Consider the following 422,073-nt stretch of genomic DNA (forward strand, 5'->3'; position numbering starts at 1 on the left):
GCTTATTTTCATTTCACTCGATGAGAATATGTTTGAAAAGCACTTTGCAAACTATAAGGCTTTGTGCAAATATAAGTTATGACTATTGCTGAATCTGTGTCCGAAGGGGGGGTGGGTGGGTGGGAATGATTTGGTTCATCTTAACACCGCCAATTATAGGTGGGGCTGGCGCCAGAACCAGGCCTCCCGAGACCTCATCAACCCCACTGCTCGTCATTAATGCACAGCACCTGCCACCTGGTCCCTGCTGCAAAGGGCTCCCTCCTTCTCTCCCGAGCGAGGAGCCATAACTGGGGCGGATGCCCTAACCCAGACTCAAATACACGTTAAATTCCGATCAACCAGAATTGAGAAGCGGGTAGGAAAACCCACGCTGCACATTTCCCGGCAGCATAATCCAGAGGCTTTCTGTTCTTCCCGGCGGGGCCGGGCAGCTTCCCTCGAGGGCCACAGCCTGGCTAAGCTTCGCTCTGGCCCAAGCCCGCGGCTCTCCCCGGTGCGGCGAAAACGCAGGACTGCAGCGCGTCCCAGAGACACCGCCAATCTCCTTTCCTGAGAAGTGCTGGCAGTATCTAAGGGGCCTGGGAAGCGGGAAAGCTCCATTGTAAAAAGGCAAAAGAACAACCCTCAAGGAGCCGACGCAGCTGCCCGGCTTCGTGGTCAGGTCCCACGCGCAGAGGGTTGGCCAAGGCTGCTGATTAGGAAACCGAGGACCCCTTAGGCTTCCGCTGAGGAGGGTGGAGGTCCCGGTTAGTCCCTTCGGGGAGGCAGCCGCATTTCCCTCTCTGTCCGCCCAGCCCAGAGCGAGAGGGGTGACCCGAAACCGCAGGAGGAGGGCGAGCGCACGCCAGGGCTCGCTCGCCGGGACTGGGCGGACTGGGCGCGAGGAGCAGAGATGAGCACTGGTGCCCTACACACCCACCGCGCGGGGCAGGGGCTGCGTGCGACCCGCGAACAACGTCGCTTCCCCAGGCTCGCGCGTTGCGCGCGCACGCGGGTGGGCGTGGGAGGCAGGGGCGCTACTAGCACGCGGCGTGCGCGCGCGCGCCCTTCCTCTTAGGCCTGCCCAGCCCCGGCCTCAGCGCGCGTCACGAGGGCCAAGCCGGCGGGCTGGAGGGAGGGTGGAGAGGAGGGGGTGGGGCCGCGGGACTGGAGGGGCCCGAGCGGCGGCTGCGGAGCTGGGCGAGGGCGGCCGCCGGTTAGGCGGCGGCGGCGGCGGCGGCGGCAGCAACAGCGGCAGAGGCAGAAGATGGTGGCGTTGGAGGTAGGAGCGGCTGGAGCGGAGCTTTATTCCCAGGCTTGGCACCGACGCTGTCATTAGCGCCGCCTGCTCCCGCGGGCCCGCGGACCCAGCTGTCAGGCAAGGTACCACCGCCAGGGAGGGGTGAGTGGAAGGGTGGGGGTGCCCAGCGCTGATGCCGCCGCCGACGGAGTCCGGGTGCTCGCCGAAGGGCGCCCCTGGGTGCGAAAGGGGCTGCGTGGAACAATAGTGCGGACGAGCAGGGACAGCAGGAGACATTCAGGAGGCAATGCCTTTAGCCATCGAGGGAGCGGGGCGGAGGAAGGGAGCTTTGAGGGGAGAGGCGCCTGGTGTCCGAGGAGGTGCACGTTGAGATACCAGGGCTTTGAGGGCAGCAGGCGGGCCTGATGACAGTCGTGACAGGACCCGTGTGTGTGCGTGTGTGTGTGTGTGTGTGTGTGTGTTTGAAAGGTACAGCAGAGGGGGTGGGGGCGGCTGACCGGAGGTGTTGGGAATGACATTTTCAGGAATCCCCGCTAGGATCCCTCATCTCTCGGCTGACTCTCCGGGAGAAAAAGTGCGGTGATAGAAATGGTGAGGTAGGCAGGATGCACTGGTGTGTGAAGTGTGGAGGGAGGGAGTGGGGAAGGGCGGGTTTGTAAAATCCCGTGTGTTTGAGTGTGTGTATGTGTGTGCACGTGTGTGATTTCAGCCAGGCTTCCCAAACTGCACCCCAAACCCAGAGATCTGTTGGTGCCCCGACTTGCTGTGGCCATCCAAAACTGTGGGACGGAGTTTGTTATTTTGACCCTGAAACTCTCAGTACAGTCTGTGTTCTGCTCCTGTGTGTGGATGGCTCTGGTGTAGGCATTCTCGTTTCCCTTTTCTCCGGCTTCTTGAGGCGGGGATATGGAAGTGTGTATGCAGCTTTGGGGCACGTGGCAGGGAAACAGGATAATGGTTACACCCTCTGGCCTTCTTAGGGCCCCCCTTTTGAAAGGAGCTTCCACCCGGTGACACTTTCTCCTCTCCTTAGTCTATGTTCTGTAGGGGTCTTAGACACCCTGACTCTGCAGTTTCTATTGTTTATGCCTTGTCTGACCTGAAGAAGGGTCTTTAACGGCCCTATTCCTCTCCCTGTCCCCACAACTTTGAATGCCAAGGTCCAACTATACCTTCTCCTTTTACTTTTAAACACTGGGGTCCTTGTGGCTAAGGGGTAGGGTGGTCCTTGCGATGATTCTTTTAGAAAGAACTCTGGGGGTGGGGAGTATGTATAGAGAAAAATATGGTGGAGGAAGAGAATATTTTAAAAGAACAAAATTATACTGAGAAATGTTTGGTACCCCCTTGGTCAGCATTATTCAGCCAGGGCATTTTCTTGAGGAGATTGGATGCTTTATTTTGCTGCTGGTGACATCCACTCTCCCACCTTCCAAATCGGCCAGGTAGGGCTATGTATCATTGGAAACTGAAACTCTCAGGGCGGATGATGATGGTGCCTGGGTGGGTGATGTCCCTTCCTTCCTACCTGGCATAGCCTTCTAGTAGGGGATGTGGGAAATGTCAAGCTCACAATAACTCACCCAGTGGGAGCCAGGAGACAGCGATACGCCCAGAGCCTGTAGCTGTTTAATTGTCTCTGCGTGATAAAGATAGGCTTATGTGGGGATGGGTAGAGAGAGATAGGAAGGCATATTGCATATCCCCATGTCTGTCCACTGCAGTTTGACTCTGCGCCTCTGTTTCTTCTCCAGTATTCATAGGAATTAGTGCACCTTAAACTTAATATGTTGGTACTCTTTATTAAAATCTTGTGTGACTTAGATTAACCTGCTTAAAACATATTCTGATGGTAATACTTTAAATTCTACTGCATTGCTGTCAAAATCCAAACTGACTGCCCCAGTGCCCTTTGAATAGCCTGTAACAGTCATGGCTGCACAAGTAAATACACAACATGTTGGCATCAGAGAGTTCTTTCTCTTTTGTTCCTTTGCTTTCTTTTTTTTTTTTTTTCCAATTGTTTTGTTTTCTGGCAGAGGTTGCATGCTATTATTGTTACATTGGAAATAATTATAAAACTAGGCCTATTCATATAATGCTTTTTTCCTTCCCACTTATATTTTCTTAATTAATGATAATATATAGACGTGCTCTCGAAGCCACCATCATAAAGTATTCCCCCATTTCCCCATGTCCTTCAAGTCAAGCCTTTTAAAATTTTAATGTGAGGTTGTTGGATCTCATCCAAGATTTAGGGATAGATTTATAAAAATAAATTTTGCATCTTAGTTCTTACTTTCTTATTAGTTCTGCCAAATCTCTTTCTGAGAAAAGTACTTACGGAATTTTAAAACGTTCTAAGAGGTTTTTGTTTAAAAAAAAAATGTCGTCTTTATATTCACAAGTAAAATCCAGAGATGTAAATGTCTTACAAGAAAGTTTAACAATATTAGGAATTTCCAAGGTAAATAAACTATGTTTAGAGAAAGAGGAGTTATACAGCAACACAATTGATGATTCAGATATTAGTGGTTTCCTTTCTAATGTTAATGTAATAATTTTTAAATGCAATGCCTGGCTTTTCTAAAGGTTGGGCTGGTAAGGTTAACCTTGAATCCTTGTAATTCAGTCCGGTAAAAAGTTTTACCTTTTGCCGTAATCTGCAGCAGGCCATTTGTTTTGCATAGATGCCTTTCCTTCACTTTAAGTACCATTAATACTTTTCTTTTCCTTTTTGGGTCTTTTAAAGAAGTCTGTGTTTTAGAAGACATGGGAGTAGAAGACATTTGCAAATTAACCTGTGGGGCCAAAAGGAATATACTATGGAATTGAGGGAAGATAGGACTCTTATCCTACAAGGAAAAAGTAGTTGTTGCTAAAATGAGAGCATTTCAAGCATTGAAATCCAAGGTTAACCCTTTGAGGTACAGTAATTTATTTACAGGTGTATTCAGTAATTACCTATTATGTCTCAGATACTGTATACCTGTGGATAAGGGGTGGGGGGTGTTGGGAGGGTTGGAGAGTCGAAAAATAAGGAGATTTAGACCCTGCCCACAGGAAGTTCACAGCCTAGGAGAGAAGTGCTGTGTGTGTAACTAACTATAAACATGATGGAAAATAATAAGTGCCAAAAAAGTGGTATTCCTGCAGTGCTGTGGGAGTTCACGATACAACAGTGACTTCTGATGGAAGAATTAGGGTAGGTCACATGGAAGAGATAGCATTCAAGCTGGGATGTATACAGGCAGCATTTGGGCTGGCATGGTGGGAGGATATGCTTGGGGGTGGGAAGGTGTGTGCATGCACAGGAAACAGAGTGGTTCGCTTTAGCTGGAGCGCAGGGAATGCCAAGAGATGTAATGAGAGATAAGGTGAGAGAGAGGTTCTGCCAAAGCTGTGGAACAGCTTGTATGCAAGCTAGGGAGTGTGGATTTTACTCAGTGAGTAGTGATGAGCCACTGAAGGTTCTGAGGAAGAGGATTGACAGGATCAGAACTGTGCTTTGGGGCATTACTCTTGTAGCATTGTGCTGGATGTATTGAAATGACCCTATTGTCATATTAGGGGCAAGAGGATATGAGGCAGTAGGAGTGAAGAGGAGGGGATAGGCCTAGAAGGGGTGCAGGCATAGTCTGAGAAACTTGAACACTGACTGGAAATGGGGCGGGGGGGGGGGCGGAGGAGAAGGGAGGTCAAAGATCATTGTCAAACTCAGCTGAGAGAGTGATTGTGTCATTTTCAGAAAGATGGTTCGGAGGAGGGGAGGAAAGAAAAGTTTCATTTTGGCATGACACATTTGTCCAAGTGAAGGGACCAGAGTACAGTACAGGCATAGAGCTTTGGAGAGAGAACAGAGCTACAAAGAGAGATTTGTGAATCTTCTGCTTAGGGGAAATTTCGATGTCCAGGAAATTGCCAGTAAGGAAAATGGAGAGAGAAGAAGCAAAAGGTAAGAGTAGGATCCTTTAGGAATGTCTATATATAGGAGGTAAAAAGAGAAAGAAGAGGATACAAAGCAATACTAAACAAGGGGCATTGGGGGAAATGGCAGAAGTAGAGGACAGTGTCATGGAAGCTGGAAGCAATGAGGGGAACCACCCTCACTCATGCAGCACACCCCACAATGGGGATGCAATGAAGGGAAACCTATTGGATTTGACTCCTGGCTTGCCTTGATCGTCTGTGAGATAGGTGAAGTGGCGGCCAGATGGCAACGAGTTGAAGAATGGAGGGGGAAGGGTTGTATGTGTGATGGCAAATGGAGAGCAATGAAGAGACTTCCTTTTCAATAAGTTGGATGGAAATGGAGAAAGAGAGGGATATATATAAAAGGAATGGGAAAGTAGAGGGAAAGTAATGGTTTTAGTGTAGGAAGACTTGAGCCTGCCTTCTAAGCTGAGGAGAAGAATCCATTGAGTGGAAGAGAGCTTGAAAATGAAAGGGAGAGGCTAAATTGATGGACTGGAGTCTCAAAACTTCCTTCAAGAAGACAGGAGGATACTGGATGAAGACAAAGGAGGAAAGGAGGGACTCTTGAGACAGAAGCAAAGGAATTTTGAGGTGGAAAGAAAGGAACTTGGCCACAATCTTCTAAGTAAAGTAAAAAACTAGGATGGGCAGGTTGAGGCCATGAATAGAATGGGAAAAGACTTTGCGTATGTACTGTGGAGATGTAATCATGAGTCAATGATGGGTGAACTGAAAAATTATTACCCAACTATGAGGGCCTGCTGAGTTTGGAGAGCATGACCTTGTGATGGAACCAATTAGCTCTATGGAATTAGAATTGGACTACTACTTACATAATTTTTGTAATAATGAGCATGTAATGTCAATAAATACTGTTGTTCCTCCTTCCCACAAACAGGATGAAAAGAGAAACAGGTTTGTTTTAAATTAGCTGAATAAAAGACTCTAATTCCTATGATTTTCTCTCTCAGGGATCTCTGACTTGAATAAATAACACTGATAGTAAAATAATAGAAAAAAAGCAGAAGTGTTTTTAAAAAGATGAGCTTTCTCTCTTTTTATATAACAGCAGGATATGACTTTGCAGTGAAGTGTAAAGATGATTTTTCAAAAGTAAAAATCAAATATAGCACCTCACCCAACACCATCCCCTTCACAAGCACTCCAGAAGTGCTTGTTGCGTGAATGCGTGAATAAATTTATTTTTTTTAGTAAGCTATGTATACAATATAAAATTTCAGGATTTTTTTCTTATTTTTACATTGGACATTGAATGAATTACATTCCATAGCCTATTCAAGTTTTTGGTACAATTAAAATTGTCTCCATTTATTCATACCCGCTATATATGTTGAAGTTGTACAAAAAAAAAGTGTTGTTTTTTTCTTCCAAAAAATAATTGTGTTCCTTATAGAGCTTTGAGTTATGGATTGTGTCATGATTCCAGGTGAGTTTATGGAATGTCAACTGTGGTATGTGATGACTTTTGAATTTCTAACGATGAAATCATTTATTCATTCCTTCAGCAGATATTCAGTAAACATCTGTGCTGGGTCAGACACTGTTCTACAAGCAAAAGATACAGTAGTGAAAAAAAAGTCCCTACTATCACAGAACTTATAGTGGGAGGACATAAAAATTAAATAAATAAGCGGATATATGATATGTCAGATGATATTAAGTGCTTTGAAGAAGAGTAAAACTGGGGAAGGGATAGAGTGTGACAGTGGAGGAGAGGTGACAGTATTTTAATCGGGTGGTGTGCCAGTTTGGATGTATTATGTCCCCCAAAATGCCATTATCTTTGATGGAGTTTTGTGGGAGCAGACATGTTAGTGTTGATTAGATTGGAATCCTTTGATTGATGTTTCCATGGAGATGTGACTCAATCAACTGTGAGTGAAACGTTTGATTGTATAATTTCCATGGAGGTGTTACCCCGCCCATTCAGGGTGGGTGTTAATTGGATCACTGGAGTTCTGTAAAGGAGTTCACAGGCAGGAGAACTGAAGCAGCTAAGAGTGACATTTTGGAGGGCAACTGAGAGTGACATTTTGGAGGAGCTGCAGCCTAGAGAGGAACATCCTGGGAGAAAGCCATTTTGAAACCAGAACTCCAGAGCAGACACCAGCCACATGCCTTCCCAGCTAACAGAGATCTTCCCGATGCCATTGGCCTTTCTCCAGTGAAGGTACCCTATTGTTGATGCCTTCCCTTGGACACTTTATGGCCTTACGACTGTAACTGTGTAAGCAAATAAACCCCCTTTATAAAAGCCAATCCATTTGTAGTATTTTGCATAATGGCAGCATTAGCAAACCGGAACAGGTGGTCAGGGAACGCTTCTAGCAGACAGCATAAAGATATGAAAGAGTGAGCCTGCTGATAATAGGGGCAAGGCCGGAATATGCTTTTCATGTTCAAGGAAAAGCAGGAAAGCTTCTCTGGTTTCCTTGCTTCACCTGGCCGCATGACATCACACCTGATGGATGGAGTGGTTACTTAGGGACCCTGCAATATAATGCTTTGCTTTTTGTTATTCAGTCAGTCAACCATAAGACAATATTACCACATACCATATTTGGGCTGACCTGTTAGTGCTGAGGTTTAGAAAAAGGTGGATGCCTTCAATCAAACATATTTAAATTAGAAAACTTGAAGATGGATTCTGTCTGGGTAGTGATGAAATACTCGTCAGCCGGAAGTCCCTCTCCTTGGAACTGCCACATCACTCTTCAGTGGTCTGTATCTTCTTTGATTGTAGGGTTTCTTCTTTCATGATTCATATCCCCTTCTTGAGTGTAAGGTCCTTGAGGCTGGAACTATATTTTGTTCATCTGAGTATTCCCTACAAACGCAGAATAACTCTTTGCATTAGGAGATGAGTATATACTTACTGAAAAGCATGAATCAGGCATGTTCAAAGATTAAAGTAAGTCAGGTGTAAAGAATGAGGAAAAGGCTCTTGACTCGGCAGACAGCTGTTTTCAAAGAGAACACAAAATCGCCACAGGATACCAAACTAGTTTATGTGGGCAGTCCCAGGTAGTATATGTGGGAGGGGATCCCAGGAAGCACAAGTGAGAGAATGGTGAAAATGTGACAGGGAAGGGAGGAAAGCCAATAAGAGGTGGATTAATGAGCAGGTCACCAGTGGGGGCAATTGAAGCTCAGTCTTGCTGGGGACCCTCTGAGGTACTGTGTAGAATGTGCCTTAGAATTGTTCACCAAGGAATGGGAAACTGGGGTATTTATCCATCAGCTCCTATCCCTCATTGGTTGAGGGTTACTCCTGGGCCTCTTAACTCCCCAGCACTTCAGAGCTGCTATTAGCCTGAGCAAGCTCTAGAGGCACCAGAGAAAGCCCTTGGGCAGAGAAGCAGAGCTGCAGGGAGAGCTAGAGGTAGGGGGCTGTCAGTATGTTTGGGAACTGTCCACCACAGCTGTAGATGAAATCAGAAGCGGGCTGAGAGGAATGAGTCAGGGCACCAACTGCGTCTGTTCCACATGGCCAAAGAGATATAAAGATTTTTTTTTAAGTTTGGAAGCAGTTTTTGGCGTTTTAATTTAGGGATTTCAAAATACAGCAACAGCTGCCTACCTTTCAGTTCATTCATTAGCCAGTTGTTGACAAGTCTCAGTTATCTGGGATGCAAATTACTGTATATGCCCATGTATAAGGTACCCTTGATTATATGGTTGTCCCAATTTTCCAATGAGAAGGTTTGAACAAAAGTTTAGATTAAGTTGAATAGGCACATTTTGGGACTATAGGTAAAATGAAGTGCTTACTTATATTTTACTTATTAATTTATTTATGTATATTTTAAATTGCATTATATAAAATTAATAATTTAGAAATAGAGCATCCTTCCACTCACATTTTATGAAGTCATTTTATTCAAATATTTCACATGGTTCTTTGACTTCAGAGACTTTGTCATTATTAGGCCACTATTGGCATCAAAGAATATTAATTTCCATCTAACTTGTTTGAGATATAACACTTCTTAAATTTCTATATGATGCTGCCACTATAAATTTATTTCACATAAGAACATTTGTTTCTATTCTTTCTTCCCATTGATGTATATACATGATTTCCACAACCCAGCACTTCTGTATGGCTTGTGTAAGGACATCCAATCCAGGAATATCTTCTTAAATTGCTGTTAAAATCTTTGTCTTCTTTACTCCTTCATTTGTTCATTCATTTGTACTATTTCAATCATGTAGCCTCCATAAGCCTCCCAACCTAGTGTTGATTGTGGTTGTTTCAGGCTACCTTCTTCAAATAGTTCTCAAGCAGTCTCTCAAATACCTTGTCATGAAATCTGCAATCTTACCAGGTACTATTTTTTGATGTGGTTTCTCTCTTTAAACTTGGTTGACATCGCAGCTAGCATTAATGAATTGCATAATTTTCTATTCCTGCTATTTTGGAGATAATAGGCTTTTTGCTTTTTGGCATTTGGAAGAAAGATTGAGAGAATGCCCATAAAATGGGAGACTTTGTAAGGATTCAAACATAAAGAGAGTTTCTCTTTTCTGAAATATAAATTTTGAGGGAATAGAAATCTCATTTTATTTTTAGGTATATAAAGTGACGGTTGTGGGAGTTGTTGGGGTACGGTGGTGGTTCTGTGGTCCCTGCCCACTGAATTTCCTCGTCTCTTCCTCTTCTGCTCCATGGTGGGTCAATTAATGTACAATTAGTGTGGAAAATATAGCAGTGGTTAATTTCATAAAGGAGTTGATGAGCCACCATTCCAAACAATGTAATCATTTGTTTCTGACTTTTGGTAAATTTTTATCTTGAGGTCAGTTTTGAATTCATTAACAAGTAGACCTCATTTTAAAGATGAGAAATACTTGACAAGTTGTGCATAATTTTTTTTTTTTTTTTGTAAATTGTTGCGTATTTTAAATGTAGAGGAAGAGCTTGTCGCATAAAGAAATTCCATGTAATGGGGATAATTACCTCCTAATTTGGCTATTAGGATTTTTATACTGGATTTCCCTAAAGTGGATCACACTCTATTGCAATGGCTTTTAAACTTTTTGGCTGTGACCCATAGTGAGAATACAATTTATATCATAGCCCAGCAACATAGATGAGCAATATAGCCACACACACACAACATATCACTGAAAGAAAGTTTCATTCAGTAATATGTGGCCTTTATTACCTGTGATCACTCTGTTATTTAATTCTGTTCTGATCTATTCTATATTTTTTAAAATGCTGGTTGCCAACCACTAAACTGAATTCAACCCTAATGAGTCCTGACATGCACTTTTTAAAAACCCTGTTCTATTATCTTTCATCAATCAGAAGAGTGCTTAGTTTTTTGTAATACAAAATAATTCCATGTCAGGTTTTTTCATTTGTCCTAAATCATTAGCATATATTTATATTTGATGGTGTACCCTAAAGGGAAAGTTTATTTTTAAGTAGACTTTTCAAAAAGAAGCTTTTAAAGGGGTCAGTGGAAAGTACGGAAAGTACCATAAGATGAATGGATTTGTTCTTAAAAGTAGTGATTTCCCTGGGTTGTGTAAATCATGCCAAGCCACTGGCCCCAACCTCTTTGGTGGACTGATTACTCACAGGACTGGCTGTGAAATCCCCCCATGCAGCAATTTCCTGTCTTTCTCTCTTCCTTCTCTCCATAGCTGCTGCCCCAAGCCCCTAGAATTCTGCATGGTCAGTTCAATTACTTAATTCTAAATTTCAACCTAATATATTTCTTCCCAGATGTGCAAATAGTTTTTACACTTACTCCTTTTACAAATAACTTAAACACCCAAGAATTTTTATTTCCTGAGCAAATACCTGGGACAGTTTTTTCCTGAAGGAGCTAGAATTTATTCCATAGATGGACTGTTTCCGTAGCGTTGGGTAGTATGAAAATCTAACCTAATCTTATGTTCAGATATGATTGAATCCTTTATCGCTCTCTATTTATCTGATATAGGCACATATTGATTCATTTCTGTAAAGCTCAATAGGTTCCCCATCCATTGAATAAAAACAATAATAATAGTTAGAATTATAATATGCCAGACATTTTGCTAAGTACTGCACACGATTAACTCATCCACTCCTCATAATTCCTCCATTTACTTTTCATAATTTATAATTTATATTGTAGGAGAGCTTTGAGGCTCTCAGAGTTTCTTTCAGTGGCTAAGGGACAGGGAATGGACTTGCCTCCAATCTAGGGATAGGAACAGGCCACCATCCTGAAGTTCCCTTTGTCCTCCACCCACAGAAGGCCCAGGGCTGGCAGCAGCCCCCTGTCCCTGCCACAGATGGATCTGCTGTTTATGATGACCTGGTCCCACGTGGGGTGTCTGTGTGTGTTCCTGTTGCACCAACATCTCTCCAGCCTCAGCAGTGGCACTGTGGGGTGGAAAGGGCCCAGGGCGAGTTGGAACATGGCGCTGCCGTTAATTAGCCACTAACAATGAACACGTGTCTGAATTGGGCTGAGCCTCTGCTTTTGCTGTAAAGTGGAGATGTTCTTTTCCCACACAGGGCTGCTGAGAGGATCAAATGAGATATGAAGGGCTATAGAAAAGTACATTGTTGTGTCACTCCCTTCATAATGACCCTGGTCAAAAGGGACGTTTCCTTCTAAACCAGAGATTGACATATTTTTTCAGTATAGGGCCAGATGATAAATATTTTAGGTTTTGCAGGCCATATAGTCTCTGTGCAACTTCTCAATTCTGCCATTGTAGTGCAAAAGCAAACATGGACAATATGTAAACCAATGAGCAGGGCAGTGTTCCAATAAAACATTCTTTACAGGTATTGAAATTTGAATTTCATATAGTTTTTAAGTGTCACAAAACATTATTCCTCTTTTGATTTTTTTCAAACATTTGAAAATGTAGAAAACATTCCCAGCTCATGGGCAGTACAAAAACAGGCTGTGAGCTAGATTTGGCCTACAGGCCTTGGCTTGTAGACTTCTAGTCTAAACTCCCACAGCACTTTGTACCACTCATCAGCAAACAGCCACCGTTAACACTGGATTACAGCAGTTCCTGCTCATCTTTTCCATCTCTGTCTCATCTTTTCACCCCCAAATACACTCCCATCCACATTTTTCCATCTCCAGTAGGACTGGATAGGATAATAGCATACATAATATACACACATATATAGTATATGTTGCATAAATATTTGTTGAATAACTATAGATAAGAAAACCTGTTGATTTTCTAGGTGTCTGATTTTTTCATCTTTTAAAAAAAAATTTCTGCCTGTATTCTAATAAACTTCTGGGGATTATTGAGTTAATATTTTGTGATTAAATTTAACGGTTTTAAGATTCTTGACTGTAAGTTTTGTTGTTCTTTTTCTGTCTCTGCTATTAGCCATAAAAGGAAAAGAATGTCAGGGATGGAGGAAAGGAAAAACAAACAGAAAATGAAACAAACATTTTAGCGTAAAAATGGTTTATTAGAGAATAACTAAAATGGCCAGGTGTTTAGCTTTGGTCCCTTGGGCTTTCTGTTACTATCAGGAGCTCTGGAGGCTGAAGTGCAGCTCTGCTTTTTGATGTGCTTTTCCCAAAATTCAACATGGGGACCAGAACTCTTGGCATTGGCTATAAACAAAGCGGACCTAGTAGAATGTACTTTATCTTTTTTATCTGTATTTTTAGGAATCATGAACATTTCTCTGAAGAACAAAGCCTTGAATGCAGCCCCTGTTTTATTTCTTTAAAAGTACAGGCTTAGGAGTGGAAATATTAAGAAATATATACATTTTAAATTTCTTTCTCAAAATGAGATGGACAAAAACTGAATGGTGAAATTAGTGTTCAGTGTGTGTGTGATTTTTATTTTTCCAAATGATCTATAATGAATGTGTTATTCTATAATGAGGAAATTGTGTGTGTGTGTGTGTGTATGTGTGTGTATGCATGTATTTAAAGGGTGGGAAGAAAGAAATATGCTAGACTATTGGAACCAGAGTCATTAATAGTATATGCCTTTTATTAAAATTTGTTCAGGAAAGAAACAAGTCAGCTTTTGATTAAGTACTTAATTTTCTAGCCTGCCCAAATTTCTTAAATTCCCCTAACCTGGAAAAAAGATCCCTGGCACAAGTAAAATAAATTATAAAGTGTACTTTCTACTTGATATAAGTTGTTACTGCTATGGTAGGTGATATCTAGTTTTGAAGACAGAAATTTAAGCCAGTGTTAGAAGTACATATTATATGTAAGCCATGTGAGGTATTTGAAGCCAGCTTGGGGAAGAGTGGAGAATGAGAGGCTCAGAATTTTGTGGTCTATTATGTCTAAGCTGCTCCATGTGAGACCCAACATAGTACTTACCAGGAGTGCACTGACTACTTTCAAAATTACTCTTAGTGCCTGGATGCTGGGGGTGGGGAGGGGAAGGGCAGCCTTCCCCAGAGAACTGCATGGTGACAGGCAAGTAATTATCTTTTTGTCTGCAGCTTCTTATGTGGAATGAGGCTCCCCTTGATGACATAAAGAGAATGTGCTTATGAAGGTGGGCAACTGAGGTTTGCTTTATTAGGTTAGCCTTTGTGGTGAATTTTACCTTCTCTTCCTTCTGAGTTTATTTTTCCCCTTTCCTACCACCCCCTCCTTTTTCTTTCTTCTACTTGGGGAATTACAGAGAGCTTGTTTACATCTCATTTATTTTGATTGATGTCTTCCATCTTGGGGGTTTTATGCAAGTGTCTTGTTATCATTGATTGTCCATTTATATTTAGGCATGTGGCACTCAGGCTGGCCAGAGGTTTGTGTTAGTTGGCAGGGTTTGTATATGACTTAGGTCAGTCTCCTGGAAGCAGAACAGAGGAGAGGGTTCTTGTGCATGTGCTTTCTTAAGGATGCTCCCAGGAAAAACTGGTAAGAGAAAAGAGAAAAGCAGGGCAGGGAAAGGGAGGGAGCCAAGCAAGAGTGTGAGCTTAGTCAGAGGTCCACAGAGGGTGATCTCAGCCTGAGCCCGCAGGGAGCTCTGGAGTATGAGCTAACCTCAAAGGTAGTGTGGGTTGGAGTTTCATACTCCAGGCCTTGCCAGTCACTGCTTAAAGGCAGGGTGAGGTCAGGGGTGGTGCATAAATTCTCAGCACTTGTGCTGCTCTAGGGCAGCCCTTTGAGGAGCCCCCAGAAGAAGCCATAAGAGCTGCAGTTGGATTTGAAATCACATTGAAGATGGGGATCTTTAGGGTGATCCAACAGGGAGAAGTTAAGTTGCTTCACTGGGAATCTCTAAATGCCATTCCTTTTCATTTGGCGGGGGTGGGTGGTAGTGGCTGCTCACTCCTGATAATATGTGAGGGTTGCACGGAGAAGAGGGCTGGGGATCCAACTGTTTCCAGAGTCTTGTCTACCCCACCCTCTGCTGACCTTTATCTATAGGGTTCTACAGTCCATTCAGTTCCAACAAAATTTGTTGAAATCTCTTGTTTGTGGACATTCTTTCTTCCATTCTCTTTGTGGATTTATACCTTAACTATGCCTTTATACTCATTTAAGTGAGGTCCTGAGGGGAAAAGGATAAAAATGTATGTGATCAATTTGCCTCCAGAAACAAAGGCTAAATTAGAATCTTCGGATAAATCTGTATCTCTATAGAAAAATGCTTAAATATTTATATTCCTGCAACTTCATGGAAATAGGCTAATAGTTGAGAATTAGCCAATCTAAATGTTATCTGGCAAAGTGCTATATTAGCTAAAATGAAAGTCACAATCTGTTATAACTTAGCTGGATAGTGTGAGCCAGTGGCTGTTTTTAATATCTTTGGGCTAAGCAAGGGGACTGCTGTTTTTCCTAACATTTTTGGATATTAACACCAACACAGGAGAGCAAGCTGCTTTCAGCCTGAACCAAGGTTCCCACATTTTCACCTAAGGTTAATCTTGGGAAATAAATAGTAAACAGAACCCTAAGTAACAACTTTGGCAGGCTCAGAAAACACTATCTTGTTATCTAAGGAATCACAAATTAAAGAGACAGTGTTGTTGAATAGGCTGGACCCAATAGGATGCCAATAGCAGCCAACTCTGTTTCATCTCTCATGGTCCCTTAATACCCACTTCACAACTTGTCTTCTTTTCCCCATTGGAATATGATCTTGGGCAGTTTCCTTAGATTTCCCAGTTACTCTTAAGTGATGAAAAGTCAAATACAGTCTTAATCACATAATGCAGTCCAATGTAATAATAAAATTTCCAAACTCCTAATTTTTGATTTTTAAAAATTGCTCTGCCAGGTCTGACTAGTCTTTAGATTTCTCCCAGCACCGGGATCCCATGAACAGAGGTCCTGTTTCAAGCTTTTGGAGTGTTCTCTTGAAGCGTTCCTTACTTGGTTTGGTTTGTATGTTCAGGGACCACTCTGCCAACTTTCTAAAGCTGTTCCTAGGGTTTCTTCAACCTTAAACCTTTGATATTCTCTAGATGGGTGGTAGTGATAGCAATTCCATAGTCTCATAGCATGTGCTGAAGAGGTGGTTTGGCACCTCAATTTAAGATGGGGTGCACTTGACACCTTTTGTATGGGTTCAGTCTTGGGGGCTTCTTTGGGCCATACTCAGCATCCTATTTAATGTCTGCCTTAGTTTTCCAGAGCTTTTATCACAAATACCACAAACTGTTTTGGTTTAACAACAGGAATTTATTGTCATGATTCTGGAGCTAGAAGGATTGCCTCCTCCCAGGTCAGTAGTGCTCAGGTGCTGGTTTGATGTAATCCTTGGGGTTCCTTGGCTTGTATATCTGCCAGCTGTCATGATGATGCCCTCTCCTTTCCCATGTCTGTGACTTCCGGGTCCTCTTTATAAGGCTTCCGGTAATCCACAATAAGACCTACCCTTATGCAGTTGGGCTACACCTTAATTAAAATAACATCTTCAAGAAGTTCTATTTGCAATGGGTTCACACTGACAGGGATGCCAATTAAGATTAGGAACAAGTCTAAATTGGGGTACATAAGTCAGTCTACCATAATATCCAGCAAGATATGAAATAATCAAATGGAAGTCAATTTTGTTAAATTAAAGTGCAATTAGTCATGATTTAAATTACTAGTTGGGAAGATTTTCTTTAATAATGAGGTGAAACATATATGGTAAAATGCATAAAGTTCACAGATCTTAAGCATACAGCTTGATGAATGTACATATGTATAAACCGGGCAGCCACCACCCAGATCAAGATACAGAACATCTGCACCGCTCCATAAGATTTCCTCTTACACCCTCCCAGTCTGTACCTGCCTCTCCACTCCCCAGAGGTAACCGCTGTTGTGACTTCCATCATCATTGATTAATTTTGCTAATTCTTGAATGTCATATCAAGAGATGTCTTCTTTTCTGTCCAGATTCTTTTATTTCACATAATAACTATGAGATGCATCCATATTGTTAAATGCATCAGTAGTTCATTCATTCTCATTGCTGTGTGGTATTCAATAGTAAAAATACACCACAATTTGTTTATCCGTTCTCCTGTTGGTAGACATCTGGGTTGTTTCCAGTTTTTTGGCTATCATGAACAAAGCTGCCGTGAACATTCTTGTATATGTTTTCCTGTCTTCGTTCATATTTCTTGGGTATATATTTATAAATGGAATTCCTTGGTCATAGGGTAGGTGTATGTCTAGTTGGAAACATTCTAATCAACTTTTTGTAATTAGTACCTTCTTGTTTGATGTACTCTTAATAGTCAGTCTTCACAACTCCAGGGTAGATTTAGGAACACACATTCTGCTTTAACCCAGTGATTTATTTTGTTAGACTTTTTCTGATTAGTTTTATTGTTTAATTCAGTAAATGAATGTGATTTTGTTACTTTATGTAGCAGAGGTAAACGAAGCATAGGCTTGTGAATTCACTGGGTACTGAGCAGGTTATTCATGCATATTTGAGGAATGTTTTTGTCACACTCTGTTAAGAAGCCAACGGCCATCCACGAACAGGCGTTTGATTTGTTTTATCTGAATCAACAAAGTTATGCATTTAGAATAGTTTCATCAAAAGTAGTTTAACAAAACAAGGAAGTGCGTATTTTAAGTTTTAACATCTTAGTTTTAAACATTCAGTGGATTCCATTCTAACCAAAACACAACAGTTTTAGCCAGAATATTGTAAAGCAGCTTTAAACCTCCTAGTGATAGTAAAACAGCAAGCATGTTTGTATTGCTTTCTATAAGCAACATAAGACAATGTTCAAAGTAGTTAACATTTATTAACTCATTTAATCACCCCCCCCCCAAGTAGCACTGTTAGGCAGATACTATTATTATCTCTATTTTACAAATGAGGACCCTGAAGCACAGAGAGGTTAAGGGACTTGCCCGAGATCTCACAGCCAGTAGGTAGCAAAGTCAGGATTTGAGCCCAGGTCCAGCGGCTATGTAGTTGTAACCAGTATGCCACACTGCCTTTTCAGTCAATCTTTCATCTTCCTGTTTATTCATGGGGGACAGGGCTGTGGGAACAACATCCCTGAATTCTCAGTTCCTAGACAGTTTCTCAGTTTAGCTCAAAGCTGTAGCAGTTAAAATCTTTATTATTACTTTAAAATATACTGTTAACCAGAGGCTGAAAAGATGCCAGCCTGCTATAACTGTCTTCAAAAATCACAGTTAAATGTCCCTCCATCCCTTTTTAAGCCTTTTTTGAGGTCATAGTGGGGAGATCTGTTAGGGTAGACAGAGTGGATTTTCCTCCAGGTCCTCCTGCTCCTGAAAAAAACTGACCGTTGTAGAGCAGGAAAGCAAGCCTGAGAGAGATGGGCTTTAACCACTGTGAACTGAGTCCTAACTCCCTTCTAAACGTTCCCCCTCAGCTTCGCTCTACAGGTATTTCTGTGGGTAGAAAGTGTGCCAGACCCAGTGCAAGGCCCTGGGGGTGAATGAGAGCAGGCCCAGGCAGCCCCTTTCCTCAGGGAGCTCTAGAGTCCAGCACAGGAGACAGACACTGCTCACACTACCACACAGATGTCATTACAAACTGTTTAATGCTGTGAAGGAAGAGGGAGGGTGCTGAGCATGTGAGAAAGCTTCTCTGGGGTGGGGAGGTTACTGAGGCTGTGGGACAGGGTGTGTCTGGAGGGGACAGTGAGGAGTCACTGCCTGGAGAGGGAGCCACAGCCAGGTCAGGCAGCAGCTGCAGGTGGCCAAAGGATTTTGCTCTCTATTCTGAGAACAATAGGAAGCCATTTTAGTTTTTCAAAGACAGGATCAGATTTGTGGCACTAGTTTGGAGGGGAGTGGGGGGCAAGAGGGAACACACATGTGTAAACATTTTACAAAATGAAAGGTGATGCCAGCTAAGAGACTACTACAGAAACCCAGAGAGAGGATGGTTTGGGATACTGTAGACAGAAGAACTGGAGAGAAATGGACAGACTGGAAAGATATTTAGCAGGTAAAGTCATCGGGACTTGGAGCTGGACTGGATGTGGAGGTGAGGAAGATGCTGGCGAGTGTGCTCAAATAGCATCATGGAATTGGATTCACTAATCCATATGGATGCTTTGAGCTTTGGTAGACTAAGTGCTTTCCAGGGCAGCCTGGATGAGAGAGAGAGCAAGGACCAGGAGTTCGACAAGTCAGATTCACCCATCTGAGACCTTTATAAAGCTTCAGGCCTTCTCTGAACTGCATCTGGGGCTCATCTGTTGAAGCCCCCAAACCATAGAGATCTATAATAGCTGTGGCCTTGATGCTTGTAAATTGAAAATGTCTCTATGGATTTAAAAATAATGACTTTTACCCACTCAGAAATGAACAAATAGATTGAAAAGAGAAACAGCTGAGCACAAATGGTTTACCAATTTGTTAAGAATTTAATGAATTTTTATCTTTAATATAGGTGAATGGTTTGTGTAAAATGTTTATAAATGTGTTTTTACGTAAACATGGCTGGTAGTACAGTTTATCATATCAATTGCTGATTAATTAGAAAGTTACTTCCAGGCCAGGGCCTTTAGGTATAATAGGGCAGTTTGTTAGAGTGCTCCTTGTGACTTTATTGTGAAGTTAAACCCATCTGTGTATTCTGTTCCAGTCTCTAGGAGAATTTTGTTTCTAACCCTTTGCTCGTCCCCAGAGCTCTTTAAATTCCCCTGAGAGCAGGTTGGCTCTTGGTGTGAAGTGGTGAGGCCAGAGGGCTGGTGGCTGGTGGCCGTGCAGGAGTCTGGAGAAGGACATTTAGCCCAGGCTCTTCACTTCCTGGTGGCAACCGGTCCCTTACCTACCCCAGACCCCATAAACAAGGGCTCCAAGAAGCCTTTGGCTGTGGTGGTTAGTGTGCGGAGGACGCTGTAGGATTCCGGCCCACGCTGAGGTCGGTGGTGTGGCCGGGCCCAGGCAGCAGCAGCTGAAATTCACCTCGGAGTCCTGACCCTGTAGCACAGTCTTTGTCAGCCTCAGGTTCCAACCCTCGAGAGACCAGCCACCAAATCCCAATCAGCAGGTCTGCCCGTTTTACTAAAAGGGTCAGACAACAGCTCCCTTGGTCGGTAGCACCTTGATTTGATTTCCTGGAAAACATTGCTATTGGAGACATTTTATTTGAAGATTTTAGATACTCAGTGGTATTATTTTTTGTGTGTGTGCTCGGGTCTTTACATTTTTATAGCATCCATTTTGTTGCATTAAGGAAGCAAATTGTGAAAGGCTTGGTTTGTTTGATGAGGTTGGCTTTCCTGTTTAATGGCACACAGGTCTTACTAAGCTGTTGCTTTCTTCCTTAGAGTAAATTTGAAGAAAATATTGTCAGGAAACCTGAGAAAGAAGCAATTGGCTTTGGTTATTGTCCGATAGAGATTATGTGTAACATTTGGAATTTGGCTGACTGCTTTACTGTGGTTTTGAAAGCATTGCTGTGTTCGGCTACTTTGCAAAATGCTGATAAACTCTTGGAAAGATGGGTGTGTTTTATGATTTGATATTGAGTAATGATTTATGAAACTTAGATACTTTATCTGAGGGAGGCAAGGAATAATAAAATATGGGAGGTAGAACTGAAGATTTAAGATTCCATGATTTGCTTTCTTCTTATATACTTCGTGAAGAAAAAGATTAAGATCAATAGATAAGCTTTCTAGACTTGAACAGTGTCTGCTTTCTGAACAAAAGACCTATAATCCCATTAAAATGTCCTGCTGCTAATGAAACCTCAGGGCCTGGCTTCAGATATTTTATTTGATGGCACAGGTTTTATATTGCTGTTACTAAGGCACTGAATCCTGTTAGGAGGTTCTGAATACTAAGTAATGATGCATTTCTTGATCGGCAGGGAGGAGAGAGGCTTCAGGCTGGGCTGGCCGCACATCTGTGGGCCCCGTGCCCTCTCCCCAGAGTTACAGGCAGTTGACACGAGCCGTCCACCAGCCTGTATTCACCAGAGTCCCAGCACAGATGCACAGAGGGGCACCGAGAGGCCTAAACAAATAGGGTTAATCCCGGGTCCCAGTTACCTGGCGTTTCTGGAGCCACTAAATCACATCCTTCAATCCCCTTCCCAGATTTGGAACCAGATAAGAAACAACACACAGGAGACAAATGGATCTCTGTTACTGATAAAGCCAGTTGGAAACTCTGACTTGGTGTGCAGCCACAAAGAACTCTGGAATTGGCCGCACTCGTGCTCTCAGGCCTGGCACCGCAGGGGCAGTGCGTGCCTGGTAAGCTCACCTGCGGGCAGAGAGCAATCGGGGCGTACCCTCCTGGGGGCAGCAGCTGTGAAAGAGGATGGGCAGGGCTTGAGCACGGCGTGCACAGGACTTCCTCCTGAGCTCTACTGTCACGCAGGACACCTTCCCGTGAGGAGGCGTGAGTCTGGGGAGTGGAGTGCGTCTAGAGAGGCCATGAGGTTACCCAGGTGCCAATCCCTTGTGGGGATATCAGACCAAGGGAAGGAAGTTCCTCCCCAAACATTCCATTGGAGATGGAAAATAATCATCAGTCTGCAGGAAAAAAACTAAACAAAACAAAACAGCCATGTTTCTGTATGTTTTAAAAATAATTTATCATCATACAAGAATTACACCTGCACATAGAACATTTATAAAATTTTTATAAGCAAAATAAAAGGAAATAAATATTGCTTATTACCCCACCAGCTGAAAATAATGACTCTTATCATTTTGTAATCTTTTCCCCCTTGTGTGTATGGGATGTGTGTGTATTTAATAAAAAATAGCATATACACTATTTTGTAGCCTACGTATTTTCACTTAATATCATAAATAAGTTTTAATAAATGTAAAAAATGATTCCTAGGTGCTTATCAAAATAAAACATCCTGTTTTCAGCTTGCTTATAAGAGTCCTTGCTTTCAACTGGCCCCGTGATTGGCAAATGAATATACACATGTAGGATTTAAAGTAAAATAAAACATCAATGGTATAATTGTGTATCAATCGGGACCCTTATGTACAAGCCCCATAAAATGACTCTGGCTGACTAATCAGAAAAGTTATTGGGCCATTCACAGAATTGTTGAGAGACCTTGCAAGCCAGGGTGAAGGCTGCGTTCCTGAAACAGCACCCAAAACCAAGCCTCAGAACTGGTCTGACGAGGAAATACTACCTCTCCTGAGCTCTCTGCCCCACTCCCCCTGTGCCAGGACCTTCACTTTATCACAGTTGCTGGCCATGCCATCCTGAAGTTACCTCTGTGTCCAGCACTCAGCCACACAGCCACTGCCTAGACTGGAAGATGAGTGAGCTCCTCCTTCCCCTTTCTCATCGCAAGCTCTGTAACCATCAGCCTCTGTGCAGGGATTCCTGGTAGGCAGAGCTGGGATCCTGTGCCTTTTCCCTGGCTGCAAGGGAGACTGGGAAAGCAAGTATTTAGTTTTGCCCCTCATGTTGGGGTCGGCAACATTACCACACCCAACCTAAACTCATTAAATTGGTGAACTCACCAAACACAGAATGCAGTCCAGGCGGTGGGCAGCCTTATGAATTATGGTTCCTTGCTTTAAATGATGTTTTCAAATAACTGAGCAATTTCCTGTCCTGATCATGGTAGAGAAAATGACCTCAATTCTATTGGTTTTTGTGGTTTGGATAAATTGCAATCTTTCTTACCTCCCTGCTCCCCAGGTCAGTAAGGATCAAATGAGATGCAAATGCTTTGGAAACAATAAAGCACAGATAAGCTGTAGTTACCCAACCTCTCCACAGTTCCTTTCTATCTCCTTTCCATTCCAGCCATGATCTGAAACTGTTATCTTGAGGATCACTGAGGGTTTCCTATAAACAATCCAGTGACTTCTGGCTTGACTTCTTGGCAGTGTCTAACACCACTCACCCATGGTGTTAGATGGAATATCTTAGAGACTACTCTGTTGGGTCATATTGAGTGATAAGAGGTCAGGCAGGGCTGAGAGGGCCATGTTTGGTCCATGTGCATAGAGAACAGCCTGGAGCAAGAAAGAAGAGGAATGAGGCAAACTCAAGGGAGAAGCAACAGATCTGAGAAACCGTGGGGCCTTGAATAGGAGTAGACATGTGCCAATTCCTGATTCCAAACCCTCCTAGGGCTAAGTTGTACTTCCCACTTTTGAATTCCATAAAATACCCAGGTCCTTGCTAGTATATTCCCATTTACAAAAGCCAACTTGAGTGAGCTCCTGTTCCTTTCAACCAGATAGTCGCTGGCTAGAACACTATTCTCTACCAGGTGAGAGGTAGGAAAGGAGCACCAACATTCAGGGGAAGTCAGTGTCTCTGGGACTGGGCAAGGGAAGAAAGACTTCAAAGGGAGCTTGGGGCCTCGAAGAATGGAGTGGTTACCAGCATGTAGGGAAGTATTTTCAATTGTAACATATACTTCTCAGCCAATTGTTAGGCTCTTTAAAATTATAATATAAATTAAAAATTTATTTTAAATTATATTTGATTATAAATTATAATAAATATAATATATAATAAATTATATATTATATATTATATAATAAATTATAATTTAATTATAAATTATATTAAAATTATAATTTTTTAAATTATAAGTATAATTTAACCCATAATAAAGGGTACAGTTGAATGAGTTTTGACAAATGTAGGTAGTTTTGTGACTATCTTCAGAGTCACATTACAAAATATTTACATCACCCCAAAAAGTCCCCCCTCCACACCCCCTCGTCCCTTTGTAGTCAGTACTTCTCACCCTCAGCCCCTGGCAACCACCAGTCTGTTTTCTACCTCTAGGTTCTGCTGTTTCTAGAATGTCATACAAATGGGACCATACAAGTTAGCCTTTTGTGCCTTGCTTCTTTTACTTAGCGTGCTTTCAAGATTAATCCATGTTTTTGCATGGATCAGTAGTTTTTTCATTTTTATTGGCAAGTAGTATTCCATTGTTTGGATGTATAACTGTTTATCCATTCACCACTTGATGTGCATTTGGGTTGTTTCCTACCCTCGACCATTGTGAATAAAGCTGCTAAGAATATTTGCATAAGGTCTTTGTGTGGACATTTGTTTTGTTTCGATTTTTTTGGGGGGGCGGGGGTGGTAAATGCCGAGAAGTGGGATTGCTAGATTGTATGGTAAGTATATAGTTAGTTTTATAAAAAACTGCCAAATTATTTTCCAAAGTGGCTGTACCATTTTTATTTTCCACCAGCACTAGATGAGGGTTCCAGTTGCTCTGCATCCTTGCCGACTCTTGGGATATTCAGCCTTTTTAATTTCAGTCATCCTAGTAGGTGTATAGAACTAACTCATTTCATTTCCACATGACTAATGATGTCGAGTATCTTTTCAAGTGCTTATTGACCTATTATACATCTTTGGTAAAGTGTTCAAATCTTTTGCTCATAGTTTTAATGGGTTGTTTTTTTTATTGAGTTGTTAGAGTTCTTGATATATTCTAGATATGTGTTTTATCAAATATGTGTTTTGAAATATTATCTCTCAGTCTATGATTTGTCTTTTCATTTCCTTAACATTGTCTTTCCAAAAATATGTTTTAAATTTCTATGAAGTATACATTATCAAGGTTTTCTTCTATAGTTTGTGCTTTTTATGTGTCCTATTTAAGAAATCTTTGCCTAACATAAAGATGTTCTCCTGTGTTTTCTTCTTAAAGTTTTAAAACTTTACCTTTTACATTTAGTCTCTGACCCACTTCAAGTTAATTTTTGCATATAGTGAGAGGTAAGGGTTGAGGTTCTCTTTTTTTTTGTCAAAAATATGAATATCTAGTTGGTTCATTCCCATTTTTTAAAAGACAATCTTTCCCTGTTGAATTATCTTAGTGCCTTTGTCAAAAATCAATTGATCATTTATAGTGGGTCTATTTCTGGACTGTTTCGTTCCATTGATTTATAGCTCTGTCCTTTTGTCAATTTCACACTGTAATTTTGTGTTGTTTTGTTTTTTATGTAGTATGTTTGACTGATTTTTTTATCAGGGTAATGCTAGCCTCATGTAATGAGTTCTCTCCTCTTCTATTTTAATGGAAGAGTTTGAGTAGACTCAGTATTGTTTCTTCCTTAAATATTTGTAGAGTTAACCAGTGAAGCCACTTGAGTCTGTAGTTTTCTTTATATGCAGGTGTACTGCTATGACTTTAATTTCTTTAATAGATAGAGGAAGGCTCAGGCTAACTATTTCTTCTTAAGTAAGGTTTGGTAGATGTGTTTTCATTTATCTATTTCATTTTGTTTGTTTCATTTAAGTTATAAAATTTATTGGCATAGGGTTGTTTATAATATTCCATTATTTTCTTAATGTTGGAAGGCTTGTGGTGATGTCTCATGTCATTTCTGATATTAGTAATTTGTGTCTTCTCTCTTTTTCTTGACTAATCTAGCCAGAAGTCAAGGAATTCTGTTGATCTCTTCAAAGAAATAACTGTTGGTTTTATTGATTTTTTTCTTATCTTTGTATGTATTTCCAAATACACTCAACATAAAATCTCATGTCCACCCAAGAGATTCTCAAAATGCTTCTTTTTCAAAATGATTATTTGGTTCTCTAGCGTCCTCCAGAGGTAACCAGTGAGGACGAGGACTCTTGTTATGGTTGTCTTTAGTGTCATGGATCTAAACCCTTTTGATGTGCTTTAACCCATTAGGGTTATTTTCCTTATTGAGGCTCAAATGTTCCCATCTTTGGACAGTAGGAACCTATTAAAGTTGGCTCCTAAATTTTCATAGCTTTTGACAGTTCCCTTGGTTTCCAGTGTGGTAAGATGTTTTGGAATCATCTTTTGCATTTCCTGCTCTGGCCTTGGAATACCCGTTTCTCCTAAGAACCCTTGTTTCTTTGAGTGGGAAATGGTATTTGGAGCCCACAATCCACTGGGGCTACTCAGTGCCCTGGATTGCTCATTACAGGCCAGTTTAATAGGCAAAGTTAGAAAACACATATTTTTTAAAAGTTAAAATACAACATGAATTCATACAGAACCTTCCAATTCAAATTCAACACTACAGGATTATAAATCCCTTTTATAAGAGAAAAATTTGCATATATCCATGTGACTTCAATGAGCTTCAGACTTCAGTTAAGAATAAATAGATGATACAAAATGTCTTTAAATTGCAAATTGTCCCTGCAAAAAAGAAGTTTTTGTGTTTATAAATAAGAAGTTAATGTAAGTGGTGAGAGCATTGGATTAACATAGAGATCAATATCTATATAAATTCTCCTATAATTCTAGGAACACTGAAAATAGAGCCATGGACCCTCAAGTTTGAGAAACCCTGACCCAGGCTATCACTGTGCTGTTTTCTTGTGAATTCATTAAAGATTTAAACTTACATATTTTCCCCATTAATCTTCTGAATGGGTGTTGAGGCATCTGAAGTAAAAGATTTTTCATAATTTTGCTCAGACTGACAAGATTGTCTTTTCTTAGGAAACATTTGATGTGACTCTTAATTACCCTGAGTCTTGCTGACTTAAAACCTGAATGAGTCGCTCCACTATTTAAACACACACACACACACACAATCAGCTGTTTAATCTCACACACATAAATGAAGAGAGGGCCAGGGGCAAGGGTTTTATTATTCACAGTACAAAGTATTTACTTGACCACTTTGCCCATGAAACTGCATTTGAAATATGATTCTCTTGCAAAAATCTGGTTTGTACACAGCTCTTCAGCAGTACATCTCTTGAGTAAATAAAATTACAGCTCGTCAGCTGCATCGTGTTTTGAAAGAAACAACGCCTTTTTCAGAGGTTGCTAATGCTGCTCAGTTGTGGATTCTGAAGGAAGGCACTCACAGTGATGCTGCAACTCCTGAATTATGTGCCTCACATGAACAGTGAAGTCAGCCTGATTTTCCTGATTTTTCTTTTATTGATCTCACATGTCCTGGCTCTTTTTTCCCTGTGTTGAATGCCTCCAGTCTGGCCCCTCTTTAAAACATTATCCATTTTTTCCTACTAAAATGTAGCTGGCATTTATTCTTCATAATTGTGATGTTTTTATATCATGACTGTGTTGAAGATCTTAATGTTTTATATCACTTTCTCTCAGATGTGTTTTGGATCCATATTAAATTGACAGAAAGTGTTATATAAAACAAACATCCTCTCTGTACACTTGATCATGAGCTGGTTCCTTTTTAGAAATGCCTCTTAGCCTGGGTCTGCAGCCCCATGTTACTGTAACATGCTTTGCCCATCTTATTTACTTGGGCCAATGGTTGATCACTAAAGCAGTCTACAAACATTTATTGAGCAACTTTCTGATATAGTGTATGACCTAATGATGCAATTAATGATTAATTCATATTGTGTGACTGGAAGTTAATGCAGGTGTCACCTTCTAAAATTATGTTTCTGGTTATAATAAAGAACTGCAGCCCTGGGGCATTCAGCATTACTGATGGCTCGATTGTTAACAGGGAGAGTTCACAGATGTATCTTTTGACTCCAGTTCCACTAGGCCAGCTTGGAAAAGGCAAGGTAGCGTGAGAAAACTTGTACAGTATTTGAACTTGTTCTCAAGAGTAGCAGATCTCAGTGAATTGAATGTGGATGGGGAGGAAACTTGATCATTTGAAAGATGGAGAACCAGCAAGCCCTCTCATCCTGCAAGTTGTCAGAGGAAATAACATTTACCTGAACAGAAGGTCAGTGAGGACTGTAAATGCCGAGAGGATTAGAAGACATCACAGATCCCACCCCCCACCCCGCCATGTGAGTTTTCTAGCTCAGATAACAAGAGTTTGGAAGTAGAAAGCTTTGGGTGACAGTCTCAGTCTTCTAGTTCACTGCTGTTTCTTCATCTATATAAAGTGTTCAAGGTGCTACCTTTCCTTCACGTTTTGCATGGCCATATATCACTAAGCTAGATCCCATCAGAAAACAATTGGGTGATTTAGGAAATTTTAATGAAGGGACTATTTAAAACCATGTTTTCAGAGTAAAGGAGAACAATGAGAGATGGTGAGCATCCTGGGACTGGCCATGGTGGGGAAGCCTTTACCTCCTCTAGGCCTGAAAGAGCCAGGAGAGGGAGGATTATCACGTGCTGGAGAGAGCAGCTAGGGCTGTAAGAGAAGGCAGCCTGGCAGGAGCTGTGGCCTTGGGAGAAGGAGCTAGCCCAATGCATATCCAGGACCCTCTTCCATTCCTCTCGCCTCTTTCCTGCAATTACGTCCCTTTGGATCCTGACCAGAAGCCAGAGGACAGAGAAGCCCTCTGATGCATAAGATCAGCCTTCTGGAGCCCAGAATAGGGTGAGAGCAGACTGGGAAGGGCAAATGGAAAATATCCAACAAAATCTACTCCAATAACATATTCCAGTTTGCATTGTTTTATACAGAAAATGACAAACATGGACATAGTAATTCAGATATCTGATTTCAATCACTTAATGGGTTTCAAGTGAGAACTCCAGCAAAAGGTGGATGAATACAAGTAGTAGTAGTTGCCGTCATCATCATCCTGATATTTATTGAAGCTTACTTTATGCCAGTTATTCCTCTAAATACTTTATCTCTTTTAATTCCTTTAATTTTGAAAACAGGCTCATGACATAGTTACTATAATTAGACACATTACAGTAGAGGAAATGGAAGCTTAAGGCACTTAGGTTATCTGTCCCGGTTCTCAAAGCTAGGAAGTGGGAGGAGGGATTGAAATTCAGCTCTAAAGCCACACTCTTACCCTATGCTGCTTCTCTCTCAATAAAGTAAAAGGAAATAAAATGCATTTGGGGAAGTTGGAGTGTTCAGTAATGATTAATATTTACTTCTAGTTGACAATTGGAAAGAAATTTGAGATTTTATGTGTTTAGAATCTCTTCCCATGCTTAGGAATTTTAGTTTTATAAGGCAAGGTTAGTTTGTGCATCATTAGCGGTGATGTCACTCAAAGCAGTTTGGTGATAACTTTTTTCTCCTTCCCTTTTAAGGTTATTTTTATTTACCCTGTTTCTCAAACAAAAGGTAATTTTTCTGAGCCTCTGGAAGGCAGTGACAACAGAATCGCATCTACCAAGTGCCAGGCACTGGCCAGAGAACTTGAGAAGGATGAATTAACAGCCCTGCAGGGCAGCTATTAAACTCCTTACTTTACAGGTGAAAAAAAACCATGATTTCCTGCACAAGGCCACATAGAAAGTTCAAGCCCTTTTCTCATTTGCTCTCAGACTCTAACTTCTCCCCACAGCATCTCTGAGACTAAGCGACCTGCCCTGAGCCAAGTTCATCAAGGCTGATGAATGAGCTTTCACTTAACCAAATTCCCAAAGAATTTTTTCATTGGAAAAATTTCTACCTTTATATATCATTTCCAAGAAGTGACACTCAGGAGAGGCCAGAGATGTAGGAAAGGATAGCAATGTAGCAAACAGAGAAATCAAGGATCCAAGTTGACCTTTTTGACTTAGTTTTACATGATTTGGGTCCTGCCCTCATCTCTAGCTGACCCATATCCTTGATCATTATGCCCAGTCACTCTAGCTTTCTTAGTCTTCCTCTGCTGATATGCTCTGCTGCCAGACCTTTGTGTGACTGGCTCCTTTTTGACACAGAGGCCTCAGCTAAAGGACTTTACTGGCCACTCCGTCTAATGCAGTTCCCTGCACTCTGCTCCAGTCACTCCGTCTTATAACCCAATTTTATCTCCTTTATAGTACATTTCCTCCTTCAAGTCTTTGTTCAAATGTCACCTTCCTAACAGGGCCTACCCTGACTTTTAGAATTGTGTTCCACTGCCCCTCCACATACACACTTCCAATTACCCTTATCCTGTGCGCACTCCCTCTCCTTCTCTCTTTCTCTTCCTACATAGCACATATCACCTTTCAATATACTATATCATTTATCTGCTTGTTATCACTTGGGTTATTGTCTCTCTCCCCTGGTAGAATGTGATCTCCAGGCAGACAGGGGTCTGTTTGTTTTCTTCACTGATGTATCTCAAGCACCAGAACTCTACCTGGCAGGGAGTAGGACCACACTAATGTGTTCGCTTGAATTGACTTAACTTTCCACTATGTGAAATTACCTCTGGTATTTATTTGCTTGCTCGTTAATTATTTGTCTCCCAAGTATAATGTGAAAAGGGATCTTGTCGGTCTTAACCACTGCTGTAACCCCAGCATCAGAACCATGGCAGTATGTAGTAGATACAAAATATGTATTTGTTGAGTGACTGATGGTTCCATCTCCCAACTTGACTTATCTCCCAGGCTTTAGGCCTTTGATTTGCCTTAAGCAGACCTGACCCAAGACTATCAACTTGGACCTTCAGTTTCCAGACCTTTCCCATGCTTTGCCTCTCTGGAAATTTCTGGAACTTCAATATCTTCAATAACACAAAATATGGATTTAGGTCCATTTTATGCAGCTTGTCATTATGTGGTGGCATTGTGTCTGTTTTTATTTCATATAAATTCTTAATACCTACAAATGCTTGATAAATATTACTCAAAATGTAAGCTTAATCATGAACTATTAGCACTAGAAGGAACCTTAGAGGTTCAATCTATAACACATATCATGGCTACTATTGGGAATAAGCTGTTATTAGCATCAGCTTGCTAATCATAATGTGAAATGAAAATCCGCATAAGAACTACATACTTGTGCTGGTTTGAATGTATTATGTCCCCCCAAATGACATTATCTTTGATGCAGTCTTGTGTGGGCAGGAAACATATTGGTGTTGATTGGGTTGGAGACTTTTGATTGGATGTTTCTGTGGAGATGTAATCACTCAGCTGTGGGCGAGGTCTTTGATTGGATAATTTCCATGGAGGTGTTGCCCCATCCATTCAGGTCTGAATTAAATTAATGGAGCACTATATAAGCTCTGATAGAAGGAGCGAGCTTGCCACAGCCAAAGAAGGCACTTTGAAGAACACACAGGAGCTGAGAGAGGAGCTGCAGATGAGAGACAGTTTGAAGACGGCTATTGAAAGCAGACTCTTGCTCTAGAGGAGCTAAGAGAGGACAGACGCCCCAAGAGCAACTAAGAGTGACCTTTTGAGGAGGAGCTGCGGCCTAGAGAGGAATGTCCTGGGAGAAAACCATTTTGAAACCAGAACTTGGAACAGATACCAGCCACGTGCCTTCCCAGCTAACAGAGGTTTTCCAGATGCCATTGGCCATCCTCCAGTGAAGATACCCGATTGTTGATGTGTTACCTTGGACACTTTATGGCCTTCAGACTGTAACTGTGTAAGCAAATAAACTCCCTTTATAAAAGCTGATCCATTTCTGGTATTTTGCACAATGGGCAGCTTTAGCAAACTGGAACAATACTAAATACTTGACACTGACATTAGATAAGTGAAGGAGAGGCTGGAATCCTGAGACATATACTGGATATGTTTAAGAATTAGTTTCATTCAGACTTCAGCTATAATTTTTACATTTATGCTCCCATTATTACTGGAGTTATATACAGTTTTATATAAGCAACCTTATATGGTTGATTTTTGGAGTTTTCATCTTGTTAAAAAGCTATGGAGAAAATGTTGATAGTCTAAGAAATGCAACTAAGAGTTAATGTAGCTGGAGAGTAACACAAATAATATGACAACCCTGTGAAAACACCTTCAAGATACAAGGTGCCATTTGGCATTTTCTTTCTAATTCACTTTTATTCCAGAACTATCATATGAGCTCACAGGTATAGAGATTTAAGGAAAAATTTTCTGCAAAAAACATGAGCTATAGGTGATGAAAGTAAATTGATTGTATCTCACTATTCTGCATTTCCAGGAATTTTAAGTTACTTAGAAGTTACCTGTATAGTGTAATAAGATTTTAGAACATGTCCCCATGTCCATTATTTTTCATTATCTGCTTAAGAATTTCCTCTGGTTAATGAGCTTTTCATTGTAGGAAAACAGAAAACATCTAAGAAGCTGATAGGCATACTTGAAATATGGCACTGTACTCTTAGCTGACTCTGAGTTGCTTTCTGAGTGTTCCTGTGATTATCTGCAGAGGATGGAAGTTAGAAGAGAGACTTAAAGTGGTTCTAACTCATTTTTAGGATGCTCAAAGCAGGACTCATGACTCTCATTTTTTCTCTGTGTATTAGTTTTCTATTTCTGCCTAAGACATCACAAACTCAGCTGAGAACAAAGCACATTGATTCTTTCGCTGTTTCCATGGGTCAAGAGTCTAGGCATAGCTAAACTATGTCCTTTGCTCAGGGTCCACAAGATTGCAATCCAGGGATCTGCGTTCTCATCTGAAGGCTTGACCAGAGAAGAAGAATCTGCTCCCAAGCTCAGGCAGCTGTACAACTGAAGTCCCAGCTTTTTGCTGACTAGAGGCTGGAAGTCACCCACAACTTCTTGCCATGTGGGCTTCCTCAACCTACTTCCTTCACCCAGCCAGCAAGGAGAATCGCTCACCCAGGTCTGTCAAGACAGTCTTACATAACATACTGTAGTCATAGGGGTAACATCTCATTACCTTTGCCATATTCTGTTGGTTTGAAGCAAGTCAGGGTTTTGCCTGCACTCAAAGGGAGGGATAATGCAAAGGCGTGCACAGCTGAAGATGGGGTCATTGGGGTCACCTTAGGTTCTGTCTGTTATGCTCAGGTTTCTCATTCCCCAGTAGTGCTTTCTGCCTTTTAGATGCCAAATCTTTTTCTGAAGTGAATGGTGCTATAAAATGGAGGAATTTGGGCCATTATTTTTCTAGTTGTAGGACTGATTTGCATTCCATTTTCAGTCTTCTTTCTTGTTGTGGGATTTCTGTTGGTTATTTCGGGTGTGAGAGAGAGTCCCTAATAATGGAGGGAAAACAGAGAACTCACTCTTGAAGAAGGGAGGGTTTGGTTCCAGAGCTTCTTGGTAGCTGTCATCTGTGCTTTCTGTGGCATTAACTGAATTTCCACTTGGTTTCTCATTATGTCACCCAGGAAAGCCCTTTAAGTTCTAATGGTAAACTAACAACCAGATGGAACTCAACTACAGAAGGAATTCTACAGTCAGGGTGGGAGCTAGTGCAGATGAACTGAACGAGCATGTCCCATCCTCAAATTCTCTGTTTTTGCTATAAAATTAGAAAGTCTGTCCTCCCATGCAGGCCAGTTAAGGAAGGATACGTTCCTCCAGAGATCTAGCTAATGGAAGAACTGTTTTTCAGAATCTGACTGCAAGAGAGGAGGGAAAATAAAAACTCTAGTGTGAATGTAACTGAATTAAACCATAATGAACCTACAGACAACCAAAAAAAAAAAAAAAAAAAAAAAATATGTGACTCTTCAGTTTTTAAAAATACAGTAATTTTTGAGATAAAAATCGTCACATTTAGAGTTACTATATTTTTGGTAATTATTATGTAGCATGTTTCTGTTACTAATGACATGTTTTTAGAGTGCTTTAAGAAATGCCTACAGAGTGCATTAGTTTTTATTCAGAATAAAAAATAGGTCAGCAGTGTGGTATGGTTTGGAGGGCTTTGAATAGCAATTGGAAGGCACTTTTAAGCCCTGACAGCTAGTATTACTTAGGTAGAAATCTGCAAAAGTAAGGGCATTATTTAAAATAATTCTAAATTTATCAAAGATTTTTTTCCTCTAAGTGCTGTTTTTCTCCCATTGGCCCCAAGATTATAAACTTTGGAGACTTACAGCTGGCATCAGTAGGTAAATAAATATGAGAAGAGTCGCCGTTAGCTTTTATGAATAGCTGGGTATACACCAGGACAAGAAGAGAGAATCATAATATTTCTCTTTTTTTCTTGGATTTTGAAAGCTTATGTTTCTATTCCATTCTATCAAGGAAGAATGGTCAGTTCTTAAGGAGTAAATTCATGTAAACAGCCCAAAATGCCAGGTGCTTCTCAGAAATCATTTGCTAAGTGAAAAGAGCAACACATTGTATTTACATATGCTACATTTTCCAACAGATGTTTGTTTACACAGTTTAGCTTACTTCTTACTCCCTTGTATGTTATAATAAAATTTGTGACTTCTAGTTCTTAAAAGGAAGGGTGATATATTAAAATGGAAAAATATTGATTTGAATTTTATTTATTGGATCCCCATGGTAGGCTTTTGTATCATCCTTTAAACATGCTAACTTCCCCTAATGTGCATCTGCCCAGAAAACAGTTTATTCCAATGCAATAGAAAAGACTCCATGGTGAAAAACTGAGCTAGCACAGCTATTTCTCACTTTTTTAGTAGCTGCTTCTGGCTAAAACTCAGTTTGTCATCAGCATGACCACATATATCACTGATATTTTTGTTGCACTTCACTGACTTTATAAGTTTGTGAATTATATTTAGAATCTGCCAATTAGTTCTAGAAAAATAGTAACTTCGTCTAAAGGTCCTTGCAAAAATTTGACGTAACTGGTACTTTACAAATTGCTTTTTCCTAGACCTAGAATGATATTTAAATGGTAGTTCATGTTTGAGTCTCTCCAGTATTGAAGTTAATCTCCTTACTAAGTAACTCAGATAAAACCTTTTCAGATGATCAGAGTAGTATTGGATATACTGCACCGATAATATGCTTAAGAATTAATTTTCTGAATTTATTACCAGAGAGTAATTTAGGCAGTGATGAAACTCAAGCCAAGTGACACGTTACGCCATTGAATATACAAATTCATGGTTAGGAGTTGAGTCATACCTCTTGTAGTCATTAGCATATGTTTCAGACTTTAACTAACATTTCTCGAATGAAAAAAAGGTCTTTGTGGCTTCAGTAGAGTGGGAGAGGGAAAGTTGGTCCACTATAAGGCAGAAACCTGCAAGGCAGGTAAAGGAATTTGGCTTCATTTTAAGCACAAGTAGAACTCAAAGATCCCTGGAAGGCAAATCCATGAGGGCAGTGTGGACACTGAGAGACCTGTCAGGAAGCTATTGTTGTGGTTTGGTTGTTAGCAATTACATATCTGTAACCTAAGGCTGGTCATGACCTATTTTTCCTTTGAAAAGTGGGAAGGAAACCCTTGAAAAATATGTCTCAGTTTGACAGTGGAGAAAGGGAATTTGAAGCATTTTTAATTTACTACTGAGGTCTATCTAAACTCAACTTCACATCTGAGTTTCTCTGTTTTTATGAAAACTTGAGCTATGTATCATACCTTGTTTTAAAACCTTTGCTCAAGAACCAAGTTTTGCTCATGCCCTTTTTATTTTGTTGAAAAAAATTGATGTAATTTCTTGGAAATTTGTCTTGAGCAGATTCCTCTCTAGAGTTCAGAATTCCCTTAGCATTCACCTGAGGTGGGTCTAGTTCAGGTAAAAGTGTGAAACCAGGCCTTTTTACCTGCAGGGCATCTCACCTGAGCTCTGTGGGGTGGAGGTGGGAGTAGGAATGGGGGTGACTAGATTCATCTTCCATTGAGAATAAACAAGGACCCTCCTGCTCTCACAGAATAGTGCTGTTTTGTGGGCAACTTAATAATTCATGAGATGAAAATTAAAGAAATTATTGGGGCTATAAAAATTGTTTCAAAATTGAATGTGTTTTTCATTTGGGCTCCTGATTAGATCTGAGCAAATTGTTTGGTACTTTAAGAATGAGTATTATTTGCTCTGTGTGTACAATATTTTAATCTTAAAGCATATTGTGCCAATTTGGATATATTATGTCCCTCCAAAAGACATGTTTTAATCCAATCTTGTGGGATATTTGGATTAGATTGTTTCCTTGGAATGCGACTCACCCAACCATAGGTGATAATTTTGATTAGATTATTTCCATGGAAATGTGGCCCCATCTATTCAGCATGGGTCTTGATTAGTTTACTGGAGTACTTTAAAAAGAGCCACACAGGCCCAGATGCTTGCTGACTGATGCTTAGAAGTGCTTGGAGATGCAGACAGAAGGACGTTTAGCTAAGAGATGAAGCCCCGAGTTTGCCCCAGGATATGCCCCAGGATATGATAAGACAGGATCCCCAGGCACTTAGAGAAAAACGTCCTGGGAGAAAGAACCAAGAACGCACCATAGCTGAGACAGTTTGGAGACAGCATTGAAAGGAGATTTTTGCTAGCCCAGAGTTTGTCTGGGAGAAACTAAGAGAACACTCCTAGATGCTTAGAGAGAAACATCCTGGGAGAAAGCCATTTTGAAACCAGAACCCCAGAGCAGATGCCAGCCATGTGCCTTCCCAGCTAACGGAGGTTTTCCAGTGGCCATTGGCCATTATTCAGTGAAGGTACCCCATTGTTGATGCCTTACTTTGGACACCTCTAGGGCTTTAAGACTGTAACTCTGTAACCAAATAAACCCCCTTTATAAAAGCCAATCCATTTCTGGTGTTTTGCATAATGGCAGCATTAGCAAACCGGAACACAACCTTTATCCATCCTCATGCTCCTTGTATGCAGTGTAACCACCCACTTAAATTCACTGTATTGTAAATTCATGCTGCTCTTTATTGAATCAAGAGACCATTTGATTTTCATCAGAAACTGGCTCAAGCTGCACAGTTGCCTACTTTGGGCCTGCAGGAACTTTTTATTTCATATCAAGAATCTCTCAGAAGCAGTTTGCCAGCATGTTCTAAATGAGTGAAAAGGAAAAAATGCATTATGATGATTTATGTTTTGCATTTAATGTTGCTTTACATATCTAAAATTACATTTATACCTACCCTATGTAATTCTCAAGATATCCATGTGAGAGAGGTATTGCAACACAGAAAGGGGGAGTTAGAGACATTAAAATGACCTACTCAAGGTCACAAAGCTGGAAACAACAAAACTGTCCACTGATTTTGTTTCGAGCATTGTGCAGGATATAGAGCTGTGTTCTCCAGTGTTGGGGCTAACCATATGTATCCCAAGAGCTGGGGAGCCGGTTGGAATGCAAGTTCCTGGGCTGTACACAAAACCTCTGAATCAGACTCTCAAGGTCTGGAGTTCAGAGATCTGCATTTTTAAAGCATCACCCCCACCCCAAGCCGATTTTTATACGCATGAAAATTGAGAACAACTGTTGTAAAGAACAATTACCAAAACTAGTCAGGTTCAGTACTTGGCAAAATTTATGAGGTTGAGAAGATTTTTTTTTTTGTGAACCATCTGCCTCCCATTTTAAGTCTTGTTCTTTCATGACTTTGAGTTTGCTCCCTTCTTTTCTTTAATCAAACTAGCTCTGACAAGAGCATATGCAAGAGCTAAAATTACCGTTTGTCCATAAGATTTCTGCCTTTTAACAAAAACCGAATTGTAAGCAAAAATAAATAAATAAATAAATAAATAAATAAATAAGAAAAGGAAAGAAAGAAAAAGAAAGTCTATTAGAGAAGTGGGAGAGGCAGCATTTGGGAATAAAGGAAAAATGAGACCCTCTTTGAACTTATAGATTCACCCTTCTTGTTATCTTTTTCATTGCAGTCTGGGATGAGTGCTGGGTTCAATAAATGAGAGGAAATGGAAACATAACAGAGTCCCAACCCTCAGTTACAGATTTAGGTTTTGGATTGGAGTCTCTGTGAGCCAGCTTTGAACTTGCTCTTTTCCAGACTTTTCAAGCCAACTTGGCCATTTCAGCCAAAGATCATGTCAGACATTTGGCCTCTCAGTGATGGAGCGCACGCCTTATCTTTCTAGTTGGGCCCTTGGATAGTCTTTGGAGAGGACCCCTGGCTCTGCCAAGGGTGTGGACACTTGAGCCATGAGATCATTGTTGCAGAGTTCTGTTGCTGCCTGTGCTGATGACAACGGCAACCCAGGCCGTTTCTATGGGCTATGATTGCCAAATCCACAGCTAACAATGAGCTACTTTCCAAGTGATTAAAGAAGGGTTTGTAGTGAGAAGTTGGGAAATCATATTTCTTATCCCTACTGAAACTTCCATAGAGAAATCTTTATCTTGGCAGGAAATTAGTTCACAGCCTCTGGATAGGTTGTTCTCGGACCTACAGAAGAACACGTTGCAAGCAGATTTCCAAAGGCTGCTTGCAGTAAAAAGGTGTGCAGACCAGCTTTGTTTTAATTTGCACTGGCCTCAGATGATATTGTTGCTGAATGACTTCACAAGCAAGAAACATCTGTCAAGGGCGTATATCTCTGCAAATGGAAGAACCTGTGAAATCTAGCCAGAGCCTACCAGTTCTTGTAGGCACAGGCATATTCATATTTAATCTCCTTTGGGGATTTAGTCCTCAGTGTTTGAGTCACTTCTTTGTTTCACTTTCTAGAGAGGTTTTGCTGGAGGAGATATCTGTGACCCATGTGAGGCTGGCTCTGAGATGAGGAGAAAGTGGGCATACTCTGGGGCACCTTAGTTTCATGATATGTGTCAGGAAGGGGATGAATTGATTCCATGCAGACCAAACCTGGATCCCCAGATTCCTGGGACCCACCCCAGACCTACTGAATTGGAATATCAAGGGCTGGGTCCTGGTAATCTGTTTTTTTTTTTAAAGCTCCCAGGTGGTTCCCATGCACCCCATATTTGGTGGCCAATGTATGGGGTGATCTATAAGCTCCTTCTGGCTCTGATGAACAATGAGGTAACATCTATCCTATTTATCAGGTTGCCATTTGAAACAGTAGAACATAGTTTGTTGCTAATCATAGCCAACTTTGTGTTCCAATTAATTGCTTCTTTTCTGCTAAACTACCTGGTTTATTCATTACTAAAAAGCAGATTAAAGATCATGAAAGACTTGCCTGAGAAGCTTGCTGAGCCTGACTCACTCAATTCTTCTATTATATTAGTGAAGAATAGTCATAAGGATGGCCAATACTCATTTAATGCTGTGCATCAGGTGCTCTTCTAATAACCTAATATAAAAAAAATCATTTGATTCTCACACCTCTACATGGTGGCACTATTATTATGCCCTTTTTTTTTAATATTCATTTTATTGAGATATATTCACATACCACACAGTCATATAAAACAAATCATACATTCGATTGTTCACAGTACTGTTACATAGTTGTACATTCATCACCAAAATCAATCCCCAACACCCTCATTACCACACGCACAAAAATAACCAGAATAATAATTAAAGTGAAAAAGTGTGCTTCAGGTTTTAAAGCAGGGAAGGATAGTGAGGCATTTGCCTTAGGCCCCAAATTTAAGGGGCACCAAAAAACTCAGGAAATAGTATTTGAATTATTATGCCCTTTTTAACAGATGTAGAAACTGAGGCACAGAGAGAATAAAGGATGTGCCCATGATTCCATGGCTAATAAGTATTGGAGCCTGGACTTGAACCTGAACAGGCTGACTCTAGAGTCATGTCCTTATCCACTGTGCTATACAGTCTCTCCATGGATGGAGTTTGTCACTAGCTTGTCTGCTCTTTACTTTAGATTTCTCGGCTGGTTGACTGGAAGGATCTTTGGGGATAACTCAGCATAGGGAACGGAGGGGCCACAGGTTTAACAAGAAAAGAACAGTTTGGCAAATTGAGTTTGAGATATGGCATGTGTTCTAGTTTGCTAATGCTGCTGGGATGCAAAACACCAGAAATGGAATGGCTTTTATAAAGGGGGTTTATTTGCTTACACAGTTACAGTCTTAAGGCCATAAAGTGTCCAAGGTAACACATCAGCAGTCGAGCACCTTCACTGGAGGATGGCCAACGCTGTCCAGAAAACCTCTGTTAGCTGGGAAGGCACATGGCTGGTGTCTGCTCCAAAGTTCTGGTTTCAAATGGCTTTCTCCCGGGATGTTCTCTCTAGGCTGCAGTTCCTCAAAAATGCCACTCTCAGTTAACACTTGGGATATTTGTCCTCTCTCAGTTTCTCTGGAGCAAGGGTCTGCTTTCACCAGCCGTTTTCAAACTGTCTCTCTCATCTGTAGCTCCTGTGCTTTCTTCAAAGTGTCCCTTTTGGCTGTAGCTCCTCTTCAAAACATCACTCACGGCTGCAGTGAGTTCCTTCTGCCTGTCAGCTCATTTATATGGCTCCACTGATCAAGGCCCACCCTAAATGGGTGGGGTCACGCCTCCATGGAAATAGCCAATCTGAGTCATCACCCACAGCTGGGTGGGGTGCAATCCAAAGAAACACTCAAAGAAATCTAATCAAAACTGATAATGTTTGCCCACACAAGATTACATCAAAGATAATGGCGTTTGGGGGAACACAATATATATTCAAACTGGCACAGCATGAATATTGAGAAAAGTTGGGTTTCCTGCCCAGAAGAGTAGACATGGCTAAAAAAGCAAGCTGGGGAACTATTAGTACACCAGAACAGGTATGGATGACATAGATAAGGAGCAGAATGTAGAGTGCTGGGAGAATGGAAGAGAACAACCACCATGAGGGCTGCCTCCTTCCAGGTGGAGGAGGAGCCAACTACAGAGCAAAGACGAGCAGTCAGAGCAGCAGCAGCAGAGCCAGAATGTGCAGTTTCAAGAAATCGCAAGAGCACAGATTTTCTCAAATTAAGGACCGATAAATAATATCAAGAGGCATACTGCCATAAAGTGGAAAACTTGGTATACATGGTAGAAATTGGGCATCAGTAACCTTTCAGAAAGGAATTTCAGTGATATTGATGCACCAGACAACAGGGTAATGAAATGGTGTTAAAGTTCTACTTGAAGTGATACCTGAGGAATTAGCCCTTAAGAAAATCCCACTCGCATCAAGATAACTAGATAGCCAGGGCATCAATACCTTTAAGGTTTCAGTGTTTTAGTTAAGTTCGCCTCACTGGTGACAATAACTACCATTTGGTGAACGGCCACTATACATCAAACACTTTTCCTTACTGACGCCCCATTCCCATTTAACAGATCAGGAAACTGAAGCACTGAGAGGTTATATAACTTGCCCAACACCCTACAGTTAATAGAAGGCGGAGCCCAGGGTCAATCCCAGCTCCCGAGCCTTCGGATTTAATCATTGTGCAGTACTGACTATTCTGCTGTCCTTGCTGCTAGTTCTGGCAGCCATCCTCATTTGTGGAGCCTCACTTTGTTTGGGTGTGTAGCTCCTTGGGGTGGCCAGACAGTGCTGAGCCTGCCTGCTTTCACCCTTCCCCAGTACTTTCCCACACAAGATGGAGTGGGTCTCAGTGACTGGGTCAGGATCTCTGGCCACTTTCTGACTCCTGGATTTTCTCTGTGCTAGCCTTAGAAGGAAGAGGTGGGGAGGTACAGTACATCGTCTCAAACAAACAGTTCTCTCAGGACAGCTTCTCAGTCTCACCTCCAGGCTGGATGCAGCCATTTCCTTAGCTTAGCCTGGACATTTCATCCTCTCATTTTCTTGCCGAGAACTGGTAATACCAATTTGGAGGGGAAAATGGGGCTAAAATTTATGCCAGGCATAGAGAATAATAAAAAAAAGCCACTAGATCATCTTCAGGAGAAATTGCAAACCACCAGAATTAACTGCCAGATCTAATTTACAGAGAGTGAAGGAGAGGAAATTTGGTAACTAAGACCTAATTTTCCACAAGACAGACAGGGCTTTCAGAAAAAGATGTCAAGGGAAGACTGTTTTCAGTTCAGTATTTAATTGCTTGTTTTTGAGTGTTGAGAATCTTTTTTTTTTTTTTTCCTAATGTTCTACAGAATTCAGGTAAATTTTCATGCGGAAGCCAAAAAAAAAGAATTTTTTTTTTGTCAGAGAATTTTTGTGGCTGTGCAAATAAGAAGTGGAAAAATTGCTGCTAAATCAGTGTGTGCATGCATGTGCATCTGTGTGTTACACATGCACGGGCAGCCTGAGTGCCTGAGTGTCAATCTGAATAATTAGGTGAGAACACGTCCATGAAAACCCCAAATTGAAGAGGTGACCATGTGTTGGGCCCAAACTTCTTCATAATGTAGGTTTATTTTGAAAAGCAAGTAAAATTTCATCTTGGCTTTTCTGTTTGTCCTACTCTAAGTGCAGCAGATGTGGGGGGCGGGGCTGTGTCTTTGAGACGATGGTTGTAATGGTGCCTTGCCTTTGTGTGGCTCTTTATGGTTGGCAGAGCCTGTCCACATACATTATTTTGTTTGAGTCTCACAGCATCCCTGTGAGACAGACAGAAGAGAGATTAATATGCTCTTCATGGGTGAAGGAATAGAGATTCAGAGAGGTTAAGCAATTTCCTCAGGGCCATGCAGCTAGTAAACTGTAGGGCTGAAATAGCAAATGTGCTTGTAGTATTATGAGTCTTATATTTCCTTTCCTAATTTATGGAGATTTATCCAGTTACTTCAGTAGTCCTCTCAGCCTGAATGAATGACTATTGTATAATTACTTAGAGTGTCTGTTTCTAAAGTAATATATACACTATGGGTTCCTTTTCATGAACATAATTTCTTTTCTTATGGTTTTTTATGATATAGATTTCCTTTTCTTCACCACTAGAGGAATTTCTTAAAAGAGGGAACTAAGACTTAAATTTATTTTGAATTGCCTCAAAGCAATAAATACTGTGTTTATTGCAGTGAATGTTGACTTGTGCAGTTCTGTAGTTCTCGGAACTCCCAGAACCAAAGGGTATTAGATGCCTGCCATCTACTAAATACTTTGCTAGCTGCTCTACAAACTGCTTCTCAACTAACTTTTGCACAGCCCATTGAGGTAGACATTATTTTCCCTGTTTTGTAGATACGAAGTTCGGAGAGGTTGAGAGACTTACCTAAGATCCCCCAGCTAGTAAGTGGCAGGATTAGGATTGGAAACGAGTTCTTCTGGCTCAAACACGTTTGTACCTTTTCCTCTTTGTAATGTAATCTTAAAAATAAAGGTTGAACATCCCAAAGTAATTTGGGTGGAGAAGAAAAATATATATGCGGGGCCCCCCTGAGGAGCTGGGAGAAAATGCGGAAGTGTTGGACTTCCTCACCTGGATTATAGCTGATGTTCTCACAAACGTTGAGGACTGATGGCTTGGTATGCCGAGCCCTCTATCTTGGGGCTTGCCCTTCCGAAGCTTGTTGATGAAAAGGAGAAGCTAAACTTGCTTATTGTTGTGCCTAGGAGTCTCCCCCTGAGTGTCTCTTTTTTGCTCAGATGTGGCCCTCCCTCTCTCTCTCTAGCTAAGCCAACTCAGCAGGAAAACTCACTGCCCTCCCCCCTACTTGGGATCTTGACTCCCAGGGGTGTAAATCCCCCTGGCAACACAGGATATGACTCCGGGGGATGAATTTGGGCCCAACATCATGGGATTGCGAACATTTTCTTGACCAAAAGGGGAATGCAAAATGAAATGAAATAAAGTTTCAGTGGCTGAGAGATTCTGAATGGAGTTAAGAGGTCACTCCGGTGGACATTCTTATGCACTATACAGATAACACCTCTTAGGTTTTAATGTATTGGAATAGCTAGAAGTAAATACCTGAAACTGTCAAACTCCAACCCAGTAGCCTTGACTCTTGAAGATGATTGTATAACAATATAGATTACAAGGGGTGACAGTGTGATTGTGAAAGTCTTGTGGATCACACTCCCTTTATCCAGTGTGTGGATGGGTGAGTAGAAAAATGGGGACAAAAACTAAATGAAAACTAGGGTGGGATGGGGGAGTGATTTCAGTGTTCTTTTTTACTTTTATTTTTTATTCTTATTCTGATTCTTTCTGGTGTAAGGAAAATGTTCAAAAAATGATGAATGCATAACTGTAAGATGGTACTGTGAACAGTTGATTGTACACCATGGATGACTGTATGATATGTGAATATATCTCAATAAAACTGCATTTAATTTAAAAAAAAAATAAAGGTTGAAAATATTTTGCCAAGAATTTCTCAGGAAAAATCTTAGCACTACCCTTTCTTTGTGTCAGTGAATCCACTCTCAGCCTATGCCCTTTTGTGGCCTGGCTACAGATCACACTCCTCTTTCTCTCTGGGGTCTACCCTTCCTACCACTTATCCCCGCCTGATTATACCTGTCACAACAACTGTAACCGGTGATCTTGACTTGCTTCAAACCCCTGTTTTTGTTTGTTTCTTTCCATGGAATATATATTCTTCCTCATATAATAAGTTATTCAAGTACCTGCCTTAACCTCCTTCTACATCGTGAGATTTGTGGGGGTTGGAACTTGTTCTTTGTATCAATTAACTAATCATTGCAGCACCTGGAACAGTGTCTCTTGCACATAGCACCAGTACACTGAATGTTCAGTGAATTAAATTGAGTCAAGCGAAGCTAAGTGATTCCTAGGAAAGTAGCTGGTGCTACTTTGTGTTGGCAGCCATGGAAGAGTTGGAGACATGCTGGGAATGCTCTACAAAGCTATCGTCTGTGGATGGCTGTTTGCTTGTCAAAGCGCTTGAACTCTGATCCAGTTCTCTGGACGTGTACTAACACACCTAGTATAAGGATGATGAATATGTAGCATAACATGTTGCTGATATCCCATCCCATCTAAGGCAGACATCGCTATCAATCACAAAACTTTCTACCCAGCATTTCAGGCAGACATTACCAATCAATGAAGTTGACATCAAATATGTATATATTTGCTATTCTTGTGTTGGTACACCTAAGTGTGTATGTGTTTAAGCTTGAGGGTAAAGCACTGGGAGGCCCAAGCTTTAACATTGCCTGCTTTGATTATTTGATCTTTTCATTGGCAAAAAAGCAGGATTCAAAAGGATTTGGAGGAGTGCTCCCAAATAGTTAATGTTCACAGTTGCATGACTGAGCAGGGAGTGGGTAGAGGGTTGGCAAGAGTGGAGGAGGTGAAGTCCCTGTTATTGTCTCCATGATGTCCCCATATTCTCAACAACTCCCAAGCCTTCAGCAAGTTTGTATTATGATCTGGGGTGAAGTTATTGTTAAACTGAATCCTTTGGCTCTTAAAGCGAGGTATGTGTACAGGGAATAGTCCATAAGAATTTTTTGATGATGGTAATGATCGAATCTAGGCACATATACTAGATTAGATGGTGTTCTAGTTTGGTAATGCTGCCAGAATGCAAAACACCAGAGATGGATTGGCTTTTATAAAAGGGGGTTTATTTGGTTACACAGTTACAGTCTTAAGGCCATAAAGTGTCCAAGGTAACACATCAGCAATTGGGTACCTTCACTGGAGGATGGCCAGTGGTATCCGGAAAACCTCTGTTAGCTGGGAAGGCATGTGGCTGGTGTCTGCTCCAAAGTTCTGGTTTCAGAATGGCTTTCTCCCAGAACGTTCCTCTCTTGCTGCAGTTCCTCAAAAATGTCACTCCTAGTTGCTCTTGGGGTGTTTGTCCTCTCTTAGCTTCTCTGGATCATGGCCATCTTCAAATTCTCTCTCATCTGCAGCTACTCTCTTAACTCCTGTGCATTCTTCAAAGTATCCCTCTTGGCTGTAGCTCCTCTTCAAAATGTCACTCTCAGCTGCACTTCAAAATGTCACTCACAGCTACAATGAGTTCCTTCTGTTTGTCAGCTCATTTATATGGCTCCAGTGATTTAATTTAGACCCACCCTGAATGGGTGGGGTAACACCTCCATGGAAATTATCCAATCAGAGTCATCACCCACAGTTGGGGTGGGGCACATCTCCATGGAAACACTCAAAGAATTACAATCTAATTAACACTGATAGGTCTGCCCACACAAGATTGCATCAAAGATAATGGCATTTGGGGAGACATAATACATTCAAACTGGCACAGATGCCATTATTGGTTATCCAGGACAGATAAACTGAGTTTCTAAACTATGCCCTCTTGCTAGTGTATAAGCCTTCTACTCCTCCATCTATTTTAAGCTCTCTACTGTATTATGAACCCTATGAGACATGAATTATTATTTTTATTCAGCATCATTGCCCTGCCCCTCCCACCCAGTACAGTGCCTAGCAAGGAGTAAAGTGTAAGCATTTTTTAAAAAGTTGTTGAATGAATAAATAGGATTGACATCTGTTTGTTTGTTTGTTTTACATTTGTTATGAACTTTAGCTTAGTGTATCATACATACAGTACATGGTTGTTGGATGAACTAATATTTTAGATTAAAAGCAGATCCTGTACCATGGTAGATATAACCTGCTGGCACATAAAAGCCAAGTAAATGATAGTTATTATCGTTATATTATGTCTAGAAAATATTAAAGCTATCACAGTGGCATAGTATAGAAAAAAGCCACATCTACTATTGGGAAGGGATAGAGGGAGGTGGAAATGTCAGAAAATTAGGGCTCAAAGGCGGGAAAGTGTAGCTGATGGGCCTATAACCAAAACCCAAATTCTCAATAAGGGTGGCTTTTAACTCCATTTGCTTTAGGTAATTTCAGGTAATTACTCTCTAGGTCTTTATTACTGCTTCCAAGAAGGAAAAGAGTACCCAAAGGGGACTTCTTGAAAGTAAAGGTGTTTATAGATATTCCTTTGTACCCTCTTTTCCCTGTTTATATTCAACTAGCATGTTGGAAATACTGTCTTTATGGCAGCCAGTGCCTTAAATAAGACTTGTCCAGGCAATGGTCCCTCTTCTCTTCCCAATCTGTCATCATTCTTCTCTGAATTTTCTTTTTAGCTGTTTTGATATCTGAGCAATAGCATTGGGTATCGCTTATAGTTCTGCTGTCTGCTCCACCCATCCCCTTTCTGTTTAAGTAATTTGATGCTGGTATAGATTCAAATATTCCTTTCAATTAAAGAAAAAAAAAAGAGTAAACCAGATGGATTAAGATGCTCCTAATCTTGTGTGAGTGCATTTGTTTGTCCCTGCAGTAGTTCCCACCTTAGTAAACACTTATGTATTTTACCACTGAGATGCAGCCAGCAGTGTTCATCATTGTAATTAAACCGATTTTATGATTTCTTTTCCAAATATAGTATTAAATGTTCTTGGGGGAATACCAGTGCATTTGAATACCAGGGTAGTTTACAATATCATGTACTTCCAAATAATAAGTGTGATCATCTATGGTGATCAGAGGAGTCTAAAAATAACATATGTGGCCTTTTTCTACCCTATATTACCTTGTTATGTCTAATATTTTCTAGACCTAATCTAATAATAATAACTAACATTTATTTAGCTCTTTTTATATGTCAGGCTAAGTGCTTTACATGCATAACTTCACAACCAGCCTATGAAAGAGCTACTGGTCTTATCCCCATTTTACTGATAAGGAAATTGAGTTTTAACCAAGTCAAGAAAAACTTGTTCAAGACCAAACAGCCAGTAAGAGACAACATGAGATTCCAGGAAAGCAGTCTGACTTGGGAGCCTCAGCTATAACCTCTGGTTAGTACTTCCACCCATGAGCACAAACAGAACAGTTTAGTTCTATCTATGTTTTACTTTAGTAAGTTAAAAGTTTACATAAACTACTTGGGGGAAATGTAAGAAAGCATGTGGTTTTATGTAGCATTGGGTATTGTAGTGTGGTGTTCAAAGCACATAGGGGTAAAGCTTAGCTCTGAAGCTTGGAGAAAGCTTGAAAAAAATATATAATTTGTTCATTCACCAGTTCTTGCAGTAATTGTGAATGTTGCTGCTGTTTCCCTTTTATCATTTCACAAGAGGTGATCAAAGAATAAAGGTTGAATTTAAAAGCAAATAAAGGTTTGGTTGGAACTGTTGGATTTTCTTTTAAACAACTTCTATGTTTTTTAGAAATGAATGAGTACAGTATAATTTTATTTTCTAATTTTTCTATTTACCTTCAGGACAGGAAATCTCTTCATCTGCTTTTTTATCATCTGCTTTCTTGTCCCCTTATCACCATATGTCACTTCTTTTAGGAAGCAGCATAGCGTGTGAACAGGTAAGGATTTTAATTGGGCAGAGCTGGATTCAAAACCCAACTTCCCTCCTTACCTGCTATGTGAACCTTGTTCAACTGCTCCGAGCATCAATTTCTTTATCTGGAAAAGTAAGTTAAACTATAAAGCAAAGCCCACCTCCTAGAGTTCTTGTGTAGTTTGGACTAAGTAACAGATGTGAAGTCCCTATCCCAGTGCCTGCTGGTCTACAGTAGGGGCTAATGCTTTCTCGTCTCCATCTCTCCCCTCCTCCTCTCTCCTGCTCCATGGCACCACCATTTGCCTGCCTTGGTTTTTAATTAATTACAAGCAATTCTTGGCTAATGGACAGAGGGCAGGGAGTCCCCTTTGGGCTGTACTGATATTTTTGAGAAAAGGCCAGTCCATTTGTTTGCATACAAATGTTTTTGTTTCAAAGTAAGGTGGATATGAAATCTAGTGAGTGTTAGTGTGCGTTTTTCCTCTGTGGAGGTAGAGTTGTTAAGCCTACAGGCGGGACTCTGCCTCTGTTCTTCTTTCAGGCTCTAGGAAACTGGAGAACGTGGGTATGTTTCTTATGTTACATGAGTTCTCTTTGAGTATTCCATTCATTCAATCATTAATTCACTGAATAAATATAGATTGAGTGCTATGTGCTAGGTACTCTGCTAAGTGTTAGGAATACTACAGTGAACAAAACAGACCAAACTCTTTGACTTCACGGAGCTCATAATTCTAGTGAAACTCATTTGATGATAATTTAAAAACAAATTAAATGTAGGTGTGCTCTGGACTCTCCCAGTGACCACCTTGGAACTAAGTGCTGCGGCGAGTTTCACTGCCCTCGGTGCCTGTGTGTCCGTTAATGTCCTGGTACCAAGTGGTTCTTCTTTAAAGTGACTTGAAGGAGGGAGGTGAATTTAATCATGAATGGTGCCTTACAGCCAAGGGAAGGCCAAGTGACGATATGAGGCAGTGTTTGTGACCGTGAAAACTGCATGTAGAGTCTGATTAGGAAAAAGTAGTTGGGAAACTCAGTCATCACATGGCACACAAAAGAATAGGGAGGCCAAGCTTGAAAGAACTGGGCTACAGTGCGGAAATTTAATTTCTACAGTATATTACATAGATTAATTAATGTGATCCATTTGGATTTCATTGACATTGTGGGTTTGTTTGTATTATCAGTTATAAATTTGTTCTGATTTTATAGCTATATAAGAGATTAAAACATAAGGAGTTTATACCCTCATAATAATTATAATTTTTTATTTTTTTTTTAGTGAGCCATGGGGAGGTCTGAGATAATTTTATCTTTTTATTGTAAAAGAGGTCAGTACCATTATTCAAGTTCAGAAACATTGTTCCTGAGAAAGCTTCTCTACAGGTAAAGAATCTTTGGAAATATGAGCGGTTTAGCAAAAACTAGTTAAATCCTTAATATATCAGAAAAATAAAAGGGCCACGAAGAAAGCTGTGCTTTTTGTTTTTACTGAAAAATCATTCTGTGTTATGCTTTGCAGTTGTAAGCTATTGTTTTTCCGTGAGTCATGACTAAATTGTCCTGCTTTTAAGTATTTCTCTTTAATTCTTTTAAAAGAAAGAAATTACACTAGCTTCCTTCTTCCTTGCTGTGCCTCCCCACTTACCCAAGTATGCACACACACACACACACACACACACACAAATGTCAACTCATAACCTCTTCTAACGTATCCTTATCACTTAATTATTTTGGACTTGTCCTCATTATAATCTCCTTTGTACGGAGTTGCAAGAGATGCTTTAAAACAGCTTTTAATATTCAGGGTAACTTGAGTCTGTCCCAGGAACATGAAAGAGCACTCATAAGGGATTATCTCTTTATAATAATCAGCATTTCCTACTATGTAATATCACAGTGTTTGATTTCCTCTTCTCCACTCTAGGTGGACCAGAGAAGGCCAGGTGTCTCCCTCTGCCTGGCACTGTCCAGGTTCATGTCTGCTGTCTCTTTCACTCCCAAAAGTATCTTGTTTGGATAATACATTATAAGGTCACTCAAATTACAGAAAACATTTGACTTTATGGTCCTACTAGACAAAGAAGCTATTTCACTGAATCACAGAGAATATCTAAGTCTCCATCTTCACTTACTCTTTTTTTGACTGCTCTAGCCACTTTTAAACTTTATGTAACCTGTTTTGGGAAGGTACACAATTTGATCTGTCCCCACAGATAACCAGTTCCCTATGCCCAGGGGACAAGTTAGATAAATCATTTTCAGCCTTCAGCTAATTTACCAGCCAGAGCACCCAAAATATGTTTGTGTAGCCGAGTTTCATGTCAGATGATTTCTGGAGAATTCAAGCAGTCTCTCAGCCCAAAAGAAGTCTATGACCCTACAGCATTTCATTTTCTGCTTCTCGATACCAGCATATGAAAAAATACCTAATTTCGGTTCAAACTTGTTTCTCTTTTATTAAGGTCCAAGTTTCCATGACATGGTTTTGTTCTCAATAAAGGAAAACTTATTTGAATAAGTTTATATGTTATCATTCATATTTGCAGGTAACAGTTTATAATCAAGTAGCAACACTGATAAAAGCCCACCCATGGGAGTTTACACTTTGTCAAGGCTCAGTTCCTCTGGAGTGGAGATTCCCAATTCATTTAAAGTTAGTCCAAGTTTCCAGATGACATAGGGGTAGATTTCCTTATGAGGTCCTTTGCCCTTAACAACCTCTAGGGATGCGCACTGTACTAGCAAAATTGTTTAACCGTCAGCATGCCCACAAAGCAGTACCAATGATTTTGGGTTCAGGAACAAGTCATAGCCAACAAGCATGTTCATCCCTTTATGCAATTCCCAGGCATCGATATCTGGCTTGTGGAAGGATGTCACCCAGCGAGCATCAAACTCCTCATCTGTCTTAGGTGACCCATGGGAGTAGCAGCAAACTGACTGGACCATGGTGGCAGGGCTGTGGGCCCGGCAGGTGCAGAAGGCTCAAGAGCCACCCTGGGCAGCCTGAAGAGAAGCCAGGTGTGAGCATGTGGGCTGCTCGGGAGCTCCACTTACTCTTAACTATAGACTTATGTTTGAATTTATACAATTGAGAAAGGTTTATGTATAAAGATACAGTGATATTCAAAGTACTAGTAGGTAATGTTTCGCTTATAGACTTAAGCAAATCTATGTAGAACCAACTGGGATCCATCAGTTTGGAGCAGTGATTGAGCTTCAGCAAAGCTTTAGAAAGGTGAGCTAACAGGGTGTTTCAGATTCAAGAGATCAAATCCTGCTACAATGAACTGCTAGGATTTATAAACATTCTTCCTTACAAAAAATTAAAAGCAGAATTGCATTATTGTGTTCTGCCTAAAACAAATGTATCATTGACTAGAGCTCACAAGTTTTGGTTGTAACCTGCTGTTGCAGTTTGCTAATGCTGCCAGAATGCAAAACACCAAAAATGGACTAGCTTTTATAAAGGGGGTTTATTTGGTTACAAAGTTACAGTTGTAAGGCCATAAAGTGTCCAAGGTAAGGCATCAACAGAGGGTACCTTCACTAAAGGATGACCAATGGCATCCAAAAACCTCTGTTAGCTGGGAAGGCACGTGGCTGGCGTCTGCTTGCTCCCAGGTTGCATTTCAAAATGGCATTCTCCAAAATGTCTGCGTTAGCTTCCACGCTGTCTTCAAAATGTCTGTCTCAGCTCCAACTAGCTATGAGCTCCTTTTGTCTGAGCTTATATAAGGCTCCAGTAAACCAATCAAGATCCACTCCGAATGGGCATGGCCACACCTCCATGGAGATACTGAACCAATAGGTTCCAACCTAAGCCACACCAATACGTCTGCCCCACAAGATTGCACCAAAGAATATGGCTTTTTTCTGGGGTACATAATATATACAAACTGGCACACCCACTATTTTGATGATGATGTTGCCTTTGTAGGAAACTTATTAATTTGATATTAAATCTGGGGTCTTAAGCCAGATTTAAGTCATCTCTTTTTGTGTTTTAGACTAAGCATATTCTATTTTTTGCATGTATTTCCATATTATTAAATATGTATTTTTCTTATTTTATGAAATGCATATAGTCACTAAACTACTTTAAGGCAGACATATTGCCTATTTTGTTCACCAGTCTGTCCCTCAGTGCCTAAAAGAGGATCTAGTTCTGAGTATATGCTCAAAAATAATAAAAATGAATGAATGCCATAGAGACATAAAGTAGATTAGTGGTTGTCAGGAGCTGTATGAGGAGGAATGTGGAGTGACTGCTAACAGGTGCAGGGTTTCTTTTGGGGGTGATGAAAATGTGCTGGAATTAGATAGAGATGATGGTTGCACAGCCTTGTGAATATATTAAAAACCACTGAACTATACATTTTTAAAGGGTAGATTTTCTGGAATGTTAATTACATCTCAGTTTTTTTGAATTGCAGAAAAAGAATGAATGAGTGAATAAATTGTGTGCCTTACATGTAGTTCGTCCTGTTTGGTAAATATATCTTTTGATTGAATGAATGATTTTTTTCTATATCAAAATAGTTGAAGTAAGTGTTATATGGCTTGATGAAATTATCTGGTTGAAAACATTTGTGTTTAAGAAGTTTGGGGTTTACTGTGTGACCTGAGCATTGTTTGGGATTAGAGGGAGTTGAAACACTTTGGAAAATGTAGCTGAGTCTCTCAAGGAAAGTAGTTTTGTTTGTGAGTCAGAGATAACAGTAGCTGCCTGTCTGTTGAAATTATTTGATTCTAGAACTACCAAAGGAGATTGAAGAGTGAGGCTTTTGAATATTTTTTCTTTAATACTGGAGGAAAGAGACCTGTGTCAAAGGTAGTTTCAATTCAGATCTTTCCAACTCTTTTATTGGAGGAAAGAGACCTGTGTCAAAGGTAGTTTCAATTCAGATCTTTCCAACTCTTTTATTCTATGCTCTTGTTAAATCAGTTTAAAGTCCCTACGAATCTGTTACTCTTCAGACAGCAAAATCTGTCAAAACAGATTAATGCCATCACCTGAAACATTTGGCTGTTCTGTGACAATTAATCTGGAAGGATTTATCAGAATTCATGTAATTTATCCACTTAATAGTTGCTGACAGCTGGTTGTATATTCATGCAAGTCAGCAAAGCGAGGTTCCAGAGATGGGGATGGTTTTACGCTTTCTTTTAGCTCGCGTTGTATTCTGGGGAAAAAAAAATCTTTCTATACTTAAGGGAATTTTCCTGTATTTTATTTTCTCTGAGGTAATAGAGATGAAATTAGTTTGAAAAGAATGTTTACTGTTATATGAGTATTACGTAGTATCATTTTTATTGTGTCTGAACAACTATCTTCTGAGAAGTAAGAAACTGACCTCCTGAACAAAAATGGAATTTAAGACTCTGGATTTTGGAATGTATTGTATTTGAAACTTTTTCTGAAAAGTCAATATTCTATTTTGTTCACATTAACGATCTCAACAGTGTTTATCTATTTTTTGTTGTTAAAATATGTGAATGTGCTGCACATACTATTGTGCTATTGTCAACTTTTCTTTTTTCTTTTATTTTTGTAATCTAAAATTACACTGAGGTTACCTGACATTTATATAGTTATACAGCTTTACTACTGCTAGTATTAAACAGTTACGATCTTTTTACCATGTGTTAGGAAGTGTACTATGCTTTTTATTTATATTATCTCATTTAATCCTCAGAGCAACCCTCTAAGATGGAAGTCAGGTTAATATACCTATTTTACAGATGGAGAAACCTGCCCAAAGTTGCACATAGCTGATAAGTGTAGAGCTGGGTTCAGGATGAGACTACTGGGGTACTTTCTCACAGAGGGCTTCCACTCACATCATCTTTGATTGGCACAAGAGCCCTGCCAACCTCATTTCCCAGATGAGGAAGCTGAGGCTGAGAGTTACATGGTTAGTAAGAGACAGCAGCAGGACTTGAATTCAAGTCTTCTGACCCTAAGATCTAGTGCTCTTTCTACAGGATCACCTAAACCATATTCAGTGGAAACTATGGGTGGCCACAGCCTGTGCTGCTCCTGCCCTTCTTTGCACTTTCATCAAGAAAGCAGAGAAAGGGAAGTTGGTCTTGATTTTTATGTTAGCCACAGTTGTGAAATCTTCCCTTTCCTGGCCATTACCATGGAGTCGGCAGATAAGAAGGGGGAACATAGCAGCTGCTCCTTTGAGATAAACCTGCATGCATGGGGTGGGGAGAGCTGATTTCCTGTGAGTGAGGTGAAGGTTGTAATGAGATTCACAGAAATGTCACCAGGGAAAGTGAACTTTTGACCTGTCTTGGATCAGTCTTGCAAAAAACTCACAAAATCCCAGAAAAGAAACTTGCATTGGTCTTCAGACTGACCTCAACCTCCTAGTGAATGTGCTGGTTCTTAACATTTTGGAGGACAATGACACCTTAGAGCAGTGGTTCTCAAACTTGAGCATGCATCGTCTCCTGGAGGGCTTGTTAAAATACAGATTGCTCCGCTGTACCCCCAGGTACCTGAGAATTTGCATCTCTAACAACTTCCCAGGTGCTGCTGCTGCTGCTATTCTGGAGCCCACACTTTGAGAACCACTGCACTGGAAAATTTTGTGAAAGCTCTGTACTCTCTCCTCAGAGAGGTTGATAATGGAGGTTATGAATTATCAAACTCTGGCAAACTATTTAAGAGTGCTGGTAAATGGTTTGGCATTGGAGGGGAATCCATAAGAGTGTAAGTAAGTTCCTGAAATTGTTTGGTGAGTCAGTTAGGAACAGAACCTAGGACATTGTGGGAATGGGCTCCTGGAGGATCTAAAAGGAACAGTGGCTACTGTGAGTGCATTGTACAAAATGCTTAAAAAAACATTTTTAGTATTTGCAAAGTTGTTAGGTATTATGGCTAAACACTTTAAAAATATTGAAAGTTGGAATGAAATGCAGTTCTCTAATATATGCAATTGATATTTAGACTAGTTTTGAAGAGATTTCAAGTAACCCTAAAAAATAATGGAATATAAACTAAAATAGAGTTTGAAATAAATCAAGTTAGAAAACCTAATGTTTGGGCCTTAGAGAGTCCTCCTTTCTTGTGCACTATAACTTAAAGGCTATTTCCTGATGCACTGTAGGTCCAAGGCACCCCATTGAGACTGCTCTGGATACCCGTAGCCCTTTCTAGAAAGGGGAATCTTGCTCCTAGATCTTCTAAGAACCCAGTCCTCTTGAAGGCTCCTAGGCAGAGCTGAGTCTTAGGCTCCCAACCTCACCCATTCATTTATTCATTCAATAAAGAGTCATTCATCACACACTATGTGCCAGACCCTGTTCAAGGAGGAGAGACCTAGAGGGCAGCTACATTCACTGTGCTTCCCTGTCCCCCCTGCCCAATACCACAACTTCCTTCTGAGGTTCAGAAGAATTCGAGCAAGAGCTGCGTCTCTCATTTACCCGACACATTCAGGGAGTGAGAGGTGCTGCATCAAGTACATTTCCCAGATGACCATAGAGCTTATGACCTTAAATGTCTTTTAAAACTTTCAGCCATGTTGATGGGAATCTTTCTGTAATGTATCAGTCCCTTCATGTCTTAATCAGAATGTGTCAAGCATAATTTAACCTTTTCTCAGTAACCAAGGTCTGTGTTGCACTGTAAATATTGATCAGCTGCTCCACTAAATGGCTCTGAGCTGCTACCGCTTGTTCAGCTGTCACTTTTCAAGGTATCTTCGCATCTCCTTCTGATCTGCTCTATGAAGATCTAAGGAGAAAATCTGACATCCAAGCTGTGAACCAGCTGACTGGGCTGAAGATAGATCAGATTGTGTCCTCCAGGATCTGCTCTCTACTTCCAGATGTATAGAATTCCCAGTATTTAGGTGGGGGCATGGCCACCCAGAATAGAGCAGACTACCTTTCCCAGCCTGCCTTCAGTTATGTGTAGCCAGCGCAACTAAGGTCTAGCCAATGAGACTGAAACAAAGAGCAGCTTCCGGGAGGTGTTCTTCAAGATGGTGTGCATCCTTCTTCTCCACCTTTTCTAGCATGCTTGGAAGATGGATGTGGTGGCTGGAGCTCCATCTTGCACCATGAAATGAGGATAAGGAAAACACATTTGGGAATGTAGAACAGAAAGCCTGAAATGGTCTGGTCCCACAATAACTGGCACTAACCTGGATTTTTATGTGAAAGAGAAATAAATGTCTATCTTGTCAATTCCCCGTTAGTTTGTGTCTCAGTTACTTACAGTTAAACTCTCACTGTAACTAATACAGATAAATTTGATGTAGGAAAATAGATGCCTGGAAAATAAAAAAGCTTCTACATCAGTGGTTTTAAATATATAGATTGTCAGTAGAACCCCAAATACAAATTGAAAAAAGGGAAGTTGTTGTAATTGAGTGGAGATATCTAGAGTCGCAGTGGTTCAGCCTTCCCTTCCCTCTACCAGGGCTCTAAGATACCCTATATGAATATAAGGTGCTGCAGAACATAGTTTAGAAGCTGATGTGTACGACCTTAAGATCCCTTCCAGAGTTTGGGTTCTGGGAGGTGTATTGAGCCATTGCTCAGACCACGCTGATTGCTGAGCTCACCTTGGGATGTCTCCTGAGACATCACTTCCACCAGCCCAGTGGATCAGGGTATCTAACCTCAATGTAGAAATGCTAGGTTTAGCCAAGGGCTGGTAAAATTCTAGAAACGTCAACCATCTGGAAACAATCTACAAGCCCACAAGTAAACAAAAAGTGCCTTGAATAGGGAGGGAAAGAGTAACCACATAGCCTAAACTCTTTATTGTATGGTTGACATGAGCTGCCCCCAGATGGCTGCCAGTGGATTCAAAATGGCCTAAGAATTAGAGATCCACTAATATTTCTTGAAAGGGTGACATAGCCCCAAGCACTGGAGAACAGGTTAGATTAGATCATCTCATAGGTCTTTGCCATTCTAAGAAACTGTGATTCTATTAATAAACAAGAATGCAGAAGTTGGGAACTAGGTGGATTTTCTTCAGTATACTTTGAAATCCCTCATAAGCAGATTCCCATAGAAACCAAATGGAAGAGGAAAGAAAGGAAATAGAAAATATTAAATATCAAGTAACTTACTGCCTGCTTGATAGTTAGTGTTAGATCTCAGGCCAAAAGGCCACGTGACACCCAGAACCTGGGCACTCAATGGCAGCCTTTGTATGAAGTTTTGTGAATAATATTACTAAGAGTTGTTCTTAATTGCATGTTTGCTTTGTGCCAGGCTTTGTACTAAGTATTTAATACCACAGTTCTCATTTAATTTTTACAGCTAAATTGTAGTCGTTATTATCCCCTTCCACAGGTGAGGGAATTCAAGTCCAGAGAGGTTAGGCAACTTGCCTCACATAGGAAGAGCAAGGTCTCTTGTCAGACTCCAGAGCTTGTGCTCTTCAGCACCGTTTCCCATGAGAAAATATTATATGATTGCTTTGGATAATGAGTCCTCATCAGAAAACAGCTGAAAACTTTCGGTGGAAAGTGTTTCAGAACTCTTTGGGATATCAGTTTGATGAGTCTTTCCTGTTAGTCTTCGTTCACCAGGAATCCCCAATCATATTATCATCAAGAATCCTCAATCCTATTGTTATATGTTGCTATAATCTCCCATCAACCATAATCCTATAATATAATCATGTTATTATCTCCAATCATACTCCATTCATCACCACCACCCTGCCTGCATAATGTCATCCAAATAATTTTATGTCATTCTCCCTCTTATCTTTTCCTCACTCCTGATTTTTCTCACATTTCTTGGTTTACATTTCTTCTGATCATTTGTTTCATGGGAAATAGTAAGCTGGAGAGATAGGGAGCATCCAAGTGCTAGTTTGACATCACGAGGGGAGATGGGAGCCCTAGGACTTGATTATATACCCTTGTCCCTTATGACTCAAAGTGGGGTCTACAGACCAGCAGAATCACCTGGGAGCTTAATAGAAATGCAGACTCTTGGACACTGCCCCAAACCCACTAAATCAGAATTGGCATTTTAAAAACCCTCATGTGATTTTAGGCACATTGAAGTTTGAGAAGCAGTATCCTTGTCCATTGCTGCAACCATAATGTGGCATAGATAATCCTGGAGGCAGGGGGGGAAATCTCAAAGCCAAGGGGAAAAGATGGACAGAACCAACAGGAAGAAGATCCACAGCCTATGGTCCAACTCAGGAGTGTGATAGGCCACAGAGAGGAAAAGGCCAAGACTATTCTTCAACATAAATAAAGAAAATCTCTGGACTGTAGCACCAAAAGATGCAACACCTCCATTGCTATGCAAATGCTGTAAAAACACATTAGTCTAACTTAAACTATAGAAAGTTAAGTAAGAGTTGGATAATAAATGTCATGAAGGTCATTTAGGCAAAGTCATTTAAGAGAACCTGAATGAACAAATGTATTTTCGTTAAGTAATGAGTTCTTTGGGAATGGAAAGAGCTGATAAAGCAAAAGGTTTCCTTTTTGAAAAGTAACTTTGTATTTTGTTTATTTACTTAATTTTTTTTTTAATCCTAGCCCTCTTATCTATTTTGGCTTTCATTGGAGTCAATAGGAAAGTGAAAAGATGGACCTCAATTGAAATTTCCTTTCAGCAAATGGTCAAACCTTTGTTTTCTGCTCCATTATTTTCTAAACTGGTGCATAAAAATAATGCTTGTGCTTCAGGCATATGCTTGCAACTTTAGCCTCTTGTAATTTCCTGATCCACATATTACATCTGCTCTCCGCTTACACATGAACCTCAGATCCTTACCCTCTCAGGGTCTCTTTCACTTTCCTTTGGTTGCTTGTAGATGGCTGTTTGATAATTCTTATGGTTATAATTCTTTAAAGAATTTTCAGTGGTTATAACTGGATGAGATCTAAGCCAGTGATGTATCATAACTCTGAATTTCTCCTATCAAAGCAACCCCATATCACATATGCATGATAGTGTGACTACTGTTAGAAAAACTAGTTCTATAAGAGAAAAGAGTATGCTTCTTAGAGATTATAAATGACAAAGATAAGTGCAGGTATATTTATATCCACTTCCAAATGCTCTGATAAGAAGAAAGAAATACAGTTTGTTGCTTGACTTTAAATGTGTGAATTTTAAAAATTTAATAAAGATGCAGACTCATGGGCTTTATATTTTAAATGCATTATCTTTGGAAATAATATGAGGAATAGATACTTGAATGCCAAAAGTTCGTTTCTTCTAACAGTGATAATTAGTCTGCGATATTTGAATAACTAGTAAGTTTCATATATAGCATTTTATAGCACTTTTTGGTTGCAGAAGCCTTTATCATATTACCTAATTTAATTGGTAAAATGACAGAACATTCTCATGTAGATACAAAACCTCGGTACCTACTAATGTACTATAGTCATATTTACAGTTTACTTTTCGAGTTTAGGACAATTTCTTTCTTAGGAATACTAGGAAAAACACATAAGAAACTATTTTCTTTGGCCTTGAAATAATGGGCTTTGTGATACATAAGAGTGAAGACGTCATAAAATATTCTGTGTCTAAGATGCAGAGAGAATTCAGTTTCCTATTCTGCATTCTAATAGGAGTAATTTATGTAAATAGCTGTCTAATTATCAAAAATGAGGAATGTACAAGGAAGAAAATGTAACTGTCAGAATACATTCTGTAGAATTTACTTGAGCAATGGTCAAATAAGGTGAGGACTGGGTATTATTATTAAAATCACCCAGCACATCAAAGTCAATTAAGACACGCGCGTGTACCGAGGACCTGGCATATATGTGTTGACTGCTTATATGTTGGTCATTCCAAAGAAGTGGCAGACATGGTCCTTGGCCTTGAGGAGTGTACTTAATCAAAGAAACTGGAAATCCTATACATTAAGACATTTGAGGACATTTGTAAGTCATCTATATTTGAAAGTATAAAATGTTATTCCACTAGAAGAGTTTTATATTCATTGTGGACTCAGGAATACAAAGGAGATGACTAAATTAAGAAAGACAGAACTAAAGAGAAGAAAAAGTTTAAAAAAAAAAAAAAAGGCATGTGGAGGGAGAGGGAAATGTAGTTATCTAGAAAATATTAGGACTTTAAAGGGGATGCTCTACCTGGAAAGCATTTAGCATCCTGGAGCCTAATGGGCAGTACACTTCTGTCCTCAGAGCCCTGCTCCTGCTTCAGGGAGGAAGCACAGCATGCAGTTTCTCACCTCCTCTCACAGTTTCCAGTGGAGGTACAGGGGCCCTCCTGGAGTCATGGCAATGATTTTCTTCACAGGTCTATTCAGATTTGCATTTGGCAAAAAACTTTCAGGGGAAAGCCACTAGCTTTCTCTAAGGATTTTGATCTAAATGTTGAGTTTGGAACCAGATCTGGAGATTAAAACATGCAGAATACCCTGCGTGCCGTTTAGCTGTCTGCAGGACGTGCCAGGGAACAGGAGCCACTGGCATTGGTCCCGAGTCACGTCACATGCTCCCACCCACCCCCCATCCCAGAGGCGGGCAGTGAGAAGCCAGGGAAGCACAGCGTACGCATTCCAGAAAAGGACTGAGACAATTAGTAGACACGAGAGCACGATGCTCTGTCTGGAAATTGAGCGTGATTACTTCTCCTTCATTGTGTGCAGCATCCTTTTGAGATCGTTTGGGGAGGGATTTTGTCAGATTGGAGAATTGTGATTAATGGTGGAAGCCTTGTGGAGCCAGCCTCGAATTCATTATCCTCATTGCTTTCCCATCTGCCTGCTGGCACAGATAGCTCGTTGCCAGAGCTGAGAGGCCTTCAGAGCTGTGAGCTGGTCCAGCCCCTTTATTTTAGCTGATGAACAGACAGACCCAGGGAGGGTAAGGGACTTACTCTGCAGCATAGAAAGTTGGCCGCAAGCCAGGATCAGAGCCGAGGTCACCTGAATCCACAGGATACAGTTTCCTTGGCTAACACAGTGCCACTCGGTCAGCCATTCACTTCAACAGCTATTTATTGAACTTTACTTTATCTGCCAGAAACTGGGCTAATCACCCAGGTGAGGAGTAGGGCGTGGTTCTAAAATGGGTAAGACGTGGTCTCTCCATGAGAAACTCATAGCCTGGGAGGGAAGGAGACAGGTTACTACATGGACAACACATTTTGTAATTTTTTTTTTAAGAAGAAGAATGAGCACAGGTATAGAAACACAAAAGAAGTGCCCTTGGCACAACCTAAGAGTTCTGGAGGAGTTGCCATTTGAGCTAAGGCTTAAAGGCTTGGCAAGGGTGAGTCCAGGGAACAAAGGCAGAAAGGGCAGTCCAGAAGAGAGAGCGGCCTGTGCTTCGCTGCTTCTCCTACCAAACCAGTTTTCTGCCGTCCTTGTTGGGAGTTGAATTGTATCCCCCACAAAGATACGTTCAAGTCCTAACCCTGGTACCTAGGAGAGTGGCCCTACTTAGAAATAGATTCTTTGCAGATGTCACCAAGTTAAGATGAGGTCAGCCTAGATTAGGGTGGGCCTTAATCCAATGACCGATGTCCTTATAAGAGGAGATACAGGGACAGACAGACACATATGGGCGGAAGATGCCCAGGGGAAGACAGAGGCAGAAACTGGAGTGGTAACAGCTGCAAGCCAGGAACAGCAAGGATTGCCAGCAACCACCAGAAGCTCAGAAGAAGCAAAGATGTGTCCTCCCCTGGAGCCTTCAAGGGGAACACGACCCTACCAGCACCTCGATTTCAGACTTCCAGCCTCCAAAACTGTGAGGAAATAAGTAAGCCGCCCGGTCTGTGGTTCTTTGTTAGGTAGCTAGGAAACTAATACAGCTCTATTGAGAAGGAGTATGGTCTTTACCTTTAATCCTGGAAGCTCATTTCTCTTAAAATTTCAGGCAGAGTGTGCAGTGAGTATTTTGAATTGTTCTTTTTTCTATTTCCAGGAGTAGGAGATTGATCTTAAACGTTTGGCTGGAGAGAAGTAGAAAAACAAGTCCTACTTTGAATTGCTTGAATCTGATTCAGTTCAGATCTCAGATATTCCTGCTCATGATTTGGGCTCTTTTGAGGAGCTCCTTGATCCTTTTTGGGGTCACAAAAACAAGTGACTCTAAATTCACATAATGAGTTTTAGTGTTAATTCACTAAAGACTACCCCAGTAACCTAAAAGATTGAAAACCCATGGAATTAATGAGCTATTGAATTAAAGCTGTATGCCAAGACGCCCCCTGCCCCCAGATTCTGGTGACTTCATGCCCAAATCTTGTCATGACGTACACACACTCCCCTTGTGAAAGAGGAAGGTGAACCAGTGGGTCGGAAGCCTCTCTTTATATGGAACTAAGGAATTAGGAGGCAGAAGAGCAGAGAAAAAAGAACTAGAATGGAACCCTTTTGTGTTTGGGCCTAGCCTCTTAGTTATTTGGGTTTTTCCTATGACTGATGGAATCAAGCAACAAACAGTGATTAAGCAACAGTGATTGTGACAAGGGCTCATGCCATAGAAGGTCCAACTCTACTAGTTATTTATTAAGCAGTCATGGTACTCTTGGCAAGTTCCCTTACCACATCTGAGCTTTGGTCTCCTTGACTACAAAATAGGACACTAGTTTACAGGATTGTGGTGACATTAAATGAGATAATCTCACAAAGTACCTAACATAATGTCTGACATGTAACACAAGCTCAGTAAATGCTCACTGTCATCATCATCATCATCGTCGTTGCTGTTTAGAGACACTCAGCTCTGTGGCGATGTCTAAATTGACATTTCCACTTGGATGTTTAACAAGCAGCTCCAACTTAACATGTCCAAGGTGAAAATTCTGGTTATTTTCCTCCCAAACTGGTTCTTTTTTCATCTTTACCATCTGAGTAAATGACATCGCCATCTACCCAAAGACTTAGGAGACATCATTGATGTCCTCCCTTTTCTTCTTCCTTAATATCCAACCAACCAGGATGTTTTGTCTGTGCTGCATCCTAAATATATCGTGAATCTTTCCACTTATTTTCCATCTCCACTGCCACCACTCGTGCCTGGACAGCTAGATCCAGCCTACCCCACCTAGAATACCGGACCCTTCCATTCTCCCACTGTCACTGAGCTCCAGTGTCACTGGCCTCCTTTCTCTTCCTTTTACATGACAAGCACTTGTTTGTCTTACGGTCTTTGCACTGGCTGTTCCGTTTAATGGATGTGTTCTTTTTCCCACCCCTCACCCAATGCGAGTGCTCTAAGAACCTGTGAAAGAGGTAGGGATAGTCTTTAATTACCTGTGAAATTTGCAAAATTTCATTTTGCATATCAGGTCCCTATTCAAATGTCATTCCCACAGAGGGGCCTTCTCTGAAACCACCTCCCGCCCTATGCCACTGCCTCAGTTATCTTGTATCACAGTGCTCTGTTTGTTTCCTTCTGGAATATCCCAAAGGGTGCTGTCAAGGGAGAAGTAAGTAATGGGGATCTCATAGGATTTTTTTTTTTGGAAGCAGCTTACATCACTTCTGGTAATATTCGTTTAGCTGGAGTTTGTTCTCATAGACCCAACCTAACTGCAAGGGAGGCTGGGAAATGCAGTCTTCTTTTATGCTCAGGAAAAGCAAATAATGTGGTGAGTACTTGTCATTAATTCTGCCACAGCTCACATTACTGAGGGTGCAAGTATGTGGCTCGATCTAGATACTCAGTGACACCAGGATCCAGTTTTCCTCTCTCCATCTCTGTATTCTTTTCTAGGTTGTCCACAGTTTCAGACAGGCTCTCCTCTCACTGAAGCAAGATGGCTGCAGAAGCTCCAATCCTTACAGCCTTACAGTGGTCAACAGTGAGATTCCCTAGAAGCCTCAGCAGTCTCATTGGCTCTGATTAGGTCTCCTTTCCATCACAGATCTGATTACAATGACCAAAGGAATGTGACCTGTTACCTTAGACTAGTGTTGTGTTCTCCATCCCTGGATTGTGGGGAAGGAAGTGGGGCATTCAAACTACGGTGGACCAAGATTGGGTGAGTGGTGGATCTTGAAACAACTCTAACAGGAAGTGTTCCAGTTTGCTAATGCTGCTGTTATGTAAAATACCAGAAATGGATTAGCTTTTATAAAGGGGGGTTATTTGGTTGCAAATTTATAGTCTGAAGGCCATGAAAATGTCCACATTAAGATATCATCTCAAGTATACCTTGATCAAAGGAGGGCCAATGGTGTCCAGAAAACCTGTTAGCTGGGAAGGCACGTAGCTGGCATCTGCGGATCCTGGGTTGTGTTCCAGCTCTTCTCTCAGCTCCTGTGCATTCTGCAAAATGTTGCTCTTGGGACATTTTGTCCTCTCTTAGCTTCTCTGGAACAAACACTGGGCTCACCTCTCCAAAATGTCAGCAAGAGTCCACTTTCAGTGGCCATCTCCAAAATGTCTCTCTCAGCTGCTCTGAGGTCCTTCTATTTGTGAGCTCTTTTATAGGACTCCAGTGATTAAATCAAGACTGCCCTGAATGGATGGGGTCCATATCTCCATGGAAATAATTTAATCAAACATTTCACCCAGTTGATTGAGTCATATCTCCATGGAAACAACCTAATCCAAAGGTTCCAACTTAATCAAGACTGAATATGTCTGCCCCCACAAGACTGCATCAAAGAACATGGTGTCTTGGGGTACATAATACATCCAAACCAGCACAGGAAGTTGGGATGAGTTGATACCAATCACACAAAAAAAGTCAAACTTCCACTACAAGTTATAGCTCATGAGATTTATTGTACAATGTACAATTCTAAATACTCCCCAAATTTGTTCATCTTGAGATCAATAGACAACATTTTTGGAAAGGCTTTTTTCTTCGTCTTGAATACCTTCAGCATCAGTGGTCTCTTCCAGAATTATATTGTTCAGTCACACCTTCTTTTGAAAGTACATGGTAACTACTGGCTCTTTGTCTTATGTAAGCTTAAATTTTTTGTTGACGGAGGATGAATCTAAGTATTTTGAGCTGTTAGTTGTAATGAGCAGCCTGTGCTTTCCTTATGTCACCCACTTCTCATTAGTTCATGGAGGTTGTAGTTGTAGCTCATGACAAGGCTGAGTGTAAGACTGAATGACTGAAGTAAGGTAAGAAAAAAGGTCATCAAAGGAGAGGAGTTCAAGGAACTTAGGAGTCATGGTGTTAGTAGAATCATCAACTTGTATATTAAAATCAACCAGAATTATGACAGCAGGGAGGGAATCAGGACCCAATGAATGAGGTCGGATAACCCAGAGATTGCTGGATGATGAAACAGTGGGGTGCAGTGGGTGATGAATAGTGTAACAAGGTGGGCTTCAAAGCTGAGGGAGCAAGGAGAGAATGGTCTGGAAGCAGTAATGAGGAGTAAGTAGGATACCAACTGCACTTCCAGATACAGGAAAACAAAGGCAGTGGTAAAGAAAACCAGACACCATTTGAGAATCCTACAGGAGAAACAGAGCCCTCATGGGAGCACCAGGTTTGGTTAGACAAAGATGAAGAGAACGTTTGGTGATTTATTTTCGTATCTTCTACCCAAAAGCCAATTTATGAGGTCTGGGCTTAATCAACTAGAGGCCACGTTCTGTGGAGTAAGGTTCATTCAATAAATACTTGTTGGGACCATACAGTGGCCCAGGCAGATGCAGCATGACCAAAGCAGACACATCCCTGCCTTCTTGGAGCTTGCAGTAAAGTAGAAGAGATATCCATTAATCAAACACTCAGATAAATATAAAAATAGAAATTTTTACAATAAAAAAGGATGCACAGATATTCTGAGCATAAAATAGGGAGATCTGATTCTGGGAGGATGCTATGCAGGAGGGGAAAGTTGTCAATCTGCACACAATTACTTGGTACTTGATGCTGACTACTGTAATGACCAAGCCCTAGAAGTATACTGATCTGTCTTTTTAGTGGTCATGGCATATGGGTGGGATGTTGAGTGATAGCTCCAACTGGCGTGTCAGCCGAAATCCTGTTTAGCAGCCACAGTGAAGGCTCAGGAGCTCCATGACAGCAGAGCAAAATTCTTTTGTGGCTGGGTTCCACAGAGTAGGTGTATACATCAGTGGACCCACTTGAAAATGCTGGGGAAGACTAACTGCAGGAAGACATCCCACACCAGGGATAAATGAGAAACTGGATTTGGGTTTCTGGGACAGCATGAGCAGGAGAAAGGCAAGTAGTCTCCAACCTAGGGGTACTGTAGTGCTCAGCAGGTGACCAAAATGGGCTTTGGTGCAGAGATTAAGATGAGAATCCAATCACCAGAAGTGGGTCATCAGTTGGCAACCAAGTCTCATGAACAAGAAGGAAGCCCACTTTTCAGAGCACAAGTACAGGTCAGAAATGATCAAAGGTATCTAGCTATTGAGCCCTGGATGTCCAACCAGAGCTCCAGAAATCCCATCAGTTGGTCAGGACTGAGTTCTGGGGACCTGGCTGGGCTGGGCCTGCAGCTAGTGGTCAGATGGCATCTCTGGGGCCAGGGGAGAGATGCAGAAGCTGCACACCAAAGCCAGGGCTGGATCAACCTTTCGAGTTGCTCCCCTTCTCTCCAGGGTACTTTGGTCTAGGACACCCTCTGGCTCTGGCGGAAATGGAGGGAGCTGGCATCGACCCCTTCCCTTGGGCCCCAGGCTATTCTATTTCTGTCTCCTGGTTTCATTCACAGGATCCTAGCACAGGATTAGGGTCAAGTAGTTGAGTTAGCAGGACAAGCAGATTAATATGGTTCATTAACTATTTGATTCTTTAATTCTTTCCCTTCTGCTTTTAGTATTTTAAGGAGCCATTGACTTTGTAAAGGCAAATTTATTAATTAGATATGGTGTTATGACTATGTGACATAATATTATGTATTTATTTATTTGTTGCCTACCTCACCTAAAAGGTTGTCAGCTCTCCAAGGGCAAGAACTTTGTTTTGTTCACTTCTGGGTCCCTAGTGCCTACAACAGTGTCTGTTGTGTAGTGAATACTCAACCATGTTTGTTTAGTAAGCAGGCATGTATAAATAAATAAGCAAGTAAATATTCAATTTTGGTGGACTTAGATTACTCTATTCTGTCCATAGGCACAGTATACTAAATGAAATAATTCACAGGTTTAAGCTAGTTATCAAAAGGCTCCTCTGAATATCTATAGATAAATGATGACTGATTCATCTTGGATAATAAGTGATCTTTCCTTCGTTTTCTTGGCTAGTCCAAGAGTAATTCAGGTTTTTAAGTTAATTCAAACTTTCATCCTTTACTACAAGAGAAGAAAAGTATAGTTTGCTTGTTTGTACTTATAATCAGTGTGTGATGGATTTTACTTCATGGAAAGGATATTATTTCCTCTTTAAAATGGACCCAAGGTAAAGTTTGCTAAAATGTATTGAGCGTTTACTGTGTGTCTGGCACCATTCTAAGCCTTTTATGTGTTTCAACTCATTTTTCTAACAGTTGCATGTGGGATTATTATTATTGTTCCCATTTTACTTATGAAGAAATTGAGGTACTAGTAATTTGAGGTTAAGTAACTTACCTGAGGTTACACTGCTGGGAACTAGAGGAGCCAGGAACATTCTTAACCACTGGACTCTATAGCCCATGTGGTACACTAGTAAACATCACATAAGTCTTCATTTATTGAGTGGATAGAGGGTGAATATATTATTGACTGAATACAGAGTGAGTCAGATTTGTTGTCTACTTCATAGGCTTCTTGTGAGGGTCAAATGTGTTGATTCATGTAAAGACTGAAAACAGTGTCTGCCACATGGTAAGCCCTCAAAAAATGTCAGTCATCGTCATCCACCACCATCACTACCTTCTAGAAACTTAACAGACTTGTTCAAGAAACAAGCATGGATAGATAATGTTTGTTGGGTTTTTATTGGGGGTTGGTCAATATTTTCTTTCCCTGGCAGCAGTTGGAAGAGAAGAATTCAGTGACATTAAAGAAGTTTATTTAGCAAACACGCAAGAAGGGAGTGTGACTCACTGCTGGAGAGATTGCAGATCTTAGCCAGTCTTCAACTGACCTGATAGAAAAGCATTTTAAAAGCAGAAAGAAAATGGCTGACATATATTCAGTGCTCACTGGGTGCTGGACACTGTACTAAGCACAGCTCTTCAGAGTAGGCACTCGTACCCACATTTGAGAGATGAAGAGGTGGAAGCAAAGTACTTCCTTAATGCCCCCCAGCTGGCTGGAGCACACACTACAGAGTGATTCAGCAATACCACACATTATACGTAACATCAAGATAATTCATTGGGTAGGAGGTCGTCAGTCATGAAAACTGCTGCTACCTAAGGCTTTCTATGAAGCTCAAGGCTTAGTAGGGATGGAAACCCTGGTAATTTTTTTTAACTATGTAATTAGAAATCTCTTTTGAGGTGATTTTTTTTTCTCTTTTAAATCCCATTCACTTGCTGAGTAATTTTCTTGAGCTAGCTCTAATAACACCATTTTGGTATAATTACTTGAGATATAGCAGCTTAAGATAGAATTGTAAGAACAGTGTCTGATTGATGAAGGGTTATTTTGTAGTGCAGTAATAGATTATTTTTAAAAATCTCAGTTGTCAAAACCTTTAACACCCAGGATTTTTGTATTGGCTGGTTGTATATTTATTCATCCATTTGCTTGTTCATTCATTTACTCTGAATGGGGGTGGGACTTGATCCAATATGTATGAAGTCCTTATAAGCAAAGTAAATTGGACATGGAAAGAGAAGCCACAGGAAAAGCTGTAAGTCAACGCAACCCAAAAGAAAAAAGAGAAGACACTCCATTGTGCATTGTTACATGATAGAAAAGCTAATGACCCAAGGACCACTAGCAGCTAGCCATGGAATGCTTCAGTCTTCAGGGAGAAAATATTGCCTGCTGATGCCTTGATTTTGGACTTCTCCTAGCCTCAAAACCATGAGCCAAGAAATTCCCATTGTTTAAGCCAACCCGTTAAATGGTATTGGTTTTAGCAGCTAGGAAGCTAAAACAGGGATCTTAGCTATTAAAGACCCTCCCACTGTTTGCTTATTTTACTGATCATTTTAATCAGAAAACAAATTGTGGCTTTGCTTGATCTGTTGGGTGCTGGGTTAGCTTCAGATGGCTACTTAGAATAGACATATCTGTATGCTAAAAATTTGTTATGAGTCGCAGGGAGCAATAGCACATTTTATCTGCTTGTGAAAAGCTGTTGTGATCGTGAGGACACTAACATAATGACCATCAACCAGGACTCCTTTGACAAACCAACAAGAGCATCCTGGGCTGTGGTCCCTTTTCACAGATCACCTTCACCCTCCCCAGCAGGCCTCGCTAAATCTCTGAGAGGGAATCCAGGTTCTTGTCCTTAACCCCAAATTCCCATCGAGGAAACTGGGGCTCAGTGAGTCAGGCGACTTGACCAGGGTCAGACAGCTGAGAAGTCACCCAGTTGGGATTCAAATCTCTTGATCCCCAGTGCTATATTCCTCTTGCTATACCCCACTCACAGTGTCAGGAAGGAAATTCTTGCTGCAGAGTCCTTCCTCCATTGTTTAATATTTATGGCATGCCTGTTGTGTGTTGGGAACTTTTCTAGACTGGATATGTCTTTGCTTTTTAAAAATTTTTAGTGTGGTAACCTATATGCAACAGAAAATTTCCCATTTTAACCACTTGCATGTTTACAATTCAGTAACTAATTACATTTGCAGTGTTTTACTACCATCACCACCATCCATTACCAAAACTTTTTCATCACCCCAAATAAAAACTCTGCACCATTAAGCAATAATTCCCCAGCCCGCAGCCCCCAGCCCCTGGTCTAATCTACTTGCTGTCTTTATGAATTTGGTTATTCTAGGTGTTTCATATAAGTGAAATCGTACAATTATATAATATTTGTCCTTTCATGTCTGGGCTCTGCCTTCTTTTTCTGAAACTGTTTTCAGAAGGCAAAATCTAAGAGCCCTCAAAGATTTGAAGTCTCATGCAGTCAGCTCCCCCCCCCCACCTGCTGGCAATATATTTTCCTAACAAAACAATTTGTCCCCTTGCAGTACTTTTTTGAATGAGTCAAGACTCTTATTTTTGTCTACCTTCAGCAAAGTGTGGTGAGCTAAGCTTTCTGGCTGTCCTAAGGTAAATGCCAGGGATGTTTTCTCAGCGCATCTCACAGACTGATCTTATTTTTACTTGCAACAGAAATAATAGCTGTGGCCATGCTAACATATAATTTCAAGGTGAGGAAATTGTGGGGCAGGATAGGGTGATAATATATTTTAACACTCTTTCATTGACTGATACCATTTATGTGGCCCATCATGAGCCTGAATTTGATTTAGGTCAGACGTACCAGTAAATGACAGTGTCAGAAAAGGGTGCCTGGAAATGATGCCATTTGTAAGGCATTTCAGTGGTGTCACTGATTGGGGCCATCTTTGATCTCTGTCACCTGCTGCTTGGGAAATGAGAGACTATAAATTATGTAAGATATCAGAAACTCATAGTGGTATGTCAGAGATGGATCCAGGTCAGAATACCTACCAGGAAGCTGGAAAAGCAATTAAGCTATTCAGTTTAGGGACAGCGATTCAGCTCCTAATGGGTCTTCATTGTACTGTTAACTATTTGAGAGCAACCTCACAGAATTTTCCAAGGTGAAACTGAGTGGGACACATGAGGTTTCCATAGTGGGAAGCTGAAGTTACTTTATATAGCCCACAGAATTTTGTAGGCTCAATCAGTATGTGTCATGTGGAACACTGTTTAGTGGTGTGGTATATACGTACAATGGAATATTGTTCAACCATAAAAAGAAACAAAGGTTTGATATATGCTAACACATGTATGAACCTTGAAGGCATATTGAGTTTTACCCTTCAGGAAAAGTCCATCTTCCTTCTCAGTGCCTGTTCTCTGTCCTGGGTTGGGGGCAGCGTGGGAGAAAGGTTTTGCTCTGGTGCTCTGGTCGGTATGAAGGTTTCCAGGGCTGAATTCAACATAAAGGAAGCAGTATTTATTAAGTATACACTCTCTGCTAGAAGCTTCCACACTGCATGCCTTTGGCAGACATTTGCTAATTGAAAACAGAGCTCTCCCATTAGGCTTAGATTCAGACTCAGGATCCTTGGCAGTCTCCTGCCAGCCTTTATCAATCAAAGCATTTGGCATGCAAACTCCCATGTGCCATCCAGGCATTTAAAACGATTTCCTCAAGGACAGAGACCACGACTTCCCATCTCCTCACTTTTGTTTATATTCTCTGCCCAGTAAAGATTTGTTGTTAAATTAGGACTTGGCATTTTGAGAATAGTACACATAGGGAGATGTGAGTTTTATTTATTTTCTTTTTTTTAAGGAAGTGGGAAAGAATCCATATGGGACTACAGATAACCATAGCTTTGGGTCAAAGGCTAACAGATCCAGTTGGGTGTGCATGGATATAAAAGCCACTCCTGTGTCTAATTGCCTTTTGAGAAATGGGATAAAATGAGCAAGAATAATAATCGTATTTGATCTGCTCCCAAATTGACTTTTCTCTGTTTTCTCTTCTTCCTTCCTCCTCTCCCCACCCACTTGTTACCTCTCCCTTTCCATCTCATTTTAGTATGGCATATTTACAGGAATCAGGCAACCACTATGCATTAGTTGAGATCTACCACTTAGCCTGTGAGCATCACAATAGGTTTAACAAGATGCTTAAGAGCCAGTCTGCCTGGGTTTGATTCCCCCCTCCCCTTACTGACTATGTGACTTTGGCTGGATTTCTTCTCAAAACAATATCCTCAGCTATAAGCAGGACTGATGCCATTACCCAGCTCATTGGGTTATTGTGAGGGTGAAGACTGATGTTATTATTACATAGATGAATATAAAATGCACCCTCTGCTTACACTCTAATTGAAGAATTACGTTAGTAAAGACAAAATGAAAATGAAAAATAGATATTCCTTCTCCAGTTGAAATTCCAATAAAGCAAATTGATACCCAGGAGTCCATCATTTGGGGATAATGGTTTCTATAATGTAGCCAGGGTGATGATGATTCAGTCATGGTCAGGATTATCATTGTTCTTAGGAAAAAACATGGCTCCAGGTGCAGCCGAGTGGTGCTCATGTGGCTTTGTATGTTACCGTCACAACGGGTGCTGTGCTCGTGCTCGCCCCAGGCCCCATGGGGAGAAGGAGATGCCCTTAATGCTGACCTGCATGAGTCTGCTGAATCTTGGAATTTTTTTTTTTAGCTGTGCCTTCTATCTGCAAGAAGCTTATTGGAATTTCTGTAAGAAATACAACTTGGTTACTGCTGGAACTCTGTTCCCTAATCCTCTTTTAGCCTTTAGAAGAGTGACTTTCTATTACACAGTTTTTAATAGCCCTGTTTCTTATTCATTCATTCATTCATTCCTTCATTCAATAGATATTTACTTAGTGCTAGGTGTTGATTGGTGCTATGTGTACAATGATATGTACAACAAAAGAGTCCCTGTCTTCATAGAGTTGTATACTTAACAATTTGTTAAGTTTTGATAAAATCACATTTGTTGAAATGCAGAGATCCTGTTGTGGCAGGTGGACTGCATGTGTGAAACTGGACTGTAAAGGCAATAAACACTCGAGCAGAGAGAGCACCAGTGGTGGCCAGGGGAGGGAGGATTCCTGCTCTTCCTGCTCCCGTAAAATCCACCACCTCTTCCCCAGCCACCCTTCTGAGTAGTAATATTCCCAGATGTAGACAATCGATTTCTCAGTCTTTGAAAAGTATGAATAAAAGCACTTTTAGGAACTTTGCTATTTTTTATGTAAAGCATATAAACTAAGTAAAACATTGTGCTTACTATATAAATACAGGTTCAGGAATAGTCCCTTAAACCTCTCCCTTCCAACCAGAATGCTGTCTCAAAGCTCCTTTGTACAGAAATGCCATATAGAATTTAGAGAAAGGAGAAATCAGTGAATGTGAGAAGACATTGGGAAAGCCTCCAGCAGGGGGTGATCATTGAGCTGAGCCTCAAAAGATGATTAAAATCTTGACCCTGGAGCCCCTGGGCTTGCCGTGCATAATCAGCACATGCTCTAGAAAGCAAACCACAGTGTGTGGGCTGTGGAGCTTTGGCTTGCATGGGTAGAGTCTGGGAGGACACGGAAAGCTTAGTGGTTTGATTCTGGGTTCGAGTGTAAAGGGGCAGCTACCCAGCGAATGCCAAGGAGGACTTGAATTCTGTTTCTCATGCTGTGTTGGGTCTTGCTAGTAGCTCCCTTGACACTGCAGCTGGGATGGCCTAATTTTACTTGGTTGATTTGCTTTCTCACTCTAGAGGAAGAAAGTGCAATTGATGTTTTCTAATTTGCCACTAGACTTTCAACAATTACCTTTAGCACAGCAAATCCAAGGAGCTTTGTTTTGAGATCAGCTAAGAGGTGCGGAGAGCGTGTTTGCAGGGTCAGCTGGGACAACAGCGTTTCTCCAGTTGGACCCGTTCCAGTGATTTCCTGGGTTTCTTCCAAACCACGTCCAGTCACTTCTCATGGGCGGCCAGCAGGGCCGCTTGGTGGGAAAGTCCAGGGACCTGGATTCCTAACCTCTCTGGGCCTTTTTTTATCATTAACAATGTGAGGAGTTTAGTTAAATAAGTGTTTCTCAGAGTGTGGTTAGCCAGATGATTTTAAGTGGTTCATGGATGAGCATTCGTTATTTAATAGTTATAGATGTATTTTCATGGTTGTGTCCAGTTTTTCTTTATAGTGATAATATAAAATTTCTTTTAAAATATTTTTATGTGAATAACATTTTCCTCATGTAATTTCATCACTCACAAATGACTCCTTGATTGTCTTGACCCAATTGTAGTGGGGGCAAGAGGGGAATGAGGGGTGGGAAGATGCAAAATAATACTAGCAGCACACTTTGTGTACCATCCATGAGTCAGGAATTCTGTATCCATCATCACATGCTGTTTCATCCCATGGACACATGTTAAGGATTGAATCACAAAGACATTTTCATGTCCTAACCCCTGGTCCTGGGCATGTGAACTCATTTGTAAATGGGATCCCCAAAGGTCCTGTTAGTTAAGATGAGGCCAGACTGAAGCAGGGTGGGCCTTAACCCAGTATGACTGGAGACCTTTTAAGCAGAGGAAATTTAGACACAGTCACAGGTGTGAGGACAAGACAGAAGGAGGCAGTGACTGAGTTTTAGATTGCCGGCAAGCCACCACCAGCGCGCCACTGACTTTGGAGAAAGCACGGCCCCTCCGACACCTTGATTTTGGATTTTTAGCCTCCAAAGCTGTGAGACAATAGATTCCTGTTGTTGAAGACAAGCAGAATGTGGTATTTGTTAGTCCTTGCAAAGTAAGGCACCATGCCGTGAGGAAGTGGTGGAGAGGGGTTCCGGCCAGAACATCTGGCTTTCAGTTTGTCCTTGTCACTGTACGCTGAGGTCCAAGCAGTGGCAGAGGTCAGATCTTGGAGGGCCGTGTTTTCAAGTAAAGCAGTTTGAGTGTGGAGCCATCACAACGTGTAAAGCATGAGTTATGATAGCCAAAAATTAGAAATGGCTTACATTTCTCCACAAAGGAGAACTGATTAAGTAAAAATGCTACATCCATTCAGTGGAACGTTACACAAGCATTAAAATGATGGTTATTGACACTAGAAACACAGGAAAATTTTATTGTAGTATTTAAATCTCTTTCTAAAGTAAAATATTAAATGTTCATTGTAGAAATTTTGAAAAATTCAGAAAATTATAATAAAAAAAGTAATCCTATCATCCAAAAATAACTACTGTTAATATTTGGTATATTTCTTTCCATCTGTGTATGTGTTTGTGCATATATACAAATAATTAGAATCATACTTTATATAGTCTTTTTTACCTTATATTTATTATTTAGCATTATATTGAAAGCATTAAATAGTCTCATAAAACATACATCTTAGTACCTGTATAATATTCCATTTTATAGACAAATAATTGTTTAAATGGATAAAAAGACAGGAAGACAAAATTACATGGTCTTTATGATTACAACTGTGTACAAATGACACAGAAAACAGAATAATAATGGTGGGATTCTGTGTAATTTCTCCTTTTATTTTCTCTAATGTGGTTATTTTTATGATTTAATTTTTGAAGATTTTTCTATCTTTGGCACTAAGTCATTGAACAATTAACATTTTTTACCATTTACAATTTTCAGAATTATCAGTTAATAATAAAAATTGTGCTTGTTTGACTTTGGGTTTGGTGAAAATACCCATTGAGGGAGAAGGAGAAAGGAAGAGACGTCTTCAAGTATCCTATCAGTGTCTCTGCTGTTGAAAGCACAGGGAAACTATGACAGCAGGGTCAACAGAGCAGTGGGGAATTGGGAAGAATGTGTGTTCTTTGTGCTTTCAAGCAGAAATCCCATAGTAGTCCTAGAGCACTGCCTTACAGTGGCCACTGTCCAACTCCCATTTGAGAGATGGAGCATTACTTTGCAATGTAATAAGTAATAAAAACCAGAAGAGACTTGTTTTATTAGGCTGATATTGTTCATGTTGATTTATTAAGGCCAATATTTTATTTCTTCAGAACATAGTTGTAAACAAATAGAGGGAAAACTGAGTTGGTAATCAGAAGCTATGACAGTCAATGACTCTGAGAGTGAAGTTTTATTTAACTTATAGCCTGTTCATGTTCTTATATGGCATCTACAGTGTTATATGGGGATTGAAATACAGAAGCTAGCCTGTAACAGAGAGGATGTAGTTTGCCCATTGGATGAAAGGTGATGGAAAATAAGCAAAAGGGGATTGCTGTATCAACATGTCTCGAAAAGTTCCTTGAAAGAGCTGCAAAACTGATTAGAGGATGGGGTTTTTTCTATTACAAAACAATTCACTTCCTTTCCCTTTTATGGAACCATTCTATCAAATTACATCTGTTTATAAATCTTGATATGTCAGCAAAACAGAGTTGCTTAGGGAGGACCAAACATATTTTCCGGGAATCCCTTTGAATTTAAAATAAAGGATAGATTATAATATTATAAGATGTCTCAAAAATAATCCTATATGACAATGAGAAAACTGAACTTTACACCATCAAAACTATATTCGTCAGTCCCCAGCCCATCTTTTTAGCAATATTTCCTAGAGTTTCTCCTCTCAGCTCCAGAAGTCCAGGGTAAAATGTCCTGAACGTGTTGTGACGTTTTATACCCCAGTGACTTCACACAAACCTGTACAGCTGGCAAATTTTTTTTTTTTGCCAAAGAAGACATCCCCTTTTCTAGGACACCTGCCTTAACCACCCCAGATAATGACTTTTGTCTGCATTTTCTCTGGGATTCCTTGAACATAGGACTGTTGCCTCAGTCAGTCTGGCCTCTGGGGGTCAGGGAATCTCTCACTCATACTGGTGGCTTTACTGCCTGGCACATCGCAGGCACTCAGGCCTTTTAAATTAAAGTAAATACTTCCATCTCATAAAGCAGTAAATTTTATCAAAATGTGGTAATGAAGAAGTATAAGGAGTCTTTAGGTCCTAAAAACTGGTCAGGTTCTCACACCTACTCTCCACCTCCACCCCTTGCTGGAAGGAGAAGCGATGAGTTAAGTGCCTCTCCAGCTCCTCAGAAGCCTGATTAATATTCTCTGATTCATAATCTTATAATACATTTAAACCTCTCCCTCAGTTCTGACCTACCTGGCAGAGGAACAAGAATTTACAATGTCACTCACCCACAGTGAAGGCTGCATGCCTGGCAATTTGATTTAATTATTTCTGGAGTTTGATTCGGGGTGTTCTTATCTAGGAAGGAAAAAAAGACTCCAGCAAATTTCTTGGCCACTTTCGAATCAGTATTATCCCAGAAGAAAGCAAGGGCTTTTGCCCCAACATTAAACCTGGCATTCACCCCTACAGTAGAGTTTTGTTTTGCAAGAAGAATATTAACTCTTGTGGATAATGTTTTCTTTTTCTTCGTGTTAGTTGAAATTCTGGTGTTGCCTTAGTCTCCCTCATGATATGCATAGTAGAAACAAAAATAATAAAAATATATTTCTCAGAGTTTGCCAACCTTGGCACAATTGACATTTTGAACTGGATAACACTTTGTTTATGGAGCTGTTCTGTATATTGCAATGTATTTAGCAGCATCCCTGGCTTCTACCTACCAAATGCCAGTAGCATCTCTCATATATGTGACAAGCAAAAATGTCCCCAAATATTGTCAAAGGTACCCTGTGGGTGGGCAAGATCATCCCAGTTGAGAACCACTGACACACACACACACACACACACACACACACACACACACACACACACTATAATATGTGGTTATATATATATATACTTATCACTCACACACTGTCATATAGCCTCAAAAAATTCTATTTGGCTTCCATTTCTTGCACAAGAATCACTTCTTTTAAAAGTACTTTTCCAGTTTAGGTGTGTGCATGTGTGTTTGTGTGTGTGTGTGTGTTTTAAGCCACACCTGAATGAAAAACCTTGTCTTATGGAAAGGTGATAAAGTTAACTTCCCTTTTTGGGGAGAAAGCACCATAGGAGGTCAAACTGAAATATTATAGGATGCCTAGTCCCTAACTAAGCGATACTTATAGTTAGGGAATGTTTCAACATTTGTTTTCCTGTTTCACCGATTTTGACTTTGAGCATCCTTTTCCATAGCTAGATTGTTGGGACATGTCAGATTATAGAATTTGAACCGCCCTAGAAAGTCCGGATATCGTATGCTGACTCATATGATTTATACCTCTAGCATGCTTAGCTGAAAATAATTCATCTACTGTTTTTTGGTTGCTTACTCATGCCAGACACTACTCTTAACTCTTTACACATATTATTTGTTTTAGTCCTTACAATAATTCTAAAATATACAGACAATTAATATCAGAGTGAGGAAACAGGAGTAGAAAGTTGAATAACTTGCTCAGGAACACACAGCTGTTAAGTGGCAGAGCACATTCTTGAACATTACATTTTGTAACTTTCCAAAGAAGTACCAGATTTGTTTATCAAGAACCTAAGTGACTACATCATAAACTATGTGTATTAATAACTTTCATATTTTTTATATTATCTCTTCCATTGCTGGTTAGAAAATGAGAGGAGTTGGAGGAAATGAGGGTACATCTAAAAGTTCTAGCAGAGGCAACCAGAGTCATGTTTGGGGAAGGCTGGTTCTCTTTCTGTTGAAGTATACGTGATATAATGCATGCATTCTGGCTATATTTGTGTTAAATAAATGGATGATGTAGCTGTTTCTCTTTGATCTTGAATAACAGATTAAAGCCCTAAAATGTAGAATGCCTGGTTAGATTATTTGTCTCCCAATTTAAATTTTCAAGGGAGAGAGTTACATCCTCAGCTAAGAGAAGCCTCTGGATCTTTCATGAATTTTCCCCCGTTGCTGTTGTTGAAGTGTTATCACAGGCTGACTCTGATGAGGAGCTTTGAGAAATGAGAAATTTCTCAGGAAATCCTTGTGGCTTTTGGTTGCTCTTCTGTAAGTGGAGAACGTTTCTGTGACTCCCACCCAGATGGTTTGGCCACCCAGCCTGCACTGGTGGGAGTGTACAGCTGTGTCTGCATGTGTCATTTCTCCTATTTAGTGTGGTTGTTGAGCTTTTATTGGCAGAAGGTGTGAATTTACTCTTTTTTTCCATGGGGGTAGAATTTTCTGAAAGAGATGAAGTTGGGACTGGAGACAGAGGTAGATGATGATGTCAGCAGCATAGGCAGGGGCATGTCAGCTCTGCTTGGGCTCCTCAACTCAAGCCCAAGGGCTCCATTTATTCTGCCCCCTCATACTTGGGCAATGATGCACACCCTGCAGGAACATACGCTCACAGAGGCGGAGATGCTCAAGGTGGAGGGTGGGTGGTGAGGGATGTCTAGGACCCCGTACAGTTTGAAGAGCCCTGCAGGTCATTCTGACAGTCCTGTGCTCTATCAGAATCAGTCGCTAGTCAGGCTGATATGAGAGGATGGTGCCCTGGGGTTCAGAATGAATGAGAATGGAGTTAAGAGAAGGACTATGTGTTGGGCTGCTGTGGAGGTGGCAGAAATTTCCTCAGTGTTTGAAGAAGCAGAGGTGACCAGAAGCATGTTTTGGAAAGACTTGTTCTCTTTATATTGTAAATATGATAGAATGCATGCATTTTTAGAAAAATCACTTTGGTCGCAGGGGAAAATGGATTGGAAGGCAGCAAGAACAGATGAGAGTGGACATTGTGGGTAGGGGCAGAGTGGCCAATGTTTAGGAGATGGAAAAAGAGAACTGGATGAGCAGTTGGACATGGAGAATGCAGAGAAAGATGAACCATCGATGACTGCCAGGGCTCTGTTTTGGAAATGGCGGATGTCAGTGCTGTTTACTGAGATAAATAATATTGAAGAAGAAACGGGATGGGAGAGAAGAGTTCATTTTTGGGCAGTTAGAAACACCCACGAGGAGATAGCAGTCAGATATTCAGGTATGAATCTCTGCAGAGGTTTGAATCGGGGATACATCCTTGGGAGCATCAGCGTGAAGATAATTAAGGTCATGGATGGATGACATCACTCTGGGGCAGTGAGCAGGGAGAGATGACTGAAGAGCAGCTGCACGTAAGGACAGCCTAAGGGGTCTCACCAGGTATGTATGTAAATGCCAGGCCATTATGCGCTCCCACCATGGGGCACTGACTGTCACGCAGGGTTGCGCGTCCCTGTGTCACTACACACGCTGTGAGGTGGAGCCGGACAGGGTCTGTTGCTAACAGGAGAAGCCCTGCAAAAGTGGCCTCCAAAATGATAAATCACCTTCACATTTTAGTTTGGAAGCCTTCATGGTTGAATAATCAGTCTCATTTTCTGTTTGTTACTTCAGGATTAGGATGAGTATTTTAGAACCTTTTCTTCTCTTGGCTTTATGCCCATACTCTCTGAGGAACAACAAAGGAAGGTGTGTTTTTTTTTGTTTTTTTTTTTTTGTTTTTTTAAGTTCTTGAGCTGCAGCCTTCTCGCTAAATTCACCTTAGAAATATTTCACACTGCCTCAGGGGGGTTACTAAGTATTAGAGCACTTGAGAGTTCCTTAAACTAGAGGTGTGGCCAAGAGGAAAGCAAATGTCTGGTGAATGCTACGTGGCTGTAGCAGAATTGATCACTCTTGGTAAGACTTGATCGTATTAATGTTATCCTATTTGGATTGCTCAGAGGGGAAATTGACTTCGTTCCCCTTCCTACCCTGTATGGAGGCCCACGTGGACTTTCATCACAATCCCAGCATTCCCAGGCACAATTACAGCCTTCCTCACTGCATCGTATCTGTCATCATCATTATTGTATGTTAGTATTTCTCCATCGTGCTTGTGTGATTGGTGTCCTCTGTTGGACTGAGAGGGCCTTAAGGATGGGGTCTTAATCATTTTATATCCCTGGGACTAGCAGAGTCCTTGGCAGGGTAGAAATAAAGTATATTTTATATCCTATTCTAATTGTATCATAATGTTAGTGATACTGTCCTCAATTTGAGTGTCAGCTCTGTGAAGACAAGAATTATGGCTCCTGCTTCTTTAAAACTCTAGCCCCATCCAACTACCTGGTAGGTAGTTATTTACATGCATTTATTTAAAAATCAACAGATTGAAATTATGACTTTCACTCTTGTCATTTGAAGAAGAGCATAAAGAGCCCCCAAAACACTTTGCAACCCCCCCCCCACTCCAGCCGCAGACGCAATGTGAAGCCCCACTTATTGCAGTGCACTTCCCTCCCCATGAAAATGGTGGGAAATGGGCCTTTTAGAATTCAGTGGTTTTGCAGTCAAAAGTGAAGATGTTCTTTGTTTTAAATATTTCTCTGTGGTCCCTGTATTAATGTTCATAAAGCTCTTGAAAGGAAAATGTCATTTGGCATTAAAGTGGTTGTCACTCAGTTTCTCACCGTTGGCGAGCAGATTAAACTGCTCCCGCTTTTCCAAGGCTCTTCCGATTAGTTGCATTCGGGTATTAGTTCCATCATTCACTCTCAAGCCTGGGCTACCGAAACCGAGAGGTGTCTATTAGAAGTCCAAAAATCAGGAGAGAATGCTTAGAAGGAGCTGCTGGAACTCAGTGTTTGGGGATTTGCACTTTGCGGAAGGGATAGTGTCAGTGGGAACAGAGCACCAGCAGCAGAGAACAGTCTCTTGCAGTCCAATGAATGCCACCACAGCTTACTGAGAGTTGACATCGAGGAGACGTTGCACTATTTGTTTTCAAACTGGGTAGCTTGTATTTCTTGACATTTTATCCTGGTGGCTTTTACATTAACAAAAGCTAATGAGTGCTATGGAAATAACCAGTCTTTGGCAAAGTTAAAGACCTATTCTTCTCTCAGACGTCTTGGAGAAGGCTGTCCACCTGATTGTTGCGAACCACAGAATTCAAAGTTGATCCAGAAGGGTTTGGCTTCATTAGAGTGATCATAATCTTGATGATGGAAAAGTCTCTCTAGACAATTTATTTGTGGGTTTTTTTTTTTTCCAATTAAAACCAAGTACAGTAAACTGGCAAAGATGTGAGCCCATATGTTCTATGTGTCAGTGAAATAGAAAAGGTTAATCTATGGGTTGTATGGGTACCGGGTTTTCTGTATCCAAACAACCCATAGATTAACATATAGATTAACATTTTCTACTTTCGAATTGAAAAGAATATTTGAAATTCAGAGACTAGAAAACAAATCTTAAGATTGGTCTTGATGAAAATAAAAGTTTGTGCTAACACTGGGAGTTTTTCACTTGCAGTCATAAAAAAGGAGTTTTGATGATATCTCCTTTGCTGCTGAGAGTAGAAGAGAAACTTAATGGCAAAAGCTTTTTTAATTTCAAAATCTTTTTTGAGGAGATGTGGAAAACAAGTCATCTTTAACTGAAAAATGACAAATTAGATAAATATTTTTTTCTTATCTTTATTAAGAATGTGTTACCAAAAACACAAGGGTATATAATTCAGACTTTATGGATTTTGCCAGACTTAGGTCCATTTATGTCTAAAGAATAAGATAGACTTGAGACTTTGTATTGAAAGAGTTCAGTTTACGAATGGACTGGCTTAGCCTATGGATCTTGCTATATAGCTCAGAGCAAAACTTAACTGAAGGCTTTCAAGTGTAGTGAGGTGACTTTAAATTCTGTTCAAGATTTAGAAAATAGTCATTTCCAAAGAAGCAAGGTATATTGTGTAAATCACGTTTTTGGAGGAATCTTGAATTTTAAAATAATTGTTTTCTATGGATGTTCAAGCCTACCTACCAATACTGTTTTATCAGATTCGTTGTTTTTAGACTTGATTATTCTTTAAATCAATGCTTTAAAAGATCATTATATTGTGAAAATTTTAACTTAAAATGGATCAGCAACCTAAGCATAAGAGCTAAAACCACAAAACTCTCAGAAGAAAACATAGGGGAAAACCTTTATGACCTTGGATTTGGTAGTGATTTTTTAGATGTGACAGCAAAAACACAAGCACCCAAAGAAAAAAATAGGTAAACTAAACTTCATAAGGATTAAAAACTATTGTGCATCAAAGGTCATTATCAAGAAAGTGAAAAGACAACCTATAGATGGGAAGAAAATAGTTGGAACTGAAAGTTGCAATAGTTGCTGATAAGGGTTTAATATTAAGAATATAAAAGAACTCCTATAACTCAACAACAAAAAGACAACACAGTTTAAAAGTGGTCAAAGGACTTGAATAGGCATTTCTCCAAAGAGACAAAAGGCTAATAAGCACATTGAAAGATGTACCACATCATTGGTCATCAGGGAAATGCAAATCAAAACCACAGTCAGATAGCACTTCACACCCACCAGGATAGTTATTATTTAAAAAGTGGAAAATAAGTGTTGGTGAGAATGCAGAGAAACTGGAACCCAGTATGTTGTTAGGATTGTAAAATGGCACAGTTGCTGTGGAAACCTGTTTGTTGGTTCCCCAAAAAGTTAAATATAGAATTACCATATGACCCAGCAATTCCACTCCTAGATACATACACAAAAGAATTTTAAGCAGTGCTCAAACAGATATTTGTATATCATTATTCATAGTAGCATCACAATAGCCAGAAGATGGAAACAACCCGTTCATCCATTGATAGAGAATGGATAAACAAAATATGTTATATCTATACAATGGAATGTTATTCAGAATGAAATTCTGTTGTATGCTACAACATGAATGAACCTTGAAAACACTATGCTAAGTGAAATAAGCCAGACACAAAGAATGAATATTGTATGATTCCACTTATATGAAATGTCTAGAATAAGCCAGACACAAAGAATGAATATTGTATGATTCCGCTTATATGAAATATCTAGAATAAGCAAATCCTCAAAGAGACAGAAAATAGATTAGAAGTTACCAGGGGGGATGAGGAATGGGGAGTTATTACTTAATAGGCATAGAGTTTCTGTTTGGAATAATGAAAAACTTTTAGTAATGGATGATGATGATGATAGCACAGCATTCTGAATGTAATTAATACTACTGAAATGTACACTTAAAAATGGTTGAATTTTACCACAATTTTTAAAAAGGTCATTATATTTTCTCTTTAAGCCAAGAATTAAGTTTTTCTATTTGGGCATCTAATATGTTCTCTTTGTGGCAGGCCAAGCACACAAAATTTGTTATTTTTCTGTAGTACTTACATTAACCTTTAGAAGTTTGACCAAAGCAGAAATGCAAAGTCAACAAAATCTAAGGTGTTTTTAGTTTGTCAGTAATATTTACACTGTAAAATATAATTCTCTTGCTATCCATTATAAGACTTTAAAAAATTGCTTGTGAATTGAATTTAACGTTTGATTTGACCTAATAGTAGCAAGCCAATTCTTTTTAAATGTACACAAAATATCACTAGATTTACCTTGAAATGACACCAGGTCAGTCAAGCTGCTGCTACTTTGGAAAATAATGAAAAAGCTAACTGAGAAATGGTGTCATCCCGCCTACCCCACCCCACCCCTCCACCGCCCCCCCCCCCAAAAAAAAAACTGTTAGAGAGCAAATAGGAGAAATGAATATTGGGGTAACCATTATCACCTTAAAACATCCCCTAGACCCACATATGATAAGTCATAGGATTAGCAGATCCATCTAGACACCAAAGTCACCTATAGTCAAGACTCCAGTGAACCGTCTGGAGTCTATAGCAGATTTTAACTGGGTCATCATGAGTTTTCTTTGATTTCATGAAGTAGTTTTGTTCTCCTTCAGAGGCTATTGCTGAACCCAGGCCCTGAACATCCAGGACTTTTTCCTTCCTATTATAGCATTACACGTCCCCAAAGCAGCACTATTCAGAGGGACCCTAAATCAGTGAGCCGTTTGATACTGGTCTTCAGTGAGATAAGGGACCAGCACTGCGATATAAACCAGCTACATCACTAAGCACACTGCTTAGTTCATTTTTTTTATCATAGCGACTTTCTCAATGAAGGAAGCAAGGGCATTGATTGACATTCTGGGACTAGCCCCTTACCTCATCGTGCATCTGCATTTTGAGAAGTGCTGCCTTCAATCTTGTTCTCTCTCTGACTTTCAAAGGCTTTTTCCAAACCTTGGACAATTCTTCTCAGACTGTGTAGAATATGAGACCAGGTGTCTTTTGTAGGTTTGCGTTTATAAAGAGCAACATGTACCTTATATATAGAGTCCATAGTACCATTTTTAGCTATTATTCAGGTTACTTTTTTTCAGGAAAGGCATTTTTCTGTTTCTGTATAGCAATAACTTATACATAAATTTAATTCCTAGATAGGCAAATTAATAAACTGAGTAACATTATTATGCAATATTTAATAATAATAGCATTGAATGAGTGCTTACGGAGAAGTACTATGTCAGGTGTTCAACCTGTATTAACTTATTGCATCCTCACAACAGCCCTATGAGTAAGAATTTTATCATCGTCACTTTGGAGATGAGCAAGAGAAAATTTAGAAAGGTTAAAAAGAACTACCCAGTATCAGACAGTGTAGTCATTAGCAAAGCAATTATCCAACACCAGGTCTGTCTAGCTTCAGGGCCCTAATTCTTATCCACTCAGAAGTCCTTCAGGGCCAGATAAATGATAAAAGAGTGAAACAGATTTAGATTCCTTTAACCACAAACAAACAGAAATGTTGGTTAAAACGGACTTTTTAAAATGTCATAATGGTTGAAATTGAAAGAAAGAAAGGGACATAGGTGAAGTGCAAGAAAGGAAGAGAAAGCTCACAAAAGTCAGATAAGAAAGTGCAGTTACAGCCCTGGATGCTATTGGAACTGGAAATGGAGACTTGTGTTAACTCCCAGGGCTGCAGGGCAGCAGGTGTGACCTGACCTGTGCAAGCCGGAAGCAAAAGCTTGACCCTCATAGAAAGCTGAGCTCCTCAAGTGCTGCCCCTTTCTCAAGAAGGGGATTTAGAAAACACCATCCTTCAAGTACATTCTATGTGCTGGTGTACAAGTGTGCAGTCCAAATCTACCCCAGTGATGTGGAAGTCTAGGAAAATTGTCTATCTTTGAAGAAAGTCCTAAGCCCTAAGGTTGATGAAACACGTTGATTTCTGTCAACTCTTTTAGGGACCTTGTTATAACATGGAAATTTCAGGACACCAAAGATATCATTTAAAAACCAACCGAGGGGTGGGGAAGAAATAACCAGAGGGAAAAGTCAAATTACCATCAAAGAAAAAAACACTTCCGCTGCCAGCCTTCTTCTTTTTGACAACTATAAAGACCAAAAGATATTGGAGTAACATCTTCAAAGAGCCGAGAAAAAAATATCAACCTAGAATTCTGTATCCTGTTAAATCATCATTTAAGAGTGATAAAGATATGGAATACCCAGCAATAGGAAACAATAAACTACTGATAAAAACAGTAACATGGATGAATCTCACAAACATTATGTTGAGTGAAAGAAGCCAGACATGAATACCTACTGTATGAGTCCATTTATATTAAATACAAGAAGTAGGCTTATAAATCTATCATAATAGATGTCTGCCTAGTGAGGATGAATGTTGACAGAGAGAGAGCTTGATAGAACCTTCTGGTGTGATGGAAATGTTATAAATCTTAATCTGGGTACTATTTGCATGGGTATATGCATATGCAAAAATCCATTGAACTAAACCCTTCGGATTTCCATAGTTTACGTACCTCACCTTATGTGTTTTTATATTCCCCACCAAAGAATATTTATTTTTTAAAGAGAGAGGGCATAGTTAAGGTCCTTTAAGTTTACTTTTTACAAATCCTTATAAAAGAATACCTGAAGATGTATTTCAGTAAAAATGAGACAGAACCCAGAAGATAGAAGTGAGTTGTAATAAGGAACACTGAGCAAAGAGTGGTAAATAAATGGTTTCATTTAAACAAACATTGACTAACAACAGTAATAATGACTTTGGGGGAGAGGGGGGTGTTTAAAAGCAAAATGGTCTTGAAGCACTAGGTATCAACCATGGTAGGTGGTAGATGGTGATTGGAGTGAAAGGATTCTAAGATGCTGGATGTTTCATTCTGGAAGAAGGTTAAGATGTTGATTAAATCAAGTATGCATGGTAAAAATTTAAAGTAGTCACTATTTGAAATGGATTGAATAATTTCATTATTCAATCTAGTAGCAGGAAAGAAGGAGAAAAACAGAAGCATAGAAAATGCATGGTAAATAGAAAGAAAAGAATGGAAGAAATATGTCCAATTAAATCAATAGTCATAGTAAATGTAACTTATTAACAGATACAACTTTTAACATCTGTTAAAAGAGATTCTCCCATTGGACCAAAAATACATATATTCAATTACATGCTACTTATAAGAGAGACACCCAAACCCAAAATGGGGTGCAAAAAATAAATCAGGAAGATCTTTTTTTTTTAAAGAGGGAAAGGTGATGTAATCACATTAATATGCAAAATAAATTTTAAGGCAGAAATAAATTTTTAGGAATAATTCATTGAGAAGATGTAAAAATCCTAAGTTTGAACGCTCAAATAAATCAAAATTTGATAGCATAATAAGGAAAAATTGGTAAAATCATAATAAACTTTATAGTTTATATGAGAGATTTTAACACATATCCCTCAGAAAATGACACTTTAAGCAGATGAAAAATGACCAAAGAAGTGAAAGATTTGAACACTTGCTAAAGAACATGCTATGTCAAATGTATCAAGAACCCTCCCTCAACAATCAGGCAGTCTACATTTAAAGCACACACATACATCTTTTACAAAAATTGAACATGTTTTAGGCCACAAAAGAAGTACCAGTAAAGAGTAAACCAGGCAACACTGTAAGACAACATGGAGCATTGAGGCTTGCAGCAAACAGGAGCTAGTGCTCCAGTTTGAAACTTCTACGAGACCACACTGTCCTGAAATCACACATGCCCAAGCCTCTGCTGCTGCTTCTCCATCGTGTTGTCTACTTTCTGATCTTTTAACTATGCATAGATATCTGTGTTCAAAAAAAAGAAAAGGTGTTGTCAGTGGATATAAGCCCCAGCCAATCATCTTTGGAGCTTTAAGCACTTCTGATATGGGGTGACAGAGCAGGGAAGAAGGGAAAGAGCTGTCGTCTAAAATAAGGTTTAAGAATTCTGTGATGAATTTGGGATTATTCACTGGCCCTAGTCCTCAGAATTTTCACCTAAACATTCTTTCTGTTAAATTTTCTTCCTGAGGCGTTATTTATGTATTCAACACACACTTACTAAGTACCTATACTTTGTCACGGATGGAGGGGCAAAGTGATCCTGAGAAGACTTGGACATCCATTCTCTTTGTGGGGTTGGGCGAATGCAGAATTTATCAGGAAAAATGCAGCACTTAATCCCTCTTGGATATCTAATTCTCTCACCTCCTTTTTCCAGGGTTTTTGAAAATATTCTATATTTGGCATGTATCTTCCTGTTTTGTTAATATACAGTGTTCTTAACCCCTTATAAATGATTCATACCAGCCTTTCATTTTTTAGATTTTAATATCCCTTCTGTATCTTTTGCTGACCTAGAAATTCTACAGGCAGCTCCATTTATAGGCTGATGAAAAGGAGAGATCCCTGAAGTGATATCTGCAGTTTCCCGCAGGTAACCTCCTTCAAGTTCGAAATGATTCCATTTATTACCACCGAATCCCTGCCCTTGAGAACATTTTAACTGAATGTTTGCTAATTTCCTTCTCCATTCTGCCTTTGCCCATTGGATATTAACCTGTCTTCCAAAACCTTTCTTAACTTTCATAAGTGAAAGCTTTGGTCTCCAAATTATGTATTCCATGGGTGTTTTGGGTTAACACAAAAGGAATAAAACAGCCCGCCACAGCTATTTTTACAATGTAATTGAAGAGTTAAAGCAACCGTGGAAAGCGAGCATCAACCCATCTCTAAGGAATAAATAATACACAGGTTTGCATTTTTCTAAAAGCACTATTGGTCCCTTTACACAAAGAATAATAAACTATAGTTGTGCTTCGTCCAAACTTGCCCTGGGCTTCAGAATTCTTACCCCAGTGGAAGTCACCATGGGTGCCATTTGTGTAAAATCTGTCAGGCTGTACAGCACATCTCTCAGTCTCAGTGTGCAGAGATGTGTTCAGGATCTCCCTCTCTGGTTTCCCGTATCTCCTCTTAAGGTTTCTGTCGTTAGTGTGTGGTGAATGCTTTGGCCTATTCTCACTGACCAAAGGAAACCCGGTTTTGTTTCAGATGTGGTGTATTTGGACTAACTCAGCATTTTCTGCTTGATACAAAATGGAAGGGCATGTCAACATGATTGTGACAGATTTCTCTGGATTGTGTTTGTATAATTGCTGTGCTTTAAGGGTTCCTATGAAAGACTTCATTTACTGCATGTGAGTCCCTGGTTGGAGAAGTATCTAAATGCTTTTCTGATATGGCTCAAGTAAGTAATTCATGGTGAACTATACATATAAAAGTGATTTTCTTTCTGTTCTTGTGGTGGTTGTTTTTTAGTTTGTTTGCCTTTTGCCACTAACCTGCTTCCTCATTTTTGGTTCCTAAGTTTTAGGCTTAGATTTAAACAGATACCTAAATCATAAACAAAATTTGACAGATAAATGGATAGTATTCTCATTACAAAAAAAGCTTATATAATTTTTATGAATAATACCAATATCACAATAGATAAATGAGAAGAGGACAGGAACAGTTCCTTAAAGAGAAAAATCCAGATGGCCAGTATGCATTTAAAAAACTGTTCATTAGTAATCAAAGAAATGTAAATTAAAACAACCATGAAATATCCTTTCTCATCTTTGAGGTTTTCTTTTAGTAGATTATTTGAGTTACTTCTAAAATTTTTATTTATAAAACGCCTGAAACTAATATTTCTACATAAACTTTCAGATTACGTCCTCAGAATAGAACTTAGATGCCTAATCACCAGGTCTAAGGTTAGGAACATTTTAAAGATGTTGATGTATGTTGCTAAATTGGTAAATTTTGACATATATTTCAAAGCATTTGCTAAATAGTTGGAACAATTATACTTCCAGGTATGCCGATGTATAGAAGAGATGCCTTTTGTCTCTGCCCCTTTGTCTACACTGAGATGATCATTTTAAAAGTGTTGCCCATGATCAGACAGGTTACTGCACTATCATATGAAATAATAATTTTAGACATTAAATGTATATTTATGAAGATTTTAGATAATGCAGAAAAGTATTTATGAAAAGTACAAATGACATTTTTTGTATCCCCAGACCCTACACCCACCATAGTCAAACAATGTGCGAAGGTGAAGGCTGGTGGTATCCAGCCCCCACTGGCCATCAGGGTGGTTCTCCATTTCTTTTATGCCCATTTTGTACAGTTCAAGGATTACTTGAAATCTGGGTGAAATCTGGCGCAGTGGTTTCGCTCTTTTCTTCCCATTCATTGGAAAATGGTTGTGCAAATGTCTGTTAAAACTTGTTTCTGTGGTTAAATCACCTACTTTTGTTTGGAAGAAACCTGGATTATCTCCAAGCAAAATGACTTTCTGATGTTGGGATGTTCTAGTCTGCAGCACCGCTCTTAGTTTTGAATACTTAAATTAGGAGAATGTTGTCTTCTCAGGACATGTGCAAGATATTGGAATCGTCAGTAGTTCTTCATGTCTCTTCGCTTACTCTTTGTCCTATTATCTGTTAATGTCTGTGATGAATTCTTGAGGAATGCCATGTGAAGAGAGCTGCTCTTTCTTGCAGGTGTCCTTACTACTGAATCAAGATGAATAGAAAAAGTTCTCATAGAAAGACGTATCTTGGGAATCTGAGGACATTACTATATATTTTTTAGCCTTAAAATACCTGCTGTTCTTGCTATTTTTAAAGCATGTGCCTTATTTGAGAAGCAGGATGAAAATCTCACAATCAAAATGATTTTATTTTTGAGGTATAAAAAGCTTAGAAATGATGAAATGTTTTGACTGGTGTGGCACTGCAGCCCTGATGAAAGCTGTTCTTACAAGCACATAGATACATCTTTCTCATAAAATATTAAGCTCCCTGCACGTGTTGGGTGCTAAGAAAGCTTTTGGGGTCTGTTTGTATACTGAGTCTTTTGGCATTAAGATACTAGGGGTTTGGATTCATCATCATCAAAAGCCATGGATGCATTTCACACCCACTAGGATGACTGTTATATAAAAAGTAGAGGATAACAAGTGTTGGCAAGTATGTGGAGAAATTAGAACTCTCGTGCATTGTTGATGGGAATGTAAAATGGTGCAGCCACTGTTAGAAAAATGTTTGGCAGTTCCTCACTTAACCACAAAATTATCATATGGCCCAGCAATTCCACTCCTAGGTATATGCCTACCTTCCAAAATTGAAAGCAGGAACTCAAACAGATACTTGTACACCAGTGTTCATAGCGACACTATTCACAGCAGCCAATAATGGAAGCAACCCTAGTGTCCATTGACAGATGAATGGATAAACACAATGTGGTGTATTCATACAATGGATTATTATTCAGCCATAAAAACAAATGAAGGTCTGATACATGCTACAACATGGATGAACCTTGAAAACATTGTGTCGAATGAAATAAGCCAGACCCAAAAGGACAAATGTTGTATGATTCCACTTATATGGAATATCTAGAATAAGCAAATTCATAAAGACAGAAAGTAGATTAGAATTTACCAGGGGTTGTGGGGAAGGGAAGATTGGGGAGTTATTGCTTAATGGGTACAAAGTTTCTGTTTTGAGTTATGAGAAAGTTTTAGTAACAGAAGGTAGAGGTACTAGCACAACATTGTAAATGTAATTAATGCCACTGAATTGTATACTTAAAAAGGTAAATTTGTATTTAATAATAAAATATAATAATAATAAAAACATGAACTGGTCATGAATGTACTAGTGCATGGTTATGTAAATTCTTCCAGTATGGAATTTATTGTGCCTACTGAAGTTATAGAGATGTCTTAGTGTAAAGAGGATGGATGGGTTTTGGAACGTGACACCCTTTGAGAGAATTCTGGCCCTGCTTGATACTAACTACACAGCCATAATCCCCCTGAGTCTGTAACATGGGAGTAACAACACTCAGTTGGCAGAGTTGTGAGGATTGAAGATAATAAATGTAATATATAAAAATCAGCATATGTTAATTAGCAGAAATATTTCCTTAACATTTTTCTTCATATTTTATATGGTAGGTATCTGAATAAATTGCATCTTGAAGGACTCAACCAAATTGAATATGATGCACTTTGGGCTGTATGTAGTCTGGATAAGGGTTTTATCCAGGTGATGTGCACTGACATTTCCACAGACCTTGTGCACAATATCATGCCCTGGTGAGGTGGCTCCGGGGTCCCTGTTATCTGCAACTGGGAATGGACTCTTTTTAACCAGGAAAACCAACCAGCCCATAGAGGATTCAGTCCACACTTTCGTAATCATTAGCACTGTGCTGAACCAAATATATTTAATTGGATGCTTAATAATTCTAATTCAGACACTTTATAGGGTGTGAAAAAGATGTATTCTATTTCTGCCAGGAATTTGCAATGTAAGATATCCAGAACGATCTGTAAAAAGAATCTGTGCTCCTAACTTAAAATTCTCAGTTCATTTCTTAAGCCCATCTAGCCTAGTCTGAAATCTCATAAAGATCTATCAAAAGTACTGTCCACCTGGAAACAACCCAAATATCCATCAATAGGAAAATGCATGAACAAATTGTGGTCTATTCATACAATGGGATGCTACTCAGCAATAAAAAGTTATGAGTTATTGACAGATATAACAACTTGGGTGAATCTACAAAAACAATATGTTGAGCAAAAGAAGCCAGACATAAAAGAGTATATATTGTTTGATTTCATTTTTATGAAGTTAATGAACAGGCAAATTTAATCTATGATGAAAGAAGTCAGAATAGAGGTTATTTGTAAGGGTGGAGAGACATATTGCCTGGGAAAGGCAAAAAAGGAATTTTCTAGGGTGATAAAAATGTGCTATATCTTGTAGCTACAAGAGTGTGTGTGTGTATATATAGATAGAGATAATATAAATCCATCACCCTGTACACTTAAGATTTGTGCATCTATATCGTGTAAATTGTACCTCAACTGAAAAAAATGTGTTCAAGAAAGGGTACCATTTTGTTTGAGGTGGGTGAGCATGTTCAGGGTAGAAAGGGGTTCACCCTTGACATCTGTCTTTCTAGGTTTTACAGTTTTAGAAGCTCTCGTTCTGTAAAAATAGGTCTTCCATTGAACTCTTGATTTTAAACCAAATAAAACCTGTCAGGGTAGTTCCCCAGTACGTGAATGAATGGGATCTTAACTTTTTAAGGTAAAATTTTTGCTCTGAAGCAGAATAAATAGTACTCTAATAGTGAGTTAAGTCCTGAAATGCTAGAAGTAGTTTCTGTTTTGAATTTAGAAATGACATTGATTGACATCAGAGAAAAGAAAAAGTTGTGTTGTAAATGCATCTTCCCACCTTGGATTTGTTAAACTCAGCCATGGGAGAAATAGGAGGAAACGTTACACAGAATTGAATGTGAGCTCCTGTTTTAACTCAATGTAAATCAATTTTCATGCAGGACATCTTAATTTTATGCATGAAGAATGAGCCATTAGTTTATTACTCTCTTGATTGCTCTGTGGCACCCTTTTTCTAAGACTAGAAGAGAAAAGCACAATAAATCAAACAAGGAGAAAAAGCATATCTGGCTTGGCTTAGACATTATAATAAACACCCAATTTGTGGCGATCAACTGAAAGACAAACACTGGTGCTATCATTTCACTTTTTTCTTAAAAACCTTCACAGTGATTGCACTACTAGGATGATGCCCTAGTATTCAAAGTCTTTCATGATATTTTGTTCCTCACCTTCCCAGCAGTATGCCCCACTGTTCTCCAGCAGGTCTGCCCCACCCCACCCCTGCCCAACTTTCTATGCACCTTTGTGGTGTTTCTTGAAAGGTAGTGTTTCTTGAAAACTCTCTGAACGTTTCTATTTTGGCCTCTCAGCACAAGTCACTTTTCCCCCTGCCACGTGCTTCCCTATCTCTCTACATTAACCCCAAACACCATGATTTACAGGATATAGGCATTAAAAATTTACAAAATTAAGGGAAGTGGAGAGAAAGCCTGCATCTGTCTGTACAGCAAAAATTAAAAGAAAAAATGAAATGCTTCAGATTGCCATTTCATGGTACATAGGTTTGGTACTAATAAAGATTTCACGGAACCCTTCAACAGCCTTGTTTCTCCCTGCCTTCAAAACTTCATAATACCGAGTAATTAAGATTTTCATTTCAGGAGCCAAAAAGGTCATCCAGCTTTCTCTTTCTAACAAAATAGTTTAACAGTTGCAGAGAAAATACAGGGGAAGACAAACAAAACAAATAGCGATTGATTCTAAGACTCTATAAGTTAAAGTAAGAAATTAAACAGATTATATTGAGCTATTTTATTTTTTAAGATTTGATATTAAGTTGTAAAGTCCCACAAGCTGCTGGGATCCACAGTGTGTGGCAGCATTACAGAACAACCCTGATTTTGTTCACTAAAATCTGTCACCAAGGCTGAATGGCCAGCTAAAGATCCAAAAAGCATCCATTGGATTATTTTTCCACACGTTTCTTGCCACAAAAATGTATGTTTAATGAACATACCTAAAGGCAGAACATGTCAACACCTTTTTTTTTTCTCATAGCTAAGGGTTTAACCTTCTGATCAGGTTTTAAGATACTCATATATGTATGTATGTACACACATCTATACAGTGTACCCAGATATCCAGGGGATGTCCAATAAATTATTTACATACGGAGGGGCAAAATAAAATGTCTCTTTGCTACCCCAGGTCCTTTGAATGTGCTCCTTGTGCTCTCTGGAATGCTCTTCCCCAAAAAACTGCATTCTCACTCTCCCATCTCCTGTATCTTCAACCTTATTTGCTCCCTTTACAACCCTTCTTAGAACTCACAGTATATATTTGATTATTTGTATTATAAATTCCTCAATATAAGATCCTTGAGGGAAAGGACCTTGTCTGTTTTATTCATTTTATGTTCCTAGTGCTTAGCACAATGCCACACATAATAGGGACTCAGTAAATATTTGTGAAAGGAATGGATGAATGAATGACTTAAAGGTTGTCTGATCTAATGATGAACCTAACACGATTTCCTTTTTTGTCATTCCCAGTAGGAACCTACATTCATGAATTAATTGAAGGGCACCTATAAAATAATATGGGAATAAATTGAATGTAGAATTGGTACAAATAAAAATAAAATAATAAGTGACAAGTTGAGAAATAGGAGGAAGAAAATTTTAAACGGCATTTGAAGGAAGGGAGGAAGAAAAAAATCTCTGTGACCCACGTTTATATTATGGAAAGATGGCTGGTGGCTAGAAACTGTACCATTTGTCATGATTGTATTATTTTATTACTGAATCCCTGAGAAATTAATAACTGTGTAGCACTTACTGGTTATAAGTACAGTTTATGACATTATTTTAAATAACTATTTAAATGGCTAAATACATAAAAAGCAGGCCATGGGAGGACCAATGATGAAAATATATCAAAATCCAAAGATTATGAGGTCCAATAAAGAAAAAACTGTACATCTCTCATCTAAGTCAGACCTCAAAACAACAATGAGAGTTACATGGAGGGGGGATAATTATTATTCCCATTTTTTTCAGATGTGGAGACTGAGGCTCAGAGACTTTAAATAACTGCCCCAAGTTCACACAGCTTATGCATGCCTGAATCCAGGTTTTATGCCAGATCATTAGACTCCAAAGCCTTTGATGTGTGATGGAAAAAGATCCTGGGAAGCAACTTATGAAAAAAAAGACAACTATATCTCCCCTCTCCTAACGTAAGCCTCCTTTCCATGTTGCTCTCCACCGCAAGGCACTCCCTTCTTTGAGTACCAAAGTTATTTTAAAAGTGCTCTTCTCTGGCTTTCTCTTCTTCTTTGGACAATTTATAACTATTGATTGAATTGACTTGAACTATTTGGATTTAAAAGGCTTTTGGCTCTGTAGTTACCCTCTTTTACCACAAGAGGTCATCTGCAGGCCAGTGAGGCCAAGACCACTAGGATTTGTAAGAGGCTGTAAAAGAACGAAGAATTACAGTTTAAAAGCCATATCATGATTCCTGACAGGGTGTGAAGTTGATGATTCATTGGACCAAGTTGGAAGGAAATGAAATATTTGTGGGTTTTAGACACATTTGGATGAGAGGGTGGCGGAATGCAAAAGGACAAAACGTGCAAAGACCGGAGCTGGCACAAACTACAGAACTATATTCTTGAAGAGGGACACTGTTCTAAGCACCTACAGTGTCCTAGGCACTGCCCTGGGTGTTTGGATGATGATGACAATGACACGGCCCCTTCTTGCCCAAACCCACCATCTAGCTGGGTGGTGACAGTCTGCTTCCACCATGATTCTCTGTACTTTGCTTTAAAGATGAGATTGCGAACTGAGAGTCTGCAGTGCCCTGCAGCTGGGTTTGTTTAGTGTTGGCCCACATTCTGTCCTGTAACTATTACTGAAAGGTTTTTCTTATACCTTGTTTGCGTCACTGATTTACATGAGCTGCCTGGCCCCTGTGGACACTGCATTTTGTCCCTGTGGTTTTCCTGTCTCCCCTCTTTCCCCTTGCCCATCATGAGGACAAGCTCTGTCGACTTCAGGGCTTTGGTTTCCACGGCCCTGGGCGTTTCAGAGCGTCAGCTGTCTTGCTGCCTCAGCAGCTGGCTTTAGTAACAAAGGAGATGCCAGTTACTCTAGTCCAGATTAGATTGAAGTCAAATGACCTTGTTTACCTCAAAGAGAAGAACCAAAGAGCTTTGTGGGGAGGAGGGGGGAGGAGCAACCAATTAACAGGTGTTCTAATCAGAGCATCTTGGACATGGCTGGTCCAGGGCAGGGGAGGAGGCCACCTGTGGTAAGAGGCAGCCTCCAACAACATGCAATCCTGTCTTTCCTCTTCCAAGGTTTCATTTCTCCCCCATCTTTTCTGAATTCTTTCTGATTTCCTACCTTCTTATTTCATCCACATTCCCATGTATATCCCTTTCCTCCTGTTTTATCTTCTCTTTGCTTGCTGCGCCCTCTGGTGGCCTGAGCAGAAACTGACGGTGATCCGGAGGCTGGATGTGGGCCTCCAGGGCCTGTTTGACTGGCAGCGCGTTTTAATTCAACCCACAGGTGGAGGTCTTTGGCCCTGGCCTGCACTTCACCAGTCATCCACCCACAGCTGCAGTCATTGCATTTACCTGCCAGCCAGGCTCCGACCCCACCTGTGGGCTCCCGAGGTTGATGACTTAAGAGTAGCAATGTGTGAAATGCTGGTATTATTAAGACGTGGGTCTCCTGGCGCCCGGATGCACAGGCTCCTGGACCACCCTACCGCTGCTTTTTGCTCATTAATGGCCTCCACCCTCCCACAGTCGGAAGCTGTTGCTGTGTAGGTAAGGAGATAGTTTGTTATTAACTTGTTTAAAAACATGAGAAACATTGCAAGGCCGCCTTGTTCAATCCACTTGTATTAGTTTCCTGTTGCTGCTGAACAAAATTACCACAAACCTAATGGCTTAAAACAATACAAATTTATTATCTTAGGGTTCTTTAGGTTGGGGAATTCCGACGCGGTTTTTTCTAGGCTAAAATCAAGATGTCCTAAGGGCTGTGCTCCTTTCTGGAGGCGCTCGGGGAGGGTTTCTTTCCTTGCTAATTTGGGTTGTTGGCAGAGTTCAGCTCCTTGCAGTTGTAGGACGGAGGTGTCCGTTTTCTTGCTGGCGGTCAGCTTCTAAAGGCTGCCCGCGTTCCTTGGCTCAGGCTCCCTTTCGCTGTCTTCAAAGCCAGCGACAGCAGGCTGGGTCCCTTTCCTGCTTCTGATTTCTCCTACTTTCCCTTGGGTCTCATCTCTCTGAGCTGACTGGGAAAGGTTCTCTACTTTTCAGGACTCACGTGATTAGATGGTGCCCACTCAGATAAACCAGGAAAATGTCCCCATCTCAAGATCTGCCTCCTTCGTCCATCTGCAGAATCCCTTTTGCCACGTAAAGTCACATTTTCACAGGTTCTGAGGATTGGGACTGGCACTGCTTGAGAGCCATTATTCTGCCGACCACACCTCCTGGTCCCAGCTCTTTGCCCAGTAGGAACCTCAAAAGGTAGTTATATTTGAAACCAGACATGGGGTGGCCGTCTGAGGAAAGGACTTGCCTGGGAATGGAGGAAGCTTTGCAGTCATGATCCTGGCCAAGGCCATGGAGTTTCATTTATTTTAGGGTGTTGCCAAGATGTCTGGCTTTAAACTATCTTAGAAAATAAAATGAATAAAATTGGTGAACTAGCATTCTAGTAATGAGAATTTTCAGTTACTGGTGTGATATAGACTTATTCCATATCCATTCTTCCCGTCCCTTCTTAACTACTAATAGAACCCAGGTGTTATTTGTGGTAGCAAGGTGCTTAGATTAAAAAAAAAAAAAAAAAAGAGAAAGAAAGAAAGGAAAAATGAAAGCCCCGTAGTTCCAAATCTCCCTTGCAGCTGGAAGTGGTCATCGTGACCCAGTTATGACTGAGGAGCTATGAATGGCAGTCACTGGATGGGGACTGAGGAAGGCTCTTTAAAAGGAGCTGGTTCAGCGGATGCACACTCCTTCTTGCCCTGTTCCCTGCCCTTCGACCTGCCTGGAATACAAAGATGATGGCAGGCACTCAGGCCATCATCTTGAGAGGATGAGGTTGAGTCAAACCCTCAGGATGTCAGACCAGGTGGTAGGAGGAGCCGAGTTCCTGACAATATTGGGGAGCCCCCATACCAGCCACAGACTGCCACCTCTGGACTTCTTTTATAGTAAACCAGTGGTGGGAGGGAGGGAGGGAGGGATACTTTGTTCCTAAGCAGCCAAATTTAATTCCTAACTGGTATCTGTGCTCTGACAATTGATTTTCACTTTAAAGACCACCACAAGATTCAAAAGTGTCTTCTATCATTATGAAAAAAGCTATGAGAAACAGCTCTTTCTTAATAATAAATTTAACTCTACCAAATGATTTCAAACAAAATTCATAAATATGTCTAAGTCTTTTAAATTTCCAAAACTTGTTCACACGCATTATTTCATTTTGTCATCAGAATAACCCCGTGAAGTGGGTGGGTCAGTCATTGACATTGCCCTCCATTGCAATTAAGGAAACTGAGGCACCTCTAGAGAGGGTCAGTGGCCTTAAAGACCCCACATTGTTATTTATATCATTTATTTTCTCTTACTTCACTTTAAGATTTAATTCTTAATGTTATATTTTAAAAGAACCACAGATTTACAATGTGGAGAAAGTACAAAATTTGTGTGTTTTTTATTTTTAACCTACAATCTGTATTTAACATGGAAAAAAAAAACAGTAAAATTATTCTCAAGGCTTCTTTTCCCCAGGAACTCAAGCCAGTTCTAATTAAAGAGGTGTTTGTCACATGCATCGCAACCTCTGGGAATTGAGGATGGCCAGGCCCTGGAACGGGGTTCTCTAGCTCTCTCAGCCTCCTGGGTTCCTCTCGTTACACGACAGCCCTGGCCTGTCCCTCAGCAGGGTCTCTGGATGGGAACCATCCTGCAGAAACCGCTGTGTGGCCTGGACCGGCAACCCCAAAACCTGTTTCTGGCAGTCGTTTTACAGTGCTAGAGGAGATGGATGTCTGAATAAGTTTAACTCACTCTTCTTACTGGAATGAAATGTCTAGTTGAGAAGCTTTCCGGTTTTCCAAGTCTCATGGGTTAACCAGAAAGGTGAAATGCTGCTTTTTTTTGATGATGAAATGGAATCTAGGCCAAAAAATATAAAGGGCACCCCCAAGTAGAGAGGACACCCTCATTTTCAGGTTGCTTTCTCCATCTAAACTGGAATTCTCAAATTGAAATTGTGAGCTTTTATTTTATCTTGTATAATTTCAAAGATTATTATCCTCTAAGAAATTTATACTGAAGCATGTGTTCCTACTAGCCAGAGCAAAGATAACTCTTCAAAATGCTCTCCTTTTCTTTGAAGAGGTAACTATGGCCTAGAGCTTCCATTACATTTAAAAGCTCCCATGCTAAAGGCCGTTCATTGATAAATTAAGTGGATTAAATAACCTGTTTTCAAATCCTCTTTCTTTCAGCATCTAAAATGATTTCACATCTGAGCCAAATGAAAGACCCAGAACACTTGAAAATCAGCATCGTGAATGCAGATTTACAGAGCACTTCCTTTAGAGGGAGCATTTTAAAGGTTACACATTTGAAAGGTTACAAATTATAGTGGAGGCTTGGTGTCTGCCATCCAGAAGGAAAGACAGGCGAAACACCTTGAGTATTAAGAACAACAAGATGTGACACTTTATGGTTATTTATTTGCAAGCAGCGTATTTGAGTTAGCAGATGTCTCCCTGCCCCACATGATCCTACGTCCTAGTTTGTCTTGGGTAGGATTATTAGTTGCAAGTAATAGAAACCAGCTAAAGCCAGCTTGAGGGATGGGGGAGTAGGGAAAATGTGTATTTAAAGAATATGTAAGTGTGTTTTGGATTCCAAGGGCCAGAGATACAGCCTGGACATTGAAGGGACTGAAAACTAACAAGAACACAAACAGCCTTATTTTTTTTTTTTTTCCAACAAATTTGATAAGCATGTTTCTGCTAATATCAGGTCAAGGAAGAATAATTTTAAATATATATGAGGAATTAATTTTTTACATTCAATTTTATTGAGATACATTCATATACCATACAGTCATCCAAACTGTACAATCAGTTGTTCACAGTTCCATAATATAGTTGTTCATTCATCACCCCCATCTATTTTTTTTTTTCGTCTTATAATTTAATTTATATGAGTTACTGGCAATCTTTAAGTGGCAAATATAACTCTTAATATATCACTTCCTTTTTTTTCTTAAATAATTTACCATGTATTTTCTTCATGTGCTAGAAATCTGCTTTGTTCTTTAACTCATCATCAAAATGGTAGGAAGTCTTTGCATTAGTTTGAGATTAAGTAGTTGAGAATATAAGTCTTAAGCATTCTTCTTTTTGTAAAAAATTTACTGTATCAATTTGATATTTTATTTTCCCTTTTAATTTTTATTTCATGTGTATTTGAAGGCATAAATGACACCAAGTTATGATACAAGGCTCAGTAGAATTTATAGAAGTGTTTGGCACAAAATTTTTTCAACGATCTTTTTTGTTTTTGTTGAGATTGTTCACATGCCATACAATTATCCAAAGATCCAAATTGTACAGCACGGTATCATCATACAGCCATGTATCCATCACCACAATTAATTTTTTTTTCAATTTTTAGAACATTTTCATTACTCCAGAAAGGAAATAAAGACACAAAAAAGGAAACACAAATCCTCCTATATCCCTAACCAGCCCCCCTCATTATTGATTCATAGTATTGGTATAGTACATTTGTTACTGTTAATGAAAGAATTTTGAAATACTACTTACTGTAGTATATAGTTTGCATGGGTATATATTTTTTTTCCTATATGCCCCTCTATTATTATAAACCATTTATTTTACACTTTTCACAGTGTTCACATTAGTGGTAGCATATAATATTTCTCTTTTTGTGCCTGGCTTATTTCGCTCAGCATTATGTCTTCAAGGTTCATCCATGTTGTTATATGTTTCACAACATCGTTCCTTCTTACAGCCACATAGTATTCCATCGTGTGAATATACCACATTTTATTTATCCACTCATCTGTTGAAGGACATTTGGGTTGTTTCCATCTCTTGGCAATTGTGAATATTGCTACTATGAACATTGGCATGCAGATTTTTGTATCACTGCTCTCAGATCTTCTGGTTATATACCAAGAAGTGCAATTGCTGGATCGAAGGGTAGCTCTATATCTAGTTTTCTAAGAAATCACCAGACTGTCTTCCAGGGTGGCTGTACCATTATACAGTCCCACCAACAATGAATAAGGGTTCCAGTTTCTCCATATCCTCTCCAGCATTTGTAGTTTCCTGTTTGTTTAATGGAAGCCATTCTAATTGGTGTGAGATGGTATCTCTTTGTGGTCTTACTTTGCATCTCCCTAATAGCTAGTGAAGCTGAGCATTTTTTCATGTGTTTCTTGGTCATTTGTGTTTCCTCTTCAGAGAACTGTCTTTTCATATCTTTTGCCCATTTTATAATTGGGCTGTCTGTACTATTGTCATTGAGTTGTACGATTTCTTTATATATGCAAGATATCAGTCTTTTGTCAGATACATGGTTTCCAAATATTTTTGCCCATTAAGTTGGTTGCCTCTTCACCGTTTTGGCAAATTCCTTTGAGATACAGAAGCTTTTAAGTTTGAGGAGTTCCAATTTACCTATTTTTTGTTGTTGTTTTTGTTGCTTGTGCTTTGGATGTAAGGCCTAGGAAGTGACCTCCTAATACAAGGTCCTGAAGATGTTTCTGTACATAATCTTCTAGGAGTTTTATGATACTGTCTCTTATGTTGAGGTCTTTAATCCATTTTGAATTAATTTTTGTGTAGGGTGTGAGGTAGGGATCCTCTTTTATTCTTTTGGATATGGATATCCAGTTCTCCAAGCACCATTTGTTGAAAAGACTGTTATGTCCCAATTCAGTGGTTTTGGGGGCCTTATCAAAGATCGGTCGACCATAGATCTGGGGATTTATCTCCGAATTCTCAATTTGATTCCAGTGGTCAATATGTCTGTCTTTGTGCCAGTACCATGCTGTTTTGACAACTGTGGCTTTATAATAAGCTTCAAAGTCAGGGAGTGTAAGTCCTCTTATTTCGTTTTCTTTTTTAGAATGTCTTTAGCAATTTGAGGCATCTTCCCTTTCCAAATAAATTTGATTACTAGCTTTTCCAAGTCTGCAGAGCAGGTTGTTGGAATTTTGATTGGGATTGCATTGAACCTACAGGTGAGTTTGGGTAGAATTGACATGTTAATGACATTTAGCCTTCCTATGCATGAACATGGAATATTTTTCCATCTTTTTAGGTCCCTTTCTGTTTCTTTTAGTAGAGTTATGTAGTTTTCTTTATATAGGTCTTTTACGTCCTTGGTTAAGTTTATTCTTAGTTACTTGACTTTTTTAGTTGCTATTGGAAATGGTATCTTTTTCTTGAGTGTCTCTTCACTTTGGTCATTTCTAGTGTAAACAAATTTTACTGACTTATGTGCATTAATCTTGTATCCCACTACTTTGCTAAATTTGTTTATTAGCTCTAGTAACTGTGTCATCAATTTCTCAGGGTTTTCCAGATATAAGATCATATCATCTGCGAATAATGACAGTTTTACTTCTTCTTTTCCAATTTGGATGCCTTTAATTTCTTTGACTTGCCGGATTGCCCCGGCTAGCACTTCTAGCACAATGTTGAATAACAGTGGTGACAGCGGGCATCCTTGTCTCATTCCTGATCTTAGAGGGAAGGCTTTCAGTCTTTTGCCATTGAGTACTATGCTGGTTGTGGGTTTTTCATATATGCTCTTCATCATTTTGAGGAATTTTCCTTCAATTCCTACTTTTTGAAGTGTTTTTATCAAGAAGGGATGTTGGATTTTGTCGAGTGCTTTTTCAGCATCTATTGAGATGATCATTTGATTTTTCCCTTTTGATTTGTTAATGTGTTGTATTACATTGATTGATTTTCTTATGTTGAACCATCCTTGCATGCCTGGAATGAGCCCCACTTGGTCATGGTGTATGATTTTTTTAATGTGTCTTTGGATTCGATTTGCAAGTATTTTGTTGCGAATTTTTGCATCTGTATTCGTTAGGGAGATTGGCCTGTAGTTTTCCTTTTTTATAGCATCTTTACCTGGTTTTGGTATTAGAGTGATGTTAGCTTCATAAAATGTGTTCGGTAGTATTCCATTTTCCTCAGTGTTTTGAAAGAGTTTAAGTAAGATTGGTGTCAATTCTTTTTGGAAAGTTTGGTAGAATTCCCCTGTGAAGCCATCTGGCCCTGGGCATTTATTTGTGGGAAGCTTTTTGATAACTGATTAGATCTCTTTGCTTGTGGTTGGTTGGTTGAGGTCTTCTATTTCTTCTCTGCTTAGTCTGGGTTGTTCATGTGTTTCCAGGAAATTGTCCATTTCCTCTACATTATCTAGTCTGTTGGCATACAGTTGTTCATAGTATCCTCTTACAGTTTTTTTAATTTCTTCAGGAGCTGCAGTAATGTCATCTCTCTCATTCGTTATTTGTTTATTTGGGTCTTCTCTCTTTTTTATTTTGTCAGTCTAGCTAGGGGCTTGTCCATCTTGTTGATCTTGAAAAACCAATTTTTGTTATTTTTTCTCTCTTGTTTTTTTTTTGTTGTTGTTGTTCTCTGTGTCATTTATTTCTGCTTTAATCCTTGTTATTTCTTTTCTTCTACTTGGTTTAGGAATAGTTTAGTCTTTGTTTTCTAGCTACTTCAGTTGCTCCATTAGTCCTTTGATGTTAGCTCTTTCTTCCTTTTTATTGTATGCATGTAAAGCTATAAATTTGCTCCTCAGTACCACTTTTGCTGCATCCCATAGGTTTTGATACGTTGTGTTCTCATTTTCATTTGTCTCTATATATTTAGCAATTTGTCTTGCTATTTATTCCTTAAACCACTGATTGTTTAGGAGTGTGTTGTTTAGCCTCCAGGTATTTTTGAATTTTCTAATCTCTGATGGTTATTGACTTCTAATTGTATTCCATTGTGATCAGAGAATGTGCTTTGAATAATTTCAATTTTTTAAAATTTGTTGAGGGTTGCTTTATGGCCCAGCATATGATCTATTCTGGAGAAAGTTCTGTGAGCACTAGAGAAGAATGTGTATCCTGGTGATTTGGGATGTACTGTCCTGTATATGTCTGTTAATTCAAATTCATTTATCAGATTGTTTAGGTTTTCAGTTTCCTTATTGGTCTTCTGTCTGGTTGATCTATCTGTAGGGGAGAGTAATGTATTGAAGTTTCCCACAATTATTGTGGAAACATCTATTGCTTCTTTTAGTTTTGCCAGTGTTTGTCTTAGATATTTTGGGGCACCTTGATTGGGTGTATAAACATTTATGATTGTTATTTCTTCTTGTTGAATTGTCCCTTTTATTAGTATGTAGTGGCCTTCTTGGTCTCTCATAACATCCTCATATTTAAAATCGATTTTATCTGAGATTAATATTACTACTCCTGCTTTCTTTTGGCTGTAGCTTGCATGAAATATTTTTTCCATCCTTTCACTTTCAATTTCTTTGTGTTCCTGTGTCTAAGATGAGTCTCTTGTATGCAGTATATTGATGGTTCATATTTTTTAATCCATTCTGCCAATCTAAATCTATTAACTGGGAAGTTTAATCCATTTACATTGATTGTTATTACTGTGAAGGCATTTCTTGAATCAGCCATCCTATCTTTTGGCTTATGTTTGTCAGATATATTTTCCCCCTCTCTCTCTTAATGTCCTTTAACGTATCTGTACTAAAACTCTTTACTTTTGGGCCCTTCTCCATACCTCTCTCTCCTTTCTTTCTTTCTCTGTTGGTAGGGCTCCCTTTAGTATCTCAAGTAGGGCAGATCTCTTGTTAGCAAATTCTCTCAGTATTTATTTGTCTGTGAAGATTTTAAGCTCTCTCTCAAATTTGAAGGAGAGCTTTGTTGGATAAAGAATTCTTGGTTGGCAATTTTTCTCTTTCAGAATTTTAAACATGTCATGCCACTGCCTTCTCACCTCTATGGTGGCCACTGAGTAGTCATTGCTTAGTCTCATGTTGTTTCCCTTGTAAGTGGTGAAATGCTTTTCTCTCGCTGTTGTCAGAACTTGCTGCTTCTCTTCAGCATTTGACAGTCTGATCAGAATATGTCTCAGAGTGGGTTTATTTGGATTTATTCTGTTTGGAGTTTGTTGGGAATCTATGATTTGTGTATTTATGTTATTTAGAAGGTTTGGGAAATTTTCCCCAACAGTTTCTTTGAATATTTTTCCTAGACCTTTACCCTTCTCTTCCCCTTCTGGAACACCGATGATTCTTATATTTGTGCATTTTACATTGTCCATCATATCCCTGAGATCCATTTCTATTTTTTTTATTTTTTTCCCCATTCTTTCTTTTGTTCTTTCACCTCTGTTCTGTCCTCTTCAAGCTTGCTGATTCACTGTTCTGCTCCCTCCAATCTAGTACTGTGAGCCAGGGTCTTTTTAATTCGATCGAAAGTTTCTTTTATTTCCATAAGATCATCTATTTTTTTTTATTAACTCTTGCAAATTCTTCTTTATGCTCTTCTAGGGTCTTCTTCTTGTCCTTTGTATCATGTGCCATGATCTGGTTGTTTGTTATTAGTTCCTTGATTAATTGCTCCAAGTACTGTATCTCCACTGATCTTTTGATTTCGGTGTTCAGGTTTGTGTAATCCATGTCTGCTGGTTTCTTAATATGCTTTAAGTTTTTCTGTTGGTTTTGGCCTTTTGGCATTTGCTTATCTTGATAGGGTTTTTTTAGGATATGTAGACTTCTTTGAACAATTATCTCTAATTTGTCAGAGCTACAGCTTGTTGGAGTACACTTTCTCTGACTAACCAGCAGGTGGCATCTGCAAGCCACCTATTCCCCCAAGCCAGTTCTCCCCAACTTTGTCTTTGTGGTGGGTGGAAGTCTGAATTTTGTGGGAGTCCAATTGGTACACCAAATTTCTGTGTGTAGTTGGTGCTGTCCACCCCGAATGCGGGGGGTATGTCTGAACAGTTAGGAAGGGAGGGTGGCTTTAATAATCAAATCTCCCAGGTGTTCCTAGAGACTCATAGCTGTTGTAGGAGTCCAAACTTTCGGTTTAGTCTCCCCACAGTCTATGTCTGCTATGGACCCACAAATCCCTGTTGTTGGTGTATGGTCCCTGGGACTTCTGTGCAGTCCCGCTTCCAAGGGCCTCTACAGGGGGAAGACAGCGCAATGTCACAGGTGAGGTGAGCGCAGTCCGCAAGGGAAGCGCTGGTCTGCTGCATCGCTCAGGGGCATTCCCAGCCCGCTGAAAAGATGGCTGTATGGGGCATGGTTATTTTACCTTTCTTGCAGACCTCCACCTTCTTAAGTCTGGGGCAATAAACTACGATTGTGCAAAAGGCTATCATCCACGCCAGCTACTGAGGCATGTGCACATTTTGCAGGAAGGAATTCCCACCGCACTGCGTTGTGTGGCTCTTGCTACCAGATCTACAGCTGCATTTGGGTTCTTAAACTAACCGTCTCCAAATGCCAACCCCTGGTTTCTCCCAACCGTGTTGTGGCTGCCAGTTCCCCAGCAGGCTCACTCACTCATTTCAGAACGCAGACTCTTGGTTTCACCAACTGCACAGTCCCTATGGATTTAGCAGACCTTGACCAGCTGGTGTGTCTCTGGAACTGGTATTCTGGAGCACTTTCTGTCTTTTATCTAGTATTTTTCATGAAGACTTTTTTTTGCCCTGTCTCACCAAATCCGCCATCTTCTTCCACCTTCCAGTGTTACTTCTTAAGTTAAAATTTGAGCAGAGGGAAATGGCGTGGGTCATGAGGACATCTGGCTGGAAAGGGTCACTGTGGGGAGGCCCACGCCTGCTAGCCACCAACTTGGGTCTTTCTGAGATTCGCTGAACACTAGCCCAGGAGGAGCTGGTGGTGGTGGCAGAGCCACTCGGGAATGGGGTGGGGGAGTGGGTGGAGGAGGCAGGATCCAGGTCTGCAGGGCTCTGCTATTTCTGACACCTGCGACCACCACCAGCTCCAATGAAGCTCATCTTTTCCCACCCTTCCGGTTTGTATACAGTCAACTTGGAATTGCTGTTTCGTCCAGAGGTCTTTAAAAATTACTTTCTGGTTACAACTTTGACCAGGAGTTGCCTACAGTTTTAACATGTTACTAAAGGCTAAAGCTCCCTGTAAGCAGGTGGCGAGTCCTTAGTTCCACATGGGGTGGTGTGTTCCTGTTACTAACTTCTAGTTATAGTGTCATACATTTGTTCTAGTTCATGAGAGAGATTTCTAATATTTGTACAGTTAATCATAGACATTGTCCACCACAAGATTCACTGTTTTATACATTCCCATTTTTTAAACTCCAACTTTCCTTCTGGTGACATACGTGACTCTGAGCTTACCCTTTCCAGCATATTCACACACCTTTCAGTACTGTTAGTTATTTTCACAACATGCTACCATCACCTCTGTCCATTTCCAAACGTTTAAGTTCACCCTAGTTGAACATTCTGCTCATAATAAGCAACTGCTCCCCATTCTTTAGCCTCATTCTATATCCTGGTAACATATTTCATGTCTATGGGTTTATATAATTAGTTCATTTCACTGAGACCATGCAATATTTGTCCTTATGTGTCTGTCTTATTTCACTCAGTGTAGTGCCCTCAAGGTTTCTTCATCAACCCATTTTTTTACGATGGTTTTGTTCACACACCATGCATTCCATCCTAAGTAAACAATCGATGGTTCCCTGTATAGGCACGTATTTATGTATTCACCACCATCGCCACTATCTATATAAGGACATCTCCATTTATTCCACAAGGAGGAGGAAGAGTCAAAGAAGGTAGAGAGACAAGAGAAAAAGAGAAAAGAGAGAAAAACAAAACAAAACAAAACATGACAGCTAGGAAGCAACAAAAGGAAAGATAGCATTAAACTAAAGTAAAACAAAGAATCAGACAACATCACCAGTGCCAAGAGTCCCATAACATTCCCCTATGTCCCCCCCCCACCCCATAGGCATTTAGCTTTGGTGTATTGCCTATGTTATCTTAAAGGAAGCATAATACAGTGTTTCTGTTAACTATAGTCTCTAGTTTACATTGATTGTATTTTCCCCCCAATCCCACCCCATTTTTAAATCTTGCAATGTTGACATTCATTTGTTCTACCTCATATAAAAACATATTTGTACCTTTTATCACAATTGTTGAACACTCTGGGTTTTACTGAGTTATACAGTCCTAGTCTTTATCTTTCCTCTTTCCTTCTGGTGTTCCACATGATCCTAACCTTCCTCTTTCAACCATACTCACAGTCATCTTTGTTCAGTGTACTTACATTGCTGTGCTACTATCTCCCAAAATTGTGTTTCAAGCCTCTCACTCCTATCTTTTCCTTTCTGTCTGTAGTGCCTCCTTTAATGTTTCCTGTATAGTAGGTATCTTGTTCACAAACTCTGTCATTGTCTGTTTGTCAGAATATTTTAAGCTCTCCCTCATATTTGAAAGACAGTTTTGCCAGATATAGGATTCTTGGTTGATGCTTTTTTCCTCTTTCAGTATCTTAAATATATCACCCTGCTTCCTTCTTGTTGCCATGGTTTCTATTGAGAAACCCATACATAGTCCTATCAAGCTTCGTTTGTATGTGATGGATTGCTTTTCTCTTGCTGCTTTCAGGATTCTCTTTTTATCTTTGATGTTTGATAATCTGATTACATGTCTTGGCAAATTCAGATCTATTCTCTTTGGGGTACGCTGTGCTTCTTGGATCCGTAATTTTATGTCTTTCATAAGAGATGGGAAATTTTCATTGATTATTTCCTCTGTCATTGCTTCTGCTCCATTTCCCCTCTCTTCTCCTTCAGGGACACCCATGATACATACATTCCTGAATTTTGTTTTGTCCTTAAGTTCCCGGAGACCTTGCTCATATTTTTCCATTCTTTTCTCTATCTGTTCTTTTGTGTATAGGCTTTCAGGTGCCTTGTTCTACAATTCCTGAGTGTTTTCTTCTGCCTTTTAAGATCTGCTGTTGTATGTCTCCATTGTGTCTTTCATCTCCTGTGTCATGCCTTTCATTTCCATAAATTCTGCCAGTAGTTTTTTCAAACTTTTGATTTCTACCTTATGTACACCCAGTGTTTTCATTATATGCTTCCTCTCTTTTGCCATATCTTCCCTAAACTTTCTGAATTGGTTTAGCATTAGTTGTTTAAATTCCTGTATCTCAGTTGAAATGTAAGTTTGTTCCTTTGACTGGGCCATAACTTCGTTTTTCTTAGTGTTGTTTGTAGTTTTCTGTTGTCTAGGCATCTGGTTTCTTTGGTCACCCCAGTTGGGGTTTCCCAGACCAGAACAGGTTCAGGTCTTGGAAGGAGGCAATAGTATCAGGTCTTCCTGAGGATGTGTCTTAGAAGATTTGTGTACCCTGTGAGGCCTCAAGTCGCTGTGCTTTTCTGCCCAGCAGGTGGCACCTGTCAGCCTGTAGGTCCAGACTGGTATAAGGAGATGTGGCACATGGCTGTTTTCCCCCAGGCTCTGGGGTCTGGTTCTGAATGGAAGGCAGGTAATAGAGCTTGGCACTGGCTTTTTCCTCTTAGGGAAGATACACCCCCTAGGGAGAGGTTATTAGTATTTGAATAGTCTCTGACTCTGCTATCTCCACCCTTGTCTGGGTCTGAGCACTGGGAATTGAAAATGGCTGAAGCTTTCTCCACCGAGCTGAAAAAGGGACAGAAAGCCCCCCTTCAGGGTCATTCTGCAGCCCCTTTCAGTTTCTCCCATTGGCCAGAGACAGCATCTGGTCCTATGGTCTACCCGTCCCTCCCAGAGAGGTCCTCTGGCTCTCCAAGTTCAGTTGTCACCAAAAGCCTCTGTCTGCTTTTTGGGGATTCATAGCTTGTATTGAGCAGTCCATGTTTGTTAATTGAAACCCCATTTGGAGCTGGGCTGAAGTATATTTGCCTGTCAGGGAGTGCTGTTCTCTAGCACTGCAAGGCTTTGCAGTTCAGGCTGTGGGGGGAGGGGGCTCTCAGCTTGGGTCCACAGTTTTTACTTATAGATTTTATGCTCCGATCTTGAGCATTCTTCCCAATTCAGGCTGGTGTATGATGAGTGGATGGTCATGTTTTTCTCCCCTCAGCTTTTCCAGATTATTTACTAGTGTTCCTGGTTGTTTATTAGTTGTTCCAGGGGGACTGACTAGCTTCCACTCCTCTCTGTGCCACCAATGTTCTTCTGCCTCTACCCCATCTATTTTTTTGAACATTTTCAAAAAAGTGAAGATAAGAATAGGAAAAAAAAGAGTAAAAGAAGAACACCCACGTCATCCCCCCATTGACCTATTTTTCCTTTAGTTTTTTTGTCTACATTTTTCTACTCATCTATCCATACACTGGATAAAGGGAGTATGATCCACAAGGTTTTCACAATCACACTGTCATCCCTTGTAAGTTGCATTGTTATACATACGTCTTCAAGAGTCAAGGCTGTTAGGTTGCAGTTTGTTAGTTTCAGGTATTTACTTCTAGTTATTCTGATACATTAAAACCTAAAAAGGGTTATCTATTATTGTGTAAGAGTGCCCACCAGAGTGACCTCTTGACTCCATGTGGAATCTCTCAGCCACTGAAATTTTATTTCGCTTCATTTTGCATCCCCATTTCAGTCAAAGTGTTGTCAATCCGACGATGTCAGGTCCAGGTTCCTCCCGAGGAGTCATATCCCATGTTGCCAGGGAGATTTACACCCCTGGGAGTCAGATCCCACGTAGAGGGGAGGAACAGCCTTATTATTATTTTTATTGTCTCACTCTCCCAGATCTGCCCTTTCTTTCTCTGTACCAGTCTCTCCATGCCAATTAGCACATCTTCTTTCAAGGCATTTTGTGCAAGCTGGCTAAATTACAGCACCCAAGGTGGTTTGTGTTCCTTATTCATGAAACCAGCCTGCACTGAAACAAACTGCCCTAGTCTCATTTCTGAATTTCTGCAGAAAGAACTAGGGCCTGTCATGGGTATGGGCTCACCCCTAATCAGTTGGCTAAAACCCAGTGTAATAAACATGGCTAACAAGGACCCCAGGGATCCTGTGGATGGTGGGGGAACAACTAGGAAAGAAGAGCTGTGATAAACTGCACGTAGACCTCAAAACTTACCATCTGGTCTGGTTGAAGAGAAAAGCATGTGTTTCTAATCTGTGAGTAGAGAGTCTTGAGGTGGCAATGTGGGGTAGGAGAGTGGACACTCATTTGTTGAGGGATCGTTGATATCATCCACATAGTTAACAATCATTATCTAAGGACTGAATAAATAACATACCCTGCACATGTGGGTGTGGCTGTTTTCCAAATGTATTTAGATACTCTTAATAATTAATAAAATTTAAATTCCTTTGAAAGTGTTAATAGATATGTTTTAGTCATCATATTTTTTTTCATTTACCAGTACTGATAGTAAAGCTATGTTCCTGTGGGAGTCCTCCTTATGCAAAAAAAAAAACTTGAGGACCCTTTGTGTGAATGGTCAGGCATGGACTGAGAGACGCTGTGGGTTATGTTGGCTGGGTGCTTCAGTCCGGCTCTTGAAGGGCTCGGGTTGACGCAGCCTTAAGACCAAAGAACACACCAGGCAGGGAGTTAGACGTGGGTTTATTAGGACTTATGAACAGAAGAGGATTCTTCCTGTTGGTGGCTGGCTGGAAAATGGAAGTCAGTGCTCCTCAAGGGCAGAGAGTGCAAGGGCAGCTTGTAAGGGTTTAGGACAAAGACATTCCATGGGGTATGAGAACAGGGTTTCGGTAGAGTCTCGTGACAAAGGGGTCTGGAGGTTTGTAATCCACAGTGACCAGGGGAGAGGAGTTTCAATGCTTTGTTTACGATACCGTCTGTACCTTTAATTTCTGTCCTGGTCATGCAGTTTGTTAGATGCTGTGGGGCCTAATTCCCTACTAGGGAGAGGGAGCCCGGGCCCTGGGTCCCCACACTGGGGTATGGGACAGGAAGCTCTATGCATGAATTTTATTACTCCCCCCTTTTTTTCTTGTATTATTATGGATTTGTCTATAAACACCTTTCCACATATTACACGCATATATGTGATAAATTGGTAGAAAAAAAATCCTATTTGGATGATAGAGAACATTTGAATTAAGTGACTGCATTACTTTCAATTGCAACAGGAACTTGGTCAACAAAGGGTTGACAAGGAAAGGTTCTTTACAATATGTCATAGGAATATTTAAAGATGACTTATAATTTGCATGGAATGTTGACATATGTGCCAATGGTTTTAAAGTGCTTTTAAAATATCCCTTAGACAAACCTTAAATACTGAAAATATTGTTTCCACTACTTTACAAACTCTTCCATAGGTATTGCAATGGAAAAGTTCCATTTCAGCCTAAAAATAGCAACAAAATAGTAGTAGTAGCTAGGATTACTGAGCACTTTCTTGGTACAAAGACTAGGCACTTTATAAACATCTTTTAATTATATCCTTACATCAAGCATGGACACCATATCTATCCCTATTTTATAAGGAAGGAAATAGAGTTTAAGAGGCCTGCAATTTATGTCAAATTATCTGTTTCCAAATTTATGTGCTTTTACTGTTTGTTAAATACTCCCTTGAATGGAAGAAATGATGGCAGAGAGATCCAGTTAACCCATTAGGTTATTGGGGAAAAATCAGACATTATTGGCCTTTGGAGAGACACAAAGCCTGGTGATTAAGACCTCAGAGTTCATAACAAACCAGACCGTGCAAATTCCAATCCCAGTCTTACCAGCTCACCTGCTTTGTGACCCTGAGAGTGTCACTCTGCCTCCTGTTCCTTGGTGTCCTCCTTTTTAAAGATGGATAATAACTACTTCATAGGGTTATTATGAGGATTATGTAGTATTTGTTAAGTGTGCAGAACAGTCCCTGGCACACAGGAAATGCCATCTAAGTGCTTTTGGCTGACGTGACCTTCCCAGCCTGGAGCATGTGTGTTAGCACAACTTGGAGTTGTTACCAGTGCTCCTACTTGAAGCACAATTGCAGAGTCAGTCTAGAAATCAAGTACCTCCTCAACCCTGTAGGTCTCCATTTTCTAATAGTTTCCAGACTCCTTTCCTCTCCCAGTGAGTGGAGAACCAATGTAGCAATCAAAACCCAAGGTGGTGTGGGCTGTGGAGGCCAGGACTGGTGGGGAAACCCCAGCACGGCAGGGAGCCAGCCGGCAACCCAGGCTGGGGAGAACTGTCCGGGGCTTCCCCCCCATTAGCAGCCACAGCCCCTCCCAGGACTGACTCAGTTTTAAATCCATCGGATGCTGTTCTTAGAAATCAAGGAACCCTACTAATTGGACAACAAAAGAAGATTTTAGTCTAGAGAGGGTGGCAGTTTAATGGAGTTTGCAGAAATTTCAGTTGCACTCCAGGTCTGCCACTAGCTATCTGGGGCCTGCAGAAGCATTTTAATGTCCTTGTGCTGATTTCCCCTGCAAGGAAAATGAGAAGCGGCTCACTTTCCCACTCTCCTCCCCAGTAGTCCTTAGAAGATTAATTCCTATTTGTAGCTCATTTTAATTTGATTAAAAAACAGACCATTGCAGAAGAACTAGGATGAAATACTATTTTTCTGTAATTCAGGAGTGATTATCTGTCTTAAGTTGAGTGACCACTTAATTTATCATCCAGACCTGGATCCTTTTGAGAATAAAAGGAAGCACTAAAGATAATTAAAATTATATATATTTTTGAAATATTTATCAACTGGTTTTTTTACAATGATAAACCTATAAAATAGTTACACTTAAAAACCATTTGCAAAAATAAAAATTTTTTTTATAAAAATAAAAATTGCTCTCCCCTTTCCTCCCAATATATAGACCGGAATTGTCCCAGCAATATACTCTGAATAGAAGCTAAAGAGAAAATAAAAGTTAACTTCCTTTTTAATTCAAGGCGAAATAGATTGATTTCCCATTGTGTATTTACCCTTTCTGTTGGGAACCTGGGCTGCGTAACTTTTCTCCCTTTTTCCCCAGGTTATTGTTACTGATACAAATAAACATTTGTGAGGAAGTCACAGTCTACCAAATGCTCTGTTAGATGCTTTATATATATATATTCATCTAATTTAGTCCCTACTTAGAGGCTTGTTCATTTATTCACTCAATGATATTTACTGAGCACTTGTTAAGTATTACACACTGTTCCAGACACCTGGCACACAGCAGTAAATGAATCCTCTACTCCTAGAAAACTCACTTTCTAGAGATGGGGAGGGAAGCAAATGACAAACAGACACATACATATTGGGCAATTCATGCTATGAAGAATAAGGTAAAGAGAGAGGGAGATGGGTTGTCAAGAAGAGCTTCTCTTCTAACAAAGTGACATTTGAGCAGAGACATGAAGTAATGAAGGAGTGAGCCATGTGGCTGTCTAGAGGAAGATTGTCATGGGCAGAGGAATAGCGAGTGCAAAGGAGCGTATTGGCGTGTTCAGAGAACAGCAAGGAAGCCAGTGTGGTGGCTTAGAGCTGTGTACCCAGAAAAAACATGTTCTTACTCTTAATCCATTTCTGTGGTGTGAACCCATTGTAAATAGGACTTTTTGATGAGGTTACTTCAGTTAGGGCTTGGCCCAACTGCATCAGCATGGGTCTTAATCCAGTTACTGAAGGCATTTTAGGGTAGGAAGAGAAGAGAGAAAGCCAGAGGGAGCAGACAGAAGCTGAACAGCAACAGAATCCAAATCCGAAGAGAAGGGAGAAGCCAGGAGAGGCCACCATGTGCACTGCCATTTGACAGAAAAGTCAAGGACCAAGGATTGTTGGCAGCCACAGTCTTCTGGGAGAAAGTATCACCTTGATGACACCTTGATTTTGGACTTCTCCTAGCCTCAAAGCCATAAGCCAATGAATTCCCATTGTTTTCGCCAACCCATTGTGTGGTATTTTGCTGTAGCAATGAGGAAACTAAAACAGCCAGTGTGACTGTTGCAGATGATCACCAGGGAAGAGCAGAGGAATGGAAGTCAGAGGGGCAGTGTGGACCATATTCCAGAAAGCCTTGTAGGTCATTGTAAGGATTCGGGTTTTAGTTAAAGTGAGGTGGGAAATCTCTGGAGGAGATACGTGATCGAATTTAAATTTTGTCAGAATCTTGAAAGCCTGGAGACCAATTAAGAAACTGTTGAGATGGTCCTGGTAGGAGTTGGTGGTGATTGCCATGGAGAGAGTAAAATGAAGTTGAATTCTGGGTCCATTTTGAAGATAGAAATGAAAAGATTTGCTAACATAATTGATATAGGATGTGAAAGAAAGGATCGAAGGATGATGCCAGGGTTTTGTCTAAGCAACTAGAAGGGTGATGAAGAAGACTGTGAAGGAATGTGTTTAGAAGAAGAAATCAGAAGTTTGTTTTACCTATGAGAGTTTTGAGGTATCAGTCAGATATCCATGGAGAAGTGTCAGGGAGGTGGATAGTGTCTAGAGGAGTTCAGAGGAGCTGTCCGAACTGGAAACATAAATTTGAGAACTGTCATTGTCTAGATTGTATATAAGCCAAGAGCCTGGATGAGATCACCTGGTATAGTGTAGACAGTGAAGAGAAAAATCCAAGAACTGAACCCGGCTCTCCAATGTTGAAAGGCCTGGGAGATAAAGAAGACCCAGTAAATGAGGCTTGGAAGGAACAGCCAGGGAGGAGAATCGGGAGAAAGTGGTTTCCTGGGAGCCAGGAGAGAGAGTGCTTCAAGGGTAGGATTGGCTATATCCAGTGCTGCCCACTGGTCAAGTAAAATGAGGTCTAAGATTACAAGGGGTGACAGTGTGATTGTGAAGACCTTGTGGATCAGACCCCCTTTATCTAGTGTATGGATGAGTAGAAAAATGGGATAAAAACTAAAGGACAAATGGGGTGGGATGGGGGGATGGTTTGGGTGTTCTTTTTTCACTTTTATTTTTCATTCTTGTTCTGATTCTTTCTGATGTAAGGAAAACGTTCAGAGATAGATTGTGGTGATGAATGCATAACTATATGATCATACTGTGGACAGTTGATTGTATACCATGGATGAATGTATGGTGTGTGAATGTATTTCAATAAAACTGAATTAAAAAAAAAAAAAAATGAGGTCTAAGAACTGACTGCCCAATTTTGCAATATGGGCTCATTGGTGACCTGAACAAGAGCTCATTCATTGGAGTGGTAGGGATGAGAACCAGCCTGGAATGGGTTTAAGACAGAAGAAGAGAAAGGAGAAACTGACAGACCAGCTCACAAGGGTTAATAATCCTACTCATGGGAGCACGTCTCATAAGTGGCAGAGCTGGAATTCTGACTCGGCTCTTTCCTTCTCCAGAGCCTGGGTGCTTGGTCGTTGCTCTCTCTCAAGAATGTGTGGCAGTTTTCCACAAGGGAGAGAGTCCGGGACCAGGAGTCACTGCAGCTTTGACATTTACCGGTTGTGTGACCTTGAACAAATCATCCTTCAGCAAACTTCTTTGAGGCCCTACTGTATGCTAGGTGCCAGGGCTACAGAGATGAGCAACACAGACCTCTGACCCAGACCAGGCAGTGGCAAGGAAGTTAGGGGCAGCTCCTAGAGAGAGGTGGAACAGCCATTTTAGCTTTCCTTCTCCCCATCTGTTAAGCAAGGTTAGACCACAAAAGCATTAAGCTCCTTTTTTATCCTTAAATTCCATGGTTTGGGATAAGAGCACATCCTTTCACCTATAGATGAAGAAGGGAAAATCAGCACAGATGGTTACATCAGCACCAGGGTGTATCACCAAGGTGTTTTAAAGATCTCAAACTCTAATTGGAATTTCAAATTGGGAGAAATGTGTGTAGGCACTTCATGCACACTTAGTGTAGTAGATTAAAATCATTTTGAAGTGATCTCATTTGCTTCCTGAGCTGTTAAATTGATTTTATAATTTTCTGCCCATATATGTGGCCAGATGACATATGGACAACTGGGGAAATACTAGTAGATTTTAACGATATTATCCTTGTCGACAACTTCAAGGAAAAAAGGTAAAACTATTATAGCATATCTTTTTGCTGCATTAATGAAAAGGCCCTAGCTCAGCCTTTTATAATGGGTTTTTACCCTTCTTTCAATTAACCTGGAGTTCCAAAGAGTCTGTTGTGTTTCATCACAATAAAGCAGTCATCTTTGCTGAGAGGCAGTACTAAATAAAATTTTTAAATTTCTTTGTGGAAACAGAAACTAAATAGTCAGTCAAAACACAATTGATAGATCGGGATAAAATATCTGCAGCAGTGTAATAGACAGAGTTAATATCTCTCAAATTTTAAAAATCCTCCTACAAATAGATAAGAAAAAAGAATGCAATAGAAAAACAGGCAGTTCCTAGAAAAGAAAATGTAATGATCCATCAGCCCATGAAAAGGACACCACTCTGTCATCAGGGAAATTCAAATTAAAATACCACCTGTCAAATGGACAAAATTTAAATATATTGATAATATCTTTTTGGGGGCACTCCATTTCCTTGTCTCATGATTCATTGTGGGTAACACTCTTGGCCCCTATCCCTCCTCCTGATTTCCTCTTCTCCAGAAGAGGAGGATCGTTTGGTGGATTTGGAAAAGGAAGCCATGTGTGTTGGATTGGTGCCAACCGAGGCCTCTTTTCTAGCTCCTCCTGCCTGTAGTGAGACTGTATTCTGATGTGCTCCTAGTGATCCAGTAGGCTCCCCAATAAGGGAGGCCTGTGGTTGGCTGATATCCCAATGATCAGGTGATCCATGCAACTAACACAGACTTGAAGTAGTAGTAAATCAATTTGACTGCAGATCTAAAGGCACATCATCCAATCCAGGTTTTCAGATGATAATTTTTAGTTTCCATTTGTGTGACTACTTTGTTTCTTAGTAGGTTCGGAATTCATCAAAGGAAATATTGAATGTTTTATTTCCTGTCCCTCTCCTCCAAGTGGTGGTGGGAGGAGAAAAGAAAAATATGTCCATGGTTGCTTGTGAAAAAATAGAAATTCTTTGAACTTGGAAGGAAATTACTAAGATGTTTGGAAAGTCAACTGGCAATATCTGTCAAAATTGAAATGTGTATTACTTTGGCTGAGTTGATTTGATGTCTGGCATTTGCTTCAACATAATCCAAAAGGAAGGCAAGTGGGTAGGGGTATGGGTGGGTCGAGACTGGCCTTCGTCATGTCTTCCAATCTTTGTATCCTCTCAGTCAAATTAAGAACATAATTATATTTTCTTCCTAGTTTTCAACATGTTTGAAATTTTCTATATAAAAAGTTGTTTTGTAATGTGTATTACTTACAACCAGCAATTTCACTTTTAGGGATTTATTCTGTAGATATAATTGTACCAGCTCACAAGGATATATATCTATAGGGATGGTGATTGCAATACTGTTTGTATAGGAAAAATGTATAAATAACCGAGTAATCATCAATAAGTTAGTGCTTATATAAGCAGCGGTATATTTTGACATTATTAAAAAGAATAAATTAAAGGAAACAATCCTACTTATACAACATCAAGGAAAACTCACAGTATCTACTTAATCCTTCCCTCTTAAGTAAAAACAGACAAGAATCACTAAGTATGTGGGAAAAGCTAGCAACATCAAAGAGAAAGACCAAGATGAACAGAAAAATTAACCCTGGAGGAAGCAAAGGGAATTTAGGAAATTTAAAACAAATAAACAAAAACTCCCATTAGCATGTTCAGAGAGATGGAAGAATTCATAATATCCATAAAAGAAGATGATATGAAAACAGGTAATAGGAAGCGAAAGAGGTCTTAGAGATCAAAGATAGGATCACCAAAACTGCAATAGAAGGGCTTGGGGGAAACAAGGCAAGGAAATCTAACAGGACATAGAGCAAAAAGAGAAAGAGATGGAGACAGCAGGGAAAAGGTAAGAGAAGTAGACAGCCAATCCAGAAGCTCCAACCAGCAGGAGTCTCAGAAAGTAAAACTAGAGAAAATGCCGAGGGGGTGAGGGAAGTAATCAAAGAAGTAATAAAACTTTCCCCAAAGCTGAAGAAAGACATAAATCTTCAGACTGAAATGGCCTACCAAGTGCAGAGGACAGTGATTGACAAAAAAGTGAGCACCCACACCTATCCCCCTGAAGTTTCAGAACACTAAGAACAAGAAAAATATGTTAAAATCTACCAGACAGTGGAAACTACACAGGGACGTGCATCAGGCTGGTAACAGATTTCTCATCAGTGCGCTGAAGGGTAGATACTCACTAGTGAAGACAGGGTCATCACCTGGGGGTTCTTGGAAACGCAGAATCTCAGGCTCCACCCTAAACCCACCAGTCAGAATCTGCATTTGAACAAGACCCCCAGGTGATTCACATGCGCCTGAATGAGCTGGACCACAACGGAGTGTTGCCTTCACAGTGTCAAAGAAAATTATGGGCTTAGAATTCTGTGCCCAACTATCAAGTGCAAGGACAGAATCAAAGCATTTTAAGGTATGCAAGGACTCAGAAGGTTTACATATTACATATATACTTCTTACGAAAGTTTTTGAGGATGTACTCCAGAAAAAAAAAAACAGGAAGGAAACAAAAGGAGTGGTGAAGGGACCCAGGAGGCAGTGTAAAAAGAAATCATCAAAGGGGACTCCATCTCTGACATGAGGAGCAGGTTTAGGGGCAACCAGCCCACACTGGAGAAACAGGATGGAACGTCCCCAAAAAGAGGTCTGTGGGGAAAAGGGTGATGCATTCCTCCATTTAATTTGATTGAGAGGAAAGAAAACTTTAAGTATATGATGAAGACAAAATTTCTTTTTTTTAATATGATTTTTAAAAAGTCACTAAACTCCAGTAGATTAAAATTAAAGGTATTAAAGATAGTCATGGCCAGAATATTAAATATACCAAAATACGGCATGTTTTGAAACAATTGATGGGATGTTAGGGGGAAAAATTGTTCGGCCTTCATGCTAGGAAAGTTCTCTTTTGAATGACCCAGATGTCATGATATTGGATTCATGAAGACAAAAAAAATGTAATCACAGCACTTTCCTTGGCTCAGAGGTGCACATTATTTATACAGTCATAATAAAGTAATGGCTATTTATTAGTTTTTAATGTTTCAAGTCAACCTGTGGACAAAGTATATAGGACATGATTGTGGTTGCAGAGCATAAAATAAATGTTGATACTGACAATATAAAAAGTAAAATTGAAATTGCCAGTGGGTGGGAGGTGGAAGGAAAAAATAAAGTGGAAAGAAAGGGTGGCATTATTTACAGAAAGAGATGTCAGGATACTGACTAGAAAGATAGAACTTAACATTAAAAATGTGAGCAATAAAAATACACTTTTTAAACATCAGAAGACAGAGGGAAATGGGAAATTGATCAAAGTCCTCATCTTTCATAGCAGGAAGTCAATAGGTATTGCCTAAATTAACAAATCAATAAATTGTGATTTATACTGTAGATTTATGGAGGTAACCCCCAGAAGACTTAAAAACTGAAATGATGAAAAGAGAATACTTTTTGCATGTTATTTAGTGATTCTTTTTTTAAAAATTTATTAATTTTGATTTATAAACTTGCCATGCCCACCAAGTGAAAATGATTTCTTTCTTCCATCCCTGTCTCCCCTGGTAACTTCTAATCTACTTTCTTTCTCTGCAAAATTGTTAATTCTAGATATCTCATATTAGTGACATCATACAATATTTGTCCTCATGTGCTTTGCTTATTTCACTGAGCATAATGTTTTCAAGGTTCACCATGTTGTAGCATGTCTCAGAACTTCATTCCTTCTTATGACTGAATAATATTCCATTGTGTATATGTACCACATTTTATTTTCCACTCGTTTGTTGCTGGACACTGGGTTATTTCTTCCTTTTGGCTATTGTAAATAATGCTGATATGAGCATTGGTGTACACATATCTGTTTGAGATGCTGTTTTCACTTTCTTTGAACGTATTCCTAGAAGTAGAATTGCTGAGTCATATGATAACTCTATATTTAAGTTTTTGAGGAACTGCCATCTTGCTTTCCATAGTGGCTTCACCATTTTACATAACCACTGAAAACACACTAGAGTTCCAATTTCTTTACATCCTTTCCAGCACTTATTTTCTGTTTTGTTTTTTTGTTTTTTTTTTTAATAGCCATCCTTGTGGATATGAGATGGTATCTCGCTGTGATTTTGATTTGCATTTCCCTTATGGCTAATGATATTGAGCATCTTTTCATGTGCGTATTATTAGCTATTTGTGTATCTTCTTTGGAGAAATGTCTGTTCAAGTCTTTGCCCATTTTTAAATTGGGTTTTTTTGTCTTTGTGCTGTTACATTGTAAAAGTTCATTATATATTCTTGATATATATACCATTGAATAATATACCATTATTGGGTATATGGTTTGCTGCTATTTTCTCCTATTCTCTAGGCTGTTTTTTTACTTTCTTGATGATGTCCTTTGAAGCATAGAAGTTTTTTAATTTTGATGTGGTCATATTTATCTCTTGTTTCTTTTGTTGCTTGTGCTTTTGGTGTCATATCAGAGAATCCATTGCTGGATCCCAGGTCATGAAGATTTTCCCCTATTTTATCTTCTGAAAATTTTATGGTTTTAGGTCTTATATTTAGGTCCTTGATCCATTTTGAGCTAATTTTTGTGTGAAGTCGGGTCCAACTTCATTCTTTTGCATGTGGATATACAGTTTTCCCAACACCATTTGTGGAACAGACTATTCTTTCCCAGTTGCATGTACATGGTATCCTTGTTGAAGATCAAATGGTTATGGATGTGTATCTATTTCTGGGCTTTCAGTTCTATTCTGTTTGTCTATGTCTATCCTTAGGCCAGTTTTGATTACTGTAACTTTATAGTATATTTTGGCATCAGGAAGTTTGAGCCCTCTAATTTTGTTTCCCCCCTTTTGTTTTTCAAAATTGTTTTGGCTATTCAGGTCCCCTTGTAGTTCCATATGAATTTAAGGATCAGGTTTCCAATTTCTGCAAAAAAAGGCTGGAATTTTGATAGGGATAGTGATGTGATTCTTTGTCAAATTGGAAGTTAATGCCTTGTTTCCAGGCTCCATTGAAATGTCCTTGTGCATTAATTGATTAGAATAGCAGACAAATTCCAACATTTTATTGGCTTAAAACATTAAAAGTGGCTTGGGCAAGATGGCGGCATAGAGAGGACTAGAAGCTAAGTAGTCCTCTGGAACAACTACAAAAAACCAGAAACAACTAGTAAATAATCCAGAATAACTGCGGGGGGAAAAATGAGACCGTCCACTCATCATACACCAACCTGAATTGGGAGGAATGCCCAAGATCAAAGCATAAAATCTGTAAATAAAACCCGTGGATCCAAGTTGTGAGACCCCCTCCCCCATAGCCCGAGCTGCAGAGCCACGTGGTGCCAGAGAGAAGCTCTCTCCCAGCAAGCAAATATAGCTCAGCTGAGATCCAACTGGGGTTTTAAGTAGCGAGTGTGAACTGCTCACTACAGGTACGAATCCCCAAAAAACAGACAGAGGCTTTGGGTGACGACTGACCTTGGAGAGCCGGAGGGGCTCCTTGGACTAGGTCTGAAGGGGACTATCAGTTTCTTTTTTGGCTCAGTGGAGAAAGCCCCAGTCATTTTCAGTTTCCAGGGCTGTGACTCAGAGAAGGGTGGAGACAACACAAGCAGAGAGAGAGAGCCTGTTGAAATGCTAATGACCTCCCCCTAGGGGGTTTATCTTCTTTAACAGGAAAGCAGTAGGGCCTTTTCCATTCAGAACCAGACCCCAGAGCCTGGGGGAACACGGCCACACCTCCTCACACCAGTCAAGAATTATAGGCTAACAGGCATCACCTGCTGGGCAGAAAAGTACAGTGACCTGAGGCATCATAGGGTGGAGCAATTTTCTAAGACACACCCTCAGGGAAACCAGATACTGAATATTTCTTCCCTCTGGTACCTGCCTGTTCTGGTCTGGGAAAACCTGATTTGGATAACCAAGGAAACCATGCCTAGACAACAGAAAATTACAACCTACACTAAGAAAAACAAAGTTATGGCCCAGTCAAAGGAACAAACGCCCACTTCAACTGAGATACAGGAATTTAAACAACTAATGCTAAATCAATTCAAAAAGTTTAGAGAAGATATTGCAAAAGAGATAGAGGTTGTAAAGGAAACACTGGGCATATATAAGGCAGAAATCAAAAGTTCAAAAAACCTACTAGTAGAATCTATGGAAATGAAAGGCACAACACAAGAGATGAAAGACACAATGGAAACATACAATAGCAGATCTCAAGAGGCAGAAGAAAACACTCAGGAACTGGAGAACAAAACACCTGAAAGCCTACATGCAAAGGAGCAGATGGAGAAAAGAATGAAAAAATATGAGCAACGTCTCCGGGAACTCAAGGATGAAACAAAGTACAATAATGTACATATCATTGGTGTCCCAGAAGGAGAAGAGAAGGGAAAAGGGGCAGAAGCAATAATAGAGGAAATAATTAATGAAAATTTCCCATCTGTTATGAAAGACATAAAATTACAGATCCAAGAAGTGCAGCATACTCCAAACATAAGAGATCTGAATAGGCCTACTGCAAGACACTTAATAATCAGATTATCAAATGTCAAAGACAAAGAGAGAATCCTGAAAGCAGCAAGAGAAAAGTGATCCATTACATACAAAGGCAGCTTAATAAGACTATGTGCGGATCTCTCAGCAGAAACCATGGAGGCAAGAAGGAAGTGGTGTGATATATTTAAGATGCTGAAAGAGAAAAACCACCAACCAAGAATCCTGTATCCAGCAAAGCTGTCCTTCATATATGAGGGAGAGCTCAAAATATTTTCTGACAAACAGGCAATGAGGGACTTTGTGAACAAGACACCCACCCTACAGGAAATACTAAAGGGAGCACTACAGAGTGATAGAAGACAGGAGTGCGTGGTTTGGAACACAATTTTGGGAGATGGTAGCACAACAATGTAAGTACACTGAACAAAGGTAACTATGAATACAGTTGAGAGAGGAAGGTGGGGAGCATGTGAGACACCACAAGAAAGGAGGAAAGATAAACACTGGGACTGTGTAACTTGGTGAAATCTAGAGAATTCAACAATTGTGATAAAATGTACAAATATGTTCTTCTACGAGGGAGAACAAACAAACGTCAACCTTGCAAGGTGTTAAAAATGGGGAGGCATTGGGGGAGGGATGCAATCAACATAAACTAGAGACTGTAACTAATAGAATCATTGTATTATGCTTCCTTTAATGTAACAAAGGTGATATACCAAGGTGAATGCAGATAAGAGGGGGGGATAGGGGAGGCATGTTAGACACTTGACATTGGTGGTATTGTCTGATTCTTTACTCTACTTTGATTTAAGGTTATTTTTTTTTTTTTGCTGCTTCTACCTGTCATTTTTTTTTCCTCTTTCTTTCGCCTCTCTACCTTCATTGACTCTCCCTCCTGCCTTGTGGAAGAGATGTAGATGCCCTTAGATAGATAGTGGTGAAGGTGGTGAACACATAAATATATGACCATACAGAGAACCATCAATTATTTACTTAGGATGGAATGTATGGTGAGTGAACAAAACCATATTAAAAAAAAAAAATGGGTTGATGAGAAAACCTCGAGGGCAATATACTGAGTGAAATAAGCCAGACACATAAGGACAAATATTGCAGGGTCTCACTGATAGGAACTAATTATAATATGTAAACTCATAAACATGAAATATAAGGTACCAAGATATAGGACGAGGCTTAAGAATGGGGAGTGGTTGCTTAGTATGAGCAGAATGTTCAACTAGGATGAACTTAAATGTTTGGAAATGAACAGAGGTGTCGGTAGCAAGATGTGAGAATAACTAACAGTGCTGAATGGTGTGTGAATGAGGTGGAAAGGGGAAGCTCAGAGTCATATATGTCACCAGAAGGAAAATTGGAGGTCAAAAGATGGGAATGTATAAAACTGAATCCTATGGTGGGCAATGTCCATGATCAACTGCACAAATACTAGAAATCGCTTCCATGAACCAGAACAAATGTATGACAATACAATTAGAAGTTAATAATAGAGGGGCATATAGGGAAGAAATACATACCTATTGCAAACTATATACTACAGTTAGTAGTATTTCAACATTTTTTCATAAACAGTAACAAATGTACTATACCAACACTACGAGTCAACAATTGAGGGGGGTTGGTTAGGGATAGGGGAGGATTCGAGTTTCCTTTTCTTTTTTTCTTTTTTCATCTTTCACTTTATTTCTTGTCTGGAGTAATGAAAAGTTTCTAAAAATTGAACAAAAATTAAGTGTGATGGATGCACAGCTGTATGAGGGTACCAGAGGCAAGTGATTGTACACTTTGGATCTTTGGATAATTGTATGGTATCTGAACAATCTCAATAAAAATGAAAAAAAAAACAAAAAACATTAAAAGTTAGTTTCCTAACAGTGGCAATCCAATGCTGGTTATTTCTGGTCAGTAGTTAGTTTTCCCCCAGGTGGTTGATTCAGGAATATGGTGAATAGCCTCTGTCCTACCCCAGCCCTCCAACTGCCCTGTTCCCATTTCACATCCCCTCCCCTCAGAAAAAGTAACCTTGGTATTAGTTTCTTATTTGTCATTTCATAGATTTCTATACTTACATATTCTTTCCCCTCCTCTTCTACACATATGTCAATATTTGTTACACACTGGTCCAACCTTGCTTTAGTTTAACATATTGGAGTTCTTTATCCATACATAAAGATCATCTTCCTTATATTTTATAGAATTTTACTCCATGGACACACCATAATTTATTTTACCAATTCCCTATTCTTAGGCATTTTAATTATTTCCAGTCTTTTGTGAACACAAGCTATGCTTTAGTAACTTAAATAGCCTTTAGTAATTTAAATATTTAAGTCATTTCACCCACTCATTTGTGAATATATGTAGAGTGGTCATTTGATAGATACTTTCAAATTGCCCTTCAGACGTTAATTTTTTTTTTTTTTTTTACTTCTTTCTTACAGAAGTTCTAAGCTTACCAAAAAATCATGCAGACTTCCATATACACCCATATACTCCCCTTCGCACACAGCTTTTCCCCTATTATTAACATTTTGCATTAGTATGGTACCTTTATTACAATGATGAAACTATTATTATAATTATGCTTTTAGAGACAAGGAAATTGAACCCCTGAAAAATGGTCAGACTTAATGATTACAAATCAAGTGCTGGAAAACAGCTTGCCTGCTCAGAGGCATGATTTTCCTTAACAGCACAGTCTCCCTGAGTGGGACAGAGTTGGACGTGAGGGACACGAGTCCAAAGAGGTTCAGCATCCTAAGCCGAAGGCTGCTGTGAGGTGAACAAGCGGGACAGCTCACGGCTGACCGAAACACCAGCTGAAATAATGTGGCTTGGTTGCAGCATGCTGGGAAGCCACGGGGCTCTCAGTGGATGAGCAGGCCCTGTGTGAGCCAGAAGCCAGCTGTACAGCACTGGCTGGTGGGGGAGGCACCGGAAATAGCAGTTACACACACAGGTCACAGAGCAGTCTTTATGCCAGATGGCAAGGAAGAGACCCTCAGTGCCAGCCAGGTTCCTCCATCCCACCCCACTCCTAACTTAAGCTTCAGGGACCAGTAGTTTTGCTAAAGTACAACAGCCTTGGTTGCGTATTTTAAATAATGGACAAGTACATTTTTTACTCTTGGCTTCTTATTTTCCAGTGGTATCATTCTCCTCCTCCCCCATCCAACCACCTGTTTTGTTTTGTTTTTCTTTTTCTTTCTTTCTTCTGGTCATTTGTCCCTTCCTTTGTACCCCCTCCCTTTTCCTTTTTTATCCTTTAGTTTAAAAATACATATGTATTTTCCCATTTTCTTCCTGCCTCTTTTGTTGCAAAATGAGGTGGATATCTTTAAGTTCTAATAAATGTCAGGTTAAATGCCTCAGTTTCCCTTTTTTAGCCGTGTTGGCAGGTCAGAACCAGCACTCCTTACATGACTCCCAAGTTCCCTGCAGCGCAGTGGTTAACAGCACAGGCCCCAGAACCAGACTGTCGGGGTTCACATCCTGGCTGCCCAACTTATCAGCCTGGTGACTGAGGGCAAATCACGTAACTTTTATGTAAAAAAATGGGGATAGTTGTAGCTAAGAGGTTTAAACAAATTAATATATGTGTCGTGCTTAGAAACATGCCTGGCATCTGGCAAGCACTTGGTCAACATTGGCTATTATTTTCAAGGAACTGCCTCTTATTAAGGGTTGTGTTTCCTTCATAAGGGTTTTCTTCCAACACAGATATTTTTCAAATACAAGTACTAAGAGACATACTCCTTTAAACCCGGCTCTGTGTTGGTTTCCTTTTTTTCTCAGAGGATTTTTTTCCTCCAACTTCTCCTTCACTTCATTTGTGGCTAGCATTCTTCAGCCCAGCTTTTCATCCCTCCTGCCTTTGTGGTTTTGTCCTCTCCCCTCTCCTCTTCTTCCTTTTCATTGATCTTCTGGGGGGAAATCTTCTGCACACATGGCAATGCCACCTCTAGGATGGAGGTTGCTGGCCAGTAAATAGCCCGAGCCACTACCTCTTGACCAAGCTCCATCTGTAGATCTGAAGTGGCTTCCAGGAGGTTTATCTGACTGTGCTGAACTCTCCACTCATCATGTCAAAAACTGAGCTGAAGGAATAGTTTTCCCAGATGGTTCATTTCCTGAGCTGTCCAGTATGATAGTCCGTAGTCACAAGTTGCTGTTGAGCCTTTAACATGTGGCTGTTCCTAATTGAGATTTGCTGTTAGTTTAATGTAAAATACACATTTTAGTGTATTAGACTTAGTATAAAAAAATGTAGACTTTCTCAGTAATAATGTTTTCTATTGATATGTTGGCATAATATTTTGGATATATTGGGTAAAATAAAACAAATTATTAAAATTAATTTTACCAGTTTCTTTTTACCTTTTTAATGTAGCTATTAGAAAACTTGAAATCACATGTATGGCTCACATTATGTTTCTGTTGGTCAGTGCTGTTCTGGAAGGAAGAGATAGGAACAGTGAAGACTCAGGACTGGATAGGGGAAGGTTTACAAGAGAGAGACTTTATAGCCAGTGACTAAGGCTATAAAGTCTCTCTCTCCTAACTTAAGCTTCAGGGACTTAGTTTTGCTAAAGTACAACAGCCTTGCTTGCATATTTTAAATAATGGACAAGTACATTTTTTATTCTTGGCTTCTTATTTTCCAATGTTATCATACTCCTTGAAAAAACTTGACCAATGAGGATTGTTTTGGAGGGGAATGCTGTGTGAAATGTGCTGTAATCTCCCGCCTCAGTCTTCCCTATGAAATATTCAGTAAGGTCTACACTATTTTTTAATAAAGGAAGATAAAAGGAATTTTCTTTGGAGAACCTCAGGTCTCCCTTTGAGGTGACAGACAGGGCTCTGGGCCCTGGACAGCCAGGTTAGGATCTCTCTGGTCTAAATTTAGGACACAAATGAAATTAGTTCTCTGGAAGTAGAGTGCAACAGCAGATGTCCTACCACTTTGTCATCTAATAAACATGTCCAATGAACTCTCAAGGTTTTTCCAGATAATTTATGAATAATTTTTAAGGGAAAGTAGTTTCTTCTTTCCCCACATTACATTTGGTTCCCTGGTAACTTTTTGCTAACATGACCAAATTGAGAGAGTTGGTTTTCTTGGGAGGCTTTGAATCAATATGGGATTTCCGGTTCATCATGTTTGAATTCTCATCATCTCTGATATTCCTACCTGATTGTTGCTTCATAGATTTGTCCTTTGGGCATTGTGAAGCTGAATTGTGAGGGAGCAAACCCTGCTGGACACAGCAACCCCTTAAACATGTCAGATTTGAGGCCTAACTGAAAAAATGTTGGAGGATTATTGCCAGTGTATCCTGTGCTACTTCCTTGACCTGTGGGTAAGAATAGTGATGATAACAAAAAGCTCTGAAACAGGAATTTAATTTGAAGCTTTGTAATTAGGATTGTGGCTGGTGTTCCGATGTGAATTTGAAGAAGGAAAGTACTGTAGGAAGCTACAGAAATCTTGAGAGAAGAGAGAGGAGCAAGTTAACTGACTTTGTAATGAGCCAAATAATTTGTGAAAGTAGCAATAGCAGTAAATTTGGGGTGATGTGGTCTCAGAGGAAAGACTACAGTTCAATGAACTATTGTTCAATATGTTCTTAGCCTCCTATTCCTCTTTCCTTCTCCTTTTGCAGTATAAAGTAATGGGGCTCTGAAAACTACATGGCTGAACTGATTTTAAAGACTTATTATCCTTGGCACTGTAATGCTGTGTGTTTAGCTTGCTGTATAGTACAGAAATATCAGGGAAATGGCCCTGCATTGTTTGTTGCTGGTGATTTAATACCCCAAAGTGAGTGTAAAAGTAGAGATTATAAATGGGGGGTGGGGGGTGATTGAGGAAGGGACTTGTTTAGGGGCATGAAAACATAGAGGGGGAAACACCATTTGTTTAACCCTCAATAAATTATGGATTATGTAGACACATTTGATTTTATGCCAGGGGCATTTCACAAAAATTCAGATAGACTCTTAGTTGCCTTTCATTACCGGAGAATATCCCTTGAGTTTTCTATAAAATTTACAAGATTTCCTCTCTGAGTTGCCATGATTGCCTTAAGCTTACTTCTTATATTTTAATGGAATCAGAGTAAGTGAATGATTTGACCGTGTTAGACAAAGAGCTGAACAATAAGGAAGTCTGTATAAATTCAGAATTCTCTTTAATTAAAGACTTGGTTGCTATGATCAGAGCCTTTTGGTTGGCAGTACCGAATTAATTCAAGTGGGCAAATTAATTTTTTTGCTTACTGTTAGCTGCAATTATTGAGATTTCACAGGGGAGTGAAAGTCATGAAGCCAGTTTTGTAGCAATCACACAAGAATGTGTTCATCCCAGTGGTCTCTGTCCCCTTCAAAGCAGGCAACCTGTAAGGATAAAGGCTTCGTTTAAGATGTGGCCTAGTGTGAAATAGCGATACATCCCAAAGTAATTTGGACAGAGAATAAAAATATATATGCAGCTCCTTCCCCCCACCCCCCACCCCCCTGCCTGCCCCCTGAGGAGCTGGAGGATAGTCTCACAAACATTGAGGGCTGACAGTTTGGTATGCTGAGCCCTTTATCTTGGGGCTTGCCCTTATAAAGCTTGTTACTGCAAAGGAGAGGCTAAACCTACTTAAAATTGTGCCTAAGCGTCTCCGCCAGCATACCTCTTTGTTGCTCAGATGTGGCGCTCTCTCTCTCTCTCTCTCTCTCTCTCTCTCTCTCTAAACTCACTCAGCAGGTGATCTCACTGCCGTCCACCCTACGTGGGACCTGACTCTCAGGGGTGTAAATCTCCATGGCAACGTGAGACATGACTGCCGGGGATGAATCTGGACATGGCATTGTGGGATTGAGAAAATCTTCTTGACCAAAAGGGGGAAGTGAAATGAAACAAAATTAAGTTTCAGTGGCCGAGAGATTTCAAACGGAGTCAAGCGGTCACTCTGGTGGGCATTCTTATGTACTATACAGATAACCCTTTTTAGGTTTTAGTGTATTGGAATAGCTAGAAGTAAATACCTGAAACTGTCAAACTGCAACCCAGTAGCCTTGATTCTTGAAGATGATTGTATAACTATGTAGCTTAAATGGGATGCCAGTGTGCTTGTGAAAACCTTGTGGCTCACACTCCCTTTTCCCAGTGTATGGATGGATGAATAGAAAAATGGGGACAAAAACTAAATGAAAAATAGGGTGGGATGGGAGGGGATGATTTGGGTGTTCTTTTTTACTTTTATTTTTTATTCTTATTTTTATTCTTTCTAGTGTAAGGAAATGTTCAAAAAATTGACTGTAGTGATAAATGCACAACTATATGATGGTACTGTGAACAGCTGATTGTACACCATGGATGACTGTATGGTATGTGAATATATCTCAATAAAAATGAATTAAAAAAAAAAAAAAAAGATGTGGCCATCTATTTTGCTCAGCACAATGTCCTCAAGGCTCATGCACCTTGATGTATGCCTCACGACTTCATTCCTTTGTGTAGTTGCACAATAGTACATCATATGTATACATCACAGCTTGCCCTTCTACTCATCAGTCGATGGTTAACAGTTTTTAAAGAAATAAAAACATATAACTAAAACATAAAAGGAAAAAAAAAAAAGATGTGGCCGTCAACCAAACCAATTTCTTATTCTATTTTATTGAGATATATTCACATAGCATACAGTCATCCAAAGTGTACAATCAATTGTTCATAGTACCATCATATAGTTGTGCATTCATCACCCCAATCTATTTTTTGAACATTTTCCTTGTACTAGAAAAAGTGAAAATAAGAATAAAAAATAAAAGTAAAAAAGAGCACCCAAATCACCCCCCCATCCCACCCTATTTTTCATTTAGTTTTTTGTTCCCATTTTTCTACTCATCCATCCATACACTGGATAAAGGGAGTGTGATTCACAAGGTTTTCACAGTCACCCTGTCAGCTTTTGTAAGCTACATTGCTATACAGTCGTCTTCAACAGTCAAGGCTACTGGGTTGTAGCTTGATGATTTCAGGTATTTACTTCTAGCTATTCCAATGCATTAAAGCCTAAAAAGGGTTATCTATGTAGTGCGTAAGAATGCCCACCAGAGTGACCTCTTGACTCTGTTTGGAATCTCTCAGCCACTGAAACTTTGTTTTGTTTCGTTTCGCATCCCACTTTCGGTCAAGAAGATGTTCTCAATCCCACGGTGTCGGGTCCAGATTCATCCCCAGGAGTCATATCGTTTATTGCCAGGGAGATTTACACCCCTGGGAGTCAGGTCCCACTTGGAGGGGGAGGGCATTGAGTTCACCTGCCCAGTTGGCTTAGCTAGAGAGAGAGGCCACATCTGAGCAACAAAGAGGCACTCAGGGGGAGACTCTTAGGCAGAATTATAAGCAGCTTTAATATCTCCTTTGTAGTAATGAGCTTCATAAGGGCAGGTCCCATGATAGAGGGCTTGGCACATCAAACTGCCAGTCCTCAATGTTTGTGAGAACATCAGCAACAATCCAGGTGAGGAAGCCCAACACCTCTACATTTTCCCCCAGCTCCTCAGGGGGGCCTTGTATACATATTTTTATTCCCTGCCCATATTACTTTGGGATGTGTCGCTATTTCACACTAACCTATGCAAACCTACCAGCTCTCATTTTCTCTTAAAACTTCCATGTAATTATGGTATTTGAAGAAACTGTATGAGTTAAAGTGTTTAGGAAATACAGATCTTGCACCAACTAAACATCTCTTCCTTTGGTCTCACATCAAACCAATGTTTAAAGCCCTCTTTTGGAATTGACTTCAGAGCTTTAACCAGAGTCTTTTAAATAATCTTGGCTGTCACACATCTTCATCCTTTGGGGACAGATTTGATATTTGGATAACATCAGACTCCATTCATAGCCAAATCTTGTTAATAGGGTGAATGTTAAATCCCGATTATACCCTTTGAGGTCAAAAATGAATATAAATGTGACTGTGAAATATTAAAAAGTGTTTGCTAATAAGTTCAAAACTCATAAATTAATTTTGAAAGCAACTCTAATAGAGGAATGGCCAAAGCATTTTGAAGAAAAGCAGTGCCCTTAGAAGATGGAAGTGTGCAGTCTGCCAAGGTGACTGTTCTAAAAGGATTACATCAATTTAGAAGTTTGTTTAAAAAAATCAATTGCATCACTTTATGGGCTCAGTGTAATGTAATAGGAAGAACATGAAGAGTGAGAGCCAGACAGATCTGCCTCCAACCCTTCTAGCTCTGTGTGACCTTGGATTAGTTACTTAAACTGTCTGAGTCTCTGCTTCATAATCAATGACGTAATGGAGTCATAATTCCCACTGGGGCCGCTGTGAAGGTTAGAAACGCAGCATATAAAGCACCACATGTATTGACCTAATGTAGTAGGTTTTGCAATTATTAGTTGATGGGATTTATTTATGCTCAGACTTATTTTAAAAAGGATCAAAAGTAGTTTAAATGCTTGTTTTCTGCTCTTTCACCTTGTACCATGTGTTCAAGTCATTTATGTTAACATTTATTTATTTTAATTAATTTTTTTGCTTTTTAAAAATTGTGTGTTGATCTGTTGAATACTAATTATAGTGTTTCAGAAAATGCACTAATGAATGTTAAATAGCACTTACAATACATCAGACACTGTTCTAAGCACTTTACATATAGTAACTTGCATCACACTTACAATAACCCTTTGTGGTAGGTACTGTTGTTATCCCCATTTGGAGATGATGAAATTGGGGCATTTTCTTTAAGGCAGTTGTCCAAAGCTAAAAAGCTAGTAAATGATAAAACCAGGATTCAAATTCACGTAGTCTGTCTGCCAAATCCATCCCCTTAACCATTACACTATCTTATTAAGCATAGTAGATGATAAGATGATCCTTTAGGGATTTGATATTTGGAGAATATCAAACAGCGTTCATGATCAACTCTTAGATATTAGGTGGATGATAAATCTTTGAAAGCAATGCCAATAAAGGAGTGGCCAAAGTGTTCTGAGCAATAGCAGTCTTTTTGAAACAGGTTAAGTATAGAATCTGCCAAGTTTTGTTGAGAAGGACCAGGCCCCACACACCTGTGTTGGGCAGGTGTTGGAAGGCAAATGCTGCATGTGTGGGTGACAGTGTAGTCCAGCAAGCAGTATGCAATCCCCAAGGGATATGTCAGTGGACAATGAGTAGCCAACCAGACAAGCCATTGGCATTACTGATCTCGAAAATGGGGTATCCAAGGAGCAGGGTGTGTGTGGTGATGAGGCAGCTACCCACATGGGGTAGTCTGTCCCCAAGGGAGAAACTGAGATCACAGGGTGGAACATCAAGGACCAGATCCAAATCCTTGAGGGAGAGTGAAAGCTGGGTCTAGAGTTGGGATAGGCGAGAGACTGGGGACAGACTGAGCCTGCAGTTGATGAGATCGGACAGTGGGAGAACGTCTGGTGGACTCCGCCTTAGGAAGAAGAGAGATGTTGAAGCTGAGACCAGGCGGGCAGGCTCTTCTGCCTGTTGGGCTCCCTGTGTGGGCTTTTCTATGAATGTCACGTAGTCTGTAGAGCAGCGGCACAGTGGAGCTGGGAGGCATAGCAGAGCCTGGAGCAGTATTTCCCATTAGGGTGCCATGTTCATGATTTTCTCCATAGCTGTACTATATATTGTTTTACATTTTTCTTTAACTAATTTTTCTCATCTACCAATATGAGTAGCCCACCTTTGGCATCAGTTAGGGTCCCCGCAGGAAGCAGATGGTGTACATAAATTAGGTAATATTCAGAGAGTTTAATAGAAGGGGTATTTATGAAAGTGTGGGCTGTGTGGGATCCTGCCACCCTTACCACACATAGGCCTGAAGGGAAGGGGAGGGAGCCGTCTTGTGAAGTACTGTGGGGAGAGGCTGCCTAAGGGGGCTGTTACCTATGGATGAGGGACATGGGCAGCAGGGGTGACCTTGAAGGCAGAGATGTAGAAGAACAAATACCCCAAACTGTCCTCCCTCTCTCTGACATCACACCAGAGCTCCCCATCGCCCAACCCAAACAGAAACCAGAGGGCAGAGAGCTCTTGATGCAGTCCAGAGAGGCCAGCACAGAGCAGGCAGAGAGAGATGCACAGTGGATCTGGAGGGGAAACTGAAGTCGTTGGGTCCACATTCTTCATCTAGACTAGATAGGGTCAAGGACACAGCCCTGATGCCCAGCCAGACAGAGCTCCCTGTGAGTTGACATCTAGCTGTTCAGCAACACTCCTTAGGTTCCAGTATTCAACTCATTTTGAAATCATCACCAATACCATCTGCCAAGCCATGCTTTGCAGTTTCAGGCACAAAGATATCAGGAGAAACTTAAAAAGTAATCTACTGAGGTAGGATGTTCTGTATTGGGAGGGGTTTTCTGACAGTATGAACCTATCTAAAACAGAAATGACTTTAGGAAGGAAAAACTGTGTTTCATAAACCCATCTTGGTTCCCAGTATCACTAAATTTAATTTCCAAGTGAATCAAAGTAGATTAAGTTTAATGAACTCTACACTTTTTAAAATTTGCCTCCTATATGTTTCTTTTTTAAATAGATGCATCATGTTTAAAAGAGCTGATGATCTGAGTGGGGTTCTTAATGTCCTTTGGATTCCCTAGTGGCTGTTTCACAATTGAGCTAACTCATGGAAGGAAGACATTTTTATAAGGTAGCAAATATGGCCAGGTAATCTTAGTCCACTGCCCCTTTCATTTTATAGAGGGTTTGCCTTTTGTTTGTTTTTTCTTTTAAAGAACCATTAATCTCCCAACCTATACAGGTTTTGTGTGTGTGAATTCTGCATCCAGGGCACAATCCTATGCGGCAAACAACTGCTTGTTGCTGTGGAAATTAGTGTATTGCCATGGTCTCAGGGTCAGAGGCCGCCCTTCCAGTGGCTTGGTGGAGGGTGTTATGTTGATGGGAGCAGTGTGTGTGTGCAGGTGCGTGAGCACAGTGTGAAGTCTCAAGAAATAGACTTTACTTCCCTCTCCACCAGGGGAAGACAAGCAACACTCAGTAAGTCCACATGCAGTAATGGTATTTTAAGATACACAAAAGCATAAAAAACCTTGTGTATAAATGGAATCACATTCATTCCAGTTTTTCAGGGGGGAGGATGGTTAGTACAGTCTTTTTTTTCCTTCTTTTCTTTCTTGTTTGCCTCTCCTTCTGCTTCCCCACTCCTCTAAACTCGTGTGTTTCTCGCTACACCTGCATGACGATCGCCCCCACCCATGATCCTCCATACCCTCCTGTGTTAGCACCCCAGTATGATTCCTTTCTTGCTTTTTTTTTTTCCTACTAATGAGGAAACTGAGGGACTGGGAGGATAAGTGACTTGCCCAAGTTCACTGGGTGCAAGGGGTGGAGTTAGCATTGAGTTGTCTTCTGGTCTTGCTTTCTTGCTACACCCAAATGATGCACCACATAGCAGAAGCTTTGCATATATTAGGTACTCAGGGAATTTTGAAAATCAAGAAAAACAAAAGTAAAATTTATCATTGTTCTCAGTGACATTCAGAATACAGGAAATGCATTTCCGATCCTGCAGTTTAGAAATGTACCAGGGGGTCTGACATTTCGTGACTACACTAAACTAAGCACTTTGGGGAAAATCCAACAAAAATAAAAGATCTGTGATCCTAACGAGGTAGGGAGGATAAAGACCAACCCACAAAAACAAACATAGAAGTACACACGTGAGGAAAATGTAGAAACTCGTTCTCAAGGATACTGCACTTAGAATTCTGCAGACCTGCCAACAGCTCTCTCTTAGAGGGATGAAACAATATAAAATATGCCCAACCTGGCATAGTTTTTAAAACGTTTTTATTGGAGTAAAACATACACACAGCAGTGCATGAATCCATGAATTTTTGTAAAGTGAACACATCCATTTAAGTAGCACCTGGATCAAGACACAGAGGATTGCCAGTTCTCAGAAGCCCTGTCTGCATTTCCTCTTTGTTTCACCTATCCCCAAGATAACCGTCTATACCTTTAAAATCATAGACATGTTTTGACTGTTTTTGAAGTTTACATAAATGGAATCATGGGGCATGTACTCATTTGTGTCCAGCTTCTTTCACTCAACATCATGCTCATGAGATTCACCCATCTTGTTGAGTATAGATGTAGCTCGTTCATCTTATGACAGCATAGTTAGGATTCCATTGGATGAATAGAACACAGTTTATCTGTTCTATGATTCCTTTTGCTCTTTTTTGGATTACATTTTATTTTCAATCAGAACTTCTTTCTTCTAAAACTGCTTCTGAATGAGTTAAAAGGACAGTTTATTGGAAATTCTTATCAACGACTACTTAAGGAAAGATCAACTAAGGTAATTTACAGCCTCCCCTTTTATTAATTCCAAACCAATTATAAGATATATTGATCCATCTGCTGAATGATGAAATGTTGTATTTCTAAAGGGTGCAATGCAGTGGTCTTCCCTGCCTTTACTCGGCTTTTCCAGCTGGACTGTGGAGCATTCCAGGACCGGGGCCATAAAGCCCCCGGGCTTCGCTGCTGGCAGCCTGGAGACCCTCACTCCTGCAGCCGAGATGCTGCCGCCACGACCCCATGTCGTGTGTGCCCATCAGGAGGGGACTGTCCTGCCTGTGCCTTCCAGGGCATGCAGCCTTTTTGCAGTCAGTGGGGGATTTTCTTCAACCACTTGTTCCTCCTCCCTCCCTGCCCGTCACCCCAGCCTCGGGGGGTAAATCGGGCCAGAACACAGAACACTGACTGGCTGAGGGCACTCCTCCCTCAGGCCTTAGTTCCTGGGATGCTTAAGAGTTCATGAAATCCAGAACCCCTAAACCACACTTAGGTGATTCGCAAAGATGATGTGGTTGGTGCTGCTGTTTTAACTCACAGCTCATTTTGTACTTCGAACCTATTTCTATTTTGCAGTTATTACCAGGTACTATAATTACCAACGCTTTTTACCCTTAGTGGCTGGGACCAAGGCTTAGAAATATTTGCATCCTCTATGCCTGGCACAGTGTCTGCATGTGTTCAATAAATGCCAGTTGGGTCAACAAACTCAAATAATTGTAGGCAAATGTGGAATCACTAGACTTCTTTGGGCACTTAACACATCAGAAGAAGGAGGAGTTGGCATAGGTGGATGAGGACAGTAAAGATTCAAGATGGATAGAAGAAATGAGTTCTTCTCCAAAGCTGATCATGCCAATATCTAGACGGCCGCACATATTGGGGGAAAAAATAAAGATTACTTTCTTTTTTAATCACTAAAATTTCCTTGAGTACTTACTGTTGTACCCTCTGTCCTTGGCACTGGCGAATCAAAAATAAATGACAAGATCTCTTCTTTCCAGTACTTCACCTAAACAAGGAATTGTTACTCAAAATGATAGGTCCTATCGTCAGTGATAGACAAAGTATAGCAGGGTCAACGTGGGGGATAATGAGCCAGGCCTTGCTGGTCCGCTGCTTAAATCCCTCCTGTAGCAGCCCCCTGCACTTGAAGTGAAAGCTGAATTCTTTACCAAGACATCCTAGGCCCCCTCCCATCTCCTCATCCTCATCTCCCACCACACTGTCCCTTATTTCCACCACTCCTGCCCACAGACATCGTTTCTGTCCATGAACACAGCAAGTCTTCCCTTACCTCAAGGCCACAGCACTCAGATCTTTACATGGCTCCCTCTTTATCATTCTGTCCTCAGCTCAAGTATCACCAACTCTGACCACTGTCTATGTAACACTCTCTCCTCTCCTCCACTTAATATTCCACACCCTGTTTGATTTTTTTTGTAAAACTTTTCAGTCTCTGAAATTATCTCCTTTGCTTATTTCTTTTCATAATTATTGTCCGTTCCCCTCTCCTTTCCCTCTGCGCCCCCCACCCCCACCCCGACATACAGCCACACTAGGATGAGAGCTTTGTGAGCAGGAGCCTTGTCTGGCCCCATCACTGCTCCATCCCAGTGCTAGATGTCTACCTGGAGACTGCATGTCATGGACCCTTGTTAAGTATGAACTTGCTCTGGAGAAGACGAGAGTCACCCAAGAAAAGTCGTAGGTAAAAAATATTCTGAGAAGAGGGAAGGCGGTTAGGGACAGTGACAGGACTTCAGGATGTTAGAACACCATGTGCAGGTGCAGTGTGGAGATGAGGCTGGAGGAGTGAAGTGGCCAAGGGCTTTGTTTGCCATGAATAAGACTCAAGACCGTAGGCCCTAGAGCTAGAAAGCAAGAAACAAATACCAGGTGTGTGGCCTGGGCAATTTCCTAACCTCTCTGTGCCTCTATTTCCTCTTTTGTAAAAGGGCTCATAATAGCAGTATCCTCTTCATAGCCTAGTGTGAGGATTAAATGAGTTATTATTTGAGAAATGCTTGCTTGTGCCTGGTATATAGTTAGCTAAGTATGTGTACTAGGTGGCAGAGGGGACTCACAGAAGAATTTGAGCCAGTAGGGTTATGGAATTCAGATTTGTATCTTAGAAAGAAAATCATGCTGGCAATGGTGAGGGTGCCTTGGAGGAGACAGAAATTAGAGTCAGGGAAGGAATTATCTAGGCAAGACGGACCTAGACAAGGCAGTGGCAGAGAGGGTGAGCTTGACGTTATTTAAGCCAATGGATTCGGTCTTCAGCTTGGGGAAGGGGTAAAGAGACCAATCACTGGTGACTCTCAGGTTTGACCTTGGGCAATTGGTAGCTGGTGGTGCCATTTGCCCACACAGGAAATACAGGAGGAGGCGCAGGTTTGGGAGCCAGGTGGGCAGGGAGGGTGTGGAGGTATGATGAGTTCACAGTGGCAGGAGGAGTCTGAGTGCTGTGGGAAGTCTGGGGTGCAGCTGCCCAGCAAGAAGACCCCCACATCATCCTGGATTGCAGTATCGTGCTTACATATCTAGCGTCATACTTATTAGTGCTTCATAAATGTTAATGCTTAATTTTGCTTTTCAAACAAATACTGAGGGAAATATCTTTGTCCACATCTGAGTTTTGCCTTTTAGATGTCTATAAGTAGAATCACTGGGGCAAAGGGATGTACCTTTTGAAGACTAATTCATCTTGCCAAAATGCTTTTCAAAAAAGTTGTATCGATGCATTTTCTCACAATAACCTGGGATTCTTTAAAAGCAGCTTCAGTATTTTTTTATAAATATAACCCCCAAAGTTGCCAGAGTATAGACAACAGGCCTCTCTTGTGCTACATACTGACGGACCTGACTACCAACTACAGCTCTTTCCTTAAAAGTTGCTAACTGCCTTTGTCCTTGGGAAGTCCTTCCAATCAATGTCTGTTATTGATTAATTAATATCTTCCCAACACCACAACCCAAACTATATTCTTGACATGATGTTGAATGAAATACTACTCTGCGCATAAATGCTCTCCTGGGGATTGGAAATGGGGATATGAGGAGAATGCATTTAGTGAATAGAAAGCTCCACTATACCAAAACCACATTATTTTAATAGTATTTTCCCCCCAAAGAACTGGTTTCTTTTAATCTACCATCATTTAGTGTATGTATATACATGGAAATTCTATTTCCTTTGTATCAATTGGTAAGTGCCTTTTGAGAGTGCATCATTTGTCTTAACACAAAATAAACTAAAGTTTCTTTTTAATACATACATCAATAGATTTTGTCTTTATTTTCAATGGATTTTCTTCTTTAAGAAGAGCCATGTTCACTGAAGGCAGTATTCAGTCTGTTTCTGCATGTGGCTTTGATGAATTGTTGGCCATCCCAGTGCTTGATAGAGCTATTGTGACTCTGTTCCTAACGTTGAACACACCAGAGAATCCTCAGGGTGCAAGTACCCAGGGAAGTGTTTGGTATTCCTCTTGGTGAATGCTTGCTTTGTGTGCATCAGATTTAGCTTTGTACATTAAGAAACCAGTGTACCATTCATGTAATTTTTTAAAATCTGTTGTTCATTCCTGAGGTCTTCTGAAAAGGGAAGTTGTGGATATGTGTAATCATTTTAGGTAGGTGGTTCTTGTCTGTGCAGTGTTCTGCATTGAATATGTTGTGTACTTTCCGTGTGCCATTGGAGGCCACTTAACCAGGTGGCCGTCAGCACCAACCCTTCTGCCTCTTCTGTTCAGAGCATTAGCCATTCATCAGGGCCTCAGTGGGCACTCACACTTGCCTCTTTTTTTTAATGTTTTATTTCTTTATTTTAATTTTTTTGAGATTGTTCACATACCATACCATTATCCAAAGATCCAAAGTGCACAATGAATTGCCCATGGTACCATCATACAGATGTGCATCCATCACTACAGTTCATTTGTTTTCCAATTTTTAGAACATTTTTGTTACTATAGAAAAGAAATAAAGACAAAAAAGAAAATTCAGTTCCTCCCATACCCCTAACCAGCCCCCTCCATTATTGACTCATAGTATTGGTATAGTACATTTGTCACTGTTGATGAAAGAATGTTAATATACTGTTAACTGTGGTACATAGTTTGCAATAGGTATATTTTTCTCTATATACCCCTCTATTGTTAGCTTCTAGTTATAGTGTCATTCATTTGTTCTAGTTCACGAAAGAGATATCTAATATTGGTACAATTAACCATGGATACGGTCTACCACAAGATTCATTGTTTTCTGCATTCCCATCTTTTAACCTCCAACTTTCCTTCTGGTGACATATGTAACTCTGAGCTTCCCCTTTTCACCACACTCACACACCATTCAGCACTGTTAGTTATTCTCACCATAACATGCTACTGTCACCTCTGTCCACTTCCAAACACTTAGGTTCAACCTAGTTGAACATTCTGCATTCCAGTAAGCAATTGCTCCCAATTCTTTAGCCTTGTTCTATATCCTGTTAACTTATATTTCATGTCTATGTGTTTACATATTATAATTAGTTCATATCAGTGAGACCGTGCAATATTTGTCCTTATGTGTCTTATTTCACTCAATACAGTGCCCTCAGGATTTCTTCATCAACCCATTTTTTTAAGACAGTTTTGTTCACCCACCATATTTTCCATCCTAAATAAACAATCAGTGGTTCCCTGTATACTTACAAATTTATGTATTCACCACCATCACCACTATCTATATAAGGACATCTCTATTTCTTCCACAAAGAAGAAGGGAGAGTCAAAGAAGGTAGAGAGACAAAAGAAAAAGAAAGAAAGAAAAACATGACAGCTAAAAAGCAACAAAAGGAAAGATAGAATTAAATTAAAGTAGAATAAAAGAGTCAGACAACATCACCAGTGCCAAGAGTTTCATACCCCTCCCTTATGTCCCCCTCTTAAAGGCATTTAGCTTTGGTATATAGCCTTTGTTACATTAAAGGAAGCATAATACAATGTTTCTGTTAACTATAGTCTCTGGTTTGCATTGATTGTATTTTTCCCCCAGTATCACCCTATTTTTAACACCTTGCAAGGTTGACATTCATTTGTTCTCCTTCATATAAAAGCATATTTGTACATTTTATCACAACTGATGAGCACTCTAGGTTTCATTGAGTTATACAGTCCCACATGCGCCCAACTTCCTCTTTCAGCCATACTCACAGTCATCTTTGTTCAGTGTACTTACACTGCTGTGCTACCATCACCCAAAACTGTATTCCAAACCTCTCACTCCTGTCTCATCCTATCTGTCTGTAGTACTCCCTTTAGTATTTCCTGTAGAGCAGGTATCTTGTTCACAAACTTGCTCATTGTCTCTGTCAGAGAATATTTTAAGCTCTCCTTCATATTTGAAGGACAGTTTTGCCAGATATAGGTTTCTTGGTTGGTGGTTATTCTCTTTCAGTATCTTAAATATATCACACCACTTCCTTCTTGCTTCCATGGTTTGTACTGAGAAATCTGCACATAGTCTTGTCAAACTTCCTATATATGTGATGGATCACTTTTCTCTTGCTGCTTTCAGGATTCTCTCTCAGTCTTTGACATTTGATAACCTGACTGTTAAGTGTCTTGGCATAGGTCTATTCAGATCTATTGTTTGGGGTATGCTGTGCTTCTTGAATCCCTAATTTTATGTCTTTCATAAGAGATGGGAAATTTTCATTGATTATTTCCTCAATTATTGCTTCTGCTCTGTTTCCCTTCTCTTCTCCTTCTGGGATACCCATGAAACGTATATTCATGCATTTCATGTTGTCATTCAATTCCCTGAGACATTGCTCATATTTTTCCATTCTTTTCCCTGTCTGTTCCCTTGTGTGTAGGATTTCAGGTGTCTTGTTCACCAGTTCCTGAGTGTTTTCTTCTGCCTCTTGAGATCTGCTGTTGTATGTCTCCATTCTGTTTTTCGTCTCTTGTGTTGTACCTTTCATTTCCATAGATTCTGCCAGTTGTTTTTTCAAACTTTCGATTTCTACCTTATTTTCACCCAGTGTTTTCTTTATACCCTTTATCTCTTTTGTTGTATATTCCCTGAACTCATTGATTTGGTTTGTTTTTTTTTTTAATCTTAGTAATGTTTTATTTTGCCCAATATAACCAAAATATTATCATTTTGACATGTAAGCAATATAAAATTATTGAGATAATTTATATTCTTTTTTATAGTAAATCTCAGAATTCTGTGTCTTTTACACTTACAGCACATCTCAATTCAAACTAGCCACAATTCAAGAACTTAACAGACACATGTGACAAATGGTTACCATTTTGCACAGGGCAGATATAGACAATGGTGGGAAAATTTTTCCCATAAAAATAACACAATGGCAGTGTGTGGATTAGAAACTGCATCCATGTGGTCCTTTTGTAAATTTGATCCAAGTTTCCTCTGGTCTCATCATCCTGTGTACAAAAATGAGTTTCTATTAATGCAATTACTCAGTTGTGGAAGTTTGTTGTTCTCCTTTGCACTTGTGAGACTATGGTCTGTTGCAAAATTCCCTTTCATCATAAGTATTTTTTCAAGAGTCCCCAGAGGTGTCTTGTCTGTGTCCAAAACCAATCCTTTCACCAAGTCTGGATGAGAGGTCGCTTGAATGGACACACTATCACTGTCAAAAGCTGTGTATTCCAGTAAATCCCAAATTTGCAGTTTAAGGCTCAGAAATGGCACCGCATTACAGTCACAACTCCTGACTGGAATGCAGTGTGCCATTTTCAGCCCAAAAATATAGAAAATGACTCTCTCCCAAATTTTCTTTCTTCATGAAAATAGTTCCTTCATTTCCCACCCAAAGCACCTCTCCCCATGGGGTTCTGTGTTTTTTTTTTGTTTTGTTTTGTTTTTAATTTTATTTTTTTATCTTCATTTTATTGAGATATATTCACATACCACGCAGTCATACAAAACAAATCGTACATTCGATTGTTCACAGTACCATTACATAGTTGTACATTCATCAACTGAATCAATCCCTGACACCTTCATTAGCACACACACAAAAATAACAAGAATAATAATTAAAGTGAAAACGAGCAATTGAAGTAAAAAAGAACACTAGGTACCTTTGTCTGTTTGTTTGTTTCCTTCCCCTATTTTTCTACTCATCCATCCATAAACTAGACAAAGTGGAGTGTGGACCTTATGGCGTTCACAATCCCATTGTGACCCCTCATAAGCTACATTTTTATACAATTGTCTTCGAGATTCATGGGTTGTGGGTTGTAGTTTGATAGTTTCAGGTATCCACCACCAGCTACCCCAATTCTTTAGAACTTAAAAAGGGTTGTCTAAAGTGTGCGTAAGAGTGCCCACCAGAGTGACCTCTCAGCTCCTTTTGGAATCTCTCTGCCACTGAAGCTTATTTCATTTCCTTTCACATCCCCCTTTTGGTCAAGAAGATGTTCTCCATCCCACGATGCCAGGTATACATTCCTCCCCAGGAGTCATATTCCACGTTCCCAGGGAGATTCACTCCCCTGGGTGTCTGATCCCACGTAGGGGGAAGGGCAGTGATTTCACCTTTCAAGTTGGCTTAGCTAGAGAGAGAAGGCCGCATCTGAGCAACAAAGAGGCATTCGGGAGGAGGCTCTTAGGCACTATTGTAGGGAGGCCTAGCCTCTCCTTTGCACCAGCCGTCTTCCCAAGGGTAAAACCTATGGTAGAGGGCACAACCCATCAAACCACCAGTCCCCTATGTCTGTGGTCATGTTAGCAGCCATCGAGGTGGGGTAGGCCAATACCCCTGCATTCTCCACAGGCTCCTCAAGGGGGCACTACATATTTTTTTCCTTGTTTTTCTTTTTTTTTTTTTAACTTTCCTTTCTTTTTTAAATCAACTGTATGAAAAAAAAATTAAAAAAAAAAACATACAATAAAAGAACATTTCAAAGAGACCATAACAAGGGAGTAAGAAAAAGACAACTAACCTAAGATAACTGCTTTACTTCCAACCTGTTCCTACTTTACCCCAAGAAAGTTACCTAATATAGCAACATTTCTGTGAACTTGTTCCTACTATATCCATCAGAAATTAACAGACCATAGTCATTCCTGGGCATCCCCAGAACGTTAAATAGCTTATCTGTTCTTCTTGGATTATTGTTCCCCCTTCCTTAATTGCTCTCTATTGCTAGTTCCCCTACATTCTACATTATAAACCATTTGTTTTACATTTTTCAAAGTTCACATTAGTGGTAGCATACAGTATTTCTCTTTTTGTGCCTGGCTTACTTTACTCAGCATTGTGTCTTCAAGGTTCATCCATGTGGCCATATGTTTCACAAGATCATTCCTTCTTACTGCTGTGTAGTATTCCATCGTGTGTATATACCACATTTTATTTATCCACTCATCTGTTGAAGGACATTTGGGTTGTTTCCATCTCTTGGCAATTGTGAATAATGCTGCTATGAACATTGGCGTGCAGATATCTGTTCGTGTCACTGCTTTCCGATCTTCCGGGTATATACCGAGAAGTGCAATCGCTGAATCGAACGGTAACTCTATATCTAGTTTTCTAAGTAACTGCCAGACTGACTTCCAGAGTGGCTGAACCATTATACAGTCCCACCAACAATGAATAAGAGTTCCAATTTCTCCACATCCCCTCCAGCATTTGTAGTTTCCTGTTTGTTTAATGGCAGCCATTCTAATCGGTGTTAGATGGTATCTCATTGTGGTCTTAATTTGCATCTCTCTAATAGCTAGTGAAGCTGAACATTTTTTCATGTGTTTCTTGGCCATTTGTATTTCCTCTTCAGAGAACTGTCTTTTCATATCTTTTGCCCATTTTATAATTGGGCTGTCTGTGCTATTGTCATTGAGTTGTAGGATTTCTTTATATATGCAAGATATCAGTCTTTTGTCAGAACCATGGTTTCCAAAAATTTTTTCCCATTGAGTTGGCTGCCTCTTTACCTTTTTGAGAAATTCCTTTGAGGTGCAGAAACTTCTAAGCTTGAGGAGTTCACATTTATCTATTTTTTCTTTTGTTGCTTGTGCTTTGGGTGTAAAGTCTAGGAAGTGCCCGCCTAATACAAGGTCTTGAAGATGTTTTCCTACATTATCTTCTAGGAGTTTTATGGTACTTTCTTTTATATTGAGATCTTTCGTCCATTTTGAGTTAATTTTTGTGTAGGGGGTGAGGTAGGAGTCCTCTTTCATTCTTTTGGATATGGATATCCAACTCTCCCAGCCCCATTTGTTGAATAGACCATTATGACTCAGTTCAGTGACTTTGGGGGCCTTATCAAAGATCAGTCGGCCATAGATCTGAGGGTCTATCTCTGAATTCTCAATTCGATTCCATTGATCTATATGTCTGTCTTTGTGCCAGTACCATGCTGTTTTGACAACTGTGGCTTTATAATAAGCTTCAAAGTCAGGGAGTGTAAGTCCTCCCACTTGGTTTTTCTTTTTTAGAGTGTCTTTAGCAATTTGAGGCATCTTCCCTTTCCAAATAAATTTGATAACTAGCTTTTCCAAGTCTGCAAAGTAGGTTGTTGGAATTTTGATTGGGATTGCATTGAATCTGTAGATGAGTTTGGGTAGAATTGACATCTTAATGACATTTAGCCTTCCTATCCATGAACATGGAATATTTTTCCATCTTTTAAGATCCCCTTCTATTTCTTTTAGTAGAGTTATGCAGTTTTCTTTGTATAGGTCCTTTACATCTTTGGTTAAGTTTATTCCTAGGTACTTGATTTTTTTAGTTGCTATTGAAAATGGTATCTTTTTCTTGAGTGTCTCTTCAGTTTGTTCATTTCTAGCATATAGAAACATTACTGACTTATGTGCATTAATCTTGTATCCCACTACTTTGCTAAATTTGTTTATTAACTCTAGTAGCTGTATTGTCGATTTCTCAGGGTTTTCCAAATATAAGATCATATCATCTGCAAACAATGACAGTTTTACTTCTTCTTTTCCAATTTGGATGCCTTTTATTTCTTTGTCTTGCCGGATTGCCCTGGCTAGCACTTCCAGCACAATGTTGAATAACAGTGGTGACAGTGGGCATCCTTGTCTTCTTCCTGATCTTAGAGGGAAGGCTTTCAGTCTCTCACCATTGAGTACTATGCTGGTTGTGGGTTTTTCATATATGCTCTTTATCATGTTGAGGAAGTTTCCTTCAATTCCTACCTTTTGAACTGTTTTTATCAAAAATGGATGTTGGATTTTGTCAAATGCTTTTTCAGCATCTGTTGAGATAATCATGTGATTTTTCCCTTTCGAATTGTTAATGTGTTGTAATACATTGATTTTCTTATATTGAACCATCCTTGCATGCCTGGAATGAACCCCACTTGGTCATGGTGTATGATTTTTTTAATGTGTCTTTGGATTCGATTTGCAAGTATTTTCTTGAGGATTTTTGCATCTATATTCATTAGGGCGATTGTCTGGTAGTTTTCCTTTTTTGTAGCATCTTTGCCTGGTTTTGGTATGAGATTGATGTTAGCTTCATAAAATGAGTTAGGTAGTGTTCCATTTTCTTCAGTGTTTTGAAAGAGTTTGAGTAAGATTGGTGTCAGTTCTTTCTGGAAAGTTTGGTAGAATTCCCCTGTGAAGCCATCTGGCCCTGGGCATTTATTTGTGGGAAGATTTTTGATGACTGATTGGATCTCTTTGCTTCTGATGGGTTGGTTGAGGTCTTCTATTTCTTCTCTGGTCAGTCTAGGTTGTTCATATGTTTCCAGGAAACTGTGCATTTCCTTTACATTATCCAGTTTTTTGCCATACAGTTGATCATAGTATCCTCTTATAATTTTTTTAATTTCTTCAGGATCTGCAGTTATGTCACCTTTTTCATTCATTATTTTGTTTATATGGGTCTTCTCTCTTTTTGATTTTGTCAGTCTAGCTAGGGTCTTGTCAATCTTGTTGATCTTCTCAAAGAACCAACTTTTGGTGATATTTATCCTCTCTGTTGTTTTTTTGTTCTCTATGTCATTTATTTCTGCTTTAATCCTTGTTATTTCTTTTCCTCTACTTGGTTTAGGATTGGTTTGCTGTTCATTTTCTAGCTTCTTCAGTTGATCCATTAGTTCTTTGATTTTGGCTCTTTCTTCCTTTTTAATATATGCATTTAGTGCTATAAATTTCCCCCTCAGCACTGCTTTTGCTGCATCCCATAGGTTTTGGTATGTTGTGTTCTCATTTTCATTCGTCTCTATATATTTAGTAATTTCTCTTGCTATTTCTTCTTTAACCCACTGATTGTTTAGGAGTGCGTTGTTTAACCTCCAGGTATTTGTGAATTTTCTAAGTCTCTGATGGTTATTGACTTCTAATTGTAATCCATTGTGGTCAGAGAATGTGCTTTGAATAATTTCAATCTTTTTAAATTTATTGAGGCTTGTTTTATGTCCCAGCATATGATGTATTCTGGAGAAAGTTCCGTGAGCACTAGAAAAGTATGTGTATCCTGGTGATTTGGGATGTACTGTCCTGTATATGTCTGTTAAATCTAATTCATTTATCAGGTTGTTTAGGTTTTCAGTTTCCTTATTGGTCTTCTGTCTGGTTGATCTATCTATAGGAGAGAGTGATGTGTTGAAGTCTCCCACAATTATTGTGGAAACATCTATTGCTTCCTTTAGTTTTGCCAGTGTTTCTCTCATGTATTTTGTGGCACCTTGATTGGGTGCATAGACATTTACAATTGTTACTTCTTCTTGTTGAATTACCCCCTTTATTAGTATGTAGTGGCCTTCTTTGTCTCTCAAAACATCCCTGCATTTAAAGTCTATTTTATCTGAGATTAATATTGCTACACCTGCTTTCTTTTGGCTGTAGCTTGCATGAAATATTTTTTTCCATCCTTTCACTTTCAATTTCTTTGTGTCCCTGTGTCTAAGATGAGTCTCTTGTATGCAACATATTGATGGTTCTTGTTTTTTTTATCCATTCTGTGAATCTATATCTTTTAATTGAGGAGTTTAATCTATTTACATTCAACGTTATAACCATGAAGGCATTTCTTGAATCAGCCATCTTATCCTTTGGTTTATGTTTGTCATATTTTTCCCCTCTCTCTATTAACATCCTTTATTGTACCCATACAGAATCTCTTTAGTACTGAACCTTTCTCCAAGTCTCTCTGTCCTTTCTTTGTTTCTCTGTCTGTAGGCTCCCTTTAGTATCTCCAGTAGGGCAGGTCTCTTGTTAGCAAATTCTCTCAGCATTTGTTTGTCTGTGAAAAATTTAAGCTCTCCCTCAAATTTGAAGGAGAGCTTTGCTGGATAAAGTATTCTTGGCTGGAAATTTTTCTCACTCAGAATTTTAAATATATCGTGCCACTGCCTTCTTGCCTCCATGGTGGCTGCTGAGTAGTCACTACTTAGTCTTATGCTGTTTCCTTTGTATGTGGTGAATTGCTTTTCTCTTGCTGCTTTCAGAACTTGCTCCTTCTCTTCTGTGTTTGACAGTGTGATCAGTATATGTCTCGGAGTGGGTTTATTTGGATTTATTCTATTTGGAGTTCGCTGAGCATTTATGATTTGTGTATTTATGTTGTTTAGAAGATTGGGGAAATTTTCCCCAACAATTTCTTTGAATACTCTTCCTAGACCTTTACCATTTTCTTCCCCTTCTGGGACACCAATGAGTCTTGTATTTGGACGTTTCATATTATCTATCATATCCCTGAGGTCCAGTTTCGATTTTTTCAATTTTTTTCCCCATTCTTTCTTTTATGCTTTCATTTTCCATTCTGTCATCTTCCAGGTCACTGATTCGTTGTTCAGCTTCCTCTAGTCTTGTACTATGAGTGTCCAGATTCTTTTTAATTTGTTCAACAGTTTCTTTAGTTTCCATAAGATCATCCATTTTTTTATTTAGTCTTGCAATGTCTTCTTTATGCTCTTCTAGGGTCTTCTTGATATCCTTTGTATCCCGTACTATGGTCTCATTGTTCATCTTTAGTTCTTTGAGTAGCTGCTTTAGCTGTTGTGTCTCTTCTGATCTTTTGATTTGGGTGCTTGGGCTTGGGTTGTTTATATTGTCTGGTTTTTTCATATGCTTTATAATTTTCTGTTGTTTTTGGCCTCTTGGCATTTGCTGAACTTGATAGGGTTCTTTTAGCATTTGTAGACCAATTGAAGTCCTTATCTCTAATTTATCAGATCTACAGCTTCGTGGAGTACACTTTCTCTAACTAACCAGCAGGTGGCGTCCACGAGCCACCTGTTCTCCACAAGCTAGTTCTCCCCTGCTCAGCCTTTGTGGTGAGTGGGGGAGTGAGTCTTGTGGGGTCCAATTGGTGTACCAAGCTTGCGTGTGTAGTTGGTGTTGCCCGCCCTGTAGGTGGGGCGTGTTTCTGGGCAGTCAGGGAGGGGGGTGGCTCTAACAATCAAATCTCCCTGGTGATCCTGGAGTTTTAAAGCTGCTGCAATAGTGTAATCCTTCAGTTCAGTCCTGCCACAGTTTGTCTCTGCCACTGACCCACAAGTCCTTGGTATTGGCATATGGCTCCTGAGACTTGCAAGTGGTCCCCTCTTCCAGGCTGTGCACCCCCTGGTCCTCTGTTGAGGGATGACTGTGCTATGTCACAGGTGAGTGCCGTCCCCCCAGGGCAGTTCTGGGCTGCTGGGCTGTGTAGGGAGGCTCCCAGTCTGCTGAAATGATGGCTGAATGGGGCTTTGTTAATTCACACTGCTCCACCTTCCCAACTCTGGGACAATCAGCTGAGGTTGCAGGGAAGGCTAATGTCCACACCCAGTTTTGTGGTGTTTGCCTGTTATTTGAAGCACTTCCGTCACACTGGGTTGTGTGGGGCAGCTCTGGGCTATGGGGCTGGCGATGGGCAGGAGTGTTTCCTGTCCACCAGGATGATAGCTGTGAGCGGATACCCCCCTTTTCTTGGGAAGTTGTTGTGTTTAGTGAATTTTCTCAGCCACTGGATTATTGCCTTTTGTCTCAGAGCTCTCTTCGTTCTGCTCTTGTCTTGACCTGCCCAAATTGCAAGTCTTTGAAGCTTTCTGTATTGGGCTTCTTAGAGTAATTGTTTTAGAAAAAGAAAAAAGGATTAAAAAAAAAAAATGGGCCCTCCTCACACATCTAATGGGTTATTGAAATGCTAAGAGACAAAGCAATTAGGGCCATCAAGGAAAGGTCCACAGGGCAGAGAGATCAGCTTTTCTTCGGGATTTGCATATGAGCCTCAGGGCCTGAGCTCTGCCCTTCCCCTTTGTATGTTCAGCAGAACTCCAAAAATCCTCCACTTTTATTTTGGAGGTTTTCATGCTGTTTTTTTTCTATGTCTGTCTCCTCTCTGCTGGGCTGGCTGCTCTTAGATTCTCTGGTGCCTGGTCTCAGTCTATCTATGGTTGGAGTTTGGATCAGTAGAATGAGTTTCCGATAAGGGCTGCCACTGCAGTTCTCCCTTCTCCTTCCCAGAGCTGACAGCCCTTCCTCCCACGGGACTGAGCCTGGCAGGGAGGGGCGCTGTTCCCCTGGCCGCAAAAACTTACAGATTTCGCTGATTTCAGCAGTTCCACATTTTCATGAGTGTTGTATGAAGTATGCCCAAAGTCAGATTGCTCTGTGGTGTCCAGTCCATGCAGTTCCTGGCTTTCTACCTACTTTCCTGGAGGAGTAACTAAAACATACAGCTCACCAGTTCTCCATCTTGCCCCGCCTCCTGATTTGGTTTTTTATTTGGTTTAGCATATCTCTTTGAAAATATTTAATAGATTGTTTCATTAAAGTGAAACAATATCTCAACTGTATCTTGATTGAGGTGTAAGTTTGTTCGTTTGACTGGGCCATATTTTGGTTTTTCCTAGTATAGATTGTAGTTTTTCTGTTGTCTAGGCATCTGGTTTCTTTGGTTAACCCAGTCAGATTTTCCCAGACCAGAACAGGTTTGGGTCTCAGAATTGGGTTATATTCACCATGTATCTTAGAGGAATGACTTTCCTGTGAGGTTTCCAGTCACTGTGCTTTTCCTAACCTGCCCAGCAGGTGGTGCCTGTCAGCCCGTCACTCCTTTCTGGTGTAAGGAGATGTGTTTTGGCTTCAGTTTCTGTTTGGCTGTTATCCCCCAGGCTCTGGGGTCTGGTTCTGAAGGGAAAGCTAGGCCCCACCTCCCTACTCTTAGGAAAGATAAACCCCCTAGAGATTTATCACCTGCATTTGAATTCTCTCTCTGTCTGTTATCTCCACCCGTCTGGGTCATAGTTATGTGAACTAAAAATGGGTGTGGCTTTCTCTTCTGAGCCCCTGAGGTTGAGAGAGAGAAAAAGGGACAGAAAGCCCCCTTTTGGAGCCAGTACACGGCCCCCCCAGTTTCACTCATCCGCCAGAGGTAACACCCAGTCTTCCGGGCTCCCCCTCCCAGTACAGATGAGTCTTCTGGGTTTTTTAAGGTCAGTCATCACTAAAAGCCTCTGCTTGTTGGGGGTTTGTAGCTGGAATTCAGCAGTCTACATTTGTTAATTAAAACCCCAGTTGGAGCTCAGCTGAGCTATGTTTGCTCACTTAGCTCCAAGAGTTCTCTCTAGCAAAGCCTGCCATGGGGGGAAGGGCCTCCCGGCTCAGGTCCTCAGTTTTTACTAACAGATTCTGTGCTGCAATCTCAGGCATTCCTCCCAATCCAGGTGAGTTATGAAGTGTGGACAGTCATGGTTGTCCCCCAGCAGTTATTCCAGACTATTTACTAGTTGTTCCTTGGTGTTTATTAGTTGTTCCAGGGGACTGACTAAATTCCATTCCTCTGTCACCATCTTGCTCCTCTCTCCTCTCACGCTTGCTTTTGAAACACAATTTTACACTTAGTCACAGTCACTGTTTTCAGGAGTTAATAAGAAGCCACTTTCTTTGAAAGGAGGCTGGCTTTAATTTGTATGAGCAAGTACTTTTGTTGATTATGGAAGTAATAAGGATTGTTCTTCTCTGGTAAACTATGATTATTTTCTTGCAATGAATGTCAGTCAGGGTTGTATCCATCAAAGAATGGGGGAAAGATGATACTTCTATTTTAAGGTGGACTTGGTAACTCCTTTACTTCTGAAACTATCATAGTGCTTGAAAGAAACTACTCTGGTTGTGGTGGGGATTTGAGTAGAATGTATTGCATCCCTACTAGAGACTCAGTTGGATGCCCCTGGTCATCCCGGAGCTTCTGCTGTCACATTTAAGGGCTTACTTGGCCTTCATTTTTTGTTTCTTTGTTTGTAAGATGGGTTCTGCACAAGAATACAATGAGAAAAGTTTACACACAATGTTGAACCCATTTACCACAGGTATCTTGAAATCATAGATACCCCACCTATTTTTGTGGTTCTTCACATTCTTTGTGTCTGTTCCATACACTGTACACAGATTATGCTATAGAGCCATTTTGTGATAAGAATTGAGAGAGGTTGAAACCAAATCTATCTATTTAGCTACTAGTTTCTCTGGAAATAGGTAAAGAGACCTGCCCGTATTTTTTTTAAAAAGTCATGTTATCCATCTCCTGTAATAATGGTAATCATGGAATTAATAGAATTTTAGATCCAGGGTACATGGGCAGGGAGTTTTAGAAATCAGCTAGTTAAGTGTTTAAGTGTATTTGACATTCTGATCAAACAAGTTTAGGAATTCCTGCATCCTATATCATCCTCCTCCTTGAATATTCACAATGAAAAGTTAACTCTAAGTCAGCATGCCCAAACTTATTTGATGATGGAGCCTTTTTTTTTTTTCCTGTGTAAAACCTGTTAATGGTTAATGTCCTGAATGTAAGAAATGAGTCCTGTCTCATGGAGGTCCAGAAAATTAAGCCAAGGTAATGGAGCCGGACTAGAACCCACTGATGGCCAATGGCCCCCCCTCAGAGTGCTGCTTATTTGTATTGACAACAATGGCTTCCAAACATCTCAAGATTACTTTTTCCTTGAAATTTATTTAAAGAATTCTTTCTAAAGAATCTAGGATGCTACTGTAAAGTAGAGAGATTTATCCTTTACCAGATGGAAAATGTGTCAGTTGGCTCAATTTAGCAGTGCTCTTTTTATTCATATGCTCAGAAATGGAACCTGAATTCGTAGTAAGCCTGGTGGAGAATAAGGCACTCAGGAGGGCTCAGTTGGGAGGGGTGGGGAAGGAGAAAGCCAATAGGCAATTAAACTAGGCGATATGTAATTACAAAGTATATTTGCCATGAAGAGAATCAGCTATGGGCTGCCAGATTTAGCTTAAATTTGCACTATTTTTTTAATTGATCCATATCCAGGAGGATCAATAGCAGCTGTTTTAATGGTTATCTTGGTACTTAGCTCATAACTACAATCTGAACCATGTAACAGCCCCTTCCCTTCCCTTGTTTTCCTAGGCCGGAGGAACAAAATGAGAGTGCAGTGAGCTGACCCAGCCTGTCTCCTAGCCATCCCCGACGCCCACCATGAACCACTTGGAGGGGTCCGCAGAGGTGGAGGTGACCGACGAGGCGGCAGGCGGGGAGGTGAACGAGTCGGTGGAGGCCGACCTGGAGCGCCCGGAAGTGGAGGAGGAGCAGCAGCACTATGCGGGCCGCCACCCGCGTGCCCGTGCTGTCGAAGACCCGCGCACACAGCTTGGGCAGCAGCAGGAGGACGAGGAGCGCGGCGAGTGCCTGGCACGCTCGGCCAGCACAGAGAGCGGCTTCCACAACCACACCGACACGGCCGAGGGCGACGTGATTGCCGCGGCCCGCGATGGCTACGACGCGGAGCGCGCGCAGGACCCGGAGGATGAGAGTGCGTATGCCGTGCAGTACCGGCCCGAGGCCGAGGAGTACGCAGAGCAGGCGGAGGCTGAGCACGCTGAGGCCACGCACCGCCGCGCTCTGCCCAACCACCTGCACTTCCACTCGCTGGAGCACGAGGAGGCCATGAACGCCGCCTACTCGGGCTACGTGTACACGCACCGGCTCTTCCACCGCGGCGAGGACGAGCCCTACGCCGAGCCCTACGCCGACTACGGGGGCCTCCAGGAGCACGTGTATGAGGAAATCGGGGACGCACCGGAGCTGGAGGCGCGCGAAGGCCTGCGGCTGTACGAGCAGGAGCGCGACGAGGCCGCTGCGTACCGCCAAGAGGCCCTGGGCGCGCGGCTGCACCATTACGACGAGCGCTCCGACGGCGAGTCCGACAGCCCCGAGAAGGAGGCTGAATTCGCTCCCTACCCACGCATGGACAGCTACGAGCAGGAGGAGGACATCGACCAGATCGTGGCCGAGGTCAAGCAGAGCATGAGCTCACAGAGCCTCGACAAGGCGGCCGAGGACATGCCCGAGGCCGAGCAGGACCTGGAGCGCGCCCCCACCCCGGGCGGTGGCCTCTCGGACAGCCCCGCGCTGCAGGCGCCGGCAGGGCTGCGGGCGGTGGGCTCTGTTGGCGGCGGCGAGGTGGTGCAGCGGTACAGCAAGGAAAAGAGGGATGCCATCTCACTGGCCATCAAGGACATCAAGGAAGCCATCGAGGAGGTGAAAACCAGGACCATCCGTTCACCTTACACCCCCGACGAGCCCAAAGAGCCTATCTGGGTCATGCGTCAGGATATTAGCCCCACCAGGGACTGTGACGACCAGAGGCCGGTAGATGGAGATGTAAGTACATGCGGGTTTGGGCTTGCTCAGCTCCCTGCTTGGCTGGGAGGGGAGAGGTGTTCTCTGCGACCCTTTTTGTCATTGGGAAATGATTTCCAGGATAAGTGATATGTGGAAATACTAAGATATTTCCACCTGCTGCCATAAGCCTCATAAAGGACAGTTCGCACAAAAGATCCAGTAAATGAGGAACAAGGGAAAGGGAGTGAAGTGCCCAGTGGTGCTTATCAGATGCTTAGAGGAAGTGCTGCAAATCAGAGGTTCTCAAAGTGTACCAGGAGGGTTCCTTAAGAAATAGATTCCTGGGCACACCCCCAGAGTTTCTGATTCAGAAGGTCTGGGGTAGGGCCCAGGAATTTGCATTTCTAATATGAAATTAAACAAAGCAAAATAAATCCCAGACCATAAGATCTTCTATAAAAGGTTTTTTATTTTATAGGGAAAACTGAACAAGGCTAAAAAGAACTGGATGTGGGGAACTGGAATGAAAGGGTGGCTTGATAGGATAGTATCTGAGGAGAATGTTTTACGGTGAGGCTAGCCTATTCCAGGAGGGCTTGCAGACTGTCCATAATAGTTCAGGGATGTGGGGAAATGAGAGAAACTTAACCCAAGTTTGGTTAAGAAGTATTTTGTTCCAATTTTTCAGCAGTTCAGCTGATCATTTATGAGGCAAAAATAGGAATTTGGAGGCTCTGTGTCTGGTTTTGTAATAGATTAACAAGGGGGCCATCTGTGAATCTTATCTAACTCACTTCTTTGCAGTGAGCTGTTTCCTGGAACAAAAAAGATGGGGAATTTCTTAAACTGTTGTTATCAAAAATCACAAGCTTCTGGCAAAATTCAGCATTGTCACTACAAATTCCCAGGTGATGCTGATGGGACTAGGACTATAATTTAAGAACCACTTCTTTAAAGATTAGGGATGGGCAGTGTGACCTCTTCAGAGGAAATCCTTCTGGGCCCTTTCCTGCCAGGGGTTTCTGTAGTTTTTTTTCCCTTACCTGTGCCTCCTCATGCATTTCATTATGTGCTTAATTTTCAGTTCTGTGGTACCAGGGTGTCCCTCCCCCTTTACAAAACACATATTTTTTAATTGTAAACCCAATTGTGCTTTATTGTGAAGACGTACAGAAAGCTACTGCTGTCCCCATTGACATTTTATATTGTTTTTAAAATATGTAAGAAATTTGATAACATGGCAAGCTTGGGTGTCACAGTCTGTTCAAAATCAATCAAGAAGACTAACCTTTGCCCCCACTACCTTGCCATAAAGATTCTCTTTCTGCTCTGACTCTCGCTTTTTCATTCTCTTGACTGATTTTGAAGCAATTTCATTTAAAATTGGAGCTTGGAGTAAAAGAAGGGTCAGGAGGTTAAATTCAATTTCATTTACTTCTGCATTTTATTATTGCACCAGGCTGTTTCTCAGGATATCTTTTGTTAGTGAGACACCATTGTTGTAAGCTGTTTGTTCATTTTACTGATATGTAAAGGACTAGGCAGGTCGAGAGGTTTCATTCACCTTCTTTCTTAGCAACAGTCAATATTTGCTGTTAGCTGGTTGAATGGCTCGCACCTGTAAGGGAAGGTTGGAAACTGGTAGGACTGGGAACTCCATCCTCCCCAGAGAGGGGGCAATTTTGGTTCAGTTAGTTCAGAAATGCCCTGTGTCTCTTTGTTTTCCAGGTTTCAGATTCAGTTAAAAACGAGGTCCGCTTGCTGGTGGAATTCTCCTTGACCTCCTGCACCACTAGGAGGGCTTGCAGCAAGTATTTTGCAAAAGAGGCAGAAATGGAACAGGTTTTCAAAAGTAGGGAGCTGGCAAGGAGCCAGGTTCTACATCCTTTTAGAAACTTGGAAAGCCATCAGAGAATATGCTGCACAAGCACGTGGTCCAGGTGCTGGCCTCTTCCTTCAGCTTTCCCACATGCCAGCTCCCTCAGTGTTGCTTAACTGCCTTAACAGCATTGCCTCTGCCACCTCCTTGGGAACCCGCAGCACACTCTAGGGTGGGGACCAGCTTGCTTTTATTCACTTGTACTAAAACAGCATGATGTTCCATTCAAAAGGTAGAATATATCCTAGACTATTGAATGGGCTTCAAAAACCCATACAGTCTGAAATTCAGCTTCATGCTAAGAAATTAGAGAATTGAGTTAAAACACAGTAGTTAAAACAAAGCAAAACCAAAACCCTGTGCTTTAAAGTATTCCTACAGTCATTTTTAAGTCATTTGATTTGTGCATTGTATTTCATCTCTCATTCCATATTAATAGGAAAAACCTTTATTTGCTACTCCTTTGGTATTTGGCAAAAATTTGTATATTTCTTTGTTTTTCTGTTGATTTCCTCCTTGGCATCAAAAAATATTTACAGAATTTTCATTCCATGTATGCTGTTGTAGGAAATGGAAAGGTGCAATTAAAGGTGTCTTCCTTAAGTGTGGTCTTGGAGGGATTTGTTAAAATTGCAGATTCCTGCCCTTCTTTCCAAATCATATTACCTGAGATGGGGCCCAATGATTTGTTTTTTTTTTTGCATTTTTTGGCTTTGTTTTGTAAATTCTCCCTGAGATTCTTAAACATGTAAAAGATTAAACTATTGATTGATAGGAAGAAACATTATCATGTGAGCAGTATCCCCACTCAAGAGATATGGATTTGAGACTTTACTAAGTCCTTTTATTAGTGCAGATAGGGTCTTAATAAAAAGGCCTGTCCTACTGTGATTACGGTCAGCAGGCCGGGACACGGGCTCTGGAATTCTTATTACAAAAGCAGCGCATTCTCAATGTGGCAAGATTAGAAACTACAATTAAGCAGAAAAGATGACAATAAAAAACACCCATATTACCACTCTTCAGAGAGAACTGCTTTTAGCCAAATTTGCCTTTAACACCTCTTATAATTCCCTCCAATGTCGACCAGCACTTTTTTTTCTCTTTACCTGGAGCAAACTGGCTATTTGTTTGCTACTGAGTTGTACATAATGAAAAAGAAAGGATTGCTCATTAGCAAGAACTTGTTGAGCACATCTGAGTGAAAATGTCTTCTCAATGCTTGAAAAAATACGTATCATAAATGCTTTGCGTCTAGTAAAGAATTTCTCTTTTCTGGGTGTATTTTTGAAAACTACCTCCAATCTCCTTCTTAAAAAATAGTGATAATGAATCACTAGTTCTGGAAAGTAAGTTCCACAGCCTGTGGATCTCTCTTTCAGCAACAAAATCATTTTGAGTAGAGAACCAAGTCACAGTCAAATCAGAGATTGTCAGAGATTGAAGATAGGAGGTTTACTATAAGCTGTGAGTCTTGGAGACACTAGCAGTAGCTGAAAATGGGAATGAGGTGCCTTACAGAAAACAGGGACTGCTCAGTGAGACCCTGAGAGTGCCAGCTGTCAGGCTTAGACACTCCCATCCCCGAGCCCCAGGCCCCAGCAGGAGATGAGTGTATTCCTCTCTTGGGTCTGGAATCAGAAAGACCCAAGAGAAAATACCTGCAGGTACTGATGTTTGGGGTTTCCCAGCACAACACTTGGGTCTTCCACCCACCCACCCACCACACATACTCCCACAGGGAAGGTTATTGCTGCTCACAAGTCTTCCATTCAGTTTTCTGGGGATCCACTCTTAAACATGAATGGACAGCCAAGGATCACCAGACATTTGAAGAACATCTCTAACATGTAAGACAAAGATGTGAAAAAAGCAAATGGGAAAAGGAAAGTGGAGGAAAGAAATAAAGGCAGTCCTCAAAGCAGGAGAAAACTATAAAACACTTACAATCATTGTCCTCAGAAAGGGAAGCAAAGGTAAGGGAGTCACTAAACTAGAATAAGATGCCATTTTTTAACTGGAGAAGTGGATTTACAGTAAAATCATGCATAAAATGCAAGGTTCCCATATATCCCTCTATTATTAACACCTTGCATTAGTGTGGTATATTTGTTACCACATTTTTATAATTTTACTGTTAACTATAGTCTATGATTTACCTTAAGGTTCACTGTGTTATACAGTCCCATGGACTTTTTTTGTTTTTAATGTTTAGCTTAATAACACATACAATCTAAAATTTCCCCTTTTAACCACATTCAAATATGTAATTCAGGGCAGTTAATTGTGTTCACAGTGTTGTGCTACCATCACCACCATCCATTACCAAACCTTTTCCATTACAGGATGCCATTTAATAAAAAGAACACTCCAAAAACAAACCAAAAAAAAAAACTCTTAAATTATGTATGATAAAAAAAGGATAGCAGAAATTTAAAATTTCAGGAAAAAAAATCTTCAGTAGAAAGGCTAGAAAAAAAAAGTTGAGAAAATCCTCCAGAAAGTAGAATAATAAGGCAAAAGGATGGAAAATAATAAAAACAGAAAAAATATGGGGGAAATTTTTAAAAGACTATTTCCTAGAACTGAAGGACATGAGAATTTCCAGATTAAAAGATTCTGCTGGGTAACTATAACAAGAAAGAAAAAGACCCACAGAAATTTCAGAACAGAGAGGAGAAAGAAGAACCTACATACTTTCAGAGAGGTAAAAACAGGTTATACATGACCAGGAATCACAGTGGTGTTACTGGAAGCTGGGAGGCCTACACCAAGTCTAATTTCCAATGTGTGAAGGCAGAATGAAGATGTTTTCAGATATTCAGGGTCCCAGAAAACTCGCTTCCCATGCACCCTTTCTTGGGAAGCTACCAGAGGATGTGCTCCACCGAAATGGGGGCATAAACCCAGAAGGAAGATGGGAGGTCCCGGGAAGAGTGGCTGGGCACTCTCCAGGGTGATGGGGAAGGGGCCCCAGATGGCAGCTGTGTACCAGGCCAGGGAGCAACCAGTCCAGTGTGGTCTGGAGGTTGGACAGCTCCGATAGGAGGTTTCTAGAAAGAGTGGAAGTGAGAGATTTCCTGATATGTTTGTACAGAAAGGAGGTTAGATTGTTTTAGGAGCATTTGGCATAAATTATTGATCAGTACATAGAAAACTAAGCAAATGGAAAAGCAGCTCAATTTTTTTACCTCACTGAGAACAGTTGTTATACAGGCAAGAAATGTAATAATATGCATGTGGCTCAGCAAGGAAGACTATATGGATCATCTTCAGAAGGCAAACACTCAATATTGATTAACCAAAAAGTGTAACATTGAGAAGATGAGGGAAGGGTAGTATGAGAGATAAATCCTAATCTTTTGTAGTATGAAGCCAAAGAGAAAATGTCAAAAATTGAAAAATCAAGGTGGGGCCACATAAATATGATATTTATGAGGATGAAAGTAAATATCAGAAAAGAGTGCTAAAAGATTTGGGAGTGGGACTATGGAGAGGGCAGGGGTGGGGAAAAGATTTTAGTTTTGCCCTAAGTCTTATCATATTGTTTGACTTAAAACTATATTCATGTTTTTCTTTTCTTTAAATTAAACATGTAAAAAAGTTGGATAATTCAGAGGTCACTCCTTGTACAAAGGGATCTTTTCATTGTTACCATCCGTTTTCTTGAAAAATTAGAGAAAGGCAATTTTAGGTATATAGAATACTTTATGAACTATGTTATATGGTAAGATGAGTGTACTGAGCTTTTCATTTTTATTTCATGGAGTGTTATGTATGTATTAAGCATGCAAACTTCCGTTTGGCTTACATTGCACATGTAGGAGTAAAGTGAAGAACACTAATTGGTAAGTGGATTTACACCTCGACAATGAGAAACCTCAAGAGTTCAGGAGCTGTGGGCTTGATAATGGGTTTAGGATTTGGAAACCACTGATGTGTGGGAAGGATTGCAAGTAAGAATGCTAATCACTATAGTGGAAATGAGGCTTGCTGAAGTCAGATGTGGATGCGTTGATTTCTCCTCAGGTTTACATACTGATTCAGGTTAGCAGCTTTTACTTTAGAAATGTTTTTGAGATGCCATCCCTTACCAGGGTGCATTTAATGGCCCATTCTGCAATTTATGATCAACAGTAAACTGTCATATCCCTGCCAGTGGGGAGTATTTCTCAGTAACAGAACTTACTTGTCAATAACAAAAAAAAAAAAATGAGCCATTTTTTTCTATGAACTCAGAGGACCTGATGTGACCTGATTCCTTTTTTTTTTTTTTTTTTTTAAAGATATCATGATCTTACAGTTTAATCTTCAAAATGAATAGGTGTGACCTTGAAATCCCTTTTGGAGAGCAGGTGATTCATTTCAATCATGAAAAAACAAAAGGAAATGGAAGAATGTTTGCTTTGCTCTCTCCTCCTGGACTTGAAACATTATCTCTGTTATTTTAACTCATCTTTAGAGTCTCAGCTGTCAGTTAAGCTAGAGGCAGGCGTCTCCCCACTGACATCTCCCCATCACTATCTTGGAATCACTGAAGCAGAACTTGTCAGATGATCTGCACAGCAGAAGGCAAGTTCTCCAATTACTTTGTGCTCTGTAGAATGAAAGAAAAGTGATGGGAAAGATTGATTTTTTTTTTTTTAAACCCCAGGCTCCAGTTTTTTCCTTTGCCTGGCCCCACTCCCAAGAGGAATCTTTCTCAGCTTTTTAATGGATTGTGACTGTTCCAAGAAATGATGGGACCAGCAACAGGGAGAGGAAATGGGCAATTTAGCCAGAGAGAATTTTATCATTTTTGGATTAGAATGCAGCACCCAGGGCCACTGTGCAGGTGTCTGATATGCTTGCTTAATGTGGTGGGGCTCAAGGAACTTCCCAGGAGTCTCCCACGACTGTGCACTCTTGATCCTTTCTATGAAAAGTGAACTGGGGGCCAGAGGCGGGGCAAGATGGCAGACTGGTGAGCTGTAAGTTTTAGTTACTCCTCCAGGAAAGAAGGTAAAAAGCCAGGAACTGCGTGGACTGGACACCACAGAGCAATCTGTCTTTGGGCATACTTCATACAACACTCACGAAAACGTGGAACTGCTGAGATCAGCGAAATCTGTAAGTTTTTGCGGCCAGGGGACCCGCGCCCCTCCCTGCCAGGCTCAGTCCCGGGGGAGGAGGGGCTGTCAGCTCCGGGAAGGAGAAGGGAGAACTGCAGTAGCTGCTCTTATGGGAAACTCATTCTACTGATTCAAACTCCAACCATAGATAGACTGAGACCAGACACCAGAGACTCTGAGAGCAGCCAGCCCAGGAGAGAGGAGACAGGCATAGAAAAAAAACAACACGAAAAACTCCAAAATAAAAGCGGAGGATTTTTGGAGTTCTGGTGAACACAGAAAGGGGAAGGGCGGAGCTCAGGCCTTGAGGCGCATATGCAAATCCCGAAGAAAAGCTGATCTCTCTGCCCTGTGGACCTTTCCTTAATGGCCCTGGTTGCTTTGTCTATTAGCATTTCAATAACCCATTAGATCTCTGAGGAGTGCCGTTTTTTTTTTTTAAATCCTTTTTTCTTTTTCTAAAACAATTACTCTAAGAAACCCAATACAGAAAGCTTCAAAGAATTGCAATTTGGGCACGTCAAGTCAAGAGCAGAACTAAGAGAGCTCTGAGACAAAAGGCAATAATCCAGTGGCTGAGAAAATTCACTAAACAACACAACTTCCCAAGAAAAGGGGGGTGTCCGCTCACAGCCACCATCCTGGTGGACAGGAAACACTCCTGCCCATCGCCAGCCCCATAGCCCAGAGCTGCCCCAGACAACCCAGTGTGACGGAAGTGCTTCAAATAACAGGCACACACCACAAAACTGGGTGTGGACATTAGCCTTCCCTGCAACCTCAGCTGAATATCCCAGAGCTGGGAAGGTGGAGCAGTGTGAATTAACAAAGCCCCCATTCAGCCATCATTTGAGCAGACTGGGAGCCTCCCTACACAGCCCAGCAGCCCAGAACTGCCCTGGGGGGACGGCACTCACCTGTGACATAGCACAGTCATCCCTCAACAGAGGACCCGGGGTGCACAGCCTGGAAGAGGGGCCCACTTGCAAGTCTCAGGAGCCATACGCCAATACCAAAGACTTGTGGGTCAGTGGCAGAGACAAACTGTGGCAGGACTGAACTGAAGGATTAGACTATTGCAGCAGCTTTAAAACTCTAGGATCATCAGAGAGATTTGATTGTTAGGGCCAACCCCCTCCCCGACTGCCCAGAAACACGCCCCACATACAGGGCAGGCAACACCAACTACACACGCAAGCTTGGTACACCAATTGGGCCCCACAAGACTCACTCCCCCACTCACCAAAAAGGCTAAGCAGGGGAGAACTGGCTTGTGGAGAACAGGTGGCTCGTGGACGCCACCTGCTGGTTAGTTAGAGAAAGTGTACTCCACGAAGCTGTAGATCTGATAAATTAGAGATAAGGACTTCAATAGGTCTACAAACCCTAAAAGAACCCTATCAAGTTCAGCAAATGCCACGAGGCCAAAAACAACAGAAAATTATAAAGCATATGAAAAAACCAGACGATATGGATAACCCAAGCCCAAGCACCCAAATCAAAATACCAGAAGAGACACAGCACCTAGAGCAGCTACTCAAAGAACTAAAGATGAACAATGAGACCATAGTACGGGATATGAAGGAAATCAAGAAGACCCTAGAAGAGCATAAAGAAGACATTGCAAGACTAAATAAAAAAATGGATGATCTTATGGAAATTAAAGAAACTGTTGACCAAATTAAAAAGATTCTGGACACTCATAGTACAAGACTAGAGGAAGTTGAACAACGAATCGGTGACCTGGAAGATGACAGAATGGAAAATGAAAGCATAAAAGAAAGAATGGGGAAAAAAATTGAAAAAAATCGAAATGGACCTCAGGGATATGATAGATAATATGAAACGTCCGAATATAAGACTCATTGGTGTCCCAGAAGGGGAAGAAAAGGGTAAAGGTCTAGGAAGAGTATTCAAAGAAATTGTTGGGGAAAACTTCCCAAATCTTCTAAACAACATAAATACACAAATCATAAATGCTCAGCAAACTCCAAATAGAATAAATCCAAAAAAAACCCACTCCAAGACATATACTGATCACACTGTCAAACACAGAAGAGAAGGAGCAAGTTCTGAAAGCAGCAAGAGAAAAGCAATTCACCACATACAAAGGAAACAGCATAAGACTAAGTAGTGACTACTCAGCAGCCACCATGGAGGCAAGAAGGCAGTGGCACGATATATTTAAAATTCTGAGTGAGAGGAATTTCCAGCCAAGAATACTTTATCCAGCAAAGCTCTCCTTCAAATTGAGGGAGAGCTTAAAATTTTCACAGACAAACAAATGCTGAGAGAATTTGCTAACAGAGACCTGCCCTACTGGAGATACTAAAGGGAGCCCTACAGACAGAGAAACAAAGACAGGACAGAGAGACTTGGAGAAAGGTTCAGTACTAAAGAGATTCGGTATGGGTACAATAAAGGATATTAATAGAGAGAGGGAAAAATACGGCAAACATAAAACAAAGGATAAGATGGCCGATTCAAGAAATGCCTTCACGGTTTTAACGTTGAATGTAAATGGATTAAACTCCCCAATTAAAAGATATAGATTCGCAGAATGGATCAAAAAAAATGAACCATCAATATGTTGCATACAAGAGACTCATCTTAGACACAGGGACACAAAGAAACTGAAAGTGAAAGGATGGAAAAAATATTTCATGCAAGCTACAGCCAAAAGAAAGCAGGTGTAGCAATATTAATCTCAGATAAAATAGACTTCAAATGCAGGGATGTTTTGAGAGACAAAGAAGGCCACTACATACTAATAAAAGGGGCAATTCAGCAAGAAGAAATAACAATCGTAAATGTCTATGCACCCAATCAAGGTGCCACAAAATACATGAGAGAAACACTGGCAAAACTAAAGGAAGCAATTAATGTTTCCACAATAATTGTGGGAGACTTCAACACATCACTCTCTCCTATAGATAGATCAACCAGACAGAAGACCAATAAGGAAATTGAAAACCTAAACAATCTGATAAATGAATTAGATTTAACAGACATCTACAGGACATTACATCCCAAATCACCAGGATACACATACTTTTCTAGTGCTCACGGTACTTTCTCCAGAATAGATCATATGCTGGGACATAAAACAAGCCTCAATAAATTTAAAAAGATTGAAATTATTCAAAGCACATTCTCTGACCACAATGGAATACAATTAGAAGTCAATAACCATCAGAGACTTAGAAAATTCACAAATACCTGGAGGTTAAACAACACACTCCTAAACAATCAGTGGGTTAAAGAAGAAATAGCAAGAGAAATTGCTAAATATATAGAGACGAATGAAAATGAGAACACAACATACCAAAACCTATGGGATGCAGCAAAAGCAGTGCTAAGGGGGAAATTTATAGCACTAAATGCATATATTAAAAAGGAAGAAAGAGCCAAAATCAAAGAACTAATGGATCAACTGAAGAAGCTAGAAAATGAACAGCAAACCAATCCTAAACCCAAGTAGAAGAAAAGAAATAACAAGGATTAAAGCAGAAATAAATGACATAGAGAACAAAAAAACAATAGAGAGGATAAATATCACCAAAAGTTGGTTCTTTGAGAAGATCAACAAGATTGACAAGCCCCTAGCTAGACTGACAAAATCAAAAAGAGAGAAGACCCATATAAACAAAATAATGAATGAAAAAGGTGACATAACTGCAGATCCTGAAGAAATTTAAAAAATTATAAGAGGATATTATGAACAACTGTATGGCAACAAACTGGATAATGTAGAAGAAATGGACAATTTCCTGGAAACATATGAACAACCTAGACTGACCAGAGAAGAAATAGAAGACCTCAACCAACCCATCACAAGCAAAGAGATCCAATCAGTCATCAAAAATCTTCCCACAAATAAATGCCCAGGGCCAGATGGCTTCACAGGGGAATTCTACCAAACTTTCCAGAAAGAACTGACACCAATCTTACTCAAACTCTTTCAAAACATTGAAAAAAATGGAACACTACCTAACTCATTTTATGAAGCTAACATCAATCTAATACCAAAACCAGGCAAAGATGCTACAAAAAAGGAAAACTACCGGCCAATCTCCCTAATGAATATAGATGCAAAAATCCTCAACAAAATACTTGCAAATCGAATCCAAAGACACATTAAAAAAATCATACACCATGACCAAGTGGGGTTCATTCCAGGCATGCAAGGATGGTTCAACATAAGAAAAACAATGTATTACAACACATTAAAAACTCGAAAGGGAAAAATCAATTGATCATCTCAATAGATGCTGAAAAAGCATTTGACAAAATCCAACATCCCTTTTTGATAAAAACACTTCAAAAGGTAGGAATTGAAGGAAACTTCCTCAACATGATAAAGAGCATATATGAAAAACCCACAGCCAGCATAGTACTCAATGGTGAGAGACTGAAAGCCTTCCCTCTAAGATCAGGAACAAGACAAGGATGCCCGCTGTCACCACTGTTATTCAACATTGTGCTGGAAGTGCTAGCCAGGGCAATCCGGCAAGACAAAGAAATAAAAGGCATCCAAATTGGAAAAGAAGAAGTAAAACTGTCATTGTTTGCAGATGATATGATCTTATATCTAGAAAACCCTGAGAAATCAACGATACACCTACTAGAGCTAATAAACAAATTTAGCAAAGTAGCGGGATACAAGATTAATGCACATAAGTCAGTAATGTTTCTATATGCTAGAAATGAACAAACGGAAGAGACACTCATGAAAAAGATACCATTTTCAATAGCAACTAAAAAAATCAAGTACCTAGGAATAAACTTAACCAAAGATGTAAAAGACCTATACAAAGAAAACTATATAACTCTACTAAAAGAAATAGAAGGGGACCTTAAAAGATGGAAAAATATTCCATGTTCATGGATAGGAAGGCTAAATGTCATTAAGATGTCAATTCTACCCAAACTCATCTACAGATTCAATGCAATCCCAATCAAAATTCCAACAACCTACTTTGCAGACTTGGAAAAGCTAGTTATCAAATTTATTTGGAAAGGGAAGATGCCTCGAATTGCTAAAGACACTCTAAAAAAGAAAAACGAAGTGGGAGGACTTACACTCCCTGACTTTGAAGCTTATTATAAAGCCACAGTTGCCAAAACAGCATGGTACTGGCACAAAGATAGACATATAGATCAATGGAATCGAATTGAGAATTCAGAGATAGACCCTCAGATCTATGGCCGACTGATCTTTGATAAGGCCCCCAAAGTCACCGAACTGAGCCATAATGGTCTTTTCAACAAATGGGGCTGGGAGAGTTGGATATCCATATCCAAAAGAATGAAAGAGGACCCCTACCTCACCCCCTACACAAAAATTAACTCAAAATGGACCAAAGATCTCAATATAAAAGAAAGTACCATAAAACTCCTAGAAGATAATGTAGGAAAACATCTTCAAGACCTTGTATTAGGAGGCCACTTCCTAGACTTTACACCCAAAGCACAAGCAACAAAAGAGAAAATAGATAAATGGGAACTCCTCAAGCTTAGAAGTTTCTGCACCTCAAAGGAATTTCTCAAAAAGGTAAAGAGGCAGCCAACTCAATGGGAAAAAATTTTTGGAAACCGTGTATCTGACAAAAGACTGATATCTTGCATATACAAAGAAATCCTACAACTCAATGACAATAGTACAGACAGCCCAATTATAAAATGGGCAAAAGATATGAAAAGACAGTTCTCTGAAGAGGAAATACAAATGGCCAAGAAACACATGAAAAAATGTTCAGCTTCACTAGCTATTAGAGAGATGCAAATTAAAACCACAATGAGATACCATCTAACACCGGTTAGAATGGCTGTCATTAAACAAACAGGAAACTACAAATGCTGGAGGGGATGTGGAGAAATTGGAACTCTTATTCATTGTTGGTGGGACTGTATAATGGTTCAGCCACTCTGGAAGTCAGTCTGGCAGTTCCTTAGAAAACTAGATATAGAGCTACCATTCGATCCAGCGATTGCACTTCTCGGTATATACCCGGAAGATCGGAAAGCAGTGACACGAACAGATATCTGCACGCCAATGTTCATAGCAGCATTATTCTCAATTGCCAAGAGATGGAAACAACCCAAATGTCCTTCAACAGATGAGTGGATAAATAAAATGTGGTATATACACACGATGGAATACTACGCGGCAGTAAGAAGGAACGATCTCGTGAAACATATGACAACATGGATGAACCTTGAAGACATAATGCTGAGCGAAATAAGCCAGGCACAAAAAGAGAAATATTATATGCTACCACTAATGTGAACTTTGAAAAATGTAAAACAAATGGTTTATAATGTAGAATGTAGGGGAACTAGCAGTAGAGAGCAATTAAGGAAGGGGGAACAATAATCCAAGAAGAACAGATAAGCTATTTAATGTTCTGGGGATGCCCAGAAATGACTATGGTCTGTTAATTTCTGATGGATGTAGTAGGAACAAGTTCACTGAAATGTTGCTATATTATGTAACTTTCTTGGGGTAAAGTAGGAACATGTCGGAAGTTAAGCAGTTATCTTAGGTTAGTTGTCTTTTTCTTACTCCCTTGTTATGGTCTCTTTGAAATGTTCTTTTATTGTATGTTTGTTTTCTTTTTAACTTTTTTTTTCATACAGTTGATTTAAAAAAGAAGGGAAAGCTTAAAAAAAAAAAAAAAAAGAAAAAAGAAAAAAGACAAACAAGGAAAAAAAAAAAAAAAGATGTAGTGCCCCCTTGAGGAGCCTGTGGAGAATGCAGGGGTATTCGCCTACCCCACCTCCATGGTTGCTAACATGACCACAGACATAGGGGACTGGTGGTTTGATGGGTTGAGCCCTCTACCATAAGTTTTACCCTTGGGAAGACGGTTGCTGCAAAGGAGAGGCTAGGCCTCCCTATATTTGTGCCTAAGAGTCTCCTCCTGAGTGCCTCTTTGTTGCTCAGATGTGGCCCTCTCTCTCTGGCTAAGCCAACTTGAAAGGTGAAATCACTGCCCTCCCCCCTACGTGGGACCAGACACCCAGGGGAGTGAATCTCCCTGGCAACGTGGAATATGACTCCCGGAGAGGAATGTAGACCCGGCATCGTGGGATGGAGAACATCTTCTCGACCAAAAGGGGGATGTGAAAGGAAATGAAATAAGCTTCAGTGGCAGAGAGATTCCAAAACGAGCCGAGAGATCACTCTGGTGGGCACTCTTACGCACACTTTAGACAACCTTTTTTAGGTTCTAAAGAATTGGGGTAGCTGGTGGTGGATACCTGAAACTATTAAACTACAACCCAGAACCCATGAATCTCGAAGACAGTTGTATAAAAATGTAGCTTATGAGGGGTGACAATGGGATTGGGAATGCCATAAGGACCAAACTCCACTTTGTCTAGTTTATGGATGGATGTGTAGAAAAGTAGGGGAAGGAAACAAACAGACAAAGGTACCCAGTGTTCTTTTTTACTTCAATTGCTCTTTTTCACTCTAATTATTATTCTTGTTATTTTTGTGTGTGTGCTAATGAAGGTGTCAGGGATTGATTTAGGTGATGAATGTACAACTATGTAATGGTACTGTAAACAATCGAAAGTACAATTTGTTTTGTATGACTGCGTGGTATGTGAATATATCTCAATAAAATGATGATTAAAAAAAAAGTGAAAAAAAAAAAAAAGAAAAGTGAACTGGGGCAGTGGGGTAGGGGAAGGTGCAGGAAGAAGAACAGGTGTATCATAGATACTTGAATTCCTTACGGAACCCAGTTAAATCCTGAGGCCCATGTAGTCCTGAGGAGTTATGAAATGCAATTTGTCTATAAACATGAGTCTCTTTAAAATGAGAACTATTCCTACTACAAGTATAACTAGCAGCATATTCTTAATACAAAAATGTATTTCTCAATCTACATTCTTGGCTGTTCTCTTGAGGGCAGCCATAGAGAGGATGTTGTTTTATTTAGAAAAAGTCCCACCTCACTTTCCTGAAGAATTCCATGTGCAATTTTTCTGTTTCTTAAATTTGAGACAACAGACACTCAACAGCCCACTTAGCACACCTACTTGACCTTTTTAGTCAGACCCGGCCAGTGGGACATCAGAAACTATATAAACAAGGCTGGGAATGGACTGGAGGTTTGGAGCTGGGCTGGGTATTTTGGCCTGTTTCCCCAGAGAGGAAAGCTGAAAATAGATGGCATGTGGCCCAAGGACCTTGGCCTGCCAGTCACTGTCTTTGACACCATTTCACAGACCTTGTGAGGGCAAATCAGCCTGGGAATCTAATTCCCTTTGGGCAAATTAGAGGTTCCCCCAGGAAGTAATTTCCTAGTGCAAATTCCAGGTATGATTAGGTACACCTCACTAGCCTGAGGCCAAATAGCTCCTTTGTCATTCAAGACTTCTCATGGCCTGGGCTCACCTTACTCATTGGCCTTACACTCACAAAATCCCAAATTTACTTTTGCTTATCCAGACTTGCCTCCATACCACACTTCTTACCACACTGGCACTCAATTCTGTCTAGATCACTTTCCCATTCAATAAAGTCAAGGCCCCACTCTTTAAAAATATAGACTCTAGGATTCCAAACTGCCTGATCAGAATCACCTGAGATTGGGTCTTGGCATTGGTATTTCTGACTATTGACTTCGACTGTGGACTGCAATTTAACATTTAATTAATTACTATCTTATTTTCTACTATCTTACATGCATCAGCCTGTTGAGGACCTCCTCTTGAATCTCAAGGTACATCACGCAAAATTGATGCTATGTCCATATTCTTATATTTAAATCTTTTTCCTACAGCTGACCTGCAGTTACCTTGAGTTGTCACCTACTTTACTCCTCAACTTCAGCTTCCTCATCAATAAGATGAGTTATCACTTGGTTTTGCAGATGGATCTGCTATAGGAAAATAAAATGAGTTTCTCAAGTTTGGTATATTAGCTGCCTCATTCAGGGTTGGCCATTGGCAAACTGTGAATGAGGGGGGAGCTGGCCTCTGGCATGCCTGCCTCACCTTTTCTCCACTGCTGTTTCCTTCTGCTCTCCCCCAGCCTCGGATCCCTCACCTGCCCCTCCGTGCTGCCTGTCCTGGCCAGGTACTCTGACCCTTGTTTCCTGACTTCCACCTTTAACAGTGCTATATCATCAGCCTCCTGTTCTAGAGCTGTTCTGATGGATTAAGTCAAACTGAACTGCTAATTAATGATAATGTGGCATGCACTTTCCCCTTCAGAAACATTTACCTTTTATTGGCATCCTACTCCCTCTTGATTCCAGAGACCAATGGGGAAAGTGTTTTGAGGCAAGCAGCCACTTCAGCACTGCTACTTCTTAGTCAAATCCCAGCCACTCCCTCTGAGAAGGAGGTATTGTCAAAATCCTGGGGAATCAAGGCTTGATGTTAACACCTGCCAGGATCAGGTGAACTTTTGTGTCCATCCTTTTTTTTTTTTTTATGTCTTAATTTTGAGAAAGATAATATAATGAGAAGCAGGAGCATCTTGGCTTGATCTGGGACCTTAATTTCCTTGACATCACCATTCCTAGCCTCCCATGTTTCCCCTACCCTGAATTCAGCATGCAGCCTGAATGGACCTGTTTTTTTCCTTCTGACTGTAGCTAGGAAACTACTGATCCAGATCAAGTGCACATGTTAATTCATTAAGACTTGTTAGCATCTTATCCTATTGACCTTGTGGCTCAGTTGTCAAGCTTACAAAGGCAAATAGAAATAACTGCCTTGTAGCTGAAAGGATTCCAGTTTAGCAAAAGACTACTTTTAGGCCTTCTGAACTGGGAGGTTTCCTCTTGCTGATCACATTTCCTCAGGGAGTTCGGGCCAGCTGTAGTTTTCCCAAGATCTGGGTACTAAGAAAGAGAGTACAAGTGGGATCTGAAATCAAGTAGACAGAATCTAGGGTGAATGTGTGTTCTGCTGCAAGGTGGATTCAATTCCTGACTGGAATGTGATGTATTCTTGGGGAGAGCAAGGGAGGTCCTATGATAGTTAGCTCCATTCTGTTTCCAGTTGTGGCCTGAAAGAGGACCTGACCTCAAACGGATTATTCACCTAGTCAGCCATGGAAGACTATAAAACCCAGTATTGGTTGTAAAACCAACTTTTTTCTCTGATAAGGTTCAGACTATTTAAAAAGGAAGGGGTGGGGGAGCTGGCAGAACCTCTGGGTCAGCATCTCAGACACTTATCCAGAAGCAAAACCTTAGAGCCAAAGAATCTATTGCCAGAACAGCAGAAATGGACCTTGATATATTCTGCCTAGCAGACCTCAGAAAAGGATGGCAAAAGGGAAACCTCTCCTTAGATGAACAATATTAAAAGAATAAACATGTTCTCAATTCTCAGCTGGTAAAGTGCCATAAAGTGATGGGGTCAAATTTTTATAGTTGTTCGCCTGCTAACACTTTTGGGTTTAAGTGAACAGCAGCAACATACAGGACATTATGAGTAAGAAGTAGGGCCTGGCCATAAAGTTACGCTATTCTCCATTTTGCCAGTGAAGCAGAGAGAGTTATAACCACTTTTCCCAGTCACAAACTGAAAGCCAGTCTCACAATTTATCATCCACTCATTCAGCAAATATATTTGAGTTCCTCCTTAGCTTAGGCACTGTGCAAGACATTGAGAATAGAGCAGTCACTAAGACACAGGCCCTGGCTAAAACAGACACAGCCTCTTGCCTGTGTGATATTTCCAGGCTAGTCCTTTGCTGAGCTTGCAGCCAAACTCCAAGCCTTCTCTGCTCTTAAGGCAAGGCTTTAATGTAGATCCTTATTTGGTGTTTTAGTTTTCTCCTGCTGCATAACAAATTACCCCAAAATTTAGTGACATGAAGCAAACCACATTTGTTATCTCGTAACTCCTGTGGTCAGGAACCAAAAATGGCTTATCTGGGTCCTCTTTTCAGGGTCGTAGGCCGCAGTCAAGGTTTTTGATGGTCTCTAGTAATCTGAAGTCTCACCTGGGAAAAGATTTACTTCCAAGCTCATGTATTTGTTAGTGGGATTCAGCTCCTCACAGCCTGTTGCACTGAGGACCTTGGTTCTTTGCTGGCTTTTAATCAGGGGCCACCTTCAGTTCTTTGCCCTGTGGGCCCGCTCCCACATGGCAGGCTTGGTTTAATAAAGTGTTCAAGAGAAGAAGGAAATAGAGTGTGATAGCAAGAAAGAAGCACAGTTTTTTGGTACCTAATCACAGAAATGACATCTCATCACCTTTACCTTATTTTATTGCTTAGAACAAGTCATTAGCCCACAGTCCCTCCCCAGGCAGGAAATTACTCAAGGGTGTGAGTGTCAGAAGTGGGGATCTGTGGTGGTTTTGGAGCTGTGTAATTGAGAAAAAAAGGTGTCCTTAAACTTAATCCTTTCCTGTGGATGTGAACCTATTGTAAGTAGGACCTTCTCATGAGGCTGCTTCAGTTAAGGTGTGGCCCAGCTCAATCAGGATGGGTCTTAATCCTATTGCTGGAGTCCTATAAAAGCAGAATGAAATTCAGATAGAGAAAGTCATGCGAAGCAAGAAGCTGAAGGTCATTGGAATCCAGAAGAGAAGGGAGAGGCCAGGGAAGGCTGCCATGTGCACTGTTAAGTGCCAGAGGAGCAAAGGATCAAGGATCACCACAGCCAGCCCCAGAATGCCAAGTCTTCAGGAAGAAAACATCACCTTGATGCTGCCTTGATATGGACTTCTCTTAGTCTCAAAACCATGAGCCAATAAATAACCATAGTTTGAGCCAACCTATTGCAGAGTGTTTGCTTTAGCAGCCAGGAAATACCCTCTGAGAAATGCGGCCATCTGTGAAGTCTTCCTGCCACATTTGGTATCTGTCATTTCATTGTGCCAGCAAAGCGCTGCTGGGCTTAAAACCTGAGGATATAGCTGCTGCTGGCCTTGTCTTCCCTCAGACAGCTGACCTTGTCAGCCATTCTCAACTCCTAGGCTGCATTTTGTTTTCTGGCCAAGCATAGGATGACATGCAGATCCTGAAGTGACCAACAGTGATGGCCAGAGTGGCCAAAAGGGGAATGGAGCTGGTAAGCCAGAACAGATGTGGGTTGGGCGGTTACATCACAGAAGGCTGGAATGTCGAGAGGGGCTGCAGAAATGGAAAAGAGGAGGTGTTGGCCTGAGGAACCAACATGTTGATGGTAGATTGTTCATAAAGTAGAAGGATCTTAACTTTATTTTTAAGGGACTTCCAGTGTCAAAGGAGTTTGCCATAAGGACTCATTTGTTAGTTAAGCAGAGCTTTTCAACCAGTGTGTCAGTTGATACTCTCAGCTTTTGGGGCTGAGGGTAACTCAGGCCACTGGGCTTCAACCTTGAGCAGCCTCATCCAGGGCTCTGGACCCTCTCATTTACTCAGTGTGTTATATGAATATTATCATTTCTCTGTATGCCATAACACGAAAAGGGTTGGGAGGCAGAGAGCTAAGGGGTCTTGCTGGAGCTAAGAGAGCCATACACAAGAAGACAACAGATCCCAGGGTTGGCTTACATCTTGTTGCCTTGATTTCTCCCTCAGGTGAGGAGTGTGGATCCTATTCTTTATGCTCTCATCTTAACCACGTCTTGCTGGTGGGCAAGTTTTCCATCATACGGGTTATCCATTATTGATGAGGCATGGAGAAGGCCATGGTGAATAATTAAGCAGGTTTCAGGTGCAGAATTAATGTTAAATGGAAATAAAGAATGAAAACAAGGAGCCTGGGAAAGAATTCTGAGATCTTTTCCACCAACAAGATGCTATGAATAGATGCTTTCTAGAACTCTCCAGATAGTTTTGTGGTTTTCTCTGTGGTCTTCCTGTGGTGATTTTAAGTCTTACGTCTGCTGGTCTTCTCTGGTTAATAACTAAGAATGTTACAGGCTTCCTACAGCAGGAGTGAGGGCTCTGATGGCTGCAGCAGTCCTGTCCTGGCTGGCTCATGGTCCAAACCAGTGCAGTTTACAATAGCGATAGCAGGAAGAATGGCTTTCCTCACGAGCTAGGGAGAGTTAAATGGTAAGGAGTGTTCAGTCTGGAGACTTGAGAATCAACATCAAAAGATGTTCTGTCTTTTAAACAAGTAAGGGAAAGCAGAAAGTGTTTTGAGAAATGCCTGGTCTGAAACTAGGAAGGAATATCCCCTGCATTGCTTATCATTTTGAAAGGGCTTTCTTGAATGGTGGTTGACAGGGTAGTTAATACATCAGACTGGTCCAGATTATAGTAGGTGACCCCTTACTGCCAGCCAGAGTGGTCAGAAAAACAGGAGCAGGCAAGGAGAAGAATGCTGAGGACTCGCCATCTCTGGCCCTGCTCCACACTGGTCTGCAGAGCTTGTCCACCTCACCATAAACCATCAGCTGGGGTCGGGAATATTTTCCAGCTGTGGATTGTTCAAGTTCTTGGCTTCTCTTTTTTTCTGCTCTTTAGCCATATTACAACTTAACTGCACAGGTAGACTGAGAGAGCCTCTCTGATAATGGGTTTGGTAAGAAAGAAGGCTGAAGCCATCTGTTGAGACTCTGGGATGTTCTGTGCCTTTTCATGCATTTGCATCCTTCCCTGTTTGCCAGTGATAATGAAGAGGCAGATTGGCTCTGGGGGGTCTCCCTGTCCACCTCCTGTCTCCTGCTTTCAGAACCACCCTCCATGCCTCTCTTTCCACCAGCTCCCTCCGTTCAGTTCTGCCATACTCGCTGTGACCTTCCCCTGTCTGCTGAAGTGGATAAAGCCCAGCTTGAGAACCCAGCTTGGGGTTACCTGCTGGGTTGGGAGAAACCATGCTAGCCTAGGGGCAGCATTCTTTTCCATGTGTATGTAGCTGACTTGCCATACCTCTCTGACTCAGATTATAGTGCTGAGATGTTAGAGACAGGCAGAATTATGCCGAGGCATTGATGGTAACATTCAGCATGCCCAGCCTCCAGTAGCCCGGCCCCTGGCTGGCCACAGTGTCCCCTGAGCATCCTGAGGCAGGTCTTGAGATATGAGAACCTCTTTTGCTGATTCCTGCCCCTCCCTTCCACATGAGCTGATGCTTTTTCACAGGTTCTATAAACGTAGCTGAGTTTAGAGTGTGTGAAGTTTCTGGTAGCACCTCAGAGCTGAGTTTGTTTTCCCAGAAATAGTAGGTGCCGCTGTCAGAAGGGGTAGGCCAATCCCTCTCAGCAACATCAGGTGATGATGCACAATACGTGACGCCAACAGAGCGGGCCCTTCAGGCACCAATGGGTTAATGCAGTGGGCCCCATAGCTCCTGTTACAGGTTTCATTATTGACACCAGGCATCTAACTCCACTGGAAACAATCCACCAAAAGGGCACTGGGGCCAAGCGTTAGCCTCAGCTCACAAGTGGACACACTTGAGCCAGTCCTGCTTTTCCAAACTGCACGGAAAGATGGAGAATTTTTGGATGTACCAATTTCAGGGTCACGAAGGAGAGGTAGGTGCATCCTCAGGCTTCAAAATAGTATTGCTGCTGTGCTCTTGGTTTTCTTTCTCTAGTCCTTTCCATATTGTAAATTGTTCTCTGTGTTTCCCTTGACTGTAGGATTAAGTGAGCAGAGCAGGACTAGATCCACAGAGAGGGCATTACCCGGAACAGAAGGAAATTTTATTAGGCTTACAGTAGTGCAGAAGTCCAGGATGGCCTGCAGAGAGAAAAGGCCATTTGATCACTTAGAAAGGATGCTTGGAAAGAGGCTCTGCTCCTTGCTTTCTCTCCTGTCACTACTGCATTCTTTTCCTCTGTATTCTGGTGAATGAGTTACTTTGGGCACTGTAACCTGTAATTCCATGTTTTGCATTGTTTCTTTTGCTTCAGTGATGCTAATTAAGATGAACGGAGATCAATGCCTTGTACATTTGAAATTGCTTTGCTGGTAAATGGGGTAATGGGCATGATGTACACTCGTACCGTGCCTGGCACATAGTAAGCCCTTCAGAAATGGTAGTCAGTATTGTTCTTAGCAGATAATGTGTTACCACAGCAAATAATGTTCTCTTAGCTGCATCTCTTAATAAAAATTAAAATGACTGGTTTTTTCTCCCACTGAGCTGAGGTCTGGTGGTCTGGGAATGAAAGTACAAGAAAACCATCAAAGAAAATGGAGTTAAATGGGGAAGTGAATAAAAGGCTCCCTGATTTGTCCATCACAAGCAGCAATGCATTTAAAATAAATGCAGAAGAGGATATTTCAAAGGAGAAAAGATGACCTCTGTTTTTTGATCAGCTTTATCCAAGATAAGTTGTCTCACCTTACAGTGAAATCTCTGGTTTAGAGTTAACTGGTTAATTTTTTGCATTTGATAATATGACTTCAGAAGCTTTGAACCCTTCTAATGGTAAACAAATGAATTATTTGTATGGTGCCCCAATTATGAAAGCATCCTATGCAAGGCTCTCTCAGAGGCACCTGGTGGTCCAGGTTATCACCCTGCAGCCTTCACATGGGTTTAATGACCCTGGGGGCTGAGGATGGGAACACTTTCCCTGTGGGGAAAGAGAGAATGGAAATGGTTAGAATATTTTAACTGACAGTTATCGCAAAATGTTCAGTTGTATTAACTGAATCCATTATAAATGTGTCTATACAACACTTCATTTGGCCCAGGCTGTTATCATTTTAATGATATAATTATGCCCCTACAATGCCTATGCTAACTTTCCTACTTTACAACAGTAAGGAAATACAAATGTGTGTTGATAATATAGTTTGAGTTGAGAGTGAATAATTATGGATTTCTTAGCCAGTTTTGATTTTTAGAAACATCACATATCTTGGGGGCAAGGAAAAACTAATCATAGATTTGGGTGTTTTATAGTTATAACATGGAATAAGGTAAATTTAAAACAGCTTAGATCAGTGAGAAAAAAGTGTACACTTATTTGAGAAGAGGGATAAAGTAAACTAAACCAACAAGCATAGTGAAAAGCTATTAGGGGATGCTGGAACTGAAAGCCCCTCAGTCTTCAAAACTGAAGTTTACTGGAAGAATTAGAGCAGATGTTGCCCTAGGTAACTACATCGTTGAAATTCCGTTTAGAAAATAGAATGGAACCAGAATGCTCCTGCTGGAAAGGAATGGAATGCTCAAATACTCAATTACAGTCTCAGCTTTGAGAACACTTGTTCCCACTGTATCCGCGATACTATTATGATCATTTAGGGACACACCATTTGCAAACAATGTCTGCCAGAAAAAGGAGGCACACAGATCACAATCAAGGATCAGTGAAGAGAATCCTTAGTTGCATATGGGTACATAAAACCACATATGTCCACAAATGCAATGCTGCGTGTGTTCAGAACGTATTCTGTGGATAAACCTATTTTTGTTTCCTTTTTCCTCTGATACAAGAGGACTGGTGTTCATCATCCTTCCATGTATTGAACATATTTACTAAACTCCTGTTATATTTTAGAGTGGGGAGTCCTTTATTAGGCACTTGGAGGAAAAACATGTCAATTAATCATAAACCAGGCCTTCATGGTACTTAGTAAAATACTACAATATTATAATTATCCTATGATATGTTTTTATAAAATGCAAGGGAGAAAGTAATGTGCCATAAGAATGGCACAGATAAAATACCAGGTGTTCTCACAGGAAGGAGACTCCTTGCACCTAAGAGAATCAGGGAAGACTTCATGAAAGAGATAACATTTGCAAGAGGCCTTTGAAGGCTCATGGACTTGTGGAGTTCAGAGAAGAGCATACAAAAGGCACTGAGTGCCAAATGCACAGGTTATACACAGGGAACAGAAAGTAGTTCAGTTTGGCTTGACTGTAGAGAGTAAGGGCTGGAGGGAAAAAAAAAGAAAGGAATTAGGGGAAACCATAGTGTGTCTTAAATGCCAACATAAGGAGTCTAGAATTTATTCTACAAGCAAAAAGGAACCACTGAAGATTTTGAATTGAGGAAAGATTTGCTCAGGGTTTATTAAAAATGTGTTTAAACTGAAAGTAGGTGCTTAGCAAGAGGTCTTTGGTGAATAAGATTCATGAGCTCTTCGTGCCTTGGTCTCAGGCAGTGTATTGACTGCTTGTTGACTTAAAAAAGAAAAGTAAAACCGTATTCCACATGTGTGTAGTTTCTAAATAATTCAGTCCCACCTAGATTTTGTAAAACGATAATTTCTAAAGAATTGTTTTCTTCTGTCATTCATTGTACTGAAATTTTGTCACCAAGTCTTCTTAGAGGAAAGGGCATGTGTTCTGGGACTAGTCAAGTTTGGCTAGGGCCAGCCAGAATCTTTCTCCATGGTCTTTGAGTTTGAGCTGTGTTGTAAATCACACAAGAGAATCAGCATATGCACGTGATGCTCTTGTAAAGCAATCAGTATAATGGTGTCACTTTCAAACCTCATATTCTGAAATGCTTTCTTGTGCAGGAGACAGAAGACATGTCAGGAATTGCACACAGCAGTTGCATATATCCCCATTCCACCCCCAGTCATAGTCAGTAATACCTTTTCTTCCCGATAGAGTTGTGGGGCTTATGAATTAGAGTTTCTTTGTTGTGATTTTATAGAGCCTTCTGCTTACTTTTTAATTTTATCCATGAATAAATTTTTAATAAGGAAGTCAATAAGATGAGATGGAGAAAGCACTCCTTGGGTGTGTGTTGTCCTTGTGAAGACTCTCCCAGAGGGTTGAGATAATTTTTGTAACTGTTGGAAATATAAAAGACTGGTCAAATGTTGTTGAGTAATAGAATATTTTTTGCCTGAAAGTAACAGAGAAACCTCCTCATTAGAGCCTTCTTATTCACCAACAAAATTTATTATCCGGACCATAGGGTGGGCTTCAGGCTTGGTACAGTCAGAAGGTCAGTGATGTTGTCAGGGACCCAGGTTCTTTCCATCGCTCCCCTCTGCCTCTCAGAATTGGAAGCATCCTATATCTGGTCATTCTCATGAATGAATGCCTGTAATTACTGAGTCCACGTGCTTCCCATTTCAGGAAAGAGGTAGAAGGAGCTGATTTTCCCCACCATGAAGCCAGTTTAGAGTATGTGCCCACCCCTAGATCAGTAAGAGTCACCAGAGGAATGTCAGTATACTGATCATCTTATGAGTATATGCCCTTGAAGCTGGGGATTGATATCTTACCCTGGGTCATGGTGAAAAAGATTGAATACCTGCATAAAATTCGGGTTCACTTAATGAAGAAGAAGCTTGGTGGGAGGAAGGTATTAGGAGTAGTGGACAATCTACAGTGTTCTTCCTAACAAGGAAAGGATACTGTAAACACTGGGGGGAAAATATATATATATATGTATTTATGTGTGTGTGTGTATATGTGTATATATATATATTCACACATAAGTTGAGTACTTTGTACGTGCCCAGGCACTGAGCTAACCCCTGTGTACATTATCACCAAGCAGCCCTGGGAGGATCAGAGAGGGTCGGCGCCCCGAGGGTCACAGAGCCTGAAGCGGTGGAGCCAGAATTCAGACTCTAGTCTGCCAGACACTGGAACCTGAACAGTTAGTTAACTACTTTTCTGTCCTGAAACGTTAAGTTACAATTTTACTTGTTCTGCCACAGTCTAAAAATCAGTCTTTTTTGAGGGAGAAATGTAACTAAATGTAACTTGTGTTCCCTGTAGTCACACTATGCTTTTGGAAATGGTACCTAATGTTGGAAAGCCAGGTCACCAAGATCAGACCCAATGTCTTAAGTATTGATTGAATTTTACTTCAGTCAACCAACAGTCTTTGTTCCAGGGCCTTCCACGTGGCCAGCACTGCATAGGAAAGGAATCTGCGTTTCCTCCTGGGAGGCCTTTCCTGACCCAGTTTAGGGCAGTTTGGGTCTCTCCTCCCTGTCTGCTCTGGGGCTCTCTGTTCCTGCCTCTTACAGCAACTGTCGTGTCACATTTTAACCACAGGAGGAGCTCGAAGAATCCCTACGTAATTGTATTTTACAAGGCTGCTTAAAATGAGTGCCAAACTGTCAAAGTAAATATTAGGGGTGGGGGGATGGGGAGGAGGTATCTGATTAGGACTTCACCTTGGAAAAAAATACTAAAAATTATAAACATAAGCTTAGTTTATCTTTTAGTTAACAACATGTATTTATAATTCCAACTGTGTGCTAATTCTTAGAAAATGAAGTGTTGATTTGGGGAGTTGTAATTTTAAGTTACTGAATCACGCAATAGGATGATAACTTTCTTCAATTCACATAGGACTTTTGCAGCATGATTTCAATCATAAAGAGGGCCATTTCAGCAAAAATATTTAAGGGTTGGCTCAGTTTTCCCAAGGGTCCTCTCTTAATCGTTTGACATTCCAATCATTCTCTTTTGAAGCATCTTAAACATTATCATCCTTTCCCCTTTTCTTGATTGTTTGCTGGTATAATTCCACCAGCTCCTCAATTGTCAGTGGCTGGTTTGAGCAGATTTCCAATATTGTCTTCTTCAATTTTATGAAATTCTGTGTTGTTGGGTTTTTATTTATTTATTTTTGTAATATTTGCAATATCTGCAGTCCATTTGCCTTTTCTTTTTCTTTCTTTCTTTTTTTTTTTTTGGCGTTGCAATGCCAGATGGTCCCAACAGTGACAGGACACCAGCTGACAGAGACATTGGCAGGGCAGATACCAGTGTTTGGGACGAGGACTATCAGGGTGGGCACTGCATGGTAAGTCTTCGGCTCTTTAGTGACTGTGTTATTACCACTTTTGTTTTCCTACAAGGACTCAGCCAGTGAGCACTGTTGCAGAGGATACCCTGTCTTTGTCTGTAAATCTGTCTCCCTGCCAGATCAGGAGCTCCATGGGGAAAGGCAGGGATCCAGGCTTACTCAGACGTTGTCAGCCCTTCAACATCAAATAAATAATTGAATGAATGATCCAGGTAAAACTCACTTTTTCTGTCTTTTGATTAGAATTTCTCCAAAAATCTTGCAAGACCTCTGTACAACTCTTCAAATTACAGCTTTGCTCTCAGAAGTCCTGCCTCAGTCCTTAGGCATTTCTGGAAGGAATCTTGTTCATTGTCCATTTGGAAAGAGCCACGGGGCCCTTTACCATTAGTTTTGGGGTGTTATCATCATCCTGTTAGCTTTTCCAGATTGTAATCTTCTCTTCTTGCAGATTTCCAAGGGTGAAGGAGGATTAAGGCAAAGAGGAGTGAGAGTGAAAACTCATTCCCTCAATCCTTTAAATCTTCCAGGTCAACTTAGGAAAGGGTTATTAGATGCCTATATTGTGCTTCTTGTTAGGCAGAGAGTTGGAGCTGTGCATCATCCTCTCTCACCCTCTGCAGGGCACACATGCTCTGGCGATTACTCCCTGCCCTGCTCTTCACCTCATCTCATCGCTCGGGCAGAGTTGTGATGTCCACCTCCCTGCCTCTGCTTCCAGTACCTCTGCCCCTTCTGTGTCCATCCTACTGCATGAATACCTGCATAATTTTCAGGATTCAGCCGAAGCATCACCTTCCCCATGAAGCATTGCCTGCAACACACCCCTTCTCTCCTGTGGAATTGACCACTCCTAACTCTGTATCTTCCTGTGCAGATTAATATCCTAGCCACCCACCAAGGCTCTACCTGTACATATCTGCCTCCCTCACATTATCTAGAAAGGTGTAAAGGACAGGACCGTGTCTCCTTCCTCTTCGTTTCCTGGCCCAGTGTTAGGAACACAGGTAGGCACTGAAATGTCTGTTGAGGGAATAAATGAATAATAATGATCCCCATGTTGCTTTTCTCCCCTACAGGCACAGCCAGAACATTCCTTGAACTATTGTCTGTCTCAGGCCACCACCACCAATACTGTGTTTGCCCCTAGAAGATGTTCAGTCAGAATTAAAATGATTAGCTTTTTCTCAGGATGCTTTTGCATCCTTAGGGCAACTTCTGGTTCCCCTGCCACTGGATGGGACTATCCACCTCCTGCCAGGCATTGCAGAATCTAAGTCAAAGCTTAGAGCTCTTCTTTGTGGAACTCCAGTGCTGTGGCAGTAAAATTTAGATTATAGTTTCAAGAATCTGTGGAAGATAAGTTGTTGAGTTTAAAGAGACTTTTTATGACACACAACAGGGAGACATTGATGAGTCATCTTTGAACATACCTCCTAGATAGATGTCCCTGTGCTGTCCCTGTGCAGTCCTTAACTTTGGGAATTCCTCATCCCATATTTGCTTCTTACCCTTGGTCTCATTTGCTTAAAAATGAATATCCATCTAGTAACCCCAGAGGTATGAGCCTCCAGACCCAGAAATACATAACAAAAATTTTTACTTTTTCTGTCATATTTCATTAACTAAATATTGCCTCCAAGACATTCTTTGAAAGTAAAAAGTATTATCCAACTTGATTTTTTTTCCTACTTTGAAGAACATATCAAGGTTGAAGGTAAGTGGCAAAAGGCTTTTAAAGCAGACATTTGAGATGAGTTGAATACTGACACCTTTGTTTAGGCTTTTTGGAGGCTGTGTCTGTTCGGAAGCTGTCTGTCTGTCCTTGACTTTGTTGACAGTGGTGTACAGTGATAAGTAGGTTTCCACCAAATGGTGTCCTTTCTCATTTTGAACAGCTTTTTGCTTTGAAAGAGCTTTGCTGGAGCTTAGGTTAGAGTATTCACAGTAAAGACCATTTCTGTAATTCAGTCTGCAGATTTAATGTTCTACACCTAACAGTGTAGAAATGCTACATCAGAAAAGGGCTTACCATTGACCACTAAAAGATAATGAAAGAAAGTGTTGGGCAGTTAGTTCTCCTGCAAGTTGGAAAACATGGTAAAACTGAAAACTACATTGAAATAATTCATTCAGATAACATTTAATGAGTACCTACTGTATACAAGACACTTGGATTACAAAGATGAATGCATCGGGGTCCCTGCTGCCTAAGCCTGGGGTCGGGGAGGAGGAGAAGGCATACACATAAACAGATAGGAACAAAGCAGGCCACAGGCCCTCGGCAGGGCAGAATGGACAATTCTGTGGAAAGAGTCAGAGGAGGCTTCAGCAAGATGAATGCTTTTGACTTCAGCATTGAATGTTGGAGAAGGGACGACTTTCTAGATGGAGGTAATTAATGGCGACATGAATGCACATGTTCACATGCAGAATGCTAGAACATCGGGTATCTGTGGGGTGAGTTCTCTGATAAGGCTGGTGTGTGCCTGCTGGAGCCCCTATGGGTCAGTGCTCTTGGTGGCCGCCTCTGTGCCTCTTCTCCAGCATTCCATGGCACTCAGCACTGGCCACTTATCCTCACTGTGGGGTCTGACCTCATGCATATCTCAGCCCACTGTCCAGATGACCTGCCTTCTCACATCATCCTAGGATGACCTGGTGCCCACACATTGCAAAGAATCCATTTTTTGAAGATTTGGAACAGAAAACTGTAAAATACAGAAGGAGGAGCTTGTGGAACACTTCTGAAAAATATTTTTTTTTAATGATGGTGTGGCAGGGTCTTCAAACCAAGCAATTAAAGAAAAACCAGCTGCACTTGTTTCCCCAGGATCCTAGACCCTTAAAATCTTTGTGACAGGAAAAATCACTTGAGGGGAGAAATAAAAAGGTAAATAACTAAGAAAGCTCTTAAGATGTGAAAAACTGGGAAAATTTAAAGACATTAAATTCTCAGGAAGACTTTGCTACATTAATTTTATGTAGGCCCAAGTAGCCACCAACTCTCCATGGTGCCCAGTGAAAAGTTCTGTGTGTTTCTTTTTAAAGGCGTTCAGTGCTACTTTAATGTGACAAAGGGCTGTGAGGCTTGGGGTACTTTGTGTCTGTGGCACTTCACTGCACAGTGTCTTAATTTATAAATGTGTGTGCATATTTAAGCATCTCATTGATCCTCACCTCCCTGCTCAGAATCAGGTATGTGGGTTCACAGGAAACAAATCCAGGCCTCACAGCAATAGGCCGGGACCACACAACTTGCATTTTCATTACATCATCTTCGTTTTCTTCTTCTTTTGGCTCCTTTTGTATTTCCAGTTAGGCTGACTTTTTGGGAAAAATTTACTTTTTTATGATTTCATGCAGTGCTCACTGAGGACCCCTTTGTGTATTGGTATACTCCCTTCTCTCCTCAGCACCATTGTTTCAGAGGTATTTTACTGATGTCTCTATGCCTCAGCTTCCCCAGGGGGTCAGTCCCCAAGAGATCAGACACAGATTCAAGCAAATACTAGTGTTTTTTCTTCCTTTGCCCAGGGCTTACCTCTCCTATCTCACATTCCCCATATGACCTCAGAGGATAGACCCTTCTGTGGTTTGTCTCTGTGTTTTATGCTCTCTGTGAAACATCACCAACAAACTGTGAGGCAGTTCATTCCTTCTCTCAGAAGATAATAGCTACATTCTTAAACATCCCTCGTGGCTGGCCCAAAGATTTCCTTCAGCTCCTGACATTTCAGGAGCATACAGGAATGTTCAAGTTGTCTGTTGAGGAGAGTTTTCAGAGCCTGTGTTAGTCCCATCTCCGCCTTCTTAATTTATTTTGTCATTTGATCAGCAGATTTTTTGGAGCCCTTGCTGTGTGCCAGGCTCTGGTCTGGAGCTACATGCTCTGTCCTAGGCAAGGAGTCCGAGCCCTCCAGCTGAGGCAACACCACACCTGTGGGGACCACATCTCCCAAAACTGTTTTATCTAAGCCTTACTTTCAAATATAACATTTGACAAGGGTTTTTTTTAAACTATTCTAAGGTAACTGGTTCCTCAGATGCTGGAATTTCTCTGAATTTTTAATGAGCAATGGATTAAACCAGACAAAATATTTAGTCTCAGAACTGACTAGGAAAATACAAGTGGTGTGTTTTCAGATCATCAAAATCAATCCTAGGAGGAGGGGCAGGATGGTGGCATAGAGAGGAGTGGAATTTAGTCAGTCCCCTGGAACAACTAATAAACAACAAGGAACAACTAGTAAATAATCTGGAATAACTTCTGGGGAACAACTATGACTGTCCACACATCGTACACCAACCTGGATTGGAGGAATGCCTGAGATTGCAGCATAGAATCTGTAAGTAAAAGCTTTGGAACTGCTCCGAGAGCCCCCTCCCCCACAGCAGGCTGAGATGCAAAACCTTGCTTAGTGGTAGAGAGCAGTGCTCTCCAAGCAAGTGAATATAGCTTAGCTGAGCTCCAAGCGGGGTTTTAATTAACAAATGTGGACTGCTGAATACAAGCTACAGCCCCCCAAACAAGCAGACAGAGGCTTTTTAGTGACGATTGACCTTAAAGAACCAGAAGACTCATCTGTCCTGGTAGGAGGATCCCGGAAGACTGGGTGTAACCTCTGGCCAATGAGTGAAATTGGGGGGCCGTGTACTGGCTCCAAAAGGGGGATATCTGTCCCTTTTTCTCTCTTTCAACATGAGAACTCAGAAGAGAGAGCTACAGCCATTTTCAATTTGCAGTGCTCTGACCCAGACAGGGATGGAGATAATAGAGTCAGTGAGACTATTCAAATGCAGATGATAACTCTCTAGGGGGGGGGTGTATCTTTCTTAAGAGTAAGAAGGTGGCACCCAGCTTTCCCTTCAGAACCAGACCCAAGAGCCTGGGGGAAACAGCCAAAACAGAAATTAAGGAGGCCACACCTCCTTAAACCAGTCAGGAGTGACGGGCTGACAGGTGCCAGCTGCTGGGCAGGTTAGGAAAAGCACAGCGACTGGAAACCTCATGGGAAAGACTGTCATTCCTCTAAAATACACCTTGAGTATAACCCAATTCTGAGACCTTATCCGTTCTGGTCTGACTAGGGTAACCAAGGAAACCAGATGCCTAGACAACAGAAAACTATACAATCTATACTAGGAAAAACAAAGATATGGCTTAGTCAAAGGAACAGACTTACACCTCAATCAAGATACAGTTGAGATATTGTTTCACTTTATAATGAAACAGTCTATTAAATATTTTCAAAGAGATATGTTAAACCAAATAAAACAAATCAATGAATTCGGGGAAGATATAATTAAAGAGACAAAGGCTATAAAGAAAACACTGGGTGAACATCAGGTAGAAATTGAAAGTTTGAAAAAACAAGTTGAGAATCTATGGAAATGAAAGGCACAACACAGGAGATGAAAAACACAATGGAGACATACAACAGCAGATCTCAAGAGGCAGAAGAAAACACTCAGGAACTGGAGAACAAGACACCTAAAAGCCTATACACAAAAGAACAGATAGGGAACAGAATGGAAAGATATGAGCAACGTCTCCAGGAACTGAACGACAACATGAAATGCATGAATATATGTGTCATGGGTGTCCCAGAAGGAGAAGAGAAGGGAAAAGGGGGCAGAAGCAATAGTAGAGGAAATAGTCAATAAAAATTTCCCATGTCTTATGAAAGACATAAAATTACAGATCCAAGAAGTACAGCATACTGCAAACAGAACAGATCTGAAAAGGCCTACGCCAAGACACTTAATAATCAGATTATCTAACGTCAAAGACAAAGAGAGAATCCTGAAAGCAGCAAGACAAAAGCAATCCATCACATACAAAGGAAGCTTGATAAGACTATGTGCAGATTTCTCAGTTGAAACCATGGAGGCAAGAAGGAAGTGGTGTGATATATTTAAGATACTGAAAGTGAAAAACCACCAACCAAGAATCCTACATCCAGCAAAACCGTCCTTCAAATATGAGGGAGAGTTTAAAATATTCTTTGACAAACAGACAGTGAGAGAATTTGTGCAAAAGACACCTGTGGTACAGGAAATCCTAAAGGGAACACTGCAGACAGATGGAAAGAGACAGGAGTGAGAGGTTTGGAACACAATTTTGGGTGATGGTAGCACAGCAATGGCAGTACACTGAAGAAAGATGAGTGTGAGTATGGTTGAAAGAGGAAGGTTAGGAGCATGTGGGACACCAGAATGAAAAATGAAAGATAAAGACTAGGACTGTATAATTCAGTGAAATCTAGAGTGCTCAACAATTGTGATAAAAGGTACAAATGTGTTTTTACATGAGGGAGAACAAATGAATGTCAACCTTGCAAGGTGTTAAAAATAGGGTGGTATTGGGGGAAAAATACAATCAATGCCAACTAGAGACTGTAGTTAACAGAAACTTTGTATTATGCTTCCTTTCATGTAGCAAAGGCAATATACCAAAGTTAAATGCCTATAAGAGGGGGACATAAGGGAGGGGTATGGGACTCTTGGTGATGTTGCCTAACACTTTTATTCTACTTTGGTTTAATTCTGTCTTCTCTTTCATTGCTTTTTAGCTGTCATTTTTTCCCCTTTCTTTTTCTTTTGTCTCTCTACCCTCTTTGACTATTTCTCCTTCTTTGTGAAAGAAAAGGAGATGTCCTTATATAGATAGTGGTGATGGTGGTGAATACATAAATATGTAAGTATATGGGGAACCATCGATTGTTTACTGAGGACGGAAAGTATGGTGGGTGAAGAAAACCGTCTTGGAAAAAAAAAACGTTTGATGAAGAAACCTTGAGGGCACTACATTGATGCATAAATATTTATGACTGTTATGTTTTCTTGATGAATTGACCCTTTTATTAACATATAGTGTCCTTCTTTGTCTCTTTTAATTGTTTCGCTTTTGAAGTCTAACTTGTCTGATATTAATATAGCTACTCCTGCTTTTTTCTGGTTGTTGTTTGCATGAAATATCTTTTTCCAACCTTTCACTTTCAGTCTATGTTTGTCCTTGTGTCTAAAGTGAGTTTCTTGTAGACAGCATATAGATGGGTCCTGTTTTTTAATCCATTCTGCCAGTCTGTGTCTTTTTATTGGGGAGTTTAATCCATTTACATTTAGTGTTATTACTGTAAGGACAGTACTTTCTACTACCATTTTGTTTTTTGGAATTTATATGTCATATCTTATTTTTTCCTCTCCTTTTACCTTTCCTGATAATCTTCATTTCTGCACTCTTCTCCAACTCTCTCTCTCCTGTCTTTTCCTATCAGCCTGTAGCACTCCCTTTAGTATTTCTTGTAGTGCCGGTCTCTTATTCACAAACTCTCTCAGTGTCTGTTTGTCTGAAAATGTTTTAATCTCTCCCTCATTTTTGAAGGAAAGTTTTGCTGGAAATAGAATTCTTGGTTGGCAGTTTTTCTCTTTCAGTATCTTAAATATATCATGCCACTGTCTTCTTGCCTCCATGGTTTCTGCAGAGAAATCTGTACATAGTCTTATTGACCTTCCCTTGTATGTGATGGATTGCTTTTTTCTTGCTGCTTTCAGAATCCTCTCTTTGTCTTTGACATTGGACAATCTGACCAGTAAGTGTCTTGGAGTAGGTCTATTGGGATCTATTCTATTTGGGGTACGTTGTACTTCTTGAATCTCTAATTTTCTGTCTTTTATAAGAGTTGGGAAATTTTCAGTGAATATGTCTTCTATTACTCTTTCTGCCCCTTTTCCCCTCTCTTCTCCTTCTGGGATACCCATAACACGTATATTTGTGCGTTTCATGTTGTCACTCAGCTCCCTAAGACCCTGCTCATATTTTTCCATTTTTTTTCACCATCTGTTCTTTTGTGTGTATGAATTCGAATGACCTGTCTTCCAGTTCACTGATCCTTTCTTCTGCCTGTTCAAATCTACTGTTGGGTCCCTCCATTGTGGTTTTCATCTCCTCCATTGTGGCCTTCATTCCCATGAGTTCTGCCATTTGTTTTTTTAAGTTTATGAATTCTTCTTTATGGTCAGTCAATGTCTTCTTTATATCCTTCAGCTCTTTTGCTATATCTTCCTTCATTTCATCAAATTTATTTAGCATTAGTTGCCTCCACTCCTGTGTCTCAGCTGAGCTATTAGTTTGTTCCTTTGGCTGGTCCATGTTTTCGTGTTTCCTGGTATGGCTTGTTATCTTAAGTTGTCTAGGCATCTGATTTTCTTGATTAGTTTATTTTGGAGCTTGTTTTCTGTCTTTTACCTAGTGGTTTTCTTGTTGGTTGGCTTTGTTCTCTGGCCTCTGTTATTCAGTTCAACTTATTCTAGACCTCTAACTTAGGTTCTATTTAGTTGATCAGAATTTTTCCCCTCTTGTTTTTTCTGTTTCTTGCTCTGCCTCTATGTAACCTTTTTGTGAGTGGGTCTCCTCAGATATGGTCGACCCTAGTCAGATTTTCCCAGTCTAGTGAGGCCCAGGTCTCATTGGGAGGGTATGGAGTTTTCCTGAGAATGAGACCCTCCCATGAGGCCTTTAGAATTGGTGCTTTTCCTCTCCTGTCCAGCAGGTGGCGCTGGCCAGCCCACAGCTCCCCCACCAGTGTAAGGAGGTATGGAGCCTTTAGTTCTCCTGGTGACTCTGATCCTGTCAGGGGCGTGGCTGACTGAAGTTGGAATCTGAATTCCAGCCCCTGGGTCTGAATTCCCAGGAGGAGGACTGCCAGTTGAGCTGGACCTCCCTCCACTCTCCCAGTCCTCAGAACTCCAGTTGTCTCTCAGGGGCACTATTCCCTTCTCCTCTCTCCTCTTTGGGGCCACTCCAGGCAGATTCCTTGGTCAGCCTGAGTTGCCAATTAAACAATTAAAGACGGGGGTGGAGGCCTTCAGTAGTGAATACGGAATTCAAAGACACCTGGGTACTCTGTCTCCCCCAAGCCCAGCCCAGTCCCTCAACCTGGGCTCTCTGACAGAAAATAACCACATATATTACTTTTAGATTAAAAAAAAAAAAAAAGTAGAAAAGAAATAAAGAAAAAAAGGAAAAAAAAAAAAAAAAGGTCTCTTTTAAAAGTCTTTCCCCAGCCTGGAAGTTTTGTTGGTGTCAAAATAGAGCATTTAAAGATATGCTTTGGGCTATTGTCTGATAATTACTCTCCAACCACTTTAGTTCCACCCCTGCTGGGGGCTATTGAAATGCAAAAAGATAAGGGATCAGTGAGAAGCCAGAAGGGACAAAATGTAGGGGAAAAAAAAATGGCTTTTTTGGAGTCTGGGAATCGGTGCCTGCTTTTACGTGCCCGCACTTCTCGGAGCCCAGCCCTTCTTTAGCACCCCAGCTCCCAAAGTTAATTAATCTGTTAATTAATTCTGCAGTTGAGGCTGGGTTGAGCCTCCCTTCTTGCCCTCAGCAGATTGCTGTTTTTTGGGTTTTTTTTCCCCCCTTTCAGGGAGCCGGCTGCAAGACAGTCTGTGAGGTCTGGGTGGGGAGGGGTGCCAGACCCCTGGTCTGGGGAACTTACAATGTTCGCTGCAATCTCAGCTTTTCCTCCAATTCCAAACTTGTGTCCAATGTGTGACTGGTTACTGGAGACCCCGCAAACACTGTTTCATATAGTTCTTGGGTAATTGCCAGCTGCTCTAGGGGAGAGACGAAATTCTGCTCCTCACCACTCCGCCATCTTGCCCCGCCTCTCCAATGTTTCACATTTTAACAAATCTGTACAAACTCAGGGGTCCAGGAGCCCAATGAGCAGCAAGTCACTCTGAAGTTTTCATCCGTTCATGGTCACCAAACTGAAGAAGGGACACTTCCCAAATATGGGTCTGTTGCTCGATGCAGCTAGTAGAAGTCACACTGAAGCCAGCTGAAGAGGAAAGATGGTTTACTATTCTGGAAGAAAGCAGGGAAATTTTCCCAAATCAGCTTCCCTAAAGTGTTTCTCCAATTTGCTTTGTACCCAGGTGCAGAGACAAAGAGAGCGAGGGCACTACATTGAGTAAAATAAGTCAGACACATAAGGACAAATTTTGCATGGTCTCACTGATATGAACTAATATAATATGTAAATATATACACATGAAATATAAGTTAACAGGATATAGAATGAGGCTAAAGAATGGGGAGCAGTTGCTTATTATGAACAGAATGTTCAACTAGATTGAGCCTAAGTGTTTGGAAATAAAGGTGACGGTAGCATGCTATTCTGAAAATAACAGTGCTGAATGGTGTGTGAATGAGGTGGAAAGGGGAAGCTTAGAGTCACATATGTCACCATAATGAAAGTTGGAGGTTAAAAGATGGGAATGTATAATACAGTGAATCTTGAGGTAGAAAATGTCCGTGATAACTGTGCAAATATTAGAAATCTCTTTCATGAACTAGAACAGATGTATGACACTATAACTAGAAGCTATTAATAAAGGGGTATATAGGGGAAAATATATACCTATTGCGAACTATGTACTACAATTAGCAGTATTTTAACATTCATCAACAATAACAAATGTACTATACCAATACTATGAGTCAATAATGGAGGGGGGGTGGTTAGGGGTATGGGAGGAACTGAGTTTTCTTTTTTGTTTTTCTTTCTTTTCTGGAGTAATGAAAATGTTCTAAAAATTGGAAAACAAATTAATTGTGGTGATGGATGCACAGTTGTATAATGATGGTACCATGGGCAATTGATTGTACACATTGGATCATTGGATAATTGTATGTGAACAATCTCAGTAAAATTAAGTTTTAAAAAAATCAGTCCAAGCCAAATCTTTAGAAATAGTTATATTAATGTTTGCTTTGCCATCCAGATGGAGTTGAAATGTGAATTTCTAAGACATTTGGTACCCAAAGTATTTGTATCTTACAATAAGAAAAAAATTTTAAGGGCATTTTGTGTAACACAATTAGCTTTATTTATCTAGGGCTTTATATTTGATATCCAACTTTTTCTGTATTTTCATTGAAAGGTTGGCCTAAAGAAGAAAAAAAAAAGCCAACAACAAAACCTGAGCTACAAGAGCTCCTTTGAAAACATGGCAGGAATTGAAGAGAAAGCTTGAAAACCCCAGGCATTTTGTGTACAGTGGGCATTCTTTTCTAGAACAGTTGTCTCAGTTGAAATGTTGGTTCAGTTGTGTCCCACTTTTCTTCTCTCCCCTGTTTCTTGCTGCGGCCAGGGTGCTAACTGAGTACCTTGGATTCTCACTCATATTTATTCCCTTGCTGTGTTCTAGTCTCCATCTCCCGGCAGCTCCTCACCCCTGGGCGCAGAGTCCTCAAATATACCCCACCACCCCAGCGACCCTGCGGAGGCCTCCACAAATAAAGAGGTAGGGTACCATTTTGTTTTCAAAGTCAGCAACCCATTTTGCTATGTTCTAATACTGATTTATGCTTCTCCAGCTTCCCAGAGCTTCTGACCCAAGTTAGCCTGGGGGAAGTGTTTCTAATTGCTCCTCTCCAGTGTGGAATTCATTAATTAAAGCCACATTGTGTGGTTTGGTAGCCATTAGCCACTGGTGTCTATTTACATTTAAATTAGTAAACAAAATGAAAGATTCAGTTCCTCAGTAACACTATCCACATTTCAAATGCTCAGTACCCACATATGGCTAGTGGCTATGCTTTGGACAGGGCAGTTTATAGAACATTCCCATCCTCACAGAAAGTCTGGACATCTTGAAAATGGGACATTAAAAACTCTGTGTACTAGCGTCCTTGTTCATGACATTACGTGTCTTCCAATACCATGGATTTGCAGTTGCTGTGTGGTTTGGAAAAATGATTGGTGTCTTAAAAACCCATTTATCTCAGGCCTGCATGAAATACCTTCATATGAACAGGGTGGCTGCATGTTCTGATCTGTCTGGGCTATTTCCAGGTTACACCTGTTGTCCAAGCAACCCATGTGATGAACACTCCTTTTCATTTTCTAAAGCTGTGCTGTTCAAGAGAACTTTCTGCAGTGTTGGAAATGTTCTATTTCTGTACCATCCAGTAGGTAGTCACTAACATGCGCCTTTCAAGTCCTTGGATATGGCTGGAGGAATCACAGAACTGAATTTTTAATTTAACTTAATTTTAATTAATTTAAATTTAAATAGCCACATGTGACTAGGGGTGAGTGGATAATGCAGCTGTAAAGCGTCCCAATCATTTGGCCACACTGCTTGTGGAGGAGACCAAGCTCCTACAGAGAGGATGAAGCATGAAGATGCTGCTTGCTCCTACTGAGGTTTCTGGGGCTGGAAAATGGCAAATGTTTTTCCCTGAGGGGAGCGCAGCCTTCTCCAGTACCCACTGTCCTTTTACACCAAGTCTTAAGGCCACCCACACCTATCTATGAAACAGCATCAGATAAATGTCTGCCTGCATCATAATCTATGTGTGGGCTCAGCTGGCTCTAAATATAGATGTCGCCTAATCAACACTGAGGATATGCATTAAAGAGGTAAACCACATAATGAGCGATTTTCTCCTTTTCCCTCCTTTTGCTAATTATTTATGCTAAATGAGGTGGAAGAAAGCAATCTCCATTTTAACCTGAATGGCAGATTGCTTCTGAAGGGAAACTTGGGTAAAATTTACTCTTAAGTTATCACGGAATACACATGCATTTGCCGTAAAATACTGATGTGTGGGAGAAGCATATTCTTTCCTTATTATTAATCACATTAAACCAAGCAGACATAGGAAGACCTTCTCTGAAATGACACCATCATTAGAGTTTAGATTAGAAATGTACTTTGTTCTCCCCTAGTCTTGATCCTCAGACCCTGGGCCATTGGAATACTGTGTGTGTGTTTCATTTCTCCTGGACTACACCATCTCACAGCTTTGCTTCTTACTTTATTCACTGCACATGATGGGTGAGAACAAATAGCAAGAAGAAAAGAATTGACAGCTGCCATAATCATTACAGTAATAAAGGTTACCATTTCTTGAGAATTCACAGTGTTTCAGGCACCACACTGAACAAATCACAGATGGTATCCTATTTAATCATTAAAATCGTTCTGTGAGTAGGAATTATTGTCTTCATTTGTTAGTGGGGGAAGTTGAGAGACTGAGTAATTTACCTGAAGTCATAGAGCTCACAAGAGGGTGAGCCAGGATTTGAATCCAGAGCTCCTGTGGGCCCAGGCTCTTCACCACCAGGCTGTACTGCCCCTGGACTGGAAGGTGCTTGCGGGGTCAGTCTGCATGGACAAGGTGGATTGTTTGTCCTTATTCCAGTTGTTAGGCCTCCAGACTCGGCACACAGTTTGTGTGACCCCCTGGAACATCCCAAAGATTGCAGTTGTTAGCTTTCTTGAATGAGAGTTCATTTATTAATTCTTGAATGTTAAGGGTCAGCTGATGTTCATGTCAGTACACATGAGAGAAAACAAAGGGCTAATCAGACATCTGAATATTCAGCATTTGATTATGCATCAGCTCTAATAAGCAAGGCATATTTATTAGTTTCTCAGTTCCTACACGACTTGGTGCATGTTTCTGCATATCCTTAGAAATAATGATGCAAATCCTCTTTCTCTGCAATAGAGATTCTTTCATGTTGCAAAATTCTATTTTTTTAAAAATTTAGTATCCTAGCAACCAAAGAAAGCCAGTCATGAGCTTATGAATAGAGAATAAGTGAATGTACCAAATGCCCTCCATTGTGGTTCTAAATAAAATGGCAGCTTTTAGAGCTATAGCTAAAGTAATTATTTTTTTTGTAGCTTTTGCTATAATATGAACACTGTCCTTGATATTAACATTCCAAAAAGTATCCTGATAGCCCAAGAAAATGTGAATTGACTTCTTGGATATACCTGGAGGCTAAGCCATTTTCATTGAATAGAGTAAATTCTCTTTGCATCAGACACATGCTACTGGGGGTGGGGAAGAGAGTTAACTGGGGAATAATAATTTTCTTTTAAACTTTTTATTTTGAAATAATCTCAAGCTTATAGAAAAGATGCTCAAATGGTACAGAGTTTCCATATACCTTTCATGTACTGCTAAACTTTTTTTTGTTCCCGTATACCTACAATCACATGCACAATTTTCTCTATTATTAACGTTTTGCATTTGTGTGCTGGGAGAATAATAATTTAAACATCTGTGACCCTTATGAAGAACCTACTTTCATCTGTATATCATGAAGTTATTTTTGTTTTCTTCAAACCAACCAGAATTAGACAGACTTGGCTGTTGGTACTTAACTAGGCCAGTCTTCTCACTTTAGAAAAGGGAAAGTAAAATTAATGTAAAGGACTTGAAATTGGAGTTCTCTTTCCTCCTATCCACATACCTTGGTTTTTCCTTGGTTTGCATTTTTCTGTAAACGCATTAGCAGCCAGGAGACTTTCATTTCTGGATTTGTCTCTTCAGTTTCTTATGGCTGATCCTTTTGAGACAAGAAACCTCCTCACTTTGATGTGAGGAGCCTTTCCATTCCAGCAAACACATCTGTGGCAGGTTCGCTGTTGAGTTGCCCTCTGTGATGTATTGTGTGATTAGTGTTAAATTTTTGTCATTTTTCTGAATTGGGTGAAATTTTTAAAATTAGTTTTTTTCAACCGCCCCCAGTTTCTCACATAAAGTTAACACTGCTATTTTTAGAACTCTGCAAGTATTAACTAATCCCTTTGCCACTCCCATCTTCCAAGTAAAGAGCACTGTATAAAGAGGGATGGTATGGGGTCACTTCCCATGACATCCCAGCCTTTGTCAAGGGCCCTTCATCTCCTAGCCTACCAGGCACCCCAGAGTATACCATCAATTCAAATCAACCAATTGAGCAGCTATACCATAGTAGGTACTCTTTTCTCCAAGTGGGCCATATTAAAATCATCACCTTATACCTGGTAGATCCTCAGTAATGAAAATCTTCAGTCTTACTGAGGATAATGCTTGGCTATTTTAGGGACTCTTGTCTTAGCTCTCTGGTCTCCCACAATGCTCACGTCACCCTCTCCAGACCTATCAACCACAAATTCTTTTACTTCTATTACTAGTGAAGCAAAAATGAATTCCCCACTTTTGTCCCTCTCAGAGTTTCTTCTGTGCTGCTGAGAGGAGCCAGATGGTAAATGTTGCTCCTTTGAGAACAAGCATTTAAATTACCATCCAGTTAGGTTCTAGGATGTTTCCAGCTCATTTTATCCACTTCCAACAGTGGTGTTAGAAGCTGACCTTTTCTGCAAGATGATACTAATGTAAGAAATTCCAGGGTTTTTAACTTCTTTGTTTGTTGTGTCTTTATTTTAAGGTAACACACAATGGTGATTTAGATAATGGAATTTTTCAACTATGATAAATCAGTAAGAGATGAAAGGAAGAGATTTTTTTAAAAATCTAGTGAATGTTCTTAACCGTGAGAGATCACTGATGCAAAGACCTAAAAAATCTACTGAACTGATTTACTTCTCTATCGGAATTCTTAATTTCTACATGTGATCGTATTGTTGGTATTTTCACTGTTCGGCAGTTTTTCACTTGGAAATTCAGATTCTTAAGAATATGAATTGTGCTTTTTTATTGCTGTCACTGATTATAGATTTTGATCTGTAGGATATTTATTAAGCTGACAGACATCTCTGTGATTATGGAATGGAGGATTTTCAGATTATTAAAATACAAATGGAGTGTTCTGGGCTTCGGGTAACCTTCAATAATAAATGCTTATTTTTATCCACATTTCATTTTCTTCAACCAAAAATGGTTGATAACTGGTTAATAACTGTCATTGATGATGTATTTATTTTTCATGTTACACGGATAGTTGTGTTAATGAATATTTCATCATGCTTTGCCCTTTTTGAAATCTCTTTGTCTTAATTACAGTCAAGAAAAAGCTTGGCCTCATTCCCAACCTACGTTGAAGGTAAGAAATGAGAAAATATTGAGCACTGAGTCATTCATGAATCTTTTAACCTTTTGGGTATGTGAAGCACTGGGCTGGAAGACAATAGTGGGAAAGGAAGGCCACAAAGTCACCTATTCACAGCCTTAAAAGAGTTAGAATCTTGGACTAAAAGCACAGTAGCCCTGACCCTCTCATAACATCCCCCTCCCTGCTTTTGCTCACTATGTTGATAGAGAGCCTGAGGCTGTGGGCAAGGTTGGATGCTTTACCCAGTGTCAGACAGCTTAGTAATGGTCCTATTGGGTTTGAAACCCAGGTCTCCTTACTTTCTAGTTCAGTGCACCTGTTGCATCCACCAAGGGCAATTCATTTGGGAATGAACTTCAAGGGAGAAATTTTGATCCTCTTTATAAGGAAGACCTTCCCAGTAAGTCCCATCTAAGCAGACGAACTAGTATTAATAACATTTATCAAGCATTTGCTCACTACCAGGTACTGTCCTAAGTACTTTCCATGTAAAAAATGAATCCTCACATCAATCTTGTGAAAAGGATTTTATTATTACCCTATATTATGGATAAGAAAACTGAGGCCTTGAGACGGGGAGAAGCTTGCCTAAGATCACACAATTAGTAGGTAGCAGACCCAGGCTATGAACAGTGGTCTGGCTCCAGAACTCCCTGTCGCCAATAGGCTAGCAGGGCTGCCATACATGGTTGTGCAGGTTGGGCAGGCACAAGACTCAGCCCAGGCTGTGTATCCCAGCTTGGGGTTTCACCACCCAAATGGGGCACCTATTTCTCACTCTCACAGCAGTACCTGGTGGCTAGAGGTGGCACTGATGCTCTCCTAGGGAGGATGGTAGGTGCTTTTTCAGGTAGGATAGTTTGCTGTGTCCTTGAAGGAGACTTTTCTGGAGGCCAGAGACTGTCCAGATATCACTCTGAGGCCACATCTGGCCTCTGGATCCTATGAGTGAACAGTCAGTATGTTCCACTATCTGAGAATGAGTTGCAGGGGTTCATAAACCTTCATGAACCCTGGTCCTGAAACCCAGGACAAGTTCATAGGTTGTGTTTGTTACTCTGGTTTCTTTCTTGAGTAACATACAATTATCTGCATCATTTTGTGAAGCTCTGAAATTCAATGAGAGTACTTTATGAAGTTTTCTAAAGTTTGGACACTCCCTCCTTCTTCATTATCTATCCCTCCAGGCCTAGAGATTTTCAGTTTCAGCATTAACATGAAAGTGGAGATGTAATATATGTGCTTGTCCACTCACAGAGCAACCTAAAAGGCATTACTAAAAGGGAAAACACATTTCTAAGAGGACAAAATGAAATCTGCAGCCCTTGTTGACTTATAACCATTATAACTTCAGTTTTTTTAAACAATGTTTCTAGATGCTCTTCTATTGAACCTAGAATGAATTTATGAAATTAGGGCTTTCTTTTTGGATATAATTTTATACTCAGCTTCTCTGAAGGATAAATTTCATAAAATCATATCTCAAACTTATAATGTTTAGATCCAATATTTTGGTCTCTTTACTGCTTGGCATGTATACAGTCATTTAAATATGATTTGGATTGCTGTTAAACATATCTACACATCCACACTTACTGTGATTGAAAAGGGACCGTTTTCAGGGAATAGAGCTGAATCAGAGATGAATATATAATATTGGAAGTCCCATGGAGAAAGTGGTTAATTTTTGTTTTTATTTCTACACTTATTATTTTAAATAATAGATGGAAGATTTTTAAAAATGATCCCAGATGAGATCTTTTTCCTCAATAAATGAATGGCAAATGTTTAGGTTTCACTGTAAATTGCAACCCCCCGCCCGAACTTCTAACAAAAGACTGACAGTCTTATGCTTTTTATAAAGTATAGTGTGAGTACAAACCTGTCCACATATTATTATTTTAGTTAAACCAGTGCTTCCAAGCTATACAGTGAAAACTACATATTGTAAATAACCTATATTCTTCCCATATTTCTAAAGGCTTCAGGGCGGGAACCATGTGGCCGTAGAGAATGTAGATTACTGATATGGAATGGAGGCAAGCCTGGCTGTGACCACTCAGGGTTTAGTCCAGCATTGTTTCTCACAGACCAAGAATAAAACAAATCATAGGTTTCCTTATTTAATTACTACCCAGATGCTTTGTGGATGCTTTTTCTAAAACGTTAATTTCTTTGTTTCAACCACCGTTTTAGTTTTAGAACAAAGGAACAGATTATTTTAAGTCTGCACCCTAAGTAGTTTATCATGGGAAGCAGCTGTTTAAGCTCAAGATGAACTTGATGTTTAAGGATAAAATAAAAACTCATTTCAGATTAACCCTCCAAGGGAAAAAACAAGTTGCTTCTATTTCAAATTATCTAATTTAAGACCCTGAGGTTTTAACAGTGGGTTAAAATGTTTGTTAATTTCCCCAAATATGGTATTCAAATCCCTGAAAATCCATATGCTTTAATTTTAGCATTCAAATGCCTTTCTTACTGAGTGTTGTGAAGTTATTGACTTTTAACTTGAATAGAGTTTGCAGATGATTATGCTTAGAATTAGGTACCCTCATTTTAAATATTTAAAACTTGGTTTTGATTAAAAGGCTAGTCAGTGAGAACAAAATTCCAATGAATTGGAATTGATCTCTGTGTGGGCTGAGGCCAGGAACATTATGGCCTCTAATTTAGCAAGGCTGATGGCTTGGACCTTGGCTTTGGGGTAATAGTATCTGTCCTGCAGAATTGGGATCAGAGGCTAATATAGGAATCTAGAAATTTGAAAATAAATATCTGATTTTTCTGATTTATAAAACTTGTCTTCTCGGGGAAAATGGTGTGTATGGGGGAGGGGTGTGGGGGGTTGGGGTATGAGTGGCAGGCAAGTAATAAGAGACTACTGTAAAATGATGTTCTCTAGTAAGACAGCCTTCTATTCATCCAACTATTTACCCTGCAAACATTTATTTGATACCCACTGGGTGAAAGACACTGACTAGATTCAAGAGAATCAAAGATGTTTATGTCACAGTCCCTGACCCCTGAGAGCTCACTGCCTAACAGGAGAAACAGCATCCTTTATCACTTTTATGTTTCATACTAAAATACATATTCCCCATCATTTCTTACTGTAAATTGTCGAGTAAATTAATCTAATAAATTGTTCCTTCTTTTTGAAAACTAGGGGTTAGTAAAGGCAGGCCTAGAGATGCCTTAGACGAGCAGGTTGACTCACCTGCTCAGGGGTCTCCGTACCTGGCCCACCTCTGCCAGGGGGTGAGGAGTGGAGTGGTGGTGGGGTATGTGTGCGCTGTTGGGAGTTTGCCTGGCATGCCCCCGGTGTCTTCACTCACTGTTGTGGCTCTTTGTGTTACAGTTCCCGGACCATGTGATCCCGAAGACTTGATTGATGGAATCATTTTTGCTGCCAATTACCTTGGCTCCACCCAGCTGCTCTCAGACAAAACTCCTTCCAAAAATGTGCGCATGATGCAGGCCCAGGAAGCAGTAAGCAGGATCAAGGTGAGGGGGTGCTGTGTGCTCCCAGAGGGACAGCGGGCAGTCCGGCACCCAGCCCTGAGCAGTCCATGTGGTTGTCCACCACCTTGTGTGTCCAGTCCTGAGTTTAGAGGAGAGTGGATTGAGGCCACATTGCAGACAGTGCTTATGTGTTTCTTGGCAGTTAAACAGCTGTAAACAGGAAAAAAAATTTCCAAAGTGTACTGGAATATATATATATATATATAATGCATTTAGGTTGTTCTTAATGCCTAGTCTTGAGAAATATTGCTTATATCCTTAAATATATGATCATAAACTTTGAAAACCTGATCTATTGAGGAAGGATATTTTAAGTATTATGCCTCAAATTTGAGAGGTGTATCACTAACAGCTGGAGACCGGTGACTTAAATGTTCATGTTCATCGAGTTGATTCAAACCAGGTCTCCTGGCCTTTCAACCAGTTGACCCTGTTCAAGCTAGATTGAATTGGCTTGGTTCAAGTAGAATGAACCGTTGGATGAAATCTCACTTTGCTAGCCTGAACAAGTCAGTGCAAGGCTAACTCAATTTAAACTAGTTTGAGCCAGTCATAACCTGTTTGACTAGTTTCACCTAGATTAAAAAGGAGGGAGCCTGTTTGATTCGGGAAGAACCACTAGTTTAAATCCTTTACAGCTAGTTTGAACCAGCCAGAACTGGTTTGATCCCATAGAAATGCAAAACCATAGAATCCCATCACAATGCCACCACCACCTAGAATCATGGACAAACTCAGGACTACAGGGATACTCAAATGCCATTAAGTGCCACCGGCACCTAACCACTGGACAGCCACAACTAGTCTTAAGGCCATTTTGACGTAGAATCACAGGAATAACATAATTTTTTATTGAAATAGGTTAGGACTTAGCAGAATTGGTCTTATTCAGTTTTAATTGGTCAAAATTGATTCCTTGTTCAAGGGATCATTCCCATTTTTGTATATCTTTTCTCTCACACATTCACAAGTTCCATCCTGTGTTTGTATAGTAATGTGGGAAGAGAAGAAAGGACAAGTAGAGGCAGTAACTGAGAGTCCTTAATCTCCTAATCAAAGTGAAGATATTTTTTGAGCACTTCTGTGGGCACAGTTGTGCAGGGTCCTCATAGAGAGGGAGAATAGCAATTCATAATGGGGATCCTTCAGACTAAGAGCATACATGAAGACATGAAGCTAACCAATGAATGTGCGGGGAGGAGAGAAGTGTGTCATATGACAAGTGCCAGAGCAGGGCACGGGAGCCTGGGGAGGCCAGACACCACTGGAGATGTGGCAGAGGAGAGAGACCAAGGATCTAAAGAAGTGCTTACAGAGGAGAGTGGTGGTTCTGGTCCTCTTATTGGAGCTGATTCCTGTGTCATTCACTTGTCCAGGCTCTCACTCTTGGTGAATACAAAGCAAGGTCATATTCCCATTGATGCTGTAATTGTGATGACTTTGAGTCCCCAGCTGCCTCCTTTTTCTGCAGTTTCCCAGGCTGCTGTGTGAATGTCCCCTCTTATTGCCTCCTCATCAAGCTGCTTGCCAGTGCTCCTGCTTCTGGGACTTTTGTGAGTCATCCACCACTTCTTACCATTCCTCTCCCAAAATTAGAACTGGCCCTTCCCTTAACTACCCATAGTATAGTAAGCCCATGCTATAATTTTTGATACCACTACTGAAGTCTTAGGAATTAGAGTTTATAAACCAGACAGTGATTTGCACCTGCATTTAGAGTAGTTACTGTCAGCACTGATTGGCCAGACCCACTGTCAAGATTACTGACGGGGGCCCACCAGGTTCTTCCCCGTAGCAGGTACCCACTTAGCCACTGCATCTGGGACACTCAGACCTTGTCTCATGCCTGCTGCATGACGCCCACTTCTGTGGTATCAGTTCTTCTCCCAAGATTAGCCTCTCCCAGAAAGTTTGGCAGTGGGAAGGTGCATTTCTTTCAAGGGAAATTCAACCCCCCATCATAGGTGTCTTGCCCATGGCTCCAAAAGGATCACTCCATGAAAGCATATCAGTGTGACCTTCTTACCTTCCAGGCCTTTTCACATGAAATAATGCTATATGAACAACATCAACAGGTTCCTCTTGAACTGCCCCATCTGAGCTTGATCCAGTTCCTCCCTACCACAGAGAGGTGAAGTTAATGCAAGCAGATCTCCCCAAAGTATCCTCCATCTTAATTTTAGTATCTTCCATGCACAATGTTCTAAACAAGAACACACAAACCTCTCTGAGAGAACAAGCTACTTTTCAAGCTTTGTCCCATCCTACTTCATATAGAGCACAGAAACTTAAAAGATCACTAGGGACATGGTTCTGACTTCTCAGGTCCCACAGTTACCAAGCACAGCACTTCGTTCCCCAGGTTAATGGTGCCGCTCATCATGTTTGCCCAGGGTCAGTGGGAGGATACCTCATTCAGTGTTCTCTAAAGATGGATGCCACCTCCACAAGGTGTGTTTGGTAATCAGTGGGGACATTTTTGGTGGTCACACTGGCTAGGAGCAACTGCTGGCATATGTTTAGGACTGATCCACACAGCAAAGCTTTATCTACATCAAAATGCCAAAGCATCCTGCCAAGAAACACTGCCAGGGGCCATTCAGGAAACAGTCTATCCCCAAAGGAGTATTGGAGACTCCTGAGATGGAAAATTGCATGTTGCTTTGAGATAAGTTTTTCCTAGGTTCTGTCCATCAGAGTTGCAAGTCTTTAGTTTTAGGTTTCATTCTGGGTTCCTGGTTTATTAGGTTCTCATTGGGCCTTTGACTCCTACAGATCAAGTAACTATGTCTTTCCACTCCTCTTATGACCTTCATGTAGTGAGGGTAGGGCACAAAGCACATCACTTGAGCATAAAGCAGCTTTCAGGATAGACTACAGCAACATGGCACCAAATCTCCCAACCAATGCTGATTGTGTTGTGGTTGATGTCTCCTTATTTCCACAGTGATATCTGTGATAATGTTGTTGTTCTTTCTGTCTTTAAAGTCCACTTCCCTGAAAAGAGATCAGAAAATTTACTTAAAACTTCACAGGACTGATATACAGAAGTTCCACAGTTCATTTGAACAAAAATAGTTGGCTTTGTCAATCAGAACAAGCCAGATAGAGGCTATCTGGTTATAACTACATTTTAGACATGCCTAGAGCAGAGTAAGCATCTGGAAAACATCTATTTATTTTTACAGCAAATTACTCTAATGTGAGGAATTTGTTATGGAGTAGCAAAATTAAATTGTTACATTTCTTTTATAAGTATATTATGTTATGCTTCTATATATTCAAAAGAACTGTTGCCTGTGATTAGATATTTTCTGCCTTGTGTTCATTTCACATGCATTTAAATACTCTTTGGATTGTTTAACTTAACACCCAGCCTGAAGCTTTTTCAAACTGTAAATGGAGATGGCTTGGTTCAGAACCCACTGTATATTTCAGCACCCTCTGGAAAGTTTCTCTATCTGGGAGCATGCACAGAAACTTCATCATATGCAGAGAGAACCTGGGATCCACAAGCGGTTAACCAGATGGAACTGGGATGGTCCCAAGTGGCACTTGCAGTGGACATACCTAGATGACACCAATCTCTAAGGGAACGAGTGTCCCACTTGTTCCTGAAGAGAGAATGTTATCATAGGCCAGCTCAGCATAGAGGACACAGAGCATGGTGAGGCTGCAGATTTTATAGCATCCATCAAAGAAGGAAGGGGAAAAGAAGAGCTCTTTGGATTTATTTTGAAATCCATTTAGCATTACATTTATGTACAAGCTGCCTACTTTAACATAAACAAAAGTAGAAGAGTTTCCCTCTTTCATTTTTCTGATTCCTTCTCCCTCCCTGCAAAGGTACCCGTTTTGCCCTTCCCTCTTTCCTCTGCCTGTACTGTTTGTTTGACCCCATGGATATGAGTGAGACCTACCTCACCGCATGTCCTGCTGTGACAGTGATATCTGTGGTACTTTATCTCTGAGCAAACACTGAACCTGAAGCTTAGGTTTTCATTTCAACAGTCTTTAATTTCTGTTCTGTTTGTTAATTTTGTTGTCTGTCACTTACATAGCACCAACCAACTGCTTATTGGATTTACACATGGGGTTTTAAGAATTAATGTTTTCTTAATTTAGCAAATAATTTACAAATTCATTTGCCAAATGGAGAGAGAATTTGGAGCTCTGGTTTGGCCAGGCACTTTTTTGCTTAATGTGAGAAGAAGGCAAAGAATTTGGCCCAGAAAGAAAACTGTCCATATGCAGACTCTGTGAATTTTAGGAAATAAAAATTAACCAACACACAATCCTTGATCTTGAGAAACTTGGAGTCTAATAAGGGAGCTAAGAAGACTGTTTGGGTAATAATAATACAAAATATAAGAAATAAGCAGTGTCTGAATGCCACAGCAGAATTAGAAGGCACCTGCTAATGTTTTGTGGTAATGTATATATAGCATAAAATTTGCTATTTTAACCATTTTTTAAGTGTACAATTCAGTGGCATTAATTTACATTCACAATGTGATGCTACCATCAACACCATCTGTTACCAAAACTTCTTCATCACCCAAAACAGAAACTCTCTACCCATTAAGCAATAACTCCCCATTACCCCCTCCTCTCAGCCCCGATAACCTATACCCAACTTTCTGTCTCTATGAATTTGCATATTCTAAATATTTCATATAAGTGGAATCATACAATATTTGTCCTTTTGTGTCTAGCTTATTTCAACTTAGCATGTGGTTTTCAAGGTCCACCCATGCTGTAGCATGTATCAGAAATTCATTCCTTTTTTATGGCTGAAATAATATTCCATGTATGCACATACCACATTTTTTTTATCCATTCATCTGTTGATGGACACTTGGGTTGTTTGCATCTTTTGGCTGTTGTGAATAATACTGCTGTGAACATTGGTGTACCATATCTGTTTGAGTCCCTTCTTTCAATTCTTTTGGGTATATAGCTAGGAGTAGAATTGCCAGGTCATATGATAGCTCTGTGTTTAACTTTCAGAGGAACTGCCAAACTGTTTTCCACTGCACCTGCACCGTTTTACATTCCTGCTATTTTATTCATTTTCTTGTGCTCTTTTTAATTTCTTATTAGAGAAGTTGTCAGTTTAAAGAAAAAAATCATGGATGTATCCCCCCCCCCCAGTTTTCCCTATTATTAACACTTTGTATTAATGTGATATCGTTGTTAAAATTGATGAAACAATATTATTATACTTGTACTATTATAATAGGATAACATTTATTATAGTATATGTAATATTAGTATAATTTATAGTGTAACAACACTATGATACTATATAATTTAGTAGTATAATTTTTAAATGGCATTCCTACCATTTTTTAAAGCTTTTATGTTCATCTTTGGGGGTCTTTTCTGCCTTTGTTGTTAAGTATAAGCATTTTTGAGAATAAATAATAACCTGCTAGGAAGCCCCTATATATCCCAGAAATGCTTTGGATCAGTGGTTCTCAAAGTGTGATTCCTGGACCGGCAGCATCTGCATCATCTGGAAACCTGTTAGAAATGCAGATTCTTGGGTCAGACCCCAGACCTAATGAACCAGAAACTCAGAGGGAGGCCCCAGAATCTGCATTTCAGGAAGCCTTCCAGGAGATTGTGAGGCACACTATAGTTTGAGAGCCGCTGCGTTAGTGAAAGGTGCACTGTCAGCTTTACAGAGCATCATTTCTCTAACTATGCTCTGTACCCTGCAGCATTCCAGGCTAGCCAAGCACCTGTCTCCACAAGAGCTCTACTGGAAAATAAGCCCAAGAAACACTGCCAAATAGATCTTTGTTTTGGATTTTTTACCATGTTTTCCTGTTTAAAGGCTCTGAGAGCCCTGCACTGAGGAGACTTATTTAACCAGCAGCTCCCATAATTATTTGAACGCAGAATACATTATTACTATGTGATACCTGCCAATATTCTATTGCTAGTATTCTGGAGAGAGAGAGAGAGCTTTACCCTACATGCTGTCAGTACCTCACCTTGCCCTAGGGAGAAGCACCCCTTTCCCTCCCACTGTGTGGGAATCGTGCTTGACCCCATCCAGAGAGAACTAAAATTTAGGCCAGTACAGCCAGCTCCCTTGTCTGTCTTCCTGACCACTAGATCTCTATCCTTATATTCTACCTTCATGCCCCCTTCATTCTCTGCTTTTCAGTCAGAAGACAGGGAGAGCCCCCAAACCCTGCGTGGGCCACAGGGACTGCTTCATGTCTGCACTGAATCTGGTGTATATTTCTCTGTTCTCTCTACATTGGTGAAGCTCAGAATAACTTTTAGATGTTTTTTGGCCCACACAGTTTTTTAAGGAGCATTCATTATCAAATATTTCTATCTGTCTTTACTAGCTGTCCCAAAAGATCAGATTTTTCCATTCTCTTAAGATTTTCATTAAATTTCAAAAATTACGATTTAATTGTGTAATTAAAATTTCTATCGTTGTAGCTTTGTCTAAGTCGTGCCACTTTCCATCTGATTTGAAGAAGTCTGCAATCACTAAAGAGGATACTGACATTTTAATCAGGCCCTCTGCATACATTATCTCACTCCTCAAAATGGAGGGAAAAAATCCTGTGAGGCTGGTATTATTTATCCTATTTTACAGACAAACTGAGAAGTTTATAGATGAGAAACTTGCCCCAGGTCACACAAATATTGGTTCAGACTGCCTGCATTTGAATTTCTGTGCTGCCCCTAACCATCTGTGTGACCTTGGGCATGTTATTTAACCTCTCTGTGCCTTAGTTTCCTCTTCTGAAGGGTGAGAATGTAGTGCCTACCTCACAGAGTTCTTGTAAGGCTTTTACACTGATATATGAGAACCGCTTAGAAGGCTATTAGCTGGGGAAAGAAGAGATAGAACAGTCAGGAGGATCCCCACATGACTAACCTCAAGAGTATTTAACAACAGTAAACACTCACGCATTTGTAGATTGAGTGCCTGGATGGATGGCGCCACAGCTTATGCCTTTTGCACCACAGCCAGCTGGGTGGTAAGCCATAATCAATCCCATGAAGCATGAGGATTTAAGTGGATGTTGTCATTCCTTGTTTTATGATGCATGTTGGCCTCATGTTTCTCATGGACCTCCTTCTGCTATTCCAGGTTCTCATTCTGGCTGCAGACCCCCTCAGCATTTCCAATGTTATGTCCAAATTTTCAATTTTGTTCCAGGGCACTTGGATATCATAAGTGACTTACGACAGTATTACTCTAAGTGCATAAAATATTTTTAACTTCATAAAAATTAATTCAAAATACCTTTCATGAAACTCAGTTTGCCTTTTGGATCCTCCTTCTCATCACCAGTTCCATTGAAAAATAGAATATGCTCATTCCATTGGTGGTGGATAAACTTTCCTTTCAGGTCCCAGTTTCCTAGAGGATTGAAGAATTTGACCAACAGCTTTTAAAAGTTTTGGTAAAATAATGATATTTATAATAATAATAATAATAGAAATTCCTGTATTAATGCCGTATCATTTCAGAGGAAGAGGAAGAAAACAAGCGTTAAGGTCTCAGAGCAATTAGTTATTATGAAGATTATAACCAAAGCAGGTCAGAACCTCTTCAGAGGCTCTCAGAGTCCTGTTAGGAAGTGGTGTGGTGTATCATCATTAGGGCCCCTCCTCAGATGCTGAAATATTTCTACTGTAATGTGCATCAGTTAGGATAATAGTTGCAGTTTCTGCTTTCAGATTTTCCAGAGCAGACTGTTCACCATGAACTTCTGACCACTCCTGACCACCAGTAAGAGCTATGGGGTGTGTATACAGCAGTGGGGTTGCCCTAGATTTCTGGGTATACTAGAGATGTATCTATTTGGTGTTGGGACAGCTGACTCATCCAGTTTCTCTACAGTGAGTTAGTGCAGGCACTACCTTGTAGTCATTAATGAAATAGAGATGTACTACTGAGACCAAAAGAGCTTTCAACCAGGTGAGTACCAAGAAATGTGAGAGTGCAGTTCTTTCACCCCCAACACCTCAGTGTCCATGGATTGGCTGTTCACTCACCATGATTCACATAGGATCTGTACATATACAGAAAGCCTTATCAAAAGATAAAACCCAGCGTTCTGACATGGGTGGATACAATCTTGGAGCAGCAACACAAATATAGCACTTATGGTACACCAGGCACTATTCTAAGTGCTTTGTATATATTTTCTTACCCTCAAAACAATGAGTTGGATATTATTTTTTCCCCATTTTGCAGATAAGGAAAACTGAGTCACAGAGATGTTAAGGGGCTTGCCCAGACTCACACAACTAGTAGGTGGTAGAGCCAGGATTCAGTTTTATACAATCCATTTCCAAAGTCTCTGCTCTTAACAACTATGCTATCTTTACTTATGAGCAAAGGGGGAAATATTATATCCATTTCTAGTTAAGTATAGGCTGTATTAATATTACAGAAATTTAAGCAAGATGTATTACCAGAGATAAAGAGCGACATATGACAATAAAAGGGTCTGTTCAACAGGTAGAAATAATGATCTTAAATGTGTATGCACTTAATAACATAGCTACAAAATATAGTAACAAAAAGTTGACAGAACCAAAAAGAACCAAAAGGAGACATGAACAAATCCACATTAACAGCAGGAAACTTAACACACCTCTCTCAATAAATGATAGAACAAGAAGTAAAAAAAAAAAACAGCGGGACATAGAAGACTTAGATAATACAGTTAGCCAATTAATTGACCTAATTGACATTTATAGTGAATCATTCCCAACAACATCGGAAGGCATATTCTTTCGAAGTCCACATAGAACATTCACTAAAGTTGATCATGTGCTGGGCCACACAGCTAATTTCAAAGACTGAAGTCATACAGAGTATTTTGTCTGACCACAGTGGATTTATTTAGAAATTAATAACAAAAAGATAACTAGAAAATCCCCAAATGTTTTAAAATTAATAATACAGTTTTAAATAATCCAAGATTCATAGAGGAATTCACAACGGTACTTAGAAAATGTTTTGAACCGATCAATGATTAAAATGCAGCACATCAAAATTTGTGAGATGCAGCTAAAGCAGTACATAAAGGGAAATTTAACTATATCAGAAAAGAAAAAAAATTTGAAAATCCATAATGTAAGTTTTCCTCTAGAGAAGCTAGAAAAAAAAACAGCAAACTAAATTCAAAAATGAAGAAAAAAGGAAATAATAAAGATGTAGGCAGAAACAAATGAAATAGAAAGCAAGTATACAGTAAAGAAAATCAACAGAGTGAAAAGTTGGTTCTTTGAAAACATCAGTTGCAGTTGGATATAAGAAGCACTTCAATATTTCACTTCCTTCTTCCCACTGCTCCTGCCTCCTACTAAATTCAGGATTAGGAAATTGGTTGTCTTTAGAGTGGGACATTTTTTTTGGAAGCCAGTCCTCCTCCCACAGAAATGCTATATACCATTAATTGGTTTTAGTTTGTCGATTCCCTTTTTGACTTTGAGTCTCTGCAAAATCTTTTCTAACTATTCTCCTGTCTCTGTTTGTTCCATGCTAAGCAGATGGCCCAGAAATTAGCCAAAAGCAGGAAGAAGGTGCAGTACAAACAACTTCATCAGCTTGGTGTTATGCCTGTTCTTTTCATTTATTTACATTTTGCCTTTTTGTTCTTTCGTGTTTTTGTTTTCTGCATCCAGCAAGTTTTTGTTCAAATTTCTTTTCAAACACCCCATAAGCCAGCATTTCTCAAAAATTAGTCGCCTAAAATGGCCATTTTCTGTTGCTCATTTAGTCATTTCACTTCAGAGTAATGACAGGGAGCAGATTGGAGATGCTAAATGAATCATATAGTAGTGTGAAAGTTTCTATCCAGGAGGACTGATGTGGCAGGGACTTGGGTCTGTTCAATTATAGCTATGTTTGGTTTGTAGATTTGTCAGATTGCTGGATGCAAAAAAGAAAACTCGCTAATAACCACACATGTGCAGAGTTAAGCCCTAAATTAAACAGACTGATGTGCTTTTTCTCATTGTGGAGCTTGTAGGTGCTTATGAACTACTCATGGGACTTTGAGGCATCGGGGATCTTAATGGGGTGGTTTCTGGAGTGGGTTACTGCTTCTGTGGTTGCTGTGGTGGTTGTGTGAACAATGAAGACCCTCTTACCAGAACTGCATCCAAATGGCTTAGTTTGCACCTGCTATAAACTTTGTCCCTCATCAGTTCAAGCAGGAACAAATTCTAAGTGACTTCTCCAAGGTCCTCAGGTGAGTTAGGTGCTCTTATCCCTTCAGCCTGCTGGGCTCTGAATCCCTTGCAGAAAGGGCCATTCACAGTCAATATTCATGGAGTCAAGCCTGCTGCAGTGAGTTACTGCTGCTTTAGGGGAAGAAGCAAAGGGGCTTCTGCATTTTCCCCTGTTACCTGGAGATGCTAACTCACATCCATGTGTCCATTCTCTGTGTGGAGGCTTCAGCCTTGGCAGTCTAATTCTGGAGTCTGCATTGCTGTTCTGGTGACTGTGTCTTGCCTCTGTATGTAAGCGAACCCTCCTCCCATGGATCTGGACTGGCGTAATTTAGTAAAGCCTTCTCTTTGTTTTTTTTTCTCTTAGGCTCCTGAAGGTGAATCTCAGCCAATGACTGAGGTGGATCTCTTCATTTCTACCCAGAGAATCAAAGTCCTGAATGCTGACACACAGGTATTAGCCAGCTCCCACTTTTCCCAGAAGGAAGCTTAGCAACATGGCGACTCAGGGATGCGCCTGTGGCTGCCGGGCAGAGTCCATCCAAACCAGAAGGTTGTGTCTGCAGTGCCGGCTGCTGGGTGGACCTTAAGCAAAAACTAAAACATGGATGTTGTTTGTTTAAAATTCTCATAAATTCTTATCAGAGGATTCATTAACTTGGATAGGTTAATTTTTTGAGAATTTTTATTGAAAATCTCCTCACACCCATACATGCGAGAAAAAAAGGAAAGAAATCCATGTAGATTTTTAATCTTTTTTTTTAACTTCTGCAGCAGAGATTAAACTGATTGTAAAATGATTGAAATTTCTTATTCCCAAATTTCACTTGCCACAAAACCTTCCCTCTTCTCAGTTATTAGCTGAGTGAAGTACTTTAATAGTATATACATAAATATACCAGCAGAGTCTTTGCAGTGCGCCCCCGGGCCTCACCCTGTTTATGGATTGCTCTTGGCTGGACTGTGGGATGGCACACACTCTCTTGGGTCATTAGATGCTGCTGGACTTAAGCATCCTCTCCCTCCCGCCCCCAGGAGACAATGATGGACCACCCTCTGAGGACCATTTCCTACATTGCTGACATCGGGAACATTGTCGTGCTGATGGCCCGCAGGCGAATGCCCCGCTCCAACTCCCAGGAGAACGTGGAAGCCTCTCACCCTTCCCAGGATGGAAAAAGGCAGTACAAGATGATCTGCCACGTTTTTGAGTCTGAGGACGTAAGGGTGGCTTGCTCTCCTTTCCTTCTGAGTGGCCAGATTCTCTGTATTTCTCCAAAGTCTAGTTACATTAGACATATATTTATTGATCACCTACCATGTGTCCAGTATTGTTCTAGTGCTAGAATAAAAGAAACAAGGTAACCATCATCAGGGTTGTGGAGAGATGGAAAACAAATAAATACTTAACATAAAATTAGGTACTGATTAATGCTGTAAGGAAAAATAAAACATGGTCAAGGGATACAGGGATAGGGGCTACTTCAGGTAGGGTGATCGACAAAGTCCTCTCTGAGGAGGTGACATTTGAGCAGAGACCTCAACAAAGTGAGAATGAGGACAGCAAGTGCAAAGACTCTGAAGCAGAGCCATGCTGATGGAGTCTGAGGAAGGGCAAGGAGGCCAAGCCTCTGGAGAGCTCAGAATGAGGGGAAGAATGGGAAGAAGGCAGCCAGTCCTACAGGGGCCTGCATAGATAGCACCTGGGCACTAGGACATTTGGGGGAGACAATTCTTTGTTGTGCAGGACTGTCCTGTGAGAATTAGCATCCCTGCCCCTCACCCACCAAATGGCAGAGCACCCCTATCCTCTGGGAAGAGAAAAAAGGTAAGTTGAAAGGATAGGAATCTTTTTCCTGTATTACTCTGGGCACTTACAGCCAGTTCCTCCTGCTGTCACAAAACCAGTAAGTCATAAACCCCATTTCTGCAGGAGATGAAGTCAACAGAGACAGTCAGTTTACAACAGGGATGTGGCCTATCATTCTTTGCAGGTTGTTCCACAACTGATGGTAGAACTGCTGGCAAGGTTACCAGGCTCCAAGCCACATCAGCACCTGAGCTGCTCCCATGTGCCCACCCGCCCTGTGCCTCTGCAGGCCTTGGAAGCTCCCTTCTCGGGGTGGGGCCGCATCCTCATGATGACTATCAACTTCAGAGACCCATGAGAGGGCCGTGTCAGTGCTGTCAACTGTGCTAATTTCTGCCTGCCACAGTGAAACAAGCTCTATTCTCATATTGATAAAGTCCTTATCTACTTAAAGAAAATTACCTGTGGAGGCCTTGGCACTCCTTAAAAGAGGCCATTTTTCTCCAGTAGAGTGTTCATCTAGCTGCAGTAAATGGCCTTCCTCCAAGAAGTTAGGAGTCAGGGGCAAGCCTGTTTTTCTCAGGGGGAACAGAACTAGTGTGGCTGTAGCCTCAGAGAGGAAGAGATACTTAAGCTTATTGTTACAGTCCTTTGCTGGTTTGGTTTTCTAGAAAGCACCCCATGACAGGGTTGCTGAGAAGGTGGAAAGCTGGAACTGTCTCTTCCTGTCACTCTCCCTGATGTTCCTTTTAAAATGTGGCCAAAAAAAGCAAACTGGGATATAAGTTTTAGAAGTTTGCAGAGTTCTGAAAGATGTAAAAGTCAGAATTTTAAGTCTCATGGGTCCTGCAGGCCAGTGAGAAGGTAGAGATCGCTCTGCTTACCTCTGCCTCTGCCCAGACACGAGAACCCCTTGGTGCTTGTAAGGAGGGATTTCTTTTCTTTGGGGTTCCTTTGGTCTGGCAGGGAAGAAGACAGAGAAGAAAGAATGGAGAAGCAAGAGTTAGGAAAGAAGTGGACTTGGAAATCTTACTTCTTTGCTTCCAGTAGAGCATGGATAAAGAGTGTTGGCTCCAGAACTGGTGAGGGCTGGGAGAAAATCCTGCCTCTACCACATACCTGCTGTGTGGCTACTAAGCCTCAGTTTTCCCTTCTCTAAAATGATAGTGCCTCCCTCATTGGGCCACTGTGTGTCTTAATCAGGTAGATACCACATTAAAAGCACATGGCAAGTGTCCATAAATCTCAGTAACTTTGTCCATCTGTGATGGACAGGAAGTCCTCCACCCATTATCCAAACCATGTATCTTTCAATTCATCTACAAGTGCCTCTCTGATGCCAGAAGCTATGCCTCACTGCCTTCCAGTTTTATAGCAGGATGCAGGCCAGTGGTTCTCGATGTGACTCACAAGACTTGGCATGTAAAGTCACCAGATTCTCAGAGTGAGAAAAGTTAAGCATTTCTTTTCCCATGGCCAGCCATGCAGAAGGTTCTGGCATCACTGTTAATTAGCTGCTTTTATCAAAAATTAGGGACGGCAGGAAAAGGAGAAGAAATGGAGGTTAAAATTATGTGTGTTTTAAAAACATTGCCCTGGAGTTTTGGGTTGTGTTTTGTTTCCCTGCTGTTAGAATCTTACAGAGAAGCAATGCTGTGCAGTAGACAGGAGGGGGTGGGCACTGGAGTCAGGCTGCCAGATTCAGCCCCTCGCCTCACCTATCCAGAGATCCCGATCCGTGTAATGGGAATAATATTACAGATCCATAATTCCAAAGTCTAAAAAGCGCTGGGAAACAAAAGTTTTTGTGTTTTTAATGTAATCATTTGGCAGAAAAACCTAACCTGAACTGCCTGTGAAGCAGTTTATAGTATTTGTCCAGCTTACTGTGAATCTTATACATTTTACTGCAGAAATATTACTGTGTTCATGTATAGAGTGCTTACCCAGGTACTAAAGGGGTTATTATATAATTTATGGTATATGTACCCTGTTACTTTTCTAAAATCTGAAAATTCTGAAGTCCAAAACACAACCTCAAGAGTTTTGGATAAAGGATTGTAGATAACAGTCATAGAACTGATGTAAGGATTAAATGCAGTGGTTCCTGTAAAGCATGTAATGCAGCCTGAGCACAAAGGAAGTGCTCAGTTGCTGTTGGCCATTCTAGTTAATGACGTTGGTTAATTAATGCAGGGAGGTGTTATCAAATCCTGAAATGAATTTCACAGATAGCATAACCTCCCCTTTTGAAATTCTCCATAAATAAAGTACTGCCATAAATATACTATAAAGGAGAGATAAAAGGAAATCAAGCTAAAATAAAATTGTGCTTATTCCAGTATGTACAAGCTTGGGCCCAACCATACCAGAAGACATAATGAAGTAATCAGATGCTTGCACCTACAAAGAGTTTGGATATAAGAGAACATAATAGTCCATTGAATATTGTCAACACAGCCTATTTCACACTTAAAATTGAAGGCTAAGTATACACACATATACACACACAGAGAATCACGATGCATGACAGTAAAGTGCAAGCTGACCCCTATGGGATTTACTGGCAAATCAGATACCACACAGAGAGTTGGTGGTGGTGATTTTCCTGTTATGGACAAAATATCATTTTCCCTCAATTTACCCAGTAGCTGTATTTTTAGAATGTTCGTTGTATATTAGAGCCATGCAATTAAAGTATTTATTTATAAATTAGGCTTGCATCCTAGACTCAGGTCATTAGAGATAGGTGTTACATCTACAGGACAATCTAGTGGGATCCTTGAAAATTGTGCAGCATGTAGAACACTCATCATTGTGTAGGACTGATCTTTGCATGGCAAGAATATCCAGCATCTCGTCTGTCCACTGGATGCCTGTCACTGCCTCCTATCATTGTCATAACCTAAAATGTCCCCACTGGTTTAAAAAATGGCCCCTGCTGGGCATTAATGCCCCATGTAGAAACCCCTAGTCTGGCTGATGTCTAGGCCTCATAGTCCTGAAGGGAAAGTGCACCAGGCTGTCCACCAACAGTGCTGCCCTACTGACCTCCCTTTTCCATCTCTGCTATTCTAGGCCCAGCTGATTGCACAGTCCATTGGGCAGGCATTTAGTGTGGCGTACCAGGAATTCCTCAGGGCCAACGGGATTAACCCTGAAGATCTCAGCCAGAAGGAATATAGTGACCTACTCAATACACAGGACATGTACAACGATGACCTGATCCACTTCTCCAAGTCTGAAAACTGCAAAGATGTAGGTACTTCCCTGAAACTGTGTTCCAGGTTGGGTCAGCTGGGCAGGAGCACTGGAGGAGAGCTGGACAGCCCTGCTGTGGAAGTGAAGGCAGAGCAGCACAGGGCAAAGAGTGTAGAGTTTGGGGGACATTGCTAAGGGGTTTATGGCCATCAGTGGCTCTCTTGTGAGGCCCTATTATTAAACACTGTGAAAAGACAGTGGGTCACAGCATCCTCTGCTTGTGGGAATCCTGGGCTAAGCTTTGGTGGCTTTCAGAGGCATATATAGGACTGTAACTCTGCCCCTGTGAATCCCACAGCCTAGGTAAGGGTACCGAGAAAGTTAAGTGAGGGTGCCAAGTACAAGCACTAATTAACTGCACTTCAGAGACTGGAGCAGACTACAGATTTCCTCCAGAGATGGCCTGAATGTTTCAAATTGAGCTGTCCAGGAGTATCTGGAGGAAAACAAGGCTGTGTGAGCCAATTTGGAAGGCTGGGTTTTATTTGGAAAGTGTAGGGAAATGCAAAGGCTGGGCTAACATAAAGTGCAGAGGCAGGAAGGTCAGAAATCTCAAGATTTGTTTGGCAAACCAAGAATGAGACAGCTTGGCTAGAGCAGAGTGTGTGCAGGAAAGGAGGTTTGGGTCAGAACTAGAAAGCTGGAAAGTCCAGCAGAGGGGTTTGGATTTTGTCTAATGGGTAAAAGGAACCTTTAATGAGAAAGTGGTCATCTTATCCTCTAGCATATGTTAGGTGTCTTAGGTCAGATTCCCTAGAAGCAGAGCCTGAGGCAAGGATTACTGTTCAAATGATTTATTTGATTTATTTGAGTGCACTCAAGAAAAAAAGGAGCATGGGAAGCAGGATGGAGGAGGATGCTATGGAAGAATGTGGCCTCAACTGGAGATGAGCTTCAGTCTAATCCAACAAGAAACTCTGGGGCAAAAATTGCAGCACAGAGTTGCCCCACCTTGAGGCAAGAAAGCTGACAAGCTTTTGTACGCTATGTCAATCTGTCAATGGTCAGGGGAGGCGGGGGGGGGGGGGGTCTTTAGGGAAGGGGCCAGCTGTAAGCTTCAGCAGCAGGGGGAAGGGAGCATCAGTCAATGAAGGGGATTTTAGCAGCTACCAATAGCAGCCACTATGGTATATATTTGAGCATACATATACTCATGAAAATGAATAAATAAATATGCATGCTCTGTTGGATGCTTACTCCTTTGTGGCATCTCTGCAAACCATACCAGACTCTAGGTATCCAAACTCATTCCCATCCTCTTTGCCTGCCAGTCAAGTAAAAAAATTTATGCATGTCTGAAACTTTTGGAATTGTGTTCACTTTAGCATCATTTTCTTCCTTTTTCCCCAGCTTTCTCCTTGCAGAGAAGTGTTTCTGTAACATTTATTTTTAACTCAAGAATGTTAAATGTTGGAGAGAGTTTGTGAAGCACTATGGGATGGGGGAACCTGTACACAGAATCCAAAAGCTATTTCCAGAAACCATAACACACCATCAAAGCTACCACCAACCAAGTCCCTTTCCTCTGCCATTGGGGGCTGCAGAAATTTTAAAACCTGGGCCTCTCATGGTTGTACTGCCAAGGTAATATCACTTTTGTGTAACAAGAGAGAATTACAAAGGTACGGGCCTGGTTAAATTGTTTCATACAAACTCCAAAAGCCATGGATTACAGAGGAGTGAGGGATCCTTTTGGATTGGAGTCATCAGAGAAAGTATCTTCCCTTTTTGGTAAACACAGGAAGAGGGGAAATGTTTTGATTTCTATCACTACTTTGAATGGTTGCTGACTTGGGCTTTCTAATTTTTGTTTTTCTCCTTTCAGGTTTTCATAGAGAAGCAGAAAGGAGAAATTCTGGGTGTGGTTATTGTGGAGTCCGGCTGGGGATCCATCTTACCCACCGTGATCATAGCCAATATGATGCATGGAGGCCCTGCAGAGAAATCAGGGAAGCTGAATATTGGGGATCAGATTATGTCCATTAATGGTACCAGCCTGGTGGGCCTGCCTCTGTCTACCTGCCAGAGCATTATTAAGGTACTTGGACATGGGGAAAATTAGCTTATATCGCAGACCAGAAATGCAGCATAAGTATGGCTACAATTTACATCATAATATTTATGACTATATCCTAAGTGTCAGGCACCAAGGAAGACACAAATACAAAAAGACAGGGACTTTGCACTCAAGTAGCCTGCCATCAAGGGACAATTTACAAATTTCTCCCCAAAATTGTTTTTGGATCAGGGACCATCTGTTTGGCTCACACATGTCACTGCTGTTGCCATGCCCATAGCAGACATCACTAATCCATCAAAGCACTCTCTCCAAACACAGACTCAGCCTCAAAAGAATTTTCCTCAACACAATCCAGACAATCACTGACAAACAACCAAATGTACTTGAGATAATTTTGCCATCACATTACAAACCACAGAAATGCTGCCAATCAGAGAGCAGTTTTTCCTTTACAGTGACGGTGGCTGTGATCCAGGTGAGTTTTTACTCCCCCAGAGACCACATAATGCCATCCATATATGCCAGCTCCATGAGGAGAAGGAAAGTCTGTTAGAATCCGAGTGCTCCTTTTTTTAAATACCTGAACGTAATTATTTCTTGTTTGACTAGAATTAGGATTATTTCATAAAACTAAGAAAAAAATCTCCTTAAAGGAATATTAAATATGAGTAATTGAGGGGAAGGAATTAGGTTTTCCTCTTAGAAAAGATAGATCTATGATTAGTCTATCAAACACATTGGTACTTGCTGGTTGCTTGGCCTTTTCTCTTCCACAACAGCATCTGTAGATGTTTAGATGTTTTCTGTATGTTTTTCTTAAATTCTTTACAAACAATACACCCCCTCTTTGCCTGCCCTGAGTCAGATGCTCACACTTCCCTACCCCCTGGAGCCGCTGCAGGTAAAGGGCTTCCTATGGCTTCTTTCAGTGGTGCCAGTGCTTTTTAGGATGATTTAACAAGCAAATCTCAGCCTGACAAATCAGTGCTTCTCAAACTTTGGTTTGAGTCACCTAGGGATCTTTTTAAGATGCAGATTTTGATTCAGCTGGCTAGGATAGGGCCTGAAATTCTGCATTTTCAGCATATCCCACAGTGATGTCATTACCAGTCTGGGGGCCACACTTTGAGCTGCAGTGGTTTAAATCCTATATTCTGTGTCTTACCAGTTTATAAGAATGTTGACCTTTTCCCCTAATTATAGAATTCTTTTAATTGCTTTTTTTTTCCTAGCTCTTCTCCTGTCATAATTCCTAAAGCAGAATCATTGGTAGGAAGAGTTATGTTAGCAGTTTACATCCGTCCATGCCATTTTCTCCATGCCCTGCCTTCTGGAAATTTTTTTATTTTATTTTTATTTTTTTTAAACTAGAAGACAGGTTCCCTTTCCTTCCACAGGATTATCTGGCTTTGCTCCTGTTGCTATAGAGACCATCCTGGCTTCTCTCCTCTTCCCTCCCTTTTTCCCTGGCCTCCCCCTCCCACCATATTTCTTAATTTGCTGCACCATTCTTCCGTTGTCATGGGAACACAACGACCATTTATTTAATTGGCACTGCCAATAAAATGGCAGCTCAGAAATCCAAGTTAATAGGACCCAACTTGAGACATTGATTAGGAATGGCAGGGCAAATGCATGGTCTGGTTATTCCAAGTTGTGACTTCTCCAGTCTAGAAATTCTTTCATTGAGGTGCAACTCGGGCATCTTAATTCACGTAAAAGGAAAGAACCCACAAGTGCAATGTGAATTTTTAAGGCAACATTGAGGAAAATGAGTCATTCTCTTTGTTTTTCAGGGAGAGGCTTTGTGTCTTTTGCTTTTCAGTGAGAGGTTTTTCTGTATTGCATCAGCATGCCTAAATAATCCTTATGTTTATTAAGTGTAAACATTTAAAGCAAATGTTTTAACTTGAAGGTTTGTGATTCTAATGATGTGCTCCCTGCCTTCAGTATTCTCAGCCCTTGTTTCTCACAAATTCTTGGTCTCACGGTGTGTGATTATTGAGAGAGGTAAAGGACTGAAGCCCACTGAGGCTGTCTTGCCATGTGCCCCACACTTTGCACTGATAGGCTATATTGTCCAGTGTTCCCAAGAGCTCTTGGAGGCCAGGTAGAGGGCCTTCTCGCTGCTGAATCCCAGTGCCTAACACATAGCTTGGCATATAGCTAGTGGTCAATAAAATTGATTAAATGAATGAGAATGCAAGAACACTCCAGGAGAAATATATGCATGTGTGATGTTTGACCTGCCCCCTCTCTTCCAAAAAAGAAGCCTATTTTAAATTTTAGGAATATGTATTTTTCAGTGTAATGGTTGAGATTTGGTGTTTCAGGTAAGATATGTAGGGGAAAAAATATGAAAAGGGGTAAAATCATGGACTGTTGGAACTGGAAGGGACTTTGGTGAGTTTCACCATTTGTTATGAGATGAGAAAATTGAGGTGGGGGAACGTGGAGCAAAGGACCCAAAAGCCCACCTCTTGCGGTAGCAGAAACAAAACCTGAGTCAACGGCTTCTGGCACCAACAGAACCCTCTTGCCCATCCCATGCCAGTCTGCTGTTTGGAGCAAAAAGCCAGTGTCTCCCAATGAGGTACAAATCAGGGATCTTACGTGGATGGCAGGTCCTGCTGTTGTGTGGAAGGCCTGAATCTTCACACACTTTCATTTACCCAAGGAAATTCGTAGTCAGCTCATTCCTTTGCTCCACTTTAAAAGCATCACTTCCTGAACCTCAGTTTCCCAGAGATGCTCCAAAACCACCAAGAGGAGCTGATAACTGCTGCATGTTGACAAGCAATAAACCAAATTATAGACACTGGGGGAGCTCAGATCTCCCCCAAAACAGAACAAGTCAGAACTCTCAGGAAATAGGCAGAGACACTAGAGGTGGTGAAATTAAATTGAATCCCATCAAAATTCACCCATTAAGAGCACAACTAGAAGCATTTAAAAGGCAGTGGAAAAGCCAGGGGGGAATATGAGGCCCACGAGCATGGAAGAACTCTCGGCATGTAAAAAGGTGAACTAAAATCGTGGCCCCAACTCAAAGCTGGAATAAAAGATCCGGGGGATTTCTTTGCTCTCGTTGACTTTTGTGTTGAGCAAGTCTTATTCTCGAATGGCCCACACACTCTTGTGTAGATGTGAGTGATTATTGTGTAGGAGACGAAGTGTGGTTTTTAAATTTGGATAGACCCGTGATTGAATCTTGCATGTGAATTTGGGCAAGTTGCTTAACAGCTCTTGGCCTCAGTTTCCTCTTCTATAAAATGGGTATAATTCCAGCAACTAGTTTGTCAAGGAGATTAAATGAGACAACTCCTGTAAGTCTCCAGAGTCAGTGCTTGGCAAGGGTCACTCTTCAATGGCAGGTAGTTGCTATTGTTGTGGTTCATAGGTAGAATGAGGTTTTGGGGTGACAGCAACACTTGGGTGCTTGCATATGGTACAGACATGCAGATGGCTGATTGGAGACTGGGCTGTGTAGTGACTGAGCCAACAACCTCTCTCACAGCCATCCTCCACCCCAACCCTGCTGGCCTCTGCTCTCAGTGAACACACTGGTCACAAGTAGAAGTAGTGAAGTGACATCTTTCAGTGTAATCATTCCTTACAGAAGTTAAGTCCCCTGGGTGCAGATGTGTTAATTGCTTTGTGCTGAGAGTCCACAAAGGTTGATCTAAAAATTAAGTGTGCATATGAATCACATGGATGGCTTTATTAATACAGATTGCTGGCCCCACTCCTGGAGTTTCTGATTTAGGTCTGGGAAGGAGCCAGCATTTCTCACAAGGATGCTGATCCTTCTACTCCGGGGACCATGCTTGGAGAACTACTAGTCTTATCAGTACTAGCCAAGCATAATAAAGCCAGATAGCCAGAAAAAACTAGCCCCTATCTATCCCTCAACATAAAGCATACCATCTTACTTAGAAGCAAAAGGTTTTTTGGGCACTCCTGCCACTAGAGAAGCAAGTTGCACTACCGCCACAATTCTATTTGCCTTGAAGTTGTTTAATACATACTTCACCTCTGTGTTCAGCAAGGTGCTTGTGAGGGAGGTAGAAGGCATGAGGAAGTAATTCACAGACCCAGTCCTGACTCCTTAGAGCCCTGGACAAGGCAGCTTTCATGTCCATGTCTGTGTTCTTATCCTCATTTATAAAATGTGAAATCTAAGTCCTGACCTTTCACAGAGAGGTATTTTACAGACCAGTCAAGGAGTGACAATCACCAATGTCTGTGAAACTTGCAGATCTCTATATATACACTAAAGAGGAAAAAAAGCCACCTTCCATGCTATTCTCCCCAGGCCTTTCCACTTCACCCTTAGACAGCACAACCTGGATCCATTTATAAATTAATCCAAATGATGTCTCTAGGAGATGCTGTGGACTTGGGTAGAATAGCATCTACCTTTTCTCTGAATCCCTGTCCCTCCTCTGGGGGCAGCTCTCTTCTGGAGGAAAGGTTGCTTTATTCAACCTGCTGTACTGTCTTTTAGGAACAATTTCTCCCCCTCACCCTAGCCCTTTAGAGGACAGGGATTATGACCAACCTTAAGCAGCTTCCCAGCCAGCTGGATTTGTTAGATGGAAGTCCAGTTAGGCAAGTCCTGCAGGAAGTGCTGAGACATCCCCTTCCTCAACTCTCCAAGCAGGAAGCAGGGCTGAGGCAGCCAGAGCCTCAGCCGCACACAGTGTGGTCTGTTTAACCCAGTGTACCAAAAAACTTTTCTCTGTGTGCCAAGACTTGAAGAGGATTGGAAAGTACCTGCTTTAAGCCATTCAGTCTGTACCATCCAACTAGAAAGAGTTCACTGAAGCACAGCATTGTAAATTTACTAAATGCCACTCAATTGCACACTTCTGAGTTGTTAGTTTTATGTTATGCAAACTTCACCTCAACAAAAAAAGAGTTGAGGTGAGGCAGGCTGTCTGGGGCATACCTGGAAGATGGACCTTTATTTCAGGGCTGACTTACTTTTTTTTCTCTAATCCAATTTTATTGAGATATATTCATACACCATACAATCCATCTGAAGTATACAATCAATGGCTCACACTATCATCACATAGTTGTACATGCATCCCCATGATCAATTTTAGAACATTTTCATTGCTCCAGAAAAGAAATAAATAAAACCCAAATCCTTCCATACCCTTTATCCACCCTCATTATTAACCCATAGTATTGGTGTTAAATGCACTGTAGAATATTACTGTTTTATAGTCCACAGTTCACAATAGGTACATTTTTTTCCATAAACCCCTATATTATTAACTCCTTGCATTAGTGTGGTACATTTGTTCTAGTTTACAAAAGACCTTTTTTATATTTGTATAGTTAATCATAGTTATTGTCCACCATGTTTTAATCTCCAAATTTCCTTCTGGTGATGTACATGACTCTAAACTTCCCCTTTTCCATCACATTCACACACCATTCAGTACTGTAATTATTCTCAGATTAACATGCTACCATCACCTCAAACCATTTCCAGATGTTTAAGTTAAACCTAGTTAAACATTCTACACATATAAGCAACAGCTCCCCATTCTTTAGCCTCATTCTATATCCTGGTACCCTGTATTCCATATTTTATGTCTATGAGTTTACATATTATGATTAGCTCATATTAGTGAGATCATACAATATTTGTCCTCTTGTGTCTGACTTATTTCAGTTAACATGATACCTTCAAGGTTCATCCATGTTGCATGCATCAGGACTTCATTCCTTCTTACTGCTGAATAATATTCCATCATATATATTTATACACACACACACGCACACCACATTTTGTTTATCCATTCATCTGTTGACAGACATTTGGCTTGTTTTCTTTTTGCTACTGTGAATAATGCTGCTGTGAACATTGGTGTGCAAATGTCTGTTCATGTCCCTGATTTCAGATCTGCTGGGTATATATACCGAGTAGCGGGATTGCCAGGTTGTAAGGCAACTTGATACTTAGTTTCCTGAGGAACCACCAAACCATCTCCATAGCAGCTATACCATTTTACATTCCCCCCAGCATCCTCCTCTCCAACACCTGTAATTTCCTGTTTGTTTATTAGCAGCCATTCTAGTAGGAGTAAGAAGATATCTCATTGTGGTTTTGATTTGCATTCCCCTAATAGCTAGTGAAACTGAGCATCTTTGCATGTGCTTTTAGCCATCCTTTTTTCCTCTTTGGAAAAATGTCTATTCATGTCTTTTGCCCATTTTGTAATTGGGTTGTCTTTTTACTGTTGAGTTGTAAAATTTCTTTGTATATTCTGGATATCAAACCTTTATCAGATATGTGGTTTCCAAATATTTTCCCCCATTGAGTCAGTTGCCTTTTCACTCTTTTGATAAAGTCCTTTGAAGCACAGAAGTATTCAGTTTTGAGGAGTTCCCATTTATCTATTTTTTTCTTTCGTTGCTTGTACTTTGAGTATAAAGTCTAAGAAATTATTGTGGATCACTAGTTCTTGAAGATGTTCCCTACATTTTCTTCTGAGAGTTTTATAGTACTGGTTCTTATATTTAGGTCTTTGATCCATTTTGAGTTAATTTTTGTATAGGGGTGTGAGAGGGGGTCCTCTTTCATTCTATTGGTTGTGGATATCAAGTTCTCTAAACACCATTTATTGAAGAGACTGTTCTGTCCCAGTTGAGTGGACTTGAGAACCTTGTCAAAAATCAATTACCCATAGGTCTCAGGGTCTATTTCTGAACTCTCAATTTGACTCCATTAATTGATACGTCTATCTTTATGCCAGTGCCATGCTGTTTTGACCACTGTGGCTTTATAATATGCTTTAAAATCAGAAAATGTGATACCTCCCACTCCATTTTTCTTTTTCAAGATATTTTTGGCTATGTGAGGCTCCTTACCCTTCCAAATAAATTTGATAATTAGCTTTTCCATTTCTGCAAAGTAGGCTGTTGGAATTTTGATTGGTATTGCATTGAATCTCTAGATCCATTAGGGTAGAATTGACATCTTAATGACATTTAGCCTTCCGATCCATGAACATGGAATGTCTTTCTGTTTATTTAGTTCTTTGATTTCTTTTAGCAATGTTTTTAAGTTTTCTGTGTTCAAGTCCTTTACATCTGTATTTAAGTTTATTCCTAGATATTTGCTTCTTTTAGTTGCTATTGTAAATAGAATTTTTTTCTTGATTTCCTCCTTGGATAGCTCATTACTAGGATTGCATAGAATCACCATTGATTTTTGCTTGTTGATCTTGGATCCTGCCACTTTTCTGAACTTGTTTATTTGCTCACATAGCTTTGTCCTGGTTTTCTGCATGTCATCTGCAAATAGTGAAAGTTTTACTTCTTCCTTTACAATTTGGATGCCTTTTGTTTCTTTGTCTTGCCTAATTGCTCTAGCTAGAACTTCTAGCATGGTTTTGAATAACAGTGGTGACAGTGGGCATCCTTGTCTTGTTCCCAATCTTAGAGAGTAAACTTTCAGTGTCTCACTGTTGAGTATGTTAGCTATGGGTTTTTCATATATGCCCTTTACCATGTTGAGGAAGTTTTTATCATGAAAGGATGTTGAATTTCATCAATGCCTTTTTTCATATCATTCAAGATGCTCATATGTTTTTTTCCCCCTTTTGATTTGTTAATGTGATATATTACATTAATTGATTTTCTTATGTTGAACCACCTGTTTTAGTTTGCTAAAGCTGCTGAAATGCAGTACACCAGAAATGGGTTGGCTTTTACAGTGGGGATTTATTAACTTACAATTTACAGTTCTTAGGCTGTGAAAATGTCCTAACTCAAGTCATCAACAGGATGATACCTGGATTCTGAAGATGGGCTGCTGGCATCCAGGACACCTCTGTCACCTGGCTGGTGTCTGCTGGTCCTTCTCTCCCAGATTTCCTTGCTCTCAACTTCTGGTGTCTCTTGTCTGTGACTTCCCCTCTCAGCTTCTGTGCCTTTTTCTGTGTGCTTCTTTGAATTCCATCTCTTAGCTTCTCTGTGACTTTTATCATCTTATAAAGGACTCCAACTCCAATAAGACATACCCTGGGACAGGCCTCAATGGAAATAACCTGATCAAAAGGTCCCACCTACAATAGGTCTGCACCCACAGGAATGGATTAAACTAGAGAACACAGTTTTTCTGGGGTATATGACAAATTCATACAACCACAACACCCTTGCATACCTGGAATAAAACTCACTTGGTCATGGTGTATCATTCTTTTAATGTGCTGTTGGAGTTCATTTGCAAGTATTTTGTTGAGGATTTTTGCATGTACATTCATTAGAGACTGGTCTGTAGTTTTCTTTTCTTGAAGTATCTTTATCAGGCTTTGGTATTAAGGGGATATTGGCTTCATAGAATGAGGTAGTGTTCCATCTTCAGTTTTTTGGAAGAGTTTGACCAGGAATGGTATTCATTCTTCTTGGAAATCTTGGTAAAATTTGCCTGTGAAGCCATCTGGTTGTGGGCTTTTTTTTTTGTTGGTAGGCTTTTTGATGACTGATTCATTCTCTTTTCTTGTCATTGGTTTGTTGAAGTCTTCTATTTCTTCTGGAGTCAGTGTAGGTTTTTCATGTGTTTCCAGGAATTTGTCCATTTCATCTAAGTTGTCTAGTTTGTTGGCATACAGTTGTTCATAGTATCCTCTTAAGATGCTTTTTATTTCTTCAGGATCTATGGTAATGCCCCCTGTATTTCTGATTTTATTTATTTGCATTGTCTGTCAGTCTACCTATAGGTTTGTAGATTTTATTGATCTTCTCAAAGAACCACATTTTGGTTTTATTGATTCTGTTTTTATTCTCCCTTTCATTTATTTCTACTCTAATCTTTGTTGCTTCTTTCCTTCTGCTCACTTTGGGATTAGTTTGCTATTCTTTCTCCAGTTGTTCAGTTAGTTCCTTGGTTTTAGCTATTTCTTCCTTTTTATTGTAGGCATTTAGAGCTATAAATTTCCCTCTCAGAACTGTTTTCAATGCATACCATACATTTTGATATGTTGTGTTCTTGTTTTCATTCATCTCAAGATATTTACTGATTTCTCTTTCAATTTCTTCTTTGACCCACTAATTAAGAGCATGCTGTTTAACTTCCATATATTTGTGCCTTTTCCAGTTCTCCATTTGTGATTTATTTCCAGCTTCATTCCATTATGTTCAGAGAAAGTGCTTTGTGTATTTTCAGTCTTTTAAATGTATTAAGACATGTTTTATGCCCATACATATGGTCTAGCTTGGACAATATTTTCATGAGAAGAATATATATCGTGCTTTTGGGGAATGCAGTGTTAATATATACATATATGTTAGGTCTAGTTCATTTATCATATAATTTATGTTCTGTTTCCTTATTAATCCTCTGTTTAGATGTTCTGTTGAAGAGTAGTGTGTTGAAGTCTTCCATTATTATTGTAGAGACATCTATTTCTCCCTTCAGTTTTGCCAGTGTTTGCCTCATATATGTTGGTCACCTTGATTAGGTGCAGGCATATTTGATTGTTATTTCTTCTTGGTGAATTGCCCATTTTATTAATATATAGTGTCCTTCTTTATCTCTTAAAACATTTTTGCATTTAAAGTCTATGTTGTCTGATATTAGTATAGCTTACCCCAGCTTTTTTTGGTTACTGCTTGCATGGAATATCTTTTTCCATCCTTTCACTTTCAACCTATTTGTATCATCTCTTGTAAGAATCATTTTAGATGAATTTATTTTTTATCCATTCTGCCAATCTTTGTCTTTTGATTGGAGAATTTAATCCCTTAGCATTCAGTGTTATTACTTTAAGGCAGTACTTACTTCAGCCATTTTATCCATTGGCTTTTATTTGTCAGATCTATTTTTTTCTTTTTGTCCTTCTAATTACCCTTACTAATACTCATCATTTCTGTACCCTCCTCCAGGCCTCTCTCTTCTGTCTTTTCTTTTCAGCTAGCAGAACTCCTTTTAGTAGTTTGTGCCAGTTTGAATGTATTATGTCCCCCCAAATGCCATTATCTTTGATGTAATCTTGTGTGGGCAGACCTATCAGTGTTAATTAGATTGTAATTCTTTGAGTGTTTCCATGGAGATATGCCCCACCCAACTGTGGGTGATGACTGGGTAATTTCCATGGAGGTGTTGGCCCGCACATTCAGGGTGGGTCTGAATTAAATTACTGGAGCCATATAAATGAGCTGACAGACAAAAGGAACTCATTGCAGCTGAGAGTGACATTTTGAAGAGGAGCTACAGCCAAGAGGGACACTTTGAAGAATGCACAGAAGCTAACAGAGTAGCTGCAGATGAGAGACAGTTTGAAGATGGCTGTTGAAAGTAGACTTTTGCTCTGGAGAAGCTAAGAGAGGACAAACACCCCAAGAGCGGCTAAGAGTGACATTTTTGAGGAGCTGAAGCCTAGAGAGGAACATCCTGGGAGAAAGCCATTTTGAAACCAGAACTTGGAGCAGATGCTGTCCGCATGCCTTCCCAGCTCACAGAAGTTTCCCAGACGCCACTGGCCATCTTCCAGTGAAGGTACCCAATTGTTGATGCATTACCTTGGACACTTTATGGCCTTAAGACTGTAACTGTATAACCAAATAAACCCTCTTTTATAAAAGCCAATCCATTTCTAGTGTTCTGCATTCCGGCAGCATTAGCAAACTAGAGTAGTTCTTATAGGGCTGATCTCTTGTTAACAAACTCTCTCAGCTTCTGTTTAATCTGTGAATACTTTAAACTCTCCTACATTTTTGAAGAATAGCACTGTCGGACAGTGAATTCTTGGCTGGCAATTTTTCTCTTTCAGTATCATGTACCACAGCCTTCTCACCTCCATGGTGTCTTATGAGAAATGAGCACTTAATTTTATTTGGCTTCCCTTGTATATGGTGAATCATTTTTATCATGCTGCTTTCAGAATTTTCTCCTTCTCTTTGGCATTTGACAGTCCAATTAGTATGTGACTTGGAGTGGATCTATTTGGATTTATTCTGTTTGGAATACGTTAGGCTTCTTGGATTTGCATATTTATGTCTTTATAAGGGAAATTTTCAGCCATTATTTCTTTGAATATTCTTCCTGCCCCTCTTCCCTCCTCTTCTCCTTATGGGACACCCATGATGTGTATGTTTGTGCACTTTGTATTGTCAATCATTTCCCTGAGACCCTGCTCAAATTTTCCATTTTTTTCTCCATTTGTTCTTTTGTCTGCTCGAATCCAGTTGTCTGTCTTCTAGCCCACTGATCCTTTCTTCAGCCTCTTCAAATCTGCTGTTGTGTCTCTCTAGTGTATTTTTAATTTCATCTACACTTTTATTTCCATAATGGCTGTTGTTTTTCTGTGTATTCTTTCAAATTCTTTATTATGCTCTTCTAGTGTCTTCTTAATATCCTTTATCTCTTTCTGCATATTTTACTTCATTTTTTTGAATTGATTCAGGAGACTTGTTTGAATATCTTTGATTAGTTGTTCCAGATTCTGTCTCCTCCAACTTTTTGATTTGTTCCTTTGACTGGGCCATTTTTTCCTGTTATCTGGTTAACTGATATTTGATGGGTCTATTCTGAACATCTCTTTCTTGTCTAGGATTTAGTTGTTGCTGGGTTTGTAACAGGGCACTGCTTTGGCACTTGGGTCATCAGTATTTCTCAGCAGCCAAAACAGGACCAGGTACCCATGCAGGGGGTACAGACCAGCTCCCATGGGCCTGGGATGGTGTCTGGAGAGGCTCTGAAAAGCTCTGTCTTCCCCTGCAGTTCCTGGCTTGCCCAGTAATCACGCTCTCCAGTTACTTATTTGTCATGAGAAGCTGCTTACCTTCTGGAGCCCAGCAGTGTCTGACTGGGGGAGGGAGCCTGACCAAAACAGGATTCCTGTGCTCTTACTTTGCCAGGCAATATCTACCTCAATTTTAGGCTGTTTACCTCTATACTTGGGGCAGAGGACTCCCGCAGCTGCCCAAGTCCACAGGCAAGGATCAGGCTGCCCCCTGCTTTATCCTTCATGGTTGGGGGATGGGCACCAGAAGTTACAGTCTCTGTCCACTTTTTCTCATACTCTTCAATCCTCACTGACCTAGACCTTGAAATGTCCTCCCCTGTTCCCTGGCCTCCCAAACAGTTAATTCAGACAGATTCTGCATGCTTTTGGGAAAGATTCTGCCATCCCTTCCCTCAAGCTAGGTTTAGAAGCTCCTCCTTGGTGGCCTTTATATTCTCCCCTCCCCAGAGGCTTGAGTCCTGTGTGAATCCCTGTGGACTTGGGTCCCTATGTGTGGATATATGTGGGGATCCGTCTCACTGCTGTGAAAGATTTTATAGTCTGTGTCCCTGGTCAGAGGTGGGAGGGATCCCGGCTGCTGCCTTTGGGCATTTCCCAAGCTGCATGGGACCAAGTGAGGCAGAAGGAAGTGGACTGGCTGGTCTGTGATGGAAGTTTCCTACCTGATATTTTTTTCTTTCTTCAATTCAGCATTTGTGGGACCATTCTCCAGTCTTTACCTTCCTCCAGAGTTCCGAGCAAGAGAGATCTGTCCCTTTTATTTTTTTTTATCTTTTTTTATCGTCGAATATAACATATATACATAGAAGTGATAACTTTCCAAATGCAATTTGACAAGTAGTTAGCAAAATTCTAAGAATATTATGGGTTATAGTTCCACAGTTTCAGCTATTTCCTTATTGTGAAAAATAACATATAAAAAAAGTGGTTAATTTTCAAGTTACAATTTAACAAGTAGATATAGAACGAATTTCAAAGGATGCTATGGGTTACATTTCCACCATTTCAATTCTTTCCTTCCAACTAAAAAAAAAAACAGAAAATTATATAGAGATTCAGTATTCATAATCCTTTGTTAAATTTCATCTTGTCTGTTGCTACCCTTTCCTCTAGTTGAATCGCTTTCCTGATCTTCAGGGGTATGTAGGTAGTGACCACCCTAACTTGTTCATGTTGAAAGGGGTGTCAACTTTATGGGAAATGGGGATACATCTGGTTGATGTTCTTGAAGAAGTTGCCTCTGGCTTTGGGGACGTAACTGGCAAAGGAGTTCTCTGGAGGATTTAAATATCTGAGGAATAAACTTAGTGAAAATTTTACAGATTCTGAGATAGGTATCTGGGTATTCTTCAGGGTTTCTGGGACTACTGTTGACTTGGGTTTATCATACTGTGGTCATTTGGCATATCTACCTGGAGCTTGCCTAAGAGCAACCTCCAGGAAACCCTCTGGACTTTATTTGAATTCTCTTAGCCACTGAAACCTTACTTTGTTGCCTGCTTTTCCTTTTGGTCAAAAAGGCATTCTCAACCCCTTGATGCAAGGGTCAGGCTCATTCCTGGTATCCGTGTCCCACATTGCCAGGGAGACTCACTCAACTGGGGAGTCCTGTCTCACACTGGGGGAGGGTGATGAATTTATTTGCTGAGTTAGGCTTAGAGAGAGAAAGTCCACATTTGAGCAACAAAAGAGGTTCTCTGGAGGTGACTCCTAAGCATAATTATGGGTGGGCTTAGCCTCCCCTTTCAAACCATAACTTTGACCAGAGCAAGTGTCTTAGTTTGCTAATGCTGCAGAATGCAAAACACCAGAGATGGATAGGCTTTTATAAAACGGGGGTTTATTTCGCTACACAGTTACAGTCTTAAGGCCACAAAGCGTCCAAGGTAACACCTCAGCAATCGGTTACCTTCACCGGAGGATGGCCAATGGCGTCCGGAAAACCTCTGTTAGCTGGGAAGGCAGCTGGCGTCTGCTCCAAAGCTCTGGCCTCAAAATGGCTTTCTCCCAGGACGTTCCTCTCTAGCAAGCTTGCTCCTCTTCAAAACATCATTCCCAGCTGCACTCAGTGAATTTCCTCTCTCTGAGTCAGCTCATTTGTATAGCTCCACTGATCGAGGCCCACCCTGAATGGGCGGGGCCACGCCTCCATGGGAACATCTCATCAAAATTATCATTACCCACAGCTGAGTGGGGCACATTCCAAGCAAATCTAACCAGCACCAAAAACGTCTGCCCCACACAAGACCACAAAGATAATGGCATTTGGGGGACACAATACATTCAAACCGGCACAGCAAGCCTCAAGATCGAGGGCTTGACTTACAAAGTAGGGAGTTCCTAAGTTCACATAGCATATGTTGTGTCCACCATAATCCATCCATATCTCACATTATCATCATTTAGTTGTACAATCCTCTTTACTCTCCATTTTAAACAATTCTTATTACCCAAGGCACCTCATAGCTGTTTTCAGCCCTTAATTATTTGCCCCTAGTATGTATGTGGTACTAGTATGGTATTCCTATTAATTATAGCCCCTAGTATACAATAGGTAGATTTCTCACATATACTTTCTGTTATCAACTCTCTATACTAGTGTCATACCTTAGAAGTATATCATGCAAGCACCTATCTATATTTGTGGTGCTGATCTCTGGGAAACATGCTTTTAAACAAACCCTTTTGATCCTATTCACCTCAATACAACTCTGGTATATATAATCCCAGTAACAAACAATCATCACCCCTATTCATTCCCATACCTTTGAATTCACCATTATTACCATGTATCATTCTCCCTCACTAGCTTCTATTACTAGGTCCACAATATTATACATTATAAGATACTGATTTTACGTTGTTCAAGGAGTTCATAGAAGTGGTGACATACAATATCTCTCCTTTTATGTCTGACTTAATTCACTCAGCATTATATTTTCAAGGTTCATTCATGTTACATATGTTTCAGGACCTTGTTCCTTCTTACTGCTGCATAGTATTCCATTGTATGTATATACCACATTTTGTTTATCCAGTCAAGTGCTGAAGGACACTTGGATTGTTTCCAACTCCTGGCAGTTGTGAACAGTGCTGCTGTGAACATCCACATACAAATGTCTGTTCATGTCACTGCTTTCAAATCTTCTGGATATATACCGAGAATTAGCAATTGCCAGATCATAGGGTAATTCAATATCTATTTTCTGAGAAACAGCCAAACTGTCTTCCACAGTGGCTGTACCATTATACATTTCAACCAACAATGAATAAAAGTTCCAATTTCTTCACATCCTCTCCAGCATTTATTGTTTCTTGTTTGCTTAATGGCAGCCATTCTTATTGGTCTGAGATTGTATCTCATTGTGGTTTTGATTTGAATTTCCATAGTAACTAGTGAAGATGAACATTTTTTTTCCTGTGGTTTTTAGCCATTTGTATTTTCCTGTTTGGAAAAATACCTTTTCATACCTTTTGCCCATTTTATAATTGGGCTGTTTGTACTATTGTTGTTGAGTTTTAGGATTTCTTTATATATGCAGAATGTCAGTCTCTTGTCAGATATGTGGTTTCCAAATATTTTCTCCCATTGAGTTGGCTGCCTCTTAACCTTTTTGACAAAATTTTTTGAGGTGCAGAGCTTTTGATTTTGAGGAATTCCCATTTATCAATTTTTTCTTTTTTTGCTTGTTGCTTTGGGTGTAAGATCTAAGAAGCTACCTCCTATTACTAGGTCTGAAGATATTTCCCTATGTTCTAAGAGTTTTCTTGTGCTGTCTCTTATTTTGAGGTCTTTGATCCACTTTGAGTTAATTTTTTGTATAGGGTATTAGGGATCCTCTTTTCACTGTTTTGGTTGTGGATATCCAGTTCTCCCAGCCCCATTTGTTGAAGAAAGTGTTCTGACCCAGTTCTGTGGATTTGGGGGCCTTACCAAAAATCAGTCAGTCATATATCTGGGGGTCTGTTTCTGAACTCTCAATTTGATTTCATTGATGAATAGATCTATTTTTGTGCCAATACCATGCTGTTTTAACCACTGTGGCTTTATAATAGGCTTCAGAGTATGGAAATATAAGTCCTCCCATTTTGGTCTTCATTTTGGGGATGTTCTTGGGAATTTGAGGCCCTTTTCCCTTCCAAATAAATTTGATAACTAACTTTGCCAAGTCTGCAAAGTAGGTGTTTAGAATTTTGATTGGAATTAATTGAACCTGTAGATTAGTTTTGGTAGAATTGACATCTTAACATTTTGTCTTCCTATTCATGAGCACGGGACATTTTTCCAACTATTTAGGTCCATTTTTATTTATTTTAGTAAAATTTTGTAATTTTCTTTGTAGAGGTCTTTTATGCCCTTGGTTAAGTTTATTCCTAGGTACTTGATTTTTTTAGTTGCTATTGTGAATGGAATTTTTTTTATTGCATCTTCAATTAGGTCATTAGTAGTGCATAGGAACATTACTGACTTAGTGCATTAATCTTATATCCTGCCACTCTGCTGAATTTGCTTATTAGCTCAAGTAGCTTTATCCTCGTATTCTCAGGATTTTCCAAATATAAGATCATTATCATCTGCAAATAATGATGGTTTTACTTCTTCCTTTTCAATTTGGTTACCTTTTATTTCTTTGTCTTACTGGATTGCTCTGGCTAGAACTTCTGACACAATGTTGAATAACAGAGGTGATAGTTGGGCATACTTGTCTCATTCCCAATCTTAGGGAAAGGCTTTCAGCCTCTCACTGTTGAGTACTTATGCTGGCTGTGGGTTTTTCACATATGCCCTTTATCATATTGAGGAAGGTTCCCTCATTTCCTACCTTTTGAAGTGTTTTTATCAAAAAGGGATGTTGACTTTTGTCAAAGGCTTTTTTAGCATCTGTCAAGACGATCATTTGATTTTTCCCTTTTGATTTGTTTATGTGTCATATTACATTAATTGATTTTATGTTGAACCACTCTTGCATGCTAGGAATGAACCTCACTTGGTTGTGGTGTATAATTCTTTTAATGTGCCTTTGGATTCAAATTGCAAGTATTTTGTGTGGGATTTTTGCATCCATATTCATTAGTGAGATTGGCCTGTAGGTTTCGTCTTTTGTAAGATCTTTATCTGGTTTTGTTATCAGAGTGGTTAGCCTCAAAATGAGTTAAGCAGTGTTCCTTTTTCTTCAGTTTTTTTTGAAAGAGTTTGAGCAGGAATGGTGTCAATTCTTTTTGGGAAGTTGGGTAAAATTCCCCTTTGGGGAGAGGCAAGGCCTGCCCATAATTGTGCCTGAGTCTCCTCCTGAATGCCTCTTTGTTGCTCAGATGTGGCCCTCTCTCTAAGCCAACTTGGCAAGTGAAATCATTGCCCTCCCCTCTAAATGGGATGTTACACCCAGGGTAGTAAATCTCCCTGGCAATGTGGAATATGACTCCCAGGGAGGAATCTAGACATGGCATCGTGGAATGGAGAACATCTTCTTCACCAAAAGGGGGATGTGAAAGGAAATGAAATAAGCTTCAGTGGCAGAGAGATTCCAAAAGGAGCCAAGAGGTCACTCTGGTGGGCACTGTTACACACAATATAGACAACCCTTTTTAGTTTCTAATGAATTGGAATAGCTAGCAGTAAATACCTGAAACTATCAAACTGCAACCCAGAATCCTTGAATCTTGAAGATGATTGTATAATAATGTAGCTTATGAGGGATGACAATGTGATTGGGAAAGCCATATGGACCACACTCCCCTTTGTCCAGTGTATGGATGGATGAGCAGAAAAATGGGGGCAAAAAAAAAAAAAAGAAGAAAAAAGCAGCCAGTGATCTTTTTTACTTTAATTGTTCTTTTTCACTTTAATTTTTATTATTAATATTTTTGTGTGTGTGGTAATGAAAATGTTCAAAAATTAATTTTGGTGATGAATGCACAACTATAATGGTACTGTGAACAACTGAATGTATGTTTTGTATGACTGCATGGTATGTGACTATATCTCAATAAAGTTCAATTTTTTAAAAATTCCCCTTTTAAGCCATCTGGCCCTGGGCTTTTATTTGTAGGTAGACTTTTGATGACTGATTGGATCCCTTTGCTTTGTGATTGGTTTGTTGAGGTCTTCAGTTTCTTCTTGGGTCAGTCTAGGTTGTTCATGTGTTTCCAGGAAATTGTCCATTTCCTCTAAATTGTCTAGCTTATTGGCATACAGTTGTTCTTGGTATCCTCTAATGATTCTTTTTTATTTTGGGGGATCTGTAGTAATTACCCCCTCTTCATTTCTGATTCTGTTTATTTGGGTCATCTCTCTTTTTGACTTTGTTAGTCTAGCTAAGGGTCTGTCAATCTTGTTGATCTTCTCAAAGAACCAACTTTTGGTTTTATTTATTCTATTTTGTTTTTGTTCTCCAGCTCATTTATTTCTGCTTTAATCTTTGTTATTTCTTTTCTTCTACTTGCTTTACAGTTAGTTTGCTGATCATTCTCTTGCCTCTTCAGTTGTTCAGTTAGATCTTTAGTTTCAGCTCTTTCTTGCTTTTTGATATATGCATTTAGAGCTATAAGTTTCCCTCTCAGCACTGCCTTGGCTGCATCTCACAGGTTTTGATACGTTGTGTTCTCATTTTCGTTCATCTCTGGGTATTTCCCAATTTCTCTTGCAATTTCTTCTTTGACCCACTGGTTGTTTAAGAGTCTGTTGATTAACCTCCATAAGTTTGTGAAATATCTGGTTCTTTGGTGGTGGTTGATTTCTAGTTGCATTCCATTGTGGTCAGAGAATTGCTTTCAATAATTTCAATCTTTTTAAATTTATTAAGACTTGTTTTGTGTCCCAGCATATAATCTGTCCTGGAAAATGTTCCATGGGCACTAGAGAGGAATGTATATCCTGGTACTTTAGGACGTAATTATCTATATATGTCTGTTAAGTCTAATTCATTTGTCATATCATTCAGGTTCTCAATTTCCTTATTGGTCCTCTGTCTAGTTCTATCTATAGAAGAGAGTGGTGTATTCAAGTCTCCCACTATTATTGTAGACGTGTTTATTGCTCACTTCGGTTTAACCAATGTTTGTCTTATGTATTTTGGAGCTCCTTTTGGATGCATAAATATTTAAAATTGTTATTTCTTCTTGGTGAATTGTCCCTTTTATTAATATATAGTGTCCTTCTCCGTCTCTTACGGTCTCTGCATTTGAAGTCTATTTTGTCCAATATTAGTATAGCTACTCCAACTTTCTTTTGGCTGCAGTTAGCATAGAATATTTTTTTTCCATCCTTTTACTTTCAGTCTCTTTGTGTCGCAGGGTCTAAGATGAGTCTCTTATAAACAGCATATTGATGGTCATACTTTTTAATCCATTCTACCAGACTGTATCTTTTAATTGGAGAGTTTAATCCATGCACATTCTGTGAAAGAAGTTATTGAACCAGCCATCGTATCCTTTGGTTTTTAGTTGTTAAATCTATTTTTCCCCCTCTCTCTTTTTCCTTTAAGTTACCCTTCCTAATACTCCTTGGTTCTGTCACCTTCTCTAAACCTCTCTCTCTTTTTTCTTAGCTGGTAGAGCACCCTCTAGTATTTCTTGCAGGGCAGGTCTCTTGTTAACAAATTCTCTCAGCATTTGTCTGTGAAAATTTTAAACCTCTCCATCAGTTTTAGAAGAGAGCTTTACTGGATAAAGAATTTGGGGCTGGCAATTTTTCTCTTTCAGAATCTTAAATATGTCATACCACTGCTTTCCGGCCTCCATGGTGCCTGCTGAGTAGTAAATATTTGGTCTTATACTGTTTCCCTTTTATGTGGTGAATTGCTTCTCTCTTGCTGCTTCCAGAACTTTCTCCTTCTCTTCAGCATTTGACAATCTAATCACTATATGTCTCAGAGTAGGTTTATTTGGATTTATTCTATTTGGAGTTTGCTGGGCATCTTTGATTTGTGTATTTATGTTGTTTAGCAGGGTTGGGAAGTTTTCCCCAACTATGTCTTGTAAAACTGTTCCTAGCCCTTTATCCTTCTCTTCTCCTTCTGGGACACCAGTGATTCTTATATTTATTCACTTCGTGTTGTGCATCATTTCTCTGATATCATTGGAAATTTTTCTATTTTTTCACCATTTATTATTCTGTGTGTTCACATTCAATTGCCATGACTTCTAGATCACCTATTCTTTCTTCTGTACTTCAGATTTGCTGTTGGGTGTCTCTAGTATATTTTTAATTTTACCCAGTGTCTTTTATTTCAGTAAGATCTGCTATATTTTTATTTACTCTTTCAAATTCTTTTTATACTCTTCTAGAGTCTTCTTGATTTCCTTTATGTCTTTAGCCATCTGTTAAACTTGTTAGGATCTGTTTGTATTTCTTCAATTAAAATTCTCCAAAATTTTGTGTCTCTTCTGGCTTTCTAATTTTTTCATTTGGCTTCTCTGTATCTTCTAGATTCTTCAAGAGCTTTGTGATTTTCTTTTGGCTTTGGGGTATTGGCTTGTCCTGATAAGGTTATTTTGGGAAATCCAGGATTACTTAAACACTTGTATATAATTTGTTAGAGCTACAGCTTGCTGGAGTGCAGTTTCCCTATCTATAAGCTGGTCTTCCTCGAACTTCTATGCACTGGGTGGAATCCAAACAGTGTGGAGAACCAATCAGTTCACTGGTTCTCCGTGTGCACTGGGGACCATCTGTCCTGGGGCTGCGATGTGGGCCCTGAGCTGTTAGGCAGGGAATCCACTCAAGGGGACCATGCAGCTCAAACATGCCCTGCTCCCTGCCTGCCATGCACCTGCAAGTCTCTGTGTTGGAGGGGCTCCTGATTGTCAGTATAGTACCCTCTCCTTTCCCTCCTCACTGATGTACCCCCCGGACCATGGTAGAGTGAGAGCAAATGCTGCCTCCTGGGTTCCCCCATGGGAGCTACAGGCCATCTAGCTGTGGAGAATTTACTTTCCCAGCTAACCCCTAAGGGAGGTGCACAGGACGGGAGAGCCACTGCTCACTCCTTTGTCCGGCTGGAACAAACTCACTCCATCCCTGGAGTCACCTTCTCTCACGTTTTTTCCACATCCCCTCCACATCTGTGGGGAATGCTTTATGGCCAGTCACACCCACAAACTGTGGTCCTGGGTGTCCTCAGGCCCCTCTAGTTTCTTTCATGGAGGAGAAGCCCGTTTCACCTCACCTACTCCGCCATCTTCCCAGAAGCCCGAGATTTAGCCTTTTTTTTTGCTGAATCTCTGGGAAGAGGTTTTCAGTAGCTGATTTACATCACAATGTTGATGATGTCACTCCAAGACTGACTTATTTTTGTCCGGCACTGTCCTCTTAAAAGTGAAGCCCACAAGTCATTAGTAGAATCTGTAGGAGCAAATCCTTCCCAACTGCCTGAGTGTGAGAAAGCATAGCTTTGTGATGGTTTTCTAAAGAAGATTCCCCTGAGCCAAACAGGGCTTCTGTCATTGCTGTGAGTATGATCCAGGGACAGGATGAAGAGTTTGAGCTCAGCCTAGACCAGAGCCTAAAAAAGCTCTGAAACCTGACCAATCTCCTTTTTATATCTAAAGACCAACTTCCCCTCCATGCTTCATTCTGATTTGGAGGGAGGGATGTTTTACCAAGGATCATGAAACCACATACAATCTTGAAGGCTTCTTTTCTTGTCTTTCCTTTCCCATCAATACCGATCCTGTAACCCTAGTGACTCTTCCAAGGAGGAATAAACTGATTGGAGTTTGCCTCTCCTTCCTGCTTCTCACCAGTTGCTTATGGAGATGATGATAAGCTGTGAATTATCTAACAGGCAGAAATAATGGGAAGGGAGGAGCATCAGAGACAGAGAGACAACAAGCCTTTGATGAATTGGGCAAGTTACTGTGAATTCGATGTCCTGTCCTTTTGTTAGAAGAAGATTAACTGCCAGAATTTGCATTTTGGAGGAAAAAATCAATTTCCCACTTTTCTCTTTCCTAACTGGAAGAAGTATGTCCTTTATCTTTCAAGCCAAAAAGCACGAGACAATTTTCCTCTTAGTTGCTCAATCACTTTTATCAGATACCTTGAAAATAGTCCCACTTCCCAAAATAAAGAAATCACCCAAAGAATATGTCTCATACCTGTGGATGGCTGGAAAGGGCCCTTCCTAAAGCCTGCAGTTTCCCCTGTTGATAGAGGCTGGCAACGAACTGTCAGGACAACCAGTGCTGTCAGTATAGCAGGTACTTCAATAGTCAACTAAGTAACAAAAGACTCATTAAGGCTTCTTTTGCTTTGGGTGCTGTCTGCCTGCAATGCTCACCACATTCACTATGTTTTATGAACTTTAAGGGCTTAAAGAATCAGTCCCGGGTAAAGCTGAATATTGTGCGGTGTCCTCCGGTAACCACTGTGTTGATCAGGAGACCAGACCTTCGCTACCAGCTGGGTTTCAGTGTCCAAAATGGAATTGTAAGTACAACTTGCTCCACACACTCTTACAAAATTCTGACAAATATAATGTAGCATAATGTTTGGTCTCTTTGTTTGTTTCGATTTTAAGGCAGTCAGTTCTCTGAAAGAATCAAGCAAGGAAGGAGTGAATGGGTGAAAACAGGCTCAACTTCCTCCATAAGCAGGTTCCTTCTAAGGGTCTGTGCCCTTCCACAGGGAAGAGAAGTTCTCTTTCCGGAGCCCAGGCTTCTGTATGTGACCATCCAGGGCTGTCCTCCCTAGCTGCCAGCTGGAGTTAGTTTAGGATTCACCCATACAGGGCCTCATTCCCCCTCCCCACCCCCCACAAATGGCATGATGTACTGTGGTTCTCAACTTGCTGCATCTGAAAGCTCCCTTGGGAGGTTGACTTCCCATGCCTGGGCCATGCCAGGGACCAGTTAAAGTAACCTTGGGGTGTGGCACTGCAGTACTGGGCATGTTCCTCAGGTTGTCCCAATTTCCCAAGGCTGGGAACCACAGCACCTAGTGGCTGTATGCATGAATTGTCTGGGCTTAGCTGATTTGCCTTTTTTAACCTGAATTTAGCACTTCAGGGTTAAAGAGTGTTATTCTCAGTTGGCTGTATACCTTGCAAAAATAATACTTCCTTTTTGTTCTGGTTTTATGGGTTTGGACTTATAAATCTGGGGTTTGGTGGCAAATCTATTCTCTGTAACCTACTTGATTCTCTTAGTTTGAGATGTGTCCCACCCCTTGCATTCTTCTCTCAGACAGAAGACCCCTACTCTTTCCATCACTACCCCCCTTAACTTTCAACTAAGAGTTCTAGGTAATTAAAATCTTATTCCAAGTATATTTTCAGTTTTACAAATACTCTTGAAATTCCCAGAGTAAAAATATCCAACCCTAATATACATTTTTTTCATCTTGCTCACCTAGTTCACCTGTTAGGAGAAGAGTCAGGGTCACTCCTTGTGGTTTCAGTCTGACATAATGTTTTCATCTGTTTATAGTTACTTGATTGCTTTGTTCATATTTGAGTGATATTAAAAGTTCAGATATTAGCAAAGAGTTATTCTGTAACAGCTGAGGGTTCATTGGGGCCCTTAGTTTTATCTAAAGTACAAATAAAAACACCTAAGGAATGTCTTAATCCCACAGCACCTGATGGACAGAAGAGGCCACACATTCACAGAAACACAAAGCATGCTGCAAGATGCCGCAGTCCATGCACAGTCCATGTCTGTGTAGGCTTTTAAATAAGAATGCAGGGTGTGCAATGAAACATCAATTTAATATAGTCACACATAACCTTTTTGGGGGAAAATTCGGGTTGCTTTATGTGATAGGTCAGGTGGCTGTGGTCTGGTATGGAGAGTCCCGTGTTGTCTGTGTCACCAGCTACAGCCTGTGCCCTGCACCTGCCCAGCTAGACCGGAGAAAGAACCACCATGTTGTAGTTCCTATAGGAAGTACATCTGAAAAGGGTTGCTGGGTCAGGAAGGCTGAAAGGAGCATCTCCCTTCAACCAGCCACAGGGCCAGGTCCACTTTGGCTCATGGAACCATAACCCTAAAAACTGACTGCCAGCATTAAACAATGGTGCAATATTGGAATCCCAGTCATAATTGTGGGAGGCCATACTAACCTATGTTATATGGGTTTACAAGTTGAAAATATTGACAGCTCTGTTACAAGCCAGCTGGGATGAAAAATACTCAGAATTCAGTGTGCCATGAAATGCAGTAATGCACTACACTCCTGAATTAAGAGCATGGCCTCCAAGTCCCTATTTCTTGTGAAAAGAAAATAAAACATTTAGATCCCCAAAGCTTACCCTCATCAGTATCTCAAGAGAATGAGACTGTTGGGGAGCATGGGATTCCAGAAAAGCCAGTCTTCCATCCCAACCCAGTTCTCTGAGATGCAATGCCCATGGGGTTTAACTTGGCCTTTGATTCTGGCAGATTTGCAGCCTCATGCGAGGAGGAATAGCAGAGAGAGGAGGTGTCCGCGTGGGGCATCGGATCATTGAAATCAATGGACAGAGTGTCGTCGCCACCCCCCATGAGAAGATTGTCCACATTCTCTCCAATGCAGTTGGGGAGGTAGGTGTGGGGGACCCAAGCTCAACAGAGGCTGAGGGTGTCCTCTGGGGCCCCCTGGCCACCTCCTAATCCCAGCCCTGACCAAGCCTTATTAGAAACAGTCCTGAGTATCCTTCCGAATCCTAAGCATTCGTCTAAAACCAGAATGGTCTGTCTCTGACCAAATTGTAGACCCAATTCTGGGTTATCTAAGAGCTCGTCTGTAAAATGAAATTAAGTAACCATTAGCCTGGTCTCCAGTCTTATCAGCTCACCTGTTTTCAAAACTCAGATTTGTGTTGCTTTTCTCTGTGGCTGCCCAGGTTCTCTCCATTCTCTCCAGTTAATCTCACTAAATGTGCCTGGATGATTTAAGTCTTAAATTCAAGACTAACCAACACAGCAGCCCTGGAGAGGCATCTCCCTGGTCTGGGCTTGCCTCTAATCGTAACTGCTGTTCTAGGGCTGATTTACTGTTGGCATCTACCTGCTGAGAGAGGTAGGCAAGGCAGGAGAATCAGAACACCTGAGTTGTTCTTTCTCCATCCTAAGTGTCCTCTACTTTTAAAAGGCCTGGTGAGAATAAGAGCATTTGGGAATTGAACCTTACCTTGGGTTTTCATTGTTGATTCTCCATCGCCCCTAACTTTTTTGGGAGCCCATGGATTCTACCCATCCTGAAGTCCAACCTGGGTTGGGTCCCTGTGGAGGAGAGAATGTCTCTAAAGCCCCCTGTGGCATGAGGCGTCCCCTCCCTCCAGCCCCTGGCTGTGCCCACACAGCACTCCCAGAGCCTCAGCCCCCACTGAAGCATGTGTTCTGCCCTCAGATTCACATGAAGACAATGCCAGCAGCCATGTACAGACTGCTGACGGCCCAGGAGCAGCCCGTTTACATCTGAGACCAAACGCACCTCACTCTCCCTCGCGGCATGCATGGAGGACTCTCCTCACTTGTGGTTGTGTTTCTAGTGCTGCATCTGTGTGTCCACTGAGACATTTCCCTTTCACACTCAGCATCTGGTTGTACACAGGAAGGAAAAGATCTGCAAGGACCTCCTTGCTCTCTCTCTCCAATTTGCTTTCCTTTTTTTTTTTTTTTTTTTTTTTTTTTTTAATTACTGGGGAAATTCTATAGGTACTACCTTGAGGATGGAGAGCTACTGGTATCCACCCAGGATATCCTGAAGGGACTTCAAGGGTAGGGGGTCCCCGAGGAGGACCATCACTGCCCCAAAGGGAGTCACCCTTTCCCAAGAGGTACAGACCTTGTGAAACAGCTCTTCAGGTTAGTGAAAAAGCTGATGCAGCAGTGCCTAAAGTCCAATTGCTGATCTCTGCTCTTCTCATGTTGATTTATAGGAATATGATAGTAACAAGGGAACCAGCCTGTCTTTAAGGAGATGCACTGCCTACAAAATACTTGGAGCACAAGATGTTTTATCCTGCCCAGAATTTCTGAGCCAACCTTAACCTACTCCATAGTTAGTCTGCATTTGTTTGCAGACCTTCTCTCCCCAGAGGACAAGGAAAGGAACTACCTTGGACAAGGATCCCATAGACTTGCAGAAAGCTTGGCAATTCATGGGACTGCCAGAGCTTCCATGGGTTTCCCCAAGGTTACCAACATTTAGATAAACAGGTACAATCAGCCTCTCTCTGCATCACACACACACACACACACACACACACACACACACAGAGTCTTGCTTGCATATCACCTTTCCCTCCTCCCCTTCACCAATGATGCAAGCCTAAAAGCAGCATCCCCTTCCCCCTATGCAGAATCTGCCTTTAATAGCACACAGAACTCCCCAAAAAGCCACATCACCTCTCTGGGAGGCCCTTTCCCTGGCAGGTGGAGTGGCATGATAGGCTGGTCAGCCTCATTTTGAAAGAGAACGCCTCTCTCCTTGGCTGAGGCCTGGCAGCCCAATACCACCTTGGCTCAAGGTGTTCTCGCAATGGACCCCCCTCCTACCCACCCCCCCACACACACACTAGGAGTCTGGGAAGGATGGACTGTACCCCTTGAAGATGAGGATTTAGACACCATAGGGTTCCTGCCCAAGGCTGGACCAACTTCTTTCTGCTCAGGGCCAATAGGCAGGCTATGACACTTGAAAGGCAGAATAGCACATAAGCCACAACATCAAGGAGAAATTAATGACCTCAAGCTATGCCTAAGAATCCTCAAATGTGTTATGGAAGCATCATCTTGCTGCTTCATGAGTCTGAGGGAATTGTTAATGAGTGTGAAATGTTACTTACGTTCATCAGGTGCCTCATCTTTAGGGATTTCGTCTCAATTTAGTGCAGATATTTTAGTATTATTCTGAGCCAGTTTTCACTTATTCTTGGTCCAAAGAGCATTTTGTTTTCATGTAGAGTGTGGCTTTGTTTTTTTTTTGTTTGTTTGTTTTGTTTTGTTTTGTTGTTGTTGTTCATGACCTCAGCAGAGACAGGGGAAGAGAACTAATATATTTTGTAATATTAATATATTCCCTGTTCTCTGCATCTGGGATATTTGTTGTGTCTGTGGAAATAGGAATTCAGTGAGCAAATGTGGGGTACTATGTATTTATAAGTAGTGTGGAAGCATTTGGGGAAGGAGAAGGCAAGATTCAAAAAATTAGTAGCAAGAGACTTCAGCCAGAGCGATACATGTTCAGTTCCTCTGAGGTCTTTGTACCTCCTGAGTTTCATTTAACTTACAATCAGGAAAGCCCAAAGCCTCAAAGGAATCAGCAGCTGAGCTCCTAGTTTTACTGTGGTGCAAGGAGCCTTTAATAGAGGCATGTTGGCTGCCTGAAAGTGCTCCCTGGAAGGGGCTTCCCCTTCCCCCAGAGAGCCGTAAGGTGGGGCAGGAGGGAGCCAGGATAGGCAGTCCAGGAGCACAGGTCGTCTCTTAAGGAGGCCGAGCAGAATGCTTCTGGGAGACCAGCCTCAAGACTGACCCACCACAAACAGAGCCAGGAACTGTGGCTCCAGGCTCTCAGCTTGCCTTTCCTGAAGTAACCAAATTGTAGAGTAACTGATAATGTAATTAAATTCTAAAGAGTCACAAATTCATGCTTCCTCTGTTCATTACTGATGGGATTTCAGGCATCAGTAGCTTTGGGAAGTCACAGGAGGCGCTGTTATCTGTCTGCATCCAGTGGGGCATGCAGGCCACCTGCCCAAGCAACTGGACAGTACGGCAGAGCCCACCCACATAGCTAAGTGAAGGGAATTCCACTAGCACCTCCCTATTAAACCTCCCAAATAACCACAATTACATATCTCCACCAGAGGAGAAAGAATATACTTTCTAGTTCTATTGCTCAAAAATCTTGGAAAGATTAAGAGGAGCTGAAAATTCTCCTAGAGAACTAACATATTTTAGCATAACAATAAGATTATTAGCCACCATATATTTTTATGTTAATGAAAGCGGTTCCTCACACCCAGGTAGTGAGCACTGCCCAAGCATTGGACAGAGGGAGTTAACCGGTTTGGTTAACTTAGGAGTAGGAGTCTGGAATGTTACTAACTCCATTATTTTTGAAAGTCCCATGAGAGGTGGTGGTTTATTTCCCTTCTGACATCTCAGTATATATAGTTAAATATGTAAATATCTAAATACCTATTATAATGGAAAGACTATATATAGAGAGCAGCCTTCCCAAACATTGCCTGGGCAAAAAGCCGCACTTGCCACTTGGCTAGGACCTGCTGGTGACTGCTTTGGGGACTGACTCCCCCGTTTGCCTACCCCTCCCGGCCCAGCCAGGAAGCGCCAGAACCCACTAGAACCACCCCAGCCCCAGCCATGGCCTTCTCACGTGAGCATTTCAGGGGCCACCATCTGCCTTGAGTTCATGAACAGAAGAAACCCCAAAAGACCTATGCCTGGAGCACGCTTCTCAAGGAATATCTTCCTCCCCTCCCTAGAGGGGGGGCTCCCTCGGGGTGGAGCATATCACAGGGCGCCAGACTCTGAGGCCCTGCAGACCACTTTGCTTTCTGCACATTGCCCATCAACACTGGCCTGCAGAGCATCCCAGAGTAACCTACTACCTCCCCCACCACAGCTCCTGGTCCCGCAGCCCCTGACCACACCCAGCTCCTACCGTCCACATGCTGATGAAAACCCATCCACGGAGCCCTTCCCGGGTCTCTCGATCCAGAAGTGTAGCTGTTACTGATGTTTACATTTAAGGGCCCCGCTGTCTTAGGTTTACTTACTTGCAGATTTATGAGGCCATTTGTTGGTTTGAGTCTTACATCATCTGTTGCCTCCCTGGTTTGGGTTCACTGAGCACACAACTCTGATTTTATTTCCTCCTCCCTCCAGGCAGTGTGTGAGGACCGTGTGGGAATGAAACTTCTTGTATATATGTACCCAGTTCCTACAGTGTGCACTTGTACTATTGTTCTGTAAAGAGGATGAAATAGAGGTTATTATAAAGCATTGAGAGAAGTATAGTATTGTATTTGTAACAATATCATTCTTTGTATACACAGGACTCAATGATCTCTATATATAAATATAAATAAATATATAAATAAGATATATATACGAGAGCCTGGAATGTCGACAACACACACCCACTGAATGTATTTCCTCGAACACCCAGTCACAGCCCCAGCCTCCCACCCCTCTCCCTGCCGTGGCTGCCGCCCTCTGGTTTGGGGTTGTGATGTGTTTAACGTGCTATCTTCCTTTATTTAACTGAACGCTAATGTCTGTAAGAGTTGCAGCAACAATAAACAAGAACTTCACCTCTTGGCTCAGGCTGAATGTCTTGCTATTACAGGGGTGAAGGGAGGGGACCTTGTGTGACATTAGGATCTTGTTCTTTCCCTGGAACAGGCCAACCCCTGCCCACCCTGTGGTAACTGCTGACCATACAGAGTTCAGCTTTTATCTAAATGGGCGTTCACCTTTACAGCTGAACTCCATGATCTGGCCAACCTCCTCCAAGCACACCATCAATGGGAGAAAGGAAATCTCTGGATTTCATGCTTTGCATCAGCAGTGCTAATGCAGGAGGAGAAACAGGGAAACAAAGGTGGCCTTTGTTAACTTCATTCCACAGATGTATATTTTAGCTTCTAGTTAAAAATTTCTTGAATGTCACTATGTAATTTTTTAGAAGTTAAAACATGACTCATACAAATATAGAATGAGCATGTATCAAACATATATTAACTCATTAACAAGGAAATGAGTAAGAAGGTAAAGCCACTTCAAAGAGCATTTTGAAGAACTAAGTATTTATACAAAGAGCAGTTTGAGGAACTAAGTAAAGGAATGTTAAAGTAAAACTGCTAGGTTAGATACAAAACTGGTTAATGTCCTCCAGGGCAATACAACCATAATCTTTGGAGTATCTTTTCTACCAAACAGAAATCATTTGCATATCACACTGGCGGCAGGAGTAGGAAGAACACAGGACGGTAAGTGCTCTGAAGAAATATAAAGCCTGGGATGAATCTGAGGATAACTACATTATATAGGTGGTTAGAAAGCAATAGAGGAAATGGGAGAGGGCCCTATGCATGCCTTGAGGGTGAGTGTTCCAAGCTGAAGGAACAGCAAGCACAAAGGCCCTGAGGTCACACCTGTGGTGCAAGTGGGGAAGAGGTGGGAGACCAGTGTAGCTGAAGCAGAGAGAGGGAGGCAGCAAGCGGCTGGAGATGAGCTCAATGGGGTAGATGGTAGTTGTGGTACACCGATGCAGGCAATTGTGAGAACTTTGCTGCTGCAGTCATAAACATTCACTCACACACCCAAATGCTTCCATACAAACTCATATACGTCATCATGTTCAACCCACACTCATTCACCTCCTCTGCTCTCCCATTCCTAAATCATCTCTCAATCAGGAACCAAGTTAACAGGACCTGGGATTTGGTGCTCTCTGGTGGCAAAACATCACAAGGAGGACCAAATCCTGATAACTGCCTAGATTCCCAGCTCATGACTGACTGCATTAGGAATCTTAGCCACCCATCCTAGGCCCCTTATTTTCCACATAAGGAAACCAAAGTCACCAACAGGGATAGGACTTGCCCAAAGCCACAATGGATGCAGTCAGCTAGAACCTCACTCCCAAACTAATGCTCCTCTGTATAATCCCAGCTGCTCACAAGCAACAAAATGTGGGGTATCCACATTTTGTCCTTCTGGCCAGGCCCAGCATAGCCTGAAGACAGGCTGAGCGTGCAGCTGTGACTCAGCTCTCAGGCCCTCTCAGAGCTGGGTCACAGAGAGCTGTGCAAGAAACAGCACAGGAAAAGGCTGATTCCCCATCCCTTTTGTAAGCTGGGAGAACCCATTCCTAGAGGGCCAAGAGGTGTCAGCGGGGGATGTGGGAAGCACAATTGTATCTGTTCCCTGGACCCCCTTTTCCAGAGACCACTTCATATTCTGCTCCTGCTGGAAATCTCAGACATGATATAACTTGCTACTTAACTAAATCAAAGCTTTCTCTCCCCTCCACTAAACACAGTTTCTTGTGGGCAGGGACCAAGTCTTCCTCAACTTTCTAGGTCATTGTGGATTATACTTGGAACAAAAGTCATAGACAAGAGTGAATTATAACTGTGCTACCTATTCTGGTAGTGTGACCTTGGACAAGTGACTCAACCACTCTGAGCCACTATTTCTGCATCTGTAAACTGAGCAGTCTGTCTCAGTTGTTCTTTTAGTATTATATATTCTGTCCTTGACACACCTAGCACATGCCTTGCATATACTGGATGGACTCAGAGGCAATAGATAAGAGTTATTATAAACAAAATACAGAACTACTCCTGGAAGGGAAGTGTCAGGGAAGTTTTCTCAGAGGAGGTTAGGTATCTGCAGGGCTTTGAAGGTACTGTAGGAGTTCTCCAGGTTAGGCCGAGTATTCCATGCAGGGGCACAGACACCTAGAACAACATGGTGAAGGGATCCACAGTTCCTTAGTCTCATAGGAGCATAAACAGATTGGGGTGGCTTTCTACTGTCTTAATTTAACTAAGTGGGAGAAGATGAGACTAGGCTTTAGAAATCCTGAGTAGCTTCAACTTTGTTTCCCTCTAACTCCTTCTGGATAAGAAAACAGTTCCTGGGGTGCTGTCTCTCTTCTTGAGTTTTGTAATATGAAGTCATTCCTTGTTTTGTGGACACTGTAAACGTGGGTACTTTTCCACATTGACTTTGCTTTCAAGGAGAGCTGTGGTGCTGGAAAAACTATTCCCCTCGACCCCTTGCCACCCTCCCGATCCCTTGCCACCCTCCCCTTGCAGGTAAGCCCATGAGATTTGTGAAGGGCATGGCCACTACACTCTGCTCCTCCATCCTGGGCACAATTGGGTCCTCACAGGGCCCAGCCACATCATCCCCATTTTGCTGTTAGAGACACTGAGGCTCTGAGACTCCTGAAGAGATCTGGACCAAGAGCACAGAGTTATTAAGTAGAGAGGCCCAGATTTGAACACAGATCTCCCCCATCTCCAAGTTAAGAGATACTTCAAGGCTCTATGAGCAACCAGTAAATCACTGCACAAGAGAAAGCCAGAGGAAATTAACCTATCTCCTAAGACAGGGTGACAGAGACTTCCCTGCATCTCCAACCCTATCCCTTGCCTGGACTCCAGGACTGGCCCCAGACTGGTTCCTCACCTGTCAGAGGAAATGCTGAACACACCACAGAGGATGAAGAACCTTTGACTGGCCTCTGAGGGCCACAGGTCCGGAGAGAATGGCCACACAACTTGATGTCATTTGTGGATGCCCCTGTTCCTCACACTGTTGAGCTGCTGCAGCTGCTCCTGGGCATCCAGGGATGCAGATCTGTCCTGGGTGTGTGATGTCTCCAGCCAATCATGTGCTAGCACGACTCGTATCTGTGAGAGCCAACTGTTCAAGTTTCAGGAATTTTGTTGCTAAACAGTCATTATTAAAAATTAAATTAAAATCACTTATATTAACAAGAAAGGTAATAAATAACCAAAACTCATCAACTCCTATGTTTTTTATTATTAATCTATGCATTTGAGGCTATTTACATCTGTTGTATCTGCAAGAATAATATAATAGTGTGCTGCTGTGCATCTCTTCCTGAGTTCAGTGACATCACATTGGTAACTTGAAATTAGCCATGGTAATAGTTCCACCACGGACATTGGCAAACACTACAGATCAGAGCTTGATTTATTGTTTTGTTCATTGTTTAGACTTTAAAAAGTGGAGAAAATGCAGATTAAACTTAAAAAACTGTGTCTATAGCAATGATATTCTGAATAGCAATCAGCATAAAAATCTGATGGAAATAGTCTGTCAGCATATAAAAACTTAATAGATAATCAATTCAGCAAAGAAGTCACAACCTTTATGAACAAGTGAAGTTCTGACATATGCCCTCCCATTTCACTTCTGTTTTACTTGTTAGCATGAACAAAAACAACCAGCATTCATGTCAGAGCTGCAATCACTCATCAATACTGTCAGCAACATATTTGCTGATTCAGATAATAGTTTAGCATTTATTTGTAGTCTGGTTCTTTGATACTATTCTTTGTGACAGTCTTACAGAAACCTATGGTGTTTGCATGAAATATCAAGTCACACTGATGTTATCAGTATATGGGAATTACAATAAAGATTATTATATATTTTATTGTCATTTACAAACTGTGTACTACACATTCTTTGTATCAGTTATAATATATGTGTGCATGTGTATGTATGTGAATGTACACACACACACACACACACACACACACACACACTTTTCCCCCAGAGAGCTGGTTGTTAAACATATACCAGCACACCTGCTCTTGCCCAGCTTCTTCAGCAGCCTGGTTGGGCCATTTCGGGGCAAACAGGTCAAAGTGCCACCTTTTTTGTAGCTGCTTATGAAGGCACAGGGTGCCAGGACCTGCAATGGCAAGGTGAGAAGAGCAATGCATTCCTGATGATGGCTGAGGGTCCTTTCACTGCAGTGGCCTCATGGGGTCCATAGTGGGTTTCTGACCAGCTCCCATTTCAGTGAAGTTCCCAAAGGCAGCAGGAACCCAATACAACATTAACAATGCAAAGCAACCTTTTTATTCATTTCCCTCACATGTTCATTGGAAATTCTCCAATGCTCAATTTCTATTACTAACTTAATTTTAAAAACAAAACACTTACCACCCACTAGGACTTATAAGCGACAACCAGGCCCACTGATAGTAATAGTGAGAACATTCTTTGAGCAACTGTAAGATGCCAGGCAGATGAGCTACATATGTTACATCATTTAATGGAACATCAATATCATGAAGCAGGTATTACCCCCATTTTGTCGATGAAGAAACTGAATCCAGATGTGGTAGGTAATTTGCCCAAAGTAACACAGTGATGATTCAAACTCAATCATGTCTTGTGCTTTCCTAAAGGAACATCTGGTCAGTAGTGGGGCCTGCATTACCCAGATAGCTGCAACAGCAAACAGGATGCACATAATAAGATGTCAATGTGACATCACAGAAGATACAGATGGAACCCACAGGAATGGGGAGGGGACATGATGCAGAAACCCAAAGAGGTACATGTGCAGCCATCTCTGAGTAGGGGAAAGGAACAGGATGTTTGGGGGGAGGGGGACATGGCAGCACAGTCAAGGCACAGAAAAGTAAGGCCAGAGTTAGATTGTTGAGTCCATGGAGTCCATACGTTCATTTTTCAGTTTTATTTCATTTTCATTAAAGAGATGCCCTGGATGATCCCACATAAATCCTGTCTGAGCTGTTAGTTGCCAGCTTACATTCTCACCCTTCACATATCCTTAGTCCATTCTTTCTACTTCTGAGCACAGATTGGTGCCAGCCCCTGTGCCAGGAAGTGAGGATGCTGGGGGTGAGGTGGGGGCGGGATTTCACCTCCACCCTCAGCATGCACAGCAAGGGCCTTGCATTTGCTGGTGGCTGGAGAGTCAGCGTGAAGTTCATAGTTCTGGGATCACTTACCATCTGCACACTCCTTAGCACTGAAACATTTGGTAAATTATGTCATTGTGCTTCAGTTTTCTCATCTGAAAAATGGGGACAATAAATAGTTCCTACCTCATGGGATGGCTCTGAAGAGTAAATGAGATACTGCCCATGAAGCGCTTAGAACAGTGCCCAGCCGTGGCAAAGTGCTGCATGGATGTTAGCCATGATTATTTTGAGAGTTTCGGGGGCTGACATATTAGTCCAGTGTGCCCATAGGAACACCTAGAATGGCTCTGCTTGGCAGGAGAACAGGTGTCTTTCAAGGCATCTGGCTCTCCTTTCTCTAGCCCAGCTCTGCTTTCTGGATCAATGTGTGATATTCTACAGCCACCTTGTGGATCATACAGGAATATGGCAACAAATTCAATAAACTCTATAATTCTGATCCTCAAGGGAAATGAGTCCAAAGAGCTAGCATGCTCTGTATTCACTCCACAAGATGTAGGCTCAGGGCCTACATTATCCTTATTTCTCTTCAGGAATAGAGAATAGAGTCAACTGGTATTTCCTTGACTTATCTACAGAGGGTGGGGATGGGGCTTTGAATAAACCCGCTCCCTTCTACTACTTCTTTGCTCCTCAAGTTACTTCCAAAAAAAATTTAAAGGTATGTGGGAATGGAATTCTTAAAAATGGAATCTAACATTAAATGTTCCAAGAGCGCTTTTATTGAAAGAATTCTAGCTAATGCCTTCTATTTAACAATGATAAATCTGATGGTCTTTTGGTGGTAAATCCAATGCTAGCACTCTTTTTTGTGATTATGTTCAGTCAGTCAGTCAACCAGCATTTATCTAGTGTTATCTCTGCCAGGAGCTACTCTAGGTGCTGGAGAGACCTCAGTGAACAAAACGACAAAATCCCTGTCCCCACACAATTTGCATTATACCAGGGAAGAAAAAATAATAGACTAGTTAAATAAGTATAATATATAGTTATATCAGGTTGTGATATGTGCTAAGGAGAAAAATAAAGCAACGCAAGGAGTGCCAGAGGGTTGCAATTTTGAGGGGGTGGCCAGAAAAGGCCACTCTGAAAGGGGACATTTGAGACAAGGCTTCAAGGCAGCGAGAAAAGAAGCCAAACAGATACTGAAAAGCATTCCAAGTAGGGGGATGGCAAGGGCAAAGGCCCTGAGGCAGGAATGTTCCAGGAATAATGAAGAGGCAAGAGTGGCTCTAGCAGAGTGAGATTGGTTGGAGGAAAGTAGGAAATCTTGAAGTCACACAGATAACCTTGGGGTGGGGCATAACCTTTGATGTGGGGCCTTATAAGTCATTCTAAGGGTTCTGGTTTTTATTCTGAGCAAAGAAGGAGCTGCCAAAGCGTTTTGAGTAGAGCAGAGGAAGAGGAACATGATATGACATGTTTTAACAGGATCACTGTGGCCACTGCACTGAGAAGAGAATGAAGAGGTAATGTTTACTTCACCTTTGTCTCGCCCCTCATTTTTCTTACATCCAATCAGCCAGCAAGTTCTGCCAATTCTGCGTCTCAACTGCTTTGTCCCTGCTCTAAATCAGGCTCTTAATTTCACACCTCTCAATTATATTGGCAAATCTTTATTTTAAATCTAATTTTAATCTTTATTTACACATTTTTTTTCTGATTACAAAAGTAATGCATGTTTTTGTGGAAATTTTTTTTTAATTTGGAAAAATAGAAGAGAGGGAAAAAAATGGCAATCACATAATCTCAATACCCAGAAAGAATCACCCTGAAGCTTTTGGTATGTTTCCTTTTAGACTGTGTATCATATATCATGCTCTGCCCTGATTCTTTCATTTGATATTTTATTGTAAACTCTTTCATTTGTCATTAAGAATTCTTTTAAAACATGTTTTTAATGGCAATACACTATTCTACCACATAAATACACAATTAAAAAAAAAAATTTGAATGCAAAATAATTTAACTATTAGGCCAATTTCCTTTTCCTTTCTTGTTTCTGTTTTTTTCTTTCTTTTCTCTTTTTTTTTGCTATTTTAAATTGTGCTATGATTAATGTCTTTGTTCTGAAATCCTGAACATTTTCTGATTTACTTAGAAAGTAAGTAAAAGTCTAACGTCAGCAGTGCCACCTCCTGGATATAAGTGGATGTGGCAGGAGCCACATCTGAATCCAACCATGTACCATAACCTCCACTGAGCCCTCCTCAGAACAAGCCACCATCATCTCTCAATGGGATTACTGCAGCAGCTCCTAACTGGTCCCGTTTCCTCCCTGGCTCCCACCCTCCTCCTCACTCACATTTAGCAATCAGAATGAACCCATTAACATGGGTAAGTCAGGTGACATCTTGCCTCTGTTCAAACCCTGCCAATGAGCCCCATCACATGTAGACTAACAAGGACCTTACAATGGCCCTGTATGATCTGGACCCTGGATACCTCCCCAATCTTATTTGCTATCGATTGTTCTGTAGCTCACTCTATTCCAGCCATACTGTTCTTTGAACACACCACCAAGAACACTCCTGCCTCAGAGCCTTTGTCCTTGCTGTGCTCTCTTCCAGTATTGATGTGGCTCATCGATGTGGCTCACTCATTTCATTCACCTCTCTGCTGAAATGTCACTTCAACAAAGAGGACCTCCCTGAGCCCTTCCTCTAATACAACACAGCAGAACCTAACCTGGCCACTCTGTCTAAAACTGCAAGTGCTAACCCCCTCTCCCTTTATCACGCTTTATTTTTTTTCCTAGCCCTTATTATCATTGCTTTTATTTTAGTTATCTTTTTATTTATTGTCTGGCTCCTCCCACTCAAATGTCAGCTCTAAGAGGGGAGGGATTGCATGTGTTTTTTTCACTGCTCTATGCCCGGTGTCTACAATACTGCCTGATTTCTAGTGGTCATTTGATAAATATTTGCTAAGTGACTGAATGAGGGCAATCTCCACTTTATACCACAAGGTAAGGTGAGGATCAGATTTCTCAGGGAGACCAAAGAATGGATTCTGGAGGGTGACCAGCTTAGGCAAAATCCCCTTGCTGCAAAACCTACAGCAGGGATAAATCCTTAAGGGTCTCCATATACACACACAGTGTCGCCGGGGTGGTTTTAACATGTCCACACATTCTTTGATACGCCTCCCTTCAAGAGGTGCACTTTAATTCCTCTCCCCCTGAGTGTGGGCTGGACTTAGTTACTTCCTTCTAATCAAAAGAAATGATGGTATGTTTGTTCCAAGGAAGGTTATACAAAGACTTTGATTTTCATCTTGGGTGCACTCTCTGGTTCTCTCTTTCTTGGATCCCTTGCTCCAGGGGAAGTCAGCTGACACACTGTGAACAAGCCACTGGAAAGGAATTTAAGTTTCCAGCCTTCCACATGCAAGGCAAGTGCTGGGATGGTGAGTTCCTTACGTGCCACCAGACAGACTGGACCAGACACACATGTTCCCAGTATGTGCATAAGGGTTACTCTGCTCTTTCCAGAACCAGAACGAGGGTTCCACACTGCGCAGGTGAGGGATGGGGAGGGGCCAGCTAGAGCACCATGCATTCTTACCACTTTTAGGTAGCCTTTATTTTTTTTTTTAATTTGGTGCTTTCCCAGTGCTTGCTGGTCGTTCAAAGCTTCTGTGGGGGGGAGCAGAGCCCTGAAATGTCTCACTCCACCACCTCTATCAGGGTGGACATTGCCCAGCTCTTTTGTTGAGGCAAAACAAAAGGGATCCTGTCAGCTGTTCAAATAAAAAGACCATTCCTACTGGAACAGTGACAAGCCTAGGGTGAGGAACACACTGCAGCAAGAGGTCCCACTCAGAAGTGGAAGTGCTCTCCAGATTCCCAAGATAGCCAAATGTCTCCTGCCAGAAGTCCAGATCTACAGAGCTTTACCCTGGAGCATCCATGCCCTGGACCTATTTCACAATCACGGATGAGGGATCCATTCAAATCAAGGGATAAATCAAGCCCAGGCCCAGTGGTCTCCCAGCTCTGCATACCCCTCGGAAGCTGAGAGCAGTTCAGCAGCAGCCGAGGTGAATATACCTTGCATTTATTATTTGTTTATTTTCTGTCCATCCCTCTCCATGCTCAGCATTCTCCCTTCAGCTCCTGGCCTGCTACCTGGCACTCTGTAGCTCAATAAACACTTGTTGAATGAATGAGAGGATGAATGTTTCCTACACTGAAAAATGAACACATATGGTCTTCTGGCCCCAGATTCAGCTTCCCTTGCATGGACCCCATACAGGTTGCCAGCCCCTGGGAGGACCACCACATAAATAAAGATGTCCTTGTTGGGGTGCTCTCCCTCATTCCTTTCATTGTGCTCTTCTGCATCCCAAGTGTCCTGTGGGGAGGTGGAGATGTACTCCTTTGTTCTGCTTCCCTTCCCCAATTCTTCTGCCTGGAGGGCTGGCAGCAGCTAACTCTTTCTACTATCAGTTCTTCCTAAGCCTGAGGGCCTGACCAAAGCTGCAGACCTTTGAGATGTGGATTTCTCTGTGTGGGAGCCTCAGCTCACATGCAGCCTCAGAGATACATGCATAGAGAAGGGCCCTGTCCATCCCTTCTCCTTACAGTCCTCTTCATCACTGTCCCCAGAGCTTAGCACACAGCACGGGATCCAACGGAAGTGTGAAACTCAGTCTAGCATGGGGCCCCAGGATGGCATACTCAAAGTATGGGCAGCACACTGGGCTAAGAGCTGTCTGTTCTCAGAAAGCATTTTAAAATGCTAATTGGATGCTAGTGACTGTGAATCTAATCATTAGAATAGGAGTTTATATTTTGTGTATCTTTTTTATTACTATTATTTCATATTTCTGGTAAGTCAGTATTATATTTTTGGTCCATGATGGACTGGCGAGAAAATACTGGTCCTTCATCCTAAAGAGTCTGAGAAGCTCTGAGTGGATCCAGGAGCCAGAAGTGCTGGTCTTCGCAGTGCTCTGCTATAAGCTCTGAGCCTCATTCTTCATCTGCAAACTGAGGGGGGATAGTGAACGGACGTAGCCAGTTGGGCTGCTCAGCAAATGTCAGGTTCCTTTGGTAAACATGGGGACTCTCAGGCATTTAGGGGTCATATGATCCCTCCCCAAGCCTTCACTTTCAGGTGGCATGCTGCAATGAAAGCAAGTCTTTAACAATTCTGCCAGCCAGATACAAACGCTCATTAGCAAGTCTGCACAAGACAGTTACGCAAGCTTGGGGAAGGCCAGCTCACTGTCTTCAGACACTTGGACATGCAAAGCTGCTTAAAAGATTGAGGCAGAGGCCACAGCATCCTGAAGGAGCAGCTCTTGTCCTAGTACCACCTGGGAAAGTATCCTGAAGTGGTCACCAGATTTTTAATCCTCTGGTGCACAGGCAACCTTGACTGTGCAATATTTCTTTCTGACCAGCCACATATCTCAAGCATCACTGATCTCACCAATGAAAATTTATTTTAAACATACCTCACGTGGATTAATTAGCCCGGTGTAATCTTTTTTTCTTTTTCAAATTTTATTGTGGTAACATATATCACATAAAATTTCTCATTTTAATGATTTTTAAGCATACAGTTCAGGGGCATTAATTATATTTACAATGTTGTGCTACTATCACCACCATCCACTACCAAAACTTCTTCATCACCCAAAACAGAAACTCTGCCCCCACTAAACAGTAACTCCCCATTCCTCCCTCCCCACTGCCCCTGGTAGCCTCTAATCTACTTTTTTCTCCTATGAATTTGTTTATTCTAGATATCTCACATAAGTGAAATCACACAATATGTTCTTTTGTGTCCTGTTTATTACACTTAGTATAATGTTTTCAAGATTCATTCATGTAGAATGTTATCAGAACTTCATTCCTTTTTATAGCTGAGGAGTATTCCACTGTATAAATGTGCCACATTTATGTTGATCCATTCATCTGTGGATGGACACTTGGTTTGCTTTCACCTTTTGGCCATTGTGAATAATGCTGCTATGAACAATGGTGTACGAGTATGTGTTTGAGTCCCTGCTTTCAATTCTTTGGGGTATATAGCTAGGAGTGTAGTTGCTGGGTCAAATACTATCTGTGTTTTAACTTTTTGAAGAACCACAAGACTGTTTTCCACAGCAGCTGTATCACTTTACATTCCTACCACCAGCGTAATTTTGATAACCACATATGAAATGCTTAGTCACCAGCTCTGGACTGTGGATTCTTGATTAGGGTACTTCAAATGCAAAGTAACTGTCCTCTCAGTGCACTAAGTTAACACATGCAAATGTATATAACACCATTAACACTTGAGTATTTTAAAGAATATTACCACCCAGACAAACTAATGCGGAGGTGAGTTGCCTCCCGTGGTCAATACACTATACTACTTTAATATTCCTTTAAGTCTGAGAAAGAAACAAGACAGAACCCAGGTTTCTTATTTCACCAACACCTTCAGATCCTGAAATTCCACGGGACATTCCCCAGGCTGCAGGGTCCAGTCTATGAGGCTGCAACAGGTCCCCACTTCCTCCTCTGATAATGTGTCTCAGTGATGTCCCAGACTCTATGCCCCCCTTTCCTCGGATGGCTGCAGCCATCTCTCCGACAGTTCCCCGCTGGCTGGGAGCCAGAATGTCCACAACTTGCGGCTCCCCACCTCCCTGTCCTGAACTTCCAGGGTACGGAATGAGGCCTGCGATGGTGGCTGGGGGTGAGCGGAAAGGGATTCAGAAGGGGACATGGCACTTAAAGTCAATGCCTTCTCCCACCCCCACATCCTGGCGGGGGCTGGGGTGAGGGAGGGGGGAGGGGTTCGTATTGGTAGGATGAGAGCTCCCGGGCCTCACGCAGAGGAATAGCAGCAGCCCGACTGGGGGCAAACAAGGAGTTGAAAAGGAGCAGAGCAACTTCACTGGCCTTCGGGCCATCTAAGCAGAGTCAGAGGGCCGCTGAGGCGCGAGGCTTGTCACACCGTGTCAAGCTAGAACTCTCACAACCTCACAGAAACGGGAAATGCCAAACTGCTTCTACATGGAAGGTCGGGCCCTGAGGTGGTTTCTGGGGTGCCGGCTTGCATGGGTACTTCAGCCCTACCACTTACCTTCCGAGTGACCTTGGACAAGTTCAGGAACCTCATTTTCCTCAAAGGTGAAACGCGAGGATAAGAGCTGCCACCTCAGAGGCCGGAACGAGGACGAAATGAGAGCATGCGCCGTAGGGCCCTCCCCTTAGGGCCTTCGGCGAAGGATGACGCACGCACGCATGCACGTGGCCTCTTTGCTCCCCTCCGCTCACACAGGGAGCTAAAGTCTTCTCCACGCAACACGGTGAGCTTCTTAAACTGTAAATTAAATGTCACTTTTCTGTGACAAATTCATCAGTGGTGTCCCACTGTAAACCTAACGCCCAGCCCTTGAGGTTCCTGCCCACCTTAACTCCCTTACTTTCCGGACTGGCGCATGGTGGCTGTAGTTTCTCCCATCCTTGCACTGGTTCGCCCTCTGCCTGGAACCCCCTACCTGGACCCTCCAACTCGCAGCTCAAATGTCATGTCCTCACAGAAGACCTCTCTATCCACCCCCTTCTGTTTTATCCTTAAGATTTTTACTTGCCATTTTAACCATTTTTAAGTGCCACAGTTCAGTGGCATTAATTACATTTCACAATATTGTGCTACCACCATTACCATCATCCATTACCAAAACTTTTCCATCACTCCAAACAAAACATCTGTATCCAATGAGCAATTAATTCCCCATTCCTCCCCACCCACCACCCCAGTCCCCGGTAATCTCTAATCTACTTTCTCTTTCCATGAATTTGTTTATTCTAGATATTTCATATAGTTGGAATCACAAAATATCCGTTCTTTTGTGTCGTTTTTTTTCACTTAGCATAGTGATTTCAAGATTCATCGTGTTGTAGCATGTATCAGAACTTTTCATTTCTTTATGTGGCTGAATAATATTCCATTTTATGTATATACCACATTTTGTTTATGCATTCCTCTGTGGATGATTCTTCGGTTGGTTCCACCTTTTGGCTATTGTGAGTAACACTGCCATAAATGTTGGTGTACAAGTATCTATTTGAGTCCTTGTTTTCAGTTCTTTGGGGTATATACTTAGAAGTGAAATTGTTGGATCATAGTGTAACTCTAGGTCTAACTTTCTAAGGAACTCCCAAACTGTCTTCTATAGCAGCTGCACTATTTTACATCCCCACCAACAGTGCACGAGGGTTCCAATTTCTCCATATTCTTGCCAACACTTATTTTCTGTTATTTTAATAATAGCCTTCTAGTGTACGTGAAGTGGTATTCCCTTCCTTCTTAGCACTAATCTCCAATCTATAATTACTTTATTGATTGGTTGTTCATGGACCCCACTAGAACAGCAGCTCCATGGAGCCATTCAGCTGAAGCATTATGATCTACAGGGGTTGGGTACTTTGGAGATTAAACTAGTTTTTTGGGCCTGCTGGAACCTGACCACCACTGCTCCAAGTTCCAAACCCTATGTGAAGTAAGGCCTGGCTGCCTAAGCATAAACAAATGCTGCACACTGAGCCCAGAGAGCCAAAGTAAACATTTTTATTCTCAGTTCTGCCTTAGTCTCTAGTTTTGCAAGCATGAATAAATGGAATCAACAATATTTCTCTTCCTAAATGTCTTTCATTAAAATCTGCTGCTTACAAAGTTTCCTGTTTTTCCTAAGAGAGTGTATTTGAGGGTGACCTAAAATGAGGCTTCACTATTTCAGCCACATCAGGGATAATCATTTTGTTTCTGTGCCAACTCCTCTCTCACAGAGCCAAAGGTCCCAGGCAACTATATATAGCAGCCCAACAGATTTGTCCTTCTAGTCATGGAAAGAACTCACCAACAAAGACAGACATGAGGGGTGAGGTGGGTAAAGAATCAGCCCAGTTTCTACCCACACCAGGGCATGTGGGCCTCAGGAACGCTGGGAGACCTGGCAGTGGAAGGAGAAATCCCTGCCTTCACAGCCTCCAACACAGTGCATCCAAAAACCAAATGGGTCTGGAAGAACCCCTTCATTCACCCTTGAGTGCCCCCAGTCAGCAAAACTGGAAGCCAAAGAACAGGAACAAATATTCTCCAGAGTGCTGCCCTTTTTGAGGAGTTCCCAGTAGGGACCCCAACTCCCAGCCATGAAACTGCATGGAAGAGGACCCTTCCCCTTGGAGCAGCCTTCCACCTTCCAGGGCCATCTTTCTTCCTCCGTGCTCCTCAGGCTCACACAGGAAACTGGCCCTCCAGGTTCACAGCACTGTCTCTCGGATGACACCAATAAGGCTGTGTGGCCGTTCAGCCTCGGCTCGCCGGGGCCTCCTCTCGGCCCTTGGCCTCCCTGGCATGGCAAAGGTGCTCAGGTCTCCGCAGCTCCGCAGGTGCAGCAGGCCAGGCTGTCTCCGCGAGGGCAGCATGGGGGCCCGAGAAGTGCTGGGCTGCAAGGGGGCCATTATCTTTATAAAGGAGAATAAGGGGGAGGGAAGAGATTAAGCTCCATGAAATGTGGTCCTTAGACCTGACCCTTATATCCATGTATCTTAATGTTTAGTTGGTTTGAGAAAGATAAAAGGGTGTTTTCCCAAAGTGGAACCCACTTGAAATTCAAGAGATACTTTTAACATACCGCCTCTTTTCTAAAGTTCCTAAGAGTAATCAGGTTGGAAAAAAGCAGAAAGACTTCATTGTTGCAGAATTCCCCAAACTTTCTATTGTTTCAACCTTAGACCTGCCAGACTTAACTGATTTGCCTATTGCAATTTCCTACTTTATATTTAGCATTTTTTTCTATTCCCTTAGTTCCATTTTCTCTGTGGTCTAAGCCAGAGATTTTTTGCTGCACATTACCAAAGGACCTTGTCAGAAAGATGGATTCCCAGTTCCCACTCATGGCAATTCTGACAGTGAGTCTGGACTGGAGTTTCAGCCTCTATTTTTAACAAAAACCCCAGGGGATTCTGATGCACCTGAAAATTTAAGAACCCCTGGTCAGGGATTATGATCAGATAATGAGTTTATAAAATGTCAACCAAAAATCAAGTTACTTCTAATTGATACTTCTAATTGTCCTTCAATGAGCAACAACATAAGAACCAGGTCAACTACTTGGTAAAAGTTCCTAAGAATGGTTCTATTTCTAGATCTATTTGGAATATGCCATATACATAACTTTACATATATAATATCACTTGTTTGTAAAAACAGCAAAAATATGAGAAATTCCTCATCCAACTGGGATTTAAGAGGGGAGAACTGTGCCACGCATACAACTTTTTAAAATGGCACTATCAGGTGGTGTGATCTATAACACTGCTAGCATCTAGGGAAAAAACTGAGGAGCTTTATTACCACCTAACATCACAGAAAAATCTCATTCTCATGACTTTTTGTTTAGTTTGTTCCATTGTGAGCTTTCAAGGTCTTTAAAAAGTGTATCCCTACCCCCACTCCCCAAAGATGGGACATTACATTTTGCTAACCATCTATGTCTTTAAGGCCTGTCTTCTTTAAGAAGAAAATTTCAACATTCCTAGAAGTTGACTGTTGCACATAGTAAGCTGGGGCAAGTGTTTTGATAATGATGAAAATGAAAATGGATCTAAAACCTCATTCCAGTAATACTAAAGCGAAAATGTGCAAAGTTGGGTAGAGTCAGAAATAAAGAATGTCCTTCCCCTTGTCCTTGCCTCCTCCTGCTGGGCATTATGAGAAAATGCTGAGAAGAATTGAGGGTCTAGTCCTAGAAGGCCCCAACAGAAGGCCCAGAGTCTACCTTACAGTCTCAGCACCTGGTCTGGGGCATGAGGCTCTAACAAACATTTGTAATGACAGCATCTACTGAGCTATAAATGTTTGTTCTTTTTCCACAGAGCTATTTCCCAGGGAGTAAGATCTTGCAGAAAGTCCAGACCAACTGCCTGGTGGATGTTGCAGATCTTACCTCATCAGAGCCTGGCAGCCTTAGAGAAATGGCTCCCAGTGCCTGCTGCTGTTATCAGGATTGGGGCTGGACAGAAGGAAGGAGACAGGGTAGTAGACAAGGGACACCAGGAGGTCAGTGTCTCCCTATACAGGCTACTAAGTGGAGACAGACATAGGAGCACTGACTGTCCTCTCGTTTAGAATGCAAACATGAGGGTCAATGGCTGCTGTACCTCTTCATTTGATAAACAAGATTGCTCTTCTCCTCCCTTGGATCCCTTGAGGGTCTGAGAGAGAATTTGGCTCTTGGCTTCCATAACAAGAGGCCAGGAGATGGAAAAGGAGAACAGAAAGGAAAGTGAGAAGGGGATTTATTCAATCTGCCTTATAATTTTACCGAGGATCCTAGAGCTGGTAATTGCCATGAGAATCAGCCCATTTCAACTGAAGAAGTATTTGTTGGGTATTTAATGTATGCAAGCACAGTACCAGGCAACGTCCATGTACCACTGTTTACTGACACCTACAACACCCACCCCACACACCCATGGCAAAAGAGTAAACACCTAAAGGTAACAGTTATAAAAAAGAGGTGGGTAATTCAAACTGTGACCTAGTCCCACTTCTCAAAAGTATCAGAAAGAAATTCCATTCATTCAGAAACACTGATGTAGAGACCACATAGTCCAACCCTTCAGTTTAAAGATGAGAAACCTGAGATCCAAATGGATTATGTAACAGGCCTAATTTTATCTTTCCACTGGATGGCTTCTGTTTAGGGCTTGCCTTGAACTTCTTATTGATGAAAATGAAAAGGCATTTATTCCTCTTAAGTCCTACAGACTTACCTTGCCAAACACTTCACAGAAATATGAGGAGCTCCTAGACTCTTACCAACATTAAAATTCATGTATGTCATCATTTTCAAAAGCTGAAAAAACATGCCCTATCAAGGGAAACTTTCAAACTAGAAAAACAAATGTTTTTGCTGCATGGGTTCCACATCATCCAGATCTTTTGCTTTGATTCCTGATGTCCACCCTTCTTTTTCCAGGCATGCTTTCACATCCCAGAATAATTGGTTTCCTCTTTCCTTGAGCCAAGAAGGCTGCAGGGAAATCATCAAACCTGAAAGGAAAGTTCTCCACTTCCTTTCTCTCCCTCACTCGACCTCCTAACCCCATTTCCCTTAGAAGGCTGACCATGAACTTACTCTGCTTTGCACAGCAAATCGGAGAAACTGCAGAAGCTACTATGGAAATGCGTTCTCTGATTCATGCCCGATATTAATAATAAAACTACCTGTTCTAGGAAACTGGCACTTGTGATAGCTTCTTCCATGTGCTCCTCGTCAGACTTCAAAACGGATTTAATGTTCTCTACAAGTTCATGGATGTCTGGGGTCATACTGCAGGAGGACTGCTCCAGGAACCTCGCCACCAGCAGTTTGGTGTCGATGTAAGATCTGTAATCTATTAAAGACCGTGGCCTGGAGCGCAGAGCTCTTGGTCTCAAGCCTCTCCTCAAAGTTACTGCAGCCAGCTCCAGTCTTCCTTCAGTCTGAGTCGCAGCTTCACAGCTAAGCACGGGGATAGCTGTGGACAGAGACAAACAGCATTTACCCACAGGCCAAGCCCCTCTGGACACATGCGTCTACCTGAAACAGCACTGGCTCAGCACAAACTCAGCCTGGAACGCATCTGACAAATGCCAATAGCCATGCACATCTTGCCCTTCATTTTGCAGAAGGAAAGGGGGAAAAATACCAAACAACTATGAAACAAGCTTATTTCCTTAAGTATAGTTCCAATAGGACATGTCTCAAAACATTTTATTGTGTCACATAAAACACAACCCCTAAAGGAAAGACAGATGACAGAGAAAAGCATCCAGAAGGCAAACTACACAAAGCAACAATTTCATAGGGTGATGGCAACTAGATGGGGGCAAATGGGGCAAGCAGACAAAGCATGGTGGACCAATGAAAGAATGTTCAAAGGTGGGAGGATGAAGGAGCCACTTAAGGAGAGCAAAGGACTGAAGAAAGACAAGACTTGTGATGAAAACAATGCTCTGTTTACTTTGACTGTACCTTTATCCTAAACATCCTCAAGGGCACATTACCGACTTATATTATTGATGGTCACGCCATGGCCATGAGGTAGATCTATGCCTGACTATTACAGAAAGAGAAATTCAGGTGTAGAAAAATTAACTGTCATTCTGAAAGTCAATGAGGGCCTGAGAAATCCACCTCTTTAACTCCATTAAGTCCCAGGGCTACCTACAGCGGCAAGTGGATAAGGACCAGCAGAGGGTTACTGCACTGTAAAGTGGGTTATATAAAACTCAGCTCTGTCTTGCACGTGTCCATAAAACAGCCAGAGGCCTTCAGTGTACACAGCACTGCTGACTTCAGTCAATAAAGGCCTAATTAGCAGGAATTTAAATATTTGAGGAAGAGAGGAAACGAGGTGGAGTGGGAGGAAAGGTGGAAGAAGGAGAGCACTCCTTTTTCTCTGGAGGAACTCTAAACCGAAGCTTGAGGCCATCCTCCAAGGCTTCCATGTGCATGTTACAGAGATCAGTTCCGGGAACACTCACTAAAGACACCACGTGTGAGGACAGAGTCAGGGACTACGCTTGAAGGCAACCTGGTCCCTTCCACAGTAGAGGATTCAAACAGGTAAACACATGTGGTCCTTGACCCTGCAGTACTGCAGAATGGGAAAGTGTTGTGGAAAGATCTCCCAAGGCTGCACAGAGACCTAAGTTCCCATTGAAGCTGGCAGGTGGCCAGTTTGAGTCTTCCATGTGCTAGGCAGGGGATAAGAGACTGGTGTTGAAGTGGGTCCTGGGAATCTGGGAGGCCTGGCTGGTGGGCCTGCTGGGGTTGTAGAGGCACTATGCAGTCCTGGGCGGTGGGGCTCCCCTGGAGGCCACTGTAGAGACAAAAGGAGTTTTCTCTGGATCCCACACAGTCTAGAGCTGCAGCAAACAGTATGTGCTGTCAGAGGGATGGAACAGAAACTGCAAGGGCATGAGACAGAACCCAGGAAAGAGAAGGGTTAGAAGATTTGCAAAGTTTTATCTGGATAGGATTTTAGGAAAGCATAAGCCAGCTGCTAGAATAATTCTCAAAAACAAGCCCATGCTACTGGGATTATAGAAGATTTGTATTTTCTTCCTTTATTTCCTCTGTATTTTACAATTTTCTACAATGAAGAGATATGTGGAAGATGTTCAGGTATTCATATATTCAGAAAAATCCCAAATTATTCAAATACAAATTCAAAACTAAGAGGGAGAGAGATGGAGTATGTGAACATATTGGTTTCTTTCTGTCCAAAATTCTAAAAATTAGGTCAGAATTAAATAATTCAATCTACTCATACCCAGCAAAAAAAATAAATAAATAAATAACAAATGATTATAGAAGACAGGGGGAAAAAAAATAGACCTCTCTGACTTTTTCTTTCAGAGAGAAGGTTTATTCCCACAGGACTGTGAGCATCTAGGAATCCAAACTAGGTTTGCATGATTTTCTTTGTATAGTACCTAGCATGGTATCATGTGCAACCAAGTACTTTTGATGACAATGATTTAAAATTAAAACAGGAAAAATCTACTGGCCTTGGAGGACACAGCAGATGTATATTCCCAATGTGTTTGTGGAATATCTTGTTTTCCTAAGACCTTCCAAGACCTCTTAACCTCCTTCAAGATCCCTCTTAAAATGTGGGGTCTTGGGCTGGCCAGAACCACTCACTTTCACCTGCACCTTTAGGGAAATATGCAGAGTGCTCTGCAAAGAGCATTGGGGATAACATCACCTCTGTCTGCGAAATGATGGAGCATGGGGTCACTCTTTGATCTTGTCCTCAGAGGCTGGAAGGCTCTGTGGATCCTTGCAGGATGCACCAGGTTTGAGCTGGGAGTTGACATGGACGTGCTCTGTTCTCCGGGTGTGTTAGCAATGTCCTCACCTGATTATTTTTTAAAAGAGGAGAAACAAATGATTTTACCAGCTGCAGCCTTCACAATGTTGGGCAGGAAACACCTGTGAGACCAAACTGGTCAGGGTAATAGAAATAGTAACATTTGCTTTAGGTTGCTGGCCCAATAGATGTTTATTTCCCAGCACTATGGGAAAATCTGCCTCTCCAAACCACCCTTCCACATCTAAAACAAACAAAACATTTTAAAACCAGGAGCAAACTAAAACTATGCCAAGATTCATTTTTTCTAAAGGTGCTCAGAATCTTCTCCAATGAAGCATCCTGGTGCAGTGCTGAAAAGCTCCCAGCCACTTTTTAAAGTTTTGGACAATACAGGATGAGCTTTGGTAGGTGGAGGTAACAGTGGCACAGTGGGCTGTGGGCTGCAGAACAAATGCTGGTAGAGGAGATATCAGCATCGCCCAGGGAACTGACAGGTGGAGAAGCTCCTGTTGGGCCTGGTTCAAGAGTGAGTGCCCACTAACTGAGTCATTAAAACCACTCTGGGGTTGGATAACTTCTGCTCAGGAAAATAAAATCATGTCTTTGTGAGCCTGAGTTGTGATGTGGGGAACTTTTTTTTTTTAAAGGAAGAATTATAGACTTACTTAGGAAACAGAACACTGCTTTATAATCCTGTTGAAGATGGAAGGTGAACAGAAGAAAAGGAACCCATTCCAAGTGGTGCTGCTGAAAAATTACTTCCATCTAAAATAGCTCAAAGTTGATCCATTATTTATTACCATTTGCAATTTTGTCCTGGTGGACAATTTCTGGGTCATTTAAAACCTCCCAAAGAGAGAAGGCTATAAAAATGTTCCCTTAAATTACAAAAGTAAATGTAAAATTGACTCTAATATTTAATATACAACTGAAAATAAGAATTCACTAGATGTTAAGCCTCCTGAGAATAGTCTGGTTATTAATAAAAGATACTAAGGATATCTTTTTTCTCTGTTCACATATTATCTCCCACTTGTAAGCCTTAATAGTTGATAGTAGCAACCCAAGTGTCCACAAATGGATGAATGGATGACAAAAATGTGTGTGTGTGTGTGTGTAATGGGATATTATTCAGCCATAACAAGGAATGAAGTTCTGATACATTCTACAACATGGATAACCTTAAAGACATCATGTTGAGTGAAACAAGCCAGACTCAAAAGAACAAACATTGTATGATTCCACGTATATGCAATAACTAGAATATGCAAATTCATAGAGGCAGAAAGTAGAGTACAGGTTACCAGGGGCTGGGGGAAGGGGACATGGAGAGTTATTGCTTAATGGGTACAAAATTTCTGTTTGGGGTGATGGAAAAGCTTTGGTAATGGATGGTGGTGTTGGTAGCACAATATTGTGAATATAATTCCACTGAACTGTATACTTGAAAAGTGGTTAAAATGGGAAACAAGATTTAAAAAAAAAAAAAAAGGTTTAAATCTATACTTGATAGTATTTTTGCACCTGGAAGGAAGGCTGTAGCTTGAACCATTTGCTCCAGGAATGTCTGACCTCCAACAAAATACCATACAGATCGTTTCAGCACATTTTAGTCTTCTGAAAAGATGGAACAATTCTCATGAGTTCATGCACTGATAACGTATGTATTACCTTGAGTCGCTTGTGTACAGATGGGTTCCAACGGGCCCATGGCAGCTTCTGATCCTTCTGTAATTTGGAATGAAGATCCCTGCACCACAGGAAAAAAGAGAGCTGTTTTGTCCACATTCAATTCAACCCTCAACTAGGCTCCCACGAATGCCTTAAAAAGAGAACTGCAGAACATATCTCCCAATGTTGTCAGTGAGGTGGCCGCTTGTCCTACTTGCGGTCAGCCTCCTGAGGAGCAGCAAAGTGGACAGTACCTGCTCCTGGCCCGTCTGGCTCACCACGGCTTCATACGGAGGGGGTGGGTCCAGAGGACAGAACACTTCCACACCTTTGATTCGGGCTCCGTAGATGTGGGGGAGAGGAATGACATCAGGACCAACCATCCTAGGAAAAGCAATCAGCATGAGAAAATGCATTCTACAGACCGTCGCCTGATCAAAGTGGCTCCTGGGTGCCGTCCTTTGCCTCTGGAAGGTGATCCACTGACTGTGAGAAAAACCACTAGCCCCCTCCACGCCAGTCTCCCAGCCAGGAGAGGGAGAAGAATCAAAGCTGCTAATCTGGTGGCATGCCCAGGGTTCCTTAGGCAAAGGACAACGTGTAAACGCAATACCATCATTCCCTTTCAAATTCACTAGTCAAAAAGCAAATAATAGTCCACAGAGTCAGAAAGCAGATGAGTAGCTGCCGGGGCTGAGGGAGGGGGGAATGGGGAGTGATTGCTAATGGGTACACGGGACGATGAAAATGTTTTGGCAATAGACAGTGGTGATGGTTGCATGATATTGTGAATGTGCTAAATGCCCCTAAGGTATACATTTTAAAATGGTCAATTTGTGTTATGTGAATTTCACTTCAATTTAAAAAAAGAAAAAAGAAAAAACTAGGGGTTTGGGAAAAACTTATTATTTCTTACATCAGTACATGACAAAAGTTTCTTGCCTGGGTTTCTCTAATGTCAAACTCATGGTAGAAACTCAGTACTTGTTAAATAAATATTTTAAAGAATGAATGATTTTTTTTTAATGGGAAAAAAAAAACAAAGCTTAGAGACAAAGCAACAGACTGCAGAAGGAATCACGGGATGATTTGTTCCAACGTTGGTCATTCAACATTTATTGAGTACCAGCTCCAAGTCAGACCTTGTGTGAGGTGCTGGGATTTGATAAATTTAAAAATAACAGGGCCAGTTAAGGATAATGCTAGAAGTTTAAAAGAAAAAAAAAATTGGTATTAATTTCTCCTGTGCTTGATATAATACACTCAGTCAAGTTGGCAAAATGAATTGCATTGACTAGTAAATAAACAACAAAAAGCTATAAACAAATGCAAGATTTCAGTAAATAAGATATACTTAAAGGTTCTCATATTTGACTGAAACAAGCAATGTGCATATGGAGAAGCTGAACTTCAGAAGGCAAATTTATCCATATCCTGTTATCTTAATTACAATATTGGCTGCTATATCCTGTTATCTTAATTAAAATAGTGACTGCTAATTTCTCCCCTGCACGTATTCTGCCTCCCGAGTCCTGCTGGCTTTCACTATTTCCAGTTTGTTTTTCCTCATTCCCTCCTTTGACATTTTCCCCCTTTCCCTTTAAGTGGCAACAGTTTAGGACTGAAATATCCTTCAGTTATTAAATATTTATATTTTCTGTATTTACCGATGAAAGTGTTATGTTCCCCACACTTAGTATTTTTTTAAATTATTGAATTAAAGATTTTCTTTCCCAACTGCCTTCCTCCCACCCAAATAAAGCTAGGTGCTTGTCCTTGTAAATGATTCTTGGATAATATTTTTGCTCTTCCAGTGAGGAACACTTAGTAGCAAACCAACAATAAATAACATACAAAATTTCCTGCCAGTGTTCATAGAATTCCACAAAAAAAGTCTTGAGAACAAAGGACCTAAATTTTAAAACAATAATTATAAAATACATGAGAAGGCCAGAAAATCTGTACTCAGGCTATGAGAGTATTAAAAATGAATAAAAGCAGATAATAGCAAAAGTTTAACATCTGCTCTTAAAATACAAAAAAGGACAAAAAAAACTAACGGACGTTGATAAAATTACAGATTTTGGAGCCACTTGCATGTAGGGGAAAAGGTGTTCTCTGGATTTATACTTGTTTCATATTATTCCTCATGCACATTTACAAAAATGCAATTAGTGGAAGAAAAAAGTTGAAAAAGATGTGATGTTCTTTCTTCCTAACAATAAACCTGGAATTTAAGAGAATGTTAACATGCAGCCTAAGTGAAAAAGTGAGAAAGCTTTCCCTCTTTTCACTTTATAAGAGTCTGTTCAGAAACAAGACACTCTGCTGGAGCTGAAAGAGGAGACGGTTCTGTGTTAACACCCAAAGCAAGGAGGTTTGGAGGCTTTACACATGAACACCTCAAGCATCCAGCCTGCCCAGAGGCTCCATCAAGAAGGAAGACTGCTATCCTTCCTCAGGGTTCTTCCTGGAGTCCAGCCATGGGGTGGCTGGGAGGTGTCCTGACAAAGTTAGCCTGAAAGGGATTTTCTCCCCTTAGAGCAGGACTTGCCCACGAGTCTTACTCCAACGCTCCTATCCAGCCAAGGTGGTTTTAAGAACTACAGATACTGAACAACTCCGGGAAGCGAGACCCTTCCTGGGTCAAATTAAAGACTCTTTCCTGACAAATGAACAACATGACTTGTTTTAAACAATGAGATTTATAGAGGACTGTCCTCTCCATAGGGCTTGTCTTCAGTCTTTAATTAGCACACCCCCCAACCCAAGTCGCCCTCCTGGCACTTAACAAACCACTGGTTTTCCAAACCCTCAGCCCAGACAACTATGCTTGCATTTCTTCACTGCTGTGTCCCTTGCCTGAAAAATTAACAAGCCCAGCTCTGTTTGCTTGTGTGTTAAGTCTGGTGGACTTTGTTTTACATTCCCAACCCTGCAGTTACCTGCATGTTCATAAAGAAGAGGGGGCCTGCTTAGAGCCAAGAAGTCAAAGAAATGGCTTCCATTTTGGATCCTAAAGTACTACAGAATTTTTTAAAGATGACACATTGAGTGGGGGGTGGGAGAGTACTTTATCTAAATTGACTGCAAAATGAATAGCTTTTATGGTGGATATTATCATGACCACAAAAGCCTCATTTTTATGGAAATGCTACTAGAGGCAATGCAGAAGCAAAGTTCATTTTCCATGAAGCAGCTTCTCCTTATTTACCTAGTACAGGGAAAGTGCAGCTCTGTGGTGGCAAAGAGTCTACTCTGGGAAGTTTTTTTGTTTTTGTTTTTGTTTTTGTTTTCATTTGCCCTGATCACTATGACTCTCAACCCTAGCTGTAAAGTAGAATCACTTGGGAAGGTCTGAAAACGGTTTGACCTAGGCCCCACCTCGGGAAATTCTAATTTAATTGTCTATTGTAGGGCCCAGACACCTATTTTCAATGCTTCCAGGTGATTCTAATGTGCAGTCAGGATTACCAGCACCACTGCAAAAGGAAATAGATCATGGTAACTTCAATTAAAACACTGTTAGATTTGGGAAAGTTGATCAGATTTTATTAAGAATGATTGTCTTTAGAAAACTGCTGCCTGATAAGGTAGGGGTAAGATTAAGAGATAATTTTTAAGAGCAGGACACATACCAGTAACATTTTAAACTGTGCAACTAACATTGGTAGAACAGTCTGAGCTTTTATTTTAAGAAAGTTTTTTATATTCATTATCTCATAAAAATCCTCTCACCAGCCATGTGACAACACAGATGAATTTGGAACAGGCTCAGAGATAGTAAGACATCTACCCAGGGTCTCACTTTTTTTTTTTTTTTTTTTTTTTAATCATCATTTTATTGAGATATATTCACATACCACGCAGTCATACAAAACAAATTGTACTTTCGATTGTTTACAGTACCATTACATAGTTGTACATTCATCACCTAAATCAATCCCTGACACCTTCATTAGCACACACACAAAAATAACAAGAATAATAATTAGAGTGAAAAAGAGCAATTGAAGTAAAAAAGAACACTGGGTACCTTTGTCTGTTTGTTTCCTTCCCCTACTTTTCTACACATCCATCCATAAACTAGACAAAGTGGAGTTTGCTCCTTATGGCTTTCCCAATCCCATTGTCACCCCTCATAAGCTACATTTTTATACAACTGTCTTCGAGATTCATGGGTTCTGGGTTGTAGTTTGATAGTTTCAGGTATCCAACACCAGCTAGCCCAATTCTTTAGAACCTAAAAAGGGTTGTCTAAAGTGTGCGTAAGAGTGCCCACCAGAGTGATCTCTCGGCTCGTTTTGGAATCTCTCTGCCACTGAAGCTTATTTCATTTCCTTTCACATCCCCCTTTTGGTCAAGAAGATGTTCTCCGTCCCACGATGCCGGGTCTACATTCCTCCCCGGGAGTCATATTCCACGTTGCCAGGGAGATTCACTCCCCTGGGTGTCTGATCCCACGTAGGGGGGAGGGCAGTGATTTCACCTTTCAAGTTGGCTTAGCCAGAGAGAGAGGGCCACATCTGAGCAACAAAGAGGCATTCAGGAGGAGACTCTTAGGCACAAATATAGGGAGGCCTAGCCTCTCCTTTGCAGCAACCGTCTTCCCAAGGGTAAAACTTATGGTAGAGGGCTCAACCCATCAAACCACCAGGGTCTCACTTTTAAGAGACACTTTTCAGGTTCATCACACTGTCTCAAGGAAACCTTCACTAGTTCATGCTAATAAGTACTGAAGAGGAACAGAAAACTGATCATGCAAAATATGTTCTGTTTTAATCTCTACAAACATCCAAAGGTGTTGCTGCAACTAATATGCCTTTGACCCAACAATGAACCTCCTCTCTCTACTGGAAAAGCTGTGCCCTTTTACTGGGTACATGGTGGTGGGACTTACCTGTGGAGGGGGTAGAGAGCAGAGGTACCTTATGCCCCTAGTCCCCACCCCCAACAACTGAGCACTGTCAACCCCAAGCATGGATGGGCTCTGCTTGAGTTTGGGTTTTTTAATTCTCTAGGAAAGGAGATGGCTGGGTATTTTTCCCTCATCTCTAAGAAATGCCTGTGTCAGCCTGGCTCCCACACCCTCAGTCTTCAATTTCCTACATAACAGAGCATCCTCATAGTAAAAACCAGGTCCATATTCATGAAATTGGTTGGACACTCTCCTTTTTGATTCCTCGCTCAAGCCAGTTTCTGAAAATGGGGGACTCCCTGCAGTAGTGGGCATGGGGTACACAGCCCCCTCCTGGACTTACAAATCGATTTGCAAAGCAGATAACCCATTTATGGACAGAAGCCTAGATTGCAATCAGGCTTCTGTTTATGACAGTAACTTGAGAAGCCCTTTCTCAAGGAGATTCCAATGCATGAAGTGGTTGTATTTATAGAAGTTAAATAAATAAACCTCCTCTGAGAGGTCATAATACTTTACAGGAAATGAAGAGCCTCTACTGTACAAAAACTTACAAGTAGTTGTGGAAATATCAACAAAAAACACTCATTAATAATCTTGCCTGCCTGCTTATAGGAAAGAAAATGTCCAGTTGGGGTTAACATATAGTGTCAAAAGATTTGATTTGTACTGTGAATGTAACAAAGTCAGTTAAATTAAAAATAACTGTGATAGAAGATGTATCTAAAGGTGAATAAATTTAGCCAGTTTAAAAAGAGAACTGTAACCCATAACAATTTTTGAAATTACCTATATAACTGTTTGTTGAGCTATACATCAAAAGTTAACACCTTTCTATACGTATATTTTACAAAAATGGAAATAGCTGATGTTGTGGAACTGTGACCCATGACTTTCTTTGAAATTTGCTAACTGCTTGTTGGATCGTACTTTGAAAGTTATCACTGTTATGTATATATGTTAAAGTTCACAGTAAAAAAAAAAAATGCCTTTAAAAAAAAGAGAGAATACACTCCACTTTGATATTGCCAGAATTACAGAAAATGAGGATGTTGGCCCTTTGGAAATATGATCCAGAGGGCTAGGCATATATGTTAGACCTGCCAGTGTCTTCTTTCTCACTCCACCACCCCCTGAAAAGTTCTGACTGATGAAGTCCTTGGTGAGAAGCTTGTCTGTCTTCCTTCAGCCTTGATTTGGCCAGGGGCTGTCTGGGGACTCAGAGACTGACTCTAGTCCTCAAAAGGTAGAAACTGATGAAAAAGTTTTGGTGATAGCTTAAGGTGATGGCAGTGCAACGTTGTGAATGTAATTAATGCCACTGAATTATACACATGAAAATGGTTAAATTGGGAAATTTTGTGTTGTATATAGGTTACCACAATAAAAAGTTAAATTTTTAAACATGAAAATTCCCACACTGATAAGCATTATTATGGAGAAAAGAGAGGAGAAAAGAAGGTCAGAAGTCTGCAGGACGTGCTGCTGCCCAGCCTGACTCCTAAACCCACATGAGTCAGTTTCCTTTTCTACCGCTGCAGGAAATTAAATCTGCCTGTTGCCTCCTCTTAGGTCAACTAAGTGCTCACTGGCCACCAAGAATTCTTCTTATTGACAAGAGCGTTTCTCTTCCCAACCATGAAACAGTCATTTTTACTGTCCTCCAATGTATCCTCCACACACAGCCTGAAAATGAACTACGATTTTAGCAAATGTGTCCTGTGGTACACAAAGAAAAGATGTCTTTTGCTGTGATTCTTTGGCTTCTGTAATTCTTGACTCATTTCCTGAATGACTAGGAAAGCCATCCTGGACCTTGCAGCTTCAAAATCCCAGGATGCCTCTCCCAGAACAACAGAGAAACTGAGCTGCCCCACTGGCCTGCCCCAGGCCATCTGTCTACCAGCTGACACCCCCTCAACTTTTTGGCCATCTCTGCCTCTGCCTTTGTAGGTGGGCAAGGAAGACTTGGTGTTGGGGTTTAGTATGACCCTGAAGAACAAGTCAGAAAAACAATAGGATGAGAAAAACATTAACCGAGTCTGGGCAGTAGCCCCCACTGGGGACCTCTTTCAAGCTCAAGTGTGGCTGCCCTGCGCTTTGGAAAATGGTTTTCCAAAAATGCCAAGGCCAACATCAAATTTGTTTGACAAATTTCCACATGTACTAGAGATTAAAAAATAGAAATATCCACTTCTCTGAATATCAAGATAAAGACACTAGTCTTTCTGTGGAATTAAGAGAGATTTCTTTTAGAAGCTCAAATACAGGTTTGCTTATCCTTTAAATTCCTCTTAGGGTCTCTTCTTCCAGGAAACCGACCCTGACTGGTTGACCTGTCTTCAAGCTCTCATCGGCTCACCTCACTGCTCTAGATCAGGTGGTTCTCCTCAGTGCACCCCAATTCTCTCTTTGGAGTATTATTTTGATCCTGCCAACACTCATTTTAATGATATAGACCGTGAGCTCTTTGATTGGGGGTAGGGGACAAATATAACTCATTTTGAATTTCAGTAATCCAGCACAGTGACTATTAAGGTACAGAGGACTGATCAAATGTTTGTTTAATGAATAAATGAAGTCATTCTTTAGAAAGGTACAATCCTAGAAGTCACTTAACAACAGACTAACATATTACTCAAAATAGCATTTCATTCTACAGATAATTTTTGAGATTTAAGAAACAGATGTCAAATTTTGAGCTAGAATTTGAATCGGGAAACAAGCATGGCCTATTTTGGCCTAGACACGGCTGATGCAATTTGTAATTAATCTTTTCTTAATGACTGAGAAGAATTTCATGACTGTTGCAACCTGCTGATGGTGTCATAATGAAACTTCGATTTGGCCTAACTGGGAACATTCCCAGGGCAACAGCAGCTCTCAATCATGTCAAATTACAGCAGTTATCTCACTGGGTGTCAGCTTTCCCTTGGAAGCTAATTGAAATTGAAAAAGTATATACTTAGGTCAAGGTTTGAGTTTTCTTTGGTTTCATCCAGTTTATCAGACAAAGAGAAAGAGACAGAGAGAACAGAAAACCCTGAAAAACAACACAGCCTGTCTAGATTTCACAGAGAGGTCTGAGCTCATGCTGTAATCATTCCAAAGACCCTTCAAGATTCAAAACTGAGTGTCTCCTACCCAATACTTTTGTAGAGTTAGGAATGATACCTGCGGTTCATACGGGGTGTGTATGAGTAAAATGTGGCAAAATAGGAGGGAGGAGGCACTGGAGGCACGAAGTCATCGGGGTCTGCCATCCGTCCATGCTCTTCAACTTCTTCAACAGAGATCTGGGATTCATCCTAATGAGACACCACCTCAGTTAGTCATGACAAAGGCACAGAAAAGGAATGGATTACACGAATAGGTCTGTGGGCTGGCTCAGCCAACACACTCACAGCACCACCTTGCATGGACTTACGATGCAGGATCTTCTAGTTGCAAATATCTGGAGGTAGCGAAGGGCGGCTGCCACCAAGCAGACGGTGGTGGTCAGGGCATTCAAGGCACACAGGGCAAAGAGAACTTTCTGGAGCAAAGAAACAATGACCACCACAAAAGAGTCACTCAGTACGTCAACAGCAAATGACAAGAATGCAATGTTAAAATTAAAAATAAGAATAATAATATAATACTGTCCTAATAAGACAAATCTCATGAGAAAATGAATGTAAAAGACTTAGATGAAATTTGGCACATAGTAAGTCCTTAAATGAATGCTGGTTATTATTATTACCCTCATGCAATAGTTTGTACCTCTTAATTTTAAAAACTTAATTTTTTAATTTTTTTGATAAAGTTAATAAATTAAAAAGAAACTTAATTTAGAAGCTTCCTGTCTCATAAAGATCTGGCATTACAATATTTCTTTTTGTGAGCATCAGAATACTGTCTAGAGACGTGGCTTCCAGGAGAGTGGGTTTCTCTTTTGAAGTTGGTGTCCCCAGGGATAACAGTCCCTAGCCTTCCCCCTCCACAGTCTCCCAGCAGGACAGCCTGCTACTTAATCGTGGCCACCAATTCTATTTCAGGAGCAATCGGCAGTGCTACCCAAAGCACCCAACTAGGATGCTGCAGCAGGCAGGCCAGCCAGAGTGTAAATAGGACTCCTCTTGTCCAAACGCACATCTTAAAATAGCAGCAAAAGCAATTCCAAAGGTTTCTGTTGTGACAGCCCTAACTCCTTAGCGGGGCTTTCCCCAAGCTAAGTCCTGGCTCAGAAGACTTAGGGGTGACTCAGCTACCAAAAATCCAGAAGCTGAAAGACAGAAAGCCATTTTTACATCCTATATCATCCAAAGATGTGACAGATTTTAATGGTTGTCTCTTGTTCTTAGAGATTCTCCTCCCCCCTCAACCCCCCCCCCCCCAAATTAACCCAAATCAAAGATATAAAGAAAGCTGTCAGTGACTGACTATCCAAAACCTAATGTATCAGGGTTCACCAGCCGATTTTGTCACTTGGATAATGATCCTTAAGTCAGGGCACAATTTTTAATCCAATTCCTTAACTAAGGCTTATTTTACATTTCTCTTCAACTTGGACCATTTTTAAAAAAATCAGTTTGCTATTGATAATTGTTGCCTATTAAATAAGAGATAAAGTGCTTGAATGTCTCTTGTATTTTCTGGCCAGTATCTCTCCTTATTCTGTGTCATAGTACAGCAGCACTCAGCAGCCCAGGGGACTGATTTAAACTGACAAATGAGTTCCAGAACAATAGCAAGTGAGCATGCAATTTAAAGGTTTTGCTAAAAGCAACATCATATCATTATATATCTTCTAATTCAAGACTTATCTATCTACAACTTCTCCTCAGGCCTTGTTTTGGTTCCTTTATATTTTTTACTCTTACAATTCTTGAACATAAAAAAAGCTATCCATATATTATTTAGAGATACACAATAATCTGTGGCTTTTTCACTTAATTCTGTTCCTGTATCACTGATGAGGGGTTGCTCCTATCTGTTTACAGCAGCTTAATTGTTTGAAGAAGGTAAAAAAGAGTAGAAATATTTCAAGTAACTTTACATTCTTCAGGGGCTGTATCTTGTGTTTGTTGGTAGGGGTTGAAATCCATTCAAGATACCTTAAGTAGAAGGTGAACAGCGCTGCAAGGCTGAACTGGGAAGAGTTTCAAGGCATTTTCTTTGTCTGTGCATTTGGCTGGTTGAAATTCTTCACAACAAAAGCAAATCTTGCCTTCACCTAAGTCCACCTAAAGGGGAAAAGGGCAGGAAATAATTTGATTATTAAAGGAAAATGCTCAAGCTACACAGTGGGGCACCAACCCTACAGAATAAGATAGGACAGGGTTCCAGTTCAGGCAGTGCTTGTATTGATCAGTCAGGATAGACTAAGTTTTACTGTGGAGAATAACAACTAACCCAAAATCTCAATGGCTTAACCAAACAAAGATGATTTCGTGTACATGCTACTGTCCATTGCAAGTAAAAGGGGGCTCTGCCCATCATCTTCCCTTAGGGACCCAGGTTATTGGAGCATCCAACACCTCAAGATTGATGATCAGCATACCAGAAGACGGAAAGCACTGATGAACGGCACATAGGCACTTAAAGCAGGGTTGCCAGATAAAATATAGGATGTCCAGTTAAACTTTAATTCAGATCAACAATTTTTTTTTTTACTATAAGCATGTCCCAGTATTGCAGGAGACATGTTTATACTAAAAAAACTATAAGCTTGTACAATCTCACTAATATGAACTAATTATAATGAGCAAACTCATAGAGTTAGAATCTAGAATACAGGTTATCAGTAGATAGAATGAGGGTAGAGAATGGGAAGCTGACACTTAATTGGTACAGAATCCCTAAACAAGTTGATTATAAATGTTTGGAAATGGATAGAGATGATGGTAGCACATTATTGTGAGTATAATTAACAGTGCTTAATTGTGTGTGAATGTGATTGAAAGGGGACATTTAAGGTCGTGCATGTCACTAGAAGGAAAACTAGAGGATAAAACACGGGACTGTATAACACAGTGAACCCTGTTGTGGATGATGACTGTGGATAATAGTACAAATATAAGAATGTTCTTTCATAAACTAAAATAAATGTATGTCACTTTTATAAAGTGTTAATAAAAGGGTGGTATCTGGGAAAAAATACACCTAAGGCAAATTATAGACTATAGTTAACAGTAATGTTTTAATATTCTCTCATCAGTTGTAACAACAGTGCCATACCAAGGCTAAATGCTGACAATAGTGGGGTATAAGGGATAGGAGTTTTCGTGGGGTGAGTAATGAAAATGTTCTAAAATGGATTGTGGTGATGAATGCACAGCTCTGTGATTACACTGAGAGCCAATGATTGTTTGGATGGATTGTATGGAGTGTGAATACATCTCAATAAAACTGCTTAAAAAACCTATTAGTTATTTATCTAAAATTCAAATTTAAATGAGTGTCCTATATTTTTATTTGCTAAGTCTGACAACCATAGCTTAAAGCTTCCTCCTGGAAATGATGCTCATTACTCTGACTTACATTTTGATTGTCAGAACAAATCACATGGCCTCACCTAACTCCAGGAGGGCAGGGAAGTTCGATTCTACCACCTGCTTGTAAGAAGCACAGGATTTACTTGGTGAAGGGAACCCCTAGAGCATGTAGGCTTAAAAAGACCTCTAAGTTCACATCTTCAGTGTGGTCAAAGATTCTAGTAAAAGTTTCTTTTCATTTGAAGTGATAACATCATCGATGATTAACCTTGAATAGTGAGATGCTTTGTAAACTTTTGGTCATTTTTCCAAATTTTTCCTTGAGTCAGGAGAAAATAAAGTAACACTTGATTTGGGGAACATTTCCAGACTGATAAGATCGATAATTTGGGGACAGAGCTTCGTTCTTACTTGTTCTCCTGCTTGAGCAACTGAAGTTGTCTACTCTAATTTTGGCTAGGAGGAAGGGCTACACCCCTTTAATACCTGTCAAATCAATGAGGCAGCTTTGACTGCAGCTGCAAAATTCTTCAGGATTCTTTAGGCATGGATGAACATCTACAATGCTTTGGTTGCTAAACAGAGAAAAAAAAAGGCTTTTTTTTTTTTTACTGAATTAAGATTCTTAACCTCTGACAGTAATAAACTGTGGTGTTTTTCAAAGGGAGTCAAAAATTTGGTTCATTATAATACAAGTTGACTAGGAAATAAAGGAAAAAAATTCCACCACTGTATTATAAAATATTTGGGGGGTCAGAGTTTCTCTTTCCTCTGAGGTAAAATTTTACATACACAAATTTTATTTACAAATCTTAAGTAAACCATTTGAGGAATTCACAGCAATGCATATACCTGTGCATCCCAAACTCTTACCAATATACAGAACATTACCATCATTGAGAAAATTCCTTCATGTCTCTTCCCATCAATCCCTGCTGCCCACCATCCTAGAGGCAACTGCTGTTCTGATTTTTTTTCCACCATAAATTAGTTCCACCACTTCTTGAACTCCACGGATTCTAGAACATTTTTTTATTCTGTGTCCTTAAACCACTTTGAAAGGGATGCATTATGTATCAGGCACCAGTGCCCAGATTTTGATATAAAATCTCCTCTGGTACAAGGAATTACAACTAGAGTTCCCTTGATGGACTCTATAATTTCTACCAAATTGCCCCTTGGTTTCTTAGCCTTCCTTGGTTTGTCCATGATGATTGTTACTTTGGTACCATCCACGGCGCCCACACAAGGGCCCAAGGCTATTGATATTGGGGGCTTTCTTCCACTGTCTCCGATTTTTTAAGCTACCTTCTACTGCTAAAATCTATACCAGACTCTCAAATTGTAAAAGAAAACTCCTGTGGCCATTCAAACAGGATTTCTCTAAGCAGGGTCGAAGGTGATGGGAACTTTTCTTTCCTCTTTCCCCTCTTTCCATAATTAATATTAGCCCTTGCCTGGGCTATATTCGGCAGGTAAACATTACTCCCAAAGGGCTTCCTCTATAGCCTCCCACTAAAAACGTCCTGTTTTAATGCTAACACTACTTGGTACTAACACATAAGTGGCTTGTAACAATGCCTCAGTCTCCATTCTGCTCTTTTGCACAAGGTCTCCCCTCCTCCAACAGGAACCAAGCTCATGGTTTTCAACAATACAGAGTGTAATTTCTATTTCCCATACTTGGGCAGTGTGCCAGTTTGGATATATTATGTCCCCCAAAACACCATGTTCTTTAATGCAGTCTTGTTGGGGCAGACATATTAGTGGTGATTAGGTTGGAATCCTTTGATTGAGTGTTTCCATGGAGATGTGACTCAATCAACTGTGGGAGAGACCTTTTGATCAGATAATTTCACAGAGGTGTTACCCCACCCATTCAGGCTGGGTCTTAATTGAATCACTGGAGTCCTATAAAAGTGTTCACAGACAGAAGGAGGTGCTGCAGCCAAGAGAGACATTTTGAAGAATGCACAGGAGCTGAGAGTAGAGCTAGAACACAACCTGGGATCAGCAGACGCCAGCCATGTGCCTTTCTAGCTAACAGAGGTTTTCTGGATGCTATTGGCCTTCCTTCAGTGAAGGTATACTTGTGTTGATGCCTTCATTTGGACATTTTCATGGCCTTCAGACAGTAACTTTGTAACCAAATAAACCCCCTTTATAAAAGCAAATCCATTTCTGGTATTTTGGATAATAGCAGCATTAGCAAACCGGAACAGGCAGTATCTTAGCCCCAGGATTTGACTTTCCTAAGAGAATACTAGGGGTCATCTTACAAAGTACTCCCTTCCCACACAAGTCCACTCTTGATATGAGACATTCAGTTAAGCAAGAAACCAGGCCTCTGTGGGCTGTACACACAGCTGCATTATTCACACACCAGACGTTCCAGTGTGCAAAAGCCTCTACTATCTGGAACTTTTGGGGTGAGTGGGCCTGGATGGCAGAATTTTCCAGGTGGGTGAGGTTACTCCCTTTAAATTTTAATCATTATATGAACAATAATGAATATCAATTACTGTGCCCACTTAACAAAGGGAAGCCCCCAGGCTCTGTTCAAAATGACTCCAGGCAATTGTGCATTTTACGTTCCTTGTTCCTTCTATTCCTGATGTTTGCCAAACCTAACATCTTCATCTCCCTTCTTAATCCCATCTCTGTCCTATGTTTTAAAAAAAATGTATTCTAATTTCTATTCAATCTCTTCAACCTACCCACAAACAAACCTGTTCAAGTCTTCCCAGTCCTTAATGGAAAACATCCATCCTCCAAACTTCAAATGATTCTCTGAAGCTCTCAGATCCTGTCCCTCCTCCACAGCCTCACCCAACACTGTGGTCTCACTTAGCCGCATATTAGAATCATCTGGTGAGCTTTCAAAAAATGAAGCTGCCATCCTTAGCAATCAGGGAACTGCAAATTAAAGTCAAGGAGCAATCTCACTTCAGCTCCATCAGACTGCAAAAAATTAAAGAGAGAGAAACACTTTTTGCTGGTGGAGATGTGGAGGATCCCCTTTGCTAAAGAGAATGCTCACACATCACTAATAGAAATGTGAATTGAAGCCCTTTTATAAAGTAACTGGGTACGTATTTTAAATTTTAAAATGCTTATTTCTCCAACCACTTTGGAAAACTGCTTAGCAATTTCTTATAGCTATACATTTACCATATGACCCAGCAGTGCCAAGCTTAGGTATTTACTCAAGAGAAATGACAACAGGTCCTTAAAAAAACCTATACAAGAATGTTCATAGCAGCTTTGTACCCCCAAACCGGAAACAATCCAAATGTCCATCAGCAGGAGAATGGATAAAACCAACTGTGATATTTTCATACGATACACTACTTTGCAATAAAAAGAAACTAACTGATACAATATGAAAACATGGATGAATCTCAAAAACATTATGTTAAGCAAAGTAAGTTAGATACAAAAAATACATACTGTATGATTCCATGTCTTAGTTTCCTAGGGGTGCTATAACAAAGGACCACAAACTGGGTGGCTTAAAATAACATAAATTTATTGTCCTACAATTCTAGAGGCTACAAGTCCGAAATCAAGGTGTCAACAGGGCCAAGCATTCTCTGAAGATTGTAGATTCTGGAGGTGGCTTGATGGCAATCCATGGCATTCTTTGATTTGTGGCATAACCTAATCCTTGCCTCCATCACCAGGTGATCTTCTCTCTGTCAATGTCCAATTTCCTCTAATAAGGATACTAGTCATAGTGAGGGCCAACACTAATCTAGTTTTGCTTCATCTTAACTAATGACATCTTCAAAGATCCTACTTCCAAATGGGGTTATTTTCATGGATGGGAGATTAGGACTTGAAATATAATTTTCATGGACACAATTCTATCCATAACATTCCATTTATGTGAAGTTCAAGAACAGGCAAACTAATCTATAGTGACAAAACAGTGGTTGCCTATAGGGGTATGGAGATTGCCTGAAAGGAGACACCAAGAACTTTCCAAGCTGATGGAAATGTTCTAGATCTTGTTTAGGGTGAATACATGAGTGCATGCATCTGCCGAGACAAGAGTATACATTGGTCAAAACCCAACGAACAGCACACTAAGATCTGGGCATGTCACTGTTTGTAAATTTTACCTCAAATTAAAAAATATGGATAGAATCATGAAATGGTAAATTTGTAATAATAAATAAGGCAAACAGAAGAAAAGACTCATCTTCCTGGCTACAAACAAATCCTGTCCTAAGAACCTAGTACACTTTGGAATAAAAGCCCCGTAGGAATACGCTGCATAGTATTGGCGCAGCATTGCTTTTATTGGCCAAAACCCAAACCATAACAGACAATAAGAAAATAGAGAACTAATTCATTAAAATAAAATAAAAGGTGTTTGATCTGTATCGTGTGACTTGCCAGATTGCTACAGTATATCTTTAAGTGGGAAAAACAAGATGTAGGGAAGTATATACAACATATCCCATTTTTGAAAAATAAATCATGGATACCCACCCAAAACGTATTTATGTAAGAGTATATGAACATGACAACATTATGAAAGGAAATTCCCCAACTTGTTACCATGGATTTGAAGTGACTGAAGTGGGTAGAGAGGGAAAAAGAGAGGAGAGCATCCCCTTCCCCAAAAGACTGCATTTATCAAGTAGCCTCCCTAATGAAAAACACAATTGTTATATGATCCCAATGATGTAAAATTATGTGTCTTTTTGTGCATAAAGAGATGCATAAAAATGTTCAAAAGGTTAACTGGGTTATACAGGATAATGGGATTTCAAATGATTTTTAAGTTCTGCTTTATGCTTTTATGGATTGTCCACATTTTTACAATTATATAGTCAGAGTTTGTTTTGTGGTGGAAAGAAATGTTAATTAAAAATCTATTTAAGAATTTTTTTGTTATTTTCACATCTAACAAAGGGAAAAAAAAGAGGATAAGAAACAATTCCAGTGGGATGATTTTTTAATTCAATTTTATAAAGATATTTTCACATACCATGCAGTCATACAAAGTGTACATTCAGTTGTTCACAATACCATTATATAGTTGTGTGTTCATCACCAAAATTAATTTTTGAACATTTTCATTACCACACACACAAAAATAATAAGAATAAAAATTAAAGTGAAAAAGAACAATTAAAAAAGAACACTGGGTGCTTTTTTTTTTTTTTTTTGCCCCCATTTTTCTACTCATCCACCCATACACTGGACAAAGGGGAGTGTGGTCCATATGGCTTTCCCAATCCCATTGTCACCCCTCATAAGCTACATTTTTATACAATCGTCTTCAGGATTCAAGAGTTCTGGGTTGTAGTTTCCAGTGGGATGATTTTAACATGCAAAATGTCCCTGGGGTTTCTTCTGCGCTTGCTTTCTCCCTTCTTCGCCTACACCCCATACACATATGTACACACATACACACACACACACGCACACTTTTGGTAAAACTTGAAGATAGAAAGCAAAAACCCTCAATTGTTGTAAATCATGCAATTAAAGTTGATTACTTATAAATATGAACTTTGGATCATTGTAGACTGTTAAATTTGATTTCTTATTATCTGTTATTAAATAAACAATGTGAGACAGAAAAAAAAATCTATTTAAAATCTTAAAATATGTATATCTACTGATTGCCCAGCTCCACTCCAGACCTCACCCCAGGCCAATTGTGAACCTCTGGATGTGGAGCTTGGGTAATTTTTAACAGCTCCCCCAGGTGATTTCGGTTTGGCAGCTGGAGTAAAGAAAAACAGTACTTCTCAGAAAAGCCAAGTATACCCGCAACCCCTCGTAATCTGGTTTCTCTTTTCTCCAGAGTCACCACTGGCCTCACCACAACTAACTTCTGACCACAGCTGCTCTCTTAAACCTCTCTCCTCTCTTGGTTCTATTTTGTTTATCCTCTTTCAAGGTTCATCCCAAATAGCTATTTTCAAGATAGCTTTTCACCATCTGCCCATGGGTACAAGCCTTTCTTCTGCATCTCTGGTGTATTACAGTCTACCTTGCTGTTCAGTTGGGAAGTTATTCATTCCCTCCACAAACACTGATTAAGCATTTACCACATTTATCTTACTCCTTTGGCCACATGGTAAACTTCTAGGTTAGAAACAATATCTGGCTTTTCTCTCCCTGCAGCATCTGGCATGATGTCTTATATGGAACAAATGCTATAATTTTGCTGAGCTGACTTTCCATATATTACGGCTTTTCATTTCTAGCTTGTGTGTGTTCTCGTTACCCCTTCTAATTTGTTGGGTGATTAATAATCAGAAAACCAAGCTTTGTCCACAATTTTTTTCTGGGAACTGTCTGAGTGTAAAGGAATGAGTGGGGCTGTTGGAAGACCATAAAATAAAAGAAAACCAGATACTGTCCTCTAGGAGGCTCTAACCCAGAAGAGAGAAAACAAGTATACAAATATCTTTAGCCCAAAAAAGAGAGAGATAAATGCTTAAGAGATACACAGATAAAATATTCTAGAAGAATATATTCACTGGGGATCAGGGACTATATGCTGAAGGAGATAGGTTTTGGGGCTTTAAAAGCCTGATAGCATCAGAAGGAGCAGGGAGGGAGGGGAGGGAATTTGGGGGGTGGGGGAGGGGGTGGAGCAGGGATGGAAATAAGGAAGCCTAGGTAATAATACACAGATGCTTTGGCTCAATGACAGCAAGTGAGAGCTGACACAGTGAGAAGACAGCGAGAGGGCAAATCACAGGGGGTCTTAAAAACCTGAAAAGGTTGTGAGCCTGTGATTCTACAGGCAACTCAGGTTATTAAGCAATGGAATAACAAAATAAAAATTTTTTAAAAAGAACTGTTAAGAAAGAGCAAAGGTTTTTAGTGAGCTCCTGAGGAGTTCTCTTATTTGAAAAGGTTGTGAATTTGACTGCAAGGACTTTATCACAGCTTGTATATAAATACGGTGGCCTTCTTTGCTGGCTTCCTGAAGGTTTCTCTAGGGTGAGGCTGCCATGTAACTAAGTTCCAAATAGTTGAGATTTCCTACAACTTCTAGAGTCCATTTCTTTTGCTTTGTGACACAGAGAGACATTTGTTATTGAGAAGTCCTTATAAAAAGTTCAGAGATAAAATAGGTCCATGACCTCTTATCTACAATTCTGAAGTTGAAAATGCTCTGTCCCACAGGGACTCCACTGGGGCATTACATAATAAATGGTATATTTATCTTCTAAAATCCAGAAAACTCTGAATGCTGAAACATACCCGGCCCCCAAAGTTTTCAGATCAAGGACTGTTGACCTGTATTTTGATAATATCCATTTTCCTCTTTAGATGAGGGCAAATGGGTACTGATTGTGGGCACCTGATCCTTCCATGCACAAACTAACGATGCCTTCTATTATTGTGCTTCCTGAGATCTGGCTGGCAGGTCCCTGCTTTGGGAAAAATAACTGACAATCAAGTAAACTAATTAGCAGGCAACTCTCTGTTTTGTTTCCCCCCTTCCTTTTATCACCTTCAGGTTTCACTCCAGGATGGCTGCCCACTGGGTATACTGCCAGAACACAGTGGTACCCCAGGAAGGCCAGGCAGGCCAGCGTCTGCCCAGATGCACGGTGGAGTTGCAGGACTGCTTACCAGATCACACCTGGGCACACTGGATACAAATTGGGCCCCTTGGCAGCCTAGGATAAATCCAGCTAGATTTAGGAGGACACAGACCACAGAGAGCAGCACGAAGAGGTTTACCTGAAATGGCAAGAGGAAAATGGGCAGTTAGGAAAAGACGGCAGCTAAATTCAAAGATGGCTTGGGCTTAATTAAAAAACAAACAAACAAACAAACAAAAATCCACCTCCTACCCTCTTCTTAAAGGAAAATTTAAAAAAAAAACCAGAACCTTGTTTTAAATGTACAAAGTTTTTCACGTTTTAGAAGGTTTAAAATTGTGCTGAAAAATGTCATCTACTCTCAAATCTTCTCAATCGTCTCAAGTCCCTATTTTGTTCCTCTTTGCAAATAGTTTTTACTCCTTTATCTTTTTCCCCTACATTACACTCTTTCTTTCTGAGCAGGCCTTATTTTTTCTGATATTCGGGGACCAACAGTAAGTAGATAAACAGAGGGCCTGAGAATATAAGTGGAACCCAGGAAATCAAGGAGGTCAGAGCTATTAGTTGCTCAAAATTAGAGAGAAGGTATTAGAATTTGCTAACACAATGCAAAAGATACCAACAAAGTTCACCCTCCAGGACCACAAACAGGAAACAAGGCTCAACTGAAAGAAAAGCTGGCAGCTTATCTGTAAAAATTCTGACCTTTACAAATAATACAAGTAATACAATTTGGCCATATTCTTTGACAATCTTGAAGTTCACCAACATTAAATACATCATGCTAGAAAGTGTGGGCAGAAAGAGCAAGTAACGTTTTTGGAAGGCTGCTTGGAATGCTGAATTGTCTATAAGTACATTTCATGTTAAGTATCTGAGAGTTTCTTAAGGAAAGGCTTACATCTGTTGTGTTTGGACCAAAACTAAAAATATTTTAATTGGTTTTTCTCCTTGATTTATAAATCAGTCTTTAAACCATACTATCAAGGGAAAGAAGCTGTATAATGAAAGTGCATGGGCAAGATTTTCTATTGGTATCCTACAGCTAAAAGCTAGGAGTAAAAAAGATAACTAAAGTAATGAAGAGAATGTTGTTGAGTTCTGAGGCTCAAAAGCCAATTCTTTCAGGATATCTCCTGATAGGGTCCCCAAATAGAAAATAAAATAGAAGAAAAAAAAATCATAAGGAATGCAAATTAAAACTATAAGATACCACTTCACACCAATTAGCATAGCTAAAATTGAAAAGAATGACAATACCAAGTCTTGGTGAGGATGACAAGCAAATAGAACTCTCAGACATTGCTGGTGAGAGAATAAAATGGTACACCTACTTCCAAAAAATATTTGTCAGTGTCTTAAAATGTAAATATAAATCTCCTGTACAGAAGAATTCCAGTTAATTTATGTAGATACTCTGCTCTCAACTCCAATCCTTAAGTACAGGCTACACATAGTGACTTCCTTCCAAAGAAAACAGCATCGAAGGGGTGGGGGGGCTGATAACTACTGTGGTGAAACCTGACAAACACTAACTCAGTCAAGTAGTCAAGGTCAACACATCAGTAAAATCATGTCAATACTATGTGCCCTTAATCTGATGGGGTGAGAAGGGCACTTTACCTTTGTGCTTTGTGGTTTTCCTCCCCCAAACCCAAAATAACCTCAGTCTCATCATGAGAAACACATCAGACAAATTCCCACTGTGGAATATTCTACAAAATACCTGACCAGTACTCCTCAAAACTGTCAAGGTCATCAAAAACAAGGAAGGTCTGAAAAACTGTCACAGCTAAGATCAGCCGAAGGACATAAGACAATGCTGTGTCCTGGATAGGATACCGGAGCAGAAAAAGGATATTAGGCAAAAACTAAGGAAATCTGAGTAGAGTATGGACTTTAGTTAATAATGTATCAATATTGGTCACTAATTGTGACAAATGTACCTTACTAATGTAAGATGTTAATTATAGCGAAACTGGGTGTGGAGTATATGGGAACTCGGTTTTACTCCCTCAATTTTTCTATAAATCTTAAACTATTCTAAAATAAAAATCAAATCACAAAAAAATACATATACATACCCTATAATCTGGAATTCCACTTGCAGGAATATACCAAGAGACATAAATATACATGTGCCGGTTTGAGTGTATTGTGTCCCCCAAATGCCATTATCTTTGTGGTCTTGTGGGACAGACGTTTTGGTGTTGGTTGGATTTGCTTCGAGTGTGCCCCACCAAGCTGTGGGAGATGATTCTGATGAGATGTTCCCATTGAGGGTGGGCCTCGATCAGTGGAGCTATATAAATGAGCTGACTCAGAGAGAGGGAACTCACTGAGTGCAGCTGGAAGTGATGTTCTGAAGAGGAGCAAGCTTGCTAGAGAGGAACGTCCTGGGAGAAAGCCGTTTTGAGGCCGGAGCTTTGGAGCAGACGCCGGCTGCCTTCCCAGCTAGCAGAGGTTTTCCGGACACCACGGGCCATCCTCCAGTGAAGGTACCCGATTGCTGACGTGTTACCTTGGACGCTTTGTGGCCTTAAGACTGTAACTGTGCGGAGGCAGGGCAAGATGGCGGACTGGTGAGCTGTATGTTTTAGTTACTCCTCCAGGAAAGTAGGTAGAAAGCCAGGAACTGCGTGGACTGGACACCACAGAGCAATCTGACTTTGGGCATACTTCATACAACACTCATGAAAATGTGGAACTGCTGAAATCAGAGAAATCTGTAAGTTTTTGCGGCCAGGGGAACAGCGCCCCTCCCTGCCAGGCTCAGTCCCGTGGGAGGAGGGGCTGTCAGCTCTGGGAAGGAGAAGGGAGAACTGCAGTGGCAGCCCTTATCGGAAACTCATTCTACTGATCCAAACTCCAACCATAGATAGACTGAGACCAGGCACCAGAGAATCTAAGAGCAGCCAGCCCAGCAGAGAGGAGACAGACATAGAAAAAAAACAGCATGAAAACCTCCAAAATAAAAGTGGAGGATTTTTGGAGTTCTGCTGAACATACAAAGGGGAAGGGCAGAGCTCAGGCCCTGAGGCTCATATGCAAATCCCGAAGAAAAGCTGATCTCTCTGCCCTGTGGACCTTTCCTTGATGGCCCTAATTGCTTTGTCTCTTAGCATTTCAATAACCCATTAGATCTCTGAGGAGGGCCCATTTTTTTTTTTTAATCCTTTTTTCTTTTTCTAAAACAATTACTCTAAGAAGCCCAATACAGAAAGCTTCAAAGACTTGCAATTTGGGCAGGTCAAGACAAGAGCAGAACTAAGAGAGCTCTGAGACAAAAGGCAATAATCCAGTGGCTGAAAAATTTCACCAAACACCACAACTTCCCAAGAAAAGGGAGGTGTCCGCTCACAGCCATCACCCTGGTGGACAGGAAACACTCCTGCCCATCGCCAGCCCCATAGCCCAGAGCTGCCCCACACAACCCAGTGTGACGGAAGTGCTTCAAATAACAGGCACACTCCACAAAAGTGGGCATGGACATTAGCCTTCCCTGCAACCTCAGCTGATTGTCCCAGAGTTGGGAAGGTGGAGCAGTGTGAATTAACAAAGTCCCATTCAGCCATCATTTCAGCAGACTGGGAGCCTCCCTACACACCCCAGCAGCCCAGAACTGCCCTGGGGGGACGGCACTCACCTGTGACATAGCACAGTCATCCCTCAACAGAGGACCAGGGGGTGCACGGCCTGGAAGAGGGACCCACTTGCAAGTCTCAGGAGCCATACGCCAATACCAAGGACTTGTGGGTCAGTGGCAGAGACAAACTGTGGCAGGACTGAACTGAAGGATTAGACTATTGCAGCAGCTTTAAAACTCCAGGATCACCAGGGAGATTTGATTGTTAGAGCCACCCCCCCTCCCTAACTGCCCAGAAACACGCCCCATATACAGGGCGGGCAACACCAACTACACACGCAAGCTTGGTACACCAATTGGACCCCACAAGATTCACTCCCCCACTCACCAAAAAGGCTAAGCAGGGGAGAACTGCCTTGTGGAGAACAGGTGGCTCGTGGACGCCACCTGCTGGTTAGTTAGAGAAAGTGTACTCCACGAAGCTGTAGATCTGATAAATTAGAGATAAGGACTTCAATTGGTCTACAAATCCTAAAAGAACCCTAACAAGTTCAGCAAATGCCAAGAGGCCAAAAACAACAGAAAATTATAAAGCATATGAAAAAACCAGACGATATGGATAACCCAAGCACAAGCACCCAAATCAAAAGATCAGAAGAGACACAGCACCTAGAGCAGCTACTCAAAGAACTAAAGATGAACAATGAGACCATAGTACGGGATACAAAGGATATCAAGAAGACCCTAGAAGAGCATAAAGAAGACATTGCAAGACTAAATAAAAAAAAAATGGATGATCTTATGGAAATTAAAGAAACTGTTGAACAAATTAAAAAGAATCTGGACACTCATAGTACAAGACTAGAGGAAGTTGAACAACGAATCAGTGACCTGGAAGATGACAGAATGGAAAATGAAAGCATAAAAGAAAGAATGGGGAAAAAAATTGAAAAAATCGAAACGGACCTCAGGGATATGATAGATGATATAAAACGTCCGAATATAAGACTCATTGGTGTTCCAGAAGGGGAAGAAAAGGGTAAAGGTCTAGGAAGAGTATTCAAAGAAATTGTTGGGGAAAACTTCCCAAATCTTCTAAACAACATAAATACACAAATCATAAATGCTCAGCGAACTCCAAATAGAATAAATCCAAATAAACACACTCCGAGACATATTCTGATCACACTGCCAAACACGGAAGAGAAGGAGCAAGTTCTGAAAGCAGCAAGAGAAAAGCAATTCACCACATACAAAGGAAACAGCATAAGACTAAGTAGTGACCACTCAGCAGCCACCACGGAGGCGAGAAGGCAGTGGCATGATATATTTAAAATTCTGAGTGAGAAAAATTTCGAACCAAGAATACTTTATCCAGCAAAGCGCTCCTTCAAATTTGAGGGAGAGCTTAAATTTTTCACAGACAAACAAATGCTGAGAGAATTTGCGAACAAGAGACCTGCCCTACTGGAGATAGTAAAGGGAGCCCTACAGACAGAGAAACAAAAAAAGGACAGAGAGACTTGGAGAAAGGTTCAGTACTAAAGAGATTCGATATGGGTACAATAAAGGATATTAATAGAGAGAGGGGAAAAATATATATGACAAACATAAACCAAAGGATAAGATGGCTGATTCAAGAAATGCCGTCACGGTTATAACGTTGAATGTAAATGGATTAAACTCCCCAATAAAAAGATATAGATTCACAGAATGGATAAAAAAAATGAACCATCAATACATTGCATACAAGAGACTCATCTTAGACGCAGGGAGACAAAGAAATTGAAAGTGAAAGGATGGAAAAAAATATTTCATGCAAGCTATAGCCAAAAGAAAGCAGGTGTAGCAATATTAATCTCAGATAAAATAGACTTTAAACGCAGGGATGTTTTGAGAGACAAAGAAGGCCACTACATACTAATAAAAGGGACAATTCAACAAGAAGAAATAACAACCATAAATGTCTATGCACCCAATCAAGATGCCACAAAATACATGAGAGAAACACTGGCAAAACTAAAGGAAGCAATTGATGTTTCCACAATAATTGTGGGAGACTTCAACACATCACTCTCTCCTATAGATAGATCAACCAGACAGAGGACCAATAAGGAAACTGAAAACCTAAACAATCTGATAAATGAATTAGATTTAACAGACATATACAGAACATTACATCCCAAATCACCAGGATACACATACTTTTCTAGTGCTCATGGAACTTTCTCCAGAATAGATCATATGCTGGGACATAAAACAAGCCTCAGTAAATTTAAAAAGATTGAAATTATTCAAAGCACATTCTCTGACCACAATGGATTACAATTAGAAGTCAATAACCATCAGAGACTTAGAAAATTCACAAATACCTGGAGGTTAAACAACACACTCCTAAACAATCAGTGGGTTAAAGAAGAAATAGCAAGAGAAATTGATAAATATATAGAGAAGAATGAAAATGAGAACACAACATACCAAAACCTATGGGATGCAGCAAAAGCAGTGCTAAGGGGGAAATTTATAACACTAAACGGCATATATTAAAAAGTAAGAAAGAGCCAAAATCAAAGAACTAATGGATCAACTGAAGAAGCTAGAAAATGAACAGCAAACCAATCCTAAACCAAGTAGAAGAAAAGAAATAACAAGGATTAAAGCAGAAATAAATGACATAGAGAACAAAAAAATAATAGAGAGGATAAATATCACCAAAAGTTGGTTCTTTGAGAAGATCAACAAGATTGACAAGCCCCTAGCTAGACTGACAAAATCAAAAAGAGAGAACCATATAAACAAAATAATGAATGAAAAAGGTGACATAACTGCAGATCCTGAAGACAGTAAAAAAATTATAAGAGGATACTATGAACAACTGTATGGCAACAAACTGGATAATGTAGAGGAAATGGACAATTTCCTGGAAACATATGAACAACCTAGACTGACCAGAGAAGAAACAGAAGACCTCAATCAACCCATCACAAGCAAAGAGATCCAATCAGTCATCAAAAATCTTCCCACAAATAAATGCCCAGGGCCAGATGGCTTCACAGGGGAATTCTACCAAACTTTCCACAAAGAACTGACACCAATCTTACTCAAACTCTCACAAAACATTGAAGAAAATGGAACACTACCTAACTCATTTTATGAAGCTAACATCAATCTAATACCAAAACCAGGCAAAGATGCTACAAAAAAGGAAAACTACCGGCCAATCTCCCTAATGAATATAGATGCAAAAATCCTCAACAAAATACTTGCAAATCGAATCCAAAGACACATTAAAAAAATCATACACCATGACCAAGTGGGGTTGATTCCAGGCATGCAAGGATGGTTCAACATAAGAAAATCAATCAATGTATTACAACATATTAAAAATTCAAAAGGGAAAAATCAAATGATCATCTCAATAGATGCTGAAAAAGCATTTGACAAAATCCAACATCTGTTTTTGATAAAAACACTTCAAAAGGTAGGAATTGAAGGAAACTTCCTCAACATGATAAAGAGCATATATGAAAAACCCACAGCCAGCATAGTACTCAATGGTGAGAGACTGAAAGCCTTCCCTCTAAGATCAGGAACAAGACAAGGATGCCCGCTGTCAACACTGTTATTCAACATTGTGCTGGAAGTGCTAGCCAGGGCAATCCGGCAAGACAAAGAAATAAAAGGCATCCAAATTGGAAAAGAAGAAGTAAAACTGTCATTGTTTGCAGATGATATGATCTTATATCTAGAAAACCCTGAGAAATCGACGATACAGCTACTAGAGCTAATAAACAAATTTAGCAAAGTAGCGGGATACAAGATTAATGCACATAAGTCAGTAATGTTTCTATATGCTAGAAATGAACAAACTGAAGAGACACTCAAGAAAAGATACCATTTCAATAGCAACTAAAAAAATCAAGTACCTAGGAATAAACTTAACCAAAGATGTAAAAGACCTATACAAAGAAAACTACATAACTCTACTAAAAGAAATAGAAGGGGACCTTAAAAGATGGAAAAATATTCCATGTTCATGGATAGGAAGGCTAAATGTCATTAAGATGTCAATTCTACCCAAACTCATCTACAGATTCAATGTAATCCCAATCAAAATTCCAACAACCTACTTTGCAGACTTGGAAAAGCTAGTTATCAAATTTATTTGGAAAGGGAAGATGCCTCGAATTGGTAAAGACACTCTAAAAAAGAAAAACCAAGTGGGAGGACTTACACTCCCTGACTTTGAAGCTTATTATAAAGCCACAGTTGTCAAAACAGCATGGTACTGGCACAAAGATAGACATATAGATCAATGGAATCAAATTGAGAATTCAGAGATAGACCCTCAGATCTACGGCTGACTGATCTTTGATAAGGCCCCCAAAGTCACTGAACTGAGTCATAATGGTCTTTTCAACAAATGGGGCTGGGAGAGTTGGATATCCATATCCAAAAGAATGAAAGAGGACCCCTACCTCACCCCCTACACAAAAATTAACTCAAAATGGACCAAAGATCTCAATATAAAAGAAAGTACCATAAAACTCCTAGAAGATAATGTAGGAAAACATCTTCAAGACCTTGTATTAGGGGGCCACTTCCTAGACTTTACACCCAAAGCACAAGCAACAAAAGAAAAAATAGATAAATGGGAACTCCTCAAGCTTAGAAGTTTCTGCACCTCAAAGGAATTTCTCAAAAAGGTAAAGAGGCAGCCAACTCAATGGGAAAAAATTTTTGGAAACCATGTATCTGACAAAAGACTGATACCTTGCATATATAAAGAAATCCTACAACTCAATGAGAATAGTACAGATAGCCCAATTATAAAATGGACAAAAGATATGAAAAGACAGTTCTCTGAAGAGGAAATACAAATGGCCAAGAAACACATGAAAAAATGTTCAGCTTCACTAGCTATTAGAGAGATGCAAATTAAGACCACAATGAGATACCATCTAACACCGGTTAGAATGGCTGCCATTAAACAAACAGGAAACTACAAATGCTGGAGGGGATGTGGAGAAATTGGAACTCTTATTCATTGTTGGTGGGACTGTATAATGGTTCAACCACTCTGGAAGTCAGTCTGGCAGTTCCTTAGAAAACTAGAAATAGAGTTACCATTCGATCCAGCGATTGCACTTATACCCGGAAGATGGGAAAGCAGTGACACAAACAGATATCTGCACGCCAATGTTCATAGCAGCATTATTCACAATTGCCAAGAGGTGGAAACAACCCAAATGTCCTTCAACAGATGAGTGGATAAATAAAATGTGGTATATACACACGATGGAATACTACACGGCAGTAAGAAGGAACGACCTCGTGAAACATATGACAACATGGATGAACCTTGAAGACATAATGCTGAGTGAAATAAGCCAGGCACAAAAAGAGAAATATTATATGCTACCACTAATGTGAACTTTGAAAAATGTAAAACAAATGGTTTATAATGTAGAATGTAGGGGAACTAGCAATAGAGAGCAATTAAGGAAGGGAGAACAGTAATCCAAGAAGAACAGATAAGCTATTTAACGTTCTGGGGATGCCCAGGAATGACTATGGTCTGTTAATTTCTGATGGATATAGTAGGAGCAAGTTCACAGAAATGTTCCTATATTATGTAACTTTCTTGAGGTAAAGTAAGAACAGGTTGGAAGTAAAGCAGTTATCTTAGGTTAGTTGTCTTTTTCTTACTCCCTTGTTATGGTGTCTTTGAAATGTTCTTCTATTGTATGTTTTTCTTTTTTTTAAATTTTTTTTTTCCATACAGTTGATTTGAAAAGGAAAAACAGGTTAAAAAAAAAAAAAACGAGAAAAAAAATATGTAGTGCCCCCTTGAGGAGCCTGTGGAGAATGCAGGGGTATTGGCCTACCCCACCTCAATGGTTGCTAACATGACCACAGACATAGGGAACTGGTGGTTTGATGGGTTGAGCCCTCTACCGTAGGTTTTACCCTTGGGAAGACGGTTGCTGCAAAGGAGAGGCTAGGCCTCCCTATAATTATGCCTAAGAGCCTCCTCCCGAATGCCTCTTTGTTGCTCAGATGTGGCCCTCTCTCTCTATCTAAGCCAACTTGAAAGGTGAAATCACTGCCCTCCCCCCTACGTGGGATCAGACACCCAGGGGAGTGAATCTTCCTGGCAACGTGGAATATGACTCCTGGGGAGGAATGTAGACCTGGCATCGTGGGACGGAGAACATCTTCTTGACCGAAAGGGGGATGTGAAAGGAAATGAAATAAGCTTCAGTGGCAGAGAGATTCCAAAAGGAGCCGAGAGGTCACTCTGGTGGGCACTCTTACGCACAATTTAGACAACCTTTTTAGGTTCTAAAGAATTGGGGTAGCTGGTGTTGGATACCTGAAACTATCAAACTACAACCCAGAACCCATGAATCTCGAAGACAACTGTATAAAAATGTAGCTTATGAGGGGTGACAATGGGATTGGGAAAGCCATAAGGACCACACTCCACTTTGTCTAGTTTATGGATGGATGAGCAGAAAAATAGGGGAAGGAAACAAACAAACCAACCGATAAAGGTACCCAGTGTTCTTTTTTACTTCAATTGCTCTTTTTCACTTTAATTATTATTCATATTATTTTTGTGTGTGTGCTGATGAAGGTGTCAGGGATTGATTTAGGTGATGAATGTACAACTATGTAATGGTACTGTGAACAATCGCATGTACGATTTGTTTTGTGTGACTGCGTGGTATGTGAATATATCTCAATAAAATGAAGATTAAAAAAAAAAAAAAAAAGACTGTAACTGTGTAGCTAAATAAACCCCCGTTTTATAAAAGCCTATCCATCTCTGGTGTTTTGCATTCTGCAGCATTAGCAAACTAGAACAATACATATCCACAAAAAGACTTGTTGAAGAATGTTTGCAGTAGCTGTATTCATGTTGAGCCCAAATTGAGAAGAACCCAAATGTCCAAACACAGGAGAATGAATAAACAAAGTTTCATATATTCATACAATGGAATACTTCAAGCAATAAAAAGGAACAAACTACTGATACACAACAAGAACGTGGATGCAGTTCAAAAGCATTACCCTGAGGAAAATAAGCCAGAGACTGTGTGATTCCATTTACATGGAGCTCAAGAACAGATAAAACTAATCTATGGTGACAAAAATGAGAAGAGTGGTTGCCTGGTTGTTTTGGGGGGTGGGGAGGATGGAACTGACTAAGAAGAGACACCAGGGGAGTCGGGCAAGATGGCGGCATAGAGAGGAGTGGAAGCTAAGTAGTCCCCCTGGAACAAATACAAAAAAACAGAAACAACTAGTAAATAATCCAGAATAACTGCAGGGGGACAAACGAGACCATCCACTCATCATTCACCAACCTGAATTGGGAGGAATGCCCGAGAACACAGCATAAAATCTGTAAGTAAAACCTGCGGAACCAGGTCGGGAGACCCCCTCCCCCATAGCCCAAGCTGCGGAGCCGCATGGTGCCACAGAGAAGCTCTCTCCCAGCAAGCGAATACAGCTCAGCTGAGCTCCAACTGGGGTTTTAAGTAGCGAGTGTGAACTGCTCACTACAGGTACACAGCCCCAAAAAACAGACAGAGGCTTTGGGTGACGACTGACCTGGGAGAGCCAGAGGGTTGCCTTGGACTGGGTCTGAAGGGGACTATCTGTTTCTTTTTTGGCTCAGTGGAGAAAGCCCCAGTCATTTTCAGTTTCCAGGGCTGTGACTCTGGGAAGGGTGGAGACACCACAAGCAGAGAGCGAGACCATTGAAATGCTAATGACCTCCACCTGAGGGGTCTGTCTTCTCTAGAAGGAAAGGGGTGGGGCCCTTTCCATTCAGAACCAGACCCCAGAGCCTGGGGCAACACGGCCATACCTCCTCATACCAGTCAAGAATTATAGGCTAACAGGCATCACCTGCTGGGCAGAAAAGCACAGTGACCCGAGGCATCAAAGGGTGGAGCAATTTTCTAAGACACACCCGCAGGGAAACCAGATACTGAATATTTCTTCCCTCTGGGACCTGAGCCTGTTCTGGTCTGAGAAAACCTGATTTGGATAACCAAGGAAACCATGCCTAGACAACAGAAAACTACAACCTACACTAAGAAAAACAAAGTTATGGCCCAGTCAAAGGAACAAATGTACACTTCAACTGAGATACAGGAATTTAAACAACTAATGCTAAATCAATTCAAAAAGTTTAGAGAAGATATTGCAAAAGAGATAGAGGCTGTAAAGGAAGAACTGGACATGTATACAGCAGAAATCAAAAATTCAAAAAACCTACTAGTAGAATCTATGGAAATGAAAGGCACAACACAAGAGATGAAAGATACAATGGAAACATACAACAGCAGATCTCAAGAGGCAGAAGAAAACACTCAGGAACTGGAGAACAAAACACCTGAAAGCCTACACGCAAAGGAGCAGATGGAGAAAAGAATGAAAAAATATGAGCAACGTCTCCAGGAACTCAAGGATGAAACAAAGTACAATAATGTACGTATCATTGGTGTCCCAGAAGGAGAAGAGAAGGGAAAGGGGGCAGAAGCAATAATAGAGGAAAGAATTAATGAAAATTTTCCATCTCTTATGAAAGACATAAAATTACAGATCCAAGAAGTGCAGCGTACTCCAAACAGAAGAGATATGAATAGGCCTATGCCAAGACACTTAATAATCAGATTTTCAAATGTCAAAGACAAAGAGAGAATCCTGAAAGCAGCAAGAGAAAAGCAATCCATTACATACAAAGGAAGCTTAATAAGACTATGTGCGGATCTCTCAGCAGAAACCATGGAGGCAAGAAGGAAGTGGGGTGATATATTTAAGATGCTGAAAGAGAAAAACCACCAACCAAGAATCCTGTATCCAGCAAAGCTGTCCTTCAAATATGAAGGAGAGCTCAAAATATTTTCTGACAAACAGACAATGAGAGACTTTGTGAACAAGACACCTGCCCTACAGGAAATACTAAAGGGAGCACTACAGGGTGATAGAAGACAGGAGTGTGTGGTTTGGAACACAATTTTGGGAGATGGTAGCACAACAATGTAAGTACACTGAACAAAGGTAACTATGAATATGGTTGAGAGAGAAAGATGGGGAGCATGTGAGACACCACAAGAAAGGAGGAAAGATAATGACTGGGACTGTGTAACTTGGTGAAATCTAAAGTATTCAACAATTGTGATAAAATGTACAAATATGTTCTTTTACGAGGGAGAACAAGCAAATGTCAACCTTGCAAGGTGTTAAAAATGGGGAGGCATTGGGGGAGGGATGCAATCAGCATAAACTAGAGACTGTAACTAATAGAATCATTGTATTATGCTTCCTTTAATGTAACAAAGGTGATATACCAAGGTGAATGCAGATAAGAGGGGGGGATAGGGGAGGCATGTTAGACACTTGACATTGGTGGTATTATCTGATTCTTTATTCTACTTTGATTTAAGGTTATTTTTTCCTTTTGCTGCTTCCTAGCTGTCATTTTTTTTGTTTCCTCTTTCTTTTGCCTCTCTACCTTCTTTGACTCTCCTTCCTGCCTTGTGGAAGAAATGTAGATGCTCTTGCTTAGTATGAGCAGAATGTTCAATTAGGATGAACTTAAATGTTTGGAAATGAACAGGGGTGTTGGTAACAAGATGTGAGAATAACTAACAGCGCCGAATGGTGTGTGAATGAGGTGGAAAGGGGAAGCTCAGAGTCATATATGTCACCAGAAGGAAAGTTGGAGGTCAAAAGATGGAAATGTATAAAACTGAATCCTATGGTGGGCAATGTCCATGATCAACTGTACAAATACTAGAAATCACATCATGAACCAGAACAAATGTATGACAATACAATTAGAAGTTAATAATAGAGGGGCATATAGGGAAGAACTATATACCTATTACAAACTATATACTATAGTTAGTAGTATTTCAACATTTTTTCATGAACAGTAACAAACGTACTATATCACTACTAGGAGTCAACAATTGAGGGGGGTTGGTTAGGGATAGGGGAGGTTTAGAGTTTCCTTTTCTTTTTTTCTTTTCTCATCTTTCACTTTATTTCTTGTCTGGAGTAATGAAAAGTTTCTAAAAACTGAACAAAAATTAAGTGTGATGGATGCACAGCTGTATGAGGGTACCCAGGGGCAAGTGATTGTACACTTTGGATCTTTGGATAATTGTATGGTATCTGAACAATCTCAATAAAAATGGAAAAAAAAATTAAAAAAAAAAAAGAAGAGACACCAGGGAATTTTTTGGAGTGATGAAAGTGTTCCATATCTTGTTTTGGAACAAGTGGTGGTGGTTATATGGGTGTATACAATGGTCAAAACTCAGCTAACTAAATACTCATGATCTGGGTATGTCACTGCATATGAAGGATACCTACTATATAAAAATCCTGAATCTAACTGCCAATGCAGGAGTGTGAGATCATTTAATGAAAGGTGATACTTCCAAAACGTCAGAACAACAAATGGAAAAGATAGAATACCACGGGGATTCACTTCCTGGTAGGCTTAGTTTCTCCCCCACACTGGAGGGGCTGCCAATGACAAGTCAAAGTCAAACCATCAGAATGCCATGCCTCTTTCTGCAAACACCAGAATGAGGTCCTGGGTCAAGGCACATACACCATGTACAAAACAAAACCACCATGCAACTCACTGCACTCCAAATTTATTCCCATGCATGGCATTATTATTATCATTATTACAATTCTGGTCAAACTTGTTGACCAAATGGTCTCCTGAATTACTGTAGTTGACATCACTGTGGCATATATCAGACATGAGGGCTATTAGGAACCAAGCATACCTCTTTCAGAGGTTGGATCAGGTTCAAGGATACAAAATATTGGAGGTATAAGGGACCCTCTTAGGGTTTACAAGGACCTCCAGAATGGACCCCTCAGGTTTTACTCTGTCACCCATGGTGTGACATACTAGTTAATAATTTTACTCTGTTTCCTCCTGGGACCTTGACTGATACAACTTCTCTACAAATTTCCATTGCATCCTTTACCAGATTGTGCCCCCCAAGCACAGAAGATAGTAAAACACCAGCTACTGTGAAGAACATCATAGTCACAAAGCCCACTCAGCTATATCTGAGGAGAAGAATTTCTCATATTGTATTTCTTATACTGTCATCATTCTTGCCTTAAAAAACAACAAACATTGCAGGTGATTTTGAGTCTGACTTTGCGGAAAGCACTTGAATTTGGAATTAGGGGACCTGGTTCAAATTCAGGGAGGGAGAAGAATGAGACTGGGACAGTTATTCTCCCAGTTCCTTCCCTACAGCCTCAAGCTGGCTGTGTCCCTCCATGGAAAGCCACAGCTCCTCTAAAGACAGTCCTCTGTCCCTAACTTTGATTTCTAGATTCTTGTCACCCCCATCCTCCTCTTCTTCCTTCAGGCCAAGGAAGAGAAACAGACTCACTGTTTCCTACACCTGCTCATATTTTCATGAATAGTCCCTTTCTTAATCTCTTGCCAAATTATCATAACTTTATTTTGCCATCTGCTTCCTGCTGGGACCCTGACTGATACAACTTCTGTACAAATTTTTCCTTATTTTTAACCTAAACATTTCCCCACTCTTTAAAACCAGTTTCTATTGTTCTCACCTCAAATTAATCATCAGCTGCCTGGTGAAGTAAACACCATGGGTGACAGTTCCTGAATTCTACTAAAGCCAATTCATCATTGGGCTTAAAACACTCAAGAAACAGAAACACCCGATGCTCACTGGGAAAGTCTTTCTATAACTTGTATTTTAGACCATGAGAGACGGTGGAACAGAAAAAGTGGAGGGCTTGCCTGTCGCATCGCGCTGCCGAAAGGTAAGCTGACAAGTAAGCCTCGGGACAGCGGGTCCTCTCAAGGACAGGCCATGGGAGTTCAGCTGTTATGCTCCTGGTTTTATTTTTTCCTTACTAACTTGAATCATGAGTATTTTATAACACTTATACCAGAGGGCTTTATGCAGAAGGCATTATGTTTTTCAATTCAGTATACAGAATTCACCTCCACTCTGATCTCTTGCAATTGTGCCCCTCCCTTTCCATTTCAGGTATCAATTAAGTGATCCAATAAAAGAATGTTTGATGAACCTGACGCGATCAAGAAGCAGCATCACCTTCAATTTGCTTATACCTACCTGCTTAAAGTTCTTCATAAGTCCCATCACAACAATCATTAAATAATTATGCCCATCACAGCTTGGTACTGTTCAGCACCTTTTTTCATACAAGATTTCATTCTCTAAATAGGCTGACCTTTCCCTACTGCCCAGGGACTTGTATTTTGCTCCTTACTTCCCTACTGCTCCAAGCTCAAGAAGCAACTTAAATTCAACTATGTGTGTTTAAATAAATAAACAGTTCCAGTAATTGTTGGAAGGGAGCACAGTTTTAAAATGGATGGGCTTAACATGGTGAATTGAAAAAAAAGCATTTTGTTCTACTGGTTCCTGAAAACCCCCTAAAAATGGCAGTAAAGGAAAAACTGTAAATGCAGAAACCCATAAGGACAGAGAGAACATTCTGGAGAATAGCAACAAAATTTTAGAAGTTAGAAAGCCAATGGACAAGTGTTAACTAACTCAGTGGTCTTGAGAAAACTGAACCCTCTGACAGCAATGAGGAAAGCCAAAACCAAACAGGATTCAGTCCTCAGACATTCAGAAATCAGTGACACCAGATACCTCTGGAATTTAAAGTGAGGCTAATAGGAGGACAGACTGAGAGTGTATTTGAGAAGCAATTAAAAAATGGTACACCATTTATGGAAAATTATTGGCAGTTCTGAATAAAGTTAAACATATATGGACCACCCTATGATCCTACAATTATACTTTTAGCTCTATAACCAAGAAAATTGTACATGTCCACAGAAAGACATGTACAAGAATGTTCACAACAGTCTGGTTCATAACAGCCCCAAAATGGAAACCCAAATATCCAAGAACAGGAGAATGGATGAACAAATTGTAGTATACTCATAAATGGAATAAAATTCAGCAATAAAAAGGAACAAACTACTGATGCAAATAACATGGATAAATCTCAAAAACATTATATTGAATGAAAGAAGCCAGACACAAGCACCTGCTCAATGATTTCATATAAATGAAGTTCTAGAACATGAAAAAAAATCAGAACAGTAGTTAACACAGTGGAGAGGGAGAACTGACGAGAAGGAGTAGAAGGAAATTTTATGGAATGGAAGAGTTCTGTATCTTTACCTGGGTAATGATTACACACATGTAAAAATTCAGCAAGCTCTACACGTAAGATTTGTGCATTTTGATATAAATAAATTATCTCTTAAAAACGGGGGGGGGGGGGAGGGAGAGTACATAACTCCTTGATTCTTTTTCCCGACTATAGCTTGGAAAACCCTTCCTTGACCACAGCTGAAAACTGAAAGACTTTTCTCTGGAGAGAGGGCCTCTGGGCTGGGGAACACCAGGCACAGTCGAAGAAGGACATTCCATATTGAGCGGGATTGAGTGAGAATCACCCACCAATTGACGCTCCAGCCTTCTTCCTTCACTCAGCTCAGCTGTGTGAATAAAATACAGGAAGGGCATTTGCAGGGTCCTCACTGGGAATAGCACTAGACCAAAGAAAAAACTCAGAGACTCTTCTCCCAAGATTAATCCTACTCACAATGAAATAAACCAGCTGCTCTCCCCAAAGTAACTCCATCAAGCTTTTCAGTCCCCCACTCTGAAACAACTCACCAAATATTTAGGAAAAGCACCTAATGTGAAAGATAGGAATCACACACACATAACAGAGGGAAGGAAAAAACAGGAAAAAGAACACTTGGAGGAAATAGAAATTAAGCAAGGAGAAGAAAATTTAAAATAAAAACAAAATTATCACATCCTCCCAGAGATAAGAGACTGCCAGTATGCTTTTAAAAAGGAGCATTCTGGAGGACAAAGTAAGCTCATGAATTTAAAAACATGATCCCAAAAAATGAAGGGGGGAAAAACCGCAATAAAATGGCTGGAATAGAGAATTGAAGGAATCTCCTAGCAATTGCTGCAAAAACATAGAGATGTAAAACAGAAGGAAAAATAGGAGGAAAAAATACAAGAAATTAAAGAAACACAGTCCAGAAGGTCTGAAAATAGTTCTAGAAAAACAACAGAGAAAATGGAAAGAAAATCAAAAGAATAATTCAAGTAAATTTCCAGAACGTCAGTACATAAATTTGCAGATGGAAAGGATCACTGGGTGCCCAATTCAATGGTGAAAACAGATCCACAGAAAGCCTGGCAACTTTCAGAACACTGAGACAATAAAAAGATTGTACAGTCTTTCATAAAGTAAAAACAGGTCCCACAGGATAATCAGAATGACACCAAACTTCTCCACATTAACAATGGAAGCCAAAATTCAATGGAGCAATGTCTTCAAAATTCTGAGAGAACTAATCCTAATTAGAATTCCAGACTCAACTAAAATATTAATCAACTTTGATGGCAAAATAAAAACTCTTTTGCAATTTGCAATTTATGCAAGTTTTAAAAAATGTGTTTCTCATGTACTCATTTCTCAGGAAGTTATTAGAAGATGTGCTCCACTAAAATGAGAGAGAAAACTAAGAAAAAAAAAGCTATGGCATCTAAGAAACAGGGAATCCAACTCAAGAGAGAGGTGAATGGAATACCAAGATGACAACAATATGCAGGGCCTAAAGGGTAACCAATCTAGATTGAAGCAAGTCAGAAAGCTCCCGGAGGAAGTCTTCTTTAAAAAAGAAGTACAGAATACCCGATGTGTTTGAATATATTTAAAAAAGACTTATAAACGTGAGGAGAGTTGAAAGCTTAATTAATGATAAATACAAAGGAAAACTAAGCAAATGGGGAAGAAAAGACCACTGTTAACTTGAGGAAGGATAAAATGTTTTACAGGATAGGAAAAAATAATCAGTCAAAACAAGTAAATATTGAATATTGCTGTGACCAAAATCATGATAAAACTATATTGAGAGGAGGAGTATTAAAAAAATGTGTATGGGAGCAGGATATAGAAGAAAGCTATGTCCTAATTGTCCACAATGCTTAGAAATCAAGAAGCAGCAATATTAGCACTTTATTTAGAAATATAAAGTGAAGTATCAAAAGAATAATTAACAGTGGTTGGCTTTGGAGTGGGGAATGGGGAACTGAATATTTGTTATTAAGACTTATAGCACTATAGCCCTTTAATATGTGCATGTATAACTTTGATAAAAATGAAAATTAAATTTAAAACATAAAATGAAGTAAAAGACATGAACTTCGGATCATGTAAATATGAGCTCAATTTCTGGCCCATTCACTTACTAGCCATGTGACCTTGGGCAAATTACTTAACTTCTCTGAGTCTCATTTCTTACTTGTGAAATAGAGAAATATCAACCTCAAAAGGCTGTTGGAAGGAACAAAAAAATAAGATAACACCCATAAAACTACCCATGACAGCATTAGCATGGCTCTTTCCAGAGCTGTGTCTGCAGGTTGAACAGCAGGATGGCCCCAGACTAGAGTCTGGGGAGGAGGACTAACGATTCAAGACCATACAGCAACTGCTAGAGGAGGACATTGCAGGATCAGCGCCTGCTGCTCTAAATGTCCCTTCAGTTCAACTCTCATAGGGCACAAACTACCAGACCATCCTATAACTCACTCCACGACACTGAAGTTCTTAAAAAAGCAACAGAACTTTGGCAACTCCTGAAGACCTCCTAATGCTTCCTGGAGCCATACATCTGGAGCTCCAAGGCTCTACCAAGGCAGGTCCCTGGCCACCACAGACCATTCACCCATTCATTTCACCAGCATATAGTATTGCACACTGACGTGTCAAGCTCCTTGCTTGGGTCTGGAGAAATGGCCCTGCAAGAAGAGGACAGGATCTGCCTCATGAAGCAAGACTGAAGCTGGACCACATCTATGGACATTCTCCAGGAATTCACCTTGCCTTTGACCTGAAACAGTAACTAGCACGTTGTGCCTTAATGAAGAGGATTTGCTGGATCTCTCGCCCCACCCTGTTCTACTTTACTGAACTCATAGATCATGGGTTTTCTTAAGTACTTTTTCCTAATTGCAACCTGCAGGGAACAGTTCTTAGTTATCATTCTCCTTGATATTTGAATGGGATTTGAACACTTGAATTTCCTCTCTATGTCATTTTCCATGATTCAATTTTCTTCTGCATCTTTTTCTTCCTGTACACCTGCTCTCCTTTGCCAGCTTGACCCTGGCTCTTAAATGTTGAGCTTTCCAAAAGAACCACCCCTGAACTTCTTTCCTGAATACAACCTGTGTCATGCTCTCATTCACATTCCCACAATGCCAACACCTACCTATATTCTGAGGAATTCTAAATATTTCCAGTTCCTGAGGGCTAAACACACACACACACACACACACACACACACACACACACACAAGTATTGGGGAGGGCATCAGGAAATAGACAAATAGAAGACATCTGATTCATGCCTCATCAGTAAATGTACTTGTCAATTTACAAACTTGTTTTTTCCTAACAAGCTCCCCCACTCCCCTTCCCCAGTAACCCCTAATCTACTTTTTGTCTCTACAAATATGCTATTTCTAATTATGTCATATAAATGAAATCACACAGTATTTATCCTTATGTGTCTTGCTTATTTCATTCAGCCTAATGTTTTCAAGGTTCATTCATCCGTCTTACAGCCGAATAATGTTCCACAGTATGTGTATACCACATTGTCTTTATCCATTCATCTGTTAATGCACACTTGGGTCATTTCCATCTTTTGGCTATTGTAAACAATGCTGCCATGAAAATTAATGTATAAGTATTCATTTGAGTCCCTGTTTTCAATTTCTTTGTGTATAAACCTAGGGGTGAATAGCTGGGTTAAATGGTAATTTTATCGTTAACATTCTGAGGAACTGCCATAAAGCTTTCCAGAGCGGCTGCACCACTTAACATTCCCACCAACAGTGAATGAGTGTTCCAATTTCTCCACATCCTTTACAACACTTGTCATTTTCCATTTTTTAAAAAACAACCATCCTTGTGGGTGTGAAGTGATATCTTATTGTGATTTTGATTTGCAATTCCCTAATGGCTAATGATGCTGAGCATCTTTTATGTGCTTACTGGACATTAAAGATGTCAGCAGCTCATCAAATTCTTTCCTCATGAGAAGAAACTTCTAAAAAAGCAAAAACTTCTAATTCAAAAAATGCTACCATCACCTCAGATTGCTTTCCTTTCACACTCACATTCTTCTATCTTCCTAAGAAAATATCATTGGTATTTCTTTTCACATGCAGTCTGCTAAAAAATAAACGAAAAATAAAATACACTTTTCTCCAGTGGGGCACAAAATGCGAACCAAGAACACAAAAACATAGTTGGTGCTAAATAATATGAATGAATCAATCCATCAACCAATAGATGAACAAATGAAAGAAAACCAATTATTTATGACAAACACTATATACAGGTATCATGCATTCTTACTAATATTCTAGAATACATAAAGACAGTCCCTGAAAAGCAAACATCTCACTTACAATCACTGCTTGCATAAAAATGGCCACCACTTCCCACGGAAAGAAGATGGGATAGGTTGGGATTCCTGTCCTGTTGTTCCAAAGGAAGAAGGAGTGGGAGTGGTGAGGGGGTGGGGTGGGGACCAAAAGCACCCAGTCCTTAGAATTCAGGTTACATCTTCCCAATGCAACAAGAACTTTGAGTTGTCTGGCTAGGAATCTAACTGCAATTTTAACATTTATGGCCTCAGAAACATGGAGTCCAAGTTCCAAAACACTGAAGAGTCACTAGCAAATGTCATAGGACTACCAAATGTCATAACCACTTATTCGACTTTTAACATTTTTAAATTTAGTTTGGGGAAGCATTTTAAAACAAAGATCTAGATTAATGAGCAAAATTATCGGAACACAGCACAATGGCACTGCAAAAAAAGAAAGAAGAGGGGGGAGGGGAGGAGGGGGAGGAGAAGGGAGAGGAGGAGGGGAAGGAAAGACACGAAACTAAAATCTTTCCGAACTATTTTAGCAAAATGAATGACCACCCAGCACAAAAGTGACCAACTAAATATAATAAATGACACCCACTCTCAGAGCCTGGACTCATACAACTTTAAACCTATTTCAGGAGCTCACACATGCATTCACTTTGTTGTCTGTGTGCCTTTAATTCTCAGACGCCAAGAGAGCCTAATCACAGTCTTTACTCCCTTGACACCCTTTAAACTTCTTCCAGAAGCTTGGCAGATAGATTATCAATGTCCAGGACAGTTCTTGCCAATGAGCCAAACACAGGCAGGTTGCTGGGAACAGAACCAGCTGTCTCCCTTTCTTCTCAAGGATGTTTAATGCCAGATTTACTTTCATTATGGCTGTCCCCTGATTCTCTTTTTATAAAGTGTTTAAAATATAATTATAAAATTTCTTACCCATTCTGCTTTCAACAAGAGTGAAAGGTGTCTTCACCAGATTGAGACGTAAATTTTCATCAGTTTGGAACACAACTTTAAGGAGTGCTAAAAGCACTTATAACCTAAGGTTGTTTATTACTGGTAAAAATATTTAAATCTCAGGGGCACTTTCAGGCCCCCTTATTTGTGAAGAGGAAATTCTGCCCAACCAGGGGTCCTTTTACCGGGTCCTCTTGCAGATCCCCAGTCTCCCAAGGTGCCCTTTCAGTACATAGCCCCTAATTTCTCAGGAAAGTGACTTTCCTCATGAGCCCAGCAATCAGGCTTAGCAGAGAAGAGACATGCTCAGCATGTGTCTGACTTCATAATTCTTCAATTTAACTTGGGCAGCTCTGCCACCCCTCAATTACCATGTTCTCATCAGGGATGTTGCTACGGACCAGGAGGAAAACATCCTAATGAGACTCTCAAGAGAAACAGTCAGAGGATCAAGAGACACATGAGATTTGCTATTCTAACAAGGTCAAAGGGTCAGGAACCTGATCTGTTATCTCCTTGGGAATAAAGTAGGAAAAGTAAATTCATAAGAGAGCCAGAGGAAAGACAGTTTAAATAAAATTACAGATCTATGGTTTCTGAGACTCTCTTTCCTTACTCCATGATTCTTTCATCCTTTCCTCTATGCTTCTTTAATTTTCTTTCCCTGCTCCCAGCCCCTGTCCTACTGGTCTTAGCTTTTCAAAGCTGCAGCAAGTTAGAGAGTCAGATCTTAGGACTCCCCAGCAATGAAGATCACAGCTCTTGAGAAAAATCTGCTAAACCGGGTCAATTGTCTCCAAAGATGACCACCATCAAGTCCTGCCTTCTCTGTACCCACATGTTGTTCCTCCCATCAAGAAGTGGAGTGCAGTTCTCCTTCACTTGATACTATGACAGCCTTAGCAACTTGCTTGAGCAATAGAATGCAGTGGAAGTAGCATTCTGGGACTTTCAAGATTAGAGCATAAGAAGTTTGCAACCTCCATTTGGACATTTTGGGATGCTTGTTGTCCCTCTCAGAACCCAGCAACCGGGCTGTGAGACGCCCAAGGCACAGGTGGAGGTCACATGTTAATGCTCTAGTCAACAGCCCCAGCTGAGTTCCCAGCTGACCAGCATCAACTGCCAATCATGTGAAAGAGCCGGCCTGGACGTCCAGCCCAGTCAAGCCTTTAGATGATTCCACCATCAGCTGTCATCTGATTGCAGTCGCACAAGAGAACCTGGGTAAGAAGGCTGTCCATCCATAAAACCATGAGAGATAAAGTGTGGGTTTGTGTCATTGGGTTTTAGGGTGGTCTGTTTTGCATTAATAGATAACTAGAATAGTTGACCCTTTCTCACCTTTCTGCTATTTCTGACTAAGCAGGGGAAGAAAGCCTGACTAGATGACTCTCTTGCAAGCAGGAATACTGCATATTTTCAGATACTATATGCCCCAATGATCAGATGACTATAATCAGCTATTTAGGAAATATTTCTTTCCATGTAGACATTCTGAGAAATTCTACTACCAGAAAAGTTAAATTAATTAACTAATTAATTAATAAAAAGTTTCAGTAGACCAACTCTATGTGCCTCCCACAATGACTGAATAAATGATTTAAGGCCACATTTCCCAAATAATTTTCCACTGATTATGGGTTTCCTGTGAGGGCTTAAAAGGTATTCTGTGGAAAACGTGGTATGAAGTTATGTTTGGGAACACTTGGGTTACACGAAGTCAAACAAATAGCACTTCTAAGAACCTTTAAAATGTTAAAGTTGCCTATGAATTACCAAGAGGAAGTTACGGTATGTGGCAGTCCCTAAATCTATATGACCAAGGCACCCCTTTCCCAAGGATACCTGTTTAATACCTCATAGGACAGGATAGTATCATGGATGCAGTGTGGGGGACACTGGCTTGAGGAATCCTGCTTGTAATTCCTATTTATTGACATTTTAAGTTTTAAGTCACCATAGTGCTCTAAGCACCATTAAGTGCTGCCAACATCACAAAAAGAGAGACAACCAGACAGGGTGTCCCTCCAAAATCAAACTTGAATCAGGTCAAGCCTCTAGATATAACTACCAGTTACAGGAAATAAAGGGGACAGAGGAACATGCTAAATACCACCACAGGATACAAATCAGCAAAATCCAGAATATATAATACATAACTCAACTGTACCAAGGACCCAGTTTCTTTAGCAAATAAATTGCAATGGGGAAAAAGAGAAGAGAAAGAGGAACTTATTGATTAAAAGAGATTTGAAAAACATACCATCCAAATGCAATGGGAGGCTCTTGTTTGTTTGGCTCCTAATTCAAACAGACTAATTATTTTAAAAAAGAAAATGAGACAATGACTAGCTATTTTCTGAGCTTAAGGGATTATGTATCTTTTGTAGTCTGAATATTTAATGATGAAATTTTGTTAAGGCTGGGATTTGTTTCAAAACAATCCAATGGCAAGAAAGAAGGGAAATGGGTAGGGGTATGGGTAAGTTTGAACAAGTGTTGATAATTGTTGTACTAGGCAATGGGTACATAGGAGTTCATTGTACTTCTCTCAGCTTTGGGGGACATGTGAAATTTTCCATAATCTCCCAAAAGAGTGAAGCCACCCAGCCTCATCTCTTCACAAAGTCAATTCCTGGAAAAAGAGAAAAGAAAAAAAAAAAAAAAAAAAGAGGCAGGAAGAGTACTCTAGAATAAAAAAAGACTAAAGAGACAGAATAATCAAATGCAATAAGTGAATCTAGATTGCATCCTGAATTTTTTTTAAGAGGGCAGGTTACACAAAAGTATTCACTTTGCGTACATTCCTACCATCTATACACTTACACATACAGAAATGTCAAGAAATCATACTTCAGTTAAAAGGACTTTTGATTAAGAAATGTTTTACAACATTTTGGAACAATTGGGGACATTTGAATATGGGCTGAATATTAGATGACATTAGGAAATTACTGATAATTTTATCAGGCATGATAACATTATTTCTCTGATGCAGAAGAATGTCTTATTTTTAGTAGATGCTTCCTAAAGTATATAGGGGTGAAGTACTATGAAGCTGCAACTTAGAAATAGTTCAGTATAAAACACCATCTATTTACATACAGACATAGCAAATTCAGCAAAATGTTAACAGCTATTACATCCAAGTAGAGTATATATGGGCATTCACTATGCTATTTGCTCAACTTTCTAAAAGTCTGAGAATTTTCATAATGGAACACTGAAAAATATTGAAGAGGATTTTGCAAGTACAAAAGTAACAGGCAGTAGAAGCATTTATCCACTAGCTAATACTAGTGCATTCTTTTCTGAAAGAGTAGGGTATTACACTTTTCTTTTTGACCTGAGGGAGGAGGATCACCTACCTCTTCCCTCAAGCACATCCTAAAATGAAGTCCATCAATCACTATGGTCCACTCAACTGCACACACATTTTTTTTTATATAAAGTCACTGCTGTCTTTTTACTTTTTAAATATTATAAGACAAAAGATTTTTAACATGAAAAATTCACTATTTTATTTTGAAAAAAAAAAGTTAACTTTTCATACTAACAGAATGAAGGTAAATTTCTTAAACATTATCCAGAAAAAAATAACAAGATTTATAGATCTATTTCTGGCACTAATTAACACAAAAGGCCAAAATCATGCCTATTCTGCAGGTGTAACTTCGGTGCTCTCCTGTTCAGGAGCAGGCTCACTACCAGCTTCTTTTCTTTCTTTGCTTCTTTTAGATTTTTGTGCTTGTGTATTCTGTGAATGTCTCCACTTCACTTCACAGGCTTTCCTCTTGGAAAAGCCTGCTGTTGAAACAGACCCACACAAACAAGGTAGTGATTAAAAGCACGGCCTCTAGAGACAGACCGCCTGAGCTTGCATCCAAGATCTGCCACTTCTAGGCATGTGACCTTGGGCAAATTACTTCACCTCTCTGTGCCTCAGTTTCCTCAGAACAAGGATACTAACTGTACCTAATAGGATTACAGTGGTACCTCGGTACTCATTGTTAAATGGTTCTGGGAGGCACAACGAGTACCAAACAAATTTTTCCCTTAAGAAATACTGTAAATAAATTTAATGTGTTCCCAAACCAAAGACAATGACATTTTTAAGGCAACATGTAAAAAGATAGGGTTGTATATCATTACTTTACAAGAGATATAAACCTAAAAATTAATAAATACTTAGATTAAATAAAATAAAAATTTCACTTTACCTGTACTGAGAAGAGTCCTAACGGGATGGTGAGAGGAGAGTGGTGAGGAGGAGGGTACATGGAGTGTTGCTTGGAAGGAGAGTCCCCATCCAACAGACCGTCGGGCACGTGCACTTCAGGTGCTCTTTCTCTCTTCTGCCTTTCCTCCACTTGCACCACAGGCTCTGACACACCCTTTGTCACCTTCACTAAAAACGTACCCAATGAGGACTGCTTCTGTCTTCTTTTCCGAATTCCTCAAAAATGTGAAATTGTTTGGTCATTCAATAAATTCACATTTCTGCTTGTTAGAGCTTTGTCTGGATGGTACTTCTCCACAAAGTTTTGAACTTCTGCCCATTTTGCACACATTTCTTTTATAAAGGAACTGGGGACATCCTCCCTTATCTCCTTCTCACCTGAAGAAATCTCTTCAGCCACCTCTTGTTGCTGCTCCTTCTGTAGTTCCTGCAACTCCTCAGTGCTGAGCTCCTCACGATGTTCTCCACTAATTCCTCAACATCAGCCTTTTCAATCACTTCTTTATTCTTGGTGATGGTGGAGAACGTTGCTCTAGGCATGCCTTATTCCCTAGCTAGACCAGTAATGTGAATACCACTCTCACATTTGCCTGTTGTTTCCTTTTTTCTGCTAAATGGTGGTGTGAAGTAATTTTCTTTTCTGCTCAGTGCTATCACTGCTCATTTTCTTAGGATCCATGATGAGAAAAAAAGTGCAAAAATACACAAAAGACCACTGAAGCTAAGATAAGACTGCAAGGGGACGTACACAGGCTAAGAGCTACTGCGTGACAAACGCGTGACCCTTTGTTTCAGCTGGAAAGGGTAGTGAGTTACAAGGGCACTTGCACGTCAAGTACCAAACAAACGACGAGTACTGGGATGTCAAGTCAAAATGCATCCAGTACCAAATTCAACAAGTTTCAAAACAATCGAGTACCAAGGTACCACTGTAGTGGATTAATACATGCCTCTCAGTTCGTGTTTGTCGTTATCATTACAAATATTAACCAACCTAATTCTTCAGTCATGACTAGAATGTACGATCCGGTATCAACAGACAGTCAAAAAGCTAACAGCACAAAAATAGAAGGACCAAGATTTGTCAACCAGAACCACTAATCTCCCACAGGGAGAAAACACAGATTATTCAAAGTATAGGAGAGAAAAAGTTTAAATGTATCCAACATGTATCTTTAAAGTGATAGGAGAAAAAACAGCATCTATAAAACAAGAACAGTGTCTGTGACAAAGGATAAATCAGAGATCAAAAGAGTTCCTGAAACATTAAAAAATATGATTGTCACAATAAATATTTCAATCGAATGGAAAGAGAAAAAAAATACCCAGAACATAAATTTAAAAGACAAAGTCTCAAAATGTGAGACTTTGAAGGTTAAGAAAGAGGTTCAATCCACGAGATCCAACATCTGATTAATGGGTGTCTAGAAAGAAAGAGCTGAGCAAATGGAGATAAGGAAATAATAAAAAAAAAAAAAAGAAAGAAAACCTCTCACTATTGAAGAAAGATTCACATCTTCAATCAAAAGAGCTCATTGAATAATAAAAAATGATGAAGGAAAAAAGACCAATACCTAGACATATTCTCAAATTTCAGAAGACTGTCAGAAAAATTATCCGAAACTTGCAAATATGCCAAGTGATTATTGATTTATTTATTTGACTATTTTACAACTCTGTAGGGGCAGAGTTTACACTGTAGTTTTTATCAGTAGTGATACAGATAATTTCTGTCTGGTGGAACAGAAAAACCTCAAAAGTTAGTTTATGGCTCTGTTGGATATTAACCAGTTTTGCATCTATCCCAGCAAGTTTCTGCTAACATTGCCTATAAATATCTAGCTTCTCAAATGCTCTTTGAACCAGCTTTCCTTCATTAGTGACAAGTAGTCACTTTATGTTTGCCCAAGAGTCAGGATTTTATCTTTTCAAAAATACCAAGGTAAAGAAAAGATCCTAAAACCTTCCAGGAAGAAAAAAAAGAGGTCACCTACTAAGGAACAAAAATCAGATCATCATGCTTCTTATTGGTAACACAAGATGACAAAAGCAGTCAAGCAATGTCTTCACATTTTGAAAGGAAGATTACTTTGAACCCAGAATTCTGTATCTAGCCAAACCATCATTCAAGTATGAGAACAAAACAAAGATACATCAAGATACTCAAGCCCTGAGAGTTCTCTGCCCTTACATTCTTTCCAAAAATTAGTATTTGAGAATGTTCTCTGGTAAAATGAAAAAGGAATTCAAGAGAAAAGAATGCATGAGATCTAAGAAACGATGACTCTAATCCAAGAATACAAAGAAAAGAAATACTAAGATGACATCTGTGCAGCAGGCCTAGAAAACAATTCAGTCCAAACTAGAACAGGCAGTTAAAGGTCTTAGAGAAAAAAGCCCAAAGGAGAAAGTGGAACAACTAGCAGAAAGAGTATAATTAAGAAGCCAGATGAATAAACTCTCACAATAACAATTAGTTGGTTTTCAACAGGGGGGCCAGGATAATTCAATGAGGAAAGAACAGTCTTTTCAAAAATGATGCTGGGATAACAAGATAACACGAAAAAGAATAAATTTGGGACCCTCAACTGTTCTGGTTTGCTAATGCTGCCATCATGCAAAATATGAAAAATAAATTGGCTTTTATAAAGGGGGTTTAATTGGTTACAAAGTTACAGTCTTCAGGCCATAAAGTGTTTAAGGTAAGGCATCAACAACAGGGTACCTTCTCTGAAGGATGGCCAATGGCGTCCAGAAAACCTCTGTTAGCTGGGAAGGCACATGGCTGGCGTCTGCTTGCTCTCAGGTTGCGTTTCAAAATAGCGGTCTCCAAAATGTCAATGTCAGCTTCCAATGGCCGTCTTCAAAATGTGTCTCTCAGCTGCAGCAAAAGTGAGCTCCTTCTGTCTGAGCTTATATAGGGCTCCAGAGAACTAATCAAGGCCCACGCTGAATGGGCGGGGCCACACCTTCATGGAAATTATCTAATCAGAGTTATCACCTACATTTGGGTGGGTCACATCTCCATGGAAACAACCTAATCCAAAGGTTCCAACTAATCAACACTAATACATCTGCCTCCTCAAGACTGCATCAAAGATAATGACATTATGGGGGCCATAATACATCCAAATTGGCACACCTACCTTACATCATACAAAAATTTTAACTCAAAATGGATCAGAGATCTAAACATAAGAACTAAAACAATAAAACTCTTAAAAGAAAATATGGGCGTAAATCTTCATGATTTTAATGGGTTAGGCAAAGCCTTCTTAAATATGACACCAAAAGTACAAGCAACAAAAGAAAAAAATAAGCTGGGCTTCATCAAAATTAAAAACTTGTGCTTCAAAGGACATCATCAAGAAAGTGAAAAGACAACCCACAGAATAGGAGAAAATATCTGCAAAGACCAGGGACTTGAAACAAAAAGACAAATAACCCAATTTAAAAATGGGCAAATAGACATTTCTCCAAAGAAGAGATATACAAATGGTGAATAAGCACATGTAAAGATACTCAACATCACTGGCCACCAGGGAAATGTAAATCAAAACTGCTATGATATACCACTAAACACCCACTAGTGTGGCTAAAATAAAAAAGACAGATAATAATAAGTGTTGAAGATGTGGAGAAATAACTCTCACTCATTGCTGGTGGGAATGCAAATGGTGCAGCCACTTTGGAAAATAGTTTAGCAGTTCCTCACAATGTTAAACCTAGAGTTACCATATGACTTAGCAATTCCACTCCTAGGTATATATCCAATAGAAATGAAAACATATGTCCACACAAAAACTTGTGCATGAATGTAAAAAAAATCATTTTATAAGAGGCAAAAAGTGAAAATAACCCAGATGTCCATCAACAGATAAATAGATAAATAAAATGTGGTATATCCATACAATGAAATATTATTCAGCCATTAAAAGGAATGAACATGGATGAATGTTGAAAACATTATGCTAAGCAAAAGAAACCAGACACAAAGGATCATACATTATATGATTCCATTGATATGAAATGTTCAGAATAGGAAAATCTATAGAAGCAGAGAGTAGGTTAGTTGTTGCTTAGGGCTGGGGACATCACGGGGAAGCAGAGACTGTCTTCCAATAGATACTGGGCCTTTCATGGGGAGATAAATACATTCTACAACTGATGGTAGTGATGTGTGCACAACTCTTTGATATACTAATAAGCACTGCACTACATACTTTAAAAGGATGAATTTTATGGTATGTGAATTATATCTCAATAAAGCTCTTTAAAAAAAAAAGCAGTAGCTAGATGATCTCCTTGATTAGGTGAAGGCATATGCTTTTTATATTAACAAGATAAAGAAAAGAGTCATTTAACAACTCCAGAAAAAATATAAACCTATAACCAAAGTCATGGTCCCAACATGTGGCAAACTAAAATGTGGCATGATTCTGAGCAAATGATAGAGAATAAGAAAGAATGATACATTTGATTTGACTGCTCAAAACACTTCTCCTTGAGTGACATGGGATTAGATTTTCTTCTCTCTGGATCCAATCATTCTTCTTGGTGGTAGAGTAATATAGTTGCCCCCTTGAACAAGTGTGACCCATGGGTTTCAACAAAAAACAACTTTACTCTTTTCTCCAATGTTATTCAAGCCTACTTTGCAGGGCTGGTCCTTCCAGACCTCTTGGATGAAATATGGGGCCAGGCCATGACCCCTCTGGTCAATATCGGATAAAGATAAAAAATTCCTCTTAAGTCACTTAAGTCACAAAAAGTTTCACTTTTGTAATTAAAATGTGCAGACCTCTGTCCCATGCAAAACTTGGAACCTCATTTAAACTTGAGCTTCTCTCTTCAGATCAAGTTTATTGTAGGGAGTAAACCTACAGAGGGAAAGGCAAGGGAATGGTACAATCTTCTCTATTTCCCCCCTTTTTATATCCACTTCTCCTCTTAAAGGCTGCTATCCACAGTTTCTGTCACCTTGGATAAGAGGGAGTAAAGGGAAGGCCCTTGAGAATGTTCTCTGACAAAATGAAGGCAAAGGGCCATGTTGATAGACGAGGGAAGGGGCAGGGAGTTTCACTTGACTGCTTCTGCCAAGTCTTGGTAAGTGTTTATAGTGGACTCCCTCCCGAATGGGGGGCTTCCACTGGTTCCTCTAAGACACCGCACTGCTGAGCCTGCAGTTCCCTTGACTAGGGCACTCAGCAGTGTAACACAGCCTCTTTCTGCTGTGGTCTTCTCTAGCCACTAGCAGCCTCTTGGGCAGGTGGACTCCAGGCCTGCTCTCTCTTACAGGGCCCATCTGGGAGTCAGGTGGAAGTATGCAGCTTAGGCTAAGTCTGTGAAAGTACAGTTACTTTCTAATTGAAATCTTAACCCTGAGGCCTCAGGATGCCCCAACCAGCCCTTACAGTCTTCAGGCATTGCCTGATACCCATCCATCCTGTGTGGCTACCAACCACCAACAGACCCATAGCAGGTTCTCCAAGTACTTATCTGGAAGCACTCCTCCTCTCCCCCCTTCAGGGGGATGAACTCAAAATGTCACACCAATTTTAGTATCTTTCTCCAAAACATTTGTCTCTTTAATTCCTATTCTTTTTATAGGATAAGGGATGGTGATTAGCTAAGGGTTTTCTCACCCACCAGCTTTGTAAGTCCTGCTTGGTCTAACACACACCGGAATGTGGGAGCAGTTGGCATCTATTGTATTGAGGCTTCAGAGGAATCTAGAAATAAGTAATCTGATTTTAACATCCTATCACACTACTAAGATACATAATAAAAATACTATAAATGCTATTAATTGGTTTTAATTATTTTGGCAACAATTTATAGACAAGGTTTAAATGATGTAATTTAAGAACAAAAAGTAAATGTTAAACTGAAAAGTAATGATATTATCAGAAGCTGGGAGGTAGAAGGAGGAACGAAGTGGAGGTAAGTGCTAATTTCTTTTTTTTTAACAATTTTATTCACACATCATACAATCCATCCAAAGTGTACAATCAATGGTTCTTTGTATAATCACAAAGCTATGCATTCACCACCACAATTAATTTGAGAACATTCTCACTGCTGAGGGAAAAAAAAAAAATTCGAGTATCTCTTATACCCCCCTATTATTGATGCTTATCTTTGGCATTGTTACAATTGATGAAAGAGTATTACAATGTTACTGTTAACTATAGTCCTTAGTTTGCATTAATTATATTTTCCCATATACTGCCCTATTATTATTAACACCTTGTAATAGTGATGTACATTTGTTCTAGTTCACGTTAAGAACTTTCTTATATTTGTACAATTAACCACAATCATCATCCACAACAGGTTTACCATGTTTTATCCTCTAGCTTTCCTTCTAGTGCCTTGCATGACCTCAGTCTTCCCCTTTCAACCATACTCATACTCAGCACTGTTAATTACACTTACAATATTGTGCTACCATCACCTCTCCATTTCCAAACATTTGCAATCAGCCTTATTGAAAATTCTGTATACCCTAAGCATCATCTGCCCATTCTCTACCCTCTTTCTATCTCTTGGTAACCCATAGTCTAGATTTTAACTCCCAGCATTTGTTCATTATAATTAGTTCGTATTAGTGAGACCATAATATTTGCCCTTTTGTATCTGGCTTATTTCCCTCAACATAATGTCCTCAAGTTCATCCATGTTGTTGCATGCATCATCAGGACTTCATCCCTTCTTACAGCTGCATAATTCCATTGTTTGTATATACCACAGTTTATCCATTCATCAGTTCACGGACACTTGGGCTGTTTCCACCGTTTGGCAACCATGAATAATGCTGCTATGAACAACGGTGTGCAATTGTCTGTTCATGTCCCTGCTTTCAGTTCTTCTGGGTATATACTTAGTAATGGGACTGCCGGATCATATGGTAGTTCTATACTTAGCTTCCTGAGGAACTGCCAAACTGCTTTCCAAAGTGGCTGCACCATTCTATGTTCCACCAGCAGTGCTAATTTCTTCATCTTATAAAATGGAGAGCCAAAAGATACTATCCAAAGTTAATGAAATATGAAGTTGAAGTTTATAATATTATTTTAAATTATAAAGTAGCCAACAGAGGAAATAAAACTAATTTTTAAAATATAAGAGGAGTAGAAGAAGGAGAGCACAAAGGTTGTAAACCTCTCGCTTTTACTAAGATGGAGACAACCACTAGGAACACTAGAACCAGAAATTGTTTAAAATGGTTGTTTCTGGGGAGTGTAACCAGGTTTGGGTGCTGGGAGAAATGCACAAAGGTCTAATCATTATTTTTAATAAGAGTAAGAAGCCTAATGGGCTTCCCCTATTTTAAATAAAAAAGACTTTTTCCCTTCAAAAGGCATTTTGTTAATTATAAAATGGCAGAGTCATGTGCTGGACGTCTGTGTGAGATAGTATATAATATATTTTTAGAGACAGAGATATGGATATAAAATAAATGGGAGAACTCTCTCAATATTTAACAGAGAGGTTAAGTGTTATGACCCCAATTACACAACTAGTTAGTGGTAAGGCTGGGTCTTAAGAACCCAGGTCTTACTAAAAACTATTCTATTTCCCCGCCATCAGTTTGCAGAATGCCTGCTAATATACAATGCCTGTTTAGAAATCATTTTTTCCCTGTCATTAAAGAACTTTACAAGGCAACTCTTTGGTATCCTAGTTGAGAAATTACAGCTAGTAAGATCCAATTCCACTACCACCCACAATACTTCCCATAGATGTCAAGCACTCACCATATATCAGTCTAACTTGAGCACCCTTGGGCTTTCTTGTTCTTCAACTGAGTTACCATACATACCCAAAGGTGTCAAATGAATCCCTTTTATTTTTTTAATTATTTTTTTAAAAAAATTACAAAGATAATATTCATAGAAGAAAAATCATGGTCCTACAGCAGTCAGAGACCTTGATTATATTATGAACTACAGAAACCAACTCAGGCTATTTAAACAGAAAAGGAATTTCTTGTACAGCTATCAGGTAGCTCACAGAATCTACATGAACTGGCTCTGTCCCCCAAGAAGGAGCCAAGGGAAGCTGGGTGCTGGAACCTCTACCAAGGTCAGGCCCCAGGAAAGCCAGGTCAGTTGTGGTCACCCTTGGATACCACTAGTGAATCCTAAGCTGCCCCTGCTCCTCTGCAGCACCAACCTAGCTTCCAAGTCCAGGGCAAGAGCCTCAGTGGGCCAAGGTCATGGGCTTACACCCTGGTTGCTGGCATTCAAAAGAGGAAGCATCTGGCCTCCTCAGCTTCCAAAGCTGGAGGTGGGGCCCTCCCTGCCTCTCACCAAGACTCACACAAAGGCAGATATGCCAACCCTCCAAAAAAGAGTGAGTTCAGATACTGCAGATAGTGGGCAGCCAAAAACCAAACCAAACATAACTAAACTAAAACAATCTCTTCTTCTCTGACACAACACATGTCCTCTCCAGACATAAATTGGCAAGTGAAAGTCTCCCTCCTCCCCATTCCCATTTCCACTCAACAGACGTGACCACTCCTAACACTTTCTTTCATGACTTTTCAGAAATTTTCCATGTAACTAACAATACATGTATTTGATTTCCCAGGTATTCTTTAAACACAAATGGGGCCATATATATTATTCTGCAACTTTTTACATGACTGTCACATGCATCTATTTTAAGATGTACCCCAATTCAAAGTGGTCCTCCCTGTTGCCCCAAATCATTCATAGTTCATGTGGTTTTCTTATAGTCACGTTCAGAAACTGACCACCATCTGCTGGGCCCAGTTGGCCTGGTCAGAAGCCTCCCTTCCACATCCCAGATACACACATACCACTAGAGTGGGTCTGTCAAGCCCTTTAAAATACTTCAGCACAGACAATGTGATATTACATGTATCTGGCTGGTCCAAGCTATACCTTAAAAACAATCAGGAATTCATATTCCAAGGTGGTCAGCCGGCGTTTATGAGAAAAGCCATACCACAGGCTGCTTCCCTCATCTTTATCTCCCAACAACATCTAAGTGACTTTGTTAAATTAACATAGTGAATATGGAAATGTTTTGTCATTGATGAAATTATTAGCTTATTTAATTAGCACAATGGATGTTAAAAATGGGTTCTCGATGAAATTTGTGGCAAGAACTAAAATGAACATAATTTCCTATTCCTGTGTTAATCAGTTCTGGGTCCAGGCATATTTTTCTGATCCTATGTTAAACAATACTGAGAATAAGCAAAAACAACTTAGCTACTTTCTCTAGGAAATACTTGTTCCTCAAAGATAAGATTGTGAATCAACTAAAATAGTTTATCAAGACTTACAACTTACTCATCAAGCCCAACTTCCAGACCCTCCCCTCCATGTGTTCTCCAATCCAAAGCTACTCCATAAACTCTGCTCAATCCCAGCCAGTTCTCTGTCTTGACTCACCTTAAAATCACTCAGCCCAAGCCCTAAAATCCTATAAAAAAAACCCTTGACTTACCCCTTCTGAGAACTACTGTCAATGAGGTATTCTCCCTTACCATAGTAGGCCTAATAAACTTAGCTTTGCTTGATCAACAGGTTTTTCAGGGAATCAACAGTGACATTCAAGATAGGTAGATGTAACAAAATAGAGGCAAAAATCGCTCACATACTGTGTTCTGTTAATCTCAATAAAATTCCCAGCTTTCTATCCTTCAAGCTTAGAGAACAGAGTGGGTGAACGATTTTTCTGTCTGTTTACTAATAAGTGATTGCATGTATAGAATTTGGCCTCAAACTCACTGTAATTATAACAAATTACCTGGCAGGAAGGTTGTCAGGGAGACAGTTTATAACCCTTTCTTACTTCTAAATTTTGTTAATTACTTGTTGCTACCAAATTAAATTTGCTAATTAGTGCATACTCAAATTGACTTAGGTTAGTCTGCAAAACAAATTACTGGCCAGATCTTGATTTGCCAAGAGACAGACCTCCCAGATACTTTCAATTTCTGAGGATCCTGGGTTCTTATTCAATGCATAGTTCCTGGGAGTGGGTGAAAAGAAGAGAAAAATAAAAGCTCTGTTGGCAACAGACTAAACCCATTGTGGTCCCAAATAAACCCCAAACCATCCCAGGATGCCTTCACAACTTACTGACACACCAAACCTAGAGATCAAATTTTCTCTTGCACATTTTCTTAATGGATGATAAACAATAATTAATAATATGATTGTCTGGCCTTAGATCCTGTTTTACATTTTCAACCTGCATTTATGTCTTCTGTTTCTCACTACAATTCTGAGGGACAGAGGCACTCCCAATTTACAGATGAGGAAACTGATTAGATAACTTTCTTGACTATTCATTGATTGAAAGTGATAGGACGAACACTCAAAAGTGGACCTTCTGATGCCCTGTTCATTCTGCCTCTAGTTCTCTTGAGGGAAGGACAAAATTCCTGAAACATTCACCATTTTAGAACTTGAAAAAGAACTGGATAGTCACAAATAAGAAATTAAAGTTATTCAACTTATACACATACACAAAAAAAACATTGTTGGCAGCAGGGAAGTGCCCACTAATTTGTTAAAAGGAGGAGGTGGCAGAATGATATAGAAAAAAAAAAAAAGACTGGACTAGGAGTCAAAGCCCCTGGGTTCTTTCTAATAATAGTTCATCTGTACGTGAGTAGACAATGCCATGTTCCTGTTCCCTTAACTATAAAATATGAATAATACCTACAAGTTATATCACATAAGAAAAGATATATGAAAGAAACTTGTAAACTGATAAGCATTATAAACATGCAAGAGAGTGTGATTAATAATTCTGAAGAGTGAGAACAGATGTCCATTTTTATGCCTTATAAAAACAGAGTGAAATAATTGTAATAATTCAGTTTACACACAGGGCATTTATAATAACCTGTTGAAAATGCCCATTTAAAATGATAACACCATCAAGGTAACAAAACAGGATTCTGGAAACGTATAATATGAGAACTAGAAGGAATCTGAAAAGATCATTCTGATTTAAGCCACTCATTTTATAGATTCAGAAACCAAGACTCAGAGATTTCCCAAAGCTCACCAGATAATTAGTGGTAAAGTGTCAGCATTAAATTGAAGGCTTCTTGAACTAGCAATTCAGAGTTCATCCCAAATTATTGACAGCCAAGAAATATATTTTAAAGAACTAGACTGCACAAAGCTAAAGCACTTCAGGGCTCATTTTATAAACACATAGATTCCTAAACTGCACAGGGATATTTGGACCTCCCTGGTGCTTCATATCATCAGAATAGAAAAGACCACCCATCTAAAACTATTTCTGACTGCCTGGTGAGGGTAATTCCTCAATCACTTTCAACAAAGGATCTGGGTGTTCTATGACTCTCCATCACACACAATAAGATGGAAAGAACTTGGATTCTTGAATGGCTCTGTAAAGTAGATCTATCTTTTCAACCTAACCTGTTTAACTGTTAGATGAGGGGGAAAAATTATGTGTATCTTACTTAAGCCATTTTTCAGTCTCTTTATGGCTTTACCATAAATATTATAATCTTGAAGTTAGAAGAGAAACTGACAGGTTATTTTTAAAATAGCCAATTTATTTGCCTTCTTCTATTCTTGGTCTGCAGTGCAAGTCAACAGGACCTGAAGTTGGGAATAATCCACATGTGACCCAAGAACATCACTGGGGAAGAATATTCGTTCCTGATGCTCAAGAACAAAGCTCTCTTTTTATCAGTTTTGAGGTCATATTAATTCCATCTGTTCCAAACTGAGCCAAAAAAAAAAACAAATAACAATAGCTCAAATCGCCATTTTATAAGCAAACAAAATTATAGGCAGAGAGCCTGGCTAGGAGTTCACAGTGGCTGTTCTTAACCAAATGCATCACCAAAGAGAAGCATCTGACTAAGACAATTCATTCAGTTGTTGAACTATAAAATAAGGTGTATAGACAAGTCAATCTTTGAGGTCATTTCCAGAGTTGAGTCTTTGATTTCCAAACACTTGTAAAACATCTTATTAGAATGAAAAAGGAATGATGTCTAGAAGAAATAAGAACATTCTTTAAAAATGAAAAATGTTTGCTCTTTATGGAAAACACACACCTATAATACAAAACTCAAACACTCACATATGCACCCACACACACACAAACATGTGCACACACCCCTAGCTTAATCTTAGTCATAGCTGAAAATAGTTACAAATATTTACAATCTATTTTCCAATATTATTATTTTTGTTTTGAACACTTGAGAATTTTATCAGCATAAGGAAGTAGACCTAGTGAATAGAAGTTTCCAATTCCTAGTTTCCATGAAAACTTGAGTTTAAAGGAACTAGGTCAAACTGACCCTTCTTTGTTCAACCCAGTAAAAACCTGATGTAATCACTGAAACAATCACAAAAGAGAGGGCACAAATGTAAATGGTTCTTAAGGAGTATTCAAGTGTTCTAGACTGGTGCACGCCCTACAACTCAAAATGAGGACAGCTTCTCTCTCAAGGGGCCCTGACAAAGATCAGCTTCCTCCCAACTTCCACCATCAAAATGGTCCCTAACCAACCTGAAGTTAAAAGGAGATGAATATAATGACATAGAGACCAAAAGCAAGTGAGAGAAACTTAAGACAAAAGAGAAAATTCTAGAATTTGCCTATGACCTAAATTGTTTATTGGCTTCCAAATTAATTCCATAGTCAACAACAGGTGTGCATTGAGCACATTTGCCCTGGGGACACAGAGGAAAGAAGACAAGACAAGACCCCTGCCTCACTGAACCGAGGATCTACTGGGGGAGACAAGTAACAGATAGTTTTTTAAAAATGTGTATAGGCTAATTACAGACATTGTGAGTCTGGTGAAGCCAATAAATTCAGGGAAAGTCTCTCTCCAGAGGTGACTGCTAAGCGGACATCCAGAAGAGAAGGAGCCAGCCAAGCAAAAGGGGGAAAAAAAAAAAAAAAACAGGGGCAGAAAGTCCCACATCTGTGTAAGAAGAGTGAGATGGTGCTCTGTGGATAGAGCAGCCAGAAGGGACCAATCAGACCTAGGTCTGCGAGAACACAGATTGACAGGGTCCTTCTGGTTTCTCTAAGGGAAGTCAGACCCCCACCAAAAATAATCCAATGGTACATTCCCTAAATTCAAGAAGGAAAAGCCAAAAAAAGGAAAATATCCATTATGGGGGGAATAGAGCCACCCCCTGATGTCACGAGATTATCCCACCCTATACAGAGAAGAATACTAGGCCCAGAAAAGTTAAGAGCTTGCCCACAATCACACAGCTCTTAAGGAGATGAGCTAGGATGCGAACCTCCAAGTGTCTAACTGGCACATGCAGTTTCTTTCTCTCTGTCACAGGATGATTTCATTTTTAACATAACAAAACATTTGGCACAGGTTTTAATGGTATACTATTAAGATGCCTGTAAACTGAGGACTTTCCATTTACGTCAATGAAGGCTCAAATTTTCTGTCGGTATACTCACAAAGTTTTCCCTTGTATGACTAATTACTAAAACTTAATTCATCTTTCTAGTGGGTTGAATAGTGGTCCTCGAAAGATATGTCCACCTGAAACCTCAGAATGTGACCTGATTTGAAATAAGGGTCTTTGCAGATGGAATTAAGGTAAAGATCTGGAGGTGGGGCCTAAATCAAATGGCAAGTGTTCTTACAAGAGACAGAAAGAAGACACAGAGGCACACAAAAGGGAATGCCATGTGAAGACAGAAGCAGAGACGTGAGTGATGAGTCTACAAGCCAGAGATCACTAAGACTGAAAACAGCCAGCAGGAGGAGGAGGGAGCCATCAAACGCATTCTCCCTCAGAGCCTCCAGAAGGAACCACCTGTGCCAATACCTGGATTTCTAACTTTTGGCCTCCAGAGTTGGGAAAGAATAAACTTCTGTTGCATTAAGACATCAAGTTCATGACCATTTGTTATAGCAGCCCTAAGAAACTCTTCTTTTTAAATCAATATTAATTAACATTTCAAAATAATTTCTATGACTTTCTAAACACATAATTCATAACAATCGTAATACAGAAGTTCAAATGTCCAACAACAGGGTAATAACTGTTGGCAACAAAGAAATATGACAGAATGCTACATAGAGATTTTAAGGGCTAGACATGTGGACTCCTCATACATGGAAACCCAATATTAACTAATATTAACTTAAAACTTAATTTTAAACACAAAAAGCAGAGCATACCATAGTATGTATACACTGATTACAACTTGTGAAAAAGTACACATGCTCACCAACAAAGATGAGAAATAAACTTCAAGGTATGTAATAAAGTAAAATTTTTATTAGGATCATTTTCAAATAAAGTTGCCTAAGCTCACATAATAAACATATGGCACCTTTCCAAAAGAAAACACTATCTAGAATATGTGCTCATATTCTCTTTACCATTGGAAATTCTAAATGTACAAACAGCATGAGAGGTTTTCTTATAGTCAATTTTAATACTTAAGGTTTGTACCATTGAGCATTTTAATAGTGACCTGATGGAAAAACCCAGTGCAAAGGTAAATCCTATAACTACATATTAGTGTAAACACTGAATACATCCAACAATATTCTGCAAAGAGACTGTGAACCTAGAAAGTTGTTGCGAAACAAACCTCATCCATTCATAACACATGCCATAAAACTCATCTATAGCCTCATTTTCCCCTACTCTGATATCTAATATACTAAAATACTGCATTGATAATGTACTCCTTCCAGAAATACTAAAGGTTTTACTATTAAGTATAATATTGAGAATAAAATTAAAATGTAATTTAACTAAAAATCAAAGTTTAAATATTAAAAATTTTCAATGGATGGACTTGCAAATGTTGCCAACATTTTCTTGCAGGCCTGAAAACACTTTACTTTAGTTTCGTTTTTCAAGACCATCAACATTGTAATGGGTTCCATTTTTCTGACATACAAAGATTCCTCAATGTGCTTCTCCTTGTATTTAAGAATTTAGGTTGTTTTGTATTTATTAAGCATTGCCTAGTAAACAGTGGTCTGTTTAAGACGAACTGCTAGCTTACATAAAAAAAAGACCTCAGAAAAATTATTTAAACCCATTTCAAGGAAGATCCAGAAAAATCAAGAGAAAAGGTGCTACAAAGAAAAAAAAAATTTCAGGATACTTCAATTCTCAAACATTTAGAGTAAATTGAATTTTCTAGACCCTTTATTTTATCCTTGAAACTTGTCAGCTCCATTGCTAATTATCTACCTTTTCCAGTATTCCCCAAATCGAAATGACACAGCAATAGAAACAAAGGATGAACATTGTAAAGGTACTAAATGCTACTGAATTGTATACTTTAAAATGATTAATTTCATGTTATATGAATTTTACCTCAATTAAAAAAAAAACAAAGGATGAAGTCATCAACATATGTCTATATTATCAAGAAAACATATTTGTGCAATAAAAAGACAGTATAGCAAATCTAAGCCTCAAAATTCTGAAGTTGTCCAACCAAAACAAAACAAAACATTATCACAATTTAAAAAGCGTATATTCAGAAATGATATACCTGAGATATGCTTGAAAAGAAGATGGAGGAAAAAAGAGCAAATGGGGTAGGGGGGTGATAGAGCAGTGGGGGATAGCAGGTGAGAAGAGCACAGCTAAACAAGGTTGGCATCAGTTGATAACTGTTGAAGTCAAATGATGGGCCCAGGGAGTTCATTATATTATTCTCCCCACCTTTGTATGTGTGTACAAATTTCCATAGTAAACCATTTTTTAAAAGTATATCTTTAGGATGGGCCTGGAACTAGAAACACATGTATAGCATGAGGTAAATGGGAAGCTTAAAGTGAATCAGAAAACAGGTAAAATCATCAACTTTATTGTTACGAGAATATGTAACATCTGACTTCCAATATTGCCCATTGTTGATTAAGCACTTCTTCAATGCTTTATTTAGACAGGCTTCATACATAGCACATTTTACAAAGACTAAGAATTTATAAGATCACAACCTACCAGGAGTATCATAGGTCTTTTCCAAGTTGTTAATCCTATGATTCCAGAGAGTATCACCTGTAAGAATAAACAGTATCATAAATCTAGAAGATGGAGTAATTCCATTAAACTAATCCCCAGCCTCTAAAGCATACATTTTTAAGGTACTGAAATTTCAAAGCATTCTGAAACAAATATTCAATATTCCTGCTGGTCACATAAGCCCTGGTAGACCAGGTGGTTGTGGAATGTGGACTACCCTTTTTCACCCAAGCCCCAAAGCATTTTTATTGACTGTGTACATTTTTTCCCCAACTTCAATTAAGAACACAGAAGCAGAAATTAGCTGGCCCTTTCAGTCAGTGAAGGCATCAGTATGTCCAATCCAGGCTCCCTGTCCCCAGTAACATCCGTTGTGTTGCCAGAGTCAACCCAGGAAAATGCACATCTAGCCATATCCCTCCCTTCAGTGGCGAAGTGGGGGGGGGGGGGGGGGGGGTTCCCTGTCCCTTATGAGACAAGAAGAAAAATCCTGGAATAGGAAACCTGCCACTTGGGATCTGCCCCTGCCCACTTCCCTAGCCTGCTTTTCATGCACTCCTGCCCCTCCCACCACAAACCTTCCTTCCCAGCACATCTGCTTCCTAGAGCCAGGCTCTAGATATTCTGAGCTATGCACGTCTCTTTGCTGTGAGGCCCTCTCCTTCCAACTTTCCTCCTATCTGCCTGGGAACTCCTACACATCTATCAAGGCCCCAACCAAAACACACTTCTTATTAGAAAGCTTCATGTACCCCCACCCCCACCCCACACTCTTAGAATCCATCTGCATAACTTTTTTGTAAAAACTCTTTTTTTCTATTGTAATGATTGGCAAGGTCCATCTCTATCTCCTGCACTAACTGTGAACTCCTGTCATGTCTCTCTTTGAATCCCCACCTCCCAGCTCAGTGCCTGGTACATGGTTGACAACCAGTAAGTGTTCCAGAGCATTTATTCTACAAAGAAGGAGGGTCTACAGCGAGAAAGATACCATTTTGCAAAATAACACTTCAATGAACACCAAGCTAAAGTTCTCACTAACAGGAATCAGCATTTTTCCAAAACATAAACTGGAAACCAATGTCAGCCATCTGGGTAACACAGTTCTCTAAGTAGTTAGGAAAGAATAATCAAAATAATTATTCAGCCCCAGGGACATTCAGATGGTATTCGAGCACATTTACTTTTGTGTGATAACAAACATTTGCTGAATGTAGTTTGGATTTTCTTTCATGAACACTTTTTCTTGCCTGAATCCCTCAAATGCACCAATTCACAATGACTGTTTATTAACTACAAATAAGTTAGGATTTTATAATGTTACTTTAAATTTGAAGTACACAGGCCTGCATGCAATATTCTCCAGTCTCACTGGTAGAGTTAATCATTCCATAGCATAAACCCAACGGAGGACAAGTCTACCCACTTATATCAAGGACCAAAACTATGTATGGGCAGGTGGGCCACCATTTATTTGTATCTCATTGGTGATGAATTGAATTGTGTCCCCCACAAAGGTATGTCAAGGCCTAATTCCCAGTCCTATGGACGTGTGCCCAATGGGATCTTTGAAGAGCATATTAGTTAAAATGAGGCTAAACCAAATTGGAGTGGGCCTTAATACAGTATGACTAGAGTTTTCATAAGCAGAGGAAATTAGGACACAGGGAGGAGGAAACTGACAGGGAGAAAGGTTCCATGCAATGGAGGCAGGGACTGAGACAAGGATTGCCAGCAATCCTACAGATTTCAGAGGAAGCAGGGCCCTGCCAACACCTTGATTTTGGACTTCTAACCTCTAAAACTGTGAGTCAATAAATTCCTATTGTTTGTGTGGTATTTGTTTTAGCAGCCCTGGCAAACTAAAACACCATCTATGTTTAAAATACTACCAGCTGCCTGCCAACCAGCACTATATCCTAGCAACCATCTTAAATTCAGTGGGATGTTTTCTCCTCAACTATTTCTGGCTGGAAACACTCAGCACATGTAAGGCTGGTCTTGAGTGTGTGGGCTGCATCTTTAGAAACTGGGACTAAATCCATGGGACCCTGGGTTTCAGGCTCCCCACTCTGCTTCTAAATAATTATGAGGCCTTGGTCCAGTCATTTCACTCTTCTGGTTCACACTCTGACTTCCTTAGATATATGGTCACTGGAAGAAATCATCTCCAGGGGTTCTTCTAGCTCAAAAGGATTACCTTGGAATCCAGTGCTGGCTCTACCCTAGGTACTGTGCACAAACAGGTATGCTTGAGTGTGTGTATGCATGTGTGTTTACATGCATATATGTGCACAAGTGTTCACATGTGTGCACATCTGGGTAATGTGCATATGTGTGCATGTATGTGCTTCTGTGCATGTAAATTCATGTGTGTGCATGGTTGTGTGCATCTGGGTACATGTGTGTGTATACATCTGTGTGTGTGTATGCATGCATGCATGCTACCCTGCCTACCCAGTCTGCTACCTAGTGGACCTTGCAGAAGAAATACAAGCTATCTGTAAAAACATAATTAAAAATTTGACTGTCCTGGAGAGAAACACATACTACCCACTTCAGTAAAATATAAATATGATTTGAATCATCAATCAGTATTTGATATTTATGCCATTGGTCTCCATTAATACTTGATGTACCTTTTGGTTCAGTTTTCTGAAACACATTTTTACCATTAAGATATTGTTACAGCGAAGTGTCCAGACCAGCCCACAAATGCCCAGAAAAATCGTGTCAGGCCTAAGTTATACTTCCTGCCTCCCCCACCCAGCCAACTCATTTCAACCTCCTTCTTGTTAGCAATTTAGTATGTTTTCATATTTTACATATGTACATTTTTCCCTCTAAAGTCTTATCACTACAACCACATATGTGCATGTTTATATATATATACACACACGGGGAGTATACTTTTTTACAATAACTGGATCGTAAAAAATATACCTTTCTGCCTCTTAGCTTTCACTCAATAAATTACCTTATGAAATTTCTCCATGTCAACTGAAATAGCTCTAATTCATTTCAGTTTAATGGCTACATAATATTCCATTTGTATTCTGTAGCCTATTGTATTCGATCATATCCATATTCATGGACATTCACTCTGTTTCCAGTTTTTTTGCCCTCATAAATGATGCTGCAATAACCATCTACATACATATATCCTTAAATAGAAGCATTTTCATTTTGTTGGATAAAGTCCCAGAAGTGGGGTTGCTAGCTGAAAGGCATTTATATTTTGTATTTTAATAGATTATGACAGTTACACTTGTCATTTCACATGAATCATTCCTGGAACAAAAGAACTAAACTATCTTTCTTTGTTTGGGGTGGGGGGGGCATTACGTTTGTATACATTAACAACAAATGATAGAAAATATAAGTTTTAAATATGTAAAATAACATGAGAAATACCAATAATCTCAAAATGCATATGGTGGAAATAATTAAGACCTTGGTGGAGGGGGATGTGTATAAAGCTTATTAAGCAATATTAAATGAAGACCCAAATAAATCAAGAGATACACCATATTCATGGATCTGAAGATAAATATTTAAAAATGTCATTTTCTTCTGAATTCCTTTGTAGATTCAGCACAAACTCAAGTTAAATCCCCACAGGATTTTTGGAAACTACGCGTCTTAACTGGGATGCTGTAAGAAACTATATTCCAGTTCCAAATAGGAGCTGTTGTTTTTAAGAGCTCAAGACTTCGGGTTAGGATGCTCACACTTCAGCACAAATGGGGAAAGAAGGAAAATGAGGCAGAATATTCACTGCTTCTACCTTCCTCAGGCAGCAGTAGGTGGAGCTCCGTCAGAAACGAGTCAAGAAGTTTCCTTAACAATTGTCTTTCATGACAGCCTTTTTATCATAACATTATTACTTTAATTATTTTTTCTGGGCAATCTCAAGAGGGCTTGGACATGGGAGTATACGCTCATGTACCAAGAAAGCACTCAGTCATGGCAGGAATGAATGAATGAATGGAGATCGGAAATAGGAGACCAACTTGCTCAGAGATGACTAGTAAGCCCCAACACATTTTTTTTCACCACCTGTGCTTCCCAAAAGAGTATACCAGCAGTAAAAAGCAACTCTACCAAGCCTTCTTTCTACCCTGTGCAAGATGCAACTTGCCTTAAATGAACAGGCAAGAACATATTTTCTAACATCAAATTATCTCTATATTATTATAATGAGATTTATCACAGTTCTGGTTTTACTCACTTGTAATCCATTTTTCGTAACTTACAGGAAAAAGCAGAGGCCTTTCTTTTCTTCTGATATCTCAAAGACAGACTCTGAGAAACACCAGGCAGGAATCATTGTTACCCACCATAAATGGTTAATGTGCTTAATTTTTCAGCTTAGAATTTTAAAATTATGATCAAAAGCTTATAATTCTACTGCCCTATTTTCCTTTGCTAATCCATTAACATACCTTCAAGCAAAAATGTTCTGGATCATTGGTCAAAAGCAGCTGTATCCAAATACAGAGATGAAAAGAACCACGTTGTAAACAAGCACAGAATAATTTATCAAAACTCTCAACATTTGTTTCTATATCAACCTATCTTACCATATAGCTCTTACACTGGCAAAAAAAAAAAAAAAATAGTGGTATAAATCATTCTTCTCTACCCATCTAACATGACTCATTCAAGAAACTGAGGAAGTGGGCAACTGGACATTACTAATGAAGTCGTATATATTCCGATTACCAGAACTTCTTGCAAAAATGCCCTGTTCACTTCACTGTGATTAATATTGCCTAAGTGTTTTAAAAACATTGAGGTTCTAGTATGTTCCAGGCCTGGTCCTAGGGTCCAGCAGCTAAGCAGACTCCTGTCTGTTCTCTAATTACATAACAAATCCTCAGGCAAGAATCACTCCACCCATTGTACAGATGAGTAAGTGGTGCCCAGAGAGGCTCATAACTTACCCAAGGTACAGAACTCAGAAATGTGATGCTGTTGGGATGTAAAATAAAGGACCAAAGACAATCACTAAAATTCATCAAAAAATTATATTTAAAATATCCCTTAAATAGTAAAGTAATATCTGATGATTATGATAGAAAAAAATATTTACTGTTGCTTAACTGGTAGAGACTTCAGAATTTTTGTATTAGTTTCTCCCTTGGGATGTTCTTTCTTTTTTTGTTTAGTCATTATAATTTTTTTAAAAAAGATTTACCAGAAGGTTCACCAATGTCTATCTCTTTATAAGAAAATTAAATCTTGCCAAAGAATCACAGAATTAAGACAGGGATGGTAGTACGTTCAGGTCAGTGACTAAAAGCAGAACATGAATGTGTGCAGTTGATAAGAGATACAAGGGCTGCCAGAGAATAACAAAAAACAATTGATTCTCTACCACTTGCTTGAAATATTTCACAAGGATCTTATGTCATCAAAATCAGGAATTTTGTTTTTTGAATTAGGAGAGACAAACCAATGCAACTCTCTCTACTCTTTAATTAAACCTAATGCATTGTGATCATGGGTCACCCATGACCCCAGGGGAATCTAATTAGTATTAACTAAATGCACCCCCAAGTGACAGTGTGATTGTGAAGACCTTGTGGATCACACCCCCTTTATCTAGTGTATGGATGAGTGGAGGAATGGGGATAAAAACTAAAGGACAAATGGGGTGGGATGAGGGGATGATTTGGGTGTTCTTTTTTCACTTTTATTTTTTATTCTTGTTCTGGTTCTTTCTGATGTAAGGAAAATGTTCAGAGATAGATTGTGGTGATGAACGCATAACTATGTTATCATACTGTGGACAGTGGATTGTATATCATGGATGATTGTATGATGTGTGAATGTATTTCAATAAAACTGAATTTAATAAAAAAAAAAAAAAAAAAAAAGAGACCACAAAAAAAAAAAAAAAAAAATGCACCCCCAAATCGAGAGCCAGGACAGTAAAGCCTGAATAAGGAGATCAAGAACCCTCTGCCACCCACCTGCAGTCAAACTCCAGATTTTTTTTAAAGGTGGCTAATCTCTTAGCTTCAGGAACTGTGGTAGCAATAATATACTGAGTCATTAACCAAGAGTACCAGGAAGAAAATAAAAGATCACAGAGTGCTCAGAAAACAAAGAGTACATTAAAAACGCTCCCTTCGAGTTGTGAAAAGAATGAATGCAACGTATGGAAAAAGATTATTTACAGGACTTGTTAATCCTTCTCTATATAGCAAAACAGATAAAATCTACCTTCAAGGTTCAGACAAATGAAGGAAACCTCAAAAATCTCAGGCTCAGGGTGAGAACACTTTACAAAGATAGGTTTGGAAAAATATCCTTGAAAGATACTGCATTTAACAAAATAGTCCTTTCAAATAAATATATTTGCTCCTAAGATGTAATTTTGAATTAAATATAGAAGCAAAAGTTTAACTGAAGCCAAAAGACGCCCCGCCAGTTGCTACAGCAGACTAAGGCTTATAATGATCATTCAAAACTTGAAATATGAGGATATCCTTCTGTGTTCCTATGTGAGTTTGAAGTAACTTTAGACTTAAATTGGCACTTCTACTCAACTACCTAGTTTCGTATGCCAACAAAACTTCTGAGTGCATAAATAAATTGTGGTAAACCCACAGTGATGGTTTGGAACTGTATATATCCCAGAAAAACTCATTCTTAAACTTAATCCATTCCTGTGGGTGTGAACCCATTTAAACTAGGATCTTTGGATGAGGTTACTTCAGCTATGATGTGGACCAGGATGGATCTTAATCCTATTACTGGAGTCCTTTATAAACAGAACAAACCTCAGACAAATAGAGAAGAAGCTAAAGGAAGCAAGCAGCTGAAATTCAAGGAATGGAAAGAAAATGAAGAAGCTAGAAGAGACCACCATGTGCACTGCCATGTGATAGAGGAGCCAAGGACCAAGGATTGCTGGCAGCCAGCTTCAGAATGCTAGTCTTTGGGAAGAAAGCATTGCCTTGATGACACCTTAATTTGGGCTTTCTCTTAGCCTCAAAACTATGAACTAATAAATTCCCATCGTTTAACCCAATCCATTTCGTGGTATTTGCTTGAGCAGCCAAGGAAACGAAAACACAGTGGAATATTATGTGGCAATAAAAAGGAATGAATTACTGATACGTGCTACAACATGGATGAACCTTGGAAACATACTAAGTAAAAGAAACCAGTCAAAAACGACCACATACTGTGTGATTCCATTATATAAAATGTCCAGAATAGGCAAATTCACAGACAGAAAATAGATGAATCAATAGTTGCCTGACAGCAGTTTCTTATGGGGTGACAAAAATGTTCTAAAATTGATCATGGTGATGGTTGCACAACTCTGGGAATTTACTAAAAACCACTGAATTGTATACTTTAAATGGATAAATTGTATGGTATGTGAATTATATCTCAATATATATATTTTAAAATCTTCTATAGTCCTCAAGTCATAATTTTAAGCATTTTCCAGAGAAACCTCAATTTAGCTGTCTTTGAATTAGCTAAGTGTGATAATTATAAGTGTCACTAAGCTCCTTTCTTTTAGAAATACATACTGAAATATTTAATGACTGGGATTTGCCTTAAAATAACCCAGTAGGTACTAAGAGAAGGGAGTGGGTTTGGGTATACAGGGGCTGTGTGTTGATAACTGCCAAAGCCGGGGAATGGGTAAACAGGAATTCATGACACTTCTTTCTCCATTTGTTAAGACTTAAAATTTTCACAATAAAATGTAAAAAGTGGAGGAGGCTCCTTAAAACTTCCTGGTCACTTCTATGTATTCTTTCTAAGGTAATTATATCTTCTTTTTAAAAATATACACACAATTTTAACTAGATAGCTACACTTAAGGTGGCTACATAAATGAATATCCTTGTTCTTAAACATGAAGTATTAAGGGTTCAAGGAGCATGATATAAACAATACACATTCACATATTTAGCAAATAGATAAATAAAGCTAGATAGATGGCTAAATAGCAGGATTTTGCAAATGTGGCAAAATGTTAAAAGCTGATAAATCTAGGTATTTAGGTGGGGGGTATGTTGGAGTACTCTGTATGGGTTTTGTATTATTCATGCAGCTGTCCTGTAAGTTTGACATTATTTCAAAATAAAAAGCTAAAAAAATACACACATTGAAATATTTACAGATGAAATGATTTGATGTGATATGTTTGCTTCAAAATAGTAGGAGAATTTAATCTGACAAATGGCCTAGGGAGCAGATGGGTCTAATTCCTATGTGTCTTGGAATACCCATCCTTCTAGAGTCTATCAGAATATTCACAGAGGCCAATCGCAGGGCCCAGGAAGGAAGGACAGGACCCCCTAGGTGAATGAGTCTCCCTGGCAACATGGGACATGGATTCTGGAAATGAGCCGGACCCTGGCATCAAGAGGTTGAGAATACCTTCTTGACCAAAATGGGGAAAAGGAAGGCAACAAAATAAGGTTTCAGTGGCTAAGAGATTTCAAATAGAGTTGAGAGGCTATCCTGGAGGTTACTCCTAAGCAAGCTCCAGCTAGATTATACCAAATGACCACAGTATGATAAGCCCAAGTCAATAGTAGTCCCTAAAATTCTAAAGAATATGTGGGTCTTTATCTGAGACGCCATAAAAAATTCACTCACTAAGTTTATTCTTCAGAAACTTAAATCCTCCAGACAGCTCCTATGCCAGCTAAGTCCCAAAACCCAGAGGCAATAGCTCTTCAAGAACATCAACCAGTTGCATCCTCTTTTCCCATAATGTCGATTCCCCTAGTCAACATGAACTAGTTAGGGTGGTCACTGCCTAGAAATACCTGAAGATCAGAAAAGTGATTAAACTAGAGGACAGTGTGGCAACAGACAAGGTAAAATTTAACAAAGGATTATGAATATTGAATCTCTATACAATTTTCTTTTTCTTAGTTGCTAGGGTATTAGAATAGCTAGAAAGAAAGAACTGAAATGGTGGAACTGTAACCCATAACATTCTTTGACATTTGCTATATAGCTACTTGTTCAACTGTAATTTGAAAGTTACAACCTTTTTGTATGTATGTTATATTTCACATTAAAGAAGTAACTGAAATTATGGTACTGTAGCCCATAACATTCTTGGAAATTCCCTATATAAACACTTGATAAATCGTACTTTGAAGGTTATCACCTTTTTGCATATACGTTACATTTCACAAAAAGGAAATAACTGAAACTGAGGAACTGTAACCCATAATATTCTTTGAAATTTGCTCTCTAAATTGCACTTGGAAAGTTATCATTTCTATGTAAATATACTATATTCCACAATGAAAACAAATCAACTTGTCTCACATACATAAATTCAAAATACATGCTACTGGTAATTTTTTTTTTTCACTGAAACACCAAGAGAATCTTCGTACCTATTGCTATCCTATTCAAAATTGTATTTAGTTGTTCTGTAGATGCAGTATCTCTTGGTTCTGTTATTTCTTTACAAATCCTAATGTCAACTTCAGAAAGAAAGCACACATACACACACACAAAAAAACAATAACCAAGTTACAGGATTGCATATAGACCTGGGGGGTGGGGTTTTGAGGAAAAACTACTACTTAGAATAACAGATCTTGTCAATTCCGAATCACTGATTCTCTCCTTGCTACGGTTTGCCCAGTCCTGCTAAGTATTACCAGAGTGGGAGTCAGGACACACCCAACCAGCAGACCCTGGGATCACAGCCTCCATCTTCCAGCTGACGACCCTTTTTATACTTTATCAAATCATTTGACATCTAAGTGCATTTGCCTCTGAAATAATTCACAATAGAAAGCTTATTTGGGGTTTTAATTAGAAGGGGGAAATAGTTTTTAATAATCCTCAACTAGTTATTTTGAGGAGACAACAGATTATGGTTTTACAAAGAACAAATCCCTAAAAATATATGTAAGATTCATTCCCGGCCCACGGTACTTAGAAAAATGAAACGCACCTACCATTTGCCTGGATTTAGTCTGGCAAGCAGACTAGGGAGCTTAATGGATCTAATTCCTACTCTCAGAGACCAGCAGCAGAACCCAGGGGCAGGGCAATGAGGTTGAGAGTGTGTTTACCTGGTGCCCAAACTGTGAACTTCACTCATGACAGGGCAGACTATCTCATAGTAAGATTATCCAGCATCAAAGTATTTCAAAAAGAGAGCAAACTGGCACCAGTTTAAGTATTAAATGTCAGGCTGGGCTAGAGGAACTTAATGTTCTTATTCAAACAATTACTTTTGGTTCAAATTAGTTCTCCCTATAGTCTTAAAATCTGATCTTGAATCTGGGGTATATGTGTACTTGCAAAAGGACAGTTTTTACACATTGGAAATATGCATTCATTACAGATCTTAGTAAAAACTATGGCCATGGCCAGACTTTTACTTTTAGTTAGTTCATAGAAAGGATATTTACTTTAAATATTCACCTCCCACAATCATCCCATAAAGATTTGTTCCCAAGACCCTCAACCTGGTTGGATATCTTGGGAACTGTGAAGTTATTAGGAAGCTGGGGTGTCCACAAGGCACAGTCTGCAGCAGCCTTTCTCTGAGGGCGGGGCACCCTTTGTGCCGAGATCTGTCTTCCCGGTGAAAGGAGGGAGGAGGCAGAGCCGGGTCCCAGACGAGACAGACATGTCCAGCTAGCTGCCCCGCGTTCCTGGAGCTTTGGCGAGCTCACAGATAATGGCAGGTTCGGGTTTCTGAGAATTAAAACTGCACAGCAGACTGCGTGGCTCCAGGATCCCAGAAGGGGGCATAGGACCCTGCTGTAATGACCAGGTACTGGCGCGCTTTTACCTACACCCTCTCATTACCTTCTGAATTGTCCCCAAATACAGTGGAGCCATCCTATAGCAGATATATTTCAAATGTAAGTGGGTCTTAATGAGGAATAAAACAAATTACGTGCGCCCATCCACCTGTCAGTTCAACCATCCCACAAGTGCACCTACTATGTGCCAGGCACTGTTCAAACCTCCGTAAACAAAACACACCAAAATCCCTGCCCTCCCAACGCGGATGCCGTCAATACTGTAAATATTCAATTGCTGAAGGCGTTTCCTGCCCCTCTCCGCCCCATCCTTTCAATTTCCCAAAGTGTTGCACATATTTCCTTTATTCTATTAACCTGACAGTGGCAATAAAGCCCTTTAACCTGCGAGGATCAGATATGCCCAGGTGCAAACTTGTTCATCCCTAAACTCGGCAGTCTCGGAAACTTTTTCTCCTGCCTCAGTGACTCCAAAAACTTAAGCAGGATTTAAGGGTGTGCTCCCCACCTGCAGCCCGGGGGACGGAGGGAGTCAAACAACGGCCAGTGGAGGGGACGAACCAGCGCCCCTGCCCCGGGGGTGGCCCCGCAGACGCGAGCTGGGCGCGTGCGGCACTCACCGAGGAGCCGGCCCAAAACGGACACGAGTTCTTCACCTGCGGAGAGCTGCTCAGAGACAGCGCCCCGAAACTGAGCGCCACCATGCAGCAGCCCAGGATCAGCTGCAGCAGCCCGAGCGACAGCAGCGGGCGGGCGGGAAGCAGAGCGGAGCCGCGGGCGGCGGCGGCGGCGGCGGCGGCAGACCGGCGAGTGGAGAGAGCAGGCGGCGTGGTTAGTACCCCGGGGGCGGCGGCGGCCGCAGCACAACGAGGCCGCGCCGGGGGCTGCAACACCGCCCGGGGCCAGCGCGGCCGCAGCGGGGGTAGCGGCGGCTCCTGGGCGGCGGTCGGCACGGCGCCCGGCCCCCCGGCCTGAGGCCCGCCTGAGAGCCCAGCCACCGGGCAGCAGGAGCCCGGGAGCACTACGGGCAAGGACATGGACGGGCCGGGAAGGGAGCGGCAGGCGCCGGCAGGGAAGGGACGCGGAGCGGAGCCGCGGACGCTGCGCAGTGGGCGCCGCTGGCGTGCTCCGAGGCCGAGTGGGAGGGAAGGAAATGCGTACAGCCCAACCACTTGCTGCTGCCGCCGCCGCCGCCGTCCCGGCTCCCGCCGGCCGCACCCACCTGCCGCCCGACGGGTCCGCCTCCGGCCGGCCCCGGGCACACCCTCACTCTCACTCACACACATCCACACGCGCCCTGCGCTCGCGCCGCGCGGCGGGCAAGTGAGCCGCTGTCTTCGTATGACGGCCGAAGCCGGGACCGCTCGTTGGGGTCCAGGAAGGGTATCCTGCCCCAGTTTTTTTTTAACACCCTCAGGCTGAGAGGGACCCTGCGGCCTTCTATGTAAGAGTCTGTCCCCCACTCGCAGAGCTGGGGCTAGAGAGGGGCGCGGGAGAAACGCTATGGACCCTCGCCCCGCTTCCCGTCCAGCCAAGAGAGGCTTCCCCGCAGCCTTTAATGCGAACGGAGCCGGACTATAAACTACCCCCCCCCCCCGGCCCGGGAGGAGGGATGACAGGAGGAGGAGCTATGAGATGACTTCAAGACAAGAGATCTAAACCGCAGGGCTTCGGGAAGGATGAGGCTTCTAGAAGTCGCCGCTCTGGGGTGGGCCGGGGTTCGGGGCTCCCTACCCCGCATCCTCAGGACCTTTTGACATTCACTGCGGCCGAGCTGCCTGGAAGGGAGAAGGAGGAGATGGTGTTTTTTCTGGTATCAGGGTAGGAGCGTGCATAAAAAGACGAGGTTGCCTTGGAATTATCCAATATCCAGAAAGACAGATCCGGGGGCGGACTGGAGCATGTGGCAAGGGTTATGCCTTCTGTCCGCTTCGTCTTGACTGTATTAGACATCACCTGATAAAAGGCAGAATCCTAAACTCCCGGGAACATATCATAATAAAATTCTAATCAGCGCCCTTAACTATTTTTGATAATTTATGATGCATCTTTAGAGCTTTAAAAAAAAAAAGATTTGCCTTTGCAAAATGATTTCCCCTAATCTAGAATACCCTTTCCGTGGAAGAATTCTAATGCTTGAAAAGTGTTCTTCTGCGTAAGATGATTGTAATGGATTTTTCCAGATAACAGCCAGAGCAGTGTCACTTTGCAGTAAGTCAGTCTCTGTATAGGCAGCTTATCTTATCAGTAAGGTGGGGGTATTTAACATTCTACTGCCTAATAAACCAAGGGAAATGCATATCCGTTTTTATGCTCTGCTTGTAAAGGCTGTATTTATTTTTATCATCACTTCAACACACATGTGATGTATTGCCAATGTGCAATGTGTGTTTACATATACCTTTTTTGAATTATTAAAGCACCTATGATTAATAGCCCCTGGAGTTCTTTTACAAACTGCTCGTAGATATAAACTTCAAATCCTGGAGAAAAGGTGGGGGGGGGCATCTTTTAAAATAAATGTTTAAAATTTGTTGTTTCATGCACTTAAAAAACATCTTACACTTTATGTTCTTAAATTGCAAGTCATATTAAATTAAAAGCTGCTTTTATGCTGAGGTTATACCCTTTATTTTATACACAAGCTTAATGGTATATAATTTTTAAGATTCTAATACACCAAGCAATATAAAAATTCTGATTAACTCTTGAGAAATTTTCTCGGCTTAATGAATCTACGCCACTGACCAGGCCTTGACATGTGAAATGTACGATTAAAAATGTATTATGGAAATGCACCAAGTGTCCATCAACAGATAAATGGATTAACTAAATGTGGTAGATACATACAATGGAATATTATTTCAGCCATAAAAAGGAATACAGTTCGGATACATGTTACAACATGGCCGAACCTTGAAAACATGATGCTAAGTGAAACAAGCCAGACACAAAGGACAAATATTATTTGATACCACTTACAGGAAGTATCTAGAATAAGCAAATGTGTACAGACAGAAAGTAGATTACAGGTGGTTTATCAGGGCCTGGGGGGAAGGGGAAATGGAGATTTATTGCTTAATGGGTACAGAGATTTGGTTTGGGCTGATGAAAAAGTTTTGGTAATGTGTGGTGATGATGGTCACAAATATTGTGAATGTAATTAATACCACCAAAGTGTATGGCAAATTTTATGATATATATATATAGTAACTGGAAAGGGGAGTTCCAGTGGTACTGGTAAAAATGTTTCTTGCTAAGTTTCACTTTGTGAAAATTCATGGAATCTAAGTACTTTATTTGTAAAATTTTTTGTCTATTTCTCTATACAGAAACAAATGAAAGTGAAAGTAATTGAAATCCATAGTTTTCTCCAATAGCTTTACTTATGTTTTTTTGTACGATACTGTACATTTTTTGTTATTTGCTTCATTTATATCTGTGAGTTTCTTTTCCTGGTTATCATAAACATGAATCCATGTAACATTGCCCCAATCTTTGGGATTATGCCATATAAAACCCTTATTATTAGGGCTTTGGTTTTTGTCGCTCGATTCTTTGCATCACCCAAATGCTTGCTTACAGTTAAGTCCTTAGTTATACCTACATAAGGTGTATGCAACTAAGCTCTTATGGAGTGATTCAAAGCCATTTCAGACAGGCTGAAAAAATAAAGTGAGGAAAAGTCTGTGGAAAAATTGACCCAGACACTTCATTGATGTAAGTGAAAGTTCAAGGAAATGGTAGTTGTAGTGTATTGATGGGTGAAACCAAGCTGCCAGTTTTCCTCAAGATCAAGGCCAAATTCCACTTAGGTTCTATACACCTCCCGCAAAGTCTACCCTTCCCTGTACCTCCTTTTCCACTCACTGCACTCAAAGTCATTACCACTCAAGAGTTCAAGCTCTTTTGCTTAGGTTTGTCTGGATACCTTTAAAAAACTCCTCACTTCCTGTTTCTAAAAAGACCCAACTGCTAAGCTAATTAAAAGCGGCTTTTGCCTGTGGGAGTGGGCAGCGACTGAAGAAACTTCTTCCTCAAAACATATTTTATAAAAAGAGAAGGGTTTCTTTGAGTTAAAGCCTACTGGACACTAGGAGTTCCCATTTAATAGGGTGGATTGGAGCAGTTTCTCAAAGTGTGGTCCACAGACCACAGAACCATGCAGGGAGCATGTTAAATGCAGGTTCACAGGTTATCCCCCACTCCCACAGCTGTGAAATCTGACTCTCTGGAGAGGAAAACCTCCATTTTAACAAATCCAAGGAAACAATAGTGCATAACACTATTCAGTCCCCAGAATTTTTATCTAGGAATTTTTATATGGGAAGGAACTAAAGGCAGCAATTTTGTTGGAAGGGGAAGATACAGGATTTGGCTGGGAAGCACATTAAGATGTAAATTTATTGGGGAGGGGCTTTGCTGGTCTCCAGCGATAGCTCAGAAAACGTAAACAACAAATCGGACTAGGTACTAAAGAGATACTTTCAAAAGCATGATTGTAAAGGGGGAAAGAGGTTATTGCAATAGACGGAGGGGAGTATTGAAATAGGGAGCACACATCAGCAAGTATCTCAAGAGTTGAGCAAAAGGGTTTTTCTTTTATAGAGAGGAGAGAACCAGGTATAGGGAAGAGGGATGAAAGGTTGGCGTGATCAAATCAGAGGATGTTTTATGTTGAAGCAGCCTATTTTCTGGGAGGCGCCTTTATAGTTCAGGGGTCTGGAGGAAGAAGAGAAGCTTAACCAAAGCTTGATTAACAAGCATCTTGTTCCCATTGATCAATGGGAACCAGAGGTTCAACTACTCACTTATGAGGCAAAGAATGGGAATTTGGAGGGTCTGTGTCTGGCCTTGTCATGGGTAAGCGAGGGGGCAACGTCAGTCTTTCTGAAGTCATATGGGAAAGAGTGGTTTTTTGCAGTAAGCCATTTTCCTGAATACAAGAGTGGAGGAATTTCTTAATCTTCACTGTTTTCCAGGATAAAAGGGCTGGGTAAAATTTGACATTGTAACTAGCCAGGCACTGCTGTCCAGATGATGTTTGTGTACAGAAAAGTGAAACCACTGTATTCTAATGGAGAGGGACCATATTAGGAGCCAGATGTCTATGGCTCTAGCCCCTGCTTCACTCCATGACCTTGAACCAGTCACTAGCTTCTCTAGCTTCAATTGCTTCATCTGTACAATGCAGACTTGTGATACTTCAGCTGCCTGAGTCTGGACCACCTGATCATTTGAAGTCCTGAAGACCTGCCATTTTAAAGTTCAGCCATCTTCACCACCATGATTTCTCAGATTACCAGCAAGAGAACTGGGATTTAGAAAAGCTGGTGAACTTTGGTGTGGAATAGTTAAATTGACAGAGCCAAGATACCCAGGACAAAACCCCAAACTCACTATTTTAAACCTCAAGGCTGCAGATTTCATGATCTCATGTTTTCCATGAGGTACTGTGTTGATGAGAGATTGGGGGGAGTGGGGAATGGATGGGTGGCAACTTCAGTTATTATTGTCTCCACTTTGAAGGGAAAGAACTGTGTAGTTTTTTGTTTGTTTTTGTTTGTTTTTGTAATTGAGAGAGAGAATAAAAGTCAGAATCTAGAATATAGTTTACGGGGGATGGGGTGGGAATAGGGAATAGGGCATTAAGGCTTAAAATGTACAGAGTTTCTATTTGGAATGGTGAAAATGTTTTGGTAACAGATGGTGGTGACGGTAACACAACACTGTGAACATAATTAACAGCACTGAAATATTTATCTCTGAATGTGGTTAAAAGGGGAAATGTTAGGTTGTATATATGGTACTAGAATTTTAAAAAATCCATGGAACTGCACAACACAAACAGTGAACCTTAGGTTAAATTATGGACTATAGTTGATAGTACCATTATTAAAATGTGCTTTCATCAATTGTAACTGAGTACTACACCAATGCAGGATATTAATAGGATGGTACTTGGGAATCCTGTGTTTTATGCATGATTGTTCTGTAAATCTACAATGGAAGGAAGGGAGGGAGAGAGGGAGGGAGGGAAGGACGAACCCTGAGCAGAGATGGACAAATCAGGCACTGAATTTTCCTGAAATAATAGTGCATGCTGGCAGCTAAAGATTCCTTAATGCCACTGGACCCAAGATACACTTACTTGTTAAAAAGAAGAGCTGCAGCCATACTTTCTGAAACTAAATACGGAAACTTCTTATAATGCAAATTCCACAAAAGGCAATTCAAGTCAACCACCCTAAAAATTGTTTATCGCTTATAAACTTCTAGGGGACATAACTTACAGACACATATGTAACAAGGTGTGTCCGATGAGTGCGTGTGTGTATGTGTGTGTAACCTTGTAATATCAGAGCTCCTGAAGTTTCAAGTGTCTGTAGAAGTCAAAGCTGTAATTTACCTCTGAGCAGAGACCATTCCTTAGTGCTGGGAAAATCTCTTGAACAGTCCTTTTATGTATGCAAATGTGAAGTTTAGGCCCTTCTTAAACAAAAATGTTTAGGAGAAAGTGACAGCAGGAAGCTGTATGATATCGAGAGAGGTTGCCTTTGTGTGATGTGAGCAGAGTTGCCTATCAGCCGACTAAGAGGCTCTTTGTCCACGGTGCTTGTCAAACTCACCAGAAGAGCTTTTAAAAATCAGTATCCAGAGATACTGATTTATGAGGTCTGTGGTGGGGCTAGGCCAATGCAGATATATTTAATTAAAGCCCCCAGGAGGCTCAACCCATTGTCCTCTAAAACCACATCTCAGAGACCAGTGTACCTTTCCCAAGTAGAGATTCAGAGTCCCTTTGCCTCTGTGTGTGTGTGTGTGTGTGTGTGTGTGTGTGTTCTTGTTCCAGCAGCTATTCACGGAAGAGAGGAGCCCGGATCCCCAAACACAGCCAGAAGGATTTCCATTCCTGCTGCCAAGACCAGAAGAGAGGCTGGGAAGAACTTGGTCCAGGCTTGGTACAGCCCACACAGACTGAGCTGTAAATGGCCCTATCTATTTGGTTCTTCAAGACTGACAAACTCAAACTGTAGGAAATGTATAAATTCACTGAATATATTAAAAAAAAAAAGCCATTCAGGGAAAAAGAAGTGGGGTCTCCTTTCTGCAAGATATGGTTCCTGGGACAGGAAATGAGAACTGAGGAAGGTGGAACTTAGGATGAAGTGGTGTGGAGCAGCTACTTGCCTTCTTCCAACCTCCTAGTAATATTAGCTACTGGTTTGGACTGCACATCTGTCCAGGCTTTGTGCACATCATTTCTACTACTCACAACATCTCTATCAAGTAGATCCTTGGTTTAATTGGGCCAGAGGGAAACAGAAAATTATTGATTTCTGTGCTTCTTATAATGATTGTCCCTATTGACTTTTCAATAGTCCAAAGGATAGAAAAAAAATAAGGCTGCTCTCCAGGCAACTTTATGATACTAAATTGGCCTCCCAGCTACTCTGGTCCAAGAAACAGGCTGCCCTTGGAAGCAGACGTGAGTTCTGGGCATTAGAAAGCCTTTTGCATACCCTGCCACCCCTCACCTTGTTTTGATTTAATAAATTAACATTCTGACATATATCAATCTTTTGTGGCTTGTTCATTTTTACTTTGGGGCTTTTAAACATGTTGTTTTCTCTGATAAGAACACTGTTCCTTTGCCTATTCCTTTTGTCCCAACATACCTGTGCTTGTTTGAATCTATTATGTAGCCCAGAAAAACTATGTTCTTTTAATCCAATCTTGTGGGGGCAGACCTATTCTGTGTGGGACATTTTTTTTTAATAAATATTTTTTATTGTAGAATGTGGGTATACCTTGATGGATATTGACATGATTTGGAGAGAAGCCTTCAAAATAAGGGCAGGAAGACAATATGTGCCTCCTAATATGAAGCAATACCAAGTACATCATATCACCTATGAAGTAATCTTGCCAAAAATAACAACCTGAATCTAACCAAGATATAGGGTCTTACATTCAGTTTACAGGAACTTTCAGGGGACTTTAAAGGAACATGTTAAGTGACATAATGAAACAATCAGACAAATCCAGGAAGTGGGACAGTGTCCAAAATATCTGGCCTGGTCTTGTCAATAAGACAATGTCACAGAAAACAAAATTAAACAAAACAAAAACAAGATGGGAGGAGGGGTAACCTCTAATATAAATAATAGATCTAGGCAATGATAATCCACAGCTGTTAGCATAATAAAAAAGAAACAACTAGACATGCATTTGCTGACAGAAGTATATACAATCATCTATGAAGTATTCTTTTTATTCATTTTATTGAGATATATTCACATACCATGCAGTCATACAAAACAAAGCGTACATTCAATTGTTTACAGTACCATTACATAGTTGTGCATTCACCACCAAAATTAATTTTTGACATTTTCATTACCTGTGCATGGGACATTTTGATTAGGTTGTTTCCATGGAGATTTGACCCCTACCCATTCAAGGTGGGTCTTAATCCCCTCACTGGAGTCCTTTCTGAGAGGATAAAAGACAGAGACATTTTAGAGAGAGCTCAGAAAAGCTATGAGTGATGCTGAGGCAGAAGCCCAGAGACATTTTGGAGAAAGCCACTGAAACCAGAAGCTAACCTCAGGAGAGAAGGATCAGCAAAGCCAGCCATGTGCCTTCCATGTGACAGAGGAACCCCGGATGCCATCAGCCTTTCTTCAAAGAAGATATCATCCTGTTGATTCCTTAATTGGGACATTTTCATGGGCTTAGAAATGTAAATTTGTGAACTAATAAATCCCCATCGTAAAAGCCAATCTATTTCTGGTATATTGCATTCTGGCAGCTTTAGCAAACTGAGACAATATCTATACACATTTCCCCAGGACACCCCTACTTACCCGTAATTTACAAATTGGAACTGCTTTCCTCCAGGAAGCCTTCACTGACATCCCCACAAGCCACTCTAGAGACCAGGTGAGGTGTTTCTGCTTTGTGCATCACTCTATACTTCCTCCATCATAGTTCTCATCCCACTATACTGTAATTGCCTGATTTCTTGTCAAGATCCCTGACTAGATTCTGCATGTGGGAGACAATAAATAGTAGCTCATATTTTTGCAGCATGGGTAAGACAGGATCTTGCTTGAAACACAAACTCCTGTTTCTGTTCAGCCCTGGTAATGACTGCTGATGGAAACATGTAATATGTTCCACCAAATGGAGAGCTGCCCATGTGCACCCTCCTTGCTAGCTCTCATGACTAAGTCTACCCAAAGGGCATTTCCTAAGCGGTGGATTTGATCACACAGAGGATGGCTGCACATTTGTTCCAATTCTTTTGATCCAAGTTCAGCAGCAAATTCATTCCAGCTTGAAAGTATACTTTGCCTGCAGAGACAAGCAACAGGGATGTAACCTGCAGGACCATCTCTCTACCTCTTGTCTTTCTGCCAGGTTGGTTCTGCATGGTGACCGACATGGCCACAGGATGTCTGCCATCGCATCCTTATAGCTTACATCCAAGGAAAAGAGAATCCTCCTGTCTATCTAGTGAGAAGAGTCCTTAGAAGGGCCATGATTAGCTTGGCTTGGCTCATCTGCCCATTCTTTGACTAATCCTCGAGGCCAAGGGCATTGAGTACTACATCCTGGTTTAGAAGGAAATTAGGAAGTAGGGTCTGCGGCAGGAATGGAGAGAGAATGAAATGTGCTGAACAAACAAAACACAAATAGCTTCCCTACTGCCATACCAAGCCTTGGCACATCCCATCTGGCCACCATTTTCGTTTGCCATTAGTCTTTCCTGCTGCAAAATCACATCCCCCTTGAAGAACCACCATCCTGACTGGAGGATGTCTAATGGACCCTACTACCTAATGACGACCAAGAATAAATTGGCATACAGTATTCACATGACCCTTTTCATGCCACTCTAGACTTTAATTTGGAGAAAGATGGGTCCCTGATAAAAGGAAAAGAAGGCATTTGATGCTATATACATCCATCACTCAATACTAGAATAATGTTGTGAGCCTGACAGCCAACAGCTTTAGCATGTGCCCCCGTTTCTAAGTACCAGCTTGGGGAGCAGAATGAGAAATTTCTGCCAAGAATCAAATTAAATGTGTGCCTTTAGGAAAGCTGTCTTTTAGCATCACAGAGGATTATATCTCAAGGACACTTTCATCATCCTCTAAGGCAGTGATTCCCCACCTGTAGCCCAAGAACTTTTAGGCACTATGCCGCATTTGAGTATTGAATAAATAATGTCTCACAAGGACATATTTTAAAATTCATGCAAATATTTTCATAATTAATAAAGAACCATTTAAAAGCATTACTGCCTTTAGTCACTAGAGTTAACAGACACTAAAGTATAGCTACTTTGACTTGATTGTCTAAGAAATATTTAAGCCTTAAAAAAACCTGGGACAATTCAATTCCTGGGTATATATATATCCAAGAGAAATAAGTGCTTATATCCAACAAAAGACAGACACAAGAATGTTCACAGCAGCTTTTCCATGAGAGCACCAAACTGGAAACTACCCAAATGACTATCAACAAGAGAATGGATAAATAAAAGATGGCATATTCATATAATGGAACACTACACTGCAATTAAAAAAATAAAACTACAGCTACTCTCAACAATGTGGATGAATCTCAAAAATATAATGTTGAATGAAAGAAGCCAGGCACAAAAAGTACATCCTGTATGATTCCTTCCATATGAAGTTTAAGAACAGGCAACCCTAATCTATGGTGATCTAGGTCAGATGTTTATCTTTGGCAGGGTTTAAAAGCAGTGTACCAGCAGGGAGGGGGTACATGGCGATGCCTTCAGGAACACCAGAATGTTCTACCCCTTGATCTCGGCAATGGAGCCCCAGATGTATTGTGCACTTAAGATTCGTGCACCTTACTGTATGCAAGTTATAACAACAAAAAAGGAAACTTTTCAAAATTAAAATTAAAAATTAAATTTTCATTAATTTTAAAAGAAACCCACCTGATCCTCCAAGAGGGCTTGACCAACATCATGCACTCATTGGAAGAACAAAGATTATCCCTCAGGTCTCCTGATCCCCAGTTCAGAGCTTTTTCTGTTACACTGAGCTGAGGTCCCCAGTCAATGTATATGTGGGCAACACATGGTTCTTTTCCAACCTGGGCAGCATGGTGATTTCTAGACTCTTATAGTCACTTCCAAATCTAGAAACTGTATGTGGCATAAAGACCCTTGGGACACCCAAGATGACTTTGAGGCAGTAGGTCTGATGAAAGCACTCTAGATGGGGGGTCCAGACATCCCAGTCATGTTGGCCTCCTTACTACACTGCACCTTTGCTCTTACTGTTCCCTCTGCCTAGAATGCTCTTCCTCAGATACGTCTCTCCACTTCACTTCAAGTATTTCTTAGAGACCTTTCCTGATCTCTTTAGCTAAGATAGTACTTCCTCTCCTCCTTTACTCCCTATCCCTTTACTCTGCATTTCTTCTGAGTGCTTATTACCACCTGACATACTATAACTGTGGTAGTTTGTTTATTTTCTCTATAACAATATGACAAATGTTAAATTCCATGAGGGCAGGGATGTAGTGTTGAAGAACCATGTATTCTCATCACCTAGAACAGTGCTGCCAGGTAAATTGGCATCAATAAACTCTTACTGATTAAATGAATGAATGGTCTCTGCTTTTTGTCTCACTTGTTGTGTGACCTTAGACAAGTCACGTCCCCTTATGGGCTTCAGTCTTTTCCATTAACTGGGATTGGGTGGGAGGGAGACAGGGAAGGGTTTAGACTAGATTATATCCAAAGTTCTTTCAGTTCTAATATATAATTCTAAATGCCAGCAATATATAGGTCTTTGCTCTCTTCTCAAGATCATAAAACTGTCCTTTGGGTTCCACAGAATAGGAATATCCTGATTATAAATCATCCCAATGGAACGAAGAAAGATGTGTGTGTGTGTGCATGCATGTGTGTAAATGAAGCTGAAAGAGAACCCAGGGCTCTGAAGCTCTGGTATCAGACTACCTGTTGCCTGAATATCAGGTGTTCCATTCACAGTAGCTATATTATCTCTCAGCCTCAGAACCCTATCCCTGGAGAACAGGAGCTGTTCCACCTCCTCAACTCAGATGCCTTTGCAGCTTAGAATATGATTTAGGATTGGCTTAATACCTTAGCTATGACCGATCTCAGAAAACTGATGTAACTACCATCAGTCTTTGCTGCAATCAGATGGGTGAGTGGAAACCTGAAGTGAGGGAAAGGGTTGGGATCAGTGGTATACAGTTTTCAGTGTTCTTGGGAGTGGTGCATGGATGCAGTCTGAGGAAAACCTCAAAGGACCTTGTGGACCTTGGGGACAAAGATTTTAAAATAAAGCCACTAACCATGGGCCTTGTAAAGAAAGACTCCTACAGTAAAACGAAGTGGAGGGGTAAACTCTGAGAAATGTTGAATGCACTTAACCAAGAGTGAAATATGAAACAGTCCTGGAAACATTCAGGACATCAAGGATCAGAAGGAGTGAGAAGACAGATACCTAACACTTACATGTCTCATAATGTTTGTGTAAGTCTTTCGGTCACATTATCTCATATGACACCCCCAACAAACCTGACAGGTGGTTAATTTTTATTCCTTTAAAGACAAAGAACTTGAGGTTCACAGACAGCAACTTCCTTCAAGTCAAACAGCAAAGCCAAAGCGGAAACCTAGACCTTCTGACTTCTGATTCGGTTTCTTTCCCAATAGACCTCAGCAATATTTTGTGCACAACAGCACTCATGATTCAGGAAAGCTAGGAGAGGCCCCTCCAATAGCTTAAATTAAAGAATACATCTTCAATTGTGTCTGTCTGTCCCTCTTTCCAAGGACTACTCTTCTCTCTACTCCAATCATCAAGGCTGCCATGTTCCTACCTAACTCTGCCCCCATCTCTAGAAACTGGGTTTGAGCAAACACTTGACCTGGCGGGTCCCCCCCAAGCAAGTCTCCTCTGGGTCACAGTTGTTTGGTCCATGTCAGTTAGAATGAACTCATCATTGTGACACCAAATTAGACAAATCCATGTGAGAAGTCCAAATCAAAAAGTATGACACACCTCATAATATTTTCCAAAAATGTCTTTGATCAAATTCAACACCAATTCTTGATTTTTTAAATCTCTTAATAAAACAAATAACTTAATTTCTTAACAATGTATCTATTGCAAACCATCATCTATAACATACAAAATAGTTTTCATTACATTTAGGAATAAAATTAGAATGCCTATTATCTTCACTTTAAATATTGTTCTAGGATTTCTAGCTAAGCAATGATAAACAATTGAAAGGAGAGTAATTACCATAATTTTAAATATATGACTTATACCTGGGAAAAAAGTAGGATATCCCTAAATATCCAGAACATGACAGAATACAAGAATCCATTAAATTTCAAATACCTTTAAATAAAAACATATTTAAATATCATAGGTTCCCATCAGTTTCAAAGTTGTGTGAAAAAAAGACATTTATGTATACTAAAAGTCAGACAAATGCAAATCCAATCAAGTGGTCACCTGAGGTAGGAGTTGTAGATTTGGGGAGGAGACAGAGACTCAAGTATTTGTATAAACTGACTCCTGCTAGTGACTGACATAAGCGATGCTTCCTTGTGAAATTTTGAAGTCATTCCCAACCATTCTCATCCAAAAAAAGTCAGCACCATCATGACAGTTGTGCCGGTTTGAATGTATTGTGTCCCCCAAATGCCATTGTCTTTGTAGTTTTGTGGGGCAGACGTTTTCTTGATCGTTAGATTTGCTTGGAATGTGCCCCACTCAGCTGTGGGTAATGATCGTTTTGATGAGCTGTTCCCATGGAGGCGTGGCCCCACCCATTCGGGGTGGGCCTTGATCAGTGGAGCTATATAAATGAGCTGACTCAGAGAGAGAAAACTCAGTGAGTGCAGCTGGGAGTGATGTTTTGAAGAGGAGCAAGCTTGCTAGAGAGGAACGTCCTGGGAGAAAGCCGTTTTGAGGCCGGAGCTTTGGAGCAGACGCCAGCTGCCTTCCCAGCTAACAATGGTTTTCCGGACACCATTGGCCATCCTCCGGTGAAGGTACCCGATTGCTGAGGTGTTACCTTGGACGCTTTGTGGCCTTAAGACTGTAACTGTGTAGTGAAATAAACCCCCATTTTATAAAAGCCTATCCATCTCTGGTGTTTTGCATTCTGCAGCATTAGCAAACTAGAACAACAGTGGTGGCTGTGAGAAGAAATGGTGCTATCTGCAGCTCCAGGCCACACATGAAGCCTCAATTTCTAGTTTAAATTAATCCCAATTGACTGAGATAGTACCATAACTCATCTAATTTAAGAGGCCATTATTTTATGTACCACTAAGAAAGACTTAACTGCTATTGCTCCCAATTAACTGTGAGGTGCCATACAGTGTAAGACACATCCCAATTTCAAATGGGTGGAGCAGGGGGAAGAGGTGGTAGTGCATCTTAGAATAGAGGGACTACAGTACTTGTTTCCTTAGTGGGCATATATCTTTCAACCCAAATTCTACTAGTATTCTTTAATGGGTGCCAAGTTTTAATTCTGGGAAGATTTCAAATTAAGTATAAAAAAGTGTAAGGGGATCAAAACCACAGGATTATTATTTTGATGTTTAAAAAGACTGTATATTTTGGTATCCTATGTGTTTGTAATGTTGAAAAGAATTTGGCCTATTACAGTGTCAGCCTTATAATTCCAATTTAAAATATACAATTGAAACTATACGATTTACAATATTTAATTGAAGTTAGACTTACGATGTTACGTCAAAATCCTACCAAGTTTGTGCATGGCATTGGAATATCTAAGAGAACTTGTTTAGGTTCACCTTATTTATACGGTTAATTTATTATATTTATAAGATTTACAGTCCTCAGGAAGATTTGCTTGTTTGGTCAAGAGATTAAAACACTTAAGAAGAAAAGCAAATATATTAAACTTATAAGCGATATTTGAAATGTTGTAGCAATTTAACGACTGAGTTTTTAAACAAACCTAATATGCAAATACACTTTTTAAAGTGACAGTTAACAGCTGCTAGATTTATAAAGAATTTAAAGTTCTGTATGTGCTAGAGCTATAATAAATGATTAAAGCCTAACTTGCTTAAAGCAAAAGTTAATTCGGAACCATCTGTTCTGCAAATTAAAATCACCATCAATATTAGCAATCCAAAGGGGTATATGTCTCCATCTGACCAATCACAGTCCTTGCCTGGAAGTTCTCAAACTGGAGCTGGAGAAAAAGTCTTCTCTCTAGTGGTGGGAGCTTTGAGTCTGGGGTCTTGAGAACTGTCTGTGAAGAAATCCATTGTGTACAGAGAGTGAAACTGATGGACAGAGAGAAAAATAGTTAAGACCCAGAGAAAAAGAGATAGATGGATAGAGATGGTGAGAGACAGAGACAGAGACAGAGACAGACAGAGAGAGAGAGAGAAAAGGAGAAGGAGAGAATTCCTGGTAGAGTTCAAGTTCTCATTCCAGCTCTTCCTGAAGTCCAGCTGCAACTCACACCACCTGTGGTATTGCTATTCAACTCTTCCTTCAATGACATAGGATCCTCCTTATTTCTCCAACAAATTCCTCTGTTCTGCCTACTTTTATTTGAATTTTTGCCTCTGGCAACATGAGTATTTCAATATTCCCAGATGTGCCAGTTTGGATATATTATGTCCCCTAAAACACCATTTTCTTTGATGCAATCTTATGAGTGCATGTGTATTAGGTTGATTAGATTGGAATCCTTCAACTGTTTCCATGGAGATGTGACTCAATCAACTGTGAGTGAAACATTTGATTGGATAATTTCCATGGAGATGTTACCCCGCCCATGCAGGGTGAGTATTAATTGGATCACTGGAGTCATAAAGGGATTCACAGACAAAAGGCCCTCAGAGCAACTGAGAGTGACATTTTGGAGACAGCTGCAGCCAAGAGAGACATTTTGAAGAATGCACAGGAGCAGAGAGCTGCAGCTGAGAGACACATTTTAAGACAGCCATTGGAAGCTGACACTGACATTTTGGAGAAAGCCATTTGGAAACCAGAACTCAGGAGCAGATGCCAGCCACATACCTTTCCAGCTAACAGAGGTTTTCCGGACGCCATTGGCCATCCTCCAGTGAAGCTACCCAATTGTTGATGCCATACCTTGGACACTTTATGGCCTTAAGACTGTAACTGTGAAACCAAATCAACCTGCTTTATAAAAGCCAATCCATTTCTGGTTTTTACATAATGGCAGCATTAGCAAACCAGAACACCAGATAACCTGAAAAATCCACAAATGAACTGTACAGAAGGATGACTCTAGCTCACAGAGGAAGAAGTATGTGATAGACAGTATCACCACCTTGCTGATAATGAACAACCATGGGAAAATTTGCTGTCAGAAAAACTGTTAACAGTCACAGGTAAGGAGGACAAAATTTATAGGGTCTATTTAGGGTCAAGTAAAGGCCTATTCAGAAATAGTTGCAGAAAGAGGTGTAAGAACTTATCAATGTCTTAGAACCCCTAACCTTAGTCTGTGAATCCCACTCTTCTATGATGGCCTAGAGAGCACAAAGTGAATTGTGGATAGTTATTAAAATTACATAAGCCCAAATCCCTTATGTTTAAGATAGAAATGAAAATATTTATCCCACAGGGTTATTGTGAGGATTAAATGAAATACACCTTGTCTTTACTACCACTGGGCATGGCTTAGGCCAGGGACTGAATTAATGTTATTTACGTCCAAGAAAACAGTGATTGGAAACAATACAAGGTATAGTAATCAAAGATTCAGAGCTGAGAGCAGGAGACTGAGGGCTACTAAGACACTCCTGGTGACTCTGCTTGGATGCTAGCTTCAATGTCTGACACCAAATCCACCTTCATTCTTTCCACTTACATGAGCCAATAAATTTCTTTATTGCTTGATCTAGCTAAGATGGATCTGTCACTTAAGACAAAGAATAAGGAATACTGCAGGCAGTTAGCTCCTGCAGAAATGATCTGGTATGAGTGAGAGTTCTCTAGGAAAATAGAACCAACAGGAGAGATCTATAAATATGAGATTTTATAAAAGTGTCTCATGCAACTGTGGGATGCATGAGTCCAAATTCCATAGGACAGGATGCACGAGTCCAAATTCTGTAGGGCAGGCCACAAGCTGGCAACTCTGAAGCAGGTCCTCTATGAACTCCCAGGGAGAGGGTGGCTAGTGAAAGAAGAAATGAAAGTTCTCACTTCTTCCTTAAAAGTCTTCAACTGATTGGATTAAATCAAACTGACTGGATTCTCTCACTGTGGAAGACACCCCCTTAGTGGAACCTAGATGTAATCAGCCACAGATACAATCAGCTGACTGATGATTTAATAAACTAGCCTTCTGGCTTATTAGCTAAGCACAAATGTCCTTGAAGTAACAGTTAGGCCAGTGCTTGCTTGATCAGACAACTGGGCACCATCAAGTGGCCAACTGACACATGAACCCAACCATCACAGTCCACCCCTTGTCAACTTGGCATCTATACACATCACCTTAAACCATACTCATTCTCTAAATAGAACACAATAACAGACATATGTTTTGCCTACCAATATTCAGCTGTCCAGATTACAACCAGAAATCACTACATCTCTCCAGAATAGGGTGCAAGTCCTTGGATACTATTCACCCTTAAACTTGATAACCTATAACTTAAACACATCACAGTCCTCTTTTCTGTAACTGGTCATGTGGTCATAGTACATATTTATGACTACCCTCTTCCACTACCCATTCCATATTCTCTTTACCCTCAGCAAGCACTTCAGCTGGCTGTGGTTCTTTACCTGGTGGGGTGACCCAAACCTTCATTCCTGACGTTTCTGGGCCATTGGTAGTCTTGCCTGAATTGGGTTGTTGTAGTTTTCCATTTACTTTAATCACAAAGCATGGCAGTACTAGGAGACACCCTAGGGGATCTTCTGTATTCCAGAAAAATTCTTCTTTACCTCCATTATGTAGTTGCAGTCCTATTTCTCCTTGATAGTCAGGATTAATCACCCCAGCCAGTACAGTAATCCCCTTCCTTGCCTGTTGATTCAGAGGCATGAGAAGCCCAAAGTGTCCAGGTAGCAGTCTTGACTTCCAGTTCAGTGGAATTATTGTTGTCTCCTGGTGAGAGATTCCTCCTTTTGGAACTAAGACTTGTAGACCAGCAGAGGTTAAGGTTGCAGGTAAAGGAAGCAAAAATTTTCCTAATGGACTACTAGGGATGATAGCGAGTGGTGCCACTCCCATTTCCACTCTTTGATTCCTGGACCTGTGAATCCTGGTTATGGGAGAAACAGCACCATAGAGTGGACACTGATTCAGGGCATACACACCTCCTGGAGAACACTGCCCCAACCCTGCAAGGTTTGCCACCTAGTCATTCCACCGTTCTATCAATCCAGCTGCCTCTGGATGATGGGGAACTTGGTAATACCAGAGGATTCCATGAGCATGTGCCCATACCCGCACTTCATTTGCTATGAAGCAGGTTCCTTGATCCTGCTGTGTGTAATACCATGACGGTGGATAAGGCAATCCACAGATAGTATTTTGGCACAAGCACTGTGTGCAGGGAAGGCAAACCCATATCCAGAGTATGTGTCTATTCCAGTTAGAACAAATAACTGCCCTTTCCATAATGGAAGTGGTCCAAGGTAATCAACCTGCCACTAGGCAGCAGGCTGATCACCTCAGGAAATGGTGCCATATCAGGGACTGAGTGTTCTTCTCTGCTGCTGGCAGACTGGGCACTTAGCAGTGGCTGTAACCAGGTCACCCTTGGTGAGTGGAAGTCCATGTTGCTGAGCCCATTCATAACCTACATCCCTACCACCATGACCACTTTGTTCATGAGCTCATTGGGCAATGACAGAAGTGTCTGGGGAAAGAGGCTGACTGGTATCCACAGAACAGGTCATCTTATCCATTTGATTATTAAAACCTTCCTCTGCTGAAGTTACCCTCTGGTGAGCATTCACTTGGGACATAAATATCTTCACGTTTTTTGCCCACTCAGAAAGGTCTATTCACATACCTCTTCCACAGACCTCTTTGTCACCAATTTTCCAATCATGTTCCTTCCAAGTTCCTGACAATCCAGCCAAACCATTAGCAACAGCCCATTAATCAGTATACAGAGGCACCTCTAGCAAAATGAACAACCAGGTGCACTGCTCAAAGTTCCACCCACTGGGAGGATTTTCCCTGACCACTGTCCTTCAGGGACATCCCAGAAAGGGATGTAGCAGTGCTACAGCTGTCCACTTTCAGGTGGTACCTGCATATCTGTAAACCAGGCCCGAGTTTTCTCTTCCTCAGTCAACTGATTGTAAGGAACTCCCCAATAGGCCCTAGCTCTGGGCTGGAAAAGAGAAGGTAATGTGGCAGGAGTGGGGGCCAAAGGGTATTTGAGCCACTTCCTCACATAACTTACTTGTGCCTTTAGGACCCACTCAAGCCCTGTCTCATATATTCCATTTCCATTTTATGATGGAGCACTGCTGTGCATGCCCAACTTTATGGCTTGGTGGGTCAGACAAAACCCAGCTCATGAAAGGCAACTCAGGTCTCATGGTAACTTGGTGGCCCATGGTTAAGCATTCTGTCTCCACTAAGGCCCAATAGCAGGCCAAAAGCTGTTTCTCAAAAGGAGAGTAGTTATCTACAGAGGATTGCAAGGCTTTCCTCCAAAATCCTGCACTGTGATTTTCCTATTGGGGCCTGCCAAGGGCTCCAAACAGCATCTACATTTGCCACTTACACTTCCAGCACCATTAGATCAGCTGGATCATATGGTCCAAGCGGCACAGCAGCTTGCACAGCAGCCTGAACCTACAGCAGAGCATCTTCTTGTTCTGGTCCCCACTCAAAACTAGAAGCTTTTTGGGCCACTTGGTAAATGGGCTAGAGTAGAACAGCCAAATGAGGAACATGATAGCTCCAAAATCCAAAAAGGCCAATTAAGCGTTGTGCCTCTTTTTTGGTTGTAGGAGGGGCCAGATGCAACAGCTTATTCTTCACCTTAGAAGGGATATTTTGACATGCCCCACACCAATGGACACCTAGAAATGGTCCCTTGTATTTTTATTGGATTTATCTCCCATCCTTCGGCACACAAATGCCTTACCAATAAGTCTAGAGTAGTTGCTGCTTCTTGCTCACTAGGTCCAATCAACATGATATCATCAATATAAATGACCACTGTAATGTCTTGTGGGAGAGAGAAACAGTCAAGGTCCCTGCAGATTATGACATAGGGCTGGAGAGTTGATATACCCCTGAGGCAGGACAGTGAAGGTATAGTTCTGGCTTGCCAGTTGAAAGCAAACTCTTTCTGGTAGTCCTTACTAACAGCTATTGAGAAAAAAGCATTTGCCAGATCAATAGCTGCATACCAGGTACCAGGGGATGTGTTGATTTGCTCAAGCAATGATACCGCATCTGGAACAGCAGGTGCAACTGGAGTCACTACATGGTTAAGTTTATGATAATTCACTGTCATCCTCCCAAGACCCATCTGTTTTCTGCACAGGCTGTTCTAGTTTGCTAATACTGCTGGAATGCAAAACACCAGAAATGGATTGGCTTTTATAAAGGGGGTTTATTTGGTTACAAAGTTACAGTCCTAAGGTCATAAAGCGTCCAAGGTAACACATCAACAATTGGGTACCTTCATTGGAGGATGGCCAATGACATTTGGAAAACCTCTGTTAGCTGGGAAGGCATGTGGCTGGCGTCTGCTCCAAGTTCTGGTTTCAAAATGGCTTTCTCCCAGAATGTTCCTCTCTAGGCCGCAGCTCCTCTTCAAAATGTCATTCTCAGTTGCCCTTGGGGCATCTGTCCTCTCTTAACTTCTCTGGAGCAAGAGTCTGCTTTCAACAGCCATCTTCAAATTGTCTTTCATCTGCAGCTACTCTGTCAGCTTCTGTGCATTCTTCAAAGTGTTCATCTTGGCTGTAGCAAGCTTGTTCCTTCTGTCTGAGCTTATATAGTGCTCCAGTAAACTAACCAAGGCCCAGGCTGAATGGGCAGGGCCACACCTCCATGGAAATTATCCAATAAAAGATCTCGCCCACAGTTGAGTGATCACATGTCCATGGAAACATCCAATCAAAAGTCTCCAACACAATCAACACCAATACGTTTCCTGCCCACACAAGACTGCATCAAAGATAATGGCATTTTGGGAGACATAATACATCCAAACCAGCACACAGGCCAAATAGAAGAACTGAATGGAGATGTGATGGGAGTCACCACCCCTCCATCCTTCAAGTCCTTAAAAGAGTGGCATTAATCTCTGCAGTCCCTCCAGGAATCTGGTATTGCTTCTGATTTCCTATTTTGCTAGGCAGAGGCAGTTCTAGTGGCTTCCATTTGCCCTTTCCTACCATAATAGCCCTCATCCCACAAGTCAAGGAACCAATGTAGGGATTCTGCCAGTTGCTGAGTATGTCTATTCCAATTATGCATTCCAGAACTAGGGAAGTAACCACACAATGGGTCTGGGGACACACTGGATGCACTGTGAGAGGAACTAAGCTAAAACTCCATCGATCACCTGACCTCCATAAGCCCCTACTCTGACTGATGGATCAGAGTGATGTTTTGGGTCTCCTGGAATTAATGTCACTTCTGAGCCAGTGTCTAATAATCCCTGGAATATCTGATCATTTCCTTTTCTCCAATGCACAGTTACCCTGGTAAAAGGTGTGTCCTCTGGACATTCCTGGGATATGTGAGCAGGTCTTCCATAATAAATCCACTCTAACATTCCAGTCTCTCTAAGCCTTTGGATCCCCTCCTCTACATTATACCAGGGCAGTTCTGGCATTTCGACTTCAGGTAATGTGGGCCATCTTTTGATCCATGTTTCAGTCAACCACCCAAACTTAACACCCTTTCTAACCCCTCGAGCTACAACACTGAATACAGAATCTCTGCTTAGTGGGCCAATATCAATAAATTCAGCCTGATCCAGCTTTATATTCCTTCAACCAATATTCCATGCCCTTAATATCCATTTCCACACATATTCCCCTGATTTCTGTCTATATAAATTGGAAAACTCATGTAGTTCTTTTGGAGTATAGCATACTTTCTCATGGGTCACATTTTATACCTCACCTTTCAGGGCCTATTGGCACTTAATCTAGTTATAGGTCTTGAGGAAAAGAGTGGTGGTGGGGGTGAGTCATGGAAAGAATTAGAAGTACCCTCCAAGCCAATTAAATCAGGCCATTCTGTTACAATTTCATCTGGTGAAACGGGATTAATCTCTCCAGACAGAGGAGTGAGGGCTGTTTCCCCAGGGGAAGTGATTACAGGTTTAGCAGGCACTGAAGGGTTAATCTCTTCAGGTGGAGGTTGCATGGCAGGCTCCTCAGGGCAGACTAGAGTCTGGAAAGCTGTTTCCTCAAAGCAGGCTGGAGGTTTGTTAGCTGTGTCCTCAGGGCTAGTTCAAGATTGGGTGGCTCTTTCCTCAGGGAAGACCATTACAGGTATATCTAGCAAAGGCTCAGAATCCAGGGTTCCCATGTCCCCACTGCCATCATTATCAACCTATTTGTCCCCATCCCAATTTTCAGGATCCCACTGTTTTCCAACCAATGCCTTTATTTTAACAGCAATCACCCTGCAAAGTTGAGATTTTAATTTAGGTTGTAAATCTGCTAATCACACAATGAGACTCTAGGTCTGTTTTTCAGAGATCTACGGCCACAGGAAATAAGATTTTCTTTCAGGGCACATATAGAAAACTTTACATCTGTCATACTGCATTTAAGTTGCAAAACTGAAGCCTTCAGCTCATCTCTTTCTCTTATAACTGTATCCCATGTATCTAAGAACAACCAACCTACATCATTATGCCTCTTAACTCCACAAAATTCTGTTAAGGTGTCAAAAACACTGTCGCCCAGAGCCTTGCCTCATACAAGAGTATGATTAGGAGAATCAAATGGTGATATTTTGCCTATCTCTACTGCCAGCTCACACCATGGACTGTCACTGCCATCTTGATTACTGGAAATAGAATCATTAGTGCCACTTTTGAATCTAATCAGAGTAGAAAACCAATTGTAAAAACCCATTTTAAGATTCTGTTTCTCAAGAACCAGTCCCAGTACCAAGCTGTATTACTGAGGGTTCTCTAGGTAAATAGAACCAATAGGAGATATCTGTAAATGTGAGCTTTTATAAAGATGTCTCACATAACTGTGGGGATGCAGAAGTCCAAATTCCGTAGGGAAGGATGCATGAGTCCAAATTCCGTAGGGCAGGCAGTGAACTGGCAACTCTGATGAAGGTCTTCGATGAACTCCCCAGAAGAGGCTGGCTGGCCGAAGAAGAGATGAAGGGTCTCCCTTCTCCCTTAAAAGTCTTCAACTGACTGGATTAAATACAACTGATTGAATTCTCTCCTTGTGGAAGACACTCCCTTAGTTGATCATAGATGTAATCAGCCACAGATGCAATCAATTGACTGATGATTTAGTAAACCAGCCTTCTGGTTTATTAACCAGCCACAAATGTCCTTTCAGTAATGGTTAGGTCAGTGTTTGCTTGACCAGACACCTGGGAACCTTCACCTGGCCAAGCTGACACATGAACCTAACCATGTCACTAATTGTCTAAGGAACTTTAAGTAGAGCAATTTCCCCCTCAGGGTCTCCAATTCCTCTGTGGTACAATGTGGGGTGAAGTTTCAAACCATCCTTTGTGCCACAAAAATCAAAGGTGCTATCCATTCTATCAATATCCCAACATAAATATTCCCTCCCTAAGAATGAAAGTGCCCTATTTCTAATGCTGGTTTCATTGTAAACCCTCTCCTCATCTCTTTTAGGTGCTCTTAACCATTGCATAGAAGTTGGTATGTATGAGGACCATTAAGTAAAGTTGTAAAAGAAGCGGATTGAATGTAGGTTACAGGTACTACCAACTAAGGTTTACAGAGAAGACAGAAAATGAACCATTGCCAGCTAGATATTCCTTTCTTTCCCTCTTTTCTGTTAGTAGATAACCCCAGATGAACCCCAAAGATAATCAGTTGTCAGGTATTTTATTTGTTTTTGTTTTACAAACTTTCTTCTCAAGGTGGGCCACCTTACCCACCCTATTGCTTGCTCCTTCCATGTAAGTACTAAGATTTTTTATTATATCCTGTTCCAAACTCCACTGCCATACTAAGAAGGCACACACACAGAATAACTGTGTCAGTACAGTTTTTTCCTTATGGCCTCATTCTTCTTAAATTTTAAATGCCTCTTGAAGAGAAACATCCAAAGTCTCTATTTTCTGAAAACAAGCTGGAGAGCAATCACCTTGCCTTTCTAAAGAAGCCATACAGTGTTTGGTTTTTTCCATTCCAAAAATAACATTGAATATTTCTATGGCACTCACATGGCAGAGGACCAAGGGCTGGAATGCAAAGCCTTCATGTCTCTTTTGTGGAGGGCCTCTTGAGTACTTACATAGTTTCATTCCAACACTGCAAGGAAGCTGAAGAGGGGCAAATGCACTGAAGAGAGTGTTAGAGGCATCCTGGCATTCCTCTCCTAAGAGAAACCAAGTTTGGTAATATCCTAGAGAAGTAAAGGGTGCCCTACAATAGTTGTTGCCACAAGTGTAGTCTGTGAGGTTCCCTGGAGGGAACTGGGATATCCCACAAGTTCTAATCATCAGTGTAGACTGCCGCTACAAACACCCCACCTGGAGACCACCCTTTTTCCTCCTCACCGTCCTCACTCTATAGAGGTACACAACAACCCAACACTGTACTTCACCTTGAGGTGAGCCTGGGGATCAATTTCTTCCATTCTTTCTGTCTTAGTTTCCTAGGGCTGCCATAACAAAGTACCAGAAACTGGTAGCTTAAAACAATAGAAATGTATGGTCTCACAGTTCTGGAGAAGTTTGAAATCTGTAAGAGAGACTCCTTCCTTGCCTTTTCCTAGCTTCTGGTGGTTTGCTGGCAAACCTTGGTCATCATGTGGCCTTTTCCCCCATATCTGTCTGGGTTCAGTTCTTATGAGGACACCAGTCATATTGGATTAGGGCCCATCCCAACCCAGCTTGACTTCATCTTAACTAATAACATCTTCAAAGAACCTATTTCCAAATAAGATCATTCTCACAGGACCAGGGGTTCTGTCTTTTGGAAGGGCACAATTGAACCCATAACAGTTTCCTCCCACAGTCTTTTTTTCCCCCTTGAATACAGATCATGCACAGGTCAAATGCCTCCCTGTCTTCCTCAGATTTGAACAGCCAATGACTCAGTTAATTCCTTTTCCAGCAATCCTTCCCTCATAGCCAATCACCATTTTTATCCCAGTGTTGCTATGCCTCCTGCAGCATAAGCCCAGTTATGTCATTAAAATTGCTCTCATTTTCTCTGTCTCTCTCTTTTCCATTTGTGAGTGAACAACAAACAAAAGTAAGGACTTTTTCAATAAATAGAGCTGGAGCAATTAGATATCCATAGACAAAAAAAAAAAAAAAAAAATGGTGACTTAAACCTCACACCTTATATAGAAACTAATGCAAAATGGATCAAAGATTTAAATGTAATATATAAAACTATAAATCTTTTCAAAAAAAAAGCATAGGAGAAAATCTTTGGGATCTTGGGCTAGGCAAAGAGTCAACTAAGCTTGGCACCAAAAGCACAATCTATAAAAGGAAAAACTGATAAACTGGATTAGACTTCATCAAAATTAAAAACTTTTGTTCTGCAAAAGTTCCCATGAATAGTATGAAAAGACAAGCTACAGACTGGGAGAAAATACTTGTAAACCACATATCCAACCAAGGACTAGTATCTAGAATTTACAAAGCACTTTCAAAATTTGACAGTAAAACAATAAACAATCTAACTAGAACATGGGCAAAAGACATGAAGAGACATTTCACTGAAGAAGATATACAGATGGCAAGTATGCATGTGAAAAGATGTCTAATATTAGCCATCAGGGAAATACAAATTAAAACCACAATGAGATATCACTATACAACTATCAGAATGGCTTAAGTAAATAGAATGACAACATCAAAGGCTGGCAAGGATAGAGTGAAACTGGATCACTCATTCATTGCTGCTGGGAATGTAAAGTGGCACAGCCATTCTAGAAAATAGTTTATGTCTCTGAAAAAACTAAACACACAACTCCCATATGACCCAGCAATTGCTCTCTTGGGCATTTATCCCACAGAAATGAAAACATATGTTCACACAAATGTTTATAGCAGCTTTATTCATAGCCCCAAACTGGAAACAATCCAGATTTTATTCAATAGGTCAATGGTTAAACAAACTAGGGTATACAGATACCATGGAATATGACTTAGCAATAGAAAGGAATGAACTACTGACACACCAAAGGACTTGGATGAATCTTCAAGGAATTATGCTTAGTGAAAAGAGCCAATCCCATACTGTATGATTCCATTTATATTAGCATTCTTGAAACGGCAAAAGTATAGAAATGGAGAAAAGATTAGCGGTTGCCAGAGGTTAGGGATGGGGATATGGAAGATTGGATACAGTTACAAAAAGACCACCAGGGATCCTTGTAGTGATGGAATGCTCTTGTATCCTGGTCACACAACCTACATATGTTACAAAATTGCATCGATTGAATAAAACATGCAGACACACATACACACAAACAATGAGTGTATTTAAGACTAGTGAAATCTATTGAATAAAGCTGATCAATTTTATCAATGTCAATTTCTTGGCTGCCATATTAATCTATAGTTATGCAAGATGTTACCACTGGGAGAAACTAGGTGAAGGGTATACGGAATTCTCTATTATTTCTTATAATAGCATATGAATCTGAATTATCTAAAAAAATAAAGTTAAATTAAAAAGGCAAGTCTAATCACAGCTGATAAGCATAGGACTAAGGTTGAAGGAACACCTGGATTAACAAAAAGGAAAGGCTATGAATTTCTGAGGTAAAACTGGCCACATGGATGGAAATAGTGTGAGAGGAAATGTCCAAAATGATCTTTGCCTCATGAAGCAGAATGGAAGTCACCACTCAGACAGCAAGTCCCCTAGATTTACATTTACACATTACAAAGTGCATATTAGATTTACATTTATAAATTACCCAGTTGAGGCCAGCTCTATTAGTTTAACTATTTTTCCTACCCAGGGGCAATGGAGAAGTCTTCTCTGGAAAGGCAAGAGGCAGCTGTTTTCCTGGGTTGTTCTGTTTTGCTCTTACCCACATTTTCAAGGCCCCATCTTTTCATTCAGATCCTCCAGTTCTGAGGACCTGAGCAGCTCATCCATATCCGTTAACTTACCCTGGAAGACAGGGAGTATCAATGAGCTGGGCAGCTGGCATGGGCAGTTCTCTTTGTCTCCCCATCTTCCACACTAGAGGAATCCAGGTATCTACTGAGAGGGAAAAGATGTCCCATACAAGGAACCTCAGAGAATGTTCTATCAGTTATTAAATTGGGCTCAGGCAACATAATCCAACCTATATGGGCTGCAAGTGGGAAACCAGAAGAGGAGGCCCTCATGTATATTTACACACCTCTGCTTGCACAGGGCTTCACACCTGTGTTTTCAGAGTATCCCACTTGGCCACCCCTCAACACTCCTCAGAACCCACTCCTTATCCTTTTCACCCTTTACCCTCTGCATAGCCCCTCGTTCCTTTTAACCTCTTCTTCTTCTCCCCAAATTTCCCACCTCCTGTTGTGTGGTGGATTTTGATATGAGTTGCAAGCACACTCTTCTCCAGCTGAAATACGTTGCTAATAGGAGGAGGGACACTTTAAATCCTGGTGATAACTCTGTATATTTAAAATATATATCCTGGGTATTTTAAAAACTGTCTGGCTGGATGGATAGAAGAACAGAGAGATGACCAGCAAATATGACAAAATATTTATAGTAGAATCTAGGTGGTGAATATACAAGTGTTCACCAAATAACTTAATTTTTATGTACGTTTGAAATTTTTCACATTAACATGTAGACACAGGGTGGGGGCAGCAATCTGACATTTCACACTGCAAAGTTAATCTCCTAATAGCAGAATGTCTTATGCAGTTCTACCTAAAGCCATATTCAAAAGGCTCCTTTCTATCCCCCTGAGCACCTCTTCGTTGCTCAGAGGTGGTCCTCTCTCTCTCTCTAACTAAGCCACCTTGGCAGATTAACTCACTGCCCTCCCCTCTATGGAGGATCTGACTCCCAGGGGTGTAAATCTCCCTGGCAATGCAGGATATGACTCCTGGGGATGAATCTGGACCTGGCATCATGGGATTGAGAACATCTTGAACAAAAGGGGGATGTGAAACGAAACAAAATAAAGTTTCAGTGGCTGAGAGATTTCAAATGGAGTCGAGAGGTCACTCTGGTGTACATTCCTATGCACTATATAGATAACACCTCTTAGGTTTTAATGTATTGGAATAGCTAGAAGTAAATACCTGAAACTACCAAACTCCAACCCAGTAGTCTGGACTCCTGAAGACAATTGTAAAACAATGTAGCTTACAAGGGGTGACAGTGTGATTGTGAAAACCTTGTGGATCACACTCCCTTTATTTAGTGTATGAATGGATGAGTAGAAAAACGGGGACAAAAACTAAATGAAAAATAAGGTAGGATGGGGAGGTGATTTGGGTGTTCTTTTTTACTTTTATTTTTTATTCTTATTCTGATTCTTTCTGATGTAAGGAAAATGTTCAAAAATAGACTGGGGTGATGAATGCATAACTATATGATGGTACTGTGAACAGTTGATTGTACACCATGTATGATTGTATGGTATGTTAATATATTTCAACAAAACTGAATTTAATTTTTTTTTAAAGGCTCCTTTCTATCACTTAGTCTTAAAAAGTGCCAGACTCAAGGAATGGGTCAGAGAACAGTGGGGAGAAGAAGGATAGAGAAAAATTGATCACGATATAAATTATCAGAATGTGTTTTGCAGGAGGGGACTATGTGGGTTGAACAGAAAGAGTCAAGATTTCTTAGGAAAATAAAGTTGCATCTCAAAAGCAAACTTTTCTTTCGTTAGTCATTGTTGTAACAGTTTAAATATGTTAGGATTGTGATTTAAACAGATTTTTTTAACAAATGTACCTGAATTTTTATCTGTTCAAATAAATGTTTCTTTTCTTTAAAATTGGTGATTTTTGAAGTTACCACAATAAAAACGTCTAAGTGATGGGACCATACACAGCATTGTGAGGAAAGGCACATACTTCCCTATACACAACTCCTGCTGAAAGACTAAGGAAGATGCTTCATTTGCAAGTGCTGCTGGATGGGGACTGAGAGAGGACCAACAATGTGGTTCCCACACTCCAGGTGAGGGATTTGGCAGTGAGCCCATTCCATGTGCGGGTAGCTGATTGTATGTTCTTTGATTAGAACCCATTATCTGCTGTAAGGCAGGTAAAGCTCCCCTTTGACACCCTCCCTTCAACTCTTGGGGGCACCAAACACAAGCTAATACCTGATGATTAGTCCATTCTGGGCTGGGCTATTTAAGGTCCAGGATTGAGGTACTTTCCAGAAGATGCTCCACCTAAATTGTGCCTGGCACAATGAAGGGGGTGCCTGGTCATTCTCCCTCTGCCACTTGGAGCCCATGTAGGACACAAAGGATCAGGCATAAAAATAGCAGGCGTCTCTCTCTCTCTAGCTAAGCCAACTCGAAAGGTGAAATCACTGCCCTCCCCCCCTACGTGGGATCAGACACCCAGGGGAGTGAATCTCCCTGGCAACGTGGAATATGACTCCCGGGGAGGAATGTAGACCCGGCATCGTGGAATGGAGAACATCTTCTTGACCAAAAGGGGGATGTGAAAGGAAATGAAATAAGCTTCAGTGGTAGAGAGATTCCAAAAGGTGCCAAGAGGTCACTCTGGTGGGCACTCTTACACACAATTTAGACAACCCTTTTTAGGTTCTGATGAACTGGGGTAGCTGGTGGTAGATACCTGAAACTATCAAACTACAACCCAGAACCCATGAATCTTGAAGACAATTGTATAAAAATGTAGCTTATGAGGGGTGACAATGGGATTGGGAAAGCCATAAGGACCACACTCCACTTTGTCTAGTTTATCGACGGATGAGTAGAAAAATAGGGGAAGGAAACAAACAAACAAACAGACAGACAAAGGTACCCAGTGTTCTTTTTTACTTTAATTGCTCTTTTTCACTTTAATTATTATTCTTGTTATTTTTGTGTGTGTGGTAATGAAGGTGTCAGGGATTGATTTAGGTGATGAATGTACAACTATGTAATGGTACTGTGAACAATCGAATGTACGATTTGTTTTGTATGACTGCATGGTATGTGAATATATCTCAATAAAATGAAGATTAAAAAAAAAAATAGCAGGCGTGCAGGGCAGAAAAAATACTCAAGTTTGACCCCACGTTGAGCTTTTGTTAACAACTGCTGTTCTATAAACCACTGATTAAACGAAATTAGAAAACAAAAAAAAAAAATTGTTTCCATTCTGGATTTTGCATGAAAGCATTTTTTTTAATCAATGAAGATGGTAGGAGGAAAAATAAATTACTACAGTTTTTCACTCCCATAAACATATCTGCTAGAGTCCCAAATGAGAATGCTTTTCTTTTATCACTTCCACTGCTGAGAAGATAACAAAGCAATTTAGAGCCCAGTACAGGAAGTAGATTTGACCTTGGCACAAACCTTTCTGTAAAGAGACACAGAGGCTGAGCTTTCAGGGCAGTGTCTTTGAATCTGTAGTTACAATAAGATCAGAACATGGCAAGAGCTGCCAGCCCCAGAACAGCTACAGGGATCAGACTTTGGGTTCAGGAGGGTTCACTTCACAGGGTATGGGTGAGCCTGGGCCCAACAGTCAACAAAGTGTGCAAAAATGAAAACCAGGTCACAAAAGCCTAATTTAAGCCTTGTGAGACCTGGGTAAAGCGTACAAGCAAGTTGCAAGTACTAGTTTTCATTGACAAGTCCCTAAGGCAAAGTCAGATGGGTCTCTTTGCTGCTGTCCGATGTTTGTCCAAGTTATTGCTACAGGAAATAATAGCCATAGAGTATGACACTATTTGCAATTCACTTGATAGTCTAAAACATGGCCCTTCAACAGCATCCAGTCATCTGAAAGCTGAACACATGCTCTATACTCTTCTGGCCTCTTCTGGAGACTCCTTTAATGACTTTTACTTTCCTACATGAGAGACACAAGAAATAGCCCCTTGAAACTGCCTATTGTCTTTATTGTACGGAGTGATTTTGAGGATATCGTCCTTTACATCACAGGGGCCTCCTGGGAGATACAGGAAAGGAAGTTCCAGGAAAAATTGTGCTTCTCCTGAATAGCTGGTTTATTTTTATTTTAATGATTGTGTGATTGTTATTGATGCTATTCTCCACTTCCTTTTGGCTGCCAAGAGTCAAATCCGTATTGCACCAGCAGCAAAGTGTATCAGATCCTACGACATGCATTGTGTATACCCATGGCATCCCTGGCACCATCTTATTTCCCTACACCAGGCTTTCTTCACTGTGATGGCAACATCCATTTTCTTAAAATCCTGTTTTACTCTATGTATCTCTGCAAGCTGTTTTAAACACTCCTTAGGGGAGAGGTAAGGTATAAACACGTAAATTAACAAATCCAATTAGGTAATTGGCAGAAACAGCTTGTTTGAAAATACTTTTGCCTCACTTTTTCTTTTGTTGATCTTCCCTTATCTATCTTTAAATGACTGTTTACAAGCCAATATATGCCATATTGAGGTGAAGAATGTGTTTTTAAATGACCATTAGTATTTTTAACTTTTGATGGATTGGAGTTTTTCCCATTATTGTAATTCTTCCAAATGATGTGTCTCTACTGAATTCTGCAAGAACATTCTGGAAGTGTTTTCCAACACAAAACAGGCTTCTGGGTTGTTCTAGGGAGCACCTGCAAACCTGCACAGCAGCAAAAGCCCAGTCGAATGGGAAGAGCTAGGGGTCTGAGGTTACCTGTGTGAAGTGCAGGGAGTAGGGGTTGCTCACACTGGTCTGTTCCTTCCCGTGCTGCCTCCTCCCCCACCACAGCAACCATCTACCTGCTTCCTCTGCTGCCTCAGTTTGCTCATCCGTCTCGTGAGAAGAGTGGCTTAGTGGTTAGGGCTGCTCAGGAGAAGGGAGAAAGACAGCAAGAGCACAGCGCACTCCCCGAGAAGATAGGCTTTGGGACAGGGAACTCCTGAGAGGCAAAGAAAGAAATGCTGAGAAGCGTAGAAGAGAAACTCTCCCTACTTCACAACAGTGCCTGTGACCGGCTCTGTGAGGTGTATCAGTTCCTGAGTCAGAAGCACAGGGGCTTGGCGGGAAGAAGATGGAGGAGGGGAGACAACCAGAGAATCTGTTTAAGGAAATGATGGACAAGTGTGAGAGCAAAAGGGTTACCATAGTTTTTAAGAAGTTAAGCAAGGTTCATCACTTTCACATACACTCTCTCAGTATTTCCCTCTCTATGGCTCTCTCCCTAGTATCATTTTAAAAGACTAGACACATCTTTTTTAAAAGATTTTTATTACGGAAAATTTCTAACATCCACAAAAGTAGAGACAACAGTGTAATTAATCCCACATACCCATCATCCAGTTTCAACCAATACCAATGCATGGCCAGTCTTGTTTCATCTATTATCTCTATTCCCTCCACCTCTGGAGTACTTTAAAGCAAACTTCAGACATCATATCCTTTCATTCATAGACATTTCAGTCTACTTATGGCAGAAATGATCATAACCAATAGACCCTGCCTGGATTTTTGTTTTATATGATAATCTTTTTAAAAATATTTTAAAATAAAAATTTTTAAATGTACTACAAACTAGAGAAAATTGAACAACGAACTCCCATGTGCCCATCACTCAAGATTTAACAATTATGAAGAGCAAAACAGTATTATTCCTCCCCTCCCCCTTTTATTTTCCCTTAGTTCACCAGGAGAACATAGGCACACCTCATTTTATTGCACTTCACTTTACTGTGCTTTGCAGATACTGCACTTTTCACAAATTGAAGGTTTGTGGCAACCCTGCATAGAGTAAGTTTACCAGCACCTTTTTTCCAATAGCGTGTGCTCACTTCATGTCTTTGTGTCACACTTTGGTAAGTCTTGCAATATTTCAAACTCTTTCATTATTATTATATTTGTTATGGTAATTGGTGATCTTTGATATTACTATTGAAATTGCTTTGGGACACCACAAACTGCACCCATACAAGACACCAATGTAATCAATCAAATGTTGTATGGGTTCTGACTGCTCCACCAACTGGCTGTTCCACTGACTTTGTACCTCTACTCAGACCTCTTTATTCCCTGAGACACAAAAATATTGAAATTAGGGGAATTAATAACCTACAATGTACTCTTAAGTGTTCAAGTGAAAGTCGCATGTTTCTTACTTTAAATCAAAAGCTAGAAATGATTAAGTTTAGTGAGGAAGGCAAGTCGAAAGCCAAGATAGGCCAAAGGCTAGGCCTCTTGGATTAGTTAGCCAAGTTGTGAATGCAACGAAAAAGTTCTTGAGGGAGATGGAAGAAGATGGCGGCATAGAGAGGAGTGGAAGTTAGTTAGTACTCCTGGAGCAACAAATAAACAACCAGGAACAATTAGTACATGATCTGGAATAACTGCTGGGGGACAACCGTGATTGTCCACACATCGTACACCAACCTGGATTGGGAGGAATGCCTGAGATAGCAGCATGGAATCTGTGAGTAGAAACTGTGGACGTGAGCTGGGAGCCCCCTCTCCCAACAGCAGCCCAAACTGCAAAGCCTTGCTGTGAAGAGAGCAGCACTCTCTGAACAAGTGAATATTCCTCAGTCCAGCTCCAACTGGGGTTTCCATTGGCAAATGTGGACTTCTCAATGCAAACTGCAAATCCCAACAAGCAGGCAGAGGCTTTTAGTGATGACTGACCTTAAAGGGCCAGGGGACTTCTCTGTGCCAGAAGGGGGAGCCCAGAGACCGGGTGCTGTCTGTGGCCAGTGGGTGAAACTGGGGGCCATGGATTGGCCCAGAAAGGGGGCTTTCTATCCCTTTTTCTCTCAACCTGAGCAGCTCAGTGGAGAAAGCCTCAGCCATTTTCAGTTCACAGCACTCAGACCCAGACAAGGGTGGAGATAGCAGAGTCAGAGAGACAAAGAACCCATTTAAATGCAAATGAAAACTCCCTAGGGGTGTATCTTCCCTAAGAGGAAAGAGGTGGTGACCAGCTCTACTACCCGCCTTCCATTCAGAACCAGACCCCAGAGCCTGGGAGAAAACAGCCAAAACAGAAACTAAGGAAGCCACCTGCTGGGCAGGTTAGGAAAAGCACAGCAGCTTGAGGCCTCACAGCGTGTGTCAATCTTCTAAGACACACCCTCAGGGAAACCTGACACTGAATATTTCCTCCTTCTGGGACCTGAGCCTGTTCTGGTCTGGGAAAACCTGACTGGGGAAACCAAGGAAACCAGATGCCTAGACAACAGAAAACTACAACCTACACTAAGAAGAACGAAGTTATGGTCCAGTCAAAGGAACAAACTTACACTTCAACGGAAATACAGGAACTGAAACAACTAATGCTAAATCAATTAAAACAGTTTAGCGAAGATATGGCAGAAGAGATGAAGGCTATAAATAAAACACTGGCCATACATAAGGTAGAAATTGAAAGTTTGAAAACACAACTGGCACAATCTATGGAAATGAAAGGCACAACACAAGAGATGAAAGACACAATGGAGACATACAAGAGGCAGAAGAAAACACTCAGAAACTGGAGAACAAGACACCTGAAATTCTACACACAAAAGAATAGATAGGTAAAAGAATGGAAAAATATGAGCAACATCTCAGAGAATTGAATGAAACATGAAGAGCATGAATGTATGTGTCATGGGTGTCCCAGAAGGAGAAAGAAGGGAAAGGGGGCAGAAGCAATAGTAGAGGAATAATTAATGAAAATTTCCTGTCTTTTATGAAAGACATAAAATCACAGATCTAAGAAGTGCAGCGTACCCCAAACAGAATAGATCTGAAAAGAAAACTTCTTGAAGGAAATTAAAAGTGATACTCCAGTGAGCACACAAATGATAAGAAAGTAAAACAGCCTTTTTGCTGATACGGAAAAAGTTTTATTGCTCTGTATAGAAGATCAAACCAGCCACAACATTCCTTAAGCCAAAGCCTAATCCAGGGCAAGGCCATAACTTCCTACAGTTCTATGAAGGTTGAGAGAGGTGAGGAAGCTGCAGAAGAAAAGTACGAAGCTAGCAGAAGTTGTTTCGTGAAGTTTAAGGAAGGAAGCCATTTCCGTAACAAAAAAGTTCAAGGTGAAGCAGTAAGTGCTGGTGTAGAAGCGGCAGTTAAGTTATGCAGAAGATAATTTGCTAAGATAATTGATGAAGATAAACCAAACTTATATTGGAAGAAGATGCCATTTAGGAATTTCATAGCTAGAGAAGAAAAGTCAACACCTGGCTTCAAAGCTTCAAAGGACAGCTAACTCCCTTGTTAGAGGCTAACGCAGCTGGTGACTTTTAAGTTGAAGCCAATGCTCATTTACCATTCTGAAACTCCTAGGGCCCTTAAGAATGATGCTAAATTTTCTCTACCTCTGCTCTGTAAATGGAATAACAAAGCCTGGATGACAGTACATCTGTTTACAACATGGTTGACTGAATATTTTAAGCCCACTGTTGAAAGCTACTACTCAGAATAAAAAGATTCCTTTCAAAATATTACTGCTCATTGATAATGTACCTGGTCACCCAAGAGATCTGATGGAGATGTACAACAAGACTAATGTTTTCATGCCTGCTAACACAACATCTATCCTACAGCCCATGGATCAAGAATTCATTTTGGCTTCCAAGTCTTACTAGTTAAGAAATACATTTCATAAGACTACAGCTACCATAGACAGTGATTTCTCTGATGGATCTGGAAAAAGTCAACTGAAAACCTTCTGGAAAAGAATCACCATTCTAGAGGCCATTAAGAACATCCATGATTAATGGGAGGAGGCCAAAATATCAACATTAATAAGAGTTTGGAAGAAGTTGATTCCAACCCTCGTGGATGACTTTGAGGAAGTAACTGCAGTTATGGTATAAACAGCAAGAGAACTAGAACTAGAAGTGGAGCCTGAAGATGTGACCGGATTGCTGCAATCTCACGATAAAACGTCACCGGATGAGGAGTTGTCTCTTATAGATGAGTAAAGAAAGTGGCTTCTTGAGCTGGAATCTACTCCTGGTAAAGATTCTGTGAGCATTGTTGAAATGAAAAGAAGGCATTTAGATATTACATAAACTTAGTTGATAAAGCAATGGCAGGGTTTGAGAGGATTAACTCCAGTTGTGAAAGAAATTCTACTGTGGGGGTAAAATGCTATCAAATAGCACCGAATGCTACAAAGAAATCTTTCATGAAAGGAAAAATCCATTTAGCAAACTTCATTATTGTCTTATTTTAAGAAATTGCCAAAGCTGCCCCACCCTTCAGCAACCACCATCCTGATCAGTCAGCAGCCATCAACATCAAGGCCATAAAAAGATTATGACTCACTGAAGGCCCTGATGATGGTTAGCATTTTGTAACAATAAAGTGTTTTTTAATTAAAGTATGTACATTGTGTTTTTAGACGTAATGCTATTGCACATTCAACAGACAACAGAATAGTGTAAACATAACTTTTATATGCACTGGGAAACCAAAAAATTTGCATGACTTGCTTTATTGTAATATTGGCTTTATTGTGGTGGTCCAGAACCAAACTCACAATATCTCTGAGGTATGCCTGTAGTACTATTTTCAGTATCATACCCTATCCTCAATTTTGTCTACTTTTTCCTTATCCAGAGGCGTTTTGTTTACAACCGCCAGTCTTGTTCTGGAGTTGGAGGTGTACAGTTGGCTGGTTCCATGGAGTTGGGGAAGGTACTTGTGTGTCTAACTGCTTTTTCTTTCTTTTTTTTTTTTTTTTACATTTATTAAGCTTCTTGTTCTTTTTTTTCTTATTAGAGAAGTTACGGGCTTACAGAACAATCTTGTATAAAATACAGGATTCCCTTATACCACACTATTATTAACACCCTGCATTGTTGTGATACATTTGTTACCAAAAATGGTATTCTTTTTTAAAATGTAGACATTTTACTTTACTTTAAGTGATATTCTGACACTGTTCTTCTGGAGGGGAGGGCAGGGACTGGAATGGAGCTGACAGCAGGGGAACCTTTTCTATTCCAGAAACTTTATTACTCATCGCTAAAACCATGTATTTTAAAATTACTGGATCCTTGCTCATAAATATCGGTCTGAGTTCTAAGCCACAAATGTGGATTTGTGGTTTATCTGGGCTCACTTCTCTTGTTTTCACTGCCTAAATCTGTGTGACTTTCAGCTTCCCCAACCTAGATGGTTATTTACAGAAAGAACTAGCTGACATTTAAATGAAGGCAGGGGCTAAGAAGTTATTTTTCCCTTTATCATAAGCACAGAAGATGTATGGTCAAGCATCATTGGTACACAGATGCCCAACTTTTTAATTAACAAAGAATTTGTGTAAGTTTAGAAACAGATGCATTTCCTGGTTAGCTTTTGTAGCATAACAAACTGTCCCCAAAACTTAGTGGCTTAAAACAACAACAATCAAGATGGAAAGATTTTCCCTAGTAGATATCAAATCTGATTATGTGTCATTGATCCTAAGACACATTTTATTATCTTTGAAATTAGGCTGCATTTTATAACCTTTAGCCTTGTGTAATTTCTTCCCCCGCAAGCAGCAGCAGCAGTCGTGAGTTGCCTTATGTGCTGTTGCCTGTGCAAACCTAAATCTGTTCATAGCTGTTTACATTAGATCACTTTAGTTATGTTGTGTGTATTCTTGGGTGCATGTGTTGACTGTAATTGCTGCTTAATCAATCTTCAAAAAGTTTATACTATAATTCATCATGAAAGGTTACTGTATCTCTAGACAGTCTCTGAAAAAGATGAGTTGGGTAAAAAATTTATACTAGTAAAACAAATTTTTATTGTTGGATAAATGACCTTGATTAGGTAAATATTTCTTTGCAGAGCTGAACTTTATGAGATCTAAGCAAGGAAGATATTTATAATCAGATTTATAATCAGATTTCACTGTGTTACATTTTGTAAATGAGATGCCATCATTGTTAATTTCATGGGTCAACTTGACTGGGTTATGGTGTCCAGTTGTTTGGTCAAGCAAGCACTGGTCTGACTGTTACTGTCAGAGTATTTCATAGCTGAATTAGCAACTATAGTCAATCAATTGCCTTCGTAGCGGATTGCATCTACAGTCAACAAAGGCAATTGCTTCAGCAATGAGGAGAGTCTCCTCATCCAATCAGTTGGAGGCCTAAAAGCAGAACTGAGGATTTCAGAAATTGGGAAGAAGAATTTGTGCCTATTCTTCAGCCTGTCAGCTTCTCCTGGGGAATATAACTTCACTATCATCAAAGTTTCAAGCCTGCAGCTTGCCCTGTGGAATTCAGACTCGCAAATCCCCACAGTCAATATAAGCCAATTCTTATGATTATCTATCTATCTATCTATCTACCTATCTATCTATCTATCTAATTATGTATCTAATTATCTCTCTGTCTGTCTGTCTATCTAATCTCTGTTAGTTCTGTTTCTCTGGAAAACCCTAACTAATACAGATGCATACAAAGGATTGCCTATCACACACTAAGATATTTTTCAAAATGGTGTCAGAAGCTTTTTTTTAAATTTAATTTTATTGAGATATATTCACATACCATACAATCATTCAAAGTGTACAATCAAATGTTCACAGCATCATCCTATAGTTGTGCATTCATCACCCCAATCTATTTTTTGAACATTTTCCTTGAACCAGAAAAAGTGAAAATAAGAATAAAAAATAAAAGTAGAAAAGAACATCCAAATCATTCCTCCCTCCCCCTATTTTTCATTTAGTTTTTTGTCCCCATTTTTCTATTCATCCATCCATACACTGGATAAAGGGAGCATGATCCACAAGGCTTTCACAACCACACTGTCACCCCTTGTAAGCTACATTGCTATACAATCGTCTTCAAGAGTCAAGGCTACTGGGTTGGAGCTTGGTAGTTTCAGGTATTTACTTCTAGCTATTCCAATGCATTAAAATCTAAAAAGGGTTATCTATATGGTACCTAAGAATGTCCACCAGAGTGACCTCTCGACTCCATTTGACGTCTCTCAGCCACTGAAGCTTTACTTTGTTTCATTTCACATCCTACTTTTGGTCAAGAAGGTGTTCTTAATCCCACGATGTAGGGTCCAGATTCATCCCTGGGAGTCATATCCCACGTTGCCAGGGAGATTTACACCGCTGGAAGACAGGACCCACGTGGGGGGGGAGGGGAGCAGTGAGTTCACCTGCCGAGGTGGCTTAGCTAGAGAGGGCCACATCTGAGCAACAAAGAGGTACTCAAGGGGAGACCCTTAGGCACAATTATAAGCAAGTTTAGCCTCTCCTTTGCAGTGACAAGCTTCATAAGGGCAAGTCCCGTGAGAAAGGGCTCGGCACATCAAACCGCCAGTCCTCAATGTTTGTTGAGAACATCAGCAACAATCCAGGTGAGGAAGCCCAACCCCTCTGCATTTTCCCCCAGCAGATCAGGGAGGCCCCTGCATATATATTTTTAATTCTCTGCCCAAATTACTTTGGGATGTCACTATTTCACACTAACCTATGCAAACCTACCAGGTCTCACTTCCTATTAAAAGTTCCATGTAACTATGGTATTTGAACAAACAGTATGGGTTAAATTGTTTAGGAAATATAGATCTTGCACCAACTAAACATCTCTTCCCTTGGTCTCACATGGAATTTGAAGTTTTAAAACGCAGTCAGTATTATCTTTTATCCTTTGGCCCAATTTGCCCTAGTCCTAACCACATCTGCTTCATTCATATCTCTAGTTGAAGTTTGGGTTCTTTTTCAGCTTTTTTAACAGTTGCTGTATGTACTAATACTGACATTCATATCTGCCAAGTTCTAGTTCTGAGTTTCAGGTGTCACATAGATACCCAAAGTTCCACAGATCGATCAGGTTAAAAAAAATCCTGGTATCAATAACTGAGCTTTCCTGGCTACGTCTCCAATGCTCCCAATGGCTGCAACTAACAGAAAACCCAAATCAACATTGGCTCAACAAGTTATACGTTTATTTCTCTCCCATGTAAAAGAATTCCAGAGGTAGTCTGTACAGGATTGGTAGATAGCTTCACTAAGTTATCAGGGGAAAAGTTTTGTTTTGTCGTACTGCTCTGCTATCATCTGCACATGACTCCCATCTCCTGGTTCGGCATAGCTGTTTCAGATCCAGCCATTGTTTCCACATTCTAGCTAGCTGATTAGAGGAAGTACTGAGAAGGGAGCAAAAAGTGGTTGCCCGCTGACTTTCTAGAGTTTCCCAGAAGCTGACACACAATATCTGTTCTATTTCATTGATCATAACATAGTCATAGAGTAACTCCTTTGCAAGAAATGTTATTAAATATCTTTATTCCAGGCAGCTATGTACTCAACTAAAAATCAGAGGTTCCATTACTGAAGAAGAAGAGAAGAATGGATTTGGTCAACTGGCAGTGTGTGCCACATCAAAGTTTTCAAATTTATTGACATAAGTTGTTTGTAGCGGTACTGGTTTGCTACAGCTGCCATTATGCAACATACCCCAAATGGACTGGCTTTTATAAAGGGGATTATTAGGTTACAAATTTACAGTTCTAAGGCCATAAAAGTGTACAATCTAAGGTATCAACAAGAGGATACTGTCACTGAAGAAAGGCCAATGGCATCTGGAAGATATCTGTCAGCTGGGAAGGCACATGGTTGGCATGTGCTGGTGCTTTGCTCCTGGGTTCTGGTTTCAAAATGGCTTTCTCCAAAATGTCTCCGGGCTTTTGTCTCTCTTAGCTTCTCTCTCTCAGGTCCTGTGCATCCTTGCTTGTTCTCCCAAGGCATTTCTCTCTAAGTGTCTGAGGATCCTCTCAGCTTCTCCAGGGCAAACTCTGGGCTTCATCTCTTAGCTTAGCATCTCCCAATGTCTTTCTGTCTGTATCTCCAAGCATCTGAGTCTGTATCGGCCCCTGAGCTCTCTTAAGGACATCAATAAACTAATCAAGACCCACCCTGAATGGGCAGGGTCATATCTCCATGGAAACAATCTAATTAAAAGACCCCATCCACAATAAGTCAGCATCCACAAGATTGGATTAAAAGAACATGGCCTTTCCTGGGATATACAACAGTTTCAAACCAGCACAGTAGCATTCTCTTCTAATTTTTAAAATCTCAACTGTGTAAGCAGTTATTTCCACTTTTTTGCTCTTAATTATTCATATTTGTGCTATCTTCTATTTTTTCTTGATCAGTCAAGCTAGCACTTTGTTTCAGATTTTTTTGTCAAAGTATCAGATTTTGCTATTACTGATTCTCTCTATTGAGTCTTGTTTTCTGTTTTATTAATGTATATTTTTCCTTTATTATTTTCTTTCATTTGCTTACTTTAGGTTTACTTTCTTTTTTTTTTTTTTTCAGATTTTTGTGTTGAATGCTTAACTCATTTTTTAGCCTTTACTGTTTTTTAAAATAACAATAAAATTTGACCATATAAGCTACTCTAGAAATAATAAATTTTTATATACTACTTTTGTAATTACCAACGATTTCCTCTTAAGCTCATAAGTTATTCCATGATCATTTTTAAAGTTTACAATACCAGTGTTATTTTAAAATACCTTTCTAATTTAATTTCATTGTGATAAGCAAAATGTTCTCTGAGCATTAACAGTTCTTAGAAATGTGTTCAGACACTTTATGGAAATAGTGTGCAGGCAATGTTTTGTAAATATTCCATGCACTCTCAAAAATATGTCTAAATCAAAGTTGCTTGCTAATTTCATTATTAAATCTATTAAATCATTTCCTTTTATTTTTTTAAAATATATCTTTATTAAGGTTATGTTAAAATCTTTTATTATGTTTGTGTATTTGTTTGTGTCTTCTTATAATTCTGTTAGTTGCATATTTTGCTGTTGAATTGTTAGGTAGAATGTCCCTCTTTATTTCTATTAATGCTTTTGCTTTTTTAAATTTTTCTGCTATGAGAGTATTCTTTTGGTTAGTATTTGCTTGCCATGTATTTTTCCATCCTCTATTTTCAATTTTTCTGTGTGGGTTTATTTTAGAGGTATCTTATATATTTTGAGGACCCAATCTGGTTATCTGTCTTTTAATAGGTAAATTTAATATACTTAAATTTATTTGAATTATTTCTTCCATTTATTTCTACCATTTTATTGTGTATTTCCTCTTTAGCATTGTTTTTCTTTATTATTTCTCTCTTTTTCAGGCTGATGTGTTAAAAAAATTTTCCGTATTTTTCCTTTCTTTCTCCTTCTATTGGTTTGTATGCTACATTTATATTACTATACTTTTCTTATTACCCTTAATACCACCCTTTTTCTCCTGTGACTGTGAAAAGTTATTCAACATTTCTATGCTACTCCAGGAATTGAAAAACTTTACCATGTTTTACACCCAGAAAACTCTCTAAACCAACTTCCCATCCCTTCATGTTATCATTGACCTAAACTTAAGTTTACCTTTTCTTGCAACAAAAAATAGCTGTATTTTATTGTTTATAAGATATATGGATGTAATATATATGACAATAAGAGCACAAGGGGGGAGGATAGAGATATATTGGAGCAATTGTGCTATATTTTAGCACAATTAAGACAGTAATAACTTGAAATCAATTATTGTAAGTTAAAGAGGAATATTATAACCCCTAAAGTAGCTAATATAAGAAAAATTTAAAAATATGCCTAAAATATATCAAGAGAGTACACCAAAAGCACAAACAACAAAGGAAAAATATATAAACTGGACATCAACAAAATTTAAAACTTTTGTGCTTCAAAGGACACCATCAGAAGAAGTGAAAAAACAACCCACAGAATGGGAGAAATTTTTTTCAAATCCGCTATCTGATAAGTGTCTAATATCCAGAATATATAAAGAACTCTTACAACTCAACAACAAAAAGACAGACAACCCAATTTTAAAATGGGCAAAGGACCTGAATAGACATTTGTCCACAAATCAAAATAATAAAAAAGAGAGATAATAACAGGTGTTGGCAAGGATGCGAGAAAATTGGAACCCCATACACTGTTGGTGGGAATGTAAAAAGGTACGCCACTTTGTAAAATAGTTTGACTATCCTCAAATGCTCAGACACATAGAGCATTCCACTTCTAAGTACGTACCCAAGAGAACGGAAAACATGTCTACACAAAACTTGTACATGAATGTTCACAATAGCATAATTCATAATAGTCAAAAAGTGGAAACAACTAAAATGTCCATCACCTGATGATTGGACAAAAAAATGTGGTATATCCATATACAATGGAATATTATTCGGCAATAAAAATAAACAAAGTATTGATACATGCTACAATATGGATGAAACTTGAAAACACTATGCTAAGAGACAGGAGGCAGTTGCAAAGGAACATAAATTGTATCATTCCATTTATATGAAATGTCCAGAATAGGCAGACGCATAGACATAGATAGTAGATTAGTGATTGCCAGGGCCAAGGGGCAATAGGGGGATAGAGAAGTTGTGGAATGATGGCTAAGGGGTGTGAGGTTTCTTTTTAAGGTAAGGAAAATGTTCTAAAATTGATTATGGTTATGGATGAACAATTCTGTGAACATACTAAAAACCATCAAATCACACACTTTAAATAAGTGAATTGTGAATTATATGGCATGTGAATTATTTCTCAATAAAGCCATTAAAAATCAACAGGGGAATTTAAATTGTACACTAAAAAAATCTGCTTATGGCAAAAGAAAGCATGATACCTGTAACAACATGGATAAACTTCAAAAGCATTATGGTTAGTGAAAGAAGCCAGACACAAAAGACTACATATCGTCTGACTCCATTTATATGAAATTTATAGAAAAGGTAAAAAAAAAAGAGAGAGAGAGAGACAGAGAGCAGAGCAGTTTTTGTCTGTGACCTCGGGTGAGGGCAGGGATTAACTGCAAAAGGGCATGAGGATAATTGTACAGTAATAACTATAATTGTACTGTTAACTATAGTCCACCATTTACAATAGAGTTCACTGTATTGTACAGTCCTATGTGTTATTTTCTAATTTTTATTCTAGTAACATACATAGACCCTACAATTTCCCCTTTTAAATATATATATTTCAGTGACGTTAATTACATACACAATGTTGTGCCACCATTACCACCATTCATTACCAAAACTTTACAGTCAACCCAAATAGAAACTCTACAGCTGAAGCATTAACTTCCCATTCCCTACCATTAACCCAGTTTGTGGTAACTCCAGATTCTGACTGTATAAGTGTGTTTATTCTAATTATTTTATATCAGTGAGGTCAAGGAATGTTGGTCCTTTGCATCTGGCTTATTTCACTCAGCCTGGTCTCTTCAAGGTTCATCCATGATGTTGCACATACAAGATCTTCATTCCTTTTTGCAGTTGAATGGTATTCCATTTGATGTATGTACAACATTAAATTTGTCCATTCATTAGTTGATGGACACTTGGGTTCCTTCCATCCTTTGGCAATTGTGAATAATGTAATAAACATCAGTTTAAAAATTGAAGAAAAAAAAAAGATGGCATGCGGGAACTTTTGTGGGTGATACAGGGCTCTAAAACCGGACTGTTGGAATGACTGTATAAACTCACTGAACTATAGGCTCAACATGTGTAAATTTTATAGTGTGTCAATTATACTTCAGTAAAGCTGTTTGAAAAAAGAGGAAAATATCTACCAATTTTTATAGTCAATAGTTAATTATATTTACTGACATATTGTTCAATTTCTGTGCTCAGCATTTTGTCTTGTTTGCCACTTTAGATTAGTTTCACTACCTGCTGGAACACATTCTTTAATAATTCTTTCAGTGAGAATCTGATAGAGTTAAACTATCTTAGTCTTTGCATGTCTTAAGAATCTACATTTTGTTATCACTCTTTTATTTTTTACTCAATTTTATTGAGATATATTCACATACCATACAGTCATCCAAAGTGTACAATCAATTGTTAACAGTACCACCATTCATCACCACAATTTGTGAACATTTTCATTACTCCAAAAAATAAAAATGAGAATAAAAATAAAAGTAAAACAGAACACCTAAAACATCCCATACTCCCAAACTTCCCATTATTCATTTAATTTTTGTCCCCATTTTTCTATTCATCTGTCCATACACTGGATAAAGCAGTGTGAGCCACAAGTTTTCACTGTCACTTGGTCACACCATCTCACTCTTTTTACTGGTTGAGCTGAACAAAAAAATTATAGATTTTGGGAAAAACTTTTTTTTTTTTTTTTTTGCCGGTATCCCATTGGGGCCAAACTTCTGGCTGCCTGTACCTATTCCCAAACCTAGTGCCCAGCAGACCTGCCCGTGGTGTCAATCCTGCCATCATTTTGCATATCTGTTCAATTTTTTTTCCCTCAGAATGTCTTTGCACCTAGATATGGCTTCTACTTTCCTTCTTGGAACCTCAATCTCAAATACGAATGGAAAGCCAAAGATCACCAAACATTTGAGGAAAGCCCCTAATGAGGAAGATAGAGACCAAGGAAACAAAAGGAAATGAGGAACTCAGAGGAAACAGAAACAAAACAGGGAGCAGGAAGTGATCAAAACAAAACAAAACAAAAAAAGTCACTATTATTAATATTTTCATTGAGTTAATAGGCTACATAGCTTTCATTAAAGTTGAACAAGATTTAATTCATTTTTAAAGGAATAAACAAAGATCAAGAAAGAGCTTTTGGAAACGGAAACAAGCCAAGTGTCCATGAACCGATGAATAGGTAAACAAAATGTGGTATATACATACAATGGAAAACTATTCAGCCATAAGAAGGAATGAAGTCCTGATACATGCTGCAACATGGATGAACCTTGAAGACATCATGTTGAGTGAAATAAGGCAGACACAGTGATTTGAAATAAACAGAATAAGCAAACTCACAGAGTCAGAATCTAGAATATAGGTTACTGAGGGATGGGGTAGGGATAGGGAATGGGAAGTTATGGCTTAACATGTATAGGGTTCCCATTTGGAACAATGGAAATTTTTGGTAATGGATGATTGTGATGGTAGCACAACATTGTGAATGTAATTAACAGAGCTGACATATATATATCTGAATGTGGTTAAAGGGGGAAATATTAGGCTAAATATGTGGTAACAGAACAAAAACTTTTAAAAAATTCATGGAACTACACAAATAGTGAACCCTAAGTTAAACCATGGACTGCAATTAATAATACATTTATAAAAAGGCACTTTCACCAATTTTAACAAATGTTCCACACCAATGCAAGGCATTAACAATAGAATGGTATACTGGAATCCTGTGTCTTATACACGATTGTTCTGTAAACCCACAACTTCTCTAATAAAAAATATGTTTTAAAGAAAGAAATTTTGGAAATTAAAAATACAATAGCATTAATAAAAATTTGAATAGCAAATTTAGAAGATAAGGGTGAGACCATCTCACAGAAAGAACACAAAGACAAATGATATGGATAATAAAAGAGAAAAAATAAGACAAATTAGAGAATAAATTTAGGAGGGCCAATATTTTACAAATAGGAGGTCCAGGAAAAGAGAATGAAGAAAAAAAGAAATGAAGAAATTTACAAAGGATTTAAAAAAAAAAAAGTCTTAGAACTGAAGGACCTAAGTCTCCAGATTGGAAGATCTACTGTGTGCCCAGTGCAATGAGTGAAAAAATCCACACCAGTATACACTGGGAAGTGTCAATGCATCAGGAATACAGAAAGTACCTAAGAGCTTTCCAAGATTAAAATTTAAAAATAAATTGTTCATGTACAAAGAAACAGAAATTGGAATGGCATTGGTCTTCTGGAATCACTGGGTGCTATATTTTCATCTTTAATTCTATACCCAACCACCCGAAAATCGAAGTGTAAAGACAGAACAAAACTATTTTCAGATATGCAAAATCTTCAAAAACATATCTGCCTTGCCCTCTGTCTTAGGAAGACACTAAAAGATATGTTGTTAAAAAAGTCAACTAAAAATGAAAGAGTAAACCAAGAATGAATAAGACTTGGGATAATTAACATGGGAGAGAGCAGCAAAGCAAAGTCCAGATGACAGTAGAACACCAGGGCTAGGGAGTAAGCAGTGCAGCCTGGGGGGAATGGCAGAGGATGGGGGAGTGAGGTCTCTGGAGAAAGAATGAAACTGCAAGGGTGCTTGAGCATTTGGAAAAATAACTGATTGGTACCTAAGAGATCTATTGGAGAATTAAGAAGAACACAGAAAGTCAGGCAATGAAAAAATGGCGCCACTATTAACTCCAAAAATAAATAAATAATTAAAGATAAAGAGTAAGCAATATGGATGCCATTTGGTTTGACAATCAAAATTGCTATGGTCATAGTAACGTAAACACTGAGTTTTACTGAAAACTGTGATACAGTTTTGTCAGTGATCATTAGTTGCCTACCCAATTATTGTTTTTCCTCATCTGCTTTAGTACTTGAACTCCAATTTTATTTAGGTAGAATGCTCCAAGTTACACTACTGCATGTCCCAGCCTTCCTTTAGTTAAGGAGACCAAGCTCCACCAAGAGATGTAAGTGGGTATCTTGGGTGGGACTGCTGAGAAGGATCTGTATTAGGACGAAATTTGCTGAGAAACAAGCTGCCTTGCCCGTTTCTCTTTCCCAGATGGCATCACAAATACTCACTGGCCCCCCCCCAGGGGAGGATTATCATTCCCTGCCCCTTCAATTCAGGCTTGGCCACGTGACTCATTTTGTACAATGAAATATGAACAGCAATGACATGAGTTGCTTCCAAGAAGCGTCAAAAGTGCATGTTTTACCCCACTTTGCCTTTCTGCTACAATGACCAACAATTTCCCAGATAGAGGCTACCCCACCATCCTGGTCCAGAGGGAAGCCAGAAGAAGCAGAGCAGCAGCTAAGCAGTGATGAACACATCGTGTGAGAGAGGAACAAACCTTGTTGTTAGCCACAGAGATTTGGGAGTTCTTCATTACTGCAGCATAATCTAGTCTACCCTGGTTAATACAGTCACTCTCTCCTTCTCTCTGCCTGGAGAACTTAGGCATGAAAAGGCTGGGTCTCCAACAGTGACTGAAGATGGAAGCCAATGCATGGAAGAACCAGTGAAGCAGAAAGAAAGGAGCCTTGTTCTGCGTGCCCACGGATCCACCATACCAGCTCTGGAGGGCCAACTTCCAAACTACTTCTATTTAAGAGAGAAGAAAATTCTTTTTAAAAACTGTTACTTTGAGTTTACCTTCACTGATAAAATAACTGTACTGAGAACACAGTAGGAGGGAATTTACATAAAGATGAGATTAAGAGAGGCAAATCCTCAATAACAATAAGAAGTCACCAGATAATGTCCAAAATAGATAAACTGAGAGAGAGCAACATAAGCACGCTATTTAAAATGGAGTGATAAAAAATATTTTTAAAAAAGGAAAATGAGTCTGAGAGCAAGACCAGGGAAAGAGGACAGGTGGGACAGGGCTGCTTTCTTTTGTTACAGGCTTTTGCAAAACATTTGATTTTTCAACTGTATACATACTTTGATAAGAAGCAAAATTCATTTTTCAAAAAACAAACAAAAAACAAAACAAGGAAAAACCACCCACAAAACATTTTCTCCAGGAATGCACATTTAGGAATCTCAACACTCAACATATAAGCAAGAATAGCTAAGCCTTTTCTCCTCTGACTGAAGACCAGCCTGCTTAGTTCCTTTTCTTGCTGTGCATCTGCCTCTTCCCAACCTGAGGGACACTCAGAGTGGCTGTTTTCCATTTAAGGATGACCCACTCCTTGTTCCCAGAAACTGATGCTTCAGACATTGAAGACTGTGACAGTTTAATTCGATCTCACAATAACATAATAGTCCCATCATTGGTGCCATATGTTACAGGCAAAATATGTGGGAGGTGTCACTTCGTTATGCAAGTTCTCCAGCTCTGACACTGGAAAGATTAAAAGGAAGAAAATGAATTAATGTACCTTTTCCTGCTATGAATTCAACACATATTTATTGAATACCTCCATGTGCCTGGTATAGAAGTTAAAATTAAAAAAAAAAAAAAAAGAAAAGAAACCATCTCTTCCCTCACAGAGCTGATGAGCCTAGAGGAGGAAAAAGACCATTTAATCGGCAGCAACCAGAAATTTCAACAATGTGATAAAATATTTGGCAGAGGGTAGCCTGAGCTATTGTGGGAGCCCATGGTGGGGTCACCTAACCCAGCTCTGAAAGGAAGGCTTCCCGGAGTAGGTGACGTTTAAGGTAATACCTATGCAAGAGAGAACGGTGCCTGAACTCCCGAGGAGGACTGGTTATATTGAAAGAGAAAGTGGGAATCTCAGAATTCCAAGATAATTTAAGTTAAGAAAGGAGGAATGAGGGGAAACAGAGAGACAGGGACAGAGAGAGCCAGAGAGAGCTCTAGAACACCAGATGAGTTGACCTTTCAGCAGGCTTAAGAAGACATTGAAAAGCCCTTGCTACCTAACAGGGGTTTTATAGAGGAAATTTCCATGAGCATAACACTGGTGGTCTGACCCTACCCTCTGGAATGTTCTAGCCTGAGGCTTCCCCACCTTTTTTTCATAATTCCCTTCCAAATCTCTGGAGTCTGTGATTCTATCTCTGCCTGCAGGTGCGTGCCTGGTGTGATGAGTAAATTCAACCCAGGTCAGGGCATGAAAGAGTATGAGCAAAAAGACATTTGATCCTTTGGCAAGAGCCTTGCTCAAGGAAAATATCTGGAAGAGGCTTAAAGAATGCTTCAAACCCTTGCCAAGTGCCCTGAGCAACTGGAGGTTCTGTTCCTCAGCTGTGCAATTTTATATCTCCAGCCCCCTCATGCTGCAGCGGGAGTGGTGTTTAGGTGGAAACCTTGGTTAAAGGAATGGAAGAAGGAGCCCTGAAAGCTGGTTCTCCACAAAAGAAGGCTGTCTTCCCTGAGCCTATCACTCGCCTCTATTTTTGGACCCTGGATGGCATCAGCTGTAAGTTAACAGAGAGGCACAGTGCCAGAAACCTAGAAGGGAATGACATCTGTGTGAACTCTTCCTTGTGGGGTAGCTCAGAAGCTGCAAAAGTAGGAAGGGAGCAGATGTTCAGCCTCACTCTCCTCCCACCCTTTTCTTCAGGTCACCTCCCAACCACGCTCCTGTCTCGTTCTTCCTTCCTTTGACAGCATTTCCCCATCAGAATTTAGCAGACCACCAGAGCTATGGGTTCAGTAAGACACAATCTCAAGCAGATCCAATATCTGGTGCCTAATAATCACTCAATAGATTTATGTTGAATCCATGGAATTAGTAATATTCCCTCTCAATAGGGACTGCATTTCTAATGAGCCCTCTGCAACTTTCTGATCCCTTCCTGAAAAAATGCAGGTGAGTGGAGAACTGAGCCAACAAAACACTTATGAGTCTCAAGAATCCTCTTCATAAGAGCTCCACAGAAGTTTGCAATCCTTGTGTTACCTTTGGAAGGTCACTATGTTGACAGCACAAGCCCTCACTTAGGACACTCCAATTTAACCGACAGGTCAAGCTGGGGGCACAAATTTTATTCTCAAATCTTCACCAACACCCAGCCCTCTCTAAGGCCCTCTTGTCTACACCACTGCTAGAGCCATTTATGCTGGGCTTTTTGAGCACATTTTAGAAAAAGGAAGACTCTATCCTTAATTTCATAAATGAATTATTTATTCATTAATCCATTCACTCACTCCTTTCTATTCACAAATAAGCCACATAAAACTTGGATGTTAGAACGAGAGAAGGTAAAATTTTAATTATCCAGAGGTAACTGCTATTAATATTTTGGATCTATCTTTCCAGGTTTTGTTCAAAACATAGTTTTATGCATTAAAAAAATAAAAAGAATATACACTGTATGTAAACTACATTTAAAACACTTAAAAGGTGAATGGATCTTGAGGACAGAGGTGAATGGATTGGTTTTATTTTAATTGCAGAATATAACATATGTACATAGAAGTGATAACTTTCAAACTATGATTTAACAAGTAGTCAGCAAATTTCAAAGAATGTTATGGGTTACAGTTCCATAGTTTCAGTTACTTTCTTATTGTGAAATATAACATACATGCAAAAAGGTAGTATCTTTCAAAGTATGATTTAACAAGTAGTTATATAGGAAATTTCCAAAAATGTTATGTTACAGGACCATAGCTTCAATTATTTCCTTATTGCAAAATATAATATACATACAAAAAGCTGATAATTTTAAAATTACAATTTAACAAGTAGCTATAGAACAAATTTCAAAGGATGCTATGGGTTACAGTTCCACCATTTCAATTCTTTCCTTCTAGCTATTCTAATAATCTAGGAACTAAGGAAAAGAAAATTATATAGAAAATCAGTATTCATAATCCTTTGTTCAATTCCATCTTGTCTATTACTGCCCCTTCCTCTAGTTTAATCACTTTTCCAATATCCAGGGATGCCTAGGCAGTGACCATTTACATATACTCATGTTAAAAAAGGGTGTTGACTTTTGGGAACATCTGGTTGATGTTTTGAAGAGGCTATTTCCTCTGGGTTTTGGGACTTAGCTGGTAAAGGAGTTCTCTGAAGGATTTAAGTTTCTGAAGAATAAACTTAGTGAGTGAAACTTTTATAGAGTCTCACATAGGGATCTAGGTATTCTTTAGGGCTTTCAGGAATGCTGTCGACTTGGGCTTATCATACTGTGGTCATTTGGCATATTTAGCTGAAGTTTGCATAGAAGTGACCTCTAGGACAGCCTCTAGACCCTATTTGAATTCTCTTAGCCACTGAAACCTTATTTTGTTGCCTTTCTTTACCCCTTTTTGGTCAAAAAAGCATTTTCAATCCCTTGATGCCAGGGTCAGGCTCATTCCTGGAAACCGTGTACCACATCACCAGGGAGACTTACTCATCTTGGGGGTCCTGTCCCATGCCAGGAGAGAGGGTGATCAATTTGCAGAGTTAGGCTTAGAGAGAAAGTCCACATTTGAGCAACAAAAGAGGTTCTCTGGAGGTGACTCCTGGGCATAATTATGAGTGGGCTTAGCTTCCCTTTTTAAAACCGTAAGTTTCACCAAAGTAAGCCTCAAGATCGAGAGCTTGACTTATAAAGTAGGGAGTTCCTAAATTCACATAGCATATGTTATATCCAGCATATTCAATGCATATCTCATATTATCATCACTCAGTTATACAATCCTCATCACTCTCCATTTTAAACAATTCTCATGAACCAAAACACACTGTAGCTCTTTTCAGTCCTTAATTATTTGTCCCTAGTATTTGTGTGGTACTAATATGGAATTCCTATTAATTATAGTCCCTAGTATACAACAGGTAGATTTTTCCCATATACCATGCTGTTGTTAACTCTCTGTACTAGTGTCAGGCCTTAGAAATATATCATGCAAGCACCTATCTATATTTGTGGTGCTGACCTGTGGGAAACATGCCTTTAAACAACCCCTTTCAATCCTATTCGCCTTCAATACAGCTCTGATACTTATAATCCCATTAACAAACAATCTTCACTACCATTTATTCTCATACTTTTAAATTCACCATCATTAACATATCTGAATATATTAGATTATCTTCCCCCCTCACTAGCTTCTGTCTATCACTAGGTCCCCAAGATTCTATATTATGAAACATTGATTTTACATTACTCACAGAAGCAGTAACATACAATACATTGATTTTACATACAATAACATACAATGTACAACATACAATGTACAACATACAATATACAATGTAACATACAATACATTGATTTTACATTACTCACAGAAGCAGTAACATACAGTATCTCTCCTTTTGTGTCTGACTTATTTCACTGAGCATTATATCTTCAAGGTTCATCCATATTGCCATATGTTTCAGGACCTTGTTCCTTCTACTGCTGTATATTATTCTATCATATGTATAGATAGAATTTTTAATTTATCTACTTTACTCATCTGTTGAAGGACCCTTGGATTGTTTCCATCTCTTGGCAATAGTGAACAATGCCACTGTGAACATTGGTGGACAAATATCTGTTCATGCTTTCAAATCTTCTGGGTATATACTGAGAAATGGAAATGCTGGATCATAGGGTAATTTAAAATCTAGTTTTCTGAGAAACCTCCAAACTGTCTTCCACAGCGGCTGTACCAATATACAGCCCCACCAGCAATGAATAAGATTCCAATTTCTCCACATCCTCGTCAGCACTTATTGTTTCCTGTTTTTTTTAATGGCAGCCCTTCTTATTGGTGTGAAATAGTACCTCATTGTGGTTTTGATTTGCATCTCCCTAATAGCAAGTGAAAATGAACATTTTTCATACATTTTTTAGCCATTTGTATCTCCTCTTTGGAAAAATGTTTTTTTCATATCTTTTGCCCATTTTATAATTGGGTTGTTTGTACTATTGTTGTTGAGTTGTAGGATTTCTTTATGTATGCAGGATATCAGTCCCTTATCAGATATACGGTTTCCAAATATTTTCTCCCATTGAGATGGCTGCCTCTTAACCATTTTAAACTTTTGACAAAGTTTTTGGAGACACAGAAGCTTTTGATTTTGAGGAGTTCCCATTTATCTATTTTTTTCTTTCATAGCTTGTGCTTTGGATGTAAGGTCTAAGAAGTTACTTCTATTACTAGGACCTGAAGATGTTTCCCTGTATTATCTTCTAAGAGTTTTATTGTGCTGTCTCTTAAATTGAGGTCTTTCATCCAATTTGAGATGATTTTTGTACAGGGTGTGAGGCAGGGGTCCTCTTTCATTCTTCTGGTTATGGATATCCAGTTCTCCCAGTTTCTCAATCTCTTTATTGGTCCTCTGTCTAGTTGTTCTGTCTATAGAAGACAGTGGTGTACTGGAGTCTCCCACTAGTATTGTAGATGTGTCTATTGCTCCCTTCAGTTTAACCAATGTTTGTCTCATGTATTTTGGAGCTCCTTGATTGGGTGCACAAACAGTTATGATTGCTATTTCTTCTTGGTGAATTGTCCCTTTTATTAAGATATAGTGTACTTCTTTGTCTCTTATGATCTCTTTGCATTTAAAGTCTATTTTGTCTATTATTAGTATAGCTACCCCTGCTTTCTTTTGGTTGCAGCTTGTGTAGAATATTTTTCTCCATCCTTTCACTTTCAGTCTCTTTGTTTTGCAGGGTCTAAGATGAGTCTCTTATGAACAGCATATGGATGGGTCATACTTTTTAATCCATGATGGGTCATACTTTTTAATCCATTCTACCAGTCTATATGTTTTAATTGGAGAGTTTAATCCATTCACATTCAAAGTTATTACTGTGAAAGTTCTTGAACCAGCCATCTTATCCTTTGGTTTTTAGTTGTTAGATCTATTTTTCCCCCTCTCTCTTTGTCCTTTAAGTTACCCTCACTAATTCTCTTCAGTTCTGTGTGGTTCTCCAGACCTCTCTCTCCTTTCAGTTTTCTCAGCTGGTAGAGCTAGCTTTAGTATTTCTTGCAGGGCAGGTCTCTTGTTAACAAATGGTCTCAGTATTTGTTTGTGACAATTTTAAATTCACCTTCAATTTTGAAGGAGACCTTTGCTGGATAAGGAATTCTTGGCTGGCAATTTTTTCTTTCGGAATCTTAAATATATCATACTACTGCCTTCTTGCCTCCATGGTGCCCGCTGAGTAGTCAGTACTTAGACTTATGCTGTTTCCCTCTACGTGGTGAATAGCTTCTCTCTTGCCGCTTTTCAGAACTTTTTCCTTTCCTTCGGCATTTGACAATCAAATCAGTATATATCTCGGAGTAGGCTGATTTGGATTTATTCTATTTGGAATTCATTGGGCATCTTTCATTTGCATATTTATGTCATTTAGAAGGGTTGGGAAGTTTTTCCCAACTATGTCTTGAAACACTCTTCCTAGCCCTTTACTCTTCTCCTTCTAGGACACCAATGATTCTTAAATTTGTTAGCTTCATGTTGTCCATCATTTCTCTGAGATCCATTTCAAATTTTTCAATTCTTTTCACCATTTGTTATTTTGTGTGTTTGCATTCAATTGCCCTGTCTTCTGGTCCACCTATTCTTCCTTCTGCCTCTTCAAATCTGCTGTTATTTGTCTCTAGTATATTTTAAATTTGATCCACAGTGTCTTTTATTTCCATAAGATCTGCTATTTTTTATTCACTCTTTCAGATTCTTTTTTATGCTCTTCTAGAGTCTTCTTGATTTCCTTTATCTTTAGCCATCTTGTTGAAGCTTTTTTGGAGATTTGTTTGTACTTCTTTAATTGCTCCAAATTTTGAATCTCTTCTGGTTTTTTAATTTGTTCATTTGGCTTGTCCATGTCTTTTGGATTCTTCAAATGCTTTGTGATATTCTGTTGGCTTCAGGGCATTTACTCGTCTTGGTAAGGTTATTTTGGAAAATGCAGAATTATTTGAGCATTTATAAAATTTGGGAGAGCTACAGCTTGCTGGACTGCAGTTTCCCAATCCTACCAGCAGGTTGTGCTCTCAGGCTACAACTAGCTGGCATGCAATTTCCCTACCTACCAGGAGGTGGCACTCTTAAGCCAGTCTTCCTCTCACTTCTGTGTGTTGGGCAGAGTCCAAACTGAGTGGGGAACAGATCAGTACATGTTTCTCGGTGGGCCCTGGGGGCTGCTCGCCCTGGGGCTGTGACATGGGCCCTGGACAGTTAGGCAGGGAGTCCTCTCAAGGGCACCCTGCAGATGGAACGTGGGCCCTGCCTGCTCACTTCCTGCCTGCTGTGTCCCCAGGTCTCTGAGGTATGGGAGGGGCTCCTGATCATTGGTATGCACCCTCTCCCTTCCCCGCCTCTCACTGGTGCACTCCCGGACTTCTGTGGGGGGAGAGTAAATGCTGCTTCCCAGGTTCTCCCAGCTGTCTAGCTGTAGAGGATCACTTCCTCTGCTAATTGCCAAGGTAGGTGTTCGGAAGTGGGGAGCTGCTGCTCACCTGCCTGGAGGTCGTCTCCCCGCTGCCGATCTGGGAGGTGGTCTCGGTCAGAACAAACTCACCTGGCCCTTGAGTTGCTCTCTCTCGCATTTTTGTTCACGTCCCTTCCACATACTGTGGTGGACCCTCTATGGCTGGTCACACCCTGAAACGGTGGTCCTGAGCGTCCTCTGGGCCCTCTCTAGTTTCTTTCACAGAGGTGAAGCCTGTTCTGCCTCACCTACTCCACCATCTTCCAGTGAATGTCATAGAGCTTTGTCCTTCAAGACCTTCAAGATTATCAGGGGATTCAGCTCTCTAAACTTAAGGTTTTCATAGCATGAAAGGTGTCTGTAATAAAAGTAGTTTAAGTATTTTGAGCTATTGGATGGCCTTTTTTTTCTCCTAGACTCCTTCCTTTGGCCTACTTTCTTTCAGAGATTTCGCCAGGAAACTAGACCAAGCATCTGTCCTCGTTTGTTGCAGTGGAGCCAGCCATTGCTTCTTCCAAATACTATTGCCCACCCCTCCCTATTTCAAATTGTCCAGCATCCTAAAAACACCTGAGTATACTTCTTTAGGGACCTATATGCAAATGTGGCAGACTGTTTTTTCCAAAAATGGTCAGAAAAATACTCCAATCCCTATTCTTCCAGAACCTTGCCTCTCTCTATCAAGAGGCCTATTTACTCTTCCCTGAAACTGGATGAGACTTTACCACTGCCTCAATGAATAGAATGTGGTGGAAATAATGACACATGACTATTTAGGCTCGGTCACAGAAGGAAACATAGCTTCCTCCTGGCTCTCTCTCTCTCTCTTTAAGACAACTGTCTTCAAAACCCAGCAACCATGCTATGAGGAAGTGGCTAACCCTCACAGAAACACCACATGGGAAAACCCACATGGAGAACTGAGATCTCAACCAACAGCCAGAATCAACAGCTAGACAAATGAGTGAACTGGCCTTCAGAAGATTCCAGCTCCTAGCTCTTGGGTCTTCCAGATGAGGCCTCAGACATCATGGAACCAAGAAAAGCTGCCCTTGCTGTACCCTGAACAAATCCTGATCCACAGAATTTGTGAGCACAAAAATGGCTATTTTATAACACTCAATTTTGGGGTAATTTGTTATATAGTCATAGCATCTGGAACAGTAAGTCAAACATAAATGTCAGTGAGATCTCACAAGGTATCTTTAATCCCTCAGCATCTACAGAGTCCTCATGTCAAGTCACAGTAACAATATACGACAGCAAGTGGATAACCACAGGTATGGCTCTGCTCTTACAGCCATGAGGGGAGCAAAGAAATGGAAAATGGGAAAAGACTTGCAGAAATATAGAATGATTGGCAGTTTACTGTAGCATATACAGTGTAAAAAATTTAATTTTTCCAACACTGAATATTTCTAAATTTAATATTGTGTTTGCTAAAATGGTATTTTTGTCACTGGAGGTTTTTCTTTTCTTTTCTTTTTCTCAAAGAAAGAAGAGAAGGTGTGTGGGAATGGGGAGTGTGAATTAGCATGTAACCCTGTGCCTTATCTCTCCCAGCTTTCTGGCTTCTTTCAAGGCCTCTTTCCAGTTCTTATACATTCCACTCCTTGCTTCATTTGTTAAAAACAATCTGTGGAATGTAATGAGCTGAATACAGAACATCATCAACTCTCCACCCCCTCCACGCCAACAAAAAATCCCAGATCATCATAATCATTATCAACATTGATGTCATCATAATCTTTGATATGACCAAATGATGCCTAGTCTTATGAAAAGTGTACCCAAAAACAACTTCAGAATATGTACTGTTTTTATTAATTTGTAATCGTCTCACCCTGGGTTCCTCTAGGCAGAGCCTGAGACAAACACTTGTGTGCAGGTCCTCTAAGTAGGGGGTGACCACAGGGAGCAGGCGCAAGGGAGTGGGGGATGGTGAGACCCAGACACAGGAGGAACCAATGTGAAGGTGTATTTCTAAGGCTGCTACTCTGGGTGAAGAGAGTTTGTTTCCAGGGGAGTCCCTGAGAAGCATATGGAATCTCTCCCTCCACTGTAGGATAATATTGGCTAATATTTGTTGGGTAGTAATTGTGCTATGTACTTTCCAAACACTCATATAAATGTCACAACCGGTAGGTTTTAATAATCCCCATTTTATAGAGATGGAACTCCCCAAGGCACAGCTAGGCAGCTGTGGAGACCCACCCTCCTAATTTCAAAACCCTTTACCATATTACAATGCCTACTGTGCAAAAAGGGCAGAGACTTTAATCCATTTTGCTTAGAAGCTCTTAGAAAATGCAAAAATAACCTTTTGGCTTCAAATCAAAATGGCTCTGAAGAAAGAGTCCCCAAGCGTACAATAGAGAATTGTCTGGAAAACTTGGATCCAAGACTCCCAGCTGGAAGTCCTGCTGAAAAGAAATATTCCTGGAACCCTTGAGAAGCCTCTCCAGTCCATATCATGTGTGTGATTATGCAGCTGGCGAGATTTCACAGAAATAAATGGAGCAGCAAAACCACAGATCAATGGTAAACCTAACAGCAAAGAAAAAAATAATAATAATAATAATAACAAAATTTTTTAAAATTAAGTATTGGATCTTTTAAAGAAGCTATGGCAAAGAGCAATGTTCCTCCCAGCCCCATCGTGGTCGCCTTCCTTCACCACTAAGAGCCTATTCTTAGTCTGAGGCATCTCAGTTGTCACTGAAGAGAACTTTCAACTGGCTGAATAACTACAGTGGGCCAGAACAGCACATTTGAAGAGGGGAAGAACAAGTTGGCAGAAGCTACTAAATTGTTAAGTGAACAGGACCGGTAGGAGGGAGATTCTGTGAATCCTGAGGAACCATGAGCCAGCCTATAACAGGTTCTTCCTTTTAACTTAGGAAAAAGACCAGAATAGCCAGTTTTGTCGCAAGGACAATGCTTTAGGAGAGGAAAAGCAAGCTCAAAGTAAAGAGCTATTGTACACAAACCAAAGAAAAAAGTCTTCATCCATTTATTGCATTGTTTTCAGTTTGCTAGATTTTTAAAATATGGAAATATATTTGTTGTCTTGTAGTTATAAAATTAATACATTCTCATAAAAAAGCAAAGTATAAAAAAGAAAATAAAAATCACCAGTAATTCCACCATCCAAAGCCCAGAGATAGAAACGTTACTCACATTTTGGTATATTTCTGTACTAAACAACTGGTATTTGCTACCCAGCACTTCCCCCCAACCCCAACCCCAAGGAAAAGTTCCCTAAACATCCTTTGGGAAATATTCTCTCTCTCAACTTCTCAGCCCAGTGGTTTAGGGATTCTCTCACTCTCGTCTCTACTGCTGGGTTCTCAATAGCTTAAGCCAGCCACCATATTCTATCCACCTAGTCAAAGGATTTGGTTCAGCAACGGACATGTGACCCAAGCCGTTCTTAGCAGAATGAAGGTCATATCTTTTGCTGGGATGTTCAAACAAAGATGCTCTCTACTTCCTACTGGACACAAATGAGGAAACGTGTAGCTCCAGGAACCACTGGCAGCCATCTTGTGACCAGATGAAGCAACTCCATAGAACACAGAAAAGAGAAACCGAACCTCTGGAGGCCCTACCTTTTCAGTTACTTACTTTATTATTAAATCAGCTTTGTGTTGGATTTTCAGTTACTAGCAGCTGAAGGAAAGCATTCTAAACAATATAATTCCTTCAGACATTTTTTCTGGCATATACCCCTCCAACCTCACCCTCACATGTATGCTTTTATGAAAAAATAGGTTTTGTAATATCTTTTCATGTCAGGGTCTTTTCATACAGGTATAAATACATAGTAATTTCTAATGTCTTTCTTGCCATTTACATCTCTACTTAAATGTGACCACCTCAGTCAGATTTCTCCTGACATACTTAATCTAAAGTACCCTACCTCTATCCACTCTTTGTCATGTTGCTCTTTAAATTTTCATTATAGCATTTAACAGGAGCCAACTTTTAAATTTTTATATATTTATTTATTCTATATTTTTAAAAATTACATATCTATTTATTCTGTCTCCAACCTCTAAAATGTAAGCTCCACAAAAAGAGATCATCTATATCCCTGGATTTTACAACAGTATTGGTACAAAATAGGTGCTTAATAAATGTTTGTTGAATGAAAAAATGAATGTCTGCAAAATAGTTCATGGATATGTCATAATTTATTAAATAAAATCTCTATTGTGTAACGTAACATTTAGGTTTCCAAGTATTTGCTCATAAAAACAGCTCTTTGACATCTTTATACATTTACCCTATTATTTCTTTAGGACAAATTCCGTAAGTGGAACTCTGAATCATGTTGCCCCGAAAATTTGTACCAATTTATACTTCTAATCACAAAATATGAGATTGTAGGATTCTTTACATCTTTGCCCATTAATGAAAAACAGTATCTTTCTTGTCTTATATACATGTTGTTATTTGGAGGGTTGAATATTTTTTTTTATGTGTTCATTACCTATATGTATTGCTTTCTAATGAAATCTTATCCTTTGCCCATTTTTTTAATTGGGCTGTACAGCCTTCCTTTTTGAGTTGGAGGAAAGTTTTTTAAAAACAAGTTGAAGATATTAACCATGCATTTATATTATATTGCTATCCAGAAATCTAGATCTGAGCCTTCAAACATTCATTTGAAGTTAGAATGTCCAGCTGCTCTGGTTCTTTCCTTCTTAGTTGGTGGGTATCACAGAGCGGGGAATGAGGGGATATTAGGGTCACAGGGGACAAGTGGCAGCACTTAGTTGCCAAAGATATGTTGGCTGTGGTTACAGTAATTGGTAGCAGAATGAAGCAGTAACCAGCAGTGTCATCTACTGAGATCTTTGGCATGAGCTAATTGATCATGGGATTCTTAGAACTGATACAGACGGGCAGCCTTCTAAAGTCTTATTTGATTTTCATAAGCCAAAAACCTCTACATTTGGTAAACAGAAGTCTGATTTGAATCATCAATATGGAGAATTATGGCCCCTTAATCAATTCCCAGACTTGAGTCTGTTCACAGAACCCCTTGAATAAAAGAAGGCCAGGCCCTTGAAGAAACAACTTGCTACACCACCAGAAATTTACACCTTCCAGCCTTCCTCCAAGGGACTTGTAGTCATTTACCAGGTGACTGTGAATTGGAAAAGGGGAAAGAAGCAAACTTTGGGGGGATTACTGGTCACTGGCTTTGGCTACTTTCTGGAAACCGAAAATGCCACTGTAGGTCTACCTGTCAGAGAAGACCTATGGAGATCAGGTAATCACCGGGGTTTGGGTTCAGGTCCATCTGACCCCAGCTCTGGTGGGTCTCTGAATTCACTTTTGGTTATTTCCCCAGTTCCGGAATGCATAATTGGAATAGACATTCACAGCAACTGGCAGAATCCCCATGTTCCCCAGACTATATCTATCTACTAATATATCAGAAAATTATCAGAAAACAGTTAATCAAAACAAGGCACTATGATAACAATACTAATAACAACTAACATAATAACAGTAACAGTTAACACCTATTGAGGATAATGTGCCAGACACTGGTCTAAGCCCTTGACACAAATTCATTCACTCACTCCTCATGACTCCGAGATCCCTAGGAACCTCATCTTGTTAATTTGTGTGGCCCCAGTACCCAGGCCCTCAATAAGTGCATGTTACAGGAAGGACCCAATGACTGGTTTGTCTGCTTGGTGCTGCTCTCTTGAAAGAACCTGCTCCCCACAAGCTCCCAGGAAAGACCTGTGGGCTGCTGCCCTGGAATTCCTCTCACATTCTCCTCTGCTGAACCATTCATTGTCTGTTGACCCTTTTTGCCTCCTAACTCAGTGTTCAACACCTCCCGCAGGCCCAATTGCTTGGAGAAATCAGTTCAGCATTCTGATTCTTAAATGCTAGCATATGCTTTCCAGCCCCATAAACAAGAGTTGTGGGTAAGGGAAGACCCTGTTTTCTGCCCCAGCCCAATGTCCCTCTCAGCTTTTTGCCAACAAGGCAGGCATGACCAGCCCTGTCACTTTTGCCACTTGAGACTACAGTGACCCAAGACCAGCTTTGTCTCCCACTTGCCCAAAAATATCTGACACTCAAACATGCAAAGATGGAGCTTCATTTGTCCTAGAAGAGCATTTTAGCCATTAACTTGCTGTTTGATTTTTTTAAAAATATTTTATCTCCACTTCCAAAAGGTAATCTGGTAATTTCTGGATTGTGAGCCAGGTAAGGGAGTTCAGAGGGCAGTAATCATCAAAATAATGGAGTAAAAACCTCAAGCACATTATGCTAAGTGAAAGAAGCCAGACACAGAAGGCTACATATTATATGATTCCATTTATATGAAACATCCAGAATAAGTAAATCCATAGAAACAGAAAGCAGAATAGTGGTTGCCATGGGCTGGGGAGAGGGAAGAAAGGGGAGTGACTGCTTAATGGGAATGAGGTTTACTTTTGGGTGATGAAAATGTCTTGGAACTAGAAAGAGATGATGGCTGTACAACACTGTGAATATACTAAATGTCCCTGAATTGTATACTTTAAAATAGTTAATGACTAATTTTATCATAGGTGAATTTTACATCAATTACAACAAACAGAATTTCTGCATCTAGTGAAAAAACAAAAACAGAGGTTTATGTTTTTTGAGCAGCTACTCCATGCCAGTATCATAGATGTAATCCTCACATCGACCATATGAGGAAGGTGCTATCTTTACCCTGAGTTTACAGATGAGGAAATGGAGGTACAGAGGTGATGGAACTCAAGCAAGATCACGTAATCAGTAGATTTCAAAGAGATTCTAACACAGGCAGTCTGCTTCAAGCTAACATTCTCAACCAATGTACTTTGCCTTCAGGGGGATTCTACTTTCTAAGCAAGGTCAAAGAAGAAAGGAAACTAACATATATTAGGTTTGGGGTGGGGAGGTAGGGACTAATATTTTTGTAGCAGCTACTCTGGGCCAGTCACTTACACAGATACCCCCTTTAATTCTCACAACCACCCTTTGAGGGAGAAATTTCTGTTATCCTCACTTTGTGGAGGAGAAGACTGCATCTCAGAAAGTTAGGCAACTCACCCAGGTCACAGGACCAGTGACTGGAACCAGATCTGTGCAGGTGTCAGAGAAAGAAGTGACTAGCTCTATCCCAGAGGTGCAGAATTCTCTCACAGAGCCCTTTTCTTTTCTTAGATCCATCATCTGCGGAGCAGAGAAGAAAGTGATGGATAAGGACACAGCCTTAGCCTCCCCTGCCCGCCCCACACTGCCTTCCTTTGATGTGACCCCCTTTAAGTTCAGTCTAAATGCAGATGACTATAGAGTGGGTTTCCTTTTGCCTCTGTCACATGTGTATCTTTTAATGGATTAGTAGCAACTACTTCATGAGATGTAAAGTAACATAGACTTAAAGGGGCATAAAGACATCGGGACAAGAGCTGCAGCTGAGCCTCAAACTACCTATTCTCCTGTTAATTACTAGACAGCATTATATTTCTTTAGAGAATTTTTCAGAATGCATTTCCTAAGACTGGTTCCACAAATTTGACCTTTGCAATCAACCTGCTAATAAAGGTGTGGTAGATTGGAACTATGTATCCCAGAAAAACATGTTCCTTATCTTAATCCATTCCTGTGAACAGATGATAAATAGGACCTTTTGACAAGGTTACTTCAGTTAAGGTGTGGCCCAGCTAAATCAGAATGGGTCTTAACACTATTTCTGGAATCCTTTATGAGAAGAATGAAATTCAGACACATGGCAAGAAAGCCACAGGAAAAAGCTGAAAGTCAACAGAATTCAGAGAATTTAAGAGAGGCTGCCATGTGCACTGTCATGTGACAAAAAAGCCAAGGACCAAATATCGCCAACAGCCAGCCCCAGAACTCCACAGTCTTCTGGGAGAAAGCAGTGCCTTGATGATGCCTTGATTTTGGACTTCTATTAGCCTCAAAACTGTGAGCCAATAAATTCCTGTTGTTTAAGCCAATCCATTGCATGATATTTGTTTTAGCAGCCAGGAAACTAAAACAAAAGGTGAAATTCTATCTGATCTATATTTAGCACAACTTCAGGAGATAATTTTCTAAATTGCAAAAATATACCTGTTCTCCTCCTCCAAATCCTTTTTTCTTATTCTAACCCATTATTAAGCACAAATAATAATTTACATAATGACTGATTAGTGTTAAAATTATTGATGAAAGTTCCCAGATTTAGTGAAATTGCATGTTAACAAACAGATTTTTGTCCAGTAGAGATGCAAATAATTTATATCTGCTAGAGAAGATAATCTCAAAGTTGTTTTTAATCAGTTTTGTATCTAACTCAGAAATCTTTTCCTAATATTCCTTAAATATATTACTAAAATATATATATATATATACACTCAGCTCCTCAAATGTTCTTTAGACCAGTTTTAACATCTTACATGTTCCCTCATTAAATAATGGATTGAATAAAATCTTCAACACCCATTCCTTTTAGATTTGCATGAAAATCATAATTTTACTCTTCTGAAAATTATACTTCAACATTAGCCTTTTCTCCAGAAAAACCAAGTTCTTAGCTGTTTTTTAATTCTTATTTTACTAATGTTCTCCAGTTTATATCAGTGGTATCAGAGTTGAAGTTCAAACTGGGCACTGATCCTCTTTGTCATAAAAGACAGACATTGTGTTTCAATTTATTTCCCCTTTCATGCATTTCATTGTTCCACTAAACATTTCTGGAAGGCCTAATATTTGCAGGGCACTGAAGGGGATCCAATATTCCTGGATCATTTCTAATGAGTGGGAAGCAGAGCTGTACATTAATACCTAGAAAACCAGAGGGCAAAACCAGAGGGCATAGATGAAGGGCTATGGGAGCTTATTGAAGGAATCAGTGGCAAATTTTGATTTGGAGCATCAGAAAAGGCTTACCAGAGAATGTGACATATTAACTGGAGCGAAGGTTGGGTAGGGTTTTGAAAGACGATGAAAAAAACAAAGGATTTTCCTGGCAGGGGGAACAGCAGAAAATTCAGGAAATGCACTGGGGACAAGTGGTCCCATGTAATTGGAATATATATGGGTTTTGTAGGAGAAAGTTACCTAGAAAAGGATTTGGGGCCTGTATTAGTTTGCTATTGTTACATAACAAACCACCCCCAAAGTCAATGGCTTAAAACAACTGTATATTATTTCTCATGCATCTATGGGTTGGTTGATCTAGGCTGACCAGAGTATTTTTGCTCTCATACTGTTCTGGGAACAGCAGGCTAGCCTGGGCAGGTTCCTCTCATGGGATGGCAGAAGTGCAAGAGAGAAACTAAAACCATGCAAGCCTTCTTAAGGCCTAAGTTCAAACTAGCATGCTGTTTCCTATGCCCTATTCTATTGGCCAAAGCAAGTTATATGGTCAATTCAAAGAAAAGGGGTAGGGGACAGTCTAACCGTTTAATGGGAGGAACTATCAAGTCATACTGCAAAGGACAAGATATAGAGAGGAGTGAAGAACTGGGGCCAATGATGCAATCTACCATTGGATCAGATAGTTGGAAGCCTTGAACGCCATGGTAAGGAATTATATTTTGTTCTGTAAGCAAAGGGATGTCATCACTGTTTTTTAGGCAGAAGGGAGATGTTCTCAAATCTATGTTAGAAAGATGATTCTGCCTGCTCTGCCTGCTAGCTGGATGAGAATTAGAAAGTTCATAACCAACTGAACTAGGAAAGTGGCTATAGGAAAAGAGACAGAGGAAAAAATTAAAAATAGTTCTTAAGCAGAATAAAGCAGGTCATTATTTGGAGAAAGAGTAAGAAAATCAAGACACCACTCAGGTTTCTAAACAGGTATGATGAAACCACTGATAATAATAATTCTAGCTACTTTTATCAAGCCTTATTATGTGCCAGATACTACTGTAAACATTTTATGTACATCATCTGTTTTGGTTTGCTAAAGCTGCTGGAATGCAATATACCAGAAATGGGTTGGCTTTTACAACGGGGATTTATTAGGTTGCAAATTTACAGTTCTAAAGCCATGAAAATGTTCCAGTTAAGGAATCAAAAGGATGGTATCTTCTCTGAAGAAAGGCCGATGGCATCCAAGATTCCTCTGTCACATGGGAAGGCACATGGCTAGAATATGCTAATCCTTCTCTCTCGGGTTTCATTGCTTTCAGGTCTGGCTCTTTCAGTTTCTGTGGGTCCTTGCTTGCTACTCCCAGAGCTTTTCTCTCCAGCTCTCTGGGTGTTTCTTTCCCTGAGTTCTCCGTGTTTCTCTCTTTTATCCTCATAAGAGACTCCAGTAAAGGATTAAGACCCACCTTGAATGGGCTGGGTCATATTTCAATTGAAAAAACCTAATCAAAAGGTCCCACCCACAATAGGTCTGCACCCACAGGGATGGATTAAAAGATCATGGCCTTTTCTGGGGTACATAACAGCTTCAACCCAGCACATCATCCTATTAAAGTGCCACAACAAATTAGAAGACTGAGGCTTAAAACATTGAGTAACTTCACCAACATTCTACTAGTAACTGATACAGCTCAGGTTTAACCTAAGTCACTTTGATTCCAGAGTATGAGTTCATAACCTCCATGGGCTATCTCAGCAGAATAGGAAAAACACCAAAGGAACCAGCTTTGTGGAGGAGCTAAGATTTGATTGGGGGCAGGTTCTGCTCATACTAATACATGCTGAATATATACTTAAAAAAACGATTAGCTTTTATATTCTGGCCCACCACACTATTTTTTTCTAATTAAACTTTTTTTTTATTTTGAGGTAATTGTAGATTCATACACAATTATAAGAAATAATACAGACAGATCCCATGTACCCTTTACCCAGTTCCCCCAAAGATAACATCTTTCAAAACTATAGTGCGAGGAGGCGGGGCAAGATGGCAGACTGGTGAGCTGTATGTTTTAGTTACTCCTCCAGGAAAGTAGGTAGAAAGCCAGGAACTGCGTGGACTGGACACCACAGAGCAATCTGACTTTGGGCATACTTCATACAACACTCATGAAAATGTGGACCTGCTGAGATCAGCGAAATCTGTAAGTTTTTGCGGCCAGGGACCCGCGCCCCTCCCTGCCAGGCTCAGTCCCGTGGGAGGAGGGGCTGTCAGCTCCGGGAAGGAGAAGGGAGAACTGCAGTGGCAGCCCTTATCAGAAACTCATTCTACTGATCCAAACTCCAACCATAGATACAATGAGACCAGACACCAGAGAATCTGAGAGCAGCCAGACCAGCAGAGAGGAGACAGGCACAGAAAAAAAACAACATGAAAAACTCCAAAATAAAAGCGGAAGATTTTTGGAGTTCTGGTGAACATAGAAAGGGGAAGAGCCCTGAGGCGCATATGCAAATCCCGAAGAAAAGCTGATCTCTCTGCCCTGTGGACCTTTCCTTAATGGCCCTGGTTGCTTTGTCTCTTAGCATTTCAATAACCCATTAGATCTCTGAGGAGGGCCCTTTTTTATTTTTTTTTTTTTAACCCTTTTTTCTTTTTCTAAAACAATTACTCTAAGAAGCCCAATACAGAAAGCTTCAAAGACTTACTATTTGGGCAGGTCAAGTCAAGAGCAGAACTAGGAGAGCTCTGAGACAAAACGCAATAATCCAGTGGCTGAGAAAATTCACTAAACACCACAACTTCCCAAGAAAAGGGGGGTGTCCGCTCACAGCCATCATCCTGGTGGACAGGTAACACTCCTGCCCATCGCCAGCCCCATAGCCCAGAACTTCCCCAGACAACCCAGTGTGACGGAAGTGCTTCAAATAACAGGCACATACCACAAAACTGGGCATGGACATTAGCCTTCCCTGCAACCTCAGCTGAATGTCCCAGAGCTGGGAAGGTGGAGCAGTGTGAATTAACAAAGCCCCATTCAGCCATCATTTGAGCAGACTGGGAGCCTCCCTACACAGCCCAGCAGCCCAGAACTGCCCTGGGGGGACGGCACTCACCTGTGACATAGCACAGTCATCCCTCAACAGAGGACCAGGGGGTGCACGGCCTGGAAGAGGGGCCCACTTGCAAGTCTCAGGAGCCATACGCCAATACCAAGGACTTGTGGGTCAGTGGCAGAGACAAACTGTGGCAGGATTGAACTGAAGGATTAGACTATTGCAGCAGCCTTAAAACTCTAGGATCACCAGGGAGATTTGATTGTTAGAGCCACCCCCCCCATCCCTGACTGCCCAGAAACACGCCCCATATACAGGGCAGGCAACACCAACTACACATGCAAGCTTGGTACACCAATTGGACCCCACAAGACTCACTCCCCCACTCACCAAAAAGGCTAAGCACGGGAGAACTGGCTTGTGGAGAACAGGTGGCTCATGGACGCCACCTGCTGGTTAGTTAGAGAAAGTGTACTCCACGAAGCTGTAGATCTGATAAATTAGAGATAAGGACTTCAATTGGTCTACAAATCCTAAAAGAACCCTATCAAGTTCAGCAAATGCCACGAGGCCAAAAACAACAGAAAATTATAAAGCATATGAAAAAACCAGATGATATGGATAACCCAAGCCCAAGCACCCAAACCAAAAGATCAGAAGACACACAGCACCTAGAGCAATGAGTTGCAATGAAATTACATCTCACTTTTTCATTATGCAAAATAAACAACAAAATACTATTATTGGCACTGCAGTTACTAGTTTGGGGCATGTAAAATGTGCTGATTTCACATTTATATATATAAATGAGATTCTAAATAAAATTTAAAAATTGAAATAGATTCTAAAGCTTACACAGGAAGGCAGAAAGTCCAGAACAGCCAACACTATACTGAAGAACAAAGTCAGAAAGCTGACACTACCCAACTTCAAGACTTACTATAAAGTTACAGTAGTTTGTTTACAGAGAGCTATAAAGCTAAGACATTATGGTGTTGGTGAAGGAATAGGCACATACTTCAATGGAAGAGAATGGAGAACCCAGTAATAGACCTACACCAATAGAGTCAACCAATCTTTGACAAAGGAGCAAAGGTATATCAATGGAGAAAGAATAGTCTTTTCAACAAATGGTGCTGGAACAATTGGACATGTGAGGGCAAAAAAAAAAAAAAAATGAAACTAGTTCCAGACTTTGTATCTTTCACAAAAATAGCACAAAATGGATCAGAGGTCTAAATGTAAAATGTAAGACGGTAAAATTTCTTGAAAATAACTGTGGTAGATAGAATTATGTACTGATTCCTGCAGGTGTGACTCCAATAGGATCTTTTGAAGACGTTATTTTTACTTAAGGTGTGGCCACTGAATCAGGGTGGGTCTTAATCTAGATTACTGGAGATCTTATAAAGAGAAGAAACTGGAAGCCAGAAGTCAGGAAAAAGCCAGACGGAGGAGGAAGGCAGCAGAAACTGGATGGGCAGACACAGGAGAAAGAGATTGCCATGTAACGGAGGCAGAGATACAAGCCAAGGAGCCCCAAGGATTGAGGGCAGTCAGCACCAGAATGCTACAGGTACTAGGAAAAAGCAAGCCTTGCCAATATCTTGATTTTGAACTTCTTCAAGCCTCAAAACTGTAAGCCAATAAATTCCTATTGTTAAGCCAAAACCAGCTTGTGGTATTTGTGATAGCAGCTCTGACAAACTAAGTTAATAACATAGGAGAAAATCTAGGTAACCTGGGGTTAAGTGATGATTCTTAGATAGAACACCAAAAGCATGATCATGAAAGACAAAAATTATAAATTGGACTTCATTAAAATTAAAACTGCTGCTCTGTGAAGGACACAGTTAAAAGAATGAAAAGACAAACCACAGACTGGAGGAAAACATCTGTGAAACACATTTATCTGACAAAGGACTTCTACCCAAAACATACAGTCTTGAAACTCAATAAGATAACAAACAACCCAATTTAAGAATGGACAAAAGAGCTGAACAGACACCTCATCAAACAAGATACACAGATGGCAAATAAGCATATGAAAATATGCTCAAAAACATATATCATTAGGGAATTGCAAATTAAAACAACACACCTATTAGAATGAAAACAACCACCACTACACACCTATTAGAATGGCTAAAATCCAAAACACCAACACCACCAAACACTGGCAAGGATATAGACAACAGGAACTCTCAATTCATTGCTGGTGGAAAAGCAAAATACTACAGCCACTTTGGGAGCCAGTTTGGCAGTTTCTTCTAAAGCTAAACACAGCCTTACCATACAATCCAGCAATTGCACTCCTGGGTATTAACTTAAGGAGTTGAAAATTCATGTCCACAAAAAACCCTGTATGCAAAAGTTTATAGCAGCTTTATTCATAAATGACAAAAACTGGAAGCAACCAAGACATCCTTCCATAGGTAAATGAATAAACAAACTGTGGCGCATCCATACAATGGAATATTATTCAACAATAAAAAGAAATGTACTATGAAACCATGAAAAGACATGACAGAACCCTAAATGCATACTGCCAAGTGAAAGAAGCCAGTTTGGGCAAGGCTGACAGAGAAACTGTGGGCAGGGCCCACATTCCACTTGTGGGGTGTCCTTGATCATGCTCCCTGCCTACCTGCTGGGAGCCTATGTTGCAGACCCAGGAACGGGATTCCCAGTGCATACGGAGAAGGGGTGCACTGATTGGCTCCCCACCAGGTTTGGGCTCTGCCCACCACACAGGAGAAGTTCCAGGAAGACCTATTTGAGAGCACCACCTGCTGGTAGGCTTGGGAAACTGCACCCCAGCAAACCAAATTATATGTAAATGCTCAATTAATTCTGCACTTTCCAAAATAACCCTATCAAGACAAGCAAATGCCTCAAAGCCAGCAGAAAATTACAAAACACTTAAAGAATATAGAAGACATGGACAAGACAAATGAACAAATTAAAAAGCCACAAGAGACAGATGGAAAGTGACAGCACAAAAGAATGAATGGTAAAAGAAATAGAAAAATTATTTCAGAATCTCAGGGAAATGATGGACAACATGAAGCATACAAATATAAGAATCACTGCTGTTTCAGAGAGGAAGAGAAGACTAAAGGGCTAGGAAGAGTATTCGAAGAAATAATTGCAGAAAACTTCCCAATCCTTCTAAATGACACAAATATGCAAATGAAAGATCCCAAACAACTCCAAAAAGAATCAATACAAATAAACCTACTCAGATACATATACTGATTTGATTGTCAAATGCCAAGGAGAAGGAGAGACTGCTGAAAGCAGCAAGAGAGAAGCGATTCACCACATACAAGGGAAACAACATAAGACTAAGTACTGTCTACTAAGTGGGCACCATGGAAGCAAGAAGGCAGTGGTATGACATATTTCAGATTCTGAAAGAGAAAAATTACCAGCCAAGAATTCTTAACCCAGCAAAGTTATCCTTCAAAATTGAGGGAGAGTTTAAAATTTTCACAAACAAGCACTGAGAGAATTTGTTAACAAGAGACCTGCTGTGCAAGAAATACTAAACGGAGTTCTATCAGCTGAGAAAAAAAGAATGGAGAGAGAGGTCTGGAGAAGAGCACAGAACTGAAGAGTTATTAGTAAGAGCAACTTAAATAAAAGAAAAGGGTGGGGGAGGAATAGATCTAACAACTAAAAACCAAAGGATAAGGTGGCTGGTTCAAGATCTCCCTTCATAGTAATAACTTTGAATGTGAAGGGATTAAACTCTCCAGTCAAAAGATACAGACTGGTAGAATGGATTAAAAAATATGACCCAGTGAAATGCTGTTTAAAAGAGACTCATCTTAGACCCTGTGACACAAAGAGATTGAAAAAGGATGGAAAAAAAAAATTATTCCACACAAACTGCAATCAAAAGAAAGCTGGGGGAGGTTTGGTGGCTGAGAAGGCAATGCAGAGGGCACTTAATTCTGAGGTCCTAAGTATAGATCTACCACTCCCACCCCCTCTGAATAGCTTTTAAGACTTAAACTGTGAGGAGAAAATGGTACAACGAATGGACTAAAGCTAGAGTATCTACATGGAAGTTTCTAGCCAACAAAATCAAACCTGAGTTCCACAAACTCCTCTTGAAGCTCTTCCGTTGAGGACTGAACATCAGTGTGAAACACATTCCTCTCAAAAGCTACCACAGATCTAAAACATGGCATTGCTGTACAAGTAATAGCAAAGACGGATGAGCTGATGTTTTAAAATCTGAAGTTCGAAATGCTCAGTCATCAATTCAGAGATAAGAGTGAGGTAGATGAAGAAATTCTGGAATTCCTCAATTTCCTCTCAAAGTAGTGGCAGCATTTGGAATGTAAGGTTTCAGAAGTTTCTTGATTTTTTTCTCCTCAGTAATTAAAAGGGCCCTTTAATATTAAGTTTTCAAGGCTTCTGAAGATTCCTGTTAATATGCCAATACTGTCCAATCTGAAAAGCTGCAGAGAACTGCACTTTGCAGAACACTCCACTTCTTTTTTTTTTAATGGCATGAATTTAACAGTGTTTGGCATGTGTCACTGCCCAATACTTTCACATAACTCAACTGAAGAAGCTTTCCCTATCTTTTGCAACATAATGTGAATAAATACTTGATAAAAACCTCAAACAATTTTTTTGGCTGCCATCTTTAGCTACCTCCCAGGAAAAACAGAAGAACAAGGAGTACTGATGATGGAAGCATCTGGTGCCTCTTGCAGAGCAATGAATGATTTTATTAGCGGCAGGTGGGTGGCAGGGCAATAGAGCCCCAATAAGTGAAATCTTTGTTCATTTTCTTTTTTATACACCCGACTGCCACCTAAAACCTGACACCATTTAATGGTGTCCTGGGTCAAATCTAAATGATCTTACTTTCATAATCCTGATTCTAGCTTGCAAAGTCAAGACGAACTCTAACTCACAGGACAGACAAAATAGAAGATATAAATAAGTAAGCTTTTCAGTGCTCAAAAGTCTCTTCTTATACAAAATCAAATTTTAAAAGCACATTGATCTCAAAACAAAATAAGTGTACTGGATATGTGATAGAAAGCAATTTTGTAAATAACACCATATTCACAATGATCATCTCCTGTAACTAACTACCCAACTTTTTATACAACCCATTAATTTACAGGCCTTACTCTGGATGCTTTCTTGCTCAATCTTTGTATTCCCCACCAGCCAATGAGTTCTTTCTAATTTTATTTCATATATTATGAAAGATTAAGTATTTTTATCAAAATGAGAACACTGAATATGATTTTATAAACTGTAACTCTCCCCACACCCTGCAATGCTGATACAATCTCTAGGCATTCTCTCCTAGTCCTGAAAATAAAGTCCTTAAGTCTATGAGTAACAACCTTCCTACTCAAGGCCCCTAAAACTAAAAAATTTGATTACCTCTGAAACAGATTTTTTTTAAATGGCAGTGAATTAGAGAGAATTCACTACAACCAGAATGTGTGATGGGATATTGTATTCCATAACATACAATGTACATATTTAACAATGACAGGAAGTGACAAAATGTGAACTGTAAAAAGAATGAAAGAAAACAAATATGTCAGTGCTTAAAGAAAAAAAAAAAAGCTGGGGGAGCTATACTAATATCGGACAAAATAGACTTTAAATGCAAGGTTATCATAAGAGATAAAGAAGGACACTTCATATTAATAAAAGGAATAATTCACCAAGAAGAAATAACAATTATAAATGTGTATGCACCCAATCAAGGAGCTCCAACATACATGAGACAAACATTGGCTAAACTGAAGGGAGCAACAGACACATCCACAATAATAGTGGGAGACTTCAAAACACCACTCTCTCTATAGATAGAACAACTAGACAGAGGACCAATAAGGACATTGAGAAACTAAACAATGTGATAAATTAACTATACTTAATAGATATATATAGACTGTCACATCCCAGAGTAGCAGGATACACATTTTCTCTAGCGCCCATGGAATGTTTTCCAGGATAGATCATATGCTGGGCTATAAAACAAGTCTTAATAAATTTAAAAAGACTGAAATTATTCAAAGCACATTCTCTGATCACAATGGAATGCAACTAGTAATCAACAATCATCAAAGAACCAGATCTTTCACAAATACACGGAGGTTAAACAACACACTCCTAAACAACCAGAGGGTCAAAGAAGAAATTGCAAGAGAAATTGGTAAGTATCTAGACACCAATGAAAATGAGAATACAACATACCAAAACGTGTGGGATGCAGCGAAGGTGGTGCTGAGAGGGAAATTTATAGCTCCATTAAATGCATATATCAAAAAGCAAGATAGAGCTAAAACCAGACCTAACAGAAGAACTGAAGAGGCTAGAGAATGATCAGCAAACTAACCCTAAAGCAAGTAGATAAAAGAGATAACAAAGATTAAAGCAGAAATAAGTGAGCTAGAGAACAAAAAAAAAACAATAGAGAGAATAAATGAAACCAAAAGTTGATTCTTTGAGAAGATCAACAAATTGAGAGACCTTTAGCTAGAATGACAAAGTCAAAAAGAGAGAAGACCCAAATAAATAGAATCAGAAATGAGAAGGGGATAATTGCTACAGAATCTGAAGAAATTAAAAAAAAAAATCATAAGAGGATACTATAAACAACTGTATGCCAACAAGCTAGACAATTTAGAGGAAATGGACAATTTCCTGGAAATACATGAACAGCCTCGACTGACCCGAGAAGAAATAGAAGACCTCAACAAACCAATCACAAGCAAAGAGATCCAATCACGCATCAAAAATCTACCTACAAATAAAGCCTAGGTGAATTTTACCCAACTTTCCAAAAAGAATTGACATCTTTCCTGCTCAAACTCTTTCAAAAAATTGAAGGAAAACGAACACTACATAACTCATTTTATGGAGCTAATATCACTCTGATACCAAAACCACATAAAGTCACAACAAAAAAGGAAAACTATAGGCTAATCTCCCTAATGAATATAAATGTAAAAATCCTAAACAAAATACTTGCAAATCAAATCCAAAGGCACATTAAAAGAAATATACACCAAGACCAAGTGGGGTTCATTCCTGGCATGCAAGGATGGTTCAACAAAAGAAAATCAATTAATGTAATTCAACACATCAACAAATCAAAAGGGTAAAATCAAATTATCATCTCGATAGACACTGAAAAAGCATTAGACAAAATTCATCATCCCTCTTTGATAAAAACACTTCAAAAGGTAGGAACTGAAGGACTCTTCCTTAATATGATAAAGGGCATATATGAAAAACCCACAGCCAGCATAATACTCAATGGTGAGAGGCTGAAAGCCTTTCCCCTAAGATCAGGAACAAGACAAGGATGCCCATTGTCACCTCTATTATTTAACATTGTGCTAGAAGTTCTACCAGAGCAATTCGCCAAGATAAAGATATAAAAGGTATCCAAATTGGAAAGGAAGAAGTAAAACTGTCATTATTTGCAGATGATATGATCTTATATTTGAAAAATCCTGAGAATTCGACCACAAAGCTACTTGAGCTAATAAACAGCAGGGTGGCGGGATATAAGATTAAAGCACATAAGTCAGTAATGTTCCTATACACTATTAATGACCTAACTGAAGAGGCAAACAAACAAAAAACATTCCATTATCAATAGCTACTAAAAAAAAATCAAGTACCTAGGAATAAACTTAACCAAGGACATAAAAGACCTCCACACAGAAAATTACAAAATTTTACTAAAAGAAATAAAAAAAGGACCTAAATATTCATGCTCATGGATAGGAAGACTAAATATTGTTAAAATGTCAATTCTACCCAAATTCATCTACAGACTCAACGCAATTCCAATCCAAATTCCAACAACCTACTTTGCAGACCTGGAAAAGCTAGTTATCAAATTTATTTGGAAGGGAAAGGGGCCTTGAATCGCCAAAAACATCTTTAAAAAGAAGAACAAAGTGGGAGGAATTACACTTCCAGACTCTGAAGTCTACTATAAAGCTACAGTGGTCAAAACAGCATGGTATTTGCATAAAGACAGACATATTGATCAACGGAATTGAGTTGAGAGTTTGGAAATAGACCTTCAGATACATGGTCAGCTGATTTTTGATAAGGCCTCCAACTCCACTGAACTAGGGCAGAACAGTCTCTTCAACAAATGGGGCTGGGAGAACTGGAGAGCCATAACAAAAAGAATGAAAGAGGACCCCTATCTCACACCCTATAAAAAATTAACTCAAAATGGATCAAAGACCTCAATATAAAAGACAGTACCATAAAACTCCTAGAAGATAACGTAGACAAACATCTTCAAGACCTTGTATTAGGAGATCACTTCCTAGACCTTACACCCAAGCACAAGCAACGTAAGAAAAAACAGATAAATGGAAACTCCTGAAAATCAAAAGCTTCTGTACCTCAAAGGAATTTGTCAAAAAGGTGAAGAGGCAGCCAAGTAAGTCAATGGGAGAAAATATTTGGAAATTATGTATCTGATAAGAGACTAATATCTTGCATATATATAAAGAAATCCTACAACTCAATGACAATAGTACAGACAGCCCAATTATAAAATGGGCAAAAGATATGAAAAGATATTTCTCCTAAGAGGAAATACAAATGGCTAAAAAACACATGAAAAAATGTTCATCTTTACTAGCTATTAGGGAGATGCAAAATAAGACAACAATGAGATATCATTTCACACCAATAAGAATGGCTATCATCAAACAAAACAGGAAACTACAAATGTGGTGGGGATATGGAGAAATTGGAACTCTTATTCATGGCTGGTGGGACTGTTTAACAGTACAGCCACTATGGAACACAGATTGGAGGTTTCTCAGAAAAATAGATATTTAATTACACTATGACCTGGCAGTTGGTACATACCTAGAAGATTTGAAAGCAGGGACAAAAACAGACATTTGTACACCAATGTTCATAGCAGCATTGTTCACAATTGCCAAGAGACGGAAACAATCCAAGTGTCCTTCAACATTCAAGTGGAAAAACAAAATGTGACATATTCATAGGATGGAATACTATGCAGCAGTTAAGAAGCAACAAGGTCTTGAAACATGGCAGCATGGATGAACTCTGTAGATAAATTCTGAGTGAACTAACTCAGACACAAAAGGAGAGATACTGTATGTTATCACTTCTGTGAACTATCTGAACAATGTAAAATCAATGTCTGATAACAATATTGGGGACCTAGTGATAGACAGTAGCTAGTGAGGGGGAATGATAATCTAATAAGTTCAGATATGTTAATTATGGTGTATTCAAAGGTATGGTGATGGATAGGGGTGATGACTATCAAACTTAAATCCTTCAGAGTGTTCCTATGCCAGCTAAGTCCCAAAACCCAGAGGTAATAGCCTCTTCAAGAACATCAACCAGATATGTCCCCTTTGCTCATAAAGTCGACACCCCTTTTCAACATGAATAGGTTAGGGCAGTCAGTCCTACACATCCCTGAAGATCGGGAAAGTGATTAAACTAGAGGAAGAGGTAGTAACAGACAAGATGGAATTCAACAAATTAGTATGAACACTGAATCTTTATATAACTTGTGTTTTCTTAGTTGCTAGGGTATTTGAATAGATGGAAGGAAAGAACTGAAATGGTGGAACCATAACCCATAACATCCTTTGAATTTGTTCTATAGCTACTTGTTAAATTGTAATTTGAAAGCCATAACTTTTTGTATATATGTTTCATAATGAGGAAATAACTGAACCTGTGGAATTGTAACCTACAGTATTCTTTGAAATTTGCTCTCTAACTACTTGTTAAATTGCAGTTGGAAAGTTATCACTTTTATGTATATATGTTATATTCTACAATAAAAAAAAAGGGGAAAAAAAAAGAAGCCAGTCTGAAAAGGCTACATATTGTATGATTGCAACTATATGACATTGTGGAAAAGGCAAAACTATAGAGACAGTAAGATCAGTGGTTGCCACAGGTTCCGTGGAGATATAAATAAATGGAGAGATAAATAAGTGGAGTAGTGAAACTATTTTGTATGATTCTGTAGTGGTGGATACATGACATTATGCATTTGTCAGAACCTATAGAACTGTAAAACACAAAAAGTAAACCCTAATGTAACCTATGGATTTTAGTTACTAAGGATGTATCAATACTGGTGTATCCATTGTGACAAATATACCACACTAATGCAAGATATTAATAACAGGGGAAACTACGTATGGAGGGGGTATATGGGGACTCTGTACTTTCTATGCAATTTTTCTGTAAAGGTAAAACTGCTCTAAAAATAGTTTTTAAAATATTAAATAAAAGGCTACTAGCAATGAGATAAAAATTAAATCTATGTTTCTACATCTATCTACATACGTGTATATTTTAATTGCCTTCCAGCCTTTTCTTTTAAATCTCATTTATTTCACGTAAACATTATTTGTAAGTGTCTAATTTTTATTTTTGGGGGGATTTCAACTCTATTATTTGAATGTCTTCTATTCATTTTCATTATATTTTAATTTTTAAGGCTTTACTCATTAAAATTAAATTTACTCTCTTATTTACAACATAAAATATAAATGCTTATATACATGTGTAAAGCAAATAAATACATAGTATAAAGTGTATGCATATGGGCAAATACATATAAATAATTACCCCTGCTTTTACTGGTTGGTTCATTCATTCATTGATTCACTCATGTTCTGACATTGGATAAGAAGTATGGCTGTAAGAGCGGCCTACAGGGGATAGGAGGGTGGTTAGGAAAATGTTTCCATCGCCACTCTTTCTAGGGCTATTTCTCTGGCTTTTCTAATTATTGACTTCACAGGATTCAGTAGATTCACAGCCGAATCTTCTTTAGGGAGCGTCTCTTCCTGCCTGAGGGTGCCCTGGATTCCAGTGATTCTTCCCTATATGTTAAACCATCCAGGCCTTAGACAAGGCCCTGAATGTTCTTAAATCCACCGTCTCCAACAAAAGCAGCTATTGTATTTGGGGGCACACTTGGGCAACAGCATGTCCCAAGCCAGGTTTAGGGCACCGACTCTGGGAATGTTCCCTCTTGCAACACTGTTGCAACACTCTTGGATGGCCTGTCTGGTAACTGGCTCCTTCCCAGTCCCTTTCTGCAGTACTAATAGTGAGAAGGCAGCCCTACTGGAAGGCTCTTGGTCCCCAAGAAAAGCCTTGGTTTCTCCTTGGGAAACCTCTCAGGTGCACAGAGACAGCTGAGGGAGGATTCCTCAGATCTTTGCCTGGGACATAGAAGGCATTTAGCAACAACAAAATTGATGAGTAAACCAACATCTACTATGAATGATGTAAGGATAGAGGGTCAATTTAACCTAGGTTTAGGCACAAGGTCATAGTGGTAACACCCCCTTCTCTCACCAGCTTTCCCTGTTGGGTCATCTTGCAAGATCTTGATGACAAGTTGTTTGTCTCCTCATTATGGGTCCTGACCAAGTCTTTCACAACCCAACAGGCTGTACCTCTTGTACCTCTTGAAGAACTGGGCCTTCGGTTCACTCTTATCCTTTGCAAGACATCACTCTCCTGGAATTTGTTAGTGCTGAACGGTAGCCCCTGGTGTCATTCTGGAGGAATCTGTCTACCTGCTTTTAGAATCCTAATTCTGTCATGGAAGCAGATGCTGTCAGTGCCACTCAGGCCCTTCATGCCTTGCATTGCGGGGCGATCCAACCCTTCAACTGGCGGTCTCTGTATTTCTTTGACTGAGGAGACGCGGTGAAGCCATCTCCTCCGTCCCATCCACCAACGCGCTTGCGCAAACGCATGCGCAAACGCGCGTGCGCAAAAGCAAGGTTAAGTCCAAGACTCAAGGCAGTAGGCGAACAACTGTCTCTGCTCTTCCAACCCTTTGGTGGGCAGCTCTGAGGCATGTGTTTTATTACGTTTCTGAGCTTCTCTCGGTAGGATTAAATTCTAGTCTCCCACTGCAGTTTCCTACACTTCCCAAGTAAACTACTTATATTCAAAGCCTGCTGGTCTTTGGGTCTGCTACTCAAATTAAGACCGATCAGAAATTTTCCCGAAACTCGCTTTGATGCACCAACCAAAATCGTGTTTGAGGGAAACTGTTCACTTAGGCGATGGTGAGGGGATTTTGCAGCATTTCTCCAGCGTTCCTCATATTAATTACTACTGGCAAAGAAGACTGAACGTGTGGGTTCTGTAAGGTCTTGGGTTAAAGGGGTGGGAGTGTTTCCCAGAGGCCTGTGAAAAACTCCCAGTAAGTCCCATGTTTCATCATACCAATTTATGTGAATTTTGCCTTCAGCTCCCTAATAGAAACTATTTTTAATGTAAAAACACCCCTCCCTCCAATCTTTGAGTAAAATTTGTATTCTCGAAAGATAGATAACATGTTCACCTTGGGGTTTCACATTTGCCATGTTCCTACTGGAGAGGCATTATCCCTCGATCCTCTAGAATCTATCTCAGATTAGCCAGAC

General features: G+C 40.3%; 2 protein-coding genes across 6 annotated transcripts; one reads left to right on the forward strand and one right to left on the reverse strand.

The window, feature by feature from the left end:
- Window positions 1–1,223: 1,223 nt before the first annotated feature.
- Window positions 1,224–243,847, forward strand: APBA1 (amyloid beta precursor protein binding family A member 1). Of its 4 annotated transcripts, none has more exons than XM_037797984.1 (13): window positions 1,224–1,365; window positions 153,916–155,169; window positions 193,012–193,107; window positions 197,612–197,651; window positions 201,022–201,167; window positions 210,729–210,761; window positions 211,780–211,866; window positions 212,448–212,633; window positions 216,301–216,480; window positions 218,309–218,521; window positions 240,581–240,700; window positions 242,653–242,793; window positions 243,602–243,847. In XM_037797984.1, exons 2-13 carry the CDS (start codon window positions 153,985–153,987, stop codon window positions 243,671–243,673), a joined length of 2,499 nt encoding a protein of 832 aa, XP_037653912.1. In that variant the 5' UTR covers window positions 1,224–1,365; window positions 153,916–153,984; the 3' UTR covers window positions 243,674–243,847. The 4 variants fall into 4 exon arrangements, with proteins under 4 accessions (XP_037653912.1, XP_037653915.1, XP_037653914.1 ...); XM_037797986.1 differs by lacking the exon at window positions 1,224–1,365 and adding an exon at window positions 1,366–1,384; XM_037797985.1 differs by lacking the exon at window positions 1,224–1,365 and adding an exon at window positions 31,812–32,084.
- Window positions 243,848–261,284: 17,437 nt separating this feature from the next.
- On the reverse strand, window positions 261,285–342,549 carry FAM189A2 (family with sequence similarity 189 member A2). Of its 2 annotated transcripts, XM_037798246.1 has the most exons (11): window positions 342,045–342,549; window positions 330,617–330,673; window positions 288,289–288,399; window positions 279,295–279,423; window positions 277,626–277,733; window positions 277,373–277,506; window positions 269,535–269,664; window positions 269,281–269,359; window positions 267,502–267,654; window positions 264,971–265,263; window positions 261,285–262,203 (listed from the first exon to the last, which is right to left on the reverse strand). In XM_037798246.1, exons 1-11 carry the CDS (start codon window positions 342,459–342,461, stop codon window positions 262,000–262,002), a joined length of 1,815 nt encoding a protein of 604 aa, XP_037654174.1. In that variant the 5' UTR covers window positions 342,462–342,549; the 3' UTR covers window positions 261,285–261,999. The 2 variants fall into 2 exon arrangements, with proteins under 2 accessions (XP_037654174.1, XP_037654175.1); XM_037798247.1 differs by lacking the exon at window positions 288,289–288,399.
- Window positions 342,550–422,073: the final 79,524 nt, after the last annotated feature.

This window comes from Choloepus didactylus, chromosome 10 (assembly GCF_015220235.1).
Source record: "Choloepus didactylus isolate mChoDid1 chromosome 10, mChoDid1.pri, whole genome shotgun sequence".
NCBI lineage: Eukaryota > Metazoa > Chordata > Mammalia > Pilosa > Megalonychidae > Choloepus > Choloepus didactylus.

What these genes read in the sequence shown, in the direction of transcription:
- APBA1 (XM_037797984.1), top strand. Translation starts at nt 153,985, where the DNA reads ATGAACCACTTGGAGGGGTCCGCAGAGGTGGAGGTGACCGACGAGGCG. An exon ending in TCAGTGTCCAAAATGGAATT is followed by an intron (nt 240,701 to 242,652) that starts GTAAGTACAACT and finishes TGATTCTGGCAG; the next exon opens with ATTTGCAGCCTCATGCGAGG. An exon ending in TCTCCAATGCAGTTGGGGAG is followed by an intron (nt 242,794 to 243,601) that starts GTAGGTGTGGGG and finishes TTCTGCCCTCAG; the next exon opens with ATTCACATGAAGACAATGCC.
- FAM189A2 (XM_037798246.1), bottom strand. Translation starts at nt 342,461, where the DNA reads ATGTCCTTGCCCGTAGTGCTCCCGGGCTCCTGCTGCCCGGTGGCTGGG. An exon ending in CGTTTTGGGCCGGCTCCTCG is followed by an intron (nt 330,674 to 342,044) that starts GTGAGTGCCGCA and finishes TTATTCTTACAG; the next exon opens with GTGATACTCTCTGGAATCAT. An exon ending in GCCAGACGGGCCAGGAGCAG is followed by an intron (nt 269,360 to 269,534) that starts GTACTGTCCACT and finishes CCTGTGGTGCAG; the next exon opens with GGATCTTCATTCCAAATTAC.